At 45.2% G+C, this 576716-nt stretch overlaps 2 protein-coding genes and 1 long non-coding RNA gene across 5 annotated transcripts; 1 reads left to right on the top strand and 2 right to left on the bottom strand.

The window, feature by feature from the left end:
- Positions 1 to 47265: 47265 nt before the first annotated feature.
- UBE2S (ubiquitin conjugating enzyme E2 S) lies at positions 47266 to 68505 on the top strand. 2 transcript variants are annotated; one of them, XM_069742002.1, is made up of 5 exons: positions 47266 to 47399; positions 47520 to 47612; positions 51196 to 51343; positions 64521 to 64711; positions 68006 to 68505. In XM_069742002.1, the coding sequence occupies exons 2-5, from the start codon at positions 47610 to 47612 to the stop codon at positions 68297 to 68299; spliced, it is 636 nt and encodes a 211-aa protein (XP_069598103.1). In that variant the 5' UTR covers positions 47266 to 47399; positions 47520 to 47609; the 3' UTR covers positions 68300 to 68505. The 2 variants fall into 2 exon arrangements, with proteins under 2 accessions (XP_069598103.1, XP_069598104.1); XM_069742003.1 differs by lacking the exon at positions 47266 to 47399 and having other exon boundaries at positions 47467 to 47612.
- An 11581-nt stretch (positions 68506 to 80086) lies between these two features.
- LOC138651475 (uncharacterized) lies at positions 80087 to 83037 on the bottom strand. Its single transcript, XR_011315497.1, has 2 exons — positions 82733 to 83037; positions 80087 to 80703 (listed from the first exon to the last, which is right to left on the bottom strand). It is a non-coding gene; the product is annotated as an uncharacterized lncRNA (long non-coding RNA).
- A 42260-nt stretch (positions 83038 to 125297) lies between these two features.
- SHISA7 (shisa family member 7) lies at positions 125298 to 418585 on the bottom strand. Of its 2 annotated transcripts, none has more exons than XM_069741176.1 (6): positions 418351 to 418585; positions 173766 to 174537; positions 150356 to 150510; positions 146252 to 146311; positions 141368 to 141523; positions 125298 to 126737 (listed from the first exon to the last, which is right to left on the bottom strand). In XM_069741176.1, exons 2-6 carry the CDS (start codon positions 174320 to 174322, stop codon positions 126151 to 126153), a joined length of 1515 nt encoding a protein of 504 aa, XP_069597277.1. In that variant the 5' UTR covers positions 174323 to 174537; positions 418351 to 418585; the 3' UTR covers positions 125298 to 126150. The 2 variants fall into 2 exon arrangements, with proteins under 2 accessions (XP_069597277.1, XP_069597278.1); XM_069741177.1 differs by having other exon boundaries at positions 125719 to 126734; positions 418351 to 418568.
- Between the last annotated feature and the right edge of the window lie 158131 nt (positions 418586 to 576716).

Here is a 576716-nt window from a genome sequence, read left to right as displayed (position 1 = left end):
AACACACTTCCAGACTGTGTAAGGGCTATATGACCAAGAAGGAGAGTGATGGGGGTGCTACGCCAGATGACCTGGCCTCCACAGTCACCAGACCTGAACCCAATCGAGATGGTTTGGGGTGAGCTGGACAGCAGAGTGAAGGCAAAAGGGCCAACAAGTGCTAAGCATCTCTGGGAACTCCTTCAAGATTGTTGGAAGACCATTCCCGGTGACTACCACTTGAGCCTCATCAAGAGAATGCCAAGAGTGTGCAAAGCAAAAGGTGGCTACTTTGACGAACCTAGAATATAAGACAATTTCAGTTGTTTCACACTTTTTTGTTAAAGAAGTTGTCCACTACAATAACTTTTTTTTCATAAATCTTGCTATTATGTGCCATTGAATACATCCACTGTGTTTATTTTAGCAATATTACCTTTTATCATACTGTAGCAGCACATCTTCAGTGCTGGATCCAGCTCTCATGGGGTTAATCGACAACTTCCTTTCTCCTGACTTATTGTGGTCTAATGCTTGCCTGAGGAGGTGGTGATGGCGAACTCAGTCGAGGGGTTCAAGAGAGGCCTGGATGTCTTCCTGGAGCAGAACAATATTGTATCATACAATTATTAGGTTCTGTAGAAGGACGTAGATATGGGGATTTATTATGATGGATGTTCTGTCTTCATACACGTTGTGACGGTGTGTGATCCGACATACGGCACAAACCACTTCTGTCTCCCAAATAAGCAGACTGTTCTCTGTAGTCTAACTTGTTTATTGGTAAACATGAGCGCGGTAAAACTATAAGAATACAAATGATTTGTATAAGTATTGGGCAAATAATAACATGACTGCAACTAACAGGGAAAGCATACAGGATGATGCAACTTCTATAATAACTACATACAGCAGGTAACCAAAAATCACATTTCCTGTGTACTAGCTGCTATACAGTTAATCACACTCTGTACAACATTACATAGCAAGAACAGGGATAATGGTCTTACCGGATAATCTTAACCGGAATGGCAAGTAAGTGAGGTAGTTCAACACAGCAGATTAACACGTGTGTCCAGGGAAATACACAGAGAGAAAATGGAGTTTCCCCTTCCCATGATACCTTGGTGAATCCCAGAATGCAACACTCTAATAGTTACTGAAAAACACAGGTAATAAATTTAACCACCACTGGGTGGTGCTATAACACAGCAAAACCAAAACTATGGTATTAAACCTTTTTAAAGCTAGATACGAAACCTGACCTTCGCTAGAATGGGCAGAACAATGGAATATAGGCTGAACTGGATGAACAAATGTCTTTTTTCGACCTTACTATGTTACTATGTTACTACAAGTTCCATGATGCATTGCACTGGCCACTAAGCCTGAACCTAGCACACCCACTCCAAAACACACCCAAACCCCTCCCTCCTCAAAAAGATTTGTGATGTCATTTCTGTCAAACCTCCTCTTTTACATTTGTCCAACCCACACTCCATTACAGATAGATAGATAGATGATGGATAGATATGGGATGGATAGATATATACAGAGATATCTATAATATAACGCTGGGAGCGTCACTCTGTCCGAAGCCTTTATAGACTGCGCAAGCGCAAGCGCCGGCGCAGTTTGGGCCTCACAGAGTGACGCTCCTAGGAGATCGCGGTATGCGTAAACACTGAACGCACACCGCGATCTCCACCGGAGAGTCAGGGACCGCCAGGAGGGTAAGTACATTCACCTGTCCCCCGTTCCAGCGCTGCGTGCGGCTCCGTCTCCCGGGTCCTCTGCTCTGACGCTCCCAGTTCAGAGGGCGCGATGATGCGCTTAATGAGCGCCGGCGCCGCCCTCTGACTGAACAGTCACAGCAGAGGACCTGGAAGATGGCGGCGCGCAGCGCTGGAACGGGACAGACAGGTGAGTATAGCAAGTGCTGGGGGCCTGAGCTAGCGGTGACTCCGGCACCTGACCCCCACAGCGCGCCGGTGTCCCCGCCTGCTCAGGCCCCCAGCACTCGGCACCCAGCGACGATAGGTGAGTATGGTTTTTTTTTTATACATATATGGCAGCAGCATACGGGGCATATATAATGGAGCATCTTATGGGGGGCATATAATACAATGGTGGCGCAGGATGGGAGCAGCACATGACAGAACGGGGGCGCAGGATGGCAGCAGCACATGACAGAACGGGCGCAGGATGGCAGCAGCACAAGACAGAACGGGCGCAGGATGGCAGCAGCACATGACAGAACGGGCGCAGGATGGCAGCAGCACATGACAGAACGGGCGCAGGATGGCAGCAGCACGACAGAACGGGCGCAGGATGGCAGCAGCACATGACAGAACGGGAGCAGGATGGCAGCAGCACATGACAGAACGGGCGCAGGATGGGAGCAGCACATCACAGAACGGGGCGCAGGATGGCAGCAGCACATGACAGAATGGGGGCGCAGGATGGCAGCAGCACATGACAGAACGGGGGCGCAAGATGGGAGCAGCACATGACAGAACAGGGGCGCAGGATCGGAGCAGCACATGACGGAACGGGCGCAGGATGGTAGCAGCACATGACAGAACGGGCGCAGGATGGTAGCAGCACATGACAGAACGGGCGCAGGATGGCAGCAGCACATGACAGAACGGGCGCAGGATGGCAGCAGCACATGACAGAACGGGGCGCAGGATGGGAGCAGCACATGACAAAATGGGCGCAGGATGGGAGCAGCACATGACAGAACAGGGGCGCAGGATGGCAGCAGCATATGACAGAACGGGCGCAGGATGGTAGCAGCACATGACAGAACGGGGGCGCAGGATGGCAGCAGCACATGACAGAATGGGGGTGCAAGATGGGAGCAGCACATGACAGAACGGGCGCAAGATGGGAGCAGCACATGACAGAACAGGGGCGCAGGATGGGAGCAGCACATGACAGAACGGGGGCAGAGGATGGCAGCAGCACATGACAGAACGGGCGCAGGATGGGAGCAGCACATGACAGAACAGGGGCGCAGGATGGGAGCAGCACATGACAGAACAGGAGAGCAGGATGGGAGCAGCACATGACAGAATGGGGGCGCAAGATGGGAGCATCACATGACAGAAAGGGGGCACAGGATGGCAGCAGCACATGACAGAACGGGCGCAGGATGGCAGCAGCACATGACAGAACGGGCGGAGGATGGGAGCAGCACATGACAGAACAGGGGCGCAGGATGGGAGCAGCACATGACAGAACGGGGGCGCAGGATGGCAGCAGCACATGACAGAACGGGGGCACAGGATTGCAGCAGCACATGACAAAACGGGCGCAGGATGGGAGCAGCACATGAAAGAACGGGCGCACAGGATGGGAGCAGCACATGACAGAACGGGGGCGCAGGATGGGAACAGCACATGACAGAACGGGCGCATGATGGCAGCAGCACATGACAAAACGGGCGCAGGATGGGAGCAGCACATGACAGAACGGGGGCGCAGGATGGCAGCAGCACATGACAGAATGGGCGCAGGATGGGAGCAGCACATGACAGAATGGGGGCGCAGGATGGGAGCAGCACATGACAGAACAGGGGCGCAGGATGGCAGCAGCACATGACAGAACGGGCGCAGGATGGGAGCAGCACATGACAGAACAGGGGCGCAGGATGGTAGCAGCACATGACAGAACAGGCGCAGGATGGCAGCAGCACATGACAGAACGGGGCGCAGGATGGGAGCAGCACATGACAGAACAGGTCCAGGATGGCAGCAGCACATGACAGAACGGGCGCAGCATGGTAGCAGCACATGACAGAACGGGGGTGCAGGATGGCAGCAGCACATGACAGAATGGGGGTGCAAGATGGGAGCAGCACATGACAGAACGGGCGCAAGATGGGAGCAGCACATGACAGAACAGGGGCGCAGGATGGGAGCAGCACATGACAGAACGGGGGCGCAGGATGGCAGCAGCACATGACAGAACGGGGGCACAGGATGGGAGCAGCACATGACAGAACGGGGGCACAGGATGGCAGCAGCACATGACAGAACGGCCACAGGATGGGAGCAGCACATGACAGAACAGGGGCGCAGGATGGGAGCAGCACATGACAGAACAGGGGCGCAGGATGGGAGCAGCACATGACAGAATGGGGGCGCAAGATGGGAGCATCACATGACAGAACGGGGGCACAGGATGGCAGCAGCACATGACAGAACGGGCGCAGGATGGCAGCAGCACATGACAGAACGGGCGCAGGATGGGAGCAGCACATGACAGAACAGGGGCGCAGGATGGGAGCAGCACATGACAGAACGGGGGCGCAGGATGGCAGCAGCACATGACAGAACGGGGGCGTAGGATGGCAGCAGCACATGACAAAACGGGCACAGGATGGGAGCAGCACATGACAGAACAGAGGCGCAGGATGGGAGCAGCACATGAAAGAACGGGGGCACAGGATGGGAGCAGCACATGACAGAACGGGGGCGCAGGATGGGAACAGCACATGACAGAACGGGCCCACGATGGCAGCAGCACATGACAAAATGGGCGCAGGATGGGAGCAGCACATGACAGAACGGGGGTGCAGGATGGCAGCAGCACATGACAGAACGGGCGCAGGATGGGAGCAGCACATGACAGAACGGGGGCGCAGGATGGGAGCAGCACATGACAGAACGGGGGCGCAGGATGGCAGCAGCACATGACAGAACGGGCGCAGGATGGTAGCAGCACATGACAGAATGGGCGCAGGATGGCAGCAGCACATGACAGAACGGGCGCAGGATGGCAGCAGCACATGACAGAACGGGGCGCAGGATGGGAGCAGCACATGACAAAATGGGCGCAGGATGGGAGCAGCACATGACAGAACAGGGGCGCAGGATGGCAGCAGCATATGACAGAACGGGCGCAGGATGGTAGCAGCACATGACAGAACGGGGGCGCAGGATGGCAGCAGCACATGACAGAATGGGGGTGCAAGATGGGAGCAGCACATGACAGAACGGGCGCAAGATGGGAGCAGCACATGACAGAACAGGGGCGCAGGATGGGAGCAGCACATGACAGAACGGGGGCACAGGATGGCAGCAGCACATGACAAAACGGGCACAGGATGGGAGCAGCACATGAAAGAACGGGTGCACAGGATAGGAGCAGCACATGACAGAACGGGGGCGCAGGATGGGAACAGCACATGACAGAACGGGCGCATGATGGCAGCAGCACATGACAAAACGGGCGCAGGATGGGAGCAGCACATGACAGAACGGGGGCGCAGGATGGCAGCAGCACATGACAGAACGGGCGCAGGATGGGAGCAGCACATGACAGAATGGGGGCGCAGGATGGGAGCAGCACATGACAGAACAGGGGCGCAGGATGGCAGCAGCACATGACAGAACGGGCGCAGGATGGGAGCAGCACATGACAGAACAGGGGCGCAGGATGGTAGCAGCACATGACAGAACGGGCGCAGGATGGCAGCAGCACATGACAGAACGGGCGCAGCATGGTAGCAGCACATGACAGAACGGGGGTGCAGGATGGCAGCAGCACATGACAGAATGGGGGTGCAAGATGGGAGCAGCACATGACAGAACGGGCGCAAGATGGGAGCAGCACATGACAGAACAGGGGCGCAGGATGGGAGCAGCACATGACAGAACGGGGGCGCAGGATGGCAGCAGCACATGACAGAACGGGGGCACAGGATGGGAGCAGCGCATGACAGAACGGGGGCACAGGATGGCAGCAGCATACGACAGAACGGGCACAGGATGGGAGCAGCACATGACAGAACAGGGGCGCAGGATGGGAGCAGCACATGACAGAACAGGGGCTCAGGATGGGAGCAGCACATGACAGAATGGGGGCGCAAGATGGGAGCATCACATGACAGAACGGGGGCACAGGATGGCAGCAGCACATGACAGAACGGGCGCAGGATGGCAGCAGCACATGACAGAACGGGCGCAGGATGGGAGCAGCACATGACAGAACAGGGGTGCAGGATGGGAGCAGCACATGACAGAACGGGGGCGCAGGATGGCAGCAGCACATGACAGAACGGGGGCGTAGGATGGCAGCAGCACATGACAAAACGGGCACAGGATGGGAGCAGCACATGACAGAACAGAGGCGCAGGATGGGAGCAGCACATGAAAGAAAGGGGGCACAGGATGGGAGCAGCACATGACAGAACGGGGGCGCAGGATGGGAACAGCACATGACAGAACGGGCGCACGATGGCAGCAGCACATGACAAAATGGGCGCAGGATGGGAGCAGCACATGACAGAACGGGGGTGCAGGATGGCAGCAGCACATGACAGAACGGGCGCAGGATGGGAGCAGCACATGACAGAACGGGGGCGCAGGATGGGAGCAGCACATGACAGAACGGGGGCGCAGGATGGTAGCAGCACATGACAGAACGGGCGCAGGATGGTAGCAGCACATGACAGAACGGGCGCAGGATGGCAGCAGCACATGACAGAACGGGCGCAGGATGGCAGCAGCACATGACAGAACGGGGCGCAGGATGGGAGCAGCACATGACAAAATGGGCGCAGGATGGGAGCAGCACATGACAGAACAGGGGCGCAGGATGGCAGCAGCATATGACAGAACGGGCGCAGGATGGTAGCAGCACATGACAGAACGGGGGCGCAGGATGGCAGCAGCACATGACAGAATGGGGGTGCAAGATGGGAGCAGCACATGACAGAACCGGCGCAAGATGGGAGCAGCACATGACAGAACAGGGGCGCAGGATGGGAGCAGCACATGAAAGAACGGGGGCACAGGATGGGAGCAGCACATGACAGAGCGGGGGCGCAGGATGGGAACAGCACATGACAGAACGGGCGCACGATGGCAGCAGCACATGACAAAATGGGCGCAGGATGGGAGCAGCACATGACAGAACGGGGGTGCAGGATGGCAGCAGCACATGACAGAACGGGCGCAGGATGGGAGCAGCACATGACAGAACGGGGGCGCAGGTTGGGAGCAGCACATGACAGAACGGGGGCGCGGGATGCTAGCAGCACATGACAGAACGGGCGCAGGATGGTAGCAGCACATGACAGAACGGGCGCAGGATGGCAGCAGCACATGACAGAACGGGCGCAGGATGGCAGCAGCACATGACAGAACGGGGCGCAGGATGGGAGCAGCACATGACAAAATGGGCGCAGGATGGGAGCAGCACATGACAGAACAGGGGCGCAGGATGGCAGCAGCATATGACAGAACGGGCGCAGGATGGTAGCAGCACATGACAGAACGGGGGCGCAGGATGGCAGCAGCACATGACAGAATGGGGGTGCAAGATGGGAGCAGCACATGACAGAACGGGCGCAAGATGGGAGCAGCACATGACAGAACAGGGGCGCAGGATGGGAGCAGCACATGACAGAACGGGGGCACAGGATGGCAGCAGCACATGACAGAACGGGCGCAGGATGCGAGCAGCACATGACAGAACAGGGGCGCAGGATGGGAGCAGCACATGACAGAACAGGGGCGCAGGATGGGAGCAGCACATGACAGAATGGGGGCGCAAGATGGGAGCATCACATGACAGAACGGGGGCACAGGATGGCAGCAGCACATGACAGAACGGGCGCAGGATGGCAGCAGCACATGACAGAACGGGCGGAGGATGGGAGCAGCACATGACAGAACAGGGTCGCAGGATGGGAGCAGCACATGACAGAACGGGGGCGCAGGATGGCAGCAGCACATGACAGAACGGGGGCACAGGATGGCAGCAGCACATGACAAAACGGGCGCAGGATGGGAGCAGCACATGACAGAACAGGGGCGCAGGATGGGAGCAGCACATGAAAGAACGGGCGCACAGGATGGGAGCAGCACATGACAGAACGGGCGCACGATGGCAGCAGCACATGACAAAACGGGCGCAGGATGGGAGCAGCACATGACAGAACGGGGGCGCAGGATGGCAGCAGCACATGACAGAACGGGCGCAGGATGGGAGCAGCACATGACAGAATGGGGGCGCAGGATGGGAGCAGCACATGACAGAACAGGGGCGCAGGATGGCAGCAGCACATGACAGAACGGGCGCAGGATGGGAGCAGCACATGACAGAACAGGGGCGCAGGATGGCAGCAGCACATGACAGAACGGGGCGCAGGATGGGAGCAGCACATGACAGAACGGGTCCAGGATGGCAGCAGCACATGACAAAACGGGCGCAGCATGGTAGCAGCACATGACAGAACGGGGGTGCAGGATGGCAGCAGCACATGACAGAATGGGGGTGCAAGATGGGAGCAGCACATGACAGAACGGGCGCAAGATGGGAGCAGCACATGACAGAACAGGGGCGCAGGATGGGAGCAGCACATGACAGAACGGGGGCGCAGGATGGCAGCAGCACATGACAGAACGGGGGCACAGGATGGGAGCAGCACATGACAGAACGGGGGCACCGGATGGCAGCAGCACATGACAGAACGGGCACAGGATGGGAGCAGCACATGACAGAACAGGGGCGCAGGATGGGAGCAGCACATGACAGAACAGGGGCGCAGGATGGGAGCAGCACATGACAGAATGGGGGCGCAAGATGGGAGCATCACATGACAGAACGGGGGCACAGGATGGCAGCAGCACATGACAGAACGGGCGCAGGATGGCAGCAGCACATGACAGAACGGGCGCAGGATGGGAGCAGCACATGACAGAACAGGGGCGCAGGATGGGAGCAGCACATGAAAGAACGGGGGCACAGGATGGGAGCAGCACATGACAGAGCGGGGGCGCAGGATGGGAACAGCACATGACAGAACGGGCGCACGATGGCAGCAGCACATGACAAAATGGGCGCAGGATGGGAGCAGCACATGACAGAACGGGGGTGCAGGATGGCAGCAGCACATGACAGAACGGGCGCAGGATGGGAGCAGCACATGACAGAACGGGGGCGCAGGTTGGGAGCAGCACATGACAGAACGGGGGCGCAGGATGGTAGCAGCACATGACAGAACGGGCGCAGGATGGTAGCAGCACATGACAGAACGGGCGCAGGATGGCAGCAGCACATGACAGAACGGGCGCAGGATGGCAGCAGCACATGACAGAACGGGGCGCAGGATGGGAGCAGCACATGACAAAATGGGCGCAGGATGGGAGCAGCACATGACAGAACAGGGGCGCAGGATGGCAGCAGCATATGACAGAACGGGCGCAGGATGGTAGCAGCACATGACAGAACGGGGGCGCAGGATGGCAGCAGCACATGACAGAATGGGGGTGCAAGATGGGAGCAGCACATGACAGAACGGGCGCAAGATGGGAGCAGCACATGACAGAACAGGGGCGCAGGATGGGAGCAGCACATGACAGAACGGGGGCACAGGATGGCAGCAGCACATGACAGAACGGGCGCAGGATGCGAGCAGCACATGACAGAACAGGGGCGCAGGATGGGAGCAGCACATGACAGAACAGGGGCGCAGGATGGGAGCAGCACATGACAGAATGGGGGCGCAAGATGGGAGCATCACATGACAGAACGGGGGCACAGGATGGCAGCAGCACATGACAGAACGGGCGCAGGATGGCAGCGGCACATGACAGAACGGGCGGAGGATGGGAGCAGCACATGACAGAACAGGGTCGCAGGATGGGAGCAGCACATGACAGAACGGGGGCGCAGGATGGCAGCAGCACATGACAGAACGGGGGCACAGGATGGCAGCAGCACATGACAAAACGGGCGCAGGATGGGAGCAGCACATGACAGAACAGGGGCGCAGGATGGGAGCAGCACATGAAAGAACGGGCGCACAGGATGGGAGCAGCACATGACAGAACGGGCGCACGATGGCAGCAGCACATGACAAAACGGGCGCAGGATGGGAGCAGCACATGACAGAACGGGGGCGCAGGATGGCAGCAGCACATGACAGAACGGGCGCAGGATGGGAGCAGCACATGACAGAATCGGGGCGCAGGATGGGAGCAGCACATGACAGAACAGGGGCGCAGGATGGCAGCAGCACATGACAGAACGGACGCAGGATGGGAGCAGCACATGACAGAACAGGGGCGCAGGATGGTAGCAGCACATGACAGAACGGGCGCAGGATGGCAGCAGCACATGACAGAATGGGGCGCAGGTTGGGAGCAGCACATGACAGAACGGGTCCAGGATGGCAGCAGCACATGACAGAACGGGCGCAGCATGGTAGCAGCACATGACAGAACGGGGGTGCAGGATGGCAGCAGCACATGACAGAATGGAGGTGCAAGATGGGAGCAGCACATGACAGAACGGGCGCAAGATGGGAGCAGCACATGACAGAACAGGGGCGCAGGATGGGAGCAGCACATGACAGAACGGGGGCGCAGGATGGCAGCAGCACATGACAGAACGGGGGCACAGGATGGGAGCAGCACATGACAGAACGGGGGCACCGGATGGCAGCAGCACATGACAGAACGGGCACAGGATGGGAGCAGCACATGACAGAACAGGGGCGCAGGATGGGAGCAGCACATGACAGAACAGGGGCGCAGGATGGGAGCAGCACATGACAGAATGGGGGCGCAAGATGGGAGCATCACATGACAGAACGGGGGCACAGGATGGCAGCAGCACATGACAGAACGGGCGCAGGATGGCAGCAGCACATGACAGAACGGGCGCAGGATGGGAGCAGCACATGACAGAACAGGGGCGCAGGATGGGAGCAGCACATGACAGAACGGGGGCGCAGGATGGCAGCAGCACATGACAGAACGGGGGCGTAGGATGGCAGCAGCACATGACAAAACGGGCACAGGATGGGAGCAGCACATGACAGAACAGAGGCGCAGGATGGGAGCAGCACATGAAAGAACGGGGGCACAGGATGGGAGCAGCACATGACAGAACGGGGGCGCAGGATGGGAACAGCACATGAAAGAATGGGCGCACGATGGCAGCAGCACATGACAAAATGGGCGCAGGATGGGAGCAGCACATGACAGAACGGGGGTGCAGGATGGCAGCAGCACATGACAGAACGGGCGCAGGATGGGAGCAGCACATGACAGAACGGGGGCGCAGGATGGGAGCAGCACATGACAGAACGGGGGCGCAGGATGGTAGCAGCACATGACAGAACGGGCGCAGGATGGTAGCAGCACATGACAGAACGGGCGCAGGATGGCAGCAGCACATGACAGAACGGGGCGCAGGATGGGAGCAGCACATGACAAAATGGGCGCAGGATGGGAGCAGCACATGACAGAACAGGGGCGCAGGATGGCAGCAGCATATGACAGAACGGGCGCAGGATGGTAGCAGCACATGACAGAACGGGGGCGCAGGATGGCAGCAGCACCAGACAGAATGTGGGTGCAAGATGGGAGCAGCACATGACAGAACGGGCGCAAGATGGGAGCAGCACATGACAGAACAGGGGCGCAGGATGGGAGCAGCACATGACAGAACGGGGGCACAGGATTGCAGCAGCACATGACAGAACGGGCGCAGGATGGCAGCAGCACATGACAGAACGGGCGGAGGATGGGAGCAGCACATGACAGAACAGGGGCGCAGGATGGGAGCAGCACATGACAGAACGGGGGCGCAGGATGGCAGCAGCACATGACAGAACGGGGGCACAGGATGGCAGCAGAACATGACAAAACGGGCGCAGGATGGCAGCAGCACATGACAGAACGGGCGGAGGATGGGAGCAGCACATGACAGAACAGGGGTGCAGGATGGGAGCAGCACATGACAGAACGGGGGCGCAGGATGGGAGCAGCACATGACAGAACGGGGGCGCAGGATGGCAGCAGCACATGACAGAACGGGGGCGTAGGATGGCAGCAGCACATGACAAAACGGGCACAGGATGGGAGCAGCACATGACAGAACAGAGGCGCAGGATGTGAGCAGCACATGAAAGAACGGGGGCACAGGATGGGAGCAGCACATGACAGAACGGGGGCGCAGGATGGGAACAGCACATGACAGAACGGGCGCACGATGGCAGCAGCACATGACAAAATGGGCGCAGGATGGGAGCATCACATGACAGAACGGGGGTGCAGGATGGCAGCAGCACATGACAGAACGGGCGCAGGATGGGAGCAGCACATGACAGAACGGGGGCGCAGGATGGGAGCAGCACATGACAGAACGGGGGCGCAGGATGGTAGCAGCACATGACAGAACGGGCGCAGGATGGTAGCAGCACATGACAGAACGGGCGCAGGATGGCAGCAGCACATGACAGAACGGGCGCAGGATGGCAGCAGCACATGACAGAACAGGGGCGCAGGATGGGAGCAGCACATGACAGAATGGGGGCGCAAGATGGGAGCATCACATGACAGAACGGGGGCACAGGATGGCAGCAGCACATGACAGAACGGGCGGAGGATGGGAGCATCACATGACAGAACAGGGGCACAGGATGAGAGCAGCACATGACAGAATGGGGGCGCAGGATGGCAGCAGCACATGACAGAACGGGGGCGCAGGATGGGAACAGCACATGACAGAACGGGCGCACGATGGCAGCAGCACATGACAAAACGGGCGCAGGATGGGAGCAGCACATGACAGAACGGGGGCGCAGGATGGCAGCAGCACATGACAGAACGGGCGCAGGATGGGATAGCACATGACAGAATGGGGGCGCAGGATGGGAGCAGCACATGACAGAACAGGGGCGCAGGATGGCAGCAGCACATGACAGAACGGGCGCAGGATGGGAGCAGCACATGACAGAACAGGGGCGCAGGATGGTAGCAGCACATGACAGAACGGGCGCAGGATGGCAGCAGCACATGACAGAACAGGGCGCAGGATGGGAGCAGCACATGACAGAACGGGTCCAGGATGGTAGCAGCACATGACAGAACGGGCGCAGCATGGTAGCAGCACATGACAGAACGGGGGTGCAGGATGGCAGCAGCACATGACAGAATGGGGGTGCAAGATGGGAGCAGCACATGACAGAACGGGCGCAAGATGGGAGCAGCACATGACAGAACAGGGGCGCAGGATGGGAGCAGCACATGACAGAACGGGGGCGCAGGATGGCAGCAGCACATGACAGAACGGGGGCACAGGATGGGAGCAGCACATGACAGAACGGGGGCACCGGATGGCAGCAGCACATGACAGAACGGGCACAGGATGGGAGCAGCACATGACAGAACAGGGGCGCAGGATGGGAGCAGCACATGACAGAACAGGGGCGCAGGATGGGAGCAGCACATGACAGAATGGGGGCGCAAGATGGGAGCATCACATGACAGAACGGGGGCACAGGATGGCAGCAGCACATGACAGAACGGGCGCAGGATGGCAGCAGCACATGACAGAACGGGCGCAGGATGGGAGCAGCACATGACAGAACAGAGGCGCAGGATGGGAGCAGCACATGACAGAACGGGGGCGCAGGATGGCAGCAGCACATGACAGAACGGGGGCGTAGGATGGCAGCAGCACATGACAAAACGGGCACAGGATGGGAGCAGCACATGACAGAACAGAGGCGCAGGATGGGAGCAGCACATGAAAGAACGGGGGCACAGGATGGGAGCAGCACATGACAGAACGGGGGCGCAGGATGGGAACAGCACATGACAGAACGGGCGCACGATGGCAGCAGCACATGACAAAATGGGCGCAGGATGGGAGCAGCACATGACAGAACGGGGGTGCAGGATGGCAGCAGCACATGACAGAACGGGCGCAGGATGGGAGCAGCACATGACAGAACGGGGGCGCAGGATGGGAGCAGCACATGACAGAACGGGGCGCACGATGGGAGCAGCACATGACAAAATGGGCGCAGGATGGGAGCAGCACATGACAGAACAGGGGCGCAGGATGGCAGCAGCATATGACAGAACGGGCGCAGGATGGTAGCAGCACATGACAGAACGGGGGCGCAGGATGGCAGCAGCACATGACAGAATGGGGGTGCAAGATGGGAGCAGCACATGACAGAACGGGCGCAAGATGGGAGCAGCACATGACAGAACAGGGGCGCAGGATGGGAGCAGCACATGACAGAACGGGGGCGCAGGATGGCAGCAGCACATGACAGAACGGGGGCGTAGGATGGCAGCAGCACATGACAAAACGGGCGCAGGATGGCAGCAGCACATGACAGAATGGGCGGAGGATGGGAGCAGCACATGACAGAACAGGGGCGCAGGATGGGAGCAGCACATGACAGAACGGGGGCGCAGGATGGGAGCAGCACATGACAGAACGGGGGCGCAGGATGGCAGCAGCACATGACAGAACGGGGGCGTAGGATGGCAGCAGCACATGACAAAACGGGCACAGGATGGGAGCAGCACATGACAGAACATAGGCGCAGGATGGGAGCAGCACATGAAAGAACGGGGGCACAGGATGGGAGCAGCACATGACAGAACGGGGGCGCAGGATGGGAACAGCACATGACAGAACGGGCGCACGATGGCAGCAGCACATGACAAAATGGGCGCAGGATGGGAGCATCACATGACAGAACGGGGGTGCAGGATGGCAGCAGCACATGACAGAACGGGCGCAGGATGGGAGCAGCACATGACAGAACGGGGGCGCAGGATGGGAGCAGCACATGACAGAACGGGGGCGCAGGATGGTAGCAGCACATGACAGAACGGGCGCAGGATGGTAGCAGCACATGACAGAACGGGCGCAGGATGGCAGCAGCACATGACAGAACGGGCGCAGGATGGCAGCAGCACATGACAGAACAGGGGCGCAGGATGGGAGCAGCACATGACAGAATGGGGGCGCAAGATGGGAGCATCACATGACAGAACGGGGGCACAGGATGGCAGCAGCACATGACAGAACGGGCGCAGGATGGCAGCAGCACATGACAGAACGGGCGGAGGATGGGAGCAGCACATGACAGAACAGGGGCGCAGGATGGGAGCAGCACATGACAGAACGGGGGCGCAGGATGGCAGCAGCACATGACAGAACGGGGGCGCAGGATGGGAACAGCACATGACAGAACGGGCGCACGATGGCAGCAGCACATGACAAAACGGGCGCAGGATGGGAGCAGCACATGACAGAACGGGGGCGCAGGATGGCAGCAGCACATGACAGAACGGGCGCAGGATGGGATAGCACATGACAGAATGGGGGCGCAGGATGGGAGCAGCACATGACAGAACAGGGGCGCAGGATGGCAGCAGCACATGACAGAACGGGCGCAGGATGGGAGCAGCACATGACAGAACAGGGGCGCAGGATGGTAGCAGCACATGACAGAACGGGCGCAGGATGGCAGCAGCACATGACAGAACGGGGCGCAGGATGCGAGCAGCACATGACAGAACGGGTCCAGGATGGCAGCAGCACATGACAGAACGGGCGCAGCATGGTAGCAGCACATGACAGAACGGGGGTGCAGGATGGCAGCAGCACATGACAGAACGGGCGCAGGATGGGAGCAGCACATGACAGAATGGGGGCGCAGGATGGGAGCAGCACATGACAGAACAGGGGTGCAGGATGGCAGCAGCACATGACAGAACGGGCGCAGGATGGGAGCAGCACATGACAGAACAGGGGCGCAGGATGGTAGCAGCACATGACAGAACGGGCGCAGGATGGCAGCAGCACATGACAGAACGGGGCGCAGGATGGGAGCAGCACATAACAGAACGGGTCCAGGATGGCAGCAGCACATGACAGAACGGGCGCAGCATGGTAGCAGCACATGACAGAACGGGGGTGCAGGATGGCAGCAGCACATGACAGAATGGGGGTGCAAGATGGGAGCAGCACATGACAGAACGGGCGCAAGATGGGAGCAGCACATGACAGAACAGGGGCGCAGGATGGGAGCAGCACATGACAGAACGGGGGCGCAGGATGGCAGCAGCACATGACAGAACGGGGGCACAGGATGGGAGCAGCACATGACAGAACGGGGGCACAGGATGGCAGCAGCACATGACAGAACGGGCACAGGATGGGAGCAGCACATGACAGAACAGGGGCGCAGGATGGGAGCAGCACATGACAGAACAGGGGCGCAGGATGGGAGCAGCACATGACAGAATGGGGGCGCAAGATGGGAGCATCACATGACAGAACGGGGGCACAGGATGGCAGCAGCACATGACAGAACGGGCGCAGGATGGCAGCAGCACATGACAGAACGGGCGCAGGATGGGAGCAGCACATGACAGAACAGGGGCGCAGGATGGGAGCAGCACATGACAGAACGGGGGCGCAGGATGGCAGCAGCACATGACAGAACGGGGGCGTAGGATGGCAGCAGCACATGACAAAACGGGCACAGGATGGGAGCAGCACATGACAGAACAGAGGCGCAGGATGGGAGCAGCACATGAAAGAACAGGGGCACAGGATGGGAGCAGCACATGACAGAACGGGGGCGCAGGATGGGAACAGCACATGACAGAACGGGCGCACGATGGCAGCAGCACATGACAAAATGGGCGCAGGATGGGAGCAGTACATGACAGAACGGGGGTGCAGGATGGCAGCAGCACATGACAAAATGGGCGCAGGATGGGAGCAGCACATGACAGAACGGGGGTGCAGGATGGCAGCAGCACATGACAGAACGGGCGCAGGATGGGAGCAGCACATGACAGAACGGGGGCGCAGGATGGGAGCAGCACATGACAGAACGGGGGCGCAGGATGGCAGCAGCACATGACAGAACGGGCGCAGGATGGGAGCAGCACATGACAGAACAGGGGCGCAGGATGGGAGCAGCACATGAAAGAACGGGGGCACAGGATGGGAGCAGCACATGACAGAACGGGGGCACAGGATGGGAGCAGCACATGACAGGATAGGAGCAGCAAATGACAGAATGGAGGCGCAGGATGGGTGCAGAACATGTCAGAATGGAGGCGCTGGATGGGTGCAGCACATGTCACAATGGGGGCGCAGGATGGGAGCAGCACATGACAGAATGGGGGCGCAGGATGGGTGCAACACATGACAGAATGGGGGCGCAAGATGGGTGCAACACATGGCAGGATGGGGGCGCAGGAAGGGTGCAGCATATGACAGAATGTGGACGCAGGATGGGGCAGCACATGTCAGAATGTGGGTGCAGGATGGGAGCAGCACATGTCAGAATGGGGGTGCAGGATGGGTGCAGAACATGTCACAATGGGGGCGCAGGATGGGAGCAGCACATGACAGAATGGGGGCGCAGGATGGGTGCAGCATATGACAGAATGTGGTAACGCAGGATGGGGCAGCACATGTCACAATGGGGGCGCAGGATGGAAGCAGCACATGACAGAATGGGGCGCAAGATGGGTGCAGAACATGTCAGAATGGGGGCGCTGGATGGGTGCAGCACATGTCACAATGGGGGCGCAGGATGGAAGCAGCACATGACAGAATGGGGGCGCAGGATGGGTGCAACACATGACAGAATGGGGGCGCAAGATGGGTGCAACACATGGCAGGATGGGGGAGCAGGATGGGTGCAGCAAATGACAGGATGGGGACGCAGGATGGAGCAGCACATTTCAGAATGGGGGTGCAGGATGGGAGCAGCACATGTCAGAATGGGGGTGCAGGATGGGTGCAGCACATGTCAGGATGGGGACGCAGGATGGAGCAGCTCATGACAGGATGGGGACGCAGGATGGAGCAGCACATACCAGGATGGAAACCATATACCAATATAGATGCTAGCCACCCGGGCGTAGAACGGGTTCAATAGCTAGTATCTATATATCTGTCTATTTCCATAGATATGTCCATATCTCCATATCCATGTTTCTAAACCCCTTCACCCCTGGAGCTTTTTTTCGTTTTCGTTCATCGCTTCCCTTCTTTCCAGAGCCATAATTTTTCCGTCAATATGGCCATGTGAGGGCTTATCTTTTGCGGGACAAATTCTACTTTTGATCGACACCATTGGTTTTACCATGTCGTGTAACAGAAAATGTGAAAAAATTTCAAACTGCAATGAAATTGCAAAAAAAGTGCAAATCCCACACTTGTTTTTTGCTTGGCTTTTTTGCTAGGTTCACTAAATGCTAAAACTGTGTGCACACGTTGCGGATTTGATTCCAGATCCGCAGCATTTTTTGCCGCACAAAATTGCATCAAATCCGCAGTGTAGTGCACAACCAATGTAAGTCTATGGGAGCCGCAGACTTGTGCACATGCTGCGGAAAAAGCCGCACCGAAATGCAGCTTTTTTCCGCAGCATGTCACTTCTTTTGTGCCGAACTGCCGCGTTTCTGCACCCTTATACTTTCATTGAGTGGGGCACAAACCTGCAGATGTAAAAAAGATCTGCAGTTTTGCTGTGGATGTGGGTCTGCTGCAGTTTGGGAGGAGGGAAGTGTGTGGGCGGTGACTGTGTGCGTGTATGTGTGTGCGGGCGGAGTCTGCGGGCTGTTCTGATGTGTGCGGCACTGTTCCGGTGTGTGCGGGGCTGTTCGGGTGTGTGCGGGACTGTGCGGGGGGTCTTTTGGTGTGTGTGTGCAGGCGTCATCCGATGGGACTACGGGTACGCAGCATCCAATCTGCAGCTAATTCGGATGTAATCCGGACAGTGGACACACACCCTACACTATCCATACATCTATCAATAGATTATCTATCCAGATATATCTATAGATACAGTCATGGCCAAAAGTATTGACACCCCTGCAATTCTGTCAGATAATACTCATTTTCTTCCTGAAAATGATTGCAAACACAAATTATTTGGTATTATTATCTTCATTAAATTTGTCTTAAAGGGACTCTGTCACCCCCTCCAGCCGTTATAAACTAAAAGACTTTTAGTTTTTGGTGCAGTTATTGCCAAAATAAAGCGTTTTATAATTTCGCCAAAATACCTTTCTTTAGACAGGGAGGCAGGTCTTAACCCCCCTGCTGCAAATGCCACACTTCAGTCACTCAAATCTTCTTTGGCGCTGCCCCCTCCGTGCTGTTTTTCAATGAAATCCGGCGCTTGCGCTGTTTAGTACTGGCTGGGGCAGGCGCAGTGAGCTCTGGCCGTCTGACCTCAGATGCAGTCTTGCAGACGGTGCCTGTGCGGCCACCCAGCTAGTGAATCCCAGCCCCGCAGTGTGTTATGCATTATGCACAGTGCGGGGCTGGGATTCACTAGCTGGGTGGCCGCACAGGCACCGTCTGCAAGACTGCATCTGAGGTCAGACGGCCAGAGCTCACTGCGCCTGCTCCAGCCAGTACTAAACAGCGCAAGCGCCGGATTTCATTGGAAAACAGCACGGAGGGGGCGGCGCCAAAGAAGATTTGAGTGACTGAAGTGTGGCGTTTGCAGCAGGGGGGTTAAGACCTGCCTCCCTGTCTAAAGAAAGGTATTTTGGCGAAATTATAAAACGCTTTATTTTGGCAATAACTGCATCAAAAACTAAAAGAGCCACCTTGTTAGAATGCAGCATTACTGCTGCACAAGGTGGCTCTTTTAGTTTATAACGGCTGGAGGGGGTGACAGAGTCCCTTTAACCCCTTTCTGCCATATGACGTACTATCCCGTCGAGGTGGGGCGGGCCCGTATGACCACCGACAGGATAGTACGTCATACGCGATTGGCCGCGCTCACGGGGGGAGCGCGGCCGAGTGCAGCTGCCTATCGCAGCTGACATCCGGCACTATGTGGTCACGGACCGCCCCTGGCACATTAACCCCCGGCACACCGCGATCAAACATGATCGCTGTATGCCGGCGGTGCAGGGAAGCATCGCGCAGAGAGGGGGCTCCCTGCGGGCTTCTCTGAGACCCCCGCAGCAACGCGATGTGATCGCGTTGCTGCGAGGGTCTCCTTACCTCCCTCCCTGCAGCAGGCCCGGATCCAATATGGCCGCGGCATCCGGGTCCTGCAGGGATGGAGGTGGCTTACCAAGTGCCTGCTCAGAGCAGGCGCTTGGTAAGGCTGCAGTGCTCGGAGACAGATCAGTGATCTGACAGAGTGCTGTGCAAACTGTCAGATCAGCGATCTGTGATGTCCCCCCCTGGGACAAAGTTAAACAGTTAAAAAAAAATGTTCCAAATGTGTAAAAAATAATAATTTTTTTTTAAATTCCTAAATAATGAAAAAAAAAAAATACGAGGCAAAAAACAATGCTTTATTATCATACCGCCGAACAAAAAGTGGAATAATACGCAATCAAAAAGACAGACATAAATAACAATGGTACCGCTGAAAACGTCATCTTGCCCTGCAAAAAACGAGCTGCCATACAGCATCATCAGCAAAAAAATTAAAAAGTTATAGTCCTCAGAATAAAGCGATGCAAAAATAATTATTTTTTCTACAAAATAGTTTTTATCATATAAAAGCGCCAAAACATAAAAAAATGATATAAATGAGGTATCGTTGTAATCGTACTGACCCGCAGAATAAAACTGCTTTATCAATTTTACCAAACGCGGAATGGTATAAACGCCTCCCCCAAAAGAAATTCATGAATAGCTGGTTTTTGGTCATTCTGCCTCACAAAAATCGGAATAAAAAGTGATCAAAAAATGTCACGTGCCCGAAAATGTTACCAACAAAAATGTAAACTCGTCCCGCAAAAAACAAGACCTCACATGACTCTGTGGACCAAAATATGGAAAAATTATAGCTCTCAAAATGTGGTAACACAAAAAATATTTCAGTGTGTGACGGCGGCCAATCATAAAAATCCGCTAAAAAACCCGCTATAAAAGTAAATCAAACCCCCCTTCATCACCCCCTTAGTTAGGGAAAAATTAAAAAAATGTATTTATTTCCATAGGGTTAGGGCTAGGGTTAGGGCTAGGGTTAGGGCTAGGGTTAGGGCTAGGGTTGGGGCTAGAGTTAAGGATACAGTTAGGATTGGGGCTAAAGTTAGGGTTGGGGCTATAGTTACGGTTAGGGTTTAGATTACATTTACGGTTGGGAATAGGGTTGGGATTAGGGTTAGGGGTGTGTCAGGGTTAGAGGTGTGGTTAGGGTTACTGTTGGGATTAGGGTTAGGGGTGTGTTTGGATTATGGTTTCAGTTAGTATTGGGGGTTTCCATTGTTTAGGCACATCAGGGGCTCTCCAAACGCGACATCGCATTCGATCTCAATTCCAGCCAATTCTGCGTTGAAAAAGTAAAACAGTGCTCCTTCCCTTTCGAGCTCTCCCGTATGCCCAAACAGGGGTTTACCCCAACATATGGGGTATCAGCGTACTCAGGACAAATAGGACAACTTTTGGGGTCCAATTTCTCCTGTTACCCTTGCGAAAATACAAAACTGGGGGCTAAAAAATAATTTTTGTGGGGAAAAAAAGATTTTTTATTTTCACGGCTCTGCGTTATAAACTGTAGTAAAACACTTGGGGGCTCAAAAGTTCTCACAACACATCTAGATAAGTTCCTTGGGGGGTCTAGTTTCCAATATGTGGTCACTTGTTGGGGGTTTCTACTGATTAGGTACATTAGGGGCTCTGCAAACGCAATGTGACGCCTGCAGACCATTCCATCTAAGTCTGCATTCCAAATGGCGCTCCTTCCCTTCTGAGCCCTCCCATGCGTCCAAACGCTGGTTCCCCCCCACATATGGGGTATCAGCGCACTCAGGACAAATTGGAAAACAACTTTTGCAGTCTAATTTCTCCTGTTACCCTCGGCAAAATACAAAACTGGGGGCTAAAAAATAATTTTTGTGGGAAAAAATGTTTGTTTTATTTTTACGGCTCTGCATTATAAACTTCTGTGAAGCCCTTGGTGGGTCAAAGCGCTCACCACACATCTAGATAAGTTCCTTAGGGGGTCTACTTTCTAAAATGGTGTCACTTGTGGGGGGTTTCAATGTTTAGGCACATCAGTGGCTCTCCAAACGCAACATGGCGTCCCATCTCAATTCCTGACAATTTTGCATTGAAAAGTCAAACGGCGCTCCTTCCCTTCCGAGCTCTCCCATGCGCCCAAACAGTGCTTTACCCCCACATATGGGGTATCAGCGTACTCAGGTCAAATTGTACAACAACATTTGGGGTCCATTTTCTCCTGTTACCCTTGGTAAAATAAAACAAATTGGAGCTGAAGTAAATTTTTTGTGAAAAAAAGTTAAATGTTCATTTTTATTTAAACATTCCAAAAATTCCTGTGAAGCACCAGAAGGGTTAATAAACTTCTTGAATATGGTTTTGAGCACCTTGAGGGGTGCAGCTTTTAGAATGGTGTCACACTTGGGTATTTTCTATCATATAGACCCCTCAAAATGACTTCAAATGAGATGTGGTCCCTAAAAAAAATGGTGTTGTAAAAATGAGAAATTGCTGGTCAACTTTTAACCCTTATAACTCCCTAACAAAAAAAAATTTTGGTTCCAAAATTGTGCTGATGTAAAGTAGACATGTGGGAAATGTTAATTATTAAGTACTTTGTGTGACATATCTCTGCGATCTGTTTTTTTCACAAATAAACGCAGGTAATATCAAAGAAATTTTACCACTACCATGAAGTACAATATGTCACGAGAAAACAATGTCAGAATCACTGGGATCCATTGAAGCGTTCCAGAGTTATAACCTCATAAAGGGACAGTGGTCAGAATTGTAAAAATTGCCCTGGTCATTAACGTGCAAACTACCCTTGGGGGAAAAGAGGTTAAATGAAAAAACACAAAAAGAATTGTCCTAAAGCCAAATTGGATATAATTCCACACCAAACATAAAAATGGGGTGGACAAAAGTATTGGCACTGTTCGAAAAATCATGTGATGCTTCTCTAATTTGTGTAACTAACAGCACCTGTAACGTACCTGTGGCACCTAACAGGTGTTGGCAATAACTAAATCACACTTGCAGCCAGTTGACATGGATTAAAGTTGACTCAACCTCTGTCCTGTGTCCTTGTGTGTACCACATTGAGCATGGAGAAAATAAAGAAAACCAAAGAACTGTCTGAGGACTTGAGAAACCAAATTTTGAGGAAGCATGAGCAATCTCAAGGCTACAAGTCCATCTCCAAAGACCTGAATGTTCCTGTGTCTACCGTGCGCAGTTTCATCAAGAAGTTTAAAGCCCATGGCACTGTGGCTAACCTCCCTAGATGTGGATCAAAAAGAAAAATTGACAAGAGATTTCAACGCAAGATTATGCGGATGTTGGACAAAGAACCTCGACTAACATCCAAACAAGTTCAAGCTGCCCTGCAGTCCGAGGTTACATCAGTGTCAATCCGTACTATCTGTCGGCATCTGAATGAAAAGGGACTGTATGGTAGGAGACCCAGGAAGACCCCACTTCTTACCCCGTGACATAAAAAAGCCAGGCTGGAGTTTGCCACAACTCACCTGAAAAAGCCTAAAACGTTTTAGAAGAATGTTCTCTGGTCAGATGAGACAAAAGTAGAGCTTTTTGGGCAAAGGCATCAACATAGAGTTTACAGGAGAAAAAAGAGGCATTCAAAGAAAAGAACACGGTCCCTACAGTCAAACATGGCAGAGGTTCCCTGATGTTTTGGGGTTGGTTTGCTGCCTCTGGCACTGGACTGCTTGACCGTGTGCATGGCATTATGACGTCTGAAGACTACCAACAAATTTTGCAGCATAATGTAGGGCCCAGTGTGAGAAAGCAGGGCAATGACCCAAAACACACTTCACAAAGCACTAGAAAATGGTTTGAGAGAAAGCACTGGAGACTTCTAAGGTGGCCAGCAATGAGTCCAGACCTGAATCCCATAGAACACCTGTGGAGAAATCTAAAAATGGCAGTTTGGAGAAGGCACCCTTCAAATATCAGGGACCTGGAGCAGTTTGCCAAAGAAGAATGGTCTAAAATTCCAGCAGAGCATTGTAAGAAACTCATTGATAGTTACCGGAAGCGGTTGGTCGCAGTTATTTTGGCTAAAGGTTGTGCAACCAAGTATTAGGCTGAGGGTGCCAATACTTTTGTCTGGCCCATTTTTGGAGTTGTGTGTGAAATGATCAATGTTTTGCTTTTTGTTTCATTCTCTTTTGTGTTTTTTCATCTGAAAAATTGCAGGGGTGTCAATACTTTTGGCCATGACTGTAGATATATGAATAGATAGATGTATGCATCTATAGCTCTATCTATATGTAGATCTGTCTATCCATTTCATCTATCTTCTATCTGTCTATCTGTGTGTGTAATGGAGTGTGGGTTGGACGAATGTAAAAGAGGAGGTTGGACAATGACATCACAAATCTTTTTTTTTTCAATAATACATCTTAATTTAGCTTTCAAAAACGCATAAAAACCACGCAAAAAATGCACCAAAACGAATTAAAAAATGCATCAAAACTGTGCAAAAAATGCATCAAAAACGCACCAAAAACTGCAACAAAAACACGAAAAAACGCACCAAAAACAAATAAAAAATGCATAGCAACCTCACAAAACTGCACGAAAATTGCATCAAGCCGCACCAAAAACTGCATCAAAAACGCGCAAAAAACGCACCAAAAATGAATCAAAAATGCATATCAACCGCACAAAAACACATGAAAACCGCACCACAAACTGCATCAAGCCGCACCAAAAACTGCATCAAAAATGCACCAAAAAATAGATTAAAAAATGCATAGCAACCACGCAAATACGCATCAAAACTGCACCAAAACCTGCATCAAGTCTCACCAAAAACTGCATCAAAACTGCACAAAAAACGAGTGGAAGAAACGCATCGAAACCGCGCAAAAACGCATCAAAACTGCACCAAAATTGCATCAAACCGCACCAAAAACTGCATAAAAAACCTGAATCAAAACCGCGCAAAAAATGCAAAAAAAACCTGCATTAAAACCGTACCAAAAACCTGCATCAAAACCGCGCAAAAACCAAATAAAAACCGTGAAAAAAACGCAGCTGCGTTTTCTGCAAGGAGAAGCAGATTTTGGTCAGAAAATTCTGCACCCAAATCTGCAACGTGTGCACACTGTTGTGAATTCTGTGGCAGAGCTCCCTCCTGTGGTCACAAGTGGTACTTCGGCTGATTCTCTCTGTGAGCTTCTGTTGGTGGAGGAAAGTGGTATTGCGGCTTCTGAGTTTCCTACCTCAGGTGATGTGGTGAGGTCGTTAGGTACTGCTCTACTTAACTCCACCTAATGCTTTGATCCTGGCTTCCTGTCAATGTTCCAGTGTTGGACTTGTTTTTCCCTGGATCATTCCTGTGGCCTGCTGCTCTGCATAGCTAAGTTCTTCTTTGCTATTTGTTTGCTATTTTTTCTGTCCAGCTTGTCTAATTGTTTTGCTGGAAGCTCTGGGACGCAAAGGGTGTACCTCCGTGCCGTTCGGTACGGAGGGTCTTTTTGCCCCCTTTGCGTGGTATTCTTTAGGGTTTTGTGTAGACCGCAAAGTTATCTTTCCTATCCTCGCTCTGTTAAGAAAGTTGGGCCTCACTTTGCTGAATCTATTTCATCCCTACGTTTGTCTTTTCATATTACTCACAGTCATTATATGTGGGGGGCTGCCTTTTCTTTTGGGGTATTTCTCTGAGGCAAGGTAGGCTTATTTTCTATCTTCAGGCTAGTTAGTGTTACGACCGCCGCACATACTTACCTGGCTTCTCTCATCCCTCGGCGCACTAGCGATCCTGTCCCGCGCCGCTCTGCTTCCTCCTTCGCCGGCTCACGGCGTCCGGTCTCACTGCGCATGCGCGGTCGCGTCTCCTCCATCGCAGAGCCTTCTGGGAGGTCGCGACCCGGTGGCTCCGCCCCAACATGGCGGCGCCCATCGGGTATTTCTTCCCGGCGTCTTCCTAGGTAAGACGCCTTTGCTTTGTAGGTGCACTGTCTGCCGTCAGTGTCCCTATGTCCTAGGCTCCCCTATTCCGATATCTTTTCCCTGCTCAGTGTTCGCTTTGTTTCAGTGCTGTGTCCTGCCTAGTTCCGTGTTCCTGCTGTGTCATGCCAAGTTCCGTGTACCTGCTGTGCCCTGCCGAGTTTCGTGTTCCTGCTGTCTCCCGCCAAGTTCCGTCTTCCTGCTGTGTGTCCTACCCAGTTCCGTGTTCCTGCCGTCTCCTGCCAAGTCCTGTGGTCCTGCCGTGTTCTACATCGTCTGTGTTCCTGTCATCTTCAGTTAAGTCCTGTTTTCCTTTTATGCCCCGCCACTCTAATAGCTCTGTAGTCTCCAACTATCTTGGGTCGTCCCTTTGGCTCTAGCTGTTGTGTCTCCATTCCCCTGAGGTCCTGCTCCTAACGCTCCCTGTATAGGGGGTGATTCCATCTGGTCCGCTCGACCCCGGGGGCTCTAGAGTCACGACCCAGAGGGTCCACTCTCGGATTTCTGTCCGAATCCCTACAGTTAGTTTCTCAGGCTGTGCCGAGTTGCATAGGCAGTGTTAGGCGCAATCCACGGCTGCCTCTAGTGTTGTTTGGAGAGGATTAGGGATTGCGGTCTGCAGAGTTCCCACGTCTCAGAGCTCGTTCTATGATTTTGAGTTATTGTCAGATCACTGTATGTGCTCTGACCGCTATGTCCATTGTGGTACTGAATTGCCTTTCATAACAGTACAGGAAGCCCAAAGTACTAATGATTCTCAATAGAGGGAAAAAAGAAGTTCTGAAACCATTTTTTTTTCTTTGCACTGTGTTTTGCCTTTTTTTTCCCCTAGACATTTGGGTGGTTCAGGACACAGGTGTGGACATGGATATTCAGGGTCTGTGCTGTTCAATGGATAATCTCGTTATACATGTACAAAAGATTCAAGATTTGGTGGTTCAGAAGCCTATGTTTGAACCAAGAATTCCTATTCCTGATTTGTTTTATGGTGATAGAGTCAAGTTTGTGAATTTCAAAAATAATTGCAAACTGTTTCTGGCCTTGAAACCTCACTCCTCTGGTGACCCAGCTCAACAAGTGAGAATTATTATTTCTTTTTTGCGTGGCGACTCTCAAGACTGGGCATTTTCCCTTGCGCCAGGAGATCCTGCATTAAGTAATATTGATGCGTTTTTCCTGGCGCTCGGATTGCTGTATGATGAACCTAATTCAGTGGATCAGGCAGAGAAAAATTTGCTGGCTCTGTGTCAGGGTCAGGATGAGATAGAGGCATATTGTCAGAAATTTAGAAAGTGGTCCGTACTCACTCAATGGAATGAAGCTGCGCTCGCAGCGATTTTCAGAAAGGGTCTCTCTGAAGCCCTTAAGGATGTCATGGTGGGATTTCCTATGCCTGCTGGTCTGAATGAATCTATGTCTTTGGCCATTCAGATCGGTCGACGCTTGCGTGAGCGTAAATCTGTGCACCATTTGGCAGTATTACCTGAGGTTAAACCTAAGCCTATGCAGTGCGATAGGACTTTGACCAGAGTTGAACGGCAAGAACATAGACGTCTGAATGGTCTGTGTTTCTACTGTGGTGATTCCACTCATGCCATCTCTGATTGTCCTAAGCGCTCTAAGCGGTTCGCTAGGTCTGCCACCATTGGTACGGTACAGTCAAAATTTCTTCTGTCCGTTACCTTGATCTGCTCTTTGTCATCGTATTCTGTCATGGCATTTGTGGATTCAGGCGCTGCCCTGAATTTGATGGACTTGGAGTATGCTAAGCGTTGTGGGTTTTTTTTGGAGCCCTTGCAGTGTCCTATTCCATTGAGAGGAATTGATGCTACACCTTTGGCCAAGAATAAGCCTCAGTACTGGACCCAGCTGACCATGTGCATGGCTCCTGCACATCAGGAGGATATTCGCTTTCTGGTGTTGCATAATCTGCATGATGTGGTCGTGTTGGGGTTGCCATGGCTACAAGTCCATAATCCAGTATTAGATTGGAAATCCATGTCGGTGTCCAGCTGGGGTTGTCAGGGGGTACATGGTGATGTTCCATTTCTGTCAATTTCGTCATCCACCCCTTCTGAGGTCCCGGAGTTCTTGTCTGATTACCGGGATGTATTTGATGAGCCCAAGTCCGATACCCTACCTCCGCATAGGGATTGTGATTGTGCTATCAATTTGATTCCTGGTAGTAAATTCCCAAAAGGTCGACTGTTTCATTTATCCGTGCCTGAGCACACCGCTATGCGCAGTTATGTGAAGGAATCCCTGGAGAAGGGGCATATTCGCCCGTCATCGTCGCCATTGGGAGCAGGGTTCTTTTTTGTGGCCAAGAAGGATGGTTCGCTGAGACCTTGTATAGATTACCGCCTTCTTAATAAGATCACGGTTAAATTTCAGTACCCCTTGCCATTGTTATCTGATCTGTTTGCTCGGATTAAGGGGGCTAGTTGGTTCACCAAGATAGATCTTCGTGGTGCGTATAATCTGGTGCGAATTAAGCAAGGCGATGAATGGAAAACTGCATTTAATACGCCCGAGGGTCATTTTGAGTATCTAGTGATGCCATTCGGACTTGCCAATGCTCCATCAGTGTTTCAGTCCTTTATGCATGACATCTTCCGAGAGTACCTGGATAAATTCCTGATTGTGTACTTGGATGACATTTTGATCTTCTCGGATGATTGGGAGTCTCATGTGAAGCAGGTCAGAACGGTTTTTCAGGTCCTGCGTGCTAATTCTTTGTTTGTGAAGGGATCAAAGTGTCTCTTTGGTGTGCAGAAGGTTTCATTTTTGGGGTTCATCTTTTCCCCTTCTACTATCGAGATGGATCCTGTTAAGGTCCAAGCCATCCATGATTGGACTCAGCCGACGTCTCTGAAAAGTCTGCAAAAGTTCCTGGGCTTTGCTAATTTTTATCGTCGCTTCATCTGCAATTTTTCTAGTATTGCTAAACCATTGACCGATTTGACCAAGAAGGGTGCTGATGTGGTCAATTGGTCTTCTGCTGCTGTGGAAGCCTTTCAAGAGTTGAAGCGTCGTTTTTCTTCTGCCCCTGTGTTGTGTCAACCAGATGTTTCTCTTCCGTTCCAGGTCGAGGTTGATGCTTCTGAGATTGGAGCAGGGGCTGTTTTGTCGCAGAGAGGTTCTGATTGCTCAGTGATGAAACCATGCGCTTTTTTTTCCAGGAAGTTTTCGCCTGCTGAGCGAAATTATGATGTGGGCAACCGAGAGTTGCTGGCCATGAAGTGGGCATTCGAGGAGTGGCGTCATTGGCTTGAAGGAGCTAAGCATCGCGTGGTGGTATTGACTAATCATAAGAACTTGACTTATCTCGAGTCTGCCAAGCGGTTGAATCCTAGACAGGCTCGTTGGTCGCTGTTTTTTGCCCGTTTTGACTTTGTGATTTTGTACCTTCCGGGCTCTAAAAATGTGAAGGCGGATGCTCTGTCTAGGAGTTTTGTGCCCGACTCTCCGGGTTTGTCTGAGCCGGCGGGTATCCTCAAGGAGGGAGTAATTGTGTGTGCCATCTCCCCTGATTTGCGGCGGGTGCTGCAAAAATTTCAGGCTAATAAACCTGATCGTTGTCCAGCGGAGAAACTGTTTGTCCCTGATAGGTGGACGAATAAAGTTATCTCTGAGGTTCATTGTTCGGTGTTGGCTGGTCATCCTGGAATCTTTGGTACCAGAGAGTTAGTGGCTAGATCCTTTTGGTGGCCATCTCTGTCGCGGGATGTGCGTACTTTTGTGCAGTCCTGTGGGATTTGTGCTCGGGCTAAGCCCTGCTGTTCTCGTGCCAGTGGGTTGCTTTTGCCCTTGCCGGTCCCGAAGAGACCTTGGACACATATCTCTATGGATTTTATTTCAGATCTTCCCGTTTCTCAAAAGATGTCAGTCATTTGGGTGGTCTGTGATCGCTTTTCTAAGATGGTCCATCTGGTGCCCTTGTCTAAATTGCCTTCCTCCTCTGATTTGGTGCCATTGTTCTTCCAGCATGTGGTTCGTTTACATGGTATTCCAGAGAATATCGTTTCTGACAGATGTTCCCAGTTTGTTTCGAGGTTTTGGCGAGCCTTTTGTGGTAGGATGGGCATTGACTTGTCTTTTTCCTCGGCTTTCCATCTTCAGACTAATGGCCAGACCGAACGAACCAATCAGACCTTGGAAACATATCTGAGATGTTTTGTTTCTGCTGATCAGGATGACTGGGTGTCCTTTTTGCCTTTGGCTGAGTTCGCCCTTAATAACCGGGCCAGCTCGGCTACCTTGGTTTCGCCATTTTTCTGCAACTCTGGGTTCCATCCTCGTTTCTCTTCAGGACAGGTTGAGTCTTCGGACTGTCCTGGTGTGGATACTGTGGTGGACAGGTTGCAGCAGATTTGGACTCATGTAGTGGACAATTTGACCTTGTCCCAGGAGAAAGCTCAACGTTTTGCTAATCGCAGACGCTGTGTGGGTCCCCGACTTCGTGTTGGGGATCTGGTTTGGTTATCTTCTCGTCATATTCCTATGAAGGTTTCCTCTCCTAAGTTTAAACCTCGTTTCATTGGTCCATATAGGATTTCTGAGGTTCTTAATCCTGTGTCTTTTCGTCTGACCCTTCCAGATTCCTTTTCCATACATAATGTATTCCATAGGTCATTGTTGCGGAGATACGTGGCACCTATGGTTCCATCTGTTGACCCTCCTGCCCCGGTTTTGGTGGAGGGGGAGTTGGAGTATATTGTGGAGAAGATTTTGGATTCTCGTGTTTCAAGACGGAAACTCCAGTATCTGGTTAAGTGGAAGGGTTATGCTCAGGAAGATAATTCCTGGGTCTTTGCCTCTGATGTCCATGCTCCCGATCTTGTTCGTGCCTTTCATGTGGCACATCCTGGTCGGCCTGGGGGCTCTGGTGAGGGTTCGGTGACCCCTCCTCAAGGGGGGGTACTGTTGTGAATTCTGTGGCAGAGCTCCCTCCTGTGGTCACAAGTGGTACTTCGGCTGATTCTCTCTGTGAGCTTCTGTTGGTGGAGGAAAGTGGTATTGCGGCTTCTGAGTTTCCTACCTCAGGTGATGTGGTAAGGTCGTTAGGTACTGCTCTACTTAACTCCACCTAATGCTTTGATCCTGGCTTCCTGTCAATGTTCCAGTGTTGGACTTGTTTTTCCCTGGATCATTCCTGTGGCCTGCTGCTCTGCATAGCTAAGTTCTTCTTTGCTATTTGTTTGCTATTTTTTCTGTCCAGCTTGTCTAATTGTTTTGCTGGAAGCTCTGGGACGCAAAGGGTGTACCTCCGTGCCGTTAGTTCGGTACGGAGGGTCTTTTTGCCCCCTTTGCGTGGTATTCTTTAGGGTTTTGTGTAGACCGCAAAGTTATCTTTCCTATCCTCGCTCTGTTAAGAAAGTCGGGCCTCACTTTGCTGAATCTATTTCATCCCTACGTTTGTCTTTTCATCTTACTCACAGTCATTATATGTGGGGGGCTGCCTTTTCCTTTGGGGTATTTCTCTGAGGCAAGGTAGGCTTATTTACTATCTTCAGGCTAGTTAGTTTCTCAGGCTGTGCCGAGTTGCATAGGCAGTGTTAGGCGCAATCCACGGCTGCCTCTAGTGTTGTTTGGAGAGGATTAGGGATTGCGGTCTGCAGAGTTCCCACGTCTCAGAGCTCGTTCCATGATTTTGAGTTATTGTCAGATCACTGTATGTGCTCTGACCGCTATGTCCATTGTGGTACTGAATTGCCTTTCATAACAGCACACAGCCTAAAACTGACCTGCCATTATGATTCTCCAGGTTATTACGTGCTTGATAAAGGTCTGTTGACCGAAACGTCGCTACAGAAGGCAGAATAAATGTAAGTTTTTATTTTTTCACCATCCGTTGTGGCGCTGTCTTTTTTCTTTGAAGTCTTGGTACGTTGTCCGGGATGGGCTCCCTGGTTCTGGACGTGCGCCCCTGTGTCTGCTGAGACCTTTATTTACAAAGAAAGAAAAAAAAGGGCGCGGTTTTGACTTTTTTCCTGTCTTGATTACGAGCTCAGACACCAAACATGTCTAGGTTCTTTTTTATCTAAATGGTGAAAAAAAAATCCAAGCTTTGCTAAAAAAAATAAATAAAATAATTACACCATTTTCCGATACCCGTAGCTTCTATATTTTCTGAGATATCGGGTTGGTTGAGGGCTTATTTTTTGCGTGCCGAGCTGACGTTTTTAATGATACCACGTTTGTGCAGATACGTTCTTTTGGTCGCCCGTTATTGCATTTTAATGCAATGTCGCGGCGACCAAAAAAACAAGTTTTGTTTTTCATTTTTTATTTCTCGCTACGCTGTTTAGCAATCATGCAAATTTTTTTTTATTGAAAACAGCTGACATGTTGCGGCTTTGAAGTAGGCTCACCGCCGAAGCCCACCTCAAAGCGGGGGATACTGCCAGCTGACGTACTATTCCATCAGCTGGCAGAAAGGGGTTAATGAACACTATGTTTCAGTTTAAAAAAATGGCTTGGGCTCCTGCGCAATTTTCTGCACCAGAGGGGGAAAGCCAACGGCCAATATTTGTAGCCTGAGAAGGGGATAATACCCATGGCCCCCTCCCAGGCTATGAATATCAGCCCGCAGCTGTCTGCAGCCTTTACTGGCTATTAAAATGGGGGACCCCCCAAAAAAATTACGTGGGGTCCCCCTATATTTTATAGCCAGAAAGGCTACGCAGACAGCTGCGGGCTGATATTCATAGCCTAGAGAGAGGCCATGGATATTGCCCCCCCACCCCCCTTGGCTACAAACACCAGCCCGCAGCCGCCCCAGAAATGCACGTCTGTGAGATGCACCAATTCCGGCACTTAGCCCCTCCCATCCCACTCCCGTGTAGCGGTGGTATATGGGGTAATAAGGGGTTAATGTCACCTTGCTATTGTAAGGTGACATTAAGCCAGGTTAATAATGGAGAGGTGTCAATATGACGCCTATCCATTATTAATCCTATAGTAGTGAAAGAGTTAAAAAAAAAAAAGACACAGCCAGAAAAAAGTATTTTAATATTCTTAATTTAACCATACTTACCATACTCGATCACCTGCAAAAAACCTAAAACAATAAACCGTATACTCCCTGTCCGACGCAGTCCAATTAATAACGAGTGTCCCACGACGATCTCCCCTATAGAACAGTGACATCGGGTGATGTCACTGCTCTATAGGACCTCCAGTGACACACTGACAGGAGACAATGGCTCCAGCAGTGCATCACTGAGGTTACCTCAGTTCAGGGTCTCACTTTATGGCATTGCTGTGTGGGAACTTTCTCACACAGCAGTGCCAGAAGTGAGACTAGGGACTATTTTCTCACAGGGGTGTAGGAATACATTGTGGGAAATACATTGTGGAAGGATCCCTTCCATCATTGTATTCCTGGAGCCCCTAGAGAGCGGTCGCATCAGCTCATGCTGCTGTTCTCCACGAGAGATCGTCGAGGGACACTCTTTTTAATTGGATTTCTGCGGATCAGAAAGTATAGTGTTTATTATTTTAATATTTTTTTACAGGTGACACTAGCTTCGGGGATCAAAGTGATAAGTGATGGTGAGTATGTACTCTATGTTTTACGTATTGTATTTCTATATGTATGTTCTATGTATGTACTGTATGTGGCATTGTGCATGTCATATGTTGCATGTCGCATGTCATATGGTGCATGGTGTATGTTCTGCATGTATGTACTGTATACGCGTGTTTCTGTTTTTTTTACATTCAACACATTAGCCGGATGATGGGACTACTACTGTCCCATCATTGGCTAATGTGTCACTCACTGTCACTGTAGCAGGCAGAGCCCGATGGGACTTGTAGTCCCATCGGACGATGCCCGCACACAGAGACACACACACACACCAATGACCCCACCGCACAGTCCCGCAGACCCCCCGCCCGCACACTCCAGCACCTTCCGCAGACCCACCGCCAGCAGATCCACTAATAGCAGATTCACTGCGGAGACCCTGCCGCACATCCCATCACATGAGCGCGGCCGGCCAGCAGACCCCAGCACGTGGGAACGGCCAGCAGACACCAGCCCCGCCCACCCACAGACACCAGCACCGCCCACAGCCCAGTCATTCTTGATGAGTGACCGCTGTCTGTGGAGGCTGGGTCACGCCTGCTGCTGACGTCACGTCAATTTCCAGAGTCTGGAAATTGACGTGACGTCGGCGGAAATTAGCGGCGGCTGCAGCCTGGGGGTCACGTGACCCGGACTCAGCCGCCACCATAGCGCCACTCACAGGCGAAAACGACAACATAAGGTATTTAGAACATTCATTAGGGGCCCAGGGGGATACATTGGGGGGTTAATTGAAAGCAGTGGGCAACCCCTTTAAGTATATAATTCCACATGTGTTAATTCATAGTTTTGATGCCATCAGTGTGAATTTACAATTTTCATAGTCATGAAAATACAGAAAAATCTTGAAATGAAACTGTGTGTGTGTGTATATATCACTTATATTTGTGTGTGTAAACATTATACATTTGAACATGGTATATGACATTATGGTATTCAATTCCAAAATGGAGAATGAAAAAAAGAGGTTGAACAAGGAAATAACATCATAATTCTTGTTTTCTTTTTGATATATCTTTATTTAGCTCTATGGATTTTAAAAAAACGCGCGTTTTCCGTTGCGTTTTTCTGCCAAGAGATGCAAAAACCTTGCAGAAATTTCTGCAAGCAAATACGCAACGTGTGCACATAGCCTAAAATATGCAGCTCCATAATCAAATAATCCACATTTTTATGAATGTGTAAATGAGGCTGTGCTCCGAGTGTGAGGGAGCAGTTCCCGAGCCCCTTGTCTGACATCCAGCGAGTGGAGAGCTTTCTCTTTCTCATTGGAAAGGTTATTACAAAAAGAAGGAAGCACTATCTCCTGATTCCTATTTTTGGTAGAGCCTACCTTTGGGATAAAAGCTGGATCTAGTTTCAGAATTAAACTATCATCCCTAATCTGGAGATTTGGGTCTCTGATACATAGAGCTTGAACCTCTCCAACTCTCTTGGCCGTAGTGACCGCCACTAAGAAAGCAGTTTTGCGTGTGTGAGTAGGGATAGGCATATCTTCACCCAGGGCATAAGAACCTTTACACAAAGACTTAAGGACTAAGTTAAGGTCCCAGGATGGGGACAACTGTCTAATGGTGGGACGCATTCTCTGGGTGGCTCGAATAAACCTTATTATCCATGGGTGAGATGCCAAAGGATAGTCCAGAAAGGAGCTTAGTGCTGACACCTGCACCTTTAATGTGCTGGGTCTAAGACCCATGTTGAACCCTTTTTGTAGGAAGTTTAGGATACCCGGAACATCCGGAGAGCCTGACAACATCGGACCTGCCACTTTCTGAGCAAAATCGTTTCCAAATTTTCCGATAAATGGCCAAAGTTACAGGTTTCCTACTAGCTTGAATGGTGGCTATAACCTGATCTGACAAGCCTTTAGACTTCAGGATGTCCCTTTCAGGATCCAGGCTGAAAGACGGAGTTTGTTTGGATCTGGATGGTACACTGGCCCCTGGCGAATAACTTTCCCCCTGAGGGGCAACTCGACTGGGTTGTCGATCGCTAAAGTCCCCAGTAAGGGAAACCAGCTTCTTCTTGGCCAGTATGGAACGATCAAAATGACCATCGCTCGATCCTCCTTGATCTTCCATAGAACAGCTGGAATTAATGCCAGGGGTGGGAACACGTATGAGAGAGGCTGGTCCCACTGCTGGCTTAGTGCATCTACCCCGTCTGGAAGATCCGAGGGGTTCAGAGAGAAGAATCTTGAGACCTTCGAGTTTCTTCTGTTCGCAAACAAGTCTATGTTGGGGGTTCCCCACCTGCGACATAACTTCTGGAAGATACTCTGATTCAGTTCCCACTCTGTTGGACACAGCTGCCGTCTGCTCAGATAATCTGTTAACACATTCTGAGAACCTTCTAGATGGATAGCTGTTATCGATAGAACCGTATCCTCTGCCCAATTGAAAATCGTCTCTGCCAGATCCTGCAGTGGTCGATATCTTGGGCCTCCCTGATGATTCAGAAATGAGACTGTTGTCACATTGTCGGAAAAAATCTTTACATGACGATCTGAGAGCGTGAGCCGATTTCTCCTTAACGCTTCCCATACGGCATATAGTTCCCTGAAATTGGAGGATCTGTTGCTCATGCTTGCTGGCCACCTGCCCTGGAAGATCTTGCCCTGTAGATGAGCTCCCCAGCCCCATGTGCTGGCGTCTGTGGTGATGACCACGTAAGGGGAGGTGGACCAAAGAACGCCCACCTTCAGGTTCTCTGTCTGCATCCACCAGTGGAGAGATGATCTTGTTGGACCTGCCAATTTCAAGGGAGCATCTAGAGAAGACTGACGGTGATCCCAAGCCGACAGAATCTGTCTCTGCAGAGGTCTTGAGTGTGCCTGTGCCCACTTGACACATGGTATGCAGGTCGTCATGAGGCCTAGTACCTTCATCGCCATCCTTATGGAAACTCGATGTTCCAATAGATGCCTGACTCGAGTTTGAATTGTCACTTGCTTGACATCTGGTAATATGGATATTCTGCGTTTGGAGTCCAGACACACTCCCAGGAAAACCTTCCTTTGTTCTGGTAGTAGGTCTGACTTCTGCCAGTTTAGTACACATCCAAGATGTTCCATTACCAAAATCGTTCGAGTCCTGTGAACCGTCAGGAGCTCTACTGAGTTTGCCACGAGAAGGAAGTCGTCCAGGTACGGAATTATTATAATACACTGGCTTCTCAGGAAGGCCACCATCTCTGATACAAGTTTTGTAAAGATACAAGGAGCATAAGCCAGCCCGAAGGGGAGGCCCTGGAACTGGTAGTGACAGGTCCGGGTTGGCAGAGCTACCGAAAACCTCAGCAGATTCTGAGACGAGGGATGCACCGGGACCTCATAGTAGGCACTCTTTAGGTCGAGAGCGCACATAAAAGCATCTTGATCTATAAGATGAACTGCTGAACGGATAGATTCCATTCAAAACCTTTTGTATCTCACCCAGGCATTCAAAGGCTTTAGATTTATTATGGTGCGAGTGTCGCCTGATGGCTTTGTGATAGTGAATAGGGATGAATAGTGCCCCCTTCCTATCTCTGACGGAGGGACTGGGATTATTACCCCTGTACTGAGCATGTCTTGTAAATCTTTTAGTATGGCGGAGTCTGCCGGAACTATAGTAGGTGAAATGTACCTTTCCGGGGGAGGGGAGTAAAGCTCTATGCTGTATCCCTCTAACACGGCTCTGCGAACCCATTGATTTTGAGTGATGTGGGCCCAGTTTTTTGCAAACTGCTGAAGCCTTCCACCGATGCACGTGGCGTCATTGTGACTTATTTCTAGAGGATGGACTAAAGAAGAGACCTGTGCCCCTGTTACTCTGTCCACGGGAACCTCTGTAGGATCCCCTGCCGGACCGATACTGACCCCGAGAATCAAACTGCTTTCTGGAGAAGAGACCTCTCCGAAAGGGCTGGGACCGCTTAGGCCTGTCCTCAGGGAACCCCTTCTTTTTATCAGAGGCTGACTCAAGGATAGAGTCCAACGCCGGTCCAAACACCCTCTGTCCTGAAAATGGAATAGAGCAAAGTTTGGACTTAGAGGCATTGTCCCCTGACCAGGACCTCAGCCATACCCCCATCCTAGCGGCATTAGATAGGGAAATATTTCGAGCTGAGAATCTAACTGATTCTGCTGTCATATCTGATAAAAATGCCATGGCTGACTTCATGATAGGTAGAGAGCTCAGAATATCAGATCTAGGGGTCTTGTTGGCTAGATGATCTTCCAACTGACCCATCCATAGGTACATAGATCTGGCCACTGAAGTGGCAGCAATGTTTGTCCTAATTAGGGCCGCAGAAGCCTCCCAGGCCCTTTTTAGGAGATTGTCAGCCTTCCTATCCATAGGGTCACGCAGACTAGACGAGTCCTGGAAAGGTATAGCAGTCTTTTTGGTGACTTTTGCAACTGGAACGTCAATTTTAGGGACCTCCTCCCATAACTTGACCTCCTCTGGGTCGAATGGCAGACGACCTTTAAAGTCACGGGATAGCACCAGTCGGCGCTCGGCATCTTTCCACTCTTCTAGGACCATGGCCGTGATATGATCGCTTATAGGAAATACAGTTTGGTTTCGTGCCACAAGTCCCCCAAACATCAAGTCCTGTCTGGACTGTGGTTTAGAAGTGTCCTCGATTTGCATAGTATTTCTCACTGCCTGGACAAGCTAGTCTGTCTCCTCGGACTGGAAGAGGTACTTCCTGGTACGATCCTGGTTTTCTACCAGAATCTCTCCCTCTTCCTCTGATAGGGAATCCCTTAACTCGGAACCTTCATCAGAAGAATACTCTGGCTCCCTCTGGACTTTTTTCCGCCTGGCTCGCTTACGACCATCTATGGGACTGTCAGGCCGTGAATGTGAGAGGCTGGATATAGAGGCCTGAACCTCCTCCCTTACTAGGGACCTCATCTCCGAACGCAGTGATGCCTGCTCATCTCCGAAAGCAGTGATGCCTGCTCATCCTTCATGACCCTAGAGGTACAAGGTGCGCAGAGTGTCTTGCCATGGGAGTCTGGGAGCTTTATATGGCATACAGGACATCTGTTGGTTTTCACCGTGACCGTCCCAGATTTTTTAGCCGTGGCTGGGGGAGCAGCGGGGTTTCCCTTATCCTAAATGACATAAGATAGGGAGTAATAGGATAGAAGCTATGCGTGGCATGATGTGAGGAGAGGTTGAACTGCACCAGGCAGACTTACCCCTTCCTCCTTGATCCTGTCTTCCATAGCTGGACTGAAGCCGACAATGCACCCCCTGCACGATGCTGGACGCTAATGCTGGTAGCGGCCGCGCTGCACTGCACTCTCCTGCTGGAGCGCCTGCTCTCCCCGCTCATAGAACGCCACCGGAAGTGACGTTTTGCCGGCCTCTGACGAAACCGGAAGTGACGCGGCTCCCCTGATCTGGAAATGCTCGTCAGGTGCGGCGTCTCCCGAACAGCACGCCTGGCCGAATGGAGGCCTGCCAGGATCACCGCCGCGTCCTGAGCCGAGAGCCTCCCACCGGGAAGAGCGGCTCAATCCCGGAGCATTGTCCCACTCCGGGCCTTTGGGGTAGAGGGACTCCCCACCGGGGAGTTTCGACCCTGAGCCTCTTGACAGGGGGAAGGATTGGAAGAACGCACGATCCCCCTGAGCTCGGTAAGCCTGTACAGCTTTCCTTCGTGTGTCCCTCTGTTGTGAATTCTGTGGCCAAGCTCCCTCCTGTGGTCGAGAGTGGTACTTCGGCTGGTTCTGTCTATGAGCTTCCTTTGGTGGATGAGAGTGGTACTGCGGCTTCTGAGTTTCCTTCCTCAGGTGATGTGGTGAAGTCGTTAGGTGCTGCTCTATTTAACTCCACCTGGTGCTTTGATCCTGGCCTCCAGTCAATGTTCTAGTATTGGTCTTGCTTCCTCCTGGATCGTTCCTGTGGCCTGTCTATCCTGCATAAGCTAAGTTTTGCTTGTGTTATTTTTGCTTGCTATTTTTTCTGTCCAGCTTGCTTTATTGGTTTTTTTTGCTTGCTGGAAGCTCTGAGACGCAGAGGGAGCGCCTCCGTACCGTTAGTCGGTGCGGAGGGTCTTTTGGCCCTCTGCGTCGATGTTTGTAGGTTTTTGTGTTGACCGCAAAGCTATCTTTCCTATCCTCGGTCTATTCAGTAAGTCGGGCCTCACTTTGCTAAATCTATTTCATCTCTGTGTTTGTATTTTCATCTTACTCACAGTCATTATATGTGGGGGGCTGCCTTTTCCTTTGGGGAATTTCTCTGAGGCAGGGTAGGCTTATTTTTCTATCTTCAGGGCTAGTTAGTTTCTCAGGCTGTGCCGAGTTGCATAGGGAGCGTTAGGCGCAATCCACGGCTACCTCTAGTGTGGTGTGTTAGGATTAGGGATTGCGGTCAGCAGAGTTCCCACGTCTCAGAGCTCGTCCTTTGTTTTTGGTAATTGTCAGGTCACTTTGTGTGCTCTGAACTTCAATGTCCATTGTGGTTCTGAATAACCTGTTCATAACGTCCCTCCATGCAGGGACAGGAAAAAACACTGAGGATCGGTGGGTGGGACCGGATATTTGTACTCTCGTGTTTCCTGCCCCAGCAAGGAGGAGGACGTCCTCCTGGGTGCTGTCAGGAGGGACGTCCTGGAAATGTGGATTTCATAAAATAAGGTATGGATTTGACCACCGCACATGACAGTACACGGGTTCCGTGCTTCTACACGCTGCATGCTGCTGCAGGTGAGCTGGTTATTTTTTTTTGTCCTTTATGGATTAAAGATGTACTGCTATCTCCAAGATCACATCAAAATATGTTGTAAATATAATATTAACAAATACCTCCAATTAGAAATCTAGTAGTGTTCTTCTGATTTGCTATGTCTCTTTCCTCATATGCAGGTGTCATGAACCGGGGGTGTTTGGTTGTCCCCAGTTCTTCATCAGGGATTTATTTATATCCCACTTCCGATTTGGAACTTGTAGCTCTCTGGTGCCGCCCTTAGGCTACTTTCACACTTGCGTCGTGTGACGTCCATCGCAATGCGTAGTTTGGGGGAAAAAACGGATCCTGCAAATGTGCCCACAGGATGCGTTTTTTGCCCATAGACTTGTATTACAGACGTATAGACGCGACGTATACACCGCGTCCGTCGTGCACTGGATGCGTCGTGTTTTGGCAGACCGTCGGCAAGAAAAAACATTCAAGGGAACGTTTTTTCGTACTTCGCATCCATTTCCTACCGCGCATGCGTGGCCGGAACTCCACCCCCTCCTCCCCGGACTTTAGAATGGGCAGCGGATGCATTGAAAAACTGCATCCGCTGCCCACATCGTGCCAAATTTTCACAACGTGCATCAGTACGTCGCGCCGACGCTTAGCGACGGACCCATACCGATGCAAGTGTGAAAGAAGCCTTACTCTCAGTTCAGTCAGGGAACTACACCTAGGATTACTCACCAGAAAGGCTGCCTGCTCGTGTACTGGCTATCGGGCATGCTGCAGTGAGGGCGATATAACTATTCCCAGCCGTAGCCAGGCAATACACTTATAAAACCCTTTCCGTCACTGCCAGCTTTGCCCCACAAGCTCAGTACGCTCCGCTGCCACCAGCTCCTATTACTATGGTTAGTAGGGGGTCAGGAGCCAACCCAAACAGTAGCGAAGACTTAGGTCGGAGGACTTAGAGTATGTTTAGAGCAAGGAAAATGAGATTAGTATATATTATTACTTTTACTCCAAAAAGATTAGGCAGTGGTTACAAAAATTATAGTATGTACAGAATGATTACAAAATACAAGGGATTAAAGATGAAAAACACTTATGGTTCTCTCATATCATGGCTGCCATGTGGCGTGGGGGGGAGTGACATCCCAATGCATCAGGCTGATTGCAGGGCCTCCTGTAGCAGGCTTCCTGAACAAAAAGACCACCTCCTAACTCAGCTGGTCAATATTATACCCTGGGTTTCATGACCTCACTGAGTGGGCGGAACTATGACATGCACTCCCTTCTGGAGTTATGAAAAACATTACATCGGCCTTAACTCAGGGTGGGAGGCAAGTCCAAACACGACTTGGATATGTGACTTGGGTAAGCAGTAATGCGTTTCTCAGGTTTTGCTAGGCGCTGAGCTTCGAAAACGCACGGGAGGGTAGCTCTACTGCTGCAGATGCCAAAAATGTAAATTTCACACCTATATCAATAATTGGTGCCATTATATGTAAGCTTGCAAGAACAAAGAAAACACATGCTTTTAAGGAACTACCTTTAACCAGTTTTCTGAAGCTGCTCTGTGGCACACTGGGGTCTCAGGTTAACCACACAGCTGTATATCATGGGACAAGAAGTGGACTCTCACACATATTCTTGAGGGAAGGGGGATGAATGTTTTAGAATTAGGCTAGGTTCACATTGCGTTAACAGCAGCCCGTTCAACACATGTGTTAACGGGCTGCTGTTAACGCAAGTGCCAATTTGTCATCGCGCTAGCACAGATAGAGCTAGCAGATGCTCTCTCTGCGCTAGTAGTGACAGACCAGGAAACGCTGCAGCCCGCGTCCCAGGGTCCGTCACTCAATGGCGGCACATCGCTAGTGCACGCCCATTGTGGGTGTGCGCTAGCGATGCGTCTGTCATAGGAATTAAAGGCAGCGTTATAACGGACTACGTTACACCGAGTTATGCCGTGGTGTAACGTAGTCCGTCTAACGGACGCCAATAACGAAGTGTGAACCCAGCCTTACACAGGCAGACTGAGGGGCCATGCAGCTGTGTGTGTAGACCAGCAACCCTAATGGGGGGGGGGGGGAGTGTGTGTGCTGAGCTGGCATGCAATTTACAGAGCCATGGAGATGTAGCAGAGCTGTGTATATTCATGACAGCAGGACCTTAGGTATCCATGAATACAACCATTAGCAACAAGCTGTCATATCAGTGGTCATAACCATGGATACTTAAGGTCCTGCAATGCCTGCACATGAGGAATGAGAAGGGCTGTGGAGTCGGTAAGCCAAACCTCCAACGCCTCAATTTCTAAGACACCGACTCCCTCATACCAGGGCTGCGGAGTCGGTAACCAAACCTCCGAATCCACCACAATGGGCTCTGACTCCACAGCCCTGGGAACGAGGCATAGCGAATCACAACACTACTAGATTTCTAATTGGAGGTATTTGCTAATATTACTTACACCTAGCACACATTGGGAGAGGATCCTGGAGGTGGGAACACTAACCTGTCCTGACAAGAGCTTCCTCACCATATAACCCATGTGGGGTGCACCCTGATGATTTAAAGGGAACCTGTCACCAGGTTATAAGATGTGACCACTGCCTTTCAGGGCTGATGTATAGCATTCTATAATGCTGCAGAAAAGCCCCCGACCCCACCTGCAAGAGAAGAAAAAGGACAGAGGCTGAGCGCCTGCGCACTGCAGGAATTTGTTCTGCCCTCAACAGGTCAGAGAAGTACGCCGGGGAGCCATGAAGAACCAAGAGGGCGGAGATCATAAGGTGGGAGGTGCTGGACCTGACACCCATTGGACAGGTTTGCCCAGCACTTAGTATAAGTTATGTTTCTTCTCTTGCAGGTTGGATCGGGGCAGATATACAGCATTATGGAAGATTAGAACCCAGAAGGGCAGTGGCCAAACCTGGCGACAGGTTCCCTCTAATTATTATTATTTATTTCTATAGCACCATTGACTCCATGGTGCTGTACATGAGAAGGGGTTACATACAAGTTACAGATATCACTTACAGTAAACAAACTAACAGTGACAGACTTATAGAGGGGCGAGGACCCTGCCCTTGCGGGCTTACATTCTACAGGATTATGGGGAAGGAGACAGTAGGTTGAGGGTTGCAGGAGCTCCGGCGTTGGTGAGGCGGTAGCTTCGGTAGTGATGAGGAGGCAGCGGGGTCAGTGCAGGCTGTAGGCTTCCCTGAAGAGATGAGTTTTCAGGTTCCGTCTGAAGGATCTGAATGTGGTTGATAGTCGGATGTGTTGGGGCAAAGAATTCCAGAGGATGGGGGATATTCGGGAGAAGTCTTGGAGGCAGTTGGGTGAGGAGCGGATAAGTGTGGAGAAGAGAAGGAGGTTTTGGGAGGAACAGAGATTACATGAGGGAAGATATCGGGAGATTAGTTCAGAGATATATGGAGGAGACAGGTTATGGATGGCTTTGTAGGTCAGTATTAGTAATTTGAACTCGATACGCTGAGGGAATGGGAGCCAGTGAAGAGATTTGCAGAGGGGAAAAGCAGAGGAGTAGCGAGGAGAGAGATGAATCAGTCGGGCAGCAGAGTTAAGAATGGACTGGAGAGGTGCAAGGGTGTTAGCAGGGAGGCCGCAGAAAAGGATGTTCCAGTAGTCAAGGCGGGAGATGATGAGGGCATGCACAAGCATTTTAGTAGATTGGCGGTTGCGGAAAGGACGGATTCTGGAGATATTTTTGAGCTGGAGGCGACAGGAGGTGGAAAGAGCTTGGATGTGCGGTTTGAAGGACAGGGCAGAGTCGAAGGTTACTCCGAGGCAGCAGACTTCCGGTACGTGGGAAAGCGTGATGTCATTGATTGCGATAGATAGGTCAGGTAAGGAAGATCTGTGGGATGGAGGAAAGATGATGAGTTCAGATTTGTCCACATTGAGTTTGAGGAAGCGAGAGGAGAAGGAGGATATGGCTGATAGGCACTCTGGGATTCTGGACAGCAGAGCGGTGACGTCTGGGCCAGAGAGGTAGATCTGAGTGTCATCAGCATAGAGGTGGTACTGGAACCCATGGGACATTATAAGTTGTCCCAAGCCAAGTGTATAGATTGAGAAGAGTAGGGGTCCTAGATCAGAGCCTTGAGAAACTCCAACAGAGAGAGGGTGGGATGAGGAGGTAGTGTGGGAGTGGGAGACGCTGAATGTGTGGTTGGAAAGGTACGAGGAGATCCAGGATAGGGCGAGGTCTTTGATGCCAAAGGAGGAGAGGATCTGTAGTAGGAGGCAGTGGTCTACTGTGTCAAAAGCAGAGGACAGGTCTAGAAGGAGTAGTACAGAGTATTGTCCAGTAGCTTTGGCAGTAAGTAGGTCGTTAGTGATTTTGGTCAGGGCTGTCTGAGTTGAGTGATGGTGGCAGAAACCAGATTGTAGATTGTCGAACAACAAGTTAGATGAGAGGTGGGTAGAAAGTTCAGCATGGACGTGCTGCTCCGGGAGTTTGGAAGCGAATGGGAGCAGTGATATTGGGCGATAGCTGGACATATCAGTTGGATCGAGGGTTGGCTGTTTAAGGATAGGCGTGATTGTGGCATGTTTGAACGCAGAGGGGAAGGTGCCAGAAGTTAGTGATAGGTTGAAGAGGTGGGTTAGGGATGGGATGTGTGGTGGTGAGGTTGGGGAGGAGGTGGGATGGGGTCGAGCGCACAGGTGGTGAGGTGCGATTTGGAGAGGAGACAATTAAGTCCCCCTTCAGTGATGTTGGATAGGGAGGTTATGGGGTTTGGGCATTGGTCTGGTATACAAAGGGGTTGTGGTGGTTGAACAATGAAGACTTGCCTGGTCTGGTCGATCTTATTTTTAAAGTGTGTGGCAAAGTCCTCAGCAGAGATGAGGGAGGTTGGAGGGGGCAGTGGGGGGCGGAGGAGGGAGTTAAAGGCTTTGAATAACTGTTTGGGGTGGTAGGATAGGGAAGATATGAGGGTTGTGAAGTAGGCCTGTTTAGCAGAGGTGAGTGCAGATTTAAAGGGCCACTGTCACCCCCCTCCAGCCGTTATAAACTAAAAGAGCCACATTGTGCAGCAGTAATGCTGCATTCTAACAAGGTGGCTCTTTTAGTTTTTGTTTCTGTTATTCCCACAATAAATGTATTTATAATTCTGCTGAAATACCTGTCTTTGTCCATGGAGGCGGGACTGAAGCCTCCTCTTAGAAGCGCCCAACTGCCGTCAGTCATCTCTTGTGTAGATTTTCGCCGCCCCCTCAGCGCTGTTATTGTGAATTCCGGCGCCTGCGCTCTGCTTTTCTGCAGGCGCATAGAGCATTTGCCGTCCTAGCGCTGGTGCCGGGTTCCGTTCTGCGCCTGTGCGGGCAGTGCGGTCACCCTGTTACTGAATCCCCGCCCCGCACTGTGTTATGCATTATGCACAGTGCGGGGCTGGGATTCCTGGGCATGCGCACTGCGCTTGTCAGACGCTCCCCAGGTCCCCTGCCTTTCAGCGTTGCCGGAATATACAGGTATCCTTGCCGGCGTTTGGAACAGCCGCACAGAACAACGCTGGAAGGCGGGGGACCTGTGGAGCGTCTGACAAGCGCAGTGCGCATGCCCAGGAATCCCAGCCCCGCACTGTGCATACTGCATAACACAGTGCGGGGTGGGGATTCAGTAACAGGCTGGCCGCACAGGCGCAGAAAGGAACCCGGCACCAGCGCTCGGACGGATAATGATCTATGCGCCTGCGCAAGGCAGAAGAGCAGAGCGCAGGCGCTGGAATTCACACAATAACAGCGCTGAGGGGGCGGCGAAAATCTACACAAGAGATGACTGACGGCAGTTGGGCGCTTCTAAGAGGAGGCTTTAGTCCCGCCTCCATGGACAAAGACAGGTATTTCAGCAGAATTATAAATACATTTACTGTGGGAATAACAGAAACAAAAACTAAAAGAGCCACCTTGTTAGAATGCAGCATTACTGCTGCACAATGTGGCTCTTTTAGTTTATAACGGCTGGAGGGGGGTGACAGTGGCCCTTTAAAAGCGAGTGTTGCTTGTTTGAATACAGTGAAGTCATCTTGCGAGTGTGTTCCTTCCAACGCGGCTCCGCAACCCTGGACACTTGCTGGAGCTTTTTGGTGGTGTTATTGTGCCAGGGTTGTCTATTGATACGTCGCACTCTGCCATGGACGAGAGGGGTGACCGTGTCAATAGCTGATGCGAGAGTGGCATTGTAGAAAGCAGTGGCAGTGTCTGTCGTGGAGTGAGGATATGGATGTCAGTGGTAGGATGGAGTCAGAGAGTGTGCGGGTGTCTAGGTGTGCAAGGTTTCTGCGTGGGTGTGCATGTTGCTGGACATGGATGACTGGTGGGGAGGACAGGGATGAGGTGAGCAGATGGTGGTCGGCCAGAGGGAGAGGGGAGGTGGTGAAGTTAGATAGAGAGCAGAGACGGGTGAAGATCAGGTCTACTGTATTTCTCTAATCCAGAAAGCTGCCCGGCGGACGGACAGTAGTGATGGGCCCTGCAGTCTACAGCTCATCATGGACTCATATACAGGGTCTATATATATAGGGTCTATAGATGTCTACCAGATATATGACCAACATTAGCAAAGTTTTGACCCCATAGACCGGACTTATGTAAGGGGACAATCAGTAAAAAACTATGACATGAAGGACAATTCCGAGGTTGTGGCTGGGAATCTGCCCCCTCACATGGAGGACCCCTGCGGCTGTACACGAGCTCCCTCGCCATGTGCTGGCTGGGCACTGTAGTTCTCCTCATCCATCCTCGATCACTGGGGTGATTGGAGCGGTGGTCGTCCATAGCCATCTGCTCTTTACACCTCACTGTCGGCCCCAGTGATCGGGAATGGGTGGGAGTCCAGATCGGTCAGTGTATTATTCACGCTGCCATTCCTTCTCCGTCTCTATAGCGCAGTGCCCTGAGATTCCGCCATGTGACAGTGAGCACCCAGGAGTCACACCCATGTCACCACACGCTCCCAGGAGTCCCAGCTTCTGTCTGTACTGACAGCAGCAACCACTTCCCAGGTACTTCTGCTTCAGCGTCACTCTGCGATATTCAAACCGCCCAATCCAGAGCCGCGTTCTTTGGTGCGAGGCCACGCTTTTGCACCGCACCCTGTGATTGGACGCTATGAATGCCAATCCTTGCGTGGGAGCAGCTACGGCTCAAAATTCGTTTATATGTGCGGCTATTGGTTAACAGGTGTGACGTCGCAGCTCTCTGATAGGTCAGAGAGAACGGTTTGGAGTGGGCGTGTCCAGAAAATAGACGAAGGTTATATGAAGGGGTGTCGGTGGGCCGTGGAGGCTTAGTGCCGGGGAGCCAACGCGAGCACGGGAGGCCTGGGTGTTGGGAGACCGGGCTGGACGGTAAGGGGAGGGGCCCGTGAGCTAACGAATTAGAGAAGAACGTCTACGGGCGTCAGTGTAAGCTAGGCCCCAGCTTGGCATCGGCGTCACTTCCATTTCCTTCTCGTTCGCTGCTACCAGGCCCTTGTTTCCGGATTCCCCTTACCGGAGCGCTGTACCCCCCGGAGGAGAGCGCGGTATCTTCTGTGGCGGCCCGTAACCTCCTGCGGCATGGTGAGTGTGTGCCCGGCCTCCTGCGGAGTCTGCCATTGTCTGACTGCTCCTGTATGACCGGGTCCTGGCTGGGCCCCCGTGTGTGTACATGTGCCCACTGGGCATTGTTGGGGTGCAGACGCCGTATTTGCAGGACGCATTAGGCTACGTTCACATTTGCGTTGTTTGGCGCAGCGTCGTTGATGCAACGCATGTCAAACGCATACAGAACGCAGCGTTTTTCGACGCATGCGTTGTCCTATACAATTAAAGATCAAAAAGGCCCCCAAAAAATACGTTTAGTCAAAAGGCACATGCGTCAAAAAATGCGGCTCAACGCTGGCACCTGCACCCTATGCCTTTTTCATAGACACTAATGTGTTTTTTGGCGCATTTACGACGCAGGTGCGTTGCATGTGTTTTTCTTCAGAAATGTGACGAATCAAAACTGCAACCTGTAGCATCGTCCGCGCCCTGTCTGGTGCGCCAAAAAAAACCCATGCGTCATACAACGCATGACAACGCATACTGGCGCATGTCCATGCGCACCCCATGTTAAAGATAGGGGCGCATGACGCATGCGTCGGTATCCGTCGACGACGCTGCGCCCAAAGATGCAAATGTGAACGTAGTAGTTCTGCATGCAGTGCCACTATCCTGCTGCGGGCGGTCTCCTTGGTTGCACCTGACTCTCGGGCAGCATGTTCCCGGAATCCAAGCTGCCAATGCGATTACTGACCGCTGTATAAATGAGCGGTAAGAACTCTTAGGGTATGTGCACATGTTGTGGATTTTGCAGCGGATCCGCAGCGGTTTTGACGCTGCGGATCCGCAGCTGTTTTCCATGCGTTGTACGGTACCATGTAAACGTATGGAAAACCAAATCCGCAGTGCCCATGCTGCGGAAAAAAAGCGCGGAAACGCAGCAATTTTATTCCGCAGCATGTCAATTTTGTGCGGATTCTGCAGTGGTTTACACCCACTTCATAATAGGAATCCGCAGGTGTAAAACCGCAGATGGAATCCGCACAAAAACCACATAAAATCCGCAGATAAAACGCAGGGCTTTTTGCCTGCCGATTTCTCAAAACAGGTGCAGAAAAATCTGCCGAGGTTCCATCTATGTGTGCACATACCCTTAAGGTACCTTCACACTGAACGATATCGCTAGCGATCCGTGACGTTGCAGCGTCCTGGCTAGCGATATCGTTCAGTTTGACAGGCAGCAGCGATCAGGATCCTGCTGTGCCATCGTTGGTCGGCGCAGAAAGTCCAGAACTTTATTTCGTCGCTGGACTCCCGCAGACATCACTGAATCGGCGTGTGTGACGCCGATTCAGCGATGTCTTCACTGGTAACCAGGGTAAACATCGGGTAACTAAGCACAGGGCCGCGCTTAGTAACCCGATATTTACCCTGGTTACCAGCGTAAAAGTAAAAAACAAACACTACATACTTACATTCCGGCGTCTGTCCCCCGGCGCTCTGCTTCTCTGCACTGTGTAAGCGCAGCGGCCGGAAAGCACAGCGGTGACGTCACTGCTGTGCTCTGCTTTCCAGCCGGCGCTCAGTGCAGAGAAGCAGAGCGCCGGAGAGGACAGACACCGGAATGTAAGTATGTAGTGTTTGTTTTTTTACGTTTACGCTGGTAACCAGGGTAAACATCAAGTTACTAAGCGCGGCCCTGCGCTTAGTAACCCGATGTTTACCCTGGTTACCAGGGGAATTCGCATCGTTGGTCGCTGGAGAGCTGTCTGTGTGACAGCTCTCCAGCGACCACACAGCGACGCTGCAGCGATCGGGATCGTTGTCTAGATCGCTGCAGCGTCGCTAAAGCTACGTTCACACTAGCGTTGTGCGACGCAACGCACGCAAAAACGCTGCGTTTTGCGACGCATGCGTCGTTTTTTGCCGATAATCGGACGCAAGAAAAATGCAACTTGTTGCGTTTTCTTGGTCCGACGCTTGCGGCAAAAAAGACGCATGCGTCGCACGACGCAACAAACAAAAACGCATGCGTCCCCCATGTTAAACATAGGGGCGCATGACGCGTGCGTCGCCCGACGCTAACCCGACGCACACTAGCATAACGCTAGTGTGAACGTTACCTAAATGTGACGGCACCTTTAGTCTTCTTTTCACAACAATAAACACTGCCCCTTCAGTCTGTCCTCTCCGAGGTCTGCCTGCGAGTCTCCGCTGCTGTCTGGCATTGGCTGCGTCTCGGACGTCACGTCCTAAGCGTCTGAGGGGGGATTTCTGGTGACCCTAGCAGAGCTTACTGATTGGTTGCTGGGCCTTCGTCTCGCAGCCAATGCTAGAACCTGGAAGCCTTTACAATTTCAGTGTTGCACCTGGGGAAGGAAAGTGCGGCATGGATTGATATTTTTTAATGGACACCTGTCATGTAACGCTATTCATTTGCCAATTTGGGGCTTATCTGCAGGTTAATAGTAATCTGTCACCCGCCCCTCTGCCGGGAGGAAATAAACTTTATTCTTGCCAGCAGCATTTGGCTTCAGTCACAGCTCTGTGTATAGAGGGTGGTGGCTGCACCCTGTGCTCCCCACTGAGGGACCGCCAGCTTAGCATTAGGGTGCCGGGGCTGTGGGTACAGTCGATACACTGAGCGGTGACAAAGGGTGAGGCTGCCAGGGGAATAAAGTTAATTTGCTCCCATCAGAGGGGCTCAGTGTGGACTCCATACTGTCACGGCCGGTTCTCTTTATCGAACTGAAGCAGAACTTTCCAGAAAACTAAAGGTACCTTCACACTGAGCAACTTTAGAACGATAGCGATCCGTGACGTTGCAGCGTCCTGGATAGCGATATCGTTGTTTGACACGCAGCAGCGATCAGGATCCTGCTGTGAGATAGCTGGTCGGAGCTAGAAGTCCGGAACTTTATTTAGTCGCTGGATCACCCGCTGACATCGCTGAATCGACGTGTGTGACGCCGATCCAGCGATGTGTTCACTTGTAACCAGGGTAAACATCGGGTTACTAAGCGCAGGGCCGCGCTTAGTAACCCGATATTTACCCTGGTTACCATTGTAAATGTAAAAAAAAAAACAAAACACTACATACTTACATTCCGGTGTCTGTCGCGTCCCCTGTGTCCGCTTCCCTGCACTGTCAGCGCCAGCCGTAAAGCAGAGCACAGCGGTGACGTCACTGCTCTGCTTTACGGCCGGCGCTTACACAGTGCAGGGAAGCTGACGCCGGAGGAAGGCGCGTCAGACACCGGAATGTAAGTATGTAGTGTTTTTTTTTTTTTACATTTACAATGGTAACCAGGGTAAACATTGGGTTACTAAGCGCGGCCCTGCGCTTAGTAACCCGATGGTTACCCGGGGACTTCGGCATCATTGGTCGCTGGAGAGCTGTCTGTGTGACAGCTCTCCAGCGACCACACAACGACTAAACAGCGACGCTGCAGCGATCAGCATCGTTGTCTATATCGCTGCAGCGTCTCTTAATGTGACGGTACCTTAAAGAATCTCTTCAGGTTTTAGCTGCGCTAGAAGTTTGCATGTTTTGGTGTGAATTGTTACTCCTCCATTAGATATAATGCTAATGGGGTTTTCTTTTGCTTTCTCTTTGCAGAATTCAAACGTTGAAAACTTGCCTCCACATATAATTCGCCAGGTTTACAAAGAGGTCTCTACTTTGACATCTGACCCTCCCGAAGGCATAAAAATCATTCCAAATGAAGAAGATATAACGGATGTACAAGTTAGCATTGAAGGGCCAGGTTAGTATATTCTACTGAGAATTCTTTCATGGGTTTTCCACTTTTAGAAAAGTAAACCAGAAGCGTCTCTTCTAATGTAAAACAATGAGGGTTGTGCCCGTGCATCCACAGCCGGTGCCTGACTGCTGTATCCAGCCATACGCCTGCATGGGCTGCTAGACAAATCTCCCAATCATGTCTCCACAAGATAGACATGCTCGGTCTGGGAAGACTCCGCATGTCTGTCTCTGCGGATGTCTGCATGCATAGTGGACATGGAATTTCTTGAAATACCATCCACTATGCTGTAATATCTGGATGCTGCATAAGTACTCAGCATCCAATCTGCAGCGTTTACTGATCGTGTGCACATACCCTAAGGCTATGTGCACATGTTCATGGTTTTTTCGCTATAGAAACGCTAAAAAAAATGCTCACATTAAGCATTCTATTTTTAGAATGCATTCCGCATTTTTTGTGCACATGCTGCGTTTTTTTTTCCACGGCGAAATCGCATTCTGGAAAAAAAACGCAGCATATTCATTCTTTGTGCGGAAACGCGGGGATTCCGCACACATAAGAATGCATTGATCCGCTTACTTCCCGCATGGGGCTATATGCCCACCATGCGGGAAGTAAGCGAATCATGTGCGGATGGTACCCAGGGTGGATGAGAGGAGACTCTCCTCCAGGCCCTGGGAACCATATAATTGTAATAATAAATAATAATAATTTTATTTATATAGCGCCAACATATTCCGCAGCGCTTTACAAATTATAGAGGGGACTTGTACAGACAATAAACATTACAGCATAACAGAAATACAGTTCAAAACAGATACCAGGAGGAATGAGGGCCCTGCTCGCAAGCTTACAAACTATGGGGAAAAGGGGAGACACGAGAGGTGGATGGTAACAATTGCTTTAGTTATTCGGACCAGCTATAGTGTAAGGCTGTAATAGTGTATAGTGTATAGTGTAATTGTCAAAAAAAGACTTAAAATAGTGATATTCTCACCTTCCGATGGCCCCCGGAGTCCTTCCTCTCAGTGGTGCACGCGGCGGCTTTCGTTCCCAGGGATGCTTTGCGTGAAGGACTTGGGATGACATCGCAGTCACGTGATTGTGACGTCACAAAGGTCTTTCGTGCAAAGTATCCATTGGAACGGAAGCCGTCGCGTGCACCGCTGAGATCGGGGGCCGACGGAAGGTGAGAATAGCCATTTTTTTAAATTATGTTTAACGTTCTATCTTTTACTATTGATGCGGCATAGGCTGCATCAATAGTAAAAAGTTGGTCACACTTGTCAAACACTGTTTGACAAGTGTGACCAACCTGTCAATCAGTTTTCCAAGCAATGCTACAGATCGCTAGGAAAACGCTAGTGTTTAGCGGGAAAACGCATGCCAATTCTGCATGTGATATACCCGCGGCAGGAGTTCCAGAATTGGCGCGGAAATTTCTGCGGCAATTCTGCAACGTGTGCACTTAGCCTAAAGCAGTTTTGTGCACACTCCCATGAATGAAAGCTGGGAGAAAATAAACCATGATTGCAAGTTGCTGATGTGCTGTCATTTGTGGTGTCTGTTGATGACACCCTTGACTGTCGTTACTATCCTCCTGTGAAAGCCAGGCCATGGCTGATGTACATAGGTCTTGATTTTCTCTATACATAGCAGTGCTCCAACCTAGGATGTATGGATAGGTAATGGCAATTGCGTGGGCACACCTGCTGCACACGATCATCGGGTTGTTCAGCAAACATGACAGCTGACTCACTGCCAGGAACGGTGCTTCCTCTGCTCCTGGCTGTTTTACCCCCCTAAGATCGATCACCGCATTTAGAAGGCAGAGAGGGCATCCCTCTCCCTTATCTGCCCCCGCAACGTCTTTGTGAGGACTGTTGTTGCCATGGTGACCTGAGGTTGTCATGACGACATCTGGGTCACCAGGCTATGGCAAGCTTATTGGATCGTGTAAGCACAGCACTGAACGTTCTATAAATCATTGGATTGCTTTATAACTGCTTTTAGACTGCAAAAAGTGAAAGTCCCATAGTGGGACTAAGTAGAAAAGTTAAAGGGAACCTGTCACCCCCAAAATTGAAGATGAGCTAAGCCCACCAGCATCAGGGGCTTAACAGCATTCTGTATTGCTGTAGATAAGCCCCCGATGTATCCTGAAAGATGAGATAAAGCGGTTAGATCATACTCACCCTGGGGCGGTCCGATGGGCGTCGCGATCCGGGGTCTCCCGTCTTCTTACGATGACGTCCTCTTGTCTTCATGCTGAGGCTCCACCGCAGTCGTACTTTATCTGTCCTGTTGAGGGCAGAGCAAAGTACTACAGTGCGCAGGTGCTGGGCCTCTCTGACCTTTCCCGACTCCTGCGCACTGCAGTACTTGGCTCTGCTCTCAACAGGACAGATAAAGTACGACTGCGGCGGAGCCGCAGCATGAATACAAGAGGAGGACGTCATCGTAAGAAAATGGGAGGCCCCAGACTGGACCGCAATGCCCATTGGACCGGACCGGGACCGCCCCTGGGTGAGTGTAATCTAACCTCTTTTTCTCCTCTTTCAGGATACATCGGGGGCTTAACTACAGCATTACAGAATAAGCCCCTGATGCCGGTGGGCTTAGCTCACCTTCGATTTTGGGGGTGACAGGTTCCCTTTAACAAATAAAAATATTGTACCATAATTATTTTTATGTAAAAAATAAAATACACATTTGGTATCGGCACGTCCAGAACCACACGACCTATAAAACTGTTTCACTAGTTAAAGGAACCTGTCAGCAGGATTGTGCAACAGTGTCAGGCCGGCGCCGTTATACTGATGAGACCTGGTGATGAAATCCGTCCTGTGGTTGTGTAATGTTTATTTTCAGTTTTGAGTTAAGTTACCTTCACACATAACGATATCGTTAACGATATCTTTGCTTTTTGTGACGTAGCAACGATATCGTTAAGGAAATCGTTGTGACAGCAACCAACGATCAGGCCCCTGCTGGGAGATCGTTGGTCGCTGAACAAAGTCCAGAACTTTATTTCGTCGCTGGATCTCCCGCTGACATCGCTGGATCGGCGTGTGTGACACCGATCCAGCGATGTCTTCACTGGTAACCAGGGTAAACATCGGGTTACTAAGCGCAGGGCCGCGCTTAGTAACCCGATGTTTACCCTGGTTACCAGCGTAAAAAAAAACAGTACATACTTACCTACCGCTGTCTGTCCCCGGCGCTGTGCTCTGCACTCCTCCTGTACTGGCTGTGAGCGTCGGTCAGCCGGAAAGCAGAGCGGTGACGTCACCGCTCTGCTTTCCGGCCGCTGTGCTCACAGCCAGTGCAGGAGGAGTGCAGAGAAGCAGAGCGCCGGGGACAGACAGCTGTAGGTAAGTATGTAGTGTTTTTTTTTTTTACTTTTATGCTGGTAACCAGGGTAAACATCGGGTTACTAAGCGCGGCCCTGCCCTTAGTAACCCGATGGTTACCCGGGGACTTCGGGATCGTTGGTCGCTGGAGAGCTGTCTGTGTGACAGCTCTCCAGCGACCAAACAGCGATGCTGCAGCGATCCGGATCGTTGTCGGTATCGCTGCAGCGTCGCTTAATGTGAAGGGGCCTTTAATGATATGCCCGTACTCCAGGGCGGCCTGTGGGGGGGTCTTCATGTGGTGCTCTGATTAGGTATTCATCTTTATGGCTTATGATAGGCCACTGATCCTTCACTTACCTGCCCTTTATTTTACATGCATATAATGTGAGGCTTAGAATTTTTTTTACATCCAACAAAATGGCGCCTGCACAGTAGCATCTATCTTACTGATTGGCGGCACTTGCTCAGTAGCATCTATAAGAGATAGATGCTGCTGTCCAGGCGCCTTTTTGTTGATGTAAAAAAAAAAATCTCTAGGCCTCACATTATGCAGTGGCCTGTCATAAGCCCATAAGGGTGCATATGTAAGCAGAGCGCCACATGAAGACCCTCCCAGGCTGTCCGGAATCATGAGAATTTCATTAACTTCTTTACGAACATCTACTGACATAGCATCATGAGTGTGTCAGTGCAGGAACTATGACTTGCTATGTCCGTCGTGTGTAAACACGCAGTGACAGGTCAGTGCCGATAGCTGAGGCACGGGAAGAGGTGAAGGGACCCATGCCGGCGGTCCCCGCACCCAGATCTGTGATCGTGCAGGAGATGCAGAAATATCAGCAATTTTTGCCCAATGTGTGCTGGAGCTCAGAGGTGCCAGTGGCTGAGCTGCACTTATCAGGAGCGGTGTCAGTGCAGCCCCTGGCTAACCCACTAAATGCTACGCTAGATCGCAACATTCAGGGGAATGAGAGCTCCCTCTTCCTTCAGATCGGCGTGGCCCGATCGTTGTCATGATGACCCCTGGGTGACCAAGCTACAGAAAGCATGCATGTAAAAAAGTGAAATAAACGAAGTACTTATTTGGTATTGCTGCTTCCAGTGCAACCAAATCTAGAAGTCAAGCCTTCAGTGAACGCCATAAAAAATGTAAAAAGGGGCTAACAATGACTTACCGTATATACTCGAGTATAAGCTGACCCGAGTATAAGCCGACCCCCCTAATTTTGCCACAAAAAACTGGGAAAACTTATTGACTCAAGTATAAGCCTAGGGTGGAAATGCAGCATTTACCGGTGAATTTAAAAAATAAAAATAGATCATTATTTCCCCATAGCTGTGCCATAGTGCTCTGCACCGTTCATATTTCCCCATAGCTCTGCCCCATATAGTGCTCTGCGCCGTTCATTATTGCCCTATAGCTGTGCCATATAGTGCTCTGCACCGTTCATATCTCCCCATAGCTGTGCCATATAGTGCTCTGCACCGTTCATATCTCCCCATAGCTGTGCCATATAGTGCTATGCACCGTTCATATATCCCCATAGCTGTGCCATATAGTGCTCTGCACCGTTCATATCTCCCCATAGCTGTGCCCTATATGCTCTGCACCGTTCATATCTCCCCATAGCTGTGCCATATAGTGCTCTGCACCGTTCATATCTCCCCATAGCTGCCATATAGTGCTCTGCACCGTTCAGATCTCCCCATAGCTGTGCCCCATATAGTGCTCTGCACCGTTCATATTTCCCCATAGATGCTCCATTGAAAGCTCTGCCATTGCTGCTGCTGCAATAAAAAAAACACATACTCGCCTCTCTTGCTTGCAGCTCCCGGCGTCCGGTCCCAGCGTTTCTCCGCTCTGACTGATCAGGCAGAGGGCGCCGCGCACACTATATGCGTCATCGCGCCCTCTGACCTGCACAGTAAGTGGGGAGAGACTCCGGGAAGACAGAGCGGCGCCGGGAAGATGGAGCGACGCCCGGCGGCTGGAACGGGGACAGGTAAATGACATACTTGCCTGCTCCCGGCGTCCCGCTCCTTCCCCCGGACAGCTGGTCTTCGGTGCCGCAGCCTCTTTCTCTATCAGCGGTCACCGTTACCGCTGATTAGAGAAATGAATAGGCGGCTCCACCCCTATGGGAGGTGGAGCCGCCTATTCATTTCTCTAATGAGCGGTCCGACGTGACCGCTGAAGAGGGGAAGAACTGCAGCACCGAAGACCGTGGGACGGCAGGGGGAGCGTCAGGATTGCTGGAAGCAGGTACGTATGCCTCAGCGCCCTCACCCGCCGACCCTGCCACCCACCTTGACTCGAGTATAAGCCGAGAGGGGCACTTTCAGCCCAAAAATTTGGGCTCAAAATCTCGGCTTATACTCGAGTATATACGGTATTTATTGCTGGAATAAAGTGAAGTAAAAGGAGATAAAAAAACAAATATAAATAAAAATGGTAGTGCCGAAAAACTCATCTTTTTCCCAAAAAACAAGCATACAGCTCCATCAGCAGAAAAGTAAGTTATAGCTCTCAGAATAAAGCGATGCGAAAATATATTTTTCTAAAAAAAAGTGTAAAAGCACCAAAACATAAAAATATAAATGTGGTTTTGCTGTAATTGTACTGACCCGAAGAATAGCTGACTTATCAGTTTCAACACACAGCGAATGAAATAATAATAAAAAAAAAGCTGAATTGCTGGATTTTGTTCATTCTGCTGCCTCAAAAATCAGAATAAAAAGCAATAAAAAAAACTGTCATCTGACCAAAAACAGTACCAATAAACTTCAACTCATCCCGTAAAAAACAAGCCCTCACATGACTGTCGGCTGAAATATGGAAAAATTATGGTTCTCAAAATATGGCAATGCGCAATAAAAAGCATTTTTTAGTGTGACAGCAGCCAAACAAAAAAGAAATCTGATATAGTTGTAATCGCACCGATCAGAAGATTAGTCATTTATTTGCTGGAATGGCGTAAAAAATAAATCCAATTCTTCACCCCTGCTTTTGATTTGTTCATTCTGTCTCCCAAAGATCGCGGTGAGGCTCGGCTCACATTTATCTTGCGCTTTACGCTGAGCACGTACACTAGGGTTTCCGTGTAAATGTGTGAAGTGTGATTCAGATAGAGCCTCTGGCAGAAGATTCCCTATGAGGCAGATGGAGGTACTTTGGATGCCGTCTGACCTGTTATCTGCCCGTGTCTGTCCTTTTAGGATTGTATAAAAGTGTGGTCTGCCAGTTTTGTGCACTTTTGCAAAGGACTATGCTGAACAGAGGCCAGACGGAGCCCAGAGTAAATTTATTATACTGAATGGATCCCTACTGAATCAAGTCACTCAGATTTAAACACAACGTAACGCCAAGTCAATCAGAATTCTTTGAAATCAACCTGTCCAGTTATGAAGGAACACAGATTGTGAATCAATTTCTCCTGCTGTTGTGCAAATGGAACAGATAACAGGTAGAAATGATAGGCTATCAGCAAGACAACCCCTATAAAGGAGTGATTCTGCAGGGAGTGACCACAGACCATTTCTGTTTTCATCCTTTTTGGCTGTTTTGATCACTTTTGCATTTTGCCATTGATCTCACCCAAAGAGGTACTGTACAGTAGCATGAGGTGGAGTCTACAGCCCACAGAAGTAACAAATTCTTTAGAACATATAAGTAATGCAGTAGACTCTATACCTAGTGGTGAGGGGGACTATAATAGCTCGGGACACTCCCATAATATATGAAAACACAAAAGAAAATAGAGCACAAAAGTCCCACATCAGATATATTTATTAAAAAACATATGAAACACAAAAGAGAAATAGCAATGAAGAGAATGTTTTTGACAAAATAATTTGATTACACAGATGTAAGAGTCCACTTATATTTTAGTGGATAGGAAGAGCAGCATGCAGCACCAAGTTTAATCAAAGTGCAAGTGCTTACAGTGTCCCCTAGCATATGCATAACGTCATGAGGAAAACGACACTGAACGTCTTAGAATACAGAAATTATTTAGTGCCGATAAGTAATACTAGTGAATAATAATAAAATTATAGACAGTGCCGGATCCACACTGGAAAGATGCATACCGTAAGAACAGAAATGAAGTGCATATCACTTTAAGGGAACAAAAGGTAACGTATTTTGCTGCAAACACCTCTTACCCATAGTCTCCACTGTAGGACTCTGCTTACAGCCCCAACACGTTTTGCATTTTCTGTTTTCATTCTATTTGGCTGGTTTGGACACTTGCATTTTGTCATTGCTCTCACCCAAAGCTACTGTACAGTAGCAGGAGGCTGAGTCTACAACTCACAGAAGTTGCGAAAGTGATGTAGCTCATCCAGAATGGCACATTAATGTGAGGTGTGGCAAGAATGACCGCTGTCTGCAGTGTCCAGAGAATGGAGCAGATACATTGAGACATGAATGGGGCCAGGTGGGCAATAACCCAGCAGCAGGACCTCTACCTCCTCCTTTGTGCAAGGAGGAGCAGTGTGAGCCCTGCAAAATGACATCCAGCAGGCCACTAACTTCCATGTCTGCTCAAACTGTCAGAAACCGAGGGCCTGAGGTCCACAAGTGCGTGTTGTGCGAACAGCCCAACGCCCTGCAGTGTGATTGGCATTTGCCAGAGAACACCAAGAGTGGCAGATTTGACATTCGTGCTCTGGCCTCTTCACGAATGAGAGCAGGTTCACACTGAGCACATGTGACAGACGTGACAATATGGAAATGCCATGGAGAATGTTCTGCCTGTGTTCATCCCCAGAGATTTTAAAGCCCGGTTTCCTTTTGATCCAGAGGAAGTAAAGGTTTTGGAAGAGATCCCAAAAATTGAGATTTCTATTGCTAGTGGCAAAGAAAACATCAGTACCCTTCGAGGATTCATAATTCCTTTGTCATGCCATAGATGGGAAGGCAGAGGGGTTACTTAGAAGAAGCTGGGAGGTAGCAGATGCCATTATTAGAGGCAACATAGCTGCCACCTTGTTAGCCAGGTTCATCTGCCTCTGGATTGAGGAGTTAACATCCCAATTAAAATTCAACACTCAAGTTATTCTAGAATCCCTTCCCATGTTATAAATTGACTTAATTTATCGCAGATCTCCGCAGTATCTGAGGTTTGCAGCCAGTAGTAATGTCTTGCCTAATTCAGCAAGACTTGCCATCTAGCTAAAAACATGGTCGAGGGGCAGTCACTCAAAAAATAAACTGTTCCATCCTGTTTTCAGGCACACATTTTTGGTCCCGTCCTAGATGAGATTCTAGAGAGGACCTCTGATAACAAAGTTTTCCCCGAAGAAAAACCCAAGATATCATTCATTTTGTAGTCCCTGCCCATCCCAAAAGCAGGATTTCAAGGGGAAGACTCAGGAAGGTGTGGCTTTACCCCAAAGCGAGTGTGGCAGGTTTCTTCAGGCCCACCAGGGAGACCATGATACCAGAGAAGTCAGTGGTAGGCTTCTGTTCCTGGAGGGTTAGCAGGCCATCACAAAAAATCAGTGGATTGTGCGGGTCAAAGGAGAAGGTTACAAAATAGATTCCTCCAAAAGTATCGCATCACCAAGCCTCAATCCCCTTCCACCTCAAAAAGGGACCTACCAGTATTGGGTCAGTACAGTACCCTTCAGAGGGCTGGGTACAGAAAATTAGAGACCATAAAATCAGTCATTCCATTAATAAGGGGAATTCTGTATGATGCACATTAGATCTGAGGCTCATATTAACATGTCTATCCCATCTACTAACAGTTCCTGAGATTTGCACTGGAATGTCAGGGAGTAATCCACCAATTTCAGTGCCTACTGTTCAGCCTGTCCTTGGCACCTTTTCTTCACAAAGATAATTGACGGAGGTGGCTGCCGCCTTGAGAAAAAAGGAATCATCGTCATCCCATACCTGGGTGATCTCCTGGTGGCAGATTCAGTGGCCAATGTCAATCAACATCTAGCCCTGATTATTCACACACCAAAAGATCTAGGATGGTGCATAAACTGGGAAGTCTGATCTACATCCGGACAACCACAAATTATTTTTAGGGTTCCTCTTCGACTAACATTTTGATATGTCTTCCCTTCCTCTTATATTGTAAACACACAGCAAGTATAAGTCTTTTATTTGAATTAAAAACAAAACACTTCTTTTTATTTATAAATAACATAATTCCGTTATACTCACCAAATGCCCATTCCATTGAATCCCTCATCTCCTGTAATCATACTAAAAATATAAAACAATATCTGCTTTTGGCACCGTCCAGGTTGAAAGCTAGTAATCCCCAGACATGGATTACAGCGTGCGACAGAATGACGGACAGGTGAGGGATATTGTTTTTATTTCAGGAGACAATTGATTCAATGGAATGGGTGTTAGGTAAGTAACTGCTATTTTTAAGCAAAAAGTGTATTTTGTTTTTATTTCAAATAAGACTTTATACTTGCTGTGTGTTTATTTACAATATAACTAAAAGATTAGTAATGGATAGGAGTCTTATAGATGCCTCTCCATTACTAAGCTGTGGGCTTGATGTCACCTGACAATATAAAGGTGATATCAACTCCACAAATATGAACCCCACTTGCTACCGCTACAGGGCAAGTGGGAAGAGTCGGGCAAGGCGCCAGAATTGGTACATCTAATGTGCCTTTTCTGGATCAGCTGTGGGCTGCTTTTAAGACTGGTGAACTCCCCAGTCTTGTAGAATCAAGAGAACAATTATAAAACCAAAAACACATGGGCCACCTGCATAGCGAACAAGTCTGTAGGAACCTGTTCACACCACCAAAGAACTTGAAAACACAAAAGCGCACAGAGGTAAAAAAAATACAGCTGAATGATTTACATCTGTTAGCCAGCATAAGTACATGTGGGGGTTGCCTGCTTGCTAGGGAATCCCCACATGTAGTCAAGCTGGTTTAGAGATGTAAATCATTCAGCTGCGGCAATAAAAACTAAATCTCTGAGCACTAAAAAATACTCGGAGGACCCCGAGCATGCTTGGGAAATCTCGAGTAACGAGTATATTCGCTCGTCACTATTAGTGACTGCAAAGTTATACTGACAAGTAGACAGAGAATGGCAGGCAGCAAGGATTCTGGGAGATTTATGGTGGAGGGAGCAGGGTGACATCAGCACAGAGTATTTCAGGAGCGCAGTGTGCTGGTCTATGGGGGGCACCCTGCTCAGTGTGCGGAGCAGCCAGGGATTTTACATTGAGCTGTCTTTTATACACCTGGATGGACCGTCTGCTCCACAAAAATCCAGGAAACATTTCTTCTGATTGATGGCCTGTTCTGATCCAGACATTGCATGCTAAAACCTTATTCCCCTCCTCAGATCCTGTCTTCTCCATCCAGTCCTGGCGATGTGTGAAAGCGAGGTGACAGGCGCAGTCCGATGTGACGCTGGGAAGCAGGCTGGAGAGAAATGTAGCCGTATAGTAACGATAAAAATAAGGCCCTTCTATTCAGCTGCCTCACCAGCCCTCCCTTGACTGCACCTAACTGGAGGTCATGCTGCTCCCTCTATTACCCCAGACCCGCGTGCAGGTGATCAGCCAGAACCACCCTAGAATGGGTCCCCTTTCTGAAGGTAATACGGCCATATACATCACACACAATACTGCTATATACTTCACACAGTAATATACATCACACATAATACCACCATAGTGTTCTCACATACCATATGCTTCACATAATACCGCCATATACTTCTCACATAATGCCGCCATATACTTCTCACATAATATCGCCATATACTGCTCACATACCGTCATATAGATCACACATAAAACCACCATATAATTCTCACATACTACTGCCACATAATCACACATAATCCCAAAATATAGTTCTCATATAATAGTCATATAGGTTTCACATCATTCCACAATACTGATCAAATATAATACCACCAAATAGATCACATATAATACCGTCATATAGATCACACAATGTCATAATACAGATCACATATAATACTTGGCAGCATCATGTGTGATTTATATGGCAGTATTATGTAATATATGGCGGCATAATGTGGGGTGTTTATGGGAGTATTATGTGATAAATATATATGGCGGCATTATGTGATCCATATGGCATTGTGCTGGTCTAGGGGCGGTCACAGATGTATGGTGGAACAGGGTGACAGGAGCACAGAGTATTTCAGGAGAGCAGTGTGCTGGTCTATGGGGCGGGGGTGTGTGTGCTCATACTCACACAACTGTATAAAGACGTGGGGTCCCCCTATAATTAATAACCAGTAAATGTTAGGCAGACAGCTGCGGGCTGACATTAATAGCTTAGGAAGGGGCTATGGATATTGTCTCCCCCCCTTCACAGGCTAAAAAAACATCAGCTCTCAGCTGCCTTTTAGATGTGCCTTTTCTGGCGCTTTGCCTGGCAATTCCCACTTGCCCTGTAGCAGTAGCAAGTGGGGTTCATATTTGGGGGGTTGATGTCACCTTTATATTGACCGGTGACATCAAGCTCATGGCTTAGTAATGGAGAGGCGTCTATAAAACACGTATCCATTACTAATCCTGTAGTTGTATTGTAAATAAAGACACGGCCAGAATAAAGTCCTTTATTAATCTTAATCTTAAGATTCTATGGGTGAAAAATGTAAGTGACATGCTGCAGTTTTCCAAATCAGTCAGGGAAAGAACCTGCATATGAGTTTTCTGGAATCATACTTTTCTGGTACTGTAAAACGCAGCTTAAAATTTGCATTAAAAAGTAGCAAAAATGCAACGTGTGAACATAGCTTTAGGGTGGCAATAAGGGATAATTGAGGCGTGAACAATCAGTCTGTGTTCAATGGGCTGCACACAGACCCCTTATTGCCAGTGTACCTGGCTGATTTTTCCACTCAGATGAATAGTTTGTCTGGAATTGCAGGAATATTGTCCATTTTACACACCAGAATAATGTAAAGGCATCTCCGCAGACGAGTGCACAGCCAGTCACGTATGTAATCACGACGAACCTGACTTTCAATGTGGTCATCTGAACACATCTTGCAGTGATCGAAGATTGAAAGAAGGAATATAAACCAGCTCACCCGTGATGCATAAGCTGAGTTTCGGGAGCACGGACCCGCTGTGTCCAGGCGTGTAGAATCCAAGAGAAAAAAATGTCCAGCTTCACTGAATCTGTGAAAAAGTTTTCTTTATTCACAAACTTAAACATGGAGGATACAAACTTCAGCACAAACCATATGGGTAAAAATCTCAACGCGTTTCTGGAGACTGAGCTCCCTTAATCATGAGCAATCCTGATTAAAGGGAACCTGTCACCTGAATTTGGTGGGACTGGTTTTGGGTCATATGGGCGGAGTTTTCAGGTTTTTGATTCACCCTTTCCTTACCCGCTGGCTGCAATATTGGATTGAAGTTCATTCTCTGTCCTCCGTAATACACGCCTGCGCAATAATACAGTGTGGGCACCATATCCCTGTTAAAAAAAAAAAAAAAAAATAGTTCTATACTCACCCGCAAGATTGCCTTGCGCAGGCGTGTGCTACGGAGGATGAATCAAACACCCGAAAACTCCGCCCATATAACCGAAATCCGGTCCTGCCAAATTCAGGTGACCGGTTCCCTTTTAAGGGAGCTTAGTCTCCAGAAACGCGTTGAGATTCTTACCCATATGGTTTGTGCTGAAGTTTGTATCCTCCATGTTTAAGTTTGTGAATAAAGAAAACTTTCACGGATTCAGTGAAGCTGGACCTTTTTTTCTCAGTGATCTAACATGCCTGTGGGTTTCTTACCTGTAAGTTATTAATATCAAACTTGTGTTTTTTTGTTTTGCAGAGGGAACTCCATATTCAGGGGGAATTTTCAGAATGAAGTTAATCTTGGGCAAAGATTTTCCCGCTGCCCCTCCAAAGGGATACTTCCTTACCAAAATATTTCATCCAAATGTTAGCAACAATGGAGAAATCTGTGTAAATGTTTTAAAGAAAGACTGGAAAGCAGAGCTTGGCATTAGACACGTGTTACTGGTAAGAGTGTCCCACAAGTGATGCATTGCCGGCGTACAGACGAGCATGGTTCTATGAAAAATCCTTTACAATTTTTATGCTCTTGAATAGAGTGCTGGATAATGTCGTCTAAGTAACAATCTACTGTAAATTGTCCAGTATGACATTCATATAGTAATAATAATAATCGTTATATAGCGCCAACATATTCCGCAGCGCTTTACAGTTTAATCTTTTCAACCATAAGTCATAGGTAACAACGTTAACAATACAGTAAAGCACAATAAGACGCCCCTGCTCGTGAGAGATTACAATATGCAAATACAGAGCATATACACTGTTTTGAGACCCCTTGAAGAGTAACTGTCGACTTAATTTTTATTGCCTAAACCAATAGTACACACGGAAATAAATAGCTTAGTAATATATTGTCAGTGATATTGGCTTTTCTCCTCCAGAACTGATCATTCTCCGTGTTCAGTGAAGACCCGTTTTCCCCAGCACACTCGGAATCCCTGGTGTTTTGGGGCACAATGTGTTGGTCCTCCTGTAGTTATACGGCTCAATACTCGCACTAGTCTTGTGATTTTATGGTGCCACACGTTTGCGTCACAAGAACAATGAGGTCTAAGCATTTCAGACCCAACACAGACGCTGCAATGTCCTGTTCCAAGGCGTGCGCATCTGTGGCAATTTTTCTGCCAGCTGACAAATTTCTAAAGTAGGCAAATCTTAGCAGTTAGCGCAGTGTTTTTCTATTATGTTGACTGACCTACTGGCAGCCCAACTCCAGCAGACTTGTGTGACTCATCCTCAGTTTCTCCAGAATACTGTCATGAAACAACTTTGAAAAGTTGCCAAATTTTCAAAAATTGGTGCCTTCTGGCTTTTCACACCAGGTTTAAACATCTCTGCTAAAATGGCAGCTTTGGGGACTTGGTGTGACAGATCTCAGCTCTTTGCATCTGACACATGCACACATAGGAGGCATCATTTCCTTTGTGTATTTGTTGGACATGTGAAGCTAAAGGGATTGTCATCTACTGGATAAACTCTTAATTACGTAAAGCGTAGTAGTTTTATTTCTAAATAGTGACTATGAAAATAAGCATCATTGTAATATATTTTCAGAAAAATCTGCTCCTTTCTCCCCCAAAATTGAACGGTTATCAAAATTCTCAATTCTGAGGTAGAATCTGTATTAAATGACCACTTTCCCATTACTGAGATAGGAGATGGCAGAGGCTACTGATACAATTCTATATATCACAAAGAACAGATGATACTGGGTCAAACAAAGTCATATAAAATTACAGTACTTTATCAAAAAATGTTAAAATATTGACAACATGAGACTAAAGCACCCCTTTTTAAGCACATTTCACAGATCAATGCCCCCTGACGAAGGTTTTTTAACCGAAACGCGCGTTGGGGTGGAGGCGTGCTCCAGGAGGGTCGAGCTACACTGCGGTGGGTATAATTTTTGTCTTGCCATACACTGTCATTTCGCTGCGTTTGTGATTTTTTTTTTTTTTTTCCTAGTATTATAGCGGCGGTACTGCAATACATGGGCTATTATTAGTCCCACTGCTTCTTACTATGCAGCGCTCATTGTTGGGACCTCTCTATGGATAGGGACCTGGTGCCAGTATTTTAGGGTATATTCATCTCCCCATATGTTGGGTTATTTAATCCGCTGTCTCTGGGTTGGTTATCAATTATTGTTATTGGAGTCTGCATTTATATCTATTGACCCCTGGTCCCATGCCTCTCCTCAATGTTGTTATATAGCACAATCCTGCTCTTGTGCTATTCATCTCCTTTTAGTCACCTGTTGTCAATATTTTAACATTTTTTGATAAAGTACTGTGATTTTATGACTTTGTTTGACCCAGTATCATCTGTTCTTTGTGATATATATGTTATATACGATGATAGGTCGTATGGTAGTTGCATTCATGGTGAATCATTATTGATATTCACGTACCATGTGCAATTATACTGTAAGTGTTACTGATACAATTCTATGTAGACTGAAGCTAAAGGCTGAGCTCCTCCTGCTCCCCCCTCAGTCTACATCAAATCTCATCAGTATCCCCCCACTATTTCCTACTCTCCCACTAATGGGAAAGTGTGTTACAGAATACAGATTCTACCTCAGTGAGAATTTTCAGAATTACTGCTGATCAGTCCTGGAGGAGAAAAGCAGATTTGTCTAAGCTATATTAGTTACTTTTCTTTTGTGCTATTTATGAAATAAAAATTAAACCGGTTAGGGTAGGTGCACACAATCCAACCGGCAGCGTCCAGGTGTTACAGCATAGTGGATAGGATTTCAGGAAATTACATGCTCACAATGCGTGCAGACGCCTGCGGATCACCGGAGTAGACGGACAAACGACGTGTCTCTCCAGACTGCAGCATGTCCATTTCTCTTGCAGAGGCCAATGTATTGGACGTAGTGATTCCGCATGATTCAGTGATCAGATGCGGATTCACCTGCGCTCAATAGACGGCAGCGCTTTGGATGAGGCGAACATATGCTGCGTCCAAAGCGCTGCTAGCCCTGGATTGTGGGCACCCGGCCTTACTCTAAGTGATCCACATGGCTTAAAAATATCTCCTGGACCAGCAGCTCACCTGCCTTGTCAGTGCTGGGGTTCCCAATGTGACAGTCATGTGACTACTTCAGCTGTCACTTTTCTACATTGTGGAAGCGGAAAGGGGAGTCTTTTAAATGTGTTACTTGGATTAACTGTGAATAACTTTTATATCACAAATCAATAGTGCGCATGAAAATAAGCAGCTTTGTCGTATATCTTATCAGAGGAATCTGCTTTTCTCTTCCTGGATTGATCGTTGACTCTCAATTTATAGGTTTTAACCTGTATTCAGAAGACACATCCTCCCACTACAAATAAATGATACCCTTACAAATCCTATGGGGAGGTTGGGAAAGAAAGGCAGAGAGGCTAGAGGCAGATGTCCTCCTGCCAGTGCTCCTGAAATCGTTACCCTTCTCCATAGACCTTTGCGCACGGACTGCCATCTGTCTGAGTAATGGGAAAGTCTGTGTTCATTGAAGACATTACCTGTGAGTTGGAAATGAAGGCTCAGTCCAGGAGAACGAGTCAGATTTGTGTAATCAGATATATTACAATATTTATACGTGCTATTGATTTATGAATAGAAATTAAACAATTACAAGTAGTGCAGCAGTGGAAACCCTCAGTTACTCCACCGATGAAGGCGCAGCTGCAGGCGGATGATGCACCAGTTATCTCACTGATGTTTTTTTTTTCTCTTTTCTCAAAGACCATAAAGTGTTTGTTGATTCATCCGAACCCTGAATCAGCGCTGAATGAAGAGGCTGGCCGTCTTTTACTGGAGAACTATGAGGAGTATGCATCCCGTGCAAGACTAATGACAGAAATTCATGCCCAGAGCTCATCCTTAAGGGGCAAAGATGCCACGGACCCCTGCTCATCTGCATCGGCGGCAGTGGCTGTTGGGGATGGGCCAATGGCCAAGAAACATGCTGGAGACCGTGACAAAAAACTGGCAGCAAAAAAGAAGACAGACAAAAAGCGAGCTTTGCGGCGACTTTAGGTGGAAGTCTCAGGAGGGTTGAGATTGGAGTGAACTTTTAGACCAGGTAGGGAGGGACCGTGCAACAGGTTTTGGGGGAAGTAATAAATCCATATCCTGTTTTTCCCCTTTTTGTTTTTTTTTTTAAAGCCTGCTTTTGTTAGTTTTTTCCAATCTAAGTTATTTAAATTATACGTCTATTAAAACACGTTTTTTTCATAAAGAAATCTGATTTTATTTGAACGTTTATTTCAAGCATTCCATATGAAACAAGCTTTTGGTTATTGAAAGGATGTGAACATTATTTTTGTTTGGCATGTTAAAAATTTTCTTACATTTCAAAAACTAACTCCTTTTCAATTATTTTGGGAAACAAGTATTGTAGTGTTCCACATTTAATGTTAAACGAGCAGCTTTTGGGTTTGGGATGCAGAAAAAGCACAAAAACAGGCAAAAAGCATCTATCTAAAAAAGCCTTGGAGGATAGTAATCAAATGTATATATCTGCGTAAGCAGTCTGACATCAAATACTGAAAACAAAAAGGATAAATGCTGAACAAAGGGAAAACAGATTCTTCAAAACATTACTGTGAATTAGTCTTAGAAAATGAAAGATACTGAAATTAAGGGTTTTTTGGCTAAGGGTTCCCACCGCAGCCAGGTTTTGTTTATTCCCAGAAACCAGAATTATATTTTTCAGATTACCCGACCATAGGAGGACTTGTATTTTGCAGCAAGAATTGCATTTACTAGCTCAGTTTAATGTGCCAGATAATGAACTTAAAAGCAGAAGCAATTTCTGTGGGTTAAAATAAATAGCAGCTTCATAATTTTAATTATTTTGTTAATAAGTAAGTATTCACTGGTGAAAATTTTCTGCTGGTCAGTACAATAATGGCAATATCAGATTTATAGTTTGCTACATTCGACATATTTAGGAAGTTTTATCATAAGAAGGTGGCTTTTCTAGTACCAGCCAAAGCGGTGAGACTTCAGAAATCTCATGCCCACTTGTTTGTTTTTTTTTTTTTTAATTCCTGATAGTTTGAGCTCTGCAGTATTTTGACCCAAATCTGCAGCATGTCAATTTCAGCATTTTTGCAGTATTTTTTCATCCATAGAAAATAATGAGCAAGTGCAACAAACAGGTTTTGCTGCGTTCTTGCTGCTTTTTTTAGTGAAAAAAAACTTTTAAACATGTACTGTAGATAAATCGCACAAGTAACCCGCACCCAAGAACGCTGCAAAATGTTTTTAACGCAGTGTTTTTACTGCCAAGAAAGCAGGTTTTGGCTGCAGAAAACAAAGCTAGGTGTGAACGTACCTGAAGTCTCTGTAAAATGATTTTGAATGGCTAATCACTCACTGTAAGGTGTCAGACTGAATCACTTTAAACTCTGACCTCTTTCCCAGCATTGTCCTATCTGGGAAAAGCTATTGACCACAATTTTCTGCACCTCTAAAGAGATGCCATTGTAATAGAGCCTGGAGAGTCCAAAGTGACTCAATAGGCCAGAAACATAAACTTAAAAGCTCCGCTTAGAGCACCAGGATAAATGTGGTCTGAGCCAAATATAATGTACCCCAAAATGTTACCAATAAACACTTCTACGCAACCCAAAAAGATAGCCAAGGTCTTTAAATTCAAACATTGGGGGTTATCCCGCTTACTGGCAGCTCAGACTCTGGAAAAGTGACAGGACTCACCACAAAAATCCTGGGAAATATGTTCACAAATGCCTGTCACTTCAGCACCCCACAGTGTGTCTAAGCTGCTGATAGTGTACATATGCATGTCACTGTGTTATTAGAGAGCTGTTTCTCCTACTTTCACAAGAAAATAATTATAATGCAGGACTTGACCGTGACATTTTTCTAATTTCTACTAGCGATCTTTTGCTAATGACCTGCAGCATGGACCACTGGACGTCTGAGGTGTGGACTACATTAAACCAAGCAGCTGTAAAATCCTATGACGCTTGCTCCCGCACTGGACACGGTGGCATCTGGACGCTGCTTAGTTTAGTGTAGCCCACAGGTCTGACTTCGGGTGGTCTGAGCTGCAAATTACACTAGTCAACAGCAAAATTGGTTCAGACATGAAAACCGTTCAACGTAACTAATTTTGGGGTGCTGAAAATGATGATTAAATTTTGAAATTGGTTCTAGTTTGAGATAGAGGTGCGTGATATTTCTCTCAGCCTCTAGGCAAGGAATAAATCAGTATGGAAAAAAATAAAATACACTGGCGCTCGGAGAGTGAAGAATAGGAGGGAATGGACGCTGCTGGTGATAAAAAACAGGGTCTGTGTATCACCCTGTAAATGGATAACAAGAGTGAGAAAATGGGGGTAGATCACCTGCGCTAGTGTGGGTGCCTCTGCTGGCACTAGAAGCTACACATGGGAACAATACCCGGCAGATAGGAGCTAACAATAGTTAGAATGGTGCACTTACTTCGTACTGGGAAGATGATGTGGGCGTAGAACTTCCTAGAGCTGGGTGCCTGGCTCCGTACTGCAAGATCAGGGGATAGTGGTAGCGCTTGGATCCGCGCTAGCCTGAACAGCAGGGTGAACGCTGGAACCGGGAAAGAACCGCCAACTTCTAGCGTGCCCCGGCCGGAAGCAAAGCCGTAGCGGTGGGGGGGGGGGGGGGGTGTGGCGAGTAGCGTGACGTCACAGCTAATGGGTGGGCGCGTATGAGGATTATCCAATCCAATGAGTTTCGAAGGAAGCGATCCTTCGTCAGGGCTGGCAGGGCTAAGGAATAAATCAGCCTTGTGTCATCAGTTTTGCACCATCCAACTGACTAATAGATTGCTTCATCAATATTGTATCTCCAAATGACTTATGAATTGAGTCATCAGTATTTCATCATCTCTAAGTGACCAATGATAGATGCCAAAGAAAGATGATGCAATCCTAATAAAACTTGCATCACACAACTCTAAAAGGCTCCTGTTCTCTATCCGTCACACAGCAATTTCAGCGGTCGACTGATATCCTCATTCAGCTATTCAGTGACGCATCTGTGGTGAGGTGACTTGAGTCACAAAAGCGAAACTTGACTCATGGTTAAGAAAGCCTACAACCTGTATTTTGGCTGCAAAATAGTTGGGCTCCACATACATGCTGTAATTGATGTTCATCCACCTCACACCGTGGTTGAATGGGAAAAGACAATCAATGCCTTTTGCTGTGCCTGTGGTATGGAGAGAGCCAACTGACCATACTGCCAATTGTTACTTCTGCATGGTGCCCCCAATTGGGAAAGGAATTTCTAAGAAAAAGTGGTCTATACATCCATCACTTGTCGAACCACAGAAAACGCTGTTACCTCCATTGCATATCAAGTTGGGTCTCATGAAGACTTCCATACCGGGAAAGATCTTTGAACAAATTAAACATGTATGCAAGTACCTGGATTAGAATGAAGTGATTAACCAGCATCAGCATGGGTTTGTAACTAAGTTGTGTCAGACAAACTTAATTTCCTTTTATGACAGAAACACTGACTGGGTGGATCAGGGAAATGCTGTAGATATAGTATATCTTGACTTCAGCAAAGCATTTAACAAAGTATCTCATACCATCCTTATTGAAAAAATGACTAAGTATGGAATGGACAAGGCAACTGTTAGATGGATTCATAACTGGCTTAGTGATCGGAACCAAAGAGTGGTCGTAAATGGCTGCATGTCCAGTTGGAATTATGTCTCAAGTGGGGTACCACAGGGTTCTGTCCTGGGCCCTGTATTGTTCAACATATTTATCAATTATTTAGATGTAGAAATTGAGGGTACACTAAATAAATTTGCTTATGACGCAAAGCTACGGAGGATAGCTAATACTACAGAAGAGAGGGGATTCAAAAAGATATAAATATACTGGAGCAGTCGGCAGCAACTAAGAATGGTTTTTAACAAGGAAAAATGCAAAGTACTACTTCTGGGCAATAAAAATGAAAAAAGCATACACAGAATGGGAGGAACAGGGCTAAGTAACAGCACATGTGAAAGACTTGGGTGTACTAATAGATCACAGACTGAACATGAGTCAACAGTGTGATGCAGCAGCAAAAAAGGCAAATGCAATTCTGGGATGTATTAACAGAAGCATACAGTCTAGATCACGTGAAGTCATTATTGCAGTCTACTTCTCTTTGGTCAGATCTCATCTGGAATACTGTGTCCAGTTTTGGGCACCACATTTTAAAAAAGACCTCAACATACTCGAGCAAGTTCAGAGAAGAGCGACCAGAATTGGTGACCGGTCTGCAAACAATGTCCTATGAGGAACGGATGCAGGATTTGGGAATGTTTAGCTTGCAGAAAAGACTGAGAGGAGACTTAATAGCGATCTACAAATATCTCAAGGGCTGTCACATTGTAGAAGGATCATCTTTATTCTCATTTGCACAAGGAAAGACTAGAAGCAATGGGATGAAACTGAATGGGAGGAGACACAGATTAGATATTAGAAGAAACTTTGACAGGGTGATCAATGAGTGGAACAGGCTGCCACGAGAGGTGGTGAGTTCTTAATGGAAGTCTTCAAACAGAGGCTGGACAGACATCTTTCTGGGATGATTTAGTGAATCCTGCTTTGAGCAGGGGGTTGGACCAGATGACCCAGGAGGTCCCTTCCAACTCTATCATTCTATGAATTTGCAAAGGCAGTGGACAAAAAGGCAGAAGCATTCAAGTATCTCATTTGTAAATTTCCAAGGTTGAGTGAAGCAAAGATAAAGGAGGGAGTCTTCATTGGTCCTCAGATTTGTGTACTTCTGCAAGACAAGGAGTTTCACTGTTTTACTGCATGGCAAGGGAAAGGCTGCATGGGTAGCATTCCATATAGTGGTAACAAATTTCCTTGGAAACACCAAGTCAGACAACTATAAAGAGCTGGTGGAAAATCTTCAGGCATATCCTAATCTTGACTTCAATATGTCATTAAAGATTAATCTCTTGCATTCGCATCTAGACTTATTTGCACAAAACTGCAGAGCAATGAGTGACGAGCACGGTGAGCGATTTCACCAGGAAATTGCGACTATGGATAAAAAATATCCGGGTAATTGGAACCCTTCGATGCTTGCAGACTACTGTTGGCCAATCACCAGAGATAATCCAATGCTTTGAATACAAGAGACAAGTAAAAAGGAGCCGAGTATCCAGTGACTAAGGACATATTTTGTACTGTGCAATAACGTATATTAATAGTTAAATTGTTCAAAATGCTTAAAATGTATAATAATAATAATATGAATTATATAATAGATTTAAATACACTTGAGTTTCCTCTGAATACATCTAATAAAATTTGTTTGACAATACATCTGCAGTTTAATATTTGTAGAAGTAATAACTACGAGTGTTATAATGTATTAATTTACGTAACAGAAAAAGGCAAACTCTTCGATTTCATGGAAACTAGAGCCAAATAAGTTTTCCTTGTCATGTTTGAATTCAGCACATCAAAATGATTAAGAAATGGCTAATTTGATTTCTGAACCAGACAACTTTTGAAATTTTGTTGCCTAGTGTTATCTGTAAAAGATCTCTAGTAGAAATTAGAATATAAATCACATTGAAGAGTCCTGCGCTATAATAGTTTACTGGTGAAAGTATTGGTATACGGCTTAGAGAACGTTCCATACTGGGAAATGCCATTTACCTGCTGATACAGGGTCAGTTTGCAGATAAATAGCATTAAAATCCCCTAGCTTTCTGGGAAGCGCAGCTACAGTGAGAAAATGAACTTGTGTCCTTACTGTAGCCGCTGGCTGTCAGACATACGGGCACGTAGGGAGTGGCTACAGTCACCACCCGCTATGTTGAGTGTTGGCTGTACTACGGCATGTTTGTGCGCTAAGCCCACTGTCAAAGTAGAGGGCAATGATTTACAGCCGCCACTTTCAATATGGTGGATAGTGCCTGTTGCTGCTCTCCACGTGCCCGTATGACTGAAAGCCAATGGCTACAGTGAGGATACAAGTTCATTATCTGTAGCTGCTGCTCCATTAAAGCAGGCAGGCTTGTAATGCTATTTACCTGCAGATAAACACTATCTGTAGGCAAATGGCATTTCTGACTTGACAGGTCCCTATTAATAATTTACAAGGTCTGTCTATGGAGGCACAAGCTGGGCACAATGTATTGGGCATTACAATGGTATAAATGCCATTCTCCCTTTCAAACACCAACCTAATGCTTATATCTGGAAAACACTTGTGGAGTCAAAACAGTCACTAGATCAGTATTTGAATTCCCAGAGGTGTGACATTTCCAAAATGGCATGTCCTGAGTGGGTGATTTCCAATGTGCGGGCAACATTTGTGTAGGTGCCAGAAGATTATTCCAGGAAAATCTGCATTACAACACAGTAGTTTCCAACCACATATGGGGCATTGCCCTGTTAGGTAACAATGGATCCTACAATTTGTTACACAATTTCTTCTGAATAACACTGGTGAAAATAATCTGGAGCCAATTTTTCTTGCAGTACACTGAGTTTAATGTGCAGATTTTCCCCATAAAATTCCATTACATGCAGAAAATCTGCAGCAAAAAAAAAAAAAAACATGAGAAAATGCATTAAAATTGCATGTAATCCAATCATGACTGTATCATTAGTTTTGTCAAAGCCAGATATCAAGACGTGTCAAAAGCAAAGCAGCCTTTTATAAATCATGACCGTTCACTGAGGCAAAAAATCAATCAGCATCAAAAGCGCAATGGAAAAAATGCAAGAAACTTAATTTACCTAATAAGTGGTGAAAATCTGTAACCTCAAGAACTTCCAAATATTCATTGTAGTTGTGTAGTCTTAAATGGCTCTGTCCATTTTTGAGCGGTGCAGTGTTCCCCGAATAGCAGCTTCCATCCACATGTGGGATGTCTGTGCGCTGGAGAAAAATTGCACAACAAACTCTGGGGTCCATTATCTCCTTTTCTTTGTGAAAATAATAATAAAAGGGGTAAAGTAACATCTAAGGACATACTGTCATTTTCATTTTTTAATTCAGTTTTAATTTTTATGATGCAACTAAAGGGTTAAACTTCCTGAATGTGGCTATGAATACTTTAAGGTTGCAGATTCATCAGATTTTCATCCCTCTCTGGCTGTGAACCATTTTCATACAACTACATTAAATCATGTAAATATCCAAATACAATTTCCTAAATTTATAATAGAAATGTATCTGTAAACATCTGAGGCCACACAGGTGCTCTGATTTTATTTATTTTTTTGTACTCATAGACTTGTCTCATCTGAAGCTCTGATGCAAGTAATGCGTGCTGTGATCTCAGACACTTTCATACTTTTTTTCCTCCCAGTGTAAAAGTTATAACTTATTTTTCCATCCACTTGGCTACACTTGTTTTTGTGTTTTTGCTGCACAAGTTGTAATTTTGAATGTCACAATAAACTTTAAAATATAAAAATACTAAGAAAAATAGAGGAAATAAATCCAAGAGCAGTGAAATGGTTAGAAAAAAGTGCAATTCTGCCGTAGTTTAGAATTTTTTTTTATTGACTTTCATTGTGCAGCAGAAACAACCTGGCCAAGTGATTATTCATGTCAGTATGACTATGGCCAAACCAAAATAAATTAAATACATTTTTTTTTTTTTTTTTTTTTAAACAATAAATTTTTATTGAAAGTTTTCGGTTTACATTTACGTGATAATCAAGATAATCAAAAAAAAATCAGGATAAGTCTTTACATACAATCTGAACAATAGTGCATGTGGTTAACTGACATGCAATCATACAACCTAACCAAAGTAAGGGAAAGGGGGAGTGGGGGAGGGGAGCCCGAGTAAAGAGGTGTATAACGTCTAAAGGGTTTGGTAGGTTATTCTGAATCCGACTGAATGTAGTTAGTTGGGTATAGTACCGGTGTGGCAAAAGGGGTATGGTTGGTGTATTCCGCCCAGGGGAGCCATATTTTCTCGAATTTTCCAACTTTGTCCATTAGTATAGCCGACAATTTCTCATTGATCATGTACCAGGTGAGGCGTGTTTTGACTGCGGAAAAGTCTAAGTTTGGTTTTTTCCATGCCAAAGCAATGATTTGTTTCGCTGCTAAAAATATAAATGAGATAAGGGATCGGGTATGATTAGGGATGTTGGGGATGCGCTTGTTAAGTAGTGCCTCCCATGGGTTTTTTTTAAGGTTAATGTTCGCTATGGAAAAAACCAAATGGTATATCCTAATCCAGAACCTTCTGACAATCGGGCAAAGCCACCATATATGGAACATGTCTCCTGTTGAATTGCAACCTCTGAAGCAATTTGGGGAGTGGTTAGCCACAGCTTTAGCTACTCTAGCGGGGGTCAGATACCATCGGGTTAACACTTTGTAGTTGGTTTCTAACATAAGTGTGTTTAACATTCCTCCAGTAGATGAGGACCAAATTTGGGACCATTCCGAGTCTGTCAGGGTAGATCCGATGTCCGACTCCCAACGAACGGTATATTTCAAACAATGCCTATGGGAAGGGGCATTAATGTATGAGTAGAGGAGAGAAATAATCCCCGAGGCATGTGGGTTTTGACGACACTTTTGTTCAAAAGGGGTCATGGAGTAAGGAGGGGTAGAATTTTTTAATAAGGAGTTGGCAAAGTTTTTTAATTGTAAGTATCGAAAGATTTCTCCGGAGGGGAAGTGGTACTTTTCCTGTAGAGCCGCGAATGGGATTATCCCATCAATATTGAACAGCTGGTGAACCCTGGTTATGCCGGCTTCGACCCATCTATAAAAACTTTTGATAGATCCCACGCCTGGGGGGAATAGGGTATTACCCCAAATGGGAGCGAGGGGTAAAAAGGGTGAGATCAGTTGTGAGGAATATTTTAAAGTGTCCCAGATTGTAAGAGAATGCTTTATAATGGGGTTCGAGATATGTTTGCGTTGAGTTGGGAGGATCCATAGTACTGTGTCTAGAGTACTGGGTTGCATTTCGAATGCTTCCAGGGATAGCCATAATGGGGGTTCGTTATAAGCATGGTATAAAGTCAGTTGGCCTAATTGAGCTGCTCGGTAATATTTCAAGAGGTTGGGGACTCCCAAACCCCCTTTTAGGCGATGGCGGTATAAAGTAGCCTTGTTAACTCTCGGGATGCCTCCTCTCCATACGAAGGTGTCTATAGACCTTTGGGCCATTTTAAGGAAGTGTGAGGGGATAGGTATAGGCAGAACGCGAAATAGATAGAGCAATTTAGGGAGGATTGTCATTTTTAGCGCACGTACTCGGCCCAACCAAGAGAGATGTAGTTTCTCCCATGATTGGAGCAGAAGGCGAAGTTTCCGGAGCATAGGAGGATAATTAGCCGCATAAAGGGAGTCTAGGTTAGCTGTTAGTTTAATCCCCAAATAGTCCAAATGGTCAGTGGCCCATTGGAACGGAAAGTTGTGCTGAAGTAGTGAAACAGTAGGTCGCGAAAGGGATATGTTCATAGCGTAGGATTTGCTGGTGTTTAAGTGGAGGCCGGATATAGTTTCGAAGCTTTCTAGGGTATGTAAGAGGGCCGGCAAGGAAGTCTTAGGGGACGACAAAAGCAAAAGCATGTCGTCAGCAAATAAAAGAAGTTTATGAGAAACTGACGCCACTTCCACTCCCTGAACTTCAGAATTAAGGCGCATATGAATAGCTAAAGGTTCAAGCGCCAAAAGAAACAACAGGGGTGAAAGGGGACATCCCTGCCTGGTTCCCCTACTAATAGGGAAATACGTGGAGGAAAAGCCATTATAACGTACGTAGGCCGAAGGGGAGCTATAGAGAGCGTAAATCCAAGAGAGAAAGTGGTCGGGAAACTTCCATCTCCGCAGCACCGCAAACAAATATGGCCATGAGATAGAGTCAAAGGCTTTCTTGAAGTCTAATGACAGTAGCATACTTGGTATGTCACGGTGTTTGCAGAGGTGCAACAGATGGGAGACCCTCCGTATATTGTCTGAAGCTTGTCTCCGAGGGACAAAACCCACTTGATCTTTGTGGATTAGGGTACCCAGGCCAGAGTTCAGTCTTTGGGATAATATTTTGGCTAAAATTTTGAGATCTATGTTGATAAGGGATATTGGTCTATAATTAGACCAGAGTAGGTGGTCTGTGTTGGGTTTAGGTATCATAGATATTGCAGCAATTAGAGAGGCTGCACCTGGCTTATTGCCTTCTCTCAAAGAGTTAAAGTAATTAGTGAGGTGGGGGATCAGAATTGGAGCATATTTCTTATAGTAGAGGGCCGTAAAACCATCGGGGCCTGGTTTTTTATTGGTTTTCAAGTGTTGAATGGCTAGTTCGATTTCACTTGGCGTTACGGCTTGGTTGAGGAGTTCAATCAAATCGGAGCTAAGAGCTGGAAGGGGAATAGAGTCTAAAAATGTCTCTATCGTTTCTGAATTCGAGGTAATTGGGGCCTTGTACAGCTGCCTAAGTTTTTGTTGGAAAAAGTGGGAAATTTGTTGTGGATTAGATGTGATACCAGCAGGTGTGCGTATTCGAATAGGGGGCCTGGGTAAGGGTAGGCATTTTAAGCGTCGAGCTAAATTAGAGTTATTTTTATTATTGAGAGCGTAGAAGCGTTGCTGTGACCATCGTATGGCCCGGTCTGCGATCTCAGTGAGACTAAGATCTAATTCAGTGCGAGCATGGAGAAGGTCGCGATACGTAGTTGGTGAAGGAGTGCTTTTCATCTGAGACTCTAAGGCTGACACCCTGCCCTCCAGTTCAGCTATCCTCGCGTTCCTGTCTTTTTTCTTGCGGGAGGCCTCTTGAATGCAGAGACCTCTAAGCACTGCTTTATGTGCTTCCCAAAGGGAGATTGGCGATGTAGCTGAATGTTGATTCAAGGAGAAATAATCATCAATGTGATTTTTCAGCCTTTGAGAAATATCGGGATAAGAGAGCAGTGAGTCATTCAGAGCCCAGTTGAATGAACGGGGCCGTGGGTGGAGCGTCGAGCATGTGAGGAGATTTGGGGAGTGATCCGACCAGGGTGTAGAAAGAATGGATATATTAGAGATGTTTGGGAGGAAGGATGGGTTAGCGAATATGTGGTCGATTCTAGTGTGCACTAAGTGGCGTGCGGAGAAGTACGTGTAGTCTCTATTGGAGGGGTGGATCTCCCTCCATAAGTCCATCCAGTGGTGTTGGGCGAGAATCTTATTAAGAGCGGTTGAATCCGCAGAAGGGTAAGGCTGCGGGGGATTAGAGGAATGGGGACTTGAGGATTTATCGAGGCTAGCTTTCAGTATGCAATTGGAGTCTCCACATAGTATTGTGGTGCCTTGGGCATGTTCGGAGACTAATTCCAATAACTGGGAAAAGAAGGCAGCTTGGTGGGAGTTGGGAGCATAATAGGAGACTAAAGTGACCAGTTCATCTGATATCAAACCTGTCACCATGATATAGCGTCCTTCCTTATCAGCCACTGACGACTTAAAAACGAAGGGGACAGATTTTTTAAAACAGACCGCGACTCCTTTGGTTTTATTTGGGGCGTTCGCCATGTAGAAAAGTGGATACGAAGTGGACATAAATTTGGGGTAGGAGCTGGTTGAGAAGTGCGTCTCTTGGAGGCAAACCACATCTGCCTGTTGGGATCTATAATAACGAAAGGCCTTAGTGCGTTTGTGAGGGGAATTTAGGCCCCTCACATTGTGTGATAGGATCGTTAATGGCATGATAGATGGTTGTTGAATTTGCTTATGTTGGCAGTAAGTTTTGGGTCGTTGGCGGAGTTAGAGAAATTATTGTTAGGTGGACCAAATTGGTAGAGTGTACTCGGGCGAGTAGTAGGGATGGAAGGGAGGGCAGGTTGAACAATAACTATGATTAGGAAAGGGTAGGAAGAACTCGTTGGGAAGGGGGGGGTGGGACTGTTGTTGGCTAAGCACATAGTGCGAAGCATCAGTGTACAAGGACACTGTGGGGTCATGAGGGTCCGCTAGGGGGCACAATGAAACATATTTAAATGTCGTGAAGAACGGGAGTGAGAACGAGATAGTGGGTTAAGTTAAACTGGAAATTCAATTTCACAGGCTAGGAGTGGGCTTTTCATAGTGCCGGGGGAATTAGGGATAGAGGGCGTAGTGCGAGACCTGAAAATAACCATTATATTAAACATAGTTAATTAACGCCTTAATATGGTCTAGTGAAATATTTGAAACCTGGCTGCCCATTTAAAAGGCCTGACAGAATTCTACAACTTAACACGCTATAAAGAGGAGAAAAGAGAAAAAAAAAAAAAAAAAACACTATGAAAACTCGTGTAATAAACATAGTCACTTGTCTGAAGTGAAGAGCAAGTCAAATGGCGTTGTCAGTCTGGAAGTTCGGTTGAAGCGAAAGCTGTAACGGCTTCTGTAGGGTAGGTAGTGGAGCTGTACGCTCCAAGAACGCCTGTAACAATAAACTGAAAAAGAACACATATGAACTATTTGTTCCATTGAACATTATAAAGTATAGGCTAGCGTGTTGTATCCGGGACTACGCTATGAGGTTGTCCTGAAGAGAAGCCTATGGAGTAGTATAGGCACGAACTAAAGTTAGTGGATATCCAGCATGGGGGAGCCGGAGGATCACGTGGTCTGGGACGGAGGGTCGCAGGTTGGGGCCTCGAGGAAGAAGGTGGGGGGGATGATGGGAGGTCCATGAGTTGTAGTTTAGACAAGCAACGGCTCGCTCCTTCAGGGGAGAGAACTGTATGGACCATATCGAGATGAGAGAAGATCAGTTTAAATGGGAAGCCCCAGCGGTACTTGATGTTGTTGGAGCGTAGGACCTCCAGGTATGGTTTCATAGCACGTCTTTTGGCGATGGTAGTAGGGGCCAAGTCGGAGAACAGTTCATATGAGTGGCCTTGGAATACCAGCGGTGACGAATTTCTTGCTGCCTGTAAGAGCTGTTCCTTGGTTTTGTAATGATGTAATTTAAGGATGATATCCCTTGGTGGACCTTCCGGTTTGCGTTTGCTCAGGGCTCTATGAATTCGGTCCATTTCTAGGCGCTCTATAGGGATTCCTGGTATTAGTTCTTGAAAGAGAGCCGTCGCCGTGGACTGGAGATCGGTGATTGTTTCGGGTATGCCCCTGATTCTGATGTTGCACCTGCGGGCTCGATTTTCGAAATCCTCCAGTCTGTTGTTGAGGGTGTGAATTTCGTCGTGTAGCATCTCGATGTCTTTCTCGTGAGTAGCAAGGGTTGTGTGGGTAGCGTCCATTTTGTCCTCCAGGTCAGAGGTACGGGAACCGAGTTCTCTGATCTCCTTGGTTAAATCCTTGGTCAATTTTTCTGACATTTTGAGTAATTCTGAGTGTAAAATTGATTGAAACTGTGATAGTAAGGCAGATTGATCTGAGGTTGAGGTATTAGGGGTCTTGGTTGTTAAAGCTGGAATCATTTCAGAGTCCGCACCCTCAGGTATAGACGAGTTAGAGGATTCTGACTGGGAGAAGGGGCCAGAAGACATATCGCCGTCCAGATCTGTTAAAGCGGCAAATCTGTTGCTGGGTTGTTTTGAGCTGGCTCTGCGTGCTTTAGGCATGAGGGCGAGTTGAGTAGGAAAGGGCCTCCGTGGTGCTTATCCCGTTCAAGGAAAGAGGGTCAGTAGGAGGGCATATTGCAGAGCGACCCCTAGCGGATATAGGGGGGGCACTTTAAGGCATTACAAAAGTCTTAAGGTGTATTATAAGCTGGGCTTATTTGGGGTGGAGACTGCGATGGGAGGGTTGGTATGATGGTATATAGCCGAGAGGATGATTTTTAAAGTAATCCTCATAATGTGCACGGAATTAGAGCTCAACATGGACACTAGGTGTCGCTATTGTATCAGTGAAGACGGTTGGTGACCAGCTGAGTCTTTTTTGTGTATTATAGAATGTATCACCAGTTCTTAGATTGAGCACTAGGTGTCACCAAACGTCTTTCTTCTAGGGCACCCTCTTTATCCCACTGTATATGACACTTTAGTGGAATGCAGACAGAATTAGCCTAGCGTGCCAGAGTATACTTGTATAGCTCAATGTAGCTATGGAGCCTGCAGGCTCAGCAAAACAGTGCACTGTAAAGTCAGTAAATTGTTGCAATTATGACCCCAGGGGAGAGGAGGGTCAGGGAAGCAAGGCTGAGAACCAAAAGAGTCCAGCATACAGTATACAGTATCTCTGTTCAATGCACTCCCTTCCTCTCTGCAGCGTAATGAGAGATAACAGTAGCCCCAGCGATAGGAGACAACAGAAACTCAGCAGGGTGAAAGATAAGTTGGATCTCTAGCAGGTTTATCCTCAGTGCAGGCTGAGGGAGCAGAGGGGAGGAGCACAGACAATAATGCAGACTAATGCAGACGCTGGGAGCCGGCCAGAGTTTATGTAGTTAATGAGGGAGCAAGGGTCCCCGTCTCTCAGGGCACTCAGGGCACACACTGCACCTTCCCCCTCTCATACCTCCAGGATTTCCAGCTAGTCCGTCCAGAGCCAAGTACCAGCACTCCGAGTCCCTCTCCTTCCAGGTGCACTGTTAGAAAATGGCTGCCGCCTCATGCAGACACTGCTCTCCACCAAGGTATCTCTGAATTAAATCCAGCTGCGGCCGTGATACCGACCTCCTCAGAAGCCGGATGCCTCCAGGTGCCCAGGGGAGCCCAGCGATACCGGTACCAGAACTCTCTGGGTAATATAGCTGCGGGTTATGGTTCAGGGTAATCAGAGCTCCAGCCAGGCACGTCTTTCCTGCTCCACTACAAAGCCACGCCCCAATTAAATACATTTTTGTGTGTGTGTGGATGAGGGGTTGCATATTGGTAGATACAAATTCAGAACTTTGTTAAAAAATAGAAAAATATTTAGAATTGAGTCCTCAGTGGTTGATACCTTTTAATGGCTAACTGAAAAGATAGTAACAAATTGCAAGCTTTCGAGACTACTCAGGTCTCTTCATCAGGCAAAGACTAAAACAAATTCTGAAGAATCACATTTATGCTCAACATAGCATATAAAAAAAAAGGGAAAAACCATGGATAAGACAGGTGACATGAAGCAGAATTACCATGAGTGATAAACAGTTATGTCCATAAATATTGGTCCAGTTCTTAGATAAGGATTGTTTTATTGGGGTCTGTTGTGGATTCTGTTTTTGGGCTCCCTCTGGTGGTTACAGATGGTACTGGGTGACTTGTGTTCTCTGCGGTCTCTGGTGTCCACCTGTTCTATCAGGATATGGGAGTTTCCTATTTAACCTGGCTTTCTTGTCATTTCCTCGCCGGCTATCAATGTAATCAGTGTGTCTTGTTACCTCTGCTTCCCGCTTCTGTATTCTTCAGGACAAGCTAAGTTTTTGATTTTCCTGTTCCACGTTTTGCTTAATTTTTGTCTTAGTCCAGCTTGCAGATATGTGATTCCTTTTTGCTGGTTGCTCTAGTGGGCTGATATTACTCATGTTCCATGAGTTGGAACATGAGTTCAAGTAATTTCAGGATGGTTTTTTGTAGGGTTTTTCGCTGACCGCGCAGTTCACTTTTGTATCCTCTGCTATCTAGCTTTAGCGGGCCTCATTTTGCTGAATCTGTTTTCATAACTACGTATGTGCTTTCCTCTCATTTCACCGTCATTACATGTGGGGGGCTGCTATTTCTGTGGGGTGTTTCTCTGGAGGCAAGAGAGGTCTGTGTTTCTTCTAATAGGGAAAGTTAGTTCTTCGGCTGGCGCGAGACGTCTAGAATCATCGTAGGCACGTTCCCCGGCTACAGCTAGTTGTGTGTTGAGGTTCAGGATCGCGGTCAGCTCAGTTTCCATCACCCTAGAGCTTGTTTTGTTTTTTGTGCTTGTCCTTTTGTGATCCCCTGCCATTGGGATCATGACAGTATAGCCGGACCAAAAAGTGGTAATCGTATTGGCTGAAGTAGGAGGAAAAGTAGTCTGAGGAAGTTTTTTTTTTTTTTTTTTTCCCCTCAGTTTGCTGCATAGCCTTAATTGCAGCCTGGCTGCGTCTTACCTCCTCTTAATCCTTGAATGGCTCTGACCTCAGCTGTTTATCATGGAAGTCTAGAGTTTGGCTTCCAGCCTGAATAATCTTGCTGCTAAAGTTCAAAATATACAAGATTTTGTTGTACATGCTCCTATGTCTGAACCTAGAATTCCTATCCCAGAGTTTTTTTCTGGAGATAGATCTAGTTTTCTGAATTTTAGGAACAATTGCAAGTTGTTTCTTTCTTTGAAATCTCGCTCTTCTGGAGACCCTGCTCAGCAAGTCAAGATTGTTATATCTTTCCTGTGGGGTGACCCTCAGAATTGGGCATTTGCATTGGCACCAGGGGATCCTGCGTTGCTCAATGTGGATGCGTTTTTTCTGGCATTGGGTTTGCTCTATGAGGAACCTAACCTAGAGATTCAGGCTGAAAAAGCTTTATTGGCTCTCTCAGGGGCAAGATGAAGCAGAAATATATTGTCAGAAATTTCGGAAATGGTCGGTGCTTACTCAGTGGAATGAGTGCGCCCTGGCTGCAAGATTCAGAGATGGCCTTTCTGAGGCCATTAAAGATGTTATGGTGGGGTTCCCTGCGCCTACAGGTCTGAATGAGTCTATGACTATGGTTATTCAGATTGATCGGCGTTTACGGGAGCGCAAACCTGTGCACCATTTGGCGGTGTCTTCTGAACAGGCACCTGAGACAATGCAATGTGATAGAATTCAGTCCAGAAGTGAACGGCAAAACTATAGGCGGAAAAATGGGTTGTGTTTTTATTGTGGTGATTCAGCTCATGTTATATCAGCATGCTCTAAACGCACAAAAAAGGTTGATAAGTCTGTTGCCATTAGTACTTTACAGTCTAAGTTCATTCTGTCTGTGACTCTGATTTGTTCATTATCAGCCATTTCCGTCGATGCCTATGTGGATTCAGGCGCTGCCCTGAGTCTTATGGATTGGTCATTTGCCAACCGCTGTGGGTTTAGTCTGGAGCCTCTGGAAGTCCCTATTCCTTTGAAAGGAATTGACTCTACACCTTTGGCTATGAATAAACCTCAGTACTGGACACAAGTGACCATGCGTATGACTCCCGTTCATCAGGAGGTGATTCGCTTCCTGGTACTGTATAATTTACATGATGTCTTAGTGCTTGGTCTGCCATGGTTACAAACTCATAACCCAGTCTTGGACTGGAAAACGATGTCTGTGTTAAGCTGGGGATGTCAGGGGGTTCATGATGATGCACCTCCGATTTCTATCGCTTCATCTACTCCTTCTGAGGTTCCGGTATTTTTGTCTGATTATCGGGATGTTTTTGAGGAGCCTAAGCTCAATTCGCTTCCTCCTCACAGGGATTGCGATTGTGCTATAGATTTGATTCCTGGCAGTAAATTTCCTAAAGGTCGTTTGTTCAATCTCAGTGCCAGAGCATACTGCTATGCGGGATTATGTTAAGGAGTCCTTGGAAAAGGGACATATCCGTCCATCTTCGTCCCCTTTGGGAGCAGGTTTTTTTTTTGTGGCCAAAAAAGATGGTTCCTTGAGGCCTTGTATAGATTACCGTCTTTTGAATAAGATTACAGTTAAATATCAGTATCCTTTGCCATTGTTGACTGATTTGTTCGCTCGCATTAAGGGGGCTAAATGGTTTACTAAGATTGATCTTCGGGGTGAGTATAATCTTGTGCGGATAAGGCAGGGTGATGAGTGGAAAACCGCATTTAATACGCCTGAGGGCCATTTTGAGTATTTGGTGATGCCTTTTGGACTTTCTAATGCTCCTTCTGTCTTCCAGTCCTTTATGCACGATATTTTCCGTGAATATCTGGATAAATTTATGATTGTGTATTTGGATGATGTTTTGGTTTTTTCGGATGACTGGGAGTCCCATGTTCAGCAGGTCAGGAAGGTGTTTCAGGTCCTGCGGGCCAATTCTTTGTTTGTAAAAGGTTCAAAGTGTCTCTTTGGAGTCCAGAAGATTTCTTTTTTGGGGTATATTTTTTCCCCTTCTACTATTGAGATGGATCCCGTCAAGGTTCAGGCTATTTGTGACTGGACGCAGCCTACATCTCTTAAGAGTCTACAGAAGTTCTTGGGCTTTGCTAATTTTTATCGTCGTTTCATAACTAATTTTTCTAGTGTTGTTAAGCCTTTGACGGATTTGACTAAGAAGGGTGCTGATGTTGCTGATTGGTCTCCTGCGGCTGTGGAGGCCTTTCAGGAACTTAAGCGCCGGTTTTCTTCTGCTCCTGTGTTGCGTCAGCCAGATGTTTCGCTTCCTTTTCAGGTTGAGGTTGATGCTTCCGAGATTGGAGCGGGGGCGGTTTTGTCACAGAGAAGCTCCGATTGCTCAGTGATGAAGTCATGTGCGTTCTTTTCTAGAAAGTTTTCGCCCACTGAGCGGAGTTATGATGTTGGTAATCGGGAGCTTTTGGCCATGAAGTGGGCATTTGAGGAGTGGCGTCATTGGCTTGAGGGTGCTAGACATCGTGTGGTGGTCTTGACTGATCACAAAAATCTGATTTACCTTGAGTCTGCCAAGCGTCTGAATCCTAGACAGGCTCATTGGTCACTGTTTTTCTCCCGTTTCGATTTTGTGGTTTCATACCTGCCAGGTTCAAAGAATGTGAAGGCGGATGCTCTTTCTAGGAGTTTTGTGCCTGACTCCCCTGGAAATTCTGAGCCCACTGGTATCCTTAGGGATGGGGTGATTTTGTCGGCTGTCTCCCCAGACTTGCGACGTGCTTTGCAGGAGTTTCAGGCGGATAAACCTGATCGTTGTCCGCCTGAAAGACTATTTGTTCCGGATAATTGGACCAGTAGAGTCATCTCCGAGGTCCATTCTTCTGCGTTGGCAGGTCATCCTGGAATATTTGGTACTAGAGACTTGGTAGCCAGGTCTTTTTGGTGGCCTTCCTTGTCGAGGGATGTGCGTTCTTTTGTGCAGTCTTGTGAAGTTTGCGCTCGGGCTAAGCCTTGCTGTTCTCGGGCCAGTGGATTGTTGTCACCTTTGCCTATTCCGAAGAGGCCTTGGACGCACATTTCCATGGACTTTATTTCGGATCTCCCTGTCTCTCAAAAAATGTCCGTCATCTGGGTTGTGTGTGACCGCTTTTCTAAGATGGTTCATCTGGTACCCTTGCCTAAGTTGCCTTCCTCCTCTGAGTTGGTCCCTCTGTTTTTTCAGAACGTGGTTCGTTTGCATGGGATTCCGGAGAACATCGTTTCTGACAGGGGATCCCAGTTTGTGTCTAGATTTTGGCGGACGTTCTGTGCTAAGATGGGCATTGATTTGTCCTTTTCGTCTGCATTCCATCCTCAGACGAATGGCCAGACGGAACGAACTAATCAGACCTTGGAAACTTATTTAAGGTGTTTTGTTTCTGCTGATCAAGATGACTGGGTTACCTTTTTGCCGCTTGCCGAATTTGCCCTTAATAATCGGGCTAGTTCTGCTACCTTGGTTTCTCCTTTCTTTTGTAATTCGGGGTTTCATCCTCGTTTTTCCTCTGGTCAGGTGGAGCCTTCTGATTGTCCTGGAGTGGACATGGTGGTGGATAGGTTGCATCAGATTTGGAGTCATGTGGTGGACAATTTGAAGTTGTCCCAGGAGAGGGCTCAGCAGTTTGCTAATCGCCGTCGCCGCGTGGGTCCTCGACTTCGTGTTGGGGACTTGGTGTGGTTGTCTTCTCGTTTTGTTCCTATGAAGGTCTCTTCTCCTAAGTTCAAGCCTCGGTTCATCGGTCCCTATAGGATCTTGGAAATTCTTAACCCTGTGTCGTTTCGTTTGGATCTCCCGGCATCGTTTGCTATTCATAATGTGTTCCATCGGTCGTTGTTGCGGAAGTATGAGGTACCTGTTGTTCCTTCGCTTGAGCCTCCTGCTCCGGTGCTGGTGGAGGGAGAATTGGAGTATGTTGTGGAGAAGATCTTGGATTCTCGTGTTTCCAGACGGAAACTCCAATATTTGGTCAAGTGGAAGGGTTATGGTCAGGAGGATAATTCTTGGGTGGTTGCCTCTGATGTTCATGCTGCTGATTTGGTCCGTGCATTTCATAGGGCTCATCCTGGTCGCCCTGGTGGTTCTCGTGAGGGTTCGGTGACCCCTCCTCAATGGGGGGTACTGTTGTGGATTCTGTTTTTGGGCTCCCTCTGGTGGTTACAGATGGTACTGGGTGACTTGTGTTCTCTGCGGTCTCTGGTGTCCACCTGTTCTATCAGGATATGGGAGTTTCCTATTTAACCTGGCTTTCTTGTCATTTCCTCGCCGGCTATCAATGTAATCAGTTTGTCTTGTTACCTCTGCTTCCCGCTTCTGTATTCTTCAGGACAAGCTAAGTTTTTGATTTTCCTGTTCCACGTTTTGCTTAATTTTTGTCTTAGTCCAGCTTGCAGATATGTGATTCCTTTTTGCTGGTTGCTCTAGTGGGCTGATATTACTCCTCATGTTCCATGAGTTGGAACATGAGTTCAAGTAATCTCAGGATGGTTTTTTGTAGGGTTTTTCGCTGACCGCGCAGTTCACTTTTGTATCCTCTGCTATCTAGCTTTAGCGGGCCTCATTTTGCTGAATCTGTTTTCATAACTACGTATGTGCTTTCCTCTCATTTCACCGTCATTACATGTGGGGGGCTGCTATTTCTGTGGGGTGTTTCTCTGGAGGCAAGAGAGGTCTGTGTTTCTTCTAATAGGGAAAGTTAGTTCTTCGGCTGGCGCGAGACGTCTAGAATCATCGTAGGCACGTTCCCCGGCTACAGCTAGTTGTGTGTTGAGGTTCAGGATCGCGGTCAGCTCAGTTTCCATCACCCTAGAGCTTGTTTTGTTTTTTGTGCTTGTCCTTTTGTGATCCCCTGCCATTGGGATCATGACAGGTCTGGTTCTGTTGTGATGACCCCTCATAGTCTGAGGAGCAAGTTCCTTAGTTGATGTAAAAAGACATAAATCCATGCAACACATTCATTCCTACAGTGAGACTGTCAAAGGTCGTCATCAGTTTATATTCCCAGACTCTTCTGTTTCTCTTAGATTTGAAGCTACCTTTTAACACAAGTAATTTCATGTCCACAATGTTATGATTTGGGAGACAAAAATGTGTTGCGACAGGTAGTTCCATTCTTTTTTCTTGTGTGGCGGTGAGAATTCATTCTTGTTCTAAGCTTTTGCCCCGTCTCCCCCACATACAGACCCCCAGTTGGACATATAGCACAAATAATTAGGTACACCACATTAGAAGTGACGCAGCTGAAAGTACCTGGTATCTTGTAGTCCTGATGTGAATTGGGGATCTTTATCTTGTCTGTGGTCATTATAAATGGACAGGTTTTACATTTTTTCTGGTTGCAAGGAAAGGTACCTGCAGCTGTTGGAGAGGACAGGGACCTCTTGACAATGATGCTTCTTAGATTTGGGGGCTGCCTAAAACACAGTAGTGGGGGGGTCTGGAAAAATGGATTGGAAGCAGGCATCTTTTTGCAGTAAAGGTAATTTCCGTGCAGCTCCTTAGCACCTCCAGATTTGGATTGTAGGTAACCACTAGAGGTACCCGGTTATTTTCTTCTTTAGCTGTGTAATGTAGCAGGTGATTCCTTGATATTCTGGTGGCTCTTGTAATCTGGTTTTCAATTGTTCTTGGATGGTAGCCCTGGTTCAAAAAGGTCTTTCTGAGGCGACCAAGGTGTTCATCCCTATCCATTGGGTTGGAACATATACTATTGTATCTGATGGCTTGGCTGTAGACAATAGAGTTTGTGTTTTGGATGGAAGCTGTCCCATTACTCTCAATTCTAATTATTTTTCTATCTACTGGCTAACACTGTACCAAGATATATTTCTTTCCTGTGTTAAAAAATAGAGACCGATATTTGTTTTTGCATGGATGGAACTGAGGGCCTTTTTATTACACACAGACATGACTTTTTTTTTTCTTTTTTTTTTTTTAATTGTTGAGCTATCTGCAATATGGACACTACTGTATTCTAAGGGTACCTGTTGTGAATTCTGTTGTCGAACTCCCTCCTGTGGTCGTGAATGGTACTTCGGCGAGCTCTGTCTATGGACTCCCTCTGGTGGCTGTGAGTGGAGCTGCTGCTTCTGAGGTTCCTTACACAGGTGACGTGGTTTATCCTGTGGTTGGCTGCTCTATTTAACTCCACTCAGATCGTTACTCCATGCCAGCTGTCAATGTTCCTGCATTGGTTGTTTGCTCCTGGATCTTTCTGGTTACCTGTCTGCTCCGGCAGAAGCTAAGTCCCTGATAGTTATAATTTGTTCATTGTTTTCTTGTCCAGCTGGATATCATGATTCTGCCTTGCTAGCTGGAAGCTCTGGGATGCAGAGTGGCATCTCCGTACCGTTAGTCGGTGCGGAGGTCTTTTTGCACACTCTGCGTGGTCTTTTGTAGTTTTTGTGCTGACCGCAAAGTTACCTTTCCTATCTTCTGTCTGTTTAGTAAGTCTGGCCTCCCTTTGCTGAAATCTGTTTCATTTCTGTGTTTGTGACTTCATCTTAACTCACAGTCAATATATGTGGTGGGCTTCCTTTACCTTTGGGGAATTTCTCTGAGGCAAGGTAGGCTTTATTTTCTATCTCTAGGGCTAGCTAGCTCTTAAGCTGTGAAGAGACGTCAAGGGAGTGTCAGGAACGTTCCACGGCTATTTCTAGTTGTTGTGATAGGATTAGGGGTTGTGGTCAGCAGAGCTCCCACATCCCAGAGCTTGTCCTGTGTCAGTTTAACTATCAGGTCGTGCCTGGTGCTCCTAACCACCAGGTCCATAACAGGTACCGTCTCACAGTGGCATTTTGATCGCTACGACGGCACGATTCGTGACGTGCCAGTGATATACTTACGATCTCGCTGTGTCTGACACGCTACTGCGATCAGGGACCCCGCTGAGAATCGTACGTCGTAGCAGATCGTTTGAAACTTTCTTTCGTCGTCTAGTGTCCCGCTGTGGCGGCATGATCGCATCGTGTAACAAAGGTGTGCACGATATTCTTCACCTCCTCTGCTGATTCTACATCGCAAATACGTTATGAAATTATCGCTCCAGCGCCGTGCATTGCGAAGTGTGACCGCAGTCTACGACGCTGGAGCGATAATGGAGCGACGCTGGAGCGTTACGGATCGTGCCGTCGTAGCGACCAAAGTGCCACTGTGAGACTGTTCCTTAACTGCTGTGGCGGGACAATCTTCTGCCCTTTAGAACACACAGATGGTGGCTACCTCATGTTCTACGCTGTTTAGAATAAATTACCACTATAAGGCCGGCATCACACTGGCGTTTTAAACAGCTGAGTGCAATGCGATAAAAAAATCGCATTGCTTTCGGACCAATTTTAAGCTATGGGGCATGCTGCGATTCTCGGACCGAGGAAAACTCTCGGCTCACTCGAACCCATATAAGCCTATGGGTGCGAGTGAGACAGCGCACACCACTCTGATACCATCCGAGTGATGTGCGTTATAAGCGGACCCCAGCAATGGAGGAGATGGAGAAATTCATTTCTCTGCCTCCTCTGCAGCTGTGCTCCGATCCTCCCTGTGCTAGAGAATCTGAGCGCAGACGCATGACACTCGGCTCCTGCTCTGCTGTGAGCAGGAGCCAAGTGTCATTAGCATATCGCATCGGGTGATCTCGCATCGGATGCAATATGCCAGTGTGACGCCGGCCTAAATCTATTTACTGCCTCACATCTCACCCACATCCACTGTAAGGGCTTGTATAGACATTTGACAAATTCAATCTGAGCATGGAACTCAATGCATGGACTGTCTGTGGGTCTCCAGACTGGAACTTATGCATACCTGTGAGGCTGGGGAAAACCCTTGGACAAGTCTGCTCATTGCGGTTTGTTCTTCAAAAGTTTCACAGGTGACTGCATGAGACCTAAAGAACAAACTATCTTAATTACAAGGGCTCATTAGTAGAGATTGGCAGACCTCTGGATCTGCGGGTTCAGCCTAAAAGTTTAAAAACGCTTAGGGTACCAGAACACTAACTGTACCCTCTTCACTTAAACGGGGGGCCCTAACACTGCTTCTGATCAGCGGTAAAATCATAACCGCTTGTCAGAAAGCCGCTGTTCCCACGCTATCAAATGACAGCGTGAGCCTACAGCTATGATCAGAGGTAAAATTTTACCTCCGACCACTGGCGTCGGCTGATGGGACTACTCCAATCAGTCTTCGCTTACTGCCACTAATAACAGCGAGAGCAGGTGGCGGCTGATGGAAGTATTCATCAGTCAATGCCTGCGCCGTAAATAAAAAACAAAACAAAACTGAGGGTTACCCTATATTTTTGGTAACCAGCCAGGCAAAACTGACAACTTTTGCCTGCAAACCTCAGCTGTGAGCGTTAGCAAGGCTGGTTATCAAGAATAAAGGGGTCCCCACACCGTATTGTTTATTTAAAGGGAACCTGTCACCCCGCTTTTTCAGTAGGAGATAAAAATACCGTTAAATAGGGCCTGAGCTGTGCTTTACAATAGGGTATTTTTTGTCCCCTGATTCCCTACCTATGCTGCCGAAATACCTTACAAAAGTGTCCTTTTTCGCCTGTCAATCAGGCTGGTCAGGTCGGATGGGCGTGGTCACAGTGCTGTTTCTTCCCCCAGATCTTGCTTATGTTCCCGTTGGTGGCGTAGTGCTTCTCGCATGCGCAAGTGCCGAATGCACTGCGCAGCTGTAGAAAAAGAGCGCGCTCGCCGCTATTCAGAGGTTTCTCGGTGGGCTGAATAGCGGCGACTGCGCTCTTTTTCTACAGCTGCGCAGTGCATTCGGCACTTGCGCATGCGAGAAGCACTACGCCACCAACGGGAACATGTCACCTGTGATGACGTCGCGGTCACATGACCATGACGTTATGGAAGGTCCTTCTCGCGCAGGACCTGTGATGACGTCGTGGTCCCATGACCGTGACATCATGGAAGGTCCTTGTCGCATACCATCTTTAGCACTGTAACGTCGCGAGGGGCGGGAAAGGCGCCGGAGGGTGAGTATATGATGATTTTTTATTTTAACATTAGATCTTTTTACTATTGACGCTGCATAGGCAGCATCAATAGTAAAAACTTGGTCACACAGGGTTAATAGCGGCGGTAACGGAGTGAGTTACCCGCGGCATAACACGGTCCGTTACCGCTGGCATTAACCCTGTGTGAGCGGTGACTGCGGGGAGTATGGAGCAGGCGTCGACTGCAGGGGAGTAGGGAGGGACTAATTGGACTGTGGCCGTCACTGATTGGTCGCCGCAGCCATGACAGGCCGCTGGCGAGACCAATCAGCGACTTGGATTCCATGACAAACAGGCCGCGACCAATCTGTGACAGAGACGGAAGTGACCCTTAGACAATTATATAGTAGATAACACAGGGGAACACACCCTGTTTATATATTTATAGCACAGGCTCCAGCTGAATAATTGCCCGGTCCTGCTCTTGCTGTTACTAACGGCAGCAGGCGTAGGCTGATGAGACTAGTAGTTCTAGCAGCCAATGCCAGTGACCGAAGGTAAACTTTTTACCTCTGATCACAGCTGAGGGCTCGCACTGTCATTTAATAATGTAATGATTTTACCGCCAGTCAAAGCCCCACCGATGTTCGAGGTGTCAAACACGAACAGTAACATGGAATTCCTGGTGAAAATTACTGTTCGGATTCTCCCGTCTCTACTCATTGGCACACCAGTAGAGATAAGTGGATCACTTCGCACACACAACCATGCATCCTGGTCAGTGCTTTCTGAACGTAGACACTGCATGCTTTCCAAGAGCTTCTGGGTTCCACCACAGTGTCTGATTTATTGGCATGTCACCCATGCAGCACTTGGTTGGTGGTCCACACTGGCTAAGTTGAGCCTGGAAGCTAAAGAAATTCTTGTTGCTTCTGTCCACAGCCAGAGAGCACTAATGTGGACTAGGGTTACGGGAAGCGATCCAGTCTTCTCCACACCTCCGTGTTTATCCCTAACAATGCACTGACACATTATATTATGTAGGGCTGTATCAGTCAAGTGTGAAGATTTTTTGTTGCTGATCCACATAAAAAAAGTGAAAATTGTGCTATTTTTTGCGGATTGAACTCTCCCTTCAAGAGACTCAGTGGAGGAAAAGAAGGACCGCACACTGACGCTGTCCTAAAACTGTATTTAATAATTGCTTTTTTTCTTTGAGAAAATGAATGATGACAAAAACTATTACACCAACCAAAAACTGACAGTCTGATCCGGCACATACATGAAAAGAACTCCCAAGTTGTTCACATGAGAAAAATCACTGCAGTGTGAATTCAGCCTTATACTGATCACAGATGTAAATTGTTCCATTGTTTCTTTGCTCTCCAATTTCACACCCGGTACTGCTAATATTTATCACAAAAGGTCTTCATGTACCTCTCCAGCGTTTCACCTCCATGATTAGTAAAGTACTTGCTGGTCACAGACTTTTTACATTTTCAGTGCCGCTGTGGTGGTCCACTGGACTATGTGACCGCCGTTGTGACCAGCTGGCTCTTCTCAATGTAAGTCTATGAGAATAAGGCTGCCGTCACACTTGCAGTATTTGGTCAGTATTTTACATCAGTATTTGTAGCCAAAACCAGGAGTGGGTGATAAATGCAGCAGTGGTGCATATGTTTCTATTATACTTTTCCTCTATTTGTTTCACTCCTGGTTTTGGCTTACAAATACTGATGTCAAATTCTGACCAAATACTGCTAGTGTGACGGCAGCCTAAGAATGAGGCTTTCATAGACTTACGTTGAGGAAAAGTAATTGCAGATATTTCCAACCTGTTAAAGCTGCGGAGACTGACTAGATGGCGATCTGGAAGTATTTTACTACACACAGGGAACATACATTATGGATACCTAACTGGAAATAAAGAAAAAAAAAGGGAGCTGCACTTTACTGTGGCTTCATTTTACACCTTAGTCTGTTACAACCACACATCTCGGTGTGACTGTGGGTCTAGTGACCAAAACTTGATGCTATCCGTTAATGGAAATTAAAAGCTATCCAACCCCTTTAACCCATCTTTATTCTGCGAAAAAACAGAAATCAGACAACCCTTCAAAGTTCATTCCTGCCATGTTTCACTTTTGTTTCTTCATGCCCATCCAAAAGCAAGAACTTTTTTATTTTTCTACCCAGATATTTGTATGAGGGCTTTTTATTTTTGTGTGGTCAAGTTGAATTCCTGAATTACTTATGTACCATATAATAAACTGAAACGGGAAAAAAATGCTTTGTGGGGTACAATGGAGGAAAAAAAGCAATTACACCATTGCTCGAGTTTACTATGGAGTCAAGGTGACCTTGTATGTTATGCAAGGACCAAACGATTGTGGTTAAACTGATTTTTTAATTTATTTTTTATGTATGTATATTTTACTGCATTAAAAAAATCTTAACTAAAAGCAGAATTTGGTTTGTGTCACTATACAGTTTTTTTTTATGTAATTCAGTTCATTGAGCTGTGTGGAGGCATTTTTTTTTCTTGTGTAAGCTGTGTGCTGCCATTTTGGGGGATTTATACAACTTTCCATCACTTTCTACTTCATTTTTTGTAGTGGCAAAGTGAAATGAGAATTGTTTATTTTTCTCTTATATACTGACAGCATTGAAAACATAGAATGAAAGCATTGCTCCCCCCAAAAAACAGGAAGACTGCACAATAACAAGGGTGGAGCCTCATTGAATGCCTCAGTGTTGTTTCCTGTTCCTAGTAAGGTGCTCGAGGTGTACGTGGGGTAGAAGGTATTGTTACTGAAAGCTCAACTGAACAAATACTGTCTCGTCCTGTCCAAAGACAACGAACAACTTCTGTTACTGGATGGGCTACTCGACAGCCTTCCTTTGGCAGCCACACAGCGGTATGTCTTGTATATGACAGCCCAAAGAGCATGTGCTCCAGTGAATGGCAAGCGCTGCATCAAGTGGCCTTTCCTACTTTTACTCCATCTTAACATCACATACAGTACAGTCCTCAGAGATGACACCCCCATTACCCTTGTTTTCCCCCCGCATCACAACACCAACTGACTGTGGGGAGCCATAGATGGGCAAGTCTGCAGAGCTGTTCACACATTGTATTCCATGGGAATCAGAGGTCTGCTCCAAAGATTCACAGACTCAAGAGGAAGAACGCATCTGCACAGATGTCCAACATTTTTTTCAGTTGAATCTGGGGCCGGATGAAATAGGGTCCAAGCAGAATCCAGACCCTCATCACAAGATGTTAACCAGCAGTGATGGAGGTGATCCTGATGAGACTCCGATACCTGAGACACACGAGGACTGTACTGTGTGCTGTCAGGGCAGGAAGAGGGTGACTCAGAGCGAGGAGTAGGAGAACATATAGGATGATGATGAGGTTGTAGATCCTACTTATTCCTACTCCACCTTCTCTAGGGCCTCCACCTGCACCCTCAACCTCTCCCTGGATGAGACATGAATTCCAACAGTGCAGAGTCCCCCCACCTTCGTATTGTGTAGCCAGGACTCATTGCATTCTGGCAGTGTTTAAATTTAAATGCCTTGGAGATTGCAGTCACACAGCTCAAGAATTTTGGATAGCTATCCAGGCTGAGTTTGAGCAATGGCTGTCTCCACTGAACCTGGAGCTAGGGAAGGCAGTGTGTGATAATGGTGTGTAACTGGTGGCAGCCCTACGCTGGGGCAATCTCACACGTGCCTTGCATGGCTCACATCCTCAACCTGGCGATAGTTATTTCTCCGCCACTATCCTGGCCTGGATGGGCTGCTGCAGAAAGCATAGTCGCTCTGCGCTCACTTCTGTCACTCACACCCCATGGGTCATCAACTTGCATTGCTACAGAGGTCTTTTGCCTACTTGTTAAGCGGTTGATGTGCAATGTGTCGACACAGTGGAATTCCACTCTGCATATGTTGCATCAACTGTGCCGTTAGCGACGAACCCTGATCCAGTATGTCATTTTGCATAGTCTGGGCCAACCAGTATGGACGTGGAGCAAATCACGCTTGTGAAGTGGGCACAGATGAAGGACCTCTGCACAGTTTTGAAATGGCTATTAAGATGGTTAGTGCTTACTATGCCGTCATCAGCAACACTATTCCAGTCATCTACATCTGGAACAAAACAAAATCCTCTAAACTGCATGCTCGCAAATGCCAGAAGCCTGACAAACAAGATGGAAGAACTAGAAGCAGAAATATCTACAGGTAACTTTGACATAGTGGGAATAACCGAGACATGGTTAGATGAAAGCTATGACTGGGCAGTTAACTTACAGGGTTACAGTCTGTTTAGAAAGGATCGTAAAAATCGGAGAGGAGGAGGGGTTTGTCTCTATGTAAAGTCTTGTCTAAAGTCCACTTTAAGGGAGGATATTAGCGAAGGAAATGAGGATGTCGAGTCCATATGGGTCGAAATTCATGGAGGGAAAAATGGTAACAAAATTCTCATTGGGGTCTGTTACAAACCCCCAAATATAACAGAAACCATGGAGAGTCTACTTCTAAAGCAGATAGATGAAGCTGCAACCCATAATGAGGTCCTGGTTATGGGGGACTTTAACTACCCGGATATTAACTGGGAAAGTGAAACCTGTGAAACCCATAAAGGCAACAGGTTTCTGCTAATAACCAAGAAAAATTATCTTTCACAATTGGTGCAGAATCCAACCAGAGGAGCAGCACTTTTAGACCTAATACTATCTAATAGACCTGACAGAATAACAAATCTGCAGGTGGTTGGGCATCTAGGAAATAGCGACCACAATATTGTACAGTTTCACCTGTCTTTCACTAGGGGGACTTGGCAGGGAGTCACAAAAACACTGAACTTTAGGAAGGCAAAGTTTGACCAGCTTAGAGATGCCCTTAATCTGGTAGACTGGGACAATATCCTCAGAAATGAGAATACAGATAATAAATGGGAAATGTTTAAGAACATCCTAAATAGGCACTGTAAGCAGTTTATACCTTGTGGGAATAAAAGGACTAGAAATAGGAAAAACCCAATGTGGCTAAACAAAGAAGTAAGGCAGGCAATTAACAGTAAAAAGAAAGCATTTGCACTACTAAAGCAGGATGGCACCATTGAAGCTTTAAAAAACTATAGGGAGAAAAATACTTTATCTAAAAAACTAATTAAAGCTGCCAAAAAGGAAACAGAGAAGCACATTGCTGAGGAGAGTAAAACTAATCCCAAACTGTTCTTCAACTATATCAATAGTAAAAGAATAAAAACTGAAAATGTAGGCCCCTTAAAAAATAGTGAGGAAAGAATGGTTGTAGATGACGAGGAAAAAGCTAACATATTAAACACCTTCTTCTCCACGGTATTCACGGTGGAAAATGAAATGCTAGGTGAAATCCCAAGAAACAATGAAAACCCTATATTAAGGGTCACCAATCTAACTCAAGAAGAGGTGCGAAATCGGCTAAATAAGATTAAAATAGATAAATCTCCGGGTCCGGATGGCATACACCCACGAGTACTAAGAGAACTAAGTAATGTAATAGATAAACCATTATTTCTTATTTTTAGGGACTCTATAGCGACAGGATCTGTTCCGCAGGACTGGCGCATAGCAAATGTGGTGCCAATATTCAAAAAGGGCTCTAAAAGTGAACCTGGAAATTATAGGCCAGTAAGTCTAACCTCTATTGTTGGTAAAATATTTGAAGGGTTTCTGAGGGATGTTATTCTGGATTATCTCAATGAGAATAACTGTTTAACTCCATATCAGCATGGGTTTATGAGAAATCGCTCCTGTCAAACCAATCTAATCAGTTTTTATGAAGAGGTAAGCTATAGGCTGGACCACGGTGAGTCATTGGACGTGGTATATCTCGATTTTTCCAAAGCGTTTGACACCGTGCCGCACAAGAGGTTGGTACACAAAATGAGAATGCTTGGTCTGGGGGAAAATGTGTGTAAATGGGTTAGTAACTGGCTTAGTGATAGAAAGCAGAGGGTGGTTATAAATGGTATAGTCTCTAACTGGGTCGCTGTGACCAGTGGGGTACCGCAGGGGTCGGTATTGGGACCTGTTCTCTTCAGCATATTCATTAATGATCTGGTAGAAGGTTTACACAGTAAAATATCGATATTTGCAGATGATACAAAACTATGTAAAGCAGTTAATACAAGAGAAGATAGTATTCTGCTACAGATGGATCTGGATAAGTTGGAAACTTGGGCTGAAAGGTGGCAGATGAGGTTTAACAATGATAAATGTAAGGTTATACACATGGGAAGAAGGAATCAATATCACCATTACACACTGAACGGGAAACCACTGGGTAAATCTGACAGGGAGAAGGACTTGGGGATCCTAGTTAATGATAAACTTACCTGGAGCAGCCAGTGCCAGGCAGCAGCTGCCAAGGCAAACAGGATCATGGGGTGCATTAAAAGAGGTCTGGATACACATGATGAGAGCATTATACTGCCTCTGTACAAATCCCTAGTTAGACCGCACATGGAGTACTGTGTCCAGTTTTGGGCACCGGTGCTCATGAAGGATATAATGGAACTAGAGAGAGTACAAAGGAGGGCAACAAAATTAATAAAGGGGATGGGAGAACTACCATACCCAGATAGATTAGCGAAATTAGGATTATTTAGTCTAGAAAAAAGACGACTGAGGGGCGATCTAATAACCATGTATAAGTATATAAGGGGACAATACAAATATCTCGCTGAGGATCTGTTTATACCAAGGAAGGTGACGGGCACAAGGGGGCATTCTTTGCGTCTGGAGGAGAGAAGGTTTTTCCACCAACATAGAAGAGGATTCTTTACTGTTAGGGCAGTGAGAATCTGGAATTGCTTGCCTGAGGAGGTGGTGATGGCGAACTCAGTCGAGGGGTTCAAGAGAGGCCTGGATGTCTTCCTGGAGCAGAACAATATTGTATCATACAATTATTAGGTTCTGTAGAAGGACGTAGATCTGGGGATTTATTATGATGGAATATAGGCTGAACTGGATGGACAAATGTCTTTTTTCGGCCTTACTAACTATGTTACTATGTTACATGCTGGAGCACACTTTAAATAGTCTGAGGGAGAAGGTGGTCCCAGAGGAAGAGGAGGATACGGAAGGGATAACAATATATGTTACGCACTGTCATCACACAGGCGGGTGCCATGGGAGGGTGGATTACAGCAAATGAGGGATGCTCATGGTACCAAACAAACTGTTAGTGCAGGAGCCAAGGAACAAATGTAGGAGGATGAGGAGGAAAAGTTGATGGGCATACGACATTCAGTAGATGAAAAGGATAATGATCCCTTCTGTGTTGCCCGTTGTTGTTGGGAAGGGACGGAGGAAGTATGCTTGAGTATAACCTTACCACAACACACCATGAACTTGGACCTCATGGAAGCGCCTGACACATGAGCGCCTTCTTCCGGCAGTATCTGCAACATGATGCTCATATTGTTAGGTTTAGGAATAGTTCTGTCTACTGGGTTGCAACTCTGTTAGATCCATGATATAAAAGTAAATTTTGCCAGATGCTTCCCCCCCTGGAAAGGAATGCGCGCATGATGGAGTATTGAAACACACTTGTAGACAATCTTAAGAGTGGTTTTCCCAAAGACAGCAATGAGGCACGCAGTGTACATCTCAGTTCTAGACTTACAACCCTGGTAACGTCGAGCTGTCAACGCAAAAACATTAGCAGGAGCAGCTGTGTAAGTGACTGAAGCAATTTCTGTGAGTCATTTCACACATTTTTTATACCATCCCGTGCACCAGCAGACAGAACACAAGTCTGACACAGTGAACGACTGGAGAGGATGGTGCAGGTATATCTCAAGCTCAATATCGATAGCATCAGGAGGGTTTGTCCCCTTTTGAATTTTGGTTATCAAAAATGGAAGACTGGCCTAAGCTCGCCAGTCACGTCATGAAGATTTGTCATGCCTGACAGCCAGCGTTCTCTCCGAACTTGTCTTCAGCGCTGCTGGTGTTGTCCTGACAGATAAGCACATCCGCCTGTTCCCTGAAAGTGTAGACTGCCTAACTTTCATCTAGATGAACAAGTCATGTATCTGAAAAGACTTTTGCACCCCATGTGCCGACTGAGTAGACTAGGCGATAGTGTAGTTTTCAGTGTGCTGCATTGATCTCGTGGTGTTGCATTCTGGGACACCTTTGTCGTGGCTTCTGCAGCTGCTGTTGTCACTGCTGATGTTATTACTAATAACTGTTTTGGTAGGACAACAATCAGAAGGTGTGTCCACCACTGTTACTTTTACTATTTACCGTTTTTTTTTTTTTTTTTAAACACCTAATATTCTTCCTATTCCTCCTCCTCAAGTTGGGTCTCCATCAGGTGGGTTACCCGGGAAAGGGGTCTCAGAACACCAGGCCCACAACTGTCACTCATCCACCTTTTACTGATCAATTTAAAAGATACAAATGCAGGGCAAGGTCCTGTCCCATCCGTACATGCTGCGCCATTATAACATTTCTAGTGTGGGTCAATTGATGCATTTTTCTCTGATTTCTAGCCCTAACTTTTTGCAAATGTTTTGACTTCAAATTGGGTCTCCTTCATCTGTGTTGCCTTTAGCAGTAGGGCTCCCAGACCAGCAGGCCTGCACTTACTTTCAGCTAACTCTCTGTGTTACTATACTTAAATGTTTCTAACAATAGTAGTCTACTAAACTGATAAGTGTGCCACCTGAGCGTGGCTGAGCAGAAAAGCAGTTTGAGCTGTTGCATGAGGTATCAGGGCTCCCAGCACAGCAGGCCTACACTGATACCTCACCCACCTCTTATTTTCATCTTAATTTCAAAGCTGTAAATGCTGGCCCAGACCATGTTTCGTACATGGCCCATACCTGACTGCTGCGCTATTATAAAATTTCTACTGTGGGTCAATTGATGCCACTTTTCATGGTGTCTGCCCCTAATGTAGGCCCTTTTGCCAGCTTTTGGGCCTCCCTGAAGGTGTTGAGTGTGTTTAGTTTTGCCTCCCATTGAATTCAATGGGGTTTGAATACATTTGGCAAACTGTTCAGCAAACATTGGGAAGTTCGTCAATACTAACCGAACCGAAAAAAGGTTCACTCATATCTATTCCCATTCCTTACTGCACACCTTACACATTTTCTAATTGCTAGTTCTCTGGAAACCAAGTTTACTTTATTAATCAAAACTAAAAGAATTTAATGAACAAAAAAAATTGGTCAACTATAGCAGGCCAAGCTGTTTTTAAACCACTGTAATTTTACAAAAAGCAGTTTAAAATGTATGAATGACAATAGTCAATTTTTGGAACCAAAACATTTGGTCAATTTGTAGCAAGCCAAGCGGTTTTTAAAATTTTTAAACCACCATAATTTTACACAAAGCACATTGTATGGCTGACTAATTGATTCCAGAAAAAAGTTTTGAACTTTTTTTTGGAGTTTTATATACCACTGTAATGTAACACAATAGTCTATGGATAACTAATTGAATCCGTAAAAAAAATGTTAACGTTTTTTGGCAATTTTATATCCCACTGTAATGAAATACTAGCCAAGTTAAACTGTACTGATGATTAGTTCAGTCCAGGAAAAATTGTGAATGTTGTTTGGAGTTTTATATACCACTGTATTGTATCCCCTTCAGTTTGCTTACCGACATAGATTGGGGGTGGATGATGCTATTCTTTCTCTGTTACATAGTGTACATTCATTTCTGGAGACCGACGGTACCATGGTGCGAGCGATGTTCTTTGATTTCTCGAGTGCATTTAACTCCCTGCAGCCACTTTTACTACACAAAAAGATGACTGATATGAAGGTTGAGGAGGGGATGAGAAATTGGATAACTGACTACCTATCAGATCGGCCACAGTTTGTACAGATGGGAGCAGTGGTGTCAAGCAGATTACTGAGCAGTGTAGGTGCCCCCCAGGGAACGGTGCTTGCGCCCTTTCTATTCACACTGTATACTTCAGACTTTCAGTATAAATCTGAACTTTGCCACCTTCAAAAATTTTCGGATGACTCCGTGGTTGTGGGATGCATTAGGGGAGATCAGGGGGATGAGTAATATAGAAGGGTGGTGTCGAATTTCGTGGATTGGTGCAATGGTAACTATCTACAACTAAATGTTAAGAAAACCAAGGAGTTGGTGGCCAACTATAGCAGGATTAAGTTGGAATGCTTACCGATCACTATTGCTGGTCAGGAGGTAGAGCAGGTGGAGAGTTACAAATATTTGGGGGTCCATTTGGATAGCAAACTGGACTGGAGATGCCACTCAGAGTTTGTCTACAAGAAGGGGATGAGCAGACTGTATTTCCTAAGGAAACTGAGGTCTTTTAAAGTGTGTAGCAAAATGTTAGAAATGTTCTACCAATCTGTAGTGGCAAGTGCCATCTTTTTTGCAATCACGTGCTGGGGTAGTAGTGTGCGGGCCTCTGATGCTAATAAGCTGAATAAGATTATTAAGAAGGCAAGTTCTGCTGTCGGCTGCAATCTGGACTCTTTTGGGGAGGTAGTGGAGAAAAAGAACTCTGAGAAAGTTTATGGCAATTATGAACAATAATGCACATCCACTATATGAGCTATTCATGAGACAGAAGAGCACCTTCAGTAACCGGCTTATACTTCTGAGGTGTAAGAAGGAAAAATATAGGAAATCGTTTGTGCCAACTGCTATGGGGATGTAAAACAATAACATTAGGGTTAAACCACCAAGGTGAATGTCTACTTATTTCTCTACATTTCAGTTCACTCGTTGTGTATGTCCTATTCTAATGTATAATGTATAATGTTCGTCTGTCAACTCCACTGTCATGTCAACTATGTAATTCCTTTATGATTTTTATGATTTAAGTTGTGCTGCTGTGATACCATAATTTCCCACGGGATCAATAAAGTGTATCGTATCGTATTGTAATACTAAGCACTTTAAACTGTATGAATGACAACATAGTCAATGTTTTCACACCAAAAAAAAGAATGTGGTCATGTGCAGCAGCTATACATTTAGCAATGGACTTCAAAGCCCCTAAGCCCTTCCTAGAGGCTATATTCTGCCACTCTCCTTGCTCCTGCAACTGTCCCTAGGCTAAATATATAATGTATCTGATTGAAACAGCAAAGCACAAAATTAGCCCTAGAAGGTATGTTAGTGTAATGGTTCAGTATCAACACTAGAGGACTCTGATTAGGTAAACTGTGCACACACAGGCCTAGATAACGGCTCTCTCGCTCCAATCAGAACTGTTCCTGAGCTGTGCAATGGCATCAGAGAGGCGGCGTGGCAGTCCCGGTCCTTTTATAACCTCAGATGAGGTAATGCTGTGGCATTACAGTGAACGTCATGCAATCCCTGCATGCGTATTGCCTGTGTAACAGGCGCCAAACATGGGGAGCGGGGATTCAAGCTTCAAATCCAAACACCATTCGATGCTCGTCGAGGGCCGAGCACATCGGAGCACCCAGATACTCGAGTGATATTTAAGTTCGCTCATCCCTAGTCCTGACACTAACACTGGTGTGTAATCTTTCATTGTATGCCCCTCAGTATTCAGCTGTAAACACTGCATGTATTTGCTCACAGAGCAAGAAGAAATTAATGGGTCGGCAGCCATCAAAATTCATCTGCTGGCCCAAGTGCTGTGGTCCCTGGGAATCTCTTCGGGGGCCGGAGAAAAGTTATTTGAGGGCCATAAATGGCCCCTGGGCCTGAGGTTCCCCAACCCTGTCTTACACTGACACCGGAACATCCCCACATCACATTCACAAGGACTCAGAACTCTGCAGCTCCATAGAGTGACTGCAGACTTGTAGATTAAGACTGGACAACATCTTTAACTGCTTTTTTATGCTCTTTTTTAGATATTCAATTGACTGTATCAAAACCGCTGGAAAAAAATGGACATACTGCAGATTTTAAAAATGCATGGATGAATTAAAAATGCAAAGAAAAATGCAGCATTTGAATGACGTTTTGGATATTTCATTCTTCATGTTGGGATTCTAAAACTTTAATTTTTTGCACACAAAAAAATACGGGAAGAAATGCTGCAAATACTCAACTTGTGAACATGCCCATAGAGTAATGGCAGAATGGACAATCCCTTAAAGGCCCAATACATAATGGCCTAAAGTTAACAGTGAGATAGGCTTGCAGTCTAATGTGTATGGGGGCTGTCCGACCCTCCCACAGCAGATGATGTCGGTAGAAAGAAGGATTCAGCATGTTGGATTTCCAGTGTCCGATCTTTATGGACATAACTGAGATGTTACCATGGCCGTGAAATGCACATAATTTCTCCTATTAGGCTCTTTTTCCCAATTACCCCTATTATATCATTATATCTAAGAATCAGAACAGGAAGAAGGAATGACATACTGACATAATGGAGCTTTCAGTCCGGACTCAACCTCACCCTGGTCTGTGTTTGTTGGCAATTTGTTAGAAATAATGTACAACCTTCTATGTTTTCATACACTTTTTATTTTCCATAGAACCCTTTTATTGTGTGGTTCAGCGTGAGTTCAGTGTCTGTGTGCATGAACTGTACAAGTTCCAGAGTATTTCAAGCTACATCTGTTGTCCAGATAGATATTAATTATATTTGCACTTCTGGGAATATGCACATTGTCTCTTCAGAGAGGAAGAGGAATGGAACTCTAGTGCCACCTATTGGAAGTAGCAATACAGAAAGTCAATATCGACCCTTTAACGATCCTTGTCACACGACTTAGGATAAAAGCCAAACCAGACTCTCAATTTGCAGACACATGTTTCAGGGTGTTGCCCCTCATCAGTGCAAACCAGAAGATCTGATTTGGCTGTGTGAGAAGCCTTTTTACTGGTGTATAAGGGGTATTGTTTTGCCTCTCCACAAGAAGAAATGTTACCTCTTAGCACTTCTGTGAGAAATGCTTCTAAGGCTGAAGATGGGGAGTCACACTACGAAAAGTCTATGTAGGCTCAGTCTTCCAGCAAGAAATCTCACTATTTTGCTTTGGACAACATGAAGCAAAAAGTATAAGTAGACTTCGCATTATTCCCTGGTCAAAGTGTTGGATTCAAGATGCTCATCCTTATTCCCAAGAACACAGACAGGACAGTTAGTAGAGAAGAGTCTTTAATGAAGGTAAAATGTTTTAATGTGATTGATTACAGCAAACAATAAATTGAAGTGGGATTGATTATTTTTAGACAACATGGCTCATTTGCAGGAATAAGACACAAAAATAAAAATATGATTAGAAGCCAAAATTTAGAAAACAGTGGAATTATCTTAACCTTTTTGTTGACATAGTAGCAAAAATGTTTTACATTTTGTGACTTCTGAGTTCTAATTACAAAATGTAAAGTATCTACTGCTGATCAAACCTAAAAAGATCTATGAGAGTCACCACAACGTTGTATTGGCATGGTACAGTAAGTGGTATAGCACATGCTTTTGGTGCGAGGCCCAAGTTGTCTTCTGAATGTGACCTTATACATTGTACTTGCAACAAAAAAGGTTAAATATTTGGTGTTTGTAGTCATTGTACAGTATCATGCAACTTTGCAATGTTCAGACATAATATTGCAGAATATTACTGTACTATCTGTGGAATCATGTGTATGTCGGCTTCTAGTGATTTCAGGATGGTCAGAACACAAAGTTTTGCTTTAGTAGATCTATATACCCTTCAAACAATGGCATGGAGGGAAGCACAACAAGTTCTAAAGTACCTTGATATAGTTGCATGCACGCATAAAAATAGACCCTTACTTTAAACATTAGACACTTACTATGAAGACGTTAAATTGTGAAGGATCAGTGTTAAACGGCTTGCTTAAAACACAAAATGTCACGTTCAATTTCATATCAGTTGGTAAAAATAACAAAGAAAGGGAAATTAAAAAAAAGAATCTTCTAAATCTGTGCTATCACGGACATTTGTTTAAAAAAATCCAAAACCTTTGTTACAAAATGATTTTCTATATGTATAATTAAAATCAATGTAACTACATTTTTTCACATAGAGATATATGCATTTGACATTCTAAAAGAATAGAAAAAAAAGTGTGGGACAAATAAAGAACACTTTGTACATTGAGGAATGGCACCCAACACAATCTTTTATGTAGGTGCCTATTGGCAGCAAAAGGTTTGTGTAGCATTTATTAGCCCTTACGAGGTTTACAGAGATCTCCCCATTATAGGTGGTCTCTAACACAAACATACACACACGTAGGAAGGAGAAGAAAAAAGCTTCTGCAATTCGGCAACATAGTCGTAAGAAACTGTAAGTTGGATGTAGAAATGCGCCTAAACAATGAATATAATATGTAGTGCATGTGTTATATAAAGCACTTTATATGGTATATCCTCCTTGCTGGTTAAAGACTCACAAGTATGATACTATTGGGGTATGTATTTTATGGGGTAACTGAAAGTCCCCCATATTCAGTCTGCAGCCTGTAAAAACAAAGATGTCACATCTTATTAATAGGGAAAGTAATTGAATGCTTAAGAAGCTTAGTAAAAATGTAGCTGATAGAAATGTACTGATAAATTGTGGGGTTGAGAAATCTTTGCTCTCCAGCTTGCACGGATACATTGAACATATATTATTCTAGACTTCCTGGAAGCACACTGAGTTTTACGGTTCAATAGAATATGTAGTGCAATAACAGTTACCAATACGCGCCTGTGCAGCTAAGGTAAATGTTACCAATTCTTGGTGAATTATTACAGGAAAAGTTAATTGTTACAGCCAGTAATGCTAAAAAAGGAGGATTTAAAGTGCACCCCTCCAAAAAAGGAAAATTGCTGAAAAATAAATCAGTAATAAAGTACTATATTTTTCAGAATATAAGACACACTTTTTGGGGAAAATGGGTGTGCGTCTTGTAATAAGAATGTAGGTTACTGGCTAGAGTGGGGGGTCGCTGCCGCAGGAAGATTCCGGCAGGAGTGTGGCGCTGCTGTGGGTCTCAGGCTGATAGTTGGGGGTGTTCAACTCCCGAGATCTCAAGTGAACATGTGCCGAATCCAGCAGACATTTCCCCGAGTCCACCGCACTGAAAAGCTTGGAAAGTACGGGGCTTTCTAGGTTTTCACAAAATGTTGTTGGAGCCTCTGCACCATTGAACCCCACCTCCTACCAGCCCCGCAGAATCTCTTGCCTCCACTAACTCCAGCTTCCTGCAGCAGCGACCCACCAACTCTACCCCCTAGGTAGGCCACTTTAAAAGCAGATTAGAAGACGCACCATCATTTTTTTTTAAATTGCTTTCCTATTTTCCGCCTCAAAATTTGTGGTGCATCTTATAATCCGCTGCCTCTTATAATCTGCAAAATGCGGGAACCGAAAACTGATCTTTTACTGTTCAATTAAAATGCGCTATGTAGATGAGTGTAAATGCATCTGCTGTGCGTAGTAATATCACAAACACCGCTAGTGACGGTCAGAAAATAAAACACAGCATAGAAAGAATGAAACAAAGCAACCCGGAGGAACAACATAGTAAGACCATATCCTCGAGGTCATAGTCACAACAATATTAGGCAAAAGACACAAATCATCTGTATTATAAAATTAGGTATCAGTTCAAATAGCAGAAGAGGCTATCATGAAATATGATGACCGTGATAAGAAATTGAGTCTTTGTACTGATATACTGCACTGGCAAATCTATATCAATTACTGATGAAGATTCTAATTCTAAAAACCCTACCTAGATCTACAAGAAAAATATTCAATACATAACACATTAGACATTGATCCCCCAACTCTCTGCTGGGAAATGCCTCAATCCAGGCTCAGTTAGGACAGGCTCAATACACGGCTTGTCAACTGTCAGGCTGTGACTTTTAGGCTTTTTTTTTTTTTTCTAAATCTTAAAGTTCCCTATCTGAGATATACAAACACTTATTATTCCTAGCACTTTTGATAGACAAGAAAAAATATGTTTAATTATATTCACAAGCACGTTTAAGATATGGTTTAGTAAATACAAGGACCTATGTAAAGTACTGAGAACCCTGTCTTGCGTGTGACCACGGACAGTGATGTGCACACTGCAGACAATAAAGTTTAATCTATTAGGTCTGGTATTCAAACTTTTGATTCTGACTTTGCAAATGTCATGATTCTTTATGTAATACACTTATTTACTCCCAATATAAAAGCAGTTAAAGAATGACCTTCTAAATGTATGGTACAAAAAATCTGGGAAATGCAGCATTGTTGATATCACTCATATGATCAGGTGAAAGCTGGTTTGCCCCTGTGCTCAAAGCAAAGTATCATCTCCAGATTTTTATAGTTAAATCAGATACTGATAAACATTATTTTGTTTTTATTTTTTTTACTGAAATTTTTTTATTTTACCTATTTTTTGTATTTGATTAGGAGTGTTTTTTTATGCCTTAACTGCTAACAACATATACAGAAATCCTTTAAAGTAACTACATGAACCACAGAAAGAGACAGTTTGGAAATGTTAAGTGACTTCCATGGGTGAATTATCTACAGATGATCATTGTACAGGATGGTGGAGATGATGAGCTCTGATCAGCACCCGCCATCTTTGGGAATGGTGTGACCATTGGTGATCTGAGTAATGATCATTGTACAGGACGGTGAAGACGATGAGCTCTGATCATCACCCGCCATCATTGGGAATGATGTGATCCTCAGTGATTTGTGCAATGATCATTGTACAGAACGGTGAAGACGATGAGCTCTGATCATCACCCGCCATTATTGGGAATGATGTGATCCTCAGTGATCAGTGCAATGATCATTGTACAGGACAGTGAAGACGATGAGCTCTGATCATCACCCGCCATCATTGGGAATGATGTGATCTTCAGTGATCAGTGCAATGATCATTGTACAGGACAGTGAAGACGATGAGCTCTGATCATCACCCGCCATCATTGGGAATGATGTGATCCTCAGTGATCTGTGCAATGATCATTGTACAGAACGGTGAAGACGATGAGCTCTGATCATCACCTGCCATTATTGGGAATGATGTGATCTTCAGTGATCAGTGCAATGATCATTGTACAGGACAGTGAAGACGATGAGCTCTGATCATCACCTGCCATTATTGGGAATGATGTGATCTTCAGTGATCAGTGCAATGATCATTGTACAGGACAGTGAAGACGATGAGCTCTGATCATCACCCGCCGTCTTTGGGAATGGTGTGATCCTCAGTGATCTGTGCAATGATCATTGTACAGAACGGTGAAGACGATGAGCTCTGATCATCACCCGCCATTATTGGGAATGATGTGATCCTCAGTGATCAGTGCAATGATCATTGTACAGGACAGTGAAGACGATGAGCTCTGATCATCACCCGCCATTATTGGGAATGATGTGATCCTCAGTGATCTGTGCAATGATCATTGTACAGAACGGTGAAGACGATGAGCTCTGATCATCACCTGCCATTATTGGGAATGATGTGATCTTCAGTGATCAGTGCAATGATCATTGTACAGGACAGTGAAGACGATGAGCTCTGATCATCATCCGCCATTATTGGGAATGATGTGATCCTCAGTGATCAGTGCAATGATCATTGTACAGGACAGTGAAGATGATGAGCTCTGATCATCACCCGCCATCACTGGGAATGATGTGATCCTCAGTGATCTGTGCAGTGATCATTGTACAGGACGGTGAAGACGAGCTCTGATCATCACCCGCCATCATTGGGAATGATGTGATCCTCAGTGATCAGTGCAATGATCATTGTACAGGACAGTGAAGACGATGAGCTCTGATCATCACCCGCCATCATTGGGAATTATGTGATCCTCAGTGATCTGTCTTTAGGCTTTACCTTGTATTATTATCCTGTGAAATGACCACCGAAAACAGTTCTCAACTGAATAAGAATGCTGTAGATAAGCCCCCGATGTATCCTAAAAGATGAGAAAAAGAGGTTATATTATACTCACCCAGGGGCGGTCCCGCTTCTGGTCCAATCCGGCACCTCCTATCTTCATCAGATGACGTCCTCTTCTTGTCTTCAGGCTCCGGTGCAGGCGTACTTTGCCCTGTTGAGGGGCAGAGCTAAGTACTGCAGTGCGCAGGTGCCGGGAAAGGTCAGCGATGCATGGCGCCTGCTCACTGCAGTACTTTGCTCTGCCCTCAACAGAGCCACAGCGTGAAGACAAGAAGATGACATCATCCTATGAAGATGGGAGGCCCCGGACTGGACCGCGATGCCCATCGGACCAGTCCAGCAGTGGGACCCCCCTGGGTGAGTATAATATAACCTCTTTTTCTCATCTTTTAGGATACATCGGGGGCTTATCTGCAGCATTACAGAATGCTGTAGATAAGCCCCTGATGCCCGGAGGGCTTACCTCACCCTCGATTTTGGGGGTGACAGATTCCTTTTAACATTTTACCTTTTCCATCCATTGAGCTGTGTGATATTTTCATTGATACCATTTTGGGATACATTAGACATTTTGATTGCTTTTTCTTGTATTTTTAGGGAGGTGTGGTGACCAAAAAACTCAGTTCTGGTGTTTTGACTTATCCTCATTTCAGCATTTACTGAATGGGTTAATTAATGTTATATGTTGGAAGATCAGACATTTCCTCATCTGGCAGAACTGTGATCAGAGTGTGATTGGCATAATGGACCCGATTCTCTCACATGAAATAATATACACTGGAGTGACCCTGGCCTAAAGGTCATGTTATCAGAAAATGAGCTATTGATTACATTAGGTTTTTATGTTAAACATATTTTTAAATAATTTTTAGTGAATTTGATCAAAATTTCATGTCATCATTATTTTGAAACAAACTCTTGCAGTTTTCATTCATTTCATTGAGCGTCATAAAGGCTTACCCTTCTGTAGCTGTCACTTTTTTGGGGTCTTCTGATTACCATCACAGGCAAGATTGCAATAGACACTAGCAGCTAAGTGTAGATGACACAAGAGCACACCATTCTCAATAGATAATGCTCACGGCTTGCCACTTCACCTTTTCTCTACAGGTCGCAGAGCCGCCTAGCACACTCTTTCTTAGAAGTCATTGAACATCTATAGTCTGTTGTTTTTCAGGGTCTACGTGGCTGCAGCTAACATATCTGTGAATTATGCTAACAATATAGCTATCCTTATAATTACACAGAGAAAATGGCTGATAAGATCTAGCCACAAAAAACGTTGTAAAAATTATGTTTCACAATCTAGTTTTAATTGGCATAAAATACAGAGGTGAGACGCGCCCTATAGAAAAACAGACATATAAAACCCTGTAATTCTGGCTCTAGATTATGGCCTACAATTAGTCATGGGTCTCTAAAAGATGGGATGTCTGGAACTTGGTGAAATATTCACGTGAATTTTGACACCTATTGACGAATAGGATTGCTATCAATATGCTTCTATTGCAGCTAGACGTGGGGGTTATTACGTCATAGAAATACTCATTACTGTGACTCTGACGGGCTAACACTATCACGGCTCTTTATAGCTATTCCTCACATAATATGATATAATTGGTAAGGGACTAAGGTTCCAATTCATGAAGACTCACTTAAGTACAATGTGCCAAATTCATGTACGAGGTGTACTCCACTTACTAAATTAAGCTCATGTTCTGAGTGGCTTGTGCCCTGTACACCTCTCCAGAAATGGAGTACCTTTTCTGGCATACAGGATGGCAACATTTTTAATGAATTGGACAGGCATGCATGACCACATCTGCCTGGCCCCAGCTCCTCCATTTCAGTGTGCAACATTTCTGCACAAATCCGCATTGTGCAAAAACATACAGCTTTTAAAATCTTTTGTGGTGTATCGACTCCTATCTGTTTGATAACACAGAAAGTATGTTGCAGTGTGAATGTGGGGCCCCTGAGGGTCCAGTTGCCACAGAGGTACTGCACCTCAGCCAGAAGTGTGGTACTCCGATCTTGGGTGAGGAGGGGACACTACCCAGTACCTACACACTAGCATGCAACACTAGACCTCTATAGGCCTGGAGGCAACTAGGTAGAAGGTGTCGGAGGAGGAAGTACAGAGGGGAGGAGTCGGTGACAAGAGGAGTCAAACGAGCTGGGGACTTGAGTGAGGAGCTCGTCCCAGCACCAGAGGAGAGAGAGAGAGAACAAGGAAGATAGAGAGGATAAAGGAGTCCTAGGGGCACGGGTAGTTGAGCCTGAATCCACACCGACTGTAGTTGGGTGGAGAGACCAGGTCACAGTAGGGTACCGACCCCAGACTAGTGGAGAAACTGAGGACTCAGCAAACCGGAGGCTGAAGCAACTGCATGTGCTACAGCCACATCCACATACATTAGCTGAAAAGGCAGCCATATAGGAGAAAGGGGACCAAGAGGATGTTGCCCGACAGGATCTGAGGCTGCTGGCTTGGGACACTGTGTGTGAAGGTGCAGGGCAAGAGAGGTGGGAGCCAGTGCAGTGAGACAGCCAGGAAAGGAACATAAGAAGGGGGTTCTGGCAAAGTGCACTCCAAATTACCTGAGAGCTGACTGGACCACAGACCCAGAGGACACAGCACCCTGCTGGGAACTGCCTATAAGAACTGTGAGTAAAGTGTTGAAACTGCACTCTGCTGTGTCCTCTGAATTATTACTGCGCCACCTGCCCTGCACTATGACCACCACCATCACATTTAACACCCTATAACTGCCCTGGGGTCTAGTTCTACCAATGGAGAGCTGTACCAACTCTACTGCGTCACCAACTGCCCCAGTGGACCTGAACCGCAGTGTTGGCCATCCATTGTCAAACACCACGGGTGGCGTCACAAACAATCTCCCCATAAACTTTATTCCCATTTAATTTAATTGACTTTATTGGATGCCCAGGGCCACGGGCCGGGTCACTGATGCCGTGACCAGCCCTTTAAGAACCGTCGGACCCGGCCTGAGTACCCCACGGCCCTAGCAGCGGTCACTCTATGAATCATTTTCAAAGGGTTATCCAGCATAGAAAGCAGACCAGTATGGTGTAAATTAAAGGGGTAAAATGCAGGGCATTGCAGTAGCTTAGGTATCCATGGTTATGACCACTGACATAGTGACAGTTAGTGTGCTGTTAGTGGTCGTAACTACCTAAGCTACAGCAATGTCCTGCACATGGAGTAAGCGACATAGCGAATCAGAACTACACTACATTTCTAAGTGGCGGTATTTGCTAATATTATTATTATAACATCTACTAAATACAGTGGGGCAAAAAAGTATTTAGTCAGTCAGCAATAGTGCATGTTCCACCACTTAAAAAGATGAGAGGCGTCTGTAATTTACATCATAGGTAGACCTCAACTATGGGAGACAAACTGAGAAAAAAAAATCCAGAAAATTACATTGTCTGTTTTTTTAACATTTTATTTGCATATTATGGTGGAAAATAAGTATTTGGTCAGAAACAAACAATCAAGATTTCTGGCTCTCACAGACCTGTAACTTCTTCTTTAAGAGTCTCCTCTTTCCTCCGCTCATTACCTGTAGTAATGGCACCTGTTTAAACTTGTTATCAGTATAAAAAGACACCTGTGCACACCCTCAAACAGTCTGACTCCAAATTCCACTATGGTGAAGACCAAAGAGCTGTCAAAGGACACCAGAAACAAAATTGTAGCCCTGCACCAGGCTGGGAAGACTGAATCTGCAATAGCCAACCAGCTTGGAGTGAAGAAATCAACAGTGGGAGCAATAATTAGAAAATGGAAGACATACAAGACCACTGATAATCTCCCTCGATCTGGGGCTCCACGCAAAATCCCACCCCGTGGGGTCAGAATGATCACAAGAACGGTGAGCAAAAATCCCAGAACCACGCGGGGGGACCTAGTGAATGAACTGCAGAGAGCTGGGACCAATGTAACAAGGCCTACCATAAGTAACACACTACGCCACCATGGACTCAGATCCTGCAGTGCCAGACGTGTCCCACTGCTTAAGCCAGTACATGTCCGGGCCCATCTGAAGTTTGCTAGAGAGCATTTGGATGATCCAGAGGAGTTTTGGGAGAATGTCCTATGGTCTGATGAAACCAAACTGGAACTGTTTGGTAGAAACACAACTTGTCGTGTTTGGAGGAAAAAGAATACTGAGTTGCATCCATCAAACACCATACCTACTGTAAAGCATGGTGGTGGAAACATCATGCTTTGGGGCTGTTTCTTTGCAAAGGGGCCAGGACGACTGATCCAGGTACATGAAAGAATTAATGGGGCCATGTATCGTGAGATTTTGAGTGCAAACCTCCTTCCATCAGCAAGGGCATTGAAGATGAAACGTGGCTGGGTCTTTCAACATGACAATGATCCAAAGCACACCGCCAGGGCAACGAAGGAGTGGCTTCGTAAGAAGCATTTCAAGGTCCTGGAGTGGCCTAGCCAGTCTCCAGATCTCAACCCTATAGAAAACATTTGGAGGGAGTTGAAAGTCCGTGTTGCCAAGCGAAAAGCCAAAAACATCACTGCTCTAGAGGAGATCTGCATGGAGGAATGGGCCAACATACCAACAACAGTGTGTGGCAACCTTGTGAAGACTTACAGAAAATGTTTGACCTCTGTCATTGCCAACAAAGGATATATTACAAAGTATTGAGATTAAATTTTGTTTCTGACCAAATACTTATTTTCCACCATAATATGCAAATAAAATGTTAAAAAAACAGACAATGTGATTTTCTGGATTTTTTTTTCTCAGTTTGTCTCCCATAGTTGAGGTCTACCTATGATGTAAATTACAGACGCCTCTCATCTTTTTAAGTGGTGGAACTTGCACTATTGCTGACTGACTAAATACTTTTTTGCCCCACTGTATTTGGATTGTCTCTTGGAGATAAGATTGCTCTTTGATAGAAGCCCTCCCATGAATATTTTTTCATTAAATCTGTGTATATGTGCATGTAGTATGAGAGTATTAATATGCTCCATTACCACAGCTTTCTCCGGGATCCAGTGCCGTTCTGGGGATGTCATCACTCTGCAGACTCTGCGTGACCCACAAGTGGCTTTTATAATGTAATTCTATGGAGCGTTAGAATGAGGCTCCATAGACTTCCATTATAAAAGGGATTTTCGGGTCACGAATAGAGTGATCGTGACAGTCTGCAGTGATGTCTCTCAAAAGAGGAGAAGATCGATGCTGGACACCGGAGAGAGCAGTGGTCGGTGAGTATATTAACACACTCACACTGCATTACATGCACATATGCACACACATTTAATAAAAAAATATTCATGGGAGGGCTTTTTTAATAAACAAAAATGCAAACTCTCCTCACTAATCCCATACCAGTCCCTTTCAGTGCTGCCAAGTCTTTATTTCTAAGGCCACATTCAGACATTCAGTATTTGGTCAGTATTTTACCTCAGTATTTGTAAGCCAAAACCAGGAGAGGAACAGAGGAGAAGTATAATAGAAACACGTCACCACTAGTGATGAGTGAGTATACTCGTTGCTCGGGTTTTCCTGAGCACGCTCTGGTGGTCTCCGAGTATTTGTGAGTGCTCGGAGATTTAGTTTTCGTTGCCGCAGCTGCATGATTTACGGCAGCTAGACAGCCTGAGTACACGTGAGGAATCCCTGTTAGTTAGGGAATTCCCACATGTTTTCAGCCTGTCTAGCAGCCGTAAATCATGCAGCTGAAGCGACGAAAACTAAATCTCCGAGCACTCACAAATACTTGGAGACCACCCGAGCGTGCTGGGGAAAACCCGAGCAACGAGTATACTCGCTCATCACTAGACACCACTTCTGGATTTATCACCCACTCCTGGTTTTGACTTACAAGCAAAGGAAAAGTGTGATTGAAACATGTCACCACTTCTGTATTTTTCGCCCATTCCTGGCTTTGCCTTACAAATACTGAGGTAAAATACTGAGCAAATACTGAACGTGTGAACTTGACCTAAGGGAGATATTCACTAGATGTTTTGCTGCAGATGATGATTGGCTGCAGCACTCAAGTTCTTGAATGGGTAATCATTGAAGCATTGAGAAGTGGAGGCCAGAGTTAAGGTACCGTCACATTAAGCGATGCTGCAGCGATATAGACAGCGAGCCGATCGCTGCAGCGTCGCTGTTTAGGTCGCTGTAGAGACGTCAAACACCGGCAACTCCAGAACGATGCAGGAGCGATCCTGTGACGTACTTATCGTTCTCGCTGGTTGTTCGCTCCATGAAAAACCATTGCTGGCATCGTTGCTTTTGCTGTCAAACATGACGAGTCATGCCGACCTGACGACCAAATAAAGTTCGGGACTTTCAGCTACGACCAGCGATGTCACAGCAGGATCCTGATCGCTGCTTCGTGTCAAACACAACGAGATCGCTATCCAGGACGCTGCAACGTCACGGATCGTTGTCGTTCTCGTTGGTAAGTTGCTCAGTGTGAAGGTACCTTAAGTAAAACTAGGCTGCATCTGAAAGGGATCAGTGGTAGATCTGTGAGTCAAGTTTGCCTTATTTTTAGTTTTTAAATTGTTTTTTTAAAAGCTGTTTTCAAAAGTCATTATTCTATACTGACAATCCCTTTAATAAAATGATAGTGAATACCAACAATTTATTTTAATGCATTAAACAACATACACCCTTGAATGATATGTTCGTTCTAAATGTAAATGATGTACAATAAAAAAAAGATTATTGTAACGTGTTAGCCAGAGAAATCGATGGAAATACTTTTATGCCCAAAAATGACAAAAGTGTTCCCAGAGTGATACCTTTATTGGCTAATAAATAGAAAACTGTGGAGAAAATAGCGCAAATAGGGTCTTACCCAATAAAATTAAAACGTCTAATCAGATTATGCTAACCTGATACTTCCGGTGTCTGAGGTTTTTATGACCGCTGCGGTAAATCCACGGATCAGCAAGTGAGCGTTGGTGTCTGGATGAGAAAGGATATTTGTGGATATATTCCACGCTGCTGAATGAATAAAGTCGCCAGTCCATGAACCTGGCACATGTGTTTGTCTCCTGAAGAAGAATTGTTTGAAATGTTTAGAATAAACCATGAATATCTTTCATCTATCCACCTCTGGAGTGGCATCTTTATTCATTCAGCAGCGCAGAATATATTCACAAATATCCTTTTTCATCCAGACCTTTATTGGCTAGCCAGAAGAATGATGTTTGCAAGCTTTCCAAGCACAGAGGCTCCTTCTTCAGGCAGGTTTAAGGCTAGGTTCACATTACGTTATGTGAACCCGTTTAACGGACTACGTTACACCGCGGCATAACGCGGTGTAACGTAGTCCGTTAACACCACCATTGCTAGTAATGGCGAACGCATCGCTAGCGCACGCCCACATTGGGTGTGCGCTAGCGATGTGCCGTCATTTGAGTGACGGAACGCGAACGCTGCTGCAGGTGAGCTGCTGGTCCAGGAGATATTTTTAAGCCATGTGGATCACTTAGGCTAGGTTCACACTGCGTTGTGTGAACCCGTTTAACGGATTACGTTACACCGCGGCATAACGCAGTGTAACGTAGTCGTTAACACCGCCATTGCTTGTAATGGCGAACGCATCGCTATTTTTAAGAGATGTGAATCACTTAGGCTAGGTTCACACTGCGTTGTGTGAACCCGATTAACGGACTACGTTACACCGCGGCATAACGCGGTGTAACGTAGTCCGTTAACGCCACCATTGCTAGTAATGGCGAACGCATCGCTAGCGCACGCCCACATTGGGTGTGCGCTAGCGATGTGCCGTCATTTGAGTGACGGAACGCGAACGCTGCTGCAGGTGAGCTGCTGGTCCAGGAGATATTTTTAAGCCATGTGGATCACTTAGGCTAGGTTCACACTGCGTTGTGTGAACCCGTTTGACGGACTACATTACACGGCGGCATAACGCGGTGTAACGTAGTCGTTAACGCCGCCATTGCTTGTAATGTAATGCAATGTGAACCTAGCCTTAGGAAAGCTATTTACAGACTGATTTCTAGAAAAACTTGCAGTGTCAGCAAAGCTCTTTTATATGTTTTCTTATCTGACTTTTATATAGATTAACTATGAAAATAGGAAAGTAATGAAACACATTGCTGCAATTTCATTGGAAATAAGATTTTGTTACCTTAAAAAAGTTGTCGTACAAATAAATATTAATTCTCTCTGCTGGATCACACAAAATGGGGCCAGGTTATCATTGAATAAAATAAATCCTAATCCACCCCCGAGTGTCCTTTAGACTCCCTCTAATATTAGGGATGGTGGTCACACATGCTCAGTGACCCAGTCTGACCCTCTGGATCCTCACGTACACTGAGAGCAGACTGATTTCTGCTATTGTAGAGACCAGTCCATAAGAATCAGTGCACAGCACACACTTCTCACCACATTAGGTGGAGATTCTGACAAGAAACAGAGAACACCAAAGGTTGCCATAACCATAAGTATGTGCCAGCAAAATCTAGACACCGCGGAACATTTTAAAATAAATTAATTAAAACTGATGTTTTGTTTGATCCATCACTTTAAAGTTGTTTTCTCACACCATAAATGGATAAAATTACAAAATGTCGGAAAAAGAAGAAACTTTGCAATTTACTTGTTATTAGAATTTTTTTTTGTTCTCAAGAGTGTAGATATTCATTTATTGTGTATTGACTGCTCATTGCTTAGGTTCCCAACCACACTGCAGTCAATCAGTGGTGATCAATGTCCTAGGGAAGGAATGTAGCCCTTACACAACATGACGGTGCATCTGGTCCGAACTGTAAATCATTCAGGAGCGCACCGCTTCCCAGAAACAGGTACCTAATTAGACAGGCGAGCAGTGCACTTCTGTACACAGATGTTAAGACAACTCCTTTAATATTCAAACAAGGGAAAAATAATAAATTATTAAAATTAATACACAAAACGGGTTCTGTCAACGAGTATGCAGATCGCATACTTAACCGCCGTAGACACCGGCAAATCCTCACAGAGCACGGTGTATGACGTAGGAGGATTCACAAACCTTCAGTCACACAGAGTCACTGCAGACTTGTCATTTTAAACAGGACACCCCCTTTTTATGAGAATGAACATAATTCATGAGGGGGAAAAGTGACATCTGAAATTGAAACTGATTTTAGCATTTTATTTTGCTTTTTATACTAATAAGTATATATTGGGTCTCCCACTGTTGGTTTTCATAGTGCTAGAAAATCATTAGAGACTAACTAAACTTTGCTATCTTTTATTTTTGCCAACTTGAATTCCTTGCAGATCAGTGGGGTTCTGATCCTGAGATCCCCACCGATTACTGAAAAGACTGCTGAGAGGTGTGCAGCTCAGGAGCAGAAGCATACAGGTCCTTCTCAAAAAATTAGCATATAGTGTTAAATTTCATTATTTACCATATTGTAATGATTACAATTAAACTTTCATATATTATAGATTCATTATCCACCAACTGAAATTTGTCAGGTCTTTTATTGTTTTAATACTGATGATTTTGGCATACAACTCCTGATAACCCAAAAACCTGTCTCAATAAATTAGCATATTTCACCCATCCAATCAAATAAAAGTGTTTTTTAATAACAAACAAAAAAACCAACAAATAATAATGTTCAGTTATGCACTCAATACTTGGTCGGGAATCCTTTGGCAGAAATGACTGCTTCAATGCGGCGTGGCATGGAGGCAATCAGCCTGTGACACTGCTGAGATGTTATGGAGGCCCAGGATGCTTCAATAGCGGCCTTAAGCTCATCCAGAGTGTTGGGTCTTGCGTCTCTCAACTTTCTCTTCAAAATATCCCACAGATTCTCTATGGGGTTCAGGTCAGGAGAGTTGGCAGGCCAATTGAGCACAGTAATACCATGGTCAGTAAACCATTTACCAGTGGTTTTGGCACTGTGAGCAGGTGCCAGGTCGTGCTGAAAAATGAAATCTTCATCTCCATAAAGCATTTCAGCCGATGGAAGCATGAAGTGCTCCAAAATCTCCTGATAGCTAGCTGCATTGACCCTGCCCTTGATGAAACACAGTGGACCAACACCAGCAGCTGACATGGCACCCCACACCATCACTGACTGTGGGTACTTGACACTGGACTTCAGGCATTTTGGCATTTCCTTCTCCCCAGTCTTCCTCCAGACTCTGGCACCTTGATTTCCGAATGACATGCAAAATTTGCTTTCATCAGAAAAAAGTACTTGGGACCACTTAGCAACAGTCCAGTGCTGCTTCTCTGTAGCCCAGGTCAGGCGCCTCTGCTGCTGTTTATGGTTCAAAAGTGGCTTTACCTGGGGAATGCGGCACCTGTAGCCCATTTCCTGCACACGCCTGTGCACGGTGGCTCTGGATGTTTCCACACCAGATTCAGTCCACTGCTTCCTCAGGTTCCCCAAGGTCTGGAATCGGTCCTTCTCCACAATCTTCCTCAGGGTCCGGTCTCCTCTTCTCGTACAGCGTTTTCTGCCACATTGTTTCCTTCCAACAGACTTACCATTGAGGTGCCTTGATACAGCACTCTGGGAACAGTCTATTTGTTGAGAAATTTCTTTCTGGGTCTAAAGGTACACTTAGCGACGCTGCAGCGATACCGACAACGATCCGGATCGCTGCAGCGTCGCTGTTTGGTCGCTGGAGAGCTGTCACACAGACAGCTCTCCAGCGACCAACGATCCCGAGGTCCCCGGTAACCAGGGTAAACATCGGGTAACTAAGCGCAGGGCCGCGCTTAGTAACCCGATGTTTACCCTGGTTACCAGCGTAAAAAAACAAACAGTACATACTTACATTCAGCTGTCTGTCCCTTGCCGTCTGGTTCCTGCACTGACTGCTGGCCGTAAAGTGAAAGTGAAAGCACAGCACAGCAGTGAGTCACACAGCGGTGACTCACCGCTGTGGCTGTGCTCTGCTTTCACTTTACGGCCAGCAGTCAGTGCAGGAACCAGACGGCAAGGGACAGACAGCTGAATGTAAGTATGTACTGTTTGTTTTTTTACGCTGGTAACCAGGGTAAACATCGGGTTACTAAGCGCGGCCCTGCGCTTAGTTACCCGATGTTTACCCTGGTTACCAGTGAAGACATCACTGAATCGGTGTCACACACGCCGATTCAGCGATGTCTGCGGGGAGTCCAGCGACGAAATAAAGTTCTGGACTTTGTTCCCCGACCAGCGACAGCACAGCAGGGGCCTGATCGTTGCTGCCTGTCACACTGGACGATATCGCTAGCGAGGACGCTGCAACGTCACGGATCGCTAGCGATATCGTCTAGTGTGACGGTACCTTTACCCTCTTGCTTGAGGGTGTCAATGATGGCCTTCTTGACATCTGTCAGGTCGCTAGTCTTACCCATGATGGGGGTTTTGAGTAATGAACCAGGCAGGGAGTTTATAAAAGCCTCAGGTATCTTTTGCATGTGTTTAGAGTTAATTAGTTGATTCAGAAGATTAGGGTAATAGGTCGTTTAGAGAACCTTTTCTTGATATGCTAATTTATTGAGACAGGTTTTTTGGGTTATCAGGAGTTGTATGCCAAAATCATCAGTATTAAAAGACCTGACAAATTTCAGTTGGTGGATAATGAATCTATAATATATGAAAGTTTAATTGTAATCATTACATTATGGTAAATAATGAAATTTAACACTATATGCTAATTTTTTGAGAAGGACCTGTACATGCACTCTTGGCTGAGTGCACACACAGAGCACAACACTGGCTCAATAGATAGTCTAATCCTTGTAGACTGTTGTGGGGTCCCGGTCCTGAGCCTGCCACCAATAGATATAAATACTACTGAGAAGTGCGCAGCTCAGGAGCAGAAGCATACATGCACTCTTGGCTGAGTGCATACAGAGTACAGCACTGACTCGATAGATAGTCTAATCCTTGTAGACTGTTGTGGGGTCCCGGTCCTGAGCCTGCCACCAATAGCTCTAAATACTACTGAGAAGTGCGCAGCTCAGGAGCAGAAGCATACATGCACTCTTGGCTGAGTGCACACAGAGTACAGCACTGACTCGATAGATAGTCTAATCCTTGTAGACTGTTGTGGGGTCCCGGTCCTGAGCCTGCCACCAATAGCTATAAATACTACTGAGAAGTGCGCAGCTCAGGAGCAGAAGCATACATGCACTCTTGGTTGAGTGCACACAGAGTACAGCACTGACTCGATAGATAGTCTAATCCTTGTAGACTGTTGTGGGGTCCCGGTCATAAGCTTGCCACCAATACCTGTAAATACTACTGAGAAGTGTGCAGCTCAGAAGCAGAATCATACATGCACTCTTGGCTGAGTGCACACACAGAGCACAACACCGGCTCAAAAGATAGTCTAATCCTTGTACACTGCTGTGGGGTCCCGGTCCTGAGCCTGCCACCAATATCTCTAAATACTACTGAGAAGTGCGCAGCTCAGGAGCAGAAGCATACATGCACTCTTGGTTGAGTGCACAGAGAGTACAGCACTGGCTCAATAGATAGTCTAATCCTTGTAGACTGCTGTGGGGTCCCGGTCCTGAGCCTGCCACCAATAGTTCTAAATACTACTGAGAATTGGGCAGCTCAGGAGCAGAAGCATACATGCACTCTTGGTTGAGTGCACACAGAGTACAGCACTGACTCGATAGATAGTCTATTCCTTGTAGACTGTTGTGGGTCCCAGTCCTGAGCCCTCCACCAATAGCTCAAAAGCCTGCTGAAAAGTGTGGCGCTTTGGCTGAAGTGCACAGAAGCAGAGTACACACTCCTTATAAAGTATATGTTATATGGAGTATGGATTCTGTGACTTTCCATTTAATCTATTCTATGCTGTTAGCTTGTGGTCTGTCGGGAACTGTGTAGATTGTTGAGCCACTGAACGCTGTAAATGATGTAGGTTTATATAGGTAAGATGATTTTCAAACATACCGCCAGATCAGGTAACATTCAGACTTGGGGCTCCTCCATAATTTCCTTGTGGAAACAACCAGTTGTAAATTTCTGTTTAACTTGGATGCTTAGGCACGTCCTTTCATTTTGGCACTGTGTGTGGACTCTTTAGTCTGATAGTTTGCCAATTGGTAACTCATAATAATTGGGAAATTAATTCTGAGGAAGGACCTCATACATACTCTGTAGTCTAACAAAAGTCATTGAGAAATCCTGTCTAAATGGAAATGCTGAAAACCCAGGCATTGCTAGGCTTACTTTTGTGCAGTGGGTTATAAAGATTAATATCTCAACTTCTACATACACAAATCTTACAGTGATCTAAGATACTGTACAAAATGAGGTATTTACGAACCCTCGTTAGATGTCACCAAAGCAAAAAGCGCTGAACAATGCAATTGATAATGCCAAAAAAAATACTAGGTAACATTTTGCTCATATCTAAAGCCTCAAGAACAGAATTGATAAATGATTTAAAAATACAACACAGTCATTAGTTTATGGTCATGCTACACAGGAGGTTCTTGCCGTCACCAGTCAATGGAGTTTTATGAAACCACTTTAAGATAACAATAGGGCACGGTATACCTAGTATGGTTGTATTTAGTGTCTCAGTAATGGTAATATTTTAGCAACCAGATGTGACTAGTGCATGTGGCACATAATCCATGTGACACTGCCATATAAATAAATCAATCAGCACAGTTTTGCCAAAACACTTAGTGAAACCCCAATAAATAATCTGAATAATACTTTTCTGTAGATGGGATGTTTTAGGTTTTTGACATCTGGATCGGAGATATTGATTGGCACAACGAATTGTCACACATCGCAAATTTAGAAGTTATTTCGCTGGCAGAATACACAAATCTGGAACTAGTATAATTCAAAATGCCGCCTGAGGGGAGGAGATATTATTGAAACAGTTAAGGCCATTTGTGTTTTAGAGAACTCCATGGGATTGTATAAAGTGGGAAGGGGAACTTTACAGGTCGGGTTGCCAGGAACGTCAGTAATGGCGCAGAGATAAAAAGTTTAGAAAGAAGTCTGAAATAGTGTGACGTCATTGAGGTAAAAAATATAATAATAAAATAAAGATTTCTTTATGGCACGATCCTTTTTTTTTTTAATAAAATGACCAAACCATGTGAAGCGTTGATACCACAATGTAAGGACCTAGATGGCTTTCTTTCGATGCAAGATTATTTTTTAATAATAGGCGATGCAGCTAGTGAACAAATCAAACTATATACTTGAAGAGGGTCAAAGGTTGTTCTTGTAGACCAAAGCAGGCTTTTCTGATGTAGTCCTTATCTTTAATTTATGGCAAAAGCAACAAACTTGGATGTAGTTCATTGTAGCTGCTTACATTGTGAAAAAAGTTGTATTAGCATTGGACTGATTAACTGGCACAGATTGCGCTGCATGGAGCTGCCTGCGATAACACATTATATATAACAAAGTTCTTCAGTAGCAAACTTGATGAAATTCAGTTTGGGAACCAACCATATATGCATTAAAGTCTTTGTAGTGCTACTCTGGTGGTCATCCTATGTATATGTAGAAATGTTACTGTGCAATCGTTTTGTTTTTTGTATTTTTTGCCCTGGCACTTTACAAATCCAGACTGACATTTTCATCTCAGTGATACTTCTTCTGGCAAACACTCAAAGAAAATGTTTCAGTACCTTTCAATATCATGAGACTTTCATGGGCTTTCAAAGTAACATTTAGTCAAATAAGGTGCTGTGTTTTCAACTTGCTTTCATTTTTAACACCATCACCTGTGACATCATTTAATGCCAATGACTGTTCCATCAACTTGGCGGTGGAGGCAGCTTCATACAATAAAGCGAGTAACTAAAAAGGCAAAAAACGCTCCTTCCATTACTCCAGGAAACTGGAGCGCTCCTCTGCAAATTCTAAGAGCAGCTGATTACAAAGTAAGCAATAAGAAAATTGTAAGGAAGCCACATAACAAAATCAACTGCCTTTTTACCTAATGTAGAAAAAGGGAGCAGTAAAAATAAGCAGCTTAGACTGTAACCTCATTCTTGCTCCCAGTACGCAGATGTTGGCTGGGCAGATGGCCAGGAATAAATTGGAGTTGTTCAATGGTGTTTTGACGCTTTGAAGCAAAGGCTTGCCGCCGATTGGCAGTGTGGTTGGCCATATCCCATGCCATCTGGGGAGAATTGGAAGAAGTTGGGTGGGAATTCATTTTAATCATATGGTGACGGTCTAGCATTGGTGTGCTAACACAAACATTGGTGTGAGAAAGGGCTTTTTGGTGCCCAAGACGCATTTCTTGGAATGGTGTTGGCCCTCGATGGTGGATTCTTTCAGGAGACAGAAGATGCTCTTGTGAGTGCAAGACCTCGCGGGAAAGAAGACGTTCTTGAGAAATGAGGCGATCTCTGGGTATTGTGTAATCATGATGAACAGGATAGTGATTGTCGGAAAGGATGTGCTCCTGGGACATGACACGTCTCGGTGCCTGGGATTTTTCAAGGTAGCCATCACGTTCATAGTTCATCTTCATGACATGAAGGGGAAGGGTACCACGTGTTAATTCTGCTAGATGTTTTCGCTTTAAATAAAAGTCATCCATATCTTTCTCTGCTTTAAGAAAAATGCAATAGAAATCATAGTTAGAAAATTAAACTGTCAGTCATTTCATATTGTAATGATTTTTTTAGGGAAAAAAATCATTAGTTTTATACAATATTAATATTCTGAAAGAAACTGAGTCAGGAAGGATGCTTTGTGCAAGTCAAAACCTACCGTATGTTAAAAAAAATAAAAAGAATGTATATTATGAAATCAATGAAGACAGAATTTGCAACCTATTTAGAAAAAATAGCAGATATTTACTTTTGTGAACCCTACCTTTACTGTAAGGCTGTAGCTGCCACTTGTGGCTTAAGTTGCACTCTTGCTTATGGCTGCATGATTTTCAGGGTAATATTAGCATTATGTATAACTATTGGCAATCACCTGACGGCATGATTTCAGTCTTGCGTGGTTTGAAGACCAGGCCTAGCACTGCAACCAGGGGCTATTTTTTTTTTAAAGAAGCAGTTTCTGTAACAGTCTCTGCAACTTTTTTAATTTGACTGGAGTTGCAATGTCAGGCACAGGTCCATATTTCTCGTGGTGGCTGTGCTTAGTATTAAATCTATGCCTAATAAACATTAAAAAGTATGAAGTAGTTGCGTTTCACAGTAACAGTAAAGTCTATGAGATTTCAGAAATCTCATGCACACACTTTGTTTTTTTACTGTTTCATCAAAGAGCTGCGTTTTTGCAAAATGCAGCATGTCACTTCTTTCAGTGTTTTTTCAAAGTTTTTCACCTATTGAAAGCAATGGGTGGTTGAAAAAATGGTGCAAAAGAGCAAGTATGAGTTTTTGCTGCGTTTTTGGTGCCAAAACCTAATGAAGTTGAATCAGAATATTTTTTATGAACTAAACTTTATCAGCGTGCACAAGATACAAATGTAACTGGACAAAAATCCAATAAAAAAGGCACCAAAAACGCACCAAAAACCCCGCAAAAAAGTGTCAAACACTCAGCAAAACCTGCTTTTTTATGTTGCTTCTTTAAAGGGAACTTGTCAGCAGGATAGTGAACAGTAACCTACAGACATTTCAAACCGTTTAAAAAGAGGTGCGTTGCTGGAACTTAACTTCTGTGGTTATCTCAGCTAAGATTGAAATCTACCTGGGTGTAGGCTGGACACCAGAGAACTGAGGAAATACGGGTGCACACCAAAAAATAAATCAATTATAGTCCAAAAACAGAGAAAAAAGGTAGCACTCACATCCGGTAAAACATTCCTTTATTTAGGCCATAACGCGGGTACAGCGGGAGAGGAGCAGATATCTTCTGTGGACAACGGACGTTTTGCGCTAGCTGCACTACAACAGGTCGTATGCTAACAGGAAATGACAGGGCACCCCGATATAGAGAATGAATCACAGGCGATTCCAACCGAGTAAGTATGGAACAACCAAGTCACTCCTCCCAGCAAAACAGAATAAAACATCACAGAAAATGGACCACAAAACATTAAAAAAGACATATGTGCAAATATACCTTAACCCCTTCACCCCAAAGCCTGTTTTCACCTAAGTGACAGGGCCAATTTTTACAATTCTGACCACTGTCACTTTATGAGGTCATAACTCTGAAACGCTTCAACGGATCCTGGTGATTCTGACACTGTTTTCTCGTGACATATTGTACTTCATGATAGTGGTAAAACTTCTTCGATATGACTTGCATTTATTTGTGAAAAAAACAAAAATTTGTCGGAAATTATGAAAATTTAGCAATTTTCAAACTCTTAGTTTTTATGCCCTTAAATTAGAGAGTTATATCACATAATATAGTTAATAAACAACATTTCCCACATGTCTGCTTTACATCAGCACAATTTTGGAAACATAATTTTTTTTTGTTAGGACGTTATAAGGGTTAAAAGTTGACCAGCGATTTCTCATTTTTGCAACAAAATTTGCAAAACCATTTTTTTACGGACCACCTCACACTTGAAGTGACTTTGAGGGGTCTATATGACAGAAAATGCCCAAAAGTGACACCATTCTAAAAACTGCACCCCTCAAGGTACTCAAAACCACATTCAAAAAGTTTATTAACCCTTCAGGTGCTTCACAGGAATTTTTTGAATGTTTAAAAAAATTGAACATTTAACTTTTTTTTCACAAAATTTTTACTTCAGGTCCAATTTGTTTCATTTTACCAAGGGTAACAGGAGAAATTGGACCACAAAAGTCGTTGTACAATTTGTCCTGAGTACGCCGATACCCCATATGTGGGGGTAAACCACTGTTTGGGCACATGGCAGAGCTCGGAAGGGAAGGAGCGCCATTTGACTTTTCAATGCAAGATTTGCTGGAATTGAGATCGGAGCCCATGTCACGATTGGAGAGCCCCTGATGTGCCTAAACAGTGGAAACCCCCACAAGTGACACCATTTTGGAAAGTAGACCCCCTAAGGAACTAATCTAGATGTGTGGTGAGCACTTTGAACCTCCAAGTGCTTCACAGAAGTTTATAATGTAGAGCCGTAGAAAAAATTTTTTTATTAATTTTCACAAAAAATGATCTTTTTGCCCCAAATTTTTTATTTTCCCAAGGGTAAAAGGATAAATTGGACCCCAAAAGTTGTTGTGCAATTTGTCCTGAGTACGTCGATACTTCATATATGGGGATAAACCACTGTTTGAGCGCATGGCAGAGCTCGGAAGGGAAGGAGTGCCATTTGACTTTTCAATGCAAAATTGGCTGGAATTGAGATCGGACGCCATGTCGCATTTGGAGAGCCCCTGACGTGCCTTAACAGTGGAAACCCCCCACAAGTGACCCCATTTTGGAAAGAAGACCCCCTAAGGAACTTATATAGATGTGTGGTGAGCACTTTTAATCCCCAATTGTTTCACTAAAGTTTAGAATGTAGCATTGTGAAAATTAAAAAATCATTTTTTCTTTCCACAAAATGATGTTTTAGCCCGCTATTTTTTTTCCCAAGGGTAACAGGAGAAATTGGACCACAAATGTTATTGTCCAATTTGTCCTGAGTACGCTGATACCCCACATGTGGGGGGGAACCACCGTTTGAGTGCATGGCAGAGCTCGGAAGGGAAGGAGCACCATTTGAAATGCAGACTTAGATGGAATGGACTGCAGGTGTCATGTTGCATTTGCAGAGCCCCTGATGTACCTAAACAGTAGAAACCCACCACAAGTGACCCCATATTGGAAACTAGACCCCCCAAGGAACTTATCTAGATGTGTTGTGAGAGCTTTGAACCAACAAGTGTTTCACTACAGTTTATAACGCAGAGCCGTGAAAATAAAAAATATTTTTTTTTCCACGAAAATGATATTTTATCCCCTATGTTTTTATTTTCCCAAGGGTAACAGGACAAATTGTACCCCAAAAGTTGTTGTCCAACTTGTCCTGAGAACGCTGATACCCCACATGTTGGGGGGAACCACTGTTTGGGTGCACGGCAGAGCTCGGAAGGGAAGGAGCGCCATTTGAAATGCAGACTTAGATGGATTGGTCTGCAGGCGTCATGTTGCATTTGCAGAGCCCCTGATGTACCTAAACAGTAGAAACCCCCCACAAGTGACCCCGTATTGGAAACTAGACCCCCCAAGGAACTTATCTAGATGTGTTGTGAGAGCTTTGAACCAACAAGTGTTTCACTACAGTTTATAACGCAGAGCCGTGAAAATAAAAAATATATTTTTTTTCCACGAAAATGATATTTTATCCCCTATGTTTTTATTTTCCCAAGGGTAACAGGACAAATTGGACCCCAAAAGTTGTTGTCCAACTTGTCCTGAGAACGCTGATACCCCATATGTTGGGGGGAACCACTGTTTGGGCACACAGGAGAACTCGGAAGGGAAGGAGCCCTGTTTTACTTTTTCAAAGCAGAATTGGCTGGAATTGAGATCGGACGCCATGTCGCGTTTGGAGAGCCCCTGATGTGCCTAAACAGTGGAAACCCCCAATTATAACTGAAACCCTAACCCCAACCCTAACCCTAGCCCTAACCCTAGCCCTAGCCCTAACCCTAGCCCTAACCCTAACCCTAGCCCTAACCCTAGCCCTAACCCTAGCCCTAACCCTAGCACTAATGGGAAAATGGAAATAAATACATTTTTTTACATTTTATTATTTTTCCCTAACTAAGGGGGTGATGAAGGGGGGTTTGATTTACTTTTATAGCGTTTTTTTGGCGGATTTTTATGATTGGCAGCCGTCACACACTAAAAGACGCTTTTTATTGCAAAAAATAGTTTTTGCATCACCACATTTTGAGAGCTATAATTTATCCATATTTTGGCCCACAGAGTCATATGAGGTCTTGTTTTTTGCGGGACGAGTTGATGTTTTTATTGGTAACATTTTCGGGCAGATGACATTTTTTGATCGCTTTTTATTCCGATTTTTGGGAGGCGGAATGAACAAAAACCAGCAATTCCTGAATTTCTTTTAGGGGGGGCGTTTATACCGTTCCACGTGTGGTAAAATGGATAAAGCAGTTTTATTCTTCGGGTCAGTACGATTACAGCGATACCTCATTTATTTATTTTTTTTTATGTTTTGGCGCTTTTACACAATAAAAACTATTTTATATAAAAAAATAATTGTTTTTGCATCGCATTATTCTGAGAGCTATAACTTTTTTATTTTTCTGCTGATGATGCTGTATGGTGGCTTTTTTTTTGCGGGACAAGATGACGTTTTCAGCGGTGCCATGGTTATTTATATCTGTCGTTTTGATCGCGTGTTATTCCACTTTATGTTCGCCTGTATGATAATAAAGCGTTGTTTTTTGCCTTTTTTTTTTTTTTTTTTTGTGGTGTTCACTGAAGGGGTTAACTAGTGGGATAGTTTTATAGAGCGGGTCGTTACGGACGCGGCGATACCAAATATGTGTACATTTATTGTTTTGTTTTTTTTACATAAATAAATGGATTTATTGGGAAATGTTTTTTTTTTTTTATTTGGGGATTTTTTTTTTTTTTACACATTCTATTTTTTTTTTTTTTTTTTACTTTCTAACATTGTCCCAGGGTGGGACATCTCTGTATTAGATCAGATCGTTGATCTGACACTGTGCATAGCACACTGTCAGATCAACGATCTGACAGGCAGCTTAGCTGGCTCTCCAGCGCCTGCTCTCAGCAGGCGCCGGCTAGCCAGGTCACTTCATGACCCGGAAGGAGTCCGGTGGCCATCTTGGATCCGGGGACTCCTTCCGGGTCACCGGAGCAACGCGATCTTATTGCGTTGCTCCGGTGGGAGAGCGCAGGGAGCCCCCGTCCCTGCGCGATCCCCCTCTATGCCGCTGTCACTACTGACAGCGGCATCAGAGGGGTTAAATGCCCGCGATCGGCGATAGCGCCGATCGTGGGCATTGCTGCGGGGTGTCAGCTGTCTTATACAGCTGACACCCGCACCCGATCACCGCGGCGCTCAGCGCGAGACCGCGGTGATCGGTGCGCCGTACTAGTACTGCTGCTGGCACTAATGCAGTGCCGGCAGCGCAGTACTAGTACGGCGCATGTCGCGAAGGGGTTAAAATAAACAACCAATGTGTAATATAATATAATACCCTATTACAGAAATACCGTCATATCTATTTTGAAATGGAAAGTTGTGGACAAGATCTGCGCTACTGAATAAGATGTAGGTCCAGATATACTAATATAGGAGATGGTGGTTTTATTCTACGTGTTTTGGAGTCAAATGACTCCTTCCTCAGGATATTACCACAGATATTTGTGGTAATTTCCTGAGGAAGGGGTCATTTGGCTCCGGAACGCGTAGACTAAAACCACCATCTTTTATATTAATACGTCTGGACCTACATCTTACTCAGTAGCGCAGATCATGTCCGCAATTTTCCATTTCAATAATTTCTAACACGGTCACTTGTTGACCTGTGGATCTGCTGCAGCCGACATCTCTATGATATCTAAATGCTTTGTTAAAAGGATCATCAGGTTAGTACAATTTGAATACATGTTTAATTGTCAATCAGCTAAGACCCTATTTGCTCTGAGCCCTTGTGTGCAGAATCCATCTGGACTCTTTTTGCAACAAAAGCTTATGGAGATCGCCCCCTTGTGGAGGAAAATGAACCTGTTCCAATCCTGGAAATGTAAGTCTGGATTCCCTGCATTCTTTTCCTGCATGTGCCCAATTAGACGCCTGGAACCTTTACCTGTAATAATGGATCTGGAATGCTCATGGAACCGAACAAACAACAGGCGAATACAAGAGAAGATAGTATTCTGCTACAGATGGATCTGGATAAGTTGGAAACTTGGGCTGAAAGGTGGCAGATGCGGTTTAACAATGATAAATGTAAGGTTATACACATGGGAAGAAGGAATCAATATCACTATTACACACTGAATGGGAAACCACTGGGTAAATCTGACATGGAGAAGGACTTGGGGACCCTAGTTAATGATAAACTTACCTGGAGCAGCCAATGGCAGGCAAAGGCTGCCAAGGCAAACAGGATCATGGGGTGCATTAAAAGAGGTCTGAATACACATGATGAGAGCATTATACTGCCTCTGTACAAATCCCTGGTTAGACCGCACATGGAGTACTGTGTACAGTTTTGGGCATCGGTGCTCAGGAAGGATATAATGGAACTAGAGCAAGTACAAAGGAGGGCAACAAAATTAATAAAGGGGATGAGGGAAATACAATCCCTAGAGAGATTAGCAAAATTAGGATTATTTAGTCTAGAAAAAACACGACGGAGGAAAGATCTAATAACCATGTATAAGTACAACTCTGGCAAAAATTAAGAGACCACCACATCAAATCCCTGTCATGGGCAGCCCAATCTCCAGACCTGAACCCCATTGAAAACTTCTGCGATGTAATCAAGAGGATGATGGATAGTCACAAGCCATCAAACAAAGAACTGCTTACATTTTTGTGCCAGGAGAAGTGTGAAAGACTGGTGGAAAGCATGCCAAGACGCATGAAAGCTGTGGTTAAAAATCATGGTTATTCCACAAAATATTGATTTCTGAACTCTTCCTGAGTTAAAACATTAGTATTGTTGTTTCTAAATGATTATGAACTTGTTTTCTTTGCATTATTTGAGGTCTGAAAACACTGTTTTTTTTTTACTTTTGACCATTTTTCTTTGTCAGAAAAAAAATACAAAATGTATTCTTTGGAAATTTGGAGACATGTTGTCAGAAGTTTATAGACTAATAGAACAATTTACATTTTACTCAAAAATATACCTATAAAGAGAAAAATCAGACAATCTGAACATTTTGCAGTGGTCTCTTAATTTTTGCCAGAGCTGTATATAAGGGGACAATACAAATATCTCTCTGAGAATCTGTTTATAGCAAAGAAGGTGACGGGCACAAGGGGGCAATTTCTGCTTCTGGAGCAGAGAAGGTTTTTCCCCCAACATAGAAGAGGATTCTTTACTGTTAGGGCAGTGAGAATCTGGAATTGCTTGCCTGAGGAGGTGGTGATGACGAACTCAGTCGAGGGGTTCAAGAGAGGTCTGGATGTCTTCCTGGAGCAGAACAATATTGTATCTTACAGTTATTAGGTTCTTTAGAAGGACGTAGATCTGGTGATTTATTCTGACGGAATATAGGCTGAACTGGATGGACAAATGTCTTTTTTCATCATAGGAATCAAAAACGCGGTCTAGTGAGGAGCACTGAGTAGAATATGTGGGAAGCAACAAGAGAGATTAAAAGGTTCATACTTTTATTGGTAGATAATCCACAACGCGTTTCAACAGCGTTTGACTTCGTGGACTTTAAAATTGATTTGTTTAAAGCAATTTGGAAAATAAATTTGGATAAATCTTTTTGTTTCCTCCCAGGCATGTCCCCAACCCCTTCCCCCTCCAGGAGAAATACCCTGTAGGAATGGGTCACTGGGTTTTACGGTGCATGATGTCTAGCCTGAGAACTTAGCTGCAGTAGCAGAAGATGCTGCTTTGTTATTGAGCATTAATGATGAAAATCATACACCAGAGAATAAGGTCCATATATCTCCAATTAAACCTTTTGTTGGAGGATTCAAATCAAATTACATGCCCCCAGTACCACCGGAGAATGCTATTGATATTTTCCATGATGAGCAAGTCATAAAAGATATGGAGGCACTCATATATCCCAAACCACCTTCCAATCTCACCTTGGGGGAATAAAGGGCATTGAAAATGACAAAAATTTGGGATGACATGATAGACAAGCTGATAAGGCTGGCAATTTGGTACTACTTACAAGGGATTATTATATACAGGAGGTGTATAGGCAGCGGGCTAACACAGACACCTACACGAAGCTTCCCCATGATCCCACAAATAAATACCGTAGTCAACTGCATTCTTTTCTAAGACACTATGTTGATCTAGGCACTATCACAAGCCAGAAAGCTGAAAAGTTGTTTCCCAAATTTCCTAAAAATCCATATTGGTACTTTATACCAAAACCCCACAAGTCAAGAACCCATCCCCAGGCTGTCCTATAGTGTCTGGGATAGGGTCTCTGACAGAGCCCATTTCCCAGTATGTTGATTGGCTGCTACGACCGCTATTGAAAAGTGTACCCTCTTATTTGAGCGATACTAGTGATTTTTTACATATTTTCCAGGGTTTCACCTGGCAAGAAGGCTTTACACTCACGTCCATCAGCGTGGAAAACCTTTACACCAGAATCCCCCGAGAGTAAGGGGTAGATGTGGTATGGTCGGTCATGGTAAATATGCACAACGCTGGGGATTTTATTGACTTCACATGTGGAGCTTTATAGTTCATTCTGAAACAAAACACCTTTAAATTTTTCGTCACATGGTACCTAAAAAAAAAAGGCGCAGCCATTGTCACGTCGGTAGCGTGCACACTTGCAAATTTATTTTTTACTGTGCTTGAGGAATATGTCGTCTACACAGGGCGGAACCCCTTTTTGAAGTACATCAGATTATACCTCCGCTATGTGGACAACATCTTCATAGTCTGGGCAGGAACTGAGACATTATTTGAGGATTTTGTCCACGACCTGAATACTGTAAACACCATGAACATGAAGTTCACCTCTGTTTTTGGAGGGTTGGAGTTGGTTTTCTTGGACGTCAGAATTAACAGTGAATGAATGAGTGATGATGGTAACATAAGAACCGAAGTACGTTGAAAACCTACAGCTTCTAATTCCTTTCTACACTTTTCTAGCGCACATCCACCTTACACGAAAGCAGCCTTACTTTATAGCCAGTTTTTAAGGTTAAGAAGAATAAAAAGTGACCATACACGTTGTTTGCAACAGGCTATTGACCTTAAAAGCAAATTAGAAAAAAAGGGGGTATCCATCTAGGTCCCTAGATGAGGCAATAAACGGAGCGGGCAACTTCATCCCAAAGAGATCTATTAGGTATGAATATTGACCATGATATCCCAAAAAAGAAAAAAGGTTTGTTTTTTGTTTACAATTCGGCCCCATGGACAGCTACATCAGGGCATCTATAAACAAAAATTGGCAAATCTTGAGCAAAGATGCAGATTTGAAAGAGATATTGTCCCGTAGACCCTTAATTGCTAATAAAAGAAGTACCAACTTGAAGGACCAGCTAGTGCGAAATCGGATAGATTCCCCACAAAGCACCTGGCTGGATGGTTACAAACCAAAAGGTAACTTCAAATGTGGTTAGTGCTCCTTTTGTCGGTTTAATTTAACTGATAAGATATTTACAGTCAGGCCCATTTATCACCAGGTCCAGGATTTCATCTCATGCAGGACTTGTCTGTTAGTGTATGTTATCTTTTGTCCATGCAGTTTCTTTTACATCGGTAAGACCAATCGCCCATGGTTTGTTCGGTTCCGTGAGCATTCCAGATCCATTATTACAGGTAAAGGTTCCAGGCGTCTAGTTGAGCATATGCAGGAAAAGCATGCAGGGAATACAGACTTACTGTACTTATTTGCACGATTGGAACAAGTTCATTTGCCTCCACAAGGGGGCGATCTCCATAAGCTTTTGTTGCAAAAAGAGTCCATATGGATTCTGCACACACTGGTGCGGGGTCCCTCTGGACTAAATTACAAAATAGATAAGATGGTACTTCTGTAAAAGGGTGTTTTTATACAGTACACATTGGTTGTTTTTATTTAAAGGTACATTAACACATTTTTTGGTCCATATTGTTAGGTGTTGAGTTACCGCCGCTGCACAGGGGGAATCTCGAACCATGTCCACTGCGGTCTCCCATTCTCCTCCAGCCGCAGTGGAACCTGCTCAGCAGAGACGTCGGTCCCAGCATTTGGCTCAAGCTGATACTGTGCGACTGGTTACTGCTGCCTTTTCAGGGTCTGCCTTTGTAGCCAGCACTGATCAGCAGCGAGCAGGCCTTTCAGGGACTAAGTCCTGCTTTTCTCATACTGAGCATGCCCACGGGACGACCTCCCATTGGAGGTCGGGGGTCACATGCTCAGGTCCTGTTGCAGCTCCTTTTGGACCATCAGGAAGGTCCCAGAGCGCTACTACTATAAAAGGTTTGCATGGCTGCTTGGCCATGTGCTAGTGTAAACTTGCAAACCTGTGTGTGTGTATGGATGTATGCCTGTCGATGGATGAAAGCTCCGAATCATTCCCATCCCTAGAGTTGTTGGCTGCTCGCGAATAGTGTAAGCTACCTAGCGCCTGACAGTGCTATTCCGCACATCTAGCACACGATACTGCATCTGTTAGCAGTGACCGCCAGCGCGGCGCCATGCGCTAATAGTGCGCTTTCCTGGCCTAAGTTTGGGTGGTTAGTGGTGTCCACCAGAGCGGCTCTGCACGCACTCTTGTGCAGTAAATTCTTAGTTCTAATTAATCTCTGACACCCCAGTAGTGGTGTCGAGCACAAGAGGTCTAGAGGATCTCTTTCCCTTGGGACAGAGTTCTGTGACTCTTTGCTTGCGCTCTTTGTGCGGAACCGCGGCCCTGTGACACAAAAGGGTTCGCTACCTTCATACCGGGTGAAGCTAACTTGTGTGTGTATTCACATTATACCGCCATATGGTCCATCATTACCGAGCAGCAGGTGTCTTTTCTGCACGGTGGACCCCGGACTGCGAACGCACCTAATATCCTCTCTAATTATTATTTGGTGCGTTCCGTCAATCCTAACACATTTTCTGTGATTTTTTTTCTGCTTTGCTGGGAGGAGTGACTTGGTGTTCCAGACCTACTTGACTGGAATCACCTGTGATTCATTCTCTTATCAGGGTGCCCTGTCATTTCCTGTTAGCCTATGACCCATTGAAGCCCAGCTAGCACGAAACGTCCATTGTCCACAGAAGATATCCGCTCCTCTCCCGCTGTACCCGTGTTATTGACTAAATAAAGGAATATTTTACCGGATGATGAGTGCCACCTTTTTTCTCTGTTTTTGGACTATAGCCTACAGACAGTGTCAGGTCGGCGCTGTTATACTGATTAATGAGACCTGGTGATGAAATCCGTCTTTTGGTTGTTGTTTAATCATTTTTTTCAGTTTTGAGTTAATGATATGCCCTTGCTCCGGGGCGGCCGGTGGGGGTCTTCATGTGGAGCGCTGATTAGGTATTCATTAATATGGCTTCTGACAAGTCACTGATCCCTCACTGACCTGCCCCCTAGTTTACATAATGAATATTATATACCGTATATACTCGAGTATAAGCCAAGATTTTCAGCCCAAAAAAATGGGCTGAAAGTGCCCCTCTCGGCTTATACTCGAGTCATGGAAGGCGGGGGTCGGCGGGTGAGGGGGAGCGATGCCTGTCAAATACTCACCTGCTCCCAGTGTGATCCCCGCATGTCCCACGGTCTTCAGGCATGGCAGCTTCTTCCCCTGTTCAGCGGTCACTGGTACTGCTCATTAAAGAAATGAATATGCTGCATATTCATTACTGTAATGAGCGGTGCCACGTGACCGCTCACTACAGGAAGAAGCTGCCGCTCCCAAAGACCGTGGGACAGGCAGGGACCGCGTCAGGAGCGCCGGGAGCAGGTGAGTATGTCATATTCACCTTCCCTCATTCCACCGCCGCCTCGTCTTCCGCGTCCTCTGCAGTGACTGTTCAGGTCAGAGGGCGCGATGACGTATTAGTGTGCGCGCCGCCTTCTGCCTGAACAGTCAGTACGGAGAGACAGGACGCTGAGGAGCAGCGGGCAGCGACGAGAGGTGAGTATGTCATTTTTCTTTAGTGCACCAGCAGCAGCAGCATTACATGTGGCACAATGCTATATGGAGGGTCTATGGGGCCATAAAGAACTGCATGGAGCATTATATGGGGCATCTATGCGGCCATAACTGCATGGAGCATTATATGGGGCATCTATGGGGCATCTATGGGGCCATAACTGCATGGAGCATTATATGGGATGTTCAAAAACACTTAACCTACTGATGTCTCAATTAATTTTACTTTTATTGGTATCTATTTTTATTTTTGACATTTACCGGTAGCTGCTGCATTTTCCACCCTAGGCTTATACTCGAGTCAATAAGTTTTCCCAGTTTTTGTTGCAAAATTAGGGGGGTCGGCTTATACTCGAGTATATACGTTATATATCTTGGGGAAAAATCCCCTTCTGATGGCATATGTAATGTGTATAAAATTCATTTTGTTGAGGTTATCCTGAAAATCATAAAAAAAAGAAAAAATGCGTTTGAAAATTATGCCGGCGGCGACAACTTTGTACAGAAAAAAAAGATCCTCCTCCAAGTTGGCGCAGCTGACGCCTGCACAATCGGTGCCATTTTCAAATAGATGTTTTTTCAATGAATTTCATGATAACCTCAAACAAATTAATTATATACACATTACATATGAGATCAGGCTGCTGCACAGGTGACACTGTTGGCACTTGCCTGCAGAAGGGGATTTTTGGCCAAGCTACACATATATTATGTAAACTAGCGGGGAGGTCAGTGAGGGATCAGTGACCTGTCAGAAGCCGTACTGGTGAATACCTAATATATATTGATATAATTAAGAAATTAAATATATGTGACATTTCCTTCAAAGGTACCGTATATACTCGAGTATAAGCCGACCCGAGTATAAGTCGACCCCCCTAATTTTGCCACAAAAAACTGGGAAAACTTATTGACTCGAGTATAAGCCTAGGGTGGAAAATGCAGCAGCTACCGGTGAATTTCAAAAATAAAAATAGATGCTCCATACCATTCATTATTGCCCCATAGATGCTCCATATAAAGCTGTGCCATATATAATGCTCCATACCATTGATTATTGCCCCATAGATTATCCATATATAGCTGTGCCATATAGAATGCTCTGCACCGTTCATTATGGCCACATAGATGCTCCACATAAAGCTGTGCCCCATATAGAATGCTCTGCACCGTTCATTATGGCCCCATAGATGCTCCTTATAAAGCTGTGCAATATATAATGCTCTGCACCGTTGATTATGGCCCCATAGATGCTCCATATAAAGCTGTGCCCCATATAGAATGCTCTGCACCGTTCAGTTTGGCCCCATAGATGCTCATTATAAAGCTGTGCCATATATGCTCTGCACCGTTCATTTGTGCCCATAGATGTTCCTTATAAAGCTGTGCCCCATATAGAATGCTCTGCACCGTTCATTATGGCCCCATAGATGATCCTTATAAAGCTGTGCCATATATGCTCTGCACCATTCAGTTTGGCCCCATAGATGCTCCACATAAATCTGTGCCATATATGCTCTGCACCGTTCAGTTTGGCCCCATAGATGCTCATTATAAAGCTGTGCCCCATATATATTGCTCTGCACCATTCAGTTTGGCCCCATAGATGCTTCACATTAATCTGTGCCATATATAATGCTGCTGCTGAAATAAAAAAAAAACACACACTCACCTTTCTTGCTTGCAGCTCCTCAGCGTCTCGTCCCGGCGTCTCTCCGCACTGACTGATCAGGCAGAGGGCGCCACGCACACTTTATGCGTCATCGCGCCCTCTGACCTGCACAGTCAGAGCGGAGAGACGCCGGGAAGATGGAGCGGCACCCGGCGTGTGGATCGTGGACAGGTAAATATGACATACTTACCTGCTCCCGGCGCGGTCCCTGGCTCCTTCTCCTGGACAGCTGGTCTCCGGGTGCCGCAGCCTCTTCCTCTATCAGCGGTCACCGTTACCGCTGATTAGAGAAATGAATATGCGGCTCCACCCCTATGGGAGTGGAGTCCATATTCATAAGTTTAATGAGCGGTCCCATGTGACCGCTGTACAGGGGAGGAGCTGCGGCACCCGAAGACCGTGTGACAGGCAGGGGGAGCGCCAGGATCGCCGGGACTAGGTAAGTATACCTCAGACCTCTCCCCCCCTCACCCGCCGACCCTGCCACAGACCGTGACTCGAGTATAAGCCGAGAGGGGCACTTTCAGCCCAAAAATTTGGGCTGAAAATCTCGGCTTATACTCAAGTATATACGGTATATACTATCTAGATTTATACAATGTATATACATACAAGTATTTTTATTATATTTCTTGATCTTGCTAAGGCTTTTATTATAATTAAATTGTTTTTCTTTTTTTAGCGCAATCGGTCAGTAATTAAAGTAAGTATGCTAGTTCCATTCTATTTCTATGCTAAGCATTCATATTTACCTTGGTGCAATCATTCACAACATACATGAATAAAGCACAATCTAGAGGAACACATACCTAGCCGCTTGAGAGAAGAATACCTGCTGATGTCAGACTTAATGGCAGATTCATAAGAGGGTGGTAAGTGAGAGAGGTTATGAAAAGACCGAGAGAAGGACATGGTATTATATTTCATGGAAGAAGGTGGAAGCTGAATGTTGTTAATTCGGTAGTCTAGAAAAGAGCAAATAAATAAAGGTTACAAATGTGAGCAGCACAAATATCAGAAATTAGAGGCGATGATGTTGGAGAAAGCATTTAGTACAAGTCCTACACTACTACCTATGTGCCTTTCTATTGTGATCATAAAAACAATTGTACTGGGAATACATCTTATCGCTGCTCCACAGAATATGTGATGATGACTAGTGTTGAGCATTCCGATACTGCAAGTATCGGGTATCGGCCGATACTTGCTGTATCGGAATTCCGATACCGAGTTCCGATATTTTTGTGATATCAGAAATCGGTATCGGAGTGTGCGGTGCGTGTGGTTCCCAGGGTCTGGAGGAGAGGAAACTCTCCTTCAGGCCCTGGGATCCATATTAATGTAAAAAATAAAGAATAAAAATAAAAAATATGGATATACTCACCCCTCTGAAGAACCCTGGCTGTCACCGCTGCAAGCGTCTGCCTCCGTTCCTGAGACTGTAGTGAGTGAAGGACCTTCGATGACCGCGACATCATCGAAGGTCCTCACTCTCTGCAATTCTCAGGAACGGAGGCGGACGCTTGCAGCGGTGACAGCCAGGGTTCTTCGGAGGGGTGAATATAGCCATATTTTTTATTTTTATTCTTTATTTTTTACATTAATATGGATCCCAGGGTCTGAAGGACAGTTTCCTCTCCTCCAGACCCTGGGAACCATCGAGGATACCTTCCGATATTTGTGTCCCATTGACTTGAATTGGTATCGGGTATCGGTATCGGCGAGATCCGATATTTTGCCGGTATCGGCCGATACCATCCGATACCGATACTTTCAAATATCGGAAAGTATCGCTCAACACTAGTGATGACTTGATCATTTCTGAGGGCCCAAATGCTGTTACTCGGCAGAAATAGAGCCCTGATCTCATCTATATCCATCAGTCCCATTGAATTTAAATAGAGAAACACTGTGGATGTTTGTCCGACACTCCATTCAAATCAAAGACTCTTGTAATCAGGGGAGATCAGACCCCAAATGAACTGAAGGCTATATCCTGTGGATAGGTAATATTTTGAAATTATGGTATAAACCCTTTTAGGGTTGCTTTCTAGGAATCATTGTTTTTACGTAATGTCAAAATACTGATTACTGTTCTACAGTGGCAGAATAAAACAATTAAGTCTTAGCAACTATACATGCCAGCTCTATTTTGTATGTTCCCCTTTACCCTTAGCTATAACAACAGTGCCGAATGGAGGCTGTCCGGCCCAAGAGCAAACTGTGAAAAGGTCATTGATCATTGCATATCTGTCTCATGTAACATAAACTAGAGGTGGTGGAGAGGTCCTGCTGCAATTTTGTGGCTCATATGCGAGAGGTGAGGTCATTTATGATGATTTCCAGGGGGTCAACATTTTGAAAAGAAGGAGTATAATCATTATATTTAGAATATCTAAATATTAAATTGTATAAGGCGTATTTCTGTCTGTCTGTAACGGAAATCCCGCGTCTGTAACGGAAATCCCGTCCGGCCGAGAATTAGTCCCTCCCAACTTCCGTCCATTCAGTGCCCGGCACCCGCTCCATACTCCGCTCCAGTCAGCGCTGACACAGGGTTAATATAAACATAAGGATGAATGACCTCGGGGAGATCAAAACATCCAACACCGCGGAGACACCATCACGTGTTTCTCAACGCAAGCAATAAATAGCCAGGTCTTTCACCGGGAAGGAACAACCACGGGAAGGGCAGCATCCCAAAAGGGAAAACCACCTATGCCAAAACATGGTATCCATCCACAGGCAGCTGTTTCGGGGTATTTGCCCCCATCGGTGTGGAGTAGAATGGATTGCCATGGACCTTGTATGAAACCTAGTTAAGAGGCCACCAATACATCCTGGTGGTCATAGACTATGCAACATGGAACCCAGAGACGGTACCACTGAGAAACTCAGCAGCCAGGAGTATAGTCCGAGAGCTAGTCCATTTTTTCTCCCGAATGGGCTTGCCCAGTGACATTCTGACTCACCAAGAAACACTGTTCATGTCCAAGGTAATGAGATAGTTATGGAAGGCCCTCTAGATTACCCAACTCAGGTCATCTGTGTATGATCCACAGATGGACAGCCTTGTGGAAAGGTTCAACAAGACCTTGAAGTCAATGCTGAAGAAAGTCATGGAGAAGGATGGCAGGGACTGGGATTGCCTAATATCTTACCTACTGTTCTTCATTAGAGAAGTTCCACAAGCCTCTACAGGGTTCTTGTCATTCGAGCTGCTATACAGATGGCACCCTCGGGGACTCCTGGACAATGAAAAGGAGACCTGGGAAGTGGAGGTAACACTCCACTATAGCATCATCGAACATGTGGCTGAGTTGGAAGACAGGATCACGATGGTGATGCCACTTGTGAGGGAGAGCCTCCTTCAAGCACAAGAGGCCCAGGCAAGAGTCTACAATCAGTTGGTGAAACTGGGAAAGTTTGGCTCTGGAGATCGGGTTTTGTATTGGTGTTGATCCCCACAGTGAAAAGTAAGTTCCTGGCCAAGTGGTAAGGGCCATATGAAGTGGTTGAAAAACTGAGTGACTGAGTGATGTCAACTACAAGATCCACCAGCCAGGGAGAAGAAATCTGCACCAAGTGTACCACATCAACCTGCTCAAACCATGGCGAGACAGGGAACCGGTGGAAGCTACATACCTGATGGCCAGTCCTGAAGTCTGGGTCGAGGATGTCACAGTGGCAAAGACACTGTCACTGGCCCAGAAACAATGGAGTTTCAAAATTCACCGCACTCTCTTTAGATCAGTTATGCAAAGTTATATAAATTTATTAATGTAAATTAGGAGCGTAACAGAATATTGCAGTATATGCGATTAACAACGTTTCGGCTCGACCAGAGCCTTTATCACGTATTCGCTTGTTCCAGTTATGAAACAGAGTGCAGAGAGGGAAAAGTCCCAGCGGTGAAGTATAAGCTCTTAAGCAATGTACTGAATATGCTTATGGATGCTCCCTTTAGATAATGTAGACCTTAAGCAATGTATGGAGTACGCTTGCAGAGGCTTCCTTCAGATGGTGTGGACCTGTGGTACTAGGATATAGAGCGGCGCTCCCGTGCTTTGCTCTGGTGCCGCGTGTGACTGGCCCAGAAACAACAGTGCCGTGAGCTGCTTCAGTGGAACAGGACTTGTTTACAGAGTTACCAGGATGTACGCAGGTTGTGGTGCATGAAATCCTGACTGAACCGCATGTGAGGGTGAACCAAAAGCCGTATCGGATTTCCAAAGCATGCCACGAGGTAATCTCCAAGGAGGTGAGGAGAATGCTGAGCCTGGGTGTCATTGAGCAGTCAAAGAATGGCTGGTCCAGCCCTACAGTCCTTGTGCCAAAGCCAGATGGAGAGTGGCGTTTCTGTAATGACTACAGAAAGCTAAATGAGGTGTCCAAGTTTGACACATATCCAATTTTTTTTCAGCGCTGTAGTGGTGTTACTAATCTTAAGTCACTAAAGTCACTAACTCAAGTATTATACTTACCTGCCACCATCTTCACATTTTATCAGTGCTGCTCCAGTCCTGTAGCACCATCTTCTGATTTACCGGGCTTGCTAGAATGAGAGTCTCATAAACCTATATTGAAAAGTGACTGCCAGCTCGCTTCAGCAAACACAGGACGAACCGGCAGGTCACAACCTCCTGAAGGCTGACCAAAGATGTGGCAATATAAGGTGAAGATGGCAGCGGGTGTGTATAAGACAAGGGTCATGGACCTTAGATTAGAAGCACCACTCCAGCGTTGCAATAAAAAAAAGTTAGAGTGGTGCTTTAATAAATTTTATATCAGTGAAATAGAATTGAAGATAAAATATATGATATTAACACATATTACAAAGTGGTAGATTTTTACATTTTATAACTACTTGCAATTCAATCAATACCTCCATAATTAGTAAAACAGAAAAAAAAACAATTACATATTTAACACAACATTTTCTTTGCTATTTCAATAGGTTGTTTCATAAAATGGTAGTAGATGCACTACTAACTAGTTGCTGCATATAGATCTATTACTATTTGCTAAAACATGTAAAAACTGAGACCTTGATTCATCAAGCAGTTTTTGGCGGTTTGCTGGCGTACAATTGCTTGAAAGTTTTACAAAATATTTACGCAACTTGCAGATATGCAAAAAATGTTGGAGTTTTTAGGCTATGTGCACATGTCAGTATTACTTGCAGAAATTTCCTGAACAAAACCGGACATTTTCTGCAAGAAATCCACATGCGTTTTGTTAGCGTTTTTTTACGCGTTTTTCTCTCGTTTTTTGTGTGTTTTTTGCGGATTTTTCCGGAGGTTTCCAATGCAATAATATAGTGAGAAATCCGCAAAAAATCTGCAAAATTAATGAACATGCTGCATTTTTTAACGCGATGCGTCTTTTTCGCCCAAAAAGTCGCAACATATGCACAAAAATTGCAGAATGCATGCTAAATGATTAAATGCATATGTGTGCCTTTTTTATGCATTTTTATCGCGCTTTTATAGTGAAAAAAAAAACGAAAAATCGTGAAAAAACGGAACGTATGCACACAGCCTTACATGAGTCACTAGAGCTCCTTCACTTATTTCAAAATTGTAGGGAACAGGGCCATGGCAGTCTTGTCCCAGATGGTAGACTCCATAAATGTGATGTTTGATTACTAAGCAAATTAATGTAAAACATGCCATTTTTAATTAAAAACTTACCTAATGTGGCTGCATGCTTTGGGCTATTAACAGTGAGGATAAAATTATGGTGCATGTTATCTAGGAAAAGATAGAAAAATATATTTTCGCAATCAATCTCAATATAAGCACATTTTTTTTCAAATATATAAGGACTCATTCAGACATCAGTTTCCCACATACATGCTCTGTGTCTTCTATGTTATAGTTTGTGGTGCTGTTCACGCTTCTGTGTTTTCCGTTAAACTAGTGGTCTGCACCGAAACATGGAGACATGTCCAATTTTGATTCAAGTCATGGAACAAATTTACCAATGCAAGTCTATGAGTTGTGGTGATGATTAGAAGACAGCGAAAAAACGGTGCTTCCAAAATGCTGCAATTTCCTGATCGTGGCGACGTACCCTAAGGAAAAGTTTACACGTTTAGCATTTGGTGAGTTTTTCACCACAATATTTGTAAGATAAAACCAGGAGTGGAGCAATCAGAGGAAAAGTATGGTAGAAACACATCATCACTTCTGAATTAATCACCCACTCCTGGTTTTGGCTTAAAAATACTGAGGTAAAAAAACTCACCAAAAAACTCAATGTGTCCCAACAGTAAAAAGTAATATACTGACTAGAGATGACTAGAATTCTTCATGCAACCATGGTCCAGGTCAGTGCTCTCTGATCATGGACAGGATCTGTATCAGGGTCATGAGCTTCCAATTTCTGGCATTTGATTGCCCAGCCTGGCATAACAGCATCTGGACAAGTGACAAAGTGCCAGGTCAGCAAATGTTAAATCGAGCCTGAGTTCCCGAAGGGTAAGAAAATTCGCCCAGCTGCTATCCACGGCCTGGGAGCCTCCTATCCACAGCCTGGGAACCTCCTATCCACGGCCTGGGAACCTCCTATCCACAGCCTGGGAACCTCCTATCCACGGCCTTGGAGCCTCCTATGCACAGCCTGGTAACCTCCTATCCACAGCCTGGGAACCTCCTATCCACAGCCTGGGAACCTCCTATCCACAGCCTGGGAACCTCCTATCCACAGCCTGGGAACCTCCTATCCACAGCCTGGGAGCCTCCTATCCACAGCCTGGGAACTTCCTATCCACAGCCTGGGAACCTCCTATCCACGGCCTGGGAACCTCCTATCCACTGACCTAGAGTGTGGGCCAGGGTTGTGTAAAGCGATCTGCTTATCTCTAATACTGACCAAACACTCATGAACATCTTATAAAAAACACTGATGAAAACCAGTACTTTTTTGCATGCCTGAAAAATCACTAGCATCTGCATAAGCCTAAAGCAAATGACAGTTATATTTTGAGTTATTTCCAGGTTTTTTGCTTATTTAGTTTCATGACTCTCCAGTTGTTATTTTAATTAAATGAGATTGTTTTCATCACATTGAATTTTATGTTAGCGGTAAATTTAGTCCAATATAATTTGAGCTTATTTATTAAAATATTTGAAATTTGACTACAATTTTGAAAAATTAGCAATTTTCAAAATTTTTATTTACACTTAATCCCTTAGTGACAGTACTTTTTTCCTTATAAAGTGTTTTTCATTATTTTCTATTAATTTTATAGGATGAAAAAAATCTTTTTTTTATTCCTCCTGTAGAATACAAATACATAGAAATACACTGTGTACATTTTGTTAGTACAATCTGCCTGCAATACAGGTCAAGTACACAAAATTCTCCCTCTTAAATCACCAGAGCCTGTGTCCCAATAGTTTTAGCTCCTGCCTATATTGTTGAAGGTTGAGACATTTTTGTAATTGCTTTTTATTATTTTAGTAGTTTTATAGGAATAAAAAAAATCTGACTTTTGCTTCACCTCTAAATTACAAGTAACATACAAATACATTGTTATATACAATATATATCTATGGACATGTATGATCTGCTTCTGGGTTCACTGTCTGCAATACCGGTCAAAATTACCAATTTCTCCTACCTACATCATTGTGGACTGGGGCTCATAGACAGAGCTGCAGACTGTGAACATGGCAATGGAGACCTGATCATAGGAGAGGGGTGAATATTATAATTTTATTTTTGCGCTGAGCAGAGAGATATGGCCCCACCCCCCCAAGGAGGAGAAGGATCAATGGCGCGATGAAGACATGACAGAAAAAAACCCTCAAACCACCATAGTCCCACTGAATCTGCGATGATTGTGAACTTACGGTGGAATCTGTATCAACTGCGCTACCTATTCCAGATTTGTGTTTTGTCACAAAAGCAAAAATTGCGCGACTTATATTTACACATAAATGGCCTAATGTGAGTAATGTATTTGTGACCGGATTTTGGGACTACCATCCTGTATTTTATATACAGAAGCGTTTACAATTTGGTAAGAATACTCCATCGATGGCCACAGGGTGTCAGCGTTCACACTTTCAAAAGAGATCAGGCATGCAATTAGCGTGGAACAACTATGAGATGATTTTACTTATCTTTTATATTTTTTCCACTTTTAGTGCTGTCTGTAATCTAATTGTGCCTAAAGTTTACATTGCGTTCGATAAAGTTGGATGGATCTACTCTCACCGTCATTTCATGTTTAGCAGTTCCACTTCTACAATATTTGATTCAAGATTATTTCCTAAACATAACACTTTTCTTCTTTTCAGTCCAGAATGCCCCTTTCATACTTTAACGAGTTTATTAATTGTTATAATAGCATAAAAAAGGCAGACATTTTTGTCATTGTTTCATTCTTCAAAAACGGATTTATACAAATATACAGTATGCACTTGCTGATAAAATCAATAGAGTATTAAGATAGGTAGAACAGCTATTCAGTCCAAGATATTTTTTGTATATAAATCTCTCCCGTGGTCTTACATGCAGTTTTCTTTGAAGATTCCAGTGAGAACTTTGCTGTGGATTTCACCTATTACATTGCAATGGGTGAATTCTACAACTAAATGTACAGTGTTCCTAGAAGCAGTAGTGGATTATTCACACTGTTGGTGAATGCAGTCTGATCACCTGCACTATACTGTATTTAATAATAACATGCTGCATTCCAAGCACTTTCCAGGAGAAGCATTGCAAGGCTTAGAAGTCTCCTCACTTTGGCATGTCACTCTCCGCAAGGAAAAATGTTACAACTTGGAGCACTGTGTAGTCATCATCATTACCTTAGATATGTGCTTGTGCCTCCGTCCTTTAGAAAGTTTTGGCAGTACAGTCAGTTCAGTTTGCAGCAGATGGTTTGGTTCACACACTGCATATAGCATAGCAGGACTTTTCTACATCCTTGTCTGGATATTTCGGCACTGCTTGTACATGTACAGTATGTGAACCAAGCCATCTGCTGCAATAAAAGATCCTATGTCATGCAATTAAACTGACCAGCAGAATGTAAGTCCGCAACTCCCCTCTGTACCAGTTTGTCATCGTAAATTTGTTTACTGTAAACGATATCTACAACTTTCCCTTCTCATGTACAGCACCATGGAATTAATGGTGCTATTTAAATTAATAATAATAATAAGTATTGCTAAAACTCTCCATAGGACAGAGGCAGAGGCTCATATAAAAGCTATTGATGATGATTGCCCAGTGCCTGTTACCTAGTTATAATGTAGGAGATCACAACTCAGCCTCCCTTACTGTATACGTATAATAAAAGGATTAAATGTAGAAATCAAGATGGGGTTTAGGGGAAGAAAACAGGAGGTTCAACTAAATAGAAGAAATAACATTTTACATAAACCTTCTGCCATATAGTCCTCCATATTCACGAGCTCTGTTTAAACCTGTTCCCACCACTGATTGGCAGCCTTCTGCCTATGCACAGTGTACATAGAAAGCTGCCAATCAGGCCTCTTATCTGCATCTATCTCTCGGATTCCCATGATCTTGTATGGCTGGGCCTGACCTGCATATATGGTTCAGAATAGGACCTGTTCTACGTCTTACATATCTCATACTTGGATCCATGATTTTTACGGCTGTATGATTAAATCCATGAAGCTCCATGGGTCTGGAAGCTATCTGAGAAAAGATTGTACATCACATAGACAGATGTATGAATGCAGCCTACTGTCACGTTGTCTTTAATGTATCTATTGTATGCTGCTTCATAACTATACAGGACCGAGGTTACTCACCATGGTTGCTCTTTGCAGACTTTACTGGGTTATAGAGGTTTTTTGGAGGACGTGATGGTCCATTATCGTGTGTTCCTGAACTTACAACAGTGCTGTTATTCCTCTCGCCATGGCTGCCTGGAATTGACTGGTGACGCAGAATGTCTACAAGAGCCCTGGGACAATGATATGAATGAAAAAATCACAATAAAAAGTTACTTGACGACTTCGGTAAGCTTGGATTATTGACATCTAAAAATGTTCAAGAAACTGTGAGGTGTATGGCTCCTTCAATATGAAGGAGATATGGCTCCTTCAACTAAAATTCTCACTTTTTGCAAGTTTAGGTCTTGACTTGGAAGAATATATGTTTCATAATCCAGTAGATGTAGTAAACCCCTTATTGCACAATGATATAACTGAATATCATGGATTGGGGCACCATGAAGTGCAGGGTCCTTCTGATAATTGTGTATGCAGGTGCTGTTACAGCCGGGATCTGACAAACCTTCGGACGTGGGCCATTTAGCTCTTATAAGAGTGATCACAGGGTGCTGATTAGTTACCATAGCAACTGGGAGCCTAACATAGGAAGTCTATTAGGCAATTACATACAAGACCCTGTTTCAATTGTTACCAAAAGCAAAATAAATGTAACTTATTATACTAATGTATAGTTTAAAGGGAACCTGACTGGATTCGTGCTGCAGTGCCTATCTGCAGACAGCACGAATCGGACACTCGCTGCGTTAATGAAGACAGGTATGGTTTGCTCTAAAACATTGCATTTCAGAAAAAAAAACATACTTTGAAAGACTAGCTAGGAAAGAGTGGACATAGAAATCATGGGGCTCTATAACAGAAGTTCTAGTTATCCACCCCCCAAAAAAATAAAAATATTTGCCGGGGTTACCGAAGAGCATATCCCACAACTTTGCAGCTTTCATTTTGTCCATAAAGTATGATGCCAACAAAAGTGTCCCCCCTAAATACAGTATGATACTCCCACAGTTAATTCCTCCACAATACCCTCCTCACGTATAGTATTATAACCCTACTGTACCCCTCGATCCCCCCCAGCAAAGTATGGTGACCCCAACACAGTATGATGCCTTAACTGTGACCCACACACAGCACTCCATACAGTATACTGGTTCCCACATTGCCTTACATACAGTATAATGTGCCCCACATTATCTGCCATACAGTATAATGAGCCCCACATTGTCTTACATAAAGTATAGTGAGCCCCACATTTCTTTACATACAGTGTAATGAGCCCACATTATCTTCCATACAGTATAATGGACTCCACATAGTCCTCCATACAGTATAATGCGCCTCACATAGCATTCCGTGTAGTATAATGAGCCCCACATTGCTTTCCATACAGTATAAAGGACACCACATAGCCTTCCATGTAATATAATAGACCCTACATAGCCTTCCATATAATATAATGGGCCCTACCTAGTCCTCCATATGGTATAATGGGCTCTATATTGCCTTCCATACAGTGTAATGGGTCCCACATTGCCTTCTATATAGTATAATGCATCCACATAGCCCTCCAAATAGTATAATGGCACCCACAATGCTCCCATTTGTTTAAAAAAAAAAATACTAACCTCTCCTCGGTCCTACACTGCAATAAACTTCGTAGTGTGTCTTCTTAAGGTCTGCGCTGGTTGGAAAAGGGGGTGTGAAGTTGTGACATCATTGCGCCCACTGCGCTAAGACATCAGAGCTCAGACCGAGAGGCAGTTTTTAATTGTGTCTGCATTCAGGTTGTCAATACAATTGAAAATGAGATGATGGGCGGGTAGGTGGGGCTTGGTGGTGGCACCGACACTGAGCCTCCCAGCATCGTAGGCCCCATAGGGGCCACGTTGTCTTCTACCATTGACGGTATGTCACTGCAACCAGGTACTATGCATCTCCATTATACACTGAGATCCAGTAACTACGGCAGCAGGTTGCAGGGGGCAGCGCTTATACATTTACATTTACCTACGCATGACTGTACTGAGCATGCCTTTGTGTCCATTCACCAAGTACAGTACAGACCAAAAGGTTGGACACACGTTCTCATTTAAAGATTTTTCTGTATTTTCATAACTATGAAAATTGTAAATTCACACTGAAGGCATCAAAACTATGAATTAACACATATGGAATTATATACTTAACAAAAAAGTGTGAAACAACTGAAAATATGTCTTATATTCTAGGTTCTTCAAAGTAGCCACCTTTTGCTTTGATGACTGCTTTGCACACTCTTGGCATTCTCTTGATGAGCTTCAAGAGGTAGTCACCGGAAATGGTTTTCACTTCATAGGTGTGCCCTGTCAGGTTTAATAAGCGGGATTTCTTGCCTTATAAATGGGGTTGGGACCATCAGTTGTGTTGTGCAGAAGTCTGGTGGATACACAGCTGATAGTCCTACTGAATAGACTGTTAGAATTTGTATTATGGCAAGAAAAAGCAGCTAAGTAAAAGAAAAACGAGTGGCCATCATTACTTTAAGAAATGAAGGTCAGTCAGTCTGAAAAATTGGGAAAACTTTGAAAATGTCCCCAAGTGCAGTTGCAAAAACCATCAAGTGCTACAAAGAAACTGGCTCACATGAAGACCGCCCCAGGAAAGGAAGACCAAGAGTCACCAGCCTCAGAAATCGCAGGTTAACAGCAGCTCAGATTAGAGACCAGGTCAATGCCATACAGAGTTCTAGCAGCAGACACATCTCCACAACAACTGTTAAGAGGAGACTTTGTACAGCAGGCCTTCATGGTAAAATAGCTGCTAGGAAACCACTGCTAAGGACAGGCAACAAGCAGAAGAGACTTGTTTGGGCTAAAGAACACAAGGAATGGACATTAGACCAGTGGAAATCTGTGCTTTGGTCTGATGAGTCCAAATTTGAAATCTTTGGTTCCAACCACCGTGTCTTTGTGCGACGCAGAAAAGGTGAACGGATGGACTCTACATGCCTGGTTCCCACCGTGAAGCATGGAGGAGGTGGTGTGGGGGTGCTTTGCTGGTGACACTGTTAGGGATTTATTCAAAATTGAAGGCATACTGAACCAGCATGGTTACCACAGCATCTTGCAGTGGCATGCTATTCCATCCGGTTTGCGTTTAGTTGGACCATCATTTAATTTTTCAACAGCACAATTTCCCCAAACACACCTCCAGGTTGTGTAAGGGCTATTTGACCAAGAAGGAGAGTGATGGGGTGCTACGCCAGATGACCTGACCTCCACAGTCACCAGACCTGAACCCAATCGAGATGGTTTGGGTTGAGCTGGACCTGTTGTGAATTCTGTGGCAGAGTTCACTCCTGTGGTCACAAGTGGTACTTCGGCTGATTCTCTCTGGGAGCTTCCGTTTGTGGAGAAAAGTGGTACTGCAGCTTCTGAGTTTCCTCCCTCAGGTGATCTGGTGAGGTCGTTAGCTGCTTCTCTACTTAACTCCACCTGATGCTTTGATCCATGCTTCCTGTCAATGTTCCAGTGTTGGACTTGTGTTTCTCTGGATCATTCCTGTGGCCTGCTGCTCTGCATAGCTAAGTGCTTCTTTGCTATTTGTTGCTATTTTTTCTGTCCAGCTTGTCTATTTGTTTTGCTGGAAGCTCTGGGACGCAAAGGGTGTACCTCCGTGCCGTTAGTTAGGTACGGAGGGTCTTTTTGCCCCCTTTGCGTGGTTTTCTTTAGGGTTTTGTGTAGACCGCAAAGTTATCTTTCCTATCCTCGTTCTGTCTAGAATATCGGGCCTCACTTTGCTGAATCTATTTCATCCCTACGTTTGTCTTTTCATCTTACTCACAGTCATTATATGTGGGGGGCTGCCTTTTCCTTTGGGGTATTTCTCTGAGGCAAGGTAGGCTTATTTTTCTATCTTCAGGCTAGTTAGTTTCTCAGGCTGTGCCGAGTTGCATAGGGAGCTTTAGGCGCAATCCACAGCTGCCTCTAGTTGTCTTTGGAGAGGATCAGGAATTGCGGTCTACAGAGTTTCCACGTCTCAGAGCTCGTTCTATTATTTTGGGTTATTGTCAGATCACTGTATGTGCTCTGATCACTATGTACATTGTGTTACTGAATTGCCTAGCATAACATGGACCGCAGAGTGAAGGCAAAAGGGCCAACAAGTGGTAAGCATCTCTGGGAACTCCTTCAAGATTGTTGGAAGACCATTCCCGGTGACTACCTCTTGAAGCTCATCAAGAGAATGCCAAGAATGTACAAAGCAGTCATCAAAACAAAAGGTGGCTACTTTGAAGAACCTAGAATATAAGACATATTTTCAGTTGTTTCACACTTTTTTGTTAAGTATATAATTCTACATGTGTTAATTCATAGTTTTAATGCCTTCATTGTGAATTTACAATTTTCATAGTTATGAAAATACAGAAAAATCTTTAAATGAGAAGGTGTGTCCAGACTTTTGGTCTGTACTGAACATGTATACATGTGTACGCTCTGTACATATTGTGTATATAGTACTACACCATCATGTATTAGTACTAGTAACAGCTGGCTAGACCATGGCAGGCAGGGCCGCCATCAGGGCATTACAGCCGTGACTGGAGTATGGGGCCCGGTGAGCAGAGGGGGCCCGCATCGGGCCCCCTCTTACCTGCTCACCGGGCCCCTACCGGCAGCCGCAGGCTGAACCGGGCCCTTAGCGGCGGCCGGCGCTACAGCTGTTTAACGCTATTGACGTGCGGGCCCGCAGAGTGCTGGACAGAGATGGGGCAGAGTGCTGGACAGAGATGGGGCAGGATTGGACACAGATGGGGCAGAGTGCTGGACACAGATGGGGCAGGATTGGACACAGATGGGGCAGAGTGCTGGACACAGATGGGGCAGGATTGGACACAGATGGGGCAGAGTGCTGGACACAGATGGGGCAGAGTGCTGGACACAGATGGGGCAGGATTGGACACAGATGGGGCAGAGTACTGGACACAGATGGGGCAGGGTTGGACACAGATGGGGCAGAGTGCTGGACACAGATGGGGCAGAGTGCTGGACACAGATGGGGCAGAGTGCTGGACACAGATGGGGCAGAGTGCTGGACACAGATGGGGCAGAGTGCTGGACACTGATGGGGCAGAGTGCTGGACACTGATGGGGCAGAGTGCTGGACAGAGATGGGGCAGAGTGCTGGACAGAGATGGGGCAGAGTGCTGGACAGAGATGGGGCAGAGTGCTGGACAGAGATGGGGCAGAGTGCTGGACAGAGATGGGGCAGAGTGCTGGACAGAGATGGGGCAGAGTGCTGGACAGAGATGGGGCAGAGTGCTGGACAGAGATGGGGCAGGATTGGACACAGATGGGGCAGAGTGCTGGACACAGATGGGGCAGAGTGCTGGACACAGATGGGGCAGAGTGCTGGACAGAGATGAGGCAGGATTGGACACAGATGGGGCAGAGTGCTGGACACAGATGGGGCAGAGTGCTGGACACAGATGGGGCAGGATTGGACACAGATGGGGCAGAGTGCTGGACACAGATGGGGCAGAGTGCTGGACACAGATGGGGCAGAGTGCTGGACACAGATGGGGCAGAGTGCTGGACACTGATGGGGCAGAGTGCTGGACACTGATGGGGCAGAGTGCTGGACACTGATGGGGCAGAGTGCTGGACAGAGATGGGGCAGAGTGCTGGGCAGAGATGGGGCAGAGTGCTGGACAGAGATGGGGCAGAGTGCTGGACAGAGATGGGGCAGAGTGCTGGACAGAGATGGGGCAGAGTGCTGGACAGAGATGGGGCAGAGTGCTGGACAGAGATGGGGCAGAGTGCTGGACAGAGATGGGGCAGAGTGCTGGACAGAGATGGGGCAGAGTGCTGGACAGAGATGGGGCAGGATTGGACACAGATGGGGCAGAGTGCTGGACACAGATGGGGCAGGATTGGACACAGATGGGGCAGAGTGCTGGACACAGATGGGGCAGGATTGGACACAGATGGGGCAGAGTGCTGGACACAGATGGGGCAGAGTGCTGGACACAGATGGGGCAGGATTGGACACAGATGGGGCAGAGTGCTGGACACAGATGGGGCAGGGTTGGACACAGATGGGGCAGGATTGGACACAGATGGGGCAGAGTGCTGGACACAGATGGGGCAGAGTGCTGGACACAGATGGGGCAGAGTGCTGGACACAGATGGGGCAGAGTGCTGGACACAGTTGGGGCAGGATTGGACACAGATGGGGCAGAGTGCTGGACACAGATGGGGCAGGATTGGACACAGATGGGGCAGAGTGCTTGACACAGATGGGGCAGAGTGCTGGACACAGATGGGGCAGAGTGCTGGACACAGATGGGGCAGAGTGCTGGACACAGATGGGGCAGAGTGCTGGACACAGATGGGGCAGGATTGGAAACAGATGGGGCAGAATGGAGACAGATGGGACAAGATTGGAGACAGATGGGGCAGAGTGCTGGACACAGATGGGGCAGAGTGCTGGACACAGATGGGGCAGGATTGGACACAGATGGGGCAGAGTGCTGGACACAGATGGGGCAGGATTGAACACAGATGGGGCAGAGTGCTGGACACAGATGGGGCAGGATTGGACACAGATGGGGCAAAGTGCTGGACACAGATGGGGCAGAGTGCTGGACACAGATGAGGCAGAGTGCTGGACACAGATGGGGCAGAGTGCTGGACGCAGATGGGGCAGGATTGGAAACAGATGGGGCAGAATGGAGACAGATGGGGCAAGATTGGAGACAGATGGGGCAGGATGGGGAGATCATATGGGGCAGAATGGATACTCATGAGGGCAGGATGGGAGAACATATGGCTGGAGCCTGGAATGAGACACACGGGGGCTAGGATGGCGAATATTACCATAGGGGCTAATTAAGGGATATTATTGCAGTGATGTATTTATTTTATTTTTTGAGTATACTGTTTTAAATGGGGGGGCGGTCCTGTTACTGTGTAGAGTGATACTATGTTGCCTTCTTCATGTGGTGTAATGTAGAAGCTGGGAAAATTAAGTAATGTGTTCTACAAGCGGAACTCAAGATAACTGTTTTATTTCCTGCAGAGACGAGTCCTGGCTGGATGAAGTGATGGCGGTCAGTGCTGGATGAAAGATGAAGGACTTCACCTAGAGACGTCACTGGTGAGTCAGTGTTACCTATACACTGACACTATACACTGTATACTATATACAGAGGTCCTGTGTACAATGTCACCAGTGATCACTGTATTACCTATACATTATATACAGAGCTCCTGTGTGTAATGTCACCGGTGATCACTGTATTAACTGTACACAGACACTGCTTACTAATTACAGATCTCCTGTACATAATGGCACTGATGGTGATAGTATTGTGTTTTTTTTTTTTTTATTACTGATCAGTATTGTAGTATTCAGTCATTTGTGGTAATATGTGGTCTGGACATGGTGTAGCGGTATTTGTTCCTTGTATTTTATATTATTCGATCACTGTGGTGGTAATATGTCATCTGGTCATAGTGCTGTGGTATTTGTTCCTTGTATGTAGTATTATAGGTCATTTTAAAAATTGAAAAATAAATAAAAATATACCTAAATTGTATTGCATATTTTAACAAATATTTAGTAGGTTACAGTACAGTAGGGCCCGGCCAAAAGTGTCCACCGTGTTATGGTGGCGGCTTAAAAAATCTTTTGGCCAAAACAAAAGCTGCCGGCTATGTATGTGATCTGGTGATGGGAACTGTTAATGTGTGATAGGTGAGAAGTGGAGATTTTCCAAGAGAGAGCGGTGGGACTGTGGAGAGTTCGTGGGGTGGAGCCTGGAGGCGGGGCTGGGGTGGAGCCTGGGCGGAGTTTCAAGGGGGCCCCGAAAATTTTGCCAGTATGGGGCCCCGAAATTTCTAGTGGCAGCCCTGATGGCAGGTCCCTGGCAGCTTATCTCCGCCCTTATCTCTTTGAATGACAGGTCTCGCCCTATGTACACATACATAATTAGCGACTTATCAGTCAATGGGATAAAGCTACCAGTCACCTGCCTTAAGGTACCGTCACACTCAGCAACTTTACAATGAGAACGACAACGATCCGTGACGTTGCAGCGTCCTGGATAGCGATCTCGTTGTGTTTGACACGCAGCAGCGATCTGGATCCCGCTGTGCCATCGCTGGTCGGAGCTAGAAGTCCAGAACTTTATTTGGTCGTCAGGTCGGCGTTTATCGTCATGTTTGACATCAAAAGCAACGATGCCAGCTACGTTTTTACATGGAGCTAACAACCAGCGAGAACAATAAGTGAGTCGCCGTTACGTCACTGGATCGCTCCTGCATCGTTCTGGTGTTGCCGTGTTTGACGTCTCTACAGCGACCTAAACAGCGACGCTCCAGCGATCGGCTCGTTGTCTATATCGCTGCAGCGTCGCTGAGTGTGACGGTACCTTTAGACTAGTCAGTTGAAATACATTTTCCCTGACTGGATTATCAAAGTTTGTTTCTATCACTGCAGTGTTTCAGAGTAAAAGATGCATTATGTTTCCAGAGTAAAATCAGATAACTTTAAATGATTCCTTTAAAGAGAGTCTGTCACCTAATCTGAGAGCAGTAGAGACAAAGACCCTGATTCCAGTTATATGTCACATAATTGGCTGCTTCCTGCAGAGCTGATGAAATTGGTGTTTTATCCTGGGGAGATTATCACTAGAGGACTAGTAAACCTGCTGCCATGTAGTCCTCCACATTTGTGAGCTCTGTATAACCCATCACCCCCACCACTGATTGGCAGCTTTGTGCCTATGCACACTGTACATTGGTATATAACTTTGACAATACTTTATTGATACAGTCATTGCTGGAACTGTAAGGCTATATTCACATATTGCGTTTTTGCAGCTTTTTTATGCTTTTTTTTTGTAAATGTACAGTACCAGCAAAGTCTATGAGATCTCAGAAATCTCATACACACAGCTTCTTTTCATTTTTACTGACTGTTTTGTCAAAGAGCTGTGTTTTTGCAAATTGCAGCTTGTCACTTTTATAGCATTTTTGCAGCATTTTTCACCCATTTAAAATCTATTCTGACAGTCCAGGCTGTGTAATGCAAAAAAAAAGCTGCAAAAAATGTAGGTATCGGGTTTTGCTGCATTTTTGGTGGCAAAATCTGATTAAGTTGAATCAGATTATTTTTTTATGCACTAAACTTTATCAGCATGCACAAGATACAAATGTACTGACAAAAAAGCAGTAAAAAAAATGCAGCAAGAGCTGCTTTTTGTAAGCAGTTTAAATGCAACTTACACTTTTCATAAAAATACCATGCAGCGTGTGAACATAGTCTAAGACACTGTGATTTTTCACGCAGCTCTGAAACCCCACAACTTTGAAAGCTCACCAAAAACTCATCATGGAAGCTTAACCTAATTAGTGCAAGGTAGGTCCTAGGTGGCTTTTCCTCACCCAGCTCAATTGTCTCATGGTCAATTGAGGAATGACCCTGCACCAAATCAACCTAAATATTATTTACAGCCAAATGCATCATATTGTGTTGGGGCACTGTGTGGACATCATACTGTTTGGAGGGCACTGTGGCAACATCAAACTGTCTTGAGGACACTGTGTTGGCACAATATATTGTTATTTTGAGGGTACCAGAGGAGAATTCATTGTTGGGGTATTATACTGTATGTGGGGGCATTATATTCTATGTAGGCCATAAAAGAGTTATCATACTGGGTAAGAACACTAATGGGTTTCAAATGGGTCAAAATACTGTGTAAGTACTTCAATGTGTATGTGCAGCGCCCCAGGTTCCTGGTCGTTGCAGTTATGTCATTTTTCTCTAGGGGAGGGTGATATTACATTTGGAGGCAAAGAAGGACAACTGAATCCAGGTATCACAAACATGCAACACATTTCGCACTCCAGGCCAGCAGGGGGAGCTCTGCTCCTATTTATTAGGGCACTCCTCACAAAGCAGACACAAAGCATCTCAAATAGGTCTCCAAGGTCTGATTAGTTCGCTCAGTTTGGCCATTAGTCTGAGGATGAAACGCCGAAGAAAAAGACAAATCAATGCCCATCCTAGCACAAAAGGCCCGCCAAAATCTAGAGACAAACTGAGAACCTCTGTCAGACACAATATTCTCCGGAATGCCATGCAAACGATCCACATGCTGAAAAAACAATGGAACCAGATCTGAGGAGGAAGGCAACTTAGGCAAAGGTACCAGATGGACCATTTTAGAGAACCGGTCACAAACAACCCAGATAACAGACATCTTCTGGGAAACAGGAAGATCCGAAATAAAATCCATGGAAATATGCGTCCAGGGCCTTTCAGGGACCGGCAAAGGCAAAAGCAACCCACTAGCGCGGGAACAGCAAGGCTTGGCTCGGGCGCAAGTCCCACAGGATTGCACAAAAGCACGGACATCGCGCGACAAGGATGGCCACCAAAAGGACCTAGCAACCAAATCTCTGGTACCAAAAATCCCAGGATGACCAGCCAACACTGAACAATGAACCTCAGAAATTACCTTACTTGTCCATCTATCAGGAACAAACAGCGTCCCCACAGGACAGCGGTCAGGCCTATCAGCCTGAAATTCCTGAAGCACCCGCCGCAAATCAGGGGAGATAGCAGAAAGAATCACCCCCTCCTTAAGAATGCCAACCGGCTCAAGGACTCCAGGAGAATCAGGCGAAAAACTCCTAGAGAGGGCATTAACATTCTTAGATCCCGGAAGATACGAGACCACAAAATCAAAACTGGAGAAAAACAGGGACCATCGAGCCTGTCTAGGATTAAGCCACCTGGCCGACTCGAGGTAAATCAGATTCTTATGATCGGTCAGGACCACAACGCGGTGCTTAGCTCGCTCAAGCCAATGTCGCCATTCCTCAAACGCCCACTTCATAGCCAAAAACTCCCGATTGCCGACATCATAATTGCGTTCCGCAGGCGAAAACTTTCTGGAAAAAAAAGCACACGGTTTCATCAAAGAACCATCAGACTCCCTCTGAGACAAAACGGCCCCTGCCCCAATCTCAGAAGCGTCGACCTCAACCTGAAAAGGAAGAGAAACAACCGGCTGACGCAACACAGGGGCAGAAGTAAATTGGCGTTTAAGCTCCTGAAAGGCCTCAACAGCCGCAGAGGACCAATTCCTCACATCCGCGCCTTTCTTCATCAAATCAGTAAGGGGCTTAACCACACTGGAAAAGTTGGCAATGAAACGGCGATAGAAATTAGCAAAGCGCAAAAAATTTTGAAGGCCCTTCACAGATGTGGGTTGAATCCAGTCAGGTAAAAATGGTTGCCTGGGGAGGAAGTTAGTTAGTTGGTCCCTGACAGGGGTGGGTGTTGTGAATTCCGCTCTTGGGCTCCCTCCGGTGGTTGTAAGTGGCAATTTTGTGAGTTCTGCTCTTGGGCTCCCTCTTGTGGTTTCAAGTGGTATGGCTGCTCCTTGGAGTTAGCTGTCATCAGCTGCCTCCACTTATCTTCTCTTCTGCTCGGCTATTTAGGTCTGGCTGTTCCTTCAGCTAGTGCCACTTGTAAATGGTTTCTGGTTGGATTCACATCTCTTTGGATTTCACTGTTTTCCTGATCAGTTCAGCAAAGCTAAGTTCTTACTTGCTCTGTTCTGTTCACAGATTGTGGACTTATCCGTTCTGTGCTTTCTATGTTTGTCCAGCTTATCAGTATGAATTAATTCTGTCTTGCTGGAAGCTCTGGGAAGCAGATTTACCCTCCACACCTTTAGTCAGGTGTGGAGATTTTTAGTAAACTCTGAGTGGATTTTTGTAGTGTTTTATACTGACCGCACAGTATTCCATCCTGTCCTATCTATCAAGCTAGACTGGCCTCCTGTGCTCATCCTGGTTTCATTCTGTGTATATCTTTTCCCTCTCCACTCACAGTCATTATTTGTGGGGGGCTAATCTATCCTTTGGGGATTTTCTCTGAGGCAAGATAGCTTTCCTGCTTCTGTCTTTAGGGGTAGTTAGCTCTTAGGCTGTGACGAGATGCATAGGGAGAGTTAGGAGCATTCCACGGCTGCTTCTAGTGTTGTGTTGAGCTTAGGGACTGCGGTCAGTACAGTTACCACTTCCTTCAGAGCTCGTTCCATGTTGCTCCTAGACCACCGCGACATAACAGTACAAGTGGCCAAAAATGAATTAAATGCAGCTCAAAAGAAGGAAAAGAAAGTTCTGAACCATTTTTTTTTCTGTGCTCTAGTTTGTCTCTTTTTTTTCCTCTTGATATCTGGGTGGTTCAGGATATATGCTTTGGCATGGATGTTCAGGGTTTGTTTTCTCGTGTGGATCAACTTGCTGCAAGAGTACAGAATATCCAAGATTATGTTGTTCAGACTCCGGCTTTAGAGCCTAGAATTCCTACTCCTGATTTGTTTTTTGGGGACAGATCCAAGTTTTTGAACTTTAAAAATAACTGCAAATAGTTTTTTGCTTTGAAACCCCGTTCTTCTGGTGATCCCATTCAGCAAGTAAAAATCATCATATCCTTGCTGCGTGATGATCCTCAAGACTGGGCTTTTTCTCTTGAAACAGGGGATGCGGCATTATTGAATGTAGACGCATTTTTTCAAGCGCTCTGATTATTGTATGAAGAACCTAATTCTGTGGATCATGCAGAAAAAACCCTGTTGGCCTTGTGTCAAGGTCAGGAAGCGGCAGAGTTGTACTGCCAGAAATTTAGAAAATGGTCTGTGCTCACTAAATGGAATGAGGAGGCTCTGGCTGCTATTTTCAGAAAAGGTCTTTCTGAAGCCCTTAAAGATGTTATGGTGGGCTTTCCTACGCCTGCCGGTTTGAGCGAATCTATGTCTCTAGCCATTCAGATTGATCGGCGTCTGCGCGAGCGCAAAGCTGTGCACCATATGGCAGTGTCCTCTGAGCAAAGTCCTGAACCTATGCAATGTGATAGGATTTTGACTAGAACAGAACGGCAGGAATTCAGACGTCAGAATAGGCTGTGTTTTTACTGTGGTGATTCGGCTCATGTTATCTCTGATTGCCCTAAGCGTACTAAGAGAGTCGCTAGGTCTGTTACCATTAGTACTATACAGCCTAAATTTCTCTTATCTGTGACCCTGATTTGCTCATTGTCGTCCTTTTCTGTCATGGCATTTGTGGATTCAGGCGCTGCCCTGAACTTAATGGACTTAGAATTCGCCAGGCGCTGTGGTTTTTCCTTGCAGCCTTTGCAGAGCCCTATTCCTTTGAGGCGTATTGATGCTACACCCTTGGCCAAGGATAAACCTCAGTACTGGATGCAGATGACTATGTACATGGCTCCAGCACATCAGGAAGATTGCCGTTTTCTGGTGTTGCATAGCCTGCATGATGTTGTTGTACTGGGTTTTCCATGGTTACAGGAACATAATCCGGTGCTGGATTGGAAAACTATGTCTGTGACTAGTTGGGGTTGTCAAGGGGTACATAGTGACGTTCCTTTGATGTCAATTTCCTCTTCCTCCTCTTCTGAGGTCCCTGAGTTTTTGTCGGATTTTCAGGATGTACTTGATGAGCCCAAGTCCAGTTCCCTTCCACCGCACCGGGACTGTGATTGTGCTATTAACTTGATTCCTGGTTGCAAGTTCCCTGAGGGCCGACTTTTCAATCTGTCTGTACCAAAGCATGCCGCCATGCGGAGTTATGTTAAGGAGTCTTTGGAGAAGGGGCATATTCGGCCCTCTTCGTCACCATTGGGAGCGGGTTTCTTTTTTGTTGCTAAGAAGGATGGCTCCTTGAGACCCTGTATTGATTATCGTCTTCTTAATAAGATCACGGTCAAATTCCAATACCCCTTGCCTTTGCTTACTGATTTGTTTGCTCAGATTAAGAGGGCTAGTTGGTTTACTAAGATTGACCTCCGAGGGGCATATAATCTTGTTCGTATTAAACAGGGTGACGAATGGAAAACTGCATTTAATACGCCCGAAGGCCATTTTGAATACCTTGTGATGCCATTTGAGCTCTCTAATGCTCCATCTGTGTTCCAGTCTTTCATGCATGATATTTTCCGCAATTATCTTGATAAATTCATGGTCGTATATTTGGATGATATTTTGATTTTTTCCGATGATTGGGAGTCTCATGTGAAGCAGGTCAGGATGGTGTTCCAGATCCTTCGTGATAATGCTTTGTTTGTGAAGGGGTCTAAGTGCCTATTCGGAGTTCAGAAGGTCTCTTTTTTGGGTTTTATTTTTTCTCCCTCGTCTATAGAAATGGATCCTGTTAAGGTCCAAGCTATTCATGACTGGATTCGACCCACATCTGTGAAGGGCCTTCAAAAATTTTTGGGCTTTGCTAATTTCTATCGCCATTTCATTGCCAACTTTTCCAGTGTGGTTAAGCCCCTTACTGATTTGACGAAGAAAGGCGCGAATGTGACGAATTGGTCCTCTGCGGCTGTTGAGGCCTTTCAGGAGCTTAAACGCCGATTTACTTCTGCCCCTGTGTTGCGTCAGCCGGTTGTTTCTCTTCCTTTTCAGGTTGAGGTCGACGCTTCTGAGATTGGGGCAGGGGCCGTTTTGTCTCAGAGGGAGTCTGATGGTTCTTTGATGAAACCGTGTGCTTTTTTTTCCAGAAAGTTTTCGCCTGCGGAACGCAATTATGAAGTCGGCAATCGGGAGTTGTTGGCTATGAAGTGGGCGTTTGAGGAATGGCGACATTGGCTTGAGGGAGCTAAGCACCGCGTTGTGGTCCTGACCGATCATAAGAATCTGATTTACCTTGAGTCGGCCAAGCGGCTTAATCCTAGACAGGCTCGATGGTCCCTGTTTTTCTCCCGTTTTGATTTTGCGGTCTCGTATCTTCCGGGATCTAAGAATGTTAAGGCTGATGCCCTCTCTAGGAGTTTTTCGCCTGATTCTCCTGGAGTCCTTGAGCCGGTTGGCATTCTTAAGGAGGGGGTGATTCTTTCTGCCATCTCTCCTGATTTGCGGCGGGTGCTTCAGGAATTTCAGGCTGATAGGCCTGACCGCTGTCCTGTGGGGAAGCTGTTTGTTCCTGATAGATGGACAAGTAAGGTAATTTCTGAGGTTCATTGTTCAGTGTTGGCTGGTCATCCTGGGATTTTTGGTACCAGAGATTTGGTTGCTAGGTCCTTTTGGTGGCTGTCCTTGTCGCGCAATGTCCGTGCTTTTGTGCAATCCTGTGGGACTTGTACCGAGCCAAGCCTTGCTGTTCCCGCGCTAGTGGGTTGCTTTTGCCTTTGCCGGTCCCTGAGAGGCCCTGGACGCATATTTCCATGGATTTTATTTCGGATCTTCCTGTTTCCCAGAATATGTCTGTTATCTGGGTTGTTTGTGACCGGTTCTCTAAAATGGTCCATCTGGTACCTTTGCCTAAGTTGCCTTCCTCCTCAGATCTGGTTCTTTGGGTGTCTTTGGGTGTCTTTCTTGCCTTTGGCCGAGTTTGCCCTTAATAATCGGGCTAGTTTGGCTACTTTGGTTTCTCCTTTCTTTTGTAATTTTGGTTTTCATCCTCGCTTTTCTTCTGGGCAGGTTGAGCCTTCTGATTGTCCTGGTGTTGATTCTGTGGTGGACAGGCTGCAGCAGATTTGGACTCATGTGGTGGACAATTTGACGTTGTCTCAGGAAAGGGCTCAACGTTTTGCTAACCGCCGTCGGTGTGTTGGTCCCCGGCTTCGTGTGGGGGATTTGGTTTGGTTGTCTTCTCGTCATGTTCCTATGAAGGTTTCGTCCCCTAAGTTTAAGCCTCGGTTTATTGGTCCTTATAAAATTTCTGAAATTATTAATCCGGTGTCGTTTCGTTTGGCTCTTCCAGCCTCTTTTGCCATTCATAATGTTTTCCATAGATCTTTGTTGCGGAGATATGTGGTGCCCGTTGTTCCCTCGGTTGACCCTCCTGCCCCGGTGTTGGTTGAGGGAGAGTTGGAATATGAGGTTGAGAAGATTTTGGATTCTCGTTTTTCGAGGCGGAGGCTTCAGTATCTTGTCAAGTGGAGGGGTTATGGCCAGGAGGATAATTCTTGGGTTGTTGCCTCCGATGTCCATGCCGCTGATTTGGTTCGTGCTTTTCATTTGGCCCATCCTGATCGGCCTGGGGGCTCTGGTGAGGGTTCGGTGACCCCTCCTGAAGGGGGGGGTACTGTTGTGAATTCCGCTCTTGGGCTCCCTCCGGTGGTTGTAAGTGGCACTTTTGTGAGTTCTGCTCTTGGGCTCCCTCTTGTGGTTTCAAGTGGTATGGCTGCTCCTTGGAGTTAGCTGTCATCAGCTGCCTCCACTTATCTTCTCTTCTGCTCGGCTATTTAGGTCTGGCTGTTCCTTCAGCTAGTGCCACTTGTAAATGGTTTCTGGTTGGATTCACATCTCTTTGGATTTCCCTGTTTTTCCATCCTGTCCTATCTATCAAGCTAGACTGGCCTCCTGTGCTCATCCTGGTTTCATTCTGTGTATGTCTTTTCCCTCTCCACTCACAGTCATAATTTGTGGGGGGCTAATCTATCCTTTGGGGATTTTCTCTGAGACAAGATAGTTTTCCTGCTTCTGTCTTTAGGGGTAGTTAGCTCTTAGGCTGTGACGAGATGCATAGGGAGAGTTAGGAGCATTCCACGGCTGCTTCTAGTGTTGTGTTGAGCTTAGGGACTGCGGTCAGTACAGTTACCACTTCCTTCAGAGCTCGTTCCATGTTGCTCCTAGACCACCGCGACATAACAGGTGGGATCCTGTCAGAGATTGAGACAGAAGGGCAAGGAGCTGTGCCTGCCCAAAGTGCGGCAGCTTCTAGGAAGAGACACTGAAGGAGGACTGTATTGTAGAGAGGGTGAAGAAGTCATAGCAAAGGAATGGATATCAGAGGAGTTCTGCGCTACACAGGCTGCCTCCTTCTGAGGCGCAAGGATCCCGGTACCCGGAACACCGAGGGAGCAACAATCCTTTATGCCTTGCTCCAGAGACTGGCAGGACAGCTAATTTCATGCTACCTGTCCGCCCCTACACCCAGGAGGCAAGGTGGCACCCCTTAGAGGCTGGGGCATGATAGAGTCCCTGTAAAACGCCTCAAGCCACCAGTCATACAGGTTTGTCCTATCCATTTGGGGGACAGAGAGAGACATAACATCTACAACATCTGTGAGGACCTTATGAGAAGCTTAGCAGTAAGGTACTACAACACCACAGCGCTAGAGGAAGGCTACTGATTTCTACCTGGATAAGAGGTCACATACCATAGGAGACTTATTTAGGGTCATAATTTGTACAGATATTTTTATGCAAAGAGCATCTTAATAACACTTGAATTTTAATGGTACTGTGTCAGGATGTGCTACAAAAGACCGGAGAAGAGGGAGGTCTGCATGTGAAATGCTATCATGCCATCTAGACAAGATGCAGATGAAAAAAAGAGACAATTGTAAGATGTTATCTATAAAGGTACCTGTATGTAAATGTGAGTCTGCTGATGTATTCATGTACTGATGGTGGATCTAGTGATGCATTCATGTACTGATGGTTTTTCTAGTGACATCCATGTACTGTTGGTGGTTCTGGTGATGTATTTATTTACTGATATTGTTTCTGGTGCTACATTCATGTGCTATTGATGGCTCTGGTGCTCTAATTAAGTACTTATGATAATTTTGGCTTCCTATTCATGTACTGATGATGTTTCTGATGATAAATATAACAGAATCATCATCATTATGTTAAAATGTCACATTTATTCCTTGTATTGAAAAGGTATGTACATAAACAGATGTGAACAGGATCAACATGTTTCGACACTCAAGCCTTAATCATGGTCTATCATTATGGGCTGTGCAGGTGAATTTAAAATGGGAAAAATGGAAAATACCACATGACTGGAAAGGCCAATCCCATCTCGTACTAAATACAAAATCACCAAGAGGTACATACTAGAAAGCAAGCTAATAAGAATGATACTGTAAGATGACAATCTGTCTGATATTAAGTCCTAGTGGTATCCTTGTCTGTAATTTAAAGATTCAAAAGGATTCTCTGTTAAGAATTTTCTTTAGATTTCTCCACCTTTTATAGGTTTTTGGACTTTTTCTATACCATAGAAAGACAATGTAGAAACATCCCCATGGTGCACATTACAGAAATGTTTAGACGCCACAGAAATGTTAACCGCAGTAGCGCTATTCACATCAGAAATATATCTGCATATTCCTTTCTCTAATGGGGCTGTAATGCACCCTACGTATTGTATCTTACACTGTGTGCATTCTATAGTGTCAATAATGCCCACAGTATTACAATATAGAATGTTTTCTATGGGAAAAGCATGACTCATTGCGTCAGATGTAACATTGCTGCATTTTTTAACATGCTTGCAAGATATGCATTGTATGTGGCTGTATTTATAAAAACATTTTAAATGCTGTCATGTGTCATTAGACTTTTTGTTATCCATAGGTAGAAGAATAGGAGATAATATTGTCTGCAATGTGGGTGCTTGCTTTGCCACAAATCTTATCTGTCCCTGCCTAATCTCACACAAACGCACATCGGACTCTAAAAGCGGTAAGAATATTTTAATTATAGAAACAATTTGGTGATACTGTGGACTATACTGTGTAGAGAAGGTGATAGATTGATGAGACTTATCAATATATCTGTTCTTCTCCTTGTGCTCTAATAATTATTTATCTTTCGGTATTCGGTCCACCTTATTGCATGCTCTATTAAACGACCATTCTGGGTAACCCCAGTTTTTTAGTTCAGACAGTCCTATTTTTGATTCATTCTTATATGTGCACAGATGTACAATTCCGCTTGGTTTTAATTAATTTGCCAACTGGTATGTTTCTCATGGTATGAGCAGAATGGCATGATTGGGCTTGTAATATAGAATTTGTGTCTGTGCGTTTGTAAAAAGGAGATATCTTTACTGCTTTTGTTTGTGCATTGACCATTAAATTAATATCCAGAAAATTGTTGAAACAAGCGAATTTTAAATTAAAACTATTGTTGTTAATATATTGCACAAATCCAAGGAGCTTCATTTTTAGAGCCCCTCCAGACAAACAAATCATCTAGATAACATACCATCCACTGAATATTTTTGAGGGGCTGTGCAGATGAGGGGAATTACCGTGGCAATTTGGGAGTAAAAGTTCTTGTTTTTCAGTAATAATGTATACATCAAAAATATTCAGTAGATGGGATGTTATGGAGATGATTTGTTGTTTGCAGCAAATGTTACATCTTACGCATGTTTTTCCCATAGAAAACTTTATAAATTGTAATACTGCAGGCATTATTTATACTATAGAATGCACACAGTGTAAGGTACAATACTTAAGGCGCACTATTGGCCCGTTAGAGAAATGAATATATTTGTGATGTGAATAGCGCTACTGTGGTTAACATTTCTGTAGCATCTAAAAATTTCCATAATGTGCACCATGGGGGTGTTTCCACATTGTCTTTCTATGGTATAGAAAAAGTCCACAAACCTATAAGGGGTGGAGAATTCAGAAGAAAAATGGATCTGTAAATTGCAGACAAGGATACCACTAGGACTTAATATCAGACACGATTCCATCTTACAATATAATCAATATTTGTCTGCTTTCTAGTATGTACCTCTGGGTGATTTACAGTGGGGCAAAAAAGTATTTAGTCAGTCAGCAATAGTGCAAGTTCCACCACTTAAAAAGATGAGAGGCGTCTGTAATTTACATCATAGGTAGACCTCAACTATGGGAGACAAACTGAGAAAAAAAAATCCAGAAAATCACATTGTCTGTTTTTTTAACATTTTATTTGCATATTATGGTGGAAAATAAGTATTTGGTCAGAAACAAACAATCAAGATTTCTGGCTCTCACAGACCTGTAACTTCTTCTTTAAGAGTCTCCTCTTTCCTCCACTCATTACCTGTAGTAATGGCACCTGTTTAAACTTGTTATCAGTATAAAAAGACACCTGTGCACACCCTCAAACAGTCTGACTCCAAACTCCACTATGGTGAAGACCAAAGAGCTGTCAAAGGACACCAGAAACAAAATTGTAGCCCTGCACCAGGCTGGGAAGACTGAATCTGCAATAGCCAACCAGCTTGGAGTGAAGAAATCAACAGTGGGAGCAATAATTAGAAAATGGAAGACATACAAGACCACTGATAATCTCCCTCGATCTGGGGCTCCACGCAAAATCCCACCCTGTGGGGTCAGAATGATCACAAGAACGGTGAGCAAAAATCCCTTAACCACACGGGGGGACCTAGTGAATGAACTGCAGAGAGCTGGGACCAATGTAACAAGGCCTACCATAAGTAACACACTACGCCACCATGGACTCAGATCCTGCAGTGCCAGACGTGTCCCACTGCTTAAGCCAGTACATGTCCGGGCCCGTCTGAAGTTTGCTAGAGAGCAGTTGGATGATCCAGAGGAGTTTTGGGAGAATGTCCTATGGTCTGATGAAACCAAACTGGAACTGTTTGGTAGAAACACAACTTGTCGTGTTTGGAGGAAAAGAATACTGAGTTGCATCCATCAAACACCATACCTACTGTAAAGCATGGTGGTGGAAACATCATGCTTTGGGGCTGTTTCTCTGCAAAGGGGCCAGGACGACTGATCCGGGTATATGAAAGAATGAATGGGGCCATGTATCATGAGATTTTGAGTGCAAACCTCCTTCCATCGGCAAGGGCATTGAAGATGAAACGTGGCTGGGTCTTTCAACATGACAATGATCCAAAGCACACCGCCAGGGCAACGAAGGAGTGGCTTCGTAAGAAGCATTTCCAGGTCCTGGAGTGGCCTAGCCAGTCTCCAGATGTCAACCCTATAGAAAACCTTTGGAGTGAGTTGAAAGTCCGTGTTGCCAAGCGAAAAGCCAAAAACATCACTGCTCTAGAGGAGATCTGCATGGAGGAATGGGCCAACATACCAACAACAGTGTGTGGCAACCTTGTGAAGACTTACAGAAAACGTTTGACCTCTGTCATTGCCAACAAAGGATATATTACAAAGTAATGAGATGAAGTTTTGTTTCTGACCAAATACTTATTTTCCACCATAATATGCAAATAAAATGTTAAAAAAACAGACAATGTGATTTTCTGGATTTTTTTTTCTCAGTTTGTCTCCCATAGTTGAGGTCTACCTATGATGTAAATTACAGACGCCTCTCATCTTTTTAAGTGGTGGAACTTGCACTATTGCTAACTGACTAAATACTTTTTTGCCCCACTGTATGTATTTGGTACGAGATGAGATTGGTGGTCCCAGTCATGTGGACGTTTCCACTTCTCTTTTTTAAATTCACCAGCACAGTACATAATGATAGAGGCGTGACTCCTGCTCACATCTGTGGCCTGTCTTATGTACATACCGTACCTTTTTAATTCAAGGAATAAATATGAAGTTTTAGCAAAGAAAAGGACTTATATTTAGATAGAAGTTTTTTTCTCTATTTTATTTATGAGGGTCAGTTTATTTTCCTCTAGGGTATTTGCCAAATGCTGGACACCTTATTTGAAACCAAACGGCCCCGATTATAGTTACGCTTTATTAGCTTCCTTAACTATCCTTGGCTTCTACATTTAAAATGTAGAACATCAGGGATGAATATCGCTATTTTTTCCCCTGAATTATGTAAATGGTCAGCAAAAAATGATCGATTCTGTATCTAACTTTTAAATTGCACTCCCTGTTAATTCACATCTCTAAAGTACACCACTTTTTTTTACTTTTGATAACAACATTTGTGAAAAAGGTAACAATTCTTGTAGAAGGGGTCATCAGAGTTTACTACCTAACCCCTTGGAGGGAAATAATAATAATAATAATCTTTATTTTTATATAGCACTAACATATTCCGCAGCGCTTTACAGTTTAGGGGAGATGTGCATTAGAGGTCCTGTTGCCTTAAGGTACCGTCTCACAGTGGCACTTTGGTCGCTATGACGGCACAATCCGTGACGCTCCAGCGTCTCTCCATTATCGCTCCAGCGTTGTAGACTGAGGTCACACTTCGCAATGCACGGCGCTGGAGCGATAATTTCATGACGTATTTGCGATGTAGAATCAGCAGAGAAGGTGGAGAATATCGTGCACACCTTTGTTACACGATGCGATCATGCCGCCACAGCGGGACACTTGACGATGAAAGAAAGTTTCAAGCGATCTGCTACGACGTACGATTCTCAGCGGGGTCCCTGATCGCAGTAGTGTGTCAGACACAGATCGTAAGTATATCGCTGGAACGTCACGAATCGTGCCGTCGTAGCGACCAAAGTACCACTGTGTGACGGTACCCTTAGTCTCTGAGCCATTCCTTTGCTCAAGGTGGGGGGGTGAGAGTACATTGGCTTCATCTGCCTAGTGCACCATAATACTTTGCGCTGGACTTCCTTATACCGTCTACATTGTCAAAGCTCTTGAGCTCAGAGATTAGCTGCAGCTCTGTAAAAGTGACGTCACCAATGCACCAAAACAACAAAGGCTGGGACAGCGGTGAAGAGGTGGCACTGGATCTGGGGAGGGTAAGTAGTATGCAGTTTGTTTATTTTCTATAGCTACAGCAGCTAACTTCATAAATTTTTTAAAAAAAAGGACAATCCTGTAACTAAAGAAATTTTTCCGATGTCTTAACTGCTTAACATAGTACACGAAGATGTAAAAACATTGTCTGCAACTATTTATATGTTGATTGACTCAATGTTTTCAGACTCTATACCCCAACAATTAATTTTTAGAAAATCATTTGACTGTATATTTACATAATTTATGGTGAGGATCAAAATAGAAGACATGAAGTAGAAAATCTGGAGAGCAAAAAAAAGTGCAAATAGGGTCTTAACTGGTTAAAAGAATGGGGTACACCGGGGAGAGCTACACTCACCCTGTTTTGTTGCAACTAAGCAACATGTGAAAGCATGGATCAGCTGCTGCAGGACACGGGTCCAAAGACGAGGATAATGATGAAGCCGGATGTATGTGTCTAAATTTGCACTGCTGATAAAGATGGATGGCAGACAATATTCTTCAAAGATTTATTTCAAAACAAGTTAATAGACAACGCATTACGAGGTAATGCAGGACCTCTTCCTCGGGACAAGTTGTAAGGTTTTTTCCTGAGAAAGAGGTCCTGCATGACCTCGAAACACATTGATTATAAACTGTTTTGAAATAAAGCTTTGAAGAATATCGTCGGCCATCCATCTTTATCAGCAGCGCAGATTTGGACACATACACCCAGTTTCACCAAAATTGAAGACAGGCGCACTGTGACGTAAATATGTTGAGTTTGCATAATATATTGTAATGGCTATTTCATAAATTACATTTTTTTTCAACAAATTGATTCAACCAACACATTCAACTTCTTGGAATCTGACAATCTATATCTAGCTGAACTTTACATATTGTTATTCATTTGAATATGATGAAAACAATCTTTTCCTGGAATTCTATTTAGTTATCAACTCACCTGGGTACATTAATCTCTCTCCCCCGTGGGCGCCGGGAAGCCTTATTAAAGGCAATCTTGGCTCCGATGCCCATGGCTAGGGTGAAACTAATGACACCACAGATGACATAGACGGTGCTATTGGTCTGGTCTGCATGTCCATTATCGTTCAGCTTGCTGTTAGCACTGGTGGTAATAGGCTGGGTCGTGTGTGCCCAGAAAGGGCTGTTATAGTTTTTACAACTGTCTTGGTCCAAGCGCTTGTGACGATGCTCACAACAAAAGCGATAATGGCATGTGCCACAGCAATAACGGTATGTACCCGTGGTACAATTAAATGTGGCATCGTATTGCCCCATCACATCATAGTATCCATAACACATGTCTGGTACATTCTGGCTTAATGCTGTAGAGGCATTCTGGGATGCCTGGGGACGCTTCATGAGAGCAAGCAGCATTGGTAATGGTTGTGTTTGGTTCATCTGCTTTAGACTCTGGACAGCACCAACACTGAGAGCTGAGTGCACCCCAAAAGCATCTAAAGTAATACTGATTAAAACTGTTAAGAGATGATACATGGCAGATGAGCACTATGGCAATCTGTGGCAGTAACAAATATAGTTTTCTTTTGATGTGTGGAAGAAGAGCCTTTGTTGTTTGGCTGCAGTGCTTTCGAAGTCTTCGAATGATGAATGATGGCGGACCATGTACCTTAAACTCACTTTCAACTTTTAATTTTGCTTTAATAAACTTTATAAAATGTCTTCAATACAAAAATGGCTTTGAACAAAACCTAAAAAAGAAAACAAGAAGGTTAGACAATAAGAAAATAAAAATTTCCAGTCAAGCATAAATTAATATTTAAAAAAGGTAATAAAAATGTCTATAATACAGGCAATATTTTTTTTAAAGAATAAAATTAGGCTGCCATTTTCTAAAGTTTGATTTGAAAGTGGTTTGTTAAGTTCACATATGCTTGGATTGCACTGTACTTTGTTTCTCAATTTTGGTACAGATTCCAGAATTTAATGCCAACCCATACGTTACAAATGAACCCAGCTTTATATCTCTGTCAATGATTTTAGTCTTTGAACAATTTGGTCATTACAAAACTGGAGATATTTTGTAACTTGTTGATGTACTTTAATGTCATTTTCTCCTGGAAAGTGCACCTTCTTAAGTAAATTTATGCACGCTTTTTGTTTAAACAGACTGTCACGCCTGTCAGAGACCACAGGTTCAAAAAGGCTACCTCGGACGGACTTGGAACAGGTCACTTTGTCTAACAGATTCCAGAGCAACCATGACCTTCACACATTAAACCCTGTACAGGGATCTGGTCTTACAATGGGGTCCCCTGGATTGCTTCCATGGAAGGGCTGCTATCGGGAGGAGCGAATCAGAGGTAGCCAGTATCACCGAGAAGGGTCAAAGCCAAAAAAAGGTCAAGCCAGGAACATAGTAAAAAAAACAAGAGGATGGTCAAAAATACATGTCAAGGTCAAAAACAGGAATTATCAGAACAAACAAACAAACAGGAGCACAGCACAACAGTATACACCAGGACAGCAAAGCTATTGACTGGCAGTGGGAGTCAGAGGTTCAGGGGTTTAAATAGCTAACTGCCTCACCCAGGACTCTCAGGAAGGAGTGATAAAACCTAGACTAAAATTAACATCACACCTCCCACACCTTAAAACAGCACTAAAAGTCCCAAGGACGTAAGTTATAAAGTTGCACCACTACTCTGCAGCCAAAGCAGAAGCAAAGGAGGCGAGAATCAACCCAAATGTTAAACAGACTCACTTATGTATAAAATAACTAAGCAATTTTACAGCAGTACTTCTCAGGACAAGCACTGTATCTCTGCTGTTGCCCCAGTTTCTATTGATCGGCTGTAGTGGTGATGTTATGCTGAGAGTGCTGCAGCCAATCATAGAGCCCTGTGGCTTAAGGTACCTTCACACATAACGATATTGTTAACGATATCGTTGCTATTTGTGACGTAGCAACGATATCGTTAATGAAATCGTTATGTGTGACAGCGACCAACGATCAGGCCCCTGCTGGGAGATCGTTGGTCGCTGAAGAAAGTCCAGAACTTTATTTCATCGCTGGACTCCCTGGAGACATCGCTGGATCGGCGTGTGTGACACCGATCCAGCGATGTCTTCACTGGTAACCAGGGTAAACATCGGGTAACTAAGCGCAGGGCCGCGCTTAGTAACCCGATGTTTACCCTGGTTACCATGCTAAAAGTAAAAAAAACCAAACAGTACATACTTACCTACCGCTGTCTGTCCTCCAGCGCTGTGCTCTGCACTCCTCCTGTACTGGCTGTGAGCCGGAAAGCAGAGCGGTGACGTCACCGCTCTGCTTTCCGGCTCCCAGACAGTACAGGAGGAGAGCAGAGAAGCAGAGCGCAGCGCTGGAGGACAGACAGCTGTAGGTAAGTATGTAGTGTTTGTTTTTTTTTACTTTTAGGATGGTAACCAGGGTAAACATCGGGTTACTAAGCGCGGCCCTGCGCTTAGTTACCCGATGTTTACCCTGGTTACCGGCATCGTTGGTCGCTGGAGAGCGGTCTGTGTGACAGCTCTCCAGCGACCAACAGCGACGCTGCAGCGATCCGGATCGTTGTCGGTATCGCTGCAGCGTCGCTTAATGTGAAGGGGCCTTTAGTCAATATGGATGATACAGCTACTGAGCTCGGTATTTAGCTGCAGCACTGTTAGACCTGATGACAAAGGATTAGTGATGAGTGAACGTGTTCAGAAAACGTCTTATCCAAGCATGTGTAAGGAGGTGGCGGGGGCCCTCAATTGCCTCTTTTCTCCTACACACCGAACCCATGCAGTACCCCCATGGTTCACATATGTTTTACATTGTTATGCTGTGTATTGTTGTGCAATGTGTGATATATAATGTGTAAATTCCTGTATATGCTATGTAACAGCATTTGTACATAGTTGGCTTAGGGGCAGAAGGAGTTATATAAGGGGGCCAGTCCAACAAGCTTACAGGAAAGGGATTTTCTGGTTTGAGAGCAGAAGCATGGCAGGCTTGCCCAGGACAGGATGCTCTCCACAGTCAGGAACAGACAGTTTTCCGGTCGAGGGGATGAAAGCTGCCACAGACTGTCGGGCAGTGTGGATGGGCCCTAGTACTGTTGGACTATCTTTGCAAGGACTGTTGTGGTTCTCAAATCTGGATGGGAGCCAGTGATGCTGAGCAGCCCCTAGAAGTTGCGGGGACAGAGCAGGAAGCATTGTGTTGTTTACAGTAAAGTTTTCCCGTTGGAACAGAACTGTGGCTGTAGTGTTTTCCTGAGTACTCATCCCCAGCGACGTTCATGAGCATGTGATGAAGGTAAATGACTGTGACACAGGTCTGGGACCTCTCCTGCCTTTTTCATGTGCAAGGGATCAGGGTGCTCACTGTTGTTTACTGGACTCAGCCATGGCTACCACCTTAGTCGCCCTTGTTACACGTGCTTGGGTGTTATCCAAGTATCTTGGGCATGTTCATATATTATATTCGAGTTACCGTGGCTTCATGATTTGCAGCTGTTAGAAAGCCTGAACATATATTGGCATTCCCTAACAAACAGGCCATCCCCACATGTGTTCAGGCTGTCTAACAGTCGCAAATTATGAAGAGACTTGATCAGAATATTTGAGCACTCCCGTGATACTCTGATAACACCCGAGCGTGCTCAAATAAGATGTTATCTGAGCACATTCGCTCATCACTACTTAGGATGAAGTTACAATGCAAGATTGATAAAGCATTCAGAGGAATACTCATATTATATGATGAAGACGCCTGAGTAGTCTCGAAAGCTTTCAATTGTTACCATCTTTTCAGTTAGCCATTAAAAGGTATCAACCACTGAGGACTCTCAATTCTAAATATTTTTTTACTCATATTATGATAATTTTGCAGTCTAAACAGGCTATCAATCACCAAATGAGAGAGCAAAATAATCATTTGTCAAGATAAATGGTCTTTCGCAAAACATCATGGTTTTTTGGCAGTGGAGACAGGACTCGCTGCTGAGAGCAATGGAAGCCTATATGCACAGAACGATCTATTACTGATTGTTTAGTGTACATCGCTACGTGCGGTCAGTCTTTGTAAACAAGTAATGAAATGACCACTGATGATTGGCAGTCATCTAAAGATGCAAAATCAGGTGATGAAAACCCACCTATACTTGAATCCATGTCAGACTGGATGTACAATCCTTTTTCAAAGTATTAATGTTAGAATCTGTTTTGTTTTTGACCATCCACCATCTTGTTGTGGTTTCTGGCTGTTGGTCTTTTTCACCTGGTGCTGGGTTGCCTTAGTTCAGGTGATTGTATCACCCTTTATTACCCAGCACCTGCCTCCCAGTCCTTGCTGGACAACAGTGTTAATCCGCTAGAGTTCTGACTAGGTGCTTTGATAGCTTTCTGTGTTTGATATTATGCAGTTCTGGGACTCCCAGTTCTGCTATCCTTAGTTTCTGTTTTTGTTTGGCTTCTGCAGTCTTCACTGTATTTTCTATTAGGAGGTGACCTGTTTTTATACCCAGTGCTTAGATCTTTCAGAGACCTCCTTCCCCCTATCTATAGGTCTTTGCTCGAGATTAATCTAAGATCGTCGGTGGGTCTATTCGCAAGGAATGGGTCACCCACTCCATGGTAGGGTATCAGCCTAGTCTCAGTGCAGGGTCAATTTTCCCACTTCTATCCTAGTTCTGTGTTGCAGTTCTGTAACAGTTTGTCCAGCCACACACACACACACACACACACACACACACACACACACACACACACACACACACACACACACACACACACACATATATATATATATAAATAAATATCTTTTCCCGGATTCCTTCAATATGTGCAGCGTCCAAGAACTTGCTCAACACTTGCAAGGATTAACTTTGGAAGTAGCAGACCTGCAACAGTACATGAGTAATTACTCTGGAGCATGCTCTGAAGAACCTTAGGTAGGATTACCTGAGTTTTTTTCTGGTAAATAGCAGGATTTTTTTACGTTTACAAATGCATGTTTACTATATTTTCGGCTTAGACCCAGATCCTCAGGGAGTGAATTACAGCGTGTGGGGATTATTATGTCTTTATTGTGAAGTGAACCCCAAATCTGGGCATTTTCATTACATCCTGATGATCCTTGTTTGACATCAGTAGAAGCATTTTTTTCTGCTATGAGGTTGTTATATGATGATCCTGATCGGGTCACATCGGCTGAGGCAGAGCTCAGATGGCTTAAACAGGGTTCTGTTGATGCTGAGAGTTCGGGAGATTAATAAAATCACTGTGCGCAATCCTTACCCATTGCCGCTAATTCCGGATTTGTTTATCCAACTAACTGGAGTGAAGTGTTTCTCTAAGATTGACCTTCGTGGGGCATATAATTTGCTGTGGGTGAAGGAGGGCGATGAATGGAAGACAGCCTTTAATACCCCGGAAGGTCATTTTGAGTGTCTGGTGATGCCTTTTGGCCTTATCAATGCGCCTTCGTTTTTTCAAAATTTCATTAATGACATTCTGAGGTCAATGATCGGTAGGAGTATTATTGTTTATTTGGATATTTTGATCTATTCACCTGATCTGAAGTCGCATTGGCAGAGAGTCCGCGAAGTTCTACAGATTTTGAGCGAAAACTCACTCTTTGCTAAATTGGAGAAGTGTGAGTTTGCAGTACAGAGAATGAGTTTTTTGGGGTAACTTGTCTCCAGTGATGGGTTTGAGATGGACCCGGTGAAGGTTCAGGCAGGGCTGGAGTCAGTGGCCTAGGCCTGAATGTTTGAAGTCGGTTCAGAGATTTTTAGGGTTTGCTAATTATTACAGAAAATTCATAAAGAATTTTTCTGTGATCGCTAAACCTATAACTGATCTCACCAAGAAGAGTTCTAACACTGTCCAATGGTCCTCTGAGGCTGTTAAGGCTTTTGAGCATCTCAAGGAGAGGTTTAGCTCTGCTCCTGTTTTGATCCAGACAGATGAGACAAAGCCATTTATGGTAGAGGTTGATGCCTCTTCAGTAGGGGTTGGGGCAGTTCTGTCCCAAAAGGGAGAGGATATGGGGTGCAACCCTGTGCTTTCTTTTATAAAAAATTTTCAGAGACTGAGCTCAACTATGATGTTGGGAACAGAGAGTTGCTGGCTATTAAACTCGCGTTTGAGCATTGGCGACATTTTTTGGAGGGGGCTAGACAGGATTTTACTGATCATAAGAATCTGATATATCTTGATGCTGCTAAACGTTTGAATGCCCGTCAAGCTAGGTGGGCACTGTTTTTTGCCCAGTTTCATTTCTCCGTAACATATATCCCTGGGACAAAGAAAATTAAAGCGGATGCTTTGTCTCGTAGTTTCTCTCCAGCAGTTAATACCGAGAAGGAGGAATGTATTTTGCAGGAAAGGGTGGTGGTGGCAGCATTGGGTTCTGAGTTGGAGAGTAGCGTCCTAGAGGCTCAATATGCTGCACCAACTAACACTCCGTATGGTAAATTATTTGTGCCTAGAACCTTGCGGAGAGCTTTGTTTGCTGAATGTCATGAGTTTCGGTTGGCTGGTCATCCAGGGATTTCAGAAACTAGAAAGTCGATAGGTCGAAGTTTCTGGTGGCCAGGGTGGCAAAGAGAAATCATCAAGTGGGTGCGTCAGTGTACTGTGTGCGCTAGGTCGAAGGCCTCACATGCTCCGACTGCAGGGTTGCTGTGCCCTTTGGAGGTTCCTAGTTCACCATGGTCACATCTCGCTCGTGTCCTGGAAGGGTTTTGGTCCCGAGGATAATTCCTGGGTGAGAGCTAAGGATGTCTCGGCCTCAAGGCTGATTAAGGCTTTTCACCGATTTCCGAATAAGGCTCGGCCAAGAGGATCCGGAGGATCCTCACAAAAGTGGAGGTACTGTTAGAATCTGTTTTATTTTTGACCATCTGCCATCTTGTTGTGGTTTCTGGCTGCTGGTCTTTTTCTCCTGGTGCTGGGTTGTCTTAGGTCAGGTGATTGTATCACCCTTTATTACCCAGCACCTGCCTCCCAGTCCTTGGTGGACAACAATGTTAATCCACTAGAATTCTGGCTAAGTGCTTTGATAGCTTTCTGTGTTTGATATTGTGCAGTTCTAGGACCCCCAGTTCTGCTATCCTTAGTTTCTGTTTTGGTTCGGTTTCTGCAGCCTTCTCTGTATTTGATATTAAGAGGTGACCTGTTTTTATACCCAGTCCTTAGATCTTTTAGGGACCTCCTTCCCCCTATCAATAGGTCTTCACTTGAGATTAACCTAGGATTGTCGGTGGGTCTTTTCGCAAGGAATGGGTCGCCCTCTCCATCGTAGGGTATCAGCCTAGTCTCAGTGCAGGGTCAGTTTTCCCCTTCTATCCTAGTTCTGTGTTGCAGTTCCATAACAATTAAATCCTGATAACAAATAAGCACAAGGCTAGCTGAGGCACAGGTGAGCAGAAAACTCATGATCTATGTGTTACCTGCTGCCTCTTACATAACACTGTTACGGCAGCTGCATTCATTACCACAGTGCTCAGTATGTCCTTCTGTACATCCAGCATCCTTGAGCAAGCATCAGTCCTATGAAGTGTGAGCTCTCCTGTTCTGCTTTACTGTGTATTTATTACTTTTTATTATTTATTTCTTCACCTGCAGCATTCACATACATTGTGCTAACATCAGGTTACAGTCATTAGCACAGTGCAGAGAGGGTATATGACAACCATTCCACATTGCATATTGCCACTGTGGGGAAGCAGTAGAGTTATGGCAATATTAGTTGCCATGACTACCATTGGGATCATGATTATAAAGATAAGATGTCAGGGCTGATAAGCTCTTTTTATTTCTCAATTCATATATAAAGCAAAATATAGGATAGATGTCTTCAGGGCCGGCGTCAGCACCCGGCACAGCGGGCAAATGCCGGGGCCTTGGGAAGAAAGGGGGGCCCACTAGCAGCTGGGAGAGCAGAGCAGGAGATAACATGCTCTCTCCGCCCACAAAGTCACTGCTGGCTGCGTTCTCTTAACCCCTATGTGCCAGCTCTGACACAAGCATCTTCTCACTCAGTCAGTGCAGCCAGGCAGGCACACATAGGGGTTAACAGAAGGCAGCCAGCGTGACTGTTTGTGGGCGGAGAGAGCAGTTCTCTGCTCTGGCCCCTGGCTGGCTGCAGACAGTGCTGCAGTGCTGAACTTATCAGGAAGATTCCGGAGGAGCTCTGAGTCCTACCAGAGTGCAAAGGTATCCAGCAATAATTGCAGTTGGTCCTGTGGCTCAGTCTGCTGCTGTCTGTCTCTGCTGCCTAAAAATGTGGGTGATGTCTGGAGGAGCAGCTGGTGGGGTGCAGCCTGCAGCCACCCAGCTCTCCCAGAACCCCAGAATACATGCATGCTGCACCAAACCTGCACCAGTGGGGTAGGAAGAAGCTTAACCCCTTCCCATCTGTATGAAGGTTATTGCTAAACCTTAAATATAACAATCTGACCCGCATAAATGGGGTTAACCAGATGCCAGGAGGAAGGGGAGCTGCTGCTATGTGGGCTGTAGGTTGGGGCCCCGTGGCCCCATGCTGGTGACTGGAGGGACTCTGCCCAGTGCTGGCATGTGGGTGATTTCTGCTCCGGAGTCTCAGCTTCTCTCCTCCAGGTCACACTGTGCAGTCACAGCAACATTGGTTGTCTCTGTCCAGGTCCCAGCAGCTGCCACTGCTCCCATCAAGGACATGGCATCACTTAACCCTTCCCCTGCAGCCACCTGCAACAAATCCACATTATTCCTTGATTAAATCAGGTTCCAACCCAATAGAAGAGCAGACATTTCCTGCTGCCATTAGGGTCCGGGAGGGGGTGACATTGGCTGCCCTGCTACTCTGTAGTGGGGGGTGACAAGTGTAACATGGGGTAACGATGAAGGAGAAATGCACAGGATAATAGTGAGAGCGACAGAGGGCAGTGTATGGTATGGAGCAGTCACGGGTGGGCTGCTGGATCCCCCCATACTGTACATGATTGCTCGGGACAGGGAGGCGTTTAATGAGCTTCTAATGACGGGGCACTAATTGGGTCATTAGGGTTTGTGGAAAGGATTCAGCATCAGGTCCCTCATTAATGCCCGAGCGATGTTACTTTGTAGCACAGATCTGTTAGGGCCGCAAAACCAAACAACGTTGTTTATGTAGAAAAGTCTTTGTTTCATAGAAAAACTCAAAACAGAAAAGATTTTCTGATACAACAACGCCCTGCTCACGACACTGCACAGCACCTCTCCTGTATATATACACTGCACAGCACCTTTCCCCCTGTATATATACACTGCACAGCACCTTTCCTCCTGTATGTATACATTGCACAGCACCTCTCCTGTATATATACACTGCACAGCACCTTTTCTCCTGTATATATACACTGCACAGTACCACTCCTCCTGTCCTGTATATATACACTGCAGAATTTACAATAGCTGTCACTCATGTAAGAAGTGAAATCTGGCATTGTACTATACATTTCTCTGCCATATCTGTGCATCATAAATCGGGTATGTGTTAAAGGGGGGGGGCCCACTGAGAATCTTTCGCCGGGGGCCCTCAAAAACCTGGAGCCGGCCCTGGATGTCTTTACAGTCAATGATATACAGTGGTGCTTGAAAGTTTGCGAAACCTTCATCATTTTCCATATTTCTGCACTCAATTGACTTAAAAGTACATCAGATTTTCACACAAGTTCTAGAAGTAGATAAAGAGAACCAAGGTAAACAAATGAATCATTTAAAGATGAATTTACAATCTCTGTGTAAAAGTGTACGATGGCATAAACAAAGATTTCTGAGGACCTCAGAAGAAGAGTTGCTGGTGGTTATCAGGCTGGAAAAGGTCACAAAACTATCTCTAAAGAGTTTGGACTCCAGTAATCCACAGTCAGACAGATTTAGTACAAATGTAGGAAATTTAAGATCATTATTACCCACCCTAGGAGTGGCTGATGATCAAAGATCACACCAAGGCAAATAATGGTCTGCAAGGTCCCAAAGGAACCAAAGGAGACCTCTAAGCAACTAAAGGCCACTCACATTAGTTAATGTTAATAATTATACCATCAGAAGGACACTTAACAGCAATGGTGTGGATTACAAGGAGAAGACCACTGTTCTCCAAAAACAACATTGCTGCCCTTCTGATGTTTGCTATAGATCACCTGTACAAAACAGAAGGCTACTGGAGCAATGTTTTATGAGAAGATGAGACCAAAGTAGAGTTTTATGGTTTAATTGATTAGATGTTGATTAGCGAAAGAAAAATACTACAAAAGAGCATTGTTGCCGCCCCAGCTTAAAAATAGCAGCCCACAGCCGCACCAGAAAAGGTGCATCTAATGGATGCACCAATTCTCTGGTGCTTTGTCCGGCTCTTCACACTTGCCCTGTGGCAGTGGCAAGTGGTTTTCATATTTCTGGGGTTGATGTCACCTTTGAATTGTCTGGTGACATCAAGTCCACGGTTAAGTAATAGAGAGGCGTATTTAAGACCAGGGTCGGCTCCAGGTTTTTGAGGGCCCCGGGCGAAAGAGTCTCAGTGGCCCCCCCTTTAACACATACCACGATCTGGACTTCATTCATTGAGGTGCCAGAGCACAGCCCACACCACGCAGAATATAACACAGCCACGCAGTATATAACACAGCCACGCAGTATATAACACAGCCACGCAATATGTAACACAGCCCACGTAGTATATAGCAGAGAGACATAGTATATAACACAGCCCACACAGCATATAACACAGCCCATGCAGTATATAATACAGCCCACACAGTATATAACACAGCCCACGCAGTACATAACACAGCCCACACAGTATATAACACAGCCTACGCAGTATATAGCAGCCACGCAGTATATAGCAGCCCACGTGACGTAGTATACAGCACAGCGCACGTAGTATAGCACAGCCCCGTGAGGTAGTATATAACACACACCCCCCATGTAGCATATAACATAGCCTGCCATTTAGTATATACAGTCAGTAGTCTATGCCTTTAGTCTGTATGATGCAACATTTGAGATTTGGAAAGTAAAAGGGTCAGTGTTCTCTTCTGACTATCTACGGGGGGGGATAAAAATAGGGAGGGAAAATAGCCTCAGACCCTCAGTCTACATGATGACCTAAACATGATCCTCCCATTGATAGCTAACTCGTCAGACTCCAGGATCAGAAACCAGGAAAGGCCTGGTTCACAAACTCTGAATGAAGCAAGCAATACAGCTTGGCATTGCAGGATGCAAGCAGCAGGCCCAGGCCCAGCAGGCTGCATCCCATTCCCACCTGCCCCCGCAATGCGCAGCATTGGGACCGTCACCGAAGACGAGTCACTCACTCACTGCTTCACTCGGTGCCGTCGCCCTCTGTTGTGAGTTCTGTTTTTGGGCTCCCTCTGGTGGTTACTGATGGTACTGGGTGACTTGTCTTTCCTGGGTCTCTGGGTTCCACCTGTTCCATCAGGATATGGGAGTTTCCTATTTAACCTGGCTTTGCTGGCATTTCCTCGACGGTTATCAATGTATCCAGTGTGTCTTGTTACCTCTGCTCCCTGCTCCTAGAACCTTCTGGTCAAGCTAAGTTTGGATTTTCCTGTTTTGGTGTTTTGCTTTATTTGGTTTTTAGTCCAGCCTGCAGATATGTGATTCTTGCTGCTGGTTGCTCTAGTGGGCTGAAATTGCTCCTCATGTACCATGAGTTGGCACATGAGTTCAAGTAATTTCAGGATGGTTTTTTGAAGGGTTTTTCGCTGACCGCGCAGTTCACTTTTGTATCCTCTGCTATCTAGCTTTAGCGGGCCTCATTTTGCTGAAACTGTTTTCATACTGCGTATGTGCTTTCCTCTCATTTCACCGTCATTATATGTGGGGGGCTGCTATTTCTGTGGGGGATTTCTCTGGAGGCAAGAGAGGTCTGTGTTTCTTCTAATAGGGGAAGTTAGATCTTCGGCTGGAGCGAGACGTCTAGGATCATCGTAGGCACGTTCCCCGGCTACTTTTATTTGTGTGTTAGGTTCAGGGTCGCGGTCAGCTCAGGTTCCATCGCCCTAGAGCTTGTTTGAATCTGTGCTTGTCCTTTAGTGATCCCCTGCCATTGGGATCATGACAGCCCTCGTTGTGGACACAGGGAGAGGGTGCACTGACTGTGCACCTGACTGCAGCTGCTGCTCGTCTTGGACCTGTCCTGGGCGGTGGACGTGGAATGGAACAACGAATGAACGGATGATCTTCTCTGAGCTCTTCTTGCCAGCTCTTAGGATGACGAGCCGACCGGAAGTGACAGGACAGATGACCCGCCGTCACCCAGAAGTGACTCTCTTTGTATTGTATCCATGGTGACGGGCCGGCGGAGGTGATTATTGCAGCTGCGCAGCGCCAGGCGCCAGCGAAACCCTCAGAGCTCTGTGCCGCCTGCTGCCGAGGCGCCACCGGGCGCCGGGGATGAGGGATTTGAATGACTGAGTAGTCTGAGTCACTGTAGTCACACACAGCAGGGATGTAGTGTACTACCATAAATGGTCCACATACAAGAAAAAATGAGGGCACTCACCAATCTTCACAGGATTCGACACTTTATTAAGAAAATCTTCACATAAAACTCATGACCGGAGCTAGCAGCGCCGCGGCTGGTGTGAGCAGGGGAGAGCTGGGTCCCGTAGAAGCGCAAGCACAGCGTGAAACGGCCGTCGTCCCAGCTCTCCCCTGCTCTTGTATGTGGACTATACTATATTCTTATTGAGAGGCGCACCCTAGTCAGGATTTCGGCAGCTGCAGTGTTCAGAATCTGATAAGCACGAAACCGATGCTGGTGGATATATTACCGTTGACGAGCAGTGCCACCCACTTCTGCTATATATTTGGACTACCATAAATGGGCCCCCCGTCTCACCAGGGCCCCAGCACTTGCCTGGGTGCGCCGGGTGCTGACGCCGGCCCTGTTTAAGATGCCTCTTACTAATCCTATAGTTGTATTGTGAATAAACATACAGCCAGAATAAAGTCCAATATTTGAAATAAAAACAATAAACTTTTCCTTTTTATTTAAAAATAACAAACAGACACAGTTATACTCACCTAATGCCCATTCCACTGAAGCCCTCATGGTGCCAAGATGCGACCATCCAGGATGAGAATTATTGAGGAATGAGCTGCTGCAAGTGCAGCCTCTGTGACTAGGGTTGATATCACGGTGGTAAACTCACTGAACTGAACTGTGGTGATGTCACTTAGCTTGAACTGTGGTGAACTCACTGAGTTTTTCTCACGGTGCTGAGGTCATCGCAGTTCAGGAGCTGGCTGGGAATGCAGGCTCAGTGACCAGTGGTAACCTCGATGAGGTCACCGCTAGTTACTGATGCTGTGCTCGCAGCAGCTCATTCCTCAGTAGTCCTCAGCCTGGACGGTCACATCTTGACACCATCCAGATTGAAAACTGTTTATCTCCAGACATGCATTATGGAGTGGGACAGAATGATGGACAGGTGAGGAATATGTTTTTTTTTATTTTTGTTTTATTACAGGAGATGAGGGCTTCAATGGAATGGGTGTTAGGTGAGTATAACTGTGTTTTGTTATTTTTAAATATAAAATGAAAAGTGTGTTTGGTTTTGATTTCAATTAACCCCTTAATGATTAGAGGTATTTTTGGTTTTGCAGTTTCATTTTTTGCTCCCCTTCTTTCCAGAGCCATAACTTTTTTATTATTTGGTCATTATGGCTATGTGAGGGCTTGTTTCTTGTGAGACGAGTTGTATATTTCAACAACACAATTGGTTTTACCATGTTTGTACTAGAAAACGGGAACAAAATTCCAAGTGCTGTGAAATTGCAAAAAGTGCAATCCCACATTTGTTTTTTGTTTTGCTTTTTTAATAGGTTCTCTAAATGCTAAAACTGATCTGACATTATGATTCTCCAGGTCACTGCAAGTTCATAGACACCAAATATGTCTAGGTTCTTTTTTAACTAAGTGGCGAAAAAAAATTCCAAACTTTGGTAAAAAAAAAATTGCGCCATATTCCGATACACATAGCGTCTCCATTTTTTGTGATCTCGGGTTGGGTGATGGCTTATTTTTTGTGTGCCAAGCTGATGTTTTTAATGACACCATTTTGGTGCAGATGCGATATTTTGATTGCCCATTATTGCATTTTAATGCCATGTCACGGTGACTAAAAAGCGTAATTCTGGCCTATTGACTTTTTGTTTCTCTGCGCCATTTAGCTATCAGGTTAATCCTTTTTTTAGTGATTGGGCGATTCTGAACTCGGCGATACCAAATATGTGTATGTTTGATTTTTTTATTGTTTTATTTTGAATGGGGCAAAAGGGGGGGTGATTTGAACTTTTATATTTTTAGTATTTTTAAAAACTTTTTTTTACTTTTGGCATGCTTCAATAGTCTCTATGGGAGACTAGAAGCTGCCACAATCCGATCTGCTCTGCTGCATAGAGGTGATGATCAGATCGCCTCTATGTAGTAGAATTACTCACTTGCTATGAGTGTCGAACACAGGGACAATACAATGGTGACATCAACCCCACAATATGAACCCCATTTGCCCTCGCACCAGGGCAAGTGGGAAGAGCAAGGCTGAGACAAAATTGGCACAACTAGTAGATGTGCCATTTCTGGGGTGGTGAAGAGCCTTTGCTGGTTATTGAATATAGGGAGCACCCCATGTAATTTTTTTGGGGGGTGGCCTCTCCTACAATAACTAATAAAGGCTAAGCAAATAGCTGTGAGCTGATATTAACAGCTTGGTAACCTTTATGAATATTGTTCTATTTCTAGAATATTAACATCGGTCCCCAACCATCATCCAGCAGAGGGAAAGCTGATGACTGGGGGCTAATGTTAATATTCTGGGACAGAAACAATATTCATAAAGGTTCCCAGGCAATTAGGCAATTAATATCAGCTTACAACTGTATACTTAGCCTTTCCTGATTATTAAAATGGGGGACCCCCCCCAAAAAATGACATTTAATAACTAGAAAAGGCTAGAAAGACAGTTGTGGGCTGATATTTATAGCCTAGAAAGGGGCTATGGATTGGATATTGGCAACCCTGCTAAAAACATCAGCTCTCAGCCGCCCAGAAATGACGAATCTATAAGGTGCGACAAATCTGGCACTTCGCCCCAGTCTTCTCACTTGCCCTGGTGCGGTAGCAAGGGTGATAGTTGGGGCAGTTAATATCACCTTTGTATTGTTAGGTGACATCAAACCCAGAGGTTAGTAATGGAGAGATGTCTATAAGATGCTCCCATTACTAATGCCATAGTCATGTTTTATAAAAAAAAAACACACAGAGAGGATAAAGCCCTTTAATTAAAAGAATGACACAGACTCCTTTAATGAATCTAAATTAAACCATATTCACGTCATTTCCTAGTTCACTGAAGCCAAGGTCACCTGAAACAGATTTAAAATAAAAAAAACAGCAATTTTTCTCACTTGTCCACAGAGAAGATAATAATGATCCATTTGTCCCGCGATGCATCTAGCTCTGCTAAATGAAATGGCAGGCTGCATTGTTGCATGATATGACTATACAGCCTGCCATCCAGCAGAGACACCGAACTGTGCGTGCTTGCTCAGCATCTCATGGTGAACTCATGTCACCTCACTGATGTCACCGAGAGCTTGAGAAAGTTCTCACACTCACGGTGCCATCAGAAAGGTCCTGTGAGTTCACAGCCAATGAACTCAGTTCTACTCACTGAAGTCAGCGTGAACGCCATTATAACTTTTCCAATTGCACTCATGCTGACGTGAGTTGACCTGAGTTCAATGGCTTTGAACTTCCAGGACCTTTCTGACAACACTGTAAGCATGAGAACTTACCCATGCTCGCTGTGCCATCAGTCAGGTCAAAGGAGTTGCTCACCACAAGATACTAAGCAACACTAGCACACACTGCTCAGTGTCTCTGCTGGATTGCAGGCTGTGTAGTCATATTATGCAACGATGCAGCCTGCAAACTAGATTTAACAGAGCTAGATCCATTGCGGGACAAATGGATTATTATCTTCTCGGTGGACAGGTAATGTGCTGTATATTGTTGTTTATTATTTTAATTTGGCTACAGGAGTCATTAGCTGGGCAATGGCGTGTGTTTGGTTTAATTTAGATTCATTAAAGGAGTCTGTGCCATTCTTTAAATTAAGGACTTTATTCTGGGTATGTGTTTATTTACAATATAACTATAAGATTAGTAATGGATAGGCTTCTTATAGACACTTGATGTCACCAGACAATACAAAAGTGACATCAATCCCACAAATATGAACCTCATTTGCCACTGCCACAGGGCAAGTGGGAAGAGCCAGGCAAAGCACCAGGATTGGCACATCTAATGGATGCACCATTTAAGGGCAGCTGTGGGCTGCTATCTTTACGCTGGGAGGGCTAATGTCCATGGCTCTTTACCAGCCTGAGAATACCAGCCCTCAACTGTCAACTTTAGCATGGCAGGTTGTCAAAAATGGAGGGAACCCCATACATTTTTTTAAAATTATTTATTTAAATAATTAAGAAACAGCATGAGGACCCCTTTATTCTTGATAACCAGCCTTGCTAATGCTGATAGCTGAGGGTTGCAGCCCACAGCTGTCAGTTTTGCCTGGCTGGTTATCAAAAATACAGGGGAACCCACATCAATTAATTTTTTTAATTATTTATTAAAGCGCAATTGATGGGTCAATTGATGCCACTTTTCCTGGTGTCTGCCCCTAATTTGATCTTTTTTTGGCAGCTTTTAGCCCCCGAAGGTGTTTTCTATGTGTTTGGTTTTGCCTCCCATTGAATTAAATGGAGTTCGGATATGTTCGGCATACTGTTCGCCGAACATCGGGACTTTCGCCAAACAGGACCTTGAAATGTTCAGTCATCTCTATTCCTGAATAAATAGTCATTGTTGAACGGCTGGTCAGTACAGAGATTAATATGCTGCCAACAGGTTATGTGCACAAACACCAAGAAACACAAAGACCCAGAGTACAGCCAGAGGAGAGAGAATGACAAAAAAGGAGAAGCAAAGATGGCTGCCAGCAGTAATTCTGTGAAGTTCACAATGCCAAATCTGAGTAACCAGAAATATCAATCCTGGAAACGCAAGGTAAAATTGCTGCTGATAAGAGAAGGTACGTGGAAATAAACAGAGGAGTCTAGACTTGACCCACTATCAGAAGCATGGATAGAAAAGGATTAAAACCAAAAAGCACTATCTCCCTCAGTATATATGATAATCAGATTGTACATGTATGTAAATGTGAAACTGCAAAAGAAATGAGGAACAGCTGCAGATAATGCATGAAAGGATTAAAATCAGCAATAAGCTCTATTTAATGAGAAAGGTGTATCAATCTAAGCTAAATGAGGGCTAAGATATGCAGGACTACATAGGAAATACTCTAGAAATTGTGAAGCTGCTGCCAGCATTAGGGAAGATCTAAAGGATTTTCATGTTGCTGCGCTACTACTAAGCGGTCTACCAGAAAGCTATGACACCCTTGTAACTGCACTAGATGCGCACCCAGATTATGAGCTTACATTGGAGTTTGTTAGTGGAAAGATCGTAGATGAGTAGAAGTGAAAGACAAAAAAGAAAAAGACAGAAAGTGTAAGCAGCATTGGGATATCCACAGCAAAATCTGCCTTAAAACACAAGATATACCCCAAAATAAATGTCATTTGAAGGAAACAAGTGAATGTTTTGTCTGAAAAAAAGTCAAGACAGGTTAACTGCAGAGCCTGGGAAGCTAGAATCAATTAGCTGAAAAAGCAAAATAATCATCAAAGAGTTAATAATGCCATCACTGAAGAATATGACACTTCAAGTACTGAAGCTGTGTTTATTGTTAAAGCAAGTACATCAAACCATGCATGGTGTACAGCCTGGGGCAACTACACTGCTCAAAAAATAAAGGGAACTCTAAAATACCACATCCTAGATATCACTGAATTAAATATTTCAGTTGCAAATCTTTATTCATTACATCGTGGAATGTGTTGAGAACAATAAAACACAAAAATGATCAATGTAAAGCAAAATGAATATCCCATGGAGGTCTGGATTTGGAATGATACTCAATATCGAAGTGGAAAATCAAATTACAGGCTTCAACTTCAGTGGAAATGCCTCAAGACATGGAAATGATGTTCAGTTGTATGTGTGTGTTACGTCCATGTGCCTGTATGACCTCCCTATAATGCCTGGGCATGCTCCTGATGAGGCGGCAGATGGTCTCCTGAGAGATCTCCTCCCAGACCTGGACTAAAGCATCCGCCAACTCCTGGACAGTTTGTGGTGCAACGTGACAATGGTGGATGGTGCAAGACATGATGTCCCGGATGTGTTCAATCGGATCCAGGTCTGGGGAACGGGGAAAGGGTGGGCCAGTCCATAGCTTCAATGCCTTCATCGTGCAGAAACTGCTGACACACTCCAGCCTTATGAGGTCTGGCATTGTCCTGCATTAGGAGGAACCCAGGGCCAACCACACCAGCATATGGTCTCACAAGGGGTCTGAGTATCTCATCTCGGTACCTAATGGCAGTCAGGCTACCTCTGGTTAACAAATAGAGGGCTGTGCGGCCCTCCAAAGAAATGCCACCCCACACCATTACTAACCCACTGCCAAACCGGTCATGCTGAAGGATGCTGCAGGCAGCAGATCACTCTCCACTGTGTCTCCAGACTCTGTCTTGTCTGTCACATGTGCTCAGTGTGAACCTGCTTTCATATGTGAAGAGCACAGGACACCACTGGCGAATTTGCCAATCCTGGTGCTCTGTGGCAAATGTCAAGTGTCCTGCACAGTGTTGGGCTGAGAGCACAACCCCCATCTGTGGACGTTGGGCACTCAGACCATCCTCATGGAGTTGGTTTCTAACCGTTTGTGCAGACACATGCACATTTTGTGGTCTGCTGGAAGTCATTTTGCAGGGCTCTGGTAGTGCTCCTCCTGTTCCTCCTTGCACAAAGGCTGAGATAGCGGGCCTACTGCTGGGTTGTTACCCTCCTATGGCCCTCTCCACATCTCCTGATGTACTGGCCTATCTCCTAGTAGCGCTTCCAGCCTCTGGACACTATGCTGACAGACAGCAAACCTTCTTACCACAGCTCACATTGATGTGCCATTCGGGATGAGCTGCACTACCTGAGCCACTTGTGTGGGTTGTAGATTCCGTCTCATGCTACCACAAGTGTGAAAGCACAACCAACATTCAAAAGTGACCAAAACATCAGCCAGAAAGCATTGGTTGTGATATGGTCTGTGGTCCCCACCTGCAGAACCACTCCTTTATTGAGTGTGTCTTGACAATTGCCAATAATTTCCATCTGTTGTCTATTCCATTTGCACAACAGCATGTGAAATTGATTGTCAAACAGTTTTGCTTCCTAATTGGACAGTTTGATTTCACTGAACTTTGATCTACTTGGAGTTATATTCTGTTGTTTAAGTGTTCCCTTTATTTTTTTGAGCAGTGTAGTTATATGACTAATGACAGAAGCTTCTTCTCTAACCTTTACCAAAGTAAGTCAGAAAAAAATGATCTTGGCTAATGGTCAGTATAGGAACTCAGAAAAAAATCAAAGATGAGTTTTACCAGCTAAAATGCAAGGGAAATATATACACTGCTAAACATGAACAAAACAAGAATTGTGTCCATGTATGGCACAGGTATCTTGCACATAGAGACTCAGAAGCAATAAGAAAGTTAGTTCAAAAACAACTTGCAGATGGTATTACAGTCAATCTGTGTAATCTGACAATAAAAGGTACTAGCTGTCTTAAAGTGAAAATGTCAAGAAAATACATTCCTAAGAATAGTACTACAAAATCTGAATAACATCTGGATTTAATACACACAGGTGTTTGTGGTCCGATGAGTACTCAAATTCCAGGAAAGAAGATATATTTTCTCACATTTATCGATGATTATTCAAGATATATAGTTGCCTATCTGCTTCACAGCAAAGATGAAGTTCCACAGAAACTTGAAATATATCTTGCTCAATTATATAACAATTTCAGGAGCATGCAAAAAGTTCTGCATGCAAATAATGGAACTGAAAATACAAGTAATGAGACAAAGCACTTTAAGGAAAAATGAAATAATGATTTAGACCACTGTACCATACAACATTTAACCAAATGGTCTAGGGGAAAGAAGGAACCAGACACTTTGTGTCAAATAGCATACTTCTTCCATGTTCTCAAATTTGCCAACAAATATTAGGGGGGCGCAATTGTGACAGCTTGCTATCTTCCAAACAGACTACCAGATAAAAATACTGAAAAAAATCAATTTGAGCAATGGAGAAGCAAGAAGCCTAAAGTACAACACATAAGAATATTCAGAAGTAAAGTATTTGTATATATTTCCAAAGAAAAAGATACCAAGTGGGAATCTCATGCAAAAGAAGTTATCCTAGTGGGCTCCAGTGAAACTCAGAAGGGATATAGAATCCTGCACCCAGAAATGAGCAAAGTCACAATAAGCAGAGAGGTAATGATTGATGCGAACTTCGTGTCGCTCAAGTTTCATTACATCATACCAGTAGTCCAGCTGAAGCAACAAGTATCTCAGTCACAATTTCAAAATAACAAGGAAAAAAATGTAGAAGTTAGGATAGGTTCTCGACAACTGAAGAAGCAACCGAAAAATCAGGTTAACCTGAAGTCAGGAGACTGTCGAGATCAAATGTAAATGGGTTTTTAAAATCAAGTATGACTCTGAAGGCAAGGTTTACAGATTCAAAGCAAGATTAGTTGCAAAAGTATATTCTCAGAAATATGGTGAAGATTATGATGCCAGATTTTCTACAGTTGCTAAGCAGGTCACATTCAGGACTCGAATGGCTATAGCTGCTGTACAAAAGGTGTTTTGATAAATTTGGACATCAATACTGCCTTTTTAAAAGATGACATTGAAGATTACATGTACATAACTCAACCCAAGAATTATATCAAAGATGTTGAGGAGAATCTCATTTGTAAACTACAAAAATCTCTCTATGGACTTAAGGAATAGGCAAGAGCTTGGAATACCAACATAAACAAAGTCTTATTAGAAGAAGGATTTAAAGCAGCTCCATGTTTATACACAAAATGTACAGATGGAAAGTGGATGTATATTTTCTTGTATGTGGACGATGTGTTTATGGTTGATCAAGAGGAAACAGAAATTGCGAAGATGACAAATTCTGAATCAGCATTTTGAAACTAAAGACCTTGGAAATGTGATATATTATCTAGGAATCTAGGGAATATGGACGTTTAATTCTAAACCAAAATGCAACAATCAACTCAATCCTTAATCAATTTGGAATGTCAAAAGCCAAAGGTATATAAACCCCAATTGAGTCATCCTACTTAAAGTTGGAAGGAGAAAATGATCTGTTACAGAATAATGAAAAATACAGACAGGCAATGGCGGCACTCCAATATATAACAACTATGACTCAACTGGATATTGCTTCAACAATTGGAATTCTTTGCAGATATGTTGAAAAAATGCACCAAAAAAATGGAATGCTGTTGAGAGCATTCTTCAATGTTTGAAAGAGACTCAAGGCATACATTTAAGGATATCTGCAACATTAGATCTAAAGCAGAGGCTATGTGGATGCAGACTGGGCTGGTGACTTAATCGGTCGAAAATCGACAGGGAGCTATTCAAGAAAGTTCCATTTCTTGGAGAAAGTTCAATTTCTTGGTCTGGCAGAAAACAGGCAGTCTTGTCATCTACAGAAGTAGAATATGTGTCTGCAGCCCAAACAAGTTAAGACATCATTTGATTAAACCAATTGCTAGATGATCTTGGTAATCCATCTGCTCAGTTGACAGTGATTCATGAAGACAACCAAGAATGCCTTACACTTGCATGCTGTGAGAAGATCAGTGTGAGAACCAAACATATTGACATTAAACATCATCACCTGCATGAGTTGATAGAATGTGGTAAAATTGAGTTTGTTAATTGCGAGACTGACCATAAGATAGCTTATGTTAAGACAAAGTCTCTTCCAGTAGCCAAATTTTAAAAATTCAGAACCACTATGGGACAGACAGGATAAGTAGCTGTTGAGTGGGGGCGTTCGAATAATGTTTATAATTGTATATATTGCAAGAACTACTATTTACTACTGTTTAATAGTGATGAGTTTCTGTCTCTAGAAATAGTGTTAACTTGCTAGTAAATCACTGTTAAAAAAAGAACTAAGAAGTCCTGCTCACTCACTGTGTGAGTAGCTGGAATACAGTTTTACTTTCACTTTGCAAGCTGACAGCAAGCTAAGATCCTAAGCTATAAGAAAGACCAGTTGTAAGCTGTGCTATCTTTATTCCTGAATAAAGATATATTCACTGTTGAGCAGCTAGACAGTACAGAGATTGATCTACTGTCAACAGGGTTACACCAGATACTTGAAAATAAACCTTTACTGTTTACAAACATGTGATATTGGATCATTTTTCTCAATAAAAAAATTACAGAATCGAATAATTTTCACTCATTTGTTTGGATTGGTTCTCAATCTACTGAAAATCTGTGTGTAACCTGTCTCCTCCATATATCTCTGAAATAATCTCCCGATATCTTCCCTCACATAATCTCCGGTCCTCCCAAGACCTCCTTCTCTCCTCCACACTTATTCGCTCCTCACCCAACCGCCTCCAATACGTCTCCCGAATATCCCCCATCCTCTGGAATTCTTTGCCCCAACACGTCCGACTATCAACCACATTCGGATCCTTCAGATGGAACCTGAAAACCCACGTCTTCAGGAAAGCCTACAACCTGCACTGACACCGCTGCCTCCTCACCACTACCAAAGCTACCGCCTGACCAACACCGGAGCTCCTGCAACCCTCAACCTATTGTCTTCTTCCCCACCATTCTGTATAATGTAAGCCCGCAAGGGCAGGGTCCTCGTCCTTCTTATCAGTCTGTATTTGTTAGTTTGCTTACTGTAAGTGATATCTGTAATTTCTATGTAACCCCTTCTCATATACAGATCCATCGAATCAATCGTGCTATATAAATAAATGATAATAATAATAATCATTTTGTAATAAATTTATACAGAAATTAGAGGATTCTGGAAGGTGACAAACTTTCAAGCACCACTGTACCAGATAAAAGTGACAAATCACTCTGTGTAAAGACACATGGCGAAAACCACATTACTTTTCAAAATTTGCCAGTGTATTTCAGCCTATAAATGATTAATATATCAATAAACAATGGCCTTGTCAAGGGATTGGACTACTTTACAATTTGTGAGGTCACTCAAAATACTGGGACTGTCAGGAACTGTGCACAGGGCAATTTCAATTAGGAGTGTAACAAGAGAGGAGCACAGTGAGTTTCTATTACCACCTGCCCACCACATCATTCATTTATAGTATTTGAAAAGTGAATAAATTAACCCCTTCCCATACTCTGATGTACTGTCACCATCAAGGTGCATGTTTATGGAGCAGGCTCAGTGGCTTAGCCCTTTCTATACTAGGCAGATGCCAAAAGTGGTGCATAGCTGGCTTTTTCCTCTAACAGCAGTGACTGGAGTAAGATCCAATTGCTGCTGGCATTTATATGCCAATATCAATAATCACTAACTGGTATTTTAATGATTTAGTGGTAGTGCGCACGTACACCATCAACCATCATCTCGCAACATAATTGGAGTGCGGTTGGGTTGCTATGGCAGCCTAATAAAGGACCCTGTCAATGCCATTTTGAACTTTTATAAAGTCCAGCCACTTTATTATGGCAGTTTAAATTACAATTGATTAACAATTTCTAGTTCAATTCCTCTAGGAGGAATAGAAACCCAAAAGAAAATGTATTATAAACTTTTTAAAAGAAATGTGGACAGAAAAAGTATCAAAGTTGATATCAGCTGCTTTTCTTGATGAAAGGGTATTTTTCACCGCTGCGTGAAACCGCTGTTGTTTTTCAGTCAGCATTACGTCCCCAAAAATGCAATAAAAAGTCATTTATACATTGTATGTACCCCACATTTGTATCAACCAAAACTACAGTTTGCCATTAAAAAAAACAAACACTAATTCATTCAGTTCCATCACAAGAAAAATATAAAAATTATTGCAACACAAATAATTTTTTGTACAAAGCTCTGAACTTTTCTTAATCAAAAATAGAAAACCCAAAAAACAAAGGCAGAATAGGTTTTTCATCTCTCTTTTAATTGTTTTCACATTTTTCAGTACAATATATAATAAAACTACAATTCATCCTGCAAAAACACAAGCCTTCATATGACTATATTGATAAAAAAATAAAAAAGTTATGGCTCTTACAAAAAGGTGAGGAAAAAACAAAAGCACAGAAATGGAAAAATAGTCTGGTTCTAGAGGGGATAAAAAAAATACGTTACTATACAATAAGTGCAGATACTGCTTTCTACAAGCTCCATACTCAGCTCAGACAAGTTGGCATGTGTTTTCAATAGTAAGATGATAAGTCAGTGCCAGACACCATTGGTGGTGGCTTATCTACCATGAGAACTAAAGGTACCGTCACATTAAGCGACGCTGCAGCGATCTAGACAATGATCCCGATCGCTGCAGCGTCGCTGTGTGGTCGCTGGAGAGCTGTCACACAGACAGCTCTCCAGCGACCAACGATCCCGAAGTCCCCTGGTAACCAGGGTAAACATCGGGTTACTAAGCGCAGGGCCGCGCTTAGTAACCCGATGTTTATCCTGGTTACCAGCGTAAACGTAAAAAAAACAAACACTTCATACTTACATTCCGGTGTCTGTCCTCCGGCGCTGTGCTTTCCTACACTGTCAGCGCCGGCCAGCCGTAAAGCAGAGCGGTGACGTCACCGCTGTGCTTTACGGCTGGCCGGCGCTCACAGCCAGTGCAGGAAAGCAGAACGCCGGGGGACAGACACCGGAATGTGAGTATGTAGTGTTTGTTTTTTTTACGTTTACGCTGGTAACCAGGGTAAACATCAGGTTACTAAGCGCGGCCCTGCGCTTAGTAACCCGATGTTTACCCTGGTTACCAGTGAAGACATTGCTGAATCGGCGTCACACACACCGATTTAGCGATGTCTGCGGGAGGTCCAGCGACGAAATAAAGTGCTGGACTTTCTGCTCCGACCAACGATGGCAGAGCAGGATCCTGATCGCTGCTGCCTGTCAAACTGAACGATATCGCTATCCAGGACGCTGCAACGTCACGGATTGCTAGCAATATCGTTCAGTGTGACGGTACCTTAACCCCTTTACCCCCAAGGGTGGTTTGCACGTCAATGACCAGGCCAATTTTTACAATTCTGACCACTGTCCCTTTATGAGGTTATAACTCCGAAACGCTTCAACGGATCCTGGTGATTCTGACATTGTTTTCTCGTGACATATTGTACTTCATGATAGTGGTAAAATTTCTTTGATAGTACCTGCGTTTATTTGTGAAAAAAACGGAAATTTGGCGAAAATTTTGAAAATTTCGCAATTTTCAAACTTTGAATTTTTATGCAATTAAATCACAGAGATATGTCACACAAAATACTTAATAAGTAACATTTCCCACATGTCTCCTTTACATCAGCATAATTTTGGAACCAATTTTTTTTTTTGTTAGGGAGTTATAAGGGTTAAAAGTTGACCAGCAATTTCTCATTTTTACAACACCATTTTTTTTTAGGGACCACGTCTCATTTGAAGTCATTTTGAGGGGTCTATATGATAGAAAATGCCCAAGTGTGACACCCATTCTAAAAACTGCACCCCTCAAGGTGCTCAAAGCCACATTCAAGAAGTTTATTAACCCTTCAGGTGTTTAATAGGAATTTTTGGAATGTTTAAATAAAAATGAACATTTAACTTTTTTACACAAAAAATTTACTTCAGCTCCAATTTGTTTTATTTTACCAAGGGTAACAGGAGAAATTGGACCCAAAAAGTTGTTGTCCAATTTGTCCTGAGTACGCTGATACCCCATATGTGGCAGTAAACCACTGTTTGGGCGCATGGGAGAGCTCGGAAGGGAAGGAGCGCTATTTGACTTTTCAATGCAAAATTGACAGGAATTGAGATGGGACGCCATGTTGCGTTTGGAGAGCCACTGATGTGCCTAAACATTGAAACCCCCCACAAGTGACACCATTTTGGAAAGTAGACCCCCTAAGGAACTTATCTGGATGTGTGGTGAGCACTTTGACCCACCAAGTGCTTCACAGAAGTTTATAATGCAGAACCGTAAAAATAAAAAATCATATTTTTTCACAAAAATTATATTTTTGCCCCCAATTTTTTATTTTTCCAAGGGTAAGAGAAGAAATTGGACCTCAAAAGTTGTTGTCCAATTTGTCCTGAGTACGCTGATACCCCATATGTGGCAGTAAACCACTGTTTGGGCGCATGGGAGAGCTCGGAAGGGAAGGAGCACAGTTTGACTTTTCAATGCAAAATTGACAGAAATTGAGATGGGACGCCATGTTGCGTTTGGAGAGCCACTGATGTGCCTAAACATTGAAACCCCCCACAAGTGACACCATTTTGGAAAGTAGACCCCCTAAGGAACTTATCTAGAGGTGTGGTGAGCACTTTGACCCACCAAGTGCTTCACAGAAGTTTATAATGCAGAACCGTAAAAATAAAAAATCATATTTTTTCACAAAAATTATATTTTTGCCCCCAATTTTTTATTTTTCCAAGGGTAAGAGAAGAAATTGGACCTCAAAAGTTGTTGTCCAATTTGTCCCGAGTACGCTGATACCCCATATGTGGCAGTAAACCACTGTTTGGGCGCATGGGAGAGCTCGGAAGGGAAGGAGCGCCGTTTGACTTTTCAATGCAAAATTGACAGGAATTGAGATGGGACGCCATGTTGCGTTTGGAGAGCCACTGATGTGCCTAAACATTGAAACCCCCCACAAGTGACACCATTTTGGAAAGTAGACCCCCTAAGGAACTTATCTGGATGTGTGGTGAGCACTTTGACCCACCAAGGGCTTCACAGAAGTTTATAATGCAGAGCCATAAAAATAAAACAAAATTTTTTTCCCACAAAAATTATTTTTTAGCCCCCAATTTTGTATTTTCCCTAGGGTAACAGGAGAAATTGGACCCCAAAAGTTGTTGTCCAATTTGTCCTGAGTACGCTGATACCCCATATGTGGGGGGGAACCACCGTTTGGGCGCATGGGAGGGCTCGGAAGGGAAGGAGCGCCATTTGGAATGCAGACTTAGATGGAATGGTCTGCAGGCGTCACATTGCGTTTGCAGAGCCCCTAATGTACCTAAACAGTAGAAACCCCCCACAAGTGACACCATTTTGGAAAGTAGACCCCCTAAGGAACTCATCTTGATGTGTTGTGAGAGCTTTGAACCCCCAAGTATTTCACTACAGTTTATAACGCAGAGCCATGCAAATAAAAAATATTTTTTTTTCCACAAAAATTATATTTTAGCCCCCAGTTTTGAATTTTTCCAAGGTTAGCAGGAGAAATTGGACCCTAAATGTTGTTGTCCAATTTGTCCTGAGTACGCTGATACCCGATATGTGGGGGGGAACCACCGTTTGGGCGCATGGGAGGGCTCGGAAGGGAAGGAGCATCATTTGGAATGCAGACTTAGATGGATTGGTCTGCAGGCGTCACATTGCGTTTGCAGAGCCCCTAATGTACCTAAACAGTAGAAACCCCCCACAAGTGACCCCATATTGGAAACTAGACCCCTCAATGAACTTATTTAGATGTGTTGTGAGAACTTTGAACCCCCAAGTGTTTCACTACAGTTTATAACGCAGAGCCGTGAAAATTAAAAATCTTTTTGTTTTCCCACAAAAATTATTTTTTAGCCCCCAGTTTTGTATTTTCCCAAGGGTAACAGGAGAAATTGGTCCACAAAAGTTGTTGTCCAATTTGTCCTGAGTACGCTGATACCCCATATGTTGGGGTAAACCCCTGTTTGGGCACACAGGAGAGCTCGGAAGGGAAGGAGCACTGTTTTACTTTTTCAACGCAGAATTGGCTGGAATTGAGATCGGACGCCATGTCGTGTTTGGAGAGCCCCTGATGTGCCGAAACAGTGGAAACCCCCCAATTATAACTGAAACCCTAATCTAAACACACCCCTAACCCTAATTCCAACGGTAACCCTAACCACACCTCTAACCCTGACACACCCCTAACCCTAATCCCAACCCTATTCCCAACTGTAAATGTAATCTAAACCCTAACCCTAACTTTAGCCCCAACCCTAACCCTAACCCTAGCCCTAACCCTAGCCCTAACCCTAGCCCTAGCCCTAACCCTAGCCCTAACCCTAGCCCTAACCCTAACCCTAGCCCTAACCCTAGCCCTAACCCTAGCCCTAGCCCTAACCCTAGCCCTAACCCTAGCCCTAACCCTAACCCTAGCCCTAACCCTAGCCCTAACCCTAGCCCAACCCTAACCCTAACCCTAGCCCTAACCCTAGCCCTAACCCTAACCCTAACCCTAACCCTAACCCTAGCCCTAACCCTAGCCCTAACCCTAGCCCTAGCCCTAACCCTAGCCCTAACCCTAGCCCTAATGGGAAAATGGAAATAAATACATTTTTTTTTATTTTTCCCTAACTAAGGGGGTGATGAAGGGGGGTTTGATTTACTTTTATAGCGAGTTTTTTAGCGGATTTTTATGATTGGCAGCTGTCACACACTGAAAGACCCTTTTTAATGCAAAAAATATTTTTTGCAATACCACATTTTGAGAGCTATAATTTTTCCATATTTTGGTCCACAGAGTCATGTGAGGTCTTGTTTTTTGCGGGACGAGTTGACGTTTTTATTGAAAACATTTTTGGGCACGTGACATTTTTTGATCGCTTTTTATTCCGATTTTTGTGAGGAAGAATGACCAAAAGCCAGCTATTCATGAATTTCTATTGGAGGAGGCGTTTATACCGTTCCGCGTTTGGTAAAATTGATAAATCAGTTTTATTCTTCAGGTCAGTACGATTACAGCGATACCTCATTTATATCATTTTTTTATGGTTTGGCGCTTTTATACGATAAAAACTATTTTACAGAAAAAATAATTATTTTTGCATCGCTTTATTCTCAGGACTATAACTTTTTTATTTTTTTTGCTGATGATGCTGTATGGCGGCTCTTTTTTTGCGGGACAATATGACGCTTTCAGCGGTACCATGGTTATTTATATCTGTCCTTTTGATCGCGTGTTATTCCACTTTTTGTTCGGCGGTATGATAATAAAGCGTTGTTTTTTGCCTCGTTTTTTTTTTTTTTTTCTTACGGTGTTTACTGAAGGGGTTAACTAGTGGGACAGTTTTATAGGTCGGGTCGTTACGGACGCGGCGATACTAAATATGTGTACTTTTATTGGTTTTTTTTTTTTATTTAGATGAAGAAATGTATTTATGGGAATAATATTTATTTTTTTTTCATTATTTTGGAATATTTTTTTTTATTTTTTTTACACATTTGGAAAAATTTTTTTTAACTTTTTTACTTTGTCCCAGGGGGGGACATCACAGATCAGTGATCTGACAGTTTGCACAGCACTCTGTCAGATCACTGATCTCACTTAGAGCAGTGCAGGCTTCACAGTGCCTGCTCTGAGCAGGCTCTGTGAAGCCACCTCCCTCCCTGCAGGACCCGGATCCGCGGCCATCTTGGATCCGGGGCTGGAGGGAGCAGGGAGGGAGGTGAGACCCTCGCAGCAACGCGATCACATCGCGTTGCTGCGGGGGGCTCAGGGAAGCCCGCAGGGAGCCCCCTCCCTGCGCGGTGCTTCCCTGCACCGCCGGCACATCGCGATCATCTTTGATCGCGGTGTGCCAGGGGTTAATGTGCCGGGGGCGGTCCGTGACCGCTCCTGGCACATAGTGCCGGATGTCAGCTGCGATAAGCAGCTGACACCCGGCCGCGATCGGCCACACTCCCCCCGTGAGCGCGGCCGATCGGCTATGACGTACTATCCCGTCCAGGGTCAGATAAGCCCAGGGCACCTCGACGGGATAGTACGTCTAAGGTCACAGAGGGGTTAAGGATCACAAATCTTGTAATCCAACATACCCCAATCCTTCTTCCCCTTGACATCAGCTACTGAGATAAAATTGTGATATGTCCATATACATAAAAAATTTGGTCAATATTTGCCTAATGTACAGCATGTGGACACCTTTAGGGTGGCGCACGATTTGTTGTTAGTGGAGAGAGACTAAAGCAGACTGTAAGTGATGACATGTAATTTATTTTTTGTGTTTGTTACAGTGCACCCTTGTAGCCTTCCATGGCAGACTCCATTAATTATATGGCCCTGCCTCCTGTCCCCAGCAAAGGGAAATGTCCACCCAATGCTGTCCACCCAGTCTATTTGATCTAATACTTGATATACCAGGAGTGCTGAGATAAGAAGAGGCTGCTCACACTGCTGCCCACCCTGTCTGATCTAATACCGGAGAAACCAGGGGTACGACAGTAAGAAGAGACTGCTCATAACGCTGTCCACAATATCTATTTGATCTAATACTGTTGATACCAGGGTGCTGAGGTAAGAAGAGGCTGTCCACCCTGTATATCCAATCTAACATTGAAGATACAAGGAGTACTGGGATAAGAAGAGACTGCTTACACTGCTGTCCACCATATCTATCTGATCTAATACTGTTGATACCAGGATGCTAAGGTAAGAAGCTGCTCAGCCTGCTATTCACCTTGTTTATTTGATCTAATACTGTTGATACCAGGCGTGCTAAGGTAACAGGAGGCTGCTAACCCTGCTGTCCACCCTATCTATCTGATCTAATACTGTATATACCAGGGGTGCTGAGATAAGAAGAGGCCCCTCACACTGCTGTACTCCATATCTATCTGATCTAATACTGAATATATCAGGGATGTTGAGGTAAGAAGAGACTGCGCATACTGCTGTCCACCCTGTCTATCTGATCTAATAATGGAGATACCAGGTGGGCTAAGGAAAGAAGAGGCTGCTCATACTGCTATCCACCCTGGCTATATGATCTAATACTGGAGATACAAGGAGTGCTGGGATAAGAAAAGTCTGCTCACGCTGCGGTCCACCTTGGCTATCTGATCTAATACTAGAGATACAAGGAGTACTGGGATAAGAGGCTGCTCCAACTGCTATCCATCCTATCTATCTGATCTAATACTGGAGATACCAGGTGTGCTGAGATGAGAAGAGATCGCTCACACTGTTGTCCACCATATCTATCTGATCTAATACTGGAGATATAAAGAGCTCTGGGGTAAGAAGAGGCCGCTCTCACTGCTGTCCACCATATCTATCTGATCTAATACTGAGGATACCAGGGTGCAGAGGTAAGAAGAGGCTGCTTACACTGCTGTCCACCATGTCTATCTGATCTAATGATGGAGATACCAGGGTGCTGAAGTAAGAAGAGGCTGCTCACACTGCTGTCCACTATGTCTATCTGATCTAATACTGGAGATACCAGGGTGATGAGGTAAGAAGAGGCCGCTCACACTGCTGTCCACCATATCTATCTGATCTAATACTGGAGATACCAGGGTGAAGAGGTAAGAAGAGGCTGCTCACACTGCTGTCCACCATACCTATCTGATCTAATAATGGAGATACCAGGGTGCAGAGGTAAGAAGAGGCCGCTCACACTGCTGTCCACCATATCTATCTGATCTAATACTGGAGATACCAGGGTGCAGAGGTAAGAAGAGGCTGCTCACCCTGCTATTCACCTTGTTTATTTGATCTAATACTGTTGATACCAGGCGTACTAAGGTAAAAGGAGGCTGCTAACACTGCTGTGCACCCTATCTATCTGATCTAATACTGTATATACCAGGGGTGCTGAGATAAGAAGAGGCCACTCACACTGCTGTACTCCATATCTATCTGATCTAATACTGAATATATCAGGGATGTTGAGGTAAGAAGAGACTGCTCATACTGCTGTCCACCCTGTCTATCTGATCTAATAATGGAGATACCAGGTGTGCTAAGGAAAGAAGAGGCTGCTCATACTTCTATCCACGCTGGCTATCTGATCTAATACTGGAGATACAAGGAGTGCTGGGATAAGAGTCTGCTCATGCTGCTGTCCACCCTGGCTATCTGATCTAATACTGGTGGAGATACCAGGGTACTGAGGTAAGAAGAGGCTGCTCACACTGCTGTCCACAATATATATCTGATCTAATACTGGATATATCAGGGTGCTGGGGTAAGAAGAGGCTGCTCACACTGCAGTCCATCATATCTATCTGATCTAATACTGTTGATACCATGCGTGCTGAGGTAAGAAGAGGCTACTCACACTGCTGTCCATCCTATCTATCTGATCTAATACTGTATATACCAGGGGTGCTGAGATTAGAGGCCGCTCACACTGCTGTACTACATATCTACACAACAAATGTCCTACAATACTGGTTTGGCCCTTCACGACATATGTACAACCGACGGAAAACTCAGTAGGAATTAACCCCTGAGCCCAAAGAAGAGAACCAAAAATTATCAAAATGTATCTTATTTTATTAACAAAAGTAAAAGAAAAAAGGTACGGTACATAAAATACAAAAAACACCCAGGGGAGACACAGAAATAATACCCTAATTCACATAGCTTAAATATATGCCAAAAAACACGGCGCTAGTACGAGCATGGTGTCTGTTGAGATTTGCTTGTGCTATCCAGACATTGCTATATACACCAAGTATATGCTGGAATTTAAATATTCAAATAATGCCCTAACAGGGCGCACATCATGATCTATTCTCATATAAAACACCAGACTGAAAAGGTATTGCCAAAAAGCTTAGGTATATGCCAAAGAGCATAACAACAGTAAAAAGTGTAATGGTTGTTAAGTGCTATCAAGGCATCGCTGTATGTGTCAAATATATGCGGTGGAAATTAAACATTTAATAGTGCCCTAACAGGGCATACATCATAGACCATCCTCATATATAGCACAAATATCAAGAGGTATTACCTGGCCACGCCCCCGGAAGCAGCTAAGGGCAAAACACGCGTCGTGGGTGAAAGGGGAGAACGAAATTACCCTACACTACCCGATCCACTGCCCACATATACCGGCGATTCACTGTGGCCAGGTAATACCTCTTGATATTTGTGCTCTATATGAGGATGGTCTATGATGTATGCCCTGTTAGGGCACTATTAAATGTTTAATTTCCACCGCATATATTTGGCACATACAGCAATGCCTTGATAGCACTTAACAAGCATTACACCTTTTACTGTTGTTATGCTCTTTAGCATATACCTAAGCTGTTTGGCAATACCTTTTCAGTCTGGTGTTTTATATGAGAATAGATCATGATGTGCGCCCTGTTAGGGCATTATTTGAATATTTAATTTCCAGCATATATTTGGTGTATATAGCAATGTCTGGATAGCACAAGCAAATTTCAACAGACACCATGCTCGTACTAGCGCCGTGTTTTTTGGCATACATTTAAGTTATGTGAATTAGGGTATTATTTCTGTGTCTCCCCTGGGTGTTTTTTGTATTTTATGTACCGTACGTTTTTTCTTTTACTTTTGTTAATAAAATAAGATACATTTTGATCATTTTTGGTTCTCTTCTTTGGGCTCAGGGGTTAATTTCTACTGAGTTTTCCATCGGTTGTACATGTACTACATATCTATCTGATCTAATACTGAATATATCAGGGATGTTGAGGTAAGAAGAGACTGGTCATACTGCTGTCCACCCTGTCTATCTGATCTAATAATGGAGATACCAGGTGGGCTAAGGAAAGAAGAGGCTGCTCATACTGCTATCCACCCTGGCTATATGATCTAATACTGGAGATACAAGGAGTGCTGGGATAAGAAAAGTCTGCTCATGCTGCGGTCCACCTTGGCTATCTGATCTAATACTAGAGATACAAGGAGTACTGGGATAAGAGGCTGCTCCAACTGCTATCCATCCTATCTATCTGATCTAATACTGGAGATACCAGGTGTGCTGAGATGAGAAGAGATCGCTCACACTGTTGTCCACCATATCTATCTGATCTAATACTGGAGATATAAAGAGCACTGGGGTAAGAAGAGGCCGCTCTCACTGCTGTCCACCAATATCTATCTGATCTAATACTGAGGATACCAGGGTGCAGAGGTAAGAAGAGGCTGCTCACACTGCTGTCCACCATGTCTATCTGATCTAATGATGGAGATACCAGGGTGCTGAGGTAAGAAGAGGCTGCTCACACTGCTGTCCACTATGTCTATCTGATCTAATACTGGAGATACCAGGGTGATGAGGTAAGAAGAGGCCGCTCACACTGCTGTCCACCATATCTATCTGATCTAATACTGGAGATACCAGGGTGCAGAGGTAAGAAGAGGCTGCTCACACTGCTGTCCACCATACCTATCTGATCTAATAATGGAGATACCAGGGTGCAGAGGTAAGAAGAGGCTGCTCACACTGCTGTCCACCATATCTATCTGATCTAATACTGGAGATACCAGGGTGCAGAGGTAAGAAGAGGCTGCTCACACTGCTGTCCACCATATCTATCTGATCTAATACTGGAGATACCAGGGTGCAGAGGGAAGAAGAGGCTGCTCACACTGCTGTCCACCATATCTATCTGATCTAATACTGGAGATACCAGGGTGCAGAGGTAAGAAGAGTCCGCTCACACTGCTGTCCACCATATCTATCTGATCTAATACTGGAGATACCAGGGTGCAGAGGTAAGAAGAGGCTGCTCAAACTGCTGTCCACCATATCTATCTGATCTAATACTGGAAATACCAGAGCGCTGAGGTAAGAAGAGGCTGCTCACACTGCTGTTCACCGTGTCTTCCTGAATGAATATACATGGAATAGGTATCTCCAGGTCACAGGAGTGGAACGTCTTACTGTACATGCTCACATGCACTTGTCCTAACATTCCATGACAGGTTTCTCTCAGTGTAATAAAGCGGTGGAAATTTTAATTCTGTAGTGTTTTCTTCTCTAGAGAAAACAAATGTGATCTTGTATTTAAAAGTATTTAGGAATTTTTATATAATTACATTTCCTTTAGGTATTTATTTTGTTCTATCCTCAGAGAACTCGTTTGCACCCTTCCCAACTTGTGACATAGTGCATAATAAGTCGGATGCTGGTCTGGTACAGAACCCACACCATACCTAAGAGATTCCGGTGTGAAGCATACACAGCACACATACTTTATGGTTGCATTCACATGTTGCTGGTGCAATGCTTTTTTTCCCACAGTCACCGTAAAATCACAATGTTTTTGCTGTTATTTAAGTAAATTAAAATAGCAATGCGACTGCAAATTCTGCAGCATAAAACTCACCAGTGCTGGCTTATCCTGGGTGGAAATGCAACTGCTGTAATGTGTTCTAACAGACGCTTCTGTGCAATATCAGGACTATATAGGCTATGCCGTGTCACTTACAGCTACTGTGTACAGTATGTGCTGATACCAAACGACGATTGTCAGCACACAATAGAAGCCTGCTGTTATACCTTGCAGATATGGTGCTGAAGTTTTTTTTTCTTGCAGTTACTGCAAAGCCTCTGTGTTTTACCGTGATCAAAGCATAGAAAAACAAAGTGCCATGTTCACACTTCATTTTGCTGCGACTTGGAAAAATTGCAAAAAATGCAGCATAATTGCAATTTGTGAAGGTGCTGTAATAGTGGCAGTGTTTTCCAAAGTGTTTGAATAGAAAGAGATATACTCTGTCCTGGCTATTGCACACTGGAGCTCCAGTTGAATGGACTGGTGAGACAGCTGAAGCAGGGGTCTCCTTGTGGATAGACCTTGGGCAATTGACTAGTTAACCCTCTCTGGGTATAGATACATGACGGCGAGTTACAATTCCATTGTTTTTATAGACAGGAGGCGTCAGGGAGGACACACCACCACCCATGCAGCCAGTTTAGCTATGGGTTCAGTGGGAAGGGGGGCCCAGCATCAGGAAATTCAATAATTATGTCTCCTCTTTTAAGGGAATCTATGGGATAAAGTTTCCCTTGTAACCTTGCAGGTTAATTATTAAGGGTTTACCCCACTTTGCTGGCCTAATCCCTTACTGGAATTGGATATACTGGTACTTTATATTTTCCATGATCACGGGCGGACACAGGAGCTTATGTCAGGTGCTGAGCTCCTAGAGTACGGCTCTTCATACACATTAGATGGCTGTACGGCTGTAGACAGCTATCTCAGCCATTTCTCCTATACACGGGAGTGCTCATGTGTTCTCTATGAGAGAACCACTGCCAGACATGTCTGCCTGCTGCTTATCTTGGAAAACAAAATAATGGACAGTCTGAATTCAGACATATCAGATCCTGACCACCCCCGACACATGATTGTCCGGGCTTCCATACACATTAAGGTGTCAGCTAAACTCTTTGTTATCGGCAGGTTCAGCCAACATTAGAATAAGGCCGGGGTCACACTTGCGAGTAAGTCGCACGAGTCTCTCGCATCAATGCGGCTGAATGTATTTCTATGCCTCCACACGCTCCGGTCCCAAGTGCCGGGTATTGATGCGACTTACTTGCAAGTGTGACCCCAGCCTAATGTCTATGTGGGGTGAGGTTAAAAGCCAGGTCTGGTACCAGCATGTCCCCTGACGATTTAACTTTCTAATTGCTGGGGTTCACAGTGACTCAATGGCTCCCTCTCTCACCCCATCATCACTCTTTTTGTGACGCAATCATAATGATTGTTATGGTAACTGGAGGTAAAGGAATGATCTTTGGGTTTGCAAGGTATACTGTGTGCAGAATTATTAGGCAGTCAGTATTTTGATCATATCATGATCTTTATGGTGATTTTCCAGCTCAAAACTGTATAAACTTGATTGCTTGTTGTATGAAGCAGATCAGGCGATGTGTATTTTTGTAATGAGGGCGGGTGCAGATTAGGGATACATCAAGCTTTATCAAGGTGTGCAGAATTATCAGGCAACTTGTTTTCTTCAGGCAAAATGGGCCAAAAAGAGATTCAATTAACTCAAAAGTCAAACATTGTTCCAAGTCTTACAGAGGAATGTAGCACTCTAGAATTACTAAGATATTCAGGCGTGGTCACAAAGAAATCAAAAGTTTTCTTGCAGATAGTCAACAGGGCGCAAAAAGCATGTTGATAAAAAGGGACACATATTAACCCTTTCAGGACCTATGATGTATAAGTACGTCATATGACGTGTATTACCCTTTGATGAGGGCTCTGGCGTTGAGCCCGCATGTTTTCAGGCACCCACAATTCCACCCGCGGCTGTTAACACATTAAATGCCGCTGTCAATGTCTGTCAGGGACATTAAACTCGCGCATACCAGATGTGTGTTCCAAGCTCCGCTGATCGCCCCCCCTATCACATGATCGCGGAGCGCCGATGGGTTGTCAAGACAAGCCGAGGTCTGCAGGAGACCTCTGTGGTTGTTATTGCTGATCTGCTATGAGTGAACCGCCGTTCATAGCAGATGATCAATTCTGTTACACGTACTGTAGCAGGGCTGAAGCCCTGCAATGTGTAACATAAGCGATCAGATGATCGTAGGTAGCTTCAAGTCTCCAAAGGAGACTATTGAAGCAAGTGAAAAGTAAAAAAAATGTTTTTCAAAAAATATATCTAAAAGTTTAAATCACCCCTATCAGAATAAAACAAGAAAAAAATAAAATATACACATATTTGGTATCAGAAACACAATCTATTAAAATATAAAAATAATTCATCCAATTGTTAAACAACATAATGAGAAAAAAAAATCAAAAAGCCAGAATTATGCTTTTTTGGCCGCTGCAAAACTGCAGTAAAATGCAATAATAGATGATCAAAACATTGAATCTAAAATTATATCAATAAAAATGTCAACTCGACGCGCAAAAAAAATGCCCTTGCACAGCCCCAGATCCCGAAAAATGGAGACCCTACAGGTCTCAGAAAATGGCACTATTTTTTATTATAATTTGGGATTTTTTTTTTCACCACTTAAATATAAAAGAACCTATACATGTTTGGTATCTGTGAACTCGTAATGACCCGGAGAATCATAATGGCAGGTCAGTTTTAACATTTAGTGAACATGGTAAAAAGAAAAAAAACAGTTGTGGAATTGCACTCTTTTTGCAATTTCACCGCACTTGGAATTTTTTTTCCTGTTTTCCGATACACTATATGGTAAAATGAATGGAGTCATTCAAAGTTACAACTCATCCCACAAAAACAAGCCCTCACACTGCCATATTGACTGAAAAATAAAAAAGTTAGGCTCTGGGACAGAAGTGGAGATGTCAGACTCTTGAAAGATTTTATAGACTGATGAAATGAGAGTAGCAGGCTAGATGGATGGGCTCATGGCTGGATCCATAATGAGCAAAGACCTCCACTCAGACGCAAGCAATGTGGAGGTGGGGTACTGCAACAGGCTGGTAATATTAAGGATGAGCTTGTTGGACCTTTTTGAGTTGAAGATGGACTCAAAATCAACTTCCAAACCTACTGCCACTTTTTTAGAAGACACTTTCTTCAAGCAGTGGTAAAGAAAAAGTTTTCATCTTTAAAGAAGCATGATTTTTATGCAGGACATGGTCCATGGCAGTGTCGAAGTCACCACTGATCGGCTGTCAGCAAATGTCTTAAAGATGAAAGAACAAAGTCCATTGCCCACTTGAGCGAAACCCTATTGAGAACTTCTGGGCTCTTCTAAGGCTACTGTCACACTAGCATCGGTACGGGCCCGTCGCAGTGCGTCGGGCCGACGTACCGATGCATACTGTGAAATATAATCACAACGGGGCAGAGTATGCAGCTTTTCAACGCATCCGCTGCCCCATTGTAAGGTCCGGGGAGGAGGGGGCGGAGTTCCGCGGTCGGAAAAAGCAGAACCGACGGACAAAAAAACGTTGCATGCAACTTTTTTTGTCCCGACGGACTGCAAAAACACGACGCATCCATCGCACGACGGATGCGATGTGTGGCAATCCGTCGCAATGCGTCGCTAATGAAAGTCTATGGAGAAAAAACGCATCCTGCGGGCAACTTTGCAGGATGCGTTTTTTCTCCAAAACGATGCATTGTGACGTGTGTCGAACGACGCTAGTGTGAAAGTAGCCTTAATCTAAAGATTAACAGTAAAAGAAAGTCACCTCTCTGATCAGTGTCTAGGAGGCTGTGATTGGTGGAGCATTATTGAAAAAGGGGTCACTGACATTTTTTTTTAAATGTCAGAAATGTATTTTTGCACATTTTGAGCTGTTTGGATTTTATTTTCGCATTAACAGATAAAATTAACAATTGAGATAGAAAATATATGTTTTTCATTTAGTTGCATAATGACACAGGTATGCAAGGGTTAAACTGCTTGAAAAGTAAGAGGTGATTTTCACATACTTTCGATCACTGAACTCAGTAAAAATATCAAAAAAATTCCATCACATACAGTTTTTGACAAACATTGACTCCATAGGCTTTTTCTTGCACCATACTTTGACCCCTTTGCGTGATCTTTGGTGGGTGATTTTGGTGTCATTAGATTGGTTAGAAATTATTTGACGCTGCGCTGCGATTGACTGCTATATGCAGAAAAGATTTTCTTAATCCAGCTTCCAAAGAGCGTGGTGGTATCCAAGGCATACAATCATACCATATCTTTCATTTTATATCTACATAGTTACATAGGTTGAAAAAAAAAAACACGGTCCATTAAGTTCAACCATTCTCCACCAATTATACATTTTGTCACTAAATTATCTATAACCCACAATGTTATGTGTACTGAGGAAATCAGCCAGACTTTTTTAAAGCGGTTATAGTGTCTGCCATTACTACCTCTTATATAGACAAATATGACAGTCAACCATGGTATACTATTAATTTATTCAACAATTATTACCATGTAATCAACTGAATTACAACAGCCTATCATCATTTACTACATAGAACTACACAAGGGAGAGATGTGGAGACCACAAGAAAAACGACCATACGGAAAAAACTATAAGCAATAAAAACAACTCTTTATTAAATGCAAAAGTTTAAAATGTACAGACAGGAATAGAACGAAGATGGGGGAAATGGCACAGGTCACAACACGAAAACTACTGTGTAAATATCAAACGTGCAGGCCCAACGTAAACTCCCTATATGTAAAAGATGTAGGTATGGGGAGTGGACACCACTAGAACAGAGTGACTGTAATAGATATAATTACACAATGTTTAATCATGAACCCCTGGAACACCCCATAAACGACATGTATCCCTCATTCAAAACAGACTATCAATTCAATGTGTGTGGGAGGTTCAAGCAAATAGTAATGAGGATGTCCAGGGAAAACTGACAATAGTAAATGTCAACAACAGCCATCACTGTATAGCACCACACCATAATGAAAACCAGGATAGTACAAGTATAGCCCATACCACAGACAGCACATGCTGTATCACTATATTACCTGGTCCGGGGTGGTGCACAAACGTGTGTCCGGTGTGCGGCCCGCACGTAAAAAACCCGACGCGCGTTTCGGAGCAGGGGCTCCTTCGTCAGGGGACATCCCCCTGACGATACTATAGAACTACACAAGGAAAGATGATCATAAGGCAACCTTTAATATATCAAAACCATAATTTTATTGAAACACTATAACATTTAAAACCATACTGCCAGAATTAGGGAAGTAGAATAACAGACCTATTTCACATAATCACCCATTGTCAATGCACAGCTCCAGGTGCCAGACATCTGCCTCAAATATTGAGTAATGGTGGAAAGCTAATAATGCTTATTGTCATAATGACCAGAATAAATAAATAAATAACTTTTCAAGCTGTCACGAATGTCATAGTTATATATTTAGCATATTAATTAGTCCTGTATGTCACCACCATTTGCCAGCATCACTCAACTACCATTCAGCGGTATACCCACCTACCCAGACCATACTGAGCATGAAGTCAATACTATGGTACAATTACCTTGGGTAACACAGATGTGGAGTGCCGCTATCACCTGGACCCGTGCGTCCGCCCTGACACGCGTTTCAGACTCCTTTCTCAAGGGGCCTACTGTATGCATGTGTCTCCGTCATTTATAACACTGGAATGCAACGTGGTATGCCGCAAGACCGGATGAGGTGTCCTCTCCCCCGGATGTGACGCACTCTGTTGCCCAGTCACCAGCCACGCCAGCAAGCATCGGCATCACAGCATGGGCGGAGCCGGGGCGGGCTCCAACCACGTCAACAGACGCCGAAAGCCAACAGGTGCAACAGCGAGTGGGCAACATGCGCGTACAGGGGCAAGAGTGCAGAGACCATGTATACACCATATATAATGTGCATATTGCGATGGAACACAAAGGTCATGGTAACAACTAATCCATATACTTGGGCATGTATGACATCAAAAAATATATAATAATAATAATCAACACATATACATATATGGCATAAAGCCAGATTTACATACAACCAAATATAATGTCCTAGATCACTATAAATGACAAATATTATCATACAATTATACCACTATCCGATCAGTGATCATTAAGGTTTATTCAGGAAAGATATATATCTTGGTACCGTGTTAGCCAGTAGATAGAAAAATATTTAGAATTGAGAAACCTCAGTGGTTGATACCTTTTAATGGCTAACTGAAAAGATGGTAACAAATTGCAGCTTTCGAGACTACACAGGTCTCTTCATCAGCCAAAGACTAAAAGAAATTCTGAAGAATCACATATTTATGCACAACATAGCACAGAAAAACACCCATGCATAAGACAGGTGACATGAAGCAGAATTACCATGAGTGATAAACAGTTATGTCCATAAATATTGGACCAGTTCTTAGATAAGGATTGTTTTACTGTCCTCTGATTGCGGTCTGGTTCTGTTGTAATGACCCCTCATAGTCTGAGGGGCAAGTTCCTTTGTTGATGTAAAAAGACATAAATCCATGCAACACATTCATTCCTCCACTAAGACTGTCAAAGGTCGTCATCAGTTTATATTCCCATACTCTTCTGTCTCTCTTAGATTTGAAGCTACCTTTTAACACAAGTAATTTCATGTCCATAATGTTATGATTTGGGAGACAAAAATGTATTGCCACAGGTAGATCCATTCTTTTTTCTCTTATTGTATGGCAATGAGAGTTCATTCTTGTTCTCAGTTTCTGCCTTGTCTCCCCTACATACAGACCCCCAGTTAAACATTTAGTACAAATAATTAGGTACACCATATTAGAAGTGTCGCAGCTGAATGTACCTGGTATCTTGTAGTCCTGATGTGAATTGGGGAGCTTTATCTTGTTTCACATTTTTTCTGATTGCAAGGATAGGTACCTGCAGCTGTTGGAGAGGACAGGGAGCTCTTTACAATGATGCTTCTTAGATTTGGGGGCTGCCTAAAACACAGTAGTGGAGGGTCTGGAAAAATGGATTGTAATCGGGAATCTTTTTGAAGAAAAGGTTGTAATTTCCGTGCAGCTCCCCTTAGCACCTCCAGATTTGGATTGTAGGTAACTACTAGAGGTACCCGGTTATTTTCTTCTTTAGCTTTGTAATGTAGCAGGTGATTCCTTGATATTCTGGTGGCTCTTGTAATCTGGTTTTCAATTATTCTTGGATGGTAGCCCTGATTCAAAAAGGTCTTTCTGAGGCGACCAAGGTGTTCATCCCTATCCATTGGGTTGGAACATATACGATTGTATCTGGTGGCTTGGCTGTAGACAATGGAGTTTTTTATGTGTTTTGGATGGAAACTGTCCCATTTAAAGGTATGTTGGACGGTCGATTGGCTTCTGATACAGTGATGTCTCTATTTTATTGTTCTGCAGCTTAATGATGGTGTCCAAAAAGTTAATTTCAGTACAGGAGTAGTTGAGTGTCAAGTTGATGGTAGGATGAAATTGATTAAACTATTCATGGAACGTCTTTAGCTGTGGCTCAGACTCCATCCAGATGATTAAAATATCATCAGTGTAGCGGTAGTATGCCAGAGGCCTGATGGGACATGAGGACAAAAAGTCGCTTTCAAGCTTGGCCATTAAAAGATTTGCATACTGTGGGGCCATTTTACTTCCCATAGCTGTACCAGTCTCCTGTAGATAGATCTTCTTGTCAAATTCAATTTTCAATTTGAATTTCAATTCAAATTTAAGACTTTTTGCATCAACTAAGGAACTTGCCCCTCAGACTATGAGGGGTCATCACAACAGAACCAGACCCGAATCAGAGGACAATAAAACATTCCTTATCTAAGAACTGGTCCAATATTTATGGACATACAGTGCCGGCCAAAAAAATCTTTACACTTGCGCAGCAAAAAAAAACTTTACATGTAAAATCCACATCATTTCACTTTTTAGAAGTGTACACGATGGGGGAGATAATAAAAAACTGTCTAATATTAAAGCTGGCTTTGTTGCAAATATCAACCAATCAATGCTCAGTTTTCACTTCTCTGGCAAAGCGAAAGCTGCACACTGATGGTTGTTATGTGCAGCTCAGCCAGTTTTGCTATTAGGCAGTCTTTTATTGTCTCCCTCAGTTTTTTATTATCTCCCACAATGGGTCGAAAGAAGCTTAAAATGGAAGAGAAATCCCGTGCCTTGACTCTGCTCGAGAAGGGGGATTCGGTGATTGCTGTAGTTAGAGATCTGGGAGTGTCAAGAGAAGCAATTTATCAACTGGGCGTTAAACTAGAAGAAGAGGGGACGGGAAGAAAAACATTAGACTCGAACAAAGAAGACCCAGGAAAACATACTCAGAAGGGAGGTAAGAACATTTCTAAAACAATCCACAGCGAGGAGATTGGAACAAAACAAAATCCTCTAAACTGCATGCTCGCAAACGCCAGAAGCCTGACAAACAAGATGGAAGAACTAGAAGCAGAAATATCTACAGGTAACTTTGACATAGTGGGAATAACCGAGACATGGTTAGATGAAAGCTATGACTGGGCTGTTAACTTACAGGGTTACAGTCTGTTTAGAAAGGATCGTAAAAATCGGAGAGGAGGAGGGGTTTGTCTCTATGTAAAGTCTTGTCTAAAGTCCACTTTAAGGGAGGATATTAGCGAAGGAAATGAGGATGTCGAGTCCATATGGGTCGAAATTCATGGAGGGAAAAATGGTAACAAAATTCTCATTGGGGTCTGTTACAAACCCCCAAATATAACAGAAACCATGGAAAGTCTACTTCTAAAGCAGATAGATGAAGCTGCAACCCATAATGAGGTCCTGGTTATGGGGGACTTTAACTACCCGGATATTAACTGGGAAACAGAAACCTGTGAAACCCATAAAGGCAACAGGTTTCTGCTAATAACCAAGAAAAATTATCTTTCACAATTGGTGCAGAATCCAACCAGAGGAGCAGCACTTTTAGACCTAATACTATCTAATAGACCTGACAGAATAACAAATCTGCAGGTGGTCGGGCATCTAGGAAATAGCGACCACAATATTGTACAGTTTCACCTGTCTTTCACTAGGGGGACTTGTCAGGGAGTCACAAAAACACTGAACTTTAGGAAGACAAAGTTTGACCAGCTTAGAGATGCCCTTAATCTGGTAGACTGGGACAATATCCTCAGAAATAAGAATACAGATAATAAATGGAAAATGTTTAAGAACATCCTAAATAGGCACTGTAAGCGGTTTATACCTTGTGGGAATAAAAGGACTAGGAATAGGAAAAACCCAATGTGGCTAAACAAAGAAGTAAGACAGGCAATTAACAGTAAAAAGAAAGCATTTGCACTACTAAAGCAGGATGGCACCATTGAAGCTCTAAAAAACTATAGGGAGAAAAATACTTTATCTAAAAAACTAATTAAAGCTGCCAAAAAGAAAACAGAGAAGCACATTGCTAAGGAGAGTAAAACTAATCCCAAACTGTTCTTCAACTATATCAATAGTAATAGAATAAAAACTGAAAATGTAGGCCCCTTAAAAAATAGTGAGGAAAGAATGGTTGTAGATGACGAGGAAAAAGCTAACATATTAAACACCTTCTTCTCCACGGTATTCATGGTGGAAAATGAAATGCTAGGCGAAATCCCAAGAAACAATGAAAACCCTATATTAAGGGTCACAAATCTAACCCAAGAAGAGGTGCGAAACCGGCTAAATAAGATTAAAATAGATAAATCTCTGGGTCCGGATGGCATACACCCACGAGTACTAAGAGAACTAAGTAATGTAATAGATAAACCATTATTTCTTATTTTTAGGGACTCTATAGCAACAGGGTCTGTTCCGCAGGACTGGCGCATAGCAAATGTGGTGCCAATATTCAAAAAGGGCTCTAAAAGTGAACCTGGAAATTATAGGCCAGTAAGTCTAACCTCTATTGTTGGTAAAATATTTGAAGGGTTTCTGAGGGATGTTATTCTGGATTATCTCAATGAGAATAACTGTTTAACTCCATATCAGCATGGGTTTATGAGAAATCGCTCCTGTCAAACCAATCTAATCAGTTTTTATGAAGAGGTAAGCTATAGGCTGGACCACGGTGAGTCATTGGACGTGGTATATCTCGATTTTTCCAAAGCGTTTGATACCGTGCCGCACAAGAGGTTGGTACACAAAATGAGAATGCTTGGTCTGGGGGAAAATGTGTGTAAATGGGTTAGTAACTGGCTTAGTGATAGAAAGCAGAGGGTGGTTATAAATGGTATAGTCTCTAACTGGGTCGCTGTGACCAGTGGGGTACCGCAGGGGTCGGTATTAGGACCTGTTCTCTTCAACATATTCATTAATGATCTGGTAGAAGGTTTAGACAGTAAAATATCGATATTTGCAGATGATACAAAACTATGTAAAGCAGTTAATACAAGAGAAGATAGTATTCTGCTACAGATGGATCTGGATAAGTTGGAAACTTGGGCTGAAAGGTGGCAGATGAGGTTTAACAATGATAAATGTAAGGTTATACACATGGGAAGAAGGAATCAATATCACCATTACACACTGAATGGGAAACCACTGGGTAAATCTGACAGGGAGAAGGACTTGGGGATCCTAGTTAATGATAAACTTACCTGGAGCAGCCAGTGCCAGGCAGCAGCTGCCAAGGCAAACAGGATCATGGGGTGCATTAAAAGAGGTCTGGATACACATGATGAGAGCATTATACTGCCTCTGTACAAATCCCTAGTTAGACCGCACATGGAGTACTGTGTCCAGTTTTGGGCACCGGTGCTCAGGAAGGATATAATGGAACTAGAGATGGTACAAAAGAGGGCAACAAAATTAATAAAGGGGATGGGAGATCTACAATACCCAGATAGATTAGCGAAATTAGGATTATTTAGTCTAGAAAAAAGACGACTGAGGGGCGATCTAATAACCATGTATAAGTATATAAGGGGACAATACAAATATCTCTCTGAGGATCTGTTTATACCAAGGAAGGTGACGGGCACAAGGGGGCATTCTTTGCGTCTGGAGGAGAGAAGGTTTTTCCACCAACATAGAAGAGGATTCTTTACTGTTAGGGCAGTGAGAATCTGGAATTGCTTGCCTGAGGAGGTGGTGATGGCGAACTCAGTCGAGGGGTTCAAGAGAGGCCTGGATGTCTTCCTGGAGCAGAACAATATTGTATCATACAATTATTAGGTTCTGTAGAAGGACGTAGATCTGGGGATTTATTATGATGGAATATAGGCTGAACTGGATGGACAAATGTCTTTTTTCGTCCTTACTAACTATGTTACTATGTTACTATGTAACTGAAGCGGTCGGCGGTATCATTGCCTCCTGGGATGGTACCGCAGAGGAAGTCAGGCTCTGGTGCACTTAAGAAGACTTCACCTAGGACTGATAAGCTTCTGAAGCGTGAAGTGATGTCACATCCTTCTATAACTACCATTGAACTAAAAACAAGTAGCTTATGCTCCTCCAGAACATCGCAACTATGACAATTCATCACCGGATGCAGAAGGACCTGGGTCTTCCAAGTTGCCGTGCCACAAAGAAGCCCCTGCTCACAGCAGCAATGAAGACGAAAAGGCTTGCCTTTTGTAAGAAATATCAAGATTGGACATCAGAAGTGTGGAAGAAAGTGATGTTTAGTGATGAGAGCACTTTCAGGCTGGTCAGGGGAGGCTCAAAAGTTGTGCGTCGTCCAAGTACCGTGTCACGGTATGACCCAAAATATACAGTTAAGACTGTTAAACACCCTGACAGTGTGATGGTGTGGGGTGCTGAATCCATGCCTAAACGACTGCAGATGGTGATAAAATGTAAGGGTGACATGTCAAAATACTAATTGTAATAAAATATCCACAATAAAACACTTGAATCCACTTGAATATTAAGATTTTGTGGTTTCATTGAACTTGTAAAGATTTTGTTTGCCGTCACTGTAACTGTTTATCACTCATGGTAATTTTGCTTCATGTCACCTGTCTTATCCTTATCCATGTTTTTTTTTCTGTGCTATGTTGTGAATAAATATGTGATTCTTCAGAATTTCTTTTAGTCTTTGCCTGATGAAGAGACCTGTGTAGTGTCGAAAGCTTGCCATTTGTTACCATCTTTTCAGTTAGCCATTAAAAGGTATCAACCACTGAATACTCTCAATTCTAAATATTTCATTAAGGTTGAATGATGGTTTCTAGATGGAGTTCACTTCATAGCTTTTCCACTATGCATAAGTCCACATACTGCCACAATCTGTTTTCATCAAGATGACGATGAATACGAAATAAATAATAACATATTTTTTAACAGTGAGCTAAGAGAAAACATAAAACAAGAAATTAAAAGCAATGAGGATAGTGAGAGATAAATCACTAATAATACACTGGGGAACACAATTTTTTAAGAGTTAGGTCAGACAACTGTTCTTAATTAATTTTTGGATGCTGAATCCAGAAATGATCTCAGTTTTTCTCTATCACGTCAAGTTTTTGAACTATAGGATTTTTGTCTTCTCAAAACTATGTAAACTACTGTACCTAAAAAGTGTTGTTTTTTTTTTTAAATAGTACAAATATGAACACAAAATGAAATATATAAGAAATAGGCATGACAAAGTTGTGACTACTCTTACAAGTTGCCACGTAGCTCTATATGAGTCGAATTGTAATCAGACAACAAGTCTCATTACAGATATCAGTGCAATTGTGCTTCTCTGGCAGGTAAGTTGTGGAGGAAAAACTTGACGTGCTAGAAAAAAACTGACTACATTTTTGGAATCAGCATGCCAATTTTAGTATAAATCAGCTCAAAAACCTAACTCAACAGAAATTTGTTTTCAAATTGTTCCCCAATCGGTAGTGGGAGGGCACTATAAAATTGGGGCATAACTGATGTTTTCATTGAGTCCAGATGGATGGACCGTGCCTAGGGTCCATGTCCACTTGGACTCAAGTTGGGCCAGCCTCCTAGCCATATCTCCGCCATGGATGCCCATGTCAAGCATATCAATACCACGGACTTTAAGTAACGCCCCATCACAATTGTGATACTTCCTAAAGTGGCGAGGAAAGGTTTTCAATGATGAAACATCCTCGGCGGTTGCTGCTGCTACTATAACTAGTACATGTTCCCTGACCCGTAGCTTTAATTGTCTAGTGGTCATGCTGACATAGATCTTGCGGCATGGGCATACCGCATAATAGATCACATATCTGCTGGTACACGTTATTCATTTTTTTATCTTAAATTCACGGGAACCATCTTGACTCACAAAATTGTCTATACGGTCAATATTTGTACAGGCAAGACAGCGACCACACGAGGAGCATCCATGCGCCGCCACCCGATACAAGAACGTATTATTGGGCTCTCCAGTGTAGTGGCTATGGACTAAGTGGTCCCGTAGATTTTTTGGTCTTCTTACTGCTATTGCAGCCTTCGCAGGCAGAAATCTAGAGATCACCGGATCTGCCTTTAAAATATGCCACGATTTATCCATAATGCTTCTCATGCAGGCAAACGGTGAATGAAAATCCTTCACAAATCTGATCATTTTTTCAGTTGTTTAGGGCCATAGAGTAGGGTATTCCTAGATGCATATTTGGCCCTATTGAAGGCCTTTTTAATCATGCGGTTGCTGTAACCGGGTTCCCTCAATCTTAATTTAAGATCTTCAGCCTGAACAAAAAATCATCGTCTGTTGAGCATAGTCTACGTAGTCGTAGGAATTGCCCAGTAGGGACCAATTGGATAATATGTCCAGGATGGGATGAGGTCGCATGTAACAGCATGTTCGTAGAGGTTGGTTTGCGGAAGATATTAGTCTGTACTTAGTCTGTACTCCCTTTCCAACTTTTTGGAGTAATACATCCAAAAACTCATTGTTTTTTAGATCGTACTTGTACGTGATATATATATTTAACTCATTATCATTTACGGACTCATCATTACCATTCAGGGATTCATCATCATGAACATCTTAAGGTCATCCTGAGACCCCTGCCAGATCAACAAAATGTCGTCGATGTACGAAAGGACACGGCACATAGGCGAAAATTGATCAGGAGTGGGTCTTTCTCCCACAGCTCCAGGAGCAGGTTAGCATACGCAGGGGCAAAAAAGGCCCCCATAGCTGTCCCCTGGAGCTGCAGGAAGAAAGACCCTTTATAAATTACCTCTTGTGTTCGGCGTTCCGCAGTCTGACCGCTCTAACTGTAAAGAATCCTTTCCTGCTTAGCTGCCAAATTCGCCTTTCTTCCACCTGTAATGAGTGAACCCTGGTTCTTAGTATGGTCTTTGGAAGGAATAAGTCAAGTGCCCATCCTCTGTATTGACTACACATATATTTACACTCCGTGACAGAAGTTATGTCGCTTATCCATGTTATATAACTCAATCAATATTTCTGCATTGATGCCAATTTATTTTCTTAACTTAAACCACATTTCAGAGGGTTTCAGCTTTCAAAAGAATAATTTATACAACCAATGGATGAATTTAACGTCAGGTTATAAGCTTTTATTTACATAACATGGATAAGCGACATAACTTCTGTCAGGGAGTGTATAGATATAAATGAGATCACCCTCTGAGCGTCTTTTTTACTTCATCATTATAAGAAATGAAAGCTGTTACTTGGACCTTCCTAAACATTCTGCAGAACTTTTAGGCTTTACACTAAAGGTAAAGAACATGATATCAACTGGTACCTGTTTTTCATGGTACAGAATCAGAAAAAAGGATTTACTTCCATACTTTTCTCAAGATTTTCCTCTAGTGTATTGCAGTGATGTTCCTCTGCCGATGGAAACATTTACCATTGAGTAAAAATGTGAGGGACTGGATATTCGCTATTGATTCATCCAAAAAAAGTCTGAAAGCTGTGCTACTTCACAATGGCAAGTATGCTTCTGTGCCTCTGGGGCATACTGTGCACTTGAAGGAAAACTATGAGAATTTATACTTTATTCTTAAGGAGCGTAACTATAAGGATCGTCAATATGTGATGGTCTTAAAATTCTCTCTTTGCTCACTGGGCAGCAAGGAGGATACATGAAGTACCTGTGCTTTTTTGTGTAAATGGAACAGCTGGGATAGGACTTATAACTGGAGCCAAAAAAAATGGCCAACAAGTACACCTTTGCAACCTGTACTCAAGAACATAGTTGCGGAAAGTTTAATTGATCGCACTAAAGACATTAAGCTTGGACTGATGAATCTGTTTGTGAAAGCTCTACTGAAAAAAGGGGAGATTTTTAAGTACTTGTGTATCCAAAGAAAAATTGAAGGAATTTTGGGGATCTGCATATTCAGAAACTCATGAGGGAGGACTTATTCGAAACAAAGTAGAAATCTTGAAGAAACTTCTAGGTAACAACAAAGATCCAAAATTTAAGTCCATCATGAAAAACATGCTGAAATGTTTCAAGGCCTTGTGTTGGGTGATGAATTTGAAGTCACATTTTTTTCATTCCCATTGTAACTACTTTCCTGAAAACCTTGGTGCTGTTAGTGATGAGTCAGGAGAAAGATTTAATCAGGATATCAAGGAAATGGACCATAGATACCAAGGTAGATGAAACGTGAACACGATCCACAGACCTTCTATAAGAGAAAAGGTATCAAGAGAAGCTTGTAAGAGAAAATGTAAAGGCGCAAACATTAATTTCTAAAAAAGATGCAGAATGAGTATGCAATAAATTTGTATATACAGTATAATATTGTGTACATTTTTGGCTACAATAAAGATTTTTCTTTTTCATCCAACTTGTATGCTGTAATGTCTATTGTCTGTACAAGTCCCCTCTATAATTTGTAAAGCGCTGTGGAATATGCTGGCGCTTTATAAATAAAATTATTATTATTTTTATTATTATTATTGTAAGTAATTTCATGAGCGTTTTGTGCAAATCAATAGAAGAGCATTAAAAATAGATTTTTACATAAGGGTACGTTCCCATGGTCAGTATACACTACAGGTTAGACGCTACGTGCCTCTGCCACGTCCAACCCGCAGCGGCCAGATGTTACAGCATAGTGGATCCACTATGCATGCATTGACGCTCATGGATCACCTGCGGAGATGGACAAGCGGTGCGTCTTTCCAGATCGCAGCATGTCAATTTATCTTGCGGAGACACGAGTGATTCCGCACCATTTAGTGAACACATGCGGAATCACCTGCGCTCAAAAGCCAGCAGCACTTTGGTCGGAGCGGACATGTGCTGCATCCAAAGCGCTGCCGATTCCTGACCATGGGGGCATAGCCTCAGAATCAGTCATTAGATTTGAAACAATTTTCATAAACACAAATAATGCATACCTGTGTAATTATACACTAATAGTTGCCCCATAATTCTGCATATATATAAAACCTCATTTTTACTTTCTTAAATATTGAAGTTTCAGGTTTATTAACCTTTTGGATTGACTGACAGCACTGGAGTTGTTCAATAATAAAAATGAATTATTAAAAATACAAATGAATTGTGCACATAGTGCACATACTTCTATATTCCCACATATTGTCGCACATGTGCATTTATTAGTTTATCATCTTTATTGGTACTCAGGGAGTTTTCCAGCCCTGCAGTGTTTTTCACCTGTGTTGCTCTATTTTTTTATGGCACTCATTAATGGGCCTTATCGTACAGTGCCATCGCAAAACAGCAACACTGTAGCATAAGAACGTGCTGCAAATAGTGCTGACATCTCCTTGCCACATCGCTATACAAAGGGCCCGATTCATAAAAGCTTTTACATCAGAATTCTGGCATAAAAAAAAACATTGAAAAGTTACAGAATTTTGTCGCAATGCATGCTGTGCACAAATTTTGCGAGTTATGGAGTTTTCTCGCCTTTTTGCACCCAGCTCTGACAGAGAGGGTGGAGATGGGGAGGGACAGGGCATAGCAACCTCTGATTGTCAAATTAAATTCATTACGCTTTCCTTTCGCTACAAATATGACTGGAGTAAGATTTGTGGCAATGCACAAACGGACAATGAATCAAGAGCTTCTGACTCCAGCATGCCTCCCCATAAAGACCAGCATGAAAAACACTGGACTTCATGTGTTGGGGCTATAGTATTAGGCCGGGGTCACACTAGCGTAGAATACGGTCGAGCGCTATGCGATAAAACATCACATAGCACTCGGACCAGGGTCAATCTATCTTGAAGGTATAATCCAGCTCAGAAAGGTCCGTTAAAAAATTTTTTTAAAATCTTTATTAGAAAAATATCTTTCATGAAAAAAAGTTACATATCTTAACAAATCACAACCTCCATATGGGAATGTAATGTGGGCAGATGCGTCCTTAATCTTTGCATATCATTCCATACTATAAACACCCTTAGGCCAGTCTCACACGTCCAGATAATTCCAGTAGCGGAGAAAGCGGTACCGGAGTTATCCATGTCCATGTGTGCATGTAGGCCATCCGTGTGTCATCTGTGTGCTATCCATGTTTATCGTCCGTGTGCTGTCCGTGTGCTGTCCGTGTCCGTGTATTGAAACAATTTGTTTCAATTTTAACCCTATGACTTTAAAAAAAACACACGGACAGCACACGGACGGCATTGACTTTAATGGATCCGTGTGATCCGTGCGCTCCCACAAACACTGACATGTCTCAGTGTTTTGCACATGGACACACGCTCCATGAAAACACGCTGACATCTGCAGAGACACATTAATTTTAATGTGTCTACGTGTGTCAGTGTCTCCGGTACGTGAGGAAACTGTCACCACACATACCGGAGTCACTGACATGTGAAACCGGCCTTATATATCACATCCTGTTTCCACCATGTGTCTAATTACTCTCTCCACCTGGTGAATGTTATCACCTGTGTTTGGAACTTAAAAAGCAGATGGAAACAAAAAACAAAGCAAAGACAAGAACAGAAAACAAAGCCAAACCAAAATCTTCAGTAAAAAAACCCTTCTTCGCAAAAATTCAAGCAGATAAAACTCAGCAGAAAAAAAAACTTAGCAGAAAAAAAACTCCACAGAAAAGAATTCAGCAAAAAATTAATAATATTTCACAAAAAAATGAATGATTATATATATACTAGATGGTGGCCTGATTCTAATGCATCGGGTATTCTAGAATATGTATGTATGTATATAGCAGCCACATAGTATATAGCACAGGCCACGTAGTATATAGGAGTACTACGTGGCCTGTGGTATACACCATGTGGCTGCTATATACATACATACATATTGTAGAATACCTGATGCGTTAATATAGGCCACACAGTAAATAACACAGCCCACGTAGTATATAACACAGCCCACACAGTATATAGCAGCCAAATATAGGCCACGCAGTAAATAACACAGCCCACGTAGTATATAACACAGCCCACACAGTATATAGCAGCCAAATATAGGCCACGCAGTAAATAACACAGCCCACGTAGTATGTAACACAGCCCACACAGTATATAGCAGCCACGCAGTATATAGCAGCCACGCAGTATATAATACAGCCCACATAGTATGTAATACTGGCCACGTAATATATAGCACAGCCCACATGGTATCTAACAGTGGCCACGTAATATATAGCACGCAGTATAGAACACAGCCACGTAGTATATAACACTGCCCATATAGTATATAGCAGTCATGTAGTATATAACGCAGCCCACGCAGTATAGAACACAGCCCACATAGTATCTAACACTGGCCAGGTAGTATATAGCAGTCACGCGGTATCTAACACAGCCCACGTAGTATTATGCAGTGTGGGCACCATATCACTCTTAAAAAAATAATAAAAATTAGGGTTAGGGGTGCGTCAGGGTTAGGGATGTGTCAGGGTTAGGGGTGTGGTTAGGGTTATGGTTGGGATTAGGGTTAGTGATGTGTTGGAGTTGGGGTTAGGGGTGTGGTCGGGATTAGGGTTAGGGGTGTGTTTGGGTTTCAGTTAAAATTGGGGTTTCCACTGTTTAGGCACATCAGGGCTCTCCAAAGGCGACATGGCATCCGATCTCAATTCCAGCCAATTCTGCGTTGAAAAAGTAAAACAGTGCTCCTTCCATTCCGAGCTCTCCCTTGCGCCCAAACAGGGGTTTACCCCAACATATGGGGTATTATCGTACTCAGGACAAATTGGACAACAACGTCTGGGGTTTTTCTTGTTACCCTTGGGAAAATACAAATTTGGGGGCTAAAAACCATTTTTGTAGGAAAAAAATGTTTTTTTATTTTCACGGCTCTGCGTTATAAACTGTAGTGAAATACTTGGAGGTTCAAAGTTCTCACAAGACATCTAGATAAGTTCCTTGGGGGTCTAGGTTCCAATATGGGGTCACATGTGGGGGGTTTCTACTTTTTAGGTACATTATGGGCTCTGCAAATTCAACGTGATGCCTGCAGACCAATCCATCTAAGTCTGCATTCCAAATAGCGCTCCTTCCCTTCCGAGCTCTGCCATGCGCCCAAACGGTGGTTCCCCCCAAATATTCGGTATCAGGACAAATTGGAAAACAACTTTTGGGGACCAATTTCTCCTGTTACCCTTAGGAAAATACAAAACTGGGTGTTAAACATAATTTTTGTGGAAAAAAAAAGAATTTTTATTTTCACGGCTCTGCTTCATAAACTGTAGTGAAACACTTGGGGGTTCAAAGCTCTCACAACAGATTTAGATAAGATCCTTAGGGGTCTACTTTCCAAAATGGTGTCACTTTTGGGGGTTTCAATGTTTAGGCACATCAGGGGCTCTCCAAATGCAACATGGCATCCCATCTTAATTCCAGCCAATTTTGCATTGAAAAGTCAAACACTGCTCCTTCCCTTCCGAGCTCTGCCATGCACCCAAACAGTGGTTTACCTCCACATATGGGGTATCAGCGTACTCAGGACAAATTTCACAACAACATTTGGGGTACAATTTCTTCTGGTACCCTTGGAAAAATAATAAATTGGGGGTGAAAAGTTCATTTTTGTGAAAAAATATATTTTATTTTTACGGCTCTACATTATAAACTTCTGTGAAGCACTTTGTTAGGAGTCGAGTTTCCTCTGCTGCACTGGGGGAATCTCGATCCGTCTCCGCTGCGGTCTCCCATTCTTCTCCAGCTGCGGTGGAGTCTGCTCAGCAGGGACGTCGATCCCAGCGTCTCACTCAGTCTGACTCTGTGCGAAGAGTTACTGCTTCTGCTATTGAAGCCAGTGCTGGGCAGCGGCGAGTGGACGTTTCTGGATCTAAGTCCTGCTTTTCTCTGTCTGAGCATGCCCAGGGCAGGATCTCCCGTTGGAGATCGAGGGTCACATGCTCAGGTATTGCAGCACATCCCATTGGTCCTCTTGGCAGGTCCTGGAAGTGCAAAACTTCTGGAGCTGCTTCCTGTGCTGCTACTATATAAACTGCGCATGACCGCACGGCCATGCGCTAGTATTGTCTTGTAAATATGTGTGTGTGTTGTGAGTGAAAGTCGCTCTTTAAATAACCCTCCCTATTGAATGTCTGTTCGCGGAAGGTGTATGTTTGCTATCTAGCGCCAGACTTATCCAACAGCACGAAACACACATTTCAGCTACCAGTTGCTGTGTCCGCCTGTACGGCGCCGTGCGCTTGCTCTGCGCTTTCCTGACCCAAGCCTGGGTGGTTAGTGGCATCCGTCAGTGCGGCACTGCACGCACTCTTGTGCCTTTATATTATTATTTATATTCCTCTGACACACCCAGTTGCGGTGTTGTGCCAGCAAGTGTCTAATCGGACTTCAATCCTGTGTAGGGGTTGAGTCCGCTGACTTCTTGCTCGCGCTTTATGTGCGGTACTGCGGTCCTGTGACGCAACAGGATCGCTTCCTTCACGCAGGGTGAAGTTAACCCATGTGTGTATACTTAGTACCGCCATATAGTCCGTCTTAATAGCAGCAGGGTCTTTTACCTGCACGGTGGACCTCGGACTGCGAACGCACCTAGTTTCTTATTATCTATACTTGGTGCGTTCCGCCGGTCCTTAACATAATACTAGCGCCATGGTCTGGCTAGTAAATGATGGACGATCAGCGTTCACAGCGGTACATCCAGCAGCTGGAGGGAAGGTTGGCGGCTCTTGAGCGTTCAACCTCAGCTGTGGATGTCACTGCTGTCGCTGTTCAGGCTGCTAGTGTTGCTGCAGCCACCTTGTCCACTGCCGCTCCTGTCCCGACTCTAACTCGCCTCCCGCTTCCAGAGAAATTCTCTGGTGACAGTAAGTCTTGTAGGGGTTTCGTGAGTCAGTGCTCTATCCATCTCGAGCTTCTGGCCTCTCGTTTCCCTACAGAGCGGGCTAAGGTGGGATTTATAGTGTCTCTTCTATTGGACAGGGCGTTGCAGTGGGCTACGCCGCTATGGGAGCGTAACGATCATGTGGTACAGAGTGCTCCGTTGTTTCTGAGCACTCTGAAACAGGTCTTTTTAGGACCTCGTGTCACCCATGATACGGCGCTCCAATTGTTGGCATTGACTCAGGGCTCGTCCTTGGTCAGTCATTTTGCCGTCCACTTCCGCACCCTAGCATCTGAGCTGGAGTGGTCGGATAAAGCTCTCATTCCAATATTTTGGAGGGGGCTGGCTGACCACGTTAAGGACGCCCTGGCCACTAGGGAGATTCCCGCCACACTGGAGGAATTAATAACTCTATCCACTCGTATTGATCTCCATTTTAACGAGCGGAGGTTAGAACGAGCCCAGTGTAGGCAGAGGTTTCGGCTGGCTCCCACCTTCGCCAAACCTTTGGAATCTCCAGACCAGGCTCCTGAGCGCCATGAGCCTGTGGTAGAGTCACAAGCGGGATCTAAGTCCCGGACCGCTCGTGCACTCCAGATTTGTCATCTTTGCCAACAGTCAGGACATCTTGCCTCCAGATGTCTCCAGCGGTCGAGGATACGTCAGCGTCTAGTGGTAGTTGGTGGAGGTGCACTAGACACGGTGACGTTTGCCTCCAAATTGTCCTTTAAGGGGACAATAACATTGGGCTCATCCTCTCACTTGGTAGAACTCTGCGTGGATTCTGGGGCGGAGGGCAATTTTATGTCTTCAGCCTTCGCCCAACGTCACGCAATTCCTCTGGTCATGCTATCTCAACCGGTAACGGTACGAGTGGTGAATGGGTCGACACTGCCCGCACAGATTACACATCAAACTATCCCTTTTACTCTGTCCATGTCACCATCTCATCAGGAGGTTATATCTCTACTCGTCATTCCTGAGGGAATTGATGAGGTTCTCTTAGGGATACCTTGGTTACGGTACCACTCTCCTCACATCGAGTGGTCCTCAGGCAGAATTCTGGGATGGGGTGAATCTTGTGGGAACAGGTGTCATCGAGAGTGCGTTTAGGTTGCTACTACAGAGGTACCCGCAGATCTTTCCTCTCTCCCCAAGCAATATTGGTCTTATGCAGACGTGTTCTCCAAAAAGGCAGCGGAGACCCTTCTGCCCCATCGCCCCTATGACTGTCCTATTGATCTATTGCCTTGTGCTGAGCCTCCCCGGGGTCGAGTCTATCCATTATCTCTCCCGGAAACGGAGGCAATGTCTCAGCACATTCAAGAGAATTTGGCAAGAGGGTTCATCAGGAAGTCAGTGTCACCTGCAGGGGCAGGGTTCTTTTTCGTGCAGAAAAAGAGTGGAGAACTACGTCCATGCATAGACTACAGGGGTCTTAATGCTATCACAGTTAAGAACAAGTACCCTTTGCCTTTGATATCTGAGCTTTTCGATAGGCTTCGGGGAGCTAGAGTGTTTACTAAACTAGATCTGCGGGGTGCTTATAACCTGATTCGCATCCGTGAGGGGGACGAATGGAAAACGGCGTTTAACACCAGAGATGGGCACTATGAGTATCTGGTGATGCCCTTCGGGCTCTGTAATGCACCTGCCGTTTTCCAAGACTTTGTCAACGACATCTTCCGGGATATGCTTTCCACCTCGGTTGTAGTCTATCTGGATGATATCCTCATCTTTTCTCCAGATATTGACTCCCACCGGAGAGATGTTGGCAGAGTCTTCGACCTCCTACGGGCAAACTCTCTTTATGCAAAGTTGGAGAAGTGTGTGTTTGAGCAGGAGTCCTTACCTTTCCTGGGCTATATCATCTCCGCCCAGGGATTGGCTATTGATCCTGCCAAGCTACAGGCTGTGATGGACTGGCAAGAGCCCCATTCTCTTAAAGCGGTGCAGCGCTTTATGGGGTTCATAAACTATTACCGCCAGTTCATTCCCCACTTCTCAACTCTGGTAGCTCCCTTGGTGGCCCTCACCAAGAAGGGAGCGAATCCCAAATTGTGGTCGGAAGAGGTCTCCAAGGCCTTCACTTCTATTAAGTCCCACTTTACTAGCGCTCCCATCTTACATCGTCCCGACGTGGATAAGCCATTCCTAATGGAGGGGGATGCCTCGTCCGTTGGTGCTGGAGCAGTCCTCTATCAAAAGGATGCTCAAGGTCGGAAGCATCCATGCTTCTTCTTCTCTAAGACCTTCACGCCAGCGGAGAGAAACTACTCCATCGGGGACAGGGAGTTGCTAGCAATGAAGTTGGCCTTTTCGGAGTGGAGACACCTTCTGGAGGGTGCGCGGTTTCCCTTCCAAGTTTACACGGACCACAAAAATTTGGTCTATTTACAAACAGCCCAGCGGCTAAATTCTCGCCAGGCCAGATGGTCCCTGTTCGTCTCCCGGTTCCACTTTTCCCTTCATTATCTCGCCGGGGAGAAGAATATCCGTGCTGACGCTCTCTCTCGCTCCCTCATGTCAACTGAGGATGAGGAAGAGGAGCCCCGGCTTATTGTCCCTTCCGAGAGCCTGAGAACCGTAGCGCCAGTTTCGCTAGAGTCTGTGCCTCCGGGCAAGACTTTTGTGCCCATTAAGGTTCTCTCTTGGGCTCATTCGTCCAGGGTGGGTGGACACTTTGGGACAAAGAGGACATCTGAGCTACTGGCGAGGACGTACTGGTGGCCGCATATGGTCCGGGATGTCAGGGATTATATTCTGGCGTGTGTCTCCTGCGCCAAAAATAAATCTCCGCGTCAAAGGCCAGCTGGGTTGCTCTATCCCTTGCCGGTGGCAGATAGGCCCTGGGAGATAGTCGGGATGGACTTTGTTGTGGGTTTACCCAAGTCTCGCGGCTGTACCATCATTTGGGTCATCACCGATCATTTCTCAAAAATGGTGCATTTGGTGCCGCTACCACGGTTACCTTCTGCACGGGCCTTGGCAGGGTTGTTCATCAAACACATCTTCCGCCTACATGGTATGCCTGACAAAATTGTCAGTGATCGGGGTCCCCAGTTTGCGTCTCGGTTCTGGAGAGAGCTTTGTCGTCTTCTCAGTATTGAGTTGAATCTCTCTTCCGCTTATCATCCCGAGATGAATGGGTTGGTAGAGAGGTCCAACCAGTCCTTGGTCACATACCTGCGACATTTTGTTTCAGCCAGGCAGGATGACTGGGCATCCTTGCTATCATGGGCAGAGTTTGCACTGAACAACGCCGTAGCCGACTCCACTGGACAACCCCCATTCCTCCTCAACTATGGTCAGCATCCACGGGTACCTGTGCCTATGCCCGTGTCTTCCGCCGACTCCAGGGTGGCAGACTGGGCTGTGGAGGCACGGGATATTTGGGACCACACTCAGGATGCCATTCGGGCCTCTAAGGAGAGAATAAGGTCCTCCGCCGATGCTCATCGGCGCCCCGCTCCGACCTTTGCTCCTGGCGACTTGGTGTGGCTCTCCGCCCGTAACATCAGGCTGCGAGTTGAGTCCACTAAATTTGCTCCTCGCTACTTGGGTCCGTTCAAGGTCCTCGAGCAGGTTAATCCTGTGGTCTATCGTTTGGCCCTTCCACCACACCTGGGTATCACCGACACCTTTCATGTGTCCCTCTTGAAACCTGTGTATATGTCCTGGTTTTCCGAGTCATCTGCTGGGACATCGGGTTCGTCTACGGACGATTATGAGGTGAACGCTATTTTGGGGTGCAAGGTGGTACGTGGCTAAAAATTTTATTTGGTGGACTGGAAGGGTTATGGCCCCGAGGACAGGTCCTGGGAGCCTGTTGAGCACATTCGGGCCCCGCAGCTCATTGCTGCCTTCGAACGTGGTGAGGCCCAAGGAGGGGGGGGCCCTAAGAGGGGGGGTAATGTTAGGCATCGAGTTTCCTCTGCTGCACTTGGGGAATCTCGATCCGTCTCCGCTGCGGTCTCCCATTCTTCTCCAGCCGCGGTGGACTCTGCTCAGCAGGGACGTCGATCCCAGCGTCTCGCTCAGACTGACTCTGTGCGAAGAGTTACTGCTGCTTTTCCTGCTTCTGCTATTGAAGTCAGTGCTGGGCAGCGGCGAGTGGACATTTCTGGATCTAAGTCCTGCTTTTCTCTGTCTGAGCATGCCCAGGGCAGGATCTCCCGTTGGAGATCGAGGGTCACATGCTCAGGTATTGCAGCACATCCCATTGGTCCTCTTGGCAGGTCCTGGAAGGGCAAAACTTCTGGAGCTGCTTCCTGTGCTGCTACTATATAAACTGCGCATGACCGCACGGCCATGCGCTAGTATTGTCTTGTAAATATGTGTGTGTGTTGTGAGTGAAAGTCGCTCTTTAAATAACCCTCCCTATTGAATGTCTGTTCGCGGAAGGTGTATGTTTGCTATCTAGCGCCAGACTTATCCAACAGCACGAAACACACATTTCAGCTACCAGTTGCTGTGCCCGCCAGTACGGCGCCGTGCGCTTGCTCTGCGCTTTCCTGACCCAAGTCTGGGTGGTTAGTGGCATCCGTCAGTGCGGCACCGCACGCACTCTTGTGCCTTTATATTATTATTTATATTCCTCTGACACACCCAGTTGCGGTGTTGTGCCAGCAAGTGTCTAATCGGACTTCAATCCTGTGTAGGGGTTGAGTCCGCTGACTTCTTGCTCGCGCTTTATGTGCGGTACTGCGGTCCTGTGATGCAACAGGATCACTTCCTTCACGCAGGGTGAAGTTAACCCATGTGTGTATAGTTAGTACCGCCATATAGTCCGTCTTACTAGCAGCAGGGTCTTTTACCTGCACGGTGGACCTCGGACTGCGAACGCACCTAGTTTCTTATTATCTATACTTGGTGCGTTCCGCCGGTCTTTAACACACTTGGTGGGTCAAAGTGCTCACCACACATGTAGATAAGTTCCTTAGGGGGTCTATTTTCCAAAATGGTGTCACTTGTGGGCTTTCAATGTTGAGGCACATTAGTGGCTCTCCAAACGCAACATGGCGTCCCATCTCAATTCCAGCCAATTTTGCATTTTAAAGTCAAATGGCGCTCCTTCCCTTCCGAGCTCTGCCATGTGCCCAAACAGTGGTTTACCTCCACATATGGGGTATCAGCATACTCAGGACAAATTTCACAACAACGTTTGGGGTACAATTTCTTCTGGTACCCTTGGAAAAATAAAAAATTGGGGGTGAAAAATTCATTTTTGTGAAAAAATATATTTTATTTTTACGGCTCTACATTATAAACTTCTGTGAAGCACTTGGTCGGTCAAAGTGCTCACCACACATGTAGATAAGTTCCTTAGGGGGTCTATTTTCCAAAATGGTGTCACTTGTGGGCTTTCAATGTTTAGGCACATTAGTGGCTCTCCAAACGCAACATGGCGTCCCATCTCAATTCCAGCCAATTTTGCATTGAAAAGTCAAACGGCGCACCTTCCCTTCCGAGCTCTGCCATGCACCCAAACAGTGGTTTACCTCCACATATGGGGTATCAGCGTACTCAGGACAAATTTCACAACAACGTTTGGGGTACAATTTCTTCTGGTACCCTTGGAAAAATAATAAATTGGGGGTGAAAAGTTCATTTTTGTGAAAAAATATATTTTGTTTTTACGGCTCTACATTATAAACTTCTGTGAAGCACTTGGTGGGTCAAAGTGCTCACCACACATGTAGATAAGTTCCTTAGGGGGTCTATTTTCCAAAATGGTGTCACTTGTGGGCTTTCAATGTTTAGGCACATTAGTGGCTCTCCAAACGCAACATGGCGTCCCATCTCAATTCCAGCCAATTTTGCATTGAAAAGTCAAATGGCACTCCTTCCCTTCCGAGCTCTGCCATGTGCCCAAACAGTGGTTTACCTCCACATATGGGGTATCCGGGTACTCAGGACAAATTCCACAACAAGGTTTGGGGTACAATTTCTTCTGGTAACCTTGGGAAAATAAAAAATTGGGGGCGAAAATTTCAGTTTTGTGAAAAAATATTATTTTTTATTTCTACAGCTCTACATTATAAACTTCTGTGAAGCCCTTGGTGGGTCAAAGTGCTCACCACACATCTAGATAGGTTCCTTAGGGTGTATACTTTCCAAAATGGTGTCACTTGTGGGGGGTTTCAATGTTTAGGCACATTAGTGGCTCTCCAAACGCAACATGGCGTCCCATCTGAATTCCAGCCGATTTTGCATTGAAAAGTCAAATGGCGCTCCTTCCCTTCCGAGCTCTGCCATGTGCCCAAACAGTGGTTTACCCCCACATATGGGGTATCGGGGTACTCAGGACAAATTGTACAACTTTTGGGGTCCATTTTCTCCTGTTACCCTTTGTAAAATAAAACAAATTGGAGCTGAAGTAAATTTTTTGGGAAAAAAAATTAAATGTTCATTTTTTTTTTAAACATTCCAAAAATTCCTGTGAAGCACCAGAAGGGTTAATAAACTTCTTGAATGTGGTTTTGAGCACCTTGAGGGTTGCAGTTTTTAGAATGGTGTTACACTTGGTTATTTTCTATCATATAGACCCCTCAAAATGACTTCAAATGTGATGTGGGCCCTAAAAAAAATGGTGTTGTAAAAATGAGAAATTGCTGGTCAAATTTTAACCCTTATAACTCCCTAACAAAAAAAATGTGACATGTGGGAAATGTTACTTATTAAGTATTTTTCCATTTTTTTCACAAATAAACGCAGGTAATATCCAATAAATTTTACCACTATCATGAAGTACAATATGTCTCGAGAAAACATTGTCAGAATCATCAGGATCCATTGAAGCGTTCCAGAGTTATAACCTCATAAAGGGACAGTGGTCAGAATTGTAAAAATTTGCCCGGTCATTAACGTGCAAACCACCCTCGGGGCTTAAGGGATTAACATATCTTGTCTGCTTTTGAGTGCAACTGAATTTTTTGCTCTATCCAACTTCCATTTAGAATATCTCCGTTCTCTCATACGTTCATTAACCTTAGTTTGCTCCTTTAAGACCACACTATCTAAAGATGTATTTCTTTTGGTTCTTATTAATTCACCCAATGGTATGTTTTGTATTGTTTTAATTGAATGGCAGGATGTTGCATAGAGTGTAGAGTTTGTCGCAGTTTCTTTTCTGATCTGAGAAATACCGTAATTAATCCTCCTGGTGAAAATTACAAATATATATCTAAAATATCTATTTTATTTCTCTGTATTTTATGTGTGAATTTCAGATTAAATTCATTCTGATTCATCAAAGTAAGAAATTCTTCGGCTGTCTCCTCAGTCCCATCCCATATCAGGAGTAGGTCATCAAAATAATGACCATACCACGTGATATGGGACTGGAGTTCGGACGGAGCCGAAAAAATATACCGTTCCTCCCACACAGCCATAAAGATATTAGCTATGGCATGTGAAAATCCTGAGCCCATCGAGGCTCCCTGTTTTTGTCAGAAGAAATGTCTATTGAAAGAAAAATAGTTGTGAACTAATAGGAATTGTGTTGCTAATATAATAAACTCCTTAATTTCCAATGAATAATTACTATGAATTCCCAAGAAAGAAGTTAATGCTTCTAATGCTTTACTATGTGGTATACTGGGATATAATCCCACTACAGCACAGGAAAGCCACAAACTATGTTGTGGCCAAATTGATCCATCTAAGGAAGATATGACATGATTAGTATCTCTCAAAAAGCAGGGTATATTTTTAACGAGGAGTTGCAGGTATAAATCTAGCCAGGAGCTTAATCTTTCTCCCAAATTACCAATGCCTGCAACTATTGGGCGCAAGGGAGGGGAAATTCAGCTTTATGGATTTTAGGCAATGAATGTAATATTGGTACTATTGAAGACTGCACTAACAAATCCTCTGCTAAATCTTTCGTTATTGCTCCTAATTTAACCCCTTCTTGCACTAACTTTGCTATAAGACTAGAAAATTTACTTGTAGGATCAAAACTCAATTCTTGGTACATGCTAGCATCTAAAAACATTTGCATATTAAGTCTCTCATATAATCCCGCATTAAGGAGGACAACTGCTCCCCCTTTGTCCGCCTTCCTTTTCATAAGATGTTTGTAAGGGCCCCTTTCCACTTGTGAGAAAAAAAAAGGTCCGATTTATGGACCGAAAAAACAGATGTAATGTGTGCGATTGTCATGCGAGTGTCATGCGAGTGTCATACGAGTGTCATGCGAGTGTCATGCACTCGTCCGTTTTCCTTGCAAGTGGAAAGGGGCCCTTAGATTGTAGTTCATCCAAGGTTTTCTTCTCATTCTTGGTTAATTTTGAGGAATTTTTTAAATGTATTTTTTCTTCTAGTTTACGAATTTACTTTTCTACAATTTCTTGGAAATCATCCAACACTGAAGGTCAAGACTGTATATTTTTTTTATCCTGAATTGATGGTTATTATTAATGGAACAGTCAAAAGATTCTGCAGCCAAATGTTGTAAACACAATATAGATTTCTGTTCCTCAAAATGTGATATATTAGCAGTCCCCTCATTGTTATCTCTTACAATCTGTTCATTTTCCTGCGACGTTTCCATTGGCATTTTCTCCTTTTCAAAAAAATGGCATCTTAGGGTCAAGTTTCTAGCAAATTTATTGACATCTAAGGCTACTTTCACACTTGCGTCGGTATGGGCCCGTCGCAATGCGTACCGACGCACGTTGTGAAATAATGAACGGGGGCAGCGGATGCAGTTGTTCAACTCATCCACTGCCCCATTGTAAAGTCCGGGGAGGAGGGGGCGGAGTTCCGGCCGCGCATGCGCGGTCGGAAATGGAGGACACGTCACACAAAAAAACGTTACATGTAACTTTTTTTGTGCCGACAGTTCGCCAAAACACGATGCATCCATCGCACGACCAAGCACATTTGCAGGATGCGATTTTTCTCCAAAACGACGCATTGCAACGGCCGTCACACAACGCTAGTGTGAAAGTAGCCTTAGGCTTCGTTCCCACGATAAGCTTTTAGTGCATTTTTGAAGTTGCATAATTTCTGCACCTATTACGGTATTTAAATTTCGTCACTTACGTTTTTGTTTGCTTTTTTTAACATGCATTTTTATTGTGTTTTTGACTCTGTTTTTTGTCTCTGGTGTGTCATGCTTTACATAAAGCTGCTTTGATTTTGATACCTTCTGTTTTTTTGCTCTCACAAACCTTTATTGATATACTTAGGTGTGGATTGCATGTGCTTTTGATGCATTTCTGCTGCAGAAACGGACTAAAAACACATGCGAATTTTTGGCTGCAGATTTTCCACATCTAACATAAATCTATGGGGAAAACCTACACAAATAACTCAGCATAACCGCAAGAGAAATTGACATGCTGTGGATTAGAAAAATCATACCTGCAACAGAAATTTCCGCAATGGCACGTACTGGAAGTGGTAAATTCCCACGTGTTCAATGAATGGGATTTAACTGCGTGATTGAATGCAGCGTTTTGGACACAGCGAAAACACCCTGGATCCAAAGACGCTTAAGCAGCAAAATCAGACAGGGTCAAAAAGGCACCAAAAGCTCATCAGGAAAACATAGCCTAAGGGCGTCAAAAACGCAGCGTCCAGATGTTACAGCATAGTGGAGGGGATTTAATGAAATCCCGTCTCCACTATGCAGTGAAAAACGCATGCGGCAGACCCGCAGAAACGGGTCTTTTAAGAACGCAGCATGTCCTTACATTGCAGAAACAACGCAAGGACAGCGCAGGTGACCTGCCAGTGACCTCAGGTGCAGATTTGCTTCAGGATTTGGTCAGGATTTTATGCAGGTAAAATCCTGACCAAATGCTGAAGCAATCCTGAACGTGGACACATACCCTAAGGGTATGATATTTTTCTGTTACTGAGTTTTTGGAGTAGAAATTTTTGTGCACAAAATTCTCCTCACCAAAAACTCAAATTTCCTTGAAAAACATGATACAGGAAAGATATATATCTTGGTACAGTGTTAGCCAGTGGATAGAAAAATATTTAGGCTATGTGCACACGATGCAGATTTTCCTACAGATCCGCAGCGTTTCCCATGAGTTTACATTAATGTAAACCTATGGGAAACAGAAAACGCTGTGCCCATGCTGCGGAAAAAAAACGTGCGGAAACGCAGCGGTTTACATTCCACAGCATGTCACTTCTTTCTGCGGATTCCGCAGCGGTTTTACGGCTGCTCCAATAGAAAACTGCAGGTGTAAAACCACAGTGAAATCCGCAAAAAACCTGCGGTAAATCCGCAATAAATCTGCAGCAAAAAGGCAGCATTTTTGCCCTGCAGATTTATCAAATCAGCTGCGGAAAAATCCGCAGTGGAACATTCTACGTGTGCACATACCCTTAGAATTGAGAGTCCTCAGTAGTTGATACCTTTTAATGGCTAACTGAAAAGATGGTAACAAATTGCAAGCTTTCGAGACTACACAGGTCTCTTCATCAGGCAAAGACTAAAAGAAATTCTGGAGAATCACATATTTATGCACAACACGTCACAGAAATAAAAAACAGAAAAAAACATGTCACCTGTCTTATCCATGTTTTTTTTCTGTGATGTGTTGTGTGAGTCTCACTGGTTAAAACCAAGCTCTGGCACCGGCACTCCAGAGTGTCGGTGCCAGAGCTTGTTTTTAACCCCTTCATGGCCCAGCCTATTTTGACCTTAAAGGGACACTGTCACCTGGATTTGGAGGGAACAATCTTCAGCCATGGAGGCGGGGTTTTGGGGTTTTTGATTCACCCTTTCCTTACCCGCTGGCTGCATGCTGGCTGCAATATTGGATTGAAGTTCATTCTCTGTCCTCCGTAGTACATGCCTGCACAAGGTAATCTTGCACAGCGCAGATGTGTACTATGGAGGACAGAGAATGAACTTCAATCCAATATTGCAGCCAGCATGCAGCCAGCGGGTAAGGAAAGGGTGAATCAAAAACCCCCAAACCCCGCCTCCATGGCTGAAGATTGTTCCCTCCAAATCCAGGTGACAGTGTCCCTTTAATGACCTGGCCGTTTTTTGCAATTCTGACCAGTGTCCCTTTATGAGGTAATAACTCAGGAACGCTTCAACGAATCCTAGCGGTTCTGAGAATGTTTTTTCGTGACGTATTGGGCTTCATGTTAGTGGTAGATTTAGGTCGATAATTTTTGCGTTTGTTTGTGAAAAAAATGGAAATTTGGCTAAAATTTTGAAAATTTCGCAATTTTCAAATTTTGAATTTTTATTCTGTTAAGCGAGAGAGTTATGTGACACAAAATAGTTAACAAATAACATTACCCACATGTCTACTTTACATCAGCACAATTTTGGAAACAACATTTTTTTTTTTGCTAGGAAGTTATAAGGGTTAAAATTTGACCAGCTATTTCTCATTTTTGCAACGAAATTAACAAAACCATTTTTTTTAGGGACCACCTCACATTTGAAGTCAGTTTGAGGGGTCTATATGGCTGAAAATACCCAAAAGTGACACCATTCTAAAAACTGCACCCCTCAAGGTGCTCAAAACCACATTCAAGAAGTTTATTAACCCTTCAGGTGCTTCACAGCAGCAGAAGCAACATGGAAGGAAAAAATGAACATTTAACTTTTTTGTCACAAAAATGATGTTTTAGCAACAATATTTTTATTTTCCTAAAAGTAAAAAGGGAAACTGGACCCCAAAAGTTGTTGTACAATTTGTCTTGAGTACACCGATACCCCATATGTGGGGGGAACCACTGTTTGGGCGCACGACAGGACTCGGAAGGGAAGGAGCGCCATTTGACTTTTTCAATGAAAAATTGGCTCCAATCTTTAGCGGACAACATGTTGCATTTGGAGAGCACCTGTGTGCCTAAATATTAGAGCTCCCCCACAAATGACCCCATTTTGGAAACTAGACCCCCCAAAGGAGCTTATCTAGATGCATAGTGAGCACTTTGAACCCCCAGATGCTTCACAAATTGATCTGTAAAAATGAAAAAGTACTTTTTTTTCACAAATAATTTCTTTTAGCCTCAATGTTTTCATTTTCACATGGGTAACAGGATAAAATAGATCCTAAAATGTGTTGGGCAATTTCTCCTGAGTACACTGATACTTCACATGTGGTCACAAACCACTGTTTGTGCACACGGCAAGGCTCGGAAGGGAAGGAGCGCCATTTGACTTTTGAATGAAAAAATTAGCTCCAATCATTAGCGGACAACATGTCGCGTTTGGAGAGCCCCTGTGTGCCTAAACATTGGATCTCCCCCACATGTAACCCCATTTTGGAAACTAGACCCTCCAAGGAACTTATCTAGATGCATAGTGAGCACTTTGAACCCCCAGGTGCTTCACAAATTGATCCGTAAAAATGCAAAAGTACTTTTTTTTCACAAAAAATTTCTTTTAGCCTCAATTTGTTCATTTCCACATGGGCAACAGGATAAAATGGATCCTAAAATGTATTGGGCAATTTCTCCTGAGTACACTGATACTTCACATATGGGGGTAAACCACTGTTTGGGCACACGGCAGGGCTCGGAAGGGAAGGAGCGCCATTTGACTTTTTGAATGAAAAATTAGCTCCAATCGTTAGCGGACACCATGCCGCGTTTGGAGAGACCCTGTCTGCCTAAACATTGGATCTCCCCCACATGTAACCCCATTTTGGAAACTAGACCCTCCAAGGAACTTATCTAGATGCATAGTGAGCACTTTGAACCCCCAGGTGCTTCACAAATTGATCCATAAAAATGCAAAAGTACTTTTTTTTCACAAAAAATTTATTTTAGCCTCAATTTGTTCATTTCCACATGGGCAACAGGATAAAATGGATCCTAAAATGTATTGGGCAATTTCTCCTGAGTACACTGATACTTCACATATGGGGGTAAACCACTGTTTGGGCACACGGCAGGGCTCGGAAGGGAAGGAGCGCCATTTGACTTTTTGAATGAAAAATTAGCTCCAATCGTTAGCGGACACCATGTCGCATTTGGAGACCCCCTGTGTGCCTAAACATTGGAGCTACCCCATATATGACCCCATTTTGGAAACGAGACCTCCCATGGAACTAATCTAGATGTGACCACTTCAAATCCTCAAGTGCTTCACAGAAGTTTACAACGCAGAGCCGTGAAAATAAAAAATCATTTTTCTCTCCTCAAAAAATGTTTCAGCAAGCATTTTTTTATTTTCACAAGGGTAACAGGTGAAATTGGACCCCAATAATTGTTGCCCAGTTTGTCCTGAGTATGCTGGTACCCCATATGTGGGGGTAAACCACTGTTTGGGCGCACGTCAGGGCTCGGAAGGGAGGGAGCACCATTTGACTTTTTGAATACAAGATTGGCTGGAATCAATGGTGGCGCCATGTTGCGTTTGGAGACCCCTGATGTGCCTAAACAGTGGAAACCCCTCAATTCTAACTCCAACACTAACCCCAACACACCCCTAACCCTAATCCCAACTCTAGCCATAACCCTAATCGCAACCCTAACCCCAACACACCCCTAACCCTAATCCCAACCCTAACCCTAATCATAACCCCAATCTCAACCCTAACCCTAATCCCAACCCTAACCCCAACACACCCCTAACCATAACCCTAACCACAGTCTAATCTTAACCTTATTTCCAACCCTGGCCCTAATTCCAATCCTAACTCTAATTCCAACCCTAACCCTAAGGCTATGTGCCCATGTTGTGGATTCGTGTGAGATTTTTCTGCACCATTTTTGAAAAATCCGCAGGTAAAAGGCACTGCTTTTTACCTGCGGATTTCCAGTGTTTTTTGTGTGGATTTCACTTGCGGATTCCTATTGAGGAACAGGTGTAAAATGCTGCGGAATCCGCACAAAGAATTGACATGCTGCGGAAAATACAACACAGCGTTTCCGCACTGTATTTTCCGCACCATGGGCACAGTGGATTTGGTTTTCCATATGTTTACGTGGTATTGTAAACCTGATGGAAAACTGCTACGAATCCGCAACGGCGAATCCACAGCCAAATCTGCACCATGTGCACATAGCCTAATTCTAACCCTAGCCCTAACCCTAACCCTAACCCTAGTGGGTGGGGGAAAAAAAATATTTTCTTTATTTTATTTTTGTCCCTACCTATGGGGGTGATAAAGGGGGGGTTTATTTATTATTTTTTTAATTTTGATCGCTGTGATAGGTTCTATCACAGCGATCAAAATGTACTTGTAACGAATCGGCCGGCAGATTCGGCGGGCGCACTACGCATGCGCCCGCCATTTTGCAAGATGGCGGCGCCCATGGAGCAGATGGACGGACACCGGGAGGGACACGGGAGGTTGGTAAGTATGATGGGGGGGATCGGACAGTGGGAGGGGGGAGATCGTACTGCGGGGGGAGCGGACAGGAGGACGGAGGGGAGTGGAGGACAGCTAATGACCGGACGGAGGGGAGGAGATCGGTGGTGGTGGGGGAGGGGCAGATCGCAATCTCCAGCCATGGCTGATGCTACAGCAGAAACATCACTTTCAACAGCCAATCAGCGATCGTAGCCACAGGGACGCAAAAACAGCCCCTCCACCCCCCCCCCCCGGGCTCAAGTACAACTCCCCCTGTCCCTGCAGGTTGGGTGAAATTACAGTTAACCCTTTCACCCGGCCTGCAGGAGCGCGATCCGACCATGACGCATATGCTGCGTCACAGGTCGGATTGGCACAGGTTTTCATGACGTATTAGCTGCATCAAAGGTTGGGAAGGGGTTAACTTTCGAGACTCGGCCGTCTCTCGCTGTAGTGTGACTCCGGCCTTAGTCTATGCCTGATGAAGTGTGTAGTCTCGAAAGCTTGCACTGTATTACCATCTTTTCAGTTAGCCTTTCAAAAACATGGAGTTTTTGTCAAAAAGTGTGAGCAAAAAAAGTGAGCAAAAATAATTCCCTATGAATACACACTTTGAGTATGCTCATGTAGTGACATGTTATAATAAATGTGTGTGGATGATATCCGTGCTGCTGTGACAAAATGAATCCAGATATAATTGTAATACACTCCAGTGGTTTAATGATAATAATAATAATAATCTTTATTTATATAGCGCCAACATATTTCGCAGCGCTTTACAGTTTAACAGTTTCAAACACAACAGGCATAAGTAACAACGTTAACAATACAATAATTAAAGCAAAATAAGACGACCCTGCTCGTGAGAGCTTATAATCTACAATGAGGTGGGGGAGATACAAAGCACAGGTGTGTATTTACAATTATGTATTTACAGTGATGGTCCAGCCATCTTCAGGGGGTGGGGGATAGATGAAGATAGTGAATGGGCTACACACACAAACATAAAATGATTTTGATTACTGAATGTGATAGGCCGCTCTGAACAAATGTGTTTTGAGTGAGCGCCTAAAACTACGCAAATTGTGCATGGTCCTAATATCTTGGGGTAGAGCATTCCAGAGGATTGGCGCAGCACGGGAGAATTCTTGTAGTCGGGAGTGGGAGGTACGGATTAGTGCAGAGGTTAGTCGAAAGTCATTTGCAGAGCTCAGCGGTCAGTTAGGCCGATAGACAGAAATGAGGGAGGAGATGTAAGGGGGTGCCCAGGTACGGACTGGGGCTGAAATTCAGTCCTGGCATTTGAAATCACACAGGCCCATGTTGTCCCCGTCCCCAAGTACTAGATGGGACATATCACTAATATTACCCTGGATGGAGGAAAGGATGATTTACTACATGACCAATATTTCTAATGATACCCGTGGCCTGCTGGGGTAAGTCAGCCACTTTGTGCTCCATCACAACTCTTAACAGTGTGGGTGTCTTGAGAACACCGATTCTGTTAACAATGTAGCAGAAAAGGCAGCCCATGATCAGACAGGCCCTTCTGGCATTTGCCAGAATTGCCAGATGGCCAGTCCGGCCCTGGGGGTGCCGCACTGTGGAGAGCTTTGTGGGTGAGAACAAGTACTTTGAATTGTATCCTATAATGAATGGGCAGCCAGTGTAACGACTGGCGAAGAGCGGACGCGTTTGAGTAACGATTAGCTAGATGGACAACCCTGGCTGCTGCATTAAGGATAGACTGGAGAGGGCAAAGTCGAGTGAGGGGGAGGCCAATTAATAGAGCATTACAGTAGTCCAGGCGGGAGTGGATCAGGGCGACAGTGAGGGTTTTTGTTGTTTCCATGGTAAGAAAAGGGCGGATTCTAGAGATGTCGTTTAGGTGTAAGTGGCACGAGCGGGCAAGAGATTGTATATGGGCAGTGAAGGAGAGATCGGAGTCAAACATAACACCCAGACAGCGCCCCTGCTGTCGGGGTGTTATTATGGTGCCACCCACGGAGAGGGAAATGTCAGATTTAGGGAGGTTAGTAGATGGCGGGAGCAGAAGAAGTTCAGTTTTGGAGAGGTTGAGTTTCAGATAGAGAGCTGTTATACAGCTGTTATATAGCATGCTATCACATTCCAATCTCAGGACCATGTATTGCATGGATGTTTCATTTTTTGGTTATTAGCAGTGGATACTGACATATTGTGGTCGAGTCCTTTGCGGCCTGTATAGGCACATTTTTGCAGGAGAGCATATGTGACTAGGTGCATCTAGGGTAGGATATTACTGTTTTCCTATTGTATTATGGGATTGTCATTTATTATGGGATATGATGGGTATAGGGATTTGTACATTTGTTTTTAAATGTTTTTAACATGTTTTTTGAGGTGTTTAATAAAGGTGTTTTGCTTTATAGTACTACCGATTGTCTCTATATTTTGGGTTGTGCATACTATTTTTAGTCTACCCTTTCTCTTTTCGTTTGTCAGATAGAGAGCGGACATGATGTTGGAGACTGCAGAGAGTCAGTGGCGTTCTGTAGTACAGCGGGGTAAGTTCAGGGGATGATGTGTATAGTTGTGTGTCATCAGCATAAAGATGGTACTGAAAGCCAAATCTGCTGATGGTCTGTCCAATTGGGGCTGTGTAGAGAGAGAGAAGAGAAGGGGGCCAAGGACTGAGCCCTGAGGTACCCCGACAGTGAGAGGAAGAGGAGATGAAGTGGAGCCAGAGAACAGAACACTGAAGGAGTGGTCAGAAAGATAGGAGAACCAGGAAAGAGTAGTGTCCTTAATGCCTAGTGACTGGAGCCTAGAGAGTAGGAGAGGGTGGTCAACAGTGTCGAAAGCTGCAGAAAGGTCGAGATGAATGAGCAGAGAGTGGTCACTGTTACGTTTTGCTGTCAGAAGGTCATTGGTCACTTTGATGAGTGCAGTTTCTGTCGAATGTAGGGGGCAGAAACCGGACTGTGAAGGGTCTAGGAGGGAGTGAGTGGAGAGGTAACGGGTAAGGCGGGAGTATATCAGGCACTCCAAGAGTTTAGAGATGAAGGGGAGATTGGAGACTGGTCTCTAGTTGTTTGTGCAGGATGGGTCGAGGGTGGGTTTCTTTAGTAATGGAGTAATGATAGAGTGTTTGAAGGAGGAGGGGAAAATGCCAGATGAGAGATTAAAGATTGTAGTTAGGTGAGTTGTGACGACTGGAAAGAGAGACTGGAGGAGATGTGAGGGAATGGGGTCGGTGGTGCATGTAGTCGGACGAGAAGAGGAGAGGAGCCTGGAGACTTCTTCTTCTGTGATGGGATCGAATATGGAGAGTGAGCCAGGGTTTATTCAACGCGTTTCAAAGCCTTTGGCTTCTTCTTCAGGAAATTACCACAGAGACTTTTTGGAAAGTCTTTGCTTCAAAGGCTGTGGGTTGAGTGGGTTTTCTCATAAAAACACTGGAAAAAAGCATTTACTGTGCAGCCCCAGCCATATGCAAAGATGCGTACACACCATATAAACAGTTAAATGACAAATTCAGCTCTGCATGCAAATACCCTCAGCTGTCAAATGGACCTGACAAATGCACCTGTTCTCCCAGCGTCATTTCCCACATAAGGCTTTAAATAGATTAATTTAATTGTTTTGAATATTTTTATGATTTTGGTGTTGTAGAAATGACTACAAGTCATTTCTCGAAATGGAGCTTTCTGACACCCATGTGCTTGATGTCAAACAGTCAAATGAATTTAACTGCTTTTTAGTTTGCTTTTCAGTTTTTTTTACTATTGCAAATAATCTGTGGTATGTGAATTTAGCAAGGTGGCCAAAAAGTTTCGTAAAACTATTAGGCCACGTTCACATGTTCAATATTTGGTCAGTATTTTACATCAGTATGTGTAAGGCTCCCCTCATATGTTCGTTTTTTATGTCAGTATGCGATATGTTTTTAACCCCTTAATCCCATATGACGTACTATCCCATCCAGGTGACCTGGGACTTACTTCCCAGTGACGGGATAGTACGTCATATGCGATCGGCCGCGCTCACGGGGGGAGCGCGGCCGATCGCGGCAGGGTGTCAGCTGACTATCGCAGCTGACATCCGGCACTATGTGCCAGGAGCGCTCACGGACCGCTCCCGGCACATTAACCCCCGGCACACCGCGATCAAACATGATCGCGATGTGCCGGCGGTACAGGGAAGCATCGCGCAGGGAGGGGGCTCCCTGCGTGCTTCCCTGAGACGATCGGTACAAGGTGATGTGCTCACCTTGTACCGAACGTCTTCTCCCTGCAGGCCCCGGATCCAAAATGGCCGCGGGGCTGCATCCGGGTCCTGCAGGGAGTACATCCGGGTCGCCTGCAGGTGCTGGTACGCCTGCAGCGATGTCAGTGAGATCGCCGATCTTACAGAGTGCTGTGCATACTGTAAGATCGGTGATCTGTGATGTCCCCCCCCGGGACAAAGTAAAAAAAAAAATTTCCACATGTGTAAAAAAAAAAAAAATTACTAAATAAATAAATTAAAAAAAATATTATTCCCATAAATACATTTCTTTATCTAAAAAAACCCAAAAACACAATAAATGTACACATATTTAGTATCGCCGCGTCCGTAACGACCCAACCTATAAAACTGTCCCACTAGTTAACCCCTTCAGTGAACACCGTAAGAAAAAAAAAAAAACGAGCCAAAAAACAACGCTTTATTATCATACCGCCGAACAAAAAGTGGAATAACACGCGATCAAAAAGACGGATATAAATAACCATGATACCGCTGAAAACGTCATCTTGTCCCGCAAAAAACGAGCTGCCACAAAGCATAATAAGCAAAAAAATTAAAAAGTTATAGTCCTGAGAATAAAGCGATGCCAAAATAATTATTTTTTCTATAAAATAGCTTTTATCGTATAAAAGCGTCAAAACATTAAAAAATTATATAAATGAGGTATCGCTGTAATTGTACTGACCCGACGAATAAAACTGCTTCATCCACTTTACCAAACGCGGAACGGTATAAGCGTCTCCCCCAAAAGAAATTCATGAATAGCTGGTTTTTGGTCATTCTGCCTCATAAAAATCGGAATAAAAAGTGTCCAAAAATGTTACCAATAAAACGTCAACTCGTCCCGCAAAAAACAAGACCTCACATGACTCTGTGGACCAAAATATGGAAAAATTATAGGTCTCAAAATGTGGAGACGCAAAACCTATTTTTCTATAAAAAAAAGCGTATTTTAAAGTGTGACGGCTGCCAATCATAAAAATCCGATATAAAAAACGCTATAAAAGTAAATCAAACCCCCCTTCATCACCCCCTTAGTTAGGGAAAAATAATAAAATTAAAAAAATGTATTTATTTCCATTTTCCCATCAGGGCTAGGGTTAGGGCTAGGGTTAGGGTTGGGGCTAGGGTTAGGGCTAGGGTTAGGGCTAGGGTTAGGGCTAGGGTTGGGGCTATGGTTGGGGCTAGGGTTGGGGTTAGCGTTGGGGCTAGGGTTAGGGCTAGGGTTAGGGCTAGGGTTGGGGCTAGGGATAGTGTTGGGGTTAGGGTTGGAGCTAAAGTTAGGGTTAGGGTTGGGGCTAAAGTTAGGGTTAGGGTTGGGGCTAAAGTTAGAGTTAGGGTTGGGGCTAAAGTTATGGTTAGGGTTTGGATTATATTTACGGTTGGGATTAGGGTTGGGATTAGAATTAGGGGTGTGTCAGGGTTAGGGGTGTGGTTAGGGTTACCGTTGGGATTAGGGTTAGGGGTGTGTTAGGGTTAGGGTTTCAGGTAGAATTGGGGAGTTTCCACTGTTTAGGCACATCAGGGGCTCTCCAAACGCGACATGGCGTCTGATCTCAATTCCAGCCAATTCTGCGTTGAAAAAGTAAAACAGTGCTCCTTCCCTTCCGAGCTCTCCGATGCGCCCAAACAGGGGTTTACCCCAACATATGGGGTATCAGCGTACTCAGGACAAATTGGACAACAACTTTTGGGGTCCAAGTTCTCTTGTTACCCTTGGGAAAATAAAAATGTGGGGGGCTAAAAATCATTTTTGTTGGAAAAATAAGATTTTTTTTATTTTCGCGGCTCTGCATTGTAAACTGCAGTGAAACACTTGGGGGTTCAAAGTTCTCACAACACATCTAGATAGGTTCCTTGGGAGGTCTAGTTTCCAATATGGGGTCACTTGTGGGGGGTTTGTACTGTTTGGGTACATCAGGGGCTCTGCAAATGCAACGTGACGCCTGCAGACCAATCCATCTAAGTCTGTATTCCAAATGGCGCTCCTTCCCTTCCGAGCTCTGCCATGCGCCCAAACAGTGCTTCCCCCCCACATATGGGGTATCAGCGTACTCAGAACAAATTGGACAACAACTTTTGGGGTCCAATTTATCCTGTTACCATTGTGAAAATACATAACTGGGGGCTAAAAAATCATTTTTGTGAAAAAAAAAAGAATTTTTATTTTCACGGCTCTGCGTTATAAACTGTAGTGAAACACTTGGGGGTTCAAAGTTCTCACAACACATCTAGATAAGTTCCTTGGGGGGTCTAGTTTCCAATATGGGGTCACTTGTGGGGGGTTTCTACTGTTTGGGTACATCAGGGGCTCTGCAAATGCAACGTGATGCCTGCAGACTAATCCATCTAAGTCTGTATTCCAAATGGCGCTCCTTCCCTTCCGAGCTCTGCCATGCGCCCAAACAGTGCTTCCCCCCCACATATGGGGTATCAGCGTACACAGGACAAATTGGACAACAACTTTTGGGGTCCAATTTATCCAGTTACCCTTGTGAAAATACATAACTGGGGGATAAAAAAAAATCATTTTTGTGAAAAAAAAAGAATTTTTATTTTCACAGCTCTGCGTTATAAACTGTAGTGAAACACTTGGGGGCTCAAAGCTCTCAAAACACATCTAAATAAGTTCCTTAGGGGGTCTACTTTCCAAAATGGTGTCACTTTTGGGTGGTTTTAATGTTTAGGCACATCAGGGGCTCTCCAAACGCAACATGGCGTCCCATCTCAATTCCATTCAATTTTGCATTGAAAAGTCAAATGGCGCTCCTTCCCTTCCGAGCTGTGCCATGCGCCCAAACAATGGTTTACACCCACATATGGGGTATCAGCGTACTCAGGACAAATTGCACAACAACTTTTGTGGTCTAATTTCTTCTCTTACACTTGGGAAAATAAAAAATTGGGGGCAAAAAGATCATTTTTGTGAAAAAATATGATTTTTTATTTTTACGGCTCTGCATTATAAACTTCTATGAAGCACTTGGTGGGTCAAAGTGCTCACCACACATCTAGATAAGTTCCTTAAGGGGTCTACTTTCCAAAATGGTGTCACTTGTGGGGTGTTTCAATGTTTAGGCACATCAGGGGCTCTCCAAACGCAACATGGCGTCCCATCTCAATTCCAGTCAATTTTGCATTGAAAAGTCAAATGGCGCTCCTTCCCTTCCGAGCTCTGCCATGCGCCCAAACAATGGTTTACACCCACATATGGGGTATCAGCGTACTCAGGACAAATTGCACAACGACTTTTGTGGTCTAATTTCTTCTCTTACCCTTGGGAAAATAAAAAGTTGGGGGCAAAAAGATCATTTTTGTGAAAAAATATGATTTTTTATTTTTACGGCTCTGCATTATAAACTTCTATGAAGCACTTGGTGGGTCAAAGTGCTCACCACACATCTAGATAAGTTCCTTAAGGGGTCTACTTTCCAAAATGGTGTCACTTGGAGGTTTCAATGTTTAGGCACATCAGGGGCTCTCCAAACGCAACATGGCGTCCCATCTCAATTCCAGTCAATTTTGCATTGAAAAGTCAAATGGCGCTCCTTTCCCTCCGAGCTCTGCCATGCGCCCAAACAGTGGTTTATCCCCACATATGGGGTATCAACGTACTCAGGACAAATTGTACAACAACTTTTGGGGTCCATTTTCTCCTGTTACCCTTGGTAAAATAAAACAAATTGGAGCTGAAATAAATTTTGTGTGAAAAAAAAGTTAAATGTTCATTTTTATTTAAATATTCCAAAAATTCCTGTAAAACACCTGAAGGGTTAATAAACCTCTTGAATGTGGTTTTGAGCACCTTGAGGGGTGCAGTTTTTAGAATGGTGTCACACTTGGGTATTTTCTATCATATAGACCCCTCAAAATGACTTCAAATGAGATGTGGTCCCTAAAAAAAAATGGTGTTGCAAAAATGAGAAATTGCTGGTCACCTTTTAACCCTTATAACTCCCTAACCAAAAAAAATTTTGGTTCCAAAATTGTGCTGATGTAAAGTAGACATGTGGGAAACGTTACTTATTAAGTATTTTGCATTTCATATCTCTGTGATTTAAGGGTATAAAAATTCAAATTTGGAAAATTGCGAAATTTTCAAAATTTTCGCCAAATTTCCATTTTTTTCACAAATAAACGCAAGTTATATCGAATAAATTTTACCACTAACATGAAGTACAATACGTCACGAGAAAACATTGTCAGAATCGCCAAGATCCGTTGAAGCGTTCCAGAGTTATATCCTCATAAAAGGACAGTGGTCAGAATTGTAAAAATTGGCCTGGTCATTAACGTGCAAACCATCCTCGGGGCTTAAGGGGTTAAGCACTGCAAATACGGACATACGCACAGCCTTTGCATTTCAGTGGTTGTGTGCATATGTCTGGTTTTTCACAAGTACCATGTGTCCATGAGTAAAACTCACAGACATGTCCTTTTTTAAACATATCATGGACAAAGGTGCACACTGATGACACACGGATGACATCTGTGTTCGATCAGTGTGACATGTACCTGCGCCTTATAAAAAGCAGCACAGTTTGCGCTGTTTATTTTAAATAAAAACTCCTCGACCCTCTTTTACCCATTTATTTCACAAAAATAAAAATAAAAATGCAAAGTTATACTCACCTTTCCACTAATACATTAATGGCCATGTCCCACGATGATCCGGATGGTTTGGTAAGCAGTCACATAAGTAATGCGACTGCTCTGCCGGAATACTCTGAGCTGAGCGTGCGTATGGCTGCCTGTGACCAGCACTAACCTCAATTATGTCAAAACCGGTCACACGCAGCCGCGTTGTCATGCTCTGCTCAGTGTTTTCTGGCTGGCGTGGAGAGCGGTCGCATTACTGATGTGACTGTTCACCAAACTATCCAAATCATCATGAGACATGACCATTTATTAATTAACTGGGAAAATGTGAGTATAACTTTTCTTTTTTATTTTTGTGGAATAAATGGGTAAAAGAGGGTCAGTGAGTTTTATTTCAAATAAATGACTTAGAATGTTTATTTCAATTAAAGTACTTTAATCTGTGTGTCTTTATTGCATTTGACTATGGGGTTAATAATGGGGGTATCTTATAAACACCTCTCAATTACTAAGCCCAAGACTTGTTGTCAGTAGCCATAAAATAGCTGACATCAATCCACAACTATTACCCCACTTGCCACTGCACCAGAGCAAGTGGGAAGAGCAGAGGTTAAGTGCCAGAATTAGTGCATCTTATGGATGCTCTATTTCTTAGGTGGCTGAGGTCTGATGTTCTTAGTCTGGGAGGGGGCCAATATCCACGGCACCTTCCTAGGCTATTGATATCAGCCCACAGCTGTCTATTTAGCCTTTGCTGGTTAGCAAATATAGGGGGGACCTCACATAATTTTTTGGGGTGTCTCCCCTATATTAACCAGTAGAGGCTAAGCAAACAGCTGTCAGCTGATATTAATAGCCTGGGAACCTTTATGGCTATTGGCTCCTTCCCAGAATAGTAACATCAGCCCCCAGTTTTTAACTGGTTAGGAAAATTACAGGGGACCCTTTGCCGATTTTATTTATTCTTTATTAGGTTTTTATATTTTAATTAAATAATAAATACAAGTACAGAAAAATAAGTACGCAAAGCACTGATTAGAAATCACACAGACATATCTATCTATCTATCTATCTATCTATCTATCTATCTATCTATCTACCTATCTATCTATCTATCTATCACATTCCCCATCACTATCTATCTCTATCTTTCAACATCTTTCATACAGAAAACACTTTAATTTCTATGCTGCATTTCATTACATTTGTGTCACACTGACAGCACATGGACACACGGGCACAGACAGCACACAGATGACACATGAATGGCACATATGTACACAAGGATGGCACACAGACACTGAGCATGGATTTCAGCAGTACTGGTTTTTCCAGTACAGAAATTACCAGGACATGTGAAAGAGGCCTTAGCCAAAGCCAACAGTGGAACAATCAGTGGAAAAGTATACACTGTGCAGAATTATTAGGAAAGTTGTATTTTAGAGGATTATTTTTATTATTGATCAATAATTATGTTCTCAATCAACCCAAAAGACTCATAAATATTAAAACTTAATATTTTTGGAAGTTGGAGTGGATTTTTTTTAGATTTGGCTGTCTTATGAGGATATCTGTTTGTGCAGGTAACTATTACTGTGCAGAATTATTAGGCAACGTAATAAAAACCAAATATATTCCCATTTCACTTGTTTTTTTTCACCAGGTAAACCTATATAACTGCACAAAATTTAGAAAAAAACATTTCTGACATGCAAAAACAAAACCCCCCAAAATTAGTGACCAATATAGCCACCTTTCTTTATGATGACACTCACCAGCCTTCCATCCATAGATTCTGTCAGTTGCTTGATCTCCCCTTGATAAAGCCATCTTATCCGTGGGCGAAACGCGCGTCGGGGGTCGCATAGGTGGATCCCGTTCGGTGTGCCCTGTCCTGGTGCCTTGCATCGGTATGTGTAGCTATGTGATATTCTCTCCTCTTACGCCACTGAGCATTGTTTATATTTTGGTGCAACCATGTTCATGCACCTATAGCGGTACACTTTTACCTTTCCCTTGCACACTGGCTCCATGGGCAGTGCACACCGGGGGTTGCCCACTTATGTACTATTTTAACCATCCTTGAGCACTGCATTTTTCGTTACTATGACACTAATTATATTTATGTATTGTATTTATACATGTAATTTAATAAAGTATTGTTATTTTTTCTGATTACCCTCATGCTCCTTGTGTACTCCTTATCCATACAGTTGCTTGATCTGTTTACGATCAACATTGCGTGCAGCAGCCACCACAGCCTCCCAGACACTGTTCCGAGAGGTGGACTGTTTTCCCTCCCTGTAGATCTCACATTTTATGAGGGACCACAGTTTCTCTATGGGGTTCAGATCAGGTGAACAAGGGGGCCATGTCATTATTTTTTCTTCTTTGAGACCTTTACTGGCCAGCCACGCTGTGGAGTAGTTGGAGGCATGTGATGGAGCATTGTTCTGCATGAAAATCATGTTTTTCTTGAACGATACCGACTTCTTCCTCTACCACTGCTTGAAGTTGTCTTCCAGAAACTGGCAGTAGGTCTGGGAGTTGAGCTTCACTCCATCCTCAACCCGAAAAGGTCCCACAAGTTCATCTTTGATGATACCAGCCCATACCAGTACCCCACCTCCACCTTGCTGGTGTCTGAGTCAGAGTGGAGCTCTTTGCCCTTTACTGATCCAGCCTCTGGCCCATCCATCTGGTCCATCAAGAGTCACTCTCTTTTCATCAGTCCATAAAACCTTTGAAAAATCAGTCTTAAGATATTTCTTGGCCCAGTCTTGACATTTTATCTTAGGTTTCTTGTTCAAAGGTGGTCGTTTTTCAGCCTTCCTTACCTTGGCAATGTCCCTGAGTATCACATACCTTGTGCTTTTTGTTACTCCAATAAAGTGGCAGCTCTGAAATATGGCAAAACTGGTGGCAAATGGCATCATGGCAGCTTCAGGCTTGATTTTCCTCGATTTATGGGCAGTTATTTTGCGCCTTTTTTGCCCAAGACGCTTCTTGCGACCCTGTTGGCTATTTGCCATGAAACGCTTGATTGCTCGGTGATCATGCTTCAAAAGATTGGCAGTTTCAAGACTGCTGCATCCCTCTAGAAGACATCTCACAATTTTGGATTTTTCAGAGCCCGCCAAATCTCTCTTCTGACCCATTTTGCCAAAGGAAAGGAAGTTGTCTAATAACTAAGCACACCTTATATAGGGTTTTGATGTCATTAGACAACACCCCTCCTCATTACAGAGATGCACATCACCTGATTTACTTAATTGGTAGTTTGCTCTCAAGCCTGAACAGCTTGGAGTAGGACAACATGTATAAAAAGTATCATGTGATCAAAATATAACTTGCCTAATAATTCTGCACACAGTGTAATAGATATAGTGGGGCAAAAAAAGTATTTAGTCAGTCAGCAATAGTGCAAGTTCCACCACTTAAAAAGATGAGAGGTGTCTGTAATTTACATCATAGGTAGACCTCAACTATGGGAGACAAACTGAGAAAAAAAAATCCAGAAAATCACATTGTCTGTTTTTTTAACATTTTATTTGCATATTTGTATTTGGTCAGAAACAAAATTTCATCTCAATACTTTGTAATATATCCTCTGTTGGCAATGACAGAGGTCAAACGTTTTCTGTAAGTCTTCACAAGGTTGCCACACACTGTTGTTGGTATGTTGGCCCATTCCTCCATGCAGATCTCCTCTAGAGCAGTGATGTTTTTGGCTTTTCGCTTGGCAACACGGACTTTCAACTCCCTCCAAAGGTTTTCTATAGGGTTGAGATCTGGAGACTGGCTAGGCCACTCCAGGACCTTGAAATGCTTCTTACGAAGCCACTCCTTCGTTGCCCTGGCGGTGTGCTTTGGATCATTGTCATGTTGAAAGACCCAGCCACGTTTCATCTTCAATGCCCTTGCTGATGGAAGGAGGTTTGCACTCAAAATCTCACGATACATGGCCCCATTCATTCTTTCATGTACCCGGATCAGTCGTCCTGGCCCCTTTGCAGAGAAACAGCCCCAAAGCATGATGTTTCCACCACCATGCTTTACAGTAGGTATGGTGTTTGATGGATGCAACTCAGTATTCTTTTTCCTCCAAACACGACAAGTTGTGTTTCTACCAAACAGTTCCAGTTTGGTTTCATCAGACCATAGGACATTCTCCCAAAACTCCTCTGGATCATCCAAATGCTCTCTAGCAAACTTCAGACGGGCCCGGACATGTACTGGCTTAAGCAGTGGGACACGTCTGGCACTGCAGGATCTGAGTCCATGGTGGCGTAGTGTGTTACTTATGGTAGGCCTTGTTACATTGGTCCCAGCTCTCTGCAGTTCATTCACTAGGTCCCCCCGCGTGGTTCTGGGATTTTTGCTTACTGTTCTTGTGATCATTCTGACCCCACGGGGTGGGATTTTGCGTGGAGCCCCAGATCGAGGGAGATTATCAGTGGTCTTGTATGTCTTCCATTTTCGAATTATTGCTCCCACTGTTGATTTCTTCACTCCAAACTGGTTGGCTATTGCAGATTCAGTCTTCCCAGCCTGGTGCAGGGCTACAATTTTGTTTCTGGTGTCCTTTGACAGCTCTTTGGTCCTCACCATAGTGGAGTTTGGAGTCAGACTGTTTGAGGGTGTGCACAGGTGTCTTTTTATACTGATAACAAGTTTAAACAGGTGCCATTACTACAGGTAATGAGTGGAGGAAAGAGGAGACTCTTAAAGAAGAAGTTACAGGTCTGTGAGAGCCAGAAATCTTGATTGTTTGTTTCTAACCAAATACTTATTTTCCACCATAATATGCAAATAAATTGTTAAAAAAAACAGACAATGTGATTTTCTGGATTTTTTTTCTCAGTTTGTCTCCCATAGTTGAGGTCTACCTATGATGTAAATTACAGACGCCTCTCATCTTTTTAAGTGGTGGAACTTGCACTATTGCTGACTGACTAAATACTTTTTTGCCCCACTGTACATGTCACCACTTCTATATTTATTTCCCACTCCTGTTTTTACTTACAAATACTGATGTAAAATACTGACCAAATACTGAATTTGTGAATATGACCGTACCTACAGATTTAGAGTTCACTCATAGGCCGGGATCACATACAGCGAGATACGGCCAAGTCTCACAGGTGAAATCCCTCCTCTGGCGCCAGCACTCCAGAGCTGAGCGTGCAGCCGCATAGCAACACATGTAGCTGCATGCTCCGCTCTCAAGTGCCGGCGCCAGAGGAGGGATTTCACCTGCGAGACTCAGCCGTATCTCGCGTATGTGTGATCCCAGTCATATACTGATGAAAAAATGAGATTGCACTTGGACCAATGTTATTCAATGAGACGGTGCAGATATTCATATATCTTCTCAGCTGTATTTAGCATGAGAAAAAAATGCGGCATGCTGCGATTTCATTCTGAAATTGAACAGTGCATGAAAAAATTCACATACCATATAGACCATCAGTATGGCATCTGATTTTTACGAACACATAACAATTCGGTAGCATAGGAAACTGTAAGGCTGGTTTCACATTTGCATTCGGGGGCTTTGTGGAGGGCTGCACACTTCCTCTGTTAAGCTCCGCCTACTTCCTCATACTTCTGCAGGCGTCCTGCATACCTATCTTTAAAATTGGGTATGCAGGACATGCGGATGTATGCGGATGCGTTGTTTTGACACGCCCGCCGACTGCACAGGAAACGCAACAAGTTGCGTCTTGTGCGGATGGCGGGTGTGTCAAAGCAACGCGTCCGCATACATCTGCATACATCCGCATGTCCTGAGTACCCAATGTTAAAGATAGGTATGCAGGACGCCTGCAGAAGTATGCGGAAGTAGGCGAAGCTTAACAGAGGAAGTGCGCAGCCCTCTACAAAGCCCCAGAACGCTAATGTGAACTTAACCTAAATGATCTTGTAAAATATTAATAACCGCTGAGTAGAACAACAGATTGCATATAGAAAGCACAGGGATGACAAGTGTGAGAAAATCGTTCCACTCTCCTGAATGAGAATGGCACTGATTAATTATATGCAAGTGTGAGATCCAAGAAGTATCGTTTCTCCTTGCAGAGAGTGACATGATAAGCATGTCGAGGTGAGGAGACCTAAAGCCGCAATGCTCCTCTGGGAAATATGCAAATTGTCTTTTCAGAGAGGAAGAGGATTAGAACTCTAGTGCCACCTATTGGAAGTTTGGCTATTATCCTAAGTCATGTGACAAGGCTCGTTAAAGGGTCGACATTAACTGTTAGGATTGCTACTTCCAATAGGTGGTACTAGAGTTCTAGTTCTCTTCCTCTCTGAAGAGACAATCTGCATATTTCCCAGAGGAGCATTGCGGCTTTAAGTCTCCTCACCTCAACATGCTTATCATGTCACTCTCCGCAAGGAGAAACGATACTTCTTGGATCCCGGTCAGACACCTCTCACACAGCCAAACCAGATCTCCACTTTGCACTGACGAGGGGCAGTACCCCGAAACGCACTGTCTGCAAATTGAGATTCTGGTTTGGCTATTATCCTAAGTCAATGTGACAAGGCTCGCTAAAGGGTCGACATTGACTGTTAGGATTGCTACTTCCAATAGGTGGCACTAGAGTTCTAGTCCTCTTCCTCTCTGAAGAGACAATTTGCATGCAAGTGTGAGCAAACTCTAAAAGCCCCCAACCCCCTGCTCTGCATTTGTTGCACAAATGGATTGAGGCAGCTGTGTTCCTCACTATTGATTGTAAATTGTAATTTCGGCAAGTCAAGCACTGTTATTAGGATACCAGATATTTATTGTTCGGTCCCATGTAGTAGACAATTGGGGCAAATTGGTATATAGAGTAATGAACCGTCACCCAACACAGCCAAGTCAAACAGGTGGTCATTGTGTTTGGCCCACCCTACATCTGCTAGCAATGCTTCAGTTCTTCACAAGCAGCGTTCAGTTATTTAGGTGCCATTTCAACATGGTGAAGCTCTGTAAATAGTAACTGTGCTGCCAAGAATTCCCAGATCAGCCATACTCCCAGGTCATAGCTGACCGCATCCTACTAAAAAGCTGTAGGTCAGTGCAGGATACCACTCAGTGTTGATACATTCCGAAATTGCCGCAGTGGCTGAGAAGACTGAGTTATGCTTCATTCAGATGTCCATGTTGCATGCACAGGTGCTTCTCACAAAATTAGAATATCATCAAAAAGTTATTTTATTTCAGTTCTTCAATACAAAGAGTGAAACTCATATATTATACAGAGTCATTAGACACAGAGTGATCTATTTCAAGTGTTTATTTCTGTTAATGTTGATGATTATGGCTTACAGCCAATGAAAACCCAAAAGTCATTACCTCAGTAAATTAGAATACTGAATTGTGATGCCCAGTGGGCTGTGTTGCCAGGTTTGACATCAACAGGAGAGTGTGCATTGTACATAGTCCTGGTGTGGAGCCTACTGGAGCTTCTAATGGCCTGTTTGACAGACGTGCTGTGATTGTGGTCTGCAGAAACCTTTACACCTTGTGAATTAAGTTGAACCTCTGCAATGGAGTGGTGATTCTGTTCTACAGATCAAGACTGAGCCATCATAGGAGCAGATGATGAGAACTAGATGGGCACTAGGTAGTCATAGAAGTAGGGGTTTTCAAATTAATTGCACAAACTATCAGTGAAGAAGTATAGGCCTAAAGTATTTTCAGGTAGAGGTGGGAGTTTAAGCAGGTGAATCTCTTGTTGCTGTGAAGCAGTGACGGGTTATGTAAACCTGGAGGGAATCAAGGAGAAGTGACCATGGTGCTTGATTCATGCCCAGGGTAGGCTATAGATGGGTCCAGTCAGGACTGTGATTTCTCTAAGGGCACAAATGACAATGAACGACCATAGGTGACCTGAGGAGTGGTCGAATAACTTTACTTTCATTGTGTACTACAACTGAAGAAATTATTTATTTGTACATCATTCCTTAACTGAGCCAACACTGGCAAAGGGAAGGCTTGGAAGAGTTGAGACCTGGTGTCAGTGGTAATTGGGTCAGTGTGCGGTAATATGGTTGTAGGTGGGATAACAATAAGTCTGTCATCCTCTTAAAAAAATATTTACTTCTGGCATCTAATCCCAGTGTTATGTTCAGTTCTACCCAGAACTGATATACTGTTTGCAAACTGCTATGACTGTGACACTGTGACACATGGGATGGTATAGATCAGTGTTTCCCAAACTTCAGTCCTCACGGCCTCAACAGATCAGATTTTCTGGCTTTCTTAGTATTTCACAGGTTATGGAATAACAAACAAGGCATCAGAAAATTTAACAGGTTCCCTCACATCTGCAGTACTAAGGAAATCCTAAACACATGACTGGAGTGTGGGATACAATGGCATAGAGCTACCACCTAATTACCTAAGTTTTCTAATTTCTTTGCAAATAGAACATTTTGCTAATATATGTCATATTATGCTAATTTATACCTGCAGGGTACCGACATCAATATGTTAATGCTGCGTACTAACCTGTCACCTTTGTTTGATAACCACTGCAAGGCTAAATTAGTGCTTGTGCTGTTTGATGCTGCAAGAATGTGCACCAGATGTGCAACAGTTATAGTAATACACCACCATGAGTGACCACGCCATACGGTAAATTCAGAGGTGCCCTTCATTACAAGCAAACGTTACTGATGACATGGCTACACTAGTCATAGCTCAGCTTTAGTATGCTTCTCCACACCTATGGGAGTGTGCATAGAACACACAAGTGTTCCTGTTTCCTACAAGTCAGACACAGACAGATAACGAAGACATGTGTAGGCCTACGGAAACCTCTGTATGTTAGATAGCTAGAAATGGAGATTGCGAAGCATTTTTAAGGTGCACTGCTCCAAAGTTACAGAGAAACTTGTAAAAAGTTCCAGACTGCACTGCCTGCTTAAAAAGTTAGAGGCCACAAGGTTTTCAACAGTAGATGGAACACTATAGGCTTTTCCTTACTGTTAAGGGGGCCATAACAGAAAAGTGCAAGTTCTGATGCTTGAATGTCAAGATAATGGCCATACCAAAGACAGATGACTGGTGCCTGTGTGTGAAGGACAGATAAGAGATAGCTGAAAGAGTGGTCAGTAAAGGTACCGTCACACTCAGCAACTTTGCAACGAGAACGACAACGATCCGTGACGTTGCAGCATCCTGGATAGCGATCTCGTTGTGTTTGACATGCAGCAGCGATCTGGATCCCGCTGTGCCATCGCTGGTCGGAGCTAGAAGTCCAGAACTTTATTTGGTCGTCAGGTCGGCGTGTATCGTCATGTTTGACATCAAAAGCAACGATGCCAGCAATGTTTTACATGGAGCTAACAACCAGCGAGAACGATAAGTGAGTCGCCGTTACGTCACTGGATCGCTCCTGCATCGTTCTCGAGTTGCTGTGTTTGACGTCTCTACAGCGACCTAAACAGCGACGCTCCAGCGATCGGCTCGTTGTCTATATCGCTGCAGCGTCGCTGAGTGTGACGGTACCTTAAGAGTGTACTGTACAAATTGTCAAACAAAGGCTATTGTATAGCATTACTGTCAAGATAAATGATTGTAAGGAGGGTTGTAACACGCAGTGTGAGTGTGTGCTATGCTGCATTGTAAGGGGCATAGAGAATATATCATAGTGAAGGAGGAGCTGCTGAGGAAACACAAGTACAATTAAAGGGACTCTGTCACCTGAATTTGGCGGGACTGGTTTTGGGTCATATGGGCGGAGTTTTCAGGTGTTTGATTCACCCTTTCCTTACCCGCTGGCTGCATGCTGGCTGCAATATTGGATTGAAGTTCATTCTCTGTCCTCCATAGTACACGCCTGCGCAAAGCAATCTTGCCTTGTGCAGGCATGTACTATGGAGGACGGAGAATGAACTTCAATCCAATATTGCAGCCAGCGGGTAAGGAAAGGGTGAATCAAACACCCGAAAACTCCGCCCATATGACCCAAAACCAGTCCCGCCAAATTCAGGTGACAGGTTCCCTTTAAAGTGTTGCAAGTGTCAGGTTAATGTTATTTGCCAAATGTCTAGCTCTGTCCTAGCCTGTTGTGTCTTGTTAGACTCCTTAACCACTAACTAAGCATATTACCTCGTGAAAACATCTGTTGCCTTCAAGCTTATTGTAGCCTTCAAGTTATTGTACACCTGCTTTTCTTCCATCATCCCTGAGTGAGAAAGCACTTTGTCACCAAGGGCCATTGTATCCACACTGTCAATGGAGCTAATTCATCTTTTATACAAAAAAAAAAGGTGCTGGGCTGTCCTACACACAAAGAAACCCTTCGCTTACAGAGCCATTGGCTGGGATTCTAGTGGAGCCATCAAGAGTTAGAAACAGCAAAGTTCTTGCTATACCTTGACCAGTAAATCTTTGCTATGTTTAAGCTTAAGCATCGCCTTGTGTACATTTGTAGCTATTAAGCTTTTGTACAACAATATTGTATCATACAATTATTAGGTTCTGTAGAAGGACGTAGATCTGGGTATTTATTATGATGGAATATAGGCTGAACTGGATGGACAAATGTCTTTTTTCGGCCTTACTAACTATGTTACTATGTTACTATGTTATGTTCTTCATTTGGTCTTCTGCAGTTTTAAAGTGTAAAGATGCTATAGAAAATGACTGCAGCCAAAAATAATAGTGAGACTGTAATAGCAGTCAGTAAAGTCAGTAAAGTTAAACTACTTGCATTTAATTTGGTGAAATTATAAGGCAATAGCTGATTGATCATATGTTTTGAGACCGCTGCTGAGACTGGGAAAGCTGGGTTACATTCGGCACAGTGTTGATTCATTCTCATTGGGTAACTGATGCTACAAAGAAGCTGATCTTCCCCGAATTGGCCCTAGTAACTCCTTCTAGAAGCCACCGAACTGCAGCCTCCCTTGTACTAGCTGATTAGCTGGCTGCTGTCACAGCATTAACACATGGCTGTGGAATTCTGGAACCTTATGTAACTAAGGTACCATAACCTGGTCTGTCTTCTCTGAGTATTGTGTTAAACAATGTTCACATCAAGTTTATAGCTTATGTTTGCTGTACATGCAGGGAAAAGCTCCTGGCATACATGTTATACACAACCACTCCACAATAGAGATGTCATTCCAATTCCCAAGCCAACTATTAAATGATATTACCTTACAGCAAGCTTAAGGCTACTTTCACACTTCTGTCGGTGCGGGGCCGTCGCAAACCGTCGGCCCGACAGACGTTGTGCTAAATGTAGCACAACGTGGGCAGCGGATGCAGTTTTACAACGCATCCGCTGCCCAATGTGATGAGCGGGGAGGAGGGGGCGGACTTCCGGCCACGCATGCGCGGTCGGAAATGGCAGACATGTCGCACAAAAAAACGTTACATTGAACGTTTTTTGTGCGTTGCGTCCGCCAAAACACGACGGATCCGTCACACGACGGATGCGACGTGTGCAAATCCGTCGCGATCCGTCACTAATACAAGTCTATGGGCAAAAAACGCATCCTGCAAGCACATTTGCAGGATGCGTTTTTTGCCCATAACGACAGATTGCGACGGATCCCAGAAGACGGAAGTGTGAAAGTAGCCTAGACTGATTATAGCTTGCCCTGATTGCCCTGCCAATCAGGTTTATTAAGTCTTACTGTGGACTGAAATTACTGACCAAAGCACTATGTCAATAATAATAAAATAAAACTTAACTTTTAATAATCAATGTACCGTATATACTCGAGTATAAGCCGACCCGAGTATAAGCCGACCCCCCTAATTTTGCCACAAAAAACTGGGAAAACTTATTGACTCAAGTATAAGCCTAGGGTAGAAAATGCAGCATTTACCGGTGAATTTCAAAAATAAAAGTAGATGCTCCATACCGTTCATTATTGCCCCATAGATGCTCCATATACAACTGTGCTATATAGAATGCTCTGCACCGTTGATTATGGCCCCATAGGTGCTCCTTATAATGCTGTGCCATATATGCTCTGCACCTTTATGGCCCCATAGATGCTCTGCACCTTTATGGCCCCATAGATGCTCCTTATAATGCTGTGCCCCTTATATGCTCTGCACCTTTATGGCCCCATAGATGCTCCTTATAATGCTGTGCCCCATATATGCTCTGCACCTTTATGGCCCCATAGATGCTCCTTATAATGCTGTGCCCCATATATGCTCTGCACCTTTATGGCCCCATAGGTGCTCCTTATAATGCTGTGCCCCTTATATGCTCTGCACCTTTATGGCCCCATAGATGCTCCTTATAATGCTGTGCCCCTTATATGCTCTGCACCTTTATGGCCCCATAGATGCTCCTTATAATGCTGTGCCCCATATATGCTCTGCACCTTTATGGCCCCATAGGTGCTCCTTATAATGCTGTGCCCCATATATGCTCTGCACCTTTATGGCCCCATAGGTGCTCCTTATAATGCTGTGCCCCTTATATGCTCTGCACCTTTATGGCCCCATAGATGCTCCTTATAATGCTGTGCCCCATATATGCTCTGCACCTTTATGGCCCCATAGGTGCTCCTTATAATGCTGTGCCCCATATATGCTCTGCACCTTTATGGCCCCATAGGTGCTCCTTATAATGCTGTGCCCCATATATGCTCTGCACCTTTATGGCCCCATAGATGCTCCTTATAATGCTGTGCCCCATATATGCTCTGCACCTTTATGGCCCCATAGGTGCTCCTTATAATGCTGTGCCCCATATATGCTCTGCACCTTTATGGCCCCATAGGTGCTCCTTATAATGCTGTGCCCCATATATGCTCTGCACCTTTATGGCCCCATAGGTGCTCCTTATAATGCTGTGCCCCATATATGCTCTGCACCTTTATGGCCCCATAGATGCTCCTTATAATGCTGTGCCCCTTATATGCTCTGCACCTTTATGGCCCCATAGGTGCTCCTTATAATGCTGTGCCCCTTATATGCTCTGCACCTTTATGGCCCCATAGGTGCTCCTTATAATGCTGTGCCCCTTATATGCTCTGCACCTTTATGGCCCCATAGATGCTCCTTATAATGCTGTGCCATATATGCTCTGCACCGTTGATTATGGCCCCATAGGTGCTCCTTATAATGCTGTGCCCCATATATGCTCTGCACCTTTGATTATGGCCCCATAGGTGTTCATTAGAATGCTGTGCCCCATATATGCTCTGCACCTTTGATTATGGCCCCATAGGTGCTCCTTAGAATGCTGCCCCATATATGCTCTGCACCTTTATGGCCCCATAGGTGCTCCTTAGAATGCTGTGCCCTATATATGCTCTGCACCTTTATGGCCCCATAGGTGCTCCTTAGAATGCTGCTGGTGCTGCCATAAAAAAAAAAAAAAATCACATACTCACCTCTCTTCTCAGGACGCCGGCGCTTTCAATAATTACCTGCTCCTCTGCGGCTCCGTCTCCAGCACTGATGCTCAGCAGAGGGCGCGCACTGACTACGTCACAGCGCCCTCTAACCTGAGCGTCACTGCTAGAGGACGCTGCAGACGGAGCCGCACCGGAGCGAGGAGCAGGTAATTATAACGCTGCGCTCCCCTTACCTGCTCCCAGCGCGGTCCCTGCAGTCCCTGGCTTCTCCGGCGCTGCAGCTTCTTCCTGTAATTGAGCGGTCACATGGCACCGATCATTTACAGCAATGAATATGCGGCTCCTCCCCTATGGGGGTGGAGCTGCCTATTCATTTCTGTAATGAGCGGTGCCATGTGACCGCTCAGTGCAGGAAGAATCTGCAGCGCCGGAGAAGCCAGGGACTGCAGGGACCGCGCCGCAGCAGGTAAGTATGATTACACAGCCCCCGCTCTCCCTCACCTGCTGACACCCGGGTATATGACTCGAGTATAAGCCGAGAGGGGGACTTTCAGCCCAAAAAAATGGGCTGAAAATCTCGGCTTATACTCGAGTATATACGGTAATATAAAAATAGACAAACAATCATACAGACAAAAAGATAACTTCTGCTGTTCGGCTATGACGAAGTGAAAGGTACCCTAATGGCCAACTGTTAATCCCCTACCTTGCTGCGGAGGTTGGCACCCTAGGACCTGCGCAGTGGCACCTCCGCTCAACGTAGACTCTCCCTAAAAAGCCCTAATAGGCCCTAGAGTGAAGGAGAGGAAAAGAGTCAGAGAGCAGGCACAACAATTCAGATAACATACAAGGTGAAAATGTCATAGACATATATTATATATATTTGGGGGAAGAAAAAAGGGCATGAGGTGCAAAAAACAGTGAATAAAGGTTCGTACAAGTATGTACATATATAGTGCACATAACCCAAAACCGTAGGGTTTCTTATGATAGACAGATCATAACGATGACGTTATAAGGTCATCGTTATGACCATTGCACCTATTCCCAAGTATATTGCACTACAAAAATGTATAGATAGGTACAGAAACCTCTGGACTAGGTACAGTGGGGCAAAAAAGTATTTAGTCAGTCAGCAATAGTGCAAGTTCCACCACTTAAAAAGATGAGAGGCGTCTGTAATTTACATCATAGGTAGACCTCAACTATGGGAGACAAACTGAGAAAAAAAAATCCAGAAAATCACATTGTCTGTTTTTTTAACAATTTATTTGCATATTATGGTGGAAAATAAGTATTTGGTCAGAAACAAAATTTCATCTCAATACTTTGTAATATATCCTTTGTTGGCAATGACAGAGGTCAAACGTTTTCTGTAAGTCTTCACAAGGTTGCCACACACTGTTGTTGGTATGTTGGCCCATTCCTCCATGCAGATCTCCTCTAGAGCAGTGATGTTTTTGGCTTTTCGCTTGGCAACACGGACTTTCAACTCCCTCCAAAGGTTTTCAATAGGGTTGAGATCTGGAGACTGGCTAGGCCACTCCAGGACCTTGAAATGCTTCTTACGAAGCCACTCCTTCGTTGCCCTGGTGGTGTGCTTTGGATCATTGTCATGTTGAAAGACCCAGCCACGTTTCATCTTCAATGCCCTTGCTGATGGAAGGAGGTTTGCACTCAAAATCTCACGATACATGGCCCCATTCATTCTTTCATGTACCCGGATCAGTCGTCCTGGCCCCTTTGCAGAGAAACAGCCCCAAAGCATGATGTTTCCACCACCATGCTTTACAGTAGGTATGGTGTTTGATGGATGCAACTCAGTATTCTTTTTCCTCCAAACACGACAAGTTGTGTTTCTACCAAACAGTTCCAGTTTGGTTTCATCAGACCATAGGACATTCTCCCAAAACTCCTCTGGATCATCAAAATGCTCTCTAGCAAACTTCAGACGGGCCCGGACATGTACTGGCTTAAGCAGTGGGACACGTCTGGCACTGCAGGATCTGAGTCCATGGTGGCGTAGTGTGTTACTTATGGTAGGCCTTGTTACATTGGTCCCAGCTCTCTGCAGTTCATTCACTAGGTCCCCCCGCGTGGTTCTGGGATTTTTGCTCACCGTTCTTGTGATCATTCTGACTGCACGGGGTGGGATTTTGCGTGGAGCCCCAGATCGAGGGGGATTATCAGTGGTCTTGTATGTCTTCCATTTTCGAATTATTGCTCCCACTGTTGATTTCTTCACTCCAAGCTGGTTGGCTATTGCAGATTCAGTCTTCCCAGCCTGGTGCAGGGCTACAATTTTGTTTCTGGTGTCCTTTGACAGCTCTTTGGTCTTCACCATAGTGGAGTTTGGAGTCAGACTGTTTGAGGATGTGCACAGGTGTCTTTTTATACTGATAACAAGTTTAAACAGGTGCCATTACTACAGGTAATGAGTGGAGGAAAGAGGAGACTCTTAAAGAAGAAGTTACAGGTCTGTGAGAGCCAGAAATCTTGATTGTTTGTTTCTGACCAAATACTTATTTTCCACCATAATATGCAAATAAATTGTTAAAAAAACAGACAATGTGATTTTCTGGATTTTTTTTTCTCAGTTTGTCTCCCATAGTTGAGGTCTACATTTGATGTAAATTACAGACGCCTCTCATCTTTTTAAGTGGTGGAACTTGCACTATTGCTGACTGACTAAATACTTTTTTGCCCCACTGTAACTTAAACAGACCCCAAAAAATGGTAAATATATACGATAGTTGACAATATAGTCAAAAAAATTAAAAAATGAAAAAAAAGTCCAAAGTGATTAGGGGACCTACTAACATCCAACATTAACCCCTCTGTGACCTTAGACATACTATCCCGTCGAGGTGCCCTGGGCTTATCTGACCCTGGACGGGATAGTACGTCATAGCCGATCGGCCGCGCTCACGGGGGGAGCGCGGCCGATCGCGGCCGGGTGTCAGCTGCTTATCGCAGCTGACATCCGGCACTATGTGCCAGGAGCGGTCACGGACCGCCCCCGGCACATTAACCCCTGGCACACCGCGATCAAAGATGATCGCGATGTGCCGGCGGTACAGGGAAGCACCGCGCAGGGAGGGGGCTCCCTGCGGGCTTCCCTGAGCCCCCCGCAGCAACGCGATGTGATCGCGTTGCTGCGAGGGTCTCCTCACCTCCCTCCTTGCTCGAGCCCCGGATCCAAGATGGCCGCGGATCCGGGTCCTGCAGGGAGGGAGGTGGCTTCACAGAGCCTGCTTAGAGCAGGCACTGTGAAGGCTGCAGCGCTGCATGTCAGATCAGTGATCTGACAGAGTGCTGTGCAAACTGTCAGATCACTGATCTGTGATGTCCCCCCCTGGGACAAAGTAAAAAAGTAAAAAAAAAATTTTCCAAATGTGTAAAAAAAATAAAAAAAAATATTCCAAAATAATGAAAAAAAAAAAAAAAATATTATTCCCATAAATACATTTCTTCATCTAAATAAAAAAAAAAAACCAATAAAAGTACACATATTTAGTATCGCCGCGTCCGTAACGACCCGACCTATAAAACTGTCCCACTAGTTAACCCCTTCAGTAAACACCGTAAGAAAAAAAAAAAAAAAACGAGGCAAAAAACAACGCTTTATTATCATACCGCCGAACAAAAAGTGGAATAACACGCGATCAAAAGGACAGATATAAATAACCATGGTACCGCTGAAAGCGTCATATTGTCCCGCAAAAAAAGAGCCGCCATACAGCATCATCAGCAAAAAAATAAAAAAGTTATAGTCCTGAGAATAAAGCGATGCAAAAATAATTATTTTTTCTGTAAAATAGTTTTTATCGTATAAAAGCACCAAACCATAAAAAAATGATATAAATGAGGTATCGCTGTAATCGTACTGACCCGAAGAATAAAACTGATTTATCAATTTTACCAAACGCGGAACGGTATAAACGCCTCCCCCAATAGAAATTCATGAATAGCTGGCTTTTGGTCATTCTTCCTCACAAAAATCGGAATAAAAAGCGATAAAAAAATGTCACGTGCCCAAAAATGTTTTCAATAAAAACGTCAACTCGTCCCGCAAAAAACAAGACCTCACATGACTCTGTGGACCAAAATATGGAAAAATTATAGCTCTCAAAATGTGGTATTGCAAAAAATATTTTTTGCAATAAAAAGGGTCTTTCAGTGTGTGACGGCTGCCAATCATAAAAATCCGCTAAAAAACTCGCTATAAAAGTAAATCAAACCCCCCTTCATCACCCCCTTAGTTAGGGAAAAATAAAAAAAAATGTATTTATTTCCATTTTCCCATTAGGGCTAGGGTTAGGGCTAGGATTAGGGTTAGGGTTAGGGCTAGGGTTAGGGTTAGGGCTAGGGTTAGGGTTAGGGCTAGGGTTAGGGTTAGGGCTAGGGTTAGGGTTAGGGCTAGGGTTAGGGCTAGGGTTAGGGCTAGGGTTAGGGCTAGGGTTAGGGCTAGGGTTAGGGTTAGGGTTAGGGCTAGGGTTAGGGCTAGGGTTAGGGCTAGGGTTAGGGTTAGGGCTAGGGTTAGGGTTAGGGTTAGGGTTGGGGCTACAGTTAGGGTTGGGGCTAAAGTTAGGGTTAGGGTTTAGATTACATTTACAGTTGGGAATAGGGTTGGGATTAGGGTTAGGGGTGTGTCAGGGTTAGAGGTGTGGTTAGGGTTACCGTTGGAATTAGGGTTAGGGGTGTGTTTAGATTAGGGTTTCAGTTATAATTGGGGGGTTTCCACTGTTTCGGCACATCAGGGGCTCTCCAAACACGACATGGCGTCCGATCTCAATTCCAGCCAATTCTGCGTTGAAAAAGTAAAACAGTGCTCCTTCCCTTCCGAGCTCTCCTGTGTGCCCAAACAGGGGTTTACCCCAACATATGGGGTATCAGCGTACTCAGGACAAATTGGACAACAACTTTTGTGGACCAATTTCTCCTGTTACCCTTGGGAAAATACAAAACTGGGGGCTAAAAAATAATTTTTGTGGGAAAACAAAAAGATTTTTTATTTTCACGGCTCTGCGTTATAAACTGTAGTGAAACACTTGGGGGTTCAAAGTTCTCACAACACATCTAGATAAGTTCATTGAGGGGTCTAGTTTCCAATATGGGGTCACTTGTGGGGGGTTTCTACTGTTTAGGTACATTAGGGGCTCTGCAAACGCAATGTGACGCCTGCAGACCAATCCATCTAAGTCTGCATTCCAAATGATGCTCCTTCCCTTCCGAGCCCTCCCATGCGCCCAAACGGTGGTTCCCCCCCACATATCGGGTATCAGCGTACTCAGGACAAATTGGACAACAACATTTAGGGTCCAATTTCTCCTGCTAACCTTGGAAAAATACAAAACTGGGGGCTAAAATATAATTTTTGTGGAAAAAAAAATATTTTTTATTTGCATGGCTCTGCATTATAAACTGTAGTGAAATACTTGGGGGTTCAAAGCTCTCACAACACATCAAGATGAGTTCCTTAGGGGGTCTACTTTCCAAAATGGTGTCACTTGTGGGGGGTTTCTACTGTTTAGGTACATTAGGGGCTCTGCAAACGCAATGTGACGCCTGCAGACCATTCCATCTAAGTCTGCATTCCAAATGGCGCTCCTTCCCTTCCGAACCCTCCCATGCGCCCAAACGGTGGTTCCCCCCCACATATGGGGTATCAGCGTACTCAGGACAAATTGGACAACAACTTTTGGGGTCCAATTTCTCCTGTTACCCTAGGGAAAATACAAAACTGGGGGCTAAAAAATAATTTTTGTGGGAAAAAAATTTTGTTTTATTTTTATGGCTCTGCATTATAAACTTCTGTGAAGCCCTTGGTGGGTCAAAGTGCTCACCACACATCCAGATAAGTTCCTTAGGGGGTCTACTTTCCAAAATGGTGTCACTTGTGGGGGGTTTCAATGTTTAGGCACATCAGTGGCTCTCCAAACGCAACATGGCGTCCCATCTCAATTCCTGTCAATTTTGCATTGAAAAGTCAAACGGCGCTCCTTCCCTTCCGAGCTCTCCCATGCACCCAAACAGTGGTTTACTGCCACATATGGGGTATCAGCGTACTCGGGACAAATTGGACAACAACTTTTGAGGTCCAATTTCTTCTCTTACCCTTGGAAAAATAAAAAATTGGGGGCAAAAATATAATTTTTGTGAAAAAATATGATTTTTTATTTTTACGGTTCTGCATTATAAACTTCTGTGAAGCACTTGGTGGGTCAAAGTGCTCACCACACCTCTAGATAAGTTCCTTAGGGGGTCTACTTTCCAAAATGGTGTCACTTGTGGGGGGTTTCAATGTTTAGGCACATCAGTGGCTCTCCAAACGCAACATGGCGTCCCATCTCAATTTCTGTCAATTTTGCATTGAAAAGTCAAACTGCGCTCCTTCCCTTCCGAGCTCTCCCATGCGCCCAAACAGTGGTTTACTGCCACATATGGGGTATCAGCGTACTCAGGACAAATTGGACAACAACTTTTGAGGTCCATTTCTTCTCTTACCCTTGGAAAAATAAAAAATTGGGGGCAAAAATATAATTTTTGTGAAAAAATATGATTTTTTATTTTTACGGTTCTGCATTATAAACTTCTGTGAAGCACTTGGTGGGTCAAAGTGCTCACCACACATCCAGATAAGTTCCTTAGGGGGTCTACTTTCCAAAATGGTGTCACTTGTGGGGGGTTTCAATGTTTAGGCACATCAGTGGCTCTCCAAACGCAACATGGCGTCCCATCTCAATTCCTGTCAATTTTGCATTGAAAAGTCAAATAGCGCTCCTTCCCTTCCGAGCTCTCCCATGCGCCCAAACAGTGGTTTACTGCCACATATGGGGTATCAGCGTACTCAGGACAAATTGGACAACAACTTTTTGGGTCCAATTTCTCCTGTTACCCTTGGTAAAATAAAACAAATTGGAGCTGAAGTAAATTTTTTGTGTAAAAAAGTTAAATGTTCATTTTTATTTAAACATTCCAAAAATTCCTATTAAACACCTGAAGGGTTAATAAACTTCTTGAATGTGGTTTTGAGCACCTTGAGGGGTGCAGTTTTTAGAATGGTGTCACACTTGGGCATTTTCTATCATATAGACCCCTCAAAATGACTTCAAATGAGACGTGGTCCCTAAAAAAAATGGTGTTGTAAAAATGAGAAATTGCTGGTCAACTTTTAACCCTTATAACTCCCTAACAAAAAAAAAAATTGGTTCCAAAATTATGCTGATGTAAAGGAGACATGTGGGAAATGTTACTTATTAAGTATTTTGTGTGACATATCTCTGTGATTTAATTGCATAAAAATTCAAAGTTTGAAAATTGCGAAATTTTCAAAATTTTCGCCAAATTTCCGTTTTTTTCACAAATAAACGCAGGTACTATCAAAGAAATTTTACCACTATCATGAAGTACAATATGTCACGAGAAAACAATGTCAGAATCACCAGGATCCGTTGAAGCGTTTCGGAGTTATAACCTCATAAAGGGACAGTGGTCAGAATTGTAAAAATTGGCCTGGTCATTAACGTGCAAACCACCCTTGGGGGTAAAGGGGTTAAAGGGAACCTGTCACCCCGTTTTTTGAGATTGAGCTATAAATACTGTTAAATAGGGCCTGCGCTGTGTGTTCCTATAGTGTATGTAGTGTACCCCGATTCCCCATGTATGCTGAGAAATAACTTACCAAAGTCGCCGTTTTCGCCTGTCAATCAGGCTGGTCAGGTCGGGAGGGCGTGGTGACATCGCTGGTTCTTCCTCAGCTTTACGTTGGTGGCGTAGTGGCGTAGTGGTGAAGACACAGCACGCGATCTGCGCTGTCATCCCTTTCGTCGGTGGGGGCGGCCATCTTCCTGGGGCCGCGCGTGCGCAGATCGAGTGCTCTGCTGCACGGGGCTTCAGGAAAATGGCCGCGGGATGCCGCGCGTGCGCATTAGAGATCGCGGCGGCCATTTTCCCAAAGCCGAGTTTGCATACACCTGCAATGCTCCTATGATTGCCCTACCTAACTGCAGAGGTTGGCACCTTAAAACCTGTGCAGATGGCGTCCCTACTCAACGTCGACTCCCCCTAGTCCACCCTACTAGACCCTACTAATGTAAATGCAGTTGTCAAATCGCAGAAAAATAGAGCAAGCAAGCTCCAACTAAAGAAAGCTTCCCTCAATACAGACTGATAATAAGCCAATAAGAAAATAAACAGTATGACAATCCACCCAAATAAACAAATATGCTCATAAGTATGCAGTACTAGATGGAAATGAATAAACAACAAAAGCTATAGTAAACACCCGATAGCCATTAAGTACGCAATACTTGACGCGTTTCTCTGACAATCAGTTCATCAGGAGACATACTTAATGATAGATAAGAGAAAACAAAACTTATTTGAATCATGTGAACCAGAATAAGAGGGGTTAAGCTCCATAGATCAAAATAGTAAGGCGCTCCCTTGGTTGCAACGGGGAACAGTGTCCATTCGACCTTGCCAGCCACTATCAGCCTGACTGTGGATTGCTTTTAGAAGTACAATATTTTTTATTTAACATTAAATTGCATATTTCCAACATAAAAAAGTGCTTTCTGTTATTATTGATTAAAAAAATGCCTCTTTTTAATTGCAGTTGCATCTGTCATAGAAGTACAAGCTGCATTAATCATGCAGTGCGAGTTCAGTGTCGGACTGGGGTACCAAGGGCCCACCAGTAACAAACTCTGGGGCCCCACTTTTCAACTACATGCAAATTTGACATCATCAGTAACAAATGTATACAGTATAATAATGAACTGGGCAGATTGCAAATGAATAAGATGCTGCCTTTGTCTGTGCATAGTGATTCAAGTATATAGTCCCAAGTACTGCTCATATAAGAGGGTGGCAGCCCATTCTTGCACAGGGACCCACCGGAGCATTCTCTTGTTTTCCTGTGGGCCAGTCCAAGCCTGAGTGCGACCTTCAGTTATTTAAGGGAACCTGTCAGGTCCCCCATGCCCTCCAACCCAGCAGCAGTCACATAAAACATGGATTTAAGTGAATAATATTATACAATATGCAAATTGCCTCTTCAGAGAAAAAGAGGACTTAAACTCTATGGCACCACCTGTTGGAAGTAGCGATCCTACAAGTCACAATCAACCCTTTAACGAGTCGTGCAATATGACTTCCAACAGGTGGCGCTATAGAGTTTAAGTCCTCTTTTTCTCTGAAGAGGCAATTTGCATATTATATTTCCCAGAGGAGCATTGCACAGCGAATAAGCCTCCTTACCTTGTCAAGCCAGAGCTGGTATGTCACTCTCCATAAGGAGAAACATTGCCCCTTAGACTCTGATATTATACAGGGATGATTGGGAAGAGAACTTAGTAACAAATATGTGACCGCTGCTGGGTTGGAGGGCATGGGGGACCTGACAGGTTCACTTTAAGGACAGTGTCTGACACCAAAGTTATGTTGGTTTGGGAATCTCAAGTGCATTGCCCCAAATCTTCAGTGTTCCCACAGTTTTAAACTCTGAAGAAAGTTTATTGTATATAGGCTGACTCTTCTGCATTGCTTAATAACGTTGCCGTGCTGGAGTCAGTGCACGGGCTACAGGAGAAGACTAGTGATGAGTGAGCATACTCTGTAATGCTCGGTACTCGCCAAGCATTTCTGGGATTATTCGGCAGGAACTCGGGTCCGCGCCCTGCATGTTTGTCTGCCACGCACTGTAATGCCGCAGCCATGTTGGTTGTGGCATTACTGTGATTGGCTGGCCGCACAGTGTCATCAAGACTATATCAGACCTGGCGCTGCCCTGCTCGGCACAGTCACCTCCGGAATCACCAGTGTAGGGAGATTTGCTGCAGCGATAGGGACCGAAGAGGTGGTGTATCAGTTACTGTGGGTAAATCATAATTGAATCCACAAATCCAGCTAAACCAACAGTCCTGGACTAATTACAGGGTATATAGATTGCAGTGCTAGGTAGGCAGGGAGTGTATGTGGGTATATACAGTAGATATCAGTAGCAGGCAGGCATTGTATGTGGCATACTTCATTGCATACATCAAGAGGGTCCATTCCGTTACTGTGTGCTGCTGCCTATCACATACATATATTGACCGTATATACATAGCTCCAGGTATCATGGGCCAGGAATAATTTTTTTTGCATCTTAATCCTGTTTACTTAATTCCTACGCAGTCCAGAGCCCATGTTTTTTTCTTTTTGCTTGTTGGGACTGCAGAATACAGTCAAATCCTTTTCATGGTACAGTGTGAAAATCCAGCTATTTAAAATAGGTTTGCCCATTCCAACAGTCACATCTGAGTGCGCACAAAATTCTGCCATTTTTGTGGTACTGTAAATTTTTTGGGGAGTGTCTTATACAATTTCTTGACACCATTTTACTGCCAAAAAATATTTAGATACAGGGAAGATGTTTTACAGTCTGGTATCTCAGTCACACGCCTCATCTATCTGTGAGCTAAAAATTGTGGAATTTCAGGCCTACATTGCACCGTTTTTGCTGTGTGCTACCCTAGTTAGTGACACTATTTTGCTGTAAAATAATAATAATTTACAATGTGGTATCTGTGTCACACTCCTCATCTCTCTGTGGGTTAAAAACTGTGGTATTTCAGGCCTCTATTGAGCTGTTTTTGCTATGTGTTACCCTAGTTCTTAGCCCTATTTTCATGTAAGAAAATAAAATTACAGGCCACATATTTTACACTGTAGCATTTGTGTCACACGCCTCTTCTATCTGTTGGCTTCAAATTGTGGCATTTGAGGCCTCCATTCAACTGTTTTTCTGATGTCTTAGCCTAGTTATTGACACCAGTTTGGTTAAAAAAAATTGTTAGCTACAGGCCAGATATTTTAAGCTGTGGTTTTCCGCACACGGATCACATGTAAGTTCACTCCAAATTCAGCAATTTGTAGTGAATGTGGAAAATATTGTAGTGCATTTAAAATGGGCAAGGTGCGTGGCAAGGGATGGTGAAGTGGAAGTGATGGTGCATGTAGAGGCTGAGGCCGTGGGCAAGCTGAAATTGTGCCAAAACAAACACCCACATCTCCTCGCCCAACCTTCCTGTCCGAATTACTAGGGGACCGCAGAACACCACTATTGAACCCAGAGCAGTGTCAAAAGGTTGCTGGTTGGATAACGGATAATGCTTCCAGTCACTTTGCCACCTCCACCACCATCCTGTCTTCCACACGGTCAAGTGCGAGTAGCCGTGAGTCTGGACCGCACATTCCTCACCCTGATCATCCTTCCTCCCACCATGCTGAGTGCCCGGAGACAACTAATCCTACACTTGGACACTTTGAAGAGCTGTTCACTTTTCCATTTATAGATTCGGGCCTCTCGCACAGTCCACTTGAAGCGGGGCAAGATGAGATCACATGTAGCAATACCCAAATATTTGAGCAGCCACGGTCACACGAAGACGATGGTGGGAACATGTCAGAAGAGGTGGACGATGATGAGACACAATTGCCAGAAAGTCAGGAGGATGACCAGGGTGTGGAAGTAGAAGACAGGGTGGTGGATGATATAGTAACTGACCCAACCTGGCAGGAGGAGATGTAGAGCGAGGACAGCAGAACACAGGGGAAGGGAGGCGTAGCACCCCAACAAGCAGGAAGAAGCAGTGTGGTGGCCACAGACAGAAGGCAGGCAACCATTCCTCGTAACACCAACACGATGGAAGTTGTCAGTACAACTGTTAGGTCTTCCCGAGTCTGGTTGCTTTTTAAAGACTCTGCCGATAACCCCAAACAGTTCATTTGCACCATCTGCCATGCCCGCATCAGCACGGGTAGCAAAACTAACAGCATGATCAGGCACATGGTAGCAAAGCACCCGACATTGTGGGCCGAACCCCTGGTTCCAGGAACACTGTCTGCGAGTGACACCACCGCTTCTTCTGCTGTTGTGCGTCCAAGCCAATCCCCTCTCCATGGTGCCTGCAAAGCTGCCTCTTGCCCTGCACCTGTCGCTGCACACACTTAACTAGCACTATTATTAAGCACATCCATGTCCTTGTCCAAGTGCAGCGTTCAGTTGAACATACCCCAATGTAACACCCCACGGTCATGGATAGCGATGTCATACTTGGAAGCAAGAGAAGATCTCTTCTATCAGGTAACCACTAACATACAACATGTTCACACTCCAGGCCAGAAGGGGGAGCTCTAAACCCGGTTTAAGGGGAACTTCCCTATATATACATTCTGGTCTGGAAGGAGAGTCAGTCTGCCAGAAGCAGGAACAGAGTGCAGTCAGAGATTGCCAGAGAGGATCTGGTCAAGGAACATCAGCTTAAGCAGAGCTGGTAAGGAGTATAGTTAAGCAGAAGTGGGAGCCTGCAGCTCCTGGCAGTAAGAGAAGAGAGCAGGAGGGAGGGACTGGAGGGGCCGTGCAGCCATGAGGGTGCTGCAGCTCCTGGAGAAAGACAGGAAAGGAAAACGAACAAATTTGTAGAGAGCGTGCAAGAGAGCGAAGTGCAGGAGAGTGACACCTGGGTAGGACAGCAACGATTGGGCTACCTCCTTGTAGAGCACAGATTCTGGTAGCCGGAAGACCGAGGTTGTGTTGGACTCTAGGAGGCACAGCAGAAACCGGCAGGACAGTTGGACTACACGTAACCTGTCTGCCCTAATACCCAGGAGACGCAGTGGCACATAGAGCCTGGGACACGATAGAGACCCTGTGAAAAGGCTCAAGTCATCTGTCATATGGGTTTGTGTCCCACCTTTAAGGTGGACAGAGAGAACTGTGAGGACCTTGATAGAAGCTACAGGCAGCAAGGGACTACACCAAAGCGCTGGTAGGAAGGCTTCTAACTCCACCTGGTAAAGGGGACTCTGAACTTGCTCTGCAACCTGATGGCGGTGGCAATCCCAAGGTACTCAGTCCCCAGCCGCCACTATTTCTCCCGGTGTGCTGTCCCCGCATTACACAAGAACGTGTCCCATAACGTTAGCCATGCCTTCAACAATGCTGTTACTGGGAAATTCCACCTAACGATGGACACGTGGATGGTACATCTCGATAAAAACACACTGGGTTAATATAGTGAAAGCTGGGACCCAGTCGGACCTTGGAATGGAACATGTCCTCACATTGCTGAGGATTGTGGGCCCTATGTCAATCAGGGTTGCCCACACAGTCTACAGCTCCTGCACCTCCTCCTCCTCCTCTTCAGGATCCATCCCCAAAATGACCACATCAGTCACAAGCTGGAAGCACTGCAGCACTGCCTCTGCTAAGCGGCAACAGGCTGTGCTAAAGCTAATCTGCATAGGTGACAAACCGAACAATGCTGAAGAGTTGTGGACAGCTCTAAAAAAGCACAGCAAAGTGAAGGACAGCATCCAATCCAGGTGAAGCATAAAACGTCCTTTATTGTGCCAAACACAACATTTCAACCATATAGGTCTTTTTCAAGTATTTTCTAATATTTAGCTCTGAAAAAGTAGGCAGATCTGTGGCTGACACCACTGAATCTAAAGCCAGGCATGGTCACATGTGACAATGGCCAGAACCTGGTGGGGGCTCAGGCAAGGCAAGATCACACACGTAACATGCCTGGCCCATGTGCTTAACCTCCTGTTCAACGATTTCTCAAAAGCAACCCGGAGCTGCTGGATCTGCTTGTGTAAGTACACCACCTGTGTGCCCATTTTAAAAAGTCAGCAACAGCTTCTGCTGCCCTTGCTGTGCTTCAGCAGCATTTGCAGCTTCCATCTCACTGAGTGGTGTGTGATTTCCCACGCGTTGGAACTCTACACTGCATATGTTGGAAAGAATATTTGAGCAGAAGATGGCAGCGTCAACAAGGCCATCAGTATTCAATTCAGACTCCACACATAAGACCTCAGGAGTGGACATGGATGTCTGACATACAGTATGTACCATCCTACAAAACTTTGAAATGTCCACCAAGATGGTGAGCGGCGATGACGCCATAATTAGCGTCACCATTCCACTTCTCTGTATTCTGAAAAGCTCTCTGCTCACAATGAAAGAGGATGCATTGTAGGTGGAGCATGATGAGATGGAGCAAGGAACCATACAGGGGGATTACACACAGCCAACCCTCATGTCCTGCTAATGTGGATTGGTTGACAATGAGGAAGAGGAGGAGGAAGAACAGGAGCTACTTTCATGCGCTATAGACGGTACTACAAGCACAACTCTCATACCGCCTGTTCAGCGTGGATGGCCTGAAGACAGGGAGTAGGAAGAGGAGGAGAGCATGGTCAGTCATCCTCTCGGGGAGGACATGGAAGTCTTGCCTGTTAGCAGTCTAGCACGCATGGATGACTTTATATTACGCTGTCTTTCCTGTGGCTCTTGTATTCTCAAAATTTTGAGTGACAGTCATTACAGGTTGGTGACACTTCGAAACGCATAGGCACATTGTCTCTCTAACATACCTGTCCCTTAGTTCTGGTGACGTCACCCAGACCACACCCCCCTCAAACACTGCCACTGCATGGTGGCACCACTCAGTCGGATCGCACCGCCGGTCTGCTGGTATTGGCTGTCGGCACTCCCGAGGGATTCCATCACCAGGGGAGGATGCTTCCCTGGTGTCCCACGCTCTCCTTTTCCTCCATTTCAGCGCCCCCAGCCCACTCTGCATACCAGCTCAGCAAGTGTACTCTGCACTTCCAGCTAGTAACTTCATCTACTGAACCTTGAATGCACACCTGTGCTCTACTTTATTACAAGTAAGTTTTTTATCACCGTTCATGCCAACATTTTTATTACTGCTTTTACCTTTCTACTGGTCATTTTATATGTGGAGTTCACTTGCCATTGTTTACCACCACTGACTGCATGTGTGGGCCACACATCTAAAAGGCTAAGTTCATACTTGCGTTTGGCTGCTCTGCTTATGGCTGCATACTTCCTCCCTTAAACTCTGCCTAATTACGCATGCATCCTGCATCGTCCTGCGTACCTATCTTTAACATTGGGTACCCAGGGACATGCGTTGTATTCGAATGTGTCCGCATGCGGTTTTTTGACGTGCCCGCCAACCATACGGGAATGCAAAAAAGTTGCTGTTGCTGTTATCGTCCTCCTTCTCCTCATCCTCATCAGCCACAACCACTAGATCAACATGGTGACTGTGGTCCGTGGTGCAATAGCCACGTTACTGTGTTAAAGGGTATTTTTGATGCCTGTAAAAAAATATGTTTACACATTATGTTGAGGTGTACCCCCCAGGGGGAAATGTTTGTCAGCCCATACACTTAGTGTATGTTCATTATAAGTATAGGAGACCCGCTCCTTTAAATTGGGAAAATAATTTTTAGGAGGCCATCCTCCACGTCTATTTAGTCACCACCACTAGATCACCAGGGTTAACATGTTCCATGATGCAATAGCCAAGTTATTTTTTTCAAGGGTGTTTATGATGCCCGTAAAAAAAAAATGTTTACACATTATGTACATGTGTATCCCCCCAGGGGAAATGTTTGTCAGCCCGTACACTTACTACATGGGCATTACAAGTATAGGACACCAGCTCCTTTAAACTGGGAAAACATTTTTTGGAGGCCTTCGTCCACATTTATTCCAAGTGGGATTGGGGTCCATGCAAATTTGGGGCAGGCCTTGCATTCATTTAAAAAAAGAGGAATGCACAAACTCGATGACCAGTGGGAAGCAGAACCATATACCATCTTACAATCAAACTTTGACAATGCTAAAGTGTGTCTTATAAGCAAAGATGGAGGAGAAACTTCAACTGCGGTATCAAGGGATCATCTTAAAGTATGCCCTGACAAATTGAGAGACAAAGAAAAAGATCCAAGTACTTCTCAACCTATGGAAGAAGAGTAAAAGAGAATCCTTACTGTTCTTGAAGATTTTCCCCAGTCTTGGACTCAAGTACATCAGGCCATAGTGGTACCTGTTTTGACTTTTCCCCAGTTGGAAATACCAGAGGAAAATGTGATTCAAAACTATCCTGAACTAGAAGAGACTCAAGCAACTGACGTCACAGCAGTGGAACCAGAGAATCCACCCCCTGCTATCGGTGAATCTGTTATGCCCACAGTGAGTGTTATGTAGACTCATCAGAAGTGTAGCCATAAGAGAGTGTGTTGTGAATTCTGTGGCAGAGTTCACTCCTGTGGTCACAAGTGGTACTTCGGCTGATTCTCTCTGGGATCTTCCGTTTGTGGAGGAAAGTGGTACTGCAGCTTCTGAGTTTCCTCCCTCAGGTGATCTAGTGAGCTCGTTAGCTTCTTCTCTACTTAACTCCACCTGATGCTTTGATCTATGCTTCCTGTCAATGTTTCAGTGTGGGACTTGTTTTTTTCCCTGGATCATTCCTGTGGCCTGCTGCTCTGCAAAGCTAAGTTTTGCTTATGTTATTTTGTTGCTATTTTTCTGTCCAGCTTGCTTTATTGGTTTTTCTCGCCTGCTGGAAGCTCTGAGACGCAGAGGGACCACCTCCGTACCGTTAGTCGGTGCGGAGGGTCTTTTTGTCCCCTCTGCGTGGTTTTTTATAGGTTTTTGTGCTGACCGCAAAGTTATCTTCCCTATCCTCGTTCTGTTCAGCTAGTCGGGCCTCACTTTGCTAAATCTGTTTCATCTCTATGTTTGTGTTTTCATCTTACTCACAGTCATTATATGAGGGGGGCTGCCTTTTCCTTTGGGGAATTTCTCTGAGGCAAGGTAGGCTTATTTTTCTATCTTCAGGATTAGCTAGTTTCTCAGGCTGTGACGAGGCGCCTAGGTTCTGGTCAGGAGCGCTCCACGGCTACCTTTAGTGTGGTTTGATAGGCTTAGGGTTTGCGGTCTGCAGAGTTCCCACGTCTCAGAGCTCGTTCTATTATTTTGGGTTATTGTCAGTTCACTGTATGTGCTCTGACCTCCATGTCCATTGTGATTCTGAATTGCCTTTCATAACAGTACAGGAAGCCAAAAGTGCTAATGATTCTCAATAGAGGGAAAAAAGAAGTTCTGAGACCATTTTTTTTTCTTTGCACTGTGTTTTGTCTTTTTTTTCCCCTAGACATTTGGGTGGTTCAGGACACAGGTGTAGCAATGGACATTAAAGGTCTGTCTTCATGTGTGGATCAGCTCACGGCAAGAGTTCAAAATATTCAAGATTTTGTGGTCCAGAATTCTTTGCTTGAACCGAGAATTCCTATTCCAGATTTGTTTTTTGGAGATAAAGCTAAATTTCTGAGTTTCAAAAATAATTGTAAACTATTTCTGGCTTTGAAACCTCGCTCTTCTGGTGACCCAATTCAACAGGTTAGGATCGTCATTTCTTTTTTGCGCGGCGACCCTCAGGACTGGGCGTTTTCTCTTGCGTCAGGAGATCCTGCATTGAGTAATATCGATGCGTTTTTCCTGGCGCTTGGGTTGCTGTACGATGAGCCTAATTCAGTGGATCAGGCAGAAAAAAATTTGCTGGCTCTTTGTCAGGCTCAGGATGAGATAGAGGTATATTGTCAGAAATTTAGAAAGTGGTCAGTGCTCACTCAATGGAATGAATCTGCGCTGGCAGCAATATTCAGAAAGGGTCTCTCTGAAGCCCTTAAGGATGTCATGGTGGGATTTCCTATGCCTGCTGGTTTGAATGAGTCTATGTCTTTGGCCATTCAGATCGGTCGACGCTTGCGTGAGCGTAAACCTGTGCACCATTTGGCGGTATTACCTGAGCTTAAACCTGAGCCTATGCAGTGTGATAGGACCTTGACCAGAGTTGAACGGCAAGAACATAGACGTCTGAATGGTCTGTGTTTCTACTGTGGTGATTCCACTCATGCTATCTCTGATTGTCCTAAGCGCACTAAGCGGTTCGCTAGGTCTGCCACCATTGGTACTGTACAGTCAAAATTTCTTCTGTCCGTTACCTTGATCTGCTCTTTGTCATCATATTCTGTCATGGCATTTGTGGATTCAGGCGCTGCCCTGAATTTGATGGACTTGGAATATGCTAAGCGTTGTGGGTTTTTCTTGGAGCCCTTGCAGTGTCCTATTCCATTGAGAGGAATTGATGCTACGCCTTTGGCCAAGAATAAGCCTCAATACTGGACCCAGCTGACCATGTGCATGGCTCCTGCACATCAGGAGGTTATTCGCTTTCTGGTGTTGCATAATCTGCATGATGTGGTCGTGTTGGGGTTGCCATGGCTACAAGCCCATAATCCAGTATTAGATTGGAAATCCATGTCGGTGTCCAGCTGGGGTTGTCAGGGGGTACATGGTGATGTTCCATTTCTGTCAATTTCGTCATCCACTCCTTCTGAGGTCCCAGAGTTCTTGTCTGATTACCGGGATGTATTTGATGAGCCCAAGTCCAATACCCTACCTCCGCATAGGGATTGTGATTGTGCTATCAATTTGATTCCTGGTAGTAAATTCCCAAAAGGTCGATTGTTTAATTTGTCCGTGCCTGAGCACACCGCTATGTGCAGTTATGTGAAGGAATCCCTGGAGAAGGGGCATATTCGCCCGTCATCGTCGCCATTAGGAGCAGGGTTCTTTTTTGTAGCCAAGAAGGATGGTTCGCTGAGACCTTGTATAGATTACCACCTTCTTAATAAGATCACGGTTAAATTTCAGTACCCCTTGCCATTGTTATCTGATCTGTTTGCTCGGATTAAGGGGGCTAGTTGGTTCACAAAGATAGATCTTCGTGGTGCGTATAATCTGGTGCGAATTAAGCAAGGTGATGAATGGAAAACTGCATTTAATACGCCCGAGGGTCATTTTGAGTATCTCGTGATGCCGTTCGGACTTGCCAATGCTCCATCAGTGTTTCAGTCCTTTATGCATGACATCTTCCGAGAGTACCTGGATAAATTCCTGATTGTGTACTTGGATGACATTTTGATCTTCTCGGATGATTGGGAGTCTCATGTGAAGCAGGTCAGAACGGTTTTTCAGGTCCTGCGTGCTAATTCTTTGTTTGTGAAGGGATCAAAGTGTCTCTTTGGTGTGCAGAAGGTTTCATTTTTGGGGTTCATCTTTTCCCCTTCTACTATCGAGATGGATCTTGTAAAGGTCCAAGCCATCCATGATTGGACTCAGCCGACATCTCTGAAAAGTCTGCAAAAGTTCCTGGGCTTTGCTAATTTTTATCGTCGCTTCATCTGCAATTTTTCTAGTATTGCTAAACCATTGACCGATTTGACCAAGAAGGGTGCTGATGTGGTCAATTGGTCTTCTGCTGCTGTGGAAGCTTTTCAAGAGTTGAAGCGTCGTTTTTCTTCTGCCCCTGTGTTGTGTCAACCAGATGTTTCTCTTCCGTTCCAGGTCGAGGTTGATGCTTCTGAGATTGGAGCAGGGGCTTTTTTGTCGCAGAGAGGTTCTGGTTGCTCAGTGATGAAACCATGCGCTTTCTTTTCCAGGAAGTTTTCGCCTGCTGAGCGTAATTATGATGTGGGCAACCGAGAGTTGCTGGCCATGAAGTGGGCATTCGAGGAGTGGCGTCATTGGCTTGAAGGAGCTAAGCATCGCGTGGTGGTATTGACTGATCATAAGAACTTGACTCATCTCGAGTCTGCCAAGCGCTTGAATCCTAGACAAGCTCGTTGGTCGTTCTTTTTTGCCCGTTTTGACTTTGTGATTTCGTACCTTCCGGGCTCTAAAAATGTGAAGGCGGATGCTCTGTCTAGGAGTTTTGTACCCGACTCTCCGGGTTTATCTGAGCCGGCGGGTATCCTCAAGGAAGGAGTAATTGTGTCTGCCATCTCCCCTGATTTGCGGCGGGTGCTGCAAAAATTTCAGGCTAATAAACCTGATCGTTGCCCAGCGGAGAAACTGTTTCTCCCTGATAGGTGGACGAATAGAGTTATCTCTGAACTTCATTGCTCGGTGTTGGCTGGTCATCCTGGAATCTTTGGTACCAGAGAGTTAGTGGCTAGATCCTTTTGGTGGCCCTCTCTGTCGCGGGATGTGCGTGCTTTTGTGCAGTCCTGTGGGATTTGTGCTCGGGCTAAGCCCTGCTGTTCTCGTGCCAGTGGGTTGCTTTTGCCCTTGCCGGTCCCGAAGAGGCCTTGGACACATATCTCTATGGATTTTATTTCTGACCTTCCCGTTTCTCAAAAGATGTCAGTCATTTGGGTGGTCTGTGATCGCTTTTCTAAGATGGTCCATCTGGTACCCTTGTCTAAATTGCCTTCCTCCTCTGATTTGGTGCCTTTGTTCTTCCAGCATGTGGTTCGTTTGCATGGCATTCCAGAGAATATTGTTTCTGACAGAGGTTCCCAGTTTGTTTCGAGGTTTTGGCGAGCCTTTTGTGGTAGGATGGGCATTGACTTGTCTTTTTCCTCGGCTTTCCATCCTCAGACTAATTGCCAGACCGAGCGAACCAATCAGACCTTGGAAACATATCTGAGGTGCTTTATTTCTGCTGATCAGGATGACTGGGTGTCCTTTTTGCCTTTGGCTGAGTTCGCCCTTAATAATCGGGCCAGCTTGGCTACCTTGGTTTCACCGTTTTTCTGCAATTCTGGGTTCCATCCTCGTTTCTCTTCTGGACAGGTTGAGTCTTCGGACTGTCCTGGTGTGGATACTGTGGTGGACAGGTTGCCGCAGATTTGGACTCAGGTAGTGGACAATTTGACCTTGTCCCAGGAGAAGGCTCAACTTTTCGCTAATCGCAGACGCCGTGTGGGTCCCCGACTTCGTGTTGGGGATCTGGTTTGGTTATCTTCTCGTCATATTCATATGAAGGTTTCCTCTCCTAAGTTTAAACCTCGTTTTATTGGTCCGTATAGGATTTCTGAGGTTCTTAATCCTGTGTCTTTTCGTCTGACCCTTCCAGATTCTTTTTCCATACATAACGTATTCCATAGGTCATTGTTGCGGAGATACGTGGCACCTATGGTTCCATCTGTTGAGCCTCCTGCCCCGGTTTTGGTGGAGGGGGAATTGGAGTATATTGTGGAGAAGATTTTGGATTCTCGTGTTTCAAGACGGAAACTCCAGTATCTGGTTAAATGGAAGGGTTATGCTCAGGAGGATAATTCCTGGGTTTTTGCCTCTGATGTCCATGCTCCCGATCTTGTTCGTGCCTTTCATGTGGCTCATCCTGGTCGGCCTGGGGGCTCTGGTGAGGGTTCAGTGACCCCTCCTCAAGGGGGGGGTACTGTTGTGAATTCTGTGGCAGAGTTCACTCCTGTGGTCACAAGTGGTACTTCGGCTGATTCTCTCTGGGATCTTCCGTTTGTGGAGGAAAGTGGTACTGCAGCTTCTGAGTTTCCTCCCTCAGGTGATCTGGTGAGCTCGTTAGCTTCTTCTCTACTTAACTCCACCTGATGCTTTGATCTATGCTTCCTGTCAATGTTTCAGTGTGGGACTTGTTTTGTCCCTGGATCATTCCTGTGGCCTGCTGCTCTGCAAAGCTAAGTTTTGCTTATGTTATTTTGTTGCTATTTTTCTGTTCAGCTTGCTTTATTGGTTTTTCTCGCCTGCTGGAAGCTCTGAGATGCAGAGGGACCACCTCCGTACCGTTAGTCGGTGCGGAGGGTCTTTTTGTCCCCTCTGCGTGGTTTTTATAGGTTTTTGTGCTGACCGCAAAGTTATCTTCCCTATCCTCGTTCTGTTCAGCTAGTCTGGCCTCACTTTGCTAAATCTGTTTCATCTCTATGTTTGTGTTTTCATCTTACTCACAGTCATTATATGTGGGGGGCTGCCTTTTCCTTTGGGGAATTTCTCTGAGGCAAGGTAGGCTTATTTTTCTATCTTCAGGATTAGCTAGTTTCTCAGGTTGTGACGAGGCGCCTAGGTTCTGGTCAGGAGCGCTCCACGGCTACCTTTAGTGTGGTTTGATAGGCTTAGGGTTTGCGGTCTGCAGAGTTCCCACGTCTCAGAGCTCGTTCTATTATTTTAGGTTATTGTCAGTTCACTGTATGTGCTCTGACCTCCATGTCCATTGTGATTCTGAATTGCCTTTCATAACAAGAGTGCACTTCACCAGTGGTAGCGAGACTAGTGAACCCCGTTAGGTCACTATCAATCCTTGTACTGCGTAAGTCAACCCGTAGTACCAGAGGTCAAATACCAGCTCGTTACAGGGACTAAAAATGTGAGATGTAAATAATTGCTTTTACCTGTGTAAAAATGTTTGACTATGTTTATTGCAGGTTTAAAAAAAAATGGACATTAGGATAATGGACAGTGAATTACCCCCAAACTGTCTCTGTACATAGTTGGCACCCTCAAGGTGCACCCTGGTTCTGCCCACATTGCCAGAGTGGGTAGAGCCTTGATTCTTTACAGACCTGAAGCTAAAACTGTCTGGTGAACACCGGATCTGGATATGCCTTGTAGTCTGCTCAACCCTACATTGGGGGTTTATGACGGGTCCCTGGCTTCAGAACTGTTAAATATGGACAAGGACACCCTGGTATAAAACCAGTTGTGCAATTGTAAATATGTTTTCAACGTTTAAAGCCAAAAGTGCCTCCCGTAAGTGATGAAAAAGTTTATTTACCTGTTTGAATGTATTTCCAAAAATGTTTGCACCTTTTTAAACTGTTGTTTATGTTTCTTTTTCCCAGTCCAGGAGTACTGTATTTAACAGGGGGGAATGTGGCACCACAGGAGTTCGGGTACCACAGTGGTGCTGCCTTCCTCTCAGGGAGGGTAGTGCCATGCCTGAAGACAAGTGGGATCCCTTTGGCAGGTAAATCTTACACACAACATATTCTAACTCCATTCCAGAAGGGGGAAACTCAAAACCCTGTTTTAGGGGAACTTCCCTGTTTTTCATCCTGGTCTGGAGGAGAAGTTCATTCTGGAGCAGACAGTGAAAGAGGAGGAGTGATTAGGAGCCAGAGCGCAGAAAGCGGGCATCAGAAGCCCGAGATTGTGGATAACTGCAAGGTCCACAGTAGAACTGGAGGGTATAGGACTGTATGCTAATTGACCATACGATACCTGAGGCACAGCAACAGATAAGAGCCTGGAGTCACCGTGTCAGAGACCCCCAAGAGTACAGCTCAAGCTGCCTGCCGTGCAGGTACTGTCCAAGGACAGGAGAGAGAAAAGGGCACCTTGCCAGCGAACTACAGGTAGCAAGGGACCCGAAAACCAGCGCATAGAGGAAGGCTCCCAACCTGACCTGCCAAGTGAGATTATCATTTGTTTCTGGGCTGCCTGGACTCCTTCTGTACCTGTGTCCGGTACCCTGGACTGAGGCCTACTACAACTCCAGTAAACTAGTTGTAGTACAACTCTGTGTCCTCTGTTATTTACCGGCAGCCCATCATCCTTACCATACACCTTGGGAGCCCTGGGGACCCGCTTCACCTGTGGGAAGCGTCACCATCTTGCTGCAACACCGCCCCAGAGGACCCATTTAAGCAGCATCGTCCCCTCTGACCGAAAGCCACAGGTGGCGTCACAAATAGAATTTATTAAACCATTTAAAGACTTTTCCCTTTTGATGAGTCCCAGGGCCACGGACCGGGTTGCAGCCACCGTGACATCCCCTTTAGGAGCGACTGGAGTATCCCCATTACCCTGGTGAGCGACTCATAAGCAAACAGTATGGGAGTACCAAATGAATAATGAGAACTTTGGTTTCATGTGGCCATCCAGGACGTGGGTTCAAAGGCTTATTGGGGTGTGTGTAACTTCAGTGCAGGGCAGGCCTTGCATTCAATGCATAAGCAAACAATAAGGGAGTACCAAATGAATAATGAGAACTTTGGTTTCATGTGGCCATCCAGGACGTGGGTTCAAAGGCTTATTGGGGTGTGTGTAACTTCAGTGCAGGGCAGGGCTTGCATTCAACGCATAAGCAAACAATAAGGGAGTACCAAATGAATAATGTGAACTTGGTTTTCCTGTGGCCATCCAGTATGTGGGTTCAAAGGCTTATTGGGGTTTGTGTAACTTTGGGGCAGGGCAGGCCTTGCATTCAATGCATAAGCAAACAGTATGTGAGTACCAAATGAATACTGGGAACTTTTGTTGCGGTCATCCATGAAGTCTGTTCAATAGATTGTTGGGGTGCGTCCAAATTTTGGGCAGCCCTGCCACTCACTGCATACACAAAACAGTATAAGGGACCCACTGTTTAATAATGGGAACAACAAAGCATAGAGAGCTGATGGCTCTCTAAGAATAGTGAGGGCCGACTGCTGGCCCTATTAAAATAGACTTTGTGGCTTTCAGTGTCCCTCCTTCATAAATTGGACCAGGATGTGTCTGATGATGTGTCACACACCACATGGCCAAATAAGGTTGTAAAATGTTAAAATTACAATTCCCAGTGAATGCATTTGTCTTGGTTGAAAGCAATGCTAAAGTTTAAAAATGCATCAAAAACACTACATAGCCCAAGTGGTGGAGGAACCTTTTTGTTTTGGGTTATTTATTTTGCCTTACATACAAATCATTGCCCTGGAAAGGATGTTCCTTAACATATTTCCAAGGAAAATCCATTTTAGTTTTGTTTTAGTATGTTTTATTGTGTGCCTGTAAAAGTGGCGTAAGACTCTGACAACATTGTTCACAGCTGTTACCTGGGAGACATAAATGCTTCCAGGGGTCTTCCCCGTGATATTCTCATGTCATCTGAGCACCCTAAAAGCACCTGAAGTATGAAGATCTGAGGTTGGGGGTTGTAATAATCACCTAGGCAGGTTAATGATTCAACTATTTTTTATTCCTTACATCCATGGTACATGGCAAAAATTCACTGCCCCTAGTCCATAAGATCCCCTACCCAGGGCTAATAGTCTTACTGTCCCAGGCGATACTCACTGTCTCTCAACTTTTGGTTGACCCACAGATTTTGTATCAATCAAATAGGTAATCCAGCTCAAACAGTCCCATGAAAACTTTTAATTTTTATTGAAAAATGGGTGAGCTGAAGTTTTTTTAAATTTCTTTACAGATTTTGAATCTCCCACCATTTTAGTCTGTAGTCACAGTCCATGCTCCTCCAATTGACAGGTAACACAACCAAGTCCCATGTATCCAGCAGCAACAGTCTTAAGGTACCGTCACACATAGCGACGCTGCAGCGATACCGACAACGATCCGGATCGCTGCAGCGTCGCTGTTTGGTCGCTGGAGAGCTGTCACACAGACCGCTCTCCAGCGACCAACGATGCCGAGGTCCCCGGTAACCAGGGTAAACATCGGGTAACTAAGCGCAGGGCCGCGCTTAGTAACCCGATGTTTACCCTGGTTACCATCCTAAAAAGTAAAAAAACAAATGCTACATACTTACCTACCGCTGTCTGTCCTCGGCGCTCTGCTTCTCTGGTCTGGCTGTGAGCGCCGGGCAGCCAGAAAGCAGAGCGGTGACGTCACCGCTCTGCTTTCCGGCTGACCGACGCTCACAGCCAGAGCAGGAGGAGAACAGAGCACAGCGCTGGAGGACAGACGGCTGTAGGTAAGTATGTACTGTTTGTTTTTTTACTTTTAGGATGGTAACCAGGGTAAACATCGGGTTACTAAGCGCGGCCCTGCGCTTAGTTACCCGATGTTTACCCTGGTTACCAGCAAAGACATCGCTGAATCGGTGTCACACACGCCGATTCAGCGATGTCTACGGGGAGTCCAGCGACGAAATAAAGTTCTGGACTTTCTTCCCCGACCAGCGATCTCCCAGCAGGGGCCTGATCGCTGCTGCCTGTCACACTGGACGATATCGCTAGCGAGGACGCTGCAACGTCACGGATCGCTAGCGATATCGTCTAGTGTGACAGTACCTTTAACAAATTTCCTGAAATCTAGACGACGGATCCTTCAAGAGTATTATGTGTATCCATCACAGCTGGCAACTGATTTCCAAACTCCATAGGCCATCCATGTGCTCGAGGACCTCATCCTAGTTCCTCTAGATCCTCTCCCTTTGACGTCACTTTTCCTAACTCCTTGGGATCAGCCCCCTGAATCAGCAGAAGTGTGCACAACCTATCTGTAAAAAAATGTGCTGTTAACTCAAAAAATGAAGAATATTCCAGAAGCTCATCACCTGGGATTGCTAGACCCCATGTGGTGTAGGCTCCCCTGTGTCTACTATCCCCATCTGCACAATAGTCCTAGTGGCTGGGAGAACAATGACTTCAGGCCCCTGAGATTCTGATGAGATTAATAGAATGATTGGTTTCCATTTACTTTTAGAAATCTCATGTCTGGCCTTAAGGTACCGTTACACTAAACGACTTACCAATGATCACGACCAGCGATACGACCTGGCTGTGATCGTTGGTAAGTCGTTGTGTGGTCGCTGGGGAGCTGTCACACAGACAGCTCTCTCCAGTGACCAACGATCAGGGGAACGACTTCGGCATCATTGAAACTGTCTTCAACGATGCCGAAGTCCCCGGGTAACCAGGGTAAACATCGGGTTACTAAGTGCAGGGCCGCGCTTAGTAACCCGATATTTACCCTGGTTACCATTGTAAAAGTAAAAAAAAAACACTACATACTCACATTCCGATGTCTGTCACGTGCCCTGCCGTCACCTTCCCGCACTGACTGTGTCAGCGCCGGCTGTAAAGCAGAGCACAGTGGTGACGTCACTGCTGTGCTCTGCTTTACGGCCGGCGCTGACAGTCAGTGCAGGGAAGCTGACGGCGGGGGACGTGACAGACATCGGAATGTGAGTATGTACTGTTTTTTTTTTTTACTTTTACAATGGTAACCAGGGTAAATATCGGGTTACTAAGCGCGGCCCTGCGCTTAGTAACCCGATATTTACCCTGGTTACAAGTGAACACATCGCTGGATCGGCGTCACATACGCCGATCCAGCGATGACAGCGGGTGATCAGCGACCAAAAAAAGGTCCTGATCATTCCCCAACGACCAACGATCTCCCAGCAGGGGCCTGATCGTTGGTCGCTGTCACACATAACGAGATTGTTAGCTGGATCGTTGCTACGTCACAAAAAGCGTGACGTTGCAACTAGGGTTGAGCGAAATGGGTCAGCCATTTTCAGAAGTCGGCGATCTTCTGAATCTGGTATCGGAATTCCGATCCCGAGTTCCGATATGTTTGCAATATCGGAAATTGGTATCGAAATCCATATTTAAGTGTAAAATAAAGAATTAAAATAAAAAATATTGCTATACTTACCCTCTGACGCGCCCTGGTACTAACCGGCAGCCTTTCTTCCTTCGAATCAGCGCTTGCAGGACCTTGCGGTGATTTCGCGGCTTGTGATTGGTCGCGCGACCGCCCATGTGACCGCTCGTGCGACCAATCACAAGCCGCGACGTCACCGCGTCCGAGGGTGAGTACAGTATATACCTAATAGGAATATACTCATCCTCGGACGCGCCCTGCTTCTTTCTGGCAGCCTTCCTTCCTAAGAATCAGCGCTTGCAGGACCTTGCGGTGACGTCGCGCCTTGTGATTGGTCGCGCGAGCGGTCACATGGGCGGTCGCGCGACCAATCACAAGCCGCGACGTCACCGCAAGGTCCTGCAAGCGCTGATTCGAAGGAAGGAAGGTTCCCGGTTAGTAGCAGGGCGCGTCCGAGGGTGAGTATAGCGATATTTTTTATTTTAATTCTTTATTTTACACTTAAATATGGATCGCAGGGCCTGAAGGAGAGTTTCCTCTCCTTCAGACCCTGGGAACCATTGGAAACCCAATGCACTGCATTGGGTTTCGAGTTTCGGCCGACCCCGACCCCGACTTTTTTATAGGATCGGCCGATTTCACTCGACCCGACTTTTGAAAAAGTCGGGTTTCGTGAAACCCGACCCGATCCTATAAAAGTAAAAGTCGCTCAACCCTAGTTGCAACGATATCGTTTGATTCCTGAAGCTGAATTGACGAGCAAGTAAATCTGTAATAAAACACAGCAAATAAATCTCTAATAAAACCCAACAATAATATCGATGTAACCGGTGCCCGTGCTGGAAAAAGTCTGAATCCCTCAGAGTCGTGTAATCCGCTCTATGTGCATTGATCTAATAGTCTTTAGAAAGTGGCCAGCTCCTCACACCAAGCTTCATAGCTGCCACTAGGTTACGTTCATTATTGCATACGTACGACCATGCCTTGTTGGAGGTTCAGCAGAAAAAATTACAGATCTGACTAGTCTGTTATTCCTTTAAGTAACTCTGCCGCAGTGTGCAGTTTGTCTTGTAGACAAATTAGCTTTAGCAGAGCCTGTTGCCACTTCACTGTGGCAGTGCTGCAGAGCTTCTAGCTTCCAGCTGATGTGGATGTCGTGCTCTGAGATAGCACATCAGAGATGGAGGATGAGGAGCAGGAGGGGGTGCAGGAACTGCTGTAGGAAGTGGAGGAAACCCTGATAGATGTAGGGCCAGCAATCCTCAGCGTCGGACGCACATTCACCATGCCAAGGTGTAACTTGGCCCCAGCCTTCCACAGTGTTCACTCAGTGTGCCGTTTGGGAAATGTAGCATCCCTGTTCACAAGCGCTTGTCAGTTGTTAAGTGGACAATGCCAGTAAGTGTGTTGGTAAGGGCACGGGTGATTTTCCTGGACATGTGCTGGTACAAGACGGAGAAGCCACTTCAGAAGAAAAGTGGCTGCTGAGGACCGAGTACTGAGGGACGGCTGCCACCATGAGTCACTGGAAATCCTCCTTGTATACCAGTCTAAATGGCAACATTTCCATGACAAGCAGCCTGGAAATGTACCTATTTAGCATTTGGACCTGTGGGTGGGTGGCAGGGAACATTCTTTTCATTCTAGCTATTGTTAAGTCAGGAAGTCAAGAGGCCCAGGGTGTGATGTTGGAAAACGAGGGGGTGGTGGCTGCTTAGTTAAAAGTGCACACAAATGAGGCTTCAATATGTATGTGTGATACACAGTGTCTAGCTTACAGCCATTAATGACATGTGTGCATTTTTTACTAGGCAGCTACCCCCTTTATGAATTGGTAGGTTTGCGAGTGGCTGCTTCCATCATTATTTTGCACCTTTGCTGCACCAACCTTTATAATAGGGGATCTGCTGCATTTTGCTTGTGCATTTGTGATCTGACTTGGTGTTGGTAAGGCTGTTTTTCTGGATTGCTTTTAATTTTATCTCCTTTAGGTTGCTGTGTCTCAAGAAAGTATGCCATGGACCACTCTGCAGCATTTTAACAGGTTCTTTGAAACTCACTCTGACCTCTAGCTCATCATCCATCTCTTGCAATAAACAATCTGCTCTAGCCTTCTGCTCACTGACACTTGACCTACAGTACAGACCTAACGTTTGGACACACCTTCTCATTTAAAGATTTTTTGGGTATTTTCTTGACTATGAAAATTGTACATTCACACTGAAGGTATCAAAAGTATGAATTAACACATGCGGAATTATATACTTAACAAAAAAGTGTGAAACAACTGAAATTATGTCTTATATTCTAGGTTCTTCAAAGTAGCCACCTTTTGCTTTGATGACTGCTTTGCACACTCTTGGCATTCTCTTGATGAGCTTCAAAAGGCAGTCACCGGAAATGGTCTTCCAACAATCTTGAAGGAGTTCCGAGAGATGCTTAACACTTGTTGGCCCTTTTGCCTTCACTCTGCGGTCCAGCTCACCCCAAACCATCTCGATTGGGTTCAGGTCTGGTGACTGTGGAGGCCATGTCATCTGGCGTAGCACCCCATCACTCTCCTTCTTGGTCAAATAGCCCTTACACAGCCTGGAGGTGTGTTTGGGGTCATTGTCCTGTTGAAAAATAAATGATGGTCCAACTAAATGCAAACTGGATGGAATAGCATGCCACTGCAAGATGCTGTGGTAGCCATGCTGGTTCAGTATGCCTTCAATTTTGAATAAATCCCCAACAGTGTCACCAGCAAAGCACCCCCACACCATCACACCTCCTCCTCCATGCTTCACGGTGGGGACCAGGCTTGTAGAGTCCATCCATTCACCTTTTCTGCGTCGCACAAAGACACGGTGGTTGGAACCAAAGATCTCAAATTTGGACTCATCAGACCAAAACACAGATTTCCATTGGTCTAATGTCCATTCCTTGTGTTATTTAGCCCAAACAAGTCTCTTCTGCTTGTTGCCTGTCCTTAGCAGTGGTTTCCTAGCAGCTATTTTACCATGAAGGCCTGCTGCACAATGTCTCCTCTTAAGAGTTTTTGTAGAGATGTGTCTGCTGCTTGAACTCTGTGTGGCATTGAACTGGTATCTAATCTGAGCTGCTGTTAACCTGCGATATCTGAGGCTGGTGACTCGGATAAACTTATCCTCAGAAGCAGAGGTGACTCTTGGTCTTCCTTTTCTGGGGCGGTCCTCATGTGAGCCAGTTTCTTTGTAGCACTTGATGGTTTTTGCCACTGTACTTGGGGACACTTTCAAAGTTTGCCCAATTTTTCAGACTGACTGACCTTCATTTCTTAAAGTAATGATGGCCACTCATTTTTCTTTACTTAGCTGCTCTTTTCTTGCCATAATACAAATTCTAACAGTCCATTCAGTAGGACTATCAGCTGTGTATCCACCAGACTTCTGCACAACACAACTGATGATCCCAACCCCATTTATAAGGCAGGAAATCCCACTTATTAACCCTGACAGGGCACACCTGTGAATTGAAAACCATTCCCGGTGACAACCTTTTGAAGCTCATCAAGAGAATGCCAAGAGTGTGCAAAGCAGTCATCAAAGCAAAAGGTGGCTACTTTGAAGAACCTAGAATATAAGACTTATTTTCAGTTGCTTCACACTTTTTTGTTAAGTATATAATTCCACATGTGTTAATTCATAGTTTTGATGCCTTCAGTGTGAATGTACAATTTTCATAGTCATGAAAATACAGAAAAATCTTTAAATGAGAAGGTGTGTCCAAACTTTTGGTCTGTACTGTATGAACTAGTCACCCTGGCCTATCAGCTTACTGATGCATCACTGACGGACAAGCCCAGGCATCAAGCCTAGTTCCCTCTCTCAGCACCAGACTACATCCTTTTATTAGTTCTCTTCTGCCCTTTTTACTGCACCACAATGCTTATATTCGAGCACTGTAGTGCAAACACCTATGTCAATGCTAAAGTATTCTTGGGCCTATTTTGATGATGGCACCTCACTCTGTAAATGTCAGCTAGGACACCACCAATTCCACTGACGAGAATGGAAAGAAGCTACAGTATATGGTGATCAGAAACTGTTCAGGTAGACAAATGTGCAAGTATTCAGGTATCTAAAAGTTGTTCTGTATTAAACAATAGTATGAATAATCATTACATAAAAAATAGGCCAAGCTTTCCTTTTCAGAGGGCTAATGTAATAACAACTTACACCATGCAATATATATTTTTTTACAATGGTACCCTGTGGTGGGCGGCTGCCACGGCATCGATCAATAACATGGCCACCATTCTGGCTCCACAACTAGACAAGTGTGAGGGCTCTGGAGATAGTCTCGCCATGTATGTCAACATTGAACCACACAAGAAACTGTCTCAGTGTGAACTCAGCTGCAGAGGAATGTATTGTTAAGGCAATATAGTAAGATGAACATAATCAGACATTATTATTACTCATCTTATTGACCTGGGTGCTGAAGCCTTAACAGGCTGCAGTATTGGTCTGCTCTAGCTCAGTATTGTTGTGTCTTATGCCTTTATTATTACATGGATTATTTGATTGATTCATTTAATATATAATCTCTCACCAACACGTCATCTGCCCCTTTATATTTTTTAGCAACTACTGACTCCTCCTGGTTACTCATATTTTTTCCACTTGGAAACTTAAAGGGAACCTGTCAGCAGGATTGTGCATAGTAACCTACACACAGTGTCAGGTCGGTGCCATCAGTGCCGGACTGGGGTGACAAGGGCCCACCAGGGCCATTGACTTGGGGGAGGGGGGCACTTTTCACCTGCATACAAATATTACATTACACTCGTTCACAAATTTGCCTCTATCTCTATACAAAAATAAACTGGGTAATTTGGTTAATGATTAATGAGATGTTGCTTTTTTCTGTACAGAGTGAATCAAGTGAATTATGCCATGTACTGCCCATACAGTGGGGTTGGGGGCCTAGATCTGCACAGGGGCCCACCGGGGGATTCCCTTGTTGCCCTGTGGGTCAGTCTGAGCCTGGGTGCCATTATACTGAATAAAATGATACCTTGGTAATGAAATCTGTCTATCTATCGGAAAGCGATAGATGATAATGCGCAGGTGCACCCGACGGTGCCATATTGATGGGCTAATGCGCAGGCACACCCGACGGTGCCATATTGATGGGCTAATGCGCAGGCACACCCGACGGTGCCATATTGATGGGCTAATGCGCAGGCACACCCGACGGTGCCATATTGATGGGCTAATGCGCAGGCACACCCGACGGTGCCATATTGATGGGCTAATGCGCAGGCACACCCGACGGTGCCATATTGATGGGCTAATGCGCAGGCACACCCGACGGTGCCATATTGATGGGCTAATGCGCAGGCACACCCGACGGTGCCATATTGATGGGCTAATGCGCAGGCACACCCGACGGTGCCATATTGATGGGCTAATGCGCAGGCACACCCGACGGTGCCATATTGATGGGCTAATGCGCAGGCACACCCGACGGTGCCATATTGATGGGCTAATGCGCAGGCACACCCAACGGTGCCATATTGATGGGCTAATGCGCAGGCACACCCGACGGTGCCATATTGATGGGCTAATGCGCAGGCAAACCTGACGGTGCCATATTGATGGTGATTTTTTTCTTTGAAACACAAGAAGATAATAGGCGCTAACTGATAAGAGAAAGTGCGCAGGCACCGCCATTTTGATTAAGTGACATGCTTTTTTTCAAATACACACATTAGTATATTCATTATGCAAACTAGGGTGCAGGTCAGTGAGGGATCAGGGACCTGTCAGCAGTCTGCATTATGAATACTTAATCAGAGCAGCACATGAAGACCCCACCTCAGGGCACGAGCATATCATTAACACAAAACTGAAAATAAAGATTAAGAACCAACAGCTAGATGGATTTCATTACCAGGTCTCATTAATCAGTATAATGGAACCGACCTGACACTGTGTGTAGGTTACTGTGCACAATCCTGCTGACAGGTTCCCTTTAAAGGGACAATATACTCTTATTACATTCCTTTTGATCACAGGGTTTTCATGAGCCATTACTCGCAATAATATGACTGGTTTTTTTCATGTAGTAAGCCTGAGTATATTGCCTTACCTGGTTGCATGAAGGTGTTTAGCTATTTTGCTCTCCTTTCTTATATGTGTATTATGTTTTAACTATGTTTTCAGTAATTGTTATAATAAAAATCATATTTTTTTCTCCATTTTTCTGTAATTTTGGAAGTGCCAGTAATATAGAACACCTCCTCTTTGATATTATAGTACCCAGGTTGTTAGACATGACAGCCACTTTCATACATATTCCCAGGAAATGTATGCTTGCAGACCAAACATCTAAGCTCTTTACTTAGCTGAGAAGACCTGTGCACATTTTGGTGGCCTAGAATAGATCATGTCCATGTTTCGTTAATCAATAGTAATTTACATTCAGCATTCCATTTAACAATGTGGTTCCTGTGATATTAAATCACTTTTCATACCTATTGGACAGGCAATTGAGGTCACAAGAAAGACGCTGAAATGGCAACGGAACAAGACTTATGGTTTGCAGGAAAGAAGACCATGCCTTGAGTACAAAACTGCAATTCATAATGAAGATGGTATTAAATAACACTATATAAATTCTAATGATGAAATCATGGCTCAGCACAACAGTAAGTTTACAGGTCACGAGACCAAGTGCTGTATCCTTACAGAGAAGACACACTCACTTGTGAACAGTGTCGCAAATAATTTGAACAGGAGAACTGGTATGTACGAGAAGTGAAGAAGGCTATGTCACATTAGATTGGCCATCAACTCAGTGGGTTAGCAACAATTTTCACCTTCAGTCATAGAAAAAGAAATCTAGATGCTTTGTTGGACAATGTTAATTAAAGTAGGGTGATTTATATCTTCACACATACAATCTATGCAAATGGGACAGTGAAATAATAAAAAAGTCTAATCTTTAAATTGTAACATTAATCAAAAATCTGAAAGATAAGCCACTGAATAGAACATTTGAATTCCATAAACAGCGCATTGTTTCAATCTTCAATGTAGCAGCACGGTTCTAGATGCACTGTGGTAAGACACAACATAATAAAGGCATTGGGAAAAATCTAGCTGAGAGGTCTCTTATATGGAACATTCTTCTGATGACATTGTTACAGGGCGACTCTGGATATTCGTAAGACATTAAAACGGCTATACAAAGATTATATGGTTATACAATGTGGAAAAAACAATTGAAATACAATATTGTCCCAGAGCAATTTCATATTAGGCCCGGGTCACACTAGCATATGGCATACGATGCAATAGCATAAGATGCGATATGTTAATGACTCTCGGCTCCTGCTCTCCTGCGAGCGGGAGATGAGGGTCATGCTACTGTGCGCCGAACCTCTCCCACAGAGAATCGGAGCACAGCTGCGGCGGAGGCGGAGAAAGTAATTTCTCCATCTCCTTCACTGCCGGCATTGGCATATATCGCACCACATTCGGATGATATTCGAGTAATGTGCATGGTGTCACTCGCACCCATAGACTTATATGGGTGTGAGTGAACTGAGACTCGGCCGAGTGTCAGTGCCAATCGCAGCATGCTGCGATTGTTCTCGCATGCCGATTCGGAATGAGAAAATAATCGCAGATGTGATCTGCCCTATAAAATAACACTGGTCTGAGTGCTATGTGATGTTTTCTCGCACAGCACTCGACCGTATTACACGCTATTGTGACCCCGGCTTCATTCGGACACCTGCCCAAAGAAACCAATCAATGTAATAGGCTAGTTGCAGATTTAAGAGATGGAGGAGAGATCTAAACAAGAATAAAAAGTCAAAAACTGTTGCTATTAAAAAAATGAGCACTAAAACACAAGATACCTAAAGTCTCTAATAAAAAAAAATACCCAGAAATAATAGTGAAGTTTCAATTTTAAATCAAAAGATAGCCAGCACAATCAGTTTATTGCAGCTATCTATCCATTTAGAAAAGACTTGCATATTCCTTAAAACCTAAAATACATTTGTGAATCAGCTCTTGAAAAGCATGCGCATAATATACGTTTTATCAAATGAGCTGCATTCAAACAAAAGTCCTCACTAGTCGAACATTAGGAAGAATTTGAATGGCAAATATTATAGAGACTATTAGGGATAGGGACTAACTTTTACCAGCTTACCAGCAAGAACCACATTTCACACATCCAACTGGCTCCACCCCGAGACCCTGACAATGAGGTCTTCATCTATGGCAATAAGTATGGTTGATTGGGTGTACTGACAATGACATTCATTGCCTTGAATTGGGTAAGGGACACAAATCTCTTTACTATAAAGTTAAAAAAGCATAATTTCCCAAACCCAAAAAATCAATGATGGTATGTTTGGAGTTTGTTTTACTCACCTCAGAAGAAACAGTTTACAGATACCACTGAGGCTAGTTTCACACTCTTGTCAGAGCCTACATCACAAGTGCTATACTTTTTACTTGAAGAAAACCATGAGGTGCTCTTTTTTGTTACACACACACATAGAAACCAAAGAGACCCCATTATTAGGGTTGAGCGGAAGTGCTTGGTGATACTCTGCTATTACGTGAGTATCACAGTGCTTGGATGTGCTCGTTTCTCAGCGTGTAATGGGCCCAGCTTGATTAACAGGTGATGCCCGGGTCAGCACATTTGTCAGCCATACAGTGTTACGTGGTCAGTGAACATGTATGTGATCCATAAAACTGAAAAAAAAACCTTTTAAAAATTATATAGGCTTCCATTTCTCAGCGGCACAGTGTTATGTGGTATGTGAACATTTCTGTGATCTAGACTTTCACATATAAGCCATACAGTGTTACATGGTCTATAAACATTTCTGAGATCTCTAAAACTGAAAAATACCTTTAAAAATATTTGTAGGCTTCCATTTCTCAGTCACACATTATTATACCATTATTGTACATTTCTGTGATCTAAAAAATATTGAAACATTTTTCTGGTTTGAATTTGATTGTTATCCATAACTTTTGCATTCTTTACATTACGGTGAAGTAAACTCACATAAACCGCTTTGATGCAGATGACAATTTTTTTTTAGGTTCAAGAGCTCTAGCACTTACAAAATGCGTAAGACGTGCATTAAGGGACATGGCGGTAAAGTGCTGATGATGGTGCACACAGAAGCCGAGAATGTGGGCCAGGTGTGGCTACACCTATTGCTTGAGCCCAAGAAACATTCACATCTATGATACATAGGTTTCTGTTCCACTTTGCAGCGAGGCACAGTACACCACTTCTGAAGCCATAGCAGTGTGAACAGGTGCTCAGTTGGTTAGCACATAATGATTCCAGCAGGTTTGACAGCACCACCCAGTCTTCCAAACAGTCCTGTGTCACCAGCTTTAAAGGGACACTGTCACCTGAATTTGGAGGGAACAATCTTCAGCCATGGAGGCGGGGTTTTCGGGTGTTTGATACACCCTTTCCTTACCCGGTGGCTGCCTGCTGGCTGCAATATTGGATTGAAGTTCATTGTCTGTCCTCCTTGCGCAGGCATGTACTACGGAGGACAGAAAATGAACTTCAATCCAATATTGCAGCCAGCATGCAGCCAGCGGGTAAGGAAAGGGTGTATCAAACACCCGAAAACCCAGCCTCCATGGCTGAAGATTGTTCCCTCCAAATTCAGGTGACAGTGTCCCTTTAAGTATGGATCACTTATTTCTCACACTGATACTCCTTCCTCCAACCATGTTGAGTCCCAGGAGACTAGTAATCCCACACTAGGACACTCCAAGGAACTCTTTACATCATTTTCTGATTGTGACCTCTCAACCTGCATGCTCCAAGAGGGGCAGGAGGACATGCTGTTTAGTGATGCACGAAACTTAAAGCCTCAAGAACATGATGCTGGGGATTGACAAATTTGGGATAAGGCAAAAACTATGATGAGTCACAGTTACCGCTAAGTCTTTTTGTATTTAATTCACAAAGTCAGGGGGACTAGGGTGCGGTGCTGGAAGACAAGGTGGTTAATAACGAAGTCATTGACTCAATCTGTGAAGCTAGCATGCAGATAGAGGCCAGTAGTGCTGAGGGGGAGGGATTGGCATCATCAAAACAGAAAGGAAGAGGCAGTGGGGTCACCAGAGGAACAAGGTGAGAAACTGTTCCGCAGAGCATTTCTCCATCAAAAAGTTAGGTGTTCCCTAGTTTGGGACTTTTTTAAAAGAAAATTCTGAGACTAACAAAATGGTCATTTGCAACTTGCGCAATGCAAAGATCAGCAGGGGCATGACCACTAAGAACCTAATCACCACTGGCATAATCAGGCACATGTCATGTAAGCACCCGACTCAGTGGGCCGAACGCCTGGGTCCACAATTGGTTCCCTGAGGTGACACCACTGCCTCTTCCCCTATGATATCTGCTTCCTAATCCCCTGTCCAAAACACTGACACAGATGCCTCTTATCCTGCACTTATCTTTGCACATTCTGAATTACCATCATCAGGAACTTCCAAATCCTTGTCCCAGCACAGAGTATAGCTGTATGTACCCCAGGTTTTGGAACAAAAAAAAGAGTTCCCTGCCACCCACCCACAGGCATAGATGCTAAACAGGCATATTTCCAGGCTGCTTGCCATGGACATGTTGCCTTTTAGGCTGGTAGACACTGAGGATTTCAGACGACTCATGACAGCAGCCATCCATTGGCACTTGGTCCCCAGCATCCACTTTTTCTCCCTGTGATGGGTCCCCATCTTGAATCAGCACATCTCCAGGAACATCACCTGTGCCCTTACAAACATGGTTACTGGCATTGTCCACTTATCGGCTGACACATGGACAAGAACTTGTGGCCAGAGATGCTACATTTCCCTGCTGGGTGAACATTGTGGAGGCTGTGTCTGAGTCACACCCTGGCACAGCGCATGTGCTTCAAACATCGAGGATTGCTGGCCCTACTTCTATCAATGTTCCTTCCAACTCCTGCAGCAGTTCTTACACCCTCCTTCTCATCCTCCATCTCCGATGTGTTTTCTCAGAACACGTTGTCCTCATCAGCCAGAAGCTGGAAGCTCTGCAGCACTGCCTCAGCAAAGCGGTAAGAGGCTCTGCTGAAGCTAATATGTGTAGGAGACAAACCACACACTGCAGCAGAGTTACTTAAAGGAATAACAGACCAGACAGATCTGTGTTTTTTTGCTGCTGAACCTCCAACCAGGCATTGTCATGTGTGATAATGGGCCCAACCTGGTGGAGGCTATGAATCTTGGCAAGCTCACACCCGTAGCATGCTTGGCACATGTGCACAACTTGGTAGTTCTGCGGATTCTGAAAACATACTCAGATTTGCCAGAGCTTCTGGTCAAGATACTTTGTGCCAGCGCCCATTTACGTAAGTCTGCTACAGCTGCCACCCTTCTGGCAGTGCTGCACCTGCACATGCAAATGCCAGCTCATCGACCAGTATGCGATGTTGCCACACAGTGGGACTGCACACTGTAAATGCTGGCTAGGCTTTGTGAGCAGAAGAGGCACATGGTTGAGTATCAGTTCCAATATGTCTGTCAGCATTCTGGTCAGCCTCCGTCTATAACAACTGAAGAGGGGGCATGGATGTCTGACATTTGTGGAGCTCTCCAAGACTTTGAGGACTCCACAAATATGGTATGCAATGATGATGCCATAGTCAGTGCAACTATAATGCTTCTGTGCCTACTTAAACTGACGCTCTTCACAATTAAACATAAAGCTTTGCATGCGGAGCAGCTGGGGAAGGAGAAAGACGCAAGCAAAGAAATTCTACCCAGTCCAGTCTCATTTTACCTGCTCAGCTCGGATTGGGTATCAATGAGGGGGTGAATGCTGAGGAGGAGGAAGAGGAGCAAAAGGAGCTATTCGCTAGCGTAACAGAAGCTAGTAGCCACACAACCTTTGTCCCATCTCTCCTATGAGGCGAAAGATAGGGAGAAGGAGGAGGAGATGGAGAGTCGTCAACATGATGGAGACAGGGACGTGTTGGCTGTATGGAGCTTGGCACATATGGCCGACTTTGTGTACCGCTGCTTTTCTCATGACCCTCGTGTTACATTCATCTTGGCCAAAAATGAGTACTGGTTGTTTACCCTGCTAGACTCATGATACAAGGAGAACTTTGCATCTCTTCTTCCTGATGCAGAGAGGTATTCTAAAATAGTGCTATACCAGAAGGCCATTGTGGAGAATACAGTGGGGCAAAAAAGTATTTAGTCAGTCAGCAATAGTGCAAGTTCCACCACTTAAAAAGATGAGAGGCGTCTGTAATTTACATTATAGGTAGACCTCAACTATGGGAGACAAACTGAGAAAAAAAAATCCAGAAAATCACATTGTCTGTTTTTTTAACAATTTATTTGCATATTATGGTGGAAAATAAGTATTTGGTCCGAAACAAACAATCAAGATTTCTGGCTCTCACAGACCTGTAACTTCTTCTTTAAGAGTCTCCTCTTTCCTCCACTCATTACCTGTAGTAATGGCACCTGTTTAAACTTGTTATCAGTATAAAAAGACACCTGTGCACACCCTCAAACAGTCTGACTCCAAACTCCACTATGGCGAAGACCAAAGAGCTGTCAAAGGACACCAGAAACAAAATTGTAGCCCTGCACCAGGCTGGGAAGACTGAATCTGCAATAGCCAACCAGCTTGGAGTGAAGAAATCAACAGTGGGAGCAATAATTAGAAAATGGAAGACATACAAGACCACTGATAATCTCCCTCGATCTGGGGCTCCACGCAAAATCCCACCCCATGGGGTCAGAATGATCACAAGAACGGTGAGCAAAAATCCCAGAACCACGCGGGGGGACCTAGTGAATGAACTGCAGAGAGCTGGGACCAATGTAACAAGGCCTACCATAAGTAGCACACTACGCCACCATGGACTCAGATCCTGCAGTGCCAGACGTGTCCCACTGCTTAAGCCAGTACATGTCCGGGCCCGTCTGAAGTTTGCTAGAGAGCATTTGGATGATCCAGAGGAGTTTTGGGAGAATGTCCTATGGTCTGATGAAACCAAACTGGAACTGTTTGGTAGAAACACAACTTGTCGTGTTTGGAGGAAAAAGAATACTGAGTTGCATCCATCAAACACCATACCTACTGTAAAGCATGGTGGTGGAAACATCATGCTTTGGGGCTGTTTCTCTGCAAAGGAGCCAGGACGACTGATCCGGGTACATGAAAGAATGAATGGGGCCATGTATTGTGAGATTTTGAGTGCAAACCTCCTTCCATCAGCAAGGGCATTGAAGATGAAACGTGACTGGGTCTTTCAACATGACAATGATCCAAAGCACACCGCCAGGGCAACAAAGGAGTGGCTTCGTAAGAAGCATTTCAAGGTCCTGGAGTGGCCTAGCCAGTCTCCAGATCTCAACCCTATAGAAAACCTTTGTAGGGAGTTGAAAGTCCGTGTTGCCAAGCGAAAAGCCAAAAACATCACTGCTCTAGAGGAGATCTGCATGGAGGAATGGGCCAACATACCAACAACAGTGTGTGGCAACCTTGTGAAGACTTACAGAAAACGTTTGACCTCTGTCATTGGCAACAAAGGATATATTACAAAGTATTGAGATGAAATTTTATTTCTGACCAAATACTTATTTTCCACCATAATATGCAAATAAATTGTTAAAAAAACAGACAATGTGATTTTCTGGATTTTTTTTCTCAGTTTGTCTCCCATAGTTGAGGTCTACCTATGATGTAAATTACAGACGTCTCTCATCTTTTTAAGTGGTGGAACTTGCACTATTGCTGACTGACTAAATACTTTTTTTGCCCCACTGTATGTTGAAAAAAATTACCATCAGACAACGCTAGCATTAGGGGAAATATAAACATTTCGGTCCAAAAGAGACCTTCTTCAGTAAACTGTATTTAAACATTACACAGAACAGAACAATATAAGAGAACATAATTGTATAAAAAAAGTATAAATAAAAGGTTCCAATTGCAAAAAATAACTATGGTAAGGTGAATCTCATATCAACGAGGTGCATGGTGGTGGAAGTGAGGGTACAGAAAAAAATAGAAGGGAGAGAAGGAATATATTACATACCCGACTGCTCTTGTGGTATAGAAAAGTAGGCAACCATATAGGTCCATGTATATGGAGGCTAAATCAGAAAAGACCTGTATTGAGAGTGGTCTACTTAAAAGATAGGGATAAGTATCGGTGGTAGGTATATAAATAAGGTACCGTAAAGGTAAAAAAAAATAGGTATACTAACCAGGTGAACCATAACGTATAATGGGTCAACCAAATATAAGGCTTCACCTGATGCCAGTAGCTTGGCCAAGTAAGAACCAAGAAGATAAAGGGACCAGACCTAGAAAGGTATATGCATGTAATATATAAGAAGGAGTATACTGCGTATGTATCAGTATTATATATACCACTAAAGGCTCACCCAAATAGTAAAGTTCACTGTGATAGATATTATAGGAAAGGAAATGGCGTTCCAATATATATGGCAAACCTAAATTATATGTGAGAAAAAAGCGAGTGCGGTCCCAAAAATGGTAAGAGGAGGGAAGGCAGGTGCTTACTGCGTTGGCAGTGCAGCCACTCAGGTCCACTCCTGGTAAGCTCCATTCTTTTCTTTACCCCTTTTTTTCTATACCGCACTCCTTATACTTGTGTATATTGCAGGCACACCCATCTACCTATGCGCTAACATCCATATAGCGGCGGATACCGCACTAACAGCGCTATAACACAGGTTTTCATTGGTAAGCACGTGCCTTCCCTTCTCTTACCATAGTTATTTTTTGCAATTAGAACCTTTTATTTATACATTTTTTTATACGATTATGTTCTCTTATATTGTTCTGTTCTGTGTAATGTTTAAATGCAGTTTACTGAAGAAGGTCTCTTTTGGACCGAAACGTTTATATTTTGGACTGCAATAAATATACCTTTTCAAGCTACTACCGCTTACAAGTTGAGTGCCAAATTATTTATTATATACTTACTGGTTTGGGGAGCCTATCTTGTGCACCAACACAGCTGTGCCACGATATACTTCACTAGCATAAGGGGAAAAGCTTCCTTGTCCAACCAAGGAGGAGAGGTCAAGGGGATACACAGCAGAGTCAGGGGTACACTGTCAACGACGTGGGCCAATTTCATGACAGCAGCCCTGCATTCAGTGCCTGATGACCATATATTTTTGACAAGGAGGGAAAAGTTTTTAAAGATGGTCAATCGATACTTGGCCAAACAAACCAGCACACTCCATAATTCCTCTGCGACTTTCAAATATTGGGTCTAAAAGCTGGACACCTGGCATAAGCTATCCCTCTATGTCTTGGAGGTGTACTGCCCTGCTGCTAGGGTCTTGTCTGAGTGGGTTCTTAGTGTCGCTGGGGGGTCATAACAGACAGGCTCTTTCGCTTGTCAACAGAGAATGCGGAAAAGCTCACTCTCATAAAAATTAATAAAGCCTGGATTAGCCCACACTTTTCTACACCACCAGATGTAAGCAGCACATAAACTGTATAAGTACATCAAATACATTCTTTCAAAAAATGCTTATGGATCCAATGACTCATTCATACAGTTTAACATTGTTATTGTTGCATTACAGTGGTATGTAAATCTTACGAAAAGCACAGAAAAATATTTCAGCATTAGATTACTCATCCATAGAGTATTGCATGCTTTCTGTCCCATTTTGGTGGTATATAACAGTATAAAACAGCTTTTGAAAATGTTGCTTGTTTGTTCACATTTCTTACCCATACACTATTCTGAGTTCTGGGGTACATTTTTGTGATCTATAACACTACAAAAAAAGTTTAAAAATGTTGCTGTGTTACAGCCATACAGTATTATATGTTCTGGGGTACATTTTGTTGGTATATAACGCACAAGCAACCTGTTTAAAATTTTATCAATATTATATTGATCACCCATAGATTTCTCCATGGTCTGGAGTACATTTACATGGTATATAACCCACAAAAAAATGTGTTTAACATTTATTGGTATTATACCACATTCTGATTGAATTTTCCCTGATATATCTACACATATTACATATTACGAGTTCCATTTTTTGGACAATTAGGTTGTCAGCTCACTGATCTGAGATTTCTTTCAGTTAATTCCTGAATATTTGTTTCTTCCATCTATACTCATTTTTTCTCCCTATCTATGTTTAGGGTCTTATAGGGACAACAGGGACAGCCGCTGAGGAGGAGGGGAACCACTGTTGTACATTATAGGGTGCCTACCTCTGCTGACAGGCAGGCAACAGAACGAGTTCCTTTGCAGAGCTGTGGTAGCCATTTTCTATTCTTGTATTTACATTTATTTTCACTTGTTGTATGGGCTGTTCTGCAGGATTGTATATCCTTTTAAATGCATATTTAATAAAATATTCATTTTTTATGATAAGCGATTTCTCTGAGACCTTAGATTGACATTCTATTCTGCTATATTTTCTATTTTTTTACAAGAATAGGAAAATGAACCTTACAATGCTCTTGTGAACCAACAATCTTTACCAGGTGAAACCTTCACATCAACATTTTCCTAAACCTTGTCCCAAAACAATGAGTATAAGTTGAAGATAAAGTAAGAGCACACACTAATTTAACTTAGAAGAAATAAAATTACCTCTTTTCTTTGGAAAAAGATATTGCAATAAAACCCTTATATAATGGAGGGAGCATGGTGATTACAATGAGATGTGCAGTATATGGAGATATGTCTGAAGATGCTAAATTAAGAATCTCTTACAGTATTGAAAATGCAGACCCCAGTAAACCATTTTCAACAGATTTGACCATGTGGTGGGTGGCAACAAATCAAAGCATCACTGAATAAACAATCACATGATTTCCTCCTATAATACTTGCCCACCTGGCTAAAGCAAAATTATGTGTGTTTTCCAAGATCCATAAAGGAACAAATTTTTGGAAGGATATAATAATAATAATAATTTTATTTATATAGCGCCAACATATTCTGCAGCGCTTTACAATTATAGAGGGGATTTGTACAGACAATAGACATTACAGCATAACAGAAATCACAGTTCAAAATAGATACCAACAGATACCAAGAGGAACAAACTATGAGGAAAAAGGGGAGACACGAGAGGTGGATGGTAACAATTGCTTTCATTGTTCGGACCTGCCATAGTGTAAGAATCGGGTGTTCATGTAAAGCTGGATGAACCAGTTAACTGCCTAAGTATGTAGCAGTACAGACACAGAGGGCTATTAACTGCATAAAGTTTATGAGAACATGATGCGAGGAACCTGATTATGGTTTAAGTTTTTTTGAATGGGCCACACAGGGATAGTTAGGTTAAGGCATTGAGGCAGTAGGCCAGTCTGAACAAATGCGTTATTAGGGAACGCTTAAAACTGTGGGGATTGGGGATTAATTGTATTAACCTAGGTAGTGCATTCCAAAGAATTGGTGCAGCACGTGAAAAGTCTTGGATACGGAGTGGGAGGTTCTGATTACTGAGGATGTTAACCTCAGGTAAACAGTAGAATGGAGAGCACAGGTAGGGTGGTAGGCTGAGACCAGAGAGTAGATGTAGGGTGGTGCTGAGCCATGTAGTGCTTTGTGGATGAGGGTAATAGTTTTGTACTGGATTCTTAAGTGGATGGGTAACCAGTGTAATGACTGGCACAAGGTAGAGGCATCGGTGTAACGGTTGGTGAGGAATATGATCCTGGCTGCAGCATTCAGTACAGATTGGAGCGGGGAGAGTTTGGTAAGAGGGAGGCCGATTAGTAGAGAGTTACAATAGTCCAGACGAGAATGAATAAGTGAGACAGTAAGAGTTTTCGCAGAGTCGAAAGTAAGAAAAGGGCGAATTCTAGAAATGTTTTTGAGATGCAGATAAGAAGAGCGAGCCAGTGATCAGATATGGGAGGTGAATGAAAGCTCGGAATCAAATATACCCATTTTGTAAGTGAAAAGGGGTTATCCATTGAGGTCTTGTTGTATCTTAAAACTCATACCTAAAGCATACTGTAGAACTATTTAAAGGAGCAACTATTTTATTTTTTTGTCTATTCTCTATTGCAATAGCCCAATAAATTATTGCTGGTACAGAGCTATGTGCCCGCGAACAGAAGTAGTGGCGTTTTAGATACAGCGTATTTTCACTGCGTCCAAAACGCTGCGTTCTTTATACCACACTTTTTTTTAGTACATGCGGATTTACTGCATATAATGACATTCATTTGGTCAAAATACGCAGTGAAGACTATTGTCCCTGCTACAGAAAGCTGTGAGTTGTAAACCCGAACCGCAGGTGAATTTACGTAGCATTAAATAGAGGCACAGTGGGAATAGGATTTCTATAGATCCATCCACTGTGCTTCTAATGTAGAACACAGCGCAGAAGTGCTACATCCAAAACGCTGCTATTCCTGATACTTGGCCTTGTTTCTTCCTTACTTCTTACTTTCATCTCTGGATTAAACCTTACTGGACACTTACATGTTAGCATAAGAAAGTAGCTTGAGATGCACACATCATCCTGGAGTTGCTAACTTTGGAAAACGTGTACAGCGGCATCAGAAGCTGAAGAAGAATTTGGACAAGAATAATTACCGTATATACTCGAGTATAAGCCGACCCGAGTATAAGCCGACCCCCCTAATTTTGCCACAAAAAACTGGGAAAACTTATTGACTCGAGTATAAGCCTAGGGTAGGAAATGCAGCATTTACCGGTGAATTTCAAAAATAAAAATAGATGCTCCATACCGTTCATTATTGCCCCATAGATGCTCCATATACAACTGTGCTATATAAAATGCTCTGCACCGTTGATTATGGCCCCATAGATGCTCCTTATAAAGCTGTGCTATATAGAATGCTCTATACCATTCATTATGGCCCCATAGATGCTCCACATAAAGCTGTGCTATATAGAATGCTCTGCACCGTTGATTATGGCCCCATAGATGCTCAACATAAAGCTGTGCTATATAGAATGCTCTATACCATTCATTATGGCCCCATAGATGCTCCATAGAAAGCTGTGCCATATATATATTGCTCTGCACCGTTGATTATGGCCCCATAGATGCTCCTTATAAAGCTGTGCCCCATATATATTGCTCTGCACCGTTGATTATGGCCCCATAGATGCTCCATATAGAATGCTGCTGCTGCTGCAATTAAAAGAAAAAAATCACATACTCACCTCTCTTGCTCAGGACGCCGGCGCTTTCAATAATTACCTGCTCCTCGTGCGGCTCCGTCTCCAGCACTGACGCTCAGCAGAGGGCGCGCACTGACTACGTCACCGCGCCCTCTAACCTGAGCGTCACAACTAGAGGACGCTGCAGACGGAGCCGCACCGGAGCGAGGAGCAGGTAAATATCGCGCAGCGCTGCGCTCCCCGTATACTTACCTGCTCCTGGCGCGGTCCCTGCAGTCCCTGGCTTCCCCGGCGCTGCAGCTTCTTCCTGTAATTGAGCGGTCACAGTTACCGATCATTTACAGCAATGAATATGCGGCTCCTCCCCTATGGGAGGTGGAGCCGCATATTCATTTCTGTAATGAGCGGTGCCATGTGACCACTCAGTACAGGAAGAATCTGCAGCGCCGGGGAAGCCAGGGACTGCAGGGACCGCGCTGCAGCAGGTAAGTATAACTACACAGCCCCCGCTCCCCCTCACCTGCCGACCTCCCGGTATATGACTCGAGTATAAGCCGAGAGGGGGACTTTCAGCCCCAAAAAATAGGCTGAAAATCTCGGCTTATACTCGAGTATATACGGTATATGAGTCTTTTCTGGGGTCTGGATTTAGTGGTCTAAACTATGGTCTGAATTTTTCAGGGTTCTGCTATTATGTTGAAACTTAATGTCTTATAAAACAAGGAAGGTGCGATTCTAGGAGGCATAAATGTGGAGGCTTTATAGTTGTATAGGTCACTGACATATTGATAGGGAATTTAGACTGTGAGCCCCAACGGGGTCAATGATTATAAAGCCTGTAAAGAACTGCAGAAATAAATGGTGCAATATAAGTGAGAAAAATAAATAACTAAAAGGTTTTTTGCCTGAAGTGATTTTAAGGACATACTGATAGTGAATGTAGATTGTGAGCTCTAATAATGTGATGATAATGTCTGTAAAGCGCTGTGGAATTAACAGCGCTATATACAGTAAGTGCATAAAATGAATAAATAATATATTTATATTAAGGATTTTAAGTCATTTTAGGTGTCAGGTTTGGACTCTGAATGAGTTTATGACATAGGTGAATATTTTTTTCTTCTATTTTTTATCTTATTTAGTGTTTTGTCTCAGCCATCTGGATGATTTCTCTTTCATCGATGAATATTCATCTATGATTGGATGTGTGAATATGTAAAGTCTACTGCAAAGAGAAATTTGAAGAATGCAGATCTAATTATGAGAAGAACATTTCAGCCTTTACTGTACTTGACAGCCATGCACTTTGCATTTATTAATTAGTAATAGGGCATTTCAGCCCTTTATTGTATTTGACATTTATGTATCTTGCAAATATAAATTATTAGTTATTTTTACTTCCTTCCATGGTGTCGTGTGAGTGTACTGTATTAGAAACATATGCAAAACTATAGTACGTCTTATGTGATAAAAATATGATAAAAATGTAACAATACATATCAAAGGAATAACTAAAGTAGTTGTTGCCATGAAGATAATGTTTGACCGCGCCTGCATTTTATTAAAAACTAACAAACCATTCTGTACTCACCTTCCCCTGTTCCAACAATGAGTCTCTGCTATTGTTGTCAGTGTCTGGCTGTGGCACTGATGGCACGTTAATATCATTATCATGGCAGTTAATCAGGGAGCTTAGGCCGGGTTCACATTGTGTTAGCAGCAGCCCGTTCAGCACATACGCTAACGGGCTGCTGTAACGCAACTGGCGGCGTATACATTGCGCTAGCGCAGATAGAGCATCTGCTAGCTCTATCTGCGCGAGCAGTGATGGACCCGGAAATGCTGCAGCCCGCGTCTCAGGGTCTGTCACTCAATGACGGCACATCCCTAGCGCACGCCCATTGTGGGCGTGCGCTAGCAATGCGTCCGACATTGCTTTCAATGGCAGCATTATCGGACTACGTTACACCGCGTTATGCCGCGGTGTAACGTAGTCCGTTTAATGGACCACCATAACGCAATGTGAACCTGGCCTTAGAGGTTCTGTAGTGTAGACAAAATGCCTCCTTCAGAGCCGCTGGAAATCAAATATATGGGTTGTGGGTCACTTGGGTAATACTGATAACAAAATAATGCATTTTCACATCTTTTGCTAAGATGTATAGTAGAGGAACTACGAGGATATTGAACTTCGGGATGGCGAATTTCCCTTTACTAAGAGATGCTCTTAGTGCCATAAACTGGGAAAATACGTGATGGTGTCTCCGCAGCTTCTTTACATGCATCTGCATATTTCCCATAAGGGATGGGGGCAGTGTTCTGGAATCACTGCGTTGAGAAACACGTGATGGTGTCTCCGTAGTGTTGGATGTTTTGGTCTCCCCGAGGCCAATCATCTGTGCCTTTATAGCCTTTTTACTAGGCACTGCTCCTAATAGCCAGATTCCTACTCCACACTGATGAGGGGCAAAAACCCCGAAACAGCTGTCTGTGGATGGATACTATGCTTGGCATAGGTGGCTTTCCTTCATAGGATGCTGCCCTTCCCGTGGTTGTTCCTTCCCGGGGAAAGGCCTGGCTATTCACTGCTTGCGTCGAGAAACACGTGATGGTGTCTCCGCAGCTTCTTTACATGCATAAACTGGGAAAATGTCCTGAGAAATAAAGCTGCACAATTAAGTGAAGCAAGATTACTGTAACAACCCTGCTGGCATCACTGCATGGCCTCCCATCCCCCACCTGCATTACACTCAAACTCACTTACTTCTCTGGGCCTTGTTGCGACTTCTCTCTGCGGCCAGCTCCATGCTGTGTGCCTCATGTCTGCTGCTTGCTCTGTGCATGCTCTGTCTGTGTGCATAGGGGGCGGCGCCGGCAACTCCTGTGTCTTATTGAGACTGTGTGAACCTTGCTAAGGTGTCCCCGGCCAATTGCCATGAGGCTTCCTATAATTATGACTTCCCCACCTATTGGTGGGGGCCTGAGCAACTTACTCCCTTAGTCAGTTCTTAGCTGCTGTGGTGCCAGGCTCTGTATCTGTTACTCTTATGTCCACCACCCAGGGGGTCATTGTACCGTGGTCTGTGTCCGGTGTTTGCCATGCAGTGGGGCCTCGTACCCAGGCCTATGTCCGCCACCCAGAGGGGCGTCATACCCTGGCTTGTGTCCATGTCGTTGTTCCTTGTCCTGTTCCTAACTTTGTCTTTACCTAGTCCTGTTCCTGTGTCCGTTTATATCCCTGTCTTGGATTCCATTCCCTGCTGTGTGCACTGTGGCTTGCTTTGCTCTGCTTTTGGCTCTGCTCTCTGCGACCTTGCTTTGCTCCTTGCTCTGCATTCTGTGACCTTGCTCTGGGCTCTGCACTCTGTCTTGCTCTGCACTCTGACTTTGCTCTGCTCTCAGCTCTGCTCTCTATAACTTTGCTCTGCACTCTGACCTTGCTCTGCACTCTGTGGCTTGGCTCTGCAGCTCTGCTCAGTTCTTGATCTGTGGTTTTGCTCCTTGTGGTTCTACCTGGCTCCGCTCCTGGCGGTTCTATGTCTCTTGCTCTTGAATCCGCCTCCTGCTCTTGGCTCAGCCTCCTGTGTTTCTGCATGTGGCTCCGCCTCCTGCTCTTGGCTCCGCCTCCTGTGTTTCTGCATGTGGTTCCACCTCCTGTAATTGGCTCCACCTCCTGCTCTTGGCTTCGCCTCCTGCAATTCTGCACGTGGCTTCGCCTCCTGCATTTCTGCACGTGGCTCCGCCTCCTGCTCTTGGCTCCGCCTCCTGTGTTTCTGCATGTGGTTCCACCTCCTGTTCTTGGCTCCACCTCCTGCTCTTGGCTCCGCCTCCTACGTTTCTGCACTTGGCTCCTCCTCCTTGACCCGCCTCCTGAATCTCTGTTCTTGGCTCTAGCTCCTGTGCTTTCGCTCTGCATCCGCTCTTGCGGTCTTTCTCTACCTGTTATTAAGTCCTCCTGTCTGAACAGGTTCTTACCTGTTTTATATACCTGCCTGCAGACCGGTCCCTACCGGTTCTTCCAGTGTACCAGCCTTGTCCACCTGTCCTGCCAGAGAGCCAGCAGTACCTGCCTGCCTACCAGAGAGCCAGCCATGCCCACCTGCCTGCCAGTGTCTCTGTTGTACCCGTCTGCCTGTGTCCCAGCCATGCCTGCCTGTCTGCCAGAGTGCCAGCCGTGCCCGCTTGCCTGTCTATGTTCCGTTCTCTAGTGGGATCAGCAGCCACAGCCAGACACCACCCTGGAGTAGCACCTGGTAGCTTCCTGCCGCACAAGTCTGACCTCACCATCAGAGGCTCCAGCAAATACTAAGGAAGCTACTTAGTTACGCCCCTTCCAGGTAAGTCTGGTCTGTGATCCAGTGGGGCACACCCCCGCACGCCCGTGCCAACCAGTCTGTGCGTGAGCCTGACAATAAGAAATTAGTTTAACCTCTACAATTTTGGGCTCTGAAGTATAAGGAGGATATCGCTGAACTAGAGCAGGTGCAGAGAAGAGCAACCACTTTCAATAAGGAATACCAGGACAGGTTATTAAATTTGGTGTAATTCAGTTTGACAAAACCAAGGCTTAGGGGCGATCTTAGTACAATCTACAAACGTGAGGGGACAGTACAGAAATCTTTCTAATTATGTCTTTACACCTAAGCCTGTGACAAGAACAAGGAGGAATATTCTATGTCTACAGGAAAGAAGGTTAAATCACCATCACAGATGTAAATTATTTTCTGTAAGAGCAGTGACACTATGGAGCGCTCTGCTACATGATGTAGTGATGGTGGATTCACTACTAAAGTTCAAAGAGGGCCTGGATGCCTTTCTTGAAAAATATAATATTACAGTCCATGAGTGGAGCCTGGAAGGAATATTTCCCCTAACATGGAGCTATTAGTGTCTACCACATGTTAGGCTACAGGTTGAAGTCAATGGACTTATGTCTACCTTCAATCTTAAAAATGATGAAACTAGAACTACTGTATGACCTCACTTAATGGCTGAGATGCTATCGACATGACACCAGCGCTGCAGCCAATGCCAGGCACCAGGAGCGGTGCCAAAGACTCGCCCGGGGACACAGTGAAGGGGAGTTCAGTGCGGTTTGCTTTTTTTTCTTATACATTGCAGGTAGGGCCAAACATTATCTGAAAAGAAAGAACTCATTTAAAAAACAAGACATCGACAACATAAAAATGCAAAAACGCAAGACACATTTTTTGTCTTGTTCTTTTTTCAACACCATTGCACAGCACAAACTCACTGAGCTCTTCCCTTAAAGGGGTTGTCCGGTCTGAAGTCACTCTACACTTTGCTCTGTGGCAATTCAATATATAAGATATTACCTTGTGTCCCATATTACTCCAACACACCTTAGCAGCATTTGGCTGATCCTTTTAGGGATGGAAAGAAGCCAACAGATTTCTCCTTTGCTTCCCTTCTTTTTCAGAGGCGACTTAGAGTAAGAATATTCTGCAATGTTAGTGCCATTCTTTATGTAACCTGAGGCCTTATAGGAACTGAATCTCTCAGTAGGGGGTCAATGTGCAAAATATGCCAATGCTTGCACAAGACATTTTTGATCAAAGTGTGGCCTGTGTTGCATTTTGCCACAAATTGTATTGGAAGCATGTTTCATCACTAATGGCTGCCCTAGGAGCCAGGCATTCATCCTGTGATAGACTCCCGGCCTTTTTAAGAGCATCACTGTTCAATATTGAGGGTTAACTTTTTTCTTTAAATTGACATTGTAATATTGCTGCTAGATTATGAAAGGTACCAGCGTTAGAGCAATTTTTTCTGACACTCTTAAATTGCCCATATGGAATGTTGTGCTATGGACAGTAGGTCTTTGCTCTGTACATGGGTCATTTTGAGGAACTGCACAATTCCAATAACCACCACTTCTTTCAAAATATCATATTATATTGTTGATACATAGATGATGTTTTTTATGTGGAAGGGCTGTGATCTAGAAGCAAAATCGTTCATAGATGACCTTGACTGCAGTAACTTTGGTCTTACCTTCACATATTACTTTTCTACTACAGACATTGAATTCTTAAATCTACTTATCATGCTGGATAAAGAGGGTCACATGTAAACAAGTACATTTTATGAAGAAGTAGATATAGATAGCTACTTACCTATACTACGGCAGCGCACACTACCCTGCATGGCTGAAGAAAAAAATATACCCCTCAAGATTGATCCACGATGCTCTAAAACAGCAGTCTATCACCGGATGAATGCTTGACCCATAGGGCAGCTACTAGTGATGCAACATCCTTCCAACACAATTTTGTGACGACATACAATACAGGTCATACTTTCATCAAAATTATCTTGTCAAAGCATTAGCATATTTTACACAATGACCCCCCCCCTTCCCCCGCTACTGAAGGATTCAGTTCCTATAAAGGTACCGTCACACTGGACGATATCGCTAGCGATCCGTGACGTTGCAGCTGTGATATCGCTGGTCGGGGAAGAAAGGCCAGAACTTTATTTCGTCGCTGTCTCTCCCGCTGACATCGCTGAATCGGCGTGTGTGACACCGATTCAGCGATGTCTTCGCTGGTAACCAGGGTAAACATCGGGTTACTAAGCGCAGGGCTGCGCTTAGTAACCCGATGTTTACCCTGGTTACCATCGTTAAAGTAAAAAAACAACCACTACATACTTACCTACCGCTGTCTGTCCCCGGCGCTCTGCTTCTCTGCTCTGGCTGTGAGCGCCGGGCAGCCGGAAAGCACAGCGGTGACGTCACCGCTCTGCTTTCCGGCCGCTGTGCTCACAGCCAGAGCAGAGAAGCAGAGCGCCGAGGACAGACAGCGGAAGGTAAGCATGAAGTGGTTGTTTTTTTTACTTTAACGATGGTAACCAGGGTAAACATCGGGTTACTAAGCGCGGCCCTGCGCTTAGTAACCCGATGTTTACCCTGGTTACCGGCATCGTTGGTCGCTGGAGAGCTGTCTGTGTGACAGCTCTCCAGCGACCAAACAGCGACGCTGCAGCGATCCGGATCGTTGTCGGTATCGCTGCAGCGTCGCTTAGTTTGACGGTACCTTAAGTCCTAAGGCAGAAAGTCAGTAACATTTGCGGAACATTCTTGCTTCCAGTCATATCCAAAAAAATAAGTAAGTCAATGAGAATTCCATTGAATTGTTTCCATCCCTAATGGGTTCATTCAAATGTTGTGGTAAATGTTGTGAGCGAACATAGGGAGAGCTGTGCAGTCATTCAGCAGCTGCATAGTCCTCCTTAGTTCCTCCAAGCATTAATCACTATGATCCCTGCAGAAAAGAAGCAGAATGCAGAGCTATAAGGTCCTGATTTCTGAAGGTGTTTATGACAGTTTTCAGATGTAAAACACCTTCAACATAGCAAAAATGTCTGTACAACTCGGGAGCTGCACACAAACTGTGCAACATTTGCCATTCTAACGCCGGTCCTGGCCGCTTGCATTTTAAATTATGCATAGTGACAGTTAAACTGGTTAATTTTAACCTTTAAATTGCATTAATAATGTAATCCAAAATAAGGAGATTCGAAACCTTTTGTGTTAGGACCTTCTCATGCAACAATGGACAAAATGCTCAACGAATCAGAGGTAAATATGTTTGTTTTAGATACACAGCATGTTAACCAAGGCTGAATTGTAGTTTAAAATGATTGTCTCAAAATCTTTTCATCAAGAGTACATCGTTTCCTAGTCCTGGGCTTCCTGCTTTGCCAGGGGATTGTGCCCTCCTGAAGATTGACAATTTTGGCCAGCGATATGGTTGTATTGCTGGTCTGAACTGAATGCTCTCCTATACTGCTAACCGAGACAGCTTTGCCTCTGTAGCATGGGGCATGGGAGAAGCATAGGGGGATTTTAGCTGTCAGAATCCAGTGATCAGGTCAGCTTCAGAGCGGCACAAACAGGATCCAAAGCATAGAGATTTTGCGAGAGCGCAGAGCACATTCCTTACATAGGTAACTGTCTACTCTGAGGACTGCATGCTGTCTGGGAGCCTAAGCAATCAGTTGTAAACTATAGTCATTGAGAAGGGAGAGGCTTTGTAATAAGGGATAAATTGTAATTAGTTGTTTTTACAAGAACTTTGCTATTTTACCCATTTAAGAACTTGAGACAAGCCATTCAAATCTACTCTCATTGGATGAATCCTGAATGTAAGATACAACAAAGCCTCCTCCAGAAGAAATCATGTAGGATGCCTTTTTTCACATTATGCTGATATACTATTTGTATATCCTATATCTTTTGATATCTTTTCTTAGTTTTGTCTGATGCATCTGTAGGAAACTAGCAGGTGCATAGAATGCAGTGACACACAGGAGGCAGAACAAGGGTTAACAGATTTCTTTATAATAAACAATGGGGAAAAGCAGAGGGGGTAAAATATGGATTAACGGATGGAGGGAAGAACAGTAAAGAGGAAACAGCGGTTCAACTTATCAGCCTCTGGGTCCTGGAAGAAGGTGGCTGGAAGATCCCTCGGTGGCGCCGCAAGTGGCGGGAGATGTCTCCAATCCGGTCTCGTAGAAAAGAGATGCACTGTCTCTGCATGGTGACAAGTCCTCTGGGTCTTTCACCACATGTTCTCTTGGTCCGGGTACGAGATGCTGTACGGGGGCAAGCCCATGGCACAGCAGATGAAGCAAACAATTCAGCAGTCAAGGCCGCAGGTGAAGCACACAGTTCAGCGGTCAAGGCCGCAGGTAAAGCACACAGTTCAGTGGCCGCAGGTGAAGCATACAGTTTAGCGGCCGCAGCCACAGGCACAGTCCAGCACTCAGTATGCACCGCAGGAATATTACTGAGCAGGGCCTCCGTGAGGGTCAGCAGAATGGTGTTGTGAGCTCTTTCTCAGTCACAGTGCGGTGCGGGGGTCTCTCTGAGCTGTGCAAGGTGCACCTGGGTAGGATTGCTAACCAGGTAAAGTGGCCCAGATAGATGGCGTGAGTCAGTCGAGAAGGAGTCAACCGTCTCTGTGCTCACAAGCTGGTTCCCAGCCGAAAGTCCCGTCTTTTTATGCTCAGCTCTATTTAAGTCAGACCCGCCCCCCTCTGTCAGGTGTCCTGGCCTGCTCTGGTCAGAAATCTCTTCCCCCAGGAATAATTGTGACAGACCAGACACGCAAAAGGGACCTGTCATGAATATACACAGCTCTGCTACACCCATTAGGTCTATGTAAAGTACACACACATTCAGGGCTGCTGCATCTTCCTGCCTGTGTAAGTGACATGCCAGCTCAGGCACACGCAGCAGATTTGACCCCCCTCTTTTTCCCCCAGCTCCTTCTCCCTGCTGACAATACAGCTGTAACGTGAAACTCCAGTGTGTGACTTCTTCCCCTCTCCCTCAAGAATGCGTGAGTGAGCAGAAACCAGTTCTTTTGCTTGCAGCCATGTGCGTCTTTGTGTATGAGAGGGTTATTCCAGATGAAATAACTCGACCCCAAGTAGTGATATAGAGGTGAAGCTTACATTTTTAGAATGTGCATTAATAGACCCACACACCAGTGAATTTTCTAAGCTCTGGGAGCAGCAGAATATGAGAAATGGATTACTACTTAACCGGATCATACAGATACTTCATGTTTGGGCTCAAATTAACACCCATCCCATGCTCGGGATAATAGTTTTGGGGTCCTTCTACAAGGTTCATACCCAGAGATATGTTTAATAGATGGTTTTCCATACCTTTCCAAAGGGGGCGTATCTAGGCCCTCAGTGATGTCACTAGCAGAGGGTATAAGAGATTCAGCCTCATTTTAGGAGTAGCGTTTTGCCCAGGAAGTCACCTAGCAGATACTGTGCCTAATGCATTGGGACATATGCTCATCCTCCTCCCTGCCGCATGTCTTACCATGGAATGACATAAGACAAATGTAAGTTTATTTTCATGTTTAATCCCTTTTGTTTTGTAATCGTTCTGTTTATACTATAATTGTCTCATCTTGTAATATCATTTTTTATACCTTTTGTAAACACTGCCTATTTCTTTTTGGAGTAAAAGTTATAATATTTACTAGCTTCATTTTGCTTGCTCTAAAACGTACCCCCAACATCCTCTGAAGTAAATTACGCTACAGATTGGGTTGGCTCCTGACCCGCTATTAATCATAGGAATTGGAGCTGGTGGCAGCAGATCGTACTGAGCTTGTAGGATATAGCTAGCAGTGACGGACAGCATTTGATAATTATAATTCTTGCCTGAGCAGGAGTAGTATATATTGCCCTCGCTGCAGTGTGCCCAATAGCCAGTACACAACCAGGCAGCCTTTCTGGTGACCACCTATCCTAGGTGTAGTACCCCGACTGACCTGAGGATAAGGGGGCACCAGAAAGCTGAAAGTTCCAAACTGGAACTGGGAAGTGGGATATAAATAAATCCCTGAAGAAAAAACTGGGGCAACCAAACATCCCAGTTCATGACAGGACCGTTAGCCCGGTCCACTGTTATGATCTGGTGGCCTAGGAGCAGCATGAGACGGACTCTGGAGAAGGTGGTCCCTGTACTGACCGCAAACCCTGAACCTAGCAGCGCAACTAGAAGTAGCCGTGGGGGGTACCTAACACTCCCTAGACCCCTCGGCACAGCCTAAGATCTAACTACCCCTAAAGACAGAAACAGGAAACCTATCTTGCCTCAGAGAAAATCCCAAAAGGATAGATAGCCCCCCACAAATATTGACTGTGAGAGGAGAGGGAAATAACATACGCAGATATGAAATCAGATTTTAGCATAGGAGGCCATACTAGCTAAAAAGAAAGAATAGAACAGAGTACTATGCGGCCAGTATAAAAACACTAGAAAATATCCACCGCAGAAAATACGAATCACCACATCTGACTAAAGACATGGGGGTATATCTGCATCTCCAGAGAAATAGCTAGGCTGCAAAAAATCCTTCACAGACTAAGCTGGACAAAACAAAAACATGAAAATGCACAGAACTATAAGGTCCACAGCAGGTGGACAGCAAAAACAAAGCCAGGACTTATCTTTGTAGAAAAACACAGCAAACTGGAGAGACCAGCAGGGAAGTGAATCCTTCAAGAACAATGGACAACTGGCACTGACTAAAGGATCCTGCAAAGCTATATACCCCAGTCAGTTTTGCAATTAGTAGATACACCTGTCCACTCCTGCAGTCCAGGCACAACTGCATTACCCTCTACAACCACCGGAGGGAGCCCAAAAGCTGAATTCACAACAGTACCCCCCCCCCGAGGAGGGGTCACCGAACCCTCACCAGAGCCCCCAGGCCGATCAGGATGAGCCCGATGAAAGGCACGAACCAAATCAACGGCATGGACATCAGAGGCAGAAACCCAAGAATTATCCTCCTGGCCATAACCCTTCGACTTGACAAGGTACTGAAGCTTCCGCCTCGAAAAACGGGAATCCAAAATCTTCTCAACAACATATTCCAACTCCCCATCGACCAATACAGGGGCCAGAGGATCAACAGAGGGAACAACGGGCTTCACATATTTCCGCAACAAAGATCTATGGAAGACATTATGAATAGCAAAAGAGGCCGGAAGCGCCAGGCGAAAGGACACCGGATTAATAATCTCAGAAATACTATAAGGACCAATAAATCGAGGCTTAAACTTAGGGGAAGAAACCTTCATAGGAACATGACGGGAAGATAACCAAACCAGATCACCAACCCGAAGCCGGGAACCAACACACCGACGACGGTTAGCAAAACGCTGAGCCTCCTCCTGAGACAGCACCAAATTGTCCACCACATAAGCCCAAATCTGCTGCAACCTGTCGACCACAGAATCCACACCAGGAAGGTCAGAAGGCTCAACCTGCCCTGAAGAAAAACGAGGATGAAAACCAAAATTACAAAAAAAAGGTGAAACCAAAGTAGCCGAACTAGCCCGATTATTAAGGACAAACTCGGCCAATGGCAAAAAAGCCACCCAATCATCCTGATCAGCAGACACAAAGCATCTCAAATAGGTCTCCAAGGTCTGATTAGTTCGCTCAGTCTGGCCATTTGTCTGAGGATGAAATGCAGAGGAAAAAGACATATCAATGCCCAGCTTGGCACAAAAGGCCCGCCAAAACCTAGAAACAAACTGGGAACCTCTGTCGGACACAATATTCTCCGGAATACCATGCAAACGTACCACATGCTGAAAAAACAACGGAACCAAATCAGAAGAAGGCAATTTAGGCAAAGGCACCAAATGAACCATCTTAGAAAATCGGTCACAGACAACCCAGATAACCGACATTCTTTGGGAAACAGGAAGATCGGAAATAAAATCCATAGAAATATGCGTCCAAGGTCTCTCAGGGACCGGCAATGGCAAAGGCAACCCACTAGCGCAGGAACAGCAAGGCTTAGCCCACGCACAAATCCCACAGGACTGCACAAAAGAACGCACATCCCGTGACAAAGAAGGCCACCAAAAGGACCTACTAACCAAATCTCTGGTACCAAAAATCCCAGGATGGCCAGCCAACACAGAACAATGAACCTCAGAAATCACTTTACTAGTCCATCTATCAGGAACAAACAGTTTCCCCACAGGACAGCGGTCAGGCTTATCAGCCTGAAATTCCTGAAGAACCCGTCGCAAATCAGGGGAGATGGCAGAAAGAATCACCCCTTCCTTCAAAATGCCGACCGGCTCAAGAACCCCAGGGGAATCAGGAAAAAATCTCCTAGAGAGGGCATCTGCCTTAACATTCTTAGTACCAGGAATGTACGAGACCACAAAATCAAAACGGGAGAAAAACAGGGACCATCGAGCCTGTCTAGGATTCAGCCATTTGGCAGCCTCGAGGTAAATCAGATTCTTATGATCGGTCAGGACCACAATACGGTGCTTGGCCCCCTCAAGCCAATGTCACCACTCCTCAAATGCCCACTTCATAGCCAACAACTCCCGATTGCTGACATCATAATTGCGTTCCGCAGGCGAAAACTTCCGAGAAAAGAAGGCACACGGTTTCATCAAGGAACCATCAGAATTCCTCTGAGACAAAACGGCCCCTGCCCCAATCTCAGACGCGTCAACCTCAACCTGAAATGGAAGAGAAACATCTGGCTGACGCAACACAGGGGCAGAAGTAAATCGGCGTTTAAGCTCCTGAAAGGCAGAAACAGCCGCGGAGGACCAATTCGTCACATCAGCGCCTTTCTTGGTCAAATCGGTTAGAGGTTTAACCACACTGGAGAAGTTGGCAATGAAACGACGATAAAAATTAGCAAAGCCCAAGAATTTCTGAAGGCTCTTCACAGATGTGGGCTGAATCCAATCATGAATGGCCTGAACCTTAACCGGATCCATTTCTATAGATGAGGGAGAAAAAATGAAACCCAAATAAAAAACCTTCTGCACTCCAAAGAGGCACTTTGACCCCTTCACAAATAAAGCATTATTACCGAGGATCTGAAATACCATCCTGACCTGTTTCACATGAGACTCCCAATCATTGGAAAAAATCAAAATATCATCCAAATATACAACCATGAATTTATCAAGATAACTCCGAAAGATATCATGCATGAAGGATTGGAACACAGATGGGGCATTAGAGAGTCCGAATGGCATCACAAGGTATTCAAAATGGCCTTCGGGCGTATTAAATGCAGTTTTCCATTCGTCACCCTGCTTGATACGAATAAGATTATATGCCCCTCGAAGGTCATTCTTAGTAAACCAGCTAGACCCCCTAATCCTAGCAAACAAATCAGTAAGCAAAGGCAAGGGGTATTGAAATTTAACCGTGATCTTATTCAAGAGGCGATAATCAATACAGGGTCTCAAGGAGCCATCCTTCTTGGCAACAAAAAAGAACCCCGCTCCCAACGGTGAAGAAGAGGGCCGAATATGCCCTTTCTCCAAAGACTCCTTAATATAGCTCCGCATGGCGGTATGTTCAGGCACAGACAGGTTGAAAAGTCGGCCCTTAGGGAACTTACAACCTGGAATCAAGTCAATAGCACAATCACAGTCCCTATGCGGTGGAAGGGAACTGTATTTGGGCTCATCGAATACATCCTGGAAGTCAGACAAGAACTCAGGAACTTCAGAAGAGGGGGAAGAGGAAATTGACATCAAAGGAACCTGATCATGAACCCCCCGACAACCCCAACTAGTCACAGACATGGATTTCCAATCTAACACCGGATTATGTAGCTGCAACCATGGAAAACCCAGCACAGTATCATCATGCAAATTATGCAACACCAGAAAACGACAATCTTCCTGATGGGCTGGCGCCATGCGCATGGTCAGCTGTGTCCAAAACTGAGGTTTATTTTTAGCCAACGGTGTAGCATCAATGCCCCTCAAAGGAATAGGGTTCTGCAAAGGCTGCAAGGGAAAACCACAACGTCTGGCAAATTCTAAGTCCATTAAGTTCAGAGCGGTGCCTGAATCCACAAATGCCATGACAGAAAATGATGATAATGAGCAGATCAAGGTCACAGATAACAGAAATTTAGGTTGGTTAGTACTGATGGCAACAGAACTAGCGATTCTCTTAGTACGCTTAGGGCAATCAGAAATAACATGAGCAGAATCGCCGCAGTAAAAACACAACCTATTCTGACGCCTGAATGTTTGACGTTCAGCTCTAGACAAAATCCTATCACACTGCATAGGCTCAGGGCTCCGCTCAGAGGACAACGCCACAGTATGCACAACTCTGCGCTCGCACAAGCACCGATCAATCTGAATGGCCAGAGACATAGAATCACTCAGACCACCATAACATCTTTAACGGATTCAGAAAGACCCTTTCTGAAAATTGCCGCCAAGGCATCCTCATTCCATTTAGTCAGTACAGACAATTTTCTAAATTTCTGGCAATACAATTCTGCCGCTTCTTGACCTTGACACAGGGCCAATAAGATTTTCTCAGCCTGATCCACAGAATTAGGTTCATCATACAACAACCCCAATGCCTGAAAGAACGAATCAACATTAAGCAAAGCAGGATTGCCAGATTCCAGGGAAAATGCCCAATCCTGTGGGTCACCACGCAGCAGAGATATGATGATTTTAACCTGCTGAATAGGATCACCAGAAGACCGGGGTCTTAATGCAAAAAGCAGTTTACAGTTATTTTTGAAACTCAAAAATTTGGATCTGTCACCAAAGAATAAATCAGGAGTGGGAATCTTAGGTTCTAAGGCAGGAGTCTGAACAATGAAATCTGAAATACCCTGTACCCTAGCAGCAAGCTGATCCACCCGAGAAACTAACTCCTGAACATTCATGTTAATACTAGACTCCGTAGCCACCCAGAGGTAAAGAGGAAAGGAAAGACACAACAGACTACAGAAAAAAAAATGGCTCAGCACTTTCCTTCCCTTCTTCTGAGATGCGTTTAACTCATTGTTGGCCAGTTGTACTGTTATGATCTGGTGGCCTAGGAGCAGCATGAGACGGACTCTGGAGAAGGTGGTCCCTGTACTGACCACAAACCCTGAACCTAGCAGCGCAACTAGAAGTAGCCGTGGGGGGTACCTAACACTCCCCAGACCCCTCGGCACAGCCTAAGATCTAACTACCCCTAAAGACAGAAACAGGAAACCTATCTTGCCTCAGAGAAAATCCCCAAAGGATAGATAGCCCCCCACAAATATTGACTGTGAGAGGAGAGGGAAATAACATACGCAGATATGAAATCAGATTTTAGCATAGGAGGCCATACTAGCTAAAAAGAAAGAATAGAACAGAGTACTATGCGGCCAGTATAAAAACACTAGAAAATATCCACCGCAGAAAATACGAATCACCACATCTGACTAAAGACATGGGGGGTATATTTGCATCTCCAGAGAAATAGCTAGGCTGCAAAAAATCCTTCACAGACTAAGCTGGACAAAACAAAAACATGAAAATGCACAGAACTATAAGGTCCACAGCAGGTGGACAGCAAAAACAAAGCCAGGACTTATCTTTGTAGAAAAACACAGCAAACTGGAGAGACCAGCAGGGAAGTGAATCCTTCAAGAACAATGGACAACTGGCACTGACTAAAGGATCCTGCAAAGCTATATACCCCAGTCAGTTTTGCAATTAGTAGATACACCTGTCCACTCCTGCAGTCCAGGCACAACTGCATTACCCTCTACAACCACCGGAGGGAGCCCAAAAGCTGAATTCACAACAGTACCCCCCCCCCCCGAGGAGGGGTCACCGAACCCTCACCAGAGCCCCCAGGCCGATCAGGATGAGCCCGATGAAAGGCACGAACCAAATCAACGGCATGGACATCAGAGGCAGAAACCCAAGAATTATCCTCCTGGCCATAACCCTTCCACTTGACAGGGTACTGAAGCTTCCGCCTCGAAAAACGGGAATCCAAAATCTTCTCAACAACATATTCCAACTCCCCATCGACCAATACAGGGGCCAGAGGATCAACAGAGGGAACAACGGGCTTCACATATTTCCGCAACAAAGATCTATGGAAGACATTATGAATAGCAAAAGAGGCCGGAAGCGCCAGGCGAAAGGACACCGGATTAATAATCTCAGAAATACTATAAGGACCAATAAATCGAGGCTTAAACTTAGGGGAAGAAACCTTCATAGGAACATGACGGGAAGATAACCAAACCAGATCACCAACCCGAAGCCGGGAACCAACACACCGACGACGGTTAGCAAAACGCTGAGCCTCCTCCTGAGACAGCACCAAATTGTCCACCACATAAGCCCAAATCTGCTGCAACCTGTCGACCACAGAATCCACACCAGGAAGGTCAGAAGGCTCAACCTGCCCTGAAGAAAAACGAGGATGAAAACCAAAATTACAAAAAAAAGGTGAAACCAAAGTAGCCGAACTAGCCCGATTATTAAGGACAAACTCGGCCAATGGCAAAAAAGCCACCCAATCATCCTGATCAGCAGACACAAAGCATCTCAAATAGGTCTCCAAGGTCTGATTAGTTCGCTCAGTCTGGCCATTTGTCTGAGGATGAAATGCAGAGGAAAAAGACAAATCAATGCCCAGCTTGGCACAAAAGGCCCGCCAAAACCTAGAAACAAACTGGGAACCTCTGTCGGACACAATATTCTCCGGAATACCATGCAAACGTACCACATGCTGAAAAAACAACGGAACCAAATCAGAAGAAGGCAATTTAGGCAAAGGCACCAAATGAACCATCTTAGAAAATCGGTCACAGACAACCCAGATAACCGACATTCTTTGGGAAACAGGAAGATCGGAAATAAAATCCATAGAAATATGCGTCCAAGGTCTCTCAGGGACCGGCAATGGCAAAGGCAACCCACTAGCGCAGGAACAGCAAGGCTTAGCCCACGCACAAATCCCACAGGACTGCACAAAAGAACGCACATCCCGTGACAAAGAAGGCCACCAAAAGGACCTACTAACCAAATCTCTGGTACCAAAAATCCCAGGATGGCCAGCCAACACAGAACAATGAACCTCAGAAATCACTTTACTAGTCCATCTATCAGGAACAAACAGTTTCCCCACAGGACAGCGGTCAGGCTTATCAGCCTGAAATTCCTGAAGAACCCGTCGCAAATCAGGGGAGATGGCAGAAAGAATCACCCCTTCCTTCAAAATGCCGACCGGCTCAAGAACCCCAGGGGAATCAGGAAAAAATCTCCTAGAGAGGGCATCTGCCTTAACATTCTTAGTACCAGGAATGTACGAGACCACAAAATCAAAACGGGAGAAAAACAGGGACCATCGAGCCTGTCTAGGATTCAGCCATTTGGCAGACTCGAGGTAAATCAGATTCTTATGATCGGTCAGGACCACAATACGGTGCTTGGCCCCCTCAAGCCAATGTCGCCACTCCTCAAATGCCCACTTCATAGCCAACAACTCCCGATTGCCGACATCATAATTGCGTTCCGCAGGCGAAAACTTCCGAGAAAAGAAGGCACACGGTTTCATCAAGGAACCATCAGAATTCTTCTGAGACAAAACGGCCCCTGCCCCAATCTCAGACGCGTCAACCTCAACCTGAAATGGAAGAGAAACATCTGGCTGATGCAACACAGGGGCAGAAGTAAATCGGCGTTTAAGCTCCTGAAAGGCAGAAACAGCCGCGGAGGACCAATTCGTCACATCAGCGCCTTTCTTGGTCAAATCGGTTAGAGGTTTAACCACACTGGAGAAGTTGGCAATGAAACGACGATAAAAATTAGCAAAGCCCAAGAATTTCTGAAGGCTCTTCACAGATGTGGGCTGAATCCAATCATGAATGGCCTGAACCTTAACCGGATCCATTTCTATAGATGAGGGAGAAAAAATGAAACCCAAAAAAGAAACCTTCTGCACTCCAAAGAGGCACTTTGACCCCTTCACAAATAAAGCATTATTACCGAGGATCTGAAATACCATCCTGACCTGTTTCACATGAGACTCCCAATCATTGGAAAAAATCAAAATATCATCCAAATATACAACCATGAATTTATCAAGATAACTCTGAAAGATATCATGCATGAAGGATTGGAACACAGATGGGGCATTAGAGAGTCCGAATGGCATCACAAGGTATTCAAAATGGCCTTCGGGCGTATTAAATGCAGTTTTCCATTCGTCACCCTGCTTGATACGAATAAGATTATATGCCCCTCGAAGGTCATTCTTAGTAAACCAGCTAGACCCCCTAATCCTAGCAAACAAATCAGTAAGCAAAGGCAAGGGGTATTGAAATTTAACCGTGATCTTATTCAAGAGGCGATAATCAATACAGGGTCTCAAGGAGCCATCCTTCTTGGCAACAAAAAAGAACCCCGCTCCCAACGGTGAAGAAGAGGGCCGAATATGCCCTTTCTCCAAAGACTCCTTAATATAGCTCCGCATGGCGGTATGTTCAGGCACAGACAGGTTGAAAAGTCGGCCCTTAGGGAACTTACAACCTGGAATCAAGTCAATAGCACAATCACAGTCCCTATGCGGTGGAAGGGAACTGTATTTGGGCTCATCGAATACATCCTGGAAGTCAGACAAGAACTCAGGAACTTCAGAAGAGGGGGAAGAGGAAATTGACATCAAAGGAACCTGATCATGAACCCCCCGACAACCCCAACTAGTCACAGACATGGATTTCCAATCTAACACCGGATTATGTAGCTGCAACCATGGAAAACCCAGCACAATATCATCATGCAAATTATGCAACACCAGAAAACGACAATCTTCCTGATGGGCTGGCGCCATGCGCATGGTCAGCTGTGTCCAAAACTGAGGTTTATTTTTAGCCAACGGTGTAGCATCAATGCCCCTCAAAGGAATAGGGTTCTGCAAAGGCTGCAAGGGAAAACCACAACGTCTGGCAAATTCTAAGTCCATTAAGTTCAGAGCGGTGCCTGAATCCACAAATGCCATGACAGAAAATGATGATAATGAGCAGATCAAGGTCACAGATAACAGAAATTTAGGTTGGTTAGTACTGATGGCAACAGAACTAGCGATTCTCTTAGTACGCTTAGGGCAATCAGAAATAACATGAGCAGAATTGCCGCAGTAAAAACACAACCTATTCTGACGCCTGAATGTTTGACGTTCAGCTCTAGACAAAATCCTATCACACTGCATAGGCTCAGGGCTCCGCTCAGAGGACAACGCCACAGTATGCACAACTCTGCGCTCGCACAAGCACCGATCAATCTGAATGGCCAGAGACATAGAATCACTCAGACCACCATAACATCTTTAACGGATTCAGAAAGACCCTTTCTGAAAATTGCCGCCAAGGCATCCTCATTCCATTTAGTCAGTACAGACAATTTTCTAAATTTCTGGCAATACAATTCTGCCGCTTCTTGACCTTGACACAGGGCCAATAAGATTTTCTCAGCCTGATCCACAGAATTAGGCTCATCATACAACAACCCCAATGCCTGAAAGAACGAATCAACATTAAGCAAAGCAGGATTGCCAGATTCCAGGGAAAATGCCCAATCCTGTGGGTCACCACGCAGCAGAGATATGATGATTTTAACCTGCTGAATAGGATCACCAGAAGACTTAATGCAAAAAGCAGTTTACAGTTATTTTTGAAACTCAAAAATTTGGATCTGTCACCAAAGAATAAATCAGGAGTGGGAATCTTAGGTTCTAAGGCAGGAGTCTGAACAATGAAATCTGAAATACCCTGTACCCTAGCAGCAAGCTGATCCACCCGAGAAACTAACTCCTGAACATTCATGTTAATACTAGACTCCGTAGCCACCCAGAGGTAAAGAGGAAAGGAAAGACACAACAGACTACAGAAAAAAAAAATGGCTCAGCACTTTCCTTCCCTTCTTCTGAGATGCGTTTAACTCATTGTTGGCCAGTTGTACTGTTATGATCTGGTGGCCTAGGAGCAGCATGAGACGGACTCTGGAGAAGGTGGTCCCTGTACTGACCACAAACCCTGAACCTAGCAGCGCAACTAGAAGTAGCCGTGGGGGGTACCTAACACTCCCTAGACCCCTCGGCACAGCATAAGATCTAACTACCCCTAAAGACAGAAACAGGAAACCTATCTTGCCTCAGAGAAAATCCCCAAAGGATAGATAGCCCCCCACAAATATTGACTGTGAGAGGAGAGGGAAATAACATACGCAGATATGAAATCAGATTTTAGCATAGGAGGCCATACTAGCTAAAAAGAAAGAATAGAACAGAGTACTATGCGGCCAGTATAAAAACACTAGAAAATATCCACCGCAGAAAATACGAATCACCACATCTGACTAAAGACATGGGGGGTATATCTGCATCTCCAGAGAAATAGCTAGGCTGCAAAAAATCCTTCACAGACTAAGCTGGACAAAACAAAAACATGAAAATGCACAGAACTATAAGGTCCACAGCAGGTGGACAGCAAAAACAAAGCCAGGACTTATCTTTGTAGAAAAACACAGCAAACTGGAGAGACCAGCAGGGAAGTGAATCCTTCAAGAACAATGGACAACTGGCACTGACTAAAGGATCCTGCAAAGCTATATACCCCAATCAGTTTTGCAATTAGTAGATACACCTGTCCACTCCTGCAGTCCAGGCACAACTGCATTACCCTCTACAACCACCGGAGGGAGCCCAAAAGCTGAATTCACAACAGTCCACCTCCCTAAACTCCCCCACTCTTTTTGCTCACCATTCCATGGGCGAGGTCCTTTGAGGAGTGTGTGGCTGTCTTTTCTCCTTCTGTATGTTTTGCTGACAAATAAAATGTTCTTGATCATAACGATTGGGGGGCTTGCTGGCCGTTGTGCGTTCAGAGCACCTCAGATTAGAAGAAGTAGTGGAATTTGACCGTAGGGAAGGAGTCGTAGATGAGCCTGTGTTCTCTGATTCTGACCTCTAGGAGGTCGTGGGGCTTAATTCATCACCCTCTTCCTCTTCTTCTACCGGTGTGTGAATTGTCTCAGGGGGCTCGGACCCCCCTTCCACTGGTACATGGCTTTTAGAGAGACAGGGTTGGAGCATGTTTTGGTGGGTGCATTCACTTTTCCCTCAAACTGAACTTTGTACACAGGTCCCTCAGGACTAATTCGCCTCTTCACCCTGTACGGATCTTTCTCCTGACGATTTTCTAGTTTATCCCGAGGACATTTCTCCCACACTAGGACACAGTCCCCAGCTTGAAACTCTGTTGCTCCAGATGGGGTCTTCCCCGCATACTCTAACTCCTGTAGTCTAGTCGGAACCAACCGGTGTAAAGTTTGCAGGCAATGTCGATGTTCCCGAACCCAGGAGGTCACCCCGGTCTGTGGGTAGTCCTCTTCTGGATCCAATGCCAACTCTGTGATTTATTTTCCATCTCGACCAAGCAGAAGAGAGTAAGGTGTATATCCTGTGGTTGGATGTACTCGATTATTACATATCCACACCAGTTCTGAAACATATTCAGATCACTGTGCCTTTCGATCTTCTTCTAAGGTTCTTAGCATCTGGATTATCGTACGTTTAAACTGTTTGCAGGCGCCATTACCCTGAGGATGGTATGGTGTGGTACGGGACTTGTCGACCCGGTACATGCGATGTAGCTCATCCATTACTTTCCCCTAGAAATAGGCTCCTTGATCAGAGTGAATCCTCTTTGTACATCCATAGAGTTGGATTAAATTCTTGTAGATTGCATATGCAGCAGACTCTGTGGTCTGATCCCGAGTTGAAGTCACCACAGCAAACTTCGTAAAGTGATCCACCATCACTAGGCAGTGCTCATAGCCCTGATGGGCTGGGCCAATAGTCAGATAGTCTATCATCAAGAGTTCTAGAGGGGCAGAGGTTACAATGGGCGCACAGGAGCTCTCTGTTCTGGCGGCTTAGCCAGTTCACATGTCCGACATGTCCTACAGGCCTCTTCCACTTTTGTTTTCAAATGGGGGTGGTAGATGAACCATGGTAACCATTGGAAGGTCTTTTCTGGGCCAAAGTGGGCCTCTTGCTCATGTGTGGCAACGACAATCTCAGGTAACAATGCTGTAGGGACCATGACTCGCCTGGTCATACTCAGCTCAGTCCGTAGTTGTGCTTTTCGATATAGTAGCCCGTTCTTCATCCAAAGTTGTTCCCACTGTCGAAGGATACGTAGCGCCTCTGGGGATAGAGTACCTCTTTCTGTCGAGCTGGGGAGTCTTTGTGAAGCCACACACCGTCTCTGCAAAGCTAATTCACTATCCTGCTGTAGAAGTTGAATCCACTCATCCTGTGATCGTCCCTGAATGCCTTCCTGGGGTGAAGTGTGTATTTGTTCCTGTGTTGCCACCATCGTCCTGGTGGGTCTGAGGAACTTAGGGATTTCTTTATCTTCCAGCTCTTCATCTCTGTCCTGCTCTGGCTTAGTACTCTTCCTTCTAGACAGGGCAGATGCTCTGTTCTCTGCTCCCTTTTATAGGCAATCCTATATTGGAACTTCGCCATTCTAGCCACCCATCGCTGCTCCAGTGCCCCCAGTCCTGCATTTTCCAGGTGCGCTAGCAGGTTGTTGTCAATGCATACCAACACTTCAGAGCCAGACAAATACTCCACAAATGTCTCCGTCATAGCCCACCCCAACGTCAGCAGCTCCAACTTAAAGTTGGAGCAACGTCAGCAGCTCCATAGTTGTCCGGATTACATTCGGAATCGTGAAGGGACCGGCTTGCGTAAGCGATCACCCTCTCTGTTCCATTCTGCATCTGCGACAACACAGCCCCAAGTCTCAGCAGACTCCCGTCAGTGTGGAGAACAAACTGTTGGGAGAAATCCGCATAAGCCAAGACAGAGGTTTATGTGAGTGCTCTCTTGTGATCCAAAAAGGCCTCTTCCTGAGACTCCTTCCAACAAATCTTCCAGTTCTTGGCACCTGAAGATACCCCTTTCAAAAGCTCCATTAAAGGTTTTGCTGTAATATCCGGTCTATCCCAGGAAGACCCGGACATCCTGCACGGTCTCTAGAGTGGGCCAGTTTTTAATCACGGTGATCTTTTCTCTGGATGGCTCCATCCCTTCGGCAGAGACAACATGACCCAAGTATTCAATCCGCTTGCGGAACAAATGGCACTTCTGGGGCTTCACTTTTAGTCCGTGTCTCTGAAGGCAGCCCAACACTTGTTCTAAGTGCTGTAGGTGTTCTTCAAATGAAGCTGCATAGACTATAATGTCGTCCAAGTAGATGAGTGTGGATTCAAAGTTCAAATCTCCTAGACACCTGTCCATGAGACGTTGAAAATTTCCGGAAGCGTTGGCTAAGCCAAACTGCATTCAATTGAACTCAAACAGGCCCATGGGCAGAATAAAGGCAGTCTTCGCTCGATCTTGTTCCGACAAGGGTACTTGCCAGTAGCCGCTGGTGAGGTCCAATGTAGAGAAGAATCTGTCTTTTCCCAATGCAGATAGGGACTCTTCAATCATGGGCAATGGGTATGAGTCTCTCACGGTACAGGCATTGAGCTTTCGATAATCCACACAAAAATGCAAAGTACCATCTTTCTTCCACAATAACACAATTGGGGCAACCCACGGACTCTGACTTTCCCTAATTATGCCCGCCTGCAACATCTGGATCAATATGCTCTTTACTTCCTGGTATAGCTGTGGGGGAATTTGTCGGTAACGCTCTCTTATGGGTGCAGTGCTCCCAGTCTGTATTTCATGTGTAATGGCCATGGTGCAGCCAAAATCATCTTCGTGGAGAGCAAAAACATCTTTATACCTCCCCAACAGGGCTTCCACCTGCTGCACCTGTGTGTGCATGAGTTCGGTCAGCTTGGCCCGTATCTGTTCCAGTATAGGTCGGCCCTTTTTGATGTGATGAGGCTCTGTTATCAAAATGGAGTCTACAGACACAGTCCAGGGATCCCCCGGTTGTATTTCCAGGTGTACCATTTGGGGGTTTTTATCTCTTTGGGTGGACTCACTACTCGGGCTACCACACTTTTGGGAATGACGGTAATGTCCTGATCTCCTAAATTAATGCACCTTACAGGAACAGTTCCTTCCCGTACAATGGCTAACATATGCGCCACTAGGAGTCCTGTAGGTAACTGTTCTGGAAGACATGGTTCAATTTGAACTTCAACTCCCTCTAAGGGGACACGGGCATGAACGGTTAAAGACTTCCACACTTGTCCTGGTGGAAGAACAAGTTTGGTATAGACAGGGACAATCACTTTTGCCAACACTCCTCTCTCACGGCCAGACTCTTGTACTTGTGCTAATTGTTGAAAGATTCTCTGGGGGTATGCGTGCCCCACTGCTTTAGAGTCTCATTAGAGGGATCACCGATGAGAAGGCTTCCGAACTCCTTTAGCACATTCATCCCCAAGGTTACGGCATGTCTGTTATTCACTTCTACCTGAGTCAGTATCACACCTTTCCATCCTTGGTCTTTCTCACAAATAGACACCTTCATCCATACCATCCCTACGATCGGGATGGGTAGTTTCTTGGCCGCCATTAACTTTATCACAGGGCCCCACTCTGGCCGTTTCGCTCTGGGAAAATGTCACCGAAAGTAAGCCTCTGGCATCGTTGTCACCTGCGAGCATGTGTCTACTAGGCATCGCACAGCACGACCATCCATCTCAGTCCATATCAGAGGGCATGTTGACACTAAACTTGGGGGACATCCACTACTCTTCCTCACCTGTTCAAGGGTAACAGGAGAAAAAAGACTCAAAAATTTGTTTTGCAATTTCTCCTGAGTATGTCTAAACCACTGTTTAGGTGCAGAGCAGAGCTCAGAAAGGAAGGAGTGATGATTTGTAACAGACTTTGATAGAATGGTCTGCGGGCATTATGTTGTGTTTGGAGAACCCATGATGTGCCTAAAGAGTGAAAGCACCCCCACATGTGACCCCAATTTGGGAAGTAGACCCATCAAGGAATTCATCTAGGGGTGTTGTGAATATTTTGAACGCATAGGTACTACACAGAATTTGATAACATTAGGTAGTCATATTGAAAATTTTCATTTTTTTCACAATATTGTTTTAGCCCCAAATTTGTAATTTTCACAATGGATAATAGCAAAAAGTGGACCCCATAAATTGTTGCACAATTTTTCCTGAACCCGGCTATACCCCATATGTGGTCAGAAACTTCTGCTTGGGCACATGGCACGGCTAGAAAAGGAAAGAGCGCTATTTGCCTGGGATAGATTGTGAATGCTATGTTGCATTCAGGGGCTCTATGAAGAGCCCCTGACATGTGAAAACAGCAGAAACCCCCCATAAGTGACCTCATTTTGGAAACTTGACCCCTCAAGAAATTAATCTAGGGATGTAGTGAGTATTTTGAACCCATAGGTGCCTCACAGAATTTTATGACATTGAGACGTGGATATATGAGATTTTAGTGGTAAAAATGTAATTTTTGTATTTGCTGCAAATTTGTCAGGAATACAAGGGTTAATAGGTGAAATTAGACCCCACAATTTCTTGTGCAATTTCTCCTGAACGCGGTGATGCCCCAAATGTTGTCAGAAATTACTGTTAGTCCACAAGTCAGGACTGAGAAGGAAGGAGCGCTATTTGGTTTTGGAGTACAGATTTTGCTAGAATAGTTTGCGGGCTACATTTGCCGAGCCCCAAAGGTGCCAGAACAGCAGAAAAAAAGTAAAGTGACCCCATAGTAGACACTGCACCTCTCAATGATTTCATCTATGGTTCAAATTACCATTTTGTAACATCCACGCCTTGCTTTATTCTAGAGAATTATAAATCTGCCAGTCTAGTACCCAAACACTGTTGCCCCATTCAGTGTAGTGCCACATAGTGCCCAGCTCGTCTCCATTACAGTAATGCTAAACATGTGGTCTCTTACTGTGGTTTAAGCACAGTGGGGCTCAGGAGGGGGGCATTTGGATTTGGGAGCGCAGTTATTCACTGGATTTTATTTGAGGGGAAGGGAGCCATGTCACTTTTCCAGCATCTTTGTTCTACCAGTAACATGGGGACCCCTATAGTTCCAGTGACAGATGACGGACCTGACGGACCTGAGTGGGGGCTGGTTTTGTGCAGGATAAATTAGGGGTTTTATTGGTAACATTTTGGGGTACATTTCATTTTTTGATCTCTTCCAGAATAAGGCTGGATCACATTCTTGTGTACTACACTGAGCACTTACTTGGGGGTTTCCGTGAAAATGTCACAAAACTGCAATTCAGATAAAACCCCCCAGGTAACAACACACCATGAGGCAGATGGAGACTCTTCGTACTCCGTTTGACATCTGCTCCGGGGGCCTCCATCTTTTTATGCGTGCACAGAGAGATCTGTGGTCTCCCACACTTGTGCGCTAAAAAGATGCCTAAAATGATGGGACACCACAAGAACAGAGACCAGGCCAAAGTGTCTCCATCTGCCTCATAAATGAGTGGTTACATCTGGGGTTTTGTGTGAATCGCTGTTTTGGGGAATTTGCATGGAAATCCCGACGCAAGAGCTCAGTGCAGTGTGTAGCGTAAATGTGAGCAGAGATTCTTGAATAGATCTTTTAGACCTTATGAAGTATACTTAATTTTAAAGTTCATTTCAGAATGGCTATACAATCTTGATATTAAGATGAGCAGTCAGCTGTAGATTAAAAAGCTTTATCCAAGTGTATTCAGTCTCTACCTACCATCCCAGCCGGACTGACAGCTGCAGCTTGTACTGAGCAATGTGAGATCTTGAATAAGAGAAGGAAAGACACTGCATAAATGTGTGTACACCTATGTATCAAAGAATGAATAACAAATTTATTATAAGACAAGAAAACATACAAAATGTAAAAACATTAAAAACATATCCCATAAGGATCAAAAAACGAACACACCATTCTACTATTATAATGTTACACCAAAGAGCCATAGCCTAAAATGATGGAAAATGCTAATACAATCATATGCGTAAATGCATAGATAAATATAAATGCAATCATATAAATATATTAAGGCCGAGCACTTGTACCTAATACAAATATAACACCACAGATCACGATAACATATGGGCGTCCCCAGAGTTATCAAACCATGAGCCAAACCCAAACATGTGAAATAATTACTATGTGAATGAAACCCTGTGACTGAGACTAAGTATCCATCACAAGGGAAAATGAGGGAAAGAGAAGTGTATTTGCTAAATCAGCAATGGGGCACAACAAAACAAGCCACTATGGATGTGTGCAAAAACTACAGCTGCAAAATAAGGATGCTGCAAGCATTTGTGCAGTGTCTTTCCTTCTCTTGTTCAATATTTGCATTTTCCATGCATTGTGTAGCACCCTAGTAGTTATATTTAATTATTGGTTGTGCTCCTGACATACCTCTTTATCTCAATGTGAGATCTTAGCAGCAGGAAGCACACTGAGGATGTCACGCCGTAAACGGCGATAAAGGGGCAGGACGGCATACTGGAACCTGCACCTGTCCCTACCACTTAAATGGGGCCCTGGATTTCCCTTATCTCGGGGGTACCTATGATGGTTAGGAGGCCCGAGTCCGCCAGCTTATCCCTGTCTCCTGTGCAGGCCCTATCAGGGGCCCCCTCTTCACCCAAAGGAGGTGGACTGCACCAGTGTAATAATACAACAAATAACAGGGTATACAGACAAGGTAACTAAAAGTATCAAACTCACCAAATGCTCACACAACCACAGAGGAAACACAGAGAAGGGAAGAGAAGGAATAAACTTAGGAAGGAAAAAAGGTTTAACATACAACCAAAACTGCAGACACCAATCTCTGTAAATAAACCTCCAACACCAACACTACGCTCCTTCAACCTCCAAGCCAGGCAGTAGAACTGATCACTGACACTAGCTGAAGTCAGGACTGGGTCTATATAGAGGATCAGATTACAAAATCCACTTCAGCTGAGAGACCCAGCTCTCAGCAACTTAGCAATCAGGTTAACTCCTGCACTGCTGGCACAAAGCAGCTAAGTCAGAATACAGGTGAAGAACTTCTGTTCACTGTGTGTGAACGAGGCCCAGAGCGCTGCGGTTCTCTAGAACCTCTCTGTCACGGTAGCCCCGTGACAGAGGAACTATCAATCAGACTCAGTGGGTGGAGAGTGAGTTACATTTTCACAAAGGATTATACAGAAATTATCATATGTAAGAGATCTATTTAGCAAAATATGCTTCTTTTACTGTGAAATCTGATGGCAGAGCTGCATTAAATGATCTGTGACTGCAAATTGCCAAGTCGTGACAGTGTGCAAAGCTCACACTGTCACGATTCCTCTGTATCCAATGGTCGGTGAAATGACCTCAAATATGTAATTTGCATAGTGGCTGTGACATGCCAACTAGATTCTCATCTGATTTTCTCAATGTTCTATTCACAGAGAGGGGATGCAGAAATATAAAACTCTATGTTTTATATAACTGAATTTATGAGCATTTAGAGGTGTAACAAACAGGTTAATGTCAAGGCTTTTACAAACTATCATAGAAATGTCCTCACTGACATTGAGTAAAATTCTGTACACCCATCCTCCAAAACATCTGTGATTAACAGAGAAAAGAATGTAACAATGCAGATGTGGCACTGCTGTAGAGACAATGCTCATCAACCACGTCCTCTTTCCAGTATATAATTTACTGCATTCATCTGGTGGATCTACAAGCAGTATCATTATACGACACAGCTTGTTCATTAACAGTGCATAGAAATGTAGCAGGTTTTTCAGCATTTTCATTATCACTTAAGCAGTCAGCAATTAATAAAACACTGTGAAATGTGTCCCTTCTTAAAGGGACTCTGAAATTTTGTAAAAATGTAACACTATGCAGCAATACTTGATTGTTCTACTTTCAAATGATGCTCACTCTGTGGAGGACAGAATGTTTCCTTTCTTTGCTGATTTCCTACTTTATGGAGGAGTTTTATTCTATGCATACAGTAGCTCTCATTCGACATACTGTATAACCCATGTATTCTGTTGTCTTCATGTTGCATGTATTAGACAATATACCTATTTACCTGATAGAGAACCTCAAGTATAAGGTCATTACATTGCAGCATCTTTGCTGGTCTTTTTTGCTCCAATTTTGAAATAAATCATCTTATAGGTGGGTGTAATACATGTTAGTACCTATACTGAAGCCACAAAGTGGTGTAAGTTTTAGGCTTCATTGAGATGTCAGTGAATCACATACGAGTTTTATCCAAGATTTTCCTGGATAGAGTACATACCATTAATGTCTAAGGTTCTATTCACATATATTATCATTTTTATTTCTCTATCGCCAACATATTCGGCACCACTTTACATTTCAGAGGGGACTTGTACAAACAATGAAGACATTACAGAGTAACACGTAGTTCAACAGATGCCAAGAATAGTGAGGACCCAGCTCACAAGCTTTCAATCTATGGGGAGATAGGATAGACATGAAAGGTGAATAGTAAAAAGTGCTTGTAATGTATGGTCCAGCCATCAATATAATAAAAAGGGTATTCACACATCACTGCATGAACTGGTCACCAGTAGTGATGAGTGAGTATACTCATTGCTCGGGTTTTCCAGAGCACGCTCGGATTGTCTCCGAGTATTTATGAGTGCTTGGAGATTGAGTTTTTGTCGATGCAGCTGCATGATTTACGGCTGCTAACCAGCCTGAGAACATGTGGGGGTTGCCTGGTTGTTAGGGAATCCCCACATGTAGTCAGGCTGTCTAGCAGCCGTAAATCATGCAGCTGCATGGACAAAAACTAACTCGCAGAGCACTCATAAATACTCGGAGACCACCCAAGCATGCTCGGGAAAACCCAAACAATGAGTATACTCACTCATCACTAGTCACCAGCCAGTACAGCCAGTATCTGTACAGTAGAAACACAGAGAGCTTTTAACTGCACAGCTGGTGTGTGAACAGATGCTACGAGGGTACTGATTTGGAAGAAAATTTTGTAAGGGCAAAATTGGAATAGTTATATAAGTGAGGTGAGGAGATAGACCAGTTAAGGGGTGTGCATTTCTAGGTCACACTCAAAACTGTTGGTATTGGGAATTAATCAAATTGTCCTGGGTAGTGCATTCCAGAGAATTGGTGCAGGACGTGAGAAATCTTGGAGATGGCAGTGGAAGGTTTGAATTCTTGAGGAAGTTAGCCTTAGGTAATTAGCAGATTGGAGGGCACGGGTAGGGTGGTAGACTGAGACGAGGGAGGAAATGTAGCTTGGAGGTGTTTTGGGCCAATCTCCTGTACCAACACGAATTACAACCCCAGTAAGAATAAACCAGATGGGATAGCATGTTGTTGCAGAATGCTGTAGTAGCCATGAAGGGTGGCTATGCCTTGAATTTGAAATAAACCACCAATTGTGTCACCAGGAAAGTACCTCTAAACAGGGTTGTCAACTAGTCTTTTTATTTTTTTCTGGATAGTATACCAAAAAATAACAGACAGACATTTGAATTCCAGAGTAAATCATTATGATTATAAGTGATACATGTCTACACATCTACAGCCCATAATTCTGATACTAAGACATTAACTGCAATCGCCGTGAACTGTAAAATAATAATTACAATCAAAATAATCTGTATATGTTTCTTTACCTACGCGTCAAAAAGTGCTTTCTTTCTATAGATAGCCTAGGAATTTCTGGCAGTTGGCCACCCTGCCGCCACACCATCACAACTCCTCCTCCATGCTTCACACATGTGCAAATGTACAATCAATGTGATCACCTTTTCTAAGTCTCACAAGGACATGGCATGGCGGTTGGTACCAAACATGTCAAATTTTGACTCATCAGATCATAATACAGTTTGTCACTGATCTAATATCAAGTCCTTGTTTACTGGTTGATGCTATACATGCCATGTTTTAGTAACATCTCCCACTTGGGACCTCCAGGGGTGAATATATTGGAGAATTTGGGAATCTCATAATCTTCGAAGACTAAGCCACATCCTATGTTTTTTTGAAGATCAGCTCTGTGATGAGTCCCTGGAGGAGAGGTATGTGGGCGTAACTTGGGTTAATAAAGACAAATGTCAAATGATCATTTTTGTATATAGAGAAATTCCATCCGAATGTGGTGGAAAACACCTTGGTATTCCTTAAATACCAAATCCGAGGAAAATCTATTTAAAAAAACAAATTTAATTTCTCAAAGAAAAAATTGTTAAAAATTAAAAATTAAAATACAGTACAACGCGTTTTGGCTGCTATTTTCACTGTGCAGCCTTCATCAGGTAACAAAAAGCAAACAACATGCAAAAGCACTATAAAGTGGTGTTACAACCTCAAAGCTTTCTTGTTTATGAAGGTTCACAGAAGAGATTAGCAGGGCGGGACCCAAAATCTCCTCCTTGATGAATGTTTACATAATAACATCTAAAGAGACTTAGTTTTCTTAATAAAGTAATATGACAATATAGTACCTGCATTCTTTAAAAAAAACTTTTAAATACCTGGTGTTACATTGTTACAAACAATCATAAAATATAAATATAATTTGATTCATTCTAATAATTTATCAAAAACATTACTACATACATCCCTCCCAGCCCTACTTCAAACTCTTAATAACTTTGAACACATTTCAGGTCTACAAATTAATCCCTCTAAATCCTATGCCATGAACATCACTCTCCCTTCCTCCACTATCACATTGCTAAAACAAGATTTCCCGTTTCAGTGGACCTCTAACCATTTGGACTACTTAGGAGTGAAACTTACTTCAGAGTACGGCTCATTATACGCGGCTAATTATCCTCATATGCTCCGTAAAATTCGATCAATACTCCAGTCATGGGGCAAACTTAACCTCTCCTGGCTCGGCAGAGTACGCGCACTAAAGATGACTATACTCCCTAAATTACTTTATCTATTTTGGGTCCTCCCAGTCTCGGTCCCCACACAATACCTTAAAATAGCTCAGCGAGCGATTAATACCTTTGTTTGGAGGGGGGTCTCCCTAGGGTTAATAGAGCCACCCTTTACTGCCATCGTCTAAAAGGGGGATTGGGGGTCCCAAACCTCTCTAAATATTATCAAGCAGCCCAACTTGGTCAACTGACGTTGTACCACGCCTATTCTGAACCCCCCCCTATGGCTAGCTCTAGAGGCTTCAGAACTCCACTTGAGTACCCTAGATACGTTGCTCTGGACTCTCCTAACACAACGGAGAGAAATCACTAACCCCATCATGGTTTACTCTCTCAGAATCTGGGACTCATTAAAATACTCCTCACATTTAATATCTTCATTCCTACCCTTGGCCCCCTTGTGGGGTAATGCCCAGTTCCCCCCGGGAGTGGATTCCCTTAGGGACTTCTGACTATGGGTCGCGGTGGGAATAACGAGAGTTCACCATCTCATCAACGTGGATGGGCTTATCCCATTTTCTGCTTTGAGTGAAAAATACCATCTCCCACCGAGATAAATATTTCGATACTTGCAACTTAAAAATTTTGTTCAATCTCTACTAAGAAACTCCCCCTTCCCCCTCCCCCTCCCCTTCCCTGTCCCCTAACCCTTGTCCCCCATTTTGTGTGTGTTTTTGTCGCTGTTACACTCGTCCTTTGATATGACTCGTCTTAAGTTTGCCAGTCACCAGGTCATAAATGAAGGACTGTTACCCCCTTGTTATGATGCAATGTACTATATGATAATACTAAAGTTTCTTCTTTTCCTGTATCATATATGCAAACTTCAATAAAAATTTATTGTTTAACCCCTTTACCCCCAAGGGTGGTTTGCACGTTATGGACCGGGCCAATTTTTACAATTCTGACCACTGTCCCTTTATGAGGTTATAATTGTGGAATGTTTCAACGGATCCCAGTGATTCTGACATTGTTTTCTCGTGACATATTGTACTTCATGATAGTGGTAAAATTTCTTTGATATTACCTGCGTTTATTTGTGAAAAAAACGGAAATATGGCGAAAATTTTGAAAATTTTGCAATTTTCCAACTTTGAATTTTTATGCAATTAAATCACAGAGATATATCACACAAAATACTTAATAAGTAACATTTCCCACATGTCTACTTTACATCAGCACAATTTTGGAACCAAAATTTTTTTTTGTTAGGGAGTTATAAGGGTTAAAAGTTGACCAGCAATTTCTCATTTTTACAACATCATTTTATTTTAGGGACCACATCTCATTTGAAGTCATTTTGAGGGGTCTATATGATAGAAAATACCCAAGTGTGACACCATTCTAAAAACTGCACCCCTCAAGGTTCTCTAAACCACATTCAAGAAGTTTATTAACCCTTCAGGTGTTTCACAGGAATTTTTGGAATGTTTAAATAAAAATTAACATTTAACTTTTTTTCACAAAAAATTTATTTCAGCTCCAATTTGTTTTATTTTACCAAGGGTTACAGGACAAAATGGACCACAAACCTTGTTGTACAATTTGTCCTGAGTACGCTGATATCCGATATGTGGGGGTAAACCACTGTTTGGGCGCATGACAGAGCTTGGAAGCGAAGGAGTGCCATTTGACTTTTCAATGCAAAATTGACTGGAATTGAGATGGGACGCCATGTTGCGTTTGGAGAGCTACTGATGTGCCTAAACATTGAAACCCCCCACAAGTGACACCATTTTGGAAAGTAGACCCCCTAAGGAACTTATCTAGAGGTGTGGTGAGCACTTTGACCCACCAAGTGCTTCACAGAAGTTTATAATGCAGAACCGTAAAAATAAAAAATCATTTTTTTTCACAAAAATTATCTTTTCGCCCCCAATTTTTTATTTTCCCAATGGTAAGAGAAGAAATTGGAGCCAAAAAGTTGTTGCACAATTTGTCCTGAGCACTCTGACACCCCATACGTGGGGGTAAACCACTGTTTGGGCACATGGGAGAGCTCGGAAGGGAAGGAGCGCCGTTTGACCTTTCAATGCAAAATTGACAGGAATTGAGATGGGATGCCATGTTGCGTTTGAAGAGCCACTGATGTGCCTAAACATTGAAACCCCCACAAGTGACACCATTTTGGAAAGTAGACCCCCTAAGGAACTTATCTAGAGGTGTGGTGAGCACTTAGACCCACCAAGTGCTTCACAGAAGTTTATAATGCAGAACCGTAAAAATAAAAAAATATTTTTTTTCACAAAAATTATTTTTTAGCCCCCAGTTTTGTATTTTCCCGAGGGTAACAGGAGAAATTGGACCCCAAAAGTTGTTGTGCAGTTCGTCCTGAGTGCGCTGATACCCCATATGTGGGGGGGAACCACCGTTTGGGCGCATGGGAGGGCTCAGAAGGGAAGAAGCGCCATTTGCAATACAGGCTTAGATGGAATGATCTGCAGGCATCACATTGCGTTTGCAGAGCCCCTAATGTACCTAAACAGTAAAAAACCCCACAAGTGACACCATTTTGGAAAGTAGACCCCCTAAGGAACTTATCTAGAGGTGTGGTGAGCACTTTGACCCACCAAGTGCTTCACAGAAGTTTATAATGCAGAACCGTAAAAATAAAAAATCATTTTTTTTTCACAAAAATTATCTTTTCGCCCCCAATTTTTTATTTTCCCAATGGTAAGAGAAGAAATTGGAAACAAAAAGTAGTTGTACAATTTGTCCTGAGAACGCTGATACCCCATATGTGGGGGTAAACCACTGTTTGGGCGCATGGGAGGGCTCGGAAGGGAAGGAGAGCCATTTGGAATACAGACTTAGATGGAATGGTCTGCAGGCGTCACATTGCATTTGCAGAGCCCCTAACGTACATAAACAGTAGAAACCCCCCACAAGTAACCCCATATTGGAAACTAGCCCCCCCAAGGAACTTATGTGGATGTGTTGTGAGAACTTTGAGCCCCCAAGTGTTTCACTACAGTTTCTAACGCAGAGCCGTGAAAATAAAAAATCTTTTTTTTTCCCACAAAAATTATTTTTTAGCCCCCAGTTTTGTATTTTCCCAAGGGTAACAGGAGAAATTGGACTAAATGTTGTCCAATTTGTCCTGAGTACGCTGATACCCTATATGTTGGGGTAAACTCCTGTTTGGGCACACAGGAGAGCTCGGAAGGGAAGGAGCACTGTTTTACTTTTTCAACGCAGAATTGACTGGAATTGAGATAATTGAGATCGGATGCCATGTCGCGTTTGGAGAGCCCCTGATGTACCTAAACTGTGGAAACCCCCCCAATTATAACTGAAACCCTAATCCAAACACACCCTTAACCCCAATTCCAACGGTAACCCTAACCACACCTCTAACCCAGACACACCCCTAACTCTAATCCCAACCCTATTCCCAACCGCAAATGTAATCCAAACCCTAACCCTAACTTTAGCCCCAACCCTAACTGTAGCCGTAACCCTAACTGTAGCCTTAACCCTAGCCCTAACCCTAGCCCTAACCATAACCCTAGCCCCAACCCTAGCCCTAGCCCTAACCATAACCCTAGCCCCAACCCTAGCCCTAACCCTAACCCTAGCCCTAACCCTAGCCCTAACCCTAGCCCTAACCCTAATGGGAAAATGGAAATAAATACATTTTTTAAATTTTTTTATTTTTCCCTAACTAAGGGGGTGATTTACTTTTATAGCGAGTTTTTTAGCGGATTTTTATGATTGGCAGCCGTCACACACTGAAAGACGCTTTTTATTGCAAAAAATATTTTTTGCGTTACCACATTTTGAGAGCTATAATTTTTCCATATTTGAGTCCACAGAGTCATGTGAGGTCTTATTTTTTGCGGGACGAGTTGACGTTTTTATTGGTAACATTTTCGGGCACGTGACATTTTTTGATCGCTTTTTATTCCGATTTTTGTGAGGCAGAATTACCAAAAACCAGCTATTCATGAATTTCTTTTGGGGGAGGCGTTTATACCGTTCCGCGTTTGGTAAAATTGATAGAGCAGTTTTATTCTTTGGGTCAGTACGATTACAGCGACACCTCATTTATATCATTTTTTTAATGTTTTAGCGCTTTTATATGATAAAAACTATTTTATAGAAAAAATAATTATTTTTGCATCGCTTTATTCTGAGGACTATAACTTTTTTATTTTTTTGCTGATGTTGCTGTATGATGGCTCTTTTTTTGCGGGAGAAGATGATGTTTTCAGCGGTACCATGGTTATTTATATCCGTCTTTTTGATCGTGTGTTATTCCACTTTTTGTTCGGCGGTATGATAATAAAGCGTTGTTCTTTGCCTCGTTTTTTTTTTTTCTTACGGTGTTTACTGAAGGGGTTAACTAGTGGGACAGTTTTATAGGTCAGGTCGTTACGGACGCGGCGATACTAAATATGTGTACTTTTATTGTTTTTTTAATTTTATTTAGATAAAGAAATGTATTTATGGGAATAATAATTTTTTTTTTTTTTCATTATTTAGGATTTTTTTTTTTTTTTTTTACACACTTGTAAAAAAATTTTTTTACTTTTTTACTTTGTCCCAGGGGGGGACAATACAGATCGGTGATCTGACAGTTTGCACAGCACTCTGTCAGATCACTGATCTGTCCCAGAGCGCTGCAGCGTTACCAATTGCCTGCTCTGAGCAGGCACTTGATAAGCCACCTCCCTCCCTGCAAGACCCGGATCCGCGGCCATCTTGGATCCGGGATTTGCTGCAGGGAGGAAGGTAGGAGACCCCCGGAGCAACGCGAGCACATCGCGTTGCTGCGGGGGTCTCAGGGAAGCCCGCAGGGAGCCCCCTCCCTGCGCAATGCTTCCCTGCACCGCCGGCACATCGCGATCATGTTTGATCGCGGTGTGCCGGGGGTTAATGTGCCGGGGGCGGTCCGTGACCGCTCCTGGCACATAGTGCCGGATGTCAGCTGCGATAAGCAGCTGACACCCGGCCGCGATCGGCCGCGCTCCCCCCGTGAGTGCGGCCGATCGCCTATGATGTACTATTCCGTCCTTGGGAAGTAAGGCCCACCCCACATGGACGGAATAGTACGTCTAATGGCAGAAAGAGGTTAAAAAAAACATTACTACATAAATCAATTCTTCCCATTCCAAAACAAGCCGTGCTAAAAGTAATAATAGAATAAAACTTTATACTGGCTCCTACACTAAAAACTGTCTTATCCGTAACCAACCCTTAGGCCGGAATCACACATGCGAAAAATACGGCTGTGTCTCGCATGATAGTACCCGGCATTGCTGCCGTCACTCAGGAGCGGAGCATGCGTCTGCATGTATTGCTATGCGACCGCACGCTCCGCTCCTGAGTGATGGCGGCAATGCCGGGTATTAACATGCGAGACTTGGCCGTATTTCTCACATGTGTAATCCCGGCCTTACACATTCTCTACAACGTCATTGAGTTCATTTGGATAGAGGCTTGCAACTTTTATATCCAGTAGGACTCCTTATGGTTTAGTAATTTATTCCTATTATTAGCCCCTATTGGTATATGTTCTAGTGGTGGGACCGTGATGCAGAAGCAATTAATATGCTTCAGCAGAAGATGACGGGACAGACTATGTTTAATCTGCCCATTTTTTGCATTATAGAGGTTTCTTTCTTACTGATTAAAGGTGAGTATAATCACAACTGAACGGAAAAATAATTTTTACTGTTGGTAAAAATGTATTAAGCTCAGAGGAAGCGCCACACCTGTCTTTTTTCCCTCTCTCCCTTAATTAGGGTTTTTTAAAAAATTATTATAATTTTTGTCAGTCATGGGAGATGCAGTGTACTTTAGTTTGCCCCCCCCCCCCCCAAAAAAAAAACAAAAAAAAAAAAACCTAACAGCTCATCTTCATAAAAGCCAGTGCCAACCCTGCAACAGTTCAGTAATTGTTTCTCCATTTTGTAACATTTTGGTATGTTTTTATAAGCACTTCCTACTTTTTAGACTTAAATACATAAAATTCAATAGCTCTGTAAAACACATCCCTGAAGCAATACACCATCCCAACAGATGTCCAATCGGCCTGTATAAACGATCAATGGTAGCAGCTAGTACGTTTTGTTATTGTGGAGGTTAGCAGTGACTGTATCGGGGTTTATACATACAGTGGTCAAAAAAAATAAAGGGAACACTTAAACAACAGAATATAATTCAAAGTAAATCAAACTTCTGTGAAAACAAACTGTCCACTTAGGAAGCAACACTGTTTGACAATCAATTTCACTTGCTGTTGTGCAAATAGAATAGACAACAGATGGAAATTCTTGGCAATTATCAAGACACACTCAATAAAGGAGTGGCTCTGCAAGTGGGGACCACAGACCACATCTCAGTACCAATGCTTTCTGACTGATGTTTTGGTCATTTTTGAATGTTGGTTGTGCTTTCACACTTGTGGTAGCATGAGACGGACTCTACAACCCACACAAGTAGGTCAGGTAGTGCAGCTCATCCAGGATGACACATCAATGTGAGCTGTGGCAAGAAGGTTTGCTGTGTCTGTCAGAGTAGTGTCCAGAGGCTAGAGGTGCTATCAGGAGACAGGCCAGTACACCAGGAGACGTGGAGGGGGCTGTAGGTGGGCAACAGCCCAGCAGTAGGACCGCTACCTCAGCCTTTGTGCAAGGAGGAATAGAAGGAACACTGCCAGAACCCTGAAAAATGACTTCCAGCAGGCCACAAATGTGCATGTGTGTGCAGAAACAGTTAGCAACTGACTCCATGAGGATGGTCTAAGTGCCCGACGTCCACAGATGGTGTTGTGCTCACAGGCCAACACCGTGTAAGACACTTGGCATTTGCCACAGAACACCAGGATTGGCAAATTTGCCACTGGCACCCTGTGCTCTTCACAGATGAAAGCAGGTTTACACTGAGCACATGTGACAGACGTGGCAAAGTCTGGTGATGCCATGGAGAGTGATCTGCTGCCTGCAACATCCTTTAGCATAAATACAAAGAAAAAATGGAGTTCTATACGGAAAATGCTTAAAAATCAATATTTATTAAAGAACCATTAAAAAGTCTGTAACATTTACAAAAAATACAAAGGAAGGGAAGACCCTTGTGCAAAAACATCCAAGTCATAAGCACCCAAAAAATATGTATAACACCATGGTATATATGACCATCTATAGTAGCACACAGTAATAAAGTGTATTCACTGGCTCTCATATGGACAAGTGTCCTTCATGCATAAAATTAGCAAGGAGACCAGTATATAGTGCATATCAAGAATCAGATTTCTTACCCATGGTGAGGTGAGTAGTGCTTAATGACTCCGGAAAGCCCCCTGACGCGCGTTTCGCGTTGCTTTTTCAAAGAGGGAGTCTGAAAAAGCAACGCGAAATGCGCGTCAGGGGGCTTTCCAGAGTCATTAAGCACTACTCACCTCACCATGGGTAAGAAATCTGATTCTTGATATGCACTATATACTGGTCTCCTTGCTAATTTTATGCATGAAGGACACTTGTCCATATGAGAGCCAGTGAATACACTTTATTACTGTGTGCTACTATAGATGGTCATATATACCATGGTGTTATACATATTTTTTGGGTGCTTATGACTTGGATGTTTTTGCACTAGGGTCTTCCCTTCCTTTGTATTTTTTGTAAATGTTACAGACTTTTTAATGGTTCTTTAATAAATATTGATTTTTAAGCATTTTCCGTATAGAACTCCATTTTTTCTTTGTATTTATGTATATTCGGAGTATACGTTATTGTCCTGATAGATACATGGGTGCAGACCAACGTCTTTTTTCTACAACACACCGAGTGTGTGTGTCCCATGTTATTTCTGTGGGTGTATTTTCAACATCCTTTAGCATGACTGGTTTGGCAGTGGGTCAGTAATGGTGTGGGGTGGAATTTCTGTGGAGGGCCGCACAGCCCTCCATGTGCTCACCAGAGGTAGCCTGACTGCCATTAAATACCAAGATGAGATCCTCAGACCCCTTGTGAGACTATATGCTGGTGCTGTTGGCCTTAGGTTCCTCCTAATGCAGGACAATGCCAGACCTCATGTGGCTGGAGTGTGTCAGCAGTTCCTGCAAGATGAAGGCATTGAAGCTATGGACTAGCCCACCTGTTCCCCAGACCTGAATCTGATTGAACACATCTGGGACATCATGTCTCGCACCATCCACCAATGTCACGTTGCACTACAGACTGCCCAAGAGTTGGTGGATGCTTTAGTTCAGGTCTGGGAGGAGATCCCTCAGGACACCATCCATCGCCTCATCAAGAGCATTGTAGGGAGGTCATACAGGCACGTAGAGGCCACACACACTACTGATCATCATTTCCTTGTCTTGAGGCATTTCCACTGAAATTGGATCAGCCTGTAACTTCATTTTCCACTTTTATTTTGAGCATCATTCCAACTCCAGACCTCCGTGGGATATTAGTTGTGATTTACATTGATAATTGTTAGGTTATATTGCTCTCAACACATTCCACTATGTAATGAATAAAGATTTACAACTGGAATATTTCATTCAGTGATATCTAGGATGTGGGATTTTAGTGTTCGCTATATTTTTTTAGCAGTGTATATTGCATGCATTGGAATCAGAAGTGTATATAACATATGCTCACTTTGAGTCCCCCAATAACTAGCCTAGTAGGGAAAACAGCCTCGGCCTCGTCCATTACTCTTCAGTCAATCATCTAATTTTCCTCATGGTTAGAGGCAGCAGAGTGGTGCCCCCTGACAAATTGGTGGCAGCGGTGGGATCACAGAGAAGTAGTGGTCTGGTTTGAGCAATCAATAATGTCCCTAAAACTTTTCTTGGCCCTTACAAGGATTCTGTGCAGTGTTTTGTGGATCAGAATCAATGTTTAATTATACCTGGGACAATACTGTACTTGTAGCAATTATGCCCCCCCTTGCCTCTTGTTTTTCTGTCCTGTGTTTCGTTGGGCAATCATGGTCTACAGTTGGGCAGGCACGATACACTCAGCTGAAAAATGCTCTTGCTTCTTTCTGTATGGTCAGACAGATTGATTCCACTGACAAAAACAAGCAGCAAATGGTTGCTGAGCTGGTGCAACAGGATGTACAGCAAGTCAGTCACATGAGCCCTGATAAACTAGAGATAGCCAAGGCCTGGACAGTGCTGCTGCAGAGGTTCCACTTGTGAATGCAAGGCACACCCACAACTAGGGTAGTGTGGACGCCCAACTGCAGATAGCCTTACGGCAACTCAATGTAGACGACCGTGAAGGATGATTGAAGCTGATTCAGCAAGACCAAGTGATTGCTAAGTGACAAACCGAGCGCCAGGACAAGCAAGAGGTGCATGTTGTGAATTCTGTGGCTGAATTCACTCCTGTGGTCACAAGTGGTACTGCAGCTTCTGAGCTTCCTCCCTCAGGTGTTCTGGTGAGCTCGTTAACTGCTTCATTACTTAACTCCGCCTGATGCTGCTATCCTTGCTCCTTGTCAATGTTTCAGTGTTGGATCTGAGCTTCTCCTGATTGTTCCTGTGACCTGCTGCTCTGTATAGCTAAGTGCCTTTTGCTTTTTTGTTGCTTTTTTTCTGTCCAGCTTGTCTTTTGTTTTGCTGGAAGCTCTGAGACGCAAAGGGTGTACCGCCGTGCCGTTAGTTCGGCACGGTGGGTTTTTTTTGCCCCCTTTGCGTGGTTTTGCTTTAGGGTTTTTTGTAGACTGCAAAGTTCGCTTTACTGTCCTCGCTCTGTCCTAGAATATCGGGCCCCACTTTGCTGAATCTATTTCATCCCTACGTTTTGTCTTTTCATCTTACTCACAGTCATTATATGTGGGGGGCTGCCTTTTCCTTTGGGGAATTTCTCTGGGGCAAGTCAGGCCTATTTTTCTATCTTCAGGCTAGCTAGTTTCTTAGGCTGTGCCGAGTTGCCTAGGTAGTTGTTAGGCGCAATCCACAGCCGCTTTTAGTTGTGTTTAGGATAGGATCAGGTGTGCAGTCTACAGAGGTTCCACGTCTCAGAGCTCGTTCTTGTATTTTTTGGTATTTGTCAGATCACTGTGTGCGCTCTGATCGCTAAGCACACTGTGTTTCTGGATTGCCTTCATAACACCTGTCATTAGCAAACATAACAGGTGCAAGAGTGACAGGCTGACAGAGACCACTAGCTGAAGTTAACCCAACTCCAGAAGGAGCAATCTACCCCAATGAACAGTCCAGTAATACCAACACTAGCTGAAATTAACCAGACTCCCGAAGGAACAATCTACCCTGTTGTGAATTCTGTTGTCGGGCTCCCTCCTGTGGTCATGAATGGTACTTCAGCTGGTTCTGTCCATGGACTTCCTCTGGTGGGTGTTTCTGAGTTTCACAGGTGAAGAGGTTAATTCGTTAGCTGCTGCTCTATTTAACTCCACTTAGATCTTTGCTCCATGCCACCTGTCAATGTTCCAGTATTGGTCTAGTTCACTCCTGGATCGTTCTTGTGACCTGTCTTCCCATCAGAAGCTAAGTTCCAGCTTGTATTTCTTGGGTTTGCTATTCTTCTGTCCAGCTTGCTATTTAATTTGTTGTCTTGCCAGCTGGAAGCTCTGGGACGCAGAGGGAGCGCCTCCGCACTGTGAGTCGGTGCAAAGGGTCTTTTTGCGCCCTCTGCGTGGTCTTTTTGTAGGTTTTTGTGCTGACCGCAAAGTAACCTTTCCTATCCTCGGTCTGCTCAGTAAGTCGGGCCTCACTTTGCTAAATCTATTTCATCTCTGTGTTTGTATTTTCATGTTTACTCACCGTCATTATATGTGGGGGGCTGCCTTTTCCTTTGGGGAATTTCTCTGAGGCAAGGTAGGCTTTATTTTTTCTATCTTCAGGGCTAGCTAGTTTCTTAGGCTGTGCCTTAGGCGCAATCCACGGCTATTTCTAGTGTGTTTGATAGGTTTAGGGATTGCGGTCAGCAGAGTTCCCACGTCCCAGAGCTCGTCCTTATTATCAGTAACTATCAGGTCATTCCATGTGCTCTTAACCACCAGGTCCATTATTGTCCTGACCACCAGGTCATAACAGTACAGGTTGCCCAAAGTACTTATGCATCTCAAGAGAGGGATAAGAGAAGTTCTGAGACCATTTTTTTTTCTTTGCAGTGTGTTTTGTCTCTATTTTCCCCTTTACCTCTGGGTGGTTCAGGACACTGGTGTAAACATGGACATTCAAGGTCTGTCCTCTTGGATGGATAATCTCACTACAAGGATACAAAACATTCAAGATTTTGTGGTTCAGAATCCGATGTCAGAGCCTAGGATTCCAATTCCTGATTTGTTTTTTGGTGATAGATCTAAGTTCTTGAATTTCAAAAATAATTGTAAATTGTTTCTTGCCTTGAAACCTCGCTCCTCAGGTGACCCTGTTCAACAAGTAAAGATCATTATTTCTTTGTTACGTGGCGACCCTCAAGACTGGGCATTTTCCCTTGCGCCAGGAGATCCGGCATTGCGTGATGTTGATGCGTTTTTCCTGGCGCTTGGATTGCTTTATGACGAACCTAATTCAGTGGATCAGGCAGAGAAAATCTTGCTGGCTCTGTGTCAGGGTCAGGATGAAGCGGAGATATATTGTCAGAAGTTTAGAAAGTGGTCTGTGCTCACTCAGTGGAATGAATGTGCCCTGGCAGCAATCTTCAGAAAGGGTCTCTCTGAAGCCCTTAAGGATGTCATGGTGGGGTTTCCCATGCCTGCTGGTCTGAATGAGTCTATGTCCTTGGCCATTCAGATTGATCGACGCTTGCGTGAGCGTAAAGCTGTGCACCATTTGGCGGTACTATCTGAGCATGGGCCTGAGCCTATGCAATGTGATAGGACTTTGACCAGAGCTGAACGGCAAGAACACAGACATCGGAATGGGCTATGTTTTTACTGTGGTGATTTCACTCATGCTATCTCCGATTGTCCTAAGCGCACTAAGCGGTTCGCTAGGTCTGCCACCATTGGTACGGTACAGTCTAAATTTCTATTGTCTGTTACTCTGATTTGCTCTTTGTCATCCTATTCTGTTATGGCATTTGTGGATTCAGGCGCTGCCCTGAATTTGATGGACTTGGAGTATGCTAGGCGCTGTGGTTTTCTCTTGGAGCCCTTGCAGTATCCTATTCCATTGAGAGGAATTGATGCTACGCCTTTGCCCAAGAATAAGCCTCAGTATTGGACCCAATTGACCATGTGCATGGCTCCTGCACATCAGGAGGATATCCGCTTTCTGGTGTTGCATAATCTGCATGATGTGGTCGTTTTGGGGTTGCCATGGCTACAGGTTCATAATCCAGTATTGGACTGGAAATCTATGTCTGTGTCCAGCTGGGGTTGCCAGGGGGTACATGGTGATGTTCCATTTTTGTCTATTTCGTCTTCCACTCCTTCTGAAGTTCCAGAGTTTTTGTCGGATTATCGGGATGTATTTGATGAGCCAAAGCCAGTGCCCTACCTCCTCATAGGGATTGCGATTGTGCAATTAATTTGATTCCTGGTAGTAAGTTTCCTAAGGGCCAATTTATCTGTGCCAGAACACGCCGCTATGCGGAGTTATATAAAGGAATCCTTGGAGAAAGGCCATATTCGCCCGTCGTCATCACCGTTAGGAGCAGGGTTCTTTTTTGTGGCCAAGAAGGATGGTTCTTTGAGACATTGTATTGATTACCGCCTTCTTAATAAAATTACAGTCAAATTTCAGTATCCTTTGCCGTTGCTGTCTGATTTCTTTGCTCGTATTAAAGGGACTAGTTGGTTCACCAAGATAGATCTTCGAGGGGCGTATAATCTTGTGCGTATTAAACAAGGCGATGAATGGAAAACAGCATTTAATACGCCCGAGGGCCATTTTGAGTACCTGGTTATGCCATTCGGGCTTTCCAATGCTCCATCAGTTTTTCAGTCCTTTATGCATGAAATCTTCCGAGAGTACCTGGATAAATTCCTGATTGTGTATTTGGATGATATTTTGGTCTTTTCGGATGATTGGGAGTCTCATGTGAAGCAGGTCAGAATGGTGTTCCAGGTCCTTCGTGCGAATTCCTTGTTTGTGAAGGGGTCAAAGTGTCTCTTTGGAGTTCAGAAGGTTTCATTTTTGGGGTTCATTTTTTCCCCTTCTACTATTGAGATGGACCCTGTTAAAGTCCAGGCCATTTACGATTGGACTCAGCCGACATCTGTGAAGAGCCTGCAAAAGTTCCTGGGCTTTGCTAATTTTTATCGGCGCTTCATCGCTAATTTTTCTAGTGTTGCTAAACCGTTGACTGATTTGACCAAGAAGGGTGCTGATGTGGTCAATTGGTCTTCTGCGGCTGTAGAGGCTTTTCAGGAGTTGAAGCGTCGTTTTTCTTCTGCCCCTGTGTTGTGCCAGCCAGATGTTTCGCTTCCGTTTCAGGTTGAGGTTGATGCTTCTGAGATTGGAGCAGGGGCTGTTTTGTCGCAGAGAAGTTCTGATGGCTCAGTGATGAAGCCATGTGCTTTCTTTTCTAGAAAGTTTTCGCCTGCTGAGCGTAACTATGATGTTGGTAATCGTGAATTGTTGGCCATGAAGTGGGCATTCGAGGAGTGGCGACATTGGCTGGAAGGAGCCAAGCATCGCGTGGTGGTCTTGACAGATCACAAGAATTTGACTTATCTTGAGTCTGCCAAACGGTTGAATCTGAGACAGGCTCGATGGTCGTTATTTTTCTCCCGTTTTGATTTTGTGGTTTCGTACCTTCCGGGCTCTAAGAATGTGAAGGCTGATGCCCTGTCAAGGAGTTTTGTGCCTGACTCTCCGGGTGTTCCTGAGCCGGCGGGTATTCTCAAAGAGGGGGTAATTTTGTCTGCCATCTCCCCTGATTTGCGGCGGGTGCTGCAAAAATTTCAGGCTGATAGACCTGACCGTTTCCCAGCGGAGAAACTGTTTGTCCCTGATAGATGGACTAGTAGAGTTATCTCTGAGATTCATTGTTCAGTGTTGGCTGGGCATCCTGGAATCTTTGGTACCAGAGATTTGGTGGCTAGATCCTTCTGGTGGCCATCTTTGTCACGGGATGTGCGTTCTTTTGTGCAGTCCTGTGGGACTTGTGCTCGGGCTAAGCCCTGCTGTTCTCGTGCCAGTGGGTTGCTTTTGCCCTTGCCGGTCCCGAAGAGGCCCTGGACGCATATTTCTATGGATTTTATTTCGGATCTCCCCGTTTCTCAAAAGATGTCGGTCATTTGGGTGGTTTGTGATTGCTTTTCTAAGATGGTCCATTTGGTACCTTTGTCTAAATTGCCTTCCTCCTCTGATTTGGTGCCATTATTTTTCCAGCATGTGGTTCGTTTACATGGTATCCCAGAGAACATCGTTTCTGACAGAGGTTCCCAGTTTGTTTCAAGGTTTTGGCGACCCTTTTGTGCTAGGATGGGCATTGATTTGTCTTTTTCCTCGGCTTTCCATCCTCAGACAAATGGCCAAACCGAACGAACTAATCAAACTTTGGAAACATATCTGAGATGCTTTGTTTCTGCTGATCAGGATGATTGGGTGTCCTTTTTGCCGTTGGCTGAGTTCGCCCTTAATAATCGGGCCAGCTCGGCTACTTTTTATGCAATTCTGGTTTCCATCCTCGTTTCTCTTCAGGGCAGGTTGAGTCTTCAGACTGTCCTGGTGTAGATACTGTGGTGGATAGGTTGCAGCTGATTTGGACTCATGTGGTGGACAATTTGACATTGTCCCAGGGGAAGGCTCAACGTTTCGCTAACTGCCGGCGCTGTGTGGGTCCCCGACTTCGTGTTGGGGATTTGGTTTGGTTGTCGTCTCGTTATGTTCCTATGAAGGTTTCCTCTCCTAAGTTTAAGCCTCGTTTCATTGGTCCGTATAAGATTTCTGAGGTTATTAATCCTGTGTTATTTCGTTTGGCCCTTCCTGCTTCTTTTGCCATCCATAATGTGTTCCATAGGTCGTTATTGCGGAGATACGTGGCGCCTGTGGTTCCATCCGTTGATCCTCCTGCCCCGGTGTTAGTTGAGGAGGAGTTGGAGTATGTGGTGGAGAAGATTTTGGATTCTCGTGTTTCGAGACGGAAACTCCAGTACCTGGTCAAGTGGAAGGGTTATGGTCAGGAAGATAATTCCTGGGTTTTTGCCTCTGATGTTCATGCTGCCGATCTGGTTCGTGCCTTTCATTTGGCTCATACTGGTCGGCCTGGGGGCTCTGGTGAGGGTTCGGTGACCCCTCCTCAAGGGGGGGATACTGTTGTGAATTCTGTTGTCGGGCTCCCTCCTGTGGTCATGAATGGTACTTCAGCTAATTCTGTCCATGGACTTCCTCTGGTGGGTGTTTCTGAGTTTCACAGGTGACGAGGTTAATTCGTTAGCTGCTGCTCTATTTAACTCCACTTAGATCTTTGCTCCATGCCACCTGTCAATGTTCCAGTATTGGTCTAGTTCACTCCTGGATCGTTCTTGTGACCTGTCTTCCCATCAGAAGCTAAGTTCCAGCTTGTATTTCTTGGGTTTGCTATTTTTCTGTCCAGCTTGCTATTTAATTTGTTGTCTTACTTGCTGGAAGCTCTGGGACGCAGAGGGAGCGCCTCCGCACCGTGAGTCGGTGCGTAGGGTCTTTTTGCGCCCTCTGCGTGGTCTTTTTGTAGGTTTTTGTGCTGACCGCAAAGTAACCTTTCCTATCCTCGGTCTGTTCAGTAAGTCGGGCTTCACTTTGCTAAATCTATTTCATCTCTGTGTTTGTATTTTCATCTTTACTCACCGTCATTATATGTGGGGGGCTGCCTTTTCCTTTGGGGAATTTCTCTGAGGCAAGGTAGGCTTTATTTTTTCTATCTTCAGGGCTAGCTAGTTTCTTAGGCTGTGCCGAGTTGCATAGGGAGCGTTAGGCGCAATCCACGGCTATTTCTAGTGTGTTTGATAGGTTTAGGGATTGCGGTCAGCAGAGTTCCCACGTCCCAGAGCTCGTCCTTATTATCAGTAACTATCAGGTCATTCCGTGTGCTCTTAACCACCAGGTCCATTATTGTCCTGACCACCAGGTCATAACACTATCCCAATGAACAGTTCAGTAATCCCAACATCTTTAAACTTTGTCCTGAGCATTTTTCTCTCATGAAATGGATGCAGATCTGGACACATTTTTGACAGTTTGAAAAGTCCCGCAGACAGTACTAGTTACCCGATGACCAGTGGGTTTAATACTTAACACCAGGGTTAAGAGACAAAACTATGGAGGTGTTTGATGCGCTCCCTTGAAAACGAGATGTAGACTTTGAGGCCATCAAGCAGGTCCTTAAAAGGAAATTTCAAATGACCCTTGAAATATACCCCAAAAATTCTGGACTCTCCAAAGTAGACCTCACGACAGCTCCGGTGATGTGGTGGACGGGATCAGAACTTTGAGCAGCAGGTCCAGAGACTATCAATTACCACCTTCAGGAAATTGAAGGACCTGATGGTGAAGGACCTATTTCTTCATCTTGGACCTATAGAGGTAAAACAGAGGCCAGGGGGGTAATCGGGGCTAACGGTGGTTGCTCTGTTGCACCCTGGCCCTCCATCTCATAAACAAACTGTCCCTTTTGTAGTGAACTTACTTGTAATGCAGGATCCTCCTTGGACTGTTGGGAATTATTTTCATTCAGCACTACACAATGACAGAGTCCAATTCAGTTTCAACAAAACCATTTTATTCAGCTCATCCAGTTTAGTCACAGAAACAGCACAAGGTTCTTCACAAATTTTGTTCCCTGTACTGTCCTTCACTCCTCCAGGAATATCGCAGGGTCGTAGCATCACCTTCGGTACTGCAGCTTACTGAGTGGTCAGACTAATCCTCAATCAGGGATCCCCCGCTTGCTCCCCTCTCCTGAGGTGAAGTAGAAGTATGGCTTCTCCATTCCTTGCTAGGTTGTAGACCCCCCGGACGTTTAGGGTTGTCCCCACGAAGTTAGCTGCTACCATCTTGATGCTGCCTTGTATTCTTCCACTGCCATGTGACTGTCAGCCCCAGGCCCTGGACAGCTGGGCTCCTCAGCTTAAACATTATGGGACACAACTGACCTGTCCTGGCTCCCAGCCTTTACTGACTAACTCTAAGACGTTCCATAACTTCTCCCAGTTGGTCCATCCTATCTAGCTAAATCCTATTGGTCTAACATATTCCTATCTTCTTTATTGTGCCCCCCTAGTGGGCTAAATCCTATACTTTCCCTATATCTATTTGACACATTAACATCTGTACTTTGCATTATAAAACATATCAAATATACATGACATTCCACAGTATCACATATCAGATATAACAGCTTTGCAGGGACTTGGGCAAGGAGTGTGAGGCATGAACTAGCCTCCGTACCCCCTTACAGAGGTGCGACAGTTCATGATGGACTGGGAGCCAAATGAGGCCACCAAGGCCACAAAGATAGCTGATACCAGAAGAGGTTTTTGAAGAGCTTATCCCTAGGAAGATCCTGAATGTCACTGGGATTGGGGGTGTGCACTGACCTTTGCTGTTGGCTTGGGTTTTCCTAGTCTGGGGTGTCGGGAGGAGGTTGATTGAGGGTAGTGGGGGTGTCTGAGAACCTCCCTACAAATGTTTTATTGAGGACTGATCTGGGACGGTTGGTCGCTCAATTTGACCCAGACATCCCTCCCAGATTGGGCACTTCCTGTGATTCAGATGTTGATATTGTGGATGCCAATATTATGCAAGATGATAATGTGTCTTATTGTACAGGAGATCTCAGCCATGTCACGTTGTGGGGTGATATTGCTGAGGATCCCCTCCAAGGAGTGAGGATCAGTGTTAAGGGCAATGGGGACAGGCACTAGGACCATGAAGTAGGTGGTCACATGCAGATGACAAGTGTCAAGACAGACTGTGACATGGCCGGTGGTAGCTGCTTCATGATTAGCTTGCTATTGAGGTGCTAAGGGAGGATGGGAACGTAATACACCTATCCTGTCAAGGTGGTGGGAAAGTGGCATCCTCAGCCTGTCAGGATGAGTGGAAGATTTAATTCTCTGGGGGACAGCCTATGTAGCTGCTGTCACCTGCAGTCAGAGTCTGGACCCTCATCATCCAACATGATAACAGAACCAGCTACAGAACCAAAGCGGGTCCCTGTGGGTTCTAGTGAGGCAGAGGCCATAATGTCACTTTTGGCTCCTTTAGGCAGGAGTCCAAGTCTGACAAGGAGAGAGTATTCTGGGAACAGGGGGGGTTGTACCGGGCGACTGTTTCTTGTAACCCCAACAGGAGTGGTTGACAGAAAAGCAGCGGGTGGTGCCCTCTCATTTTAGGTTGTTGCAGATTACCCATCAGATTCCACTAGCTGGACACTTGACGGTCAGCAAAACCGAGGTCAGGCTATCCCACCACTTCTATTAACCCCAAATGGGGGCAGATGTTAGAAACTACTGTTGCTTCTGTATCACGTGTCAAAGAGTGGGGACATTAAGGTCTGCTCCCCCGATACCTTTGCTGGTAATATAGGAGTCTTTTCGGAGGATTGTTGTTCACATCACTGGGATTCTGGCTATCCCCAGCAGCTCTGGGAAATAGTCCATCCTTAGTGTAGTAGGCTATGTTACTCGGTACCTGGAGGCAGTGTCCTCAATTTGGGCCAATAAGGTGGCAGATGCCTTTTCCATCATATTCTCCCGAGTAGGATTCTCCAGGGAGATGCTTACAGATCAGTGGACTTAGTTTGGGTCTCATTTAATGCAGGCCCTCTGTGAGAAAATGCAGGTGCAGCTCCTGGTATCAGGTTTGTATCTGATTCGAAAAAGGTCAGTCACACCTCCCAAACCCCTACGCCATTTTGTTTTCACTTCTTCCGGGGGTGGCGAAAGCAAAATGGAGTAGGTGATGGAAATGTGCAGCTGACCTTTTGCATGCTGCAGGTGTCTTGGCTATGGAAACCATCTGAAGTGATATACTAAATGCAATAGCTTTATTTATTGTCATACTATTTTGGCAGAAGTTGTACAAGGTCTTCTCAATATATGACATTTTCCTTAGCTTATTACATAGCATTTCATTCATACTTTTACTTGTGTGAGTCCATTCTGCTTATTTATAATGGCAGCTTTGTTGGTGGAAATTATCTTACAGTCTAGGCACTAAGCTTTTTATGAACAGTGTTATAGATTATTTTTATATATGCATGCTGCAGTAACTACCTTTATTTGCTCACCTAGTCTTCAGGAATGTCTTTATGAATAAGTATATTTCCACAGTAGACTGTCATCCAGGGACTCACCCTGTTTTGTATTTTTTGTGTATTGTCTTTTTCTTAACCCCAAACTGCATACTGTGTCTCCTTATGAGTGCAAAAGAACATCAAAAGGGAGATAGAAGAAATGTTATGCATGGTGGTGATCAAAATGTCTAAAAGTGTTTGGGCCTCGCCTGAAGTCCTGTTCCCGAAAAAAAAACAGACAACCTGGATCTGTGTGAACCACAAGAGGCTAAATGCCATCACAGCTCCGATTGTGTACTCAATGTCATGCATTGATGAGCTGCTAGATCGTTTAGCCGGTGCCCGATATTTGACAATCATTGACTTGAGTTGGGGTTGTTGGCAGGTTCCTATGTCCAAGGTGGCACAGAAGAGGTCCACCTTCATTACCCCATTCGGGCTATATGAATCACTCATCATATACATACCAGGATGGAGCCCAGGCAGGATAAGGGACATGTATGCAAAGTACTTTTTCTAAGTACTCGCAGTTATAACATGGCAGTTAGACAGGGCAGGAGACAGGTAAGGCTGGTTTCACATTTGCGTTTTTTGCCGCTGCGTTTTAGCACAAAAAAAGCACGCGTTTTTTTTCCTATACTTAACATTAAAAACGCATGCGTTTTTTTGCATGCGTTTTGCCGCCACATGCGTCTTTTGTATGCATGCGTTGTGTTGCAGAAATGCAACATGTAGTAATTTTTTGCGGCGTTTTTTTGCCTCAAAAAAAGTATTGCTGTCTATGTAAACGCATGCGTTTTTAAGCACATGCGTTTGGTTGCGTTAAAAACGCATGCGTTTTTATAAAAAAAAACAAGAAAACACACTGATAAGACACCCCACACCATAAAATTGATAAAGGGATCCTAACCCTAACCCTACCCCTTACCCTAACGGATCCTAACCCTACCCCTACCCCTAACCCTAAGGGATCCTTAGGGTTAGGATCCCAAAGGTTAGGGTTAGGGTTAGGGGTAGGGGTAGGGTTAGAGTTAGGGTTAGGGGTAGGGTTAGGATCCCTTTATCAATTTTATGGTGTGGGGTGTCTTATCAGTGTGTTTTCTTGTTTTTTTTATAAAAACGCATGCGTTTTTAACGCACTCAAACGCATGTGCTTAAAAACCCTAACCCTAACGGATCCTAACCCTAACCCTACCCCTAACCCTAACCCTAACCTTTGGGATCCTAACCCTAAGGATCCCTTAGGGTTAGGGTTAGGGGTAGGGTTAGGGTTAGGATCCGTTAGGGTAAGGGGTAGGGTTAGGGGTAGGGTTAAGATCCCTTAGGGTTAGGGTAAGGGTTAGGGTTAGGATCCCTAGGGTTACTAGGGATCCAAACCCTAACCCTAACAATAACCCTAAGGGATCTTAACCCTAACCCCACCCCTAACCCTACCCCTAACCCTAGCTTTTTCTGTTTAATGTTGGTTTTTCTTGTTGATTTTAATGATTGGCAGCTGTCATACACTTCTCATCATGCGTTTAAAAAACGCAAACGCATCAAAAAATGCATGTAAACGTGTCAAAACACCGCGTTTGTAATAAAACATACAAAAACGCATGCGTCTAAAAAACTCAGCGTTTTACCGCGTTTACATGCGTTTTTTTCACCACATGCGTTTGCGTTTAAAACGCTGCGTTTTTAACGCAAATGTGAAACCAGCCTAAGACAATATAAATTTACTAGCTATTGAACCCGTTCTATGCCCGGGTGGCGAGCATTTATATTGGTATATGGTCTCCATCCTGTCGTGTGCTGCTCCATCCTGCGTCCCCATCCTGTCATGTGCTGCTCCATCCTGCGCCCCCATCCTGTCATGTGCTGCTCCCATCCTGCGCCCCCATTCTGACATGTGCTGCACCCATCCTGCGCCTCCATTCTGACATGTGCTGCACCCATCCTGCGCCTCCATTCTGACATGTGCTGCACCCATCCTGCGCCTCCATTCTGACATGTGCTGCACCCATCCTGCGCCTCCATTCTGACATGTGCTGCACCCATCCTGTGCCCCCGTTCTGCCATGTGCTTCTCCCATCCTGCGCCCTCGTTCTGTCATGTGCTGCTTCCATCCTGCACCCCCGTTCTGTCATGTGCTGCTCCCATCCTGCGCCCCATTCTGTCATGTGCTGCTTCCATCCTGCACCCCCGTTCTGTCATGTGCTGCTGCCATCCTGCACCCCCGTTCTGTCATGTGTTGCCCTATTCTGTCATGTGCTGCTCCCATCCTGCGCCCCCGTTTTGTCATGTGCTGCTCCCATCCTGCGCCACCATTCTTTAATTTGCTGCTCCCATCCATATGCCCCATACGCTGCTCCATAAAGGTTGATGGCCCCCGTAAGATGCTCCATAGTATATGCCCCGTACACTGCTCCATAAAGGTTTATGGCCCCCATAAGATGCTCCATAGTATATGCCCCGTACACTGCTCCATTGTGGTTGATGGCCCCCATAAGATGCTTCATAGTGTATGCCCCGTACGCTGTTCCATAAAGGTTTATGGCCCCCATAAGATGCTCCATGGTATATGCCCCCGTACACTGCTCCATTATGGTTTATGGCGCCCATAAGATGCTCCATGGTATATGCCCCGTACACTGCTCCATTATGGTTTATGGCCCCCATAAGATGCTCCATGGTATATGCCCCCGTACACTGCTCCATAAAGGTTTATGGCCCCCATAAGATGCTCCATGGTATATGCCCCCGTACACTGCTCCATTATGGTTTATGGCCCCCATAAGATGCTCCATGGTATATGCCCCCGTACACTGCTCCATTATGGTTTATGACCCCCATAAGATGCTCCATTGTATATGCCCCGTATGCTGCTGCAATATATAAAAAAAAAATACCATACTCACCTATCGTCGCTGGGCGCCGAGTGCTGGGGGGCCTGAGCAGGCGGGGACACCGGCGCGCTGTGGAGGTCAGGTGCCGGTATCGCCGCTAGCTCAGGCCCCCGGCACTTGCTATATTCACCTGGCCCCGTTCTACCGATGCGCGCCACCATCTTCCGGCTCCTCTGGCTGTGACTGTTCAGTTAGAGGGTGGCGCGCATTAGGCGCGTCATCGCGCCCTCTGAACTGAACGTCAAAGGCAGAGGATCGGGACACGGAGACGGAGCCGCACACAGCACTGGAACGGGGGACAGGTGAATATAGCCGATACTTACCCTCCTGGCGGTCCCTGCCTCTCCGTTGGAGATCGCGGTGTGCGTTCAGTGTTTACGCATACTGCGATCTCCTGGGAGCGTCTCTGTGGGGTCCAGACTGCGCCGGCGCTTGCGCTTGCGCAGTCTATAAAGGCTTCGGACAGCGTTATATTATAGATTCCCTGTTCATTTGGAACAGAACAAATATTCACCATATGTATTTGTATATTTTATATCCTGGCTGCTGCATTCACTCAAATTCACCGCCCTTGCATTAACTCTTTACACTCCATCCATATCGGCCCCTCTGTCCTTTCCTCTCCTATGTAAAGCACTCATGCTCTGTTCACATTGCTTACCAGCACAGATCTATTCAGTCCCACCATCCAACAAAAGAGACCCTCTCACAAATCACTTAACCATCTGCTCACTCTTTCTACCCTCCTTCTCCTAGTCGCTGGAAACATCTCTCCCAACCCCGGCCCCCTATGTTATAGCCAGTCAAACCTCCCAACTGCTACAATCTGAAACCCCTCTAACATTATTAATATTCCCTGCATGCCTTCTGTCTTTTTCAATTGTGCCCTTTGGAATTCTCGCTCTGTGTGTAATAAACTCTCCTTCATCCATGACTTCTTGCTTTCTAATTCTGTTAATCTCCTGGCTCTTAAGGTACCTTCACACATAACGATATTGTTAACGATATCGTTGCTATTTGTGACGTAGCAACGATATCGTTAATGAAATCGTTATGTGTGACAGCGACCAACGATCAGGCCCCTGCTGGGAGATCGTTGGTCGCTGAATAAAGTCCAGAACTTTATTTCGTCGCTGGACTCCCTGGAGACATCGCTGGATCGGCGTGTGTGACACCGATCCAGCGATGTCTTCACTGGTAACCAGGGTAAACATCGGGTAACTAAACGCAGGGCCGCGCTTAGTAACCCGATGTTTACCCTGGTTACCATGCTAAAAGTAAAAAAAAACAAACAGTACATACTTACCTACAGCCGTCTGTCCTCCAGCGCTGTGCTCTGCACTCCTCCTGTACTGGCTGTGAGCCGGAAAGCAGAGCGGTGACGTCACCGCTCTGCTTTCCGGCTCCCAGACAGTACAGGAGGAGTGCAGAGAAGCAGAGCGCAGCGCTGGAGGACAGACGGCTGTAGGTAAGTATGTACTGTTTGTTTTTTTTTACTTTTAGCATGGTAACCAGGGTAAACATCGGGTTACTAAGCGCGGCCCTGCGCTTAGTTACCCGATGTTTACCCTGGTTACCGGCATCGTTGGTCGCTAGAGAGCGGTCTGTGTGACAGCTCTCCAGCGACCAAACAGCGACGCTGCAGCGATTCGGATCGTTGTCGGTATCGCTGCAGCGTCGCTAAATGTGAAGGGGCCTTTACTGAAACCTGGATCCAGCAGTCTGATACCACCGCTGCTGCTGCTCTTTCATATGGTGGACTACACTTTTCTCATACCCCAAGATCGGACAACAGAGCAGGTGGAGGCGTTGGTCTGCTCCTTTCACCCAAATGTACCTTCCAAGTTATTCCCCAAGTACCCTCACTTGTCTTCCCTTCCTTTGAGGCCCATGCTGTCAGACACTACATCCCCTTCTCCATGCGAGTGGCGGTGGTGTATCGTCCTCCCGGACCCTCTCATCAGTTCCTGGATCACTTTGCCACCTGGCTTCCATACTTTCTCTCCTGTGACACCCTCACCCTCATCATGGGTAATTTTAACATCCCCATTGCTTCTCCCCTCCCTCCATCTGCTTCTCACCTTTTATCTCTAACCTCCTCTATCGGCCTCTCGCAGCATATTAACTCTCCAACGCATGAAGACGGAAACTCCCTCGACTTGGTCTTCTCCCGGCTTTGCTCAGTGGATGATTTCACAAACTCCCCTCTCCCGCTCTCTGACCACAACCTTCTTTCATTCTCTATCAAGAACTGCCATCCCGTTCAGGTCACCCCCACTTTCCACACTTATAGAAACATACAGGCCATTAACACCCAGAAACTTATGAAGAACTTGCAGTCCTCATTGGCCCCAATCTCCTCCATCTCATGTCCTGATTCTGCTCTGAAGCATTACAATGAAACCCTGCAAAGTGCCCTGGATGAAGCTGCACCTCTCATACATAGAACAACTCAGCACAGACGGCGACAACTGTGGCACACGCTGCAAACACGTTTCCTACAGCGGTGCTCCAGGTGCGCCGAACGTCTGTGGAGAAAATCTAATCTACCCGAAGATTTCATCCATTATAAGTTCATGCTAAAAACATACAACTCTGCCCTTCACCTCTCCAAACAAATCTATTTCAACACCCTCATCACCTCGCTGTCCAATAACCCTAAATGTCTCTTTGACACTTTCCAGTCCCTACTCAACCCAAGAGTGCAGGCCCCAACCACGGATCTCCGTGCTGACGATCTGGCCAATTACTTCAAAGAAAAAATTGACCACATTCGACAGGAAATCATCTCTCAATCTCTTCATACCATGCACTGTCCTCCCTCCCCCACTGCATCTAGTTCACTCTCTGATTTTGAACCAGTTACAGAAGAAGAAGTAATCAGGCTCCTTGCATCTTCTCGCCCAACCACTTGCACCAGTGACCCCATTCCGTCACATCTCCTCCAGTACCTTTCCCCGGCTGTCACCTCTCACCTAACAAAAATATTCTACCTTTCTCTCACTTCCGGTATTTTTCCATCCTCATTTAAGAATGCCATCATACATCCATTAACTAAAAAACCATCCCTCCATCAAAACTGTGCCGCTAATTATAGACCTCTCTCTAATCTTCCCTTCATCTCTAAACTCCTCGAACGCCTGGTCCACTCCCATCTTACCCGCTATCTCTCAGATGACTCTCTTCTCGACCCTCTTCAATCTGGTTTCTGCTCTTTACACTCTACTGAAACTGCCCTCACTAAAGTCTCTAATGACCTACTAACAGCTAAATCTAATGGTCACTACTCCATGCTAATTCTCTTGGATCTCTCCACAGCATTCGACACTGTGGATCATCAGCTCCTCCTCACTATGCTCCGCTCCATCGGCCTCAAGGACACCGTTCTCTCCTGGTTCTACTTCTATCTCTCTGACCGATCCTTCACTGTATCTTTTGCTGGTTCCTCCTCCTCTCACCTTCCCCTTACTGTTGGGGTTCCTCAAGGATCAGTCCTAGGCCCCCTCCTCTTCTCTTTGTATACTGCCCCTATTGGACAAACAATCAGTAGATTTGGTTTCCAGTACCATCTCTATGCTAACGACACCCAATTATACACCTCTTCTCCTGCTTTCCCGCCGACCTTTTTAGAAAACACCAGTGATTGTCTTACTGCTGTCTCTAGCATCATGTCCTCCCTCTATCTGAAACCGAACCTGTCAAAAACTGAACTCGTGTTTTATCCCTCTATTAACCTACCTTTGCCTGACATTGCCATCTCCGTGTGCGGTTCCACCATTACTCCAAAGCAACATGCCCGCTGCCTTGGAGGCATACTTGATTCCGAGCTTTCATTCACCCCCCACATCCGGTCACTGGCTCGCTCTTCTTATCTGCATCTCAAAAACATTTCTAGAATTCGCCCTTTTCTTACTTTCGACTCTGCAAAAACTCTTACTGTTTCACTTATTCATTCTCGTCTGGACTATTGTAACTCTCTACTAATCGGCCTCCCTCTTACCAAACTCTCCCCGCTCCAATCTGTCCTGAATGCTGTAGCCAGGATCATATTCCTCCCAAACCGTTACACCGATGCCTCTACCTTGTGCCAGCCATTACACTGGTTACCCATCCACTCAAGAATCCAGTACAAAACTACTACCCTCATCCACAAATACACTCCATGGCTCAGCACCATCTCCTCTCTGGTCTCAGTCTACCACCCTACCCGTGCCCTCTGCTCCGCTAATGACCTCAGGTTAGCATCCTCAATAATCAGAACCTCCCACTCCCGTCTCCAAGACTTTACACGTGCTGCGCCGATTCTTTGGAATGCACTACCTAGGTTAATGCTATTAATCCCCAATCCCCACAGTTTTAAGCGTGCCCTAAAAACTCATTTGTTCAGATTGGCCTACCACCTCAACGCATTAACCTAACTATCCCTGTGTGGCCTATCATTAAAAAAAAAAACTTTAACCATAATCAGGTTCCTCGCATCATGTTCTCATACACTTTATGCAGTTAATAGTCCTCTGTGTCTGTACTGCAACATACTTAGGCAGTTAACTGGTTCATGCAGCTTTACATGAACACCCGAGCCTTACACCATGGCTAGTCCGAATAACTAAAGCAATTGTCACCATCCACCTCTCGTGTCTCCCCTTTTCCTCATAGTTTGTAAGCTTGCAAGCAGGGCCCTCATTCCTCTTGGTATCTATTTTGAACTGTGATTTCTGTTATGCTGTAATGTCTATTGTCTGTACAAGTCCCCTCTATAATTTGTAAAGCGCTGCGGAATATGTTGGCGCTATATAAATAAAATTATTATTATTATTATTCCAGGATGGGAGATATATATGTAAGATGCCCACAAGAGGTAGTCGTGGGGAAGCTTCTGTTTCCACTCGCTCATGGTGTGCTACTGTGAAAGTGGCGCTTCATACTGACTTCTGGCCCACTGACCTCTTCTGACTCCATGAATCCTTCTTTTGGAACCAGAATGTTTCCATAGTAGACTGTCATCCAGGGACTTGGGGCAGCTCAGATAATTCTGTCTGCACCTTCTCCCATTCCTGTCTTTTGTTAGCACCCTGTTTTGTATTTTTTATGTATTGTCTTTATTGTTAATAAAATACTTGATTGATTTTAGCTAGAACCTCCTCCATTTTGTTGAGGCAATCTTTATAGCTGCTAGGAATTATTTGTGACTATACTTCGTTTGAAGTGTCTATCATTTTAACAGCTTAGTTTTGGGATATATGTGATTAATTAGGAATTTAACCCGCAGCTATCCATGGACCAGAGATCCCGGCTGCGAGAGGTATTCCAGCCCTATCTGACCATCCTCACTGATGCACCAGGGAGGCCGCAGCTAGACATCCACCAGGTAGACACAGGAAGTCATCCCCCAGTCCACCAACCTGCATGCTGTGTCTCCTTATAGGTTCAAAAGGATATGAAAAGGGAGAGAGAAGAAAAGTTATGCCTGGTGGTCATTGTCAGGAAAAAGGAAGAACTTCTTATTGATTCAATTACACATACAGTGCTGTGAGCTGCAGTTTCCACTGCCTGCATGTGCCTTGTGCGATTTCACCTTCCCCCACCCTCCCCCCTGCTAGACAGCTGTAATGTGAGACCAGCGTGCCAGCAACGTTCACTAAGTTTTATAGCTTTAAACTGAAAGTACAAGTAGAAGCACATGGAAAAAAAAACATAGTTCCTTTGTCCTTGCAAATGTAAATATCATAGCACCGATTAGTGATAAAAGTGAGACAAATACATTTTTGACATGTGCCTCGGTAGAACTACCAGCCAGTGAATGTTCAAGGTTCCAGAACCAGCACAACTGAGAAACGGATTACTATGTAACTGGGCCACCCAGCTACCCCATGTCTATACTTAAACTAATCCCTATGTCACGCTGAGCATAGCGACTCGGGTGTCGTCTTTCTACAAGGTCCATACGCCAAGAAGTGCAGTCCATAGCTCTGCCCACCCCATGAGGTCATTCGGGGGGAGACCCTTAAGGTACCGTCACACTGAACGATATCGCTAGCGATCCGTGACGTTGCAGCGTCCTGGATAGCGATATCGTTCAGTTTGACATGCAGCAGCGATCAGGATCCTGCTGTGCCATCGTTGGTCGGTGCAGAAAGTCCAGAACTTTATTTCGTCGCTGGACTCCCTGCAGACATCGCTGAATCGGCGTGTGTGACGCCGATTCAGCGATGTCTTCACTGGTAACCAGGGTAAACATCGGGTTACTAAGCGCAGGGCCGCGCTTAGTAACCCGATGTTTACCCTGGTTACCAGCGTAAAAGTTAAAAAAAACAAACACTACATACTTACCTTCCGCTGTCTGTCCCCCGGCGCTGTGCTTCTCTGCACTGTGAGCGCCGGCCAGCCGGAAAGCAGAGCACAGCGGTGACGTCACCGCTGTGCTTTCCGGCTGGCGCTCACAGTCAGTGCAGGAAAGCACAGCGCTGGGGACAGACAACGGAAGGTAAGTATGTAGTGTTTGTTTTTTTTTACTTTTACGCTGGTAACCAGGGTAAACATCGGGTTACTAAGCGCAGCCCTGCGCTTAGTAACCCGATGTTTACCCTGGTTACCAGGGGACCGGCATCGTTGGTCACTGGAGAGCTGTCTGTGTGACAGCTCTCCAGCGACCAAACAGCGACGCTGCAGCGATCGGGATCGTTGTCTGGATCGCTGCAGCGTCGCTAAATGTGACAGTACCTTTAGTTTTGGGCAAAGGTATAAAACTGAATGGCCCAGACAAGGGGGTGTCTTTTTCTGGGGGATTCAGCTACGACAGGCTGTGCAATCTGACCTGAAGATTTTGGGGAAGGTCCCGTCCCCCAGCCACCACACGGCATGCCATTGAATGATGTGAAAGAACCGTCAATTTTCTTCTGTTAATCCCTTTTTACTTGTAATTGTTTGTACATACGATACTTGTCTACTTTTATAATATCTTTTTTATACTTTTGTAAACACTGCCTACCTTTTGGAATAAAATTTGCTCTATAACGTACTGTCACGTCCTCTGAAGTGAATTACGCTATTAACTTGGGTTGGCTCCGAACCCGTTATTAATTAAGAAATTGAAGCTGGTGGCATTGGATTAGTCCTGTGCGTTTGGGAGACCTAGTAGCGACGGACGGCGTTGATAATTATTGTTCCCGCTTGAGTGGGAGTAGTTATATCGCCCTCGCTGCAGTGTGTCCATTAGCCAGTACAAAGTAAGGCAGCCTTTCTAGCGACTAATTATCCTAGGTGCAGTACCCTGACTGACCTGAGGTAAGGTGGGTGCAAGAGAGCTGCAAGTTCCAAACCAGAACTGGGAAATGGGATGTAGATAAATCCCCTTCAGAAAGAACTAGGCAACCAAACAACCCCGGCTAATGACATATTGGTGTAAGCGGTGGGGATGATAAAGATATCCTCCTTGGGATCCGTGACAGTGATCAAAAGTCCAAAAGTGTGTGAGCCTTGCCTGAAGTCCTGGTCCTGAAAAATGAACCCGGTTCTGTGTGAACTACAGGAGGCTAAATGCCATCGCAGCTCCCAATGTGTACCCAGTGTCATGCATTGGCGAGCTGCTGGATAGTTTAGCCGGAGGTTGGTATTTGACAATTATTGGCTTGAGTTTTGGTTATTGGTAGATACCATTGTCCAAGGAGGCACAGGAGAGGTCCGCCTTCATTACCCCATTTGGACTATATGAATCATTCATCATACATACCAGGATGGGGCCCAAGCAGGATAAGGGACATATATACCAGGATGGAAGATATATATACCAGGAGTAAGGATATATATCAGGATGGGGACCAGAATAAGGGACATGTATATCAGGATGGGAGATATATATGTAAGATGCCTATGTGAGGTAGTCGTGGGCAAGTTTCTGTTTCCACTCATTCCTGGTGTGCTGCTGTGTATGTGGCGTTTCCCACTTACTTCTGGCCGCTAACCTCTTCTGACTCCATGAATCCCTCTTCTGGAACCAGGGCAGCAATTAAGCCAGTGGACACGAGATTCATAAAAACAATTAAACCTTTACTTGATGACTGGCCGTATTTACAGTATTTAAAGTCAGATGTAGAGGATAAGGCCCTATGGGGTGGTATCTTTCCCGCAGATACCGGACACAACTTCAGCCCTTGTTCTTGGTATAGGTAGAACATCCCTTTTACCATCTTCTCTAGCCCCAGGGAATCTTTTCCTTTTCTAGCAGTATACAGTATCTGGATTCCATCTCATTCCGCCTCCAAGAGTTTGAGTCCAATTTTTCCTGCAGCTTCGCAGTCACAACGTGCCCCCAAGCCCCGACATCTATCTCGAGGTTCCCAGGCTAGCAAGAAGGGGACTCATGCGAAGATGTTCTCTGGCAATCCACTGCCCCAAGATTCAAGCCTCCCATTATTGCTTGCAAGCCTGCTGCTTGGCACTGCTCAAAACTAACTTGTCACTTCCTGAACTTGGCAATAACAGTCAGTTCCCTCTTCCCAATCTAGGCTGGATGTTAACCCTCACACTGCCTCTATGCCTGCTGTGTTACTGGGCAAACTTAAACTTTCACCTACATTCTAGACAGTGACATCTTGTGACCATTAGTTATTACTGCAGCATAAGGGGAATTACAATAGCTATAACAAGGAAATATATCAGGAACAAAATATTATTCCCAAAGTGAGAGAGAATGGGAACACACTGGCACTCCTAAATACCTAGGAAGAAGTAAAGCTGCTGGTGATATGCTAGGGTCTGTGTATTACCCTATCTGCGATCTAACAAGAATTTATAAATAAAATAATCATCACGCTATAGGTAACACTGATTGAAATGGCATCGGTAAAAACACCAGTAATAGCTAATGCGTATGGTGCATACCAGTGTTGATGGTGTAGAATGCCACTATTGAAGTTGAGAGAACGGAAATACAGTTTTGTATTGGATCCTTGACACTTATTTTCATAAAAAGCAAGTGGAAGGTGATTAGCTCCACTAATGAACACTTGTATTAATAGTAGTGGTATAATGTGTCAGGATACAGGAGAAATAGTCCGTCCTTAGATAGTTATCTTGCTGCTTCAAGGTTGCAGCACACAGCACACTCCTGGCAGTATGCTGTGGATGTGCCAGGGAACGATGCGGGAGCGTCCCAATGTGTAGGGGATCCTGCTGGCATGATGCCCGTGAGGAAACCATAGCCCTAACGAAGAAGGTGTATACCATCGAAACGCATTGGACAAATCTGGCCCTCTTGTGCATCCGGGAGCGTCCTCCTGTGTAGGGGATCCTGCTGGCATGATGCCCGTGAGGAAACCATAGCCCTATCGAAGAAGGTGTATACCATCGAAACGCATTGGACAAATCTGGCCCTCCTGTGCATCCGTCCAGAACCCCATGACGTCACGATCCACCACACCCCCATCGCACTCCATCACAGCCTTGGCGTTGCTTCCTGCCGAAGCACACCAGGAGCCGACGGTTCTCTGCACATTGCCAGCAGGATCTCCTACACGGGAGGATGTTCCCGCATCGTTCCCTGGCACATCCACAGCCTACCGCCAGGAGTGCGCTGTGCGCTGCAACCTTGAAGCAACAAGACAACGATCTAAGGACGGACCATTTCTCCTGTATCCTGACACATTATACCACTATTATTAACCCCCCACTTGTTTTTTTTGTGAACATAAGTGTCAAGGATCAGATACAAAACTGTATTTCAATTCTGTCAACTTCAATAGTGGCATTCTACACCACCAACACTGGTATGCACCATACGCATTAGCTACTACTGGTGTTTTTACTGGTGCCATTTCAATCAGTGTTACCTATAGCACGGTGATTATTTTATTTAAACAAAATATTATTCCCATTCTACACCACAGTAGCATTGCTGCCTTCAGGTGGAACATGGCAACAGGTCCATATCCTACCTATATACCAGGGTGGGGCCCAGGAGAACGGACATATATACCTCTTCTGACTCTAGGAATCCCTTCTCGGGAACCAGGGCAACAATTATGCCAGGGTCACGAGATTCATAAAAACAATTACAATTTACTTGATGACTGGCAGAATTTATGTACATTATTCAAAGTCAGATGTAGAGGATAAGGCCCAGCGGGGTGGCATCTTTAACACAGAAACCGGATACAACTTCACCCTTAGTTCTCAGTATAAGTAGTACATCCCTGTTACTATCTTCTTTAGCCCTAGGGAATCTTCTCCTTTTCAAGCAGTATATCTGGATTCCATCTCACTCCACCTCTGAGAGTTTGAGCCCAATTTCTCCTGCAGCTTCGCAGGCAGAAGGTGCCCCCATGCCACGACATCTATCTCAAGGTTCCCAGGCTAACAAAAAGGGGACTGGTACAGCGGGCTTTTCTGGCAATCCAGTGCCCTGAGGCTCTAGGCTCCCGCTATCCCTAGCAGCCCCTGACATGAGCCTGCCTCTTGTCATTGCTCCCAACTAACTTGTCATTTCCTGTACTTGACAAAAACCCTCAGGTCTCCCTCCCCAATCTGGGCAGGCTGTTTAACCACCATTAAATCATTTTTTGAGCTGGTGTTATAAAGTATTCTAATTTACTGAGATAATGACTTTGGGGTTTTCATTGGCTGTAAGCCATAATCATCAACATTAACAGAAATAAACATTTGAAATAGATCACTCTGTGTAATGACTGTATATAATATACGAGTTTCACTTTTTGTATTGTAGAACTGAAATAAATTAACTTTTTGAAGATAATCTAATTTTGTGAGAAGCACCTGTATATGCCTGGATGGGGTCCAGGATATAGTACATATATGCCAGGAAAGGGGATATACAGTATATTCTAGAATGGGTCTAGGATTAGAGAAATATACACCAGGATGGAGGGCATATATATAAGTACCAGCATGACGGACATATATACACTAGGATGAAGGGTATATATCCAGGATTCAGGATGGGGTCAGGATGAGGGATATCTATACCAGGATATAGGACATATACACCAGGATGACAGGAAGCCCCGGTCCACATCTTGCACCAGGGGCCATCAGACTTTACGTGATAGTAATTGGTGGGGAGACCAGACGTTGGGCCCTCAGCAATCAGATACAGTATGTATCACTATTTCAGGGCATAGATGATAAATGTCCTCCGGGGAACAACCCTTTTAGTATGCCTACATGCCTCTATCGTATTATAGATGTATCGATTGATTTTTTATTACAGAAAGCATATGATAGGAACACTCCGCTTACACTGTTATAAACTAGTCAATTGAATCTGATAAAATGTCAGCTTATTAAAGAGCTTGGGGATTATGAGTTTAGTGATGTTAACATGAAATAGGAAGTTTTTTCCCTAAAGCAGTGCTGCATTTAGTCAGTATAAGGCTAACAGCCACGCACAGAGACTTAGACCTAATTCTAACAATTATTTTGATAACTAAGTAACTTTGATACATGGAGATAAGCTTTATATGTTGTGTCATCTCCCCTAGCAATTCTAAGGCCATCAAGCAGTTGGCTTATTCTTTCTTATCTCCAAAGTAGAGGGATCTTACCAATAATATATGAAACTAGCTCAAATGACTCCTCTGGGTATCAGGAAGAAATTAGTTTGATGTCAACACAAGATGCTGCAGAAGGAAATGTTTTGCACTGAAATAACTTCCATATTTATTTTTGTTTTTACTTTTAATGTTTCTGTTCACAGTTTTTAAGCAATGTCACTCTTCTTAGAAGAGATCAGACTTTGAGATTAAAGCTTGGTTTAGCACTGAAATGTGTTGGTTTTTGTAATAATTATTTAACCCCTTAGTGACCGAGCCAAATTTTTGAAATCTGACCAGTGTCACTTTATGTGGTAATAACTCTGCAACGCTTCAACAAATCCCAGTGATTTTGAGACTGTTTTTTCGTGACACATTATACTTTGTGATAATGGTAAATTTAGTTCAATATTTTTTGTGTTTATTTATAAAAAATATAAAAAATTTGAGAAAAATGTTAAAAAATTAGCAATTTTCTAAATTTGAATGATTATCCCTTTAATCCAGATAGTCATACAACAGCAAACCATTAATAAATAACATTTCCCACATGTCTGCTTTACATCAGCACCATTTGTAAAATGTTATTTTATTTTGTTAGCATTTTAGGAGGTTTAAAATTGTAGCAGCAATTTTTCATTTTTTCAAAGAAATTTACCACATTTATTTTTTTAGGGACTTATCCATGTTTGAAGTGACTTTAGGGGTCCCATATATTGGGAAACCCACAAACGTGATACCATTTTAAAAACAGCACCCCTAAACATATTGAAAACTGCAGTCAGGTAGTTTATTAACCCTTCAGGTGCTTTACAGGAATTAATGCAAAGTGGCATGACAGAAATGAAAATGTGTATTTTTACCACCTAAATGTTGCTAACTTCTAAACAGATTACTACAGCCGTCTGACTCTAGGGCCGATATTTGGTCATGAATTGCCATGGCAAACATCAGGACCACACAATCATGATCTGAGAGCACCAATTGGGATAAAGAGGAAGCCCCCACACTCTGTTAACCATTTATAATGATGTAGTCACTATTGACAGCAGCATCTAAGGGGTTAAACAGATTTAGAAGGTGCAAATACTGATCGTAGCTGATACAGCAAGTTGTCAGCTATAGTGCACAACCGACAGATGCTGGATTGTCACCTGTATGGGGAGGCTATTCTCTTATATCTCAGGTCAGTTAAAAGACGTATTGGCGGTCATTAAGGGGTTAATAGTGTTTTCCAGTCTTTAAAGAAAAGAAAATACCAAAAAATAAACTATACCTACCTCTCTCTTTCATAGCACTTGCCTCTTAATGAATTTGATGCCTCTTACTCCAGCACATTTTCTGTCCTGACTGGCATGAATGCAACACTAGTCTTGATGAATTGGTGCCTAAAACTAATTATATTGTACGGATCCGCACATTCCTAAACCAAGAATCTGCAAAAACCCTAGTCCATGCCCTCATCATCTCCCGCCTTGACTACTGTAACCTCCTGCTCTGTGGCCTCCCCTCTAACACTCTTGCACCCCTCCAATCTATTCTAAACTCTGCTGCCCGACTAATCCACCTATCCCCCCGCTATTCCCCGGCCTCTCCCCTCTGTCAATCCCTGCACTGGCTCCCCATCACCCAGAGACTCCAGTACAAAAGCCTAACCATGACATATAAAGCCATCCACAACCTGTCTCCTCCATACATCTGTGACCTCGTCTCCCGGTACTTTCCTGCACGCAACCTCCGATCCTCACAAGATCTCCTTCTCTACTCCCCTATTATCTCCTCTTCCCACAATCGCATACAAGATTTCTCTCGTGCATCCCCCCTACTCTGGAATGCTCTACCACAACATATCAGACTCTCGCCTACCATCGAAACCTTCAAAAAGAACCTGAAGACCCACCTCTTCCGACAAGCCTACAACCTGCAGTAACCACCGATTGACCAAACCGCTGCACGGCCAGCTCTACCCTCACCTACTGTATCCTCACCCATCCCTTGCAGATTGTGAGCCCTCGCGGGCAGGGTCCTCTCTCCTCCTGTACCAGTTGTGACTTGTATTTTTCAAGATTATTGTAATTGTTTTATTATGTATACCCCTCCTCACATGTAAAGCGCCATGGAATAAATGGCGCTATAATAATAAATAATAATAATAATAATAATAATAATATTGTAGAATGTTCATGTTTTTTCTTTTTTATTTTCTCTTAGACTGATATCCGGCTCAGCAATGCATCAGTATAGAGTCGGTTGTCAGTCAGGGATGGGGCGTGTTTTCAGACGCTATTTTCAGTAATTGTCCCGGGCACGATCTAATAAAGCATCATACTTTTTTTCTCATATGTGGAAAAACAGTTCATGTTAGCTTCAGTGTGCTGGATCCATTTTTGATCCTTATATCAGTTTTTACAATCCTTGTTGGACAAGATTTTTCTTGAATAGAGAAAATAATTTGTAGCTTCTCCTTTTCACACAGTAAATAGTATGCAAACAGTAAAATCAAACTAGCACACAGGGACTATGTACTATCCATGTCCATTTTTTAACAAGTCTTTTTGCTTGTAATTTGATCCGCAATGTGGATCAATGTAAGACATGTCTCAATGGCAATGTGTCTTCAAAAAACCTATGTGTGAAAAAGTCCTGATCCTTTTTTTATTTGTTACTTTTTTCACAGCCCTAACACTCCCACAATCTCCTTAGGTCTATTTGTACAATATAAATAAATACAGAAAAAAATAGGGATCTCCACAGTGCAAAGGACCAACACCATAGATGTAAGAGAATAGCGAAAGTGCAAAAGTGTGGGCTCACTTTGGATAGTTGGGTACCAGCCATGACTCTATTGCAGGGCTTAGATACAATCAGCTGCTGCTTGCTCCTGACATTTAGCTGGTGAACCACAGTAATATCAGTAAGAAGATTAAAAAGTAAAATTTAAAAAAGGGAGTGTAGAGCCAGAGACAACAATAACAACAGGCACAACTTGAGCGTGAAAGACATTGAATAGTTATTAAAACAATAAATATTTTGGCAAATAAAAGGCTAATTCTTTTCCACGTCAACATGATGACCTACTCGTGCCATGTGTTTCTGATACTATATGTGTAACTGGTGTTAATCGGCTGTCTCACTATCTCTACATTCTTTATTTTTTTGAAACTTAATGCTTGTCACAGGGTCCTTCTCCGGTACCACACAATCAACAGAGCCAGCGAAGAGTGAACAATCCCAAGACCTTTATTTAGGCAAAAATACAATCCACCACACAAAGGATAAAATAGTCCAGAACACAAATGCAGTTCAGTAACAGGATAAAAGTCCAACAATCCAGCAGAGGATAGCATAGTCCATATACTCTTCTTTCTCTCTGAGATGCTGTGAACACATCATCATTCCACACAGGACTGATCTGTGTCTCACCTCCCTGATATTTTAGAAGTCTCCCTCCTCATTCACAGATAATGAGGGGGAAGGTCTCAGGGACTCATTGTTTCAACAAGCTAGTGGAGCGCCCCAGAGTCCTGGTCGTTGCAGTAATGTTATTCTTCCACAAGGGGGAGTGATGTTACGTCTGAAGGCAATGAAGGAGATCTTCTGTCCAGGTATCACAACCACAAAACACACTTCACACTTCAGGCCGCCAGGGGGAGCCATGCTTCTATCTACTAGGGCACTCCTCACACTTGGGTAAAACGGGTGGGTTTGTTAGGAAGTTAGACAGTCAGCCCCGACCGCGTTTGGCAGAGGCTGGTTGGAGTGGGTTCCAGCCAGCTCCAGACTGCTGCCTGCGGGAGGTGAGGGTACATGGAGCTGCGCCTGCATCCCATTCGGCAGCATCCCAAGAAGGAGACATTGAATGGAATTGTGTTTCAGTGAGTGAGAAACGAAGTCATAGCACCAGTAGAGGAATATCAGATGGAGACCAGCTAGAAGCAAGCTGCCTCTTTCTGAAGCGTCAGTAAAGGTAAAGAGACTGCAACCTTGTGTCCTCTTTATTCACTGCGCCTTACATCATCCACCATCTACACTCTGGGAAGCCCTGGGGCCATACTTCACCTGTGGGAAGGTATACCATCTAGCTGCCATAACATCACCCCAGCGGACCCCTAAGCAGCGTCAGTCACCCTGACCGAATACCACAGGTGGCGTCACAAACATTATCCCTTTAAAGACCTTCCCCCCATTTTATCAAGTGACCTCCCGAGGGCCACGGACCGGGTCAGCCACCGTGACATCCCTGACGAGAACCGAAGGGCCCGGCTCCGAGTAACCCCTAGCCCTTGGGGGGCGCTCCACTAGGTCAACATGTCATTAGCATATTTGCAAACATTACAGTACTGTGGGGGCTGATATCAGATGGCAGCAACAGCCATTCATCAATTAGCAAATAACTCCTTCTACAAGAGAACATGAAAATAAGTAAAATAGAAATATACACAAAAATGATACCCACATAGCATATCACACCATCACAATGCTCTTCAATGTGGGTTTCCCATTACCCCACTTCTATCAAGCATGAGAGTTAATCATCAGCTATTTATCCCTCCTCCAACAGGTAAAGATGTATGAGGCCATAGAAGGGGACATTATCCTGTATGGGGGCAGAATGGTTAACCTTATATTGTATGGGGCCACACAGAGGAACATTATACTATATGGGGGCCACAGAGGGGGGACATTATAGTGTATTTTGGCCACAATGGGGAAAATTATATTGTATTGGAGTCATAATGGGGACATTTGACTGTATGGGGACAACAGAGGGGGACATAACACAGTATGGGGGGCACTGAGGGTGACATTATGCTGTACAGCAACCGCAATGGGGGGCATTATATAATATGGAGGACAAAGGCCTCAATAGAGGACATTCCTACTTGATGGGGCCCACAAAGAACATTATGATGTATGTAAGTCAAACTGTGGGACATACTATATGGGGTCCAGAATGGTGTACAGTGACCACAATGGGGGACATTGTACTGTATGGGGGCTACAATGGGGGACATTATACTAAATGAAGACCAGAAAGGGGGACATTTAGTTCTGTATGAGGCTACAATGGAAGATATTATTACTTTGAAGGGGTCACAAAGGATGTCATCATTAGTGTAATATATTATATTTTTGGAGATACTGTTACTGTGGGGGAAACAAAAGCTGTTCTGTGCAGACAGATGGTGCATAAGGTGCACATGCACAGCAGGAGGTCTAGCATACTTGACCAATCAGTGTGCGCCTGTTGGGAGCTGATGTGCACACCCTGATTGGTCATGCACCCCAGACTTCCTTACATTTACTGTGCTGTGCTGCGGTCTGTCCTTAGAGACACGGCCTTGTTGTGCCACTAATTAATGTCGCAACGCTCTGGAGAAGAACGCTGTGGTTGACACCCCATTAGTTGCCTGTTAACTGAGTCGATATGAATCTTTGAAAATTATATCACTTAATTTGTTGTTGGGGTCTTATTATTTTATAATTAGTAAATGCAGGACGTGCCAGGATTTATATCTGAGAGGGGAAGTGGGGATTATTCTAAGCCCCAGACTGTAGATTAATAAGCCAAGTCTCTCTTCTCCCAGACAGTAACCGTGGCATGGCATGAGCTCCATTTAATAATCTCATAATAATAAGCCATTTATTTTTATGAGCTTATAAAACACAGCACAGCTCATGCCACGGTTATTGTCTGGAGGGGACTAAGACCATGTGATGACGTATTATTATTTACTGCATAGCATGATTATGTTTTATTTAGCACCCAGACAGTAATCATAATGTGCAGCAAACAATCATATATCACAGTCTCTTAGCTAGGCTAAGCTAAGGGCAGGTCCACACCAGCTGACTTGCCGCTTTAAATGACCATTGATCGGCTACGTTTACCGGTCTGCGGTTGTTTATTAACATGTTTAGACACCCTCTCCGCATTTACTACTGTATGTGTGCAGAATGATCTGTAATAGATAGTCTATGTGAACAGAACAGTCATTGTTATCAACGGCACATGCCCTGTTTGCAAAGGATGATGTGCTGCAGAGAACCATGATTTTTAAGCCAGCCTAAAAATAATTTCTCCAGAGTTTTGCTCATTCAATAGATGATTGGCAGGATGTTTACTCTTCACAATTAGCAGGAAAAGATAAACGAGCAATGTGAATCCACCATAAGAGCATGTGATGGACGATTAGTGCATGTTATCATGGGTGCTGACTGTGGCAATAAACGGTGGGCGACAGTGAGGATGGCACATGACAGATAATAACTGCAAACTATTGTTAGTATGTTAAAATAAACCAGGGTGCAATAACTAATTTCACTTTAATCTGGAGGATGATCTATGATTACTGTAATGTTTACTGTGATTACAAATGGGGTTGGTCACTAGTGGCTGCTGATATACAGTAAAGGAAATAAGTATTTGATCCCTTGCTGATTTTGTAAGTTTGCCCACTGACAAAGATATGAACAGTCTATAATTTTAAGGTCAGGTTAATTTTAACATTGAAAAATAGAATATCAAAAATAAAATCCAGAATACCACATTGTGCCTTCTTGAGCAGGGGGACCTTGCGGGCACTGCAGGATTTGAAACCTTTACTGTGTAATGTGTTACCAATGGTTTTCTTGGTGACTGTGGTCCCAGCTGCCATGAGATCATTAACAAGTTCCCCCCGTGTAGTTTTAGGCTGATCTCTCACGTTCCTCATGATCAAGGATACCCCACGAGGTGAGATTTTGCATGGTGCCCCAGATCGATGTCAATTGACAGTCATTTTGTATTTCCTCCATTTTCTTACTATTGCACTAACAGTTGTCTCCTTCTCACCCAGCGTATTACTTATGGTTTTGTAGCCCATTCCATCCTTATAAAGCTCTTTGGTCTTGCCCATGTTCGGATTAATTGAGTCTGTGGACAGTCTTTTATAAAGGTGACTATTTTCATATAGCACCCTGAGGATAGGGAATATAAAAGAGACAGCACCACGCATGATCTAAGCACAATATTAAAAATATCACAAATAAAAGTGCAAAGTTGATGCACTCACCAAACTGAGGTTGAAGGAACAGCGTATTGATCCTGGGGGAGTATCCCAACCAAGGTCCTAGTAGCTCGGTCTGCTGAATGGCTTCTGGTCAATGAGGCGATCCTCAATCGTCTACAGCTAAAAAGTGAAAAGAAGCAAAAATCCAGTCTGGTGCCGAGGCTACCAAAAATTGTAACATGTGATAGATCCACTGATTTTTTTTTAAAAAAATATTCTAAATGTAGCAAGTAAAAACAACGCACACGTTACAATTTTCATATGTTACAATTTTTGGTAGCGCCACTATCAGACTGGATTGTTGCTTCTTTTCATAAAGGTAACTATGTAAGACAGCTGTCTTTAATGCAGGTAACGAGTTGATTAGGAGCATCTAACTGGTCTGTATAAGGCTATATTCACACTTTGCGGATTTTGCTGCGGATCCGCAGCGGATTTGACAGCTGCGGATCTATAGCAGTTTTCCATGCGGTGTACAGTACCATGTAAACCTATGGGAAACAAAAAACGCTGTGCACATGCTGCGGAAAAAACCGCACGGAAACGCTGCGGATTACGTTCCGCAGCATGTCAGTTCTTTTCTGCGGATTTTCACCTGCTCCAATAGAAAACTGCAGATGAAAATCCGCAGAAGAAACCGCAGTAAAAACCGCGATAAATCCGCAGTAAAAACCGCGACGGGTTTTCACTGCGGATTTTGGAATTCTGCTGCGGAAAAATCCGCAGTGGAATCTGCAAAGTGTGCACATAGCCTTAGGGTATGTGCACACATTCAGGATTGCATCAGGATTTGGTCAGGATTTTTCATCAGTATTTGTAAGCCAAAACCAGGAGTGGGTGATAAATGCAGAAGTGGTGCATATGTTTCTATTATACTTTCCCTCTAATTGTTCCACTCCTGGTTTTGGCTACAAATACTGATGAAAAATCCTGACCAAATCCTGATGCAATCCTGAACGTGTGCACATACCCTTAGCCAGATCTCTTAATGGTTGGTAGGGGATCAAATATTTATTTCTCACTGCAAAATGCAAATACATTTATATAATTTATATAATGTGATTTTCTGGATTTTATTTTTGATATTCTGTCTCTCAATGCTAAAATTAACCTACCCTTAAAATTAGACTGTTCATGTCTCTGTCAGTAGGCAAACTTACAAAATCAGCAAGGGATCAAATAATTATTTCCTTCACTGTATGTGTACAGAGCTTTTTCATTGCTGGATGCTAGTACAGTCAGTGACGTAATGCCAATGGTGGCAGGCCACGCAACCGCTATGGGGCATGTGAGCTGGGGGGCCCAGTGCTGTCAATGGTTATTGCATGTTCAACTATATCGGCATCTCGGATGCTGATACAGTTGAAAGTAATGATGAGAGAGGGAGCATCACCTGCCGCTCCTTTTCCCTTAATTTCCCCTTGCGCCTGATGTCATAGCACAGCGGGTGCGATGACGTCACAACTTGGCGCCCACTGCCCTAAGATGTGCAGGTGCTTTAGAATGCTTACTGCAGAGACCAGAACAGCAAGGGAATGAGGAAGAGGTTAGTATAGTACAGTGAGTAGATTGTTGTGGCCATAATATTGTATTGAGGACTGTGGGGAGCAGGACTATGGGGTGCATTATACTGTATGGAGCACTATGGAGAGTGCATTAGTCTGCATGGAGGATTTTGGGGAGCGTTTTATACTATATGGAAGACTATGGGGTGCATTATGCTGTATGGAGGACTATAGGGTGCCTTATACTATTTTGAGGACTATGGGGTGCATTATACTGCATGGAGAGCTATTGGGAGTGCAATATATTGTATGGAAGATGATGGGGAGTGCATTATACTATATGGACTCTGGAAGACCATAAGGAGTGCATTACACAGTAGCGAAGACTATGGGGAGTGCATTATACTATATGGATGACTATGTGGTGCATTATATTGTATGGAGGACTATGAGGAGTTCATTATACTGTACAGAAGTCTATGGGGTGCATTATACTGTATGGATGACTATGGGAGTGCATTATGCTGTATGGAGGACTTTGGGGAGTGCGTTATACTATACAGAGAATTATGAGGTGCATTATACTATATGGAGGACTGTGAGGCCCAGTGATCTATGGTGGGGACCATTATAATATTTGGAGAGCTATATAGGAGCCTTTACACATTATGGAGGGCTATGCAGGGGCCTTTATACTTTATGTAGGGCTAAGCAGGAGCCATTATGCGGTATGCAAGCAATTATACAATGTGGTCTATAATATTGTGTAGGGGCCTTTATACTGTTTAGAAGGCTAGTGGGGGCCATTATACAATGTGGTGAGGTGTGGGCACATTATCCTTCATTTAGGCCCATTATACTGCATGGTGAGCTGTATGTAGTGTCACAGTTGGGGGATCATACTGTGTTGGTTTCACCATACTTTGCCAGGGGAGTTGAGGTGGGGTACAGTAGAATCATTATACTGTGCATGTGATAGAAATTGTAGAGGAATTTACTGTGGTGGTATCATACTGCGTTTGGCTGGGATTTTTGTCAGCATCATACTTTATGGGTGCAATAAAAGGGAATCTAGTGCTTCAGTAGAGGAAAATTATCTTGTAAGGAATGCAAAGTTCCTTACAAACTCTTCTGTGACAATGTCGAAAATTTTATTTTTGGGGGGAGGGGCCCAATTAAAACTTCTGCTATGGGGCCCCATGATTTCAATGTATGCCCCTGAGTACGGTATATACTTCAGTACATTGTGTGATTAACCAACTAGCCATCCTGCGCAACATTACGATTACGTCAGACGGATCATGTAATTCGGTCTCACCACTTTCACCAATGTGATGTTCCGCACCACCTGGAGACATGAAAGGTCAGCTTGGTACAGTATTACACAGATGCCTCCTATTCACACGATCCCAGGCAGGCACAAGGAGTGAGAGGGCGTGGCACCACACTCACTCACACCCTGAAAGGCTGAGAGGCTCCTTTCTCTAGCACCAGTGAAACAAAGTGCTGCCTGCCCGGTAGGACTTCCACCAGTTCCTCAATACCTAATATCCTAAAATACCTATAAGCCCGGTTCGTTAACAGGATTATATCGGGCCAGAAACCAGCATGGAAAGTTAAACTGAGAAATGGACACGTGGATTTGTGGATCGAGATAAAAGAGCAGCCCAATGTTAAATTATATCCTTAATCACTTTAAGTGCACACAAGACAATACACTATACCAGGGCCGGACTGGCCATCTGGCAATTCTGGCAAATGACAGAAGGGCCTGTCTGGTCATGGGCCACCTTGACTGCTACATTGTTAACAGAATCAGTGATCTCAAGACATTCTTACTTACTTGATCTTAGTGCAATTAACTGGGAGGATATCCTGAGACATTAAAGGAAGTAGGTAGTGATGAGGCATTAAATAAATACAGAAAATTAAATAAATTCTGTAAAAAGCAAATCAAGGCAGCAAAGATTGAGACAGAGAGACTCATTGCTATAGAGAGTAAAAATAATCCTAAAATATTCTTTAACTATGTAAATAGTAAGAAACTAAAAAATGATAGTGTTGGCCCCCTTAAAAATAGTCTGGGTGAAATGGTGGATGAGGATGAGATAAAAGCCAATATGCTAAATGACTTTTTTTCATCAGTATTTACACAAGAAAATAAAATGACTAGTGATAAAAATTCCCCATTAAGTGTCACCTCACCTGCTTAACCCAGCAGGAAGTACGTCGGCGTCTAAAAATCACTAAAATTGACAAATCTCTAGGCCCGGATGGGATACACCCTCGAGTACTGCAGGAATTAAGTACAGTCATTGATAGACCATTATTTTTAATCTTTAAAGACTCCATAATAACAGGGTCTGTACCACAGGACTGGCGTATAGCAAATGTGGTGCCAATATTCAAAAAGGGGACAAAAACTGAACTCGGAAATTATAGGCCAGTAAGTTTAACCTCTACTGTGGGTAAAATCCTGGAGGGCATTCTAAGGGATGCTATACTGGAGTATCTGAAGAGGAATAACCTCATGACCCAGTATCAGCACGGGTTTACTAGGGACCATTCATGTCAGACTAATCTGATCAATTTCTATGAAGAGGTAAGTTCCGGACTGGACCAAGGGAACCAAGTGGACATAGTGTATATGGACTTTTCAAAAGCTTTTTATATGGTGCCACACAAAAGGTTGATACATAAAATGAGAATAATGGGGATAGGGGAAAATATGTGTAAGTGGGTTAAGAGCTGGCTCAGGGATAGGAAACAAAGGGTGTTTATTAATGGAGCACACTCGGACTGGGTAGCGGTTAGCAGTGGGGTACCACAGGGGTCAGTATTGGGCCCTCTTCTTTTTAACATATTTCTTAATGACCTTGTAGGGGGCATACAGAGTGGAATTTCAATATTTGCAGATGACTCTAAACTCTGCAGGGAAATCAATACAGAGGACAATTTTATATTACAGGATGATGTATGTAAACTAGAAGCTTGGGCTGATAAATGGCAAATGAGCTTTATGGCGGATTAATGTAAGGTCATGCACTTGGTTAGAAGTAATAAGATGTATAACTATGTGCTTAATTCTAAAACTCTGGGCAAAACCGTCAATGAAAAAGACCTGGGAGTATGGATGGATGACAAACTCACATTTAGTGCCCAGTGTCAGGCAGCTGCTACAAAGGCAAATAAAATAATGGGATGCAATAAAAGAGGCATAGATGCACATGAGGAGAACATAATTTTACCTCTATACAAGTCACTAGTTCGACCACACTTAGAATACTGTGTACAGTTCTGGTCTCCGGTGTATAAGAAAGACATAGCTGAACTGGAGCGGGTGCAGAGAAGAGCGACCAAGGTTATTAGAGGACTGGGGGGTCTGCAATACCAAGATAGGTATTACACTTGGGGCTATTTAGTTTGGAAAAACGGAGGCTAAGGGCTGATCTTATCTTAATGTATAAGTATATGAAGGGACAGTACAAAGACCTTTCTGATGATCTTTTTAATCATAGACCTGAGACAGGGACAAGGGGGCATCCTCTACATCTGGAGGAAAGAAGGTTTAAGCATAATAACAGACGCGGATTCTTTACTGTAAGAGCAGTGAGACTATGGAACTCTCTGCCGTATGATGTTGTAATGAGTGATTCATTACTTAAATTTAAGAGGGGACTGGATACCTTTCTTGAAAAGTATAATGTTACAGGTTATAGATATCAGATTCCTTGATAGGGCGTTGATCCAGGGAACTAGTCTGATTGCCGTATGTGGAGTTGGGAAGGAATTTTTTTCCCAGTGTCGTGCTTACTCTTCGCCACATGGTTTTTTTTTTTGCCTTCCTCTGGATCAACATGTTAGGGCATATTAGGTAAGGCTATGGGTTGAACTAGATGGACTTAAAGTCTTCCTTCAACCTTAATAACTATGTTACTATGTTACTGTTAAGAGTTGTGACGGAGCACAAAGTAGCCAACTCCGTCACTTACCGCAGCAGGCCACGGGTATCACTAGAAATATTGGTCTTGTAGAAAATCTTGCTTTCCTCCATCCAGGGTAATATTAGTAATATATCCCATCTGGTGCTTGGCGACGGGGACACAATGGGCCTGTGTGATTTCAAATGCCAGGGCTGAAATTCAGCCCCAGTCTGTACCTGCACTATACACATAATTGCTATACATATGCAATGGTCAGTGTTATGGACCTGGTGGTTTGGAGCACCCGAAATGACCTGATGGTTAAACCGATACAGGACAAGCTCTGGGAAGTGGGAACTCTGCTGACCGCGATCCCTAATCCTATCACACAACTAGAAATAGCCGTGGAGCGTACCTGACATGGCCTAGACGCCTCGACACAGCCTAAGAACTAGCTAGCCCTAGAGATAGAAAATAAAACCTACCTTGCCTCAGAGAAATTTCCCCAAAGGAAAAGGCAGCCCCCCACAAATATTAACTGTGAGTTAAGATGAAAGTCACAAACACAGAAATGAAACAGGTTTTAGCAAAGGGAGGCCAGACTAACTAAACAGACAGAGGATAGGAAAGGTATCTTTGCGGTCAGCACAAAAAACTACAAAAGACCACGCAGAGTGTGCAAAAAGACCTCCGCACTGACTCACGGTGCGGAGGTGCCACTCTGCATCCCAGAGCTTCCAGCTAGCAAAGCAAAATCATGAAAGCAAGCTGGACAAGAGAACAATGAACAGAAAATAACAATCGGGGACTTAGCTTCTTGCAGGCAGAGACAGGTCACCAGAAAGATCCAAGAGCGAACTGAATCAGTACAGGAACATTGACAGCTGGCATGGAGTAACGATCCGAGTGGAGTCAAATAGAGAAGCCAGCCCAAGAATAACCTAGATCACCTGTGGAAGGAACCTCAGAACCAGCAACTCCACTCACAGCCACCAGAGGGAGTCCATGGACAGAACTCGCCGAAGTACCATTCATAATCACAGGAGGGAGTTCGATAACAGAATTCACAACAGTACCCCCCCCTTGAGGAGGGGTCACTGAACCCTCACCAGAACCCCCAGGCCAAATGAAAGGCACGAACCAGATCGGCAGCATGAACATCAGAGGCAACAACCCATGAATTATCTTCCTGACCATAACCCTTCCACTTGACCAGGTACTGGAGTTTCCGCCTCGAAATACGCGAATCCAAAATCTTCTCCACCACATACTCCAACTCCCCCTCGACCAACAGCGGGGCAAGGGGGTCGACGGAGGGAACCATAGGCGCCACATATCTCCGCAACAACGACATATGGAACACATTATGGATGGCAAAAGAAGCTGGAAGGGCCAAACGAAATGACACGGGATTGAGAACCTCAGAAATCTTATAAGGGCCAATGAAACGAGGCTTAAATTTAGGAGAGGAAACCTTCATAGGAACATAACGAGACGACAACCAAACCAAATCCCCAACACGAAATCGGGGACCAACACAGCGACGGCGGTTAGCGAAACGTTGAGCCTTCTCCTGGGACAATGTCAAATTGTCCACTACGTGAGTCCAAATTTGCTGCAACCTGTCCACCACAGAATCTACACCAGGACAGTCCGAAGGCTCAGCCTGCCCTGAAGAAAAACGAGGATGGAAACCAGAATTACAGAAAAAAGGCGAAACCAAAGTAGCCGAGCTGGCCTGATTATTAAGGGCGAACTCAGCCAAAGGCAAGAAGGACACCCAATCATCCTGATCAGCAGAAACAAAACATCTCAGATATGTTTCCAAAGTCTGATTGGTTCGTTCGGTTTGGCCATTTGTCTGAGGATGGAAAGCCGAAGAAAAAGACAAATCAATGCCCATCTTAGCACAAAAGGACCGCCAAAACCTTGAAACAAACTGGGAACCTCTGTCCGAGACGATGTTCTCCGGAATGCCATGCCAACGAACCACATGCTGGAAAAACAATGGCACCAAATCGGAGGAGGAAGGCAATTTAGACAAGGGTACCAAATGGACCATCTTAGAGAAGCGATCACAAACCACCCAGATGACCGACATCCTTTGAGAGACAGGGAGATCTGAAATAAAATCAATGGAAATATGCGTCCAGGGCCTCTTCGGGACCGGCAAGGGCAAAAGCATCCCACTGGAACGAGAACAGCAGGGCTTAGCCCGAGCACAAATCCCACAGGACTGCACAAAAGAACGCACATCCCGTGACAAGGAAGGCCACCAAAAGGATCTAGCCACCAAATCTCTGGTACCAAAGATTCCAGGATGACCAGCCAACACCGAACAATGAACCTCAGAGATAACTCTACTAGTCCATCTATCAGGGACAAACAGTTTCTCCGCTGGACAACGGTCAGGTCTATCAGCCTGAAACTTCTGCAGCACCCGCCGCAAATCAGGGAAGATGGCAGACAAAATTACCCCCTCTTTGAGAATACCAGCCGGCTCAGGAACATCCGGAGAGTCAGGCACAAAACTCCTTGAAAGGGCATCAGCCTTCACATTCTTAGAGCCCGGAAGGTATGAAACCACAAAATTGAAACGGGAGAAAAACAGCGACCATCGAGCCTGTCTAGGATTCAACCGTTTGGCAAACTCGAGATAAGTCAAATTCTTGTGATCCGTCAAGACCACCACGCGATGCTTGGCTCCTTCAAGCCAATGTCGCCACTCCTCGAATGCCCACTTCATAGCCAACAACTCTCGATTGCCAACATCATAATTGCGCTTAGCAGGCGAGAACTTTCTAGAAAAGAAAGCACATGGTTTCATCACCGAGTCATCCGAACTTCTTTGAGACAAAACAGCCCCTGCTCCAATCTCAGAAGCATCAACCTCGACCTGAAACGGGAGCGAAACATCTGGCTGACACAACACAGGGGCAGTAGAAAAACGACGCTTCAACTCCTGAAAAGCCTCAAACCGCAGAGGACCAATTGACCACATCAGCACCTTTCTTGGTCAAATCAGTCAACGGTTTAACAACACTAGAAAAATTAGCGATGAAGCGACGGTAAAAATTAGCAAAGCCCAGGAACTTCTGCAGGCTCTTCAAAGATGTAGGCTGAGTCCAATCATAAATGGCCTGAACTTTAACAGGGTCCATCTCGATAGTAGAAGGGGAAAAAATGAAACCCAAAAATGAAACCTTCTGAACCCCAAAGAGACATTTAGACCCCTTCACAAACAAGGAATTAGCACGAAGGACCTGGAACACCATTCTGACCTGCTTCACATGAGACTCCCAATCATCCGAAAAGACCAAAATATCATCCAAATATACAATCATGAATCTATCCAGGTACTTTCGGAAGATGTCATGCATAAAGGACTGAAACACAGATGGAGCATTAGAAAGCCCGAATGGCATCACCAGGTACTCAAAATGGACCTCGGGCGTATTAAATGCTGTTTTCCATTCATCGCCCTGTTTAATATGCACAAGATTATACGCCCCTCGGAGATCTATCTTGGTGAACCAACTAGCCCCCTTAATCCGAGCAAACAAATCAGACAGTAGCGGCAAAGGGTACTGAAATTTGACTGTGATTTTATTAAGAAGGCGGTAATCAATACAAGGTCTCAAAGAACCATCCTTCTTGGCCACAAAAAAGAACCCTGCTCCCAACGGTGATGACGACGGGCGAATATGCCCTTTCTCCAAGTACTCCTTTATATAACTCCGCATAGCGGCGTGTTCTGGCACAGATAAATTGAACAGTCGACCCTTAGGAAACTTACTACCAGGAATGAAATTAATAGCACGATCACAATCCCTATGAGGAGGTAGGGCACCGGATTTGGGCTCATCAAATACATCCCGGTAATCCGACAAAAACTCAGGGACTTCAGAAGGAGTGGAAGACGAAATTGACAGCAATGGAACACCACCATGTACCCCTTGACAACCCCAGCTGGACACAGACATTGATTTCCAATCCAATACTGGGTTGTGGACCTGTAGCCATGGCAACCCCAAAACGACCACATCATGCAGATTATGCAACACCAAAAAGCGAATATCCTCCTGATGTGCAGGAGCCATGCACATGGTCAAATGAGTCCAGTACTGAGGCTTATTCTTGGCCAAAGGCGTAGCATCAATTCCTCTCAATGGAATAGGATACTGCAAGGGCTCCAAGAAAAAACCACAGCGCCTGGCAAACTCTAAGTCCATCAAATTCAGGGCAGCGCCTGAATCCAAAAATGCCATAACAGAATAGGATGACAAAGAGCAAATCAGAGTAACGGACAAAAGAAATTTAGACTGTACAGTACCAATGGTGGCAGACCTAGCGAACCGCTCAGTGTGCTTAGGACAATTGGAAATAGCATGAGTGGAGTCACCACAGTAAAAACACAGCCCATTCTGATGTCTGTGTTCCTGCCGTTCAGCTCTGGTCAAAGTCCTATCGCATTTCATGGGCTCAGGCCTGTGCTCAGAGAGTACCGCCAAATGGTGCACAGCTTTGCGCTCACGCAAACGCCGATCGATCTGAATGGCCAAGGACATAGACTCATTCAGACCAGCAGGCGTGGGAAATCCCACCATAGTATCCTTAAAGGGACACTGTCAGCTGAATTTGGAGGGAACAATCTTCAGCCATGGAGGCGGGGTTTTGGGGTTTTTGATTCACCCTTTCCTTACCCGCTGGCTGCATGCTGGCTGCAATATTGGATTGAAGTTCATTCTCTGCCCTCCGTAGTACATGCCTGCACAGTGCAATCTTGCCTTGCACAGGTGTGTACTATGGAGGACAGAGAATGAACTTCAATCCAATATTGCAGCCAGCATGCAGCCAGCGGGTAAGGAAAGGAAAACCCCAAAACCCCGCCTCCATGGCTGAAGATACTAATAATAATAATCTTTATTTTTATATAGCGCTAACAAATTCCGCAGCGCTTTACAGTTTGAACACATTACCATCACTGTCCCCGATTGGGCTCACAATCTAGAATTCCTATCAGTATGTCTTTGGAATGTGGGAGGAAACCGGAGCGCCCGGAGGAAACCCACGCAAACACGGAGAGAACATACAAACTCTTTGCAGATGTTGTCCTGGGTGGGATTAGAACCCAGGACCCCAGCGCTGCAAGGCTGTAGTGCTAACCACTGCGCCACCGTGCTGCCCACGATTGTTCCCTCCAAATTCAGGTGACAGTGTTCCTTTAAGGGTTTCCGAAAGACCCTTTCTGAAAATTGCCGCCAGGGCACACTCATTCCACTGAGTAAGCACAGACCACTTTCTAAACTTCTGACAATATACCTCCGCTTCATCCTGACCCTGACACAAAGCCAGCAAGATTTTCTCTGCCTGATCCACTGAATTTGGTTCATCATAAAGCAATCCAAGCGCCAGAAAAAACGCATCAACATCACGCAATGCAGGATCTCCTGGCGCAAGGGAAAATGCCCAGTCTTGAGGGTCGCCACGCAAGAAAGAAATAATAATTTTCACTTGTTGAACGGGATCACCAGAGGAGCGGGGTTTCAAAGCAAGAAACAGTTTACAATTATTTTTGAAATTCAAAAACTTAGATCTATCCCCAGAAAACAAATCAGGAATTGGAATTCTAGGTTCTAACATCGGATTCTGAACTACAAAATCTTGAATACTTTGTACCCTTGCAGTGAGATGATCCACACAAGAGGACAGACCTTGAATGTCCATATCTACACCTGTGTCCTGAACCACCCAAAGGTAAAGGGGAAAAGAGAGACAGAACACACTGCAAAGAAAAAAAAATGGTCTCAGAACTTCTCTTATCCCTCTATTGAGATGCATTAACACTTTTTGGGCCAGCTGTACTGTTATGGACCTGGTGATTAGGAGCACCCGAAATGACCTGATGGTTAAACCGATACAGGACAAGCTCTGGGAAGTGGGAACTCTGCTGACCGCAATCCCTAATCCTATCACACAACTAGAAATAGCCATGGAGCGTACCTAACATGGCCTAGACGCCTCGACACAGCCTAAGAACTAGCTAGCCCTAGAGATAGAAAATAAAGCCTACCTTGCCTCAGAGAAATTTCCCCAAAGGAAAAGGCAGCCCCCCACAAATATTAACTGTGAGTTAAGATGAAAGTCACAAACACAGAAATGAAACAGGTTTTAGCAAAGGGAGGCCAGACTAACTAAACAGACAGAGGATAGGAAAGGTATCTTTGCGGTCAGCACAAAAAACTACAAAAGACCACGCAGAGTGTGCAAAAAGACCCCCGCACCGACTCACGGTGCGGAGGTGCCACTCTGCATTCCAGAGCTTCCAGCTAGCAAAGCAAAATCATGAAAGCAAGCTGGACAAGAGAACAATGAACAGAAAATAACAATCGGGGACTTGGCTTCTTGCAGGCAGAGACAGGTCACCAGAAAGATCCAAGAGCGAACTGAACTAGTACAGGAACATTGACAGCTGGCATGGAGTAACGATCTGAGTGGAGTCAAATAGAGAAGCCAGCCCAAGAATAACCTAGATCACCTGTGGAAGGAACCTCAGAACCAGCAACTCCACTCACAGCCACCAGAGGGAGTCCATGGACAGAACTCGCCGAAGTACCATTCATGACCACAGGAGGGAGTTCGATAACAGAATTCACAACAGGTCAGATATACAAATACAATAGTGGATGGACAATAGATATAAGCAGATGGATCATGTCAGTTACCAGGTTGATATTCAACCATTGTGGGCGCTGGGCCGCAGGGGGGCATGGGCTGCCAGCTGGCTCCTAGGTCCTTCACAGAAGGTTACTCGACTTGACTCCCTTTTGAAGTGGACCACATGCATAACAGAGAGAGATCACATGAACTTACTGTAGCCTTTAACCCCTTTGGGTCACTCCCCTCCTTCCCTCTGGGCTGACCCCAAATCCCGTCACCTTGCCTCTAGCAGCTAAAACCTCCAAAACCTAAGATGAGTCATAACTCTTTAATGGATGGGCCTAGGGAAGCAAGTTTGGTGCCATCGGATCCAGCCTGGTCCCTGCTACCTGTTGAGGCTAAGCTAATCTTTGCTACAGTGCCTTGCAAAAGTATTCGGCCCCCTGGAACTTTTCAACATTTTCCCACATATCATGCTTCAAACATAAAGATACCAAATGTAAATGTTTGGTGAAGAATCAGCAACAAGTGGAACACAATTGTGAAGTTGAACAAAATTTATTGGTTATTTTAATTTTTGTGGAAATTCAAAAACTGAAAAGTGGGGCGTGCAATATTATTCGGCCCCTTTACTTTCAGTGCAGCAAACTCACTCCAGAAGTTCATTGTGGATCTCTGAATGATCCAAAGTTGTCCTAAATGCCTAATGATGATAAATATAATCCACCTGTGTGTAATCAAGTCTCCGTATAAATGCACCTGCTATGCGATAGTCTCCGGGTTCTGTTTGAAGCACAGAGAGCATCATGAAGACCAATGAACACAACAGGCAGGTCCGTGATACTGTTGTGGAGAAGTTTGTGGAGAAGCGGATTTGGATACAAAATGATTTCCAAAACTTTAAACATCCCAAGGAGCACTGTACAAGCGATTATATTGAAATGGAAGGAGTATCATACCACTGCAAATCTACCAAGACCCGGCCATCCCTCTAAACTTTCATCTCAAACAAGGAGAAGACTGATCAGAGATGCAGCCAAGAGGCCCATGATCACTCTGGATGAACTGCAGAGATCTACAGCTGAGGTGGGACAGTCTGTCCATAATAGGGCAACAATCAGCCGTGCACTGCACAAATCTGGCCTTTATGGAAGAGTGGCAAGAAGAAAGCCATTTTTCACAGATATCCATAAAAAGTGTTGTTTAACGTTTGCAACAACCCCCTGGGAGACACACCAAACATGTGGAAGGAGGTGCCTGGTCAGATGAAATGAAAATCGAACTTTTTGGCAAACAATGCCAAACGATATGTTTGGCGTTAGGGCAACACAGCTCATCACCCTGAATACACCATCCCCACTGTCAAACATGGTGGTGGCAGCATCACGGTTTGGGCCTGCTTTTCTTCAGCAGGGACAGGGAAGATGGTTAAAATTGATGGGAAGATGGATGGAGCCATATACAGGACCATTTTTGAAGAAAACCTGTTGGAGTCTGCAAAAGACCTGAGACTGGGACAGAGATTTGTCTTCCAACAAGACAATGATTCCAAACATAAAGCAAAATCTACAATGGAATGCTTCACAAATAAACGTATCCAGGTGTTAGAATGGCCAAGTCAAAGTCCAGACCTCAATCCAAACGAGAATTTGTGGAAAGAGCTGGAAACTGCTGTTCACAAACGATCTCCATCAAACCTCACTGAGATCGAGCTGTTTGCCAAGGAAGAATGGGCAAGAATTTCAGTCTCTTGATATACAAAACTGATGGAGACATACCCCAAGCGACTTGCAGCTGTAATCGCAGCAAAAGGTGGCGCAACAAAGTATTTAGTTAAAGGGGTCGAATACTATTGCACACCCCACTTTTCAGTTTTTGAATTTCCACAAAAATTTAAAATAACCAATAAATTTCATTCAACTTCACAATCGTGTTCTACTTGCTTTTGATTCTTCACTAAATATTTACATTGGTATCTTTATGTTTGAAGCACAGTATGTGGGAAAAGATTGAAAAGTTACTTTCGCAAGGCACTGTATGTGGTTCCTATTGGCCATTCTATGTATCTCCCCTCCCTGGGGTGTTAGAATGGATTAAGACACTGTTAAGCGTTCGATCTGTTCCAGAGATCTCGAAAATGGGCACATTGCACAGCTAGGATTTATAGTGTATCTATAACTTCCTACTATTTAACCCCTTCATGACCCTGGGTATTTTCGTTTTTTCGCTTTTGTTTTTCACTCCCCTTCTTCCCAGAGTCATAACTTTTTTTATTTTTCCATCAATATGGCCATGTGAGGGCTTATTTTTTGCGGGACGAGTTGTAAATTTGAACAACATCATTGGTTTTAGCATGTACTAGAAAACGGGAAAAAAATCCAAGTGTGGTGAAATTTCAAAAAAGTGCAATCCCACACTTGTTTTTTGCTTGGCTTTTTGCTAGGTTCACCAAATACTAAAACTCACCTGCCATTATGATTCTCCAGGTCACTACGAGTTCATGTACACCAAACATGTCTTGGTTATTCTTTATGTAAGTGGTGAAAAAAAAATTCAAACTTTGCTAAAAAAAAAATTGTGCCGTTTTCCGATACCCCTAGCGCCTCTATTTTTCGTGATCTGGGGTCAGGTGAGGGCTTATTTTTTGCATGCCGAGCTGATATTTTTAATGATACAATTTTGGTGCAGATATGTTCTTTTAATGCAATGTCGTGGCGACCAAAAAAAGTAATTCTGGCGTTTCAAATTTTTTTCTCACTAAGCCGTTTAGCGATCAGGTTAATCCTTTTTTATTGATAGATCAGGCGATTCTGAACTTGGCGATACCAAATATGTGTATATTTGATTTTTTTTATACTTTTATTTTGAATGGGGCAAAAAGGGGGGTGATTTAAACTTTTATTTTTTTTACATTTTTTCATATTTTTTTAAACATTTTTCATTACTTTTGCCATGATTCAATAGCCTTCATGGGAGGCTAGAAACTGGCACAACTCGATCACCTCTGCTACATTGAGGTTATGCATAGATCACCTCTATGCAGCAGAATTACAGGATTGCTATGAGCACCGTCCACAGGGTGGCGCTCATAGCAATCCGGCATCAACAACCATAGAGGTCTCAAGGAGACCTCTGGTTGTTATGCCGACGCATTGCTGACCCCCGATCATGCTGACCCCCGATCATGGGATGTGGGTGTGCGATGAGCGCATTTTCGTCCGGATGGCAGGAAGCAGTAGTTAAATGTCGCTGTCACCCTATGGTTAGGGTTGGGATTCGGGTTAGGAGTGTGTTGGGGTTAAGGTTGTGGTTCAGATTATAGTTAGGGTTGGGATTAAGTTTAGGCGTGTGTTGGGGTTATGTTTGGAGTTAGAATGGGGGGGTTCCACTGTTTAGGTACATCATGGGGTCTCCAAACGCGACATGGCGCCCATCATTGATTCCAGACAATTTTGCATTCAAAAAGTCAAACGGTGCTCCCTCCCTTCTGAGCCCTGCCATGTGCCCTAAAGAGTGGCTTTACACCACATAAGGGGCTTCAGCATACTCAGGAGAAATTGCACAACACATTTTGTGGTCCATATTCTCCTGATACCCTTGTGAAAATAAAATAACTTGGTTCCAAAATAAATTTTTTGTGGAAAAAGTAAAATGCTTATTTTTTCTTCCACATTGCTTTTCCACATTTAGTTCTCGTGAAGCACCTGAAGGGTTAATAAAGTCCTTGAATGTGGTTTTGAGCACCTTGAGGGGGTGCAGTTTTTAGATTGGTGTCACTTTTGGGTGTTTTTCTATTGTATTGACCCCCAAACTCACTTCAAATGTGAGGTAGTCCCTAAAAAAAATGGTTTTGTAATTTTATTGGAAAAATTAGAAATCGCTGATCAACTTTTAACCCTTAAAACATCTGATTGACTATTTTGTGTGACACCACTCTCTGATTTAAGGGCACAAAAATTAAAAGTTTGAAAATTGCAAAATTTTCAATTTTTTGACAAATTTCTGTATTTTTCATAAACACAAGTAATATCAAATAAATGTAACCACTATCATGAAGTACAATATGTCATGAAAAAACAGTCTCAGAATCAGTGGGATACGTTAAAGCGTTCCTGAGCTATAACCTCATAAACTCACAGTGGTCAGAATTGTAAAAATTGGCCTGGTTATTAACCCCTTTCTGCCATTAGACGTACTATTCTGTCCACGTCGGGTGGGCCCTACTTCCCAAGGACAGAATAGTACGTCCAGAGCGATCAGCCACGCTCACGGGGGGAGAGCGGCCGATCACGGCCGTGTGTCAGCTGACCATCGCAGCTGACATCCGGCACTACGTGCCAGGAGCGGTCACGGACCGCCCCCGGCACATTAACCCCTGGAACACTGCGATCAAACATGATCGCAGTAATCCCGCGGTATAGGGAAGTATCGTGCAGGGAGGGGCTCCCTGCGTGCTTCCCTGAGACCCTCGGAGCAACGTGATGTGATCGCGTTGATGCGAGGGTCTCTTACCTCCTCCTCCCTGCAGGCCCGGATCCAAAATGGCCGCGTGGCTGCATCCAGGTCCTGCAGGGGGGTGGCTTACCAGTGCCTGCTCAGAGCAAGCGCTGGTAAGCGTCCCTGCTGTGCCTGTGTGATCGCTGACACAGTGGACAGCAAAGCGTCAGATCAGCGATCTGTCAATAAAATGTGATGCCCCCCCCCCAGGGCAAAATAAAAAAGTAAAAGAAAAAAAACATTTTTACATGTGTGGAAAAAAAAATTCCTAAATGAATAATAAAAAATATATATATTGTTCCAATAAATACATTCCTTTATCTAAATAAAAAAAACACAATAAAAGTGCACATATTTAGTATCGCCGTGTCCGTAACGACCCGTCCTATAAAACTGTCCCACTAGTTAACCCCTTCAGTGAACACCGTAAAAAAAAAAGAACAAGGCAAAAAACAACGCTTTATGATCATACCGCCGAACAAAAAGTGGAATAACACGCTATCAAAAAGACAGATATAAATAACCATGGTACCGCTGAAAACGTCATCTTTGCCCACAACAAACAAGCCACCATACAGCATCATCAGCGAAAAAATAAAAAAGTTATAGTCCTCAGAATAAAGCGATGCAAAAATAATTATTTTTTCTATAAAATAGTTTTTATCGTATAGGTGACAAAACATTAAAAAATGATATAAATGAGGTATCGCTGTAATCGTACTGACCCGAAGAATAAAACTGCTTTATCAATTTTACCAAACGTGGAACGGTATAAACGCCTCCTCCAAAAGAAATTCATGAATATCTGGTTTTTGGTAATTCTGCCTCACAAAAAAATAGGAATAAAAAGCGATCAAAAAATGTCACGTGCCCGAAAATGTTACCAATAAAAACGTCAAATCGTCCCGCAAAAAACAAGACCTCACATGACTCTGTGGATCAAAATATGGAAAAATTATAGCTCTCAAAATGTGGTAACGCAAAAAATATTTTTTGCAATAAAAAGCGTCTTTTAGTGTGTGACGGCTGCCAATCATAAAAATCCGCTAAAAAAACCCGCTATAAAAGTAAATCAAACCCCCCTTCATCACCCCCTTAGTTAGGGAAAAATTAAAAAATTTAAAAAAATGTATTTATTTCCATTTTCCCATTAGGGCTAGGGTTAGGGTTAGGGCTAGGGTTAGGGCTAGGGTTAGGGCAAGGGTTACGGCTAGGGTTAGGGTTAGGGATGGGGCTAGGGTTAGGGCTACAGTTAGGGTTGGGGCTAAAGTTAGGGTTAGGGTTGGGGCTAAAGTTAGGGTTAGGGTTGGGGCTAAAGTTAGGGTTAGGGTTGGGATTACATTTACGGTAGGGAATAGGGTTGGGATTAGGGTTAGGGGTGTGTCAGGGTTAGGGGTGTGGTTAGGGTTACCGTTGAGATTAGGATTAGGGTTTCAGTTATAATTGGGGGGTTTCCACTGTTTAGGCACATCAGGGGCTCTCCAAATGCGACATGGCGTCCGATCTCAATTCCAGCCAATTCTGCATTGAAAAAGTAAAACAGTGCTCCTTCCCTTCCAAGCTCTCCCGTGTGCCCAAACAGGGGTTTACCCCAACATATGGGGTATCAGCGTACTCAGGACACATTGGACAACAACTTTTGGGGTCTAAGTTCTCCTGTTACCCTTGGGAAAATACAAAACTGGGGGCTAAAAAATATTTTCACGGCTCTGTGTTATAAACTGTAGTGAAACACTTGGGGGTTCAAAGTTCTCACAACACATCTAGATAAGTTCCTTGGGGGGTCTAGTTTCCAATATGGGGTCACTTGTGGGGGGTTTCCACTGTTTAGTTACATGAGAGGCTCTGCAAATGCAACGTGACACCTGCAGACCAATCCATCTAAGTCAGCATTCCAAATGGCGCTACTTCCCTTCCGAGCTCTCCCATGCGCCCAAACGATGGTTCCCCCATATATTGGGTATCAGCGTACTCAGGACAAATTGGACAACAACTTTTGGGGTCCAATTTCTTCTCTTACCCTTTGGAAAATACAAAACTGGGGGCTAAAAAATAATTTTCGTGGAATTTTTTATTTTTTTTATTTTCACAGCTCTGCGCTATAAAATGTAGTGAAACACTTGGGGGTTCAAAGCTCTCACAACACATCTAGATGAGTTCCTTAGGGGGTCTACTTTCCAAAATGGTGTCACTTGTGGAGGGGTTTCAATGTTTAGGCACATCAGTGGCTCTCCAAACGCAACATGGCATCCCATCTCAATTCCAGTCAATTTTGCATTGAAAAGTCAAATGGCGCTCCTTCCCTTCCGAGCTCTGCCATGCACCCAAACAGTGGTTTACCCCCATATATGGGGTATCAATGTACTCAGGACAAATTGTACAACAACTTTTGGGGTCCAATTTCTTCTCTTACCCTTGGGAAAATAAAAATTGGGGGTGAAAAGATCATTTTTGTGAAAAAATATGATTTTTTATTTTTACGGCTCTGCATTATAAACTTCTGTGAAGCACTTGGTGGGTCAAAGTGCTCACCACACATCTAGATGAGTTCCTTAGGGGGTCTACTTTCCAAAATGGTGTCACTTGTGGGGGGTTTCAATGTTTAGGCACATCAGTGGCTCTCCAAACGCAACATGGAGTCCCATCTCAATTCCTGTCAATTTTGCATTGAAAAGTCAAACGGCGCTCCTTCCCTTCCGAGCTCTGTCATGCGCCCAAACAGTGGTTTACCCCCACATATGGGGTATCAACGTACTCAGGACAAATTGTACAACAACTTTTGTGGTCTATTTTCTCCTGTTACCCTTGGGAAAATAAAACAAATTGGAGCTGAAGTAAATTTTTTGTGAAAAAAAAGTTAAATGTTCATTTTTATTTAAACATTCCAAAAATTCCTGTGAAACACCTGAAGGGTTAATAAACTTCTTGAATGTGGTTTTGAGCACCTTGAGGGGTGCAGTTTTTAGAATGGTGTCACACTTTGGTATGTTCTATCATATAGATCCCTCAAAATGAGATGTGGTCCCTAAAAAAAAATGGTGTAAAAATGAGAAATTGCTGGTCAACTTTTAACCCTTATAACTCCCTAACAAAAGAAAAGTTGGTTCCAAAATTGTGCTGCTGTAAAGTAGACATGTGGGAAATGTTACTTATTAAGTATTTTGTGTGACATATCTCTGTGATTTAATTGCATAAAAATTCAAAGTTGGAAAATTGTGAAATTTTCAAAATTTTCGCCAAATTTCTGTTTTTTTTTTCACAAATAAACGCAGGTAATATCAATGAAATTTTACCACTACCATGAAGTACAATATGTCACGAGAAAACATTGTCAGAATCACTGGGATCCGTTGAAGCGTTCCAGAGTTATAACCTCATAAAGGGACAGTGGTCAGAATTGTAAAAATTGGCCCGATCCATAAATGTGCAAACCACCCTTGGGGGTAAAGGGGTTAAGCTGCAAATTGGCCCTGTCACTAAGGGGTTAAAACCATTTTACTGATCATAAGTGCAGTCTTTTGGGTGTTTTTTCCACTTTGGGTTTTGAAAAAGATCTGGTAAAAAAAAAAAGAAAATGTATGTAACTTCTGTCAAGTGGTTCCTGATGTAATTAACTCTAAACTAGGGACTATCCAATCAGTAGACTGCAAAAATAAAAAAAAACACTTCAGGAAAAAGACTTACAAAATGCTCCAGAAAGTACTTCAGGAACAGCAAAACTCTTCCAAAAACTCCCCCAAAATGAGGCGCATACTGAATCAATTTCTCCTAGGAAACAACATTTTTAATTGCCTCAAAAAAACGTACTGACAGTTTTCCGTTTGATTTCTAAACTTCAAACATGGTTGTTGCGTACTAGACTGAGGCAATACCAATGTTACAAGGCATTGTGTCGTCCTGTGAAAGAGGACATATAAAGGGATTCTGCCACTAGGTTTTCACTGCCTCATCTGAGAGCATCATGATGTAGGGGCAGAGACCTTGATTCCAGCAATGTGCCACTTGCTGGGCTACTTGCTTCACTATTGATAAAATCACTGCTCTATCTACAGCAGATCTATCACTATAACCCCGCCCACACCACTGATTGGCAGCTTTCTACGTACACTGTGCATAGGCAGAAGCTGCCAGTCATTAGGGGGGGTGGAGTTTTACAGAGCTTAAGAATGTTGGGGTCTACCTGGCAGCAGGGTTACTAGTCCTCTAGTGATAATTTCATGATGATAACACATTGATTTTATTAAAATTACAGCAAGTTGTCCAGTAAGTGACACATCACTGGAATCAGGGTCTCTGTCTCCACATTATGCAGCTCTCAGATTATGTGGCAAAAACCTGGTGACAGATTCCCTTTAAAGAACAATATTTCTGGAATATATTTAGGAATTTCCATAAAAGATTAATTTTAGTCAATGCCAAAAGCGACTACTGCTTGAAATGGCTGCATGGGAAGCACTATAGGAGGGATTTAGGGGCCCTGGTGTGAATGTAACAAGAAGTAATATCTGAATGAGAGGTTTCTATAGGTTTCCCCTGGTGCTTGAGACTTCTCGTACTTCAGAACCATATTGGCTCCCTATGAAACAGGCCCAGGTGGGCGCCTGTGTGACTGGAATAGAGGCACAGACATTACATTGTGAGTCGGAGCTAAATGCTGAGTTATTGGCAGGCATTTTTGAATACATGACTTATTATGGGATGGGGCCTATAAATTCTAATGTTTCATTGACACGCTGTAATTCTACAGGGCTTATAGTTTTATCCCATTGTGCATTTTATTAATGAATTTCTCAACAGCTGTAAATCTATCATAAGGAATCATCTGGTGAAGCAAATGTGAGCAGGAGAAGACAACCTAAAATGTCACATCACTTCTCATTGTCATCCGCAAAGGCCCAGACTAATGATTTACTATGTTATTGGTCAATTCTTACTATTCTGCCAGCATTTCCAAACTGATGTGATCATCATTAATGTAAGGGGGCTCTTATAGCTCCAAAGCAGGTGGAATTGTGCATTATGATGAGGCATTGGACTGAAAAGGGCCCAAGGGCAGGTTTTCTTTGTTTCCAAAAAGGATTGGAAGATACCGGGTTACATGAATCTGAAAACTATCCCTACAGTAGACGTCTTTTACAAATTGCCCTTTCATTTTTACCATTTGTTTTTTTCACCCATCACCATCCATTCATTGCACAAAGCCCTCATCCCATGTAAAGCATGCCAGGCAGTCTGTACTGTTTCCATGGCAACCAACACTGTGGAAATGGCACCCTTCCCCCTATCTGCTGCTCTAGGGATGCTGTTTTTACTCTTCCTGATTACTCGCCTCCTCCCATTAACTATACACTATCCTATGTAATATTCCGATACCCACTGGACAATCACCGGTTGGTATCATGCACCAAATCTGTGCCCTCCGAATACGCACTGGTTGCTCCCTTGCACCCAGTGTGCGCTGCTGATGCCCACAGTGTTGCGCAGTGCCCGTAGCATGGTGAATGTGAAGATCGACATTCCCACATGAAACAAGAGAAAGTTCCCCAGTGCTGCGCCTTTCTCCGGACGCACTGCTCTGCGGGGGGTTAGAAATCGCACAATGCCGTGTCAGTGTCATTGATGGCCGCTCTCAGTGACCGTAGTGATTGCATCCAGTCATAAAATGATCATCATTCAGGACTGAGGCGCACACATATACTCACACACAAATGTGCACCCATTGTAGTGAAGGTATACAGCCATTGTCCAGAAGCAGAAAAAATCTCTGGAAGACACTTGTTTGCCAACACGTTAGATAAGAAATGTACAGTGTAATGTAAAGTAATTATTATCTCCTACTGAGAAAGACAAAGCAGCACACGGCCGGCATACACTGTCATGATGAGCCCTAGCAGCACACAGCCGGCATACACTGTCATGATGAGCCCTAGCAGCACACAGCCGGCATACACTGTCATGATGAGCCCTAGCAGCACACGGCCGGCATACACTGTCATGATGAGCCCTAGCAGCACACAGCCGACATACACTGTCATGATGAGCCCTAGCAGCACACAGCCGGCATACACTGTCATGATGAGCCCTAGCAGCACACGGCCGGCATACACTGTCATGATGAGCCCTAGCAGCACACGGCCGGCATACACTGTCATGATGAGCCCTAGCAGCACACGGCCGGCATACACTGTCATGATGAGCCCTAGCAGCACACAGCCGGCATACACTGTCATGATGAGCCCTAGCAGCACACAGCCAGCATACACTGTCATGATGAGCCCTAGCAGCACACAGCCGACATACACTGTCATGATGAGCCCTAGCAGCACACGGCCGGCATACACTGTCATGATGAGCCCTAGCAGCACACGGCCGGCATACACTGTCATGATGAGCCCTAGCAGCACACGGCCGGCATACACTGTCATGATGAGCCCTAGCAGCACACAGCCGGCATACACTGTCATGATGAGCCCTAGCAGCACACAGCCAGCATACACTGTCATGATGAGCCCTAGCAGCACACAGCCGGCATACACTGTCATGATGAGCCCTAGCAGCACACAGCCGGCATACACTGTCATGATGAGCCCTAGCAGCACACAGCCGGCATACACTGTCATGATGAGCCCTAGCAGCACACAGCCAGCATACACTGTCATGATGAGCCCTAGCAGCACACGGCCGGCATACACTGTCATGATGAGCCCTAGCAGCACACGGCCGGCATACACTGTCATGATGAGCCCTAGCAGCACACAGCCAGCATACACTGTCATGATGAGCCCTAGCAGCACACGGCCGGCATACACTGTCATGATGAGCCCTAGCAGCACACGGCCGGCATACACTGTCATGATGAGCCCTAGCAGCACACAGCCAGCATACACTGTCATGATGAGCCCTAGCAGCACACGGCCGGCATACACTGTCATGATGAGCCCTAGCAGCACACGGCCGGCATACACTGTCATGATGAGCCCTAGCAGCACACAGCCGGCATACACTGTCATGATGAGCCCTAGCAGCACACAGCCAGCATACACTGTCATGATGAGCCCTAGCAGCACACAGCCGGCATACACTGTCATAATGAGCCCTAGCAGCACACAGTCGGCATACACTGTCATGATGAGCCCTAGCAGCACACAGCCGGCATACACTGTCATGATGAGCCCTAGCAGCACACAGCCAGCATACACTGTCATGATGAGCCCTAGCAGCACACAGCCGGCATACACTGTCATGATGAGCCCTAGCAGCACACGGCCGGCATACACTGTCATGATGAGCCCTAGCAGCAATGATGAGCCCTAGCAGCACACGCCCGGCATACACTGTCATGATGAGCCCTAGCAGCACACGGCCGGCATACACTGTCATGATGAGCCCTAGCAGCACACGGCCGGCATACACTGTCATGATGAGCCCTAGCAGCACACAGCCAGCATACACTGTCATGATGAGCCCTAGCAGCACACAGCCGGCATACACTGTCATGATGAGCCCTAGCAGCACACAGCCAGCATACACTGTCATGATGAGCCCTAGCAGCACACGGCCGGCATACACTGTCATGATGAGCCCTAGCAGCACACAGCCGGCATACACTGTCATGATGAGCCCTAGCAGCACACAGCCGGCATACACTGTCATGATGAGCCCTAGCAGCACACAGCCAGCATACACTGTCATGATGAGCCCTAGCAGCACACAGCCAGCATACACTGTCATGATGAGCCCTAGCAGCACACAGCCGGCATACACTGTCATGATGAGCCCTAGCAGCACACGGCCGGCATACACTGTCATGATGAGCCCTAGCAGCACACAGCCGGCATACACTGTCATGATGAGCCCTAGCAGCACACGGCCGGCATACACTGTCATGATGAGCCCTAGCAGCACACAGCCGGCATACACTGTCATGATGAGCCCTAGCAGCACACAGCCAGCATACACTGTCATGATGAGCCCTAGCAGCACACAGCCGGCATACACTGTCATGATGAGCCCTAGCAGCACACAGCCGACATACACTGTCATGATGAGCCCTAGCAGCGCACAGCCGACATACACTGTCATGATGAGCCCTAGCAGCACACAGCCGACATACACTGTCATGATGAGCCCTAGCAGCACACGGCCGGCATACACTGTCATGATGAGCCCTAGCAGCACACAGCCGGCATACACTGTCATGATGAGCCCTAGCAGCACACGGCCGGCATACACTGTCATGATGAGCCCTAGCAGCACACGGCCGGCATACACTGTCATGATGAGCCCTAGCAGCACACAGCCGGCATACACTGTCATGATGAGCCCTAGCAGCACACGGCCGGCATACACTGTCATGATGAGCCCTAGCAGCACACAGCCGGCATACACTGTCATGATGAGCCCTAGCAGCACACAGCCGGCATACACTGTCATGATGAGCCCTAGCAGCACACAGCCGGCATACACTGTCATGATGAGCCCTAGCAGCACACGGCCGGCATACACTGTCATGATGAGCCCTAGCAGCACACGGCCGGCATACACTGTCATGATGAGCCCTAGCAGCACACAGCCAGCATACACTGTCATGATGAGCCCTAGCAGCACACAGCCGGCATACACTGCCATGATGAGCCCTAGCAGCACACGGCCGGCATACACTGTCATGATGAGCCCTAGCAGCACACAGCCGGCATACACTGTCATGATGAGCCCTAGCAGCACACGGCCGGCATACACTGTCATGATGAGCCCTAGCAGCACACAGCCGGCATACACTGTCATGATGAGCCCTAGCAGCACACGGCCGGCATACACTGTCATGATGAGCCCTAGCAGCACACAGCCGGCATACACTGTCATGATGAGCCCTAGCAGCACACAGCCGGCATACACTGTCATGATGAGCCCTAGCAGCACACGGCCGGCATACACTGTCATGATGAGCCCTAGCAGCACACAGCCAGCATACACTGTCATGATGAGCCCTAGCAGCACACAGCCGGCATACACTGCCATGATGAGCCCTAGCAGCACACGGCCGGCATACACTGTCATGATGAGCCCTAGCAGCACACAGCCGGCATACACTGTCATGATGAGCCCTAGCAGCACACGGCCGGCATACACTGTCATGATGAGCCCTAGCAGCGCACAGCCGGCATACACTGTCATGATGAGCCCTAGCAGCACACGGCCGGCATACACTGTCATGATGAGCCCTAGCAGCACACAGCCGGCATACACTGCCATGATGAGCCCTAGCAGCACACAGCCGGCATACACTGTCATGATGAGCCCTAGCAGCACACAGCCAGCATACACTGTCATGATGAGCCCTAGCAGCACACGGCCGGCATACACTGTCATGATGAGCCCTAGCAGCACACAGCCGGCATACACTGCCATGATGAGCCCTAGCAGCACACGGCCGGCATATACTGTCATGATGAGCCCTAGCAGCACACAGCCGGCATACACTGCCATGATGAGCCCTAGCAGCACACGGCCGGCATACACTGTCATGATGAGCCCTAGCAGCACACAGCCGGCATACACTGTCATGATGAGCCCTAGCAGCACACAGCCGGCATACACTGCCATGATGAGCCCTAGCAGCACACAGCCGGCATACACTGTCATGATGAGCCCTAGCAGCACACAGCCAGCATACACTGTCATGATGAGCCCTAGCAGCACACGGCCGGCATACACTGTCATGATGAGCCCTAGCAGCACACGGCCGGCATACACTGTCATGATGAGCCCTAGCAGCACACAGCCGGCATACACTGTCATGATGAGCCCTAGCAGCACACGGCTGGCATACACTGTCATGATGAGCCCTAGCAGCACACGGCCGGCATACACTGTCATGATGAGCCCTAGCAGCACACGGCCGGCATACAGTGTCATGATGAGCCCTAGCAGCACACAGCCGGCATACACTGCCATGATGAGCCCTAGCAGCACACAGCCGGCATACACTGTCATGATGAGCCCTAGCAGCACACAGCCGGCATACACTGTCATGATGAGCCCTAGCAGCACACGGCCGGCATACACTGTCATGATGAGCCCTAGCAGCACACAGCCGGCATACACTGTCATGATGAGCCCTAGCAGCACACGGCCGGCATACACTGTCATGATGAGCCCTAGCAGCACACGGCCGGCATACACTGCCATGATGAGCCCTAGCAGCACACAGCCGGCATACACTGTCATGATGAGCCCTAGCAGCACACAGCCGGCATACACTGTCATGATGAGCCCTAGCAGCACACAGCCGGCATACACTGTCATGATGAGCCCTAGCAGCACACAGCCGGCATACACTGTCATGATGAGCCCTAGCAGCACACAGCCGGCATACACTGTCATGATGAGCCCTAGCAGCACACGGCCGGCATACACTGTCATGATGAGCCCTAGCAGCACACGGCCGGCATACACTGTCATGATGAGCCCTAGCAGCACACAGCCGGCATACACTGTCATGATGAGCCCTAGCAGCACACGGCCGGCATACACTGTCATGATGAGCCCTAGCAGCACACGGCCGGCATACACTGCCATGATGAGCCCTAGCAGCACACAGCCGGCATACACTGTCATGATGAGCCCTAGCAGCACACAGCCGGCATACACTGTCATGATGAGCCCTAGCAGCACACAGCCGGCATACACTGTCATGATGAGCCCTAGCAGCACACGGCCGGCATACACTGTCATGATGAGCCCTAGCAGCACACGGCCAGCATACACTGTCATGATGAGCCCTAGCAGCACACGGCCGGCATACACTGTCATGATGAGCCCTAGCAGCACACAGCCGGCATACACTGTCATGATGAGCCCTAGGAGCACACAGCCGGCATACACTGTCATGATGAGCCCTAGCAGCACACAGCCGGCATACACTGTCATGATGAGCCCTAGCAGCACACAGCCAGCATACACTGTCATGATGAGCCCTAGCAGCACACAGCCGGCATACACTGTCATGATGAGCCCTAGCAGCACACAGCCGGCATACACTGTCATGATGAGCCCTAGCAGCACACAGCCGGCATACACTGTCATGATGAGCCCTAGCAGCACACAGCCGGCATACACTGTCATGATGAGCCCTAGCAGCACACAGCCGGCATACACTGTCATGATGAGCCCTAGCAGCACACAGCCGGCATACACTGTCATGATGAGCCCTAGCAGCACACGGCCGGCATACACTGTCATGATGAGCCCTAGCAGCACGCAGCCGGCATACACTGTCATGATGAGCCCTAGCAGCACACGGCCGGCATACACTGTCATGATGAGCCCTAGCAGCACACAGCCAGCATACACTGTCATGATGAGCCCTAGCAGCACACAGCCGGCATACACTGTCATGATGAGCCCTAGCAGCACACAGCCGGCATACACTGTCATGATGAGCCCTAGCAGCACACAGCCAGCATACACTGTCATGATGAGCCCTAGCAGCACACGGCCGGCATACACTGTCATGATGAGCCCTAGCAGCACACAGCCGGCATACACTGTCATGATGAGCCCTAGCAGCACACAGCCAGCATACACTGTCATGATGAGCCCTAGCAGCACACAGCCGGCATACACTGTCATGATGAGCCCTAGCAGCACACAGCCGGCATACACTGTCATGATGAGCCCTAGCAGCACACGGCCGGCATACACTGTCATGATGAGCCCTAGCAGCACACAGCCGGCATACACTGTCATGATGAGCCCTAGCAGCACACAGCCGGCATACAGTGTCATGATGAGCCCTAGCAGCACACAGCCGGCATACACTGTCATGATGAGCCCTAGCAGCACACAGCCGGCATACACTGTCATGATGAGCCCTAGCAGCACACAGCCGGCATACACTGTCATGATGAGCCCTAGCAGCACACGGCCGGCATACACTGTCATGATGAGCCCTAGCAGCACACGGCCGGCATACACTGTCATGATGAGCCCTAGCAGCACACGGCCGGCATACACTGTCATGATGAGCCCTAGCAGCACACAGCCGGCATACACTGTCATGATGAGCCCTAGCAGCACACAGCCGGCATACACTGTCATGATGAGCCCTAGCAGCACACAGCCGGCATACACTGTCATGATGAGCCCTAGCAGCACACGGCCGGCATACACTGTCATGATGAGCCCTAGCAGCACACAGCCGGCATACACTGTCATGATGAGCCCTAGCAGCACACAGCCGGCATACACTGTCATGATGAGCCCTAGCAGCACACAGCCGGCATACACTGTCATGATGATCCCTAGCAGCACACAGCCGGCATACACTGTCATGATGAGCCCTAGCAGCACACAGCCGGCATACACTGTCATGATGAGCCCTAGCAGCACACAGCCGGCATACACTGTCATGATGAGCCCTAGCAGCACACAGCCGGCATACACTGTCATGATGAGCCCTAGCAGCACACAGCCGGCATACACTGTCATGATGAGCCCTAGCAGCACACAGCCGGCATACACTGTCATGATGAGCCCTAGCAGCACACAGCCGGCATACACTGTCATGATGAGCCCTAGCAGAACACGGCCGGCATACACTGTCATGATGAGCCCTAGCAGCACACAGCCGGCATACACTGTCATGATGAGCCCTAGCAGCACACAGCCGGCATACACTGTCATGATGAGCCCTAGCAGCACACAGCCGGCATACACTGTCATGATGAGCCCTAGCAGCACACAGCCGGCATACACTGTCATGATGAGCCCTAGCAGCACACAGCCGGCATACACTGTCATGATGAGCCCTAGCAGCACACGGCCGGCATACACTGTCATGATGAGCCCTAGCAGCACACAGCCGGCATACACTGTCATGATGAGCCCTAGCAGCACACGGCCGGCATACACTGTCATGATGAGCCCTAGCAGCACACAGCCGGCATACACTGTCATGATGAGCCCTAGCAGCACACGGCCGGCATACACTGTCATGATGAGCCCTAGCAGCACACGGCCGGCATACACTGTCATGATGAGCCCTAGCAGCACACAGCCGGCATACACTGTCATGATGAGCCCTAGCAGCACACGGCCGGCATACACTGTCATGATGAGCCCTAGCAGCACACAGCCAGCATACACTGTCATGATGAGCCCTAGCAGCACACAGCCGGCATACACTGTCATGATGAGCCCTAGCAGCACACAGCCGGCATACACTGTCATGATGAGCCCTAGCAGCACACGGCCGGCATACACTGTCATGATGAGCCCTAGCAGCACACAGCCGGCATACACTGTCATGATGAGCCCTAGCAGCACACAGCCGGCATACACTGTCATGATGAGCCCTAGCAGCACACAGCCGGCATACACTGTCATGATGAGCCCTAGCAGCACACGGCCGGCATACACTGTCATGATGAGCCCTAGCAGCACACAGCCGGCATACACTGTCATGATGAGCCCTAGCAGCACACAGCCGGCATACACTGTCATGATGAGCCCTAGCAGCACACGGCCGGCATACACTGTCATGATGAGCCCTAGCAGCACACGGCCGGCATACACTGTCATGATGAGCCCTAGCAGCACACGGCCGGCATACACTGTCATGATGAGCCCTAGCAGCACACAGCCAGCATACACTGTCATGATGAGCCCTAGCAGCACACAGCCGGCATACACTGTCATGATGAGCCCTAGCAGCACACAGCCGGCATACACTGTCATGATGAGCCCTAGCAGCACACGGCCGGCATACACTGTCATGATGAGCCCTAGCAGCACACGGCCGGCATACAGTGTCATGATGAGCCCTAGCAGCACACAGCCGGCATACACTGTCATGATGAGCCCTAGCAGCACACGGCCGGCATACACTGTCATGATAAGCCCTAGCAGCACACAGCCGGCATACACTGTCATGATGAGCCCTAGCAGCACACAGCCGGCATACACTGTCATGATGAGCCCTAGCAGCACACAGCCGGCATACAGTGTCATGATGAGCCCTAGCAGCACACAGCCGGCATACACTGTCATGATGAGCCCTAGCAGCACACAGCCAGCATACACTGTCATGATGAGCCCTAGCAGCACACGGCCGGCATACACTGTCATGATGAGCCCTAGCAGCACACAGCCGGCATACACTGTCATGATGAGCCCTAGCAGCACACAGCCAGCATACACTGTCATGATGAGCCCTAGCAGCACACGGCCGGCATACACTGTCATGATGAGCCCTAGCAGCACGCAGCCGGCATACACTGTCATGATGAGCCCTAGCAGCACACAGCCGGCATACACTGTCATGATGAGCCCTAGCAGCACACAGCCGGCATACACTGTCATGATGAGCCCTAGCAGCACACAGCCGGCATACACTGTCATGATGAGCCCTAGCAGCACGCAGCCGGCATACACTGTCATGATGAGCCCTAGCAGCACACAGCCGGCATACACTGTCATGATGAGCCCTAGCAGCACACAGCCAGCATACACTGTCATGATGAGCCCTAGCAGCACACAGCCGGCATACACTGTCATGATGAGCCCTAGCAGCACACAGCCGGCATACACTGTCATGATGAGCCCTAGCAGCACACAGCCGGCATACACTGTCATGATGAGCCCTAGCAGCACACGGCCGGCATACACTGTCATGATGAGCCCTAGCAGCACGCAGCCGGCATACACTGTCATGATGAGCCCTAGCAGCACACAGCCAGCATACACTGTCATGATGAGCCCTAGCAGCACACAGCCGGCATACACTGTCATGATGAGCCCTAGCAGCACACAGCCAGCATACACTGTCATGATGAGCCCTAGCAGCACACGGCCGGCATACACTGTCATGATGAGCCCTAGCAGCACACGGCCGGCATACACTGTCATGATGAGCCCTAGCAGCACACAGCCGGCATACACTGTCATGATGAGCCCTAGCAGCACACGGCCGGCATACACTGTCATGATGAGCCCTAGCAGCACACAGCCAGCATACACTGTCATGATGAGCCCTAGCAGCACACAGCCGGCATACACTGTCATGATGAGCCCTAGCAGCACACAGCCGGCATACACTGTCATGATGAGCCCTAGCAGCACACAGCCGGCATACACTGTCATGATGAGCCCTAGCAGCACACGGCCGGCATACACTGTCATGATGAGCCCTAGCAGCACGCAGCCGGCATACACTGTCATGATGAGCCCTAGCAGCACACAGCCAGCATACACTGTCATGATGAGCCCTAGCAGCACACAGCCGGCATACACTGTCATGATGAGCCCTAGCAGCACACAGCCAGCATACACTGTCATGATGAGCCCTAGCAGCACACGGCCGGCATACACTGTCATGATGAGCCCTAGCAGCACACAGCCAGCATACACTGTCATGATGAGCCCTAGCAGCACACAGCCGGCATACACTGTCATGATGAGCCCTAGCAGCACACAGCCAGCATACACTGTCATGATGAGCCCTAGCAGCACACAGCCGGGGACATGCACAGCTGGGGACATTGTGGGCGCAGAAAGACATCTCACAATTACAGCAATCCCATCCACTGAATAGCATTACTGGGAATGGGATCAGCCGCAGGACCAAAGCAGATCACTTACCTCTTTCATAGAAAATGTATCAAGTATAAAATCCAGTATTCGATTTTCCTGTGAGGAGTATCCATGCAAAAAATGTACAAAAGAGGAGAAAAAAGTGTGTCCCTTATTACGTTGTCCTATCTTGCATTTTCTTCTTTTATTTATTAATAAACAGTTTGATACAAAAGAAACAGACAATAAAAATTAAGCACTTCTTTTAAAAAAGGAAATTCTTCTATGCTTACAAAAAGACTGGAAAAAAATAGATCTAATGTCTATTTGATTCCATTGGATAAAGCAGCCCTCCCCTTTCCTAAAGTCATGTTCTTATTGGCCGAAGATATCAATGGGTGTCTGATTTTTGTTATAAATCCACCTGGCTCCCTCCCCATTTCCAATATATCACCTCCTTTCCAGTAAAGATTGCATCAAGAAAGAGTCAATTCTCCATGACTGATTGGTTTTGCAGGGAAGACATACAAATGAGCAGTTGTTTTAACCTTTCCCATGCCATTGTGTTCTGCAGCAGAATAAGGTGGCAGATCGCTATGGCGGTAAAAAGCTTGGCTTTTTTTATTCTGTTTCTGAGGATCCTCTTCCAACAAACTGCAGCCCTTAATCTACTGTCAGCTTGTCCTTTTCTTCACCAACCTCTTTATCTGTCAGATGTCAGGAGAACAGCAGCAGGATTGGGTGTGTTGGAATATTGATTCAGGGTTGAGCTGCTTGTAGCCTAGAGACATCTCACAGAATAAGTGGTCGTGAATAAGCGACAAGGGATGAAGCTTTGGACCACTGCACAAATATACTGCTAGATAACCCAGCAAACGGCGGCAATAGCAGCAGAGCAATATTGGACATCTTGTATGTAAACTACGCGAATACAATTGTCTAACGTTATTTGAAGCATGAACTAGCAGATCGCTAGCCCCTATAGGCAAGGTCATCTCTCTGCCATCTGTCACGAGAGCGTGCATGCTTCCACTCTATGTATATTACATGCAGAACTAGCAAAAAGGCATACAGGGAAAAGTGATGTACTAAGTGATTGATTGTAAAGTACAAGTTTATGTATTTTGGCCCTAGTTCATTAAGAATGGCACTTAGGACTGCAGTCTTAACCCCTTCATGACCCAGCCTATTTTGACCTTAAAGACCTTGCCGTTTTTTGCAATTCTGACCAGTGTCCCTTTATGAGGTAATAACTCAGGAACGCTTCAACGGATCCTAGCGGTTCTGAGATTGTTTTTTCGTGACATATTGGGCTTCATGTTAGTGGTAAATTTAGGTCAATAAATTCTGCGTTTATTTGTGATAAAAACGGAAATTTGGCGAAAATTTTGAAAATTTCGCAATTTTCACATTTTGAATTTTTATTCTGTTAAACCAGAGAGATATGTGACACAAAATAGTTAATAAATAACATTTCCCACATGTTTACTTTACATCAGCACAATTTTGGAAACAAAATTTTTTTTTGTTAGGAAGTTATAAGCGTTAAAATTTGACCAGCGATTTGTCATTTTTACAACGAAATTTACAAAACCATTTTTTTTAGGGACCACCTCACATTTGAAGTCAGTTTGAGGGGTCTATATGGCTGAAAATACCCAAAAGTGACACCATTCTAAAAACTGCACCCCTCAAGGTACTCAAAACCACATTCAAGAAGTTTATTAACCCTTCAGGTGCTTCACAGCAGCAGAAGCAACATGGAAGGAAAAAATGAACATTTAACTTTTTAGTCACAAAAATTATCTTTTAGCAACAATTTTTTTATTTTCCCAATGGTAAAAGGAGAAACTGAACCACGAAAGTTGTTGTCCAATTTGTCCTGAGTACGCTGATACCTCATATGTGGGGGTAAACCACTGTTTGGGCGCACGGCAGGGCTTGGAAGGGAAGGAGCGCCATTTGACTTTTTGAATCAAAAATTGGCTCCACTCTTTAGCGGACACCATGTCACGTTTGGAGAGCCCCCGTGTGCCTAAAAATTGGAGCTCCCCCACAAGTGACCCCATTTTGGAAACTAGACGCCCCAAGGAACTTATCTAGATGCATAGTGAGCACTTTGAACCCCCAGGTGCTTCACAAATTGATCCGTAAAAATGAAAAAGTACTTTTTTTTCACAAAAAAATTCTTTTAGCCTCAATTTTTTCATTTTCACATGGACAACAGGATAAAATGGATCCAAAAATGTGTTGGGCAATTTCTCCTGAGTACACCAATACCTCACATGTGGGGGTAAACCACTGTTTGGGCACATGGTAAGGCTCGGAAGGGAAGGAGCGCCATTTGACTTTTTGAATGAAAAATTATTTCCATCGTTAGCGGACACCATGTCGCGTTTGGATAGCTCCTGTGTGCCTAAACATTGGCGCTCCCCCACAAGTGACCCCATTTTGGAAACTAGACCCCCAAGGAACTTATTTAGATGCCTAGTGAGCACTTTAAACCCTCAGGTGCTTCACAAATTGATCTGTAAAAATGAAAAAGTACTTTTTTTTCACAAAAAAATTCTTTTCGCCTCAATTTTTTCATTTTCACATGGGCAGTAGGATAAAATGGATCATAAAATTTGTTGGGCAATTTCTCCCGAGTACGCCGATACCTCATATGTGGGGGTAAACCACTGTTTGGGCACACGGCAGGGCTCGGAAGGGAAGGCGCGCCATTTGACTTTTTGAATGGAAAATTAGCTCCAATTGTTAGCGGACACCATGTCGCGTTTGGAGAGCCCCTGTGTGCCTAAACATTGGAGCTCCCCCACAAATGACCCCATTTTGGAAACTAGACCCCCCAAGGAACTTATCTAGATGCATATTGAGCACTTTAAACCCCCAGGTGCTTCACAGAAGTTTATAACGCAGAGCCATGAAAATAAAAAATAATTTTTCTTTCCTCAAAAATGATTTTTTAGCCTGGAATTTCCGATTTTGCCAAGGATAATGGGAGAAATTGGACCCCAAATATTGTTGTCCAGTTTGTCCTGAGTACGCTGATACCCCATATGTGGGGGTAAACCACTGTTTGGGCGCACGGCAGGGCTCGGAAGGGATGGCACGCCATTTGGCTTTTTAAATGGAAAATTAGCTCCAATCATTAGCGGACACCATGTCACGTTTGGAGAGCCCCTGTGTGCTTAAACATTGGAGATCCCCCAGAAATGACACCATTTTGGAAACTAGACCCCCAAAGGAACTAATCTAGATGTGTGGTGAGGACTTTGAACCCCCAAGTGCTTCACAGAAGTTTATAACGCAGAGCCATGAAAATAAAAAAAAAAAAATTATTTTCTCAAAAATAATTATTTAGCCCAGAATTTTTTATTTTCCCAAGGGTTACAGAAGAAATTGGACCCCAAAAGTTGTTGTCCAGTTTCTCCTGAGTACGCTGATACCCCATATGTGGGGGTAAACCAATGTTTGGGCACATGCCGAGGCTCGGAAGTGAAGTAGTGACGTTTTGAAATGCAGACTTTGATGGAATGCTCTGTGGGCGTCACGTTGCGTTTGCAGAGCCCCTGATGTGGCTTAACAGTAGAAACCCCCCACAAGTGACCCCATTTTGGAAACTAGACCCCGAAAGGAACTTATCTAGATGTGTGGTGAGCACTTTGAACCCCCAAGCGCTTCATAGAAGTTTATAATGCAGAGCCGTGAAAATAATAAATACGTTTTCTTTCCTCAAAAATAATTATTTAGCCCAGAATTTTTTATTTTCCCAAGGGTAACATGAGAAATTTGACCCCAATATTTGTTGTCCAGTTTCTCCTGAGTACGGTGATACCCCATATGTGGGGGTAAACTACTGTTTGGGCACACGTCGGGGCTCAGAAGGGAAGTAGTGACTTTTGAAATGCAGACTTTGATGGAATGGTCTGCGGGTGTCACGTTGCGTTTGCAGAGCCCCTAGTGTGCCTGAACAGTAGAAACCCCCACAAGTGACCCCATTTTAGAAACTAGACCCCCCAAGGAACTTATCTAGATATGTGGTGAGCACTTTGAACCCCCAAGTGCTTCACAGACGTTTACAACGCAGAGCCGTGAAAATAAAAAATCATTTTTCTTTCCTCAAAAATTATGTTTTAGCAAGCATTTTTTTAGATTCACAAGGGTAACAGGAGAAATTGGACCCCAGTAATTGTTGCGCAGTTTGTCCTGAGTATGCTGGTACCCCATATGTGGGGGTAAACCACTGTTTGGGCACACGTCAGGGCTCGGAAGTGAGGGAGCACCATTTGACTTTTTGAATACGAGATTGGCTGGAATCAATGGTGGCGCCATGTTGCGTATGGAGACCCCTGATGTGCCTAAACAGTGGTAACCCCTCAATTCTACCTCCAACACTAACCCCAACACACCCCTAACTCTAATCCCAACTGTAGCCATAACCCTAATCACAACCCTAACCGCAACACACCCCTAACCACAACCCTAACCCCAACACACCCCTAACCCTAACCACAACCCTAATTCCAACCCTAACCCTAAGGCTATGTGCCCACGTTGCGGATTCGTGTGAGATATTTCCGCACCATTTTTGAAAAATCCACGGGTAAAAGGCACTGCTTTTTACCTGCGGATTTTCCACGGATTTCCAGTGTTTTTTGTGCGGATTTCACCTGCGGATTCCTATTGAGGAACAGGTGTAAAACGCTGCGGAATCCGCACAAAGAATTGACATGCTGCGGAAAATACAACGCAGCGTTTCCGCGCGGTATTTTCCGCACCATGGGCACAGCGGATTTGGTTTTTCATATGTTTACATGGTACTGTAAACCTGATGGAACACTGCTGCGGATCCGCAGCCAAATCCGCACCGTGTGCACATGGCCTAATTCTAAAGTTATGTGCACACGCTGCGGAAAACGCTGCGGATCCGCAGCAGTTTCCCATGAGTTTACAGTTCAATGTAAACCTACGGGAAACAAAAATCGCTGTACACATGCTGCGGAAAAACTGCGCGGAAACGCAGCGGTTTACATTCCGCAGCATGTCACTTCTTTGTGCGGATTCCGCAGCGGTTTTACAACTGCTCCAATAGAAAATCGCAGTTGTAAAACCGCAGTGAAATGCGCAGAAAAAAACGCGGTAAATCCGCCATAAATCCGCAGCGGTTTAGCACTGCGGATTTATCAAATCCGCAGCGGAAAAATCCGCAGAGGAACAGAATACGTGTGCACATACCGAAACCCTAACCCTAACCCTAGCCCTAACCCTACCCCTAACCCTACCCCTAACCCTACCCCTAACCCTAACCCTAACCCTACCCCTAACCCTACCCCTACCCCTAGCCCTAACCCTAACCCTAGCCCTAACCCTACCCCTAACCCTAACCCTACCCCTAACCCTAACCCTATTCTAACATTAGTGGAAAAAAAAAAATTTCTTTATTTTTTTATTGTCCCTACCTATGGGGGTGACAAAGGGGGGGGGTCATTTATTATTTTTTTTATTTTGATCACTGAGATATAATCTATCTCAGTGATCAAAATGCACTTTGGAACGAATCTGGAACGAATCATTTTGGAAGATGGCGGCGCCCAGGGAGAAGACGGACGGGACCCCGGCTGGATCGGTAAGTATGATGGGGTGGGGGGGACCACGGGGGGGGGATCGGAGCACGGGGGGGGGAATCGGAGCGCGGGAGGGGTGGAACGGAGAACGGGGGGCGTGGAACGGAGCACGGGGGGGCTGGAACGGAGCACGGGGGGGTGGAACGGAGCACCGGGGGGGGTGGATCGGAGTGCAGGGGGGGTGATCGGAGCACGGGGGGGTGATTGGAGCACGGGGGGAGCGGACAAGAGCACGGGGGGGGAGCGGAGCACTGGACGGAGGGGAGCCGGAGCAGTGTACCGGCCAGATCGGGGGGCTGGGGGGGCGATCGGTGGGGTGGGGTGGGGGCACATTAGTATTTCCAGCCATGGCCGATGATATTTCAGCATCGGCCATGGCTGGATTGTAATATTTCACCCGTTATAATAGGTGAAATATTACAAATCGCTCTGATTGGCAGTTTCACTTTCAACAGCCAATCAGAGCGATCGTAGCCACGAGGGGGTGAAGCCACCCCCCCTGGGCTAAACTACCACTCCCCCTGTCCCTGCAGATCGGGTGAAATGGGAGTTAACCCTTTCACCCGATCTGCAGGGACGCGATCTTTCCATGACGCCACATAGGCGTCATGGGTCGGATTGGCACCGACTTTCATGACGCCTACGTGGCGTCATGGGTCGGGAAGGGGTTAATAAAGACAACACTGGAGTGAGATGTGACTAATTTATTACACCTCTTAATGAATTAGGTACATCTTACATCTGCCGTGGGCCTAGGCAAAAATGTTACTCCATGGTGTACACTTCTGCCTTATCCTGAAGGTGCCAACAGCACAAAGCTTAAACGTATGTGACATGCAGAATTACCGTTTTTTCCTGCGTATAAGATGACTTTTTATCCCCTGAAAATCGTTTCAAAAGTCGGGTGTCGTCTTATACGCCGGGTGCGGCATGTGCAGGGAGCGATCCTGGATGGTTTCCATGGTCTGAAGGAGAAGAGACTCTCCTTCAGGCCCTGGGATCCATATTCATGTAGAAAATAAAGAATAAAAATAAAAAATATGGATATATTCACCCTCCGACGGACCCTGGCGCTCAGCGGTGCAAGCGTCTGCCTCCGTTCCTAAGGCCAGTCTCCAGGCCGCTTATTACAGTAATGAATATTCGGCTCCACCCCTATGGGAGGTGGAGCCGCATATTCATCACTGTAATGTGCGGCACCACGTGACCGCTAATACAGGACAAGCAGCGACGCTGAGAGGATGTAAGCGCCGAGGGAGCTGGGTAAGTATTTTCATGCCAGCAGGGGGGCGCACAGGGGGTGGGAGGGGGCAGATTACCGGCAACTTTATTTTAAAAATAAATTAAAAAAAAGATTATTCATTCCTTCTTGCCAGCAAACGCTACTGGAGAGAAAAAATGAATGGGGCTTCAGCACCACACGCGGGGGGGACAGCGCTTACAGTAGCGCTGTCTCCTGCACGGCTCACGGACTGCACACGGACAACATCTATGTGCGGTACGTGTTTTACACGGACCCATTAACTTTAATGGGTCCGTGTGATCCGTGCGCTCCCACGAACACTGACATGTCTCCGTGTTTTCCAAACGGACACACGGTCCATGAAAACACGCTGACATGTGCAGGGACACATTGATTTTAATGTGTCTACGTGAGTCAGTGTCTCTGGTACGTGAGGAAACTGTCACCTCACGTACCAGAGCCACTGACATGTGAAACCGGCCTAAGAATGCATTGAGCGTAGGACCTGCGATGATATCGCGGTTGTGTGACCGGTCGCGTGACCGCGACATCATCGCAGGTCCTACGCTCAATGCATTCTTAGGAATGGAGGCAGATGCTTGCACCGCTGAGAGCCAGGGTCCATCGGAGGGTGAGTATATCCATATTTTTTTTGTATTCTTTATTTTTTACATGAATATGGATCCCAGGGCCTGAAGGAGAGTCTCCTCTCCTCCAGACCCTGGGAACCATACGCACCGCACACGCCGTATAAGATGACTGGGCGTATAAGATGACCCCCGTCTTATACAACGGGTATATCCCAAATTCCATATTTTATATGGAAAAGTTGGGGGTCGTCTTATACGCCCAGTCATCTTATACACCAGAAAATACGGTAGTGTTGAGTGCTGTTGCTTCCAAAGCATCCAGCAACTAGAGGGGTTTACACAGGGGGTGGTTAGCAGAACCCCAGTGGGATTGTGGGGAACGTGTTTACTATTCTGGCAGCAGCGGAAGGGTTGGGTGGTGTGTGATCTGTCTGTCACAAGAGTTCAGGCAAGTGAACCATAGGGACACAGGATTCCATTACAGAGTGGAGCTGGGCTAACCCCCATACTGCTAGTTGAGAAAGTCTATCAGGAGCAGGAAGATAAGAACTGGAAGGAATTGTGTCACAGAGATCATCTCCCTCAGGAAACCCCCCTCCCTCCTCCATCTCACTGTGCTAGAAGGAATGCTGTGGACTACAGTGCATTTGTAAAGAGTCTCAATCTGTGCTGAACTGTGCTATCAAAAGAGACTGTAAGTCAATGTGCCTCTAAGAAGCTGCTATACTGTTTATGAAACCTGTGCTTAAGAGTCTTGAATTGTACTGGACGTGCTGTGATATTAAACTACACTGTTCATCTGTTCATGAGGACTCAATCAATTGTATCTGTGTGATCAAGTGGATCCATCTTGTGCCTGAGGAAGCTGCAGTACATGGCTCCCCCAGAGTTAAAAAAATTCATGAGACCTGTCCTGCACCTATCTTAACCTGGCAGTGTGCATGCAACACTTATATAGGTTACTAGCAGGTGCGTAGGATGCAGTGACACACAGGAGGCAGAACAAGGGTTAACAAGTATATTTTATCAAAACTATAGGGGCAACAGTGTCTCTCTGCACAGGGAGTATATGAGCGAAAGCAGGGGGGTAAAAATATGGATTCACGGGTGCAGGGAAGAACAATAAGGGGGAAGCAAACTGTTCAACTTATCAGTCTTAGGGTCCTGGAAGAAGGCAGCAGGAAGATCCCTCAGTGGCGCCTCAGGCGGCGCAAGAAGTCTCCAATCCTGTTTCATAGGTAGGAAATACACTGTGTCTGTACGGTGATGAATCATCTAGGTCCTTCGCCACGTGGTCTCCTGGTCCTGGTACGAGATGCTGCTCAGGAACGCGTTTGCGGCACCGTTGATGGAGCATGCAGCTCAGTAATCAAGGCCGCGGTTGAAGCACACACTTCAGCGGTCACGGCCGCAGGCGCAGTCCAGCACTCAGCATGCACTGCAGGGGTAATACTGAACGGTGCCTCCGTGATGGTCAGCGAAATGGTCTCGTGGACTCCGTCTCGATCACAGAACGGTGCTAGAGTCTCCGCACTGCACAGTGTCCGTCTTGGCGGGATTGCTAACCGGGTAAAGAGGCACAGCTAGCTGGCGCAGGTCAGTCAAATGGTAATTAACCGTCTCTGTCTCCACGCACAGGTTCCCCACCAAAAGCCCCGTCTTTTCATGCTCAGCTCTATTTATATCAGTCCGGTGTCATGGCCTGTTCTGGACAGAAATCTCTTCCCCCAGGAATAATGGTGACAGTCCCAATAGTTCCAGCCCAAACACACAAGAGGGACCATTAGCCTGGTCCACCTCCCTACACTTACAGTACCCAAACTAAATAATGACAATTTGCAGCTATGGAAGAATAAAGTGAAAATGTTCCTGTCCAGGAATAACTTGTCTGACTTTATTACTGCAAAGAGACTACAGATTAATAATCAGTAATGTCACAAGAAAAACAGACAGGCATGAACACTGCTGAAGGCATGTGTGATGCATTGCAGAAGTTGTCTGAGAGATTCAGCCTAAACATGTACAGTAGGTTATTTCTGCTAAGCAGACTGTACAAATGAGACTCCGCAAAGAAAACAAGCATCTAAATGTAATGCTACAACTGATCACACAGCTGAGATCATTGGGTGCGGACATAAATGACAGCAATATTGCAGCTAAAATGCTGTTCAGCTTACTTAAAGGGAACCTGTCACCTGAATTTGGCGGGACAGGTTTGTGGTCATATGGGCAGAGTTTTTGGGTGTTTGATTCACCCTTTCCTTACCCCCTGGCTGCATGCTGGCCGCAATATTGGGTTGAAGTTCATGCTGTGTCCTCCGTAGTACATGCCTGCGCAAGGCAATCCTGCAGCTAGAGGGTAAGAAAAGGGTGAATCAAACACCCGAAAACCCCGCCCATATGACCACAAACCTGTCCCGCCAAATTCAGGTGACAGGTTCCCTTTAACAAACAGTGCACAAATTAGTGCACAAGAGACAAGGCTTGAGACAGACTTGTGTGGTACTCAAGAGAAGGTGACAGAGTAATCACTCTTAACCCCTTTCTAGCATTGGACGTACTATTCCGTCCATGTGACCTGGGACTTACTTCCCATGGATGGAATAGTACATCATTACCGATCAGCCGCACACACGGGGGGGTGTGGCAAATCGGGGCCGGGTGTCAGTTGATTCTCACAGCTAACACCCGGCACTAAGTGGCAGGAGTGGTCACGGACCTCTCCCGGCAATTTAACCCCCGGAACACTGATCAAACATGATCCAGACATCCGGAGCCAGCACAAGGGCTGACAGCCCCTCTGCCTTTGGATCACGGGGTCCCGATCGCTGCCATGGAGACCCGATGTTGTCATGACGACATCTGGGTCTCCAGAGCTGAGAGACTTCCTGTCATGTGCAGTGCATGTCAGGAAGTCTCTAAGGTTAGTGCACAGAAGCGGCAGTGCTGACAGCTTCTGTAGCATGCAGACACAGTGGGACACAGTGGAAATATAAGAATGAATTAAATAAAAAATTATTCTAAAAATATTTTAAAAAATAATAAAAAAAATAAACATTTATTCTACCAATAAATAAATATTTGAGTGAAAAAAAATCAAAACAATAAAAGTACACATATTTGGTATCCCCACATCTGTAATGTTGGTCCCTATAAAACTGTCCCGCTAGTTAACCCTTTTAGTAAGCACCATAAACAAAACAAGGCAAAAAACAATGCTTTATCATCATACCGCCGAACAAAAAGTGGAATCACACGCTATCAAAAAGACAGATATAAATAAACATGGTACCGCTGAAAGCGTCATCTTATCCCGCACAAAGGAAGCCTCCATATAGCTCCATCACCAGAAAAATAAGTTATAGCTGTCAGAATAAAGCGATGCAAAAATAATTATTTTTTATATAAAATAGTTTTTATTGTATAAAGGTGCCAAAACATAAAAAAAATATAAATGAGGTGTCGCTGTTATCGTACTTACCCAAAGAATAAAACTGCTTTATCAATTTTACCACACACGGAAAGGTATAAACGCCTCCCCCAAAATAAGTTAATGAATTGCTGGTTTTTGTTCATTCTGCCTCACAAAAATCAGAACAAAAAGTGATCAAAAAATGTCATGTGTGCAAAAATGGTACCAATAAAAACGTCAACTTGTCCCGCAAAAAACAAGACCTCACACAACTCTGTGGACCAAAATATGGAAAAATTATAGCTCTCAAAATGTGGTGATGCAAAAACTATTTTTTGCAATAAAAAGCATCTTTTAATGTGTGTCAGCTGTCAAACATAAAGATTCGCTATAAAACCCCGCTATAAATAGTAAATCAAACCCCCTTTTATCACCCCATTAGTTAGGGAAAAATAATAAAATTAAAAAAGTATTTATTTCCATTTTCCCATTAGGGTTAGGGTTCTGGCTAAAGCTAGGATTACGGTTACAGTTGGGATTTAGAGTTAGGGTTGCGATTAGGGTTAGGGGTGTGTTAGGGCTAGCTTTGTGGTTAGGGTTATGGACAGGGTTGGGATGAGGGTTAGGGGTGTGTTGAAGTTAGGGTTGGAGTTAGAATTGGGGTTTTTTCACTGTTTAGGCACATCAGGGGCCTCCAAACGCAACAAAATGACTAGTGATTAAAATCACCCATTAAATGTCACCTGTTTAACCCAGCAAGAAGTACGTCGGCGTCTAAAAATCACTAAAATTGACAAATCTCCGGGCCCGGATGGGATACACCCCGAGTACTGCAGGAATTAAGTACAGTCATTGATAGACCATTATTTTTAATCTTTAAAGACTCCATAATAACAGGGTCTGTACCACAGGACTGGCGTATAGCAAATGTGGTGCCAATATTCAAAAAGGGAACAAAAACTGAACTCGGAAATTATAGGCCAGTAAGCTGAACCTCTACTGTGGGTAAAATCCTGGAGGGCATTCTAAGGGATGCTATACTGGAGTATCTGAAGAGGAATAACCTCAAGACCCAGTATCAGCACGGGTTTACTAGGGACCGTTCATGTCAGACTAATCTGATCAGCTTCTATGAAGAGGTAAGTTCCGGACTGGACTAAGGGAACCCAGAGGACGTAGTGTATATGGACTTTTCAAAAGCTTTTGATTCTGTGCCACACAAAAGGTTGATACATAAAATGAGAATAATGGGAATAGGGGAAAATATGTGTAAGTGGGTTAAGAGCTGGCTCAGGGATAGGAAACAAAGGGTGGTTATTAATGGAGCACACTCGGACTGGGTAACGGTTAGCAGTGGGGTACCACAGGGGTCAGTATTGGGCCCTCTTCTTTTTAACATATTTATTAATGACCTTGTAGGGGGCATTCAGAGCAGAATTTCAATATTTGCAGATGACACTAAACTCTGCAGGGTAATCAATACAGAGGAGGACAATTTTATATTACAGGATGATTTATGTAAACTAGAAGCTTGGGCTGATAAATGGCAAATGAGCTTTAATGGGGATAAATGTAAGTTTATGCACTTGGGTTGAAGTAATAAGATGTATAACTATGCGCTTAATTCTAAAACTCTGGGCAAAACCGTCAATGAAAAAGACCTGGGTGTATGGGTGGATGACAAACTCATGTTCAGTGGCCAGTGTCAGGCAGCTGCTACAAAGGCAAATAAAATAATGGGATGCATTAAAAGAGGCATAGATGCTCATGAGGAGAATATAATTTTACCTCTATACATGTCACTAGTGCGACCACACTTAGAATACTGTGCACAGTTCTGGTCTCCGGTGTATAAGAAAGATATAGCTGAACTGGAGCGGGTGCAGAGAAGAGCGACCAAGGTTATTAGAGGACTGGGGGGTCTGCAATACCAAGATAGGTTATTACACTTGGGGCTATTTAGTTTGGAAAAATGAAGACTAAGGGGTGATCTTATTTTAATGTATAAATATATGAGTACAAAGACCTTTCTGATGATCTTTTTAATCATAGACCTGAGACAGAAAAAGCTCACCGACACAAAAAGAGGATTTAAAAATCCTCCAAAAAATTCAAAAAAGTCACAGAGAAAAAATCAGAGATGTTTACCTGCAGAAGCCTCCAACCAAATGCACCAGCAGGGCGCAGCGGACCCGATAAATGATGGCAAACACACAGGTGCAAAAATACCGATGAAACAACCACTTTCAATCTAGTGTTTATCTGGTCCACTGCGCCCTGCTGGTGCATTTGGTTGGAGGCTTCTGCAGGTAAACATCTCTGCTTTTTTCTCTGTGACTTTTTTGAATTTTTTGGAGGATTTTTAAATCCTCTTTTTGTGTCGGTGAGCTTTCACTCAATGTTTAGCGTTAGGACTGGCAAATTGTAAGGACCCTTGACGTGGGTTGCCAGCTTACGTATTGAGGCCCCAATATAAACTAATACCTTACATACATTGATATGTGGTTTTCTTTTTGCACTTTATCTTGCAGGAGGCAGTCGGACCAAGATGGCTCTGTAAACTATTGGCCTCTGTTCGCACAGCATGCATTTTGTAGCACTGGGTAGCATGCCTGTATGTGCGTTACTAATAGGCTGTAAACCAGATGCTCTGCGTTGCGTGTGTGAATTATGCCATATACAGACTAGTATCTCTTATCTTTTTGTGCACTAATGCCAAACAGCCAACACTGGATTGAAAGTGGTTGTTTCATCAGTATTTTTTGCACTCGTGTGTTTGTTTGTTTCTGCAGGTAAACATCTCTGCTTTTTTCTCTGTGACTTTTTTATAGACCTGAGACAGGGACAAGGGGGCATCCTCTACGTCTGGAGGAAAGAAGGTTTAGGCATAATAACAGACGCGGATTCTTTACTGTAAGAGCAGTGAGACTATGGAACTCTCTGCCGTATGATGTTGTAATGAGTGATTCATTACTTAAATTTAAGAGGGAACTGGATACCTTTCTTGAAAAGTATAATGTTACAGGTTATAGATATCATATTCCTTGATAGGGCGTTGATCCAGGGAACTAGTCTGATTGCCGTATGTGGAGACGGGAAGGAATTTTTTCCCCCAAACTGGAGCTTACTATTTGCCACATGGGTTTTTTTTTTGCCTTCCTCTGGATCAACAAGTTAGGGCATGTTAGGTTAGGCTATGGGTTGAACTAGATGGACTTAACCCCTTAGTGACAGAGCCAATTTGGTACTTAATGAACGAGCCAATATTTACAATTCTGACCACTGTCACTTTATGAGGTTATAACTTTGGAACGCTTTAACGGATCCCGCTGATTCTGAGATTGTTTTTTGTGACATATTGTACTGCATGTTAGTGGTAACATTTCTTCAATATTACTTGCGATTATTTATGAAAAAATCGGAAATATGGCGAAAATTTTTACAATTTTGCAATTTTCAAAATTTGTAATTTTATGTCCTTAAATCAGAGAGATATGTCACGAAAAATAGTTAATAAATAACATTTCCCACATGTCTACTTTACATCAGCACAATTTTGGAAACAACATTTTTTTTTGTTAGAGAGTTATAAGGGTTAAAAGTTGACCAGCAATTTCTCATTTTTATAACACCATTTTTTTTTAGGGACCACATCTCATTTGAAGTCATTTTGAGGGGTCTATATGATAGAAAATAACCAAGTGTGACACCATTCTAAAAACTGCACCCCTCAAGGTGCTCAAAACCACATTCAAGAAGTTTATTAACCCTTTACGTGCTTCGCAGGAACTGAAACCATGTGGAAGGAAAAAATGAACATTTAACTTTTTTTGCAAACATTTTAATTCAGAACCATTTTTTTTTATTTTCACATATGTAAAAACAGAAATTTAACCATAAATTTTGTTATGCAATTTCTCCTGAATACGCCAATACCCCATGTGTGGGGGTAAACCACTTTTTGGGTGCACCGCAGAGATTGGAAGTGAAGGAGCGCCGTTTGACTTTTTCAATGCAGAATTGGCTGGAATTGAGATCGGACGCCATGTCACGTTTAGAGAGCGCCTGATGTGCCTAAACAGTGGAAACCCCCCACAAGTGACAGCATTTTGGAAACTAGACCCCTTAAGTAACTTATCTAGATGTGTGGTGAGCACTTTGAACCCCCAAGTGCTTCACAGAAGTTTATAACGTAGAGCCGTGAAAATAAAAAATCGCATTTGTTTACACAAAAAAGATATTTTGCCCACAAATTCTTATTTTCACAAGGGTAACAGGAGAAATTAGACCACAAAAGTTGTTGTACAATTTCTCCTGAAAACGTCGATACCCCATATGTGGGCGTAAACCACTGTTTGGGCGCACCGCAGAGCTTGGAAGAGAAGGAGCGCCGTTTTACATTTTCAATGTAGAATTGGCTGGAATTGAGATCGGACGCCATGTCGCGTTTGGAGAGCCCCTGATGTGCCTAAACAGTGGAAACCCCCCACAAGTGACCCCATTTTGTAAACTAGACCCCTTAAGCAACTTATTTAGATGTGTGGTGAGAACTTTAAACCCCCAGGTGCTTCACAGAAGTTTGTAACGTAGAGCCGTGAAAATAAAAAATCGCATTTTTTCTACAAAAATGATCTTTTTGCCCCAAAATTTTTATTTTCACAAGGGTAACAGGAGAAATTAGACCACAAAAGTTGTTGTTCAATTTCTCCTGAGTACGTCAATACCCCATATGTGGGGGTAAACCACTGTTTGGGCGCACTGCAGAGCTTGGAAGAGAAGGAGTGCCGTTTTACTTTTTCAATGTAGAATTGGCTGGAATTGAGATCAGACGCCATGTCGCGTTTGGAGAGCCCCTGATGTGCCTAAACAGTAGAAACCCTCCACAAGTGATCCCATTTTGGAAACTAGACCCCCCATGGAACTTATCTAGATGTGTGGTGAGAACTTTGAATGCCCAAGTGCTTCACAGAAGTTTAGAATGCAGAGTCGTGAAAATAAAAAAATGTTTTTTTTCTACAAAAAAGATATTGTAGCCCCCACGTTTTTATTTTCACAAGGGTAACAGGAGAAATTGGACAGCAATAGTTGTTGTCCAATTTATCCCGAGTACGCTGATCTGCCATATGTGGGGGTAAACCACTGTTTGGGCGCACAGCAGAGCTCGGAAGGGAAGGAGCGCCGTTTTGGAATGCAGACTTAGATAGAATGGTCTATGGGCGTTATGTTGTGATTGCAGAGCCCCTGATGTACCTAAATTGTAGTAAACCCCCACAAGTGACCCTATTTTGGAAAGTAGACCCCCCAAGGAACTTATCTAGATGTGTGGTGAGAACTTTGAATGCCCAAGTGCTTCACAGAAGTTTAGAATGCAGAGTCGTGAAAATAAAAAATATTTTTTTTTCCACAAACAAGATTTTGTAGCCCCCAAGTTTTTATTTTCACAAGGGTAACAGGAGAAATTGGATGACTAAAGTTGTTGTCCAATTTATCCCGAGTACGCTGATGCCCCATATGTGGGGGTAAACCACTGTTTGGGCACTGCAGAGCTCGGAAGGGAAGGAGCGCCATTTTGGAATGCAGACTTAGATAGAATGGTCTGTGGGCGTTATGTTGCTTTTGCACAGCCCCTGATGTACCTAAACAGTAGTAACCCCCCACAAGTGACCCCATTTTGGAAACTAGACCCCCCCAAGGAATTTATATAGATGTGTGGTGAGAACTTTGAATGCCCAAGTGCTTCACAGAAGTTTATAATGCAGAGTCATGAAAATAAAAAATATATTTTTTTCCACAAAAAAGATTTTGTAGCCCCCAAGTTTTTATTTTCACAAGGGTAACAGGAGAAATTGGACCACAAAAGTTGTTGTCCAATTTATCCCGAGTACGCTGATGCCCCATATGTGGGGGTAAACCACTGTTTGGGCGCACGGCAGAGCTCGGAAGGGAAGGAGCGCCGTTTTGGAATGCAGACTTAGATAGAATGGTCTGTGGGCGTTATGTTGCGTTTGCAGAGCCCCTGATGTACCTAAACAGTAGTAACCCCCCACAAGTGACCCCATTTTGGAAACTAGACCCCCCAAGGAATTTATATAGATGTGTGGTGAGAACTTTGAATGCCCAAGTGCTTCACAGAAGTTTATAGTGCAGAGTCATGAAAATAAAAAATATTTTTTTTTCCACAAAAAAGATTTTGTAGCCCCCAAGTTTTTATTTTCACAAGGGTAACAGGAGAAATTGGACTCCAAAAGTTGTTGTCCAATTTATCCCGAGTACGCTGATGCCCCATATGTGGGGGTAACCCACTGTTTGGGCGCACGGCAGAGCTCAGAAGGGAGGGAGCACCATTTAACTTTTTGAGCGCAAAATTGGCTGTTGTGTTTGGAGACCCCCTGATGTACCTAAACAGTGGAAACCCCCCAATTCTAACTCCAACCCTCAGAGGACAGAGAATGACACATCGCTTTTTTTTTTGCGGCCGCCGGTAAACAGTTAATTACCAGCAATCGAATGTTCCTTGGGGTCTCGGCTACCACCGGCAGCCGAGACCCCAAAGATCTTCCGGGTGCTGGCCGGCGGGCGCACTGCACATGAACCCGCCATTTTTTTGGCTGAAACAAGATGGCGGCGCCCATCAGGAGCCACGAGGAGCACCGGGAGAGACAGGTGAGTATCAGGGGGCTATCGGGGACCCCATTTCTCTGTCCTCTGATGTGCGATCACATCGGAGGACAAAGAAATTAAATGGGAAATTGCGGGTTTTTTTGCGACCGCTGGTAAACGGTTAATTACCGGCGATCGCAACCCGGGGGTCGGTAAAAAAAACCCCGAATCATGTTCTCTGGGGTCTCGGCTACCCCCGGCAACTGAGACCCCAGAGAAAATCCGACTCTGGGAGGGGGCGCTATTCACTTTTTTCACAGCGCCATTTATTAATGGCACTGTGTTTTAAGTACCCTCCACTGCCGCCGTTAAAAGGCTATCGGCGGTCGTTAAGGGATACTTTGGCATGATTCCAATAATTCTGGAATCAAAGGAAGTGATAGTATTTCCAGATGGTAACCTTATTGAGTTTCTGATAATCGATACAAGGTCTTAGGGTCCCAACATTCTTTCTTGCAAAAAAGATAGGCACCTGATGTACCTAAACAGTGGAAACCCCCCAATTCAAACTCCAACCCTAACCCCAACACACCACTAACCCTAATCCCAACCCGATCCATAATCCTAATAACAACTCTAATGATAATTACAACCCTAACCCCAAAACAACACTAATCTCAACCCTAACCATAACCCTAATCAAAACCCTAAATCCAACACACCCCTAATCCTAATCTCAACCCTAACCTCAAACCTAACCCTAATCCCAATACACCCCTAACCCTTTTCCCAACCCTAACCTTAACCCTAATCCCAAACATAACCCTAATGCCAATCCTAACACTAATACCAACCCTAACCCTAATCCCAACTCTAACCCTAACTTTAGCTGCAAACCTAGCCCTAACTTTAGCCCCAACCCTAACCCTAGCCCTAGCCCAAACCCTAAATTTAGCCCCAACCCTAACCTTAACCCTAGCCCTAACTTTAGCCCCAACCCTAACTCTAGCCCAACCCTAACCCTAGCCCTTAATTTAGCTCTAACCCTAGCCCTAAGGCTACTTTCACACTTGCGTCATGTGGCATTTGTCGCAATCCGTCGTTTTGGACAAAAAACGGATCCTGCAAATGTGCCCGCAGGATGCGTTTTTTGCCCATAGACTTGTATTTCCGACGAATTGCAACGGATGGCCACACGTCGCGTCCGTCGTGCACTGGATCCGTTGTGTTTTGGCAGACTGTCGTCACAAAAAACGTTCAATGTAACATTTTTTTGTACGTCGTGTCCGCCATTTCCGACCGTGCATGCTTGGCTGAAACTCCGCCCCCTCCTCCACAGGACATAGACTGGGCAGCGGATGTGTTGAAAAACTGCATCCACTGCTCACGTTGTGCACAATTTTCACGCATTGCGACGCATTGCGACGGCCCCGTACCGACACAAGTGTGAAAGAAGCCTAACCCTAGCCCTAACCCTAAATTTAGCCCCAACCCTAACCCTAAATTTAGCCCCAAACCTAACCTTAAATTTAGCCCCAACCCTAGCCCTAAATTTAGCCCCAACCCTAACCCTAAATTTAGCCCCAATCCTAACCCTAACTCTAACCCTAAATTTAGCCCCAACTCCTCTAGCTGCCGCCACGCAGATCATGGCGGGCGCACTGCGCATGCACCCGCCATTTTCTTACCGGATAAAGAAGCCGGCGGGCAGGAGGGGACACAGGAGGATCCAGGGACACCGGTAAGTATAACAGGGTCCCCGAATACCCCTATTTCTCTGTCCTCTCATGTGCGATCACATCAGAGGACAGAGGATGACACATCGCTTTTTTTTTTGCAGCCGCCGGTAAACAGTTAATTACTGGCAATCGCATGTTCCTTGGGGTCTCGGCTACCCCCGGCAGCCGAGACCCCAAAGATCTTCCGGGTGCTGGCCGGCCGGCACACTGCGCATGCGCCCGCCATTTTTTTGGCTGAAACAAGATGGCGGCGCCCATCAGGAGCCACGAGGAGCAGGTGAGTATCAGGGGGCTATCGGGGACCCCATTTCTCTGTCCTCTGATGTGCGATCACATCAGAGGACAAAGAAATTAAATGGGAAATTGCGGGTTTTTTTGCGACCGCCGGTAAACGGTTAATTACCGGCAATCGCAACCCGGGGGTCGGTAAAAAAAACCCCGAATCATGTTCTCTGGGATCTCAGCTACCCTCGGCAACTGAGACCCCAGAGAAAATCCGACTCTGGGGGGCACTATTCACTTTTTTCACAGCGCCATTTATTAATGGCACTGTGGTTTAAGTACCCTCCACTGCCGCTGTTAAAAGGCTATCGGCGGTCGTTAAGGGGTTAAAGAATACTTTGGCATGATTCCAATAATTCTGGAATCAAAGGAAGTGATAGCATTTCCATATGGTCACCTTATTGAGTTCTTGATAATCGATACAATGTCTTAGGGTCCCAACATTCTTTCTTGCAAAAAAGATAGGCACCTGATGTACCTAAACAGTGGAAACCCCCCAATTCTAACTCCAACCCTAACCCCAACACACCCCTAACCCTAATCCCAACCCGATCCATAATCCTAATCACAACCCTAACGATAATCACAACCCTTCCCCCAAAACAACCCTAATGTCAACCCTAACCATAACCCTAATCAAAACCCTAAATCCAACACACCCCTAATCCTAATCTCAACCCTAACCTCAAACCTAACCCTAATCCCAATACACCCCTAATCCCAACCCTAACCTTAACCCTAATCCCAAACCTATCCCTAATCCCAAGCGTAACCCTAATGCCAATCCTAATCCCAACTCTAACCCTAACTTTAGCCGCAACCCTAGTCCTAACTTTAGCCGCAACCCTAAGCCCTAACTTTAGCCCCAACCGTAGCCCTAATCCTAACCCTAAATTTAGCCCCAACCCTAACCCTAACTTTAGCTCCAACCCTAACCCTAGCCCTAACTTTTGCCCCAACCCTAACCCTAGCCCTAAGGCTGCTTTCACACTTGCGTTGTTTGGCATCCGTCGCAATCCGTCGTTTTGGACAAAAAACGGATCTGCAGGATGCGTTTTTTGCCCATAGACTTGTATTGCCAACGGATCGCGACGTGCACTGGATCAGTTGTGTTTTGGCGGACCGTCGGCACAAAAAATCGTTCAATGTAATGTTTTTTTGTACGTCGCGTCCGCCATTTCCGACCGCGTATGCGTGGCCGTAACTCCGCCCCCTCCTCCCCAGAACATAGATTGGGCAGCGGATGCATTGAAAAACTGCATCCGCTGCCCACGTTGTGCACAATTTTCACAATGTGCGTCGGTATGTCGGGCCGACGCATTGCGACGGCCCCGTACCGACGCAAGTGTGAAAGAAGCCTAACGCTATATTTAGCCCCAACCCTAACCCTAACCCTAAATTTAGCCCTAACCCTAGCCCTAACCCTAACCCCAGCCCTAACCCTAACCCTAACTCTAGCCCTAACCCTAACTCTAGCCCTAACCCTAACCCTAGCCCTAATTTTAGCCCCAACTGCTTTCTCCTGCCGGCCGGCAGATGGCGACAGATGGCAGGCGCACTGCGCATGCGCCCGCCATTGTTTCCCAAAGAAGACGCTGGCGGGCAGGAGAGGACGCAGGAGGACCCAGGGACACCGGTAAGTATAATAGGGTCCCCAAATCCCCCTATTTCTCTGTCCTCTGATGTGCGATCACATCAGAGGACAGAGAATTACACACCACTTTTTTTTTGCGATCGCCGGTAAACAGTTAATTACTGGCGATCGCAAAACAGGGGTCGGTATAACCGACCCCGATCATGTTCTTTGGGGTGTCGGCTACCCCCGGCAGCCGAGACTCCAAAGATCCTCCCGGTACCGGCGCCCGCAATTTTTTTGCCGGAAAAAGATGGCGGCGCCCATCGGGAGCCACGAGGAGCACGGGGGGAGACAGGTGAGTATTGGGGGGCTATCTGGGACCCCATTTCTCTGTACTCTGATGTGCGATCACATCAGAGAAATTAAAAGGGAAATCGCGTTTTGGTTTTTTGCGATCGCCGGTAAACGGTTAATTACCGGCGATCGCAAAAGGTAAAAAAAAACCCCGAATCATGTTCTCTGGGGTCTCAGCTACCCCTGGCAGCCGAGACCCCGGAGAAAATCGGACTCTGGGGGGCGCTATTTACTTTTTCCACAGCGCCGTTAATTAACGACGCTGTGGTTTAAGTACCCTTAACTGCCGCCGTTAAAAGGCGTATCGGCGGTCGTTAAGGGGTTAAAGTCTTCCTTCAACCTTAATAACTATGTTACTATGTTACTATGACATGGCATCTGATCTCAATTCCAGCCAATTCTGCGTTCAAAAAGTCAAACTGTTCCCTTCCGAGCTCTGCCATACACCCAAACAGTGGTTTACCCCCCACATATGGGGTATCAGTGTACCCAGGACAAATTGGAAAACAAATTTTGGGGTCCAATTTCTCCTGTTACCATAAGTTACTTGGGGGTGTAGTTTCCAAAATGGGGTCACTTGGTGGTGGGTTCTACTGTTTAGGTACATCAGGGGCGCTTCGAACGCTACATGGCATCTGATCACAACTCCAGTCACTTTTGCGTTGAAAAAGTCAAATGACACTCCTTCCCTTCCGAGCTCTACCATTCGCCCAAACAGTGGTTTATCCCCATATTTGGGGTATCAGCATACTCAGGACAAACTGCACAATAATTTTGGGGGTCCTGTTACCCTTGGGAGAATTAAAATTGTGGGTAAAAAGATCATTTTTGTGGAAAAAATATGATTTTTTTAATTTTACGGCTCTGTTATAAACGTCCGTGAAGCCCTTAGGCATTCAAAGTTCTCAACACACATCTAGATAAGTTCCTTGGGAGGGTCTAATTTCTAAAATGGTGTAGCTTGTGGGCAGTTTCCACTGTTTACGCACATCAGGGACTCTTGAAACGCGACATGGCTTCCAATCTCAATTCCAGCCAATTTTGCGTTGAAAAAGTCAAATGGTGCGCTTTCCCTTCCAAGCTCTGCCGTGCTTGCAAACAGTGGTTTCCCAACATACGGGGTATCCGAATACCCAGGACAAACAATATCAATAACTTTTGGGGTCCAATTACTCCTGTTACCCTTGGGAAAATAAAAAAATTTGGATCTGAAGTAATTTTTTGGTGAAAAAAAGTTAAAGGTTCATTTTATTTTTAAACATTCCAAAAATTCCTGTGAAGCACCAGAAGGGTTAATAAACTTCTTAACTGTGGTTTTGCGCACCTTGAGGGATGCAGTTTTTAGAATGGTGTCACTTTGGGGTATTTTCTATCATATAGATCCCTCAAAGTCACTTCAAATGTGATGTCCCTAAAAAAAATGGTGCTGTAAAAATGAGAAATCGGTAGTCAACTTTTAACCCTTATAACCCTTTGGTTCCAAAATTGTCCTGATGTAAAGTAGACGTGTTGGAAATGTTACTTATTACGTATTTTGTGTGACATATCTGTATCATTTAAGGGCATGAAAATTCAAAGCTGGAAAATTGTGAAATTTTCAAAATTTTTGCCAAATTTCCATTTTTTTCACAAATAGACAAGTCATATCAAATAAATTTTACCACTATCATGAAGTACAATATGTCATGAGAAAACATTGTCAGAATCATCGGGATCCGTTGAAGCGTTCCAGAGATATAACCTCATAAAAGGGACAGTGGTCAGAATTGTAAAAATTGGTCTGGTCATTAACATGCAAGCCACCCTTGGAGGTAAAGGGGTTAAAGGGAGCCTGTTAGGTCCCCCATGCCCTCTATTCCAGCAGCATTCAGCCATGTGTGATTAATCTCCCCTTAACCAGCCCTGTATAACATCATTCAGTTAAATAAATGCCTTAAAAAGCCTTTGTAACCTCCGCTTTCCCTATGCTAGTCAATGGGGCATTAGTTCCCCAGAATAATCCGCCTTCTTTCCATGTTATCACGCCCCTGTGGGTGTGGTAACATAATTTGCACTAGTTGCTTCATCGCCGCTTATGCAAAACTGTGCACGCCAGCTGCTCATTCCCACAGCGTCACTGTATCTCTGAAGCGGGGTGTACACATCTCAGCTTCAAAGGAAGACACTGTGCATAACTTCCAGACATGCGCAGTGTGTATGTCTGAAGCTGGGAAGCATACACCCAGGTCCAGAGGTGCCGTGATGCTGCCAAAATTAGCGGCGAGCGTGCACAGTTTTGCATAAGCGGTGATGATGCCACTTGTGCAAATTATGTTATCATGCCCACAGGTGCGTGGGAAACGACCTGACAGGTTAATTTAAAGCAATCAATAGGAGGTAAAGGAAGAAGGAAACTAGAGCTTGTTTCAGGTGCTACAAACTGGCACACTTAACCCCTTAGTGACAGAGCCAATTTGGTACTTAATGACCGAGCCAATTTTTACAATTCTGACCACTGTCACTTTATGAGGTTATAACTCTGGAACGCTTCAACGGATCCCGCTGATTCTGAGATTGTTTTTTCGGGACATATTGTACTTCATGTTAGTGGTAGCATTTCTTCGATATTACTTGCGATTATTTATGAAAAAAATGGAAATATGGCGAAAATGTTTAAAATTTTGCAAGTTTAAAACTTTGTATTTTTATGTCCTTAAATCAGAGAGATATGTAACGAAAAATAGTTAATAAATAACATTTCCCACATGTCTACTTTACATCAGCACAATTTTGGAAATAACATTTCTTTTTGTTAGGGAGTTATAAGGGTTAAAAGTTGACCAGCAATTTCTCATTTTTACAACACCATTTTTTTTTAGGGACCACATCACATTTGAAGTCATTTTGAGGGGTCTATATGATAGAAAATAATGAAGTGTGACACCATTCTAAAAACTGCACCCCTCAAGGTGCTCAAAACCACATTCAAGAAGTTTATTAACCCTTTACGTGCTTCACAGGAACTGAAACAATGTGGAAGGAAAAAATGAACATTTAACTTTTTTTTGCAAACATTTTAATTCAGAACCATGTTTTTTAATTTTCGCATGTGTAAAAACAGAAATGTAACCATAAATTTTGTTATGCAATTTCTCCTGAACACGCCAATACCCCATATGTGGGGGTAAACCACTTTTTGGGCGCACCGCAGAGCTTGGAAGTGAAGGAGCGCCGTTTGACTTTTTCAATGCAGAATTGGCTGGAATTGAGATCGGACGCCATGTCACGTTTGGAGAGCCTCTGATGTGCCTAAACAGTGGAAACTCCCCACAAGTGACACCATTTTGGAAACTAGACCCCTTAAGGAACTTATCTAGATGTGTGGTGAGCACTTTGAACCCCCAAGTGCTTCACAGAAGTTTATAACGTAGAGCCATGAAAATAAAAAATCGCATTTGTTTACACAAAAAAGATATTTTGCCCACAAATTCTTATTTTCACAAGGGTAACAGGAGAAATTAGACCACAAAAGTTGTTGTGCAATTTCTCCTGAAAACGTCGATACCCCATATGTGGGCGTAAACCACTGTTTGGGCGCACCGCAGAGCTTGGAAGAGAAGGAGCGCCGTTTTACTTTTTCAATGTAGAATTGGCTGGAATTGAGATCGGACGCCATGTCGCGTTTGGAGAGCCCGTGATGTGCCTAAACAGTGGAAACCCCCCACAAGTGACCCCATTTTGTAAACTAGACCCCTTAAGGAACTTATTTAGATGTGTGGTGAGAACTTTAAACCCCCAAGTGCTTCACAGAAGTTTGTAACGTAGAGCCGTGAAAATAAAAAATCGCATTTTTTCTACAAAAATGATCTTTTTGCCCCCAAATTTTTATTTTCACAAGGGTAACAGGAGAAATCAGACCACAAAAGTTGTTGATCAATTTCTCCTGAGTACGTCAATACCCCATATGTGGGGGTAAACCACTGTTTGGGCGCACTGCAGAGCTTGGAAGAGAAGGAGTGCCTTTTGACTTTTTCAATGCAGAATTGGCTGGAATTGAGATCGGACGCCATGTTGCGTTTGGAGAGCCCCTGATGTGCCTAAACAGTGGAAACTCCCCACAAGTGACACCATTTTGGAAACTAGACCCCTTAAGGAACTTATCTAGATGTGTGGTGAGCACTTTGAACCCCCAAGTGCTTCACAGAAGTTTATAACGTAGAGCCGTGAAAATAAAAAATCACATTTTTTCTACAAAAATTATCTTTTTGCCCCCAAATTTTTATTTGCACAAGGGTCATAGGAGAAATTAGACCACAAAAGTTGTTGCGCAATTTCTCCTGAGTACGTTGATATCCCATATGTGGGGGTAAACCACTGTTTGGGCACACCGCAGAGCTTGGAAGAGAAGGAGTGCTGTTTTACTTTTTCAATGTAGAATTGGCTGGAATTGAGATCAGATGCCATGTCGCGTTTGGAGAGCCCCTGATGTGCCTAAACAGTAGAAACCCTCCATAAGTGACCACATTTTGGAAACTAGACTCCCCCATGGAACTTATCTAGATGTGTGGTGAGAACTTTGAATGCCCAAGTGCTTCAGAGAAGTTTAGAATGCAGAGTCGTGAAAATAAAAAATATTTTTTTCCCACAACAAAGATATTGTAGCCCCCAAGTTTTTATTTTCACAAGGGTAACAGGAGAAATTGGACAGCAATAGTTGTTGTCCAATTTATCCCGAGTACGCTGATGCCCCATATGTGGGGGTAAGCCACTGTTTGGGCGCACGGCAGAGCTCAAAGGGAAGTAGCACCGTTTTGGAATGCAGACTTAGATAGAATGGTCTGTGGGCGTTATGTTGCATTTGCAGAGCCCCTGATGTACCTAAACAGTAGTAACCCCCCACAAGTGACCCCATTTTGGAAACTAGGCCCCTCAAGGAACTTATCTAGATGTGTGGTGAGAACTTTGAATGCCCAAGTGCTTCACAGAAGTTTAGAATGCAGAGTCGTGAAGATAAAAAATATTTTTTTTTTCCACAAACAAGATTTTGTAGCCCCCAAGTTTTTATTTTTACAAGGGTAACAGGAGAAATTGGACCACTAACTTTGTTGTCCAATTTATCCCGAGTACGCTGATGTCCCATATGCGGGGGTAAACCACTGTTTGGGCGCACGGCAGAGCTCGGAAAGGAAGGAGCGCCGTTTTGGAATGCAGACTTAGATAGAATGGTCTGTGGGCGTTATGTTGCGTTTGCAGAGCCCCTGATGTACCTAAACAGTAGTAACCCCCACAAGTGACCCCATTTTGGAAACTAGACCCCCCAAGTAACTTATATAGATGTGTGGTGAGAACTTTGAATGCCCAAGTGCTTCACAGAAGTTTATAATGCAGAGTCGTGAAAATAAAAAATATTTTTTTTTCCACAAAAAAGATTTTGTAGCCCCCAAGTTTTTATTTTTACAAGGGTAACAAGAGAAATTGGACCCCAGAAGTTGTCCAATTCATCCCGAGTACGCTGATGCCCCATATGTGGGGGTAACCCACTGTTTGGGTGCACGGCAGAGCTCAGAAGGGAGGGAGCACCATTTGACTTTTTGAGCGCAAAATTGGCTGTCATGTTTGGAGACCCCCTGATGTACCTAAACAGTGGAAACCCCCCAATTCTAACTCCAACCCTAACCCCAACACACCCCTAACCCTAATCCCAACCCGATCCATAATCCTAATCACAACCCTAACGATAATCACAACCCTTACCCCAAAACAACCCTAATGTCAACCCTAACCATAACCCTAATCAAAACCCTAAATCCAACACACCCCTAATCCTAATCTCAACCCTAACCTCAAACCTAACCCTAATCCCAATACACCCCTAATCCCAACCCTAACCTTAACCCTAATCCCAAACCTATCCCTAATCCCAAGCGTAACCCTAATGCCAATCCTAATCCCAACTCTAACCCTAACTTTAGCCGCAACCCTAGTCCTAACTTTAGCCGCAACCCTAAGCCCTAACTTTAGCCCCAACCGTAGCCCTATGTCATGATCCCAATGGCAGGGGATCACAAAAGGACAAGCACTAAAAACAAAACAAGCTCTAGGGTGATGGAAACTGAGCTGACCGCGATCCTGAACCTCAACACACAACTAGCTGTAGCCGGGGAACGTGCCTACGATGATTCTAGACGTCTCGCGCCAGCCAAAGAACTAACTTTCCCTATTAGAAGAAACACAGACCTCTCTTGCCTCCAGAGAAACACCCCACAGAAATAGCAGCCCCCCACATGTAATGACGGTGAAATGAGAGGAAAGCACATACATAGTTATGAAAACAGATTCAGCAAAATGAGGCCCGCTAAAGCTAGATAGCAGAGGATACAAAAGTGAACTGCGCGGTCAGCGAAAAACCCTACAAAAAAACATCCTGAAATTACTTGAACTCATGTTCCAACTCATGGAACATGAGGAGTAATATCAGCCCAATAGAGCAACCAGCAAAAAGGAATCATATATCTGCAAGCTGGACTAAGAGAAAAATTATGCAAAACGTGGAACAGGAAAATCAAAAACTTAGCTTGTCCTGAAGAATACAGAAGCGGGAAGCAGAGGTAACAAGACACACTGATTACATTGATAACCGGCGAGGAAATGACAAGAAAGCCAGGTTAAATAGGAAACTCCCATATCCTGATAGAACAGGTGGACACCAGAGACCGCAGAGAACACAAGTCACCCAGTACCATCTGTAACCACCAGAGGGAGCCCAAAAACAGAATCCACAACAGTACCCCCCCCCCTTGAGGAGGGGTCACCGAACCCTCACGAGAACCACCAGGGCGACCAGGATGAGCCCTATGAAATGCACGGACCAAATCAGCAGCATGAACATCAGAGGCAACCACCCAAGAATTATCCTCCTGACCATAACCCTTCCACTTGATCAAATATTGGAGTTTCCGTCTGGAAACACGAGAATCCAAGATCTTCTCGACAACATACTCCAATTCTCCCTCCACCAGCACCGGAGCAGGAGGCTCAAGCGAAGGAACAACAGGTACCTCATACTTCCGCAACAACGACCGATGGAACACATTATGAATAGAAAACGATGCCGGGAGATCCAAACGAAACGACACAGGGTTAAGAATTTCCAAGATCCTATAGGGACCGATGAACCGAGGCTTGAACTTAAGAGAAGAGACCTTCATAGGAACAAAACGAGAAGACAACCAAACCAAGTCCCCAACACGAAGTCGAGGACCCACGCGGCGACGGCGATTAGCAAACTGCTGAGCCCTCTCCTGGGACAACTTCAAATTGTCCACCACATGACTCCAAATCTGATGCAACCTATCCACCACCATGTCCACTCCAGGACAATCAGAAGGCTCCACCTGACCAGAGGAAAAACGAGGATGAAACCCCGAATTACAAAAGAAAGGAGAAGCCAAGGTAGCAGAACTAGCCCGATTATTAAGGCCAAAGTCGGCAAGCGGCAAAAAGGTAACCCAGTCATCTTGATCAGCAGAAACAAAACACCTTAAATAAGTTTCCAAGGTCTGATTAGTTCGTTCCGTCTGGCCATTCGTCTGAGGATGGAATGCAGACGAAAAGGACAAATCAATGCCCATCTTAGCACAGAACGTCCGCCAAAATCTAGACACAAACTGGGATCCCCTGTCAGAAACGATGTTCTCCGGAATCCCATGCAAACGAACCACGTTCTGAAAAAACAGAGGGACCAACTCAGAGGAGGAAGGCAACTTAGGCAAGGGTACCAGATGAACCATCTTAGAAAAGCGGTCACACACAACCCAGATGACGGACATTTTTTGAGAGACAGGGAGATCCGAAATAAAGTCCATGGAAATGTGCGTCCAAGGCCTCTTCGGAATAGGCAAAGGTGACAACAATCCACTGGCCCGAGAACAGCAAGGCTTAGCCCGAGCGCAAACTTCACAAGACTGCACAAAAGAACGCACATCCCTCGACAAGGAAGGCCACCAAAAAGACCTGGCCACCAAGTCTCTAGTACCAAATATTCCAGGATGACCGCCACCAAAAAGACCTGGCCACCAAGTCTCTAGTACCAAATATTCCAGGATGACCTGCCAACGCAGAAGAATGGACCTCGGAGATGACTCTACTGGTCCAATTATCCGGAACAAACAGTCTTTCAGGCGGACAACGATCAGGTTTATCCGCCTGAAACTCCTGCAAAGCACGTGGCAAGTCTGGGGAGACAGCCGACAAAATCACCCCATCCCTAAGGATACCAGTGGGCTCAGAATTTCCAGGGGAGTCAGGCACAAAACTCCTAGAAAGAGCATCCGCCTTCACATTCTTTGAACCTGGCAGGTATGAAACCACAAAATCGAAACGGGAGAAAAACAGTGACCAACGAGCCTGTCTAGGATTCAGACGCTTGGCAGACTCAAGATAAATCAGATTTTTGTGATCAGTCAAGACCACCACACGATGTCTAGCACCCTCAAGCCAATGACGCCACTCCTCAAATGCCCACTTCATGGCCAAAAGCTCCCGATTACCAACATCATAATTCCGCTCAGTGGGCGAAAACTTTCTAGAAAAGAACGCACATGGCTTCATCACTGAGCAATTGGAGCTTCTCTGTGACAAAACCGCCCCCGCTCCAATCTCGGAAGCATCAACCTCAACCTGAAAAGGAAGCGAAACATCTGGCTGACGCAACACAGGAGCAGAAGAAAACCGGCGCTTAAGTTCCTGAAAGGCCTCCACAGCCGCAGGAGACTAATCAGCAACATCAGCACCCTTCTTAGTCAAATCCGTCAAAGGCTTAACAACACTAGAAAAATTAGTTATGAAACGACGATAAAAATTAGCAAAGCCCAAGAACTTCTGTAGACTCTTAAGAGATGTAGGCTGCGTCCAGTCACAAATAGCCCGAACCTTGACGGGATCCATCTCAATAGTAGAAGGGGAAAAAATATACCCCAAAAAAGAAATCTTCTGGACTCCAAAGAGACACTTTGAACCTTTTACAAACAAAGAATTGGCCCGCAGGACCTGAAACACCTTCCTGACCTGCTGAACATGGGACTCCCAGTCATCCGAAAAAACCAAAACATCATCCAAATACACAATCATAAATTTATCCAGATATTCACGGAAAATATCGTGCATAAAGGACTGGAAGACAGAAGGAGCATTAGAAAGTCCAAAAGGCATCACCAAATACTCAAAATGGCCTTCAGGCGTATTAAATGCGGTTTTCCACTCATCACCCTGCTTTATCCGCACAAGATTATACGCACCCCGAAGATCAATCTTAGTGAACCATTTAGCCCCCTTAATGCGAGCGAACAAATCAGTCAACAATGGCAAAGGATACTGATATTTAACTGTAATCTTATTCAAAAGACGGTAATCTATACAAGGCCTCAAGGAACCATCTTTCTTGGCCACAAAAAAAAAACCTGCTCCCAAAGGGGACGAAGATGGACGGATATGTCCCTTTTCCAAGGACTCCTTAACATAATCCCGCATAGCAGTATGCTCTGGCACTGACAGATTGAACAAACGACCTTTAGGAAATTTACTGCCAGGAATCAAATCTATAGCACAATCGCAATCCCTGTGAGGAGGAAGCGAATTGAGCTTAGGCTCCTCAAAAACATCCCGATAATCAGACAAAAATACCGGAACCTCAGAAGGAGTAGATGAAGCGATAGAAATCGGAGGTGCATCATCATGAACCCCCTGACATCCCCAGCTTAACACAGACATCGTTTTCCAGTCCAAGACTGGGTTATGAGTTTGTAACCATGGCAGACCAAGCACTAAGACATCATGTAAATTATACAGTACCAGGAAGCGAATCACCTCCTGATGAACGGGAGTCATACGCATGGTCACTTGTGTCCAGTACTGAGGTTTATTCATAGCCAAAGGTGTAGAGTCAATTCCTTTCAAAGGAATAGGGACTTCCAGAGGCTCCAGACTAAACCCACAGCGGTTGGCAAATGACCAATCCATAAGACTCAGGGCAGCGCCTGAATCCACATAGGCATCGACGGAAATGGCGATAATGAACAAATCAGAGTCACAGACAGAATGAACTTAGACTGTAAAGTACTAATGGCAACAGACTTATCAACCTTTTTTGTGCGTTTAGAGCATGCTGATATAACATGAGCTGAATCACCACAATAAAAACACAACCCATTTTTCCGCCTATAGTTTTGCCGTTCACTTCTGGACTGAATTCTATCACATTGCATTGTCTCAGGTGCCTGTTCAGAAGACACCGCCAAATGGTGCACAGGTTTGCGCTCCCATAAACGCCGATCAATCTGAATAGCCATAGTCATAGTGTGCTGCTCAGTTTATTATGATAGACTTTCAGCCATACATGGACATTATGTAGTGCTAATAAGCCTGGTTCTATCATTTGTTATACTTTGCTGCCATCTACTGGCCGTTTGCTATATCACTGTAATATTTGTTATGGAATTTTCCCACAACACCTTTCTGTCTTTAGCTCCTCCTATCTTTTTCCTTCTCTTCCTGTTTTTGTACTCCGTGCCATCTTGGATCCCACATGTGCTGCAGAGCTGGAGAAAGGATTCTCTTGTTACCTCTAACCTGAAGCTTCTATTATCTCTATCTGGTGATTCTGTAACAGCTCTAACCTACAGTCCTCACTCTCACCAAGGTACTGTAAATAAACCTGTTGAATGTATCACTGCATCATCCTTCCGGATCACCACGCGCGGCTGATAGAGACTGGTGGCACAGTTAGTGAGTAACGCTACCTGCCATTGTTTATATAGCGATTTGTGATCACATCCCTCAGACACATCTCATCCACGTATATCGGTGGCAGAATAGTAACAAGAGACCTAAGTTAACAGTGTCTGTGTGCATATGCATTGTCTGCTAGCAAGTCTTAACCGTCCGCCATCTTATCTAAAACATGTCCACAAAGGGCACCATGGACCCATCTGCAAGTGAAGCACATCATGTTCCCGACACCATAGATGCTGCAGGAGCAGAGCCCACACTTACTGCAGAGCAGGACGTACGACCCAAACGTGTAACCAAGCCGACACAAAAGGCCAGAGAGAACTTTGAGACTACTAGAGACGAGTTCCATGATAACCTAGAACATTTATGGGGCAGAGTTGATCACTATTTAGCAGCTCTTCCACTCTATCACAGTGACGCTGCAGGTTTAACCGCCACATTGAAGAGTTTATCTGCCGCCTATGATCGCTACCAGAGACTGTCTGCAAAGTTCATCACATTCCTGAGTAACTGTGACATGGAAGATGCCCATTCAGAAGTAACTGAAAGGGAAACTCTTCTCCAAGAAAAGACCTCATTAGTACGAGATGCCCAGGATAAAGCAGAACTCCGCATCGCTCACCTCCAAGAGGTTAGGTCACATCGCACAACATCGACCAAAATCACAGCTCGGTCTTCCAGATCATCTCACTCCAGGAAATCAACATTGTCTGACAAGCTACTGGAGATCCGTGCAGCTGCAGAGGAAGCTAGGGTAAAAAGCTCCTTTGCTAAAAGGGAGGCTGAAGTGGAAGTGGAAGCTCAAAGAAACAAAGTGGAAGCTCAAAGAAATGAGATGGAAGCTCAAAGGAAATTAAAAATACTCCAAGCAGAAAAGGAAGAAGCAACAGCCCTTGCTAAACTGAAGGTCCTTGAACAAGCACTGGGACAAGATGATAATCCGGACTGTCTTATTCCAGAAGAAATGGAAGACGCAGCTGATCGAACTTCAGACTACGTGCTAAGACATGCAACATCTGCACCAGCACCACCTCCAGTTTCTAACACGGATGCGCCCGCAAGTCAAGAAATGTCGCCACCTACTGCGGACAAGGTAACTTCCAGCACTGACTCACAATTTAGGCCACAGCCAGCAGAACCTATAGAGACTAAACCGCAGTTTAACCCATATGCCGCATCATTTCGTCCTGATTTGTCGCAGTCATATAAGCCAGAGAACTTACATTCCCTACGGATACCACAAGTTCATCCTGCAACAATGACCGAGAGATCGGACATGTCTGACTTCGCCAGATACATGATTCGCCGGGAGTTAATAAACATTAGTCTCTCAAAGTTTGATGATCGTGCTGAGAATTATAGAGCCTGGAAATCCACCTTTCAAGCAGTGATCCAAGACCTTAATCTCACCGGCAAGGAACAACTGGATTTGCTTGTTAACTGGTTAGGCCCTGAATCAGCAGAGCGCATAAAGACAATAAGAGCAGTTCATGTGGACTATTCAGATGCAGGTCTTATTGCAGCCTGGGAGAGACTGGAACAAACCTATGGCAGCTCAGAAGCTATAGAATGTGCCTTATTTAAAAGACTGCAAACCTTCCCAAAGATAACTAACAAGGACAATAGAAAACTTCAAGATCTGAGCGACCTGCTAAAGGAAATAGAATTGGCAAAATTAGACCCACGTCTTTCAGGACTGAGCTACCTAGATACTGCTCATGGCATTAATCCAATAGTGTCCAAGTTGCCACACGGCATGCAGGATAAATGGGCAGACCACGGCTCACGGTATAAAAGGCAGTATAATGTGTCCTTTCCCCCCTTTTCATATTTTTCCAGGTTCATCAGTGACCAAGCTCGGAAGAAGAGTGATCCCAGCTTCGACTTCACTGAGCCTACTCCACCAGCATCATCATCATCTACAAGGTATGATAACATTGCCAAACGTAGAGATTCAAGGAACACAGTATCTGTGAGAAAGACTGACGTTCCACTTACTACACCTGCCTTCACTAAGACAAATAATGTTGCTCCTAAAGTCATGGACAGTAACCGTATGTGCCCTATCCACAAAAGGCCTCACCCACTTAAAGAATGCCGTGGATTCAGAGCAAGGACTTTGCAGGAGCGTATAGATACCCTCAAGGAGCTTGGGATATGTTATAAGTGTTGCACCTCCTCAGACCACCTCGCTAAGGAGTGTAAGGCCGCCATTAAGTGCACTGAATGCAGCAGTGATAAACACGTCACAGCCATGCATCCCACGCCAGCTCCATACAACTCACAACCTTCTGCAGCATCTAACCCTGCTCAAAAGCATGGCGGGGAGCCACAGGTCCCTGACCCAACTGCAACTGCTGTTTCCTCCTCATGTACTGAGGTATGTGGAGAAGGGACTGATCCTAAATGCTGTGCCAAGGTATGTCTGATTAAGGTCTATCCAGAAGGACAACCCGACAAGGCCTCCAAAATGTATGCCATAATAGATGAGCAAAGTAACCGATCTCTAGCAAGGCCCAAATTCTTTTTAGATCTTCAACATAAAGGGACAAATGACTCCATACACCCTCAACACCTGCTCTGGTCGTATTGAGACTTCTGGCAGGAGAGCCTCTGGGTACATAGTCTCTTCAATCAAGGGAAACGTGCATATACCCTTGCCAACCCTAATTGAATGTGACCAGATACCTGATAACAGGGAGGAGATTCCCACTCCGGAAGCCGCACTTTATCATCGCCATTTGAGGCACCTGACTAATGAAATTCCTCCTCTGGACATGAATGCTGATATTCTAATCCTACTCGGAAGGGACATTCTGAAGGTCCACAAGGTACGCCAACAATGCAACGGCCCAGATGATGCTCCATACGCCCAAAAACTCGACCTAGGCTGGGTAATCGTGGGCGATGTATGTCTGGATAGGAGTCACAAGGCATCCGAAGTCAACGCCTGTAAAACGTATGTGCTCCAAAATGGTCGCGCAACTCACTTTAAGCCATGCCTTCATCACTACGAAGTGAAAGAGAGGTTCTCTGATTCCATCCAGGAGCCTGACATCATTCCCACTCCCTACGGTGATGACTTAGGGAGAACAGTGTTTCACACAACAAAAGATGACAACAAAGTTGCCTTATCCATAGAAGACAAGGAGTTTCTTAAAATCATGGACAGTGGATTCTTCAAAAATGAATCTGACCGCTGGGTTGCTCCCTTACCCTTCAAGGCTTCAAGGACCAGGCTTCCTAACAACAGAGAACAGGCCTTATCTAGATTCATCTCACTGCAGAGAACATTAAGGAACAAGCCTGAAATGAAGGAACATTTCATAGCTTTTATGGACAAGATATTTCGCAATGATCACGCAGAGCCAGCTCCACCATTGCAAGCTGATGAAGAATGCTGGTATCTACCTTCCTTTGGAGTGTATCATCCAAGAAAGCCGAAACAAATCAGGGTGGTGTTCGATTCAAGCGCCAAACATGACGGCGTATCTCTGAATGACGTTCTCCTCACTGGTCCAAACCTGACTAATAACCTGGTGGGAGTGCTCATGAGATTCAGAAAGGAACCGGTCGCCATTACCGCCGACATCGAACAAATGTTCCATTGTTTCATCGTGCAACAAGATCACAGAAATTATCTCCGTTTTCTATGGCACCGAGACAACGACACCAACAAGGAAATGATCGAATACCGCATGAAGGTGCACGTTTTCGGTAACAGTCCTTCTCCTGCAGTCGCCACCTACGGCCTACGTAGGACCGCCTCCGATGGTGCAGCAGAGTTCGGGAAGGATGCCCAACAGTTCGTTGAAAAGGACTTCTACGTGGACGACGGTCTTAAATCCCTGCCCACGGCGGAAGAAGCCACAGATCTGCTCAAACGGACACAAGGTATGCTTTCTAAAGCTCATTTAAGATTGCATAAAATTGCCTCCAATAGTGCTGTTGTCATGAAGGCCTTTCACCCTAATGATCATGCCGCAGAATTTAGGGACTTGAACCTAGGCTCAGACAATCCACCAGTACAGAGAAGTCTAGGCCTGAGGTGGAACTTGCTAAATGACTCCTTCAGCTTTCAGGTTAGTGGTGCAGAAAAACCATTTACTAAGCGTGGGGTTCTGTCAGTGGTGAACAGTCTATATGATCCACTTGGGTTTGTCGCACCCCTGACTATACAAGGCAAGCTCCTGCTGAGACAACTCTCAGAGTACATTAAGGACTGGGATATACCACTCCCTGCAGACAAACAACTAAAGTGGAAGTCATGGAGAGAATCTCTTTGCGCCTTGGATAAGATCCACATACCACGTTGTTACACTCCAGCATCCCTAACTACAAGTCAAAGGAAGGAGATTCATGTATTCGCTGATGCCTCCACTGAAGCTATTGCCGCTGTCGCTTACTTGAAGGTTGTAGACTCTAATAATGAAGCCCATGTTGGATTTCTGTTTGGAAAGGCTAAACTGGCTCCTAAACCCGAGCACACCATACCCAGACTCGAGCTCTGTGGGGCTGTACTAGCCATAGAGATTGCAGACTTCATACAGAGCGAACTAGCTATTCACGTGGATGACACAAGATTCTACACAGACAGTAAGGTAGTTCTGGGCTACATATACAACCAGACGAAATGCTTCTACGTCTATGTCAGTAACCGAGTGGAAAGGATCAGGAAATCCTCCAAACCCCAGCAATAGCAACACGTCCCATCCCATCTTAACCCTGCGGACCTTGCTACTAGACCAGTGTCTATTGGTGCCTTCGCAAGCTCTTCTTGGTTGACCGGACCGGAGTTCCTTCACGAACAGTGCAAAGAGACTGCCGTTGAAGACAGCTTCAGCCTTGAGGATCCAGATGTCGACCCAGAGATCCGTCCTGATGTCAGCACCTTCATCACCAAATTCAAGGAGAAGGTTGGCTTGGACTGTCAGCGTTTTGATCGCTTCTCAAGATGGACGAGGCTGGTTCGTGCCATTGCAAGGTTAGTACACATTGTACAATGCTATCGCAATAAGGACAGTAACACTGATTGTCATGGTTGGCATATCTGCCATAAGCCTCTCTCTGCAGAAGACATTGTTCTGAGTGAACTCATTGTGATACGCAATGTGCAGCAGAATGTTTTTCACAAGGAACTGGAATCTATGCTGATGGACTCAAATCTTTCAAGACTCACTCACGAGACCTTGACCACTTTCTTAGCAGAAGTCTCTGCTATAGTAAACTCAAGACCTCTTGTACCCATATCTACGGATCCAGAATCTCCTACAATTCTCACTCCGGCAACTCTCCTCACCCAGAAACTTGGAACTGTTCCTAACCCGCCTGAAGACTCTGTGTCTGGTAACAAATATCAGAGACGGTGGAAATATGTGCAACATCTGGCTAATTGTTTCTGGAATAGATGGAAGAGGGAGTACCTGACACTTCTCCAAAAACGAAGAAAATGGCAACAAGTAAAGCCAAATTTACAAGTAGGAGAGATTATCCTCATGAAAGACCAGAAGGAGGAAAGAAACAAATGGCCTATGGGACTTATATCTAAAACCTTTCCAAGTGACGATGGCAAGGTACGCAAGGTAGAAGTGACAGTTACTAAGCAAGGTGACCCCAAATCTTTCATTAGGCCTATATCAGAGATTATCTTACTCATACCGGTTGAGGATTGATTATCCATCCAATCAGTAGGAACTCTTTCAAGGAACTTCAACCTTTGGATTACAAATGGGTTGGAGACAGTTTGGCCTAGCGCGGCTTCTCCAATCCGAAGATGGGTTATCCTTTGGATTACTTCAAGAAATCGTTCTAGACTTGTTATTCAATATGTTATTGTTGCATTGCATGCGTTGTTTTTATCTTACAGGTTGAGGTATCCCTCCATGCACTTCTGGTGAACACTCCCAATTCGAGACTTATGGTATAGTGAAATCCAAGGATTTCAGACGGGGAGTGTGCTGCTCAGTTTATTATGATAGACTTTCAGCCATACATGGACATTATGTAGTGCTAATAAGCCTGGTTCTATCATTTGTTATACTTTGCTGCCATCTACTGGCCGTTTGCTATATCACTGTAATATTTGTTATGGAATTTTCCCACAACACCTTTCTGTCTTTAGCTCCTCCTATCTTTTTCCTTCTCTTCCTGTTTTTGTACTCCATGCCATCTTGGATCCCACATGTGCTGCAGAGCTGGAGAAAGGATTCTCTTGTTACCTCTAACCTGAAGCTTCTATTATCTCTATCTGGTGATTCTGTAACAGCTCTAACCTACAGTCCTCACTCTCACCAAGGTACTGTAAATAAACCTGTTGAATGTATCACTGCATCATCCTTCCGGATCACCACGCACGGCTGATAGAGACTGGTGGCACAGTTAGTGAGTAACGCTACCTGCCATTGTTTATATAGCGATTTGTGATCACATCCCTCAGACACATCTCATCCACGTATATCGGTGGCAGAATACATAGACTCATTCAGACCTGTAGGCGCAGGGAACCCCACCATGACATCTTTAATGGCCTCAGAAAGGCCATCTCTGAATCTTGCAGCCAGGGCGCACTCATTCCACTGAGTAAGCACCGACCATTTCCGAAATTTCTGACAATATATTTCTGCTTCATCTTGACCCTGAGAGAGAGCCAATAAAGCTTTTTCAGCCTGAATCTCTAGGTTAGGTTCCTCATAGAGCAAACCCAATGCCAGAAAAAACGCATCCACATTGAGCAACGCAGGATCCCCTGGTGCCAATGCAAATGCCCAATTCTGAGGGTCACCCCGCAGGAAAGATATTACAATCTTGACTTGCTCAGCAGGGTCTCCAGAAGAGCGACATTTCAAAGAAAGAAACAACTTGCAATTGTTCCTAAAATTCAGAAAACTAGATCTATCTCCAGAAAAAAACTCTGGGATAGGAATTCTAGGTTCAGACATAGGAGCATGTACAACAAAATCTTGTATATTTTGAACCTTAGCAGCAAGATTATTCAGGCTGGAAGCCAAACTCTGGACGTCCATGATAAACAGCTGAGGTCAGAGCCATTCAAGGATTAAGAGGAGATAAGACGCAGCCAGGCTGCAATTAAGGCTATGCAGCAAACTCTGAGGGGGGAAAAAAAAAAAAACAAACTTCCTCAGACTACTTTTCCTCCTACTTCAGCCAATACGATTACCACTTTTTGGCCGGCTACACTGTCATGATCCCAATGGCAGGGGATCACAAAAGGACAAGCACTAAAAACAAAACAAGCTCTAGGGTGATGGAAACTGAGCTGACCGCGATCCTGAACCTCAACACACAACTAGCTGTAGCCGGGGAACGTGCCTACGATGATTCTAGACGTCTCGCGCCAGCCGAAGAACTAACTTTCCCTATTAGAAGAAACACAGACCTCTCTTGCCTCCAGAGAAACACCCCACAGAAATAGCAGCCCCCCACATGTAATGACGGTGAAATGAGAGGAAAGCACATACATAGTTATGAAAACAGATTCAGCAAAATGAGGCCCGCTAAAGCTAGATAGCAGAGGATACAAAAGTGAACTGCGCGGTCAGCGAAAAACCCTACAAAAAAACATCCTGAAATTACTTGAACTCATGTTCCAACTCATGGAACATGAGGAGTAATATCAGCCCGCTAGAGCAACCAGCAAAAAGGAATCGTATATCTGCAAGCTGGACTAAGACAAAAATTAAGCAAAACGTGGAACAGGAAAATAAAAAACTTAGCTTGTCCTGAAGAATACAGAAGCGGGAAGCAGAGGTAACAAGACACACTGATTACATTGATAGCCGACGAGGAAATGACAAGAAAGCCAGGTTAAATAGGAAACTCCCATATCCTGATAGAACAGGTGGACACCAGAGACCGCAGAGAACACAAGTCACCCAGTACCATCTGTAACCACCAGAGGGAGCCCAAAAACAGAATCCACAACAACCCTAACCCTAAATTTAGCCGCAACCCTAACCCTAACTTTAGCTCCAACCCTAACCCTAGCCCTAACTTTTGCCCCAACCATAACCCTAGCCCTAAGGCTGCTTTCACACTTGCGTTGTTTGGCATCCGTCGCAATCCGTCGTTTTGGACAAAAAATGGATCTGCAGGATGCGTTTTTTGCCCATAGACTTGTATTGCCAACGGATCGCGACATGCACTGGATCAGTTGTGTTTTGGTGGACCGTCGGCACAAAAAATCGTTCAATGTAACGTTTTTTTGTACGTCGCGTCTGCCATTTCCGACCGCGTATGCGTGGCCGTAACTCCGCCCCCTCCTCCCCAGAACATAGATTGGGCAGCGGATGCATTGAAAAACTGCATCCGCTGCCCACGTTGTGCACAATTTTCACAATGTGCGTCGGTATGTTGGGCCGACGCATTGCGACGGCCCCGTACCGACGCAAGTGTGAAAGAAGCCTAACGCTATATTTAGCCCCAACCCTAACCCTAACCCTAAATTTAGCCCTAACCCTAGCCCTAACCCCAGCCCTAACCCTAACTCTAGCCCTAACCTTAACTCTAGCCCTAACCCTAACCCTAATCCTAATTTTAGCCCCAACTGCTTTCTCCTGCCGGCCGGCAGATGGCGACAGATGGCAGGTGCACTGCGCATGCGCCCGCCATTTTGTTTCCCAAAGAAGACGCCGGCGGGCAGGAGAGGACGCAGGAGGACCCAGGGACACCGGTAAGTATAATAGGGTCCCCGAATCCCCCTAGTACTCTGTCCTCTGATGTGCGATCACATCAGAGGACAGAGAATTACACACCATTTTCTTTTTTTTTTGCGATCGCCGGTAAACAGTTAATTACCGGCGATCGCAAAACAGGGGTCGGTATAACTGACCCCGATCATGTTCTTTGGGGTCTCGGCTACCCCCGGCAGCCGAGACCCCAAAGATCCTCCCGGTGCCGGCCGGCGGGCGCACTGCGCATGCGCCCACCATTTTTTTGCCGGAAAAAGATGGCGGCGCCCATCGGGAGCCACGAGGAGCACCGGGGAGACAGGTGAGTATTGGGGGGCTATCTGGGACCCCATTTCTCTGTCCTCTGATGTGCGATCACATCGGAGGACAGAGAAATTAAAAGGGAAATCGTGTTTTGTTTTTGCGATCGCAGGTAAACGGTTAATTACCGGCGATCGCAAAAGCGGGGTCGGTAAGAAAAAACCCGAATCATGTTCTCTGGGGTCTCGGCTACCCCCGGCAGCCGAGACCCCGGAGAAAATCCGACTCTGGGGGGCGCTATTTACTTTTCCCACAGCGCCGTTAATTAACGACGCTGTGGTTTAAGTACCCTTAACTGCTACATGGAAATAATAATCGGATAAATAAATTAATGCCAAAGTGTGACAGACTACTAACCGGCCAAATCGCAAGTATGACAATAGACCAAACAAAGAAGAACAAAGCGATCAAAAAGGCCAAGAGGTTTAGAAAAATACAAAACTTTATTGTATACAAATACAGATAACAGGTGTATATCAGTGGGTATTCCCACTAACCATACGTGCAAAACAAACCGAAGAACAGGGACATGGGCGAACAGGCTAAAGTACATAAAATAATACAACAAAGTATATATTGTTCAAAAAATGCGGATCAACAACATGTTGTTATAAATATTCCCAATTTAGTATAAGTAAATCCGGCAGTACCAATAGGAGCATGTTTGTAGAATCAATAGCCTCTATGTGGCGATAGTAATGCTGGACGTAGAAACCATAGAGGAACATGAAAAGAGAATCATATGCGAAATATCAGCATGTCTTACCCCAATGATAACGTGGGACCACCGGAGGAATCCGAGAGGGATGTAGCCTGTAAAGCCCACGATCAATATTTGATCCACATGCGCATAATTGTACCTGCGCTTTTCAAGTGACAAATTATCAGATGTAACAATATTGTTTAATAGACAGGAGAGCAACAAGTTAGGCTACTTTCACACAAGCCGCGGAGACACCATCACGTGTTTCTCAACGCAAGCAATAAATAGCCAGGTTTTTACCGGGAAGTGATGAGTGTTCTTGCTGGCCAGTGCACTAGCCAGGGAATAGTGAGGTGACAGTCAGGGACATAGCACATGGTGGCGGCAGGAGGAAGGACCCACTTAGCTCTTTAGGGGAGATTAGGGACAGGCACAGGTTGGAGTTCAGGAGGTGCCACATCCCTTGTACCTTATGGTTAGGGCCTACCTCACCCCATTCCATCCCGTTGTTGGTATATGTTGTGTCGTCCGCTGGTCTTAACCTTGTCGGTGATGACAGTCAGTCTTCGTGGGAGATCCGTGGGCATCTGTGGATGCAAAGTGGACATGGGATTTCCACTGTGGATATGAATCTGTGTAAGGAGGTGGCAGTGACCCTCGTGTGTTTCATCCCTCCTGAACACTGAGCACATGTGTCCCATGCAGCACCCTGACAGTTGTTCATGTTCCCTAATGCTAATGTAATGTGCGGTTCCCTAATTATGTTCATTAATGTGTGTCATGTATTGTAATATGATGCATTTGTTATATACTGTGTGTAAGCTTAAGGACAGTATAGGACCAAAGGGGGATTAGAATAGAGGAGCCACATTAGAGATAGAATATAGGATAGATAAGAGTATTAGTTTATGCACAGACAACAAGGCGTTAAGTAGATGGGAGGAAAAAAAGAAGGAAAGACAAGCACTCTAGCTTGGGATGTGCTGACTAGGGTTGAGCGAAACGGGTCGTTCATTTTCAAAAGTCGCCGACTTTTGGCAAAGTCGGGTTTCATGAAACCCGATCCGACCCCTGTGCGGGCTCGGCCATGCGGTACGCGACTTTCGCGCCAAAGTCGCGTTTCAATGATGCGAAAAGCGCCATTTCTCAGCCAATGAAGGTAAACGCAGAGTGTGGGCAGCGTGATGACATAGGTCCTGGTCCCCACCATCTTAGAGAAGGGCATTGCAGTGATTGGCTTGCTGTCTGCGGCGTCACAGGGGCTATAAAGGGGCGTTCCCGCCGACCGCCATGTTACTGCTGCTGATCTGAGCTTAGGGAGAGGTTGCTGCCGCTTCGTCAGAAGCAGGGATAGCGTTAGGCAGGGTCCATTAACCACCAAACCGCTTGTGCTGTAGCGATTTCCACTGCCCAACACCACCTTCGGTGTGCAGGGACAGTGGAAGCTACATTTTTTTTTTTTCCCCTCAGCGCTGTAGCTCATTGGGCTGCCCTAGAAGGCTCCCTGATAGCTGCATTGCTGTGTGTACGCCGCTGTGCAAACCAACTGCTTTTTTCAAAGCACAAATCCTCTTGTTCCTTCCTTTCTGCACAGCTATCTTTTTTGTTTGTCCACACTTTTTATTTAATTTGTGCATCAGTCCACTCCTTATTGCTGCCTGCCATACCTGGCTGAGATTACTGCAGGGAGATAGTAATTGTTGGACACTCCCTGTTTTTTTTTTTTTTTTTTTTGTGGGAGATTAAGATTGACATTTCTGCTAGAGTGCCATCCCTGTGTGTGCCATCTCTCACTCAGTGGGCCATAGAAAGCCTATTTATTTTTTTGCTTGATTTGGGTTCTAAAATCTACCTGAAAAAATCACTACATCAATCAGTGGGAGAAAAATATTGGCCTCAGGGCTTGTGTGCCACTCTTGACTCCTGTGTGTGCCATCTCTCAGTCAGTGGGCCATAGAAAGCCTATTTATTTTTTTGCTTGATTTGGGTTCTAAAATCTACCTGAAAAAATCACTACATCAATCAGTGGGAGAAAAATATTGGCCTCAGGGCTTGTGTGCCACTCCTGACTCCTGTGTGCATCATCACTCACTCAGTGGGCCATAGAAAGCCTATTTTTTTTTTTTTTGCTTTATTTGGGTTCTAAATTCTACCTGAAAAAATCAATAAATCAATCAGTGGGAGATTAATATTGGCCTTTGGGCTTGTGTGCCAGTCCTAAGCGTGCCATCTCTCTCTCTCAGATTAGTGGGCCATAGAAAGCCTATTTATTATTTTTTTTATTGGGTTTATAAATTTTCCCTGGAACAAAAAAAAAAAGTGAGAGATTAATATTGGCCTCTGGGCTTGTGTGCCAGTCCTGAGCGTGCCATCTCTCTCACAAATAGTGGGCCATAGAAAGCCTATTTATTTTTTATTTTTTGGTTTTATAAATTCTCCCTGAAAAAAAAAAGGGAGATTAATATTGGCCTTTGGGCTTGTGTGCCAGTCCTAAGCGTGCCATCTCTCTCTCTCAGATAGTGGGCCATAGAAAGCCTATTTATTATTTTTTTTATTGGGTTTATAAATTTTCCCTGGAACAAAAAAAAAAAGTGGGAGATTAATATTGGCCTCTGGGCTTGTGTGCCAGTCCTGAGCGTGCCATCTCTCTCACAAATAGTGGGCCATAGAAAGCCTATTTATTTATTTTTTTTTGTTTTATAAATTCTCCCTGAAAAAAAAAAGGGAGATTAATATTGGCCTTTGGGCTTGTGTGCCAGTCCTAAGCGTGCCATCTCTCTCTCTCAGATAGTGGGCCATAGAAAGCCTATTTATTATTTTTTTTATTGGGTTTATAAATTTTCCCTGAAAAAAAATAAAAAGTGGGAGATTAAAATTGGCCTCTGGGCTTGTGTGCCAGTCCTGAGCGTGCCATCTCTCTCACAAATAGTGGGCCATAGAAAGCCTATTTATGTTTTTGGTTGATTTGGGTTCTAAATTCTACCTGAAAAAATCAATAAATCAATCAGTGGGAGATAAATATTGGCCTCTGGGCTTGTGTGCCACTCCTGACTCCTGTGTGCGTCATCTCTCACTCAGTGGGCCATAGAAAGCCTATTTTTTGTTTTATTTGTTTTATAAATTCTCCCTGAAAAAATCATTTTTATTTTATTTGGTTTCTAAATTCTTCCTGAAAAAATCATTTTTTTTTTTTATTATTTTTTTTTTCTAAAGTCTCCTTGGAAAAAAAAAAAAAAAATCAAATCAGTGGGAGATTAATATTGCCCTTTCTGCTTGTGTGCCAGTCTTGACTCCTGGGTGTGCCATCTCTCTCTCTCTCTCCAATTGTGGGCCATAGAAAGCCTATTATTTTTTTAGCTTGATTTGGGTTCCAAAATCTACCTGAAAAAATCACTACATCAATCATTGGGAGAACAATATTGGCCTCTGGGCTTGTGTGCCACTCCTGACTCCTGTGTGCGTCATCTCTCACTCCGTGGGCCATAGAAAGCCTATTTTTTCATTTATTTGTTTTCTAAATTCTCCCTGAAAAAATCATTTTATTTTATTTGGTTTCTAAATTCTTCATGAAAAAATCATTTTATTCTATTATTTTTTTTTCCTAAAGTCTCCCTGAAAAAAAAAAAAAAAATCAAATCAGTGGGAGATTAATATTTACATTTGTGCTTCAGTGACAGTCCTGCGTGTGTGGCATCTCTCTCATTTGTTGCCACCAACAACAGAGTGTGTAACATTGTGCCTGATTTTCGTTGTGGTCTCACTCACCTGTAAAGGGGTAGCTAAATCATACTGAAGTTATAGCTCACCGTGTAAGTTGTGTGACAGCAACAAATACCGTTAGTTTGGTTACGTTTTTAAAACAATGAGGAAGTCTGGTGGAAGAGGTCGTGGCCGGGGGCGTTCATTGTCAGCTGGTAATGAGGGTAGTGGTAGTGGTGGAGCATCAGCTGGTCGTGGGAAAAAAAATATTGCACCTAAGTCTGGAGCTGTGGAGCCAGGTTCGTCGTCTGGCTACACAAGGCCTCGAACGCTCCCTTTTCTGGGAGTAGGAAAACCGCTTTTAAAGCCGGAGCAGCAAGAGCAAGTTTTGGCTTATCTTGCTGACTCAGCCTCTAGCTCTTTTGCCTCCTCTCGTGAAACTGGTAAATGTCAAAGCAGCGCGTCGTTAGTGGATGTTCACGGTCAGGGACAAGTCGCTTCCTTGTCCTCTTCAGCAAAAACAACAACAGAGAAGAATGCAGCAGGCGACACAACGGGTTACTCCATGGAGCTCTTTACACATACCGTCCCTGGCTTAGAAAGTGAAGCAGTTAACAGTCCATGCCCATTACAAGTTGAATCTGACATGGAGTGCACTGATGCACAGCCACAGCCAGACTACTATGCTGGTCCTTTGACTCAGACCACAACATTGCCCTCGCAGGGTAATGATCAAGAATCAGACCCTGATGAGACTATGTTGCCCCATCACGAACGCTATACCACCGACCGACACGGTGACACAGACGAAGTTGCACACGAGCTACAAGAAGAGGTAATAGATGACCCAGTTCTTGACCCCGATTGGCAGCCATTGGGGGAACAGGGTGCAGGCGGCAGCAGTTCTGAAGCGGAGGAGGAGGGGCCGCAGCAGGCATCAACATCGCAACAGGTTCCATCTGCCGGGCCCGTATCTTGCCCAAAACGCGTGGCAAAGCCAAAACCTGTTGGAGGACAGCGTGGCCATCCGGTTAAAGCTCAGTCTGCAATGCCTGAAAAGGTATCCGATGCTAGAAAGAGTGCAGTCTGGCATTTTTTTAAACAACATCCAATTGATCAGCGCAAAGTCATCTGTCAAAAATGTTCAACTACCTTAAGCAGAGGACAGAATCTGAAAAGTCTCAATACAAGTTGCATGCATAGACATTTAACCACCATGCATTTGCAAGCCTGGACTAACTACCAAACGTCCCTTAAGGTTGTAGCACCCTCGGCCAATGAAGCTAGTCAGCAACGCAACATCCCTTCCGGCAGTGTAGGGCCATCATTTTCCGCACCACCTGCAGTATCTGTGCAGGTTTCTTTGCCAGGCCAAAGCAGTCAGGGTCAGGGAATCACCAGTTTCGTAGTAGGAAACACTGCATCTAGGGCATCGGCGGCAACAATACCATCTCCCACCGTCTCTCAGTCTGCCATGTCCACCGGCACCCCCGCTAGTTCCACGATCTCCAGCTCTCCAGTCCAGCTCACCCTACATGAGACTATGGTTAGAAAAAGGAAGTACTTAGCCTCGCATCCGCGTACACAGGGTTTGAACGCCCACATAGCTAGACTAATCTCGTTAGAGATGATGCCCTACCGGTTAGTTGAAAGCGAAGCTTTCAAAGCCCTGATGGACTACGTTGTACCACGCTACGAGCTACCCAGTCAACACTTTTTTTCCAGAAAAGCCATCCCAGCCCTCCACCAGCATGTTAAAGAGCGCATCGTCCATGCACTCAGGCAATCTGTGAGCACAAAGGTGCACCTGACAACAGATGCATGGACCAGTAGGCATGGCCAGGGACGTTACGTGTCCATCACGGCACACTGGGTGAATGTTGTGGATGCAGGGTCCACAGGGGACAGCAAGTTTGGGACAGTTCTGCCTAGCCCACGGTCTAGGAAACAGTTGGCTGTAGCCGTTCGCACCCCCTCCTCCTCCTCTTCGTCCTCCTGCAGAAGCGAGAGCTCGTCCACAGACCGCAGTCGCACAACCACTCCATCCGCAGCTGCCACTGTTGCACACCAGGTCTCCCATTATGGGGCAGCTACTGGCAAACGTCAGCAGGCTGTATTGGCTATGAAGTGTTTGGGCGACAACAGACACACCGCGGAAGTTCTGTCCGAGTTCTTGCAGAAAGAAATGCAGTCGTGGCTGGGCACTGTAGATCTTGAGGCAGGCAAGGTAGTGAGTGATAACGGAAGGAATTTCATGGCTGCCATCTCCCTTTCCCAACTGAAACACATTCCTTGCCTGGCTCACACCTTAAACCTGGTGGTGCAGTGCTTCCTGAAAAGTTATCCGGGGTTATCCGACCTGCTCCTCAAAGTGCATGGACTTTGCTCACATATCCGCCGTTCGCCCGTACACTCCAGCCGTATGCAGACCTATCAGCGTTCTTTGAACCTTCCCCAGCATCGCCTAATCATAGACGTTGCAACAAGGTGGAACTCAACACTGCACATGCTTCAGAGACTGTGCGAACAGAGGCGGGCTGTTATGTTTTTGTGGGAGGATACACATACACGGGCAGGCAGTAGGATGGCAGACATGGAGTTGTCAGGTGTGCAGTGGTCGAAGATTCAAGACATGTGTCAAGTCCTTCAGTGTTTTGAGGAATGCACACGGCTGGTTAGTGCAGACAACGCCATAATAAGCATGAGCATCCCCCTAATGCGTCTGCTGATGCAAAGTTTGACGCACATAAAGGATCAGGCGTCTGCACCAGAGGAAGAGGGAGGCCAACCCTCCGAATGATGTCATCACGGCCATAGTCCAATTGGAAGTCGATCAAGAGTCATGTGAACACAGGGGTGGATAAGACTGCTGCGCAAGTCCAGTTCATTCCTGCAATAAAACCCCACTGAGCATGACGGCCACAAACTTATCCACCCCTGTGTTCACATGACTCTTGATCGACTTCCAATTGGACTATGGCCGTGATGACATCATTCGGAGGGTTGGCCTGTATCCTAGCTACGGGGCATGCTACTGATCTATTGGAGGACTGCGGTTTGTTTATATCACCATGTGGGGGATCTGGATTACATTGTAGTGGGCTGGTTCTTTGGATTTTTGGCAATCAGGGCTAGTATGTCTTTGTTAGATGATGCAGCATTGTTTCTATGTGTTTGTAATGTATTTTCTATATATGTAAATGTATTTATGTGTATTCATTTGTGTTTACCTTTATGGTGCTATACTCCTATTGGTGGATTATGTAATGAGGGGTGGTGCTAGTAGTATATAATGGTGGTTGGAAAATGTGTCAGACTGTGCTTGATAAAGGTCATTGTACCGAAACGTCGCCGCAGATGGCAGATTAAATCTGTAAGTCATTTTTCACTGACCGGTGTGGCGCTGTCTTCTTCTTTGTTATGGACAGTCAGCCATTGTCTGGCCAGGGCAGTGTACAGGACGAGTTAGCGGGCGAAGAGGAGGAGGAGGACGAGGAGGATGATGGGGATGATTATATTTTTAATGAGGAAGCTTTTCCGGGGCCACTGGAAATTGGTGGCGCGGCAAGGCCGGGTTCTGGTTTTTGGAGGGACACAAGTGACGTGGATTTGCCTGAAACTGCCCCTCAACCAAGCACAACCGCAGATTTGAGAACTGGAACTTTGGCCCACATGGCGGATTATGCCTTACGTATCCTCAAAAGGGACACACGCATAACTAAAATGATGAACGATGACGATTACTGGTTGGCCTGCCTCCTTGATCCTCGCTATAAAGGCAAATTGCAAAATATAATGCCACATGAGAACTTGGAACTAATATTAGCAACCAAACAATCAACTCTTGTTGACCGTTTGCTTCTGGCATTCCCTGCACACAGCGCCCGTGATCGTTCTCACACGAGCTGCAGGGGCCAGCAGACCAGAGGAGTTAGAGGGGCAGAAATCAGAAGTGGCGTTGGCCAGAGGGGTTTTCTGACCAGGTTGTGGAGTGATTTTGCTATGACCGCAGACAGGACAGGTACTGCAGCATCAATTCAAAGTGACAGGAGACAACATTTGTCCAGTATGGTTACAAACTATTTTTCATCCCTTATCGATGTTCTCCCTCAACCGTCATTCCCATTTGATTACTGGGCATCAAAATTAGACACCTGGCCAGAATTGGCAGAATATGCATTGCAGGAGCTTGCTTGCCCGGCAGCTAGTGTCCTATCAGAAAGAGTATTCAGTGCTGCAGGTTCAATACTAACAGAAAAAAGGACTCGTCTGGCTACCCAAAATGTAGATGATCTAACCTTCATTAAAATGAACCACAACTGGATTTCGAAATCTTTTGCCCCACCTTGCCCGGCTGACACCTAGCTTTCCTATGAAAAGGTCTTGCCTGTGGACTATTCTGAATGCCTTTTCCAATCTCGTAATTTTCTGCACCTGATTGTCCAGCATACGACATGTTTACACCTCACTAAATGGCCAAACTCCCCACACGGGGCCGTGGTATCGACACTTGGCGACAGCACCTGTGAGAGTGCTGTTTGTCTGAAGAGGTGGGTGTGCCCGCTTTTGGTCGACGGCACTGCCACTGGGTCCCTCCTAGTACAATAAAGTGTCTCTGGCGGTGGTGGTGCTCACCCAACGTCAGACACACCGTTGTAATATGAGGGGCCCTGGGCCTGTACCGCCGGCCACAAGACAGTTCCCCCCCCAGCTCAAACAGTGCTCTACCAATTGCAAAATTATCTCACAGCTCCACCAATGTTTAGTCTATGCGCTGACATCCTTCAATGCCTGCCACTGACAATACCATTATATTGACATTTTTGTTATGTTAGGCCTTCGAAGCCTGTCTGCGGTCACTCCTTCCACTATGCCTCCACTGACCACACCACTGCTGCCCGTGTACCCCTGGAACCAATTTAAAATTGCCTACAGCCATGTGTTATTATTTTAGGCCTTCGATGCCTGTCTGCGGTCACTCCTTACAATATGCCTCCACTGACCACACCACTGCTGCCCGTGTACCCCTGGAACCAATTTAAAATTGCCTACAGCCAGCCCAATTGTTTTATTTTAGGCCTTCGATGCCTGTCTGCGGTCCGTTCTTTCTACTACTACTACACTGACCATGCCACTGCTGCCCGTGTACCCCTGGAACCAATTTAAAATTGCCTACAGCCATGTGTTATTATTTTAGGCCTTCGATGCCTGTCTGTGGTCACTCCTTCCACTAGGCCTCCACTGACCACACCACTGCTGCCCGTGTACCCCTGGAACCAATTTAAAATTGCCTACAGCCAGCCCAATTTTTTTATTTTAGGCCTTCGATGCCTGTCTGCGGTCACTCCTTCCACTAGGCCTCCACTGACCACACCACTGCTGCCCGTGTACCCCTGGAACCAATTTAAAATTGCCTACAGCCATGTGTTATTATTTTAGGCCTTCGATGCCTGTCTGCGGTCACTCCTTACAATATGCCTCCACTGACCACACCACTGCTGCCCGTGTACCCCTGGAACCAATTTAAAATTGCCTACAGCCAGCCCAATTTTTTTATTTTAGGCCTTCGATGCCTGTCTGCGGTCCGTTCTTTCTACTACTACTACACTGACCAGGCCACTGCTGCCCGTGTACCCCTGGAACCAATTTAAAATTGCCTACAGCCAGCCCAATTTTTTTATTTTAGGCCTTCGATGCCTGTCTGCGGTCCGTTCTTTCTACTACTACTACACTGACCAGGCCACTGCTGCCCGTGTACCCCTGGAACCAATTTAAAATTGCCTACAGCCATGTGTTATTATTTTAGGCCTTCGATGCCTGTCTGCGGTCACTCCTTCCACTAGGCCTCCACTGACCACACCACTGCTGCCCGTGTACCCCTAGAACCTATTTATAATTGCATAGAGCATCCTTTTTTTAATAGTAGGCGTACAAAGTCTGTCTGCGGTTCACTATTGAAATTGTCCTCCACTGCCCAGAGCACTGCAGCTTGTGTACCCCTGTAACTTTTTTCTGCTGCAGTGAGCCACATTTTTAGTTTGAGTCCTACTACCTGTGTCTGTCTGCGCCACTCAATTCAGCTGTGTTCCTTTGAAAAAAGCTGAGCGTCAATAGTCTTGTTTTCAGCCTCTAGGAATTTTAAAACTGCATTGGGTGTACAACTTTGGTAGGGCCTACTAACGGTGTCTGCCTCCCCAAGGTGTTCCCCAGGTTTCCTCTCCATTGCTTCAATCTTCATGCTCTCGTTTAGTAGTTGTTGGAAACTACGCTGCATTAGGCCTACAAATTGGGTATGGGGTGTAGAGAGATGGTGTGTTCCACTCCAAGGTGTTCTCCAGGTTGCCTTTCCTGAGCTTCAATCTTCATGCTCTCGTTTAGTAGTTGTTGGAAACTACGCTGCATTAGGCCTACAAATTGGGTATGGGGTGTAGAGAGATGGTGTGTTCCACTCCAAGGTGTTCTCCAGGTTGCCTTTCCTGAGCTTCAATCTTCATGCTCTCGTTTAGTAGTTGTTGGAAACTACGCTGCATTAGGCCTACAAATTGGGTATGGGGTGTAGAGAGATGGTGTGTTCCACTCCAAGGTGTTCTCCAGGTTGCCTTTCCTGAGCTTCAGTCTTCATGCTCTCGTTTAGTAGTTGTTGGAAACTACGCTGCATTAGGCCTACAAATTGGGTATGGGGTGTAGAGAGATGGTGTGTTCCACTCCAAGGTGTTCCCCAGGTTTCATCGCCATTGGTTCGATCTTCATGCTCTCGTTTAGTAGTTGTTGGAAACTACGCTGCATTAGGCCTACAAATTGGGTATGGGGTGTAGAGAGATGGTGTGTTCCACTCCAAGGTGTTCCCCAGGTTTCCTCTCCATTGCTTCGATCTTCATGCTCTCGTTTAGTAGTTGTTGGAAACTACGCTGCATTAGGCCTACAAATTGGGTATGGGGTGTAGAGAGATGGTGTGTTCCACTCCAAGGTGTTCTCCAGGTTGCCTTTCCTGAGCTTCAATCTTCATGCTCTCGTTTAGTAGTTGTTGGAAACTACGCTGCATTAGGCCTACAAATTGGGTATGGGGTGTAGAGAGATGGTGTGTTCCACTCCAAGGTGTTCTCCAGGTTGCCTTTCCTGAGCTTCAATCTTCATGCTCTCGTTTAGTAGTTGTTGGAAACTACGCTGCATTAGGCCTACAAATTGGGTATGGGGTGTAGAGAGATGGTGTGTTCCACTCCAAGGTGTTCTCCAGGTTGCCTTTCCTGAGCTTTGATCTTCATGCTCTCGTTTAGTAGTTGTTGGAAACTACGCTGCATTAGGCCTACAAATTGGGTATGGGGTGTAGAGAGATGGTGTGTTCCACTCCAAGGTGTTCCCCAGGTTTCCTCTCCATTGCTTCGATCTTCATGCTCTCGTTTAGTAGTTGTAGAAAACTACACTGCATTAGGCCTACAAATTGGGTATGGGGTGTAGAGAGATGGTGTGTTCCACTCCAAGGTGTTCCCCAGGTTTCGTCCACATTGCTTCGGTCTTCCGACTCTCGTTTAGTAGTTGTAGAAAACTACACTGCATTAGGCCTACAAATTGGGTATGGGGTGTAGAGAGACGGTGTGTTACACTCCAAGGTGTTCCCCAGGTTTCGTCCACATTGCTTTGATCTTCCGACTCTCGTTTAGTAGTTGTTGAAAACTACACTGCATTAGGCCTACAAATTGGGTATGGGGTGTAGAGAGATGGTGTGTTCCACTCCAAGGTGTTCTCCAGGTTGCCTTTCCTGAACTTCTATCTTCAGGCTCTCATTAAATTGTAGTTAAATGGAACAACTGCATTTGGCGTACTAGTTGGTTTGGGGCCTACTATCGGTGTCTGCCACTCCTTGCTGTTCTCCTGGTTTCCTGTCCTGAAATTCCATTTTCAGGCTCTTGTTAAGTAGTTGTTAATGTTAGACTGCATTTGGCCTACTAGTTGGGTTGGGGCCTACTATCGGTGTCTGCCACTCCTTGCTGTTCTCCTCAACTGAACAAAGCTGGGCCGCCTGTTTACTACGGTTGCCAATTTTGAACTGCATGTCGACTACTTACTGATTTGGGCCTACTCTCTGTGTCAGCCTCTCATTCCAGTTGTCCTCCACTGCAATGCCCCCTGGTTAGTCCTGTGTTACCAATTTTGAACTGCATTTAGCCCACTTTATTCTTTGGGCCTATATCTGTGTTTCCTCCTCATCCTGCCCATTGCCCAGCCAGTGATAGATGAGTCTGCTGGTACATTGACCCATAACGCAAAATTCCCCGTGCACGCTACACAGCAAGATTGTGACCCTGCTGAAAGTCAGGTTCCTCTTCCCGCATACCATACCACCTTACACGGGGACAAAGAGGAAGGTGCAGATGAAAGTGCAGGTTCCTTCATCAGGTGGGGGGAGGAATACTAGTTGGCGACGTCACTGGCACAGGGCCTCTCATAGTACGCAAAAGTGTTGCTGCCGGTGGGAGGCGCCCCCGCCGTGCAAACACACCGCTGTACTTTGAGGGGCCCTGTGCCAGTGCCAATGCCAACGAGTGGGCCCCCCCTGCTTGCTCAGGATCACAGCACTTGCAAAGTTTAAATACTTACCTCTCCCTGCTCCACTGCCGTGACGTGGTCCAGATTTACTGGGCCCACTAATTACTTGAACCAGCCCTACCCCCCACAACTTTAGCCAAATGACCCCCAATTTCAAATGCCTTCCAATTATTATAAGGTAAATTACGATTGACAAGCTTCTTTAACAAGAATGGATGTTTTTGCCATTAAAATGGGCAGTGTAGGTGTTTTCCTGGCCTCCACTCACTGCCGACTATGCTCCCCCATTGACTTGCATTGGGTTTCGTGTTTCGGGCGATACCCGACTTTTCGCGATAATCGGCCGATTCCACTCGACTCGACTTCTAAGATAGTCGGGTTTCGCGAAACACGGCTCGACTCTAAAAAGGTCAAGGTCGCTCAACCCTAGTGCTGACTGAACGTGAAAATATTCCACTGACCATAATTCAGAGGATAAACAGTCGCACTCAGAGTCTCATATAATTTGTAAAAAAAGGATTTATTTCAATCACCAGATAAAGAAAATTGCTTCACCGCAGTAGAGAAATGTAAACTATTCCATAACGTAACGTTTCGACCATGTCCCTGGCCTTTATCAAACCTTATAATAGAGATTCAAGGAAGGGTGAGTAGTGTAAAGTTGATAAATACTGAAATCCCATTGTGGGCTTGTCTGGTACTGCTTTGGGAATCACCAGTGACTGCACTATTCTTCAGCCGGGAACCAGCTCCACAAGACCATCCCCAAGACGGATCCGAGGTCTACGACTGGGGCGGGAGCATCTGAGATGGCGTTTATGGCACCTTTCCCTATTGGATCCGGACAAGGGGCTGACAGGGAGCTGGTGATGCTGAAGGTTCAGATGGTACACAAACTGTCCAAAGATGCTAGAGGTACGGCCGTGAACGCCAAGAGTAAAGAGAGAGAAATGACAGAGATACTGGAGTCTGCCTGTATGGCAGAGGAAGAGAAAGTACTGGAAATGCTGCCCTGGGTGAACTGTGCTGCTGATGTGAATAATGCAGATAAGAGGATATCTCTGTTTGTGAACTGTGCTGTCTGTGAGATGAATACACTGCTGTCTAGTAAAGTTAAAGGGAACCTCTCAGCAGATTTTGCCGCTAGAAGATGCGACCACTGCCTTTCAGGGCTTATCTACTACATTCTATAATGCTGTAGATAAGCCCCCGGTCCGACCTGCAAGTGAAGAAAAATAAGTTATATTATACTCACCCGGGGGGGGGGGGGGGTCTGATGGGTGTTGCAGGTCAGAGTCTGGTGCCTCCCGTCTTCTTGTGCCGCTGCCCTCCTGCTTATTCATCACTCCCCAGCATCGGTGCTCCTGCGCAGGTGTACTTCTCTGCCCTGTTGAGGGCATAGTAAAGTACTGCAGTGTGCAGGCACTGGGAAAGGTGAGAGAGGCGCAGCACCTGCGCACTGCAGTACTTTACTCTGCCCTCAACAGGGCAGAGAAGTACGCCTGCGCAGGAGCGTGATGCCGGGGAGTGATGAAGCAAGCAGGAGGGCAGCATTGCAAGAAGATGCAACACCTGCCCCAAATTTGGATTCACCACAATAACCCTTTGAACAGACGTCCAGGATGACCACCTGAAAGCAATGTTCCAAATATTAGGAAATTGATACTACCATACTGTTTGCCTATGCACTGAATTGCAGTGTTGACGCTGAAGACCCAGCATTGGCGAATTGCAGTTTTGAGGCTAAACACCCAGCGTGGGTGAATTGCAGTGTTGAGACTGAAGACCTGGCACTGGCGAATTGCAGTTTTGAGGCTGAAGACCTGGCAGTGGCGAATTGCATTGTTGAGGCTGAAGACCTGGCATTGGCGAATTTCAGTTTTGAGGCTGAACACCCGGCATTGGTGAATTGCAGTGTTGAAGCTGAAGACCCGGCATTGGCAAATTGCATTGTTGAGGCTGAACACCCGACACTGGCGAATTGCATTGTTGAGGCTGAAGACTTGGCATTGGCGAATTGCATTGTTGAGGCTGAAGACCTGGCATTGGCGAATTGCAGTGTTGAGGCTGAAGACCCGGCATTGGCAAATTGCATTGTTGAGGCTGAATACCTGACATTGGCGAATTGCATTGTTGAGGCTGAAGACCCGGCATTGGCGAATTACATTGTTGAGGCTGAAGACCAGGCAGTGGCAAATTGCATTGTTGAGGCTGAAGACCTGGCATTGGTGAATTGCAGTTTTGAGGCTGAACACCCAGCATTGGTGAATTGCAGTGTTGAGGCTGAAGACCCGGCAATGGCGAATTGCAGTTTTGAGGCTGAAGACCCGGAATTGGTGAATTGCATTGTTGAAGCTGAAGACCAGGCAGTGGCAAATTGAATTGTTGAGGCTGAAGACACAGCATTGGCGAATTGCAGTTTTGAGCCTGAAGAACCTGCAGTGGAGAATTGCAGTGTTGAGGCTAAAGAATCTACAATGGAGAATTGCAATGTTTAGGCTTTCCTGATGGTGTTTGAAAGGGCCACTGCCAGGAAGAAACTCCTGCCAGAGCAGTGGGCAGAGGTCTCCCATACTTGATGGGGGAACCCCAGAACGCATATTATGATTTAGATTTGCAGGATGCTAAAGAGTATGGCAAGCTAAAAACAGAGATTCTTGCATGCTTGGGCATAACAATGACTCTCAGGGCACAGCAGGTTCACCGTTGGGCATATCACCGGGACAAACCACCGCACTCCCAAATGTTTTACCTGTTGCACCTGGTTCACAAATGGCTGCAGCCAGAGTAAACCTGCGCAGATGGATCGGTTTGTGCACTCCCTACCAAGGCCCGTACAGACTTGGGATGCCCAGGGTAATCCCTGGAATGCTGATGAACTTGTCGGACTGGTCAATAGATACCAGAGGATGGAAGGATCAGTGGGAAAGCAGCCCACTCCATACTTAGGGTGCCAACCTTGGGGTCCAAACCAAAAGGACAACTGACCATGTTCTCCTCCTCCTCCCCCTGTCCTCAGGCCATCCACGCTGAACAGACGGTATGACTTTTGTACAGGGAGTACCATCTATAGCGCATGAAACTAGCTCCTGTTCTTCCTCCTCCTCCTCTTCCTCATCGTCACCCAATCCACGTTGGAATGAGATGAGGCTGGGCTGTGTGCAATCACCCTCTATGGCTCCTTGCTCCATCTCATCATGCTCTGCCAGCAATGCATGCTCTTTGATTGTGAGTAGAGAGCATTTCAGAACACAGAGAAGCAGGATGATGATGTTAATTATGGTTTCAGTGCTGCTCACCATCTTGATGGAGTCCTCAAAGTTTTGGAGGATGGTACATATGTCTGACATCCATGTCCACTCCTGAGGCCTTATGTGTGAAGTCTGAACTGAATACCGACGATCTTTATGATGCTGGTAGTAAACAAGTGCCCTCTTCTGCTCACAAATCTTTATCAACATCAGCAGTGTAGAGTTCCAACATGTGGGGACATCACACAACAGTCAGTGAGCCGGAATCTGCACACACTGCTGAAGCAAGGCAAGGGTGGAGGAAGCTGTAGCTGACTTTCTAAAATGGCACACAGGCGGTGTACTTTGACAAGCAGATACAGCAGCTCCAGGTAGGTTTTGAGAAACCGTTGAACAATAAGGTTAAGCACATGGGCCAGGCACGTGTGTGAGCTCGCCACACCTCACAGCTGCCCCCAGGTTCCAGCCATTGTCACACACACAACCATGCCTGGCTGTAATTTCAGCGGTGTCAGCCACAGATCTGCCTGCTCTTTCAGAGCTGTCCACAACTCTTCAGCATTGTGCGGTTTGTCACCTAAGCATATTAGCTTCAGCACAGCTTGTTGCCGCTTGGCTGAGGCAGTGCTGCACTGCTTCCAGCTTGTGACTTATGTGGTAATTTTAGAGACAGAGGGTAAAGAGGAGGATAATGATGTGCAGGAGCTGTAGACTGGGGGCAAGCAGTTGCGAAATGTGTGAATTTAGTAGTGTGGCCTGTGGGGTGTTGGCTGCGTATTTGCACTTGTGTTCAAGGACTGGGGTATGAACAACTAAATGCTGTGCTGGGACAAGGACGTGGACATGCTTGATGATGGTGCTAGTTGAGTATATGCAACGACAGGCGCAAGGCAGGAGGCATCTGCTCATTCACTATGGATTGGCTTGCACGCACAATAGCAGAAGAAGCAGTGGTATCACCCGCAGACATTGTTCCTGGACCCTGGGGTTCGGCCCACAAAGTCGTGTGCTTTGCTGCCATGTGCCTGATCATGCTGGTGGTGGTCAGGCTTGTAGTATTGCTACCCTTGCTAATGCTGGCCTGGCAGGCGGTGCAAATGGTCTTTTTGGGTTTATCGGCAGAGTCTCTAAAAAACAACTAGACTCAGGAAGACAGTTGCACTCGCAACTTCCATTGTGTTGGTGTTACGGTGAACAGTTTGCCGCCTTCTGTCTGCGGCCACCACACTGCTTCTTCCTGTCTGTCGGGGTGCTATGCCTCCCTCTCCCTGTGTTATGCTGTCCTTGCTCTGCATGTCCTCCTGCCAGGTTGGGTCAGTTACTATATCACCCACCACCTCATCTTCCACTTCCATACCCTGGTCCTCCTGACTTTCTGGCAATTGTGTTTCATCATTGTCCAACTCTTGTGACACTTTCCCACCGTCGCATTCGTGTGACCGTGGTTGCTCAAATATTTGGGCATCGCTACATGTGATCTCCTCTGCCCCACTTCAAATGGATCGGGTGAGAGGCCTGAATTTATAAATGGAAGAGTGAACAGCTCTTCAGAGTGTCCAAGTGTGGGATCAGTTGTCTCCAGGCACTCGGCATGGTGGGAGTAAGGAGGATCAGGGTGAGGACTGTGCAGTCCAAATTCACACCTACTGAGACTTGACCGTTTGGAAGACAGGGTTGTGGTAGTGGTGGCAAAGTAACTGGAAGCGTTATCCGCTATCTAACCAACAAACTTTTGACACTGCTCTGGGTTCAATAGTGGTGTGCTGCTGCGGTCCCCTAGTTATTGGGACAGGAAAGTTGGGCGAGCAGATGTGGGTGTTTGTTGTTTCACAATTTTAGCTTGCCCATGGCCATGGCCTCGGCATGCACCATCACGTCAAGTTCCCTGTCCCTTGCCACGTGCCTTGCCCATTTTAAATGGAGGACAATATTTTCCACGTTCACTACAAATGGCTGAATTTGGAGTGAACTTATATGTGATCAGTGTGACAGGCAAACCCCAGGTTAGAATATCTGGCCTGAAGGTACCGTGTATACTCGAGTATAAGCCGAGATTTTCAGCCCATTTTTTGGGGCTGAAAGTCCCCCTCTCGGCTTATACTCGAGGGTCGGCAGGGGAGGGAGAGCGGGGGCAGTGTAATTATGCAGCGCCCCAGAGACCTGGTCGTTGCAGTATGGCGCTCTGCCGCTAAGGGGAGCAGCGGTACGTCTGATGGCACTAAGGAGTTCTCCTGACCAGGTATCACCAGAACACATTACACTTCACACTCCGGCCACTAGGGGGAGAAAAAGGCTTTATTCATTGGGCCACTCCTCACACTGGTAAAACTAGGGGCTGGGGAGGAGGTTAGTCAGAAGCTGACTGGGTTGGAACCAGGCAACATCCCGTGGCAGGGGGTGTTGCAGGGAGAAGGCACAGGGGGGTCCCTGTCAGGCGTGGGAACCTGGCAGGTGCCTAGCGAACAGAACAGAACGGAACGGAACCGCGCCTGCACACCCTGTGGCGGCATCCAGGAGAGAGACACGAAGGGAAGGATATTGTGGAACAGTGTAAATGAGATCAGCACAAAGGAGAGCCAGTAAGAGTCGTGCCGAGAGAGAGAGGCAACATCTTACTGAGGCGCGTAGTTGGTGGCCGGATCACCGTAGGAGTAACTGACTTCAGGCCTTACTTCAAATTCCGCTGGACTGTTAATCATAGGTTGGCTGTCTACCTTCTACACCTACGAAGACATAGGGGGCAATATTGGGAGAGGGGCGTCTCTAGGGTCCCGGAAGACCTCCAAGCCTTCCCGTCAAACGGGTGGCGTCCTAGCCATAACATATCTGGGGGACGTTAGAAACTAGTAACATCTGGAACCAAAGAACGAGAGAGAGAAAGAAAGCTGTAGAGAACGAATGAACGAGAGCAGCAGTTGTAAGGACTATTCCGAATGCTCAGCAGGGTAGGACTACAACACACAGGCTTTATTGGTAGGCAACGATTTCCATCTGCGAAGGAAACTCTGGATGTGCCGATCGGACCGGCCGGTCTCTGATAGCCTGGTTGAACGTGCTTTGGACTGAGGATATTGAAGCCTTCAGTAAAGAGGTAAAGAGACTGCAACCTTGTGTCCTCGTTATTGACTGCACCTCACACCATCACCATCCACCTTACGGGGAAGCCCTGGGGACATACTTCACCTGTGGGAAGGTATACTATCCAGCTGCCATTCCATCACGCCAGCGGACCCCACAGCAGCGTCGGTCACCCTGACTGAACACCACAGGTGGCATCACGAACCCCTGACAGACTGTACTATCACCTTTATTGGACGCCCCTTAGCAGGGTCACGACCGGGTCCAGCCACCGTGACTGGTGGCCCTGCGTCTGGGGGCGATCCAACTTGGCGTCACGAACAGGATCGTACTTAAGCCTGAAGAATTGGGTCATGTGTGCCTTGGAACTGTGATTGAAACGTGTTGGACTGTGATTTATTGCAAAGACTGTGTATTTCTATTTGCCGCCAAGATTCCCGCCAAAACCGCCGCGCCACGAGGAGCGCAGGAGAAGAAGAAGGGCGTGGAAGTGGGCGTGGACAAGTTGAAGGGCGCGAACGACAATGGCCGCCCAGTCTAAATATTTCTGTGCCTTGAGGACGTGTCCGTCAGCGGCCAAGATCCGCCTCCTGATCCTCAGTGGAGGGCGGAGACAAAGAAAACGAAACCGCCCACGAAGGAGAGAGCGGGAAAAGGACAAGGAGGGAGAAGAACTGAACCACGTGGGAGACGCCATGGCCAGCCGACCGGGATTGGAGCGTGGGGTCGGAGCAGAGGACTCCCCCAGCTACCCAGAGAGATACCGCGGCCAAGCGTCACCCGTGAGCCCCGACTTCCTGCAGGCCAGAGTGGACGAGCTCAGCGATCAACTCCGGCGGACGCAGCTGAGCACTGAGGCCGGGTGGAAGGAGACCGTCATCGGGGGCCTCACCAGACGTCTGTCGGCAGCCCCGTCTGGTCCGGAGCAAGAATGAAGTTCCAGTGCTCCGAAGCCATAAAGCAAGGCCCTGCCGGAAAGCAAGATACTGCAAACAGTGATGACGATGCCACAGCGCAAGGCCCCGCAGTCGGCGTTCCAGACCCCAGTGGAGATGGAGCAGGCCGGCACCGGAGGGACTGCATCTGAAGCAGGTATGAAGAACGACCCTGCCCCAGTGACAGAAGACCTACTGATAAGCTCCGCAGCAGCACCACCTGCTGCCATGACTAAGATTAACTCTGAACTGACGAATCCTGATACTACTACCACAGTGGGCATTATTGCCGCTACTGAATCTACTGCCAAAATTGACACTCGAACCCAGATTATACCTGAAGAACCGATCAGTGACATTGATACCGCATCGGATGAGAAAAGAGATATGCAAAGCCATAAGACGCCCTTCTGGAGTGAGGGAGCCCCTGATGTGGCACCTGGTAGCCGCCAGTATCCAGCTGGGTTACTCCGACCGGTGCTACCCCCTGACTTACAGTAACAAACCTCGAAACCCCGAATATGTACATAGTTAACTCTTTATCTTCAAACTGCTACCTTAAACCCGTAGGGGTTAGAGAGAGAGTCCTCCTGAGAGATGTAGAAAGATGGTCGGTACAATGACAGTAGGCCCAGCCAAGGAGCTAGGTGGTCCTGCATTGGGGAAGTTGGAACAGAAAGAAAAGTTGAGTTATGTAGCATTCTATGGTAGGCCTTTAGTGGGTCCAGCGAATACGCCCTTGAAGGAAGAGTTAGTTTATTGTTCAAAAATTTGCACTTAGTAGAACACCCGGCTGGGTACTGAAAGTTATTTATACTCTAAATGTTATTTAAAAATATTTAATCTTGTTATTGTTTGTAACGTTTAAGCGTCCTCACCTCCCATAAAGGGAAGCACCTTTTCTATTTACTTGTTCTTAGCATTCAAAAATTTTGTATGTCTTTCACTGCATTATATTGTTGTTCTTCTTCCCAGTCCAGGAGTACTGGATTTAACCGGGGGGGGGGGGGCGGGGGGGGAGTGCAGCGCCCCAGAGACCTGGTCGTTGCAGTATGGCGCTCTGCCGCTAAGGGGAGCAGCGGTACGTCTGATGGCACTAAGGAGTTCTCCTGACCAGGTATCACCGGAACACATTACACTTCACTCTCCGGCCACTAGGGGGAGAAAAAGGCTTTATTCATTGGGCCACTCCTCACACTGGTAAAACTAGGGGCTGGGGAGGAAGTTAGTCAGAAGCTGACTGGGTTGGAACCAGGCAACATCCCGTGGCAGGGGGTGTTGCAGGGAGAAGGCACAGGGGGGTCCCTGTCAGGCATGGGAACCTGGCAGGTGCCTAGCGAACAGAACGGAACGGAACCGCGGCTGCACACCCTGCGGCGGTATCCAGGAGAGAGACACGAAGGGAAGGATATTGTGGAACAGTGTAAATGAGATCAGCACAAAGGAGAGCCAGTAAGAGTCGTGCCGAGAGAGAGAGGCAACATCTTACTGAGTCGCGTAGTCGGTGGTCGGATCACCGTAGGAGTAACTGACTTCAGGCCTTACTTCAAATTCCGCTGGACAGTTAATCATAGGTTGGCTGTCTACCTTCTACACCTACGAAGACATAGGGGCAACATTGGGAGAGGGGCGTCTCTAGGGTCCCGGAAGACCTCCAAGCCTTCCCGTCAAACGGGTGGCGTCCTAGCCATAACATATCTGGGGGACGTTAGAAACTAGTAACATCTGGAACCAAAGAACGAGAGAGAGAAAGAAAGCTGTAGAGAACGAACGAACGAACGAGAGCAGCAGTTGTGAGGACTATTCCGAATGCTCAGCAGGGTAGGACTACAACACACAGGCGCTATTGGTAGGCAACGATTTCCATCTGCGAAGAAAACTCTGGATGTGCCCATCGGACCGGCCGGTCTCTGATAGCCCGGTTGAACATGCTTTGGACTGAGGATATTGAAGCCTTCAGTAAAGAGGTAAAGAGACTGCAACCTTGTGTCCTCGTTATTGACTGCACCTCACACCATCACCATCCACCTTACGGGGAAGCCCTGGGGACATACTTCACCTGTGGGAAGGTATACCATCCAGCTGCCATTCCATCACCCCAGCGGACCCCACAGCAGCGTCGGTAACCCTGACCGAACACCACAGGTGGCGTCACGAACCCCTGACAGACTGTACTATCACCTTTATTGGACGCCCCTTAGCAGGGTCACGACCGGGTCCAGCCACCGTGACTGGTGGCCCTGCGTCTGGGGGCGATCCAATTATACTTACCTGCTCCCGGCGCGCTCCCTGCAGTCCCTGCTTCTTCCAGCGCTGCATCTTCCTGTATTGAGCGGTCACATGGTACCGCTCATTACAGTCATGAATATGCGGCTCTACCTCCCATAGAGGTGGAGCCGCATATTCATGACTGAAAATGAGCGGTAACTGTGTCCACTCAATACAGGAAGAAGATGCAGCGCCGGGAGAAGCAGGGACCGCGCCAGGAGCAGGTAAGTATACGGGGAGGGGAGCGCTGCGCGATATTTACCTGCTCCTTGCCCCGGTGCGGCTCAGTCTCCAGCATCCTCTGGCAGTGACGCTCAGGTTAGAGGGCGTGATGACGTAGTCAGTGCATGCCCTCTGCTGAGCGTCAGTGCTGGAGACAGAGCCTCACAAGGAGCAGGTAAATATTGAAAGCGCCGGAGTCCTGAGCAAGAGAGGTGAGTATGTTATTTTTTTTTTTATTGCAGCACCAGCAGCAGCATTATATATTGGACAGCTTTATATGGAGCATCCATGGGGCAATAATCAACGGTGCAGAGCATTATATATGGCACAGCTTTCTATGGAGCATCTATGGAGCCATAATGAACGGTGCAGAGCATTCTATATGGGGCACAGCTTTATGTGGAGCATCTATGGGGCCATAATGAACGGTGCAGAGCATTCCATATGGCACAGCTTTATGTGGAGCATCTATGGGGCCATAATGAACGGTGCAGAGCATTCTATATGGGGCACAGCTTTATATGGAGCATCTATGGGGCCATAATGAACGGTGCAGAGCATTCCATATGGCACAGCTTTATGTGGAGCATCTATGGGGCCATAATGAACGGTGCAGAGCATTCCATATGGCACAGCTTCATTATGGCCCCATAGATGTTCCATGTAAACGGTGCAGAGCATTCTATATGGCACAGTTTTATATGGAGCATCTATGGGGCCATAATGAACGGTGCAGAGCATTATATGTGGTACAGCTTTATATGGAGCATCTATGGGGCCATAATGAACGGTGCAGAGCATTATATATGGCACAGCTTTATATGGAGCATCTATGGGGCAATAATGAATGGTGCAGAGCATTCTATATGGCACAGCTTTCTATGGAACATCTATGGGGCCATAATGAACGGTGCAGAGCATTATATGTGGCACCGCTTTATAAGGAGCATCTATGGGGCCATAATGAACGGTGCAGAGCATTATATATGGCACAGCTTTATGTGGAGCATCTATGGGGCAATAATGAACGGTGCAGAGCATTCTATATGGCACAGCTTTCTATGGAACATCTATGGGGCCATAATAAACGGTGCAGAGCATTATATGGGGCACAGCTTTATATGGAGCATCTATGGGGCAATAATGAACGGTATGGAGCATCTATTTTTATTTTTGAAATTCACCGGTAGCTGCTGCATTTTCCACCCTAGGCTTATACTCGAGTCAATAAGCTTTCCCAGTTTTTTGTGGCAAAATTAGGGGGGTCGGCTTATACTCGGGTCGGCTTATACTCGAGTATATACGGTAACTATTTTTTTCTTCAACAAACTGATGTCAATAACTTGGGAAAAACACTGCAAAAATTTTTTTTAATGGATGCCTGAAATGGCACAATTTTGAGCACACTGATATGTGATCCGTGTTGCAAACAAACCCCAGTTTAAAATAGCTGGATCTTTAGAGCTGTAATGTGGAAATGATCTGGCTGTATTCTGCAGTGCCAACAAGCAAATGGAGCAAAAAAGAACAGTGTTCTCTGGATTGCTTTTAAGCAAATAATCAGGATTAAGATCCCAAAAAATTATTCCTGGCCCCTGATACCTGGGGCTATGTCTAGAAATATCTGAAATAGGCAGCAACAGCAGACAGAGCTGGAATGGACACTCTTGCCATATGCACTGAATTCTGCCACATACACTGCCTGCCTGCCACTGATACCTGCAGCTTTATTAGTCCTCAGAGGACTGTTAGTTGAGATGGATATGTGTATTCTTTATGGTATACCCACAATAAGTACAAAGCAAACAAATCTCTCCCTAGCTCAGCAGCAACTCTCCTTACACTGCCTCATTCCAGAGCAGACTAGGACGAGTATGGAGGAACCAGGTCTGATATAGACCTGATGATGCTGTATGGCCAACAAATCACTGTATTGCCACAACCAATATGGCTGCGGCATTACAATGTGTGGCAGACAATCCCTGCATGTTCATTGGCTCTCTAAAGAGCATCAAATATGCCGGGCAGGGACCCGAGCTCCCGCCGAGCAAGCCCGGAAATACTCAGTGAGCTCCAAGCATCTCGAGCAGTGAGATGCTCGGGTGAGCACTGAGTAGTGGCGAACATGCTTGCTCATCACTATTCAAAACCAACTTGACGAGTTCTTGATGCTCATGTAAAGAGTCAGAAAAAATTAGAATCTCATCCAGATAGATTAAAACAAACTGGACCAGTAGATAACTAAAAATATCATTGGCAAGATGTTGAAAAGAGGGATTGCACAGCCCAAAAGGTATCGCCAAGTATTCAAAATGTTCTTACCGACATCTGAATGCCGTCTTCAATTAATCACCGGGACAGATATGTATCAGATTATACGCCCCACGAAGATCCAATTTAACACCTTAGTGACAGAGCCAATTTGGTACTTAATGACCGGGCCAATTTTTACAATTCTGACTACAGTCACTTTATGAGGTTATAACTCTGGAACGCTTTAACAGATCCCGCTGATTCAGAGATTGGTTTTTCGTGACATATTGTACTTCATGTTAGTGGTAACATTTCTTCGATATTACTTGCGATTTATGAAAAATACAGAAATATGGCGAAAATTTTCAAAATTTTGCAATTTTCAAACACAAAAAATAGTTAATAAATAACATTTCCCACATGTCTACTTTACATCAGCACAATTTTGGAAACAAATTTTTTTTTGTTAGGGAGTTATAAGGGTTAAAAGTTGACCAGCAATTTCTCATTTTTACAACACCATTTTTTTTTTTAGGGACCACATCACATTTGAAGTCATTTTGAGGGGTCTATATGATAGAAAAAAACAAGTGTGACACCATTCTAAAAACTGCACCCCTCAAGGTGCTCAAAACCACATTCAAGAAGTTTATTAACCCTTTACGTGCTTCACAGGAACTGAAACAATGTGGAAGAAAAAATGAACATTTAACTTTGTTTTGCAAACATTTTACTTCAGAACCATTTTTTTATTTTTACAAGTGTAAAAACAGAAATTTAAAATAAATTTTGTTGTGCAATTTCTCCTGAATACGCCGATACCTCATATGTGGGGGTAAACCACTGTTTGGGCGCACCGCAGAGCTTGGAAGAGAAGGAGCGCCGTTTGACTTTTTCAATGCAGAATTGGCTAGAATTGAGATCGGATACCATGTCACGTTTAGAGAGCCCCTGATGTGCCTAAACAGTGGAAATGCTCCACAAGTGACACCATTTTGGAAACTAGACCCCTTAAGGAACTTATCTAGATGTGTGGTGAGCACTTTGAACCCCCAAGTGCTTCACAGAAGTTTATAACGTAGAGCCGTGAAAATAAAAAAAATTGTATTTGTTTACACAAAAATGATGTTTTTTGCCCCCAAATTTTTATTTTCACAAGGGTAACAGGAGAAATTAGACCACAAAAGTTGTTGTGCAATTTCTCCTGAGTACGTCAATACCCCATATGTGGGGGTAAACCACTGTTTGGGCGCACCGCAGAGCTTGGAAGAGAAGGAGTGCCGTTTTACTTTTTCAATATAGAATTGGCTGGAATTGAGATCGGACGCCATGTCGCGTTTGGAGAGCCCCTGATGTGCCTAAACAGTGGAAACCCCCCACAAGTGACCCCATTTTGGAAACTATACCCCTTAAGGAACTTATCTAGATGTGTGGTGAGCACTTTAAACCCCCAGGTGCTTCACAGAAGTTTATAAAGTAGAGCCATAAAAATAAAAAATCCTTTTTTTCCTCAAAAATGATTTTTTTAGCCTGCAATTTTTATTTTCTCAAGGGTAACAGGAGACATTGGACCCCAAAATCTGTTGACCGGTTTGTCCTGAGTATGCTGATACCCCATATGTGGGGGGGCACTGTTTGGGCACACATAGGGGCTTGGAATGCAGACTTTGATGGGATGGTCTGCGGGCGTCATATTGCATTTGCAGAGCTTATGATTTACCTAAACAGTAGAACCCCCCCACAAGTGACCCCATTTTGGAAACTAGACTCCCAAAAGAGCTTATGTAGATGTGAGGTGAGCACTATGAACCCCCAAATGCTTCACAGAAGTTTATAATGTAGAGCCATGAAAATGAAAAAATCATATTTCCACAAAAATGAATTTTCACCCCCAAATTTTTACTTTCACAAGGGTAACAGGAGAAATTGGACCCAAAAGTTGTTGTCCAATTTGTCCTGAGTATGCTGATGCCCCATATGTGGGGGTAAACCACTGTTTGGGCGCACGGCAGAGCTCAGAAGGGAGGGAGCACCATTTGACTTTTTGAGCACAAAAATGGCTGTCATGTTTGTACCTAAACAGTGGAAACCCCCCAATTCTAACTCCAACCCTAACCCCAACACACCCCTAACCCTAATCCCAACCCGATCCATAATCCTAATCACAACCCTAATGATAATCACAACCCTAACCCCAAAACAACACTAATCTCAACCCTAACCATAACCCTAATCAAAACCCTAAATCCAACACACCCCTAATCCTAATCTCAACCCTAACCTCAAACCTAACCCTAATCCCAATACACCCCCAACCCTTTTCCCAACCCAAACCTTAACCCTAATACCAAACATAACACTAATGCCAGTCCTAACCCTAATACCAACCCTAACCCTAATCCCAACTCTAACCCTAACTTTAGCTGCAAACCTAGCCCTAACTTTAGCCCCAACCCTAACTTTAGCCCCAACCCTAACCCTAACCCTAAATTTAGCCCCAACCCTAACCTTAACCCTAGCCCTAACTTTAGCCCCAACCCTAACCCTAGCCCAACCCTAACCCTAGCCCTTACTTTAGCCCTAACCCTAGCCCTAAGGCTACTTTCACACTTTCGTCGTGTGGCATTTGTCGCAATCTGTCATTTTGGACAAAAAACGGATCCTGCAAATGTGCCCGTAGGATGCGTTTTTTGCCCATAGACTTGTATTTCCGATGGATTGCGAAGGATGGCCACACGTCGCGTCCGTCGTGCACTGGATCCGTTGTGTTTTGGCAGACTGTCGTCACAAAAAACGTTCAATGTAACATTTTTTTGTACGTCGTGTCCGCCATTTCCGACCGTGCATGCTTGGCTGAAACTCCGCCCCCTCCTCCACAGGACATAGACTGGGCAGCGGATGTGTTGAAAAACTGCATCCGCTGCTCACGTTGTGCACAATTTTCACGCATTGCGACGCATTGCGACGGCCCCGTACCGACACAAGTGTGAAAGAGGCCTAACCCTAGCCCTAACCCTAAATTTAGCCCCAACCCTAACCCTAAATTTAGGCCCAACCCTAACCTTAAATTTAGCCCCAACTCTAACCCTAAATTTAGCCCCAACCCTAACCCTAAATTTAGGCCCAACCCTAACCCTAACTCTAACCCTAAATTTAGCCCCAACTCCTCCAGCTGCCGGCACGCAGATCATGGCGGGTGCACTGCGCATGCACCCGCCATTTTCTTACCGGATGAAGAAGCTGGCGGGCAGGAGGGGACGCAGGAGGACCCAGGGACACAGGTAAGTATAACAGGGTCCCTGAATCCCCCTATTTCTCTGTCCTCTCATGTGCGATCACATCAGAGGACAGAGAATGACACATCGCTTTTTTTTTGCGGCCGCCGGTAAACAGTTAATTACCGGCAATCGCATGTTCCTTGGGGTCTCGACTACCCCCCGGCAGCCGAGACCCCAAAGATCTTCCGGGTGCTGGCCGGCGGGCGCACTGCGCATGCGCCTGCCATTTTTTTGGCTGGAACAAGATGGCGGCGCCCATCAGGAGCCACGAGGAGCACCGGGAGAGACAGGTGAGTATCAAGGGGCTATCGGGGACCCCATTTCTCTGTCCTCTGATGAGCGATCACATCGGAGGACAAATAAATTAAATGGGAAATTGTGTTTTTTTTGTTTGCGACCGCCGGTAAACGGTTAATTACCGGTGATCGCAACACTGGGGTCGGTAAAAAAAACCTGAATCATGTTCTCTGGGATCTCGGCTACCCCTGGCAACCGAGACCCCAGAGAAAATCCGACTCTGGGGGGCACTATTCACTTTTTTCACAGCGCCGTTTATTAATGGCACTGTGGTTTAAGTACCCTCCACTGCCGCCGTTAAAAGGCTATCAGCGGTCGTTAAGGGGTTAAAGAATACTTTGGCATGATTCCAATAATTCTGGAATCAAAGGAAGTGATAGCATTTCGAGATGATCACCTTATTGAGTTCCTGATAATCGATACAAGGTCTTAGGGTCCCAACATTCTTTCTTGCAAAAAAGATATGCACCCCTGCGGGTGAAGAAGAAGAACGTATAAAGTCCTTTGCCAAATTCTCATCAATATACTCCTTTAAAGGGACACTGTCACCTGAATTTGGAGGGAACAATCTTCAGCCATGGAGGTGGGGTTTTTGATTCACCCTTTCCTTACCCGCTGGCTGCATGCTGGCTGCAATATTGGATTGAAGTTCATTCTCTGTCCTCCGTAGTACATGCCTGCACCAGGCAATCTTGCCTTGCGCAGGCGTGTACTATGGAGGACAGAGAATGAACTTCAATCCAATATTGCAGCCAGCATGCAGCCAGCGGGTAAGGAAAGGGTGAATCAAAAACCCCAAAACCCCGCCTCCATGGCTGAAGATTGTTCCCTCCAAATTCAGGTGACAGTGTCCCTTTAAAGCTTGAAGTTCAGGAGCCACCAACAGATAGACATTACTAAAAGGAATCGCCCCTGAAAGCAACTCAATAGTACTCAATTGTACTCACTGCTCTCTATCCATGCTGGGGTCACAGGAGATGGTATCTGGTGCAAGGTGTTACAGCATATGGATGTTGCCAGACCCAGTGCCTTTGATCATCTAACCTCCCCTGGTGTGTTGGCCAAGTGCTAATTTATCCCAAATCAGCTCACATAATCCCTTTCACCTGGTAATACTCTATACTCCTCCTTCTAGACCTGTCCTCTGCTTTCAACACAGTTGACCACTGCCTCCTACTACAGATCCTCTGCTCCTTTGGCATCAAAGACCTCAGCCTATCCTGGATCTCCTCATGCCTTTCCAACCGCACATTCAGCCTCTCCCACTTCCACACTACCTCCTCATCCCACCCTCTCTGTTGGAATCCCCAAGGCTCTAGGACCATTACTCTTGTCAATCTATACACTTTGCCTAGGACAACTCATAAAGTCCCATGGATTCCAGTACCACCTTTATGCTGATGACACTCAGATCTACTTCTCTGGCCCAAACGTCACCTTTCTGCTGTCCACAATCCCGGAGTGTCTATCAGCCATATCCTCCTTCTTCTCCTCTCGCTTCCTCAAACTCAATGTGGACAAATCTGAACTCATTATCTTTCCTCCATCTCATAGATCTTCTTTACCTGACCTATCTATCGCAATTAATGACATCACGCTTTGCCTTGGAGTAACTCTTGACTCTGCCCTGTCCTTCAAACCTCACATCCAAGCTCTTTCCACCTCCTGTCGCCTCCAGCTCAAAAATATCTCCAGAATTCATCCTTTCCTCAATCGTCAATCTACTAAAATGCTTGTGCATGCCCTCATCATCTCCCGCCTTGACTACTGCAACATCCTTTTCTGTGGCCTCTCTGCTAACACCCTTGCACCTCTCCAGTCCATCCTTAACTCTGCTGCCTGACTAATTCATCTCTCTCCTTGCTACTTCTCTGCTTTGCCCCTCTGCAAATCTCTTAACTGGCTCCCATTTCCTCAGCATATTGTCATGCTGCTGCATGTGTCTGATGATGTGTCACAAACCACATGGCCAGATAAGGTTGTAAAATATTAAAATATTTCCCAGTGAATACATTTGTCTTTGTTGAAAGCAATGCTAAAGTTGAGAACCGCATCAAAAACGCTACGTGTGAACATAGCCCAAGGTGTGGAATAGAATTTTTGTTTTTGGTTATTAGTTTTGCCCCTTATGCAAGTCATTACCCTGGAAAGGATGTTCCTGAACATATTTCCCATGAAAATCCATTTTTGTTTAGTTTTTGTATGTTGTGAGTCTGTAAAAGTGGCGTTAGACTCCGACAACATTGTTCACAGCTGTTACCTGGAAGTCAGAAATGCTTCCAGGGGTCTTCCCCATGCATTTCCCATGTCATTTGAGCACTGTTCCCATTGATTTCTGCAATTAGTCACTCTATAGTCCCCCAGGGGGCCGCGGTAAAAATGCTCTAGTTTCCCATAGACTTACATTGGGCTCGTTGCCCGGGTCAAGCATCCGAGCATTCCAATATGCTCGACCCGAGCAACGAGCCCCCGAGGATTTTAGGTAAGACAGATCGTGTTCAAAATATATGTATTTTTCTCCTGGATGGTCTTTCACTCTCTCTCTCCCCTCCCCTTTGCAGTATTGAGATCCACACAAATTTATTGAGCGCAAATTGAATTCTGGGAGAAAATTTGGCAAGGTTGGTGAATTTGAATTTCAAACGATCCAGTTATCTCTAATGGTAATGCATTGTAAATTGTAAAGTTACTCATTTTTTTGTAGATTATACAGTATATATAAAAGCAGGTACAAATGTTATCTATATATTTAAATTGATCACATTTTCCCATATTACCTTTATTCTGTACTTCTGAATAGTGATATAGTGACACAGGTCCTCAGAACATTTTAATTAGCTGAGCACTTATGATAGAAAGAAAGACTTAAAATCCCCAAAGCAGAGACTTGATTTTTAATTTAATTAGATATGACGGATGCCTGCTAGTCATCAAGGCCCTAGAAAAGTGGTCTGAGCACATGGGCAGTATGAGCAAATCACATCATCTTGTCCAGTAAATTCAATCATCAGATGTTTAGAAGGAGAGGGAGAGACCGAACAGGAGGAAATGATCTTGAGAATGAATCACTCAAAGCAAAATCATCTTTCATCTAATACATGCTTAAGAGCAATTATTTCTGAAATAACTATTAAACTAGCATTTAGCGTGTCTTTAGATTCATATAATATATTTGCAACAATAATTGGTAACTACATTTCTTCCATTTGAGGTATAATACATTTCCCTTACCATGTTTTTCGCTTCATAAGATGCACTTTAATGATCCCCAAAATTAAGGGGAAAATGAGGGTGCGTCTTATAAACCAAACACTGTTCTTCTCGATGCTGCGGGATGTTGCAGTGGTGGTGCGGCGGTCCTGCGGTATGTGGTGGTGGTACGGCGGCGAGCAGTGGTCCGGCAGAAAAAAATGGATCAGGCGGAAATTACAGATCTGGCGGAAAAAAATGGATCCGGTGGAAAAAACTGATCCTGTGGAAAAAAAAACGGATCTGGCAGAAAAAAAAACGGATCCGGCGGGAAAAAACGGATCCTGCGGAAAAAAATGGATCCGGCGGAAAAAAACGAGTCGGCAACAAAAAAACTGATTCGGCGGAAAAAACGGATCCTGCGGAAAAAAATGGATCCATTTTTTTCAAAACTCGCCGGATTGTGCCTGACGGCAAAAACCTGACGTGTGAAAGCAGCCTAAGTCTAGAGACTACAGCCGTCAGCCTTACCATTGCACCACAAGTTCAAGTGATATCAGGTACTAATTTTATGAGATGAACCATTCACATACTGTATGGAGGGAATCTAAATAACCTTCTGATTCTGATGTTTGAATGTTTCATGTATCAGACTCAGGTATCAGAGTCAGGTATCAGACTCAGGTATCAAAGTCAGGTATCAGAGTCAGGTATCAGAGTCAGGTATCAGAGTCAGGTATAAAAGTCAGGTATCAGACTCAAGTATCAGAGTCAGGAATCAGACAGAGTATTTCTGTACATTTTTGCGGAATTCAGGTGGTGCACCAAAACTGGAAAGGGGGGTGGGGAGGGGTTATCAAACAAATGTCCAGAAGGGAATCTGAATTGATTTTTTTTATTCTAGACAGCCTAGTCACCAATGGTCTGAATTGCGAATTGGAACTATACGCTTTTTAATATCACCTGACACAATAAACACTGCTACACTACATTGTGTTCCAAATTATTGTGCAAATTATATTTTTCTCAGATTTTCCTAAATAGTCGGTGCAAATGACAGTCAGTCTAATAAAAGTCATCACCCGTTAGATTATACATCAAATTTTATTGAAGAAACCTCCCAATGATAACAGTATAATCTCCAAAATAAATAAAAACTCAAAATGCACTGTTCCCAATTATTAGGCACACTTGAGTTTCTATACATTTGATATGTTTTAAAGAACTGAAAATGCTCATTTGTGGAATTTGCAGCATTACGAGGTCACATTCACTGAACAAAACAGCTATTTAACTCCAAAACCTCATAACAGGCCAAGTGACAGGTTAATATAGGACCCCTTCTTTGATATCACCTTCACAATTCTTGCATCCAGTGAACTTGTGAGTTTTTGGAGAGTTTCTGCTTGTATTTCTTTGCATGAAGTCAGAATAGCCTCCCAGAGCTGCTGTTTTGATGTGAACTGCCTCCCACCCTCATAGATCTTTTGCTCGATGATACGCCAAAGGTTCTCTGTACGGTTGAGGTCAGGTGAAGATGGTGGCCACACCATGAGTTTATCTCCTTTTATGCCCATAGCAGCCAATGACTCAGAGGTATTATTTGCAGCATGAGATGGGGCATTGTCATGCATGAAGATGATTTTGCTCCTGAAGGCACGTTTCTGCTTTTTAGACCATGGAAGAAAGTTGTCAGTCATAAACTCTAAATACTTTGCAGAGGTCATTTTCACACCTTGAGGAACCTTAAAGCGTCCTACCAGCTGTTTGCCCGTGATTCTGGCCCAAAATGTGACTCCTCCACCTCCTTGCTGACGTCGCAGCCTTGTTGGGACATGGTGGCAATCCACCACCCATCCACTACTCCATCCATATGGACCATACAGGGTTGCTTGACACTCATCAGTAAACAAGACTATTTAGAAATTAATGTTCATGTATGTCTGGGCCCAAGTTATCCATTTCTGCTTGTGAACACTGTTTAAGGGTGGCTGAATATTAGGTTTATGCACCACAACAAGCCTTTGAAGGATCCTACACCTTGAGGTTCGAGGGACTCCAGAGGCACCAGCAGCTTCAAATAACTGTTTGCTGCTTTGTAATGGTATTTTGGCAGCTGCTCCCTTAATCCCATGAATTTGTCTGGCAGAAACCTTCCTCATTATGCCTTTATCTGCATGAACTCTGTCTGTGCTCTGTTTCAGTCACAAATCTCTTCAAAGTATGATGACCACTCTTAAGTTTTCGTGGAATATCTAATGTTTTCATACCTTGTCCAAGGCATTGCACTATTTAATGCTTTTCAGCGGCAGAGAGATCCTTTTAAGTTCCCATATTACTTGAAACCTGTGGCCTGCTTAATAATGTGGATCATCATTTTTAAGTAGTTTTCCTTTAATTAGAATCACCTGGAAAACTAATTATCACATGTGTTTAAAGGCCCCTTCACATTAAGCGACGCTGCAGCGATACCGACAACGATTCGGATCGCTGCAGCGTCGCTGTTTGGTCGCTGGAGAGCTGTCACACAGACCGCTCTCCAGCGACCAACGATGCCGGTAACCAGGGTAAATATCGGGTAACTAAGCGCAGGGCCGCGCTTAGTAACCCGATGTTTACCCTGGTTACCATCCTAAAAGTAAAAAAAAACAAACACTACATACTTACCTAACGCTGTCTGTCCTCCAGCGCTGCGCTCTGCTTCTCTGCTCTCCTCCTGTACTGGCTGTGAGCCGGAAAGCAGAGCGGTGACGTCACCGCTCTGCTTTCCGGCTCACAGACAGTGCAGGAGGAGTGCAGAGCACAGCGCTGGAGGACAGACAGTGTTAGGTAAGTATCTAGTGTTTGTTTTTTTTACTTTTAGCATGGTAACCAGGGTAAACATCGGGTTACTAAGCGCGGCCCTGCGCTTAGTTACCCGATGTTTACCCTGGTTACCAGTGAAGACATCGCTGGATCGGTGTCACACACGCCGATCCAGCGATGTCAGCAGGAGTCCAGCGACGAAATAAAGTTCTGGACTTTATTCAGCGACCAACGATCTCCCAGCAGGGGCCTGATCGTTGGTCGCTGTCACACATAACGATTTCATTAACGATATCGTTGCTACGTCACAAATAGCAACGATATCGTTAACAATATCGTTATGTGTGAAGGTACCTTAAGAATGATTTCAGTGATCCATTGAGCCCTGAGACACAATGCCATCCATGAGTATATTTGAAAAACAAAACAATTAAATCTTTATGACACTTAAATCCAAGTTGCATAATAATTTGGAACACAGTGTAGGATATACATCATAATACATTTGAATGCAGCTGAATGACAGTTTGTGTAGAGTCAAATGGAACCAACAGCAGGGGAACTATGAACACCCTCCAAACTACCAGTATAACTGGCCAAACAAAATAAGAAAGTGATGTCATTGGTTGCACAATTGTCAGCATCATTAGGATGGCCATCTGACATGTATGATAAATTAGAGGCATAAATAGAACCAGAAACACATGGGCTACTTGCGCATTGAACAAGTCTGTAGGAACCTGTTCACACCATCAAGAAACTTGAAGACACAAAAGAGCACAGTGAGGTCAAAATACTCTGTTGTAAAAAAAAATCATAGTAATAAGCAAGTGCTAGTCAGAAGATGGAAAAAAACAGGGTATTTAGTTGATACTTTTTTTGCAAAAAAAATGTATACTAAGCTGCTCCACCAATCGTCAAGGTATACCCTTATAGAGCAGTCCTATCTAATGTATAGAATTCCTATCTGATGTATTTAGAACCTGATCATCTGTATAATACCTGTATGAGCAGGGTTCAGAGAAGGAATATCCATGTGGACATGCAGGATGGAATAGCTTTAATGCAAATGACCCACACAGGAGTGATGGACTCCCCAGTCTTGTAGAAACAAGAGAACAATTATAGAACCAGAAACACATGGGCTACTTGCACATTGAACAAGTCTGTAGGAACCTCTTCACACCATCAAGAAACTTGAAGATACAAAAGAGCACAGTGAGGTCAAAATACTCTGTTGTAAAAAAAATCATAGTAATAAGCAAGTGCTAGTCAGAAGATGGAAAAAACAGGGTATTTAGTTGATACTTTTTTTGCAAAAAAAAAAAAAAGTATACTAAGCTGCTCCACCAATCGTCAAGGTATACCCTTATAGAGCAGTCCTATCTAATGTATAGAATTCCTATCTGATGTATTTAGAACCTGATCATCTGTATAATACCTGTATAAGCAGGGTTCAGAGAAGGAATATCCATGTGGACATGCAGGATGGAACAGCTTTAATGCAAATGACCCACAGAGGAGTGATGGACTCCCCAATCTTGTAGAAACAAGAGAACAATTATAGAACCAGAAACACATGGGCTACTTGCACATTGAACAAGTCTGTAGGAATCTGTTCACACCATCAAGAAACTTGATGACACAAAAGAGCACAGTAAGGTCAAAAAATCATAGTAATAAGCAAGTGCTAGTCAGAAGATGGAAAAAAACAGGGTATTTAGTTGATACATTTTTTCACAAAAAAATGTATACTAAGCTGCTCCACCAATTCTATAATTGTTCTCTTGTTTCTACAAGACTGGGGAGTCCATCAATCCTCTGTGGGTCATTTGTATTAAAGCTGTTCCATCCTGCATGTCCACATGGATATTCCTTCTCTGAACCCTGCTTATACAGGTACTATACAGATGATCAGGTTTTAAATACATCAGATAGGGATTATATACATTAGGACTGCTCTATAAGGGTATACCTTGACGATTGGTGGAGCAGCTTAGTATACATTTTTTGCAAAAAAAAGTATCAACTAAATACCCTGTTTTTTCCATCTTCTGACTAGCACTTGCTTATTACTATTTTTTTTTTTTTTTTTACAACAGAGTACTTTTGACCTCACTGTGCTCTTTTGTGTCTTCTAGAGGTATAAATAGCCTGATATATATATATATATATATATATACAGTGGGGCAAAAAAGTATTTAGTCAGTCAGCAATAGTGCAAGTTCCACCACTTAAAAAGATGAGAGGCGTCTGTAATTTACATCATAGGTAGACCTCAACTATGGGAGACAAACTGAGAAAAAAAAATCCAGAAAATCACATTGTCTGTTTTTTTTATCATTTTTTTTGCATTTTATGGTGGAAAATAAGTATTTGGTCAGAAACAAACAATCAAGATTTCTGGCTCTCACAGACCTGTAACTTCTTCTTTAAGAGTCTCCTCTTTCCTCCACTCATTACCTGTAGTAATGGCACCTGTTTAAACTTGTTATCAGTATAAAAAGACACCTGTGCACACCCTCAAACAGTCTGACTCCAAACTCCACTATGGTGAAGACCAAAGAGCTGTCAAAGGACACCAGAAACAAAATTGTAGCCCTGCACCAGGCTGGGAAGACTGAATCTGCAATAGCCAACCAGCTTGGAGTGAAGAAATCAACAGTGGGAGCAATAATTAGAAAATGGAAGACATACAAGACCACTGATAATCTCCCTCGATCTGGGGCTCCACGCAAAATCCCACCCCATGGGGTCAGAATGATCACAAGAACGGTGAGCAAAAATCCCAGAACCACACGGGGGGACCTAGTGAATGAACTGCAGAGAGCTGGGACCAATGTAACAAGGCCTACCATAAGTAACACACTACGCCACCATGGACTCAGATCCTGCAGTGCCAGACGTGTCCCACTGCTTAAGCCAGTACATGTCCGGGCCCATCTGAAGTTTGCTAGAGAGCATTTGGATGATCCAGAGGAGTTTTGGGAGAATGTCCTATGGTCTGATGAAACCAAACTGGAACTGTTTGGTAGAAACACAACTTGTCGTGTTTGGAGGAAAAAGAATACTGAGTTGCATCCATCAAACACCATACCTACTGTAAAGCATGGTGGTGGAAACATCATGCTTTGGGGCTGTTTCTCTGCAAAGGGGCCAGGACGACTGATCCGGGTACATGAAAGAATGAATGGGGCCATGTATCGTGAGATTTTGAGTGCAAACCTCCTTCCATCAGCAAGGGCATTGAAGATGAAACGTGGCTGGGTCTTTCAGCATGACAATGATCCAAAGCACACCGCCAGGGCAAAGAAGGAGTGGCTTCGCAAGAAGCATTTCAAGGTCCTGGAGTGGCCTAGCCAGTCTCCAGATCTCAACCCTATAGAAAACCTTTGGAGGGAGTTGAAAGTCCGTGTTGCCAAGCGAAAAGCCAAAAACATCACTGCTCTAGAGGAGATCTGAATGGAGGAATGGGCCAACATACCAACAACAGTGTGTGGCAACCTTGTGAAGACTTACAGAAAACGTTTGACCTCTGTCATTGCCAACAAAGGATATATTACAAAGTATTGAGATGAAATTTTGTTTCTGACCAAATACTTATTTTCCACCATAATATGCAAATAAAATGTTAAAAAAAATAGACAATGTGATTTTCTGGATTTTTTTTTCTCAGTTTGTCTCCCATAGTTGAGGTCTACCTATGATGTAAATTACAGACGCCTCTCATCTTTTTAAGTGGTGGAACTTGCACTATTGCTGACTGACTAAATACTTTTTTGCCCCACTGTATATATATATATATATATATATATTTATTTATATTGTATAAGCATATCTTTCTCTTCCAATGTTGCACTTTGGTTCAGATAACACCTGAAGCAACAAGTGGTGTATATTTCATATGACAATGGATTTTAACGGAAGCCAAATTAGTACTATGTCTAATTTTATCTTTTTTAGAAAGTTTCATGTTTTAATTATTATCATTTTTAATCTTAATATAATAAAGCTACGTTTTTAAGTGTACTAACACAATAATCAATCTAATGTCCGAATTAAAAGGGGTAGTATAACTAGTAATCCTGCTCACTGCAGAGCTAAAATGCTGGTTTGGTATGTGGAGGGTTAATGATGATAGGCGGGGGAAGTAACCGATCTCAATATTTAAATGGAGTCACTTATAGTGGGCCGTAACCCTGACGAAGAAGAAACGCGTTGGTTGTTTTTGACCCCATTGAGACTCCGTAGACCAGTGACGTCACATGCGGTCTAGCGGCTGAGCAGCATCGGCCGGGATGTCTCTGGCTCTGCATGCTACGGCACTTTCTCTTTACCTAACACTCATATCCCTGAGCGATTTACGAACAGCGCATATTTACAACTAGCATCCGTTTACTCAGTGGGCTACGGGGCTTCCTCATACAGCACTCCACCTCTTACTTTCCAGATTGGATAACTCAAAATAAAGGTATGTGGAACGTATGAAAATATATATATGTGCGGCCACTAACTGGATTATTATATAGAGTATCAACTATAGTACCCAGTTATAACAACCACTGAGTGTGGTTGAGCAAACGAAGCTTGATCTAAACTGCATTCATGAATGCGCACACATTTTTGGTTACCTAAGTTACCAGCTTTAATTAGACTTTGTATAGCGCGGTTGTCATGCCATAAGCGGAGTTAAACGGGCAGGACGGCGTACTGGGACCCGCACCTGTCCCTACCACTTTAATGGGGCCCTGGCTTTCCCTTATCTCGGGGGTACATATGATGGTTATGAGGCCCGAGCCACCAGCGTATCCCTGTCTCCTGTGTAGGCCCTATAAGTGGCCCCCTCTCCCCCCAAGGGAGGTAGACTGCACCAGTGTATAAACACAACAATAAACAGGCTATACAGACAAGGTAACTAAAAGTCTCAAACTCACCAAATGCTCACACAACCACAGAGGGTACACGTAGAAGGGAAGAGAAGGAGAAAACTAGGAAGGAAAACAGGTTTAACAAGCAACCACAACAGCAGACACCAATCTCTGAAATAAACCTCCAAGCTCCAAATATCACTCTCCTTCAACCTCCAAGCCAGGCAGCAGAACTGAACACTGACACTAGCTGTAGTCAAGGCTGGGTCTATATAGAGGAGGAGATTACAAAAATCCACTTCAGCTGAGAGACCCAGCTCACAGCAACTTAGCAAATAAGGTTAACTCCTGCACTGCTGGCACAAAGCAGCCAGGTCAAAATACAGGAGAAGAGCTTCTGTTCACTGTGTGTGAACGAGGCCCAGAGCGCTGCGGTTCCCTGGAACCTCTCTGTCGCGGTAGCCCCGACACCAGTATTTTGTATTCATTATTATTTATGTGTTCCACTTGTTGTTGGTTCTTCACCCAAAAATTACATTTGGTATCTTTATGTTTGAAGCATGATATGTGGGAAAAGGTTGAAAAGTTCCAGGGGGGCGAATATTTTCACAAGGCACTGTATATATATATATATATGTATATATATATATATATATATATATATATACACAATATATATACACATATATATATATATATATATATATGTATATATATATATATATATATATACACATATACAGTATATATATATATATATATACATTACAGACCAGAAGTTTGGACACACCTTCTCATTTAACCCCTTCCCGACCCATGACGCCACGTAGGCGTCATGAAAATCGGTGCCAATCCGACCCACGACGCCTATGTGGCGTCATGGAAAGCTCGCGTCCCTGCAGATCCGGTGAAAGGGTTAACTCCAATCTCACCCGATCTGCAGGGACAGGGGGAGTGGTAGTTTAGCCCAGGGGGGGTGGCTTCACCCCCCCCCCCCCGTGGCTACGATCACTCTGATTGCCTGTTGAAAGTGAAACTGCCAATCAGAGCGATTTGTAATATTTCACCTATTATAACTGGTGAAATATTACAATCCAGCCATGGCCGATGCTGCAATATCATCGGCCATGGCTGGAAACACTAATGTGCCCCCACCCCACCACACAGATCGCCCCCCCCAGTCCTCCGATCAGTGCTATGCACCGCTCCGTCCTGTGCTCCGCTCCCCCCGTGCCCTTGTCCGCTCCCCCCGTGCTCCAATCACCCCCCCGTGCTCCGATCCAACCCCCCTGCACTCCGATCCACCCCCCCGTGCATCATCCACCCCCCATGCTCCGATCCACCACCCCCGTGCTCCGTTCCACCCCCCCGTGCTCCGTTCCACCCCCCGCGCTCCGATCCCCCCCATGCTCCAATCCCCCCCCACCGTGCTCCCCCCCACCCCATCATACTTACCGATCCTGCCGGTGTCCGTCCGTCTTCTCCCGTCTTCTCTCTGGGCGCCGCCATCTTCCAAAATGGCGGGCGCATGCGCAGTGCGCCCACCGAATCTGCCGACAGGCAGATTCGTTCCAAAGTGCATTTTGATCACTGAGATAGATTATATCACAGTGATCAAAATAAAAAAAATAATAAATGACCCCCCCCCCCTTGTCACCCCCATAGGTAGGGACAATAAAAAAATAAAGAAATTTTTTTTTTCACACTAAGGTTAGAATAGGGTTAGGGTTAGGGCTAGGGTTAGGGTTAGGGAAAGGATTAGGGTTAGGGTTACGGTTAGGGCTAGGGCTAGGGTTAGGGTTAGGGTTTCGGTATGTGCACACGTATTCTGTTCCTCTGCGGATTTTTCCGCTGCGGATTTGATAAATCCGCAGTGCTAAACTGCTGCGGATTTATCGCGGATTTACTGCGGTTTTTCTGCGCATTTCGCTGCGGTTTTCTATTGGAGCAGTTGTAAAACCGCTGCGGAATCCGCAGAAAGAAGTGACATGCTGCGGAATGTAAACCCCTGCGTTTCCGTGCAGTTTTTCTGCAGCATGTGTACAACGATTTTTGTTTCCCATAGGTTTACATTGAACTGTAAACTCATGGGAAACTGCTGCGGATCTGCAGCGTTTTCCGCAGTGTGTGCACATACCTTTAGAATTAGGCTATGTGCACACGGTGCGGATTTGGCTGCAGATCCGCAGCGGATTGGCCGCTGCGGATTCGCAGCAGTGTTCCATCAGGTTTACAGTACCATGTAAACCTATGGAAAACCAAATCCGCTGTGCCCATGGTGCGGAAAATAACGCGCAGAAACGCTGCGTTGTATTTTCCGCAGCATGTTAATTCTTTGTGCGGAAATCCGCGGTAAATCCGCAGGTAAAACGCAGTGCCTTTTACCCGCGAATTTTTCAAAAATGATGCTGAAAAATCTCACACGAATCCGCAACGTGGGCACATAGCCTTAGGGTTAGGGTTGGAATTAGGGTTGTGGTTAGGGTTGTGGTTAGGGTTATGGCTACAGTTGGGATTAGGGTTAGGGGTGTGGGGGGTTAGTGTTGGAGATAGAATTGAGGGGTTTCCACTGTTTAGGCACATCAGGGGTCTCCAAACGCAACATGGCGCCACCATTGATTCCAGCCAATCTTTTATTCAAAAAGTCAAATGGTGCTCCCTCACTTCCGAGCACCGACGTGCACCCAAACAGTGGTTTACCCCCACATATGAGGTACCAGTGTACTCAGGACAAACTGCGCAACAATTACTGGGGTCCAATTTCTCCTGTTACCCTTGTGAAAATAAAAAAATTGCTTGCTAAAACATCATTTTTGATGAAAGAAAAATGATTTTTTATTTTCACGGCTCTGCGTTGTAAACGTCTGTGGAGCACTTGGGGGTTCAAAGTGCTCACCACATATCTAGATAAGTTCCTTGGGGGGGTCTAGTTTCTAAAATGGGATCACTTGTGGGGGGTTTCTACTGTTTAGGCACACCAGGGGCTCCGCAAACGCAACGTGATGCCCGCAGACCATTCCATCAAAGATTGCATTTCAAAAGTCACTACTTCCCTTCTGAGCCCCGACGTGTGCCCAAACAGTGGTTTACCCCCACACATGGGGTATCAGCGTACTCAGGAGAAAATGGACAACAACTTTTGGGGTCCAATTTCTCCTGTAACCCTTGGGAAAATAAAAAATTCTGGGCTAAATAATTATTTTTGAGGAAAGAAAACGTATTTATTATTTTCACGGCTCTGCATTATAAACTTCTGTGAAGCACTTGGGGGTTGAAAGTGCTCACCACATATCTAGATTAGTTCCTTTTGGGGTCTAGTTTCCAAAATAGGGTCACTTGTGGGGGGTTTCTACTGTTTAGCCACATCAGGGGCTCTGCAAACGCAACGTGACGCCCGTAGAGCATTCCATCAAAGTCTGCATTTCAAAACTTCACTACTTCACTTCCGAGCCCCGACGTGTGCCCAAACAGTAGTTTACCCCCACATATGGGGTATCAGCATACTCAGGAGAAACTGGACAACAAATATTGGGGTCAAATTTCTCCTGTTACCCTTGGGAAAATTAAAAAATTCTGGGCTAAATAATTATTTTTGAGGAAAGAAAACGTATTTATTATTTTCACGGCTCTGCATTATAAACTTCTGTGAAGCACTTGGGGGTTCAAAGTGCTCACCACACATCTAGATAAGTTCCTTTCGGGGTCTAGTTTCCAAAATGGGGTCACTTGTGTGGGGTTTCTACTGTTTAGCCACATCAGGGGCTCTGCAAACGCAACGTGACGCCCGCAGAGCATTCCATCAAAGTCTGCATTTCAAAACGTCACTACTTCACTTCCGAGCCCCGGCATGTGCCCAAACAGTGGTTTACCCCCACATATGGGGTATCAGCGTACTCAGGAGAAACTGGACAACAACTTTTGGGGTCAAATTTCTCCTGTTACCTTTGGGAAAATAAAAAATTGCAGGCTAAAAGATCCTTTTTGAGAAAATATATATTTTTTTATTTTCATGGCTCTGCGTTATAACCTTCTGTGAAGCACTTGGGGGTTCAAAGTCCTCACCACACATCTAGATTAGTTCCTTTGGGGGTCTAGTTTTCAAAATGGGGTCATTTGTGGGGGATCTCCAATGTTTAGGCACACAGGGGCTCTCCAAACGTGACATGGTGTCCGCTAATGATTGGAGCTACCGTATATACTCGAGTATCAGCCGACCCAAGTATAAGCCGACCCCCCTAATTTTGCCACAAAAAACTGGGAAAACTTATTGACTCGAGTATAAGCCTAGGGTGGAAATGCAGCAGCTACCGGTGAATTTCAATAATAAAAATAGATCATTATTTCCCCATAGCTGTGCCATATAGTGCTCTGTGCCGTTCATTATTGCCCTATAACTCTGCCCCATATAGTGCTCTGCGCCGTTCATTATTGCCCTATAGCTGTGCCCCATATAGTGCTCTGCACCGTTCATTATTGCCCTATAGCTCTGCCCCATATAGTGCTCTGCACCGTTCATATTGCCCTATAGAAAGCTCTGCCCCATATTGTGCTCTTGCACCGTTCATATTGCCCCATAGAAAGCTCTGCCCCATATAGTGCTCTTGCACCGTTCATATTGCCCCATAGAAAGTTCTGCCCCATATAGTGCTCTTGCACCGTTCATATTGCCCCATAGAAAGCTCTGCCCCATATAGTGCTGCTCTTGCACCGTTCATATTGCCCCATAGAAAGCTCTGCCATTGTCGCTGCTGCTGCTGCTGCAGTAAAAAAAACAAACACATACTCACCTCTCTTGCTTGCAGCTCCCGGCGTCTCCGCTCTGACTGATCAGGCAGAGGGCGCCACGCACACTATATGGGTCATCGCGCCCTCTGACCTGAACAGAGCGCAGAGACGCCGGGAAGATGGAGCGACGCCAGGAAGATGGAGCGGCGCCCGGCGGCTGGAACGCGGACAGGTGAATATTACATACTTACCTGGTCCCGGCGTCCGGCTCCTTCTCCCGGACAGCTGGTCTTCGGTGCCGCAGCTTCTTCCTCTATCAGCGGTCACCGTTACCGCTGATTAGAGAAATGAATAGGCGGCTCCACCCCTATGGGAGATGGAGCCGCCTATTCATTTCTCTAATGAGCGGTCCCACGTGACCGCTGATAGAGGAAGAACTGCAGCACCGAAGACCGTGGGACGGCAGGGGGAGCGCCAGGATCGCTGGGACTAGGTAAGTATGCCTCAGCGCCCTCTCCCCCTCACCCGCCGACCCCACCGCCGACCGTGACTCGAGTATAAGCCGAGAGGGGCACTTTCAGCCCAAAAATTTAGGCTGAAAATTTCGGCTTATACTCGAGTATATACGGTAATTTTCCATTTAAAAAGCCAAATGGTGTGCCTTCCCTTCCGAGCCCTGCCGTGCGCCCAAACAGTGGTTTACCCCCACATATGGGGTATCAGCGTACTCAGGACAAACTGGACAACAACATTTGGGGTCCAATTTCTCCTATTTCCCTTGGCAAAATAGGAAATTCCAGGCTAAAAAATCATTTTTGAGGAAAGAAAAATTATTTTTTATTTGCATGGCTCTGCGTTATAAACTTCTGTGAAGCACCTGGGGGTTTAAAGTGCTCAATATGCATCTAGATAAGTTCCTTGGGGCGTCTAAATGCCAAAATGGGGTCACTTGTGGGGTAGCTCCAATTTTTAGGCACACGGGGGCTCTCCAAACGTGACATGGTGTCCGCTAAAGAGTGGAGCCAATTTTTCATTGAAAAAGTCAAATGGCGCTCCTTCCCTTCCAAGCCCTGCCGTGCGCCCAAACAGTGGTTTACCCCCACATATGAGGTATCAGCGTACTCAGGACAAATTGGACAACAACTTTCGTGGTTCAGTTTCTCCTTTTACCATTGGGAAAATAAAAAAATTGTTGCTAAAAGATAATTTTTGTGACTAAAAAGTTAAATGTTCATTTTTTCCTTCCATGTTGCTTCTGCTGCTGTGAAGTACCTGAAGGGTTAATAAACTCCTTGAATGTGGTTTTGAGTACCTTGAGGGGTGCATTTTTTAGAATGGTGTCACTTTTGGGTATTTTCGCCATATAGACCCCTCAAACTGACTTCAAATGTGAGGTGGTCCCTAAAAAAAATGGTTTTGTAAATTTCGTTGTAAAAATTAGAAATCGCTGGTCAAATTTTAACCCTTATAACTTCCTAGCAAAAAAAAATTTTGTTTCCAAAATTGTGCTGATGTAAAGTATACATGTGGGAAATGTTATTTATTAACTATTTTGTGTCACATAACTCTCTGGTTTAACAGAATAAAAATTCAAAATGTGAAAATTGCGAAATTTTCAAAATTTTCGCCAAATTTCCGTTTTTATCACAAATAAACGCAGAATTTATTGACCTAAATTTACCACTAACATGAAGCCCAATATGTCACGAAAAAACAATCTCAGAACCGCTAGGATCCGTTGAAGCGTTCCTGAGTTATTACCTCATAAAGGGACACTGGTCAGAATTGCAAAAAACGGCAAGGTCTTTAAGGTCAAAATAGGCTGGGACATGAAGGGGTTAAAGATTTGTCTGTATTTTCATGACTATGAAAATTATACATTCACACTGAAGGCATCAAAACTATGAATTAACACGTGTGGAATTATATACTTAACAAAAAAGTGTGAACCAACTGAAAATATGTCTTATAATCTAGGTTCTTCAAAGTAGCCACCTATTGCTTTCATGACTGCTTTGCACACTCTTGGCATTCTCTTGATGAGCTTCAAGAGGTAGTAACTGGGAATGGTCTTCCAACAATCTTGAAGGAGTTCCCATAGATGCTTAGCACTTGTTGGCCCTTTTGCCTTCACTCTGCGGTCCAGCTCACCCCAAACCATCTCGATTGGGTTCACGTCTGGTGACTGTGGAGGCCAGGTCATCTGGCGTAGCACCCCATCACTCTCCTTCTTGGTCAAACAGCCCTTACACAGCCTGGAGGTGTGTTTGGGGTCATTGTCCTGTTGAAAAATAAATGATGGTCCAGCTAAACGCAAACCAGATGGAATAGCATGCCGCTGCATGTCACCAGCAAAGCACCCCCACACCATTACACCTCCTCCTCCATGCTTCACGGTGGGAACCAGGCATGTAGAGTCCAACCGTTCAAAGTCTCCTCTTAACAGTTGTTGTACAGATGTGTCTGCTGCTAGAACTCTGTGTGGCATTGACCTGGTCTCTAATCTGAGCTGCTGTTAACCTGCGATTTCTGAGGCTGGTGACTTGGATAAACGTATCCTCAGAAGCAGAGGTGACTCTTGGTCTTCCTTTCCTGGGGCGGGCCTCATGTGAGCCAGTTTCTTTGTAGCGCTTGATAGTTTTTGCCACTGCACTTGGGGACACTTTCAAAGTTTTCCCAATTTTTCGGACTGACTGACCTTCATTTCTTAAAGTAATGATGGCCATTCACTTTTCTTTACTCTAGAATTTGTATTATGGCAAGAAAAAAGCAGCTAACAGTCTATTCAGTAGGACTATCAGCTGTGTATCCACCAGACTTCTGCACAACACAACTGATGGTCCCAACCCCATTTATAAGGCAAGAAATCCCACTTATTAAACCTGATAGGGCACACCTGTGAAGTGAAAACTGTTCCCGGTAACTACCTCTTGAAGCTCATCAAGAGAATGCCAAGAGTGTGCAAAGCAGTCATCAAAGCAAAAGATGGCTACTTTGAAGAACCTAGAATAGAAGACATAACAAAAAAGAGTGAAACAACTGAATTTAGGTATATAATTCCACATGTGTTAATTCATAGTTTCGATGCCTTCAGTGTGAATGTACAATTTTCATAGTCATGAAAATACATAAAAATCTTTAAATGAGAAGGTGTGTCTAAACTTTTGGTCTGTACTGTATATATATATATAATTCTATATATATATATATATATATATATATATATCTATATATATCTATATATATAATTGTCTAAGGGTTTTTCCGTCTGTCTGTCTGTCTTTCTGTCTGTCTGTCTGTCCTGGAAATCCCGCGTCTCTGATTGGTCGAGGCCGCCAGGCCTTGACCAATCAGCGACGGGCACAGTATCGACGTAGAAATCCCGCGTCTCTGATTGGTCGAAGCCGCCAGGCCTCGACCAATCAGCGACGGGCACGCGACGATGATGTCATAAAGTACGTAGATATCCCGCGTCTGATTGGTCGAGGCCGCCAGGCCTCGACCAATCAGCAACGGGCGCAGTATCGACGTAGATGTCATAATGGTTGCCATGGCGACGATGATGTCATAAAGGTTGCCTCGACCAATCAGCGACGGGCACAGTCTTCCGCGAATTCTGGAATCATCATTGTCCATATACTACGAGGACATGCATATTCTAGAATACCCGATGCGTTAGAATCGGGCCACAATCTAGTATATATAATTGTCTAAGGGTTTTTCTGTCTGTCCTGGAAATCCCGCGACTCTGATTGGTCGAGGCCGCCAGGCACAGCATGGCGACGATGATGTCATAAAGGTTGCCTCGACCAATCAGCGACGGGCACAGTCTGCCGCGAATTCGCCTCGACCAATCAGCGACGGGCACAGTATCGACGTAGATGTCATAATGGTTGCCATGGCGACAATGATGTCATAAAGGTTGCCTCGACCAATCAGCGACGGGCACAGTTGTCGCAAATTCTGGAATCATCATTGTCCATATACTACGGGGACATGCATATTCTAGAATACCCGATGCGTTAGAATCGGGCCACAATCAAGTATATATATACTAGATGGCAGCCCGATTCTAAAGAATCGGGAGTCTAGAATCCATATATACTTTATTTATTCAAATGTAAGAATAATACAATTAATAAATAATAGTAAGAAAGAACAAAAAATGGCTGCACTCACCAGCTCTTGACAAAAGTTCAAAATTGGTGTGAAAATGTCACTGAACCACTTCACAACTAAATATATATAGTTTTGGTAAATGGTATTATCATTTTTTTGACGAAATTCGGCAGGAGCTTGAAGAGCAACGTCACTGGGCCCGCCTCCACGCAGTAGAAACTTGCTGTGAGGTAAAAATTCAAAAATCACACCAAAATGGCGGGCGGAGTGTGTCACAGTACGGCACGTTTCTGATTGGTCGCTCGCAGCAGGCGGCAACCAATCAGACACTGGACACTGTTGACGTCACTTATCTCCGGACATTAGCTCCAGACATTAGCTCCGGACATTAGCTCCGGACATTAGCTCCGGACATTATCTCCGCACATTAGCTCCGGACATTAGCTCCGGACATTAGCTCCGGACAAAGCCACGGAAGTTGGCACAAATTGCAGGAAGTAGTATTCTAGGCAATTAATCTCCGGACATTAGCTCCGGACATTAGCTCCGGACATTAGCTCCGGACATTAGCTCCGGACAAAGCCACGGAAGTTGGCACAAATTGCAGGAAGTAGTATTCTAGGCAATTATATATTAGACTAGATGGCAGCCCGATTCTAAAGAATCGGGAGTCTAGAATCCATATATACTTTATTTATTCAAATGTAAGAATAATACAATTAATAAATAATAGTAAGAAAGAACAAAAATAATAGGCAGTATATGGAGAAAACACCAAACAAAAGTTCAAAATTGGTGTGAAAATGTCACTGAACCACTTCACAACTAAATATATATAGTTTTGGTAAATGGTATTATCATTTTTTTGACGAAATTCGGCAGGAGCTTGAAGAGCAACGTCACTGGGCCCGCCTCCACGCAGTAGAAACTTGCTGTGAGGTAAAAATTCAAAAATCACACCAAAATGGTGGGCGGAGTGTGTCACAGTACGGCACGTTTCTGATTGGTCGCTCGCAGCAGGCGGCAACCAATCAGACACTGGACACTGTTGACGTCACTTATCTCCGGACATTAGCTCCGGACATTAGCTCCGGACATTAGCTCCGGACAGAGCCACGGAAGTTGGCACAAATTGCAGGAAGTAGTATTCTAGGCAATTAATCTCCGGACATTAGCTCCGGACAAAGCCACGGAAGTTGGCACAAATTGCAGGAAGTAGTATTCTAGGCAATTATATATTAGATATACTGTATATATATATCTAATATATAATTGCCTAGAATACTACTTCCTGCAATTTGTGCCAACTTCCGTGGCTTTGTCCGGAGCTAATGTCCGGAGCTAATGTCCGGAGATTAATTGCCTAGAATACTACTTCCTGCAATTTGTGCCAACTTCCGTGGCTCTGTCCGGAGCTAATGTCCAGAGCTAATGTCCGGAGCTAATGTGCGGAGATAATGTCCGGAGCTAATGTCCGGAGCTAATGTCCGGAGCTAATGTCCGGAGCTAATGTCCGGAGATAAGTGACGTCAACAGTGTCCAGTGTCTGATTGGTTGCCGCCTGCTGCGAGCGACCAATCAGAAACGTGCCGTACTGTGACACACTCCGCCCGCCATTTTGGTGTGATTTTTGAATTTTTACCTCACAGCAAGTTTCTACTGCGTGGAGGCGGGCCCAGTGACGTTGCTCTTCAAGCTCCTGCCGAATTTCGTCAAAAAAATGATAATACCATTTACCAAAACTATATATATTTAGTTGTGAAGTGGTTTAGTGACATTTTCACACCAATTTTGAACTTTTGTTTGGTGTTTTCTCCATATACTGCCTATTATTCACTGACTGTTATACTGAGAGACTGCCGTTTATTAACCTCTTCTTTGCCACATTGGGTATATTGCTCTATTATTTGCCACATAAGGACATTGTCCATTATTGCCCAGCAATTTCTCTGCAATATAAACTGCCTATTTATTAATATCTGCATTCCTGCAAAGAACTATTGCCTATTATTAACTGGCTATTTTCCTACTACCTGACACTGCCTCTTATTAACCTGTTGTTTGCCACCACCACGCTTAAAGCTGTTTAGCTTAGCCAACATGAGCTCTAATAGTAAGGATACTAATGACACAGAGCCCAAAGCTGCTGATGGCGCACGTAAGATTAGGTCTGATAGAAAGTATACTAATAATGCAGAGCAAAAAGACGCCGATGCCGCACGTAAGCGCAAACAGCGTGCTAACAAGAGTACAGAGGATAGATGCAAGCGCATGGACACTGTTAAGTATACTAATGACACAGAGTCCAAAGCATATGATGGCGCACGTAAGATCAGGTCTGATATAAAGTATGGTAATGATGCAGAGCGAAAAGCCGCCGATGCCGGAAGTAAGCGCAAACAGCGTGTTAACAAGAGTACAGAGGATAGATGCAAGTGCCTGGATACTGTTAAGTATACTAATGACACAGAGCCCAAAGCTGCTGATGGCGCATGTAAGATCAGGTCTGATATAAAGTATGGTAATGATGCAGAGCGAAAAGCCGTCGATGCCGCACGTAAGCGCAAACAGCGTGTTAACAAGAGTACAGAGGAGAGATGCAAGCGCCTGGACACTGTTAAGTATACTAATGCACAGAGCCCAAAGCTGCTGATGGCGCACGTAACATCAGGTCTGATAATAAGTATACCAATGACGCTGAGCGAAAAGCCGCCGATGCCGCACGTAAGCACAAACAGCGTGCTAACGAGACTACAGAGGACAGACATAAGCGCCTGGACACTGTTAATGCTGCTTGCATTAAACGCATTACTAATGAGTCTATGAGGACAAAACTAATCGATTAAGTAATAAAGCTGCTGCTGCACGCTCTCAACGTTGCAAACATAATATTTCCACGTCCTCAGTCATAGATTCTGCCCACAATACAGCTTCTTTGTCTCCATTCATAGAATGTGTGCAGCTTGAAGCTCCTTTAACCGTTGGTAAATCTGCACGTAAGCGCAAACACTGTCCTACTTACACTCCAAATGATAAACGCCGTCGCCTGCACACTGTTAAGTCTGCTTATAAGACATGCTTCACACCTGACTCTTCTAAGGCAACAAAACAAACCATTACCAAATGCAGCTGGTGCACGCCGTGAATGGCGCAAAAAAACCGCTTGCACCTCCATATTAATAAACTCTGACCACGATACACCTTCCAACTCCTCAGTGATTGAATCTGTGGACAGTGAAGATCCTCTACCAGGTCCACGCTTTATATATGTTGGCTTACAGAAACATTCCAATGCTCCGTTATCACAACCTGTACCTCAACATCCTACAGGTTTTACTAATGATGACAGTACCATAGTAGAACACTCCTGTGGTCCTATGAACTATTTATGTGAACATTGTCAAGCATTACATTTTAATGCTGAGATACCAGCAGATAAAAATTTTACTCTGTGTTGTCACAAGAGTAAAGTGCATATACCTATACCCCAATATCCCGAGGTCTTTAAACGATTGCTGACAGGGGAGAGTGAGTTCAGTAAGAATCTCATGGAAAATATTCGTAGTATTAACAGCTCATTTGCTTTCGCCTCCATGGGTGCCAATATATCCCCTCCACCTGGACATGGCCCTTACTGTTTCCGTATACATGGACAAACATATCATCGTACTGGAACTCTACATCCCAGTGATGATCAAGTTCCAGCTTATGCCCAACTGTATATTTTGGATACCGCTACAGCGAATGAACAACGTTTAAACTGTGAACAAAATCAAAAATGTCATCCCACTTTGATGAGTATAATTGCTCTTCAGTTAGACAATGTGAATCCCTTTGTTGCTGCCTACAAAATGTTACGAGATGTGGAACATGAAGAACATCTTAAAGCTGAAGCTAATGGCACTCTCATGCCAAATATCATCATGGCCCTTAAACAAGATCGGAATCAAGACCCTCGCCGATATAATAATCCAACTGTCAATGAAGTTGCTGTCGTATTTGAAAATGACAATGGAGAGCCACCATTTAATCGTGATATTTTAATACATTTACAACCGGACCCCAAAAATCCTTTGGCGCCAAGAACACAACAGGTCAGCATTCTACACAGTAATTTAGATGCTTTACTCTATCCTTTATTTTTCCCTTACGGAGACCAGGGCTGGCATGATGGCCTCAAGCAACAAGGGCAAAGTCCACGCAGAGTTACACAACTGCAATATTACTGCTATGTGCTGTCTGTCCGTAATCAGTTTAATCCACTCCTGAATGGTGGCAAACTCACTCAGCAGTACTTAGTGGATGCTTATGTGAAAATCGAGGCAAATCGCCTAAATTATATCCGTCAACACCAAAAGGATTTGAAAGTAGAGGATTATTGTGTACTCCAGGAACATCTCCAGAAAAAATCCATTGAGAAGGGCATCCCCATTGGAAAAACGGTCATTTTACCATCTTCGTTTGAAGGCAGTCCCAGGAATATGCAGCAGCGGTACCAGGATGCCATGGCTATTGTGACTAAATATGGTTGTCCTGATCTATTCATCACCATGACCTGTAATCCGAAATGGAATGAGATTACTGAGAATTTGGAACCTTGGCAGCGTGTGGAACATAGACCTGATTTGGTGGCACGTGTTTTCAAAATAAAACTGGAAGCACTCTTAAAAGACATTAACAATAGATTATTTGGGAAAGTTTGCGCTATGGTTCATGTAATTGAATTTCAAAAACGTGGCCTTCCACACGCTCACATTTTGATTATTCTGGACAGCAACTCCAAATTAAGGACTGAGGAGGACATAGACAATACAGTGTGGGCTGAAATTCCCAATCCTACCCACTACCCTCAGCTCCATAAAATTGTTCTCCAACATATGATTCATGGTCCGTGTGGAGAACACAACCCAAATTCTCCCTGTATGGATCTGGGGAAGTGTACAAAAGGTTTCCCTAAAGATTTGCAACCAAGAACCATCATAGCTAAGGACCCCTATCCTACTTACCGCAGACACTTTGGACCATCTTTTCAACACCATTCTAACATGATTGATAATTCGTGGGTGGTTCCATATAATTCATTCCTGCTATTAAAATACAAGTGCCATATAAATGTCGAAGTTTGTGGTTCCATTCAGGCTGTGAAATATTTATTTAAATACGTCTACAAAGGACATGATAAAGCCAATCTTGAAATCTGCCAGACTAACATCCAACATGATGAAACACACCAATTCATGGATTCAAGATATGTCAGTGCACCAGAGGCAGCTTGGCGAATATTCTCATATCCAATGCATAAACAATCTCATAGCATCATTCGCCTTGCTGTACATCTACCGCATTCTCAGCCACTCTATTTTCATGAGGATGACTCTATTGGAAACATCAAACAAAAGCTCCATCAAAATTCTACACTTATGGCCTACTTCAAGCTTAATCAGAACGACCATCATGCTCATATTTATTTATACCGTGAAATTCCCGAAAACTATGTTTGGAAAGAAGGTTCTTGGGAAGTTAGAAAGCGAGCAGGTGGTTCTGTGATTGGACGAATGTATACTGTCATTGTGAAAGACCAAGAACGCTACTATTTAAGATTGTTATTGTTACATGTCAAAGGTGCAACCAGTTTTGACAGCATAAAAACTGTACATGGAGTCACACATGAAACCTTCAAAGATGCGGCATTAGCTCTTGGCTTACTATTTGATGATAGTCTGTGGAGAAATACATTACTTGATGCCAGTATTCTCAACATGCCAGCAGAGCTACGTGACATGTTTGCCTACATTTGTATTTTTGGTCCTCCAGCTAAACCTCGGGACTTATGGGATGAATTTAAGGAACACTTTGTAGAAGACTACTGCCATGCATACCACTCCGACACTCTGGAGTGTGTCAATTGTGAAGGCTATGCTATGACAGATGTCCAACATGTTCTTAAAGCTCATGGCAAAACTTACATTGATTTTAATTTGCCACGTCCAGTCAAGAAACAACACCTCCTCCCACAGTATGATAAAGATTATGAGTTATCAGCAGCTGCTGAAATGAAAGCTACTCTAAATGAGGACCAACTTTTTGCTTTTGATGTTATCACTCAAGCTTTAGAAGACACTAATTCTACAGCAAAGTGTTTTTTCCTTGATGGTCCTGGTGGCAGCGGAAAAACGTACCTATATCATCTACTCCTACATCAGCTAAGAGGACAAGGAGACATTGTGTCACTTGCTGCCACTACTGGAATTGCCGCCAACTTGCTACAAGGTGGACGAACCATTCATTCTCTTTATGGGATTCCAATTCCTGTGAATGAAACATCTGTTTCCAGGATTAAGAATGATACCGATGCAGCAAAAGATTTGCACAGCACTAAACTTTTTATTATTGATGAGTGCACAATGCTATCCAAATATGCATTGCATGTCATTGATAGAGTTTTACGTGATGTCATGACAACAAATGTAGCTCACAAAGAAAAAACACCGTTTGGAGGTAAAGTGATTGTTTTTGGAGGCGACTTTAGACAATGTCTTCCTGTCATCCCTCATGTGACAAGAACTGATGTTGTAGAGAGCTGTATAAAATATTCACAACACTGGCAACATTTTACTCGCCTGCCACTTATTAACAACATGCGCTCCATTGATCCTCACTACAGCAGTTGGTTGCTTCAACTGGGAAATGGTGAACTATCTAATGAACATAACCTTGGAGATGATGTAATTGAAATTCCTCCAGACATGGTATGTACTGGCTCTTTAATAATTGAAATTTTTGGAGATAATCTTTGTATTGATGTGAATGACACCGAAAGTATAAATACAGCTGCATCTCATGCAATTTTATGTCCAAAAAATGAGGACGTTGAGAAAGTCAATTCCCAAGTCATGGATTTATTGATAGGTGACTATACTGAATATATCAGTGATGATTCCATCGATCCTGATGAAGCTGATGACCTCGATCAATACCCACTTGAGTTTTTGAATTCACTAACACCAACTGGTATGCCTTCACATCGGCTGAAACTTAAAATTGGCACCATTGTCATGTTATTACGTAATGTGAACACGAACAAAGGTCTCTGCAATGGTATGCGGCTCATTGTCACTGCCTTACATGCCAATATCATACAGGCTGAAGTAATTAGTGGGTCAGCAGCAGGAAATGTGGTATTCATTCCACGAATTGATTTGTGTCCATCAGAGACTGGATTACCTTTTAAATTAAGACGGAGACAATTTCCCATCAAGCCCGCATTTGCAATGACCATAAATAAATCTCAAGGCCAGACCCTCCATCGAGTTGGCATTTATCTACCAGAACCTGCTTTTGCCCATGGTCAATTGTATGTTGCTTTTTCCAGGGTGAAGCAATGTTGCAATGTGAGGGTTAAAGTGGTTAATACACCACTTCAAGGACAATTATTGGCTGATAGTACTAAAGTCTTCACACGTAATATTGTGTACAAAAATATTTTAGTTTAAACTTAATTTTCTTTTTTTTCATTATTCAGTTTTTCTAATAACATAGACAGCAATAGGCAAATTCTATGTGTAGAGATAAGGAAAAAAATAAAAAATAAAAAAAAATTAGTGTAGCCATAGACATATAGATTTTAAGTACTTATGTAGGAAATACGTATATAACATACGTACTCATTAGCATATAGGGTTAATAACTCTATATCATATCTACATAAATTTAGAAATATGATATATCAATACATATTTTTATAGGTAAGTAGAACACACATTAAGTACAAGATGTAAGATGTGTATCATTCAAATGCCTGTAGTATTTGGTGATAGGAACCTGTATTTGAAGCTCCAGCAGTATAGCTGCTGAGAGATTTCATTTTGTTTTTAAAAAGGGTGAGGTTTTTGTGAACAGGTAAGAGACGGGTGGGATGGCTGTTCACACACATCTCTATCTTCAGGTGTGTTCTGTACATAGAAATAGATATATAGATAAGTACATTTTTAGATAGATAGGGAAAGAATAGAGATTTTGCTTTCACATCAACATTTTTCTGCTATTTGGAGAATTTATGGTGGAAAAAAGGCTATTTCTGCACTTCCTGCCTAAGGGCTGACCCACGCCACTCTTGCTGTAAGTTGCATGCAATGTATACGGAATTTGTACTTCACTTGCGGCAGGTGCGGCACATGTGGTTTCTGCTGTTTTCACCACAAAATCTCCACTTACCAGTGTTTTTGTTGTGGCTGCATTTAATGCAATTGCCGAAGCCGCGTTTGCTGCATTTACTGCAAGTTAACTCCAAGCTTCATCTACATTGCATGGCACTTGCTGAAAGTGTGTTGTAGGTCAGTTCTTTGGTGCCAAGTGTGGAAGTTGTATTGTTTTTAATATTACTTCTGCAAATATCAGAAACATGCAGATGTGAAAGAGGTCTGAGTATTAAGAAATAGGAATCAGTTAGTTAGGACCCATCAGTTCAAAGGCTACCGTGATGTGGTTGATGGGCATGCTTATATTAGCCCATCGGTGTACTATGAACGTTGATTTCTTAAATTTTACACTTCTGTAAAAATAAACACAAAAAATTTGGGTACACAAAAAGGCTTTTATTTCTGTTGTACCTATTAGAATTATTTAAAATGAAGGCTTAGCTAAGCCCAAGAGATGATTAAAAACGTTTCATACCAACCCATCAGATGTAAAATTACTGTGAAAATACCTGATGGGCACACAAGTATGCGCCAGTATGGGTACTAAGAGCCTTTCCACATAATAATGAAATATTTTAAAATGTCATAGAACATACCAATATACATAGTTATTGATACATATTATTTATTATTTACATTATTGTTCTTAAGCAAAGAACCGTTGTTGTGGCATTTGCCACAACACGCAAAGTTGTCGTCTGATGTCTTTCATCCCTCCCCTCATAAGCATGTTCATGGATCCTGTGTAACTGTACCTTAAATAACAAGAATTGTCAAGAGCTGGTGAGTGCAGCCATTTTTTGTTCTTTCTTACTATTATTTATTAATTGTATTATTCTTACATTTGAATAAATAAAGTATATATGGACTCCCGATTCTTTAGAATCGGGCTGCCATCTAGTATATATATATATATATATATATATATACACTTTGTACCTTTGTGGTGAGATTATGGATATAGGCACGGTATTATGAGCCCCCTGCAGGTGCCCCTTCATGACCCAGCCTATTTTGACCTTAAAGACCTTGCCATTTTTTGCAATTCTGACCAGTGTCCCTTTATGAGGTAATAACTCGGGAACGCTTCAACGGATCCTAGCGATTCTGAGATTGTTTTCTCGTGACATATTGGGCTTCATGGTAGTGGTAAATTTAGGTCAATGAATTCTGTGTTTATTTGTGATCAAAAAAGGAAATTTGGCGAAAATTTTGAAAATTTTGCAATTTTCACATTTTGAATTTTTATTCTGTTAAACCAGAGAGTTATGTGACACAAAATAGTTAATAAATAACATTTCCCACACGTCTAATTTACATCAGCACAATTTTGGAAACAAAATTTTTTTTTGCTAGGAAGTTATAAGGGTTAAAAATTGACCAGCGATTTCTCATTTTTACAACGAAATTTACAAAACCATTTTTTTTTAGGGACCACCTCACATTTGAAGTCAGTTTGAGGGGTCTATATGGCTGAAAATACCCAAAAGTGACACCATTCTAAAAACTGCACCCCTCAAGGTGCACAAAACCACATTCACGAAGTTTATTAAACCTTCAGGTGCTTTAACTTTTTAGTCACAAAAATGATCTTTCAGCAACAATTTTTTTATTTTCCCAATGGTAAAAGGAGAAACTGAACCACGAAAGTTGTTGTCCAATTTGTCCTGAGTACGCTGATACCTCATATGTGGGGGTAAACCACTGTTTGGGCGCACGGCAGGGCTTGGAAGGGAAGGAGCGCCATTTGACTTTTTGAATGAAAAATTATCTCCATCGTTAGCGGACACCATGTCACGTTTGGAGAGACCCTGTGTGCCTAAACATTGGAGCTCCCCCACAAGTGACCCCATTTTGGAAACTGGACCCCCCAAGGAACTTATCTAGATGCCTAGTGAGCACTTTAAACCCTCAGGTGCTTCACAAATTGATCCGTAAAAATTAAAAAGTACTTTTTTTTCACAAAAAATTTCTTTTCGCCTCAATTTTTTCATTTTCACATGGGCAATAGGATTAAATAGATCCTAAAATTTGTTGGGCAATTTCTCCTGAGTACGCCGATACCTCATATGTGGGGGTAAACCACTGTTTGGGCACACGGCAGGGCTCGGAAGGGAAGGCGCGCCTTTTGACTTTTTGAATGGAAAATTAGCTCCAATTGTTAGCGGACACCATGTCGCGTTTGGAGAGCCCCTGTGTGCCTATGCATTGGAGCTGCCCCACAAGTGACCCCATTTTGGAAACTAGACCCCCCAAGGAACTTATCTAGATACATACTGAGCACTTTAAACCCCCAGGTGCTTCACAGAAGTTTATAACACAGAGCCATGAAAATAAAAAATAATTTTTCTTTCCTCAAAAATGATATTTTAGCCTGGAATTTCCTATTATGCCAACGGTAATAGGAGAAATTGGACCACAAATTTTGTTGTCCAGTTTATTCTGAGTACGCAGATACCCCATATGTGGGGGTAAACCACTGTTTGGGCGCACGGCAGGTCTCAGAAGGGAAGGCACGCCATTTGGCTTTTTAAATGGAAAATTAGTTCCAATCATTAGCCGACACCATGTCGCGTTTGGAGAGCCCCTGTGTGCCTAAACATTGGAGATCCCCCACAAATGACCCGATTTTGGAAACTAGACCCTCAAAGGAACTAATCTAGACGTGTGGTGAGCACGTTGAACCCTCAAGTGCTTCACAGAAGTTTATAACGCAGAGCCATGAAAAAAAAAAAAAAAATTCTTTTCTCAAAAATGATTTTTTAGCCTGCAATTTTTATTTTCCCAAGGGTAACAGGAGAAATTTGACCCCAAAAGTTGTTGTCCAGTTTCTCCTGAGTACGCTGATACCCCATATGTGGGGGTAAACCACTGTTTGGGCACATGCTGGGGCTCGGAAGTGAAGTAGTGACGTTTTGAAATGCAGACTTTGATGGAATGCTCTGCGGGCGTCACGATGCGTTTGCAGAGCCCCTGATGTGGCTGAACAGTAGAAACCCCCCACAAGTGACCCCATTTTGGAAACTAGACCCCGAAAGGAACTTATCTAGATGTGAGGTGAGCACTTTGAACCCCCAAGTGCTTCACAGAGTTTATAACACAGAGCAGTGAAAATAATAAATACGTTTTCTTTCCTCAAAAATAATTTTTTAGCCCAGAATTTTTAAATTTTCCCAAGGGTAACAGGAGAAATTTGACCCCAATATTTGTTGTCCAGTTTCTCCTGAGTACGGTGATACCCCATATGTGGGGGTAAACTACTGTTTGGGCACATGCCGGGGCTCGGAAGTGAAGTAGTGACGTTTTGAAATGCAGACTTTGATGGAATGCTCTACGGGCGTCACGTTGCGTTTGCAGAGGCCCTGATGTGGCTAAACAGTAGAAACCCCCCACAAGTGAACCTATTTTGGAAACTAGACCCCGAAAGGAACTTATCTAGATATGTGGTGAGCACTTTCAACCCCCAAGTGCTTCACAGAAGTTTATAACGCAGAGCCGTGAAAATAATAAATATGTTTTCTTTCCTCAAAAATAATATTTTAGCCCATAATTTTTTATTTTCCCAAGGGTTACAGGAGAAATTGGACCCCAGAAGTTGTTGTCCAGTTTTTCCTGAGTACGCTGATACCCCATGTGTGGGGGTAAACCACTGTTTGGGCACACGTCGGGGCTCAGAAGGGAAGTAGTGACTTTTGAAATGCAGACTTTGATGGAATGGTCTGCGGACATCATGTTGTGTTTGAAGAGCCCCTGGTGTGCCTAAACAGTAGAAACGCCCCACAAGTGACCCCATTTTGTAAACTAGACCACCCAAGGAACTTATCTAGATATGTGGTGAGCACTTTGAACCCCCAAATGCTTCACAGACGTTTACAACGCAGAGCCGTGAAAATAAAAAAATCATTTTTCTTTCCTCAAAAATGATGTTTTAGCAAGCAATTTTTTATTTTCTCAAGGGTAACAGGAGAAATTGGACCCCAGTAATTGTTGCACAGTTTGTCCTGAGTATGCTGGTACCCCATATGTGGGGGTAAACCACTGTTTGGGCACACGTCGGGGCTCGGAAGTGAGGGAGCACCATTTGACTTTTTGAATACAAGATTGGCTGGAATCAATGGTGGCGCCATGTTGCGTTTGGAGACCCCCTGATGTGCCTAAACAGTGGAAACCCCTCAATTCTAACTCCAACACACCCCTAACCCTTATCCCAACTGTAGCCGTAACCCTAATCACAACCCTAACCCCAACACACCCCTAACCACAACCCTAACCCCAACTGTTATGAACTGGTGGTTCAGAAACACAATGGACCTGGTGGTTAAGAGCACACAAAGTGACCTGATAGTTACTAATAACATAGGACGAGCACTGAGACGTGGGAACTCCGCAATCCCTAATCCTATCACACCACACTAGAGGTAGCCGTGGAGCGCTCCTGACCAGACCTAGGCGCCTCGGGCACAGCCTGAGAAACTAGCTAGCCCTGAAGATAGAAAAATAAGCCTACCTTGCCTCAGAGAAATTCCCCAAAGGAAAAGGCAGCCCCCCACATATAATGACTGTGAGTAAAGATGAAAATACAAACACAGAGATGAAATAGATTTTAGCAAAGTGAGGCCCGACTTACTGAATAGACCGAGGATAGTAAAGATAGCTTTGCGGTCAGCACAAAAACCTACAAACAACCACGCAGAGGGCACAAAAAGACCCTCCGCACCGACAAACGGTATAGACGTGCTCCCTCTGCGTCCCAGAGCTTCCAGCAAGCAAGAAAAACAAATATAGCAAGCTGGACAGAAAAAATAGCAAACAAAAGTAACACAAGCAGAACTTAGCTTATGCAGGGCAGACAGGCCACAAGACGATCCAGGAGAGAGCAAGACCAATACTGGAACATTGACTGGAGGCAAGGAACAAAGAACTAGGTGGAGTTAAATAGAGCAGCACCTAACGACTTAACCTCGTCACCTGAGGAAGGAAACTCAGAAGCCGCAGCCCCACTCACATCCACCAGAGGAAGCTCATAGACAGAACCAGCCGAAGTACCACTCATGACCACAGGAGGGAGCTCGACCACAGAATTCACAACACCCAACACACCCCTAACCCTATCTACAACCCTAATTCCAACCCAACCCTAACCCTAAGGCTATGTGCCCACGTTGCGGATTCGTGTGAGATTTTTCAGCACCATTTTTGAAAAATCCGCGGGTAAAAGGCACTGCGTTTTACCTGCGGATTTACTGCGGATTGCCAGTATTTTTTGTGCGGATTTCACCTGTGGATTCCTATTGAGGAACAGGTGTAAAACGCTGCGGAATCCGCACAAAGAATTGACATGCTGCGGAAAATACAACGCAGCGTTTCCGCATGGTATTTTCCGCACCATGGGCACAGCGGATTTGGTTTTCCATATGTTTACATGATACTGTAAACCTGATGGAACTCTGCTGCGGATCCGCAGCGGCCAATCCGCTGCGGATCCGCAGCCAAATCCGCACTGTGTGCACATAGCCTAATTCTAAAGGTATGTGCACACGCTGCGGAAAACGCTGCGGATCCGCAGCAGTTTCCCATGAGTTTACAGTTCAATGTAAGCCTATGGGAAATAAAAATCGCTGTACACATGCTGCAGAAAAACTGCACGCAAACGCAGGGGTTTACATTCCGCAGCATGTCACTTCTTTCTGCGGATTCCGCAGCGGTTTTACAACTGCTCAAATAGAAAATCGCAGTTGTAAAACCGCAGTGAAATGCGCAGAAAAACTGCGGTAAATCCGCGATAAATCCACAGCGGTTTAGCACTGCAGATTTATGAAATCTGCTGCGGAAAAATCCGCAGAGGACCAGAATACGTGTGCACATTCCTAACCCTACCCCTAACCCTACCCCTAAACCTAACCCTACCCCTAAACCTAACCCTACCCCTAACCCTACTCCTAACCCTAACCCTACCCCTAACCCTAGTTCTAACTCCAAAATTAGTGGGGGAAAAAAAAATTCTTTATTTTATTATTGTCCCTACCTATGGGGGTGACAAAGGGGGGGGGGGGGGTCATTTACTGTTTTTTTTTATTTTGATCACTGTGAGGTTTTATCACAGTGATCAAAATTCACTCTGGAACGAATCTGCCGGCCGGCAGATTCGGCGGGCGCACTGCGCATGCACCCGCCATTTTGGAAGATGGCGGCGCCCAGGACAGAAGACGGACGGACCCGGGAGGCTAGGTAAGTATAAGGGGGGGGAGATCAGGGCACGGGGGGGCGTCGGAGCACGGGGGGTGGATCAGAGCATGGGGGGGATCGTAACACGGGGGGGTGGATCGGAGAACGGGGGGGTGGATCGGAGTGCGGGGGGGTGGATAGCAGTGCGGGGGGGTGGATCGGAGTGAAGGGGGGTGGGATTGGAGCACGGGGGAGCGGAGCACAGGACGGAGGAAAGCGGACCACAGATCGGAGGGCTGGGGGGGCGATCGGTGGGGTTGGGGTACATTAGTGTTTCCAGCCATGGCCGATGATATTGCAGCATCGGCCATGGCTGGATTGTAATATTTCACCAGTTTTTTAGGTGAAATATTACAAATCGCTCTGATTGGCAGTTTCACTTTCAACAGCCAATCAGAGCGATCGTAGCCACGGGGGGGTGAAGCCACCCCCCCTGGGCTAAAGTACAACTCCTCCTGTCCCTGCACGCTGGGTGAAATTACAGTTAACCCTTTCACCCGGCCTGCAGGAACGCGATTCCGCCATGACGCACACGCTGCGTCATGGGTCGGAATGGCACCGACTTTCATGACGCAGCGTATGCGTCAAAGGTCGGGAAGATTTGTCTGTATTTTCATGACTATGAAAATTATACATTCACACTGAAGGCATCAAAACTATGAATTAACACGTGTGGAATTATATACTTAACAAAAAAGTGTGAACCAACTGAAAATATGTCTTATAATCTAGGTTCTTCAAAGTAGCCACCTTTTGCTTTGATGACTGCTTTGCACACTCTTGGCATTCTCTTGATGAGCTTCAAGAGGTAGTAACTGGGAATGGTCTTCCAACAATCTTGAAGGAGTTCCCAGAGATGCTTAGCACTTGTTGGCCCTTTTGCCTTCACTCTGTGGTCCAGCTCACCCCAAACCATCTCGATTGGGTTCACGTCTGGTGACTGTGGAGGCCAGGTCATCTGGCGTAGCACCCCATCACTCTCCTTCTTGGTCAAACAGCCCTTACACAGCCTGGAGGTGTGTTTGGGGTCATTGTCCTGTTGAAAAATAAATGATGGCCCAGCTAAACGCAAACCGGATGGAATAGCATGCCGCTGCAAGATGCTGTGGTAGCCATGCTGGTTCAGTATGCCTTCAATTTTGAATAAATCCCCAACACTGTCACCAGCAAAGCACCCCCACACCATTGCACCTCCTCCTCCATGCTTCACGGTGGGAACCAGGCATGTAGAGTCCAACCGTTCAAAGTCTCCTCTTAACAGTTGTTGTAGAGATGTGTCTGCTGCTAGAACTCTCTGTGGCATTGACCTGGTCTCTAATCTGAGCTGCTGTTAACCTGCGATTTCTGAGGCTGGTAACTTGGATAAACTTATTCTCAGAAGCAGAGGTGACTCTTGGTTTTCCTTTCCTGGGGCGGGCCTCATGTGAGCCAGTTTCTTTGTAGCGCTTGATAGTTTTTGCCACTGCACTTGGGGACACTTTCAAAGTTTTCCCAATTTTTTGGACTGACTGACCTTCATTTCTTAAAGTAATTTTTCTTTACTCTAGAATTTTTCTTTACTCTAGAATTTGTATTATGACAAGAAAAAAGCAGCTAACAGTCTATTCAGAAGGACTATCAGCTGTGTATCCACCAGACTTCTGCACAACACAACTGATGGTCCCAACCCCATTTATAAGGCAAGAAATCCCACTTATTAAACCTGATAGGGCACACCTGTGAAGTGAAAACTATTCCCGGTAACTGTTGTGAATTCTGTGGCAGAGCTCCCTCCTGTGGTCACAAGTGGTACTTCGGCTGATTCTCTCTGTGAGCTTCCGTTGGTGGAGGAAAGTGGTACTGCGGCTTCTGAGTTTCCTTCCTCAGGCGATGTGGTGAAGTCGTTAGGTGCTGCTCTATTTAACTCCACCTAGTGCTTTGATCCTGGCCTCCAGTCAATGTTCTAGTATTGGACTAGCTTCCTCCTGGATCGTTCCTGTGGCCTGCTGCTCTGCATAGCTAAGTTGCTCTTGTGTTATTTTTGTTTGCTGTTTTTTCTGTCTAGCTTGTTAATTTGGTTTTTCTTGCTTGCTGGAAGCTCTGGGACGCAGAGGGTGTACCTCCGTGCCGTTAGTCGGTACGGAGGGTCTTTTTGCCCCCTTTGCGTGGTTGTTTGTAGGGTTTTGTGTTGACCGCAAAGTTACCTTTCCTATCCTCGCTCTGTTCAGAAAGTCGGGCCTCACTTTGCTAAATCTATTTCATCTCTACGTTTGTCTTTTCATCTTAACTCACAGTCATTATATGTGGGGGGCTGCCTTTTCCTTTGGGGTATTTCTCTGAGGCAAGGTAGGCTTATTTTCTATCTTCAGGCTAGCTAGTTTCTCAGGCTGTGCCGAGTTGCATAGGGAGCGTTAGGCGCAATCCACGGCTGCCTCTAGTGTGGTTGGAGAGGATTAGGGATTGCGGTCAGCAGAGTTCCCACGTCTCGGAGCTCGTTCTATGTTTTTGGGTTATTGTCAGGTCACTGTATGTGCTCTGACTTCTATGTCCATTGTGGTACTGAATTACCAAATCATAACAGTACTGGAGGCCGAAAGTACTAATGATTCTCAATAGAGGGAAAAAAGAAGTTCTGAGACCATTTTTTTTTCTCTGCACTGTGTTTTGCCTTTTTTTCCCCTAGACATTTGGGTGGTTCAGGACACAGGTGTAGCGATAAACATTAAAGGTCTGTCTTCATGTGTTGATCAGCTCATGGCAAGAGTACAAAATATTCAAGACTTTGTGGTTCAGAATTCTATGTTAGAACCAAGAATTTCTATCCCTGATTTGTTTTTTGGAGATAGAACTAAATTTCTGAGTTTCAAAAATAATTGTAAACTATTTCTGGCTTTGAAACCTCGCTCCTCTGGTGACCCAGTTCAACAAGTCAAGATCATTATTTCTTTTTTACGTGGCGACCCTCAGGACTGGGCATTTTCTCTTGCGCCAGGAGATCCTGCATTATGTAATATTGATGCGTTTTTCCTGGCGCTCGGATTGCTGTACGATGAACCTAATTCAGTGGATCAGGCAGAAAAAAATTTACTGACTCTGTGTCAGGGTCAGGATGAGATAGAGGTATATTGTCAGAAATTTAGAAAGTGGTCCGTGCTCACTCAATGGAATGAAGGTGCGCTCGCAGCTATTTTCAGAAAGGGTCTCTCTGAAGCCCTTAAGGATGTCATGGTGGGATTTCCTATGCCTGCTGGTCTGAATGAGTCTATGTCTTTGGCCATTCAGATCGGCCGACGCTTGCGTGAGCGTAAATCTGTGCACCATTTGGCGGTATTATCTGAGCATAAACCTGAGCCTATGCAGTGTGATAGGACTTTGACCAGACTTGAACGGAAAGAACACAGACGTCAGAATGGGCTGTGTTTCTACTGTGGTGATTCCACTCATGCTATCTCCGATTGTCCTAAGCGCACTAAGCAGTTCGCTAGGTCTGCCACCATTGGTACGGTACAGTCAAAATTTCTTTTGTCCGTTACTTTGATCTGCTCTTTGTCATCTTATTCTGTCATGGCATTTGTGGATTCAGGCGCTGCCCTGAATTTGATGGACTTGGAGTATGCTAGGCGTTGTGGGTTTTTCTTGGAGCCCTTGCAGTGTCCTATTCCATTGAGAGGAATTGATGCTACGCCTTTGGCCAAGAATAAGCCTCAGTATTGGACCCAGCTGACCATGTGCATGGCTCCTGCACATCAGGAGGTTATTCGCTTTCTGGTGTTGCATAATCTGCATGATGTGGTCGTGTTGGGGTTGCCGTGGCTGCAAGTCCATAATCCAGTATTAGATTGGAAATCCATGTCTGTGTCCAGCTGGGGTTGTCAGGGGGTACATGGTGATGTCCCATTTCTGTCTATTTCGTCATCCACCCCTTCTGAGGTCCCAGAATTCTTGTCTGATTACCGGGATGTATTTGATGAGCCCAAGTCCGATACCCTACCTCCGCATAGGGATTGTGATTGTGCTATCGATTTGATTCCTGGTAGTAAATTCCCAAAAGGTCGACTGTTTAATTTATCTGTGCCTGAGCATGCCGCTATGCGGAGTTACGTGAAGGAGTCCTTGGAGAAGGGGCATATTCGCCGGTCATCGTCGCCATTGGGAGCGGGGTTCTTTTTTGTGGCCAAGAAGGATGGTTCGCTGAGACCTTGTATAGATTACCGCCTTCTAAATAAGATCACGGTTAAATTTCAGTACCCCTTGCCGCTGTTATCTGATTTGTTTGCTCGGATTAAGGGGGCTAGTTGGTTCACCAAGATAGATCTTCGTGGTGCACATAATCTTGTGCTTATTAATCGAGGCGATGAATGGAAAACTGCATTTAATACGCCTGAGGGCCATTTTGAGTACCTAGTAATGCCATTCGGACTTGCCAATGCTCCATCAGTGTTTCAGTCCTTTATGCATGACATCTTCCGAGAGTACCTGGATAAATTCCTGATTGTATACTTGGATGACATTTTGGTCTTCTCGGATGATTGGGAGTCTCATGTGAAGCAGGTCAGAACGGTGTTTCAGGTCCTGCGTGCTAATTCTTTGTTTGTGAAGGGATCAAAGTGTCTCTTTGGTGTTCAGAAGGTTTCATTTTTGGGGTTCATTTTTTCCCCTTCTACTATCGAGATGGACCCTGTTAAGGTCCAGGCCATCCATGATTGGACTCAGCCGACATCTCTGAAAAGTCTGCAAAAGTTCCTGGGCTTTGCTAATTTTTATTGTCGCTTCATCTGCAATTTTTCTAGTATTGCTAAACCATTGACCGATTTGACCAAGAAGGGTGCTGATGTGGTCAATTGGTCTTCTGCTGCTGTGGAAGCTTTTCAAGAGTTGAAGCGTCGTTTTTCTTCTGCCCCTGTGTTGTGTCAGCCAGATGTTTCGCTTCCGTTCCAGGTCGAGGTTGATGCTTCTGAGATTGGAGCGGGGGCTGTTTTGTCGCAGAGAAGTTCTGATTGCTCGGTGATGAAACCATGCGCCTTCTTTTCCAGGAAGTTTTCACCTGCTGAGCGAAATTATGATGTTGGCAATCGAGAGTTGCTGGCCATGAAGTGGGCATTCGAGGAGTGGCGTCATTGGCTTGAGGGAGCTAAGCATCGCGTGGTGGTCTTGACTGATCATAAGAACTTGACTTATCTCGAGTCTGCCAAGCGGTTGAATCCTAGACAGGCTCGTTGGTCGCTGTTTTTCGCCCGTTTTGACTTTGTGATTTCGTACCTTCCGGGCTCTAAAAATGTGAAGGCGGATGCCCTGTCTAGGAGTTTTGTGCCCGACTCTCCGGGTTTGTCTGAGCCGGCGGGTATTCTCAAAGAGGGAGTAATTGTGTCTGCCATCTCCCCTGATTTGCGGCGGGTGCTGCAAAAATTTCAGGCTAATAAGCCTGATCGTTGCCCAGCGGAGAAACTGTTTGTCCCTGATAGGTGGACGAATAAAGTTATCTCTGAGGTTCATTGTTCGGTGTTGGCTGGTCATCCTGGAATCTTTGGTACCAGAGAGTTAGTGGCTAGATCCATTTGGTGGCCATCTCTGTCGCGGGATGTGCGTTCTTTTGTGCAGTCCTGTGGGATTTGTGCTCGGGCTAAGCCCTGCTGTTCTCATGCCAGTGGGTTTCTTTTGCCCTTGCCGGTCCCGAAGAGGCTTTGGACACATATCTCTATGGATTTTATTTCAGATCTTCCCGTCTCTCAAAAAATGTCAGTCATTTGGGTAGTTTGTGATCGCTTCTCTAAGATGGTCCATTTGGTACCCTTGTCTAAATTACCTTCCTCCTCTGATTTGGTGCCATTGTTCTTCCAGCATGTGGTTCGTTTACATGGCATTCCAGAGAATATCGTTTCTGACAGAGGTTCCCAGTTTGTTTCGAGGTTTTGGCGAGCCTTTTGTGCTAGGATGGGCATTGATTTGTCTTTTTCCTCGGCTTTCCATCCTCAGACTAATGGCCAGACCGAACGAACCAATCAGACCTTGGAAACATATCTGAGATGCTTTGTTTCTGCTGATCAGGATGACTGGGTGTCCTTTTTGCCTTTGGCTGAGTTCGCCCTTAATAATCGGGCCAGCTCGGCTACCTTGGTTTCGCCGTTTTTCTGCAACTCTGGGTTCCATCCTCGTTTCTCTTCAGGGCAGGTTGAGTCTTCGGACTGTCCTGGTGTGGATACTGTGGTGGACAGGTTGCAGCAGATTTGGACTCATGTAGTGGACAATTTGACCTTGTCCCAGGAGAAGGCTCAACGTTTTGCTAATCGCAGACGCTGTGTGGGTCCCCGACTTCGTGTTGGGGATTTGGTTTGGTTGTCTTCTCGTCATATTCCTATGAAGGTTTCCTCTCCTAAGTTTAAACCTCGTTTCATTGGTCCGTATAGGATTTCTGAGGTTCTTAATCCTGTGTCTTTTCGTTTGACCCTTCCAGATTCTTTTTCCATCCATAACGTATTCCATAGGTCGTTGTTGCGGAGATACGTGGCACCTATGGTTCCATCTGTTGATCCTCCTGCCCCGGTTTTGGTGGAGGGGGAGTTGGAGTATATTGTGGAGAAGATTTTGGATTCTCGTGTTTCAAGACGGAAACTCCAGTATCTGGTTAAGTGGAAGGGTTATGCTCAGGAAGATAATTCCTGGGTCTTTGCCTCTGATGTCCATGCTCCCAATCTTGTTCGTGCCTTTCATATGGCTCATCCTGGTCGTCCTGGGGGCTCTGGTGAGGGTTCGGTGACCCCTCCTCAAGGGGGGGGGGGTACTGTTGTGAATTCTGTGGCAGAGCTCCCTCCTGTGGTCACAAGTGGTACTTCGGCTGATTCTCTCTGTGAGCTTCCGTTGGTGGAGGAAAGTGGTACTGCGGCTTCTGAGTTTCCTTCCTTAGGTGATGTGGTGAAGTCGTTAGGTGCTGCTCTATTTAACTCCACCTAGTGCTTTGATCCTGGCCTCCAGTCAATGTTCTAGTATTGGACTAGCTTCCTCCTGGATCGTTCCTGTGGCCTGCTGCTCTGCATAGCTAAGTTGCTCTTGTGTTATTTTTGTTTGCTGTTTTTTCTGTCCAGCTTGTTAATTTGGTTTTTCTTTCTTGCTGGAAGCTCTGGGACGCAGAGGGTGTACCTCCGTGCCGTTAGTCGGTACGGAGGGTCTTTTTGCCCCCTTTGCGTGGTTGTTTGTAGGGTTTTGTGTTGACCGCAAAGTTACCTTTCCTATCCTCGCTCTGTTCAGAAAGTCGGGCCTCACTTTGCTAAATCTATTTCATCTCTACGTTTGTCTTTTCATCTTAACTCACAGTCATTATATGTGGGGGGCTGCCTTTTCCTTTTGGGGTATTTCTCTGAGGCAAGGTAGGCTTATTTTCTATCTTCAGGCTAGCTAGTTTCTCAGGCTGTGCCGAGTTGCATAGGGAGCGTTAAGCGCAATCCACGGCTGCCTCTAGTGTGGTTGGAGAGGATTAGGGATTGCGGTCAGCAGAGTTCCCACGTCTCAGAGCTCGTTCTATGTTTTTGGGTTATTGTCAGGTCACTGTATGTGGCACTGAATTACCAAATCATAACAGGTAACTACCTCTTGAAGCTCATCAAGAGAATGCCAAGAGTGTGCAAAGCAGTCATCAAAGCAAAAGATGGCTACTTTGAAGAACCTAGAATAGAAGACATAACAAAAAAGAGTGAAACAACTGAATTTAGGTATATAATTCCACATGTGTTAATTCATAGTTTCGATGAGAAGGTGTGTCTAAACTTTCGGTCTGTACTGTATATAAATATATATATATGTATCTATATATATAATTGTCTAAGGGTTTTTCCGTCTGTCTGTCTGTCTGTCTGTCTTTCTGTCTGTCTGGCTGTCCTGGAAATCCCGGCTCTGGCGGCCTCGACCAATCAGCAACGGGCACAGCGACGATGATGTCATAATGGTTGCCATGGCGACGATGATGTCATAAAGGTTGCCTCGACCAATCAGCGACGGGCACAGTTGTTGCGAATTCTGGAATCATCATTGTCCATATACTACGGGGACATGCATATTCTAGAATACCCGATGCATTAGAATCGGGCCACAATCTAGTATATAAATATATATATACTAGCTATTGAACCCGTTCTACGCCCGGGTGGCGAGCATTTATATTGGTATATTGTCTCCATCCTGATATGTGCTGCTCCATCCTGCGTCCCCATCCTGTCATGCGCTGCTCCATCCTGCGTCCCCATCCTGTCATGTGCTGCTCCATCCTGCGTCCCCATCCTGTCATGCGCTGCTCCATCCTGCGTCCCCATCCTGTCATGTGCTGCTCCATCCTGCGTTCTCCTTCCTGTCATGCGCTGCTCCCATCCTGCGTCCCCATCCTGTGATGCGCTGCTCCCATCCTGCGTCCCCATCCTGTGATGCGCTGCTCCCATCCTGTGATGCGCTGCTCCCATCCTGCGTCCCCATCCTGTCATGTGCTGCTCCATCCTGCATCCCCATCCTGTCATGCGCTGCTCCATCATGCGTCCCCATCCTGTCATGTGCTGCTCCATCCTGCGTCCCCATCCTTATGTGCTGCTGCATCCTGCGTCCCCATCCTTATGTGCTGCTGCATCCTGCGTCCCCATCCTTATGTGCTGCTGCATCCTGCGTCCCCATCCTTATGTGCTGCTCCATCCTGCGTCCCCATCCTTATGTGCTGCTACCATCCTGCGTCCCCATCCTTATGTGCTGCTCCATCCTGCGTCCCCATCCTTATGTGCTGCTGCATCCTGCGTCCCCATCCTTATGTGCTGCTGCATCCTGCGTCCCCATCCTTATGTGCTGCTGCATCCTGCGTCCCCATCCTTATGTGCTGCTGCATCCTGCGTCCCCATCCTTATGTTCATGCTGCATCCTGCCTCCCCATCCTTATGTGCTGCTGCATCCTGCGTCCCCATCCTTATGTGCTGCTGCATCCTGCGTCCCCATCCTTATGTGCTGCTCCATCCTGCGTCCCCATCCTTATGTGCTGCTGCATCCTGCGTCCCCATCCTTATGTGCTGCTCCCATCCTGCGTCCCCATCCTTATGTTCATGCTGCATCCTGCGTCCCCATCCTTATGTGCTGCTGCATCCTGCGTCCCCATCCTTATGTGCTGCTCCCATCCTGCATCCCCATCCTTATGTTCATGCTGCATCCTGCGTCCCCATCCTTATGTGCTGCTCCATCCTGCGTCCCCATCCTTATGTTCATGCTGCATCCTGCGTCCCCATCCTTATGTTCATGCTGCATCCTGCGTCCCCATCCTTATGTTCATGCTGCATCCTGCGTCCCCATCCTTATGTGCTGCTCCATCCTGCGTCCCCATCCTTATGTGCTGCTCCATCCTGCGTCCCCATCCTTATGTGCTGCTCCATCCTGCGTCCCCATCCTTATGTGCTGCTCCCATCCTGCGTCCCCATCCTTATGTGCTGCTCCATCCTGCGTCCCCATCCTGTTATGTGCTGCTCCATCCTGCGTCCCCATCCTTATGTGCTGCTCCCATCCTGCGTCCCCATCCTTATGTGTTGCTCCATCCTGCGTCCCCATCCTGTTATGTGCTGCTCCATCCTGCGTCCCCATCCTTATGTGCTGCTCCATCCTGCGTCCCCATCCTGTTATGTGCTGCTCCATCCTGCGTCCCCATCCTTATGTGCTGCTGCATCCTGCGTCCCCATCCTTATGTGCTGCTCCATCCTGCGTCCCCATCCTTAAGTGCTGCTCCATCCTGCGTCCCCATCCTTATGTGCTGCTCCATCCTGCGTCCCCATCCTTATGTGCTGCTCCATCCTGCGTCCCCATCCTTATGTGCTGCTCCATCCTGCGTCCCCATCCTTATGTGCTGCTCCATCCTGCGTCCCCATCCTGTTATGTGCTGCTCCATCCTGCGTCCCCATCCTTATGTGCTGCTCCATCCTGCGTCTCCATCCTTATGTGCTGCTCCATCCTGCGTCCCCATCCTTATGTGCTGCTCCATCCTGCGTCCCCATCCTTATGTGCTGCTCCATCCTGCGTCCCCATCCTTATGTGCTGCTCCATCCTGCATCCCCATACTGTTATGTGCTGCTCCATCCTGCGTCCCCATCCTTATGTGCTGCTCCATCCTGCGTCCCCATCCTTATGTGCTGCTCCATCCTGCGTCCCCATCCTTATGTGCTGCTCCATCCTGCATCCCCATCCTTATGTGCTGCTCCATCCTGCGTCCCCATCCTGTTATGTGCTGCTCCATCCTGCGTCCCCATCCTTATGTGCTGCTCCATCCTGCGTCCCCATCCTTATGTGCTGCTCCATCCTGCGTCCCCATCCTTATGTGCTGCTGCATCCTGCGTCCCCATCCTTATGTGCTGCTCCATCCTGCGTCCCCATCCTTATGTGCTGCTCCATCCTGCGTCCCCATCCTTATGTGCTGCTCCATCCTGCGTCCCCATCCTTATGTGCTGCTCCATCCTGCGTCCCCATCCTTATGTGCTGCTCCATCCTGCGTCCCCATCCTTATGTGCTGCTCCATCCTGCGTCCCCATCCTTATGTGCTGCTGCATCCTGCGTCCCCATCCTTATGTGCTGCTCCATCCTGCGTCCCCATCCTTATGTGCTGCTCCATCCTGCGTCCCCATCCTTATGTGCTGCTCCATCCTGCGTCCCCATCCTTATGTGCTGCTCCATCCTGCGTCCCCATCCTTATGTGCTGCTCCATCCTGCGTCCCCATCCTGTTATGTGCTGCTCCATCCTGCGTCCCCATCCTGTTATGTGCTGCTCCATCCTGCGTCCCCATCCTTATGTGCTGCTCCATCCTGCGTCCCCATCCTTATGTGCTGCTCCATCCTGCGTCCCCATACTGTTATGTGCTGCTCCATCCTGCGTCCCCATCCTTATGTGCTGCTCCATCCTGCGTCCCCATCCTTATGTGCTGCTGCATCCTGCGTCCCCATCCTTATGTGCTGCTCCATCCTGCGTCCCCATCCTTATGTGCTGCTCCATCCTGCGTCCCCATCCTTATGTGCTGCTCCATCCTGCGTCCCCATCCTTATGTGCTGCTCCATCCTGCGTCCCCATCCTTATGTGCTGCTCCATCCTGCGTCCCCATCCTGTTATGTGCTGCTCCATCCTGCGTCCCCATCCTGTTATGTGCTGCTCCATCCTGCGTCCCCATCCTTATGTGCTGCTCCATCCTGCGTCCCCATCCTTATGTGCTGCTCCATCCTGCGTCCCCATACTGTTATGTGCTGCTCCATCCTGCGTCCCCATCCTTATGTGCTGCTCCATCCTGCGTCCCCATACTGTTATGTGCTGCTCCATCCTGCGTCCCCATCCTTATGTGCTGCTCCATCCTGCGTCCCCATCCTTATGTGCTGCTCCATGCTGCGTCCCCATCCTTATGTGCTGCTCCATCCTGCGTCCCCATCCTTATGTGCTGCTCCATCCTGCGTCCCCATCCTTATGTGCTGCTCCATCCTGCGTCCCCATCCTTATGTGCTGCTCCATCCTGCGTCCCCATCCTTATGTGCTGCTCCATCCTGCGTCCCCATACTGTTATGTGCTGCTCCATCCTGCGTCCCCATCCTTATGTGCTGCTCCATCCTGCGTCCCCATCCTTATGTGCTGCTCCATCCTGCGTCCCCATCCTTATGTGCTGCTCCCATCCTGCGTCCCCATCCTTATGTTCATGCTGCATCCTGCGTCCCCATCCTTATGTGCTGCTGCATCCTGCGTCCCCATCCTTATGTGCTGCTCCCATCCTGCGTCCCCATCCTTATGTTCATGCTGCATACTGTGTCCCCATCCTTATGTGCTGCTGCATCCTGCGTCCCCATCCTTATGTTCATGCTGCATCCTGCGTCCCCATCCTTATGTTCATGCTGCATCCTGCGTCCCCATCCTTATGTGCTGCTCCATCCTGCGTCCCCATCCTTATGTGCTGCTCCATCCTGCGTCCCCATCCTTATGTGCTGCTCCATCCTGCGTCCCCATCCTTATGTGCTGCTCCCATCCTGCGTCCCCATCCTTATGTGCTGCTCCATCCTGCGTCCCCATCCTGTTATGTGCTGCTCCATCCTGCGTCCCCATCCTTATGTGCTGCTCCCATCCTGCGTCCCCATCCTTATGTGTTGCTCCATCCTGCGTCCCCATCCTGTTATGTGCTGCTCCATCCTGCGTCCCCATCCTTATGTGCTGCTCCATCCTGCGTCCCCATCCTGTTATGTGCTGCTCCATCCTGCGTCCCCATCCTTATGTGCTGCTCCATCCTGCGTCCCCATCCTTATGTGCTGCTCCATCCTGCGTCCCCATCCTTAAGTGCTGCTCCATCCTGCGTCCCCATCCTTATGTGCTGCTCCATCCTGCGTCCCCATCCTTATGTGCTGCTCCATCCTGCGTCCCCATCCTTATGTGCTGCTCCATCCTGCGTCCCCATCCTTATGTGCTGCTCCATCCTGCGTCCCCATCCTGTAATGTGCTGCTCCATCCTGCGTCCCCATCCTTATGTGCTGCTCCATCCTGCGTCCCCATCCTTATGTGCTGCTCCATCCTGCGTCCCCATCCTTATGTGCTGCTCCATCCTGCGTCCCCATCCTTATGTGCTGCTCCATCCTGCGTCCCCATCCTTATGTGCTGCTCCATCCTGCGTCCCCATACTGTTATGTGCTGCTCCATCCTGCGTCCCCATCCTTATGTGCTGCTCCATCCTGCGTCCCCATCCTTATGTGCTGCTCCATCCTGCGTCCCCATCCTTATGTGCTGCTCCATCCTGCGTCCCCATCCTTATGTGCTGCTCCATCCTGCGTCCCCATCCTTATGTGCTGCTCCATCCTGCGTCCCCATCCTGTTATGTGCTGCTCCATCCTGCGTCCCCATCCTTATGTGCTGCTCCATCCTGCGTCCCCATCCTTATGTGCTGCTCCATCCTGCGTCCCCATCCTTATGTGCTGCTCCATCCTGCGTCCCCATCCTTATGTGCTGCTGCATCCTGCGTCCCCATCCTTATGTGCTGCTCCATCCTGCGTCCCCATCCTTATGTGCTGCTCCATCCTGCGTCCCCATCCTTATGTGCTGCTCCATCTTGCGTCCCCATCCTTATGTGCTGCTCCATCCTGCGTCCCCATCCTTATGTGCTGCTCCATCCTGCGTCCCCATCCTGTTATGTGCTGCTCCATCCTGCGTCCCCATCCTGTTATGTGCTGCTCCATCCTGCGTCCCCATCCTTATGTGCTGCTCCATCCTGCGTCCCCATCCTTATGTGCTGCTCCATCCTGCGTCCCCATACTGTTATGTGCTGCTCCATCCTGCGTCCCCATCCTTATGTGCTGCTCCATCCTGCGTCCCCATCCTTATGTGCTGCTGCATCCTGCGTCCCCATCATTATGTGCTGCTCCATCCTGCGTCCCCATCCTTATGTGCTGCTCCATCCTGCGTCCCCATCCTTATGTGCTGCTCCATCCTGCGTCCCCATCCTTATGTGCTGCTCCATCCTGCGTCCCCATCCTTATGTGCTGCTCCATCCTGCGTCCCCATCCTGTTATGTGCTGCTCCATCCTGCGTCCCCATCCTGTTATGTGCTGCTCCATCCTGCGTCCCCATCCTGTTATGTGCTGCTCCATCCTGCGTCCCCATCCTTATGTGCTGCTCCATCCTGCGTCCCCATCCTTATGTGCTGCTCCATCCTGCGTCCCCATACTGTTATGTGCTGCTCCATCCTGCGTCCCCATCCTTATGTGCTGCTCCATCCTGCGTCCCCATACTGTTATGTACTGCTCCATCCTGCGTCCCCATCCTTATGTGCTGCTCCATCCTGCGTCCCCATCCTTATGTGCTGCTCCATCCTGCGTCCCCATCCTTATGTGCTGCTCCATCCTGCGTCCCCATCCTTATGTGCTGCTCCATCCTGCGTCCCCATCCTTATGTGCTGCTCCATCCTGCGTCCCCATCCTTATGTGCTGCTCCATCCTGCGTCCCCATACTGTTATGTGCTGCTCCATCCTGCGTCCCCATCCTTATGTGCTGCTCCATCCTGCGTCCCCATCCTTATGTGCTGCTCCATCCTGCGTCCCCATCCTTATGTGCTGCTCCATCCTGCGTCCCCATCCTTATGTGCTGCTCCATCCTGCGTCCCCATCCTGTTATGTGCTGCTCCATCCTGCGTCCCCATCCTTATGTGCTGCTCCATCCTGCGTCCCCATCCTTATGTGCTGCTCCATCCTGCGTCCCCATACTGTTATGTGCTGCTCCATCCTGCGTCCCCATCCTTATGTGCTTCTCCATCCTGCGTCCCCATACTGTTATGTGCTGCTCCATCCTGCGTCCCCATCCTTATGTGCTGCTCCATCCTGCATCCCCATCCTTATGTGCTGCTCCATCCTGCGTCCCCATCCTTATGTGCTGCTCCATCCTGCGTCCCCATCCTTATGTGCTGCTCCATCCTGCGTCCCCATCCTTATGTGCTGCTCCATCCTGCGTCCCCATCCTTATGTGCTGCTCCATCCTGCGTCCCCATCCTTATGTGCTGCTCCATCCTGCGTCCCCATACTGTTATGTGCTGCTCCATTCTGCGTCCCCATCCTTATGTGCTGCTCCATCCTGCGTCCCCATCCTTATGTGCTGCTCCATCCTGCGTCCCCATCCTGTTATGTGCTGCTCCATCCTGCGTCCCCATCCTTATGTGCTGCTCCATCCTGCGTCCCCATCCTGTTATGTGCTGCTCCATCCTGCGTCCCCATCCTTATGTGCTGCTCCATCCTGCGTCCCCATCTGTTGTGAATTCTGTGGCTGAATTCACTCCTGTGGTCACAAGTGGTACTGCAGCTTCTGAGCTTCCTCCCTCAGGTGTTCTGGTGAGCTCGTTAACTGCTTCATTACTTAACTCCGCCTGATGCTACTATCCTTGCTCCTTGTCAATGTTTCAGTGTTGGATCTGAGCTTCTCCTGATTGTTCCTGTGACCTGCTGCTCTGTATAGCTAAGTGCTTTTTGCTTTTTTGTTGCTTTTTTTCTGTCCAGCTTGTCTTTTGTTTTGCTGGAAGCTCTGAGACGCAAAGGGTGTACCGCCGTGCCGTTAGTTCGGCACGGTGGGTTTTTTTGCCCCCTTTGCGTGGTTTTGCTTTAGGGTTTTTTGTAGACTGCAAAGTTCGCTTTACTATCCTCGCTCTGTCCTAGAATATCGGGCCCCACTTTGCTGAATCTATTTCATCCCTACGTTTTGTCTTTTCATCTTACTCACAGTCATTATATGTGGGGGGCTGCCTTTTCCTTTGGGGAATTTCTCTGGGGCAAGTCAGGCCTATTTTTCTATCTTCAGGCTAGCTAGTTTCTTAGGCTGTGCCGAGTTGCCTAGGTAGTTGTTAGGCGCAATCCACAGCCGCTTTTAGTTGTGTTTAGGATAGGATCAGGTGTGCAGTCTACAGAGTTTCCACGTCTCAGAGCTCGTTCTTGTATTTTTGGGTATTTGTCAGATCACTGTGTGCGCTCTGATCGCTAAGCACACTGTGTTTCTGGATTGCCTTCATAACACCTGTCATTAGCAAACATAACAGTACAAGGAGCCCAAACTAATGATTCTCAATAGAGGGAAAGAAAAAGTTCTGACATCATTTTTTTTTTTTTTTCTCTTCTGCTCTGTGTTCACTTTTTTTTTTCCCCTAGACATTTGGGTGATTCTGGACACAGGTGTGGACATGGATATTCAGGGTCTGTGCTCTTCAATGGATAATCTCGTTATAAATGTACAAAAAATTCAAGATACTATTGATCAGAAATCTATGTTAGAACCAAGAATTCCTATTCCTGATTTGTTTTTTGGAGATAGAACTAAGTTTCTAAGTTTCAAAAATAATTGTAAGCTATTTCTGGCCTTGAAACCTCATTCTTCTGGTAATCCTATTCAACAGGTTTTGATTATTATTTCTTTTTTGCGCGGCGACCCTCAAGACTGGGCATTTTCTCTTGCGCCAGGAGACCCTGCATTGAGTAGTGTCGATGCGTTTTTCCTGGCGCTCGGATTGCTGTACGATGAGCCTAATTCAGTGGATCAGGCTGAGAAAAATTTGCTGGCTTTGTGCCAGGGTCAGGATGATATAGAAGTATATTGTCAGAAATTTAGGAAATGGTCAGTACTCACTCAGTGGAATGAATCTGCGCTGGCAGCTTTGTTCAGAAAGGGTCTCTCTGAGGCTCTTAAGGATGTCATGGTGGGATTTCCTATGCCTGCTGGTTTGAATGAGTCTTTGTCTTTGGCCATTCAGATCGGTCGACGCTTGCGCGAGCGTAAATCTGTGCACCATTTGGCGGTACTGCCTGAGGTTAAACCTGAGCCTATGCAGTGCGATAGGACTATGACTAGAGTTGAACGGCAGGAATACAGACGTCTGAATGGTCTGTGTTTCTACTGTGGTGATTCCACTCATGCTATTTCTGATTGTCCTAAGCGCACTAAGCGGTCCGCTAGGTCTGCCGTCATTGGTACTGTACAGTCCAAATTCCTTCTGTCCATTACCTTGATATGCTCTTTGTCGTCGTTTTCTGTCATGGCGTTTGTGGATTCGGGCACTGCCCTGAATCTGATGGATTTGGATTATGCTAAACGTTGTGGGTTTTTCTTGGAGCCTTTGCGGTGTCCTATTCCATTGAGAGGAATTGATGCTACACCTTTGGCCAAGAATAAACCTCAATACTGGGCCCAGCTGACCATGTGCATGGCTCCTGCACATCAGGAAGTTATTCGCTTTCTGGTGTTGCATAATCTGCATGATGTGGTCGTGTTGGGGTTGCCATGGCTACAAACCCATAATCCAGTATTGGATTGGAATTCCATGTCGGTATCCAGCTGGGGTTGTCAGGGGGTACATGGTGATGTTCCATTTTTGTCGATTTCGTCATCCACCCCTTCTGAGGTCCCAGAGTTCTTGTCTGATTATCAGGATGTATTTGAAGAGCCCAAGTCCGATGCTCTACCTCCGCATAGGGATTGTGATTGTGCTATCAATTTGATTCCTGGTAGTAAATTCCCTAAAGGTCGATTATTTAATTTATCCGTGCCCGAACACGCCGCTATGCGCAGTTATGTGAAGGAATCCCTGGAGAAGGGACATATTCGCCCATCGTCATCACCACTGGGAGCAGGGTTCTTCTTTGTAGCCAAGAAGGATGGTTCGCTGAGACCGTGTATTGATTACCGCCTTCTTAATAAGATCACTGTTAAATTTCAGTATCCCTTGCCATTGTTATCTGACTTGTTTGCTCGGATTAAGGGGGCTAGTTGGTTCACGAAGATAGATCTTCGTGGTGCGTATAATCTGGTGAGAATCAGGCAAGGAGATGAATGGAAAACTGCATTCAATACGCCCGAGGGTCATTTTGAGTATCTAGTGATGCCGTTCGGACTTGCCAATGCTCCATCTGTGTTTCAGTCTTTTATGCATGACATCTTCCGTGAGTATCTGGATAAATTCCTGATTGTTTACTTGGATGACATTTTGATCTTCTCAGATGATTGGGAGTCTCATGTGAAGCAGGTCAGAATGGTTTTTCAGGTCCTGCGTGCTCTTTGTTTGTGAAGGGATCAAAGTGTCTCTTCGGTGTGCAGAAAGTTTCATTTTTGGGGTTCATCTTTACCCCTTCTACTATCGAGATGGATCCAGTTAAGGTCCAAGCCATCCAGGATTGGATTCAGCCGACATCTCTGAAAAGTCTGCAAAAGTTCCTGGGCTTTGCTAATTTTTATCGTCGCTTCATCTGTAATTTTTCTAGCATTGCCAAACCATTGACCGATTTGACCAAGAAGGGTGCTGATTTGGTTAATTGGTCTTCTGCTGCTGTGGAAGCTTTTCAGGAGTTGAAGCGTCGTTTTTGTTCTGCCCCTGTGTTGTGTCAGCCAGATGTTTCTCTTCCGTTCCAGGTCGAGGTTGATGCTTCTGAGATTGGAGCAGGGGCGGTTTTGTCACAGAGAGGTTCTGATTGCTCAGTGATGAAACCATGTGCTTTCTTTTCCAGGAAGTTTTCGCCCGCTGAGCGTAATTATGATGTGGGCAATCGAGAGTTGCTGGCCATGAAGTGGGCATTCGAGGAGTGGCGTCTGTTGTGAATTCTGTGGCTGAGTTCACTTCTGTGGTCACAAGTGGTATTGCAGTCTCTGGGCTTCCTCCCTCAGGTGTTTTGGTGAGCTCGTTGGCTGCCTTGCTATTTAGCTCCACCTGAGTCTGTCTTCCTTGCTCCTTGTCAATGTTCCAGTGTTGGATCTGAGCTACTGCATCTTTCCTTGGGCCTGCTGCTCTGCTAGATAAGTGCTTCTAGTTTGTTTTCTGTTTTTTTCTGTCCAGCTTGCTATTAACTTTTGCTGGAAGCTCTGAGAAGCAAAGGGGTGCACCGCCGTGCTGTTAGTTCGGCACGGTGGGTCTTTTTGCCCCTTTGCGTGGTTTTCGTTTTAGGGTTTTTTGTGGACTGCATAGTTCTCTTTGCTATCCTCGCTCTGTCTAGAATATCGGGCCTCACTTTGCTGAATCTATTTCATTCCTACGTTTGTCTTTTCATCTTGTTAACAGTCATTATATGTGGGGGGCTGCCTATTCCTTTGGGGTATTTCTCTGAGGTAAGTCAGGCTTGTATTTCTATCTTCAGGCTAGTCAGCTCCTCAGGCAGTGCCGAGTTGCATAGGTAGTGATAGGCGCAATCCACTGCTGCTTATAGTTGTGTGAGGATAGATCAGGTACTGCAGTCTACAGAGATTCCACGTCTCAGAGCTCGTCCTATTGTTTTTGGTTATTGCCAGATTTCTGTATGTGCGCTGATTACTGCACGCTGTGTTGCCTGATTGCCAGCCATAACAGTACAAGGAGCCCCACCAATGATTCCCAATAGAGGGAAAAAAGAAATCCTGACATCATTTTTTTTTCTTAGCTCTGTCTTCAGTCTTTTTTTTCCCCTAGACATTAGAGTGCTTCAGGACACAGCTGTGGACATGGATATTCAGGCTCTGTGCTCCTCAATGGATAATCTCGTTGTAAATGTACAAAAGATTCAAGATACTATTGATCAGAAATCGATGCTAGAACCAAGAATTCCGATTCCTGATTTGTTTTTTGGTGACAGAACTAAGTTCCTGAGCTTCAGAAATAATTGTAAGCTATTTTTGGCCTTGAAACCTCATTCTTCTGGTAATCCTATTCAACAGGTTTTGATTATTATTTCTTTTTTGCGCGGCGACCCACAGGACTGGGCGTTTTCTCTTGCACCAGGAGATTCTGCATTGAGTAATGTTGATGCATTTTTCCAGGCGCTGGGATTGCTTTACGATGAGCCTAATTCAGTGGATCAGGCTGAGAAAAATCTGCTGGCTTTATGCCAGGGTCAGGATGATGTAGAAGTATATTGTCAGAAATTTAGGAAGTGGTCAGTACTCACTCTGTGGAATGAATCTGCACTAGCGGCTTTGTTCAGAAAGGGTCTCTCTGAAGCTCTTAAGGATGTAATGGTGGGATTTCCTATGCCTGCTGGTTTGAATGAGTCTATGTCCTTGGCCATTCAGATCGGTCGTCGCTTGCGCGAGCGTAAATCTGTGCACCATCTGGCGGTATTGTCTGAGAGTAAACCTGAGCCTATGCAGTGCGACAGGACTATGACTAAAGTAGAACGGCAAGAACACAGACGTCTGAACAGACTGTGTTTCTATTGTGGTGATTCTACTCATGCTATTTCTAATTGTCCTAAACGCACTAGGCGGTTCGATAGCTCTGCCGTTATTGGTACTGTACAGTCCAAATTCCTTTTGTCCATTACCTTAATGTGCTCTTTGTCATCGTATTCTGTCATGGCGTTTGTGGATTCAGGCGCTGCCCTGAATCTGATGGATTTGGATTATGCTAAACGTTGTGGATTTTTCTTGGAGCCTTTGCGGTGTCCTATTCCGTTGAGAGGAATTGATGCTACACCTTTGGCCAAGAATAAGCCTCAGTACTGGGCCCAGCTGACCATGTGCATGGCTCCTGCACATCAGGAAGTTATTCGCTTTCTGGTACTGCATAATTTGCATGATGTGGTCGTGTTGGGGTTGCCATGGCTACAAACCCATAATCCAGTATTGGATTGGAACTCTATGTCGGTAACCAGCTGGGGTTATCAGGGAGTACATGGTGATGTTCCATTTTTGTCTATTTCGTCATCCATTCCTTCTGACATCCCAGAGTTCTTGTCGGACTTTCAGGATGTATTTGAAGAGTCCAAGTCTGATGCCCTACCTCCGCATAGGAATTGTGATTGTGCTATCGATTTGATTCCTGGTAGTAAATTCCCTAAGGGTCGTTTATTTAATTTGTCCGTACCTGAACACACCGCTATGCGCAGTTATGTGAAGGAGTCCCTGGAGAAGGGACATATTCGCCCATCGTCGTCACCATTGGGAGCAGGGTTCTTTTTTGTAGCCAAGAAGGATGGTTCGCTAAGACCGTGTATTGATTACCGCCTTCTTAATAAGATCACTGTTAAGTTTCAGTATCCCTTGCCATTGATTTCTGACTTGTTTGCTCGGATTAAGGGGGCTAGTTGGTTTACTAAGATTGATCTTCGTGGTGCGTATAATCTGGTGAGAATCAGGCAGGGAGATGAATGGAAAACGGCATTTAATACGCCCGAGGGTCATTTTGAGTATCTGGTGATGCCGTTCGGACTTGCCAATGCTCCATCTGTTTTTCAGTCTTTTATGCATGACATTTTCCGTGAGTATCTGGATAAATTCTTGATTGTTTACTTGGATGACATTTTGATCTTCTCAGATGATTGGGAGTCTCATGTGAAGCAAGTCAGAATGGTTTTCCAGGTACTGCGTGCTAATTCCTTGTTCGTGAAGGGATCAAAGTGTCTCTTCGGTGTGCAGAAAGTTTCATTTTTGGGGTTCATCTTTTCCCCTTCTACTATCGAGATGGATCCGGTTAAGGTTCAGGCCATCCAGGATTGGACTCAGCCGACATCTCTAAAAAGTCTGCAGAAATTCCTGGGCTTTGCTAATTTTTATCGTCGCTTCATCTGTAATTTTTCTAGCATTGCCAGACCATTGACCGATTTGACCAAGAAGGGTGCTGATTTGGTTAATTGGTCTTCTGCTGCCGTGGAAGCTTTTCAGGAGTTGAAGCGTCGTTTTTGCTGTGCCCCTGTGTTGTGTCAACCTGATGTTTCTCTTCCGTTCCAGGTCGAGGTTGATGCTTCTGAGATTGGTGCAGGGGCGGTTTTGTCACAGAGAGGTTCTGGTTGCTCAGTGTTCAAACCATGTGCTTTCTTTTCCAGGAAATTTTCTGCTGCTGAGCGTAATTATGATGTGGGCAACCGAGAGTTGCTGGCCATGAAGTGGGCATTCGAGGAGTGGCGTCATTGGCTTGAGGGTGCTAAGCATCGCGTGGTGGTTTTGACTGATCATAAGAACCTTACTTATCTTGAGTCTGCCAAGCGCTTGAATCCTAGACAGGCCCGTTGGTCGTTATTTTTTGCTCGTTTTGATTTTGTGATTTCATACCTTCCGGGCTCTAAAAATGTGAAGGCGGATGCTCTGTCTAGGAGTTTTGTGCCCGACTCTCCGGGGTTATCTGAGCCGGCGAGTATCCTCAAGGAAGGAGTCATTGTGTCTGCCATCTCCCCTGATTTGCGGAGAGTGTTGCAGAAATTTCAGGCTAATAAACCTGATCGTTGTCCGGCCGAGAAACTGTTCGTCCCTGATAGGTGGACTAGTAAAGTTATCTCTGAACTTCATTGTTCGGTGCTGGCCGGTCATCCAGGAATCTTTGGTACCAGGGAGTTGGTTGCTAGATCCTTCTGGTGGCCATCTCTGTCACGGGATGTGCATGCTTTTGTGCAGTCCTGTGGAATTTGTGCTAGGGCTAAGCCCTGCTGTTCACGTGCCAGTGGGTTGCTTTTGCCCTTGCCGGTCCCGAAGAGGCCTTGGACACATATTTCGATGGATTTCATTTCTGACCTTCCCGTTTCTCAAAAAATGTCGGTCATTTGGGTGGTCTGTGATCGCTTTTCTAAAATGGTCCATCTGGTGCCCTTGGTTAAATTGCCTTCCTCCTCTGATTTGGTGCCTTTGTTCTTCCAGCATGTGGTTCGTTTACATGGCATTCCTGAGAATATTGTTTCTGACAGAGGTTCCCAGTTTGTCTCGAGGTTCTGGCGAGCCTTTTGTGGTAGGATGGGCATTGACCTATCTTTCTCCTCGGCCTTCCATCCTCAGACTAATGGCCAGACCGAACGAACCAATCAGACCTTGGAAACATATCTGAGATGTTTTGTTTCCGCTGACCAGGATGATTGGGTGTAATTTTTGCCGTTGGCTGAGTTCGCCCTTAATAAATCGGGCCAGCTCGGCTACCTTGGTCTCTCCATTTTTCTGCAATTCTGGGTTCCATCCTCGTTTCTCTTCAGGACAGGTTGAGTCTTCGGACTGTCCTGGTGTGGATTCTGTGGTGGACAGGTTGCAGCAGATCTGGACTCAGGTAGTGGACAATTTGACCTTGTCCCAGGAGAAGGCTCAGCTTTTCGCTAATCGCAGACGCCGTGTGGGACCCCGACTTCGTGTTGGGGATCTGGTTTGGTTATCTTCTCGTCATATTTCTATGAAGGTTTCCTCTCCTAAATTTAAACCTCGTTTTATTGGTCCGTATAGGATTTCTGAGATTCTCAATCCGGTGTCTTTTCGTCTGACCCTCCCAGACTCCTTTTCCATACATAATGTATTCCATAGGTCGTTGTTGAGGAGATACGTGGCACCTATGGTTCCATCTGTGGAGCCTCCTGCCCCTGTTTTGGTGGAGGGGGAATTGGAGTATATTGTGGAGAAGATTTTGGATTCTCGTGTCTCTAGACGGAAACTCCAGTATCTGGTCAAATGGAAGGGTTATGCTCAGGAAGATAATTCCTGGGTTTTTGCCTCTGATGTCCATGCCCCAGATCTTGTTCGTGCCTTTCATGTGGCTCATCCTGGTCGGCCTGGGGGTTCTGGTGAGGGTTCGGTGACCCCTCCTCAAGGGGGGGGTACTGTTGTGAATTCTGTGGCTGAGTTCACTTCTGTGGTCACAAGTGGTATTGCAGTCTCTGGGCTTCCTCCCTCAGGTGTTTTGGTGAGCTCGTTGGCTGCCTTGCTATTTAGCTCCACCTGAGTCTGTCTTCCTTGCTCCTTGTCAATGTTCCAGTGTTGGATCTGAGCTACTGCATCTTTCCTTGGGCCTGCTGCTCTGCTAGATAAGTGCTTCTAGTTTGTTTTCTGTTTTTTCTGTCCAGCTTGCTATTAACTTTTGCTGGAAGCTCTGAGAAGCAAAGGGGTGCACCGCCGTGCTGTTAGTTCGGCACGGTGGGTCTTTTTGCCCCTTTGCGTGGTTTTCGTTTTAGGGTTTTTTGTGGACTGCATAGTTCTCTTTGCTATCCTCGCTCTGTCTAGAATATCGGGCCTCACTTTGCTGAATCTATTTCATTCCTACGTTTGTCTTTTCATCTTGCTAACAGTCATTATATGTGGGGGGCTGCCTATTCCTTTGGGGTATTTCTCTGAGGTAAGTCAGGCTTGTATTTCTATCTTCAGGCTAGTCAGCTCCTCAGGCAGTGCCGAGTTGCATAGGTAGTGATAGGCGCAATCCACTGCTGCTTATAGTTGTGTGAGAATAGATCAGGTACTGCAGTCTACAGAGATTCCACGTCTCAGAGCTCGTCCTATTGTTTTTGGTTATTGCCAGATTTCTGTATGTGCGCTGATTACTGCACGCTGTGTTGCCTGATTGCCAGCCATAACAGGCGTCATTGGCTTGAAGGAGCTAAGCATCGCGTGGTGGTATTGACTGATCATAAGAACTTGACTTATCTCGAGTCTGCCAAGCGCTTGAATCCTAGACAGGCCCGTTGGTCGTTATTTTTTGCCCGCTTCGACTTTGTGATTTCGTACCTTCCGGGCTCTAAAAATGTGAAGGCGGATGCTCTGTCTAGGAGTTTTGTGCCCGACTCTCCGGGTTTATCTGAGCCAGCGGGTATCCTCAAGGAAGGAGTCATTGTGTCTGCCATCTCCCCTGATTTGCGGCGGGTGCTGCAAAAATTTCAGGCGAATAAACCTGATCGTTGTCCAGCAGAGAAACTGTTCGTCCCTGATAGGTGGACTAATAAACTTATCTCTGAACTTCATTGTTCGGTGTTGGCTGGTCATCCTGGAATCTTTGGTACCAGAGAGTTAGTGGCTAGATCCTTCTGGTGGCCATCTCTGTCACGGGATGTACGTACTTTTGTGCAGTCCTGTGGGATTTGTGCTAGGGCTAAGCCCTGCTGTTCTCGTGCCAGTGGGTTGCTTTTGCCCTTGCCGGTCCCAAAGAGGCCTTGGACACATATTTCGATGGATTTCATTTCTGACCTTCCCGTTTCTCAAAAGATGTCAGTCATTTGGGTGGTCTGTGATCGCTTTTCTAAAATGGTCCATCTGGTGCCCTTGGCTAAATTGCCTTCCTCCTCTGATTTGGTACCTTTGTTCTTTCAGCATGTGGTTCGGTTGCATGGCATTCCTGAGAATATTGTTTCTGACAGAGGTTCCCAGTTTGTTTCAAGGTTCTGGCGAGCCTTTTGTGGTAGGATGGGCATTGACCTATCCTTTTCCTCGGCTTTCCATCCTCAGACTAATGGCCAGACCGAACGAACCAATCAGACCTTGGAAACATATCTGAGATGTTTTGTTTCTGCAGACCAGGATGATTGGGTGTCCTTTTTGCCGTTGGCTGAGTTCGCCCTTAATAATCGGGCCAGCTCGGCTACCTTGGTTTCTCCATTTTTTTGCAATTCTGGGTTCCATCCTCGTTTCTCTTCAGGACAGGTTGAGTCTTTGGACTGTCCTGGTGTGGATTCTGTGGTGGATAGGTTGCAGCAGATCTGGACTCAGGTAGTGGACAATTTGATCTTGTCCCAGGAGAAAGCTCAACTTTTCGCTAATCGCAGACGCCGTGTGGGTCCCCGACTTCGTGTTGGGGATCTGGTTTGGTTATCTTCTCGTCATATTCCTATGAAGGTTTCCTCTCCTAAATTTAAACCTCGTTTTATTGGTCCGTATAGGATTTCTGAGGTTCTCAATCCTGTGTCTTTTCGTTTGACCCTCCCAGACTCCTTTTCCATACATAATGTATTCCATAGGTCGTTGTTGCGGAGATACGTAGCACCTATGGTTCCATCTGTTGAGCCTCCTGCCCCGGTTTTGGTGGAGGGGGAATTGGAGTATATTGTGGAGAAGATTTTGGATTCTCGTGTTTCTAGACGGAAACTCCAGTATCTGGTTAAATGGAAGGGTTATGCTCAGGAAGATAATTCCTGGGTTTTTGCCTCTGATGTTCATGCTTCCGATCTTGTTCGTGCCTTTCATGCGGCTCATCCTGGTCGGCCTGGGGGCTCTGGTGAGGGTTCGGTGACCCCTCCTCAAGGGGGGGGGGGTACTGTTGTGAATTCTGTGGCTGAATTCACTCCTGTGGTCACAAGTGGTACTGCAGCTTCTGAGCTTCCTCCCTCAGGTGTTCTGGTGAGCTCGTTAACTGCTTCATTACTTAACTCCGCCTGATGCTGCTATCCTTGCTCCTTGTCAATGTTTCAGTGTTGGATCTGAGCTTCTCCTGATTGTTCCTGTGACCTGCTGCTCTGTATAGCTAAGTGCTTTTTGCTTTTTTATTGCTTTTTTTCTGTCCAGCTTGTCTTTTGTTTTGCTGGAAGCTCTGAGACGCAAAGGGTGTACCGCCGTGCCGTTAGTTCGGCACGGTGGGTTTTTTTGCCCCCTTTGCGTGGTTTTGCTTTAGGGTTTTTTGTAGACTGCAAAGTTCGCTTTACTATCCTCGCTCTGTCCTAGAATATCGGGCCCCACTTTGCTGAATCTATTTCATCCCTACGTTTTGTCTTTTCATCTTACTCACAGTCATTATATGTGGGGGGCTGCCTTTTCCTTTGGGGAATTTCTCTGGGGAAAGTCAGGCCTATTTTTCTATCTTCAGGCTAGCTAGTTTCTTAGGCTGTGCCGAGTTGCCTAGGTAGTTGTTAGGCGCAATCCACAGCCGCTTTTAGTTGTGTTTAGGATAGGATCAGGTGTGCAGTCTACAGAGTTTCCACGTCTCAGAGCTCGTTCTTGTATTTTTGGGTATTTGTCAGATCACTGTGTGCGCTCTGATCGCTAAGCACACTGTGTTTCTGGATTGCCTTCATAACACCTGTCATTAGCAAACATAACACCCATCCTTATGTGCTGCTCCATCCTGCGTCCCCATCCTTATGTGCTGCTCCATCCTGCGTCCCCATCCTTATGTGCTGCTCCATCCTGCGTCCCCATCCTTATGTGCTGCTCCATCCTGCGTCCCCATCCTTATGTGCTGCTCCATCCTGCGTCCCCATACTGTTATGTGCTGCTCCATCCTGCGTCCCCATCCTTATGTGCTGCTCCATCCTGCGTCCCCATCCTTATGTGCTGCTCCATCCTGCGTCCCCATCCTTATGTGCTGCTCCATCCTGCGTCCCCATCCTGTTATGTGCTGCTCCATCCTGCATCCCCATCCTGTTATGTGCTGCTCCATCCTGCGTCCCCATCCTTATGTGCTGCTCCATCCTGCGTCCCCATCCTTATGTGCTGCTCCATCCTGCGTCCCCATCCTGTTATGTGCTGCTCCATCCTGCGTCCCCATCCTTATGTGCTGCTCCATCCTGCGTCCCCATCCTGTTATGTGCTGCTCCATCCTGCGTCCCCATCCTGTTATGTGCTGCTCCATCCTGCGTCCCCATCCTTATGTGCTGCTCCATCCTGCGTCCCCATCCTTATGTGCTGCTCCATCCTGCGTCCCCATCCTTATGTGCTGCTCCATCCTGCGTCCCCATCCTTATGTGCTGCTCCATCCTGCGTCCCCATACTGTTATGTGCTGCTCCATCCTGCGTCCCCATCCTTATGTGCTGCTCCATCCTGCGTCCCCATCCTTATGTGCTGCTCCATCCTGCGTCCCCATCCTTATGTGCTGCTCCATCCTGCGTCCCCATCCTTATGTGCTGCTCCATCCTGCGTCCCCATCCTGCGTCCCCATCCTTATGTGCTGCTCCATCCTGCGTCCCCATCCTTATGTGCTGCTCCATCCTGCGTCCCCATCCTTATGTGCTGCTCTATCCTGCGTCCCCATACTGTTATGTGCTGCTCCATCCTGCGTCCCCATCCTTATGTGCTGCTCCATCCTGCGTCCCCATCCTTATGTGCTGCTCCATCCTGCGTCCCCATCCTTATATGCTGCTCCATCCTGCGTCCCCATACTGCCTCTGACCCGCTCGGCGCCAAGTGCTGGGGGGCCTGAGCAGGCGGGGACACCGGCGCGCTGTGGGGGTCAGGTGCAGGTATCGCCGCCAGCTCAGGCCCCCCCAGCACTTCCTATACTCACCTGCCCGGCGTTCCATTGCTGAGCGCCGCCATCTTCCCAGTCTCCTGGCTGTGACTGTTCAGTCAGAGGGCGGCGCCGGCGCGCATTAAGCGCGTCATCGCGCCCTCTGAACTGAAGGTCACAGGCCGAAGACCGGGAAGATGGCGCCGCTCAGCGATGGAACGGGGACAGGTGAATATAGGCCGATACTCACCCTCCTGGCGGTCCCTGCTTCTGCGGTGGAGATCGCGGTGTGCGTTCAGTGTGAACGCACACCGCGATCTCCCGGGAGCGTCGCTCTGTGAGGCCCAGACTGCGCCGGCGCTTGCGCAGTCTATAGAGGCTTCGGACAGACTGACGCTCCCAGCGTTATATTATGGATACTGTACATATATATATATATATATATATATATACATACACTTTGTACCTTTGTGGTGAGATTACGGATATAGACACGGTATTATGAGCCCCCTGCAGGTGTTAACCCCTTCCCGACTTTTGAAGCAGCATATGCGTCATGAAAACCCGTGCCAATCCGACCTGTGACGCAGCATATGCGTCATGGCCGGATTGGGCTCCTGCAGGCCGGGTGAAAGGGTTAACTCCAATTTCACCCAGCCTTCAGGGACAGGGGGAGTGGTAGTTTAGCCCAGGGGGGGTGGCTTCAGCCCCCCCCCCCCCCCCCGTGGCTACGATCGCTCTGATTGGCTTTTGAAAGTGAAACTGCCAATCAGAGCGATTTGTAATATTTCACCTAAAAAACTGGTGAAATATTACAATCCAGCCATGGCCGATGCTGCAATATCATCGGCCATGGCTGGAAACACTGATGTGTCCCCACCCCACCAATCGCCCCCCCAGCCCTCCGATCTGTGGTCCGCTCCCCTCCGTCCTGTGCTCCGCTCCCCCGTCCTCCTGTCCGCTCCCCTTGTGCTCCAATCCCACCCCCCGTGCTCCAATCCACCCCCCCTGCACACCGATCCACCCGCCCGCACACCGATCCACCCCCCCGCACACCGATCCACCCGCCCGCACACCGATCCACCCCCCCCATGCTCCGATCCACCCCCCCATGCTCCGACGCCCCCCCGTGCCCTGATCTCCCCCCCCTTATACTTACCTAGCCTCCCGGGGTCCGTCCGTCTTCTTTCCTGGGCGCCGCCATGTTCAAAAATGGCGGGCGCATGCGCAGTGCGCCCGCCGAATCTGCCGGCCGGCAGATTCGTTCCAATGTGAATTTTGATCACTGTGATATAACCTATCACAGTGATCAAAATAAAAAAAACAGTAAATGACCCCCCCCCCCTTTGTCCCCCATAGGTAGGGACAATAATAAAATAAAGAATTTTTTTTTTTTCACTAAGGTTGGAGTTAGGGTTAGGGATAGGGTTAGGGGTAGGGGTAGGGTTAGGGGTAGGGTTAAGGTTAGGGTTTCAGTATGTGCACACGTATGCTGGTCCTCTGCGGATTTTTCCGCAGCGGATTTGATAAATCCGCAGTGTTAAACCGCTGTGGATTTATCGCGGATTTACCGTGGTTTTTCTGCGCATTTCACTGTGGTTTTAGAACTGCGATTTTCTATTGGAGCAGTTGTAAAACCGCTGTGGAATCCGCAGAAAGAAGAGACATGCTGCGGAATGTAAACCGCTGCGTTTCCGTGTAGTTTTTCCGCAGCATGTGTACAGCGATTTTTGTTTCCCATAGGTTTACATTGAAATGTAAACTCATGGGAAACTGCTGCGGATCCGCAGCGTTTTCCGCAGCGTGTGCACATACCTTTAGAATTAGGCTATGTGCACACGGTGCGGATTTGGCTGCGGATCCGCAGCGGATTGGCCGCTGCGGATCCGCAGCAGTGTTCCATCAGGTTTACAGTACCATGTAAACATATGGAAAACCAAATCCGCTGTGCCCATGGTGCGGAAAATACCACGCGGAAACGCTGCGTTGTATTTTCCGCAGCATGTCAATTCTTTGTGCGGATTCCGCAGCGTTTTACACCTGATCCTCAATAGGAATCCGCAGGTTAAATCCGCACAAAAAACACTGGAAACAGGTAAAACGTAGTGCCTTTTACCCGCAGATTTTTAAAAAATGGTGCGGAAAAATCTCACACGAATCCGCAACGTGGGCACATAGCCTTAGGGTTAGGGTTGGGTTGGAATTAGGGTTGTGGTTAGGGTTAGGGGTGCGTTGGGGTTAGGGTTGTTGTTAGGGTTACGGCTATAGTTGGGATAAGGGTTAGGGGTGTGTTGGCGTTAGAATTGAGGAGTTTCCACTGTTTAGGCACATCAGGGGGTCTCCAAACGCAACATGGCGCCACCATTGATTCCAGCCAATCTTTTATTCAAAAAGTCAAATGGTGCTCCCTCCCTTCCGAGCCTCGACGCGTGCCCAATCAGTGGTTTACCCCCACATTTGGGGTACCAGCATAGTCAGGACAAACTGCGCTACAATTACTGGGGTCCAATTTCTCCTGTTACCCTTGAGAAAATAAAAAATTGCTTGCTAAAACATCATTTTTGAGGTAAGAAAAATGATTTTTTATTTTCACGGCTCTGCGTTGTAAACGTCTGTGAAGCACTTGGGGGTTCAAAGTGCTCACCACATATCTAGATAAGTTCCTTGGGGGGTCTAGTTTCCAAAATGGGGTCACTTGTGGGGGGTTTCTACTGTTTAGGCACACCAGGGGCTCTGCAAACGCAACGTGATGCCCGCAGACCATTCCATCAAAGTCTGCATTTCAAAAGTCACTACTTCCCTTCTGAGCCCCGACGTGTGACCAAACAGTGGTTTACCCCCACACATTGGGTATCAGCTTACTCAGGAGAAACTGGACAACAAACATTGGGGTCCAATTTCTCCTGTAACCCTTGGGAAAATAAAAAATTCTGGGCTAAAAAATTATTTTTGAGGAAAGAAAACGTATTTATTATTTTCACGGCTCTGAAGCACTTGGGGGTTCAAAGTGCTCACCACATATCTAGATTAGTTCCTTTTGGGGTCTAGTTTCCAAAATAGGGTCACTTGTGGGGGGGTTTCTACTGTTTAGCCACATCAGGGGCTCTGCAAACGCAACGTGACGCCCGTAGAGCATTCCATCAAAGTCTGCATTTCAAAACTTCACTACTTCACTTCCGAGCCCCGACGTGTGCCCAAACAGTAGTTTACCCCCACATATGGGGTATCACCGTACTCAGGAGAAACTGGACAACAAATATTGGGGTCAAATTTCTCCTGTTACCCTTGGGAAAATAAAAAATTGCGGGCTAAAAAATCATTTTTGAGAAAAGAAATTTTTATTTTTATTTTCATGGCTCTGCGTTATAAACTTCTGTGAAGCACTTGAGGGTTCAAAGTGCTCACCACCCATCTAGATTAGTTCCTTTGGGGGTCTAGTTTCCAAAATCGGGTCATTTGTGGGGGATCTCCGATGTTTAGGCACACAGGGGCTCTCCAAACGCGACATGGTGTCCGCTAATGATTGGAGCTAATTTTCCATTTAAAAAGCCAAATGGCGTGCCTTCCCTTCCGACCCCTGTCGTGCGCCCAAACAGTGGTTTACCCCCACATATGGGGTATCTGCGTACTCAAGACAAACTGGACAACAACATTTATGGTCCAATTTCTCCTATTACCGTTGGCAAAATAGGAAATTCCAGGCTAAAAAATCATTTTTGAGGAAAGAAAAATTATTTTTTATTTTCATGGCTCTGCGTTATAAACTTCTGTGAACCACCTGGGGGTTTAAAGTGCTCAGTATGCATCTAGATAAGTTCCTTGGGGGGTCTAGTTTCCAAAATGGGGTCACTTGTGGGGGAGCTCCAATGTTTAGGCACACAGGGGCCCTCCAAACGCGACATGGTGTCCGTTAACAATTGGAGCTATTTTTCCATTCAAAAAGTCAAAAGGCGCGCCTTCCCTTCCGAGCCCTGCCGTGTGCCCAAACAGTGGTTTACCCCCACATATGAGGTATCGGCGTACTCGGGAGAAATTGCCCAACAAATTTTATGATCCATTTTATCCTATTACTCATGTGAAAATGAAAAAATTGAGGCGAAAAGAAATTTTTTGTGAAAAAAAAGTACTTTTTCATTTTTACGGATCAATCTGTGAAGCACCTGAGGGTTTAAAGTGCTCACTAGGCATCTAGATAAGTTCCTTGGGGGGTCCAGTTTCCAAAATGGGGTCACTTGTGGGGGAGCTCCAATGTTTAGGCACACAGGGTCTCTCCAAACGCGACATGGTGTCCGCTAACGATGGAGATAATTTTTCATTCAAAAAGTCAAATGGCGCTCCTTCCCTTCCGAGCCTTACCATGTGCCCAAACAGTGGTTTACCCCCACATGTGAGGTATCGGTGTAGTCAGGAGAAATTTCCCAACAAATTTTAGGATCCATTTTATCCTATTGCCCATGTGAAAATGAAAAAATTGAGGCTAAAAGAATTTTTTTGTGAAAAAAAAGGACTTTTTCATTTTTACGGATCAATTTGTGAAGCACCTGGGGGTTTAAAGTGCTCACTATGCATCTAGATAAGTTCCTTGGGGCGTCTAGTTTCCAAAATGGGGTCACTTGTGGGGGAGCTCCAATTTTTAGGCACACGGGGGCTCTCCAAACGTGACATGGTGTCCGCTAAAGAGTGCAGCCAATTTTTCATTCAAAAAGTCAAATGGCGCTCCTTCCCTTCCAAGCCCTGCCGTGCGCCCAAACAGTGGTTTACCCCCACATATGAGGTATCAGCGTACTCAGGACAAATTGGAGAACAACGTTCGTGGTTCAGTTTCTCCTTTTACCATTGGGAAAATAAAAAAATTGTTGCTGAAAGATCATTTTTGTGACTAAAAAGTTAAATGTTCATTTTTTCCTTCCATGTTGCTTCTGCTGCTGTGAAGCACCTGAAGGGTTAATAAACTTCTTGAATGTGGTTTTGTGCACCTTGAGGGGTGCAGTTTTTAGAATGGTGTCACTTTTGGGTATTTTCAGCCATATCGACCCCTCAATCTGACTTCAAATGTGAGGTGGTCCCTAAAAAAAATGGTTTTGTAAATTTTGTTGTAAAAATGAGAAATCGCTGGTCAAATTTTAACCCTTATAACTTCCTAGCAAAAAAAAATTTTGTTTCCAAAATTGTGTAGATGTAAAGTATACATGTGGGAAATGTTATTTATTAACTATTTTGTGTCACATAACTCTCTGGTTTAACAGAATAAAAATTCAAAATGTGAAAATTGCGAAATTTTCGAAATTTTCGCCAAATTTCCGTTTTTTATCACAAATAAACACAGAATTTATTGACCTAAATTTACCACTAACATGAAGCCCAATATGTCACAAAAAACAATCTCAGAACCGCTAGGATCCATTGAAGCGTTCCTGAGTTATTACCTCATAAAGGGACACTGGTCAGAATTGCAAAAAACGGCAAGGTCTTTAAGGTCAAAATAGGCTGGGTCATGAAGGGGTTAAGGAAGTTGCACTTTATCAACTTAGAGGTAGTTTAGGTTTTTTGGTACTGAAAAATTATTTATTTTAGAAATGGCAACTAGATAGCTGAAGCAAAGTATTTATTTGCCACACTACTATAAAAGACACAGCGCGACTGAAAAATTATTTATTTGGCCTACAAATGGCAACAACATGGCTGATGCAAATTATTTATTTGCCACACTACTAGAAAAAACACAGCGGTAAAGAAAAAATATTTATTTGGCTTACAAATGGCAACTAGATGGCTCATGCAATATATTTATTTTCTAAACTATTAGAAAACATGCAGCGGTCCTGAAAAATTCTTTCTTTGGACTACTAATGGTAATGAGATGGTAGATACAAATTTTTAATTTCACAGACAGCAAAAAAACACACACCAGTCCAGAAAAATTATTTTTTGTGCCTGGAAATGCAACAAAACGGCTGACACAATATATTTCTTTCAAAACTACTAGAAAACACACAGCGGTTCTCAAAAAATTCTTTCTTTGGACTACTAAGTGTAATGAAATGACTGATACAATTATTTATTTCTCAGACTACTAGAAACACACAGCGGCTTAAAGGACAGTACTCCCACAGGCAGGGGGTGTGCAGAGTACACACAGTGGTTTTAAGGACAGTAGTACTAGTGATGAGCGAGCATACTCGGTAATGCTTTGTTACTCGCCCGAGCATTGCTGTACTCGGCAAGCACAGAGCATTTCCGGGTTTGCTCGGCGAGAGCTCGGGTCCCTGCCCTGCATGTTTGGTTCTCTTTAGAGAGCCAATCAACATGCGGGGATTGTCTGCAACAAGCTATAATGCCGTAGCCATCTTGGATGTGGCATTACAGTGATTGGCTGGCCGCACAGTGTAATCAGGTCTATAAGAGACCTATTGCTGCCCGGCTCGTTGCATTTAGCTCCTGATTCAGACAGTGTAGGGACAGGTGCTTCAGAGATAGAGTCAGATTTGGGGGTTTAACAATTAGTGTGGGTATACCATCAGATTTTACACAAATCCAGCTAAACCAACAGTCCTTCTAAGGACTAATTACGGAGTATATAGGTTGTAGTGCTAGGTAGCAGGGGAGTGTATGTGACTATTTCTATACATATCAGTGCGGCATGCAGGCACTTGTATGTGGGTGTGTGGGTGTATAGATATCATTTCATACATCAAGAGGGTCGATTCCATTACTGTCTGTTGCTTCTGCCTATTACATATATACCTAGCTGCAGGTATCAGTGGCTAGGAGGAATTTTTTTTGCATCTTAATCCTGATTATTTTATTCCAAAGCAATCCAGAGCCCCTTTTTTTCTGCTTGTTGACACTGAAGACAACACCCAAATCCTTTTCATAGTACAGCGTGAAAATCCTGCTATGTAAAACAGGTTTGCCCGTCTCAGCCATCACATCTGAATGCGCAGAAAGTTCTGGCGTTTTTTATGGTACTGTAGTATTTTTTGGAGTGTCTTATCCAATTTTTTCACACCATTTTGCTGCCCAAAAAATATTTAGCTGCCAAACAAATATTTAGCTACAGTTCAGATATTTAACACTGTGTTTTGTCCGCCACACGGATCACATATCATTGCGCTAAAAACTGTACTATTTCAGGCCTGTATAGAATACTTATTGACACAATTTTGGTGGCCAAAAAAAGAAAAAAAAATACAGGCCACATATTGAACATTGTGGTATCTCTGTCGGATGCTTGATCTATCTCAGGGCTACAAATTTGGGCATTTCAGGCCTCCATTCCACTGTATTTGTTGTCTGTTACCCTAGTTCTATACAGTATTTTGGGGTAAAAAATACAGGCCGCATATTGAACATCGTGGTATCTCTGGCCAGATGCCTGATCTATCTGTGGGCTACAAATTTGGCCATTTCAGGCTTCCATTCCACTGTATTTGATGTTTGTTACCCTAGTTCTATACAGTATTTAGGGGAAAAAGATATAGGCCACATATTGAACAGTGTGGTATCTTTGTCAGATGCCTGATCTATCTGTGGGCTACATATTTGGGCATTTCAGGCCTACATTCACCTTTTTTTGCGGTGTGTTAACCTAGTTCTATACAGTATTTTTCTGTTAAAAAATAAAACAGGCCACATATTGAATAACATGGTTTCTCTGTCAGATGCTTGCTTTATCTGTGGGCTCCAAATTTGGGCATTTCAGCCTCCATTCAACTGTATTTGCTGTCTGTTACCCTAGTTTTATACAGTATTTTGGGGTAAAAAAACCCAAACATACAGGCCACATATTGAACATTGTGGTATCTCTGTCTTTATGATGCGCTGCCTTTCCCGTGACTCACTCATTACTGGTTGGTTACACTTCAAGACCCACACTACAAGGAGAACTTTCAAACACTTCTTCCAGAGGCAGACAGGTGTACTAAAATGATGCAGTACCAGAGAGTCCTTGTTGTGGAATAATTAAAAAAATTTCCATCTGAGAACACTGGCGGCAGACTTCACAGTTCGCTGATCAACCAAGGAGTAAAGGCGAGAGAGACAACTACAATCCAGCAGAGGCAGGGGAACACTGTCAAAGTTCTGGGAAAGTTTTCTCAGACCCTTCCATCGTCCTGGCCCAGAGGTGCGGGGTACTGTCACAAGGAGTGCAATCTTTTGGAAGATGCTGACCTTGCTAACGTCCTCCGTGATTCCGCTATGCCTTTTAATTATTGGGTATCCAAGCTGGACACGTGGCATGAACTGGCTCTCTACACCATGGAGGTCCTGGCCTTCCCTGCTGCTAGCGTTTTGTCAGAGCGGGTTTTTAGTGCCGCTGGTGGGATTATAACTGATAAGCCCATCCGCCTGTCAACTGAAAAAGCTGACAGGCTGACTCATAAAAATGAACAAGGGCTGGATTGGGCCAGACTCCTGTACACCACCGAATGATAACAGCGAAACATAACCTCCAATACAGTGTCTTTTTTGGGAGTTGTATTCCCATGCACCTCTTCACACCCACACATGGGTATACTCTTCCTGATTTTGGCTATTTGGTGTTATCCTCCTCCTTCCCCTCATCCACCACCATTAGAACACCAGGGTGAACGTGTTCCGTGATGCTAAAACCGCTCTAGTTTTTGGCAATAGTGTTTCTGATGACCATAAATATTTTATTTAAAAAAAAAAATGTGTACCCCCCAGGAGGAAATGTTTGTCAGCCCATACATTTAGTGTATGGGCATTGCAAGTATAGGAGGCCCGCTCCTTTAATTTGGGAATAGATTCATAGGAGGACATCCTCCACGTCTCTTCAGACAACACCAATAGAACACCAGGGTGAACATATTCAGTGATGCAATAGCCTCTCTATTTTTTGGCAAGGGTGTTTATGATGCCAGTAAAAAATAAATTCTTAAAAAAGCTCATGTGTATCCCCCCAGGGGGGGAAATGTTTGTCAGCCAATAGACTTAGTATATGGTCATTCCAAATATAGGAGACCCGCTCCTTTAAATTGGGAAAAGATTCATAGGAGGACATCCTCCACGTCTCTTCAGACACTATCATTAGAACACCAGGGTGAATGTATTCCGTGATGCAACAGCCACTCTTTTTTTGGCAGGGGTGTTTATGATGCCCGTAAAAATTTAAAAAAAAAAAAAAAAGCTCATGTGTACCCCCAGGGGAAAATGTTAGCCCATACACTTAGTGTATGGGCATTCCAAGTATAGGAGACACGCTCCTTTATAATGGGGAAAAAAATGTATGAGGCCCTCCTTCATATCTCTTTCAAGGGGCATTGGAGTGCCTCCTAATTTTTTGCAGGCCTTGTAGTTACTGCATAGGCAAACACTATGGGAGACTCACTTCCTAATAATGGGAACATTGTTTTCAGGAGGCCCACCTCTATGTCTCTTCCCAGGCTTATTGTGGTGCATATAACTTTGCTTTCAAAATATTTTATTGAATTTTAACTTTAACCGGGGGGGGGGGGGGGGGGGATAGATTGGGAAGGGGAAGGAAGGGAGGGGGTGGGATATGGAGATAGGGGAAAGACGAACCCCCTAACAGTAGGGGGGGATAACTGATCTTACAGTTGGATTGTATAAAACATAATGTAACAGGAACTATGTACATTTTCACTAAATCTAGTAAATTAATACCAACAGTAAACGCCACATTGCGTAACCCTTAATAGAATATAAATTGAATCAACAGAGGTACAAAGATCAGGAATACCTTTTTATGATTAATGAATGGAGCATGAACATGTCTAATACTTCATGTGATTGGGGTAGGGAATAATTGATCCCATCTGGACCATTTTTTTGTAAATTTAGAACATTGGTTGTTTGCTATTGCAAAGTGGAACTCGTGTGATCTGTGCAAGGAGATTCTTGAAATAATATCTTTCGTTGATGGTATTTGTTGACTTTTCCAAAGGGATGCAATATAATTTTTTACCACTAGACAAATATGGATTACCATCAATTTCAAGTTGTGATCGAGCTGATCAAGTCCAAGAGACAGCAGAGCATTTTGAGGTTGCAAAGTAAAGGGAGCGTTGGTGAGTTTGCTAATGACTTCTCTAGAAATTTTCTTCCAGAGGGGATTTATTGTTGGGCAACTCCAGAAGATGTGCATCATGTCACCTCTTTGGCCGCAGCCTCTCCAACATTGGGCAGAGTTTACAGAGCTTATATGTGCTAATCTGCTGGGGGTGTAGTACCATCGTGAAATTATTTTAAAATGGGTCTCTTGGAGAGTCATAGAGAGGGTAGATTGGTAAGAGGTGGTAATAGCTTCCTCCCATTCCTCAGTTTTGTATGTGTCCTTTAAGTCTTGTTCCCACTTAATCATTGGGGGGCTTTTAGAAAGATTGAAATCTGAGTTAAAGTTGTTATAAATAAATTTATGGCTCCAAAATATATGATGTCCGACATTATTTAGTAATTTGATAGATGACTCTGATAGTTTGGGTCTATCTCCCATGAAAGACCCTATATTCTTTTTGAGGATCAGGAACTCAATGAAGGAGGATGAGTGGATACCATATTTGCTTTTTAGGGTTTGGAAGTTTATAAATGTCTCCCCTGTGTATATGTCCCCTATTTTCTTTATTTTTGAGTCTGTCCATAATTTAGGGAGGGTTTGGTTGATTATAGAGTAAACCAAGGAGATGGGAATATCCTTTAAGATAACCGAATGTTTTAAACCCTTTTTCTGAAAGGATAGTTTCTTCCAGGCTATGGCCACCGCCTGAAAAAGGGGGTGCGATACAGAGTCTGGAAGATTATTGAATAGCGCTTTGTGAATGATTAATTTCGGGTGGCAGTTATTGTTTAATGCCGTCTCTAGGTCCATCCATACCAGCGGGGTTGTGTTTTGCAACCAGTGAATACTCTGCTTTATTTTTTGTTGCACTACTTGTCTGGCCCAGTGTGGTATTTGTGCAATATACTCAGTACTGGTCATTAGCATTTGCACATGTGCACTTTATAGCGGTATACCTTATTTATATGCAGGGATTGCTATATTGAATACAAATTTCGTTACAACCTCTTTTCCTTTGCCTTTTGTTATTTATAGTTATTTATTTAGCACTTTCAGCACTATTGTGCACATATATATATATCTAATATATAATTGCCTAGAATACTACTTCCTGCAATTTGTGCCAACTTCCGTGGCTTTGTCCGGAGCTAATGTCCGGAGATAAGTGACGTCAACAGTGTCCAGTGTCTGATTGGTTGCCGCCTGCTGCGAGCGACCAATCAGAAACGTGCCGTACTGTGACACACTCCGCCCGCCATTTTGGTGTGATTTTTGAATTTTTACCTCACAGCAAGTTTCTACTGCGTGGAGGCGGGCCCAGTGACGTTGCTCTTCAAGCTCCTGCCGAATTTCGTCAAAAAATAATAATACCATTTACCAAAACTATATATATTTAGTTGTGAAGTGGTTCAGTGACATTTTCACACCAATTTTGAACTTTTGTTTGGTGTTTTCTCCATATACTGCCTATTATTCACTGACTGTTATACTGAGAGACTGCCGTTTATTAACCTCTTCTTTGCCACATTGGGTATATTGCTCTATTATTTGCCACATAAGGACATTGTCCATTATTGCCCAGCAATTTCTCTGCAATATAAACTGCCTATTTATTAATATCTGCATTCAAACACGCAAAGTTGTCGTCTGATGTCTTTCATCCCTCCCCTCATAAGCATGTTCATGGATCCTGTGTAACTGTACCTTAAATAACAAGAATTGTCAAGAGCTGGTGAGTGCAGCCATTTTTTGTTCTTTCTTACTATTATTTATTAATTGTATTATTCTTACATTTGAATAAATAAAGTATATATGGATTCTAGACTCCCGATTCTTTAGAATCGGGCTGCCATCTAGTATATATATATTTAGTAGTTTGGGTAGTGCAATATATGAGATAGATTTAGCGTTTTTTTATCCCTTCTTAGGTGTTATACACGGTTATATATTTTTGTGGTTTTACTCTTTGCATTATTTATTTTTATATTTTTCGAGTGCATTTATTGGGTATATTTAGCGCTATTTACTTCGGTTTATTGTCACATATAAATTTTGATTACATATATATACTGCACATTTTTTGCAATTTTTACTAAAATAGACTATTTTTTCACCTTTTAGTGTTTAGAGATTTTTCATTATACACTTGTATAGTTTTTTTCATTTTTTCATTATTTGTATTCACCAATCCTTTTTAGTGCAACATAAATGTATTATATGAATACAGGGTCTATATTTCACATTTGATATATGTTGAGGTGCTCCATCATGCTATTGTAGTGTGTTTTGATAATTATCAGCTTCATTATGTACCGTATTATTTTTTAATATTATTATTATTATCAATAAAAATTATTTTAATATTGCGTCTGTGTATTGCACTTTTCTGTTTTGGATGATTCAATTTTACTGGTGCATGACATATATTTTACATACAAGTGGTTATTTATTGGATTATTTATTAGTAGGGTGTAATAATGAGCTTTGAGGTATGGGATATTAATCCCTCCATTAATTTTCCTTTTGTAAAGAGTTTGAGTAGCGGTTCTTGGTTTTTTTGAGTTCCAAATGAAAGCCTTAATCTGTGCCTGTAGATGGGTGAAACTGATATCTGAGAATGGGAGGGGTATACATCTAAGAGTTTCGGTAGGATAAATACTCCCATTGTAAGGGTTCTACCCCACCATGATAATGTATTGTCTCTATGGGCTAAGTTCTCCTTGTTTAATATCTCCCTTAATAGATTAAGATTTGATTTTATTGTCCCCTTCATTGTTTTGTTTATTAGAATGCCTAAATATGTAAATTCCTTTTCACACCAATTCAAGAGGGTTGAATTTTTTATGATTTGAGTTTGGTCTTTGTCTAGGCCTATGGGTAGTATATTAGACTTGGCTTCATTTATTTTGAAGTTTGAAAGTGCGGAGAATCTTTCAATACTAACACCTCGGGGATTGAAATTTCTGGGTTGGACAGGATTAATATAATATCATCTGCAAAGAGTGTAATTTTATGTTGTCTAGTGTATGGGGAGATACCTGAAATTTTATTGTTAGATCTTATCATTTCAGCCAAAGGCTCTATGGCTAAGTTAAACAGGATGGGTGAAAGAGGGCAACCCTGTCTGGTACCGTTTTTGATACAGAAGGGATCCGAGATTTGGCAATTGCAGCAGACGCTAGCCTTAGGTTCAGAGTTTAAGGCCATGATATATGATATCAAGGATTTGTCAAATCCAAATTTAGCTAAGCTCTCTCTCAGAAAATCCCAGTTGACTCTGTCGAAGGCCTTCTCGGCGTCTAGCGACAGTAGGGTTAGAGGTATCTTGTTTCTCCTGGCCCAACTCATAATGTCGATGATTCTCCTGGTGGCGTCTGCTGGTTGCCTTCCCTTCACAAATCCCATCTGGTCATTTGGTATCAGTATTGGAATGACTAGACTGAACCTATCCACTAGAATTTTTGAGTAAATCTTGACGTCCACATTTATCAAGGAAATAGGTCTAAAATTCTCCATAGCCTCAGGGTCTCCTTTGGATTTAGGGATCACCGATACCGTAGCCATCAACATCTCCGAAGGGAAGGAACCACCTTGGAAGATATAGTTAAAGGCTTCAGCCAGGTGCGGTGAGAGAACATTTGAGAAAGCCTTGTAGTAGGCATTTGTGAACCCATCGGGGCCAGGGGATTTATGAAGACCAACCTCCTTGATGACATTCTCTATTTCATCAGGAGTGACTGGGGCCTTAAGGGCGGTGAGCTCTTCTGGTGTTAGGGTGGGGAGATTTATTTGTGACAGAAATGATTTGATTTTGTCAATTTTTCCTAATTTATCTATGGGGTCGTTTTGTTTGGGATTGATGTTGTATAGTTTAGAGTAGAATAATGCAAACTCGTTTGCTATTTCCTTTGGGTGTGAAATTTTGCCCATCCCATCCAGCTTGTTGATTCTATTTATTCTATTGTTAATTCTTTTCTTTTTAATTTTGTTGGCCATGTACTTAGTTGGTTTGTTATGGGAGGTGTAAAATCTATAGTTAGACATTTTTACAATATCATCGTATGGCGAGAATAATACCTCTCTGAGTTCCGTTCTTAGTTTAGATAGTTCAATTTGAGTATTTTGGGGGGGGTGTGGTAGTTTTCAGTATTTTATTTTCTATTGCCCGAATTTTATTTGATAGGTTTTGAATCTTTTTCCTAGACTCTTTTTTTTCTTTAGAAGCTATTCCCATCAACACTCCTCTAATTACTGCCTTATGAGCGCACCAGTTATTGCATGGGTTTGTCATTTCTGATTTGTTATCTTTAAAGTAATTATTTATGGCATTTTGGATTATTGGTTTGTTTACTGGATTATGTAGGATTTTGGCGCTACATCTCCAGAGTCTGGCATTTAGAAGAGGGGGACCCATTATAATTTTCCCGGTGACTGGAGCGTGATCAGAGATTGTCCTATTCCCAATTGAGACTTCTTTTACTTTGGTCAAGGAATAGATATCAGTAACAATCAAGTCAATTCTCGAGGCCGTCTGGTGTGCATCCGAGAAGTGTGTGTACTCTCTGGAGTTTGCATTTAGACATCTGAAGTTGTCAAATACCTCATTCTTGTCCAACCAGACATTAAGGCAATCCGCGGCAGGCCTAGTTTTAGAAGATGAATCTAATTTGTTGTCTGGGGTGATATTAAAGTCACCCAGCAGAAACAAACTTCCTCTCCTAACTTCCTCAATTTTTTTCATGACTTTATTCAAAAATGGGATTTGACCTATGTTTGGCGCGTAGATGTTGACGATTGTACACTCTTGATCATTAATTTTGCACGTTAGTATGTGAAAGCAGCCTTTTTTGTCTTTGTATTCTCCCAAAGCCTCAAAAGGAGTGGAGCTCTTATTGTTAGTACCCCTGCTCTTTTCTTTATGTTGCATGCCTCAAAAATGTGTGGAAAGGTATGGTGAGTGAAGTATGGATGATTACCTTCAAGAAATTTAGATTCCTGGATGCAAATGATGTTAGCCTTGGACTCGATCAGCTCTTTCCAGAGGGCGTGTCTTTTCCTCGGGTTGTTAAGGCCCCTGACATTATATGAAATTACGTTCAGCTCCATTATTTTTTTTATGCAAAGTGACTGAAAGAAAACAGTGGTAAAGTTGCTCAAAACAGTAGGCAGATACAAATAATAACAATTGTACAGATATTCAGTATTTGACGATACTATCTTTTCCTGCAAAATAAGAAATGGTTAACCGTGTTTAATAATGTAAAATATATGTTCAGGTAGACCCAAAGAGATACTACCACCTCTCAACGGGAAACTCCTGTGGAAAGAAAACACAGACAACATCCTAATAGCTGAAAATCATAATCAAAGTTCCCCCATTAGTGGCATTGATAACAATTTTTCTCAATCTTTGTCTTTGGTGAAAGTTTCTTTGATTGAATGGATGAAATCCATTCCATCTCCTGGAGAGTGGATTGGAATGGTCCGTCCTCTAAAGTTCACCAGCAGTTTTAGTGGGAAGCCCCATTTGTAGGGTATATTTTCTTCCCTGAGGATTGAGGTGACTCTGTTGAATTCTTTACGGCCTTCTAATGTCTCTTTAGACAGGTCTAGGAAAACTTTTAAGTATTTATATGGTTCGGGGAAGAACTTATTTATTCTCAAGTAATTAAGGATTCTCTCCTTAGTTTGGTAAAAGTGGATCCTTAAAATGGTGTCCCTTGGGACGTCCGAAGCAATTTTAGGAGGTCGAGGGAGTCTATGTGCTCTATCAATAATAAGGTCAGAAGGAGACAAGTCCGGAATTGCTGTCTTAAAGATGTCTTGAATATGGTTTGAGAGATCATCCTGTGTTATTGATTCCGGAAGCCCTCTGATCTCTATGTTGTTTCGGCGTCCCCTATCCTCAATGTCCGCCATTTTAACTCTTAGTTTATGAACTTCCGCTGAAATATACTCTAAGTCCACTGAAGATTCAGCAGCTCCTCTTTCAAGTTTTTGGATCCTCTTTTCATGGTTTTCCAATTGTTTATCAACTTTGTCGCAAAATTTCACAAACTGTTCATTAATGTCTTGTTTCTGTAGTTGGAATTTTTCATCTAGCATTATACTTATTTTTTCGACGATGTCTTGATTTTGCAGATTTGTAGCAGACTGGACTCTTATAGGGCTTTCTCTTCTGGCTCTTTGCTTGTCAGGGCTTTGATTAGGGCTATAATCGTTTGAGGATTCTTCAGATTCATTGAGATCTTTCAAGTCCTCGTATTTTTCGCCTGACGCACCTGGCATATTCCTTTTGGAAGAAAAAGAAGAGTCCATTTTTTCTAATGAGTGGGTATTTCCATCCATTTTTGTTTTTCTTCTGACTTCTGGACGGTGGTATAGGTCTCTCAGAGGAGATCTGGATTTGAGAGGGCTAGTGAGGTTTGCTTGATCCCTATGTGGCTTATAACTGCTATATGTTTTATTCTGCTTAGCAGTGCTCTGGGATTTTGGTGAGTGTTGGAGCAGCGTGGCCCCTTTTGTTTTGGAAAAGCTCATGATGGATGTTGTGGAGTAACAGGTTGATACCGGGGAACCCGGTGTGGGAGCCGCCGCTATTGTTGGTCTTTTAGCGGCTATAACGTGGCTCAATGGCACTTATATATGTGCCTGTAGAGAAGGAGGAGGAAGGCCTCTAGTTGAGCGATGGTGTTGTATTAAGTAGAGCGCTAGAGTGTCTTAATGCGCTGGAGCGTCGTAAATAGGTCACTTAGTGCGTCGTAGACGAATCACTGGAGCGCTGTAAATAATCTGTTGGAGCGTCGTAATTTGCTGGAATGTCGTGGGTCACTGGAGCGTTGTGTAACGCTGGAGCGTCTTTAATTAAGCGTTGGAGCGTTGTTATCGGTAACTACCAGCGCGACGCTGCAGCAACTAGTCTGTGAAGAGATACTTTGCCGAGTGCTGGGACCGGGAGGCGGGGCTCTTACCTCCGGTTCAGAAGACTCCGGTGGTGTCTGTGTCTCCGGTCTGTGAGGCTCACTTGTGGCGGGTATCGGTGAGTAGTCTCCGCTCTTCAGCCGCTTCACCGTACCTATGTGTTATATGGGCTGGGAGACTCTTTGTTCACCGGGTCGCGCCGCCGGTCACGGTGGAGGGAAGGGGGGAGCGGTGTTCTTGGCCGTACCTGTCTCTGGCTCCGGTCGGCGCTTCGGTCTGGATTCTTTGTGCTGTTTGGTCCGGAGAGCTGATCCGGAGAGCTGAGGAGGAGAAGCGGGGTTCCCGCCGCGGCGCGGGTCCTTTGATCTTCTGTTCGCCGCTGCTGAATGCTGTGAGGGGGGGAGGGAGCCGCTTCTGCAGCGGTTGTCTCACCTCAGTCTTGGTGGTCCCGATGCCAGGGGGACTCGGTTAGGCCACTTGTTCCAAGACTCTTTCTCAGTCCTGGGAGGGCCTCACTGTGTATGAGGAGGAGTGGTTATGTTGCAGCCGGCAGGCTGGGGAAATCTAGGTCCCGGCTTCAGTGTTGCACCAGCGTTGTAGGCCTCAGCTTCTAAAGTCCTCAGATTTGGAAAATAGACGTCTAGAAAGGGGCTAGACTGTGTCCTGGACCATTCCCATACACTTTTGGGGCTGGATGGCTTGATTAATGTCGTTTTTTAGTTGGATTGGGATGTTTGTCTCTGGAGCTCCTGAACCTACGTCCTCATGCTGCAGGCTCAGGCCACGCCCCCGGTGCATATAACTTTGGGGCAGAGCAGGCCTTGCACTCAATGCACAGGCAAACAGTATGGCAGTACCAAATGAATAATATGAACTTGATTTTCATGTGGCCATCCAGTACATGGGCTCAAAGACTTATTGGGGTGCGTGTAACTTTGGTGCAGGGCAGGCCTTGCATTCAATGCATAAGCAAACAGTATAGCAGTACCAAATGAATAATGTGAACTTGGTTTTCCTGTGGCCATCCAGTACATAATTTCAAAGGCTTATTGGTGTGCATGTGAATTTGGTGCAGGACAGGCCTTGCATACAATGCAAAAGCAAACAGTATGGGAGTACCAAATGAATAATGTGAACTTGGTTTTCCTGTGGCCATCCAGAACATGGGTTCAATGGCTTATTGGGGTGCCTATAACTTTGGGGCAGGGCAGGTCTTGCATTCAATGCATAGGTAAACACTATGGGAGACCAACTTTCCTCTAATGGGAACATTTTTTCAGGAGGCCCTCCTGTCTTGAAAGGGGTTTTGGGGTGCGTCCTAATTTTTGGCTGCCCTTCCACTCATTGGATAAGCAATAACAGTATAGGAGACCCATTGTTTAATAATGGCCCTTTAAGAATATTAATGCTGCCTGATGCCCCTATAAAAATAGGCTTTGTGACTTAAAGAGTCCCTCCTTCATAAATGAAACAAGATGTGTCTGATGATGTGTCACACATCACATGGCCAGCTAAGGTTGTTAAATGTTACAATGACATTTCCCAGTGAATGCATTTGTAGTGGTTGAAAGCAATGTTAAAGTTGAAAAACGCATCAAAATGCTACGTGTGGACATAGCCCAAGTGGTGGAGGTACATTTTTGGGGGGTCTTTATTTTGCCTTACAAATTATTACCCTGGAAAGGATGTTCCTTTTTCGTTTTTGTATGTTTTAGTGTGTGCCTGTAAAATTGGCGTCAAACTCTGACAACTTGTTCACAGCTGTGACCTAGGGGTCAGAAATGCTTCCAGGGGTCGTCCCCATTTTGTTCCTGTGTCAATTTGAGCACTGTTCCCATAGATTTCAGACATTTTTAGACCCTAAAAGGACCCCCAGGGGGATCGCAGAAAAAATGCTTGAGTTTCCCATAGACTTACATTGGGCTCGTTGCTCGAGTCGAGTACCCGAGTTTTCTAATTTGCTCGACCGAGCAACGAGCACCCGAGCATTTTAGTGCTCTCCCATCACTAGACAGTACTCCCACAGGCAGGGGGTGTGCAGAGTACACACAGTGGCTTAAAGGACTGTACTGTTATGACCTGGTGGTCAGGACAATAATGGACCTGGTGGTTAAGAGCACACGGAATGACCTGATAGTTACTGATAATAAGGACGAGCTCTGGGACGTGGGAACTCTGCTGACCGCAATCCCTAATCCTATCACGCACACTAGAAATAGCCGTGGATTGCTCCTAACGCTCCCTATGCAACTCGGCACAGCCTAAGGAACTAGCTAGCCCTGAAGATAGAAAAATAAAGCCTACCTTGCCTCAGAGAAATTCCCCAAAGGAAAAGGCAGCCCCCCACATATAATGACTGTGAGTAAAGATGAAAATACAAACACAGAGATGAAATAGATTTAGCAAAGTGAGGCCCGACTAACTGAACAGACTGAGGATAGGAAAGGTTGCTTTGCGGTCAGCACAAAAACCTACAAAAAGACCACGCAGAGGGCACAAAAAGACCCTCCGCACCGACTCACGGTGCGGAGGCGCTCCCTCTGCGTCCCAGAGCTTCCAGCAAGCAAGACAACAATAACAATAGCAAGCTGGACAGAAAAATAGCAAACCAAAGAAAAACAAGCAGGAACTTAACTTCTGCTGGGAAGACAGGTCACAAGAACGATCCAGGAGTGAACTAGACCAATACTGGAACATTGACAGGTGGCATGGAGCAAAGATCCAAGTGGAGCTAAATAGAGCAGCCAGGCTTTATTTAACGAATTAACCTCGTCACCTGTGGAAGGAAACCCAGAAACACCCACCAGAGGAAGTCCATGGACAGAACCAGCCGAAGTACCATTCATGACCACAGAAGGGAGCCCGACAACAGAATTCACAACAGTACCCCCCCCTTGAGGAGGGGTCACCGAACCCTCACCAGAGCCCCCAGGCTGACCAGGATGAGCCAAATGAAAGGCACGAACCAGATCGGCAGCATGAACATCAGAGGCAAAAACCCAGGAATTATCTTCCTGACCATAACCCTTCCACTTGACCAGGTACTGGAGTTTCCGTCTTGAAATACGAGAATCCAAAATCTTCTCCAGCACATACTCCAACTCCCCCTCAACCAACACCGGGGCAGGAGGATCAACGGATGGAACCACAGGCGCCACGTATCTCCGCAACAACGACCTACGGAACACATTATGGATGGCAAAAGAAGCAGGAAGGGCCAAACGAAATGACACAGGATTGATAACCTCAGAAATCTTATACGGACCAATGAAACGAGGCTTAAACTTAGGAGAGGAAACCTTCATAGGAACATAACGAGACAACAACCAAACCAAATCCCCAACACGAAGTCGGGGACCCACACAGCGCCGGCGGTTAGCGAAACGTTGAGCCTTCTCCTGGGACAATGTCAAATTGTCCACCACATGAGTCCAAATCTGCTGCAACCTATCCACCATATTATCTACACCAGGACAGTCCGAAGACTCAACCTGCCCTGAAGAGAAACGATGATGGAAACCAGAATTGCAGAAAAACGGCGAAACCAAAGTAGCCGAGCTGGCCCGATTATTAAGGGCGAACTCAGCCAACGGCAAGAAGGACACCCAATCATCCTGATCAGCAGAAACAAAGCATCTCAGATATGTTTCCAAAGTTTGATTAGTTCGTTCGGTTTGGCCATTTGTCTGAGGATGGAAAGCCGAGAAAAAAGACAAATCAATGCCCATCCTAGCACAAAAGGATCGCCAAAACCTCGAAACAAACTGGGAACCTCTGTCAGAAACGATGTTCTCCGGGATACCATGTAAACGAACCACATGCTGGAAAAATAATGGCACCAAATCAGGAGGAAGGCAATTTAGACAAAGGTACCAAATGGACCATCTTAGAGAAGCGATCACAAACCACCCAAATGACCGACTTCTTTTGAGAGACGGGGAGATCCGAAATAAAATCCATAGAAATATGCGTCCAGGGCCTCTTTGGGATCGGCAAGGGCAAAAGCAACCCACTGGCACGAGAACAGCAGGGCTTAGCCCGAGCACAAGTCCCACAGGACTGCACAAAAGAACGCACATCCCGTGACAAAGACGGCCACCGAAAGGATCTAGCCACCAAATCTCTGGTACCAAAGATTCCAGGATGCCCAGCCAACACTGAACAATGAATCTCAGAGATAACTCTACTAGTCCATCTATCAGGGACAAACAGTTTCTCCGCTGGGCAACGGTCAGGTCTATCAGCCTGAAATTTTTGCAGCACCCGCCGCAAATCAGGGGAGATGGCAGACAAAATTAGCCCCTCTTTGAGAATACCCGCCGGCTCAGGAACACCCGGAGAGTCAGGCACAAAACTCCTTGACAGCCTTCACATTCTTAGAGCCCGGAAGGTACGAAACCACAAAATCAAAACGGGAGAAAAATAACGACCATCGAGCCTGTCTCGGATTCAACCGTTTGGCAGACTCAAGATAAGTAAAATTCTTGTGATCTGTCAAGACCACCACGCGATGCTTGGCTCCTTCAAGCCAATGACGCCACTCCTCGAATGCCCAGTTCATGGCCAACAACTCTCGATTACCAACATCATAATTACGCTCAGCAGGCGAAAACTTTCTAGAAAAGAAAGCACATGGCTTCATCACCGAGCCATCAGAACTTCTTTGCGACAAAACAGCCCCTGCTCCAATCTCAGAAGCATCAACCTCAACCTGAAACGGAAGCGAAACATCTGGCTGGCACAACACAGGGGCAGAAGAAAAAACAACGCTTCAACTCCTGAAAAGCCTCTACAGCTGCAGAAGACCAATTGACCACATCAGCACCCTTCTTGGTCAAATCAGTCAACGGTTTAGCAACACTAGAAAAATTAGCGATGAAGCGCCGATAAAAATTAGCAAAGCCCAGGAACTTTTGCAGGCTCTTTACAGATGTCGGCTGAGTCCAATCGTAAATGGCCTGGACTTTAACAGGGTCCATCTCGATAGTAGAAGGGGAAAAAATGAACCCCAAAAATGAAACCTTCTGAACTCCAAAGAGACACTTTGACCCCTTCACAAACAAGGAATTCGCACGAAGGACCTGGAACACCATTCTGACCTGCTTCACATGAGACTCCCAATCATCCGAAAAGACCAAAATATCATCCAAATACACAATCAGGAATTTATCCAGGTACTCTCGGAAGATGTCATGCATAAAGGACTGAAATACTGATGGAGCATTGGAAAGCCCGAATGGCATAACCAGGTACTCAAAATGGCCCTCGGGCGTATTAAATGCTGTTTTCCATTCATCGCCTTGTTTAATACGCACAAGATTATACGCCCCTCGAAGATCTATCTTGGTGAACCAACTAGCCCCTTTAATACAAGCAAACAAATCAGACAGCAACGGCAAAGGATACTGAAATTTGACTGTAATTTTATTAAGAAGGCGGTAATCAATACAAGGTCTCAAAGAACCATCCTTCTTGGCCACAAAAAAGAACCCTGCTCCTAACGGTGATGACGACGGGCGAATATGGCCTTTCACCAAGGATTCCTTTATATAACTCCGCATAGCGGCGTGTTCTGGCACAGATAAATTGAACAATCGGCCCTTAGGAAACTTACTACCAGGAATCAAATTAATTGCACAATCGCAATCCCTATGAGGAGGTAGGGCACTGGCTTTGGGCTCATCAAATACATCCCGGTAATCCGACAAAAACTCTGGAACTTCAGGAGTGGAAGACGAAATAGACAAAAATGGAACATCACCATGTACCCCCTGGCAACCCCAGCTGGACACAGACATAGATTTCCAGTCCAATACTGGATTATGAACGTGTAGCCATGGCAACCCCAAAACGACCACATCATGCAGATTATGCAACACCAGAAAGCGGATATCCTCCTGATGTGCAGGAGCCATGCACATGGTCAATTGGGTCCAGTACTGAGGCTTATTCTTGGCCAAAGGCATAGCATCAATTCCTCTCAATAGAATAGGATACTGCAAGGGCTCCAAGAAAAAACCACAGCGCCTAGCATACTCCAAGTCCATCAAATTCAGGGCAGCGCCTGAATCCACAAATGCCATAACAGAATAGGATGACAAAGAGCAAATCAGAGTAACGGACAATAGAAATTTAGACTGTACCGTACCAATGGTGGCAGACCTAGCGAACCGCTTAGTGCGCTTAGGACAATCGGAGATAGCATGAGTGGAATCACCACAGTAAAAACACAGCCCATTCCGACGTCTGTGTTCATGCCGTTCAGCCCTGGTCAAAGTCCTATCACATTGTATAGGCTCAGGCCCATGTTCAGATAGTACCGCCAAATGGTGCACAGCTTTACGCTCACGCTAGCGTCGATCGATCTGAATGGCCAAAGACATAGACTCATTCAGACCAGCAGGCATGGGAAATCCCACCATGACATCCTTAAGGGCTTCAGAGAGACCCTTTCTGAAGATTGCTGCCAGGGCACATTCATTCCACTGAGTGAGCACAGACCACTTTCTAAACTTCTGACAATATATCTCCGCTTCATCCTGACCCTGACACAGAGCCAGCAAGATTTTCTCTGCCTGATCCACTGAATTAGGTTCGTCATAAAGCAATCCAAGCGCCAGGAAAAACGCATCAACATCACGCAATGCCGGATCTCCTGGCGCAAGGGAAAATGCCCAGTCTTGAGGGTCACCACGTAACAGAGAAATAATGATCTTTACTTGTTGAACAGGGTCACCTGAGGAGCGAGGTTTCAAGGCAAGAAACAATTTACAATTATTTTTGAAATTCAAGAACTTAGATCTATCACCAAAAAACAAATCAGGAATTGGAATCCTAGGCTCTGACATCGGATTCTGAACCACAAAATCTTGAATGTTTTGTACCCTTGTAGTGAGATTATCCATCCAAGAGGACAGACCTTGAATGTCCATGTTTACACCTGTGTCCTGAACCACCCAGAGGTAAAGGGGAAAAGAGAGACAAAACACACTGCAAAGAAAAAAAAATGGTCTCAGAACTTCTCTTATCCCTCTATTGAGATGCATTAGTACTTATGGCCACCTGTACTGTTATGACCTGGTGGTCAGGACAATAATGGACCTGGTGGTTAAGAGCACACGGAATGACCTGATAGTTACTGATAATAAGGACGAGCTCTGGGACGTGGGAACTCTGCTGACCGCAATCCCTAATCCTATCACGCACACTAGAAATAGCCGTGGATTGCTCCTAACGCTCCCTATGCAACTCGGCACAGCCTAAGGAACTAGCTAGCCCTGAAGATAGAAAAATAAAGCCTACCTTGCCTCAGAGAAATTCCCCAAAGGAAAAGGCAGTCCCCCACATATAATGACTGTGAGTAAAGATGAAAATACAAACACAGAGATGAAATAGATTTAGCAAAGTGAGGCCCGACTAACTGAACAGACTGAGGATAGGAAAGGTTGCTTTGCGGTCAGCACAAAAACCTACAAAAAGACCACGCAGAGGGCACAAAAAGACCCTCCGCACCGACTCACGGTGCGGAGGCGCTCCCTCTGCGTCCCAGAGCTTCCAGCAAGCAAGACAACAATAACAATAGCAAGCTGGACAGAAAAATAGCAAACCAAAGAAAAACAAGCAGGAACTTAACTTCTGCTGGGAAGACAGGTCACAAGAACGATCCAGGAGTGAACTAGACCAATACTGGAACATTGACAGGTGGCATGGAGCAAAGATCCAAGTGGAGCTAAATAGAGCAGCCAGGCTTTATTTAACGAATTAACCTCGTCACCTGTGGAAGGAAACCCAGAAACACCCACCAGAGGAAGTCCATGGACAGAACCAGCCGAAGTACCATTCATGACCACAGGAGGGAGCCCGACAACAGAATTCACAACAGTACCCCCCCCTTGAGGAGGGGTCACCGAACCCTCACCAGAGCCCCCAGGCTGACCAGGATGAGCCAAATGAAAGGCACGAACCAGATCGGCAGCATGAACATCAGAGGCAAAAACCCAGGAATTATCTTCCTGACCATAACCCTTCCACTTGACCAGGTACTGGAGTTTCCGTCTTGAAATACGAGAATCCAAAATCTTCTCCAGCACATACTCCAACTCCCCCTCAACCAACACCGGGGCAGGAGGATCAACGGATGGAACCACAGGCGCCACGTATCTCCGCAACAACGACCTACGGAACACATTATGGATGGCAAAAGAAGCAGGAAGGGCCAAACGAAATGACACAGGATTGATAACCTCAGAAATCTTATACGGACCAATGAAACGAGGCTTAAACTTAGGAGAGGAAACCTTCATAGGAACATAACGAGACAACAACCAAACCAAATCCCCAACACGAAGTCGGGGACCCACACAGCGCCGGCGGTTAGCGAAACGTTGAGCCTTCTCCTGGGACAATGTCAAATTGTCCACCACATGAGTCCAAATCTGCTGCAACCTATCCACCATATTATCTACACCAGGACAGTCCGAAGACTCAACCTGCCCTGAAGAGAAACGATGATGGAAACCAGAATTGCAGAAAAACGGCGAAACCAAAGTAGCCGAGCTGGCCCGATTATTAAGGGCGAACTCAGCCAACGGCAAGAAGGACACCCAATCATCCTGATCAGCAGAAACAAAGCATCTCAGATATGTTTCCAAAGTTTGATTAGTTCGTTCGGTTTGGCCATTTGTCTGAGGATGGAAAGCCGAGAAAAAAGACAAATCAATGCCCATCCTAGCACAAAAGGATCGCCAAAACCTCGAAACAAACTGGGAACCTCTGTCAGAAACGATGTTCTCCGGGATACCATGTAAACGAACCACATGCTGGAAAAATAATGGCACCAAATCAGGAGGAAGGCAATTTAGACAAAGGTACCAAATGGACCATCTTAGAGAAGCGATCACAAACCACCCAAATGACCGACATCTTTTGAGAGACGGGGAGATCCGAAATAAAATCCATAGAAATATGCGTCCAGGGCCTCTTCGGGATCGGCAAGGGCAAAAGCAACCCACTGGCACGAGAACAGCAGGGCTTAGCCCGAGCACAAGTCCCACAGGACTGCACAAAAGAACGCACATCCCGTGACAAAGACGGCCACCGAAAGGATCTAGCCACCAAATCTCTGGTACCAAAGATTCCAGGATGCCCAGCCAACACTGAACAATGAATCTCAGAGATAACTCTACTAGTCCATCTATCAGGGACAAACAGTTTCTCCGCTGGGCAACGGTCAGGTCTATCAGCCTGAAATTTTTGCAGCACCCGCCGCAAATCAGGGGAGATGGCAGACAAAATTAGCCCCTCTTTGAGAATACCCGCCGGCTCAGGAACACCCGGAGAGTCAGGCACAAAACTCCTTGACAGCCTTCACATTCTTAGAGCCCGGAAGGTACGAAACCACAAAATCAAAACGGGAGAAAAATAACGACCATCGAGCCTGTCTCGGATTCAACCGTTTGGCAGACTCAAGATAAGTAAAATTCTTGTGATCTGTCAAGACCACCACGCGATGCTTGGCTCCTTCAAGCCAATGACGCCACTCCTCGAATGCCCAGTTCATGGCCAACAACTCTCGATTACCAACATCATAATTACGCTCAGCAGGTGAAAACTTTCTAGAAAAGAAAGCACATGGCTTCATCACCGAGCCATCAGAACTTCTTTGCGACAAAACAGCCCCTGCTCCAATCTCAGAAGCATCAACCTCAACCTGAAACGGGAGCGAAACATCTGGCTGGCACAACACAGGGGCAGAAGAAAAAACAACGCTTCAACTCCTGAAAAGCCTCTACAGCTGCAGAAGACCAATTGACCACATCAGCACCCTTCTTGGTCAAATCAGTCAACGGTTTAGCAACACTAGAAAAATTAGCGATGAAGCGCCGATAAAAATTAGCAAAGCCCAGGAACTTTTGCAGGCTCTTTACAGATGTCGGCTGAGTCCAATCGTAAATGGCCTGGACTTTAACAGGGTCCATCTCGATAGTAGAAGGGGAAAAAATGAACCCCAAAAATGAAACCTTCTGAACTCCAAAGAGACACTTTGACCCCTTCACAAACAAGGAATTCGCATGAAGGACCTGGAACACCATTCTGACCTGCTTCACATGAGATTCCCAATCATCCGAAAAGACCAAAATATCATCCAAATACACAATCAGGAATTTATCCAGGTACTCTCGGAAGATGTCATGCATAAAGGACTGAAATACTGATGGAGCATTGGAAAGCCCGAATGGCATAACCAGGTACTCAAAATGGCCCTCGGGCGTATTAAATGCTGTTTTCCATTCATCGCCTTGTTTA

Source organism: Ranitomeya imitator, chromosome 10 (assembly GCF_032444005.1).
Source record: "Ranitomeya imitator isolate aRanImi1 chromosome 10, aRanImi1.pri, whole genome shotgun sequence".
NCBI lineage: Eukaryota > Metazoa > Chordata > Amphibia > Anura > Dendrobatidae > Ranitomeya > Ranitomeya imitator.
Note: the sequence above shows the minus strand (reverse complement) of the source record. Positions and strands in the feature narration are given on the sequence as shown.

What these genes read in the sequence shown, in the direction of transcription:
- UBE2S (XM_069742002.1), top strand. An exon ending in AGTTAGCATTGAAGGGCCAG is followed by an intron (nt 51,344 to 64,520) that starts GTTAGTATATTC and finishes TTTGTTTTGCAG; the next exon opens with AGGGAACTCCATATTCAGGG. An exon ending in GCATTAGACACGTGTTACTG is followed by an intron (nt 64,712 to 68,005) that starts GTAAGAGTGTCC and finishes CTTTTCTCAAAG; the next exon opens with ACCATAAAGTGTTTGTTGAT.
- SHISA7 (XM_069741176.1), bottom strand. Translation starts at nt 174,322, where the DNA reads ATGTATCATCTCTTAACAGTTTTAATCAGTATTACTTTAGATGCTTTT. An exon ending in AAAGCATGCAGCCACATTAG is followed by an intron (nt 141,524 to 146,251) that starts GTAAGTTTTTAA and finishes GCTCTTTTCTAG; the next exon opens with ACTACCGAATTAACAACATT. An exon ending in TTCTTCTCTCAAGCGGCTAG is followed by an intron (nt 126,738 to 141,367) that starts GTATGTGTTCCT and finishes TTTTTCTTAAAG; the next exon opens with CAGAGAAAGATATGGATGAC.